This window comes from Gambusia affinis, linkage group LG22 (genome assembly GCF_019740435.1).
Source record: "Gambusia affinis linkage group LG22, SWU_Gaff_1.0, whole genome shotgun sequence".
In the NCBI taxonomy this organism is placed as follows: Eukaryota; Metazoa; Chordata; class Actinopteri; order Cyprinodontiformes; family Poeciliidae; genus Gambusia; species Gambusia affinis.
This window is the reverse complement of record NC_057889.1, coordinates 10,296,309-10,869,048: the sequence shown is the minus strand read 5'-3', so window position 1 is coordinate 10,869,048 and position 572,740 is coordinate 10,296,309. Positions and strand designations below refer to the sequence as shown.

The 572,740-nt window shown below is 36.9% G+C and overlaps 18 protein-coding genes across 35 annotated transcripts; 6 read left to right on the top strand and 12 right to left on the bottom strand.

The window, feature by feature from the left end:
• Positions 1–10,469: 10,469 nt before the first annotated feature.
• si:ch211-225h24.2 (uncharacterized protein LOC564539 homolog) lies at positions 10,470–24,380 on the top strand. Its single transcript, XM_044106562.1, has 4 exons — positions 10,470–11,434; positions 17,588–17,641; positions 21,539–21,654; positions 22,662–24,380. Exons 1-4 carry the CDS (start codon positions 11,348–11,350, stop codon positions 23,098–23,100), a joined length of 696 nt encoding a protein of 231 aa, XP_043962497.1. The 5' UTR covers positions 10,470–11,347; the 3' UTR covers positions 23,101–24,380.
• A 1,129-nt stretch (positions 24,381–25,509) lies between these two features.
• On the bottom strand, positions 25,510–36,548 carry fbxo25 (F-box protein 25). 4 transcript variants are annotated; one of them, XM_044106558.1, is made up of 12 exons: positions 36,428–36,526; positions 36,229–36,296; positions 35,182–35,365; positions 31,814–31,917; positions 31,122–31,171; positions 30,912–31,004; positions 30,718–30,811; positions 29,671–29,855; positions 29,327–29,509; positions 28,869–29,012; positions 27,346–27,372; positions 25,510–26,353 (listed from the first exon to the last, which is right to left on the bottom strand). In XM_044106558.1, the coding sequence occupies exons 3-12, from the start codon at positions 35,307–35,309 to the stop codon at positions 26,264–26,266; spliced, it is 1,098 nt and encodes a 365-aa protein (XP_043962493.1). In that variant the 5' UTR covers positions 35,310–35,365; positions 36,229–36,296; positions 36,428–36,526; the 3' UTR covers positions 25,510–26,263. The 4 variants fall into 4 exon arrangements, with proteins under 4 accessions (XP_043962493.1, XP_043962492.1, XP_043962494.1 ...); XM_044106557.1 differs by lacking the exon at positions 36,229–36,296 and having other exon boundaries at positions 36,428–36,536; XM_044106559.1 differs by lacking the exon at positions 27,346–27,372 and having other exon boundaries at positions 36,428–36,525.
• A 408-nt stretch (positions 36,549–36,956) lies between these two features.
• Positions 36,957–40,887, bottom strand: fam110c (family with sequence similarity 110 member C). The gene has a single exon (XM_044106556.1). The coding sequence runs from the start codon at positions 40,733–40,735 to the stop codon at positions 39,716–39,718; it is 1,020 nt and encodes a 339-aa protein (XP_043962491.1). The 5' UTR covers positions 40,736–40,887; the 3' UTR covers positions 36,957–39,715.
• Positions 40,888–50,415: 9,528 nt separating this feature from the next.
• Positions 50,416–62,367, top strand: acp1 (acid phosphatase 1). 2 transcript variants are annotated; one of them, XM_044106555.1, is made up of 6 exons: positions 50,416–50,530; positions 51,434–51,507; positions 52,189–52,302; positions 57,741–57,802; positions 58,535–58,640; positions 62,060–62,367. In XM_044106555.1, the coding sequence occupies exons 1-6, from the start codon at positions 50,488–50,490 to the stop codon at positions 62,135–62,137; spliced, it is 477 nt and encodes a 158-aa protein (XP_043962490.1). In that variant the 5' UTR covers positions 50,416–50,487; the 3' UTR covers positions 62,138–62,367. The 2 variants fall into 2 exon arrangements, with proteins under 2 accessions (XP_043962490.1, XP_043962489.1); XM_044106554.1 differs by lacking the exon at positions 52,189–52,302 and adding an exon at positions 52,010–52,123 and having other exon boundaries at positions 50,432–50,530.
• A 2,559-nt stretch (positions 62,368–64,926) lies between these two features.
• LOC122825279 (ALK and LTK ligand 2-like) lies at positions 64,927–71,821 on the bottom strand. Its single transcript, XM_044106553.1, has 6 exons — positions 71,032–71,821; positions 70,481–70,826; positions 70,304–70,357; positions 67,730–67,810; positions 67,527–67,609; positions 64,927–65,775 (listed from the first exon to the last, which is right to left on the bottom strand). Exons 2-6 carry the CDS (start codon positions 70,752–70,754, stop codon positions 65,701–65,703), a joined length of 567 nt encoding a protein of 188 aa, XP_043962488.1. The 5' UTR covers positions 70,755–70,826; positions 71,032–71,821; the 3' UTR covers positions 64,927–65,700.
• Positions 71,822–101,910: 30,089 nt separating this feature from the next.
• On the bottom strand, positions 101,911–104,328 carry tmem18 (transmembrane protein 18). The gene is made up of 5 exons (XM_044106550.1): positions 104,132–104,328; positions 103,897–104,014; positions 102,609–102,663; positions 102,396–102,489; positions 101,911–102,269 (listed from the first exon to the last, which is right to left on the bottom strand). The coding sequence occupies exons 1-5, from the start codon at positions 104,222–104,224 to the stop codon at positions 102,171–102,173; spliced, it is 459 nt and encodes a 152-aa protein (XP_043962485.1). The 5' UTR covers positions 104,225–104,328; the 3' UTR covers positions 101,911–102,170.
• A 176-nt stretch (positions 104,329–104,504) lies between these two features.
• On the bottom strand, positions 104,505–108,262 carry LOC122825278 (uncharacterized protein C1orf115-like). The gene is made up of 2 exons (XM_044106551.1): positions 107,896–108,262; positions 104,505–105,867 (listed from the first exon to the last, which is right to left on the bottom strand). The coding sequence occupies exons 1-2, from the start codon at positions 108,160–108,162 to the stop codon at positions 105,730–105,732; spliced, it is 405 nt and encodes a 134-aa protein (XP_043962486.1). The 5' UTR covers positions 108,163–108,262; the 3' UTR covers positions 104,505–105,729.
• A 1,841-nt stretch (positions 108,263–110,103) lies between these two features.
• On the bottom strand, positions 110,104–122,336 carry si:dkey-119f1.1 (Structural maintenance of chromosomes protein 6-like). The gene is made up of 27 exons (XM_044106549.1): positions 122,249–122,336; positions 121,757–121,915; positions 120,932–121,067; positions 120,448–120,553; positions 119,505–119,641; positions 119,373–119,434; positions 119,169–119,249; positions 118,900–119,001; positions 118,403–118,522; positions 118,191–118,289; positions 117,832–117,978; positions 117,191–117,279; positions 116,936–117,100; positions 116,469–116,647; positions 116,161–116,362; positions 115,244–115,358; positions 114,846–115,006; positions 114,465–114,600; positions 114,149–114,229; positions 113,868–114,038; positions 113,651–113,788; positions 112,790–112,935; positions 112,517–112,642; positions 112,222–112,327; positions 110,785–110,937; positions 110,460–110,557; positions 110,104–110,253 (listed from the first exon to the last, which is right to left on the bottom strand). The coding sequence occupies exons 2-27, from the start codon at positions 121,895–121,897 to the stop codon at positions 110,166–110,168; spliced, it is 3,285 nt and encodes a 1,094-aa protein (XP_043962484.1). The 5' UTR covers positions 121,898–121,915; positions 122,249–122,336; the 3' UTR covers positions 110,104–110,165.
• A 1,285-nt stretch (positions 122,337–123,621) lies between these two features.
• ak9 (adenylate kinase 9) lies at positions 123,622–138,259 on the bottom strand. 2 transcript variants are annotated; one of them, XM_044106547.1, is made up of 34 exons: positions 137,962–138,259; positions 137,452–137,515; positions 137,321–137,373; positions 137,130–137,226; positions 136,700–136,812; positions 136,375–136,530; positions 136,025–136,147; positions 135,123–135,197; positions 134,933–135,034; positions 134,655–134,794; positions 134,240–134,556; positions 133,689–133,807; positions 133,145–133,292; positions 132,955–133,051; positions 132,800–132,864; positions 132,385–132,576; positions 131,451–131,587; positions 131,104–131,307; positions 130,738–131,016; positions 130,490–130,608; positions 129,745–129,964; positions 129,552–129,620; positions 129,264–129,473; positions 128,869–129,087; positions 128,505–128,718; positions 128,215–128,416; positions 126,541–126,687; positions 126,202–126,419; positions 125,914–126,110; positions 125,570–125,739; positions 125,375–125,473; positions 124,330–124,432; positions 124,097–124,211; positions 123,622–123,990 (listed from the first exon to the last, which is right to left on the bottom strand). In XM_044106547.1, exons 1-34 carry the CDS (start codon positions 138,052–138,054, stop codon positions 123,785–123,787), a joined length of 5,082 nt encoding a protein of 1,693 aa, XP_043962482.1. In that variant the 5' UTR covers positions 138,055–138,259; the 3' UTR covers positions 123,622–123,784. The 2 variants fall into 2 exon arrangements, with proteins under 2 accessions (XP_043962482.1, XP_043962483.1); XM_044106548.1 differs by having other exon boundaries at positions 132,385–132,573.
• A 570-nt stretch (positions 138,260–138,829) lies between these two features.
• fig4a (FIG4 phosphoinositide 5-phosphatase a) lies at positions 138,830–181,273 on the top strand. 2 transcript variants are annotated; one of them, XM_044106546.1, is made up of 24 exons: positions 138,830–138,944; positions 139,239–139,330; positions 141,038–141,136; positions 141,919–142,042; positions 144,797–144,953; positions 146,525–146,575; positions 147,213–147,376; positions 148,566–148,694; positions 150,924–151,024; positions 151,682–151,844; positions 153,559–153,656; positions 157,175–157,308; positions 158,704–158,820; positions 159,997–160,042; positions 160,701–160,849; positions 161,058–161,224; positions 163,586–163,724; positions 164,458–164,516; positions 165,640–165,787; positions 165,969–166,052; positions 167,731–167,926; positions 173,097–173,185; positions 175,572–175,646; positions 179,954–181,273. In XM_044106546.1, exons 2-24 carry the CDS (start codon positions 139,268–139,270, stop codon positions 180,129–180,131), a joined length of 2,730 nt encoding a protein of 909 aa, XP_043962481.1. In that variant the 5' UTR covers positions 138,830–138,944; positions 139,239–139,267; the 3' UTR covers positions 180,132–181,273. The 2 variants fall into 2 exon arrangements, with proteins under 2 accessions (XP_043962481.1, XP_043962480.1); XM_044106545.1 differs by having other exon boundaries at positions 138,896–139,330.
• Positions 181,274–185,361: 4,088 nt separating this feature from the next.
• On the top strand, positions 185,362–188,249 carry LOC122825273 (G-protein coupled receptor 6). Its single transcript, XM_044106544.1, has 2 exons — positions 185,362–185,618; positions 186,794–188,249. Exon 2 carries the CDS (start codon positions 186,803–186,805, stop codon positions 187,802–187,804), a length of 1,002 nt encoding a protein of 333 aa, XP_043962479.1. The 5' UTR covers positions 185,362–185,618; positions 186,794–186,802; the 3' UTR covers positions 187,805–188,249.
• Positions 188,250–197,511: 9,262 nt separating this feature from the next.
• Positions 197,512–199,313, bottom strand: ccdc167 (coiled-coil domain containing 167). Its single transcript, XM_044106542.1, has 4 exons — positions 199,159–199,313; positions 198,894–198,988; positions 198,610–198,662; positions 197,512–198,140 (listed from the first exon to the last, which is right to left on the bottom strand). Exons 1-4 carry the CDS (start codon positions 199,207–199,209, stop codon positions 198,022–198,024), a joined length of 318 nt encoding a protein of 105 aa, XP_043962477.1. The 5' UTR covers positions 199,210–199,313; the 3' UTR covers positions 197,512–198,021.
• Positions 199,314–203,085: 3,772 nt separating this feature from the next.
• Positions 203,086–259,191, bottom strand: wasf1 (WASP family member 1). Of its 3 annotated transcripts, XM_044106539.1 has the most exons (11): positions 258,754–259,191; positions 236,599–236,753; positions 234,200–234,334; positions 224,574–224,727; positions 221,063–221,180; positions 216,010–216,093; positions 210,120–210,176; positions 209,261–209,424; positions 207,716–207,895; positions 205,424–205,995; positions 203,086–204,733 (listed from the first exon to the last, which is right to left on the bottom strand). In XM_044106539.1, the coding sequence occupies exons 2-11, from the start codon at positions 236,729–236,731 to the stop codon at positions 204,576–204,578; spliced, it is 1,755 nt and encodes a 584-aa protein (XP_043962474.1). In that variant the 5' UTR covers positions 236,732–236,753; positions 258,754–259,191; the 3' UTR covers positions 203,086–204,575. The 3 variants fall into 3 exon arrangements, with proteins under 3 accessions (XP_043962474.1, XP_043962475.1, XP_043962476.1); XM_044106540.1 differs by lacking the exon at positions 216,010–216,093 and having other exon boundaries at positions 258,754–259,190; XM_044106541.1 differs by lacking the exons at positions 210,120–210,176; positions 216,010–216,093 and having other exon boundaries at positions 258,754–259,190.
• A 996-nt stretch (positions 259,192–260,187) lies between these two features.
• Positions 260,188–275,563, top strand: cdc40 (cell division cycle 40 homolog (S. cerevisiae)). Its single transcript, XM_044106105.1, has 15 exons — positions 260,188–260,417; positions 260,763–260,849; positions 261,303–261,432; positions 261,507–261,593; positions 261,697–261,836; positions 262,306–262,402; positions 262,548–262,687; positions 263,125–263,199; positions 264,587–264,632; positions 266,157–266,258; positions 267,876–267,991; positions 268,891–269,024; positions 271,142–271,218; positions 274,000–274,144; positions 274,980–275,563. The coding sequence occupies exons 1-15, from the start codon at positions 260,226–260,228 to the stop codon at positions 275,155–275,157; spliced, it is 1,746 nt and encodes a 581-aa protein (XP_043962040.1). The 5' UTR covers positions 260,188–260,225; the 3' UTR covers positions 275,158–275,563.
• A 92-nt stretch (positions 275,564–275,655) lies between these two features.
• On the bottom strand, positions 275,656–310,347 carry mettl24 (methyltransferase like 24). 2 transcript variants are annotated; one of them, XM_044106106.1, is made up of 5 exons: positions 309,764–310,347; positions 291,310–291,408; positions 287,779–287,912; positions 281,086–281,305; positions 275,656–278,800 (listed from the first exon to the last, which is right to left on the bottom strand). In XM_044106106.1, exons 1-5 carry the CDS (start codon positions 310,097–310,099, stop codon positions 278,456–278,458), a joined length of 1,134 nt encoding a protein of 377 aa, XP_043962041.1. In that variant the 5' UTR covers positions 310,100–310,347; the 3' UTR covers positions 275,656–278,455. The 2 variants fall into 2 exon arrangements, with proteins under 2 accessions (XP_043962041.1, XP_043962042.1); XM_044106107.1 differs by lacking the exons at positions 291,310–291,408; positions 309,764–310,347 and adding an exon at positions 288,409–289,415.
• Positions 310,348–314,317: 3,970 nt separating this feature from the next.
• slc22a16 (solute carrier family 22 member 16) lies at positions 314,318–328,219 on the top strand. The gene is made up of 8 exons (XM_044106906.1): positions 314,318–314,445; positions 315,786–316,262; positions 317,509–317,626; positions 320,026–320,587; positions 321,780–321,907; positions 325,174–325,283; positions 325,546–325,645; positions 326,868–328,219. The coding sequence occupies exons 1-8, from the start codon at positions 314,402–314,404 to the stop codon at positions 327,060–327,062; spliced, it is 1,734 nt and encodes a 577-aa protein (XP_043962841.1). The 5' UTR covers positions 314,318–314,401; the 3' UTR covers positions 327,063–328,219.
• Positions 328,220–329,766: 1,547 nt separating this feature from the next.
• usta (uronyl 2-sulfotransferase a) lies at positions 329,767–376,503 on the bottom strand. Its single transcript, XM_044106943.1, has 8 exons — positions 375,940–376,503; positions 349,991–350,034; positions 345,999–346,154; positions 340,919–340,998; positions 340,657–340,810; positions 332,817–332,914; positions 332,568–332,725; positions 329,767–331,687 (listed from the first exon to the last, which is right to left on the bottom strand). The coding sequence occupies exons 1-8, from the start codon at positions 376,178–376,180 to the stop codon at positions 331,395–331,397; spliced, it is 1,224 nt and encodes a 407-aa protein (XP_043962878.1). The 5' UTR covers positions 376,181–376,503; the 3' UTR covers positions 329,767–331,394.
• Positions 376,504–379,613: 3,110 nt separating this feature from the next.
• On the bottom strand, positions 379,614–547,649 carry sash1a (SAM and SH3 domain containing 1a). Of its 9 annotated transcripts, none has more exons than XM_044105901.1 (20): positions 546,240–547,645; positions 421,694–421,822; positions 413,052–413,102; positions 412,386–412,435; positions 407,052–407,092; positions 406,756–406,845; positions 405,566–405,678; positions 403,326–403,424; positions 397,770–397,905; positions 396,674–397,647; positions 393,634–393,708; positions 393,319–393,462; positions 391,757–391,889; positions 390,961–391,130; positions 390,050–390,259; positions 388,849–388,999; positions 388,146–388,274; positions 384,014–385,029; positions 382,221–382,352; positions 379,614–381,907 (listed from the first exon to the last, which is right to left on the bottom strand). In XM_044105901.1, exons 1-20 carry the CDS (start codon positions 546,738–546,740, stop codon positions 381,647–381,649), a joined length of 4,605 nt encoding a protein of 1,534 aa, XP_043961836.1. In that variant the 5' UTR covers positions 546,741–547,645; the 3' UTR covers positions 379,614–381,646. The 9 variants fall into 9 exon arrangements, with proteins under 9 accessions (XP_043961836.1, XP_043961840.1, XP_043961841.1 ...); XM_044105905.1 differs by having other exon boundaries at positions 397,229–397,647; positions 546,240–547,642; XM_044105906.1 differs by lacking the exon at positions 546,240–547,645 and adding an exon at positions 452,419–452,894.
• Between the last annotated feature and the right edge of the window lie 25,091 nt (positions 547,650–572,740).

The window sequence follows — 572,740 nt, the reverse complement described above, 5'->3', positions numbered from 1 at the left end:
GACTCTATTATAGTTGGCTCAGTCACAATTCAGTCGTTCCCATTAAAATATCTAGATGATTGTGGTTATAACTAAATGTCAAAAAATTAATGAATTTCTGCAGAAGCCACTGTATTTTGTCTGTTATATCATTAGTGTTTGTTTTAATAAAAAATAAAAACTGTTCCTCAACATATGCCATTCAAGCCTAAAATAATACATTTATATTTGTGTTTTTTTCTTCTGTATGAAGTGACCGGTGGACTTCTGTCATCACAGATAATGAACAATAGTAGAAAATGTTGTTTCATACAGCTGTGCCAGATTCCTCTGTACCACTTTTAGAATGGGAACAAACTTTAATTGTTCTTAATTGTTAAAACTACTTAACAGTGTCCCAGTAGACGTCATTGGAGTGTCGCTTTGTTATCCATTGTTGCATGTTAGTGTATTTTCCCTGTTCTTAATTGGTGGACAAAAGACCTGGAACATCTATCCCAGGTATAATAATCCACTGTGTCGCCAGTGGATCTGCTAATCCATCAGTGACACAAAAACGCGCGCGCACACACACACACACACACGCCGACACGCGCAAACCGTCCAGCTTACGCAATGACAATACATCCAAGGGTTTATATACAACCTGTAGGGACTGGATTTCCCCAGAGCAGATCATCTGATTGAAGTGTTCTTGCCTGCAGACACCGGGGAGAGCTATAGCTGCCTCAACACAAAGACACAGTGGGATACAGTTGCCCCGCAGCAGCTCCTGAGGGCAAGTTGCAGAGGAGTTTTGTGGCCTCAACTGTAAAGCACTGAAGGGAGCAAGAATGTTTTTTCGCATCCCTCGCCTGACCCCTGGATATATCAGATATCTGCAGGTTTGTGTGATGCTTTCAGATGTTCTTCTTGTGTGGATAGATTTCAGATAATTTTAAACTTTGCCATAGCTCTACAGTGGCAAATCAGGGATGGAAATAAAAAAAAACCTCTTTTACCTATGCTGAGTCTAGGAGTTGCATATCTTTTGATTTTTTTTAAATGAAGAATTATGAGGCTGTGAATAAATTATGCTGCACAGTATGTTGTTACTTATCTGTCTATGCACCATATGCATATTTAAAGTCAATTTGTTCAACCGAAAATACAAATTTTGGTAATCAACATAGCATCTTTTAGAAATTTCTTTCTAACAAAGAGCTCACATTTGTCTGAGTCATGGCAGGATTAGGATAGAGAACCACTGTAGCCAGTCTTTAAATGGATTTGATTTGAAGTTATCTTCAGGTCAGGCAAATACCCTCTAATTGGATTTCTGTTGCAGTTGCATTAAAGCCATTTGTCCTGATTGTTATTTCAGACACATGCAGACAAACTTTAGAGTTCTAATGCAAATTTTAATTTTAAAAATTGCAGCATCGGGTTATTTTCTTGTTGCTGAGATGTTGTTCTGAAGATTGATGCAGAATCAAACATAAGTGAGGATGAATGAACTGAAGTATTTGTTGCATGTTCTAATGAGATGCAAAAGATGTAAATGGTTTGAATTTAGCTTTTAGAGCAAGCATTTTTACATAAAAAAAAAATACAATCAGAAATGCTATGGTGTCCTCTATCTGCTCAAGTTTCAGAAATAACTTATAAAAACTTGCAAAAATCTTCCATTGTGATTGAAACAAAGTCAAACAGACAAATGGAGACTTTGCAGATTTTCCTTAATGAAAAAAACACTACTGGAATGAGACTAGTCTTGGAGGGTGACATTTTTCACATTGTTCATTTGCCAGTGGCAGGAACAACATAGCTGCAAATTTGTGGAGATGGATAGCTCTTATACTCCTATGCTCTTTTTTTCTAGACCCAGGCAGCCCAGACGGTGCTGCAGGGCCGGGAGAGCACTGCCACACCATACCTAGCCTTCCTGATGGGTGTGATGGGTGTGGGTTTGTCCTGCTACAGCTCCCGCCAACTCACACTCCACTGCAAGCCATCCACTCATCTCTTCAGATGAAAGAGATGGAGTAGACACCAAGTTCTATATATATATATATATATATATATATATATATATATATATATATATATATATATATATATATATATATATATGGGTCATTTAGAAAGTATTTTCCTTGTGATGGTTGTTTTCTGGATTTTGACAAAACCAGACAAAATCTTTAGAGATACTGATGACAAAAGGATTCTACCGTTTGGCAGCTTTTATTCCAATATTCAGTCTATGAGTCTTTTTATGAAATTAAACATGATTATTTCCCAAAATATCAACAACTGCAAACTTACTCATTGTATGTTAATGCTGTTGTTTACAGTTTATCATTATCTGATTCAGGTTCAACATTCACCAAAGTTCTAACAATTTAAGTATTATTATTTTGTTGTGTTTAGACTGACAAGCGTGTTGCCTTACAGTTTTGTTTAAATGGGTCCCAATAAGAGGTACCTTTGTTTCCTCTGCACAGCAGAGTATTTTTTGTTGAATGTTAAAGATGCACAGACAAAAGGAAAGGCAGCTAATGATGTTTCTTTGGAATTTGGTTCATGTTGTACTTGGATTGCGGTCCTCAGCTCTCCCACTTTCCCGTGCCTTATCATGGGATTATTCAGTTAGAAGATGCAATTTTGCAAAAAAAAAAAAAAAAAAAGGAAATCATTAGTGCTCCAGTGTACATATTGATGCTTATCTCAATATATGATGAAGCAAAGACATCCTGTCAGAGAGTCATCAAGCTGTGAAGACTCATAACAAAATCTCAGAAGAGAAAAAAAATCTATTCAGGTCAAAATTTTTGAAAGTTAACAGTCTGTGTTATCTGTGAACATAACCTGTAAATGTAGCCATAAATGTGTTTCTTGGACACTAAATGAGATTAGAAGTGCAAGACATTGAGTCCTTCCTGCCTATTTTGTGAGGTGGACTGGGAGACATCCAGCTGGGCTCATTTGTTGTTGCCGAGCAGAGAAACCAGGACAGCCATCCTGGATGTCACCTTGGGTCAACAGGTGAATCCACATGGATCTCTCTTGGTTGCACTCCGAATATTATAATCTGAATATAGATGAATGACCGTTGGAGGTCTCTTAACAAAAAAATATACCTTTCTGTGGCTGTGTACTTGTTGTGCTTGATGCATTTTTAATGGAGAAAATGAACTTTGACAGCACAATGAATGTTAATAGGAGCAGTTAGACTGTAATTATAAGGATGATCATATTGAAATCTCTTGGCAAAGCAAAGAGAAGGTTATGACAATAGCATGACTGTAAAAGGACATGTAGCATATTAACAGGTTAGGATATAAGTAAGTAGATCCCTAAAGATCTTCTTTAGATAAAAACCGATAAGACCAGCTTACAACTGAGACATAAGAAAAAAAGTGTAAGGAAGTAGTATATTTATAGGAACGCTGTGTGATTTTGTTATTTTTTAAAAGTTGTATTCGATGATGCAGTAAAGTATTTGATGCAGCATTGTGGTATGAAGGCATACAATGCCTTCACTACATATACTAAAAACAAAACTGTTGCACTAAGAGATTTAAATGACAGTGTTTATGTTTCCTACTGCCAATATAAGACTTATTGCAAGTTTACTGAAATCTGTGCAGTAAATAAAGTACATTTTAAAAAAATTTAATTTTTCAGAATGGCCTGTCGGTTTGCCCTTATGGACCCAATGCACAACAAAGCACCTTAATAAACATTGTGCAGAATTGTTTATGTTTCAATAAATCATTAAAAACCTCAGCTAAGGTGTGACTTGTGTTTTCTGTGACATACGGTGTCTTGACATAGGCCTATTGACTAGTTTGCAAGAACTTACATGAAAGAAGGCAGCAGTACCTGGTCTGTCCACTAGATGTCAGCATACAACACGTGTTTTAATTTGTCTCTACTAGTGTGAAGATTTGACAGAAACGAAAGTAAATAAATAAAACAAACATGTTCAGAAAGGGGAACTAATGTATAATATAATTTTAGACATAGAAATTTTTTTTTTGCACAAGTATAAAAGTCAGTATAGAATATGAGTCTTTCAAATTTATTTAAGATATTGATAATATCAAGTTCAACAGTACTGCGAAATGTAGTAAATATGATTTTACAATAAATCACGTCTGTAATTTAGCCTGAACCAATTACAGACATAAAAAAGACAATTTTATGCTAAATATTTTGTCTAATATTGTATTCGGAAAAAAACAGAATAGTGGGTGCCAGCTTCAGTAATCAAGCTATACCGTCCTACAACTTTTGGAAGCATCCCTTTTCCAACCCACTTGTCTCAAATGAGTAGCTCATTAAAAGCCCTTTGCAGAGATGGATGACTGATAGAATGACTTAATTCAGGTGTGTTGAAGCAAGAATATATTTAAAATATGCAGGATGGTGACTATTCAGGACTGGAGCTGGAGTTGGGCGTCCCCCCACCCCCACCTGACCTCTTGGGACCCCTTGAAAATGTGTTTGTTTCTAAATAGAAGCCTGATTAAACATAGTTTAGCTTAAGTGAGCTGATCTGCTCACCAGGCAGTCGGCTCCAGAGCTGCTAGTCGCTGCCACCTGATCCTGGAGGTTCAGGCGTGGAGTTCTGACCCAATTACAGACGTAAGCTGCTTTAATAAAAGCAAACTCTGTAGCCAAGCGCTTGCATGTCAAGTGTTACAGTTCTGCCACCTACAGATTAGAGGTGAATGCATGGAAATATACTGAGTGAATGTAACACATGTGAGTTCCTGATGTCGGCTGTGACCTGCTCTCCGGTTGGCGCTTAGACACATAATTAGATCCATGTGGTTTGTGCAGGTGGAGACACAAGTAGAGCTAGACTTTTTAAAATTTTTTTTAATCAACTTTCCCCTCCCTCAGGTAAGAGAAGAGTCCCGGACGGAGACGGCTTCTTTCTTCACTCCCTCCATGTTAACAGATGTGAACACATACAAACAGAGGCCCTTTGTGTTTCTAGTTCAACTCATTCAGGGGGCTCTTGTTACTCTGCCTTGCAGGGATCGACAAAGAGCTGAATGTCTTTACTACAGAAGAGGAGAGAGTGTGAAGTTATGTTGGCATTTGTTTTTTGTGTACTTCATGTATCTGGAAAGATTTTCCTCCTACTTATTATACTTAAATTATTATAACACAAAATCACAAAAATAGAGTCTTAGGCTATTCAAAGTCTTTATTGAAACAAAAATGAGAAGAATGTAACCAATATGCTTAGGTCAAAGAGCATTCAACCTGCTGCAGGTCATGTTGTTGTTCACAGAGAAAAGCAAGAGTTTGTCAGATGTATCACTTTCATGTACTGTGCAGAGCCAAAGATTTCAGATTTTCAAGGATCAAGTCATCATCTTAGTCAAGGTTCCGTCCTCTCTGAGTGTAGCACTAAATTGATAGAAATTATAACTTAAAAAATTCAACATAAATGGATACAACAACTATTATCGTTTCGGAGTGACTCAGCTACTTATGATGAAGAATTTGTGGAGGGAGTTGAAGATTAGGATAATGGCAAAGAGACCCTCTCCAATCTGAATCCTTTGCATATTATCTTATTTGCTTTTGAAACATACTGTAATCAAGCCCAATCTGAATCAAAACAGATCTTGGTTAGATTAAAATATCCTGAAATCTAAATCTGCATGGTTCATAAGTAAACTCGACATGAACTGTACAGTATAAGGCCAGCTTATACTAGCTTTATTCATAATGAACATTCATGTGTGTGAGATCCCACATGCCATCTTATCTCCAAACACTAAGAAGGAGGTGAATATGCTGAGACACACCTAATCTATTTTGGGTTTGCAGTCCATGACTGATGAGGCTTGAAACAAAATTACCTTGTGGTTAATGGTGACATTTACTGTGCTTAACCAGATGATTGCATGTCCAAGTCAATGCTTTTATTAAATGCCCTCAGTTGGATTTATAAGAAAAGATGCAGAGGAAGAATGTCGTCACTAAAGACACGTTCAACGCTGTGTGCAGCTGCCTCACTAACCAATGGAATAAAAAGTTACCTTTACTTTAAAAAGCTGCTTAAATGTGTTAAAGAGCACGTATTTTCCAAGTTCGTTTGCATGAAGAACGGTATTACCACCTCATTGCACCGCTTCTCTCTCTGACCTTTTGCTGTTTTCCTTCAAAGCTCTTTTTAGTTGATCATTCAGTTCTCCTTTGCTGCTCTTTGCAACTTCCACCAGCATTACTTCAGCTTTGAGATTTCTTGCAGGAAAAAAGGGGAAATATATGTTTCTGTCAAAAGAACAACAATTAACTTTAATAACTGTCATGAAAAATAAACAAAATGCCCTCCGTCCATCCATTTTATAACACCCTTATCTCTGGTGGGGTCAGGAGGGGTGCTGGTGCCTAAGTGAACAAAATGTTTTCATCAAATTATTATGGAGGGTTGATCTGGAAGAGAAACTTAAGTTGAAGTGTATTTTCTTATTTTATCTTATTGATAATATACAATAGGACAGTATTTGGTTTTCAGCTGGCCACATTACTGGCACAAACCTCAGCTCAAGGTTTGATTGTGGACCAACACAAAATAACTTATAAAGTTGAAGAAAAAAAACAGATGGTTTTCAATATTTTTCAACAATTTTTGTCACTAGATGTGCAGAGCTATAGATATGTAAATATATATAAATAAGTCGATGATTTATAAAATGTGCTGCATCACTTCAGTGAAACCTGGGAGCGTCATTCGGCAGATCCTAACCAGTCATTGCAGCTTAACTGAGTCTCTGAGGAACATCTTTGTGACTTGGCCTGTGAATGTAATTAAAGCTCTAATCTCTTTTCCTGGCTAACAGTGTCCCGATGTGATGACCTGAGAATCTCATCAAGACGTTGCTGAGTCACAGTTAATCTCAGCTGGCTCTTTCTGTTCAGAGCATGACATGTGCATTAGTATTGTGACAAGACGTACAATAAAATAAAGAAAAAAAAAAGTCAATTAGAGCTACAGACAGAATACATGTTCATATAATTTGCATGTCCTTTCTAATGGATTTTTTTCTTTAACTTTAAAATGACACCTTGTTCTTTTATCCATTTCATTCTCATGTGACACAATTGTAATTACTCTAGCTTGAAAATAATTACAAGGCCGTCTTCTAACGACTATATCCCGGTTTTGCTAAAGACGTCTTAAGTTTTCAAAATCCTCATGAGGCAAAAGTAAATAACTGCAGCATTAACTGCACTGCCAAAAAGATGACAAACTCTGCTTTGAAAAAACCCCCCCAAAAAACTTAACTCTTGAATATCTGATCAGCTGCTGAATATGTGTGTTAAATCTTTCTGAGTGTTACTGTAACAGCACAGTGGACAATCCCAGCTTCGTTTCCTCCATGGCGGCTTGACCCTGTCAGATTTGACCTGGTGTCTCAAACCTCAGAGCATTTGACGTCAGAGTTGTTCACATGTCACCTATGAAACCCATTTGGTTCAGGAAAATCCATGAAGAGATCAGTACAGCTCAAATCAAGTCCATACAGGATCCTTGAGTAAAGATTTGTCCTATGGTCTAAGATTTCTGGTGATGGGAGGATGTTAATCCAAGATTTAAGCAGCATGAAGTTATCTTGAAAGTGAATATTACATTTAACAGAAACTGGAGGGCATCCTGTTATCACAAGGTTAGTAAAAAGAAACATAAAACCAATGTTAAATTTTACTTAGGTCCATCTTTAGTCTTTTGACTAAAATGTAATACATTTTAAGTCTCATTGGCTATTCTCACAACTCGTATTGTAATAATTATTATTTATTTTTTATTAGTTGAAGAATATTTCAGTTTTTATTTCTTTTTTTGCTTCGGTTTCATTTAGGAAAAGAGGATTATTCACAAAAACTGTTAAAAAATGTTTTTTTGTGAAAATAAAAAAATTAACCACACATTACACTTTTAAGATTTTCACCTTTTATGTATTTGAATAGTATGTATTTGAAATATGTTAACCTACAGCAAGTTAGCCTGTTCTGCACAAATTGATTTACTCTAATTTATCACATAACAAAACTATTATTAATATGTGCATGGGAAAAAAGGCAAGAACAGGAGCATTATCTCAGGGTTCATGAGTCCACAGTTTACAGTCCAAAATTCAAAGATAATTAAATTAGTGGAGGTCAAGCACAGGAAGTTGTCCAGAGAAGCAGACTCAAGCAGGGTGAAATGAAGAACATAAACAGTTTATGGGGTTGTTGTAATTCCACCAGAAGTCATCAGAAAAACTAAAAATTACAAAAGAAAAAACAAACAAAAAATCTCCCCAGAAAAACATGGAACTCTGAGTGAGCAAGATCGACCCAAAAATTAGTGACATAATTTCACAGAAATGTTTTGTGGAAATTAATGTCTAATTAAGTACAAATGAACTCACTAGAGGTGCGTGTGTAAAAAAGGCAGTAAATTAAGCATATGTTTTATGAGAGTCAATTTCCAAATATCTGGAGCTCAGAAATGTACATCTCCTGTTCAGAAACCTTTTGAACTTTCCCACATTTCATCACCTTACAGCCACAAACTTTGGTGAATGTGATATATTGACACAAAGTATTGCATAACAATAAAGTGGAAGCAGAATAATAGACATCTTTCAGACTTTTTCTCAAAAATCCAAAGCGTGTCTCCACCAGCTTTCATGTACAGCAGAAATACAAAAACAAACAAAAACCCACCGTCCACCTAAACTGACAGGCCATCAGTTTAGATGGACAGTGGGTACGTTTTTTTGGGGAAAATAAATTAAATAGCTCTGTCAAATGTTCACTGTTTGTGATACTATTATCTTTAAAAAAAAGGAAGACATATCACTAGATAAGATGAAGACAACCTAAAGAAGTGATTAAGAATGGTTGTCTCAGAGAGTAAGACCCACCTAAAGTTTAAATTGGCCCTGTTGAAATAGACTGGGATGGGAATGCTGCACCTTGAAGAGCTCTAAAATGAACAGCTGACAACGTGAAGGCCTCAGGATTAAAGGTCACCGACCTCCTTAATGAGTGTTGATAGACTCATCTTAACAGGCAGTCATGGTTTCTGTCAACTGACACTAACAAAAACACAAACACCACACTCCATTAAAGAACTTAATTACAGAGAAACAAACGGTTAATTTACTTCTTTATCACGCCACCTGTATTATCAAAGCAACCCTGTCCGATGTGTTGAAGAGATCTGACATTTATTTTCCATCCACATTCCCAAATGACTCACTGCATGAATGTGGAAGTGGGACGTTACAAATCTTTGAATCAGGTGAGGGGTCTTAGCCGAGGAAGTGGCTGAACTGTGGCTATTTTAAGGGGTCAGCCCTCCAGCATAATGTGTTATTTGTTACCTCTGGCTCTGGAGGCCTCTCACAGAGGGGGAAAGGGATTTAATTTTCAGAACTGTAAATTCTGCGGCTTATGCTTTATACAATAAACAGTCTCTGTCTATAGTAAATATGCAGCCTGACTCCTTAAATTCTGGTGATCTAGTTTATTCAATGCCAAGGGCTTCTAAGGACGGATAGAAAAGAACTGGTGAACTTTGCTTGGGCCTCCTATATCTCAAATTGTTTGTATTCTGTTAAAACTTATCTAGAAGAGCTTTGATCTAAATAATTGATCTAATTGCAAGAAATCGCATAATCTAAACGTTATCACTGGTATTTGATACAAATAATTAATAATCCTTGAGATTTTTCCACATTTTGTCACATTAAAGCCTTAAACTATTGTGTATCTTCTTAGAAGAAGGGCGCAAGAGCAACATAAGGTAGAGCAGAATCATGAATCCAAATTTTACGTTTTGAAAGCAGGGAAGCTCATAAAACAATCTTTTTATATCTTACAGAATATTGTTCAATCCATCGGCAAAAAATGGTAAAACCGTGTGAAAACAGCTAACTTAAAAAGTATTTAAACTGACCTGGACAAGAAGAAGCAGTCAAGAGGCTCATTTTAACTCAGGAGGAGTCATCTGGGGGAATGTGTTTACAGGACAACTGTTAGTTGTGCAGTCAACAAAGCTACATAAGAGTGGCGAGAAGAAATCCATTGTTGAATGAAATCTGTATGATTTCAACCAGTCATGTAGAGGACAAAGCACAGACATTGAAATAAGTCCTCGATTTAGATCAAAAAACTTTTTTCAATAGCGTTTTGTCCAGTGTAACTTGATGTGTTCTTTTTATTATCTTTGTTTGATTTTATGAGTGTTATAATGAGAGCATTTTTATTGTTGCTTTAGATCTTGATTTTTATTTTCTGCTTTGTCCTATTTTTTGTGCGGCACTTTAGGCAAGCTTCTGTGTTTCAAATGTACTTTATAAATAAAGAAGATTTTTTTATCAGTGCAGCATCATCCTGTGGGCATGTTTCCCTTCAGCAAGATCAGAGTCCATGGAAAAATTAACAAAATACAAGCTGCTAAAGTTTCGAGACGGGGGAGAAGCTAATTTTTAAGCATGGTATTACTAAACACACAGCTAGAGTGACGATGGGATGATTTACATGAAAGCGTGCGCCATTAGACTTGTCACTTGGGAATTTTTTGCAAAACTTGAACATTCATTTTCACAGATATTCTCTATCCAACTTTGTAATGCAGAAAAAGTTTTATTATAGATGTGCAAAGATGTTAAAGTCACAATCAATGAAAGCTTTTCAGCTTTTTGTTACAATAGCCAAGTAAAAAAAATTATTTCCTATAACTTTATAATTATGTCCATTTTAATGAACTATTCCATTTTTTTTTTTTTGTAAAATACTCTTCAATTTTTCGGTTGTGGGCAAAATATTTTCAGAAAAATTCAAGGAGTGTCATTACTTTATAAGGGACTTATTTTTCTAAAATAATAATAATAGAAAAATTTTAATAGTTTTTCAGGTTTTCTCGGTCTAATGATTGTTTAGGCACAAGATAAGAAGTGTGATCCCATTCCTCTTTCTGCCATGGCAACTTCAAGGAACCAGAATTGGAGGCGAAGGTGGGGGGTGACATAGGAGGAGCTAAAGTCTAAAGTCCAGGTGGTCCAAAATGCGTAAAAACGCAGCGTAAAAAAGAAGCACAAACACTCACGAAACACACCACCTCGCCGCAGCCCTCTGTTGTTGAGCTGATTTCAGAGGAAAGAGGAGGAAAAGTACCGCTTTTGGATTTGCAGCGGGAGGAAAACCCGAAACAATTGGACGCGTTGCGGTGGTGCTGCGCTGCGAGAAAACCAGAAAAAAACGGGCACTGAACGGAGCTGGGTAAACTTTTTCTCTGTTGTGCCGAATTCGACAGTTGCCTTACCTGGAATTTTTTAGGCTACTTTTGTCAACGACAAGTGGAGATATGTTCAAGAAAACCAAGAGTAAAGTACTGGTGGATTATGCGTCAGAGGAAGACGACATGTCCTGGCATTATCATCACTCCTACAAGGTAATGAAACAGACGGAGAGGAAGCAGCGGTCTGAACAATAGCCTCATTAACGCAACTGGTTCCTCTGTTGCTGCTTTAAAGTAGTTCAACCAATTATATTGTTTTTTTTGCTTTTGTTCACATTTAAATATATTTTCATCTTTAGATTTAAGAACATGTTCCGAATCTGAAGATTGTTTTGTTTTTAACTTGGCTAAAAGTGAACGCGCAGAGCAGTTACGGGCAGGAAGCAAGAGGAGGTGAACAAGTGCTTTTAGCCATGGCAGGTCAGCTGAAGGTTCACGTTTCACTAGTTGAACACCAGTAATTTTCAAGGCATTTTAATTGGATGAATTGCAGGTGCTTCAGTAAAAAAAAAAAATAAAATAAAATAAAAATAATAAAAAAAATACTTTGAGATTCTGCGATGTGTCAGTTCAAAACAAGAATACATTTTTTTGTATTCAATTAATTATTGTAAAAAATAGATTTTTATAGGATACCATGTTTACATAATTTGGATTTAAACTATTACACTCAAACTGACCTGATTTTTAAAAATCATGCTTTTTGACAAGTTGATAGTTTTAGTTTTCTTGTTAGACATGGCTATTTGATTCAAGATTCTGAAAAGCTTGGAGATTCCAAACCATAACAACTTTCCATCATATGCTCCTTCGGAAGTCCTTTAAATGTGAAGGTAATGTGGTAAATGTGATATGAAGTAGGTTTCTCAGGCTGTGTGGAGCATTCATTAAGACCAGCTTCCCCCCACCCCCACCTGTTTCTGTGCAGTTGAAAGAAGTGTCACTTCTTCCTTGGTGGCAGAAAATACAACTTCAGCTTTTCATTGATGTTTATACTTCAAAGGAGCATTAGCCAACACTTTCATTAGCATAACACTGTCTTAAAAGTAGAGTTTGCAAGCTGCCAGCGGGATGTGCTGATCGTGATGTCATATTGCTGGTGGAGTAAGCAAAGTATCTCCAAAGATGGTAAAGGGGTGGATCATAAAATGCCATAAACACAGCTGAGAGGCCTTTGTGCTTTGCTGTTGACGTCAGAAAGTGTTTTTCTTTTTTGCCTCTTATTATTATTATTATTTTTTTGGAAGCATCTGAAAAGTCACTAAAAACAAGACAAAGTTGCTAAGTTGTCAACACTGGCTGATATTTGCTTGCTTTGATATTAACCTTCAGTGGGCTGGATAACATACAAACTGTCTTAATAAGAATGAGACAGGTTCTCATTCTTGCTCCTGGCCTAGTGAGATTAATATTCTTATTCATTCTTGTAGCTCCATAAACCCTGTGAAAACTCTTGAGTGGTCACTCTTTCCCCTGCCTCTTGTTTTAATGGCTTTAAGCTGCAGGATTGGCATGATGGAAGTTTTGAAACCACTTTCCAGACTTTACCTTTTCACCTTTAACAGTGTTTACCCAGCAGCATAAGCTAGGATTTAGATTGAAGATAAAACCTGGCCATTTATATAGTTTTTTGTTGGCAGGTTGGATATTTCAAGCCTGTTTTTCTTGTTGTGTCTATGTGACGTGATCATGTCCATGTATCTCATATGAGCCACAGCCGCGTGTTTCTGAGGTCCAAAAAGTCTCTGTATCAGCACTAACCAGCAGCTGGGCTCTGTCTTTTTCTTTTTTTAAGGAGGTGATTACTAAGCACACACACACATACTCCACACCTAAAAGGGAGGACAGGCCTCCAACAGTCCTGGCACATAGGAAAAAGAAAGATGACATGTTTATCTTGTGGGAGTCTTGTGTATATAATATTAATGTATTTTTATCTGGTGGAATTTGAAATCGACTTGAATAAAAATGTGATATTCTTAGGCGCATGCTTCTGGCTAGCATTCCAGTTAAAGAAAGGAGGTCGCAGGTCATTATTCCAGTTTGGTATCTCTCGATAGATTAATCTGTGAAACTTATATGGGCCTTTTTTCTTGGATTAGTTTGCATCATAACAGTTAAAATAATGTGAACGCTTATCTAATCAACTTTGTGATATAGAAATTGACGTAAATAATGCAATGGGTCAAGGTTTTTTTTTTTTGAAAGATTTTTAAATAATCTGAGAAAACACTGAGCAAAATCAAAGTGTTAACGGTTTCAAAAGTGTAAATCTGACATTTGGTATGTTAATAATCTTTCATCGTCCATTTTTACTCAAGCTTTCCTTCATCCAGCAAAGATGGAGACAAGTATTTATCATATTTTAAGCAACTGCATCATGATTTATCATCATTTTTCAGCTCTTGCTGTGCTAATGTCAACATTTAAGACCCTTGACTGAACTTTATTGAACTTCCATCCTGGGAACAAACACATGCGCCCCTCACTTGTGACGTCCATCCCTGAGTTCAGTTTGTCCTGTGATTATTAGAGTTGCTTGCCTGTCAGCAGCAGTTCTGAGATCAGAGTCAGCGTCAATTCTGACTATGATGTCCTGGGAAAGTCATCAGGGAGGTCTCCTCGAGTCACCATGGCAGTAAAGTATGTCCAAAGGGTCAAGAGGTTGGATCGTAAAATGTCATAAACACAGCGGAGAGGCGAGCGCCAACCCTGTTAGCGATACAGGATGGAAGTTATGATAACACAGTCTGGAAACGCAGTGTTTTTCCTTCCACTTATTCAAATGAGGAAGCTGTGTGCAGAAATACAAGAATCAAAAGAAGCTTTGAATGCTTATTTTTTTGTGTTCTGTAAATTGTTGAAATGGATCACAACTCAAAGATGTTTGGGTTAAATAACAAAATTCACAATAAGAAGTTAATTATAAAAGGATTCTATATTTTGATAATTTAGTAAATAATCATTACTGCAACAAAAATATTCTAACGTTTTAATGAAATAAAGCTGGTTTAGGGATTGGGGATGTAAGGCATAAAAAAGATGGATATGCATATTAATGTTCAAAAACAAGAAAGTTAGATGTTTTAATGATTTTTCTAGAATGTAATTGGCACTGTCGAACAGAAAAGTATAATAACAACATGTTGGATTTCTCAAAATACTTCTATTTACATTATGTAAAATAACAAAACTTTAGCTCAGTGTATTGATACAATCAAAAACCAAGTGTCCAAAACTGGCATGATGGTCAGATGTGGTATAAAAGTAACCCAAAACTTTTTTTTTTTTTTTTTTTTAAGTTGCAGATTCTGGAAACCTTGCAGCCATCAAGTCTGACTTCATTAATCAGTTAGTAGAGGTTTCAAATTTTGTTTGCATACTTTTCTCTCCGTCTTAAACTAACAGAAGTATACATTTATTTATGGTAGTAGTGGTCACCTTTCTTATGAAGTTTATTAATGATCTCATAGGGCTTATTGTTAAAACAGTCTCGGGTATTAATTTTGAAACAGATGGCTTGTTTGTTTTGGATCAAAACTGAACATTGGAGGCAGACAGGTTTCGACAATGTGTAGAGGGGTGAAACACTCTAAGATGGAAGATAAAAGGTAACGTGAGGATAAAACACAGACTCTAAAGACACTTATCATTCTCTTCCAGCCTCCATCCTGCTCTGGGCCGTCTGCACACCCTCTGCCTCTTTTTCTCCTTCATCACTGTCTCTCTATTGAAGTTCAGGTGTAAACCTGAAGAAGGGAATATTTGCCTTTAGCTTAAAGTGCCTCGCACCTGAATACTGAGCGAACGCCACTGTGATTCTATCACAGATCACGAAAGCTTACCTTGGAACTGAACTAAACTTAAAGACAACCTCTAATCTGAAGCATTAGGCTTTGAAGGAGGAAAACAGAAGATTAAATAACATTAATCTTTTGATGAAGGGTAGAGGGTTAAGTTAAATGAGGATTTGTCTCATCTCCTAAATTCAAGTTAATCTTTTTAAAAGTATAAATATATGTTGGTGTTGAGGGAAATAAGCTTATGGCATTTAAATGGAGGAATCTGTAACTTTGTTTGCTTACACCATCATAGTTACTAACAATAACAATATTAAAATAGTAATTTTATGTGAGAACAGGGAACTAAAATGGTATGCAAAAAGCAAATGTATCTACACCAATAAATTTTTTTAGGAAAGAAATTAGTAAGTTATGCAAAATACTTTTGAACTTATTAGTAATTTGCTTGATACTGTGGTATAGGGGATTCCAAACCATGACAGTAAAGAAAGACGTAGCTTTTGATAGATGTTTATAATATATGGCTGGGTTGAACACAAGCATAGGCTGTGGGTTTTTCCCCAGAAAAACAAATAATGTTATCTAAGTTGACTTTTTCTGGTCAGTCTTGGTGTAGCTGAGTGTTGACCTGATTCAGTCAATAAAGAAGCCTGAGTGATACATATATAAAGCTCATTGTTTGGGTCAGTAAGGCCCTTGTAGCTAAGTAGATTTCTTCCAGCGAGGTGTATTGAAGCTGTAACCAGGTGCCTAAACAGTGGTGTGTTTCCAAAATGTTGAACTAGTCAACACTGTGGTACAGTGTGATGGTGAAACTCTTTGTGTGCCCAGAATTTGAGAATGTGAAGCATTTAAGAACTGTGAGTAAATACTATTCTTTTCAGTGTGTGGTGACTGTACAGGTGTGTCATTGTGGCCTTTTGAAATATGAAAGTAAAACATAAAGATAAAATGAATGTTCATTTCTCCTTTATAAACAATAAAAAAAACTTCTGTTGATTCTTGTTAGAGATATTTAACATACTACTCCCACCAAAACCCCTCCTTCTCCCTCATCTTAAAGTTGCTAATGTCTTTAGGCTTTAACTGTAATCTGTAATCAGTGTGTATGTTTTCTTTGATCAGCTTCTGTGGCACACACTCAAAAGACCTTGTTCAGACTTGTCCAGCCGTCATTATTCCTTCTTCTCTGCCTTCACTTTAGATGTTAGACAATTTTGGATTTTAGACTCTTTTTGAAGAAGTTCTGGCTTTGTTTTAGAAGCCACAATACTTGACTCCGCATCTGATGATTTTGGATTGCCTGCCTTTTATCATTTACTGTCTTTTAATGCCTTGGGTGAGATTCTAAACCAGATTTGTCTTTAAGCACAGTTAATATCAATCAAAATGTTTTTTTTGTGTTTCATTTATTTTTTATATATAGATCTTATTAGCTATGTTCATTGGGGAATTACTGCAAACAATAACAATAACTACGTAGTTGCAGAGATTTAGACTAATTGTAGTAGAAATATTGTCTAAAAGGCTAGAGTCAATGTAAAGTGTCAATAAAGCAAAAACAATTTGTAAAACGTAAACAATTTTAGTTATTTAAACAGAAAAATGGAACATCACTGGTCAGATTCAGGAAATAATTTTCTCATTAGGTCTTAAGTCAAACCCCTTGCTCCTACCTGATTGTCTTTTTGTTTTTGGAACTGCCTTAAGTTTTTGCAGCATAAGTTCAACAAGGTTTCGGGAACATTCATCAGATATTAGGTCCATATTGGCATCTATCTTGTGTCCCAAAGGTGACACAAGTTGGATTGAGAGCTGGTGGCTCTGAGGCAGTTGGAGAACAATGAACTCATTGTCATGTGCAGGAAGCAAGTTTAAAATGATTTGAATTTTGTGATATGTTGCTTAGTGAACCAACGGAACTAAAGTGTTCCAAGGAAATATGCCCATACAATTACACCACCAGCAGCAGCCTCAACCATTAACACCATGCCACAGTGCCTCATACTTGATGCAGTTCTTTTCTTCAGCACTTTACTTTGCATTGATTTGTAGGTATTCATCACGAGCTGTTTTAACTGACAAGGCATTGAAATTTTTAACAAATATTTTAAATGAACAATCAAATGAAAACACTATAGAAATTTAAAGATCAGGTTAAAAGGGAAAATCAGTCTGAGTTATCAAACACAATTGAACCAAAATAATCCTCAAATCCCAACAATGCAGCATACATGCCCAAGTTGAAGGTTTGTTTTCTTTGTCCTTTGTTTAAATCTGCCCTTGGAGCTCGGTGGTTTCCTTGTATCCTCCCTAGCCATGCCTCCATCTAGCCCTCTGAAAACTGTTTATCTTCCAACAGTTGCCTTCCCTTTCACAGGAAAATGTGCACACACTCCTAAAACAAACACACACAGCATAAAGTAAATGGCATAAGCTGGTTTGTTGGGTGTCTGTTGGTGTTTTGTCTCTGACTGTGTTTGTCTGTCTGTGTGTGTTGCAGGACAAAGACCTGGGAGAGGAAGAGGAGGAGGACGCTGGCACTGCGTTAGCCAAGGTACATGGCAACATCACAGCTGCTTGCACGTTGCAACGATGAAAACACACTATCAGCAAACATGCATGCAGTCCAAACTGTTGTAGCTTTGACAGATGGTCCTCGAAGATACGGACGAAACATTTGGTTTCTTATCTCTTCACACACATCCCTGCAGCATCACCAGCAGACACAATCTTGCGTTGCCAAAAGGGTCCAAATTTTTAAAATTCATAATGTCCAAACTGGGTCAGACAGTCTCTTGTGAGCTCACGCTGTCCCACAGAGTTAAGGCTGCAGGGTGAGAGAACTGCTGAGGCCGCAGTGTTTATCTGTAAACAAACCAGCTATCGTCCCTATCTTTGCATATTGTGCTGTTGTTCTTTACCTCTGGAAAACATGTTGTCATAGGTTACATTATTTACTGGATGTCTTTTAACATTGCTGCTGTTTTTAATCACCATATCAATTTAGTTGACTGTATACAGTGTTCTCATATCTTTATCTCTGAACATTTATAATGAAGCATTGACCAGTTTGTTTTTCCAGACAGGGAAAAAAAGGAAGGACATATCTTAGGAAGCAAAGTAGCACACAAGGAACTAAGAAGGAAGTAAAAAGGGAAGAGAGATGGAAGGAAAGACAACTTATAGACAATTGGATAATGAGTAAAATCATAAAAAATTAGAGTGGTCCATACTGTTCTTTTCATTTTCTAAACATATATCGAAAGTATGGGGAAAAAACTGAACTTGAGATTCCAGATTTTTCCAGCTGCATAGAAACCCTGATTTCATCCTCGTGCCTTTTAAATGTTTTATTTCTGATGTGTTTTGACAACACGTCGGCCTCTCGCTGAGCAGGTGATTGTCTCTCATCGCCCAGTTCATGAGAGATGTGTATCATCTCATATTCTGTGCTGACAGCGAGTTCTCATCCAGAGGTGTGGTTGTCTGCATGTGTGAAGATTGACTGCAAGTCAAACACAGGGTGCCGTGTTGTCTCTGAACTCTGGCCTGCTGCCGCATTTTACCTCCAGCTCCTAAGTGCAACCCTCGTTGGAAGCACATATTTGATGATGTGTCGTGTTGGTGAGGTCGAGGGGGTAGTTGGCCGGAGAAGGGAAGGAAATGCAGCATTCTTTTGAGGAGCTTTGTTTTTTTTGGACTGGAACAATTGCTGCAAAGGAAAAACAACGCTGAAAATAGCCACCGGCTGTTTGGTTGGTGTGAATGGCTATCACTCTTAAATGTTTTGTTGTTTCATGCTCACACTAGGACAGAGAAAGTGGTCATGGAGTCCTGGAAGAGGTTGTGGGTGGGAGGAACTTTAATTCCTCAGTGCTTACTAGATAATTATTTGGGCTTTTGTCCAAAAAGGGTTTCAAAATAGTGACTTTTTTTTTTTTTCCTTTTTACTGCTGGAAAATCTACAGAGCGGCAACTGTTGTGTAAATGATCGATGTCTTGCAAATATTTATACATATTGAAGTTTTTCACATATTGTAACGTCACAACCACAAACCTTTGTGGATATTGAAGTATTCTTTTTTTAATTTAAGAAAGGGATGTTTTCATTTTTTTGTGCATTTAAATTTACGGGAGCTGAGTGGTCTACAGCTGAAGTCTTACCAATGTCTCTACTCATGTTGCTCTTCCAGAGAGTTAAGTTTTTGCCTCTTTGCAGCAGAGCTTCAGATCGGTCATCCTGGGTGGAAAGCATTAATCAACATCAGTTATCTTTCAAGTCTGGCAACAGATTGTCAGACTTTAACACCTGAAAAGGCTTTTATCCAAGTCATTCCACAGTAGCTCTGGGGATATGTTTATAGTCTTTAATCTACTATAAAGTGAACCTTAAGTCATTTCAAGTCATGCAGCATACCTGTCACTGTACTACAGTTTGCTGGACCATATGTTGTCCCAGATATTGTTGTGGTAAATGATAAAATTGTTGTTTTGAAACCATTTCTAAGTAATATATTGGTAATGGCATTATAATACAAGCTTACCCTCTCAAAGAATAATAAACCGTAATTTTGTACAGAACACTCCCCCCTGGAATTGGAAAGCATTTTAAATATCCAAAATAAATCATAACCTCCAAAAGTGAGAAATAAAAAGGAACTAAAAACCACAAACAGCTGAAACCATTAACAAAATGGATTATTGTCTCTGTAAACAAAATTGCTCTTAACAAATTATTAATCATCACAATGTAAATTACCAAGCTCATTTTAATTCATCCTGCGATTAGTTGATTAATTGCTTTTTGTGACAAGTTTAACTCCATTCACATAAATTTTAACAAATTACATTAGTTTATGGTTGTAACTTAATAAAATATGAAAATGAAGAATATTTTAGGAAGGCACAATAGCTGCAGTATTTATAATGGTGTTTCCTTTGCATTTTTAGTGCATTAAATCCACAGTGTCAGTCATCGTGTCTCTGAAATGTCAACTTTCAAATAATGGCAGAAGAAAATTTCTTCATACTAATTACAAGTACAATGAACTTATTACGGAGTAGTAGTTCATGCATAATTATTCACATGAACTACTACTCTGTGATGGTTATTGTCTTTAAATTCAGCGTTTGTAGATATGCTACGAAGAAAATATTACAATTTATAAGACATCAGTTCTGAAATATTGTTTCACTTAGTCCCATAATCCAAAGGCTGATTTGCATCACCAAACAAAAGTACATCTGCAGTTGTCTGACTCGTGTCTTAAAAAATAAAATTGAGTATTTTAAAAATACTCAATTTTTAAAAAATTGAGTAGCTTTCATGTCGCAAATAAAAGCTGGATTGTTTGTGGAGCTGCAGGTATTTCTCCCCTTCTCCCACAGCAAGTCAAGGAGCTCCTTTTGGCTGGTGAGATGGACAGAGAATAGTTTAGCCTCTGTATGTGCAAGCATGCGAGTGGAATTAAGCTGCAGACATTCACGTCCAATAAGAAGGACCCCCTGTGGTTTTGGCATACCTGGTTCCTTTGCTTCAGAGCTCAAACTGCTTAATAGAATAGAGGCAGGACAGAAACGTGGTCCTGAAGGAGCTTAGACTGAGAGGTTAAATATTTATTTCAGGATATGTTAATCATGCAAGTGAGAGGATTGTACTTGCTTCTTCATATATCAACAAGAAGAACATGAGCAGAATCATCTGTTCTCAGACGTGCTGAGAAAATGTTAAACATGTGGGGCCTGTTTACTGGTGGACGTTTGTTTAATCTTAGCTGCAGCGTTCTGAATCCTTATCCGGTGACAGGGCTGATTGAAGGTGTCCCTGTTTGGTTTGAGGAAAGAATGCGTTCTTGGACAAACAAGCCGCTTGCTTGTTGTAGCAGCTGAGGCAACTTCCTGTCCAGAACATCAACTGATCTACATTGTGCACCTTGTTAAGATTTTTAACCTGACCTCAGAATAAAGAAACAACAGGAGCGGTTTAAAGAGGTTAAACCCATTAATCAAATATTCTTTTCTGCACTGAGGAAGCAGGCCGGCCTGGATGTGAGGAGGAGGACTAGAGGGCGAGACCTTGACGGCTGAGATTAGGAGTTCTCCGTTGGCGAGAAAGGAAGTCAAAACTTTGCTTCATCTTTGCTGATAAGGAATGTATGAAACACAGGAAGGAATTCTGATGCGAAGTAGATCAGGAGTTTTCTCCCACTGGAACGCACTCAAAAAGCTTCACCAAGTATTTTCCAAAATATGAACAACTGTCAGGCTGAACGAATGGTTCTTCCTTGCATTCCTATCATGTTTTAACTGTGACGTATCTTTCTGCACGGAGGGTAAATCAAGCAAATTAAGGCAATAGTGACAGCTAACATTTAACACATGGGATTGTAAATGTTGTTTTTAGCTGTGATGTTTAAAATCAAATCTCCTTTTTTATCATTTTTTTTGTCAGGAGGCAAAGGTGAAAAAGATTATGTCAAAGAAGGAGAGGAAGGAGAAAAAGATGCTGTCCTCTAAGGATGACGAGCACTTGTTGCTGTCCGGGGTGAAGGTGGCCGAGCGCAAAGTGTGAGTTTGCACTTGTAATTTCTTAATTATGACAAACTGAAAGAACTTCAATGACACTTTCATGGCAGATTTTTTATTTGTTCTTTTTCTCTTTTTAATTTTTAACAAATAGTTTTACAGCATTCTTAAATTTCTTATACGGTTAGTTTGAATTTTACCACCCCCTTTTCTTTTACCCAACTATGACAGAATAACCTGCTGTTTAAAAAAAGTTAGTTTTTCTTTTTTGACAAATAAGATGAAATGTGTACATAAACCTCTGTCAGAATCATTCAGCTAATCATCTATTCTGTTATACATTTTCAAAAAGTTTTTCTTGGAAGAAAAATCTTTCCTTCCCTATAATTATGTGTGGTATTTTTCATAGATTCAGCGAAAGAAATGGAAGTAAATAATGTTATCAAAACAGACTGTTTTTTATTGCCCAACTATCCTGTTTTAAAGAGGAGCTTTGTGAAATGGCATGTTTTGTTCCGGTTTGTCCGTTTAGTTAAGGATTATTGCTTTTGCCTAAAAAAGAAAAACATCAGCAGTTCAGAGTGAAGCAGCTTAAACAAAAAGAAAGTCGAGCACTGGATTGAAAATGAGCTAAGAAATCTATTTATGTTTCTAAAAAACGTATTCAGGATATTGTCAGTGTATCAATCATTACTGCTCAAGTGGAAGGAGCAAAAGCATTTACAGTTTCAACTTGAAAAAACAGAGTCACACCCTTGGATGTGTTTACATGTAAGCCTTTACAGGACGTTATCTTTCAGACCTGCTGAGGAAGTGGAACATGTATGAACAGGAAAACCTTTATTAATGACCTTGTTTTGAAAAACATAAAGGACTTTCTCCATAATGGCCCAGTGTGTGGGGAACACTCCGGTCTCCAGTGTTGAAATCTCCGATAAACATCAGTTCCTCGCGTCAGTCGGTTCTGTTAATGATGACAATACGGTCCAAAAGGTTCCCTCTAACTTCACAATTTGACCTCTCTCTCCCTTTTCCTGTTTCTTCAAAAGGTCCAACAAAAAGCTCAAGGAAGGTGAGAAGGAGAAGAAGGACAAGCCGGAAAAGGGGCACTGTTTCTGGGACAGTGTTACGATGACAATGAGGCAAATCTCGCCTGCCAAAAAACTGGAGAAGATGGAGGGCTGGGAGCCTCCACGGTTGGCAATTGTTTCTGAGATTGTGCCTGACGAAGCCCTCATTGAGAACGGTCAGAACGGGGAGTCGGCATTGTCCCTTCCTCCCGACTCCTTAAGTGTTCCCTTGGAAATTCCTGCGTGGAGTGGCCAGGGGTTTGAGGAGGACTCCTCTCGCTATGCCAACCTGATGGACTCCAATGACCCAACAGCTGCAGTGAGGTGGACGTCCCGTGCCAAGGTCAAGCTGGCTGGCATTAGCAGAATGAGCAGAGGGATCGCGTCAGAGAGCCCATGGGCAGGATTTAAACAGTAGCATTGTTTTGCTCAGTAGACAATCTGTTCCAGATTTCTGCCTCTTCCAGATTTCATTTTCCTTCTAACTCCAGAAGGAAAATGTAATGCTAGAGACTGTCACACAAGAAAATTAAAGAGGCAGTGCCTTAAATTGCTCTACCAGTAGTGGCCAGTAGATGCCAGGATTTCTTATTCTCCTACTTGTGTCTATTGAGAGCATTAAAGGGCATACAGTGGGCCCCCCAACCCTCTCCCCGGTATTCAAGAGTGTTTTCTGCCGGCAAATATGCAAAAACACTTATAACTGCCTTTTTTAACAGTTAAAACACAAAATATACCTTAATATGTATTAATGTGCACAGTGGAAACCATCCCAGCACTACTACAGAGGCCAACATCTACAGTTTTCAGCAAATACTGAACCATGAATAGTTGGGGGTCCACTGTATATCATCATTTTTACAACTTTTCCTTTTTAATTTTGTTCACGTCTGTATGTGATGAAAGTTATTTCCATATCTGGAATCAGAAGTAAGTAATTGAAAGCAGTAAAAATAAAGAAACCAAGCAGAAGGCGTCTAAGAATGCACGTACATCTGGAGGGTCAAAAGTTTTTTTGTTTTTATTTTTGCATCAGAAAATGCTTAAAAAAACAATAGAAATCTAAACTGTGATTTATTTGTGGTTCATACTTTCAATATTTGTAGATTTTCTGTTTCTCTAATGTGGTATTGTCCTTTAACTTTTCCCCAAAATGGTGAGTTAATTTCACTACAACACATTTTAGTCATTAATTGCTTTATTCCTTCATTTTGAGCAGTGTAGTGTTGGTTCTTCCAGAGGGACATGATGGTTACAGCAAAAAAAACAAAAAAAACCTCCAACTATGGCTCCAACTTAGCTAGCAATCTGTTGTTAATGGCATCATATTGCCAGGAAGCTACTCTAATCCTTAAATATTACATGTAAGGTTTTTAGGTTTGAAGGAAATGAGTTTTTTTTTAGAAGGACTTTTGTTTGTGAATCACTATCAAATGCTAAATCTGTTGAAATGAAAGCCTTTATACAATTTCTGTTTTCATTTCTGGAATGCGCAATTTTTGCCAACGGGCGAGAAGATCATTTCTCGCTCCAACGAGACAATCAAATATCATGCAAGCTTGTTGTACTACTGAGTTTATGTAGCTAGTTTTTACGTCCTTTCTTTACAAATGCGGCACCCTCAAACTGTCTGAAGCCTTAATTTAAAAGCTCAGAAATGGGTTGTGCAATCATAAAAAACAACATATTTTGAAACAACTGTGTGTGTGTGTGTGTGTGTGTGTGTGTGTCTTTGAAGTTAAGCAAATCAATAACTATGTCAAAGGTGGTTGGATATGTTTTCTCATCTCAAGTTCTGGAGCTGTATTAGAGGTAGAGGTCACACCACTAGTGATTAGGCAATGTTCCCTCACAGTATGGAAAAAGTTGTTCTTTCCTCCTTGTGTCATTCCTTTATTTCTTCATCATGTACTCTTTCTTCCCTCTTTTGCTCATATTTCTTTCTTACCCATCTCTCACTTCATTCCTTCATTCATTTGGTGCCCTTATGACCTCCTTCTGTTATTCCTTGTGTCTCTGTTCTTTCCTTCCTAGAGTCCTTTGTTTTTTACTGAAGGTTTTGCTTCTTTAAGACTTTCTACATGTACTCAAATTATAATTGTGGAGGTTGGTGCTTTGTTAAAATGATCATAAAACATTCTTTCAGTCCTTAATGAAAAGAACAACAGTTATGTCTTGCAAATTTGGTAAATCTCCACCCTTGATCCCACAATTGAGTAAAGAATAGTGCCATATTTTACTTGAATCTATGGGAAAATATACAAAGCTCAACTAAGTTAAAATGCAAACTAACATTAATTCGACTTTACTGCGTGCCTATATAAATATATAGAATATAAATATACATTTGTTTTGAATTTCAACACAATACTGACTTCAAGGACAAATGTGGGAGAAAACTAAGTTCAGAAGGATTCATTTCATTCATATAATGTTTCATTCTTCTCTTAAGATATTTAAACAACTTACTTGCTTTAAATTTAGGCATAATATGCACAACTCCCTGTGATGCCTTCAGCATATATTCAATAGAAGTGCTGGGTCATGTTTCTTTAAAAAGAAGAGTTGGTCTGACATGCATCCTGTTACAACTTTTTTGGTTGTGTGAACATGAAGTTTACCAACTTGACCATCCTTTGCAGGAAAATCTTTACTTTTTTTTTTTTTTTTAGCTTTCCACAGGTTAAAAAAAAAGTATATAAACCTTTCATCACCAGTCCATGCCATGTATGCTTTTGTCAAAATCAATTAGAGATTAATCTGAACTGTAAAGCTTCAGTACATCTGCATCAAACCGAACCAAACGAAGGAAAAATAGAAAAACAAGCAGTTTTTAGAAATAACTTTTAATTCATATCTAGTTGCAACACTGTAAAAATCACATCAGTACCTTCAACAGTATGGATTGGTAAAGGGAAGTTACAAAAGTTGGAAGAGAATTACAAAAGTATTTTCCCTAAAACAGTCATTTATATTTTTCGGTTTGCCACATCAGATGCCTGACAGCGGCAGAAAACGTGCACACTCAACACAACTTACATTGACTAACAAAGGACAGACGGTTTGTAAACGGAGTCAAACATGGCAAACGAGCTGTTATTGTATAAAAATGCCACTAGAAACAAACAGATCAGGATGCAATTACACCTCACTGAATAAATACCAGACTTTTTTTTCTTTTAGCAATCTGTAAATCTTTAATAATTAATATTAAGCTACCAACATCAGACTGAAACATGTTTTACACAAGAAATTCCGTCATTGTATTTTTTTCCTTTTATATATTTACATAATGTAATTCCCTCTATAGAGAGAAGCCTTTTTCTGTCTTCAAAACCAACATCTGTGCTGAAACATGAAATATATTTTAAGGGGTTGAACTAACAAACAAACAAACAAAAAAGTAACACACTTATAACCTTTCTATGTTTCGAAATACTTGTGCGATGAATTTTTTACTTTTTATTTTTATACAATTTCAGCCCTTTTTTTATTTGGGTAAACAACAACGAGGTGTTTAAAAAAAAAAAAAACACTCAAAGAGAGTAACGGATGTTGTGTCAGAGAACAATGTGGTAGGTTTAAAATTTGAAGAGGTCAATAAAGTGCTGCGGCGAAATGGGCATCAGGCAGCTGTCCGGATCATTGGCGGTGCACGGGTGGCCAAAGTCCTGAGGAACAGTCAACAAGGAGAATGTGAGAAGGATAGATAACCAGGAAAGAAGGTAATCGCAATACACACATTCACTAAAGATAGGTTTACTCAACTGTTATATTAAATCAATTAGTTTTTACAGAGGCATCAGTAACATTTTTCATAATCATGAGGATACGCTTCATGTTTTTCACTGCACTCCAGAAACTTCTAGAGTTTTTACTGCACTTTTCAGTAAACAACTTCTAGAGTTTTCAGTAAAAAAAACTCTAGAAGTTCTTTTTTTTTTTGTCAACAAATATTAAAAATCCTAAACTTCTTTCCTACATGTTTCACCACAAAAACACCTGAAATAAGTTAAGAGGTCATTTGAACACATCTAAATCAGTTGGATCTGGTGGGGATATGATTCAAATAATGACCAGCCTACATTACTGTACTGATTGTTGGGTACAAAAACCTACAATTTATTGAAGAAAATGAAATAATCTTTTAAGACAGAATTATATTCAAAAATTCTCTTGTTAGTTTTCGCTGCAGAAAAAAAAGAGACAATTTTGTGCAAATATTCAAAACGTGTCTGTCTTTCCAGAAATAATATTTTTTTCATTTATACCTTAAAATATGATTTGATGTGAAGCTAATCGAATAGTATTCAGGAATAAATTAAATAAATGCAGTGGTAGAGATAGAATTAGTTACCGTAAACCAAATTTGAACATTGGCATGCAGACACAAACATTTATCTTGGTATTTATGTTAGATTAGGAGGCAGCTGACAGCCTTTTTAAACTGAGATCTAACAACAGCAAGTTGGTAAAGTGAAAAGATAAAAACACAGCGAAAAGAACACCACTGTTTACTAAACACTTCTGAAAAACAAGACGACATCAAGAGAAACCTGGAACATCAGGCAAAAAAGCTCCACTCATGGAAACAGATAAATCATGATATGATCGACAGAGAACAGAACAGGCACAACAAAAGGCAGGAAGGGACACGGAGTACCTTGAGGAACAAAGCCACATGGCGATCCTTAAGGAGTCAGGGAGAAGGAGAACCACGAGAAGACGCAAGGAGGAAGGGTGGCAAGCAAGGGAAAGGACGCAGAGAAGGAAGAAGTTAAACCATACAGGGAGCAGCTGATGAGGGAAGTTACAATTGCTCCAAAGAAGGAAATGGTACGAATCAGTGTTATTGTTCCTTCTAAGTACTGTATGTTCTGTATGTTTCTGCATATTCAAAAAGTATTTCCCCAGTAATTTCACTCGAACTGCAGGAGAAACAAATCCATCATTTCAGAGAGTACAAACACGATATTTCAACACTTGAACTTGGGGGCTGAGGGGTTGAAAATAATTGCTTGGGAATAAGATATTTCTACACGTGAGAACACAAGTTCACAAAACCCATCACACTAATGAGTAACAAGGATTAGGATTATTAGCAGAGCTCACGGGTGCCGATGTTTGTGATTCACTTCATCACACAAACATCAAAAACTAAATTTTTATGGATGGTTAGAAGCAACACAGAATTTCTTTCTTCAACTTTTGAAAATAAAATATTTGAACTTTTGAACCCGAAGGTTAGCCTTTGGAGATTTCCAGGGAAAACAAACAGTTGTACAGATTTTCACCTCAGTTTTATCTTGAACAAACGTAATACCAAGACCTTTGGTAAAAAGCTGAGAAAAAAACCAACTTGATTCACACACAGTTAAAATTTGTATTTTAAACACCAAAGACTTAGTTTATTTTGAGCACCAATTCCATCTGTGCTGTATAAACAAACTCAAAACAATCCTCTCCAATATATTGACTAGCATGAATTATTCTGAAACGTTATGTTTCAAGTGGTGTTTAAAGTATTGTCAAAAAGCGTAAAACACAGAAAAACCAACATGATAGCATGATTAAAATGTCTGGTTTTAAACCAGTCATTTCATTTATTTAGTATCTGTTTTAATTTTTGTCAACAAATATTAAAAATCCTAAAACAAAAGTCAAGAGAGAGAATTTACTTAAAATATAGTCTCTGAAATGATCATTTTTAAAACTATTAAACAAAACATTATGTTTTCATTTCATATGGTACAATGAATGAGGACTGAGTTAATGGTGCTTAAAACAAAGTGTAATTGGTCAAATTGATCGATTATGTGTTTTCAGTAAAATATGCAAACTATTATTTTATCTTTGCAGTAGAACAATGACAAACATTATGTACATCTAAAATATTTTACGATTTGCAGACATGTTTGTAAATTTTGCAAATAGGCAAAATGAACGATGAATCATTTTTTAAAGTTATTTAGAAATATGTCACTATTTTAACAAGAGCCAAAAAAAAGCAACAAAATGACTTTCAAAGTTTTGAAATATTTTTATATTGCAATAAAGCATGTTATGTAGCTGAAATTACTTGCTATCTGCAACATTCTGGTTTTAATTTAGCACCAACTCAGCGTTTTTTTAAAAACTCAATCTCTGAGATAAGGCAGATACAGACGGGCTGCTTGTCTTGCTTACCTTCCAGAAGAGGATGCTACAGTGTTTGCAGAAGTGCAACGTGTCGCCGTACTGCTCCTTCATGGGGTAGTGCTTCTGCAGGGTGAAGTACATCAGCTTCCAGTCCACATTGTCACTCCTGGTTAGACCCAAATTCCTACAAAACTGCATATGAGCAGTGGAAGCCCATAAGCAGAACCGGAAGCATGGAGAAAACATTTAATATCACAGGAGATCAATGTGGAATTACAACTGGAGCAACTCATAATTAACGCCAATCTTTCTGTGGCGCTTCTATTTCAGAGCAAGTGTATTTCCCAGCTAAAAGAGTAAGCTTAATTTTGTCAGCACTGCCCTCTTGTGGCTAACGTGTAAACTGCATGTTTTATAAACCATCACAGCAACTTTTAACTAGTTCAAGCAATTAAACGTGAAATTCCAACTTCAAATTGGGTGACATAAACATGTAACCTCCTCACCGGTTTGTCTGAGAAGTGAAACTGGCAGAGTTTCTTCCAGAGCGTCCTGTTCTCACTGAGGATGTGCAACGTAGGCGTGGCCTGACCCAGGTTGATGATGTCACAGGCGTCGGAGAACTTACAGAGGATTTTGTTCTGCATGTGCAGGGGCAGGTCGTTGAAAGACATCCCCGTGTACAATTGCTATGGAAACAATCAGCACAAAAACTGATTAAGACTTGAGCTGAAAACTTTATCGGCACTATAAAAACAATCAACACGGTTACAAATGGATCAGTAGGCTAATGAATGCCCTGCCAAAACTCAACATAACTGCATATAAAACATTTCTTTTCAGTTTTTACCTTTGGAATCTGCATATTGTTGAGCTCCTGTTGCCACTTAACAATGGTCTCCAGGCGACACAACCAGATGTTCACATTGCCCACGAGGACACACCTGCCAAAATGGATGGTCAGGCTGTGGAGTGAGGAGCTCAGGTCCTGCAGAAGCTCCTTAACAAGGCGTGGATTATAGTTGTCCTCAAGGACTAAAGCCAAGGTTGAAAAACAAACAAACAAACATCTATAAATCTTACCAAGAAAATAAAATAAAATGATTCATTCAAAAGGTACAGTACTATTGACCAACCTATTGCTGTACACTTCACACATACATTATGTAAATTACAAACAGGACCAATATTTTCCCAATCTCAAAGACAAGAGCAGTGTGTCTGCTAAAATTGCTGATAATTTTGCCGCGGAAAAATAAAAAGGGAATAAAACACCCTCCTTAGGGACCAACATCAGGGATGTCACACTAGGTAGATTTCATCCTGTTTCTCAGTGTCTTTCCTGACATTTTTGCTAATAATTTTTCTAAGAAAATAAAATGCTTAAATTGTGCCTAAAAATAATGATTTTGGGGGTAGGGATGTAGGGAGATGACAGTGTATATTTAGCTCTCAGTCATAAAGTCCCAATACAGTTCATTTTTCATTTCTAAGAGAAACTTTGAAGATTTAATGTGATCCTTTAGCAATAATTAACATTTATTTTAAAATGCTTTTCTGCATGATTTTCTTAATTAGTTAGTCTTAAAGTTTTTAGAAGAAAACTGCCATGGTAAGGGCCTGGAGTTCTTTATTTTAAATTAGATCACTTTATTGAATCTGTTGTGTTTGTTAACAGCAATTTTTCTCAAAAACTGCAACCAAAACTGACATAAATTTAGTTTCACATTGCTCTCATCTACTAGGAGTAATGGGAATGTTTATATCAACATGTCTCTGGTGTAATCTCTGCACTGAATGCGGTGCAGACATAAAGCAATAGCAGATGTTTTTATGTTTTAAATAGCAAGGGTTTCCATACTCAAAACACTTGAGTATAAATGTCTCGTCCTCTTACCTTTTCGTACAATCTTCTCCAGTATATTGAAATAGTTTTTTTGGGCAGCTCCACTCAAAGACGTTAACTGAGACCTGGCTATCAGCTGAAAAAGCTGCAGAAAACGGAAGGAGAGTTCTAAAGAGTAAGAAAATACACCAGTACAGGTCATGAAATAAAACACTGATTGACTATAGGTCATAGTCATTGCGCACCTTCGCAACATAGTTAAATCTTCGCAAATCTTGGATAGCACTGGAAAAGTCTAATCGGTTGAGAGCCTCCCCGAGTGTGCAGTAGCCATGTCGCTGTTGGCAAAGAACAAAGAAAACATAAAGCAAAGGTGAGAAAATAACATTCTGTTGTATACCCAAAGAGAAAGGTCCAACACAAAAATGTAACAATTCAAAGTTTTCAGGACTCACTTCTTTTGTGCTTCCTTTCTGTACGTAGATCCATTTATCTCTAAAAACAACTAAAGACAGAAAACAGAAATGTTAACAATTTTCCTGTTTCCTGTTACACTGCAGATCAAAACCTCTGAAGAGAAACTATGATAGTTTGTTTGTTTTAAAAAAAAATTATCGCATGCTACTTAAATGAATTTCACTCTCATTATAAGTAATTTTCTTGTGTTTATTTCATTGTGCGAGATGCAGACCTTCACAATGATGTTCTGGAACAACAAATATTAATATTGGCACACAGTAACATTTCATTTGGGAATATTTATTTAATTTGAAAAAAATCCATAAAAGGACATCTTTTACTTGGTGACCAAGTGTCAACCTACTGGAAAAAGATGGGTTGTAAAAAAATATTACCAGCAGAGCTCCTACTTGTGAAATCTCGAATATATGTTCTTGCATTTAGAGTTACATCTATTTTTTTTGTGTGAGATTATGTTATTATAAGAAAAGATTAGTTTATTTGATCCTCTTTACACATCCTTTCTCAGGGTGGAGAAACATGTAAAAATGCAGGATGTTTGTCATTACATGACCTGCTAGTCCTGCATTCAGCATTCAAATCTTACTTTTGTGCACCTTTATGCACAAGACCTTTGATTTTCATTCCACAGACTCTCCACTAAGTTCACACAGTCACGGAAACTCACACTGGGATTTGGTGTTATTATTGTACAACTCCTTCTTCCTCTTGGTGTTGGCGAGCTCACACACTTCTCCAACAAACAGATTCTCATTGTTGTCACTGCAGAGCCTGTTCACACAGAGGAAACAGTTTTTGTATTGAGTTAAAAGAGAATACAGGTTTGACCAGAAGATCCACAACACTGTAATTACAAACCACTGGGAAGACTCTGGTGTGCAGCAGTTTCCTCTGGCAATTTGCTTAAGGTTTCAGTTGTGTCTTCTGCTATATTATAAGTTTATAGCCTCAGTTGAAGTTGAAGCCGAAAACACAACAGGCAGGCGTGTCATTGAACTACTCTCGCAATATTGATTTACAGCACAGAATATATGCAAGCTATAAAAAGCCATAAAGATCAGAAAGGGAACTGATAATGAGTCATTCTGTCTGCACCGCAGAGGAGACACTGCAGAAACACAGGAGACTGACTCAGTCTTTTCTCAGACAACAGGCAAACATGACAACTAAAAAGCTACAAACAACAGATCTATTGTGCCAGAAATAGCAAACATCTAGCTGACTATTGTTATTTTTGGCACACATTGTAAAGCAGTTGCATTGTTTTTAAAAGAATCTGAACATTGTGGGAGCTGACCTTAATTTGTCATCGGCTGTCGTTTGAAAAGCACCAACAGGAAACATCTTACATGTACTAAACAGATATAAATCTATTAGAAAAAGTTGAGGATTCAAATATAAATTAGAGCTGAATATTTTTTTTGAAAATATTAAACTACATTACAATTGATGTAAATTACAATTCCCAGACACTTTACTTTCCTGATAAGTAGGTAGTGTCCACAGCACTCTACATGGGCTTTAGCATCTTAGCCTCTAAACAGATACACCTGATGAGAGCATTAAGGGAAGTTGGCATCCATTCAGCTGGCCAAATGTTAGATGATGTAGATATGCAGAGCATGAAAACGACATTTCAACTATTATATCCTACCTTAATATAGCATCCAAGTAGACCTTTGGGACAGGGAAATATGTATTTTGTTATAAGGACTATTTTGCTCTAATTGCAAAATAGTACTCAAACTCAAAGTAACATTATTAGGAGCTGGAAGTCACCAAACAAAACTCATACTGCAGTTTCTGCTATTATATCAAAACTGTTGGTGGCACTGCTTTTCACTCTGATGGGTTAGAAATCCTGCAAACGCAATAAAATTATTGTGTTTTTAACAACTGGTTGACGGTGAGACATCGCCATGACTTGTCATGATTTGGCCATTTGTTCAGACTGTACCCTTACCCCTCCTTCAAAGACTGCTGGACATAGACACCAGCCACCCTTAATGTCGGCAGACAATGAATGGACTGATCTTTTCTATTTCATCTCAGACTTTCAGGCATGTAAAAAAAAGTCCTGTGCCACAAGGTGATTTGTACCAATCTTACATCAATTTGAACCAAACATATCCATGTTTTGAAAACCAACATCTTAAATTCAATTCAGTTCCTTCAGATTGCACAAATTTATAACAAATGTAATCTCAAGAAGTTTTAAAAAACACATCCAACCTGTATGCAGAAATAACCAATTCAATGTAATATTAGAGGCAGAAACAAAGTCAGTAACACACTTTCCAATTCGACTCTACTTATAAAATGTTGCAGTCTAGTTCAGTTTATACTACCAGTTGGTGAAACTCTTCTAAGAAAACTGAACTGATCGGATTCAGACATTCGTTGATGGCTTCAATATAGTTCCATTTGCTGCCTGCTTCTTTTAAACAGTACAAAAAAAGAAAGTTTAAATATAAAAGTTGTATGATTTAATAAGCGACAGTTTTATTTTACTCATTCTTTCTGAACTCAACCACACAACAAACACTGTATTTTTGTAGCATGATGTCATTCGCTATCAGGATGGACTGGGATCGGAGAGCAGCCAGTCTGAAGAGTGACGTCATTGGTTATTGTCTGAAGCTACATAGTACGGGGCTGTGAGTCACTATTAGCTGGACAATCAATACAAAAGGAAAGAATGTGACCGGAGTGAAATGTCACCAGCTGATGCTGGGATTCCTGGGAGACGTGCGTCGTTTCTGTGGAGGGTTAGGGAAACTGGTACTGTGATGTCAGCTATTGTAAGGACATTGTGAAAAGCAATATATGATCCAGATATCCCATACTTGGTGCCTCAGAGAAGCTGGTGACGTAAGCCAGTAGCAGTTGTACAGCTACAGTTACTGTGAGGAATAAAATGCTCAAACCAACCTGAATAAACTACTGTACAAAAACACAAAAGGGCTGCACATTACATCAGGTATCAGTTGTCACAGCAAATTCAATATATGATATTTCAATTCATGCTTGGACTCAAGAACGTGATAGACTATTATATCATTAACTAATTGAGAAATTGTTTTAACAAGCATCTAATGTAACTAAAATATAACTAAGTTTATCATTGCATTCTTTGTTACTGTTTGTATAAATTAATTTCTCCTTGATCATGATAGTAGTAGATTTCTCAAACTTGGATGTGGGAGTTTACTTATCTAGGATTACACAGTACTGTGCAAAAAAACAACAATAATCCTCTGGTGTTATTAAACTCTGTTTTTCTTTTTCTTTTAAATAAAATATACAATTCTAAAACAGATCTCATTTGTTTATTTTTACAGTATAATATTAAGGATAACAAATAGATTAGACATAAACATAAGCAATAAAATGGAGCACAATTAATGCACATATGTAATGAAACCACATCAGATAGAAAACTAAACCTGGGTGGTCGTCTGAGGGTTGGAGACATTGACCATGTAATCAAAGCATAACGTCACTGTATCAGTTCGATCTCAATTTCCTGTCTGCTCTCCTCTTATTTTACTTTCATGATGGAAAAAATTAATCCTCTTACCTCTAGATTTTGTAGAAGTTATAATTTAGAGAGAGCATTGGCAGTCAGTCAGTTGAGGAGAGTCTACTTCATGTCAGATCTATTGAGATGTAGGATCAAAGCTACACTCGGCTACTCTGTTTTGAATTCAACAGTAAAACTCCACATACCCAAAAACAAAGAAATATTTCAAAGTATTGATTTATAGGTTCATCTCTAGATGAAGAACTATTTCTGTTAGGATCATAATGATGCCCATTAAAATTTAAAGTGGCCTTCTGGGTATGATCAAATACTAAGTTTGTATTTTTTGCAAACTAGAAAAAGATAAAAACTATTTAATTTAGTAAGGATATTAAACAAATAAGTCAAAGGTGGGGCATTAGTGGCTGTCAAAAGGTCTATACACTAGCTAACATGTTAGTATACATGCAAAAACAGGGCAGGTCACAAAGACAAACAATTTATGAACTTACTCTTTTAGGTCTATATCTTTGTTGTTATCCTCCAGCTCGTGACCGAAGAAAACGATCCTCTTCCACCCATGGTCTGTCTTTGTCCAGCTCCATCCAGGCGACCTCCAGTCTTTGCCCAAGAAAGGCATATTAACTGGGGAAGGCCGGACTGTGAGCCGAGAAGAGTCGAAGCCACGGCGAACACCTAAAGGGTTAATCAGTAACAAGATTTATTTTTGGCTGCCTAATTATTCTAAATATTCAATTAAAGATTGTGTTATTGGTATTTACAGAACATTTAAGACCTATTCATACCTGTTTATCTTCTTCACATAAGATTAAATATAATTTATTGGGATTTTAAGTCAGAAACAAACACTTTCAGAAATTTTGTGTATCATAAAAATTTGTATTCAAACTGTTGTATTCCTCCATTACATTACTTTTTGTGATGCGGTCATATACACGCATATTTTTTCTCAACAAAGACATGGAAAAAGGGGCATGTCACATTTTCACATTCTTTTTTTCAAAATATATAATTCAATATTTATGAATCAGTCCAACAGTTGTGTTGGTTTACTAAATAAAGTACCAGTGAAATAAATTGAGGTTTGAAGTGAAAAATCACAAAGTTGCTACAATAATTTTAGAATGCAAAATGAAGATCTGGCATAGGAAAAATTTACTTGTCACTTTACTGTGACAAGTTTTTTTTTATGTCAATGTACACAGTCACTAGTTTCATGGACAGAATTCAACTGGGCAGATATTAAACTAAATAAAATAATATTTATTGATGAATATTGTTTATATTTAAAATACATGAGAATTTCCTAAAGAAACTTTTTTATTCATGCACCAAGTCAAATATTTAGAATACCTGCATAAAGTGGGAACAGGACCTATTTACATCTATGCCTATTTTTAAGGTTGTAAAGAACACTAAGCCACCTAACAATGAGGGCAATTGGATTGTAAAACCTTTAAATAATGAGCTTATTCACAAGTGCTTTCAGGTTCAACACTGGGAATGTGATTAAGTAGACGTAATTTTCAAAATCTCACATAAACATGTTTATGACGCATTTCTTTCGGCGTTCTGCCTTTGCATTTTATCCTCAGCCGCTGCAACCCTTAACGTTAAAAAACAAGAAGAAAGCCAGTTGTCACTCGGTTTAACGTGCATATACAAAGAGGAGATAAAATAAAAATATCTAAATAACGACATTCTTCAGCTGTGGGTTTCTAAAAATACCGAACAAACCTTAATATCCTAGGAGTTCCTTTGTGGTCTTTTTCTCTCTCAGCTTTCCTTCTTGCTGTGCTGAAAATATTGACGGAAGTAAATACAGTATGGAACCCGAGAATTCGTTCACGCCTCCTCTGCTTTCTTATTGGACAATATGCTCGAATTTACGCTGTTGCTACCCGGAGCAACGCATCTGATTGGCTAATCTGTGGTGTCAATCATTGCCTTTTTTAATTCCGTGTGTTTTGGTGGAGCTTTTCTCCTACACGTGACTGAGGACTGCGCACATGTACTTCTGTTTTTATTTTGCAGATGGGGGGATGGGAACAGGACAATCGGAGAACTAAGTGCGTGATGTGGTTAAGCAACATCTGTGCAACGTTTTAAAGCTTTAATGTGCATGAGAACTCCAATATTTTCCATCTTATTTTGGGGGTTTTAATAGCAAGGGTTTAATTCTACTAATGTGCATGTCCCATTTATCAAATATAGGTTGTTAAATATTATATTTTTAAGTTTGTATCAGTCATAGTGAATGTTTGTCATCTTGGATAAAAGAACTTTATTTATGCATTTTTTTCCACATGTAATTAAAAGACAGTATGTCTTCAGAATCACAGATATGCATTACATAAAAAGTCCCTTCCTTCTGGCTTTATCATGTTACAAAACAGACTTGAATGTATTTTATTGGTAATCTATTGGTAAATGATGAGAAAAGAACAATGAAAAAAAGAAACCATTTGGTGTTCTTATATTTTTACTTTCTTTTACTCTAACATCCTAATAAAACAAAACACAGATAAACCAACTGCCTTCTAAAAGTACCTAACAAGTAAACTAGTCCACCTATGTAAAATTTCTCCTTTTAAATAGTTTCATAAAGGGCTCAGAAATGAATTAGAGAACATCAGTAAATAAACAACATAATGAAGATCAGGGAGTTCAACCACCAGGACAAGAGTAACATTGTAAAGAGCTTTAAAGAAGGTTCAGGCAATAAAACTTAAACACATGACAAAGCAGAGTTCAATCAATAATCTGAAAATAAATCAGAAAAGTAGCCAAGAGACCAATGTTAAGGCTGTAGGATCTGCAACCCCTCAGCCTTAACATAAAAAGCCCCAGCTGTTTATTTTCCACTGCATCAAAAAAGCCGTCATGGAAGAGTGACAAGAAGAAAGACATAAAAAATCCCACTTAAACTTTTAAAAAAGTAGTAAAGACAAAGCAGCTATGAGGAAGAGGTCTTCTCTCTTGGTTGAGACCAGAACAATGTTTTGGACCATTCTCTTTTGTATGAAAAAAGAGAATGATTGCACATTGCCCCATGTTTTGAAACATGGGAGCAGCAGTATTATGGTAAAAGGATGGGTTTTGTTGTTAGAGTCTTTTCAGACTCAATTGGAAAATTGCAGGCCACTTCAGGAAGATTGTAATCCACTATTTTTGTCATGTTTTATTTAGATTTTAACAGATACTGTATGTTAACAGGTACTTTACCTACAATCAAGCATCTTTACTGATCATTCTCCCTCACTATTTCTAGCTCAACTTTTGTATATGTTTATAGAGAAAATTTTGTTCTGTGAGCAACATTAAAAAAAATTCATGTTCATAAAGATATAAATAGAGTTCATAAAACCATTCTCCTCGCTTGTTTTAAACTTGCTGCCACCAACAAGGTCAATTATTCTACTGTGTCATTAATGGATTTTTTAAATCACATGTAGCACACTAGTTGGGAAGTAAGTAATTAATTGCTTTGTTTGAATGTTACACATTCTGGATAAAAAGATTAAGGAATGGTGGTTTAACTTTGATTTGAGGAAGGATTAAGGTCAGGCTGTGGTAAAAATCATAATACCACTAAGGTATTAATGGATCGGTTTTTCAACTAACTTTAAGACCTGGCAGCTGACAAGTAAAGATGGCAGGAAGTGATTTGTTGTGGCATAGCTTTAAAGTTAGTGAAATATATTTTTACAACTGTGAAGTAGTCAGAACATACTTTCATGGCCATGAAATATTAGTGTCATAACTTTCCAAATTAATAGAAAAAAAACTGTTGGTTAATGTTTCTTGAGCCCCTGGTCAATCTGTTATGTTTTCTTTTTCATCTTCAATTACACTCTCTGAGGTTCAAACAAACTGGAGCAAACTTGGAAAGGATACAGAAAATGGGGGGAAGAGGTGTGTGTTGAAGAGACAAAGCAGGCGAAGACTGGGAGGTGGGTAGAGATACAGTTTCAACGGGTCACTGGACATAAGCCCATCAGATTACCAGCCACATTCTTCTCACCCAGATCTTAAGGGTCCAGCTGACAGCTTGTCTAAGGATATTATCACTTCTTTCCTGTTTTTTTTTTTTCCACTTTCTTAGACTTAAATTAAATTACCTTGTTTAATTGTTGCTACTTAAGTGACATGTAAGAAAGCAGCTTGTCTTACAGACTGACATTATTTGTCTTTCTTTTATCTGTGTGTGTTCAGGATAGACTGCATACCTTTCACTTGAGGAACAATGAGGAGTGCACTTGTCAGACTATGAATCTTAAAAGTACGCTACGTAAACTGTTATTTTAGTCCCCTTTCATGTTTGAGTTATTCTGAAAATCCAGAAATTATGAACATTATGCTTAGATGTTTCCAGCAAAACTCACAAATGCAAAAAGCCTTTCATCTTTATGTAATTACTCATACCAATTTCCAATACCATTAGTTTTTTAAATCATTGGTGGAAAAAACATAACTAGTTTCGATGATAAATGACATATTAATGCTTCAAATTTAATACTAAAATGTATGATTGTCAGAATGAAATTTCATTTGAGGTTATGCACTACAGTTTGTCAAAACTTCACACATATTTTAAATATATTATATAGTTTATTTGAGGATTATGACAAGATACAGGGTAATTACTCTAAATCACAGCTGAGTTTGGACTTTGGAAAAGCCAAAGTCCAAAAGCCCTATACTTTTCCATAGCTCGAGTCTTCCCTGTGATATAATAAAGTAATTCTCACAACTGTTGAATATAGCTATAGTTTGCAAAATTTTCATTTGAATTAATCTCATGACAGAAAAACGTTTGCACAACATCTCCAACTCAATATATGTTTTCACATATCTCTGTCACATTGTTCTCAAGATACAATTTTGGACAACCTGGCAGCAACACACGTTCCCACAGTCTTGAATCCATCAGTTGGTGATATTTACTGTCAAGAATGCAAGAACTGGAAGTCAGTCACAATCATTTCAGTCTCCACCAAAAAATCTGTAACTTTTATGCATCATTCAGTCAAGGTCCCGTAACTTCTTGCCAGCATCCGCAGCGTTTTTGCAGCTGTACAGCCATTTGATGACACGCGCATTGCGCTCAATTACTGATGTGCCTTGCTGTACTGTTTTGTGCAGCTCGTTCTCAAGAAGCCCATTGCTGTCACTGCTATCCCTTGAGAAGCCATCATCAGATGTGGAGATGCTGGCGCTCCGAATGTTTATCACAATCTCATCAGAGCGAGCCGAGAAGTTCTCCCTCCCCAAGGTCTCAATCACCTCACCGTCCAGGCCGCAGTACTTGAAAAATGCATCAAAGTCTGCAAAATTTTTAGAGTATCTTGAGCTGATATCTGAGTGGGAACGGCTCACTCCCTTGCCAGTCCTCATCTCAATCTCAGGAACTGCAAGCAGACCACCAGCTGTTGGCTTTTCATTGTTGTCCTCTGTTGCTCCATTAGACTTTTTCTCTGACTGAGAAATAACTACACCGATGATACATTCCTTTGCTTTTCCCTCAGGTGTGCTGATTTTTTCTTTGCTGCCATCATGATCATGTTTCCTGTCAGCAGCCAGAAGCACAGGGACATGTTTATCCCCAGAATTGAGTGGCAGCTTTCTAGTTATGGGGTGCCTTCGGTTCTTGAGTGTTGATCCTCGAAGTAAGTCACATTTCTGTCTGTAAAGCAGAATAGAGTCTGGTCTTTTTTTGCCAGTGGGCCGATTTAGTTGTTCCGGTACACAGAGTTGTGGAACATCTTTATGTACTGATGAGGTACTCCGAGAGACACAATTTTCATTGCGGTTTATGCTTTGGCTTGAAGACCCGGTGCTACTCACAGACGCTGAACCAAGACTGATCACTGGCTCCTGGGTAGAGTTGACCACTTGCTGACTTTTGACGTACTTTGGTTTACTAGCAGCAAGCCTCTCCACGGCACTCATACGTCCCTTTGTCTCATTCTCCAGTTCCATTTGCTTCCGAAGGTATTCCGGACCCTTTTCAAGAATTTTTGTGGCGTCATTACTTGTCTCCATTGTATACTCTCAAGTTTTTCCAATTGTTATTTCCAAAAAGTCAAATATCCCTGAGTATACCGTACAGACTCACAGCTACAGGATTCCATTCAAGCCCGCTCTTTGCCTGAGCATGAATCCCAACAGGAGACTTCACCTTGTATGCTCAGACACATACACCCCACCCATCCTACGCAGGAGTAGTTTTAGCCAAACACAAGCCTGTTCAAAGTACACCTGATACTTAGAACAATGAAAGCTGAAACCCCTGCAGACGTTTTTCCCCACCTCCTCTTGGAATGGAAATGCGGGTCTTTTAACTTGTTGCTCAACATACAACATAAACCGTCATAAACACTCAGAAAACCAGTTTTCACCTGAACCAAGCTCCTTTTATCAGTTCTCATTGGGGTGTTTACCTGGAAAACTGACTCATCAAAAAAAAAAAAAAAAACCAAAAACGTTCATCATCGCTGGTAAATGTTTTGCAAAAACATTTTACACTTAACTTGGGGATGTGATGAGTAATGCAAGGAATAAAGGAAGGTAAAGTGTAGTGACTGGCAAATGGAGCCTTATTAACACATTATTGTGCAATACCAGGAAGAACATTTTTTTGTGGTATTTGTGGCCCACAGGGCTGTAAAAAAGCATTTGCCCCTTTACATTTTTCAAAAGTCATTTTTGTTACATTTAAAGGTTTAAAATCATCAAAGTGATTCATTCACACAGGGACTAAGTTTTCAATAATATGTATTAAGGAATTCAGAGGTAAATAGCCTGATGTTTTAATGATTGAGCATTGGACGATTAGCAAGAAGAATTTGGAGTACCATGTCGCTTTACTGCAACATGTAGAAGATGCTAATTTTAAGGAAGAGCTGCATTGGAGCAGAGCTGGTCTGAAAGCATATGAATGTGGTAAAATGTGCCTAAAACCTCATTGGTCTTTAGAGGCCTGGGGCCACCATCTCCCTCATGTCTGCTTTGTGTCCCAGGGGCGGGTTTGTGGCTCCTCACACCTTCTATTGAACATTCTTACGGAGAAACCTTATATACACAAGCATCCTCTCGTTCTCTCATAAACATAGATACTCCCACAGGTGATTTAGGTATTTTCTGATTGGCTGCAGTTACCACTATACATTTTGTATTGAGTAGTGCTAGTACTCCAGCCTTCTTTCTTCCAATCTTATCTCCTTCTTTTTCTGTAAGCTTTTGTCCCCTTTCATTTCCATTTGTATGGCCTTTACATTTGAAATAAACCCAATACAATTTCTAACAATGTTTCTCATATATCTACCAAGTGGAGTGAAAACCATAGAGCTCCAGTTGTGAAAGTAAGTCTGTTGAGATTCATCTTGGCACTAAGACAACAATTCTGAGTGCCACACTGAGGGACAGGACACATTTTTTAAATAAAAAAAAAACAATAAAAAAAAAACTTGTTCCTTACAGACGTTTCCTGCCCAATTTGGCTTGTTTGAGCTATTGTTCAAGGCAGAAGCAATCACATTTCCAGTCTACTTGCTACTGGTTCTGCTTCTCTAAAATAGTGGTTTAAGGGCATTTAATACAAATGCACACCATACTTTCCTAGGTTTAATTGGAATACAAAGAGTAAACGTCACATCCATATCTATCAACTTCAGAATTCTGCAGAAATTTGGCATTGCCATAAAATCCTAACACATTAAAATATGTGGTTGTAAGATTATAAATAGGGAAAACTGTTGGAAAGGTAGATGAGTATAATATGATTTTTAAATGCTTTTGAAAATAAACAACACTTTGTAGTGACAGTACTAACAGGTAGCACAAAGTAACAAATAAGAAACCATTAGCAAAACTAAAAATTTGTATTGTGTGGTGGCGCAGGGGATAGCGCGACCCACATCTGGAGGCCTTGAGTCCTCGACGTGGATCGATTCCTGGACCCAGCGACATTTGCCGCATGTCTTCCCCCTCTCCCTTCCCCTTTCCTGTCAGCCTACTGTCATATAAGGGACACTAGAGCCCACAAAAGACCCCCTGGAGGGAAAAAAAATTAAAAATTCGCATTGTTTATTAGGCATACAGTGTTGATTACATTGAATATGAGCCAATTCTCCGGTTGAAGGTAATTGTTCTGCTTTTTCTTCCACTCCCCTTTCCTTGCATTTTCTACCAGATGAGTCATCTGATATGTCATAACTCCCAGCACACCTATATCAATGTTCCTAATCAGTCTTCTTAATGGCTTTTTACCTTTCCCCGGCACAGGCCGACTAAAAATGAGGAACTGTGTGGGAGGAGGGAAACAAATGCTTTTGAGCGGAGACCATATCTAAGGCAATAAAATGTATATGCATCTAGTTTGATTTGTATAGGAAAGTAGTTACTGTTGTGAAAAAAAATCCCACTTGTCTTGGTAGAGTTAAACCTGTTGATAGCCAATGATATAATCAGGTTTACCTGTGAGCATATAAGCCAGGAATTTTTTGACAGCCTCTGCTCTCCCTCTGTTCTATTCTGCTCGTTTTCTGACCTCGCCTGATTCCTGTTTTTGCATGCCCCCTCTGCTATGGATGCCTGCGTGTTCTTTGAAACATTCCAAGAAACTTGAGTCAAGTAAACTTAACATGAGATTTTCTGCTTTTATTTCGTTTTGCTTTTGGGTCATGACTCCATTTGACTATCTACTCTGAACCCGTCTTTTCTTTTGAGACATTTTGAAAGTTGTCACAACAAAACAAGATATGCCCAGGGAAACATGAGTAACTGGGAACTTACTGGTCCACCTTCTTTAATTCTCTCTGTTGTTTTAAGTACAATTAAAACAACAGAGAGAAAAGCCAGTGCAACAAACACAGCACAGTGAAAGCTATTGTAAATGACAGATTTGATATTACACTCCTCTCACTGTCTCAGCTGGAGACAGTGAGAGGAGATTGCTCTCATTTGAAATGATCAAATGAATAGAGGCACCTACAGGTTGTAGTAGAGCTCCTCACATTCACATTTTTGTCTTGTAAAAGTACTGATGCCATTCACATTTGCATTATGTCTTGCCATATATATTTTCAATAGTGACAACCCAGAACTATAAAGATATATGAGTTGACAAAATGTACAGACAACTTTCAAACTTAAACAGTACATTTCAAAAATAAATCTCAAGTCAAAGTTTCAATCTTAACATCCAGGCGTCTATATGCTCCACTTAGAAAACAGGCATTAAAGTAGAAATCTAAACACAACCTGTGTTGTGCACACCAGTTTTTCTTGTTCAGAAGACAGAGGGCAGCACTGGAATGCATAGTCTGAAGGTCAGGGTGAAGCTTAGCAAACTGTATGTGCTTTTAAAGCCATAAACACGTCTTAGCACCATATCTCACCACATTCATTTGTTCAGAAGAAAGGCATTGTATCCTCCTGCATGTTTAATTAACTAAAACAAAACAAAGACCACTTTTGTACATGATTTTCATACCACATCTGTTTTTTAGTGTTGATTACATTTATTCAGCCGCATGATTTCTTTTCATTGGATTCCCTCCAATATCCCTCTTTTGGGAATTCATCTGGATTCACTCGTGCTTTCAGTCTTCTTGACCTCCAGTTTGAATTAATGATGATAGCCCTCAGATAAATTCCAAGATTTCCAGATCAAAAGGCATGCAGAATGTGTCACGATGATTAATGGTTGTTTACAGGGATGATAAGTGTCTAATTTTTAGGACAGGACTGCAAATCTAAAGCAGACATGCATGCTGTTACAGAAATACAAATGTCTGAAATGTCTCAAAAATGTTTTGTTTGATAAAGAACAAAATGAATGCTTTTGGGATGATGATGCATATCTTTAATGCCTTGGTTTAGGCAAATGTACAAATGAAACAAGTTGGTGCATTCACCATAATATTTTTAATGTTGAATAAAATATAAAACAAAAATAAAAAAAAATTGTTTCATGCTAACATTTTTTCCTGCATATTGAAATATTGATTGTAGTGACAATAAGCAGTATGATGATGCTGAGTCTTTTAACAAAACATATAGGACTTTTCCCACAGTATTTAAATCCTTATAACTTTTTCACAAGTTACCATACTACAATCATAAACTTTAAGTTATTATATTTGGAATTTATGTGATAGATCAAAGAAAATTACATATAGTTTTCATGATCTTTTAAATTTATTATCTAAAATTGCAGTGTGTGTCTGCATTCAGCCCTTTTAATCTGTTTCCTTCAATTAAATTCCAGAGCAGCCAATCTAACATCCAAAAATAGCAGAAGTATTGCACAACAAGAAGTAATGGCTATATACTAGGCAGACCATCAAGGAGAAAGATCTAGGCTTTGACTTTGCCCTGAACTTTCCATTTCTTAAATTTCAACCAGTCCTTGTTTATTTGTGTGTGTTGGGTTATTGTCCAGTTCTGCTTCAGCTTAAATTCTTCACAGATGGACTCGCAATTTTCTTAAGATGCCTTTGATACGTGATACAATTTTTATTGAATTCTATGATGGTGAACTGTCCTGATGGAATAAATAATTCCCAAACCATAACACTTCCACCTCCATGCTTTACAGTTGTCATGGGTTTCCCATCCTGGAATTGTATATTTAGATAATGATGTCTTTTCCATTTTACTCAGTGAATTCCATTTTAGGCTCATCTGTGCAAATAGATAAATTGATCTTTGTCTACTTTTAGTATGGTCCTAGTGTTTTTCTAAGCAACTATAACATTAGCAGCAACTCACAAAAGAAAACAAACAAAAAAATGTACAGTCCCATTCTGCTGTGGACCTGGTGTAAATTAGCATACATATTTATTTTGTTTTATTAAGATATCATTGAATTACATATTTTATGTGGTTTCCCACACATTTTTAACATAGGGCAAAAACCAAAATAAAAATGTGAAATATTTCTTTGAACAATTTGTTGAAAGTTTAGACAGAGTTAATATTAGTCAAAAAATATCACAAAAACAGATGCAAAACATCACACTGAGACAGCCTTTGCCCTCATGGGTGCAATTTTCACACGATCCTGGAAAGTCCCCTGTCACAATTTTTGAACCAAATATCAGAGTTCAAACTCAGTGCAAAAGCATGTTTACATGTCTGAGACAACTGTGAAATCTATTTCTTGTAAGAAAAACCCTCTGTGGGATATAGAAACAAAGTAAACATGTACACTGACATCATTTAGCCACTCATCCCCTAAGTCATTTTTGCTTCATTTTAATTCAAACCTTACACTATCTGGAAAAACATATTTTATTCTTTAATGTGACAACCTCATCCAGTAATTATTTCTTCATCGAGTCATTGACAACAATTAACTGCTGTCCCTGAGACGTGAATGAAATGGTCTGACTCAATTAAAAACCGTTCGCTAATTATTAGATGTAATTGCTGTGTCCATCGTTTTGTCTGGAATTGTTGTTTTAAGTATGTAAAGTAAGAAATAATTAGTAATTATGTATTCATATCTAATTACCAGGAATATCAGCTCAACTCCCAGTCAGTGAGTGATAATCTATTTATCACAGAATCTTCTTACTGTATTCTTACAGGTTTTTTTTTTTTTTTTGCATGGAACAGACAATACAAAGACTGAAAACTGAGAGTTGTTTATTTTATACTAGTAATATGGAAAATTAAAAAAAATTAATTAATTTTTTATAAACAAGAAATCAAGTGAATAGAAGACTTTTCATACAGCGTAGGAGCCAAAATGTAATATGTATACACGAGTCATATGTGTTAGGAAGGTTTTTTGTCTTTCTACTTTAGCATTTATAATATGGATATCTCTTTGTGTTTGTATTTCATACTACTGATGCTTTATGTATCTTTTAGTTTGACAAAGCCTCTAGTGTAAATGGATAGTCATTTGACAAAGTACTCTGGTAGCATGTTTGACCCTCACAGTTATGATCTGAAGCTTTTCAAGGTTTGCAGGAGTCATGGCACACTGCACGTTCTCAAAATATCAAAATTTACAGCAAATGAAACATATTTGGAGATAGTTGCAAAGGAACAAATAGCAATGACATTTTCTATAGTTGAGATGTAGTCAATATTATATCCTCATTCACAAATAGAAGTGATAAAAACTTTAGGCATGTGAGGATTTATTTATAAAACATTGTGTGGATCTTGTGTGTTACTTTTACTCATGAGAGGATGGGTGAGTGGCATGGCTTTTACATGTACACTTACAATCCAATTCAAACAGATCAATTAACTTGAAATTCATGTAACTGAATTATAAGAGGAAGTCAGAGTACTCAGAGAAAGCTCATTTGTGCAGAAAGAGAAAATATGCCAACTACAGCAGGGATTGGAACCTGAAACCTTTTTGCTACCTGTCCAGAATGCTAAAGACGGCAAATTTTGATACACATCTGTACAGAACACACAAACATAAAGATTCAAACAAAATGAAGCTTCTTCTACATAGTTCTGCAAAATTGAAAAAAAGCAAACAGATTGATCATAAGGTAAACACAAAACATAAGATCACAGATGTCTGTTTCTCTGTTAAATACAAGACACCCACTGGTGGACATGCTAACAAGTGTTTAGCTTGTATTGCTAATGATTTCCTCTTTTTTTTCCCTCCAGGGGGTCTTTTGTGGGCTCTAGTGTCCCTTATATGACAGTAGGCTGACAGGAAAGGGGGAAGTACATGAGGGAAGACATGCGGCAAATGTCAGTCGGGTCTGGGAATCGAACCTGCGATGGCTGCGTTGATGACTCAGGGCCTCCAAATGTGGGTTGCGCTATCCCTTACGCCCCGTTTTCCTCCTTTTTAACACCCTCCTGCTGATTTGTGTCTGCATGGAAATGCACCATGTAAACAAGACCGAACTTTTCCAGTGTTAAGTCTCTAGCAGATGAGCCTATATATCATTTTAATGCTTCTCTGGGGTTCTGAAATCACATCATTGTTTATTTTTGCTTTTCACTTGTTATTTCACAAAAATAGAAGAAACAGCAGACTTAGCGTGATCCAAATCTGGAATGGTCACAGATGTGGTTCTCAAACTTTAATACATTTATCACCATATGTGGGTAAAAACAGCAGTTATGGTTTAAAATAAGTAACAGCATATATTCTTTGTATTAGGTAATATGTAAATGTGAATGCCTCCATTAGGGGAAGTATTTGTGGACAGAGACATAAAGGTTTAAAAAAGTGACACATGGTGTAAAAAGATGTCGAACCATTGCTGTGCAGCTACTTTCCCTGAATTTAGAGGCTACCTCATGGAACTTACTTTATTTTACTGGAAAGAATCCCATTGAAAGTCCAATCACATTATTCCTTTCAACAGGCAGAGAATTAGTAAAAACCTGTTGAGTCTGTTGAACTTAGCATATAAACCACTTATAACTAAAACACTCCAAAGAATGGTTGTAAATGGCATAATAAGAAACACTATTGCAATGATACATTGAAGGGGGAGAATCAGAAAGAGCAGGAGCTTCTTAAAGAGACAGGGGTCCAATTTCCAGGCATTAAATTGGGCAGTCAAGTTTCTTTTAAATCATATTTGATACATACAGGATATTATGACAACTAAAGGTAATGCGCTATAAAGTGACTCTATGTGTCTGGAAAACTCATCTTACCTCTTCAAGATATGGGAAATTATATTATTTTTTCTTGCAAGTGTTACCTGAGAATGCATCATGAAAGACCTGATTTAACACAGAATTCTAAAAAGAAGAGAAACCCTAATATCTGATGTCAAATAAATAGTGTGTTTGTTCAACAAAACCTGACAAATTATTCCAACAACCTTGACGCTGATAGTTAATATTCATAACCTTCATTTTACAGTTTAATCAACTACTGTTATTAGCTGCGGCAAGAAGCTTGAACGTTAAAATCAAATAGTTGATTTTCAGTGAATCTGTTTTCTTCTGCAACAGAGGAAAAGCTCTTTTCCTGGTCGGTAAAGAATGAAAAATGACTGAGGTTTTTTGTCATCCAGCTGCCTGATACTTCATAATATTCCTTCTATTATTCATCGGAATAACAGAAAGCTCCAAGCATATGGAAGGAATCTATTGTGGTGTCAGTGGCAAAGGTTACATCTCCTCAAGCATTGCATAATAATTTCCCTGTGGCTCTGACATATATGGTTATTGAACCATTTGAACATACTATCAAATCTGATATTTTACACATACTGAATGACATGTTGGATCTGTTACATTTTGCCCAAAGGGTAAAGAGCAAAGCAAAGAACTTCAAAGCAACCTTGTTAAATCTTGTACTTTGCAAGAAAACTGAAGAGATTATATGCTGTCTTTTTTTATTTGCATTTAATTAAATTTAGATGCCATCTTGGAAGTTTACCTCACGTATGGGTTACCTTGTGGGAATCAGCTGAATTAGGCAATTTTGTAATTCAATTTCGTAATTCAGAAAATTTGGTTTTTGTCTTGGGACTGAGGAAGTTGTTACTGCTCATTTTCAATGTGATTGTTTTGCTTCTGCAATCATTTTCCTGCTACCAAACATTATCAAACAGCGCTCTGTTGTAAAGTTGAAAGAAAACTGCATGTATCTATTAAATACTTACTGAAAATAAAAATCCAGAAACAGCGGCTTGGATATTTGTTCTTTGAGTCAATACTTCAAAGAACAACGGTTCACTGCAATTAGAGATGCAAGTATTTTCTGTAAAAATTGCTTTCTTGTTGCCACTCTTCCAGTAATGTAAAATTGTAGCGTGCCTAAATAATACATCTGTCAACGTAGACTCCAACATGACTTGTGGGTTTCTACAGTTCCTCCAAAGTTACCATGGGTGATTTGGCTGTTAATGTTCTCCTTGCCAGGCCTGTCAGGTGGACAGCTGTTTCTTGTTTTCATTTATGTCAAAGAGACATTTATGGAACTGTACATGTCATCTTAAAATGGTGATTTCTGTTAGGCTACTGTTTTATGACCTAACCTTGGTTTAAACTTTGTCCCAAGTCCCTTCCCAAACTGCATGTTATGTTCTTTTCTCTTCGTGATGCATTTTGTTCGTCCACAATGTCTAACAAACTTCTGAAACGTTTAAAAAACAACTATATTTATATTTAACTCAGATTACATTAAAGTAAATATGATTACATTTCTTTATTGAGTGTCATTTGAAGGCATTTTATTTAATTTATGGGTGTTAGTTTAAGGGGCACTGAATGCCAATTATGTTTTGGCACATTTTGCCATTCTAGCCCAGGTTCAAATACATCTCTGCAAGTTTTAAACCAGTTCTAATTTGAAATGCTGCATTATGTAGATGCCTCATTCTTTCTGAAACAGTATCATATGGTCAGGACCATAGACATGAATACAATCAAGACACTGAAAATGACTAAAATGACTAAGGGAAAAAAGTGAAAAGTAGCCATTGTCTAGATAATAACAATAAAAAGCTATTACGAAAGCTAAACCTTATACCTTCACACTGCATCTTTAATTTATTGCAGGCCAGAATGCAGAATGGACCAGAATTGTATTTTCTTTAAATCTTCAGGCAAGCTCAACATTAAGTCATGATTCTTTTTCAGTCTTTTTTTTCTACATTTATTTCTTTGTTTCTCATTTAAAACAAACGTGGTTACCACCAAACACACAATTAACAATCCTCTCCCCCCTTAGAAAATAAAAGAGATTTCATTTTTTGTGATTTCATTTGAGAGCTTATTTTTGCTCAGGCAGAAGCTGGTCACCCACTGTGACGTAATTCAGGAGACTCCACAGCAACATGGCGGCCACCGGTTCGAAGTCAGTTCTGTTCGTTTGTCTGGGTAAGAGCGTCTTTTATAACCTGTCAGAAACAATGTTTAAATCAAACACCACATATAGAATACATGCAAGTTCTTATGGTTTTATTGGTTCACAAGTTTATTTCTTAAACCGAGTTAGCGTCAGATTTCCAGCTAGCTTGTCTCCCCGGCACGGTCATTAAAGTTGCTCTTCTTGGTCATAAAGCATAAATGAAAGACCCTTTACTTATAAAAAAATGTTTTAATGTTATAACTACACTTTGAACATTTTGAACTTAAGTCAGTCCGGTTTACAGTGTCATGAAGACGGTAAACCGGATTGACATTTTAGTTTTGGTTTCATTTTAGTTTTGGTTTCATGTTTTATTGCCACTATGAACATTAATTAAGTTGACATGTTAATCTGCAGTTTTTCATAAAACTCGTTTAGTGCCACGTCCAAACTCGTGCAGTAGATTAGTTTAACAAAACCTATTTTGGAAAATCAACATTGACTTGCAAGCATTCTGCATTCCACTTACGGGACGTCGCGCTGCTGTGCATGACTTACACAAACCGAGCATGATGCTCCAGCATTTTACCTCCTAATTTCTATAATTACCCCACAATTGTTCGTTTGATTGTTTGATATTTGTGCACTTTCGTTTGAGGAGGAGTGGGCGCCTTAAAGACGTATGCACTTTGTTGATCATTAAGTTTGTGTATTTTTAAAACTAACTGGACTGCTTTTTTGTGCCTTTACCACACCAGATGGGGTTAAAATTGAACTGAAGAATAGTTTTCTGGTTAATATTTCATAAGATGCCAGAAAATGGGATTGGGTTAATCAAAGTTTGATCAACTCACACTACACTCTTTAGGATAATGTAATTAGAATATTAAAATATTGAAACATCCTATTAATACTCTTGTGATTTTAAACAGGGAATATTTGCAGGTCTCCCATTGCCGAAGCTGTGTTTAGGAAAATGGCAACAGATGCTGGAGTGGTTGATAAGGTAAAGTCATCTGCATTTTATTGATACATTACAGACTGTTAAATCTTTTTCAACTGTTAAAAAATAAAGTGTAAAACATCCATCTTTTAAGTAGCTATGTTGATTTGTTTTTGTAAATGTAGTAAGGAATATATTAAAATAATTTGGCTTTAGTCATTGCAGTGTGCAAACTACATTCAGCTCCTCAGTGTTTGCAGATGCTTTAACTATCTCCAAAATCATATTTCATTGAAGATGTAGATATCTTTTGAAAGCTTTAAGAAGTATTGACATCATGTTTATATTAATTGTCACGCTAAGTATTCTGTATAATAAAGCAGATAAAGATGTTATCAGAAATGTTCTAAATTTTTTGTGTACTTATTTAACCAAGTTAAAAATGAATCAATTATCCTTATAGACATTTAAAACACTAAATTCTAAACCACTTTCAACTTCTACTCATTTGACATCATGACCCAGTTTTGATATATTGTTATTCTCCACACCCTGATTTGCCTAGTGGAGGATAGACAGTGCTGCCACCTCCACCTATGAAATAGGAAACACCCCAGACCACCGTGGTCAAGCCTGCATGAAGAGACATGGTGTGCCCATGAGTCATGTGGCCAGGCAGGTACGACCTCGCTTTTCTACACGTAGCAGTAGCTAGCGGCCCCTTTCTGTGCTCTGTTCTTGCAGTGGGTCATAGACAGTGGTGCCACATCTGACTGGAATACAGGCAGCTCACCGGACATCCGTGGTCTGGCTTGCCTCAGGAAGCATGGCATTGAGACAAGCCATAGGGCTCGACAGGTACAACTGGATGATCCGTGGCGCCACTCATCTCATTAGTGTGTTTTCTCACAATTTTCTGTAGTTTACCATTTTCCTGCAACATTAGGAGCAATCAGCAGAGCTGTAGATAGTTTTTTCTTTTTTTAAAAAAAACATTGTATCTGTCATGTTATACCTTGTGGGCATGGTGATAGTTGAAATATGTCAAAATCTTTTTTTAAAAATTACCTACTGCAGCTCTAAGTGAAAAATAACATCCAAGCACACCTGACTTGTTTGAAACTATGATGACCTTGTTAAGTCGTGAATCAGCAGTGATTAAACGCATTTTTTGGTTAAAATCAGAAAGCAACATGTTATATTTTAATCTGAAGAAATGTAGGAATTGAAGAGAAACATAGCAAGTGACATCTGACGTACCGGTCAGGAATCTGCTAAAATACAATTTCTATTGCTTCTGGATTCCTGTCAATCACTGTCCAGTTTCCCACAAATGGAGAAAATGTAGAGCTGTAAACATACAGAAGAGTGTCTGACTTACCAGAATTACTGCAAAAGTGCATCAACATACTCAATGAGGAATACTAAAACAGTTTAGGCTGCATTTGCTTCAGCTGAAGTCAGTTTTCAGAATTCAGAAAGGAGACTAGGGTGAAATGGTCTCTGTGTAAGAAATCCACGGTGAGATCCACATCTGCAAATAAAAAAGCCCTCAGGGATTCTCAACACTTTTGAAAAATAATCTATGAGTTGATGATGCACATCATGCTCATATCTGGCATGAAATTAAAAGAGCTTACCACCAATAATCAAATATGGTGGAAGATTTATGGCTCAGGATTGCCTTTTTGCTTAAAGACTCAGAAGACTTTTGACAATTCTGAAGGGGAATGTCCAGCCATTGGTTCATGGACTTAGTAATTCAGTGAGATGGTCATACAAAGCACACAAAATAATGCTTTAAAAAAGAATAAAGGTTTTTGGAGTGGCCTGGTAAAAGTTAAAAAGTTGACCAGACTGAGATGCTATGAAATAAATTTTAATAGGCTATTTATGGTTGTGATGGGATGTGGCTTATTTAAATTTACTTTGTAGCGAAGACCTTATAATACTTATTAGCTGACACAACCAGGCATTAGTTTTAGATGGGAACTGCTTTTTCAAATGGCATCATTTTGGTTTGCATTTTTTTCCCTTTTTTATAAACAAAATTCTAATTTTTGAAGTGCATGTTTTGTATTTGCATTGATTACCTCTGATAGTTAATGTTTGTTCTGAAATGTATAAATGTTATAAAATTGTCAGGGGGAAAATGCTTTTTATGTTGTTTTATTAAAAAGGTTAATTATTGCAACACTATTTATGAAGGAAAACAATTCAGTTCAACTCAAATAATTCTTTATTTGGGTTTTATTTATTTTCTTTTGCAATGAAAATAATCTTTGATCATAAAAATATAAATCCTATTGACATGCTAAAATGTTGTTCAATATGTTCATATCTGCAGAGTTAATAAAATATAGTTGTTCCCATCATAGCTGCATCCTTTGCAAATAATGTTTTAATTTTAGAAGAAGTTAGGAATCATTCATATACTTCTCTATCTTAGGACTTTAAGCTTTAGGTGATGCTGGCTCATTCCCATCTTCCATAACCTTCTAACACTTTTTTCTGTCTTCTTTCGTGAGACATCTCTGGTGTCTGACCCTTTGCCTGAGATCTCCTGTCTCCTTGCGTTGTCTCACAATAAACCCATTCAGTCAGGCTCACATTTAATCTGCTTAAATCAGAAGGCTAGACCTCTGGCTTAAACTCAACCAAATCCACACAATGAGCTCCGACAAGCTTTTTCCCTTTTTCCTTTATCAGTCTTTTCTTCCTATTTCTCTCTCTTCTCTTTGCTCCCACCATCCCACTTAGCTCAACTTCTGGTAAGGCTTATGTCCAAATAAGCAAATTGGCCAATTGGGATATTGCCTGGAGACCATTGCACCCCCAAATAAACAAGAGGATTTTTTTTTTTTTTACGAGACAAACATTCTCAGATGACATCTACAACAAGTAATGTGGAATGTTTTTCTCTTATCAAAAAACCAGCAAGACTATAGATTTAGGAGAGCTGAAATTTTGATTCCGTCCTCGTTAGTATGTTATCATTGTGTCAACATTAGAGGAATGAGCAACGTTAGCCAAAATACCATGATCCTCCTGTAATCACATTAATTTTGCTTATCATCTTTAAAGTTTGGATGTTGGATAAATAGGTTTTTTTGGAGACGATTCCTCCCCACCAGGACCAAGAGTTCTTTTTGACCAAATATTTTTATCTTTAAACCATCTGCTGGTGAGAGATTCTATTAATACTATGGTAGAAAAATGTCTAAAATTAAATAAAAATATTTGCCATAGATAGGAAGGATTTACCAGCTCCAGATTAAGAGACGTATTGGCACCTCTGCTAAAGATAGTTAGAGAAGCCCTGAAATAAAATATTTTATTTTTGTAACAAAATCACATCACATCGTCTTTTTGTAATATAAGTAGCTTCTTTATCTTATAGTTTTTAGAGACTTTTACAGACATCAAAGGCCATTTTCTGTTAGTTACAGATCACAGACCTAGTTATCTTATTTTCACACCAAATCCTGTATAATATCAGGAAAATATCTAATTACAATACTGTACATAAATGAGTACTGCATGTAGCACACCGCACTGAATGCAGGATGACTCTATACTGATGAATTTTTAAGTTTGATGTCAAATAACCTACAGTGGCACTGTAAGATCTAGGGATATGTTTTAGTCATAGAATATTTAAAACATGTACTTACTTAAATCATGAACGTAAACAATCTTTGCCTATCACAGGGGCGTCTAATAACAAAATAAATTTTTATAAGCTCTGTTACAACTTAACTTCTGTCTTTTGTTTGCTGTTATGCTGCCTTTGCTCTAACAGTTAAGCAGAAATTAGTTCCTTCAAATTAAAAGCATCAAAACTCAAAATGGAAGTTAATCATTGATGTTGATAAAAGCAAAATGCACTGGGTTATTTACATTGCAATAACGCTATCAATTATGATTTTTCACACTCTTTATTTCCCATTGTTCCAATCTTTCTTATTTAAAGCATCTAAAAATACAAATGTAGTGGGGCTTTAAGGGCGGCTTAAGGCCAATAAACTGGCTAAATAATGCAATGTGAACGTACAGAGTGAATGCATTGCTCACAAACTCTGATGTCCTACCAAATACTGATTCCAAGCTTTGTAATTGCAGAAAAAGACATAAATAAAATCCACCAGTGAACTGAAAATGGGGGACCATTTAGTTGCTCACCAGACACAGAATCAGCCTTCTTCCATGACTACCTCAGTCCCAGATCTAAAGAAAGAGGCCATAATCATCTAAAATTGTCCAGTGCTGTAGGAGAAGGCCAAATGCTGCACTGATGGCAAAAGGAGGGTTATATAAGAGATTTAAATTTGAGGAACCAATAATTGTGAAGCCTTTGGGTTTTTGTAATGTGCTCTAATTTCCTGATTTATTTTTCACATCAATTGGGTGTTGTTTTTCGGTGTGAGATTATTCTACTGCAGGAAAAAGTGAATTCATTTTAAGGCTTTTTTTCATCAGGTTTTGGCTGGTACTGTATGATCCTGAATCACACCAATAAATTAATTTTTAATTTATGACTGAGTAAATCAGAAAAGGAGTTATCTAAGTTGATGGCCTTTTATAAGCCCACCCCCATCCAGTGAGGCCATCTGCTGACAAACCTCCTGGTAGCCTAAAGTGCTGCAGAGCCTTGTTGTGTTGCGATTGTAACCACGGGATATGATCTGGTAGGTTTCCAGATTCTTTAAATTGCCTGAAGTTGTCTTTCAGTGAATGTCTTATTCTCTCCAAGTGAAGTTTATCGTCGAGGTTTACGGTCCAGATTCTGACAGAGGGAACAGATTTGTCCTTCCCCATGTAGGGATCCTTTTTTTTTTTTTGCATTCATGAGCAACACAAATTGCTTTGGTCTGTTTTTTATTAAATGTTTTTTATTATGTATGAATATCAGGGGTAATATGGAATTTCAAAAACAAAATGGCAGAAATATCATACGCATTAAAGCTTTGGACAAAAAAAGAACTTTTCTGAATTATGACATTTCTTACACAATAGATGCATCTGTGGATAGAGGGACACTTTTTGATTAATAATCTGTAATCATTAATCAAAACGATTACATTTGATTAATTAAATTATAATCATTTTGATTAGAGCTTGTTCTAAGTTTTAAATCTATTTTGTCTTATTTTGTTTGTTTTCTATTAAAGCAGGCCCAGTTTAGTAAAACAGATGAGTGCTCTGAAACAATAAGATGCTTCCCATACTTACGCCTTTCTAAACTCTGCAGGTGAAAGAGTTCACTTTTAAAAGGCAAACTGGTTTAATTTTACACAGAGCAGAACTATCTCAGCATGGCTTCATCAGGCGTTTTATCTAGAGATTTGAAACTTATATCTTACACTTACTCCTTATTTTCGAAAAGATCCTCCCTGCTCATTTTTTCCACTCAAAACAGTCCAAGATCCCCATCAGGGTTGTAAAGAGAACTTTCTTTCTGAAATGGCGGATTATCACTGCTTCATTTAAACTGTGAGAGCGCCAGGTCAACTTTGGGCTCACAGCTCAACAGGCTCACACTACCACCATGTGTGAGGAAGAGGTTTAGGAGAGTGAGAATATTATTTTGTGGGAATATTCAGTTATAACAATTAATTTCCTCCTACATGAGTAACATTTTCTATAAGAAAATATTTATTTTTCACCCGTTTCTCATTTGCTATTTCATGTCTTTGCTATTCAAGTAAATCCCAAAAATAATTACTGCCAGACCCATGCAATCAAGATGTTGAAATTGTCTGATATAAAGTATTACCATACATTGATGTACAGTAATTAAAGATCAAAAATAAAGTGAATAACATCAAGAAAGTGAGACAATTTTTATGCCTGGGGGAACAAAAGCACAAATATGTAATGAAGCAAATCCTTTTTCACAGCAATGTATATGCGGAATTTTTTGTAATCTGTGTTTAAAAATTAACCCAAGTTTCTTGACTAAGTTATTGTAGAGGTTTGGCCAATAATAATTAGAGGCACCATAAAATGTAATAATGAATTTGCTGAATAGAGTTGGTTACTTAAAACTGTTGCTTCTGTGTAAATCACTGAATTTCTGTATTTAAAGTATACGTTATTTATTCTTGTTTTTTTTATATATATATTATGAAGTATGGATGAAAGAAAGAAGTTTTTGCTTAACAATGATTGATAGTTTCTGCTGAGGATTCTCCCCTCTCTCCGAAGGCCCAGCGGGAGCCTCTGCTCTCCGTACTGTTTCAACTAAGAGCCAAAACTAACATTTGCCTTTTTCTGCTTTTCTATCCCACTTCCAGGTGACCAAAGACGACTTCATGAACTTTGAATACATACTCTGCATGGATGAGAGCAACCTGAGGTACAGTTATTCAAACTCGCAGCATTGTTTATTTTCCCTTTCGAGTGTCGATCACAGCTTGACGACACGCAGGCACTGAAAACACCGGGTCATGTTTTAAGTGTCTCGTCTTAGTGAGAAAACATTCCCTCAGAATGGACTTGTGTTGCATTGAGAATCTATGCTGCTCATTCACTTTCACATAAAAAAAAAGAAACATTGGTAGCTTTGAGCTATAACTCACTCCCCGGTCAATGCCTCCCTTTAATGAGCAATAACCTTTCTTAAGCTCTTTTGAAAGGTCATAGGGAGGGATATTTTTTTTGCTACTTTGAACGTTTAGGGATCATTTTGAGATCACATGCCTATGGCAGATCTGATCTGTAAGCTGCTTACTGAGTTCTTTGGATGCCTCGTCTTGGCTGTTTAGCCATTTTTTTCTTCCCCCTTCTTCCTCCCACATATTTTTGTTGCCTGACAAAGAGTTCATTAATTATTTGTCTTCATGTTTGTACTGTTTTAGATTTGACATTCTAAAGTAGTAGAGATGTGTTGATTTATTTTTAATAATTTTTTTTTTTTTGTTGCACTTTACTTTCTCTATTTTTTGCACAGAGGTTTGCTATGACATAAAGCAACTGTAAAATTTATATAAGGATTTCAGGCAAGATTAACCAAATGGATGTTTATTATAAGGAAGCTTTAGAATTATTCATCTCTGCTTCGAATGAGTTTAATTTTTTTCCTTTACAGTGACTTGAACAAGAAGGCCAAGTCTGTGAAAAACTCCAATGCAAAGATCGAGCTTCTCGGTTCATATGATCCTCAGAACCAGCGGATCATCAAAGACCCATATTATGTAAGTATCTAAGGAAAATTTTTTTTCCCTTGCTCAATTTTAAAACAAAATCACATGTGCTGTGTTTATTTTCAAGGTTTCTAAGTATTAAATAGATCCTAAATTTGATGTGGTTGTGTCATGAACACGGCCGCTTAAAATAAATTATTTCTAAAGTGAATATGAGTGTGGTTTCCCTCACATTGAATTGCTGCATTGACTCCTTTTTTTAGTATAATATAAACTGAAACAGTCAGCATTCACTGTGTAGATTTATATAACTTAATAATCAACATTGCTAAGAAACTTTTTTTGTTATTTCTGCAAGATAACGCCAGCCTGATTCTGTGTTGAAAGCGTGTCTTAAACGGACCACCTAGTAGTTTGGAAACTTCACATTCATTAAGCAAGTGTGGAAAACAAGTGTGTCATTTTACATGACATGGGTACTTGATCTTTGCCTACATTTCACAACTGGATTATCACATTCTAGCATTTATTATTTCTGATTCATTTTTAAATTGACAAACATGTACAATAGTCTTTGCTTGCAGACATTATAATCCAGTGGAATAATTGTTTTGGCTACATGTTCATAAGAAAATAGTTTTTGTTTTTTTTAGCTCAGTCTTGATAAAACCCTGCTGCAGGTGAGTGAAAATTTCTGCCAAAGGGGTCATAGTTGAAAAAGGATTGAAAGTTCTTATTTTGACAGGATGGATTCCTGTTCAGCTCCCCCAAAGCTTTCGCAAAGGCCCTTTCTCTTCAAATGTCCAAAAGATAATGGTTGTTAGTATGGAGGCACAAACTGTCACTCCAAAATAATGTAGTTCTGATGATTTAGGATGAAATGTTATGCTTTTATTCTAAAACAGCCTCTCAACAAGGCACTTTGATTTGGAGTCAACTTAAAAATACTTTTTAATTCAGGAAATTTCTTGGGTTGCGTGACTGCAGAGTCATGGAGTGAGGTTAGATTGAACACAGCTGTTATTGTTTCTAATTATTTGAACATTTCTAAAATCTCTGATAAAGATCACTGGAACCTTCCTAACGTTTGCTTAAATACCATCATGCAAATGACATTATCCTTTTTTTAGCTTTTCTTTACTCAGACACAATGTATCTATTAGCACTCAACCAATTTATAGAAATAACAAGACCTGACAGAAAATTTGTCTCTGCAAAATAGACAAAATAGATGGCATCATGAGAAAAGAACATTATTTGGAGATAGTGAAGCAATGTGTCTCATCTGCCAAGAATTTAAAACTTTTAGTTGAATGCTTTCAGCTCTTTTACCCACAAGATAGACATCTTTATTTGTTATTATCCACCTTAGTTGCAGGCCTGTTTTCTTATCTCTGTACATTTTTACCTTCAAACATCTGCAAACAAAGCAACAGAACTAATACGGTTCAAACGTTTTTATTAATCAGTCACATCATCTTTTATTGAATTTTATACATTTTACTTCCCATTTTTCTTTCTAAAAAACTGTTTTTCTCAGGTTTTCCCAAATGTTGGTGGATTGAAATATTAAGAGGAATCATGTGCACCATATTCCTCCACGTACAAAACTGATAAAACAGATTGCCTGAACTTAAAATGCATAGATGATGATGTTGATGATGTTTTGTTATCCATCAACATTTTGGATAGTATTTTTGTTTTTGGATGAACTTTGCCGTGTTCAGGAGCATGTGGTAGTTCTAGAGAGAATTCAGAGACCAAAGGGAGACATTCGATCTTTTCTAAGCACGTTTCTTGCAATAATCACCTCCAAAGCAAAACATTGCAGATTGCTGTTATAAAACGGATCAGTTACTAGCTTCAAAAACCTTTCCAGACCTGTGCTCATTACAGTGGCTTTTTTTAACTGCACTGTAATTACTTGGACTGCAACAAAAGTCTACTTTTCATCTGTTAATTTTTTTTCTATTAGTTTCCGATTGGTTTGGCTTTCCACACTCCGTGGCTGGCTCGTCTCTTTTGTTCTTTACATACTCTCTCAGCAGTGGGAAGCCCAGCCAGAGGATTTGGACTGGGTTTCTTAACTCCTTTTTATCTTTCATGAGGATTGTGAATGAAAAAAGGCAGAAGTAGTTGAAAGTTTCCGAGCACACAAAGCATTGATAACACAATGATATACCTTCATGACATCTCGCTGAAGATTGGTAAATCTTGTTTCCTGAAAGTATTTAGAATAATCTCACAATAAATAACTAATGTCATGTGTGGTCTTGAAGAAAGAAGTGCTGCAGATTTCTGTTGGCTGTATATGATCTGTTTCTTCCTGTTTTTATTGGCTAAGTTACTCTTAGAATGCCAGCCCTAAATAAAACAGTCATCATGTTGTTAGGGTTGTGGCTGGAGGAACACATTGTGGCTCAACAGTTAATATATAAGTATGGACAGTTATATTAAGCATAGTTTGGATGTCTCACTTTATTGCACAGCATTCAGGGGCTTTCTAGCTCTACTTACCAGAGCTTCTGATATGCTTTGTGGCTTTCCTTTGAATATTTAACACCACTTTGGTTGTGGACCGTCGCCAACAACCCATTTGATGACCACAAAATGAGCAGGTAGACAATCAGTGTCACTGTGTTAAAATAAATGGAGACATGTGTTGCTTTATTTTCTGCAGGAGGGATGAAAATGAGCTTTGCAGCCTTACAAAATGCACGATTTCCTCATTTTTTATGCCAAATAAACTGTTTCTAAGAAGATGAAAACATGCATAGAAGATCAATCATGCACACATTAATATATGAATGTGTACATATTATTTAGAAGCATTGATCTAGGTTGTACATTTGGTGCTAAATTCAAGTGGACACATCCATTCATTTTTTTTTCTCCATGTCAGTTATGTGCTACTTTATATTTATGTAAGGCAAAACTCCCAGTAAAGTATTTTTGTTTGTGGTTTTTATGTGACAAAATGTTTAAGGTGAATGAAGACATTTACTTGAACAAATATATGTTTAAATCTCAGTCGTTCAGATTTAAAAACAAGTTCAAAGAATGTGTCAAATATTTCCTGTTTTTCTGGAGTGGAATTGTTTTAAAGAACAAAACAAACGAATAATTTAAAAAAAGACAAGGTATGTGCCAAAACCCTCATGAATCGAAGAGACCAGAGTTTCAGAAACACTAAAGTCTCTTTTGGCTTTATGTTGTAAAAGTATTAATCTGTCTGAATTTGAGTGTGGGTTTTACCACTCAGTAAACTTCTTGGCATCTGCTTTGATTTAATTTGGTACTCAGAAAGAGGGGGAAAAAAAATTTCTGGCTGAAAAGATTGCTATCATTTCACGTTTTTCCCCTTTACATTCATAAGAGTGTGTTTGTCCATTTTTATCTCTCAACCCACAGCAAGTCATCATTTAATAATGTGTTATTTACCAAAGCTTGTCTTGTGTTTTATCCCTCAGGGAAGCGATGCAGACTTTGAAAATGTGTATGAACAGTGCCTACGCTGCTGCAAAGCGTTCCTGGAGAAGAACTCCTAACAAGATCTCACTCTGAACCACATTTAAATCTAAGAAGAACCTGCATAATCAACCAACCTAATACATCTTGATTGCCACAAAAGCACTTATCAATATAACTGTACCATGACTGTCAGAGATCACTACAGTGCTATGCCGCAGTATTGTAGATGTCTTACCAGTGACATTTAGAGCAGTGCTGCATCTTCTGGTTTACTTGGATCATTAAAGTGAATCAATCTAATTGAAAAGGTGTTTCATTTGTTCACAAATCCATCTTCTTTACATGTGTAAATTTCTGCAATAGGTTAAACGTAATTCCTCAACATACCAAGACATTTTGAACCTTTGAATGCTCCCAACTTTGTGGGAACAGTTAGATGATAGTTTCCTCTTGTTCCAAAATCAATGCACACGAGAAGCAGTCCGGTGTGGAGCTGCTTCCCAGATCTGATAAGACCTTTGAGATGAAGTAGAGCAATGGCTGTGAGGTAGATCTGCTTCCAAATAATATTCTGGAATAATGGTAAAAAAAAAAAAAAAAATCCCATAAAGCCACTTCTAAACCTTGTGGAAAGCCTTCTTGAAGAGTTAATGTTATTGCAAATGTCAGGAAAACATCACATAAAACCCTACAGTTAAGAATGAGGTTTGACAAGCAAATCTTTGTGATATTCTGTTTTGCAAGTGGCTACCATTAGATTGTGGTGCTCTGGGATGTGAGCCATATTGTCCATAATTACAACTACAATTGTTTTGTCTTGTATTGTGCTCCTATAATCCAAGTCAGGTCTTTGAAATTTCTTAAACATTAAAGAAGAAAATTAATCACTGCCATTAACTGTCATGAAATTATTCTGTTTTTTGTCAGTCGCTGCTTATTCATCAGGGTTGGTGTTACTCCCACAAGCTGTCTTTCCACTACCGACACAAATGACCTATCAGCCTCCTCATGATAGACTTAAGATTTCATCACAGTTGGAGATGGGGAAACAGATGTAAATCATATGTGGGTGGGGTTGAAGGAAAGATGAACCAGCTGCTTACTGGACAGTCTCCATCCATTGAAAAATGTAGAACCAGAAATACCAGAGATGTTCATGCATCTGTCAAATTATAAAAGTCAAAAGTTTGGACACAGCTTCTAATTGAATTCAATTAGCAGGTGTGTCACCTTCGATTAGAAGGTGACTCTAATATGTGCTGTACATATTAGAGTCAATGTCCTGTTCATCTTGGAAATCAAATGTAAAATTTAATTTCTAATCAAATTCTTTTTTTTATGTTTATTTTGACACTAGCATAATTCCCAATCTGTGTGGGAAAAAATATCAAGGCATTTCTAAAAAATGGTGGACGCCCTCAAGACTGATGCAGTATACTAGTTCAAGGGGAACCAAATGACCTTATGGTGCACCAGCCAGGTGTTGTAAATTACAACCAGCTCCATCCAAATGCTGATGGAGGAAATGTCTTAACACCAAGAACACACTTCAGCAAAATGAGCCTAAGGCTGCCACAGGTGCTTATGATTCCAATAGATATCACAAAGGATATAACTTTGTTTAAAATATTTTTTTCTCTGACAACTTTGGACAGCATGTTAGATGGCTGTGTTAACATGGAAAATATTTCCATCCCTGTGCCATCATCTCTACTGCAGAACATCTGTAGGCTTAACCAATATGTAAGGGCATAAAATGTTTGGTTTTTGCCATCTTTAACTTTGAAACTTTTTCAAATATTTTGTCACTTTACAACCACACACTTCAGTCTAAGTGAAAGAATACATGGGTGGTATGAGTTTCTCTCAATCGGTGGCTTGTTGATTCAATACCGTCCTCTCTATCATGTCTTTGGGCAAGATGCCTTGCTTGCTGATTGTGGCCAGAGGGACTGGTGGCACTTGTGAATGGCAACCTTACCTCTGTCAGTCTCCTCCAGCATGACTGTCTGCTAGTATGGATGTGGGTGAATACCCCCAATCAAATACCCAAAGTCTTGCCAAAAGCCAGTTGGCTGTTTTGTCAGGATCTTTGAATAAGTTTAAGTCTAAATGATTAGTTTGGAGGGTATGTGGTAGTTTTATCTTTGGGATGTGATTTAATTATTATTTCTTCCACCACTTTTGTGAAGCCAAATGCAACTTTATTTTCTTTCTTTATAAAATAAAAGAAACTTACTAGAATCAATATTATACCCACTAAAACATGTTTCATTATTAAAGAGGGTCTTTAAGAAAGTATTTAATGAGAACATGTTGAGTCAAACATGTCAAAGTAAGGGGGATGAATACAAATCCATGCCACACCATTCAGATTTTTAAAAATTCTCATTCTCCCAATACTTCTGAAGTATTTGAGACTTTGTGTAGGTCGTTCACAGCAAAAAAATATTACTATTACTGCCAATAAGAATAAGGATAATTTATCTACTTAGTTTTTCAAGCCACTGCATATAAAGGGTACTCAATAAGTAAGTTAGAAAACCTTTACAGAAATCTATTGTTTTACAGTGTTGATGCAATAAAACATGGAAAAATATCCTCACTTGCAACCTGGAAAGTGATCACATAAAACTGATTTTGCAACACTATTTCAAACAAACAACCAAAAAAAAAAATAAATAAAAAAATCCACGGCTCTCATTTGAGTTTGAACTTTTTTAGCATCTCCATCTGAAACAGCACTTGGGAATTTCACCGGATCAGCTGTCCCAGGGCTCAGTCCAGTCATGCGCTCACTCAGGCAGCATTCCTCATTTTAAGATGGGAACGCAAGAGAAAATACAGCACAGGACAACAAAGACAAATTATTTTGTAACAATCTCAAAATTTATTTAAATATATCTCATTTTTAAATATATATATAGATATACACTTTTACATATATAACACCTTTTAGCTAAAGGCCAGCCACGTTCTTTAATGGTGGATTCTTCCTATGGTTGTGTTTACCGTATGTACATTGCACTCCTGGTTGGACAGATCATGGACCAATGATTTATGTACCACTAAGCCATTTGACAAGTAAAATACATAAACATGGTCTTTACCATGCAATACCCAGGGTTAGTCTATCCACAAGTTGGCTGTGGCTTAAAGCCACCACTTGTGTTTTTGGTTTTGCAGAAAAATGTTCTTGCAATAATTTAATGACAGTTCATTCTGAGCACAAGTGGGTGACTACACTGTCACCAGCTGGGGGTCAGCGAGAACTTCTGTTTTTAGATCATGATAGTGCAGTAGAAGAGCCAATGTCAACCTGAAACACTCAACAAGGGCAAAATGTCTCAAAAGGAAAGTGATTCTTGTTTCTTATTATTTGTTTAAGCAACATCCTTTTGAATTCCAGTGCAGTGGAAGAAAAGCCCCCACTTTGCTTATCTTTGCCAGCTCCTCCTCTCTTCACTCTTCACCTGCTTTGTGTTTTCCTTGCCTCGATGCTCCCGTGTAATGACAGCTAACCATTGAGGCCCAGCCAAAGTGGTGATTTGCAGCAATTTTGACCTCAGCAGAAGGGATGCGAGTGAAGCAAAACGCTGTGCCTAAAGTCAGACAGGCCGGTCAGATTTAAGGTTCCCTCTCACTGTCCAAGGCACGTTTTCACCAATGTAATTTTTTTGCATCTTTTCTTCTGAAGCACATCTTTGACTTCAACCTGCAAAACACAAAAGGCAAATGTCCACATGGCCTTCAGTCAAGCAACTTTATGAAACAATCACAAATGATAAATCAATCAATCAAACAATCAAATTTTAAATAGCACATTTCAGCAGCAAGGCATTTCAAAGTGCTTTACATCAAATCAAACACAAAAACAATGCAACATAGAATCAACAATCAAAACAGAACATTAAGTCAGATTCCGTCAATAAATTTGTAATTGACTATGTTTCAAATACAACTCTAAACAAGTGGGTTTTTAGTTGAGATTTAAAGGAAATCAGTGTTTCAGCTGTTTTACAGTTTTCTGGAAGTTTGTTCCAGATTTGTAGTGCATAGATGCTAAATGCCACTTCTCCTCCTTTGGTTCTGGTTCTGGTGATGCAGAGCAGACCAGAACCAGAAGACCTGAGAGGTCTGGAAGGTTGATACAACAGCAGCAGACAATAATGTATTGTGGTGCTAAACCATTCAGTGATTTATAAACTAGCAATAGCATTTTAAAGTCTATTCTTTGAGCAGCAGGGATCCAGTGGAGGGACTTTAAAACTGGTGTTCTGTGCTCTATCTTCCTGGTTTTAGTGCGAACGCGAGCAACAGCGTTCTGGATCAGCTGCAGCTGTTTGATTTGTTGGACAGGCCTGTGAATACGCTGTTGCAATAATCAATGCGACTAACAGAGTTGAAGCTCTCACTGTGCCCTTACAAGGGTATGTGTGTTGATACAGCCAGCATGTTAACACTAAGAGCAAATGTCTTAGTGTTTCTTGAGCAACATGATCTACACTCTGAACTCGGTTCCAATTCATGCTGGGTTTTATGAGTTACGCCTGATTATGAGCATTTGCTGTTTATGAGTGTTTGGCAGAGTGGTGGGAAGCACCTCACTTATGAGAAAAACCCTCCGTTTTAGGAATGCTCCACTGCATGATAAAAGCCTGCATGCAAAGACCTAACTTGCTTTGATCCACTCTTCTTTGGCAAGTTCTTGAGTTTGTTTAAAACCATTTTAGCACTAAAGACTAAGATGATTTTTAGCTCAAAATAACTGAGAATTATATTGTTAGTGTGTTCATTTGTAACACGGTACAGAGTGATTTGCTGTGGTACTGTAGAGAACTGTTGTGCTTCTTTTCCATAAATAGTCTGACCAGATGTGAAAGTAAATACCAGTGATCCAAAGTTTTGAGAAGCATTTTAGAGAAAGGAATCTACAGCACAACCTTTTGACCTTTTTCTGTACTGTGCAAAACCCTTGTTTTAAAAATGGACCAATAATAATCTGAACAGACTTTTATTTAGCATAGCAAATTCCAATTCGTTATTTATTTACAAATTTAATAGCAGTAAACAAATAGTCCAGGCAAAGTCATTTATCTGACTTGTAGACATTTTTTCAGACAGTTTTCAGAGTGTATTGTTTGAATGCAATTCAGATAATTTGAGCAGGAAAGGCTATTGGTCAATTATTGATTGATTCCTTTGCAGTTGCACAGACAAAAGCAACAAAGTGATTTAACTAATGACATAAAAGTTTGATTGTAACATTATCTGTCAAGCTACAAATATCTTCCTCTCTATGATTGTTTTTTTTTTTTTTTTTTTTACATTTTCTTGTAGCTGTAACTACCAAAGTTAGGTTTTCAGATCTTTTTACTGCTGGAGGCTTGATCGCCTCAAGAAGCAGTGACTTCATTAGCTTATACCATAGGCTCGGTGTGTGTGTGAGTTGAAGCATTGTAGTACCTTTTGAATGTGTACGCGCTTCCCCTCTGTGCACTGCGGGCTGCCTGCAAGCCGTGTGAGAAGTCGCGCACATCTTTTGAAGTCTGAGAAAGCGAAAACACAAAGAGAAAGACTGAATCGTTTTCTTTTCATGTAGCGTGTTGATGTTGGATGGTGATAGCTTTCCCTCCTGGTGCACAAGGTCCAGGGCAATTGTGGCTTACATGCAGGTAACGTGCAGTCTCTGGTGTGGTGGTAAAGTCTGTACGCGTTCTTCCTGCACTTGGAGCTGAACACGAGTGGACCTGACGGAGAAGGAGAAACAGGGTCTTTGAACACATTTCTAACGTTTGCATCCATCTTCAACATCTGCTTTGTGGATTTAGTCCAACTTTAAGAACTATGAATTTTGTGTGGGATAGAAAAGTACAAGCTAAAATTCAAATTGGTAGATTTATGGTGTGCAGGTATTAGAAAATATGAAACTAGAAAATATATAATTTAAAAACATCCTAAGTAGGTCAGTTCTTCATTCTATTTATAATTAGACATTAAATGTAAGTTTAGCCACAAAAACACTAAAACGCCAGATATTCTGTTCTCTATCACCTCATAACTAAAGGTGGAGTATTGTATGGCAAGCCATTAGGGCCAAATATTAGCACTTTTTTCAAACTGGCTAGTAACAGCATTATGTAAAAAATGAAGTTTAATTAGCGAGATTTCTGTATTTTGCACCAGTGAGAGGAAGTTTAAATGACTCCATATGAACAGCAATGCCAGAAAAGTCATTGAAAGCTTTGTTTTATGTCATGCAGCTCATCAACTAACATCATTTAATGAGCGGCAGGAAACGTGACAATGGCATTTCTTTTACTTCTTAGCAGCAGAAAACAATGTCATCCAATCAATGAACGATACTTTTTATATTAAGCAGCTCAACCATTAACACTTATTTACAAACTGCAGAAAAATAGTCAAATGAAAACAATTTATTTATCTTTCTTACTTCTGAGTAGCAAAAAAAGCTGTTTTATCCCTCCATTGCTTACTACCACTTCTACCAAAAACAGGTTACTCAGTATGAAGCAGCTTCATATAAAATGCCTTTCTGTTGGGCGTTTTCAATGAGGGTGGTGTCCTGCCTTAATTTAAATTTACTTTTTTATTATTGTTTCGTTACCAAATATGTTATTTGATAACAGTAACTTGTCATACTGGAACACCTCGACACGGCCGCTGCCAGGAATCTTGGGCCCCATGACAAAAAATTTAATTGGGCCCCCCCATGCAGCTGCTGTTACAATTTCTTGAGTCTATCTCCATCAAATGCATCACAATTTTAAAGGCTTGCAACAGCCTTACTTTCTTTGGTCCAACACTGATAACTAGCACAATATTTACTGCTCATGAATTTTATATGCAACAGTCCACATACAATATGTAAGTAGGTTGCTTAAATTTGTTTTCTCCATATTTGTTAAAGCTGTCACCATGTCAGATAATATGTGAAAACAATCAATCTTCTCCACCTGCTCCCTAAGCTACTACTATCACTGGCTAAAGTAATGCAACATTCCAACCAAAACAACCAATCAGAACCAGCAGGAGGGTCTTAGTGCTGTCAATCAACATCATTCACTCACTGCTAAATGTGCTAATGGTGGAAAAACAACTTATCATTACAGGAAAATTGTTTATCTGCTGTCATTGATAGCTATGCTAACTAGACTAAGCATTCACAACAGGCTGAGTTAGCTGTAGCATAGGGATGAGCAGCCACATGAGATTGTGATTGACAGCACTAAAATTCTCCTGTCTGTGATTAGCTGTTTCTAGATAACACTGGGAGAAGGCAGAGGAAATAGATTTTTCACAGATTATCCCATACCACTATATCACAACATAATGACAGTTTTAACATATATATATATATATATATATATATATATAAACCTTTTACAAAAGTTACATACTGCAGGTTTAATTTCTCTTAGGAGAGGGCAGGTCAGAAGGGACGTGGGCTAGAGCTGCTGCTGACTGACCCATCTGTTGTTAAGTGTGGTAAAAGGTACAGGTACAAGTTCAATATATGAATATGTTATTAATTTCTTTCCTTAAATCATTAAATGTTAGTGAAATGGAAGAAAACAGTAGTCTGTAGCTAAAGCTAACTATGCTGAATGATTGATAATCTTACACAGTCTACCCCTCAGAGAAAACCTGGGTTAGAAATTGACACTTCTACCTTTTTCTCTCCCTGTCTCTCTATTTTTTGAAAACCTGGCTTTATTATTTTTCTTGGCAGCACAGTAACTGCCACAGTCGTTCTTGTCTTGACTGACTGCTGCTGAACACTGTCACCGTCATTTCATGTAGATCCAGGGGGGTGTTCAGGTCAAATGCGTGCTTTTTGGTCTGGGAGGGGTAACATTAAATTTTTACTGCTCAAAACAATTTCAGAACACACAATAGAATTAATTTTGCAATTGACAGGACCCATTTTTTTAAATTTCCATGAACAAAAACAAAAGAATTGTGGAGGGCCCCCTGTTGGTCAGGGGGCCTTGGAATTGTCTCCCCCATATTGCGCCCCTGCCTCGACAAAGTGAAATTGGGGGGCAGCAGCAGTGAGCAAACCGAAAGTTTTATTTTAATATTGGCTGAACTGAAACAGGAAGTGCAATAATGGGCACAAATAGCTTGTCATAGACCACTTCAGTCCCTCAGTGGAAAAAATATCAGACTTAAAATGAAAACACATCTTAGAAAAGAGGAACATTTTAACAGGTTCTTACCTGTGAAATATCTAATAATTCTCTCTTTCATTTTATAATCTGTGGGGGTTAAAACTGCGGGAGGAGAGAAAAAGAAAGAAAAGATTACACAATTATTAAATGAAGGATATCTTAGTTAACACCAGCAAAAAAAATAAAATAAAATAAGTTCTACGCCTTGCTACACCTGCCACTCACCCAGAGCCTGGTTCCCTTTGTCCGTCTTGTCGCGGAAGTCCCTCTGCTCTACCGACGCGCTGTCCACCGCCCGCGGTGTCAGCGGGGCTTCCGTTCTTGCTGTGTGCCAACCCCGGTTATCCTCCACGTGCTTCATGATCTCCACCATTCGCCTCAGACTCCACGGCGCGTCCCCGCCGGCCGCCGCGGTTGGCGCGCTCTCGCCGCAGTGCTCGGTCAGAGCGCACATCAATAACAGCAGTCCCACAACAACGGGTTTGCGCGGTGCGCTCATAGCTCCAGTGTAGTTAGGAAAGTGGAAAGTGGACGTAAGGAGGATAAAGTAAACTCCCTTCTTTTTGGAGACCTGAGGGATGAGATTGAGGACGAATTTTAAATATTGGTACTCTTAAATGACCAGAATAATATTTTTAAGTAGAAGCCATAGCATAGCTACAGTTAACGTACACTTAGCTCGAAAATCTTATTCAACAATAAAATCATAAAATAATCTTAACACTTTTTAATAAGTATGTTTTTAAATAAAGTTTTAGTTGTGAAAATGTCATTACCTTTTCAAAGTTCTCTTACTCTCTGACTGCGTCCGGTGCGTCCTGCCAAAACAATGCACATGTGCGTAACTTTTTTTCTCTGTTGGATTCCCGTCCGGATCCCAGTAAGTGTTCACTTTTCAAAAAGTCGGCTCCTGTTTCGTAGAGTTAAAGCTACGGAAATCATATGTGTGGTCGCTGATGGTTGGTGGTCATCCTCCAAGCGCCGGGCGTGCAAAGAGAACGGGCAAAACAAAGAAGAAAAAGAAGCTGATATTATCCCGTGTGGCGCTCCAAGTTCCAAGTTTGCCCCCTTCTTGTGCGTCCAGTCGCTTTTTATTCTATCTCCCCGACGGCGGGGGGAGAGGACTGTCCCCTGTGGACTACTCCACAAATTTATGTGGTAGCCTAATTATAGGAAACGGTACCTGAAGAGGAAAATTAATACGAGTTGTCCGATCATCCCTTTAATGCTGTGTCAAGTTTACTGAGGTTTACTCTCCTCTTTTCCGTTACTCCATTTATCTGTGCGATATACGCGGTTACAGGAAGCGTCTGTCTTCCACTAATACTTCCACTGAAATTTCCAATCAGCCCAGCGTGCAGCGCAGATGCAGCACATCTTAGTGGAAATGCTGCCATATGCTTCTTGGGATCCTCATAACCTCATTTAGAGCCATTGCGCGCTTTACATCCATCATGAAAAACTGAAACCCAATTATGCACCTTTTAGGGGAAATTCTTTGAAAATAGATTGTTTTGTTTGGTTCTTTTTTTAGTTCGTTCTCGATGGTTTCCTACTGAACTGTGCTTTTTTACGCATTTCTGGAGATTAGGGCGTCTGCAAAAAAGTTTTTTAAAAGGGTGGCCAGAGGTGTAGTGAGCCGACGAGAAGAAGTAATACTCTTTACAAATAAACGATGACAAAATATAGGTGATATCTGGTTTCCTTGCTGATTTTTATTTTTATTTTTTTGTCATAATAGGATAACTGCATTTTATGGACATAGTCTTGTAATTTCCCTGCAAAGTTCAGCGAGGAAACGACCTTGCCGCCTTGATTAAAAGAACAAACTCGGTGCTGAAAGGACAGCGCACTGTCACCATTCTCCAAAGTTCCTACTGAACTGTGCTTTTTTTACGCATTTCTGGGTAAGGGCGTCTGCACAAAAGTTTTTTAAAAGGGTGGCCAGAGGTGTAGTGGCCGACGAGAAGAGAGTTACTCTTTACAAATAAACGATGACAAAATATAGGTGATATCTGGTTTCCTTGCTGATTCACACCGTCATCAGCAGATTCGACCCTGTTCTTTTGGGAATCGGTAGTCCAACTTATTTCAAGGCTCATGAGAAAAATCCCCGAGGCAGGAACATATTTGCTTTCCAATGAGCAAGCGTCAGCAGATTTAGAGAAGAGATTTGCGTACGAAGAGAGTTAATGGGGTCTGACTGCATTTATACTTTTTTCTGACAGCTGAGGTGTTTATACTATCACAATTTTCTGTAAACTGGTGAGATGGTTCTTCTGGGAAATTCTGGTAGAGTTGCTGAAGAACTCATGTCAGGTCATGTTTACGTCCCTAAAGGGTGTAAGTTGCCGCCATGTGATTGATTGATTCTCTATTTGTGTTAACACGTCAGATAGATAGATAGATAGATAGATAGATAGATAGATAGATAGATAGATAGATAGATAGATAGATAGATAGATAGATAGATAGATAGATAGATAGATAGATAGATAGATAGATAGATAGATAGATAGATAGATAGATAGATAGATAGATAGATAGATAGATAGATAGATAGATAGATAGATAGATAGATAGATAGATAGATAGATAGATAGAGATTTGTTGTTTATTTTGGCCTAGGACCATTTTTATTTTTACAAATAAGTGAAGACATAGGCAGCTTCAGCAGAGGGCGTCATTCTGCAGTTGCTGCTCACACTCATGCTGTTCACATTAGCAAACCCTCAGCAGTGCAGTGAGCCAGTATGTTTGAGGAAATTTGACTCATGAGATATTTACATACAAATGGTATGTAAATAACCAAAGTACTATTGTGAAAACCAATCAGATCAAATTACACCACAGGATCCACATCTGCTTTGTTGGTCAGCTGTGTGCCTTGCGTCATAACAGATCTCACTCACCAATGTCACTGTGTAGCATTGGAAGGTTTGGAAAAACATAAATACAAAATAAAGAAAAAACATGTTTGAGACACAAGACCTGGGAACTTTGTCTGACATTTCCAGAAAGACAAAAATAAACCCAATAAGGGTTGGCTTAGATCATAAATAAAGACTAACAAAGTTCATATTTTAATTTTTTTTCGAACATTTTGAATGAATGAAAAGAGCAAAAAGGGTCTTCGAATCATGCATTTTGCAGTTCACCGCTGCTGGAAATGTTCGAGAATCCTTTCTGTTTCACATTATGTCTTTATTGGTCACATTTTTACATGCAAAAGAAGTTACGAAAGACTTAAGAAAACGTACCATTTAACTATTACTTTGCTTTACCTCAACAATAACCGTAGTCAACTTTCCTTAGTGGTTGCATGTGAAACAGTGCTCTCTGCCATGTTTCATTCACTGTGTCAGGCTCATGTGAGTTCAAGTGAACCATGAACAGTAAAATTTCCCAGATCTGATTGGGTTGTGTTGCTTCTTTCAACATCGTATTGTCACACTTTCTAATTCTAAATGACCTTTCTGCAGTTTATCTGCTTGTCATTAATGGATGTTATCATCCTTCCAGGAACGTGGTTGTTTCTTGTCCAAGTTGATTCTTTCTCTTTTTGACTTTGAGAAAACAGAATTGTTCCATCCTTTCATAAATGTTGAAATTTATTTAGCTTTGTTTCAGTCTCTGTTTTTCCCCTCTTCAGTTGTGAGGTTGGCTAACCTCACAGAATTAATGATTATGACTTTTAAAGTGAACTCTGGGCTTGAAAGCACATTTTCTAAATTAGGTGAAAACAGGAAACATGAACTTTCAGTTTCTCAAAGGAATTGGTGTTTCATTTAAAAAAAAAGTGAAGATCTGTGGAAAGAATATTCATATAAACGGATGTTTTCAAGACTCATTTCTGTTTTTCTTTTTCTCAAATTAAAAAATGATGTGAATCATTCACAATTAGTGTAGAACACAATTGGGTTTGCAAAAGCATATAATATGGGGAAGAAGTTTACAAATACCTATCATCAGATGAGGTCTTGAGCACTATTGTTATCAAAAATCAGAAAGTCCATTTGGATTTTGTTTTCTGCCATGGACTCAAGCTTAAGCATAGTTTATATATTTTCACTAACACTGAGAAAACCTAACAAGTAACAAGTTCCAGAGACCTAATGTAACAAGTTTTTTTGTCCTATCCTGATGTTAGCATGTTGTTTTTTTTCTGCTGTGGTTTTGTGATCGTTTTCCTCCAAAATTTAATTGTCCACCTGCTGATTTGAGGTAAATAGCATTTACTGGCAGTGAAACACAACTTCAGCATGATACTGCCACGACCACACTTGACATTAGGTGCAGTGTTTCGTTAAGTTTGAAATGCTCCCTCTGACTTCTCCAAACTTTTTTTTTGTCTCATTTTTTGTTTCATCTAAAATATATCTTTGTAAAGATATATTTTCAAGTTTCCTAGTTGAGTATAGCTAAAGGCCGTGCTCATCCACTCTACCTAAAGGAAAAGAAGATGATAATGAATAACTTTTGCCTCACAATAAGTTATAACAATGTGTGATTAACAGCAAACAAGCCCTGATCCCAGCAATCTGTGGGTGCGTTGTCAACACTTGCAGATACGTGCAGAGAAGCAATAGAAAACTTGTTCAGGGTCCCACTAGCAGAACATTTGACATGTTTTCAAATGCCACCCTAAGCAGCAGCCCGTACGGCACACAGCAAAGCACAAAGATCCAAAACAAAGATTAAATCTGGTTTAGAATGGATAAGGTAGGATAATGATAGATGTCTTGTGACATCTGTTGACATAAGTCTTTCAGAGGTTTCCAGAATTTAGATTTTTAACTGTGACTGGATTCCTTTATTCCTAGACTCTTTTGTCCTGTCCTTGAATTTTTAAAATCATTCTAGAATGCTTTGACGTGTGAGATCATTCTTCTATGATGTGTGACATCATTCTACCATGTAATTCTCAAATCTTCTGAAAACATTCTAGAAGCCTGGTTTTTACTTTTAACAGTGTTCCTTCACTCTAATGGTTTTGGTTACTTGAAGGCAAGTGTGCTGCTGTTCAAGCATGTCTTCCCTGGCAGGATAGATTCTTCTCTGCACGGTTGTATGTTTGAAAGTAGCCAATTTTAAAGAAAAGTTAAACTCCTGCTGTTAGTTTTGTGTCAACATATTTCAATGCAGCATTTCTGGTGTTTGTTAATGGCAGAAACTGACGTAAGCGCACTGCTGCGTATTTCAGTTAAAGTCTCATTAGATGCCTTCACACACACTGTGGTGGGAACATGATTCTGTTGTATGTTCCTTACTTGTTGGACACTCTCAAAGTCTTCCTTACTGCAGCTGAGACTTTTATCCTGAAATATTTGTTTTCTTAAAAGCTTTAATTTGTGCATAATGCACTTGAAAGCAATTTTCTTTCACGTGAGTTTTGTCTGTTTTTTTTTTTATGCAAAATAATTCTGCTTTATTTGGCAGTAACTTAACCAAAAGAAACAATCAGTTCTCTAATTGCAGTGTGATCTCAAACTATTTAAAGACTTTAGAGCTTCGCGTGTGCATATGAAATAATTGTAAAAAAGTTTTAGAAAAAGTCAACAAAGTTTTGTAACTGTGAGCCGTTGCAGAAATATGATTAGTATGTTTTGATATAAAGCGAGCATCTTGATCTGTTTGCGACAAACAGTAACTCAGTTATCTAAAAAACAGAGCATGATTTGTTGCCATGGAAACCAGTCCAAAATACTTATTTTCTCACAATTAAAATCTTGACCATTCAAGACATACAGAGAGAAGTTTGTTGCTGACAAACTAACAAACATTTTATGAGCTTTGTAAATTAACAAAATATTCTAAGTGTTAAGAAAAATAGTTGAAACACTTGACAAAGAATTAATGTTGAAGGAGAAACTGTAATAAATGTTTTCTGCTGATATTTTCACCTGTTGCCAAAATCGGACTTGTAGATGACGATTGTACTGTAAAATAGATAAAACTTTAGGCTGTTTTCACACTTCAAGAAGTTCATGTCTGCTTTTATCAGGGGTTCTTATACAGACATCTGTAACAATCTCAAGCAAATACCTCCTTGAAGGATGAACATAGTTTTTTTCAAGCTAACATCTCATAGCACTTTGAAATGCCTTGCTGCTGAAATGTGCTATACAAATAAAGTTTGATTTGATTTGATTTAGACCAGCTGAAATGGTGTGGTAGGAGTACAAAGAGAATATTAAGGGTTTAAAATGTTTTTGTACTGCAAAATAATATTGAAAATCATTTCCCTTTTTTTTTCACATTGCAAAAAAAAATTTGAGTTAAGAAAATATACAATTAAAGTTTTTCCAAACTTGATATGTATATCACAAAGGTATGTCTTTTGAGAAAGAGTGTGACATTTTGTTGAATTAAATAAGGCAAGTTGGTAATAAAGCTTGGACCATGTTTCACTCTGGTCACTTATCCTCAATGTAATGTCTGCTTATAGTCTCTTTGGATGTAAGCATTCAGGAGCTTCTAAATGAGTAGCCTGGTAATTTATTTATTTTAACACATTGTACACCAATGTAGAAATAAATAATTTATGTCAGAAGTCTGATTACCACAATGCTATTAATTATTATTTGTTTATCAGTCCTCCACTTTATGTGTCAAATCAGAGTTTAATCAAAAATGAAATTTAATGGATAGCAGGGAATGTTTATAATTATCTATAAGTTTCTTGCATACTCGTCTGTTAAGTCATTATAAAGAAGTTTAATAGACCTCCTATTTTCACTCTTCTGTTTTCACTTACACCACGTGATTCATCTTTTCACATCTGTGGAGGGAAATAGGGGCCGTGTTTGACTGACAGCTTCCAGAAGGATCTAAGGGATTTAAGTAGATTCCCCAGTAAGGGTCAGTCAATTTCCCAATGTAATATTTTACTGCCCCATGCAATTGTAATTTGTTTAAGATGTTTTTCAAATTCAATAATCTTAAAATAAATGTTTGATGTCAAAATGAAAAATGAGTGTTCATTTTCTGATTGCAAAATCACACAGGTTGCAAGTGGTTGCAATTTTGGCACAACTATGAAAATAAGATTTTTCATCCAAATGTTAATACTTAATACTTACTGTGAGGTTAGGTTTGCAAAGTGGAAAAAGTGCAGTAGTTTGTTCCAAATATGCAAAGATTAGTGCAACCATAAACACGTAAAAATAACAACAATTAACTGTAATGGATATAAATCTTTAAGTGGTGATCTAATGACAGAAAGTGAGGGTGGAACAATATGTTTAAATATCTGATTTTAACTCAATGGAAAACCCAATCTTTCTAAGAAAAAAAAGAAAGGTTCCAGTATAGATTCAGTCAGTGAAATCAGTATTCACCATTAAAAACAATCCATCTTATTCTCGTTTCCTGGTGTTCCCTTCACATGGTCCTATCACAAACATGTTTGTCAGTTGATAGACTTGATTAGTGCTTTGAAGGAAAGGAGAGTTTCACAAAACGGATACACATCTTTCTCACTTACAACAAGATCCAGATTAGGCACTGATGAAAATTACTCTTTGAAAATAAAGTCCAGTCCTTGTCTAGTTGAAGCTTTGGAAATCATTTAGTAAAGTGTGATTACCAATACATAGCAAGTGCATATGTCCACAAAAATATCAATAATTTTCAGAAAGAGAACATTCTGCTGATAGTCAAACATGGAGTTAGTAGTGTGATGGTCTGGGGATGGTTTGCTAATTGTGCAAGTTAGGTATACAGTGATCAAACTAACTGAATCAGAATCATGACATTTGATTCATTGGTCGGAAGATTCCTGTGTTCATTTGGGGACAGCCACCCTGTAATAGTTTTTGACGTAAATGTTAGCTCCTGTGACAGAACATGGGTATTAATATGATTCTGGTCTTTCACGCGTGTCAATGCAGCTGCCAACGTTATGCAGCAAAAGTCTGGGCCTCATGTTCCCACAGTCTTCTCCAGTTAAGAACATTAAGGAGGACATCATCTCCACTTGAGCCAACACTGTCCTATTTCCCTACTCGGTTGGCTGCTTTTTTCTTTTGATCATTCTACAGTTTATCTTCTCCACCCCGCTTTTCTTTGAATAATCACCCCAATGTGTGTTTGCTATTATCAGATTATTATCCTGCTGAGTGCATGTGTGCGTTGCTTGGACAGAACATGACATTCTTGCTTGCAGACACGATTGGGATCCTGTCTTTGGCCCACACTTGAATGGAGCACTTGTTTGCAGCATGTTATTAGGGAGGTTTTTGAGGATAATTGCTAAAACATTATTATTATTTTTTTTGTTTGTTTGTTTTTGCTTATATTCTTGTGTCCAAACTGTAACAAAAAAAATTTTTTTTCTGTGGTTTGGTTTAGGTCCTTATTTTCTTAATTATTGGGGTCTTTTAATCAATATCCCTCAATGCTCACAAAATAATTGTTTATAAGTTCAAAGTCAATAAATGTTCCAGGATGATACATTCAACCAACACTCTCAAACTTTGATTCCATATCAAAAACAAAAACTTCTTCATTTAGCTGTTTAAACTCCAGACCAGAGACCACCTCAAAACTGCAGGTAAACCTCAGGAATAGAGTTAGCACATCTGATGGGAGGATTTTATCCTTTCTGACAACTCTTTAACACAATTTTAGTATTACAAGACGTTAGGAGCTGCTGTTAAAAAAAGAGCAGCTTGTGTCCTTTGCAACATTGAATGGGAAATAAAAATGCTTACAAACTGGCCAATTTTAGTAGAAACATCTGCAAACACACAGTGAGCTTTGTATGACTGAGCTGATTATAGTGGCTACAGACAGGCTGCTGACATTCTGTTGCACTTATTCATTGTCATCTCATGAACAAAGACGAGGTTTAACACAGTTTCTCAAATTCCTCCAAAATTCCTGTTGTCTGACTTGTTAGTCATCATGGTCTTCTTCATCTCAGCATTGCACCTGTCTGAGTGCTTCATTGATTTGCATCCATCCTCATTCTACCAACGCTGCTTTTCCTTCTGGAATGGATTTTCCAAAGTTTGCAAAATGTTTCTCACTTGAAGCCAATATGGGTAATCAATGACATTTGCTACACCACTGTTTAAATTTGACCTTCTGTGCTCACCACAGGACTCCATTAGTCCAGCACAGGAGGAAGCATTTTACACACAGGGAAACTAGATAAGATAATAGGTGTTTAAATAGGTGAAAATTATCAGCCTATAAAACAAATAGTTTCCAGCCTCTTCTGCCCAGAAACGCATGAAATTCCTAAAGGGATTCAAACTTGAAGTGTAAACAATTTTAAATCAATTGCAAACATGACTACTATGTCTGTGATGAAATATGCCTTCAATTTTGAGTTGAGGTTTGTTCATCACAATAAGAATGCACTATCTGGACAGTACAGCATTCTGTCATTTTCCATTGTGTTTTCTCGTCGTCTGCAAACAATCAAACTGGTTTTCAAATGATCAGATGTTTTCTCTGAGGCAAAAACTTTATCTTTCTTGACCTCTCAACATAGTTGGTTTGTCCAAATCCACAATTGTTGTTTCCCCACTTCAATACCGCCACATTTTGGACAAGATCACTTGCACCAAAGTCTCAGATCACTTATGAGGATTACTTCTGCTAAGCTGAAGCAACGGATTTAAAAACAACCAAAAATGCCTACTTATAATCTCACATTGCACCTATTTATCAACATGGATAAAGTAGAAGCCAAATATTCATTGAATGGAAAGATGCATAACCATGCACTGTTTCCCTCAATATCTGACATTTAGCCAGACCAAACCTTTCCTACTAGGCCGGTCATGGTTACCAAAATTACATTTTGGTACACAATGCTAAATTTAACTGTTAAATTTAGCATTTAAACATGCTAAATACCTGAATATTAGAGAGGGACTTTATTTTAAAGAAATGCTTTTATTACTTCACCAGGGTGATGGGAGTATGAGTTTGCCCTACTAAGGGTGAGTCACTGGTTTGATTCCCAGTAATTTGAATGTTATTCATTCTGTAATTTATGTCATATGTTCTTAAAGCCCGATCTTAGTTCATGTTCCTATTTTATTCTACAGGCTACAGTTTTCCCTTCAGTATTGTGTTAATTTTACTTCCTGTTTTTTCCTGCCTGACTTGGTCCTCATTTTATTGTCTCCTATGTGATTTCCCATTGAGTTTCCTCCAATTTGTATTGACTAAGTTTCTTCAGCTCAACTATAAATATGGGGGATCAGCATCATGTTGTTTGGGTGTTTTGCCGCAGGAGGGACTGGTGCATGTCACAAAAAGCATGTCGTCATAATTAGGTGAAAATTTTTGAAACAATCTCAATGCATAAGTGAGGTGACTGAAAATTTATCTTCCAAATATGCAGATGAGAAAAGGCTGTGGAGTCTTCTTGTTTGGGCAGAATTGCAATTCTTTATTTCAGAAAGTCAATGAACTGCTTTTGCGTAGCAGTTTTCCAGGCTTAGTAATCACTCGAAGCAAATGTAAAACCACACGCACTGATTTACACACATTCATACCGCATGGGTTGCTGGAGAACTCTTGAAAATGCTGACTGGGGGAATCTGGGATTCCAACAAGCTTCTTTATTTGACCAACTCTCGTTAAATAAGAGCCACTCCATTCCTGGGTTGATTTAAGTCAGCAGGTTAGTGTGATTGGTTTGTGCACAGGGTTAGACTTCCAACCCAGAAGGTGTAATATAGTCACTGATGTCTAAAACTAAGGCTACCAAACAGTTGGATGAAAATAAGAGTAACCCATAATCTGGATAATTAAACAAGCATTTATTGAGGTTGAATTTTTTGGTTTATATTTCTCTGCTTAATTGTGATTTTAAAATGGAGCAGATTGAGGAAAATAAAGACAATAACCCCCAGTTTATGATTAACACGTTTCTCCCACAAGAACAATTAATTCAACCCCCAGCCCATGTTACTCAGAATTGCTGACATGGGATCTAAAGGCCTGAGAAAGAGAGAGAGCAACAAACAAAAGATGAGTTTGCATCATCTCAACACTTGTACTGCGAATGTTGAGAGATTGAAGGCTTTTAAAATGAAATTTCCCCAGAGAGAATAAGTGGTATTGTTTTGTATCACACTAAAAAGGAAAGTGTCCTTCCTTTGTCTTGCATGCACCCATTGATATCTGAGGATGCCAGAGATAGGAAGCAGAGGAAGAAAAAAATCTGAAATGCTCTCAGAGGAATACAATTTGTATCTGATTTGGTATTAGATCAGAGGCTTTAATTAATTCCTAGAAGCCTCTTCCTTGACAACAGTGCATTCTCGAGAAAAGGTCTCACCATCACTGTGCGGAAAATGCACTCAGGCATGGATCAGTTACTTCAGCATGCAGCATTCACTGGAAGAACTGTGGTACCATTATCTGTGAAGACACAATTCCTAGATTTTCAGCTTTGTGATCTCATAACAAGAAGCAAGTTTATGTTTGAATAAGTAAAATTGACTAGTTGTAGGGGAAAAATTTAAAGGATTCTTGGCATCATTTACTTGATTAGCAAGGTGCAAAAATCTTCAGATTTCCTACAGGCCTCTATGTGAGTGATGAAGGATTCTAAATTCTAAAAAGGATACTAAAATTATTGATTTTCTAACAATATTGATCAAAGGAAACTAAACAAAAAGGTAAGGTAAGGTAATTTTATTTATATAGCACATTTTCAGCAACAAAAAGACTAATCTTCTAAAATACTACTTACAAGAAGTGAAACGGTAAAAATAGAATAGAAAATTTTGTACATGCTTTGCTCATTTTAGAGAAAATTAAGGAAAATAAAGACAATATTTTCTTCCATCTCAGTTTCTCTTTGCCTTCACTGACAGAATAGTTGATCCCATTTCTGGCCTGTTCCTGGAGAATCAACTGATTCTTTTTTATTTCAAAGTATTTAATGGGTTTTGTGGTTTACCCTTCCCACAGCAAGAGCATGAATTATATTGTTAAATATGTGAGATGTTCCCATCCCTTCCCATCATCTTCATTTCATATGTACAATTTTCTCCATTTTCACATGCAGATGCTGAGTTTATGTTGCATCACCGTAGTGTTGATAAATAATTAAATTATTATTATTTTTTTTAAATTTCACAAATGAAACAGGATGTTCCCTTTGGCTGTAATGCAAACTCATACACATAACGGATGGTGCAGACACATAGGAAATGCAAAGTCATTACACTCCATTCTGCTGTAGCCAATTTGAACAGCCAAGAGAAGCAAACTAAATGCCATATATTTATTTCCTAATACTTTTCTTCTTGCTAAACCTTACAGATGAAATCTGTGTGATGTTGAGCTAAAAACACAAACAAACAAACAAATACTAAAAGGACTTCTTAGAACTTTGAAAAGATATGGGTATTAGTTCAAATTAATGCAGAATGTTTTAGTAAAAGGAAAGTGATAAATATCTCATTGTCTCATCGTTCTTTGTCTGTAACGTTTTACAATGTAAGGAAGTTATTTCACTTAATCACGACAGAAATGTAAACAGTTTAATAGAAAAATGCCTTGAGTATAAAAGCGGGGATTAATTAAAAAAAATAATGTGATAGCAACCTCCTTAAAAACATAAGCTGTTCGAACACAGGTATTTCTGTTAAGGAAAAAGTACAGTAGCATATATGTTTGACCATTTTATGTTTATTTAAGTTTATGAACGTAAAATTAAAATTGTGCCGTGGCTTTTGCCTATCTCAGGATGTTATTGTTTGTTAATCTTATGATGACTGATAGTGCTTCTTTAGAAGCTTCATTTGAATAGAGCAAATGCTTCCATGATCGTACCAGAGAGCTGCAGCGAGGCGCACATTCATTCAAGTACCCATTTCGTCTCCATAGTGGTCCAATGTGATCCCTCTGCCTTCAGGACACATATCTCTCAAAGCAACTTGTTTCACATAAAATTGTGGTTATTTGTTGCTCGTTCTCTTAAAATTAAGAATCACACTCTGAACAAACTAATGTGAAAAACTCAAACCATTTTGGAAGAAAAAACAATGTTCCCCCAAAAGCTCTCCTAAAGGGAGTAGATCTCAGCATGTATAATAAAGTGTTTTATGATCTGTTTGGGAAAATGGAAATTGTTCTTGTCATCAAGTGATATCTGAGACGCATAATTGAAAAATATCACACACCAAAGACTTTAAGAAAACACTGATCTCTTAAAGTAGGTTTCATGAAATAGAGTAAAAGGTTGCACAGTTTGACTTCATTATTTTATGGGTCTTTGTCAAAACAAGCACTCATTTAAACTTGATAAAATACCGACAGTTATGGGAGAAAAGGGAATGTGAATTAAAAGACATTAGATAATTTAACAAATTCCAGTTTTTTCTGCTGGGAATTTTTTTTTTTTTAAAGTTAGTATTACCAATGGCTTTTTCATCTCCAGAGAATATTATCCTTACCTCCATTTCCCATTTCACCTAATGTTCCATATTCCTCATTATCACACTGGCTTCCACTGACCTCATCATCCACAGCGGTACATATTCCTATCACTTTCTTACTCTGTGCTCTGTGTCCTGGTTTCACCTTTAGTAGACAATGAGTGCATCTGTTGGGATTGTTCATCTTCAGCGCCTGGATTCCTTTTTAACTTAAATCCACAGTAAATTGAAGTTAAGCTACCTAGTCTTTTCTGGGTTTTAATGTGACTATTTGAACCTACTAACTCTGCTCACTATTTATGTAAAATACTTTTTAGTCCAAATATTAGTGATTTTTGTGAAACCGTTTTCAGGCCTGAAAGTTTATAGCTTATTTTATCGTTTTATTACTCCCTGGTACTCTTTGTTCCTTATCGTAGTGATGAACCAATAAATTTAATCAGTGGCACAAAACTCTGGAATTATCTGAGCAGATTTCTTTATCACAATATGATTCAAAAGTTCTTATTTCGGCAAGATATTTACGGTATTTTAATGGGCTCATGATTGGTCATTTTACATATTTTTGTAAGTTGTGGAACTGTCTTCTTCTTCCACTTTTTGTTTAATGGTGATTAGCAAATATCTTTATAGAGCATTATCACCACAGGCTAGAATAGAGTGTAGACCAAGTCTTATCGAGGAAAAATAAACATCCTATCATACATTTACACAGTCTTAGAAATAGAATATAATATAATGTGGAAGCTTTTACTTCTTGATTCTTTCTGAAATAATATTACTTTTAACTATGACTGGATATCATATGAAACACAAGTCCTGCTCCACTCCAATAATCCTGGAATGGCATTTTTAAAAAATATTTTTTGTATTAGTTGTCTGATGAGGTTGAATTTGACAACTCTTTCAGTGTGTAATTTTACTATTCGTAAACTTATTTTGCGTTGAGCAGTATTAATGCTGTAATGTAGCTCAGAGTTAACGTCTTCATTCCCCCACCTAAAATCTGTGTGTAAATAGATGTTTAACTCTAGAGACAGAGATGCCATCTACTGCGATGCAGCTGAAAAGCTTTAATCAAACTCTAAAAGTTCAATTTGGTATCCTTGTTTCATCTTCTCACTCAGTCATTGGTAAAGAAGTAAATTCTCCAGCATGTCTAGTTTAAATCTTTCCTTAGTGGAAATCTTACATTTTTAAGTGTCACAACCAAAAATATCAATACTATTTATTGGGATTTCATATGACAGTTGCAAACAATGTAATGTATAATTCAAATCCAAACTTTTAAGAAAAAAAAGAGTTAAGAAAAAAAAGAGTCATGCAAGTGGTTTGGTTTGCTTTTATCTTCAGCCCCCTTTAACATAATGCCTGAAAAATCAGGTCCAATATTTTCTTTCATGTTTCATTTTTTTCTTTTTTTATTGACTTGTGTCTAACTGGGTCTAGCATTGTAAAGTCTAACATTTTCTCAAATGCCTCTGGCCTACTTCAACTGCTCATGATTCAGAACTTTATATAAGAAGAAGAAAAAAACCCCCACAATATCAAAACCTAATGTCCCAACTTTCTTCTTCTCTCCTGATAATATTTAATTTAGTATCCAGATTTCCAATTTCATAGTAGAGTAGAAATATAACAGGAAGAAAATTGTGTATCAGATAGATATTGACCTTATCGACCTCACTGACCTGTTCTTTCACTTCATTCAAAAGCTACAAAGCCAACACACACACACACACACACGCATGCCCACCCACACGCACCCACACACCCACACACACACACTTATTACTCATAAATGTTTCCCTACAACAATTTGTGGGAGTGCACAAGACAGAGGGAGTGGGAGTCTCAAGAAAATTCATGACATACACCTCATCTAATAAATTTACGTTGTTTCACTGCCTTGTCAGCCCCTTGGTATCAAAGGACGTTACTCAGTGCTGGGTTCTTTCCTTTGAAACCAGTACTGAGAAAAACATAAGACAAAGATGATGATATAGGGGCGTTTAATAAAGAGGTGCAATGACATGCAGGAATTTTAGGGAGTAACAACAGTCACTGTTATCCTGAGTCATTGCAAAGAAAAGCGTGCTGTTAACCCAAAGGCATCATCATTTTTTTGTTTGTTTTTCAATGTTTCACTTCCTAAAACGAGCTCATTAAAAAACTGTGAAATTCTGCTATTTTGCTCTTTTTTCCCCAAATGATCTTTTGTAAAAAGATGTAAACATTATTTCTGAAAAGTTGGACATCTACTGTACACTGAAGATAATTCAGACAGCCTTTCTTTTAGTTTCTTTCCTTTGAAACCAAAGTTTCAAACCAGAGTTTAAGTGTTTTCTTTAAGAGGGGACTGAGTTAGCATTTCTTGTGAAATAATATGCAGGGTTTAAGCTCCGAGTTTCAGAAATCTGCCTTGAATTGCATCTCCAAACAGAACTCAAGCATGCTATCTACCGTAGATAACAAGCTGGTAAAATGTCCATTGTCTATGATGTGGCCCTTCAATAAAACCCTGGATTAAGAGGAAGATACTGGATGCATAGAATGAGATCCCCAAGATGGGACAAGATGTAAGATGTCCTTTTTAGACCAAGGATAGTGTAAGCTGCCGATTTCTTCAACCAGCTCATACGAAGACCACAAAGAGACAAATTTTCCTTGTTTTCCTGGCTGGTTGATTCAGAATGTGAACTTCTATTTTTTTTTCTAATTAACAAAATTAATCGAAAGAAAAAGAAGGGGAAAGTTTTCACTTTAGGTGACAAAACACTACATGGTGTCAAACTTCACATTTATCACCTTAAGAATGCATCTTTCTAAAATTTGTTCACAACCCCATAAAACTAATTGAAACAAGAATCAACAGACGTAAAAGTTGCACAGACAAAACACTTGGAGATAACATCTTTTTATATTTCAGCAAAGCCTTTTTTAAACTCCATTTGAATTATTTATCTTCTCATAACACCTGCTGTTTACCTGACTTCCTGAAGTGTTTGTGTTCTTCCATCTATTATTAATGAGGCTTCTCATGGGGTTTGTACTTGTGGGGAATCCATGGTTAAGTTTTTTAATAACCTAAAAGTAATCTCCAATTCTTAAATTTTTTACAATTAATTCAGAGAATAGAAGACAAACTAAAAATGTTTACGTTAAGTGCACTAATTTCTTGAAGAAATTTCCCTTGCATGTTATTGTGCCTTTTTGGAGGTGAGTGAATCTAGGAAATTGCCAACTGAATGCACAAGCTCAAGCTCAATCTGTTGTCATTTGCAGGACATCAAACACTGGTGTTCTGCAGCTCTGTCTGATGATAACTTGAACATCGTGACCAGCCTGAAGGCAAAAGAGCTGCCAGTCGGGGTCATTGACGTCCTTATTTTATTAGTTAATGTCAAACAGAAATCTGTCGGCGACAAAATGGGCAAAGCGTATTTTTATATATTTTTTTATTTTGTCAATGCAGACCTGCTCTTGATGTATTTTTCTATGACATCATAGTTTCTTTCGACCATGCAGACAAGTAGCAAAACGGACGAGCCATGTTGATGGCTGAAGTTTTCAGTATGGGTTGGATTTTTAAACTCAAGGTAAATAGAAATCACTGGGGAAGACTTGAATAGTGCTTTCTCTAGTTCAGGGGATACTTTCAATTATTCACCCCTTCATGCAGACATTGACACACAGATAGTGGTAAGCTAATACACTGTGGCCAGTGCTAACGTTACACTTAACCATTACACTTTTTGAATGACTCCTCCTGCTGCGTGGGGGAAGGGTATCAGCAGTACATACACAAGTGTGATTGGCACTGCTAAGACATTCCCTCTGACTTTGACTGGTTGTTTCTGACCAGGAGTGATGTGTTTCTGCAAGTGGCAGTCAAGCCAGAGGAGCTTAATCTTTTCCACACATTTTCTGTCTCATTTTCAACTGTCAAGGACATCATGACTAAAACTAGACAATTCTGGTGTTAATGTTTAGCATTGAAAAAAAAAGTCTTTCTGTAAAGCATATGGAAAAATCTGGTGTCAGCTAGTCTTGCAGCTACAAAGCCTGGGTTTGAATTCTAGTCTGTTCTGCATTGGTGGTTTCATTATGAGTACACCAACAGTTATGTTAACTGAATACTCTAAATTGTCTTTAAGTATGAATGTGTGTTTGCATGGCTGTTTGAACTCTGTGTTTCTGACAACATGTCCAGGCCCCGTCTCCCTCCCCTGCAATCCTAAATAAGCAGGTTTAAACAAGGGTTGAATGATTTGAACTGGTTATTAATTGTAATTCCGGAGCTATAACTGTTTATTTTCCTATGAGGGTATTTTTGCCTTTTCTCATCGTCAGTGACATTTATTCAGCTTTGGTTATCAATTGAATTTGATTTATTTTTTTAAAGGTGAGATCTCTCTTTTCTGCCAAAATGATACCATCTAAGAGATTCAATTAAAGTGACAGGCGGGGTGAAGCATAGAACCAATAATTTTGTTTGACAGGATGACAAAGAACTGCAGGTGGACCCCACAAACCAACACAGACTCATGTTGCTATTCGTCAGCGCAGCATGCTCGTAGCTTTTGTGTGTGTGTGTGTGTGTGTGTGTGCGTGTGTGTGTATGTGCACAGCTCAATGAATGCGGGTGGCTGATGAACGGGTAAATACATCTCCTGAATAGGTAAGATAGAATCCAATCTTTACTCATCATTATTCAAACAAATTCTTCCTTCACTTAAAAAGCGGTGCATCCCTTTCTCATCTCCCCTTTCATGTCAGTCTTCATAAGCAGACACCGTGTTTGGTTGGAGGTCACTGATGTTTGCAGTCAGTCTGGTTTTGGGAAATTAACCCGGTGACAGGAATGTCTCTGGAGGAGAACCGTCAGGAAGAGATCTTCTCAGCCCAGATGGAAACCTCTGCAAACAAGGATGATAACGCAGGAGGGAACGACAGGATGCCGACCTTGTACAGCAAAGCTTAAATAAAGCACTTGCCAGAGCCTCCCTAGAGGGATTAATGTAAGAAAATTTGTTCTCCCTTTTAGATGCCTGTTTCTTTTCAATGGTTATTGCATCTGGACTCTAGAACATGGAAAAGTGTTCAGGGTCATGTTTTAAGATGCATACTTTACTTAAATAATTAGAATTTTGGAGCACAGCTCTACTTTTCTTCGGACAATTTAAATAGTGTGTAGTGTGACTCGTCATCATGCAGACATGGCAGAAAGCTCAAAGTCTGAAGAAGGTTTTTGACAAGTTTCTTCAATAATACCTTCCTTGGAGCAAAGACCCTCACCTTTGGAGACATATACTGTGGTTTCTTGAAACCACATTTAAATTCATAATAACATACCGACTTCTTAAAGGAGAACTGGAATCATTTCTCATAATATTGATTTGCATGAATATCATTCAGTGAAACACTTCCACAAAACTCCAGGCACCCTTTTCTCTGACCTAAAACTTGTTTTTAATATTTTTATCAATAAATGCCAAATTAGGCTAATTGTCCACTACCATTCTCAGATTATGATGTGCGCAATGTCCGGAATCCAGTGAAAACTCTACAGATTTGGATTCTGATGGGACCTTAACGGCTGAAAATACCGTACGCATAACAAGCGAATTGGGAACGCAGAATAGTGAGAACCGTTTACCATTTATAATGTACAATTTGTAAATTTAGTGCATTAATAGAAATTTCTATTCTGATAATTATATGTGGCATATACCTTTATGGTACTGAATTAAGCAATGCGATGTTTAGTCTCATTGTCAGTGGTGACGTCATCCTCTCCATTCGCCTCTCTTTTTATAAGTTTGGATACTAAATACAGATGTATGTGATAATTCACAAAATCAAAATCAGTTGCAATGTAAATTAGATAGTTATGAGACGATAAAATATTTAACATTGTTACGCGGAATCCAGGAAGAAATTAGAAATTAAAGTTATTCACGCTCATTGAAAATCTAGATGTAAAACTTCTTTTGCTATACCTAAAGATGGATCAACAACCAGTATGAATAATTGATGGTGAAAGAAACAAGCATAGAGTTTTTTTTTCCAGGGGTAGAGGAAAGCTGTAAGTGATTACCAAATAGAAAAGGAATACATGTTTTATTTTGTAACACTAACAGAGAATCGCATGACAGAAGGACCTGGCTCTCTTTACTCATAGTTGTCTGGTTACTGAGTAACAAAGTAAATGTGGCATTTTGTCCAATTAGGATTAGTGTTGAAGGATAAAGATTGCGCACCGCAGCAACCTAAACTAATATGTTCTTGCCAGACCACACACACCCTGTCTCCTGTGGCTTTTATTTCTCACGAGCTATTTGTCAAGTTACCATGCAAGTGAGTTTCTTTTTATCTGAGATTTATGAGCTGTTTGAGAAAATGCACCTGCAGAAACTTGTGCGACCAGGCCGTCTGACTCATTTAGCTACTTTTAATGGCTTCATTAATATTGCTGTATTTATTAACCATTTAAAGGTTTGTCTCTTCTGTGAACAATCAAAACCTACAGCAACAGCCCTTCTGAGCCTTGTTTTCAGTGACAGGGAGATCAATTATGCACTAGATTTTGTATTTATTAAAAAGAATAATCACAGATATTTAACCAAGGTGAAAAATTTACATTTATCTTTAATCTCTGAATTAAACCCACGAAAGGAAAATCTTAAATACAGGTCAGATATATGGAGAATACTGCAAATATTCATTTTGAGTCATCATGAATGGTAACTCTGGAGGAGTAAATAATTATCATTCATAATGGCCTCCATAATGTGCAACATTTGGAATATGAGTAATCTAACCCCGGTTTTAAATTTTCTGCTTACTTGTCTGATGTGTTCCTTGTTTTCATGATTCGTTTTGGTAACAATTGTCCTCTAACAGACCTCTGAACTCTTCACAGAACAACTGCATTTAAACAAAAATGTGATTTGGGTGAACTCTATTTCCTGGTTGTGTGACCTCTAAGATGATTTGTTGGTTCTATCATTTTCACTGCTGGAAGACTGCTAGACAAAAATCCCAATAAAATGCATTAAGGTTGTGGATGTAATGTGATAAAAAGTGAAAAAGTTCAGGCTATACAGGAAAAATAAAAAAAGTCAAAATGGTTTGCTACAATTTATTCATAGTGCTCAGATGTATGGTGGGAGAAGGGAACAAGCCATTTGGCAAACCCCCAACATTTCTGGTTTTGATTATAGTTTTGTTATTAACTTTTTTTCATTTTTCGTTGTTTTCCTTTGACTAAAGCTTTTCTCCATGGGTTGATGTTCCTCAAAAACAAACTCTTTTAAAGAAAAACCAGAATCTCTGCCTGTGGTGCAAAAGGAGTCGTGAGCCATTATTGTCTTCAACAGATAAATCATGATAAGAGTGTATCTTGTAAAAGTCATTTGAAAGAGACAGACAAAGTTGTGAGTCCTTCTTTTAGAACAGCACATGCTACACTGACTGTGTCATTTTATCTTGGACTGCTGATATTAAATTATTACGTAGACAGAAATGTAAACTCTAAATTAACTTCATGTCCTTGTCTGCTTTTTATTGTTTCTGGTTTCAGAGACACCCTGACTGCTCCTAAAAGGCCAAAACTTTATTTGGTAAAAGGATTTGTGGTATTACTTCAGTTGCTCTGTGCAAACAGACATAATATTATCAGCAAATATAATCAATGCACTTTGAGAATTGGGTGCAACACAGAATCAGTTCAGTTCTGTTAGACGCTCTGCAGCAAAACGTTAAAATGAAACACATTAGGCTTTATGTCTCTAAAAATACAAAATTTTCATATTTGCTGCAAGGAGCACAAAGCAAGATCTGGACTTGTCAAAGGGAGAAAGTCTCTTTGCCCCTTCAAACCAGGGCAATAAACTCAATATTTTATCAAAAGTACAAACTCTCAACATTATTTTTTCAGTATTATTTTTAAGGAAGTTCTGCCATATTTTATTAAGTAAAAATTAAGTGAAGATTTTTTTAAACTCATGCAGAACATCTAAATAGTGCAGCATTATTTATGTATCTATGTACTTTGTTAATTCAGCAAATATAGACTTAGACTTAGACTTATAGACTTAGACAGACTTTATTGTCATTTTGTATGCACAGGGGTGTATACATAACGAAATTTCGTTGCATACGGCTCAGGACAATGTTTTGAGGTTCCAATGAGGTTACTCAGAATAAATAAAATACACTATAAAATATAAATATAAATATTAAATATTAAATATATATGTTGAGTATGTTGATGTTGGAGGTTGGACTCAAACTCAAACAACATCAAGTGGAGGTGTAAATGTGTTTCTGTTTCTGTTTTGCACAACGCTGCATTTACCGTGGGTCTGTCAACTTCATCATTTTCCTACGAGTTGATCACAGGCTTCATATAGACAGTACAAAAACACCATCCCTCTATTGTAAACATGGCTCAATGAAATGAATACTGTACACCAATGTGGAAACATAAGTTTTGTATTATATTTGATGCATGTGCACTGTACACTCAGAGTGATCAGGCTTGCTTTGGACACAGGCATGCATAAAATCTGCAGACCCCTAAATGGTTTATGGCATTCATTCAAATAAATGTTGGCTTCTCCATGTGGTGGGTTGATTTAAAATGTAAAAAATTAAATCTAATCTTTCAGTGATTCACCATCAGAAGCATTGCTTCCTCCTCAAATGCCTTATTTTTTTTTACATATCTAACCTTGTTGTGAACTAGATACTTTTTATGCAAACTGTTCACGAATGGGAGATGGTTGATTGCACCGAGCAAACATCTGCAGAGAGACTGAGTTGGTTTTGAATTTTGGTTGTAGTAACAAACATGTTTTATCAGTTACATAAACTCTAATAAAGAAAGATATCTGGTATTTTTTTTTTTTGTATTAATCATTCCTAAATAAATCATTATCCTGTGAATGTAGAAGTAATTTTTCCTACCATGGAAACATCACAAATGCCTTATTTCAAATTTAAGTTGGATAAAATGTGAAATGTGTCAGCGCAAAAATAGATAATGTGACTCATAATTATTTGTTTCTAAAATTCTTATCTTGTTTTTCCTGTAATATCATTAGAACATGAAAAGTGGTGATTCTAAGACCTGAAAGTCTTAAAACTGTGAAACAAATGATTCACGGTTGTTGTTGATGTTTTTCCCCATTGTTTAAGCAAACCTGATTTTAAAATATGCTTTTCTGATGCACAAAAAAAGCTTTTTGTACTTCTCTAGAAATGGAATCACCATTTTTGAGCAATGATGGTACATATGAAACATTATAGCATGTATGCTTATTATTAAAAACAACCGTTTTCTTAGCAAAAAAATATGTCAACTACATTTAGCAAGAGGGAAGGGTGAAGTGAGCAGAAAAAGTATCAGAAATTTGTTTAAGTAGAAGGCAGACTTCTACCTCACTAACTAAAATCTGTGGATTTTGATTTAAAATCTTTGATCATTTGCGATCATTTACCAAAGTGGTAAATTACATCACACTAGACTTTCTTCTACTCCTTTCTCCTGAGCTTTATGCTTGGCTGTCTTGTTCTCGGTTTCTGTCTTTTATACTTTTTACATATTTTTTCCACTTTGGACATTTAAGCTAATATAAATAACCTGAGCTACAACCCTAACCACAATAGCATGTAGAGAGCTGGAAAAAAAATCTTTGCAACATCTACATTTTTTTTTTTTTTTTTTTTTTTTGTGTTTGCAGATAGACGAATCAATCCAAAAACTGACTTATTCAAAAGCAAGAAAAAAAACAGTAATATTTATATCACTAAGATAATTTGCTCCAGACAGAGAAGGAGAAAAATAGTAAGTGTATGACTATAGCAAAATTAAATGATTGTTCCTTTTTCCATTGTTGTGTTTGATTTTGAGCAGGAAGCCAGCCAGTACTTTCAGACTTGTGGTGGCTTTACTCTAAACTCGTCTTTATATGGAAGCTGATATCTAAGAAAAACAGGTTCCTTGACTGTATGAGTGGGGATGTAACACATATACAAAATAACAGCCAAGTCACACAGCTGCTGAACTTGTTAAAAAGAAACTGGTTGCCCTTTAAATAATCAACTTTCTGGACAAGGAAGATACAAATGTATAAAAAAGTATAATGTAACTTGGGAGTCATAGTGTGTCAATTTTCCATTGAAGATTTAAATGGTCTTTCTTGTTCCTTTTCACCTATGACTCGTCTTGATGTTCTTCAGACGTAAAGGATCTACAAAAGTCATTTTAAAACCTCCAACTACCTCTTTCTTATTTTCACTTGTGCTCTGAGAATCGGACTACATGTTTCACCCCTGTTGACATTTAAAGATGTACTTTACTATTTCTGATATATTAGACATGAACTGTAATTTAACACTCTGTATTTCTTCTTAGTCCAGAACGCCTTTAAAATAAACGTCTCCTCTCATGAATTTAGTGCATAAATGCAACCTATAAAAGCAGGTGGGCTGAAGACAGGGGTTTGGGCTGCTTGCAGACATTATACCACCTGCCAGAAAATGGACTGGACAGTACACAGATGCATCTATATTCGGAAATACCAACTACAGTCACTGAAATTCTCAATGATTTATGTTGTTGGATCCTAGCAGATAACAGGAATGTTATTGCTAAAGCAGCTTATCACAATTTATCATAGTTTGGTTAAAAAAAGAAAGAAAAAGATTTACAAAGGGAATTTTGTAGAAATCCACAACCAGTGTGAAGAGATATCGTCCAGTCATACTTGGCTTATAAAGAACTCAACAAGCTAACTTAAGCAGTCACAGCTTATTTTGATGCAAAGGAGTAGCTATAATCAAGCCTAGAACAGAACCAAGACAAGGGAGACTAAGATAACTATGAATAGAGATGAGAGCAGACATGAGAACTAGATAAGCAAGAGACTAAAATCTAATTTGAATAAAACATTGCAAACATAAACAGAAAAAAACCTAGAGAAACAAAGCATGACACCAGAACATATTATGAACCCAAACCTACAGACAAGCAAGCAAAGACTATGAATAAACCTATGGAACATAAAACCCCATGACAAAAACACCAAACACCCAAACATCATGACACTGGACGCAGCTGCTGAGATAATGCTGCTATCGGTTAATCGTTCTCACGCTTCTTCTGTTAACTTTTGTTTCTCATGAAAATGTTTTAAACACTCTATACAATGTAATTCAACATTACAAACATAACATTTACAACCAAAATGACCCGCTGGAGACAATAACTTGGATATGGCATCAAAACGAAAGCATAGAGGAAGCTCAGAGTGACAACAAAACAGCAGATGTGTTGACAGAGTTTGGTGGAAAGACTGAGTAAAGAAATAGCAAAACAATAGATTCTCTTCCTTTCTGCTGCACAGAAGAACTGATTTGGCATTTCATCCTTACTGACAAAGTCCTATTATAATAATTGGCCGTGATTCATGCATTTCAGATAGGAGCACCAAATTGGCATAAGTGAAAATGTAGACACTGTCCCCTTGAGTGCACACGTTGACTAGACAGATAGATATGTTTGAGAATGGACATTAATGGGTGGATTTCATTCAGCATGCACACTCCATCCACATCTTTAGTTTTTTTTATTCTTTTACGACGTATTTTCTTCCAGGACTGTGGGATTGAGTGCAAAGTTGACTGTGTTCCTTATTTTTTCTGCATGAACACAGAGTCAATGACCTCAGATATATTTTGTGTGTTTATATAAGGATGCTTGTTTAAGACCACCCATAGATTTAAGACATTAGGCCGGGAGTTTTAACACTCTTGGCTGCATCTTTCTGGAAGTCGATATAACAAAACAGCAGTTTCCTTTGACAAGCTGGGGCGGGGGGGGGGCTGTACAACGTTTTAAATTCTTCAGAGTATATCACGACCTCTTTCATTCCCAATAAAAAATTCTTCTTTTTCTTCTGAATTTCCACATTACCGTCTGATCAACACCCTGTTTGCTTTTTGGCTGGGTTTCCTCCTTTCAACTGTCTTGGGGATCAAACTCTCACTGGATGCTGCAGTCTGGTAGCAGTAAAAGAAAAAAAAGCATTTAGGCATTCCTGAATTAATGTTTAAGTTGGCCGATGGAAACATGCTAATTCATTTTTTTCCAGTATGTGGTTCCAGATATAATTTGTCTTTCAACTTAGCCTCCCAGGTGAACCTCAATAATCATGAATCATAATCAGGCTGGATTATATCATAGAGCAAAAGATCTACAGCTAAGGTGAGATATGGGTGACACATTTGAATTCAGTTACTATTAATAAAAATAATTTCTCCTCGGGTCTCCCTAAATTTTTCCTATTTGTGAATGTCACATCTGCATGGTTGTTTGTCCGTTTTGTCTCTGTGTCCAGGTTGTACCCGGCCTCTTGTGCGTTGACTGCTGGCAACCTGGCAACCCTGACAGGCGACGTGAGTTTAGTGGTTGGTTGGATTTTTTTCTTGCTAAATTATACATCTATATTTCTGGCAATTAACAGAAATTCTGAATTACCAGTATATTTTCTTTTTGAATCAAAGTGGGGTTTTTAATTGTACTGTTTTGCTTTAACATGTAGTTACATGGGTCCCTCAAATTCGAAGCCATGACATCATCACACAGACTTTCTCAAATCATTAAAAAACATAGTTGTCATAACTTAAGAGAGAGAGAGAGAGAAAGAGAGAGAGAAAATCCTCACTCATTATTCCAGCATTTAACAGACAAAAACTATTTTGGTAATCCTCACAGATTTAGAGAGGAAAATGTTTCCTTGGATTTCACTTCAGACAGGAAAATTGCTATGTGTTTTTTATATAGTACATATTTTAGTTGTATATCATGGCTTAAGTATCTCGCTGAAAAAGCAGGACTCCATCAGTAAATTTTAGTCCCAGTACATTAATATTCACCTGCAGCTCATCTTTACTGCCTCTATTTACAGTCTTGATAAAGTAAGGAGTTTATCATTGTCCATATGTCTGAAGCAGTGCAGCAGCTCTCAATGCGACTGGAAATCTGTAACAGAGGAATCATTGTGGGAATAGTGAGTGGATTCAGATGGAGCTCCGGGGAGAAGCATTTTAGTCATGATCTCGCCTAAAATCATAAATCCAAATCTATCAGTTATTCTGGATTTCTTCCATCTAGCATAAACATGCCTTTGAAGAATGCATGATATTGATCTCACCTGGACAGTAAATCTTTCGGAATCAACTTAAGTAAGTGGACTTGGAGGGGGGTGAGGGGTTACATTAATAAACAGCTTTCCTTCCAAGAATGCACATCTGTTTGAAGGAACATGCTGCTGCATGAAGGGATAACACAAGTCTCCCAACCAGAATCAATGGAGAGCACCGCCGGACAGATGGCGCTTCAATATTTTGATCAGATGGAAGATTTAGAACTTTCAATTCAAAGGATTCTTGACAGAAAACTTGAGATAAAATGAAGGAAAAATAAATTAATGACCAAATATTTTACAACCAGTTGGTAATTTATGTGGAACAGTAAAGTGTTTTTACTCTATACCTCTCCTTACCGTCATTATTAACAGCCCTCTATTTCCTCAATCTTTCAAACCGACATCCTCTTTGTTAACTAAATATTCCTACACATTTTTGCTTCCCTGTTTTCTGTATGCATGACTGTAAACCCCATCATTTAACGTTTCCAACTTTTGTTGTCTGTTTTAATTTATCCTCTTCCTAAAGTTTTTTGAGCAGTTTCAATGTCTTTCAGACAAAGCCAGTTTTTCTTGGAATTCCTCATGTTGGAAACAGATTGTTTATCCCTGGGTGTATTTTTTTTAATTGTAGTAGAGACTCTGGATTTGAGTGATGATGAAAGAAGGTGGTCATCCTCTCCGTGGACTGATGTAACTGATAAAGGCTGACTGATGACTCACTGAGCATAAGCTTGAGTTTGAGTCATGACTTTGAGGCCTCTGTGGCTTTTAGTCTGAATCCTGGAGACAGACTGCATCTGAAAAAGCATAAAAACACATTAGTGCAATCGACTGATCGAATTTGTATCTTGTAAATGTCACAGTACATTGTTTTAAACTATCTTGGTCATAAATAAAAGCATAGCCTCTCAGGTATATAGCAACTGCATGTTGAACCACACGAGGACAACGGTTGAACTTATGTTCTTCTATATTCCCATGTATGAATAATATGTCAACTAAAATGTTTCTGTATAATCATGCATATTACACAGACTTATTCACAAGCACACACCGAATGAGTCATCGCTCTGTGTTTCATCGTTTCATTGCATTACAGAGCATGCTCAGTAACACAGTGACTCAACTGGCGGAGAGACGCTGTTGATATACGACACCCCTTCCAGGATGGCCGTACGTCGCTTCCAGTTTTCAAAAAACATTAAACTTTGCGAACCCACTTTGAGACATTTATATATTTTGGTCATATTTTTAAAAGGCATGGTTTATGATCATAAAAAGCGCAGTGAGAAATACAGCGACTTAAACAACCATTATTCACGTTTTAGTTATGTCCTTTTCAATTAGATTTTTGAAGTTTGTTTTAAGATGTGCACTTTTGTTGTTTCCGATTTATCAGAGACCCTGGACAAATTTATCATTGGAATTAAAATAAAGAACACTAATGTTGTGCCTCTTGTTCTGCAAAAGCATTGATGAACCTTTCACTGGGAATGTTTTAATTGCAGATGTTTAAAGGAAAAAAACTCTACATACTTAATAAATGTATGCAGGCGTCTCAGTTTCCAGTGGTGTTTCAACTGTATGCTTTTATTGGATTTTGATAGTTACATTCTGCTTCCATTTTAGCAGTGAGTCTCTTTATAAAGCACATTTAGTGTTCCTTAACAGAAAAGATCTTACATTTTGTTTAATATTTTAAATGATATTAAATCTCTTCAGTTAGGCAGGAATGTAGATTCAGAGCCGTCACAAGATCTATGAAAAGGTGGTTGGAATATGTTTTAATGAGCATAACTGAACAAACTGAACACATCCACACAAGCTCATTAGATAGCAGCAGATGTTGACATCCCCAATGAGAGCTAAAACAAACTCCATCAACAAAAAAAAGAATGGCTTGACAGAATGAAATAAATATCTCTATGTCCTTTTTGTGCAACTGATACTCCCTCACATGCAACACTACTGATGATATCACTCAGAGAAAGTTTTCTCACACATCAAAGTCACAAGATTTTTCTTTAGGGGCTTGAAATCCAACTTCACTCAGAAACATCTGTTGAGATGAATGGATGGCTTGCACTCTTATTGTAGTAGAGACCCTGGATTTGAGTGATGATGGAAGAAGGTTTAGTTCAACTGAACAATCAACCCTAAAGTGTGAAAAAAATCCCCTCCAAAATTCAAGGATTCATATTTATATTTATGAAAAGAAAAGCTTGGTGTGGGTGTGACATAATTTATTATATTTTAAAGATCTATCGCTTTACCATGCCAAATTAATTTATATATCAGTCAGAAAAAAAAGACAAAATATCCACACAAAAATCTGAACAAATTAGCCCATTTATAGTTATTAGAAATTATGTTGAAATTAAATTCAACACATAAATTAAAGAATGTGGAAAAGCCACAGAAAGCCAAGAAAGCAGCACCAGGAATGCTTTCTAGATACTGATTTAAGCTAAATGCAAATCGGGATTAGCTGGCTAATCAAAAGGTGAATTTTAATAAAATGTTTCCCTTTTTACCCATAAGATTTCTGGTAGACAAGAGACAATCAAATGAGATTTTTTAAAAGCAAATGAGAAATCACAGAACTTCAGAATGAAGGACTAAAAGACTTGTTAAAAGTTTATTTAAGGTTTAGGGCGCCATGTGGCTCAGTGGTAGTGCAGGTGCATCATCTGCAGTCCTGAACACACTTGTCACCAGTTCAATTCCCAGTCCTTCCTCTCTGTCTTTCTGTTGAGGGCTGCTTAAATTGTTTAGTAAATGCAAGGAAAGGCTTTTTTCACTCAAGTACTTTTAAAACATTATACATGTAGCTGGAAAATTACATTTTTGTGGCAAATCTTTGAAAGACAGCTTCTTCCCTCCTCCCTTAAATATCCTTTGTCGTTGAAGCAACCTGGTGACTGACCTGGCAGATGTCATTACATGTTATTGACATTACTTCATTTGAATGTTGCAGCTTATCTAACTCAAAGTCCAGCAGGTTCTGTTCTTCATAATGTACTGTGCAACGTTATGTCTGCAGGCCTCCATGTAACAGGTGTTAATGCTTTCATCCAGGTTTTCATCCCAAGTGTTTTCACCCTCGGGACGGCAGCTGACTGGAGGTTGTGCAACATGCCGTGTTACATGAACAAAAGGAAGGTGCGCTAGTGATACATGAACTGATAAATTTGGCTGCCGCTTTGACACCAAATCGTAGAAGAGGATTTTAGCAGATGACGTTTAGTCCAAGTTTCGTAGTGAAAAGGGGAACAAATCCAAGTATGGGAAGATTTATGACTTAAGTATGCATATATGATGTTGCTGGACGTACCCTGTGTGTGTCAACACCTGCTCTTGTAAGGTCAGGAGGCAGTTATTCTATGCCTAATGTCTTCTGAAGTGATCCGTTCCAACTCTGAACCTCCTACATGAGGGATGGAGCTCTGACCAGCCAGCACACAGGCACACCAAAACCATCCACTGAACAACCCTTTCCTTTTCCTCCCTCTCCTTTTTGATAAGTTCCAGTGTCCAATCCTTCATGTCCACACCTAATGCATCCTGACAGATGGATGTGGGTTATGTATGCCTATGCCTAGCAGCTTCATCTGAGAAAACAAATAGGGACGGATTTAGAAAGAAGGAGGGAAAAAGAACAGGGCAGTCCGGGTAAGACATCTTGTGAAATTCCAGGAGATAAGAGGTGAAAAATGGAGTGCAAGTGAGTGAAAAGTTTGCTGAAGTACAGACAGCTGAATCTCTCCTGTGGTCTAACTCATGCTGCCGTCTAGTGGTGCACTGTTGTTCTCCTGCCGGACTCCTTCCAAAGCCACAGCCACTGTGCATTGGATTTGTAATGCAGCATAATGTGGATAACTCAGTTTGAGAAAATTGCAGGGAGGAGTGTTCCTACATTCACAGATGAACATCCAACTAAACGTGCCGGAAATAATTTCCAGCAGTGTTCAAAAAAAAAATAATAATATTGTAAGAGTCCAGCTAAAAGGAAAACAAAGAAAAAGGAAACAACTTATTAGTTTGCTGCCCAAAGCATTGATAAAGCCTGCAAGGATGATAAAACATCAAACAATAAACGTGCTTCGAAATAAGAAGGAAAATGGTTTATTTGATTATTAAAGTTATTAAAGCAGTCTAAATAAAACTCCAGTGAAGCTAAAATTATTCATGAAATTGCAATGGAACAATAGGACTATAAGTCTGGAAACAACAGGTTTAACTCACTGAAGTCTATGTTTACAATAAATACACCCAACACCCTGAATACGGAATGAAACAAAACTTACTTCTCATAAATATCACTTTCTCACAAGCCTCAACTTGAACCTGTGGTGGGAGCTAAAGATTAGCGCCAAGTCAGGGAGGCATTTCAGCATCCAGAGCTTTGAATCTTCTTGCATGGATGAATGGTCAGCAATTGAAGTGGGAATATAAAAACACCATTTAATCATACAACCATTTCAATATGCATTTTTTGTAAAAATGTAAAAACGAAGGTGATGTAAATTGTATATTGGGCTTTTTTTGTGTGTGTTGTTTTGTTTTTGGGAGATGCCCGTATCAATTTGACCAAACTTCCTGATTGGATAAAAATGACTTTAGATCTTAATCAAATATTACTATTAAACAACAATATTTTTTACTACAAATAGTGGTACAGAAATTTAAATTGAATAAAGATAATAGTCATTATATGGGTAAATAAATGAGTAAATAAAACTGGAACCCCTGCTATCGAGTGATAGCTTCAGAGCGTGATCAAAGTCTGTCCAGGGTTGATTTGTGGCTGGAAGATCTGTAAAGTCAGGAAAGGAATCTCTTTCTCTCTCACACACACACACAGAAAGAAATAGAGAGAGAAAGAGGAAGTTCATTATACACCCCATCTTAAGAAGCAGCAAGCTGCCTCAGAATCTATGAGGACTGGATTACTTTAAACATTCCCACATGACTCTTTTCTCACTGACTTTGTTAAAGAATGAAAAGCAACAACACGATCTTTAGAAAAATGTTCTTTATATTTCATTGTAACACTTTGAGACAATAGAAATAGAAAACAATAATATATTTTGGTCAACATAAATCCCATTGAATAACTGCTAAAAAAAAAAAAGTTAAGTGAGACTTCTACCCTGAAAGAAAGTAGTCCTTTTAAAGTCACAAGAGCAAATCTGTTTTCCTTTCCCAAAATTCAGGATTAGCAGGGGAGAGATTCTCAATTCTCCCAGTGAAGGCCATGTACGGACATAGGGAAAAGGATCAGTCGTTTTTCTCTCTCTTCTCTCGACGGGCCCTTCTCTTCAGCTGAAGCGTCTTGAGTTCAGTCATGGTGGAAAAGGTCCTGTAAACCCACACCATCTGTCAGAGAGGAAGGAAAAAATAAGAGAAGACTTTCACGTGATCTGAGGTTTGATCTTTCAGAGAGCATTTCTAACATCTTTGTTTGATGTGACAAGTTGAAGTAGAATAAAATTGAAAACCTACCACGATGATGACTGCATTGAGAAGGAGGGGAATTGAGTAAACCAGTGATATGAACATTCCCTTGGAGTCAAAATACTGAAAATTAGAAAAAGACCTAAGAGAAGATGAAAAAAAACTTTACATAAGCAATTTTTTTGTAGACAAAGTTTGTTTTTTCCCCAATCTGTACAAACATTAATAGGTACCCAAATGCACAAAAATATTAGGTCTTACCTCCAGTTCATCGCTGCCAGCTCATTTAGATACTCAGCACTATAAACCAGGACAACTGTGGAGAGATCTTACATTAACTAATTTATTAATACATAAACAAGTGATGGCACATTATGATGTTATCACCAACATAACATCGTCATTTCTGCACTTTCCTGTCTCCAAATTAGCTCTGGTTCAACAGCTGGATGTCTAAATGGCATCCAGTTTACAAAATCAAGTTGTATTTTAAATACTTTGATGATGATCCAGATTCAATCACATTGTCTGCAGCTATTTCTGCCATTAACATTATGCTCATTCTTTGTTTGTTTTTTTTTTCAGCAAAATCCACATATGGCTCAGTGTTTTAGTGAAGCTGCGACACCTTCCTGCAGGAGGCCTTCAGCTGAGCGGTTGCTGCCAAGCACTTCATGTTTGCTTTCTAAATGCGATACATTTGGCCCTGCTTTCCTGTCTTTAACTCAGTCTCTTGGCTAGACACAAACACTAACCTCATTTTATATGTTACTCATGCCATAAGTTACAATGCTGACTCACAGGGCATACCAGAAAAGGCCCATGTTCTGCACCTTTCAGATGATTTCCTGGACCTGAGCCAAATAGTTGGATTAACTCCTCAGTATGCAGTCAGGTTCTTCAGAGTGTTGCTAACGACCTGATTATTTGACTCGGATGTGTTGAAGCAGACACATCTAGAAGTTGCAGAAAACTGGCCCTTGATGACTTTCATCTGTGCTTTTGCTATGGAATTGCTGCAAAGTTAATGACTAAATGCAATTTAAACTATCGCCACATGTTTTTTCCGTTTTCATCTGTCTAGCAACATTTTTGATCATTCATTTCCTATTTTGACACATTCACTTGATAAAATTAGGTTTTATTAAAATTGCGGCACTGGTCAGCTGCTGAAGGATTACTCGTATAGAATCTGGAACAGTTAATGTTTTGCCTTCCAATGATCTAATCACAACCTATATTCATAAGGTTTTAGGCCAGTAGAAAGGATTGCCAAAACAATATGCGTTCTTCAGAGTTATAAATAACGTCCTTATGTGGAGCAAATATGAAATACACCGCTGCTGTGGCGCATCCTGTTTACTTTTCCTGAGTGTTCTTCGAAGCCAATAACTTGCTGATTTCCAGCATTTTGTTACTTTTGTATTAATCTATCAGCCATTACTCTATTAAAGACGCAGGTTCTTTCTGCTTCAGATAACACAAATGAACAATCGGTAGTTTTCCAGAAACTGAACTAGATACTGATGGGATGTTGCAAAACACGTACCGATGACCAGGAAGTGGCAGATCTGAGCTCTGTAAAACCTGCAGGTTACTACAGTCAGGAACAAACACACCACATGAAATACTATGAGCCCGATTAGCCATGGTTCCGACCACTGCACCTGTAAACACACAAAATGTTCATTGTAATAAATCATTGTTTTTAGTCAGGCAGATATTGCTAACATCTCGATTAGCTAGTCAGTCAAGCCATTTTGGCAAAGAAAATTAAAACTTACCGACATTAGAAACGTCCATATCGACGTTATTCTTAAATTACTAAATCCGTCGATGGGTATGGAGCTAATATTCTTTGGTTTTTGTTCTGTCATCTTCAAAAAAAAGACAAAGCTAACAGTATAGCTTAGCTGAAGGTAAAGGAAAACGGAAATGCGAATGGGGCGGATGAGGTCACAGACATTCAGCCAATCAGCTTACTTCAAAGTGTAGACGTAAATAAGTCTTCACAAGTGTCTTTTGATTTGTTTTAATTATGTTTTACAAAAGTTTTTTAAATGTTTAAAACGTGAAAATATGAAGAAAAATATTTTGCTACACAGCTGCAAAAATGATTAAATAGGTAAAATAATAAAAAACGAAAGTTAAGCTAAATATTTTTAAATCAGTTTTAATATACGACGTAGACTGCAGCTAAACACCACAAAAACAATAAAGAGACAGTTTTGTATTTTACTCCACAATATCTGACTTAGTCCTAAAATCTATATTACAAACAACAAAAGATAATACCTCAAACAAGTTTTCAATATGTAACATAAAACACATTTAGTTTATATTGCTGTATACAATAAAACCTTTTTTTCTTCTATCAGCTGATAGTAATGGCTCTAGAGGCCTGGAGCTGTGCTCCCTTTCTCTAAAGCAAACACAGTTGTCACTACAGAGCACAATACCAATTTCTGACATCATTATTCATAGAATCTCATCCTTCAGTCATGATCGCTGATGTAATACCTCTCCGACTTTGCATTTATAACTCCTACCACATATCTCACCACTGTTTCACTGTCCTTGTGCATGTTATTAAAGCTATATATGCTTCAAATCACTTTCATGCATGTCCTGCACCTCTTTGCCACAACTGACTTCAGAGCTCCTCCTAAGGTTTCTCTTGATCGACAAAATTCAGGACATCTTCTCTTCTTCTTCTTCAGTGCCTTCTCTGCACTTCTTCATCAACTTTGCTAAACTTCACATCTTCTATGAGATTTCCCAGCTTGTGAACACATTGCACACTCTAGCCTACCCAAAACAATTGTGTATTAATGCAATTCTAGGGCACAAATTGCATTAAAAAGAGGTAAAATTGCTAAAATGTGCTATCGCTCTTTTCCATATACAGTATCTTTGGTCAGGTGTATGAAGTTATATTAGGCTGTTTGAAAGAAAAAGTGTATTCTGACTTCCTACTTAATTAGGTAATTAGAGTTTAAAGCATCTGTTCCAGTACAACATACTGTTAATCACTTTTTTGTTCAACTTTTTCTGCTTCTATATATCTATATCCACAAAAAATACATAAATACATAACCTGCTACTGCTATCCTGCAGCAGGAGACTTGATTAAACATATGGAAACAACAAAATTGTGTGGGGGGAATCCTCTATGTATTCTATTCTTAAATTCTATACTGTACAGTACATTGAAATTTAAGCATAACAAGTCTAAATAGGTGGAATTTATAAGAAAAAAAAATCAAAAATACAAAAATACTGTTATATATTTTTTAAAATACAAGAACATCTAAAAATGCAGAGAGTTTGGTCAAGGTCCCAAGGTTACAACTATTTACAGCAAACTCCAAAGTAGCGTAGCTCATGTCCTGTCTCTGCTGGGGTGAAAATCCGGAACAAAAGTTGCTGCTGCTGTGATGGGAGTGGAGTAGGCGAGGGCGAAGTTGTACAGACCGAGCATCAGACACTTCCAGGTGGTGCGAAGTGCCTTCCCAACATTCTGGATAAAGAAGAAAATCATCAAAAGGTTGTTTTTCAGCACAAGGGTGTCACCATTAATTTAGCCCTACCAGTGGCTTCAAGACAAATAGGTTAAAATAATAAAAGGACAAGACTTAGTTTTCAAGGATGTATATATATTCCTTTGTGGCACAATAACAGCAGCAGGAAGAGAAGCTCGTTTTCGTCCTGACTGCAACATCAACACAAAACGTTCTGGGAACTCCATTGTCTCGCGCATCCTGGACAGGAAAGGGCTGACCGGCTGCAGCAGAAACAGGATGAACTCTGTCTACTAGTGGAGCTGAACAAGAAACCATAAATTTAAGCAGACAATCTTCAGTTTGCAAATGTAGCTATCATATTTATGTAGATTTGATAGCTACATAAATACACTGTAGCTATCAAATCTCCATCAAAGAGGCCTGATCTGGATCTCATAACGAGAAGTATCTTTTTGCCAAAAATGAAGTCAGTTTCTTAACAATTTTAATCTTGTATAGTACTGTGCAAGTACAGCTCCTATTTTTCAGAATAGTGGTTACTTTTGGCAATTATAACTCATACAAGGTTCTTCAAAACTTTATTGTAGCATCTGATTGCTGTGGTCATATAGGATTATTTTCATACATTGCAATTGCTTGTTTTGTTTTTGTCCTTTGAGCTTTAAAGATGTACAAAGCCTTATAAATAAAATCTATTATATCTATATTTATATTTTATTTTCTTCTTTTCTTATTTGACTTTCTCTCCACAGGGTTATGAAGGCAAATTTTGTAAACAAATTCATTAATCTATAAAGATATCTGACCATTTTTAATATATCATCTGATGTGAAAGAATCATAATCAAAATATGATCAGACTAAATTCAGCTGTTGTGTATGGAAATATTTAAAACTCAAAAGTGTGCTGCACACTCCTCTTTGTTGCTATATATAAACAGCAATTGTCAGCTTTAGTTTAGTTAAAATGCACCATACCTTCATAAAAATGAAGTCAGTTTCTTAACAATTTTAATCTTGTATAGTACTGTGCAAGTACAGCTCCTATTTTTCAGAATAGTGGTTACTTTTGGCAATTATAACTCATACAAGGTTCTTCAAAACTTTATTGTAGCATCTGATTGCTGTGGTCATATAGGATTATTTTCATACATTGCAATTGCTTGTTTTGTTTTTGTCCTTTGAGCTTTAAAGATGTACAAAGCCTTATAAATAAAATCTATTATATCTATATTTATATTTTATTTTCTTCTTTTCTTATTTGACTTTCTCTCCACAGGGTTATGAAGGCAAATTTTGTAAACAAATTCATTAATCTATAAAGATATCTGACCATTTTTAATATATCATCTGATGTGAAAGAATCATAATCAAAATATGATCAGACTAAATTCAGCTGTTGTGTATGGAAATATTTAAAACTCAAAAGTGTGCTGCACACTCCTCTTTGTTTATATAAACAGCAATTGTCAGCTTTAGTTTAGTTAAAATGCACCATACCTTCATAAAAATGAAGTCAGTTTCTTAACAATTTTAATCTTGTATAGTACTGTGCAAGTACAGCTCCTATTTTTCAGAATAGGGGTTACTTTTGGCAATTATAACTCATACAAGGTTCTTCAAAACTTTATTGTAGCATCTGATTGCTGTGGTCATATAGGATTATTTTCATACATTGCAATTGCTTGTTTTGTTTTTTCCTTTGAGCTTTAAAGATGTAAAAAGCCTTATAAATAAAATCTATTATATCTATATTTATATTTTATTTTCTTCTTTTCTTATTTGACTTTCTCTCCACAGGGTTATGAAGGCAAACTTTGTAAACAAGTTCATTAATCTATAAAGATATCTGACCATTTTTAATATATCATCTGATGTGAAAGAATCATAATCAAAATATGATCAGACTAAATTCAGCTGTTGTGTGTGGAAATATTTAAAACTCAAAAGTGTGCTGCACACTCCTCTTTGTTGCTATATATAAACAGCAATTGTCAGCTTTAGTTTAGTTAAAATGCACCATACCTTTTTTACTTTCTTGTAGTTTTCTTTCTTCCTCTTTTTCTTCTCTTCTTTAGTCTCATCATCTATCAGTGGTTCATACCTCTCTGGCAGAAAGGCAAAGTTTAGGTCTTTTTTGGCTTTCTCATTTGGACTGCTGTCATCAGAATGTGGTTGATCCACAGAGTCAACATGTCGTTGATATTTTGCTGCACAACTATTCCTCCTTTCACCTGACACTCCTGCTGAATTCCTATCAAACAGTCGGGATGGAAAAGATTTGGGCTTCATGTTGTCTCCTGGTTGCAGATTTGGAAGATGTGAGAAGCACCAGTTTCCTCTGGGTGGTCAACTATGTTGTCAACTAATGTTACGTGCATCAGGCTGAAATGCATTCCAGCGGTGTTGGGGGTGTTGCACACAGCCCTTAAAGGTGCAAATCCCTTCCTCCTCACAAAGCCGACCTCTAAAGAGCGTCGTCAAGTGCCACGTTTTAACCAAAGTAACCATTATTCTGAAGCATACAGCATAGCAACCAGACTTAAAGCTATGTGCAGTTAATAATGATATATGTAAGTAGGCTAGTGCATTTTTCTCAACCTGGCTAAAAATAAATTCAAAACCAATAAATTATTTTTTACAGCTTTCAATAAAACCACTAACAGCAGAAGAAAAATGTATGCCAATCCTTTAAGTAAACTAATAAATGTTTATATTAATAATCCAAAAACAATGTACTGGTTTGCATCCCCTAACTATCTCTGGTCTTGTGCACAAGAGGGTCTGGATTGCTCTGTATGTGCTTTCAGCGTCTTGCAAGAATATTCATTTCCCTTAAACGTCAAGTTCCCCAAGTCCTGCTACAGTTTCACAATAAGATTTAGGTCTGGACTTTGCCTAGGCAATTAGAACATGAATATGTTTTGATGTGTCAATAACTATGACACATCATAGTTTTTGATGAACCCTAAGAAACAGCAACCCCATTTCTTAGTGTTGCCAAGTTAAAATGGGTGATGTTCCTTCCAACACAAAGCACTTCTCAACATAATTTTTGCTTTTATACCAACATTTACTCAAAATACAAACTGATTGGGGATAATTGTGTAAAACACAGATAAGAAGCAGAAAACGATTGACCTTAAACTATTGCATTGTGCTCTACCTGTAATATTGTCCTTCTTTAGGTGGCAAACAAAACAAACAGTTATCATGTCAAGAAATTTTTCCACATCAATCTCTTCCAGTCAGAATTATTCAATAACACCAATACACATTTGCAGAACAGTTTATAAACTTTATTGTTTTGTAGCTTTAAAAATATTTAACCTGAGATAAATTACACATCCACTGAAAAGACATGAGATCCTGAAGAAAATGCTACAAATATGAGACTGTTTACAAATCTGAAATGTGACCAACCTTTTTAACAACCGACAGCATGATACAAAACAGCAATTTTTATTCTATGCTATAACGTAAAAGTTTATCATTCACTTTTAACAGCAGCTGTAAGAGAAGCGTACTTGAGCAGAAAGTACAATGATCTGTTGAAAGTAACGTTGAAAACTGAACAACTACAAAACTTCTCTCTGCTGCAAAATCTGTACAATTGTTAGGTCAAAACAGTGAAAAGGTCAAAAACTTCAATTAATTTAGACATGTAGGCATTTGTGTCATATCGCCATATTCAAAATTGTCTTTAAATAATTGTATGTAGAATACAAATTAGTAATTAACATTAAAAGCTTAAGAGTTACCTTTTCAAACAGTTTGCATTTCAGACCTATTTCTTATATTGCCAACATAAGAAAAATGTGCAACATTGTATACATCTTAAATCAATTTTGAATTTTTTTTAATCCAACAATCCTTTATACAATAGCTTTTACATGAAACAAATTTGGTCTTAAGGTAAAAAACTGAAAAAAAAAATAAATAAAAAAAAATAGATACTTTTAAAGAAACAATACTTTACTTTGGAAATATAGACAGGCAATTTATATTTTGTTTTGTCTAGGTTGTTTAGTGGTATTCAGTCAGTATTTCACCACTAGATTCCACTGTGTTCCAGAAACTGAAGCTGTAACTTGTTCTGGTTCAAACAGTTGCATTGATCATAACCTCAACTTTCAAGCTGCAAGCAGCATTGGGTGGCCATATTTATGAAAATAGACTCTTTAGAGGCTTCACTTTATTTATTATTAATGCAGCTGTTTTTTAATTTTTTTATTTATTTTACGAATTGAACACTTTACATTACATTAAACAGTTCAAGATTGCAATGGAGAGCATTACTGGTCTTCACTCCGAAAGTTGTTCTGCCCTCGGTCAGGGTCCTTTAGGCGGAGGATACGGATGGTTTTGCTCACCGGAAGAGAACTGAGCAGGAAAGAAAGCAACAAAAATATTGACAAGATTTTAAGTTGCTGTGTACTTTAAAAGAATGAGACAAAGTTCTTAAAGTAGAATCATTTCAGTTAAGTGCTTCTGCCAAACATCATTTAAGACACAAGAAAATAAGACAGTCAAAAGGTGTGGGTGCGATTGATTTGAGTTGCATACAAAGAAATGGTTCAGATGGTTACCTCATGTTCTGGGGCGTGAGGAAAATGAACTGTCTGTAGCGCTGACTGGCAGCTACCTTCAGCATCATGTCCATCGATATCCTCCTGTTCACCATGTCCTGACAGAGCAAAAGAGGAACGGAGTCCAGTTTATTTTTTCCATCTAAGACAAAGTTATGCTGCAAATTCTGGTAAGTCAGAGATAAATTGGCTAATAATTTATTTTAATAATCATAATAATGACATGAAAAAGTAGATATAGTTCATGTTACGCTCCCCTTGTCATCACGCCACATAATTGGCACACAAACACACAACAAATGTCAATAAAACTGTACGACATTACCATGTAAACATCAAACTCATCAAGGCAGCGAAAAGGCGACTCTGTGATTGCCCAGAGAGAGAGGACAAAACAAACGGTGGAGAAAGAGCGCTCGCCTCCAGACAGAGAACGCATGTCACTCAAATCCGCTTTGTTTCCTTGGCCTGGCTGCACCTAAATAGGAGTGGGGGAAAAAAAAAGAAAGAAACAACCATGTCAGGCTTGTACAGAAAATTCATTCTCTGAGGTCATTTTATTTATTGAAATTCCCTTTGGGATCAAGAAAGTATTTTTCAATTTTTGAATTAATGACTTAATTTGTAAAGAAACAGTGGAATCAAACTATAATAAACAAAACTGCTAAAAACTTATTCTGTTAACTGGAGTTAGACTTCACAACTGAAACAAACAAAAGAAAGTGCTATTTTTATTTTTGACTTATTATACTTAAATGTAGGTATATCAACCAGGATATTGGATTAGCACTGAAAATGTTCTAGTCTTTCTGCTATGAAAGATTAAGTTACTTACAAGTAAAAAAAAAAAAAAAATTGATTAAAATAAATTCAAAATTCTGACTGCATTTGATCCTTTTGTCACTTATTTCAGAATCAGAATGCGTTTATTGTCATTGTACCGAAGCACAACAAAATTTCCTTTCAGTACAGTCCGTCCAAAGAAAAGACAAACAAACAGCAAGAACCTGTTTGTTTGCTTAGTAGCGCTTTGGGTCAGATCCACAAATGTCATAGGAAAGATATGGGAGTGGGACCAGAGCAACTTGTTCACATGACATCCAAGAGAATTTGAGATAGTCAGCCATCTAGCGGCAGTAAAGGGGGAGCCAGTTCAGATAATGATTGTTTTAGGTCAGGCCAACTCCGTTAACTTTCCATCTCGCTGGTACATCTCAATGGCGACTCCCAAACAGACAAATTTGTGGTCGTTCCTGCCGAACGGAGCTTATATCTGAATCAGAATCTGAAACTTATCACTTCATTGAACACAGAGTGAAATACATCCGGCCTATATCTGTTGTTGATTATGCAAATGATCAGATAATAAAAACCACCACTAACTTTCACCACTCCTCAGCAGTACCACAGATTAATCACCTCAATGCAACATCAATGCAGTAATTCATACATTCAGTAAGATTATGGCTTCTGATTTACTAGAAGTAAAGACTTGAAATATTTCAACCTGTAATAAATCTATGCAACACATTAGTTTCATTCTGATATAAGTGACACATTTTTTTTTTTTGCTTTTAAGACAAAAGAAAAGTTAGAACATAGTTGACACTTGTGACACCAGTGGTTCCCTAACATCTCTGATGCCGATCCTTGAAAAAACAGTGAAAGAGATTCATGAGCCTAACAAGCAGTGCCAATCTCTTGGTACATCTCTTTCTGAATACAAACTTGAGGCTGAAGCAAACAAACAAAAGCTGCATACCGAGATGGTCAAGGTCTCATTCTTGTGGTCAAACGTCATGCTTCCACTATAGCCTCTCTGAGCCAGCATACTATTAAAGTAGTATTTACAGCGGGCTGAGAGGAACCTAACGTGGGAAAATGAACAATTGTAAATAAAAAAAGTGTTCAGAGGAAAAATAAGAGTATCTAAAACAAAAGTTAATTAATATTTTTCTTTTGGAAGCACAAAGAAAATGCTCTGTCAAACATTAAAATATTTCCATGTAACTGTAGCGCATCACTGCTTAATGAACAAAGGCGTCGTCATGACTTACTTTCTGAGATCAGCGTAAACCTGGAGTCTGTAGTTCATGACGTTATCCAGACTTCTGATGAAGCTGTTCAGGCTCCTCATTTGCTGAGACATATTCTTGTAGCTCTCTAAAGCCTCATGATATTGCCTAGACAAAAGAGTGTAAGAACAAAATTAGGAGAACTAGCCTTTTGCATTTCTTTCTGCATTCTGTCAAGTAAAAGTGAAAATTGTACATAGCAGTGGTTCCCAAATACAATCCTTGAGAAGGCATTGTAAAACATGAAGCTATTACCTCACAATCTCCTCGCGGTCTCCTTGTTGTTCCTGCTGAGTTGTGATCTTGACTTTGAGACGATTAATTTCACTGTCAATACTTTTGGCAGTTCGACGAACTTCGAGGCGTTCTGGACAAATCTCAGAGGCCTTAGCAACAGAGGCCTAGGTTGAAAAAAAGGTAGCCATTAAAAAAAAAAAAAAAAAAAAAGCTGAGGCGTGTGGAGTGTTGCCTAGACAACCAGTTTGCATGTGCAAAAACATAAAGGAGAAACAGAAACAAGAAGTTAATATGGGCAACAAGAAATGATCATCTGAGAAAAAAGATGCAAGCTGTAGCTAAATGGTCAAGTCATCAGACTAATCCTGCATTTAATTTGTCTTGGAAATCCAAACTTAGATCTGGGAATGATGCCACATGTAAATGCAGCATGTTGTAGTTGAACTTGAAGAAACAAAATCAATGTGGTTTAACTGTTATTGTTCAAAACAACATAGTCACAAATAAAGACTATATAGCATATATTGTCTTTATGTATGCCACTGGTTTACCATGATAGTAACAGTCAGAACGTTTCATACGTGCAGCAGCGTTATTGGATATCGGGCTTGGAGTAGTTCAGGGACGTCTGCGTTGAAGTAGAAACTCCAAGTCTGTGTTTGATTTATTTTTTTTCAACTCTAAAACTTAAGATTTTCGGTAAAAAAATCGTAAGTTTTTTTTACCGAAAAAAACATTGCTTAGCTTTCTATCCCTGTGTCTAACCTAACTGTTGTTGAAACCATTTAATTAAATTTTTTGCTTCAAACCAGCTGGACAACCAGTTGTCTCACAGCCACTTGTTAACAATCAATACCATATACTGACAATCTCACGTACCGCAAGGTTTTCCTCCTTATTTTTAAGTTGAGCTTCAAGAGTGTGAATGTTGCGGAGATGGGCACTGCGTTTGTCATCGTAGTGTTTCTTGTGATGTTTGCACTTCATCACCTCTTGGTCAGTCTTACTCAGCTCATCCTGCAGTAAAACAAGAATACAAGTAATTTTTGAAGGCCCCCTTAAGCTATTTTTGTCTGCCTCCAACCAGAATCATTACCTTGACTGAATCAGCCTCCTCAGTGATTGTGCTTATGTTCTCTTTGTGCTGCTTGTATTCCTGGTCTGCTCTGTCGTATTCTGCCTTCAGGTTGGCCATTTTGGTTTTAGCTTCCTCGTACTCGGCATGCTTGGATGAAATCTTTGCAACAATCTCCTGAAGCTCTTCCTCCTGAGACAGAAGAAAACATAACAGTCTAACACTACGAACCTGCAACCGCTGAATAACACATCTAAAGGTTTTTACGTATGTGTGAAGGGAGAAGCGTGATCTGTTCCTACCAGCGGCCTGAGGTCCTCTGACTGAGGCTCTTCCACATTCTCTAGGTCTGTCAACTCAAACTGGAGCTTTGTGGCCTTCTCCTAAAATAAATAAGCAAAGTGAGGCATTAAATTAGATACAGCTTGTAGTAGAAATATATTGAAAAAATTTAATACCAGAATTTATTCATAACAATTGTGGCTATTTTAGAAAACCCTAAAATAAATATATATTTATAAATACTCTATATTAAAAGCAGTTCATATTTTTTTTTTTGCAAATAATTATAAGAACACAATAATGAAAAAAAATATATATATTTGGAAAATTATTTACTTTGGTAGTCCTTTGCTCCATGAGCACTTTTCTTAGAAGCTCCTCATTGTGTTTGATGTCTTCATCCAACTTTCTCATTTGTTGCTGGAAACGAGCTTCCTGACCTTCCTGGTTTTCCAGTTCTTTCTGTAAATGCCTGATGGAAAAAAACAGAAAACAGGAAAGGGAAAGAAAAAGAAAGAGTGTATAAGAATGGTAAAGCACAGTTTTAAAGTACAGTCTTTTAGATAAAATAGATATAGATAAAACTCTAAATACCTGGAGTCAATTTATTACAGCTTTGACTTTTTTTGTATTTTCACATTTAGCTAAACATGAAGTGTTTATATTCTTGTACAATAAAAAGCATGCTTAAAGAGCAAATAAATCTAAGAAACTCACCTGATTTCTTCCTCAACATCCCCTGAGAGGTAGCTTGGTCTGGTCTGATCAGAAGTGTAATTACGGTTAGTGAAGATCTGATCACCATCCTTAGAGAAGGCTTGGATGCAGTTAGCTGGAGGATTCTTGCCCTGCATTATTCTTCGAGCTTCTGTGCGATTCTGAAAACACACACACAACGAATGCAAATAAGAAAAAAACAACAACACTTACCGTTGTGTTGAAACATTTCCGTTTTAAGGGAAAAATACCAAAACCTTCTTAAAGATAATTCTTTATATAAAAAGGATACACAACTGATGTTTGGTTCAGTAGCACTTATCCAAGTCTAACTAAAGTCTAACATTTGTACACAGTGAAGACATTCAGACATTCACTCTGGACGAATGACTTCTCACCTTAATAAGAAGAATGCTCTCAATGCTTTTTTGATCAATAAGGCAGTTGGCCACAATGGGGTCTTCAATGTCCAGAGCTTGAAGCACAGAGGGATATTGGGGATGATTCACAGCCCTAAACAAAATAAACCGATGTTAGGTCAATAAAATGGTCAACTTTTTTTAAACATGTCCTGCCTGGGAATTGTGCCAGCAGATCCAACAGATTTACTTTTACAAGTTGAGGATTAAAGTTTTTGCTATAATGCTCACTTTATAGTACATATGCAATACTAAAAAAAATATATGATTCCTTTGGGTTTATTTAAAATGTTATGGACACAGAGACGGAAAAAAGAAAGAGAGAAAGGTGGGAAAAAAGTTTAAATGGGATCACAGATAAGATTAGAGGAGAGAAAGAGTCAAGATTACAGAAGATAACACCTTAGAAGTTTGCTTCTACACCTGCAGGAAAAGAGAACAGGAAAAACAGATAACCAGGAAACGAACACAACAAACCACGCATATAACATTAACTAAATCACTGAAAAGTACACGTCAATAATTAATACAAGACATATCTTGTATTAATTACAAGACATCGTTTTTATAAGATCAATCATAAGCTTTAATCATTAACAGAAACAAAGAAATGTGTTTGTAAAGAAATTATGTAGTAATGAGTTTCACTTTTTGATTTGAATTACATACAAACATTTTATGATACTATAATTTATTTGGCTAGATCTGTATGTTAATGCACAGTATTGGGTATATCACAGCTAATAGACAAGCACCCTTATGGTCCCAAACAGTTAATATACATCTAAACAATAAATAGATTTTCTGCCACAGTATAATGCAATTAATGTGGCTTAAAAGCACCATATTTATAAAGAGGAAGAATAACTAATGAGTTTGGAATGAAATGTATTCACCTTCTTCGTGTATCATGGACATGGTGGAGGAATTGACTGGTGATGATGGTTGGCCTTTGACCAGATTTGTACACTTTGGCCATGAGGCCCTTTAGAACCTTTTCATCCTCATAGTTGTCACATGTGAAGGCCACAAGCAGGTATTTAAGACATAATTCCACAGCCAATGCCAGCTCTGGGTCCTTCAGACTAATAAGGTAACCTGCAGAGCAGAATAAATAAGTAAGGGTAAAGCAGGCTTTCTCTAGTCAATATGCCTGTTTTCTGACTTTAACAATCAAGAAACCAATCAAGAAACCAAATTCTACCCAGAGGTCCTCGAGGTTTGTGTCTGAAGTGGCCTTTGCTGTTAGCTTCCTCAATAGCACTAAGCAATGCAGGCATATGTTCTCCAAAACGCCGCAGTCGATTCGAGCGACTGCTCTTCATGGTTTGTAGTTTCCTTTTGTTTGCGTCGATGGATTTCTTGAGCCCATTATACTCCATTCTGGAAAGGTAAAGAAAGATTGATTTTAGATGATAAAGTTTTAGACTGTGAAACAAACATATCCAGCAGAATTAATTTTGCTCCAAAAGAAATAGATGTTGTAAAATTTTGTTGGAGTCTGTTTAACTATTAGCAGGCAGATGGGTGAATCTTGTTTATTGTATTTACATATATCAGGCTGACCTGAAACCTCTAAATGAAAATTTTAGTTCCATTTTAATTCTACTAAAACCTTTACTATACAACATCCAGAAAGAACAGCATAAATAATGCCTTTTCTGTTTATACCTCATCTTTCCTTGCTCTTCTTTGGCACGGTTGCTGGCGTGTTGAAACAGGTCAATCTGCTGACTTAGAGTAGAAATGTGAAGATTGAGGTTTTCCTGCTCGGCTTGAATCTGCGCCATACGTTCTGCCCTCGCCTGGCTCTCTGCTCCAGTTGTTTGGTTGATGCTAGAGAAATTAAAAGGTGATCAAAAAAAAAGAACAAAAATAAACCCACCAGTCATCTGGATTATAAAAAAATGTAAGCAAAGCTCACACCTCAGAGTCAGATCCTTTATACGTGAAGACAGCTGGGCTTTGTCTTTTTCCAGGTCCCTGAGGTTAGTTCTACACCTATGGACAGTGAGCTGAAGAGAGGAAAAAAACAGGATGAAATTCCTGCATCAAAATTACAGCAACATAAGAAAGTATTGCAGTTGTAAATAAAACAAGACTGTAAGATTAAAAGACTGCTGTAATTGAGTAGCATAATTAATATCATTAAATTTGGCGCTGGTACTTTGTTGGCTCCATCTGTGCTTCTAATTAAATAAACATGTAATTCCTAATTACTTCCTAGTGAGCTGGATTGGCCAAATAAACAGTGGTTTGTAAAAATGCTGTAACAGCTCTTTCTTCTGAACCGCTGCAACACAAACAGCTATAGGAGATCCTTCCTGCCCACACGATCAGAATCTACAAAAAATCTTTGAAGAAACTTGGGTGAGTCTTGAATTTTGTTTTGTAACAAAAGACAACTGTGGGAGGAAATTGCACAAACATATAGCGGAGAAATAGTTTATCATGAGTTGCTGCTAATAGATCTACTTTCTTTGCTTTTGTAACAGATTTGTACAGCAATAGATTAGCCATCAGGAGGCTTATTAAAGGTGTGTGTAAAACAATGCTTAGACTCTGACCTCGCAGGACTTGAGAAGGCTGTTGCGTTTCTGGGCTTCAGCCTTAAGCTCAGCACATTTAGGCTGGAGATCCTGGACCTGCTGAGTGATTTCCTCCAGCTGTTCCTGAATTTGCTTGTACTTTTTCTCGGATTGCTCAACCTTATTCTGTAAAAACATATAAGTTGCAAAAACAACAAGGTTGGAGTTAATAACTATTACATTTAAAGACTAAATTAATTACTGATTTAATTAAAATTAGCAAATGGTGCAACAGGTCATCATTAAGACCCAAAATAGAGGGAGAAAAGGGTTCAGGAGAGTTTTACCTTTGACTAACATGTAAATACTATTAAAAAAAAACAGCAGACATGTCCTACCTTCCATTCATCAACCTTTTCATCAAATTTCTCTGTGGAACGTTTGTCTGCCTGTAACTTCTCCTTCACTGGTTCTAGCTCTCTTTCCATTTCAGTCACCTGAAAGATTCAACTCACTTGGTTTACTAACTACAAATCCTACATGAAGCGGGATTCATGCTACTTACACAAAAAATGACATATAAAAAAACAAAAAACAAAAAGACACTTACCAAGGACCAAGCCATCTGTTTCTGCAACTCTTCCAGTTTGGTGTGCATTTCCCCAAGTGAAGCTAAGCTCTTGTAACGGTCCTCTTTTTCAAGGTATTTACGCTTCAAGTCTTTCAAACACTGAAAACAAAACAAATGATAATAGTAATAATAATTCTAATAACAATAGCGTTATAAGATTGTACGAAGTGTTTAAAGTTTTGTTACACTTTAATTTAAAGAGGTAAAAATTATATAAACACTGTTTTTTTTCATGAATTTCTGAAGATCCTTGACAATGAAATGAATTAGCTCCTGGCCCATTAAATCCATCTATATGACTTTAGATCATAATAAATAAGTATGGACAATATTTATCTCACTTAGTCAGAAAATTTAAGTTAAAACTAAATTTAAGCAAAAAAAAAAAAAACAACCAACATAAAAAATACAGTAAAAATCTTTGACATATTACTGCTGAAAAATTCTAATAAATAAAAACTGAAACCGAGCCATACTTCTCCATGCTGCTCGACTTTCTCCTCTGTGACTTGCTTGGTGGCTTTAATATAAATAAAGTCCTCCCTCATCTGCTCTAGTTGCGTAGCCTTCATAAAAAACTGTAAGAAAACAACAACAACAACACATGTACATCTCTTTTTACTTGCAGAAAAAGAAAACAGCTAGATCCAAATTCTAACAAAATTGAGGCCAAGGTTTACAACTAATGCTGCGTCAAGACAGACTACTAACTACTAAGATAGAATATTAACTACTCTAAACAGACCTTATACTTGTCTCCTTCTCCTTTAGAGTGCAGGAAGTATTTGCTCATTTCTTGTGTGAGAACTGACACAGGATTGTTAACCTATACAAGAAAAGCAAAAAATATTTTGCTATAACATAAGACCATCAGTTACACGACCTCACCTGGATGGAAAAATACAACTTTTGGTGCCAACATGGTGACGTATTTAGATGTCCAACTTACCTGAATATTAAAATTGTCCAAGATGGAAATTAGCTCTTCTTTTTTGGTAGAGATGATCTGACCTATCAGAAGATAAAAAGCATGGCTTTCAATTATTTTCCTAGCAAATCCAAAAACCTCTCAAGTGTTTACCTCCGTTACTCTTCAGTTTGTAGGTTCTCAGCCCTTCCCGTGTTATTCGAAGGTCTATGGTGATGGCTGGGCCGTACACATCGAGCTTATAAGCATCTCTGCCTTTGTTACGCAGGGTGATTGACACATCAGCAGAACTGAACAAAAAGAAGAAAAAAGTATTCGAAAATTTCTTGAGTAATTTCGTCATTAAAAATTGCTTTTAAGTGTAATATTTCATACTGGTTTATATGGTTTGTAAAGCAACAAAAATCTGACTTTGAAAATCCAATAAAAGATAAAGAACCTCTAATTAGACAGGATTTTAGAAAAGACAATACAATTCCAACTCATAATAATAAAAAAATACTATTAAATTAAGTTTTTTAGATAATACCTATATCTAGGTCACACTGGAGAGTTTTTATAACAATTCAATCTTTAATTTAAAACTAGCAGAAACAATTTATGCAATTGTTTTTAAACAAAATCAGTTATGGCAGTTAGTAAATCTAGCAAGCAAACAAATAAAAAAAAATAAATAAATAACAGGCATATTTTTAACACTCCTAGTGGATATGGTATGAAACAGAGGGGAATAATATGTGGTTACAAAGGCCCTGGTAACCTGCTGGAGTGCAGGGCATCATTGACTCTAAATTATCCGAGTCCATTAGCATTTGGTGGCTTCACGAGACTAAACAAGAGGGAATGGTCAACGGTCTATATGCTCCTTATTTGGAAATGTCATAGGTGAAGAATAAGAGCAGGTGCTTTGGCAAAAGTACAAAGCATTAATAGCAGTGGTACTAGTATTTAATTTGCTGAAAGTGACATTTTCTTTCCACACTGAGAAACGATATTGAAAAATAAAAGAATATATTATTTTGTGGAGCAAAGAGCATGTTAGGCTTTTACACGGTGTCATCAAATGTATAAAACTATACATTTGGTAAACCTTTACCTTTCTCCTTCTTTCACAAAACCCTTCAAGGAGGATCCTCTATTTGTAGCCTGTGCATTCCCTCCTAAGGCAACTATGAGAGCTGTCAGAATGGCACTTTTTCCACCTGTTACAAACAGTTTGCATACATGTCAGAGGTTATAGAAAATTAAAGACAAACAGCCTAGATCAGCTATCTATGTAGATAGCTGATCTACATTGTCAAGTTTAAACCACTACGTGAATCCAATAAGGCTTAGAGACTGTTATCAAGTGTCATGTGTGATCGACTCACGCAGAAACATCTACTCGTACTCTCACTAAGTAATGAAATGCCTTTTTTTAAGTAACAACAAATTATACTTTTAGACAATCTGTAAACCTGGAGTTATATTTTGTGTAAAAAAATATACTGCCTGAAATATTAATTTTAACTTATCTAAAAAATTATCCCCAAAAATTATTTCAATTAAAGACATTTCAAACATTATAGAGGTCGACTTACTTCCATTATTACCAACAACAAAGTTGACATTGGAACCAAATGCAAATGGTCCAAGGAGTGAATGACACATGAAGTTCTTCAGAGTGATGCTCTCCACTATCCCTGCATCACTCACCACATCACCAGAACACTGAAACTATACACAAAAGGTTAATGAGAGGGCTTATGGTCTTATTTCCTCAGCACTGTGAAAAATACTTCTTAAACTTTTCCACATTTTTTGACCTTACACCCCCAAGCTTCAATGAATTTTACAGCATTTTATGTGATAGACCAACATAGAAATAAAATGGAAGTAAAGGAAAATGAGTAATGGTTTTCAAAATGATAGCATGCAACAGTCATTTTTAATCTCATAACATAAAGAAGATCTCGTGCAATCAAATTTCATAAGAAAAATTTGCCATAAAGTAAATAGTCTGCCAGTTTTCATACTCATGTGTCAGAATAACCCAGTCAAAGCCCAGGATAAATTTAAATCAGAATCTGCAGCAAAGTTAATGTAAACTAAATGTTTACAGAAGCTCTCCATGATATTTATCTGAGTTTAAGAGAATATGCTCAGAATAATGAGCAAAAACTGGACGTGTAAGGCTGGTAGAAACGTACACCAAAAGATTAGCAGCTATAATTTCTGCAAAAGGTCAATCTATGATGTATTCATTCTGGAGCCCTTTCATAGAAATGCATGCCGCACTTTTAGGATAATCCACTCCGACACACACATCATTTTGGAATCAAAACGTCTTTGTTAATGAGCTACTTCATGTTAGTCTAGTTAGTACAAAATACATTGCAGAAAAAAGCAGTAGTGACATTACCTACCCGTTTACTCAGAGCGGAATCTCCCTGCTCACTTTCAGCAATATCCTGATCCTCGTCGTTGTCCTCATTTTCACCATTCACGGCAGATCGGAGACGTTTGTTTGGCGTTTCACTGACAGCTGTGTTTCTTCGCTTCGACATGTTGGACGCCCGACCTCGCTTTTAAGAGCAAAACGAAACCGAAAGAAAAAATGACTAGCACAAAGTAAGAATGAGCTTTTATCAGCTCGTCTCATCCCGCCACTGTACTCCCATTTACTGAGACTCGTTCCAGCGGTTATTAGGAGTGAAATGTTAGGATTTCTTTTGTCACAAGTATACTTTATATATTATTGCACTCAGTTAGCTTGTATGGCTAACCAACCTTGACCGCTAAACAAAAATAGACGAGGGTTATCTGTTACAGAAGCAGCTAGGAGCATTGTACTTAACTTTATGCTATTAAAAGTAACAAGGGAAAGACGTTAATTAACGTATTGGCTGACCTCTTACCTAGTTTGTGTGGCTCAGCAACAACAAACCGGACCGGTGTCCATCGAATTCGCGCTATTTCCAACAAAACATCGCGAGAACAGATCAGATTAAACAGTGCAAGAAATGCCCCTTTCTACCTTCCAGATGTATTTGAATGATATGACTATGTTTTATGGCTTTAAATGGCATTTCTATCTGAAAGTATATGGAAGTAGTCAGCTGTGACATAGCGCGAAGTTTTTAGCAGAATTTTTTCAGAAAAGGGGTGTTATGCCATAAACACTGCGGTGCAAATAATTTTTGTCATGACGCTTTAGAGAAGGCATTCAAACCTTTTCTTATGAAGAGCCTAGTTATGATTTTTTTGTGTTCAACTTACTGTTTCTATCTAATTTGTGAGTACAATGGGGTACACCATAATTTTATTCGCTCAATTTACAGTATTGACAAAACATTTTAAAAGGAAAATTTGATTTTTTTTGTTTTTTTTACAAACTTTACTGCTTTCGTGTTCTCAGACGTTTTATTGATCTCCTGTACTTCAATGACTTTTGGGTGATATTTCACACAGCCTTTTGTTAAGAAATAAATCAAGTGTATCAAAGTTATTAACAGATTTTCAAAATAGATTAATTAAGATCTTGAGAATTTCCTGTTTGACCCCAAGTTACAATATTTTCATATCTTAGCCACTTTCTTGGCTAAGACATTGCATTGTGGCACAGTGTTAGGAAAAAGCATTGTACATTACCAAATTCCTCCGGAATCATCGATCCAATTCTTTTACTGAAGGCAGCACTTTTATAGGCAAAATTCTAAGTAATCCCACTTCCTTGGATAATTGAGGCTCAGGAAAATAGCCTTGATTGTTCAATTCAGGCTAATTTCTGTTAACATGAGATGCATTCACAATCATGGTTGTGTTCACCTTTATTCTTTGGACAGTCTTTTTTCAAAACATAGATAGTATGAAGGGGTCTTCGTCAGAGAGAATAACTTTATAAAAATTTTTTATAGTGGCTACTTTTGTGCCCATCTTCACAGATATCCAAAACATCCTCCTTATTCATGCTTTATTCCTACACAGCAATTAAACCTCTCTGCTGAATTTCTGCACAAATCAATGAGTTGTTTAGTGAGATGCAATCTTATGAACCGCAACAACCTTAACCCTAAACCTTTTTGGCAGCTATTTTCTTGGAGGGAGCCATATAAGTGGCAAAAAGGATTCAACTCTGAATTTAATTGCATTTAATCTGGTCATTTTTTATGGCAACCTAGACTCAGTTCAAATTGCCACCATAAAAACCAAAGCTAAAAAGTGTTTAAATAACTGTATTTCTGTTTCTGTTTCTAGCTTTTGGAGAGCTAGAAACAAGATTGAAGAATGATCAAAGCCAATGTTTTTTATTTAAAGAGAAATATGCTTCATTACAGATTGCACATTTCTAAAAGTCACAGATTTTAAATTTTATTGATACACATACACACACACACACAGAACTGCTCTACTGCTAACTGACCATGGTGAAAAAACATCCAGAAAAGATGTAGCTACAGAGTGTCAGTGGCTCCTGGAGCTCCCAGTGCCAGAAACCTGTTAAGCTTAAAGTCAAAATCCTTGGGACGTTCGCTGGGAGGTTTATAGGCTCCTGTCATTGCTGAACTGAGGTAGGTTATGAGCTCACAGTTCTCTAGAAATGATGCAAGTTTTTTCTTGTACTTCTGACGAAGGCAGCCAGTGGACTTGTGATTGAAAGCTTGTGAAACACAACAACAATAAAAAAAAACACTTACAATATTTGTCATCATAAAACAAGATTAATGATTTAGTTTAAGTACATGCACCTTTGACAGTCTGCTCACCTTTCAAATAGTAGGCCACATACACAAGAGCTGATCTTTTTACACTGACAAAAGGGTACTTTGGTTTGAGAGACCCAACAGCTGTCATGGCTTTGATCACTGCTTCTGCCACTCCCTAAAGAAACAAACAAGTTCAACTCGAACCTGATTCAGAACAGCAAAAACAGTCGTAAAACGCATGCAATGAATATTTGAACTTTAAAAAGATAAATCAGGGGGGCAGTGTGTCTAACCTGTTCCAGGTAGCCCAGTGTTGGAAGGGAAATGAGGGAAACAGGCTCATCAAGAGGAGGAACCTTACAGGGCAGCTTTTGGTCACAGTACATTTCAGGCATCCTTTGGTAACATATATCAAGGCAAAATGCTTAATTCCATTGTCATTTAGTGTATAAAGAAAACAAAACCTATAACTGTTATTTTATAGAAGAACAGAAATACAGTGATGTAAAACATGTTTACCCTGTTACAGATTTTCTCTTGTTTTTGCCTTGTTGATACACTTGGATATTTTGGATCATCAAATAAAATTTCAGATCAAACAAAGAGTAAATACAATAAGCAGTTTTCAAAAGGAAAAATTACTACTGCCTAAACCTAATAACTATTTGTGCCACTCTTTGGCCAGAACGTCTTTTGAGATTTATTTTAATTCTGCCAATCTGGAGGGTTCTCAAGCATGGGCATCAACTGGATTTCAGTCCAGACTTTGACTAGGATACTCCAAAACCTTGGGTTTGCTTTGTTTTTTTTAGCCAGTCAGAGTTGGATTTCTGGTGCTCTTCAGATCATTGTCATTATGATTCCTTGAGATTTTCCATGAGAATTGAAGAATTTTCCAGAAAAGCAGTTTTCTGCTTCATCATTTGCAGCACCATGTTGCATAATTTCTATAAGAATGTTGATAGTGTAACTGTAACTGTAACATTTAATTTCCCTTTGGGTTCAATAAAATATTTTTGAATTGAATCCGAAAACTGGTCAGACACCAATTAAGGATGGATATGGATACTAAAATTCTATTTAGATTTCAAAATTAGTCATGACTAAAAAGGGGGTGATTGGGATGGGATTTGCTTTTTCACAATGTACCAGGTTAGTTTGGGTAGTCATTTCCCTTGATGAAGTAAATCACCATTAAAAACTTCTTTTCATATTTACTCAACTTACATTAGCCTGATATTAAAAATGTGTTTGATTATCAGAAATAATGAACAGGGAGTACATGTAAAAAAAAAGATAAAAGCATAATATAGCAAAAAGTTGTTTTGCATCATCTACCTCATGAACTTCTCCTGCTTCTCTTTTGTCTCAAAAACGTAAATTTTTCCCTTGTATTCCACTGCGTATTCCATCATTCCTCGGACCAGTGCTTCATACCTACAAAAAGTAATGTTTAGACATATTCAAAAGATGTGACAAAGTAGCTACTTTTTTATGTATGATGAATTATAATTTTTTGCCAGGAATCCATACCTCTGATTTCCATCCTTGTAAGTGACAGGACAGAATCCTTTCAATTCAACCTGCTGTGGGAATCTGTTTTTCACCTGCAACTCTGTCAACTTTCTTGGCAGTAGGTGAGGCTCAGGCAGGTTGTATGGACAACAAGGTGCCAAAAACTTATCAGGATTTGACAGGAATATCTGTTGTCAAGAGAATATAATGCAATTGTTATCTTTCTTAAGCACAATTTTAGCCATATATTTGATCGTACATTCAATTCAATACAGGAGATGTGTGTAAAAGAGACACATGATTACTTATATATCACAATATGGTATGTAAGTAATCATATTGTGTAAATGTCGTACACTGACCTCCAGATGGTTTCCGCCACATAGGCGATAATACAACTTTTTGTACTCAGCAGCATGAGTCAAGTCTGCAGTTTCTGAGCAATCCACCAGATGATAGTGTAGAGCAAGGCAGACAGGACAGTAATGGCCAAACTCTCCAAGGCGACTATTAAGCTCCTTGGGTGTGATGCAGAGCTTGTTTATGCAGGCAGCTTTCCCTGTTTAGAAAGAGTGCTCGGAATTGAAGGGTTACATATAAAATTTTTAGCAAGTTTTCTTTTTTTTTTTTCAGTTTTTCCCAACACTTACCACTTTGTGTCCTTTGCAGGTAGGAATGCAGACATTTCATACTGATGTTGACTTCTTGTAAAACATTTTTCCATATCCACCATTTGTTTTTAATGGCATTGAGTGTGAACCAGTTCTGATGCTGTTCTTGGAAGTATCGCCTAACATATTCAACCTCTGTCTTGTAAGTCGAATCCCAACTGTGCAGGATCTCAGAGCTGTCATGTAGCAGGTAAGGCCTAAAATGATGAAGAATAAAGGATGGACAGAGTTTGTATTGCTTTTCATTTCCTTGCTTCAATCAGCTATTAGACTTTCAGTATTTAAGGAAACTACTGTTTTTAATAAAGGCTGTTTTACTTGTTGGGGTTCAGCTTGTCAGAAAGGCCTCTCAGAAGGACCTCTATGGTACTGATTTGGAGCTCAAATACTAGAATGGGTACGATGTTCTGAGACTCCATGAGTTCTGCCTGCTGAATGGTCATTGGAAAGCCATCCAGTACATACCTAAAACATAAATTAAACCAGACATTTGTTTTTACACTTATATAACTAGAAATTGTGCAGTTTTTTTCTTGCATTAAGAAAGATAATTTTCTTATTCAAACTTTAGACGACAGAATAAAATAAAGAAGAAAAAAAACCTCTTAGTCTTGCGGGGCCTTCTAAAGGTATCAATATCACTTGACTTGTTACTAGCACAAATTTGGGATTTTGTTTGTAATACAGGCAAAAAGTAGCGAATAATTGTGAAGTAAAAGGAAAATGATACATGTTTTATTTGACACTTTTCTTCAAATAAAACTGGGAAAACTGTGACATTACTTTGTATTCAGTTCTCTTTGCTCTGGTATCACATAAAAATGCCGTGTAAACCGTTACCTTCAGAAGTCACCTAATTAGTGAATATTTCTGCTATCAGGTTAATGCCAGGATAAAGATAGATGTTCTGTGAAGGCTTCAGAGGTTTGTTGACAACATTAGAGAGCAAACAGCATTATAAAGACAAAGGAATACAGCAAACAAGTCAGAGACAAAGCTGTGTGGAAGTTTAAAGCAGGATCAAATCATTAAATAAATTACATGCTTTTGAACATCTCACAGAAGCAAAGTTCCATTCAGCCAACTACCTAGAACAATTGGCCAGGTTAGGAGAGCATTCATCAGAGAAGCACCAAGATGCCCATGGTAACTAACACCATGCAGAGCAAGAGAGATCCACATCTCATATTGAAATATTTGTGGACAGAAAAACTTTACATTGTTCACTCCATATCCATAATCTGTCCGTCATGGAACAATAGTTAGGAGAAAGCCATTGTTGAAAGAAATCCAAAAGCAGTTGTGTTATTACACAATATAAAGATTACACAAAATAATTAGTACTGATGGAAAGATACATAGAGCAGAGAAAGTGTAGTATTGGTTGAAAATCCCATGGAGTCTGCAAAGTCTTAAGAGCAGAGAAAACGTTCACATTCCTGTTGTGATGAGATTGAACATAATACTAGAGCTAAAATAGAATGATGCAGATCAAAACATATGCATGTGTTAAAATGGCCCAGTTAAAGTCTAGATTTAAAATGAACAGAGAACCTGTGACAAGAGTTACAATTTTTTACAGAAGCTCTAGATCCCATGTGGGTGAGTTTAAGCAATGTTGCAAGAAAGAGTGAGCAGAAATTCAGCATCTAAATGCACAAAACTGGTAGAGACATACCTCAAAAGAGTTTTACATGCAAACTGCAGTAAAAGGTGGCTCTACAAAGTGTTAATTAAAGTGGAATAAAATCCTATGCATGCATCTCTTTTTGAAGATGAGGGGATATGTGCATCCTTTTACTCTCAATTCATAACTTAGAAAAAGTTGTTTCTGTGCTTCTGTGTTGGTATTTCACATAAAATTCTAATAAAATATGCAGATATCTGTAGCTGAAAGGCAATAAATTTCAAAAAACTGCAAATGATATTGATACCAAGGTACTGTCATTTCAAATAATATTGTAGAACATAAATAAAAAAAACATATCTTACCCTCGAATGCTACATACAGAGCTAAGGAGTGCCACTTCCAGACACTGAATAGCCAGTTCATCAGGCACAACAAGGCCCTCAGTGAGATACTTTTTCATCTCTGAAGCCAGGTTGGTGTGCGCCTTGTAGTTCAACACCAGACGCATTGCTGCCCCAATGGAAAGCCGAGCTAAACCATATTTCTCGGCAAACATTTTTGCCACTACAGACACAAATGGTCAACAAAATTAAAAAGTCATTTGACGTTTTCTTGACAATTGAGAATCACCTGCAGCTGTCTTGAGACTTACCAGTGGTTTTTCCAGCTTTGGGAGGTCCAGTCACTGCTATCTTTATAGGGAGGGGAGTGGTGGGCTTTGGCTGTCGAAGGTATTTTAAGGGGTTCAGTGTGAACTTGCTGCGGTTTTCCTTGGTTCGAAAAAAGTAGATATACGGACCGAGGATGAGGGGAAATGAGGAATTTAGAGGCCAGTGGATTGGATGAACCATGTCCTCGTCGTATTGCTGGGTTGTACATGAAAAAAAAAAAAATCAACACAGGCAATCAGTCAGTTTCCAAACTCATAATAGAAATAAATATAAATGAATGTCAAATAATTTTTAAAATCTCTAGAAACACAGCTGTTACTTCTCAATTTCCTTAATTATACTAACCTGGACAGGGTCTGCACAGCCAAAGGCACTGTTAATCTTATAGGAGTGGAGTAGTAGATTGTGTCCAAGTTTGTATGAGATGGGCTGACATGATAGGAAAAGTGACTCCCTGTTGGTTATCATGGGCTTGATTTTGTGGAGCATGAGATCCTGGATTTTTCTTAACTTTTGAGATGTATTGACTTCCAGCTTGGGAATGTCATTTTCATTGAGGAGTTCCTGAGATGACAACAACACATGTAAACTCAGAAGACCATTAACAAATGCAAGGATGTTAGGATCTTCACATTAACATGAAAAGAGAGGTGGAGAAGACATGCTCAGAGGTAATGCGCTCTCCAGAGTGGTTATTAGACTTCCACTTATAAGCTTTTAAAAGTTTTCTGCATTCATACCATCACAGTCATAAGGGTTGAAGAATCTTTTTCAAAGCGGTCTTCTATTTCCTCCTCAATCCATTCAGTCGCTGCCTCTTCAGTCTCCTGTTCCTCTATGTCTTCACTGAAGCCTGTTTCAGGAAATTCCATCTCCAACATAGCATTGATCTCCTCCATGTTCAAGGATTCCTCTCCTTCTTCCTCATTTTCTTTTGCCTGGTGCCTAAACTATTTGTTTAAATATATAAAATTAAAGAATATTTAAAATCCAAAGTGAGACGACAAGATATTGATGAGTTTGCTTACGGTAAATCTGGACTCATCAGCCTCTTGCAGTTCTATGAGTTCAGCTCTTCTCTTGCTGATCTTTTCTTCCTATATCAAAACAGGAAAAACAAATGATTTAGATACTAGTAAAGGAAATAACAGAAATAATTAGTAACAGAAATAATAAAAAATTTATCTGCCATCACACACAGAAAAGAAATCACATTCATACTCGATTCTTTTCCCGCAGATGTTGCAGAAGCTTTATCTGTTCTTCATGCTTGTGGTAGAGCATGCGCCACTTCTCAAGGTAGCCTGGCAACAGGCGTCTTTGGACATCTGTTGCTTCAACTTCCATGACAACAACAATATCAGGGAATAGCTGTCGTTCCAACATAAACTCCAGCTGGTCAGGATCATGGGGGAAGCCCTCCAAGATGAAGCCTGTAGACCTAGAAAGTACATAGCAGTATATGAAAAAAAAAAAAAAAAATCAAGAAAAAGTGTTTACTATAACCAAAACTACTAAAGATGTAAAAGAAAAAGGTGCATGGCGTTATAAACATTAACTACATTTGAATTCAAAATAAAATTCTGAGCATAGTGTTCGTTAATGCGGACAGGGTCTAACATAATTCCCCAAAGACAAATAGGGCAGCTGAAAATCCAGACCCACACGCTTGCCTGTCACCTGACTTGCATGACACCCAACCCCGATGTTCCTCAATGGAAGAAGTGAAGGGGGCTTCCAGATATGTCTTCAGGTTGTTTCCAGTCAATCTCTAGGATCAAGACTTGATAACGGTATAAGAGCAAACCCCCCAGAATAATCCAAAATAAGCTGTTGTTGCCACATGGTTATTAATAAAATGGATAAATGGATTTATGGGTGGGTGGACAAGCAAACAGCTTTAGGGTAGTAAAAAACTACTCTAGTCAAGTACATCCTAAAATGAAGAATGTTTGGCAATAATTACTTGTATGGTTCTTCTTGAAAGTAAGGTAAAAGAATCATATCCAAAACTTGATGAGTCATTGGCTCTCCATCGGCTAGGTAGGCTTTCATGACTAATTCATTTTCAGTCAAAAACACCTCCTGTTGTGATTACAAAAACACAGAAGTTCTGTTCAAATATTTTAAACAAAATTTCTGCTTTTAAAACTTAGAAAAAAATCCCTAAAAGTCAATAGCAAAAAGTAAATAAATAAAAAAAAGGAACCAAACCTCCTCAATGTTTATGCTGGCAGATGAATTTTCTGTCTCTGTTTGTTCTTCCTCTCCCTTTTCTGCTCTTATTTGGGCCTCGACATACTCAGTATCACTCTTTAGGTACACGGCCTCATCAGAACAGGGAACTGGCTTATTTGTCTTGGCCATAATTTTCATTTGCATTTCCTCTCTGAACTGAATATGGAAAAGCCCAAGTTTCTTTGCAAGCCATCCACCATGAGTTGTCTTGCCTGACCCTCTAGCACCAAGCATAAAGATTCGCAAGGGAGGAGGCTTGCATAGGAGGAAAGTAGAAACACGTAAGTGATTGTATCATGTTCTGAAAAAAATACTTCTTTATTCTCATTCTTGCTGATTTACCTTAAGGAGCTCTCCTTGTGTAACAAATTGGTCAGGATTATCAATGAAGGAGTCTCTGGCGTCTAAGGTGGAGAAGTAATAAGTCCGTTCACGGTACTTGGCTGAGATTTTGTCCGTCGATGGCCACAGGACATTGTTGATTTTGAAGGCAACAGGGCAGAAATGCTTGGTGTCGCCTAACAACCTCTTGTTTGTTGGTTCAAACTGTAACATTGGTTGAACAAAGAGGATCTTACAGATTATTAAAAACTATATTTATCTACAAAATAAAAAAATCTACATCTTAAACTTTTAAGGTTTAAATAGATTTGTAATATCAATTTTAAATAAAAAATATTTGTCAGTACATCCTCTTCCTCGTCTTCATCATCTGTTTCGTCAGTATCTTCATCTTCATTTTCAAGTGCTGCTAAGGCCTCCTGATCTTCTTCCTCCTCATTCAGGTCAAGTGAAGAAAACTCCCAAGCTACATACTGAAATGGTCCTAGAGGTGATGGAAAAAAAGATGAAAAGACTTTACTTTCTCACAATTCTTCTCTATTGTTTGCTTTGTCACGCTTAAATATTTGAAAGCATAATAAATATCAATATCAGAAAAGAGAACCTTTGAGTAAATACAAAACACAGATTTCAACTGTTTTGTTTATTAGGGTAAAAAGCTTTCCAACCCAACCTGGCTCTGTTTGAAATAGTTACCTGCCATGTTTAATCCAGACTAAACTTAGATTATTCACATTTTCTTTATAGCTGTGTCCAAATTTATTCAAACTGGATTAATGCCAGGCCTGTTCAGTGAATAAATCCCTTTTAGTAGATTGTGTTATTGTTTTTATGTGGTTTTTTTTGTGATGTATGTAACACGTCTTTATTCTTAATGAGATGAGTCTCAAGAGATAAAGGATTATATATAAATTGCACCTATCTAACAGCATGAAGTAGATTAAATATTCTCAAAAAGCGACATAACATGCTTGACTTTAAATCAAACCTGGAAATTTTGGCATAACCTTGAACAGGTTGTTCATAATCGAAAATGTTTACAAAATTCAAAACGATATTTTAAGAGGATTCCTTGCCAGTTTTTTCTAATAAATGGTGGTAGTTGCTATCAACTGTGAACATTGCCAAGAAGGGATTATTTTTTTTATACATGTTCAGGTTGTTTTGGATAGGGTTTTTTCCCCTTAATAGAGAAAGTCATAATAAAAAAAAACACTTTTTGCACATATGCAAGTTACTCTTTGAACATAGCATTTTTGGCAAACAAGTTTGTACACTCACTTTCCATTTTTTGGACAATTTCTTGAAGCAGTTCGTCAGGGCTTTTTCCCCCAATCTCAACATCGAAGTGGCTTACTGATATACTTGATTGTATATGATCCCACTCCGTCTCAAATATCTCAGATTGCTCTCTATATTCTCTCATCTCTGGAATGCTGGCGTAGTCCATTTCCATACCTTCTGGTAACTCTACTAATATAGCACAGAGTAAAAGGAGAAAAGGATTCAACTTTATCGTTGGCGCTTCTGTTCATTTTTGTCTAGACTGTCCCGATTAATCCAAATTATAACAATCGACTGTTTGGTTTATTTTATCTGCGTCTAATGGACAGGCAACATCAATATATTTAAGTTCTTCTGTTTATGAGAATTAAAATGACACTACAAGTTCTACAAGCACATGGAGACATAATACCCTCTTCCTCTTCCATAATCGTCAGTAGGTCTGACTGTGCTTCTGACTCTTGCTCCTTGTCTTTGCTGAAGTGGGAAAAATTTAACACTGTATCAGAAATGTGCAAAAACACCTGAATACTCTAAACTGAAGAAGGCTATTGAGTCTGAACTTACAAAATTGCCTCATTTCGCTGAAACGGCTGGTTCTGTAATCTTTTCTCGATGGCTTTGTCCACGCTTTCCTTATTCTTCTCATAAACTCGCTTCATAACTGTTTTGCACACATATACAATAAAGTGGACACATTAAAGTCACAATCTAAGGGGAAACTTGGAGAAAACAAATGTATGAATTATGCTCCCACTGTAATGTTTATCAGTGTCTCTGAGACAGATGATTGTGTCTGGCAGGGTTCCGGCTTGCTGAAGGACTTCCATTTCAGAAAGATTCTTGGGAAAGTTGTCAAGCACCCATCCTGTTTTGTCCTCAAAATTGGAGTTCATTGTCTCTATCTGTGACATCAACACTTTAATGCTAATATACTTACAGGCAAAATTGACAGCATAATAAAAATAATACAGTACAGCAATTAAGAAAAGCATACTCAGATTAAAAGAAAAGTGATGCATGAGTGGGTTAATTAAAAAATTGATGATGTGTATTTTGTGAATTAAAAAAACAACATAAAAACAGTTTACAGGAAGAATATATATTGAATGCTTTGCCTGCGTGCATAGTAGATTTTCTATTTTCCAATGAACATGTTCAGAATTTTAAAATGTAACATCGATACCCTTATATTATCTTAATATTGCATACATGAAGCAAAAATAATAGATAAGAGTAAGAATGATAAATTAATAAAACAGGAAAACAAGCTCACTGCTAACATTGAACTTGACACTTACCTCTTCCATTCGATTTTTCAGTGCATTAACATACATTTCAAAGGGCGGTATGGCCATTTGTTTGGCGGCCTCAATGGCTTGATGCACCAGAGCAGTTACTTGTGGATTATCCCTTGCCACTGAGAGCAACATACAACATAAAATTACACATACACACATAATATGAATGTGTGTGAACATGCATATACATATATAAAATATATATTCCCTGTAGAAAATGACATATAACTTTGGTTTGCAGATACATTTTTGAGATATTTATTTTAAAACAATCATAAAACCATGCATAATTTTTTACTTAATGATTTCGATTTTATTTGATTAAGTCTATTACAGAAACCAAAAATACCATGGCTATAATGTGATAAACAGACAAAAAGTTAATGAGGTATGTATGTGTAAAGTTAAATTATTTTTAATTAACAAGATGAAAGCTCCATTTTTTCACATTAAACAATATAAGGGTTTAACATAAGATCAGTGATAGTTTGCATATATATGGATAATATTTGATGTGGAAAATCTGAAATCTTACATAAGGCCCAACTTGCCTTTAATCTTTTCACGACCTTTATTCTTCTTCCTGAAACTCTTTGCAGTAGGTGTTGTGAGGTCTCTAATTTTTTCGAACCTCTCCTGGTCAGCTATGGCTAAAAATGGCTTTATCAGCTCCTCTATATCGAGCACCAAAGCACCGTAGTGCTGAGCTAGAAGACTGCACATGGTGCTCTTTCCAGCCTGAGAAGAGCCAATGATGCAAACCCTGCATGGAGGTCTGGGCATTGGAGGCAGTAGATACTTGCGTGGATTCATGACAAACTTCTTGTAGGCGTCCTGAGATGAAAGTATGTACAACTTGTCCTGAAAGCTGTACAATAGTTGAGCAGGGAAAGGTTTTTATCCAGTCATAGTTGTTAGTGGTAGACTAGTCAATCTAAGGAGAATAATTCATTAAAGAATACTCACCCAACACACAAATCTGTCAATCCTTCAATAATGCTGCCCTCCTTCAGAGCAACTGGGCAAATTCTGCCCCAGCGGCTTCTTCTCCACCGAAAGCCAGGGGCTACAATTCTGATGGAGGTCATGAATCTTAGAAAGTTTTCCTATGAAAGAGAGAAATGCCTGTTAACACTGGTGCAAGTTAAATTAGCAGAAGTTCAGTCAGAGAAGGAGTGTTTAAAGACTCCACCAACAAATTAGTAATTAATAAAAATTAAGGAAAACTATGAGGATGGCCTTGCTGTGGAAATGGTGTCTGGTAGTTCTTCCTCAACATGCTGACTGAGCAGGACGGGAACAGAGACAGGCTTTATAGCCATAGTTTCAAGACGAGCCATCACAGACTGTAAGGTAAAAATAGAAATAAACTAAAGTCAGCCCACCAAAGAAATCAGCTGCTGAACTTTTCTAAATGTACATTTTTAACTTTACCATGTACAGTTCTTCAGGTGAATCATTTCCATCTAGTTCCAAAAGGTAGATGGGGTTGTGATTTACGATTAAGTCCTGGAAAAATATCAAGTAACACCAAACATGATATGTGTTCAAAGATGTTGTTATCACCCATGTTGGTTTTTTACTTAATTTTAGCAAAACTTTGGCTATGTTGGTGCAAATGACAACAGTTTTGTCCAGGGTGTACTTATATTGTGCTGAATTCTGATATATGATTTTATTAATTTTTTTATTTTTCTAAATGCCCTTAATCTTTGCAAGGATTAAGCCTGCATGGAAAAATTGGCCCACACACGCAGTCAAATGGCAGCGTGCACCTTGGACAGGTCATCAATGTATCACTGGTAAGATGCGGAAAGTAATTTCAATTTACACTTGTAAATGGGGATCGCATAAAAATCCACCTTTTGTGTGTTTTAACAGAAAAAAAGACTTTAATAAGTAAAACTTCAATTTATGTGGCTAAAAATTCAGAACATTTTGAAACACTTAAAACTTAAGTTGAAAAGTATTTTCTTAAAATCTTTAGATGTAAAGAATATGTTTTGTGGCAATCTATAATGTTTTATTAAGGAACCGAGTTGAGCAATTTATGAATGACTGCAGAACAAAATAAAAAAAATGGTCAAAATAGTAATCAGAATCAGCCTTATTTGTCAAGATTGTACTTAAAATTAGTGTCAATATTTTTCTGTAAGAATAATCAAATCAGTATTGCTATGGCAATCTTTAAAATGGCATTCCTTGTGTTCAGGGAACATAAGAGGAACAGAAAATATCTGCTGTTCAAAACACACTTCTGTCTGAAATGAAAGGAAGTACAAGACTTTATGTCTGAACTGAATATTTTAGAAAATAAAAAAGCCATTCTAACTTGCCTCCAATTGTCTAAGCATGATGTTCTTGTAAGTGTTGATTTTAGCAAAAATATTTTTGGGCAGGTTTTCTGGTAACCACACCATCTGTTCAAACATTTCCACAGAGAGTTGTTCCTCCTCAGGCTGAAAGAAAAAATGAAAGTGGTATATTAGAATATTTTAGTTGAGCACATTCTTTTCAGAAGCTTGTTGTTGTCTTATTATCATGTCTCATTTTATTCATTTTGTGCTAAAAATGATTAACCTGGTTGCAAATGCAGAATAAAAACCACCACCACCAACAAAATGAAGTGATTTATGATTTTATGAAACAGCAGCAGAAGTAGAAGCTGCTTTTGTACAGTAAATACCTCCTCATAATCATTGTCATCATCGTCCATCTCCTGTTCCTTGCTCCTCCTGAGAAGCTCCTCTTCCTGTTGCCAAAGATTCACGTTGTATAGCTGCCCAGTTTCTGGATGCTGCTTCAGACCAGACAACCTTTTGACCAAGTCAATGTCTGAACACTGTTAAAAGACAGGACATATTGTTTATAGATGATATCAGTAACTTTGAGGAACATTTTTAAGTTATATAAATTTTCTAAATATTTACTGTTATTACACTTTGATTATATGAACTACAAATAAAGAAGTATACAATAACAAAAGAACAAAATACAACATTCAATTTGACCTTGATGTTAATGACGAAATCTGGTTTTAGCTGGAGGTTTTTGATCAATTCAATCTGATCATGGATCTCTTGGGGATCTTCTGTTACATATGGGAGGCAGCTCAGCACATAGCCTGTACAGAGAAATGGAATGATCAAACATTGGCACAACAGCCATGCTGTTTTAATAAAAATGTTTGTTTTTTTTCTGCTTGCTTAGGTAATCTCATATATTCATTTGTCCATCCATGCATTTTCTAACACCCTTGTCTCTAATTGGGTCGGGAAGGCTATGAGAGGCGGGGTACACCCTGGACGGGTCGCCAGTCTGTCGCAGAATCTCATATATTCTGGTTGATAATTTTTGGACTTCTTATTATCAAAAACAATGTTTGGTGTTTAAAGAGCGTACAGTACTAAACCTTTTTAGTTTACTATTAGAGCAGTTTACCATAGTGCTGAACATCGAGCTTGTTAATTCTGTCAAGAATCATCTGCACTACCACATCGTTTGGGACACTTTTCCCTTCGTGCAAGATGTTCAGAAGCTGAAATGGTTTAAAATTACAACATGGACATTATATTAGTTTTAAGATGTATATAACTACATTAATGAAAAATAATGAAAATAATCTCTCTTACCTCTATTCCTTCCGTAGTTTTGGTTTTAATGTATGTGCTGAGCATGTCAGTAGCTGAAATGTTTTTAAATAAGAAATGTATTAGGTGCTAGGCAGACAAGTAAGAAAACAAAGTATCCGAGAAGAACATACCATCAATTAGAATACACCTCCAAGAGTCTGCAATGTTTCTGGCCAATGTTGATTTCCCAACACCCTGCCAAAAAAAGAAAAAGAAAAACATTGAAAATGTGGTCAAGGATACAGTATGTCTTGGAATTTGTAATTTTATTAATTTTGAGTAGTTTTTCTTCAAAGCTTAAATGTGATTTCCTGCAATAGCTCAAACTGATGCCTTATGCAGATGGTGTTTTCTAAATGAGGAAAACACCATCCCTATTTCTCCCACATTTGTCTTCCTTATCTTTAGTTTTCTTACATTTAATGGGTTGAACAGATAAAACTACTTAATCCATGAATCAATAATGAATCAATTAATATCAACATTATTAAGAGTGATATAACTTGCCGTTACAGAATTCTTGGAGTTTTGTGGAGATTTTAATCTGTTCTTTATATTTATGAACTGTTATCTTTAGAAAGTAGCCTACATAATTTCCAAAGGGTCCTTGCAGATAACTCTAACTGTCTCATAGAACTTACTGGTCTTCCGAATATAATGAAGCAGGTGGGTTTAGCAAGAAGAACCTCTCTCTCAGCTTCATCTTCTATTAGATTGTCCACCACAGCGTCCATTTCGCTTGTCCAACGGAGAGACTACCGAAACTTTAAAATACTTTCAAAGAAGACCGTTTCTTTTTTTATCCATATCAACTGTCACCCATTTAGCCGTTTGTGCTTACTTTAGTCTTAAATCATCGAATAACTCCTTCTATGTGTATTAATTGTAGGTAACGAACACAGTCGACGTTGATTTTGGAGAAACAAAGCAGCTCTGGTGGTTGCCATAGAGACAAACTAAAACTCAGCGCATAAAAGGGCACAAGTTGCTGCATATTTTGCTAGCCTTTCTATCCGTTTGTCAGATTATCTCATCGTCACGATATATCTATCTATCTATCTATCTATCTATCTATCTATCTATCTATCTATCTATCTATCTATCTATCTATCTATCTATCTATCTATATATCTATATATATATATATATATATATATATATATGTATATATATATATATATATATATATATATATATATATATATATATATATATATATATATATATATATATATATATATATATATATATATATATATATATATATATATATAGATATATATATATATAGATAGATAGATAGATAGATAGATAGATAGATAGATAGATAGATAGATAGATAGATAGATAGATAGATAGATAGATAGATAGTCCCAAGGTAAGATAATCTTATCCTGGGTCTTTTTATTATCTTCTTGTTGTTTTTAACTTGTTTTGTAGAAGCACTTTGAATTGTCCTTGGCTGAAAGGTGCTATATAAATAAAGTTGCCTTGCCTTGCCTTGCCTTCGCCCTTTTAGTTTTTTTTTTTACTTCGCAGGGCACCGTATCAGCTGATACGTGACATATGACTGTCACATGACTACAATGGATTAATTTAACGTTTCCGGTTTCTGACCGCTAAGGTTTACATAGATATATCTGTTAAAATTTCTTGCTAAAACATTTAAAACTGTAGTTTTAGCATAAATACAAATACGACTAATTCTTAATGGAAGTGATTGTTGTTGTTTTTGCTGCTAGCTAGCTAACTCATTTGGGAGTTCTATTAGCTAGTTTGGCAGATTCAATTAGATTGCATATTTAACAACGATCTGAATGAGTTTCCTAATCAATGTTTTGTTTTAGGCGTATTTTGTATGGTTTTGGACTTATATGTTTATATTCGCTTTGCAACTGTTGTACTATCTCCTCTGTAGTTTGATGTTTTAAGGTCATAGGACCAAAAATGCCTCAAACAGCGGCTGTCATCAGTGGGATCCAGAGGATGGTTTTGTACGAAACAAGAGCAGTAAGTTTAAATGAACTATATAAATTGTCTGCTGCTAGTTCTATGTTGTCATGTTTATGAGGTTCAAGTAGAGTCCAGTTCTAATGTCAACTGATTAAAAAGTTACCTATATGAAGAAGCCCATACAGGTACTTGTATGAGATTCTTACCATTATGATGTTGATTTTTCTTGAGATTCCACCTGAGCAAGGATGTAGTGACAATCGAATTAATCAGCATAGAGATGCTTAATACTCCCAACTCTCTGTTTGTTAAGAAATTGATTCATTATTGTTGGTATTGTTGGTATTGGTCTGAAAATCGGCCAATGTACAGAATCAAACTGAAATACCCACCAAGACTTGTGGTACTTTGCTTTTGAAAGTAAGAATTCTTTAAGCCCAATTCAAAATGTGACTGGTTGTTTTGCACTGTAAAATTTATGTGTCATTAGGTGAGTTACTCTGCTGTAACTAATGGTAGGCTGCAGGATACATTCAGATTGAATGCTGGATGATAAAGACAATAATTAAAACTCGTAAAAAACTATCACTTAAAACTGCACTTGTGTAAACCACTGCATTGTCATCAGTTAATTGATAAGTTTTAAAGGTCTTACATTTTCTGGAGCAGTATGAAATATGATTTTTAGTACTTTATAACTTTGAGAATGTCTATTGTTCCTTCCATCTCGCTGTTTCTGGTTTTTGTAGGTTTCATATTTAAAACCTCATCGCTGTATGGAAAATTTCCAATGAATTCATCACAAACTTTTGTATTTATTATGTAAGAATGAATTGAAAATGCCTGAGAACTGAAATCTTGACTTTGGAAAAAATATGGAACTTTGTCATCAAAAATGTTTAGAAAACTTGGAACGTGGAGAGTGATAGGGACAAATTGCTATGTTGTAACACTAGATGGCAGTAGATGTTTACTTCGAATAAGTGTATCCTTTCGGCTTTGTCAAAATGTACAACCTTTAGATAGTTTTAGGTAAATGGTGTGATTTTTGTTCCCCCTGTCATGTTGCTAGAAGGAAAGTAGATATTTTAATTAATTTGTATGTTTTTCACTCATTCAAAAGTGGAACAGGACAGAATAGTTCTAATAGTTACAGAACGTACAAATACAAGACGTTCTAATTTTGACACTTCTTACTGGCCTCCAAATCTTTGGCCATTTTGCCACTGAGTATGATGAGGATAATAACATGAAAGGAAGAGACATAAATGGAAATTCTGATCAAGATCTTATGGTGTAGATTTGTTATCAGATATGTGACATGTTCAAATTATTCAGTACTGGTTACTTTCTATTTTCCATACAGTGCACTGATCAATATATTACTTAATTAAATGTAATTATATATAGTTTATCAGGCCTTTATACATTATAGTGTGTGATTGCACTGACTCCAACTATATGCCGGTTCATCATATTAATAAGTCAAAATGGCCAAATAAAGTGCTGTAGAAGGGAAGAATGGCATGTATTTCTATGAGCTGGATTTATAAACCTGCATGTCTTTTCTTTGAATTTTATAAATGAATTTATGATGTGGTAGAATAAAATAAATATACATATTGATTAACTGAATACGTAAGTTTTCTTATGCATAACAATACTTTTTTTTATTGAGTCCTGTTTATTTTTTTAAACTGTGCGTTTGTCTTCAGTGTGTGCTTAGAAGAGTCTGCTCATTAATGATTTTGTTTTTCTTACCAGAGATACTTTTTGGTTGGCAGCAACCATGCACAGACCAAGCACAGAGTCCTGAAGATCGACCGCACTGAACCAAAGGATCTGGTGATAATTGACGATAAGGTAAACTATGACATTTCATAAGACTCAGTATCATGTCAATGTATATGCGTATGCAATACAGCACTGTGGGCTTTTGGTGACTTTGTTAATCTCTGAGCATGTCACAAATGTAACATCGACGAGTTCTTCCTATTTGGTTGCCTGCTGCTCATTTCTAAAATGTATGAGCTGGTTGTTGACAAGACTTTGGTCATGTTCTTGTTTACTGTGATGTGTGCATTATCATGATGCAGCCATGACTAAAGATGTATCATCTCATGTTTTCAATTTTGAATACTCAAAAACTGTGACAATGTTGCCACTGGTTGCAGAATCTCATCTTGAAATCACTTTACATTGAGTTTGCCTCCAAGGATGACAAACCTTATTTCCCCAGTAAGACAGATGTCACCTCATACCATCACACATGACCACTGTAGCCACGTCCAGGCTTGCAGGTGCTGCTATTCAGACTCCAATCAGTCACCTGACTGTCAACAGCTAGTGTACCAGAAGTTCAAAACAAGTCAAAAAACAAAATAAGCAGTGAAGACTAGGGATTTTTTTTTTTTGTGGACAACCTATGTACTCAACTCTGCTACTAAACTCACAGAAGCATTTTCTTTACACAATTAAAGCTAAATAAACAGGCTTTGTAATGGTTTCAGATTTCTTGACAAAAAATATGTTTCAACAAAGAAGTTAAGTTCAATCAATATAGGTATCTATCTTTATAACGATACCAATCTAATCCCAGTAGAATAAAATCTGTATTTTTGCTATATATGTTTTTCTGTCTGTAGCATGTGTATAGCCAACAAGAAGTGCGGGAGCTACTAGGCCGTCTGGACCTGGGAAACCGCATCAAAATGGGTCAAAAGGGCTCGTCTGGTTTGTCCAGAGCTGTCTCAGCTTTCGGCATTGTAGGTGAGTAAAATTTGTTCACTTGCCCCCTAACTGGCATTACTTTGACTATTGCTTTGTTAAACAATGCCTACAAGTAGTTTATTCTAAAGCAGAAACAGTGTGGGGTGACCTGGTTTTGCTTTTATGTAGAGGGAATTGAAAGGACGAAGTAAAAGGAGCACCTGCTTGTGTGGTGCTGTTAACTTTATGTAAACAGGCAAAAAGCAAACATGTTGAGTCTCCTGTCAGGTCAACACGTGCTGCACCAACACATTTTGTGCAGTAGACAAGATGTCTACATATTCATTAATCAACCTTTTCTGTTGCACAGAAAACAAATTTTCCCTCTCTATGGTTTTCATATTGACAATTAGTAATTCTTGGGAAAATTTAAAAAACTGTGCTATTTTTTGTTCATTTAAGGATAATGGTTCTCACTGTGGTTTTCTCAAATCCCAAAGCCACAGAAACTGATTTAATGCAAACTTATTTTGTTTTCCGTCTCTTCTTTAATCACTTTACATTAGGACAAAATATGTTGTTTTTGAGATCAATAGACACTTAAAAGATTTTTTCTTTATTTCATTGGTCAGCGAGCAGTGCTGGCATAGTTACTTTGAAAAAGTAACTTAGTTACTGCTCTGATTTTATCTAAAAAAAATACTGAAGTACTGAAGTTAGATAAAAAGTTATTTTACTATTTACATTAGTTACACACATGGATAGCAGAAGGGGATCATGTTTATTATGGCACAAAACAACGACGAGTCAACCATGTTTAAAGGCAGATTATTCTCTAATAACTGTTTGAACAACTTCTTCAACTCACCTCCACTGACTGGTTTTTCACCTAAGTCCAGATTTTGTTGTTGAATGGTGGAGTACCTCGTGTCGGTTTGCACCACCTGGCGGTACTTGCTCTCTCAGTTCGACTGTGTTGTCCGGCGACTCCAAATGTTTCTTTGAATTTGATGTGGTATTTTTGATGCTAAATAGGACAAACCCAAGTATAGTGCTTGTTTTTTCAGGTAGAAAGCATGCATCTCTGTCCTCCCTATGTTGTTTATGTTTGTGTCCAGCTGAGTAATGGTACACCAGGTAAATTTTGATATGTTTTAGAAATTTCCCTGTAACAACTAAAATTTTAATTTACAAAAAAGGCATTTTGTGTCTACTCAAGCTATCTTGAGCTGTAGTGGGGCAAATATTTTGTCCACAGCTCTTTATATATACAGTAATCTCTATTTCATCAGCATGAACAAAAAATTTACCCAGACTGAAATTAGATTTCTTATTTTAATTTCTGGAAAAGTTTCTTAAAATTATGAAAGCTACTTCTCAAGGAGAAGCAATGCATGGATAATTGTTTCTACATGTTGCACACTACATCATTTTATAGCATCATATTAAATGGTCACACTCATGCTAACAAAGTCTATTTTTGACATTTAATTAGATGATCTAATTGCTTATTTTCCATCTTAGTTCACAAGTCATTTTTTAGGCCCTTAACAGTATAAGTGATTCACCCATGTGGGTTACAGTGCCTCTTGGAAACGCTTTGCCTGGTACAGTTCTTATTATAGTATTTATTAAGGATTGCCATTCTAAGTATATTTTTATTCAATGTCATTTGCTGGGCTTGTCATTCTGACCCAGTATCCTGGTAACAAAACACAGCGTTCTGAAAGAAAGGGAGTTCTGAATTAAGTGATAACTATTTAAAAACATTAGACATTATTAGCTTACATTAAAAAAAAACAATTGGCATAAAGCCTTTTTTTGTTCAGGAATATTTTTTTTTCATTATCAACTAAGAAAAAGCCTTGAATGTCTTACAGAAGACCGAATCATTTATTCATTATTAGAAATAACATGCAAACATGTTATGTGTGATATTTGAGAACTAGGTGAGCCACGTCTAAAAGCAAATAATTAACCTTGCTGCAGGTCGTATCTTTGAGAGATTTCAATGATAAAAGCGTAAATGCATCAGTAGTTTATATTTAAAAAGAAATGAGTTTTAATAAACCTCTGGTAATGGGTTAAATAAACTGAAACATTGACATACTTACCAAGTTGTTGAGAGTTTGTATTGAACTGATGAACTTTAGATACTCTCGCAGAGAAAGAAAATCTGTGTCAAGTTACATCAGCAAGGATTAGTGACTACTAGGTTACCTTGCAAATTCATTCCAACCCTTTGAAGTTTACGACATTTTTGTCTGAATACTACCACAAACTCCAATGTTCTAATAGAATATATGTGATACAAAAATACACGTATTCAAATCATTTCACTCTGATATGCTTAATGCAGTTCAGTCACAGTAAACAAGCTGCCAGAGCTACAATGAAATGTTTAGTGCAAAGCATACTCTTGTTAGAATGTCCCAGTCAAAGTCCAGTTTTAAAACTTAAGAATTTCTGACTATACTTAAAACTTGACATTCACAGATACTTTTGTCCATTCAGTTTTACTGAGCTTGAACAAAAGAGTAAAAACTACTGTTTACATCCTACCAAAGATGTGCAGTGGTTGTTGCAGAGAAAAGTACTTCAACAATATATTGTCTAAGGAGTGTTGAACACAGATGACTGCAACACTTTTTATAGTTATATAATGATGCACTACTTTATGTTGGTCTATCACATAAAATCCCTATATATTACCTTAAAATTTGTGTTTGTAAAATAAACGTGTTCCTTAAAAGAAACCTTTACTGATGTATTTGTGTTATTGTTGTTTTTTTATCTTTCTTTCTTTTTTTGCAGGGTTTGTGCGTTTCCTTGAAGGATATTACATTGTACTCATCACCAAGCGCAGAAAAATGGCTGACATCGGTGGCCACTCCATTTATAAAATAGAGGACACCACCATGATCTACATCCCCAATGACTCCGTTAGAGTCTCGCATCCTGATGAAGCAAGGTGTTGTCTCAATTGCTCCATCATCCCTTTATGTGCATTTTTTAATATATTGAGTGTAAATTAAGATGTCTAATACTAAAGGAGAGATGCTGATATTTTTTTCTATTTATATCTTTATATTTACAAATATAATATCAGATATATATAATAGGTATTTCTTTGAAATGCATTAAAGTGTTTTAAGCTTTGGCTTAAACACAAAGATGACCACGTACAAAGTTAAACCATGATTAATTTCTAAATTTGTGTTTCCTCTTAAATGGTGATTTAATAAGCCTTCATTAATACGAGTTAATTAAGATGCTTTGATGAGTTCGAGGCAGCAAAGCAACAATTTACTAATTAGGTTGCTTTTGGTATTTTCCGCCATCAAATGCTTTCCTTCACATTCTGTCTGCATTTTAGTTCAGTCACACCTACAGACAAAGTAATGAACGAAATTAAATTCCAGCTTGATGAAACTTCTTGAAACTAATATCTCTTTAACAGGTTATTCCAAGGAGAACAAATCTCCTTGTGGCTTAAAAATAGTTCAGATGTAATACCACACCTACCACGGAGTGTGTGCAGATCTATGAAAATGCTTATTTGTCCACATCATCCTGTTACCACTGAAACTAGCTTTTTTCTTTTGATGGTGGCCTGACATTTGTCGAGTCTGGCCAAGTTCGTTTCTTTAGAAGTAGGAGAAAGACTTGTGATCAATGCGTAGAATATAAGCACATAGGAGGTAATTTTCAGGGCAGCAAACTAAAAAGACAAATATCAACATACTTGGAGTACACATTAAAATGCACAGGAGTTGGAGTACTTGATTCATAAGTGGGTACGTTGATTCAGAATATCTTTGTATGCCTGTACCAACGGAGATCAGTATTTGTTTCGACTGCCTCTTGTGGAGAAAGCATTCATATCAGGATCTAGATATGTTCTGTACACCTCTGTGTATTGTGGAAGGACCTATAAGGGGAAGGGAAGTTGAAGATGACAAATGTAAGTACAACTATGAAAAGTTCAAGCGTCTTCATGGACATTATGAATGGATGATATGGGTTTCAGATTTTATCACCATATTAAGCAATATCTTTTGAGGATAACATTAAAAGTGACAACATCTACAGCACAAATGCACCACTAGTAAGAATTTAAGCAAGGGTTACTCAGAAGTTATGACAACAAGCCATGGGATGATATTTCCTAATACAATATTCAGACAAACTGTTTACGCCGATAAAGACTCACTCACCTCAGCATGCCAAATTCTGTAAGTGGATCCAACTGGCAGTAGTTCAACCTACTTTCTTATTAATACTGCTGAGCTTTAATCCCTCTGAAGATTAGGTAGTCTTTAAACATCCACCACAACTCACACACCATATGAAACAAAAGGAACATAATAACAGTTATACTTCATAGATCTGACAGGACATATGCCAGTTTCCCCACATTTAGATCTGCATGATGTTATTAGATCTGATGGTTATCTACTGAAGCTTGTAAATAAGTACATTAGCTCATCATTGTGTTAAATTTGGGACAGCTAAGTTGATGACTGTGTTTTTATGTTAAAGGTACGTGCGAATCTTTCAGAATGTGGACCTTTCCAGCAACTTCTACTTCAGGTACGACAAATCTGAGTTTAAATTCTTTGCGTCAAAAACCTTCTTGAATTTAGGTTTGCATTTATGGAAAATTACATTGTATTAGTTTGTCAAAAAGAGATTGAGTCTTAATTTCAACAAATTAATTACAGTTTATCATGAGTGAATTTTTAACTCAACTGTTTGAATTAACATAAAATAAAAATATATATTTTAGCATTATTCTGTTTTTTTTAATAAGATGACTCTCAAAATTTTAAATAAAAAATAAGTAGCTCAATTTGCTTTCATTAAACTAATAGCAGAACCTGTATAATTCCATAATGCATATCGGTCATATGACAGTTGGCTCACAAATATATTAAGATGGTGCCTTTTGGAGGAGCAAATGCATGATTTTATTTCTTTCTGTTCTGAGCCTTTGAAGTCTAAAGTTAGGAATGAAATTTGCACGCATCAGTTTTAAAAGATTTTCTTTGGCTGAGTTAACAACTCATTCTTGGTTGATGTAAAACGTGCTCGATATTTCTTACTGTTCTAATCTCTATTTCTGTAGCGAATAGAGATGGGTGAAGGTAAATCACAAATGGGTGATGGTAAATTACGGGGCTGAACAGCCTGTTCTTTCTTCACATGACACTGCCATTGTGCCCTGCAGCTACAGCTACGATTTGAGCCACTCATTGCAGTACAACCTGACATTGCTGCAGAGACCTTACGAACTGTGGTCGGCGGCGCCCCCCTTAACTAAGGAAGAGGAGCACACACAGGGCAAACAGGACAGCTTTGACATCTTTGAGGATGAAGGTTTGCCTACACAAGGTGAGCGGAGGTGAATCACTGTCACTTTTGTTGAATGTCTTGCCTCAAGTATACCTGGGTGGCCTCTTTTATGTTGAGGTCATACTGGTACGTACAAGATAAGGCCAGCAGAATAAAGGCGGTAGACTGTTTGAAGATTAATTGGATGGAGGCGAGCCTGAAAAGAAGGAAGAGTCTGAGCTAGAATGGCTAATTGAATGAGAAATAAAGCATACTTTGGTCACAATACAAAAAAGCAAACATCCACTATGTGATATTAACAAATGTTTTGGAGATGTATTCACTATTTTAAATATATAATGGTTGTAAAATAATTACATTGGAGATCGTTTCAGGATCTCAGGAAATAATTCACCGAATTAGTATTCCAATAAGATAAATTGTTGCAGTAACCAAATATAGCTCTGTGAAATTATGTAATAAAATACCCCAATCAGCCTTTGTTCTCTAGTGATGTAGGAATGTGCATGGCTTTTACATGACATCAAAATAATTTTCACCACTTTCTGTCTATAAACACAGTGAGCAAAATGTATTTTGTTGCATGTTTTTGTTTTTAGTTTAATTCATATCAGGTTAAGGATAGGGACAAATGCTGTAATGAAAAATGTAAATGATCTTGCAATTTCTTCATTCATAGTAGTTTTACTTATAAAATTTGTAAGAAATTTTTAAATAACTTTTCAAAAAAAAATAAACTACATAAAAAAATATATAATTGACATGTCACATCAAAGAAAAATGGATATTTCACAGACATAAGCTGTGAATTATCAGTGCATCTTAAAATGCATTTTAAAAAAACTGCTTTTGGATGTGTAGTAAATTTTTTAGTAAACCTGCAAGACGTAATTGCTAAAACTTTTTTCTTTAGTCGCAACCATTCATTTTGTAATTTATGATACTTAGTTGCATTTTTAAGCTCTTCTTGTAGATACTTGTACATAAGAGCAGATGTACTTGTAAAAAAACCAAAAAGACTTGCATTTTCTAACAAGCCACTGATGACATTTATATTGCAACACACACACATTTCATTTTGTGGCACCTTTGTAAGTTTTTAAATGCACTTCATTGTTTATGATGCATAGTTTCCTTTAAATATGCAGTTTTCCAGAATATTATTTGGACTGAATTCATGTCAGTAAAATGACCCGCTTGTTTAATGTGCTCTGATTTTCCGCCACAGTGGTTTATGGTCTCCAGAACGAGCCGTACTACAAGTACGTGTGGAACGGGAAGCTCCTTGAGCGGATCAAGGACATTGTGCATCCTGACTGGCTCATGTACATAATCCATGGCTTTTGTGGCCAGTCCAGTATCCTTTTTAAGCAAGGGAGTAGTTTTATTTGGTGTTTTTTGTTCTCTTGATTTCTCTGAGAAGTTTTTTTTTGTTTTTTTTTTTCTTGAGCTAAACTTTTCGTTTGTTTCTACTATTGTTAAGAAAAGCGTAAAAGTATATTGCTAATAAATAACACACAAAGTACCTTGCTGAGGCTTTGAATAGAGATTTAAGTGAACACACGTACCCACCAAACACAGTTGCATTTGTTTTTTGTCCCAATTTTTCTCTTTGTTGAGCACGTGGATCTCACTGAGCTCCAGTATGGGAGTCAGAGTGAAATTTGCAGGATTTGGTAACTAAACTGAAGCAAAATAAATTTGATGGGTTTCAGCAAAAGTTATCAGGTGTAAAGACACTGGTGATTACATAACCTCTCCTTATGTTAATGTCTGGGAGCAAGTTAATTGTGCATGTTTTTTTTTTTTTTAAGATCGAAGGCAATGTCAGTGTTTTGATTAAAACCTAAGCTTTTGTACATTTTAATCCAATCTTTTTTAATCTTTTAAATAAATATATTCTGGATGCATGTCACTAAATTGGTTCCACATGAATAATTTTCTCTCGACTTATGAACAGCTTTTGTTATAATGATTAATGATTTACTCCAACAAAGCATTAGGAGACTGATTGATTCGGGTAGTAGTCTGCCTTAGGCTCACATTAAAATTTCAAGTCATTCACCATCAGCACAAATCATATCAAACCAAGTGAAATATGTTACTTTTTTACTAATATTCTTTTCAGGTGTGAGTGATTCTGAACAAATAAATATTTCTAGGCCAGCCTTTGTCTTTTGTTTGCTCTGTAGTTCTTCATTTAAAGTACACAGACTGATAAGAGAGTAAGTGCTTTTCTCGAAATCTCTATTATTTTTATTTTTTATTTTTTTATTTTGCACATGAGTTTGGGCTGCCACACACTGACAACGTGTGGGTGAGTTTAGATGATTCCTAGAAACTGCTTAGCCTTCACTGGAATTTCAGTGCAACAACAAGAGAGCCTGATGGTGCAACCCAGCGAGATTCAGTAGATTGGGTATATCTAAAAGTATGAAAGATCAGGAAAGTACATACTCCAAAATAATGTGCAAGACAAGACACTACCTAATTTTGTTGGTGTTGCATATGCACTATTTAACACCCCTCCTCTTTCAGTATATCATCAGTCAAATGTATCCACATCTTAAGTGATTTGCTTTCACAATAATATGCTGGTTTCTAAGACTACAAGACATGAGATACAAAAACATTAATAAATCAAAGCCTGTATAAAAGCATAACATCAGATTAGATAAAAAAAAAGGTGAAAGAAATATTGTAATAATGAGAAGTGTGTCCGGATACTGTGTAGTACATCGTTTCTATGGTTGGTTGGGTCGCCTCTTGAATGATTTATGGCAGGGGTGTCAAACTGCAGTCCTCGAGGGTCGCTGTCCTGCAACTTTTAGATGTGCCTCCGCTGCACCACACCTGAATAGAATAATTAGGTCATTAGCAAGGCTTTGGAGAACTGATCTACACAAGGAGGAGGTAATTAAGCCATTTCATTCCAGTGTTTTGTACCTGTGGCACATCTAAAAACTGCAGGACAGCGGCCCTTGAGGACTGGAGCTTGACACCCCTGATTTATGGCATCAATGGTGGTTTGGAGGTAATCATTCTGAGGCTGCACTGAGTTGTTAGTGAAGGTTACTTTGATGGCGGCCTTCCGGTTGTCTGCATTATTGTGTGTGGAGTCTCTCGTCTTCCTTGTATCATATAGGGTTTGAGTCGGGCAAGTCTAATGGTTAATCAAACACAGAAGTCTCAGGATAATTAATTGATGTATTGGTATTTTTGTCTAGAAAATGAGATCAGCATCTCAATAAATCTTGTTAGTACTTTAATATGTCTTGGTAGAAGGCTGTACTGACTTTGGATATGGTTAAGTCACCAGCAAATAACAGAACTCCCCAAATCACCACTTGCTGTGGAAACTTTATATCAGACCTCAAGAAGCTTTAAGTCCTTCTTCTGCAATCTACCTGTAGACATTGATGTTCCAAATTTTTTAAATTTAATAAAAAACAACAAAAAAATAATAAAATTTTGATTTGTTAAGACGTACATAAAACGCAGATGCATCAGAATGTTCAAATTTAAGACTTTCATTTTGCTTTTGCCAGCATATTTATTCATTTAATCCTTAACCCACTGACTTCAGAGCTTCTGATCTACGGTCGACCGGTTCACATCACCCTCATTGCCAGGCGCTCCAGCAAATTCGCTGGGACCCGCTTCCTGAAAAGAGGTGCCAACTGCGAGGTACAACCGTTTCCATGGCAACGGGGACAATAGATAGTGGAAGCAAAGATGAGGGCCATCAGCATGATTGAGATGACTCAAATTGATCACAGGGGGTTAATTGGATCCCCTGCCTCTTTCTTCAGTATGCATGAGTATCTGTGTGGGTGTTTTGTGGAAAGAAGGATGAACTTAAGGCACAATTTTTGTTTTTCATCCTCCTGCTTTGGACTGTTTTCATTTAAAAAATTTTTTAAAACAATATGACAAAAATAGTCATATTTTTGTGGACACATGAATGAACATGAATGGATATGTGTATATATAGATGCAGTCTTTTTAAATAAAAAAAAATTCATAATTAATTTTAGAAAAAATTACCCATATCATCCTTCGCCTTTGCTGTTTGCTTTTTCTGTATGAAAATGAAAGATGATTTTTATCCTGTAATGCTACAGAAGCAAATAGTTCTGCAACTAATATGTCTTAATGTACTTTCAAGATTGTGGCAATTTCTCAAGAAATTTCTAAAGATCATTGTCAGTGCACATACTGCAGCTGTTGCTGTACCAATATTTTTCCATTTTTTTCTAAAAAACATTCGCTCTCTGTATTTGAAAATGTCTTGTTTTTAATCCCTTGTGTATGATTTAATAAAGTTTTTCTTTTCTACCCCAGGGGGACGTAGCTAATGAGGTAGAGACCGAACAGATCATCCACGATGCCTCGGTTATGTCTTTCACAGCAGGAAGTTACTCCTCGTACGTCCAGGTCCGAGGTTCTGTCCCACTGTACTGGTCTCAGGACATTTCCACCATGATGCCAAAGCCACCCATAAGATGTAAGACTTATGGCTATCTCATGCACTGTTAAAGGGAGTCTTTTTCATTGCTTTGTGTATATGTATTCAGCTTTACTCGACAAAAAGAACAGACTAGTTGTCTTTTTAATAAGTTAGTTTAATAACTTATCCTTTGCTTTTAAAATATTATGAGGCAGCAGTGAGGCCCAGGAAATAAAAAAGTGCCAATGTGAATTACATTTTGCTTCTCAAAACCTAAAACAAACTGTTTGGAAAATTACAGTTTTATATTAAAATAAGACTTTGGTTTCTTACAAAGGCCGTTCTGTTTCCTATACAAACCTACGTAAGTAGGATTTAAAAAGATTAATGGATAAGGACAGGATGACCCCCTCAGGGTTTCCATATTTGTATCTGTCTCATTACGAATGGAATAAAAGCTCTATAACCTCAACCAATGGGAGGTGGTCGGGTGAGACTGATGACACTAGAGACTGATATGGTTTACCGTGTGTGTGTGTCAACAGAAATACACTGAGGCTTACCTTAGTACAATGCCTGTATTAACTGATAATCCCTTTTTCCTCTGCTAGGGCCTTTTTTCATCCTCAGATGACTTTTGGTCGCTCAATGTATCTCTCAAAATCCCTCTTGGCTTGTCTTATTGTCCAGGTCCTCAGATACTTAGTCCTTATGTGACTTTTGGAAATCTAATCCAGGCCTCGAACATTCTGGTTATATTTCTTATTATATGTTTGAAATATAGTATATATATAGGGAGATATTTATTAAGAAAAAATAATATCCAAACACAGTGCAGTTTAAGAATTGAAGCACTTTGTTTACTGCTGCAGCAGAAAAATGTTGTTTTTTTTTTTGTCCTAAGGATTTTCCACATCTTTACCAAGGGTGGCAGTTAATGTGGAAGATGGTGTACTTAAATTCAACTCCATGAAATGGCGCTTAGGGCAGTCTGACCTATTTGATGCCTTTTTTTTCTCACTTAATTTTCACGCCACATAGCAGTTCTGCGGCTCAGCGTGTGTCAGATGGGGACAGGTAATGTTTTGCAGGTCTTAGAATGAACAGAAAAGTGTAAATGGAAGTGAAGACACGCAGCACAAAACGTGAAGCAGGGGCGCCTGTGGTGAAGTTTGACATCACAGACTCTTAAGTTTTAGACTCTAAAAGTTTCAACCTTGAAAAGAAGCGTGCACAGATTCCAAAAAAGGCCATGGATTGATTTCACTGCTAAAAGTTGCCATAAGTTTTTTTTTTTTTTTTTTCATTTGTTTTCTGCCTTTGTGAACCACTGGCTCTCCTGCAAATGCATACAAAATTCTTTCAAGCCTTTTAGGGAAAGTTATTTTGAGGCAATCTTGCCAAAGTTATGGTTCAACCCCCCGTGATTTTAGACTGTTGCATTTCCTATATAGGTGTGATGCCATCTGTTACAGGACGAATTTTTTTAAATGTCTTATTGCATATTGTTCTTTATGACTTAGGTGATATGTATGATTGTCAACCAAATGCTTCAAAGGCAGTATTGTAAGAATTGTATGTCTAAATGCCCAACATCCTTAGCACCCCACTTAGACAACATATTGCCATATATGGAACAAGATAATAATGTTGAATTCTTTTTAAAACAACCTTAATCAGATAAGGATTTTTTGCATTTTCTTGTAGTGTATCCTATCTCATTCTGGTCTATTTTCTTTTTTTTTTTTTTTTTTTTTTTCTGTTTTTACAGTGGACCAAGCAGATCCATATGCTAATATAGCTGCCCTGCATTTTGACCAGATGCTGCAGCGGTTTGGATCACCCATCATCATCCTCAACCTGGTTAAGGTGATAAGCATTTACAGAAATGTCCCTCTGAGATCGAAAATCTCATGTGAAGGGGAAACCTAGCTAAGGTGGTATCCCACTAATTAATTGGCCAAATAATAAGTCAATAATTGTCCTCACCTTTATGTAAGGCCAGAACATATGCAGATTTGCAAAATAAAAGTGTGGTAGTTCATTGGTGACTTAGATTGAAAATATACAATATAGGTTTAGCAAAAATGTCTATACTTCCCTTTTAAAATTAAGTACACTTTATAAAATTACAGATATGGACTTTTGCGGCTTGTATTATTCTTAAGCTGAGTCAACAACTTTGTTATCAGAGCATTGCCTTTTTGGACCGTTTAAAAATGAGGTTTTTCTTCCTTTTTTTGTATAATGAACAGTGTAATTTGTTCAGGTTTGCAAACCTTTAAATTCTCAAAAACCTTTGGAACAAAGAGAACACAAAGAAAAGCCCACCTATGCTTTAGACTCACATTATAGGTACTTGAACACCTACAGTTATGTTTGCCCTGAAACTGTCAAAGAATCTGACAAACTCTGGAGAATAATTGCACAGCATTTAAAATTATTACTTGGAGTATAACTCTCATTTACCTCTTCCTACCTTGAATAAAAGACAATTCACACAACAAAGTTCTTGAAAAGCTGAAAATTATTTCTTAGATTTATCAAACATCCTGTTTATTAAAGGTACATATGGAGAAAAACAGCTTTAAATCTATATTCACAGATGTTGATTAAAGCAGGATGACCTTGCATAGCAATGTTAATGTTATACTTAATTTACTATCTATGTTTAGGATAAATTAAGAAGTTATTCATACTTAAAAACATTAACTGACAGAAACCTTGATGATTCCATCATTTTCATTCAATTTTAAGCAGATTCACTATACATGGTAAATGAGTTGATTCCCATGCATACTGAGTTTTATTTGCTGGTGTTATTAGTATGGATTCATGTCTAGATTGATTTAAGCTTGGACCTTTTTTCAGAGGTTAATCCACTTGCGAATTTTATGTGAGATGTACTTGATCATAAAACTTTTTACCACTTTGATTTCTCAAATATATCTGCTCATTGTAAAACAAAAATAAAATCCCTCCCTTTGTTATTTAGAAAACTGGCATTTTACTCTGTGGATTATTTAGGAAGCAGACAGGAAATATTCTGCATTCTTTAAGTATTTATCTTTTTATCTGCCTGTGGTGTCACTTGACCGGTGTAATAGGGCAAGGTGGAATGTGTAATTTCTGCGGCATTCAATTGATTTCTGTTCATTAGCTGTGAGCTATTATGGTCATAAAAGACTTTCTCAGTGGTGTGAGATCACCAGCTGTTGAAATCCTACCCAGGGCAGTGGTAATATCAGTATTTAAACTGCTCTTAGTTTTAAAGTAGGGATCACTGCTAGAACCTTCCCCCCTAATAGGGGAGCAAACAGTGTGCATATTTCACTTTACTTCCACTTGGCTGTCCATCACATCGTACAGCTTCAGACATATGAATTATAGCTTGGATTTCCAGCTCACGTTGTCACTCACAAGGGGAGCTGCGACATGAGGGACCAATCGCAGACCACCAATGTCCGCACAAGCAACAGCCATGTGAAATCTGCAGACCATAGGGAATAGAAGAGGGATTTGCCCCCTTCTTTCACTGTACACTCCCTCACTTATCCCAGAGAGACAGATAGAGGGGGGAAAAAAAAGGAAATTAAGCATAAAGCCTCGACAGCCGACCCCCCTCAGTGGAGACGCTTAGGTCAGCAGGTATCCTGTCAAGTCTAAGATATGTTTTAGAGGAGGAGTAAAGAAGCACATGGCCAAGCATGTGAATGACTTTTACTATAATCAAATTGGAATAAAATGTTTTAAAATGTCAAATGTGTGCAAAAAAAATATTTTTAGATAAGATAATAAGGTAATTGTTTTAATGTGATCACAATTATTGGAATATTCACTCGCACAACTGTACTGGCAAAAGGGGAACAGAAAAAAAATAACGTGTCGAAAAATATGCTTTTGTTGCCTTAGAATAAAATTTGACATAATTACTCCCATTATCTCCAGCTTCCTCGTGTTCACACATGTGCGTGTGTGACTGCTACAGATTCTGGTTTGATGTCAGAAGCTGCACCCTCATAAACCATTGACAGTCATGTTTTTCCATTCATACATGTAAACACTTCATTGGGGCCTTTGTGAGTGTGCGCACATATATAGGATACTTATAGTATCTCATTTGAGTGTAGAATGTGTGATTGTGTCTGACAAGCTCTGCAGAGTAAGTGATAGGAAATGCTCTGGTAAGTTCGCTGGTTGCCATGTTACTTTGCTGCTGCTAGATGGTGTGAATGGAGATGTGAACCTGCTTAATGACGCATCCATGACAATTATCACCCAGAGTGAAGGGTCATAAAGGCACAGTGTGGGGGCACACAAATAACTTAATGGATGGTCTAAGTCACAGAGACAGACTGACTGCATCCCTTTTTATTGGCATAAGTCATTATCTTAAGGCTAGAAGCACATGTGGCTGAAATCAGATGTTTACATAGACTGTAAAAATAGAGAAATAACTTTTTTTTTTCCTGTCATCTTACATAAAATTAGAGTTAAAGTTTTTTGTTTTAGAAAAGCACTACAGTCTGAGCCAAATCCTAGAATAATTTGATCATTTTTACATACTGTTATAAATTTACATACATTAAGTTTGACATTATTTTTTTTTTTTTGGATCAAGTGTCTTTGCTCTCCTTCCATTGAGTAATTTGCTGGGATTTTGGCCTTTTCTTCCTTACTAGTATAACTGATTCAGATTTTAAGGGTCAAATACACAATGTGTTTAAATTTTCATTTTCATTTTTCATTCTTTCCCAATAAATCCTAATAGGCCTGAGATCAAGGCTTTTCAACAAGCTGTCCAACAGACCGATTTTGTTGTCCTTAAGCCACTTTGGGGCTAATTCGGTGGTATGCTTATGGTCATTAGCCAATAGGAAGTCATATTTTTGCCGAAGTTTTAAATTCCAAGTTGATATCTTCAGATATTGAAAATTTGCACAAAATGCCTATATGATTTCATCTATTTTTTTAAAGTACATGTTCACCAATGAATTATGAAACTACCAACATCATAAGTTGTGACAATGTTCTTAGCCCTTCAAGTTTCACCCTTTTTTTCCCTCCAAACCTAGCAATGGTCATTATGACCAAACATTTTAAAAATGTTGGAGTAAAGGCTCCTTAAAGGAAATATAAAATTCTAACATAATAAGGTTAGATCTTTTTTTGCATCAAGATATGTGTTTTTAGCTTTTATCTGATATATCAAAAAACTGCATCAAGGAGATGTAGTTGGTTGATAGATTAAAAAGCTGCCTGATGCCATTTCCATCTAGTTTACTTGGGCACTCGCCATAAATTCACTTCTCAGTCCTATTTTAGCTGTCTGGTGATGATATCTGTTAATGATGTAACCTGGTGTACATCTTTTTTGGATTCTACAGAAACGTGAAAAGAGGAAACATGAAAAAATTCTCAGTGAAGAACTCTACCCAGCTGTGATCAACCTCAATCAGTTCCTCCCTCCAGACCATCGCATTGACTACATTGCCTGGGACATGGCCCGCTACACCAAAAGGTAATTAATTTTAAGAATGTAAAAGAATCCGTACCATACAGTTGTCCCTCAGTGGGGAAAGTCACCGAGCATCTCCAGCAAAGTTATAGACAAATAGAAACTGCCGGGGTGCTTGTATTAGCTTATAAACTGCAGATTAAATGAAAAAGTAAAGAATGTATGGTAAGTTACACAATTAATAGTACAATCATTCAAAGGTTGCATTAATGTGTTGTTAGAATATTTCTGTTGAAACAATAACAAACACTTTGATTGAGTTGGTCATACTTAACTTAGATACATGGGGAAAAATATATGTATAATAACCAAATAATCTGCTGAAGAAGTCCAGGTTATTTGAAATTAGTTTTATACAAATAAATGTTGGATTTAAATGACCTAGATTTATAAATCTATCACCATCTCAGTGCTCTGTCGAACTTCATCTTCAGCTCCTGACTTTATTATTAGGCCCTTTGGTTATAATCCATTTATTAAAAATGAAAATTCCCATTTTGGACTAAGCTAGACAAGACGTGCCCTTTTCAATAACTCAATCTTGTGCATCTTTATCAAAAGGCTAAATGTGAATAAAGAGCATCAAATACAGATAAACAAGAAAGAACAGATTTTCAATTTAAATGCATAGTGAAATGCCTTCAGTAGATAAAGTGAAGCATGAATGAAAGAGCATCCTTTGCCAAATATAGACGAACTGGAGTGTGTGTTTGGAAAATAGCAATATCAAATGACAAGTCAACAGTTGCCTCAAAAAAAATCACCAAATTAGACCAGAGTATTTAACCTATACATTTCCACATCATTTAAATGTAGACAAGCCCAGTTGTCAAGATAGACTTGCTTCCCTTGACTTGTTTTTTTATTAAACAAAACAAAAACAAAATAAACGTTAAGAATCCCTGACTTTTCTGGCTGGCAGTTTGTGGTGATTCTCACACTTGAATGTACCTGCCAGGAACAGCTTTCAGCACCAAACGGCTGTGACAGGTTTTGCCAGGCATCACACATGACATCTTGTACCTGTACACAGGTAACACAAGTTTAAGTGGCCATTAGTCAGTTTTTTTTCTTTTTTTTTTTTTTGCTAAACATAAGGGGAAGTAAAGGGAGTTTCCTTTTTTGAGAAAAATGTTGCAACTTTTGTGTTTGTTCAAGTGGTGAAGGTAGAGTGTGAAAAAGAAACCCAAAGCAACAAAGTAGATACTTTTCAATAAAACTCTGAAATAAAACCTTTTTCAGAAGAAATTTATCAACATTTTTTTTAATTTACATTGAAAATAATTCAGTTAATAAGATATCCTTATATGAAAATGTATCATTTGAAAATCTAGGAACATCTTACCACCTGTTTACGGATATGGTCATATAACGGTCAAAATCTTTTCTATCTTCCAGCAAATTGTGCAACGTTTTAGACCGTTTGAGCATGATAGCAGAAAATGTGGTGAAGCGAACAGGTTTCTTCATCAATCGCTCTGACTTCTACTGCCACACCCTGAGACCAGATGACAGGTGAATCTTTGTTTTCACACTTTCTGCTGATTTTTATTTTCTTTCAGTGAAAGCAAATGTAAAACATACATAGTTGTAATCGACATATCCAGACTAAACAAACTGCAAAGCTTTGTCAGGAATATTTTACTTTCAAAAGTCTTTGCGAATGTGATCAATCTTTTCTTCTTTTTGCAGGGTCAAGTGTATTAGTATTGCTTGGATTTGAAAGATATTAATTCATAATGGAAATGATGCCTGATGGCGGGTCTAATGCAAGGAAACTTTCGCTAATAAGCCAAGTAGATTGCCGTCTCTCCTCTGAGAGACTGGTTTCTTCACCGTCTGCATATTTTAATCGCTTTCAGCCGCTATTACCGCCCTGTTATGTAACCCAGCAGCCATACCCTGGCCAATATTTATTACTCTATTGCATTACACAATGCTTGCTCACTTGCTTTATTTTATACAAATGCATGCACGCACAACCACGATTCCTTTGTACACACTCATAGCAGTGGATGAACGACTTATGATGGCACCTGTAGTCTTCATCTGACACATGGGGGACGGTTCATGTCTGAATTTTGGTTTTTTAGACACCCTGGTTTTGTTTTGTTCTGGGATATATTACCAACCGCTTTAGGCAATTCTGTCTCAATCTGAATGAAGTCATTGAGTTCCTGCAGTGACGAGGTACATTTTGTATTACAACACTTCTTAATTTTTTGTTGTGGTTGTCTTAAATCTTAATATAAACAGCCGGAGGTACCCATTCATTTTAAAGTGCCTCTTTGAAAAAGCAGATATTGAATGATCGTATTTAACCTAAGAAAATATATACATTCAAATATTTTAAGGCCTTTGAAAGGTGGGTAGTTAGCAATTGCTTTTATTCTGGTATTTTTAATTGAGTAACATTTTGGAAAATTTACTTTAGTTTGTGCTCTTCATCATGCAGCAGTCCAGCCTTTCAAAACCTCTTGGTAAAAATCTATATATTGGTCATATATATTGGCAGTGTTCAAAGCATGTTTAAAAGGTAGTGGCTAATAGTCTGGAAATTACAGCATTTAAAATATTGAATATTAATAAAACTTTCCTCTGATTTTATTTAATCTTCCCTTGGGATCAGTAAAGTATTTTTGAATTTGAATTTTTACCTATTGATTTTTTTTTATTTTTTTCCAATTTCAGGTGGCGAGATGTAGGTGGATCTGTTACATCCACTGGACGACTACAGGTACATCACATACTGGTAGTTTTGGTGTAACTTTGTAAATGGTAAAAAGAACTTTGTCTAGCAAATATTTCTTTAAATGTGACCTTAAGACATGTGATGAACATTTTTTACTACTGCTACTGTTTTGTTCATTTACAAGTATGAATTTTGTTTTAAGCATATCTTAAAACCCGAATCTGAATAGCTTCATAAATATTCATAAATTAAAAAGTATAACAAAGTATAATAATAAGAATGGAAAAAGTTTCTTGTTTCATAGAGCTACAACAAAACTGAAAGGAAAGTAAAATAAATAAAATAAAATAATTGTTATTGAAAATAATTTGCAAGATTGGATTTTTCACGCTGAAGGTCATTGGCTAATTAAACCATCTGTCTTATAGGCTTGAACTGGGAGGATGAACTTTAAAATTACTAAAAGAAAGCAGAAAAAAACATTATTGCTACGTTATAGTTTAAAAGAGTATAAAACTGGTCTGAAAGCAGCTCGCAGAGAGTATTGCCTCTTAATATTTAAGACTTTGGTAACAAAATTACATAATAACTCAGTTACTTTTGAATTTTAAATATTACCAACAGTTCTGCTCAAATTTATTTTCTTTTTGGTCTTTGGAATAAATAAACCTCTTGTAGGTTAATGAAGATTTTGTTGTTGCAGACTGGTGTGTTGAGAACCAACTGTGTGGATTGTTTGGACCGAACCAATACAGCCCAGTTTATGGTGGGAAAATGTGCACTGGCTTATCAACTGTATGCACTGGGAATGATTGATAAGCCCAAGTTACAGTTTGATACAGACTGTGTCAGGTAAAGCTAGCTTAATTCTTTCACATTTTACCATGATTGTATGTTTTACTTCAGTAAAAGTTTCAGAATCTCATCATTTGACATCTGTTTAGCAAAATAAAACAATAATAATAATAGTAATAATAATAAACTTGTTGTCATGTATAATATTTTTATCTGACCAGTCACAGAAATTAACTTTCTTTTATTTGTCACCTTCTTAATTCAGGCTATTTGAGGAGCTGTACGAGGATCATGGAGATACTTTATCTCTGCAGTATGGCGGCTCTCAGCTGGTCCACAGGGTGAAAACCTACCGCAAAATTGCACCGTGGACTCAGCACTCCAAAGACATCATGCAGACGTTGTCACGGTACTACAGCAATGCTTTCTCGGGTATGTATGGCATTGACACATGCAGCTATGCACAGTTTTTAACAGTTTTTAAAAATAATTTTCTTAATTACAGCTAGAAAAATATTTCATTCGTCACACTTTGTTTAAATTAGAACAAGTTTCTAGCCAAGATGTGAAAGCCTATGAGTTTTTCTCTCTCATAACAAAATGATGCTCTCACTTGTGACTCGTGCTAATATAAATCACACCCCAGTTTGTCGTTACATGTTGGCTACAAGAAAACAGTTATCTGACTTGACAATTTTCATGACACCCTAGAGTGACTCAACCAATTTTAGGACGTTCGGGTATAATGGCAGACAATTACAGCTTCTCTAATTTACCTGCTTAGTCAACTTCCTATTTGTGTCTTGGCTTTTATTCAGGTCAGACGGATATTTTTCAAATCTAGGCCAGCTGATGGGTCGGTTACTTTTGTCAGAGTGAAATGTCCGAGACTGTCCGTTAGCCCTCTGTGATGGCAGAGCAATGGGAGACAGTGGCTGATTGTACAGGGCCCGCACATTGGCTCAAGCCCAGGGGCCCACAATATTGTGTTTGCATTACGGCTAATATGTTTTTGTTTATGACATTATCATCATATGATTCCTCAGTCAATATATTGACACTTTTTAATTCATGCCCGTCTGTGTGGACTTCATTTAAAATTTTTTATCATTTATATTTCCACCCTCTCCGCCTGCACTTCTACATGTTTGCAAGGTTCAACTTGGCGGTGTTCCGTCTTTCAGTCATCCACTTTTCTTTATGAATTTGCTGTACGCCGGGCATGGAAAATTATACCGAAGGTCATGGAAAGTCATGAAAAAGTCATGGAATTCTTTTTCTAAATACCTGTGGGAACCCTGGACTTAACTTATGTACTGGGTGCACTGAAACAACATCACAGAAAGTGTCCCATTTATTTAAAGTACTGATTTCATCAATTCTAGGAAGAAGCTGACAAAGATCACAGAGAAACTTAATAAAGTTAAATGTAGATAATAAACTGAAAAATGCCTTGCTGTTCCCACTCACTACCTGGTGTCTTCTCTAAGCCTGTCTTCTAAAAGGAAAACATTAAATTACTACGTAAGCGTGATGCCCTTTATTTTTTACTTGGCTTGGAGACCAATTACATCTCATCAAACTAATTGCCACTATGAGCTTTCTAAATAGAGTTGAAATCGTGCCTCTCTGTTGCTCAGTGACTATTAAAAACACATCACGATTCAAGGCCCTTTGCCAAAAATGTTGCCACTTGATCCATTTCTAATTTTGAAAGGGGAAAATTATTTCTTTCACTCTCTAAGTCCAATTACTGTTCACCTGCTTTTGTGGTTGTTGCTGGTAAAATGTTGGCAAAGACAGTACAGATGGTAAAAAAAATAAATTAGCAACTTTTTCAAGTGTTTCTATATATATATATATATATATATATATATATATATATATATATATATATATACACACTATGTGAGCTCATACTTTTACATTAGCTGGTACAGTTTATCTCTCTACCATGTGAAAAAGTGGAGAAATTTCTTCTGTAAACTTTGTGTGAATGGTTTGTCAAGGACTCCCTCAATCATGACTGCTCATAAGCCGTAAAGGCATAGATGGCCGAGTTAGTTGCAGAAGAAATTGATTGACTTGCAGAGTCCAGGTCTCACCCTAACAAAAAACCTTTGGGTTGAATTTGAACACGTGAGCCAGACCTTCCTGTGCACATCAGTGATTCACCAGTAACCCAAGTATTATCACTGCCTGATAGGAAAAAAAAAAAGGCTGTTTGGCATGCTTTAATGGGCCTGAAATTATTATTATAATTATCCACTGACTGCTGGACCATTATGCACGTGACTTCACAATTGAAAGGTGGAATAACTGTCACCAGACTGGGCAACATGCGGAACATGTGCCTCAGGCTGAGCATACAAACATTTACTGGGATTATGTTGCAGCTGTACAGCCAGAAATCAAACTGCTGCAATTTTTTTTTTTTTTTTGGTAAGGTTTTTAGGAGATTGACTTATTGTTGTTTGATTGGTAAGCCAGACGGCTTTATTGGGAAAAGAAAATGTTCATTAAGACTTTTCTGTTCATAGATATGATCTTTAATAGAGAGAAAACTGTCTTACATCTTTTTTATACCAAGATAAAAAGAAAGCATCTACTATCATAGATTTAATGCTGTCTGGAAAACCACTGGAGATTTACAATTTGATTTAAGCATTTTTTAAAATATATATATAAAGAATGGAAAACATTTGTATTTCTAGGCAGTAAAATATATCTCTATTATCACTTGTTTATATTTTCCAATCTTGTGTGACTAATGGTTGTGTTTGGATCCTTCAGATGCAGACAGACAAGACGCCATCAACTTGTTCCTTCAGGTTTACCAGCCGTCAGAGGGTAAGGCACATCTGTGGGAGCTTCCCACTGACTTTTATCTTCATCAGAAGAGCACCATGGCCCTTCAAAACAACAGACGAAGGTAAGGAAACGACTTTATGCTTATAAGTATAATTCCCTCTTCATGTTACACAAACAGACATCAATCTTATGGTGTAAAATACTGGGAATTGCTAGTTAACACAGAGAGAGTCTCTTGACAACAACTCAATGCGTAAAGGCATCAAACATGATAATGGCGTCATTTGAAAGAGCATCTTATTAAGAAAGGAATAAGAAACACATTTCTTGTTTAAATTAAACATAATAATAAAAGTAAATTTACCTGGGGTATAAATAATTTTGTGCTTAACCTTGTGCAGTGTAAATAATATTATTTTTGAGGTTTTGACCCAGTATCACTTGCTACATGTGTGTGTATTCATGTTCTATGCTTTCTTGTTGTTTTCATGCTTACACAAAAGTGGACCTAATTTTCTTTCTCGGACCAGTAGCTTCTGTGGCAACAATAGTCCCAGAAACCAGACTCATTATTCCAAGAAATTAGCATGACTGCAGCTGTAATCAGTTTATTATCTAGTTTCTCTTTTGCTAGCATAAGGGGCAAATCACATAGTAAAATCGCAGTGAATGCATTTCTTCTTTCATAATGCTGAATAGGAGTCGGGTGTATTCAGAACTATAGTAGGCGGTCATGACAAGCCACTTTCTAAATCTGGGTTAAGTAAAGCCTCAGATGAGTGCAGATAAAAAGAGAACACATCAGTGGTTCTCAGAGGAGATTAATAAATGTTTTTTGTCAAACTTGTTTCCAGCTACACATTTTGGTGGTCAGAGGGAGTCCTGTCCTACCTGCCTGTACCTTATGATGAAGGTAACCGTGTCTGTGCATTCAACTGCTCTCTCTGCTTACTAGGCTCCACGTTATTTCCAAACGGCACAAAAATGTCAGAAACAAAAAAGCCAAATAATTTGCTGGAATTAGAATTGGATTTGTGTTTCTAGGAAATGTGCCCTCTGAAAACCTCTGCAAATCTAAATCACCCTTTCTTGTCGCGTTTAAAGCAAAAAAAAAAAAAACAGAAAAAAAAAAGAACTACAAGTTGTACCTTTTTAGACTGTATAACCTGAATTTGAATATATGGTTTGTTTGTTTTATTTCTTTCAGCTCTTTCAGTTTTTCTTTTTACTTTAAAACGGCATGTAAGCCTACTCAACAAAATCCTACGTCAACAAACCGATGCGAGATTTGTAATAAAAAAAAGAGAGAGAGAAAGAAAGAAAGAAGCCGTAGCGGGCTGCATGTCATGCTGAGATCCTTTGGTAAAGCCAAGCATATAATAAAAGTGTGGTTTTTAAAAACTCTAAAAACATGCTGTGAAAAGACCTGTAGCATGCTGTGAAATGACCTGAAGCATGTTTTAGTGCTTAAAAACCTTTCTAGTTGACTGAATTAAAAGATAATATTGGGACATAATTTTCTTATGCAAAAAACTCTTTCCCTGTTGGTTGATGGCAGTTGTTGCCGTCAGGTTGGTACACCCGGTTATTAGATTTAAAGGACAATTACTATTTCACTTTTTCTATTGATTTTTAATTCTCCTTATTAAAAATAATATTGTGAACATTGCTTGTATTCTTTCTTTTGCTATTTTAAGATCTGTTTTATGATCTGAAAAATGACAAAAACATCCTTATTTGTTAATTTATGATCGAAGTGGCAAATGTCTGGTATTGTTAACTTTGACACTGTATCTCATTGTAGCTGAACCATTTTTTATATTTTTTTTGGTTTACATGACAAACGTTTTACAACATTGCTTTTCTTATTAATGATATTCAATTTTACTGTAAGAAACCATCTGGTTTTAACCTCATTTCACATAATTATGTTTTCAAATGTTGCAGTGCTCTTTATTGTGGCACATAAAAACTCTTGATGTCATTTTCATTTTGTGTCCGGTTGTTAATGTATGTGGGGTTTTTTGTGTGTGCAGTTGCTTGTGAGAACACAATGAAGACCGTCAAAGTAAGGAGGATGAACCAGTTTGATGAAAGTGTTGATATCTACACAGAGTTCTTCAAACCTTATGAGCTCACTTCCTTTGATGACACTTTCTGCATTGCGATGACCAACTCTGCAAGGTACATGAGTACAAACACTAAAACATTGAAGATTTTGGAAGTGAAATCGATTGTACCGTATTGAGCTTACTCATTTGTTGATGTAGAAATTGCAAATGAACCGATTTCAAATTTTTGATGAATTTATTACCGAGATAGAAAAGGACATTGACTGATTATGTTTTCTTATTTGTTCATAAAGGGAATTTATGCCAAAATCCGTGGGAGTGGATCCAAGTCCATTCACAGTCCGCAAGCCAGAGGAAACTGGAAAATCAGTGCTGGGGTGAATCCTTCTTTAACTATGTTAATTTTAGCACACTGGGGATGATGTTATTGTTTTGTTTTTTTGTAAGGTGAATCCTATGTCACCATGCCCTTACCCACAAACACTCCAACACACACACACACCCGCACAAACACACAGCTTCCATTAGTCATCATATTCTCAGGTTACCAGAAAATACGGTCTGTCCTTTCCCGTGTTTTTGTTGAGCGGACACATTGATGAGCTCTGTTTGTGAATGCATGCATTTCTGATATCAAAAGCTTAAACAGACAAACATTACTAAGAAAAAGAATAATGCTTACAGCTTTTACGGTCATCTCCGCGTTAGTTCAGCGCAACATTACTGTAAGTATACATTTATGGGCTGTCAAATGTTCTGTGCTGAGTCATAGTTTGACCTCAAAACAAAATATTATGAAGTGATTGAGATAAGTGGTGACCTGTGTGTGTAATTTAATCTCTGTACAAACAGCTGTTTTTAATAACCTTTTGGTAACTTTGGAGGAGCAGTAGAGCTTGACAGCTCATGTGGAATAATCTATTGACAGAACAGGAATTAAGGAAACTGGAAATCAATCTTATAGCTCTTTCATCTGAGCTTTATAAAATAGTGGGAAAATGAAAGCCATTGTTGAGAGTTAATGATAATAGGTCCCATATGAAATTGTCACACGTCATGCAGGTGCTTTTCTAAAAAAACAAAACAAAACAATACCAACGCTGAACTTTAAGCCCAGAGAACCCTGTGTGTGGGGACAAAATGGCACTACATGTCAACTTGAACACACTATCCTCTCGGTGACGCATATCGGGGTCGGCGTCACTCAATGGCCACCCGCAGTAACCTGAAAATGACAACTCTACATCTATAGTCAAAGCTACAATGAGACGCATCTATACTTCCCTCTCCATGCTACATGCCTTCGATGTATTTACCCCCAAAATACATTAAAATTTGAGGAAATACTAATGGAGAATGATTAATTTTGCAGGGTCTTTTCTCCTTAAAATGGAACAATATGCTGTTAGTACTCTAGTTGGAGCACAGTATTCTTAAACTCAAAATCATGGTTTTAAAAGGGGGTGCTATTTTTTTCCAGGCACATAAGAACAAATAAGAACATTTATTACATATCAAAAAATAACTTTCATCATTGTCCTATCAGATGCATTGAAATTAGACTTTTTTTTTCCTAGAAGCTCTTGCCCTTTCTGACAATCCCCCTTTCAGCACGAAATCAAAACAATTCTTCTCCATGATGCAGTTTACAACTGTTTGTAGGAGCGTTGGACTGAGAAGTAGCATCAGCAGGGTCACATTCAGCCAGACGTTTGCGAATTACTGCTGTTATTAGTCTGCCATTTTTTGCTATTTATTTATTTATTTTAATGAAGTGAGTTACAAGTTACAACCTCAACTTAAAGTATAATGGAAGCAGGCATTTTTTAGTTGGTTAACTAGGACTTAAAATTGGGAGAGATTGTTTGAATTTGTCTAAATGTCTCTTCTGTACAAAGTGAGAAAATACTTCAGTAGATTACTTCTGCACAATAAGAATATCTCATCATGGCATCTTTGTCGAGCTCTAGTGCCTGTCGGTATTTGAGACATTGATTTACACCTAAATTAAGGTTCATATAAGAGTTGGTAATAATGTGTTTCCTTGTTGAACAGCAAGAGCAGTAAGGAGGAAACCATTCTCCAAAGGAAGACGGCAGCCAGTGCGCCTCCTCCCCCCAGTGAGGAGGTCATCTCGAGTACGTCTGAGGACGACTCGGAGGAGGATCGGGACGATGAAGGGTCTGTTTCACAGCGCTCTACCCCAATCAAGCTGCTGACAGAGTCTGGAGAGAGCGGTCGCATACAAGAGGCAAGAAAAAAGCCACATACTGACAAAATAAGTCAATGGGAAATATTACTGCAATCAAATGTGACTTCCTCTGAGATCTGATGTATTATCTGCTAAATGAGGCCCAAATCACATCTCCTACCTACTGAATAGTTTTATAACTGTTGTGACTTTTTTTTTTTTTTTATGATGAAGAGAGAATTGCTTCCTTCCGTGTGGCAATCCAAATATAAATAATTGCTCCTAAAGGCCTAAGGGAAATAAATGCAATGGTAACTGCTTGTATTTTAGGCCTTAATGGCATTTTGCCTTTCAAAGTGAGTACCTTACCTCTCCTTACTTCCGTCTTTTCACTTGAATTTAAGTCTCACAAGAAAATTATTCCCTTTGGTTCACATCAAACTGATCTGTAAATATCAGCCTAGTCACACTCTACCAAACAGCATGAAGGTCAATAAGGTGAAGTTAATGTCAATTTTCACCCCAAAATAAGTGAAGATTCCCAATTAATATAATTCTCTCTCTCCTACCGTAAAATGTCAATAGCAGTGTTGTTTGGCTGATGTTTCAACATCAGTTTGGGGTTATAAGAAGCCTTGGATAATAGCATTACCAGTATGAGACAGTCTAAAATGACACACATGGTGCTTTTAAAGATACATAAAATAAATTCAAGCACCGTAAGCATTTTTTAAGGCACTATATTTGGAATGTTGATGACACACCAAACTAGTTAATTGTATTGTTTATGGCCTACAAAATTGCAGAGGTAATGAAAGTGAAGATCTCTTCTAGCACTTTTAAGTCGTTTATGTGCTGGCGTGTGATTTTGTGTGTAACATCCACACATCAATTGGAGTTTTCTTTTGCAGGATCATTCAAATTACACCTATCAATTACTGTCATGGTCACAACTTTTGTTCTTTTATTCTTTTTCTGATAAGTTTGATTGGACCAGCTACACTAAATGTCATTGATTACTGTCCTTCAAAGTTGGTGTGTTAATGAGTCCCAGCAGACCTCTGGAAACTGCACTGGAAACAGCTTAACTGATGGAATCAAAAGTCTAGATCAATCATTTACTTTTCAGTAAGTCTTAAGGTCTCACATCAGATGCATTGTTATTTTTGTATTTATGAACAAACACTATAGAGGACTTAAAACAAAAGTATATGTTATTTTACAATACCAAATTAATTTGTAGCTAAAAGTATTTATTAGGAATTTCATGATTAATTTAATAGGAATTATTGTGAAGAAACTGTTGTTTGAAGTATTTTTTCAGCACCTAATTCCTCTCAGAGGGAGTGTGTCACAGTTCCATCTGTTTTCTCCTTTAAGTCAAATTGTCTTTATGGAGTCTGAAGCATGTAGGGCATGTGCAGTGGGATTTGTCTGCTTTTAGTATATCAGGCGAGAGTCACATGCAGGTGTCTGCTTTTCTGGGCTTCACTTCACTCCCTCGGTTGATTTCTTAGCTTGATTATGATCTGTGCTTTGGCTCCTAAAATAATGTCAAAGTAGGTTAGAGTTGGTAGTAATCCTAATTCGCAGGATTACTACCAACTGGCACTGGTACTTACTATTACTGGCACAATAAATCTAACATTTTTTAGATTTATTTTGCCAATGCTTTGATTCTGTTTTCTACAAGTGTAATTCTTTTCCTTTTAGGTAGTTTAACTACTGCAGACGTACTTAATGGAAATCAGATTGAGATTGGACAATTTCACTGTGCGCATCATTTGAATACCGTTTCCCATAAACGCTTTCTGAACCAACACCTAGGTGTATATAGGTTACCATATGTTGGCTGTTTGCAGAAGGCATGTGTCTGTGAATCTGCCCCGTATATATTTGTATCCGGTTTGCTCCCCATGTGGACTGTTCGCTCGTTTCCATCCTCCCATTGACCCAGATTCTGTATTTCTGCAGGAACATCTAGTACAGGTACAATGTCACTGTGTCTACAAAATGGATCAAATGTACCATGGGAACAACATTCTCCAAGAGCTCTATTCATAAGAAATGCATTAGACATATATTTCAAGAGCAAAATATAAACAAATTCAATCTTCTTCATGGTTTTTATGACATCAGCTCACAATCTATCCTCCTGTCCTCATTTACAGGTAATGAAGCTGTGAGTCAGTTTTTGAGATGAGGTGATTGTTCCCACAGTCTGAAGTGCTTTCTTGGCTGGTGACTCAACAGCTGGGCTCCGCTGTTGAAGAATTTTGTTGTGTCAGACGTACACCGTCTGGTTCTGTTGTATACAGAGTAGGAGATCTCTGCCCCTACTTGTAAATAGTCTTTCTGTCTTATGAAACTAGTCCTGCTCCAATTTCATGTCACCATCAACTAATTTCTTACATTAAAGCTTTATTCTTTGGCCATCCTGAGTGCCATGGGAAAATGAACTTTTATGAACTCACCTCTTAAATATATATAATTCCTGTGACAGACATTATTTGGCTTTATTATATGGCTTTATTCTTTGGCATATTTAAAAGTACAACTGAGCCCAAAATACCACCTGCCAGATTTAGATTCAATTAGTTTCAGTCATCAAAAAGTTAGGTTTTGTTTGAAAATTAGATAAGCATCTCTTAAGTACAGTGGTAAAAAGATAAATAAAAAATAGAAAAAAAAATTGTTGCATTTTATTAACGGCATGTTAAAAATGAGGACTAAATAGTGAGCAACATTTACTTGAGCTATTCATAAAGTTCCACGGATCAAAAATACTTATTTTTATTTGAGTCAAGTAAAGAGTTCCTTGAGAACAATGAAAAGATTCGTTAACTCATTCTTGAATTTTGTGTCATGAAAGGCGACAGGAAATTTCAAAGAAAAAGGATTCTAAGTTTATTTATTCCCAAGAAACACTGATTGTTCTCCAGAGTGCTCATATTAACTTGAATCAGCTAATAAATGAAAGAAAAGTATTTTATTTCAGTTGTTTTTGTAGTTAATTAACAAGCCTCCTGCTTTGTCATTTCATGCACTTTTTTTATTTTAGCTCATTACTAAAAGTTATGTGAATTCTTTTCAGGTTGCCTTAAATTTCATCAAAAAATCCTATCATCTATTTTACCAATATAAAAAGGATCAAGAACACAGTGGTCAAGATTTTTTTTCTGAATCTATCTCTAGGAATGGGCTGGCATGTAATAGCTTTATGTAAAAATAATGGGGAAAATATTAAAGCTACACTTATAGTAATGTAATTAATAAAATAGAGTTGAAACCAATTGCTTACATACATTGTATAAAAACACACAAAACTTTCATCTTAATTGCTTTTTGTAAAGTCAAAAGTGTACATGCATAATTAGCATAAGATAGTCTCTAAGAATAAGAAAGTCCAATTAATTAATTATCTCATTATTTTGGCATTTACCAAATGGAAATTATTTGGTAAACCCAACTAACTCAAGACAGCTAATGTCTATTGTAATTTAATATTATACAGTGAGAAAAAGATAGCTCCTTTATAAACAGTGTATGTGTATCAGTAAACATGGGACACCCTTGTGACATCCTATGAAGGCTTGTAGAAGACGTTTGTACACAAAGATATATACTATGAATTCTAACAACAGAAATGAATTCAACTGAGATAAAAAAAACAAAAACAAAACAATAAAAACTACTTAAAAACCTTGCTAAGAGGTTTAAATAAGGTCACTCCCTTGTGTATTTAAAAGGAGTTCAAACTGTCACTTCAGTTGCTGAATAGTTGGCATTTGAAGTGAGAGTTTACACACAAGGTGGTTGAGAGATTTTAAGCAAAAGAAAAGCTTTTTTTCCTTTTTTTTTGTTTTTTTTGGGGGGGTTTTGTTGACACAATGTCGATTAAAACCTTAAAATTCACATTTTCGGATCAGAAAAAATCTGCTTTTCAAAATCTCAACAAGTATGACTGTGATTAGAAAAAATGCCTGCCTCTATTCTCTCCATCCATTTATTTCTTTTTCATGAGTCATGATGTATTGTTCTTCAGTTTTCTGTCTTGTCAGGACCTTGAGCGATGATCCAGTCATGAATAAATGCATTTGGTGCTGGACATGGAGCTCACGTGTCAGGCACACATTATGTGTGTTGCTGCCTGCAGGCAGACTCTGTGAATGGATTTGGTGCCAGCACAACACACGAAAATGCTGAAATATTTAAACATTAGATCATTACCGCATTTGCTGTTAAACTACACATGCTTATTTTTTCTGTCATACTATGGGATGTATGAGTAAGTTCATGTTTGCCCCTGTAGTGCTTGTCCTAAATGTCCTACTCTTGTCTCTGTCTGCTTTGGACAGGATCTGTGGATCTTTGTTTTGGTGCTGATATGTTTTTTGTGTTCAGAGCAGCTAATTCTTGTTCATGGTCCCCTATCTGTGTAACTCATTTGCATGTCTGTGCAACTCACATTAATACAAAAACAATAAGCTCGAAAGCATAGTGCTGGAACTATTGCTGCAATACAAAGAGGGACATTGGCCTTGGTTGCTGCTCTATGTGCTGTTACATAACAAGCCATCTGTTGTTTCTTTAGAGGCTTCTTTCAGTTTGAAACGAAGGCCTATAAATCACCGCCAGTTCAGAAAAAAATTAAGTGATATATTTCTGAATATGGTTTTTTGTCACATATATGCACATTACAGATCCTAAAACAAGTTTCCGTAGTCTTAAAGATGGATAAAACAGCCCCCTAGAACCTTTTTTCAGGTGCCATAACATAACTTTAGAGGTCTAGTAGAGTTTATATTCTGGTGCGTCATTCCTTTTAGTTGGCAAAAATGAATTCTTGCAAAAAATTAGACAAGTGGTCATAATTCTATGGATATTTTGTGTTTCTACGAACTGGGCACCATTTGAAAGAACCCCAGGAGGCCACAGGACACAAACATGAAGAAACCTAAAACTGCATCATCAGACACCACTAAATTACTGTCAAAACTGCATATATTAAACTCCTTGGGTGGCCGTAATTGCTGAAGAAGTTGCAGAGGAGCATCTGAACTTGATGACCTTGTCTGAATGGGTTTATGTTCTGAGAAGAGCATCCTGACCTGGTCTTCTTTGTACCTCTTTGGTAACATTGATGTTAACGCGTCAGTAATATTTCAACACATGTATCTATTTCTGTGCTGCTCACATTAATTTGTGATTATTTGTCTTACCTCTGCAGGAGGTCCAGCCACAACAAGCGATGAAGGAGCCTTATGGTCGGATTCTTGCAGAGTGTCCCGCAGAGGAGGATTTGCTCATTTATGAAAGGTAAAGGTTACTGCTATAGATTGCATTTGTGGACACCACATTTTGCAAATTGTCCACATCAAAGACAGATTTATTATTATTTAATAAAGTGGTTCATTAGTTTTTGCAAAATTCTGTTGTCGGATGCTTTTATTTTCCTCTGAACAGATTTTTTTTCTTTATTAAATGGGATAAAACAAGGTGCTGCCGTCCATCTAAAAAGTGGAAATGGAAAGAAAACTATCTCTATCTGTCTAAATGTGGTTTAAAAAAAAAAAACGTAGCTTGGAGTTGATTAAAAAGGCTACACTGGCCTGAATTTTAACAGGACCATGGAGCAAAAAATGGATGCTAATTTTATGGGTGGGTAAACAAAATTCAGTGCAATTCAACCTTATAATTGTCAAAAAAAATATGTTCCTTGATGCCCAGTGTTCAGCTATTTTTTTTTATTTTTTTTTTTTGTCTGCTTCTCTCTTGTCCTCATCTACATCATGTTTTACTGATTATTTCAAAACACAGCTGGAGAAGCTTAACAACCAGAAAACCCCTTTACACCAGATTACGACCGCAAAAAATCATTTTGGCCATTCATTCTTTTTTTATATGCATCGTGTCCCACCACCACTGCAACTGCAAACAGCAGAATCTCACCACACGATCTATTCTCACGGCAGTAATTTCTGTGCTGTGCTTAGGCAACAAGTTCTCTGACCTGACAACTGACCATTGAAATAACTGCTTTCCTATCTGACCTAAATACCTAATTTATGTCTGAATAGAAGTGTTATGATTTTCTAAAGGTTTTATTTCCATTCATATGTCCCCACGTCAGCGAAAGATGAAACAAGGAGTCTGTTTCAGTCGCTCCCTCAGGGCAAAATAATAAATTTTGATAAATGGACATAGTCATATTTGCCCTGTTCTGTGCATCACACTCTTGACCTGACTGTTCTTTGTCCACCTTTGTCCCCTCATTCACTCTGTCTGTTTCTCTTCTGTTGCATCTTATTTCTTGTCCCAGATTGCACCCAGCAGTGTTGACAAATAAATCCCCACAGGCTTCGAAATTGAACTTAACTATTTCTTCCTCAGAAACTAAATGAAAATTTGATGATAACTTTAATAATGTCTTTTTCAGACACATCCTTCTTTTGTCCTTGGAAGACACTGAACAGTTTGGAAGTTAACCAATGGGCCGATTATTTTTAATTGTGATAGTCGACCTTTAAGTGAAGTATACTTTCAGTACTAACAGCCCTGAGGTCTCCTGTAGTTTTTCTTTGTTTTGAGTTCATCAAACGTTTAAGTGATCACATATCAGATCAGCCTGGATTTTTTTTCATACTACTCTTCGTCCTTTCTTTTTAATGCACAGGACAATTCTTAAGCTAACTTTTAGTAGTTTCCGTAAAATCTCTGTAGATGGTTCCTCTGCTCAATACATGAAAATGACTGGAAACAACATCTTTTCCCCAAACACAAGATGTATTTTTCGCTTGAAAAAATTAGAAGCCATTCATTGCTTAATTTGGGGTTGAATAACTGGTTGCCTGCTGACAGATAATCACCAACGGTGTAATTACCCAGTAGGAGGTTTCTTACTTATTCGCGTAGTTAAATCCAGGTCATATGTTTTATTTGGGTCAGGGATCATGTATACGCAATTTGTTTTGTGATGTATTATAAAACCTATGCTGTTTAAGGAAAATGTTCAAAGAAAATTTGATTATTTAATATAACAGTTACATTGTTGCAAATATTGCTTATTTCTCTTTACCTGGTGTGACATGTTTGGGGAAAACGTGTTTGTGGGTGGAGCGGCACAGTTGACTTGGTGGACTTGCCCAATGCTCTCTGCCAGTGGTGTAGGCGCGCTGTTTGTTCTCTAGTGCCGGCTGATTCCTTTCTGACACATATCGCTATGGTCTCCCCTCCCAGGCTTTGTTTTGTATTCCAAACACCTTCAGAGCTTTCTGTTTTCTGTTTCATGTGACTTTGATGGCAGACACAGATGTAATTGGAGCAAGGGAATTGGCCTCCAAATTGTCGTGAAGAATGATGTTCATATCCCTCCACCATAGTGGCTCATAATAAGAACAAAATTGCATTCATTATTGAAACTGGAAGCAGCAACAGCTCTAAAGATGTTAGTGAAAGCCAGAGCGCCACTAATCAGTGCATCAATAATAAAAATCATAAGCAAGAACAAGAAATCCCCTTATGATTTTGCAGATTATTGCCAGTGTAGGGGGAACAACCTGATGAATAATTAGAAGATGATTGATCCAAAGATATTCATAAAGAAAATAATATGATACTGAAGAGTTAGGAGTTACAATTTACCTTTTGGTTTATTTTAGAGGGGAATTTCTTTAAATTTACGTTTCCTTCTTTCTTTCTGCAGGTTTGCACATCTTGGTGAGAATCAACACACAGTGGAGAAAACAGAACGCATAAACTTAGCGAATATCATTTGCTTGTAAGTAAAACATGTGAACCATTAAACGAAAAGAACTGATGTCGCTGTCTAACAGTTCAGCACAAATGCCAGAGTTTTGTGTTTTCGTATCAAAAAATAACAGACTTGCAGCTTTTCTATATAAAACCTTATTCACTGTTTTTTCACTGGATCTCATTGTACTGATACTCTATTTGACTGTACTGCTCCTTTCTCTTGAGCTTGTAGTGTTTTTAGAGCTGGTGGTACAAACACAAATGATCTAAATCCATAACCTTTCAGGACCTTTTAACCTTTTAATTTGATTTTATAAAGATGGTCCAGAAATACTCAGAAAGGGCAACACAGCAGAGGCAAACATACAGAAAACAGCAAAAATAATATTGATTCTTAATTTCAATGCTTATGCCTTGCAGCTAATGATAATCCAAGTTCAGACTCTGAGAAAATTTGGATATTGAAGCTTTTTAAAACATATAGTTCTGTATATAGCCTATAAACTCATGTGAAATACTAACCATTGTCCTGTAGAAACGTGACATATTCCACAAGGACAGAAAGCCACAAATAGCCATTGCTAAAGAAGCAAAATTTTCTGATTACTTTTTGAATTCAAACATTGTTACTGTTTGTTGAGATACACATGGAAATACTCGGACACGTGCAGCTAAGGTTAGTAGTTCAAACTCACGTTTTGCTAACCGTTGTCATATTAGCTTTTAGTCATAAAAAACACTTGGAAATACAATTTCGCCCCCTAAGTCTCCTTGGGAGATGAGCAAAAATAAATAAGTCCCCGCAAGGCCTCCAGCTGTACACTCTTATGATACTTACTTTATTTCTTTTCATTCCATGCTTGGTCCAGCCGTCTTCTCGCTGCGACTGCAGCCGTGACCCAGCAGGAAGTGGAGGCACTATGCACAAGCACACGTGTAATTTCAATGTGCAGCCATAGAAAAACACTTTCTTTTGATCATGAAAGGAAGCACATATTCTATCTCAAGATGCAAAATTTCTCTGTCTATAAATTAAAAAGTAGAACATCTCCACTATCCTATTTTTGTCAGATGCAACTTGAAAGCCTTAGCATATTTTTTTTTTAGTAATTTGAATTTTTTTCTGTAATTTAATCATTAAAATAATTTGCCTAAGTATAAATATAATTAATTGACATTATGATGCATTAGAAACAAAAGGATGCATGACTTTAACAGCTGACTGAGTGCCAAGATAAGTGGCCATCACTTTATTTATCTTTTACCAGGAGCAGTTTTGATCTAAAATGGATTAAAGGCATTTTAATTGAGAGTTGGGCAAAAGGCCTGGGAATTTTCAAGCATTACAGACAAAAGTTTAATTCAACTTTTTCTGCTTAAGACTTTCTTTCTGGCAGCTGGACAATGCAGTCCGAACAGAGGTATTAATTTCAGCTTCATCTCCAAGGCTACAGAAAAAGCTGAGTGTTTTTTTGTTTTTTTTAAACCAGCACCACTTTAAGCAGCAGGAGGCCAACAAGAAGACACGGCCATAAAGAGAAGACACTTTCAAATGCAACTGGGAACCATTTTCTTACATTTGAAGCTGTTTGTAGTATATATTTTGATGTTTTATGTTATAAAAACAAAGTAGTGCTTGACTGTGACATGGGATCCTTTTTCTGCATTTAAAAGTTCTTTAGATGAAGAACTGAAAAGTTAAGATGCATTCAAAACCATTTTAATTTGTTACCCCTAAATATAGTCCAGTGCAACCATTTTCCTTCAGAGGTTACCTTTGTGTAATTTCATCTGATTGTGAGTACAAACCTAAAATGGTATGGCTAGAAATGATAGGTAAGACACCCAGGGTAATTCTGTACACATGTTTAAAGTTTTATTTAGTAAAAAGGTAAAAAAAATAAAATTAAAAACATCACTAAGATGCTCTGTACCTGTCTGTTTCTCACATGATACCGGGAAAAACAATATAACACACATGCATTTGGTTTTTTTAATCAGACAAATTAAGACAATTGGTTGCTGTGAATTATATGTGGTGGTAGCAGAATAAGAGAGCTGAATTCATTTGAACATCAGACTTTAGATTTTATTTATAAAAAAAAAACACACAGTCATTGTTTAAATACCAACTGCTATGAATCTGCAATCAGCTAGACAATAATTTCATCACATTTTAATAAATGTCAGATCAGTTTGAATAAATTTTAAAAATGGACATATATTAAAAATGGTATTTTGAAAGTCTTAATGCACAAATTCACTCTTCACTGTTTGTTATCTGCATAGTAAAGCAAAAGTTTAAGAAATAACTGATGCTACTTTTTTTTATTTAAAAGTAATTTAATCTACACAGAGAACATCTATGGATGGGAATGTGAAGAACATCTGGCTGGAAAATAATCAGGCATTCTGGACAAAACTGGAGAAAACTGCATGAAAGAAGTTCACGTGGCTGTCCTTTTTTTACTTGCCCTGCAATTGTACATTGCTTTGAGAGGACAAAGGCTGCAGAGCATGTGCAGTTGAGTCACAGTTAAACAAATTGCAATAGATGACCCTGAAAGAAGGTTTTCTTCTTTTCCAGACCTTTCTGAGCAAACCTACGGAAGTCAGAGGTTGATGTCAGAGATGGTGGAAATTTTATAATTATTATTTTTTTGTATCTTTATCAAAAGAATGAGATTACCTTTACATGTAACTATTCACTTTTAGACCTCCTAAAGACTGTTGCACTTCCTGTGGTTAGAAAAGGCATTGATGTTGAGCTGCTGATTTATATGCTACTTTGTCTTCCAATAATTATAACATAAAACTTCAGGGGAAAAAAATTGATTCTCTTAAAGGCATCTTTACAAGATCCTTTTTTCTTTCCTCTGTTCTATTTCCTTCTTTCCTTTGTAATTTTTTGCCCCAGTTCTCTTCCTTTCTTTTTTCCCTATTTCTCTCTTTCTTTTCTGTTTCCATGTCCACTGGTTTTGAAATAAATCCAAAGTAATTTCTATAAAATTTTTATATTGATCACATCAAGTGAGCACTGTAGCGAAAGCTGTAATGCTTCACTTGTGAATGTAAATCTATTTGGCTTCTCATTGGTACTAAGATAACAACTCTGATTACTGCAAGACACACAGGAAAAATGAATAAAAAGGAAGTTTTCTACAAGTTGAGTCAGAAGGTGGTCTCAATCTTATCAATTATTCCTTTTTTTTTCTTCACCTTTCTTTGTCTTCTCCTGTTTGGTCCACATGTGGTGACAGGTGTGTTGGCTGTTGCGCAACCAGACTATTCTAAGTTGTTACGGCACTTTGAACGTGTGGCTCCTGTTAGGGGTGTATTATTCATTCACCTCCCTCTGTGCAGTTCCTCTATTGATCCATCCGGAATAGGCAACTGGATACTGACTCCATTGGTGGAGATAAAAATGGAAATTATCTGAATGCTGTTGCCAATTCCTGTTGTTGGGCATTAAAGAGATGAGGGTATGAATTTCCTTTCCAATGAAAGTCACTGATGAGGATTACAGTGCAGACTAACATGATATACAGGAAAAGAAAAGCAAAATCTGATTCATCTGATTCAACCAGAGCTTTTGGTTGAATCATCTGTTCAATTAGTATCTGCACACAGAAAATATCTTTAGAAAATATTTATATTTTGTGGCCTTTTGCAGCTTTTTTTTCTGTAAACACTACAAATGTCACAAAATTTTAGCTCTTGGCTTATTTTGGTTTAATGCAATTTTCAAAACCAAAAACATGCACAAATTGCACATACATATACCTAGTTTGTTCAAGATGAATAATTCACAACATTGTGTCTAGTTAGAAGAGCCGATGCCAAGTTTCTTACATTCTTACATTGTGTCTACCTGAAGTTCTGCCTTTGCTTTCAGAAATCTCATTACCGGCAAGGTTTTGTTGAAACTCCGTTTTGCTTTTATTTTGTTCCGCTCCTGTATGATCACCAGCTGCTGTCAAACTGACTGACTGAGTGGACCATCTGACAAGCAGAAGCTCGTTAATCCATTGTTTGGATAGAAAGACATGCTTTGGTGTTTAGTTTCTGAGAAACATGACAAAACATCTAATATGCTGCTGAAAAAGTGCCCTTCTCCACAATCCCTATATTGCTTTTATTATCAACGTGCCAATTAGCTTCTGCTTTAAACACGTGATATTAACAAAGCATTTTTTTCTTGGTAAAATAAAAATAGCTTTTTTTTGCTAAATATATGGAAAGGTGTTTTTTTTCCCCCGCTTGTGTTAGTCTTCTGTTGCTACCTGATTGGTCTGACAGTTTGCTTTTATTCTCTTTCATGTCTACTTTCAGAGAACCAGTGTCCCACTTCAAGGATGACTGCATCTATGCCGTCTCACTTCCTCAAGTGGACAGAGGCAGTCACGAAATGTTTGCGAGCCATGTAATGACGGGTCACGGCCAGGTGAGGGCGCTGTGCAGGGAGGATATGTTGATGTACAGGGAGTACGTGAAGAACAGATACATGTGAAAGCCAAATATCTGAAACTGGACGACGATAAGGACAAAAATGTTTCAGGTTTTTTTTGCTTGTGACTCTGGTAAATTGTATGCATTTCTCCTGATGATGTACAGAAGACCTTACACAGCTGAATTTTGACTAGGGGGAAGAAAAAAAAATCAAAAAAGCCTTTTGTATATTTTCTGTTTTCTAAGTTATATATGAGGATTACAAAATAAATTTTTTGCAGAATAAAAAGCAAATATAAGTTGTTGGAATTGATGTAAATAATTTTAATCTTATGTTTTGCAACACAGTGCCAGGAGCTGACATTGAACTGTCACTAAAAGAACATGTTTGTAGTCAATTTGTCATTTCTGACTAATCTTTTGTCTCTTTTTAAATGTTTTATTTTTGCATATATTTATCATTCCAAAAGCATGTCTGCTTATTTTTTGTAAATATGAAGTGTTTCTGCAAACATGAACCATAAAACTTTCATAGTTTACAAATTGGTACACAGTTTTAAATTTTATTATTTTGTGTTGAACATTTGAGATATGTTTTAATAAATTAAATACCTATTTATCGAACCTATATGAAGGATTCCATTGTGAAACTGTTGTTTTTGAGGTGCACATGCAAAACAATGCACAAAAATTGACGTTAAACATTCTTATACGCACACACATGTGCACTTCGTTATTTTGACCAGTACTGTTGAAAACCGTCATGTAACATCCATCTCTGGGCCTCTTCTCTTTAATCTCCATAACCTCCCAGTAGCTCAGACTATAGCAAATGGTAATATTAATTAGCATAACTATGGTGATCAGAGATGTCACACTCATTTTCAGTTTTTGTCCCATCATGAACTTGAATGTCCTCAAAGGGTCGGTTGTGACGGGATGTGATAAAACTACCTTTTAAGCTGTAAAAATATGTTTAAATAGCTGTCTCGGCATTCAGTGAGTATATGTGATAAACTTGAATTATATTGCATATATTTTCCCATTGATGCAACTTGGCAGTATACAAATAAAAACTTTGATTTGATTGATAAACTGATATTTAAGAACACAACTGCTTGTTTATTTTCTTTCCATTCATGTAAAGAACTTTGCATTGCTTTTCTGAAAATGCGCAATATCATTAAAATTGCCTTAAATTCCTCTTTTGTAGTTGGAATTCATGTGTGTTTATATCTTGTTAGCCAACGTAGCTTTATATTAATGGGAACTAGTTTCAATTAAATTTTCTTTTCAGTGACTTGATGCATTGTTCAGTTAACAGCTGAAGCCTCCGTATTTCTGATGCCTTTCATTAAGGGTGCAATCTGGTCTCTAATTCGCCTCCCATCCATAGATGTAGTATTTTACCTATCATGCAGCTTTTTTAAGTGTTCATTTCCCCCTACCATTAGATCCTTTTTCCGCTTGCACGTCCTTGCTGCCTTACACTTTATGTTCCCTCTCCCCTCACACTCTCTCAGCTCTCAGCTTTCAAGCGCAGGTGTCAGAAAATGTGAAATGTTCTCCGTTATAAACGCTCAGTCGTCATTCAGGCTGACCACCTGCCACTGCATTAGTGCCACGTGAGAGTTGGTAAAGAGGAGCAGGGAAGAGCATGGTATGCATATGATGGGATGAATGAAGAGGTTGCTTTTTAAATGTGAATGAATATTTATATTTTTGAAACACTGCAGGGACATTTAATTGCAACGAGCAAAGATTGTATTGCTGATGTCAGGAATGACATGTTTCACCTAATGTGATAAGAGCCTCTTGGTGGACCCAGAAGGCTTCTTCTTCTGCCTCGGTTGAGATGCTTCAATGATTTTGGGTTGCGTCACGGCCGCGGGGTTCTTATAGTTTCTTTGTCGACTCCAAAATAGTGAGGTGATGGTGCTAGCGACACCTCGGGTGTGACGGCATAACTCGCACCGTGCTCTCTACATTAATAGATAAAACTACATAGGGCAGAGATTTCTTATTCCTTTATTAAAGCTTTTCTTTGGAGGCTGAAATACAGGGAGGCACTGAATCCGTTCAACATGTAGATTGTAAACCAATAGAGAATTGTCAGTTGTAATTATTGGTTACGTTTTCTGTAATTCTGCCAACCACTGCCCAAAAGGCCATCAATGGGACAGGACTCCTGTGAAATGGGTCCTATCAACTCTTATTAGTCTTTTATTTCAAAGTTTTAACACTGGTTAGATATATTTTCATCAAGCTCCATTCCCAAAAACGGTCTTCTGCTTGAACAGCTGCACTTAAATGCCTCATATCAGGTGACTGTCATTATCTGATAAAAATGCAGTGAAATGTAGAAGAGACCAGTTTTACTGTGAACATAGTTTTCTCTCTTTTTATTACTGAATAGTAAGAGCCTGCCCAAGAACTTGTGGAGAAGCTTGGTGAAAATAGACCATTGATGGGTGTGCTGAAGTGGCGTAGGGGATATTGTAACCCACGTTTGGAGGCCTTGAGTCCTCAACGCAGCCGTCGCGGGTTCGATTCCCGGACCCGTCGACATTTGCTGCATGTGTTCCCACTTCTCCTTCCCCCTTTCCTGTCAGCCTCCTTTCAAATAAGGGACACTAGAGCCCACAAAAGAACCCCTGGAGGGGAGACATTTTTTTTTTAAATAGACCGTTGATTACTCAGGATAAGCAACAGTTAACTTTAGAGGCGGTAGTGTGATTATACATAGCTGCATGAATTTTTGTTTGTTGAACTGTTCAGCTTTGAAATAGAACAGTTGTGTAACCTACTACATCACCTGACTAATATGTTTTTTTTAAAACAGCGTATGGATCACAAAGTTTTTCTTTGGATAAAGAAAAGTCCTTGAGATTACCATTTCTCTGATGAAAGTGTGAGTGCTTTGTTTTTTTGTTTTTCGAATTCTAAAACAAATATAATACCCCAAAAATTTAGATGACCTCCCATGTTTTCCGCAACTAAAAAGGGGCTCTCAAGGGGCCATTCATGCAAGAACCGTCACTTGTGCTTTAAAGCATAAACATTATTTACTTATTGCTAATATCTGCACTAATCTTGCTGGTTAAATGATGGAAATTCTGTAGAATTTGGGTCATGATAGCTTTTACTGTATACTCACTACTCAACAGTAGGTCAGGAGCTTTTATCTAATTACGTGACATCTCTAGAGATGGAGCCATCCAAATTGTATGACTGATGTGTTGCATAAAAAGTACAAGTTTCCTTGGGTGAGCACAGCAGCTTTTTAGGTAGGAAGTAGGTCAATTTTCTGAGTGAAATTAAAGTGTTATTTCTGTGTTGTGTCTCTATTTAGTCACCAAGGGCAGATGTTTGTTTTTGCTGTCACCACCAAGCCCATTTCTGCATCTACCTGTCCATGCAATAATTTTTTTTTGCACTAAATCTGTTCACCCATTGCTTAAGCGTAAACTTATCACCTGCACTCTGAGTTGTCTCTTTATTTAAATTTTGTGAGGGAGCATGCTCTTGTTATTGACCTTTTCGCTGCCTATTAGAGACACACTCAGATTCTGCTTTTGTTAAATATCACTAGAAGGGCATTCCTGAATTGAGGGGTGAGTCACTGCCTTATGTTTACATAGACAGGTGTTTGCCCCCTTATTCCGCTCTGCTGTTTGTGTTTGCACGCTGTTGACAGTTGTGGTTTGCTTCCCAAAAATGGACTGTTTTGACGGAACAGAGGCTTTTCATGAAATAATCCTATTTTTCTGTTCCTAATGGCAGATGTCTCATTACGCTGAGACCTCTCTCAGAGCACATTGGTGTGGGTGAATAAATGCAAACAGCTATGTTTTCTTTTTATTTTTAGCTCATTACGGGAAGGCCCCTCTAAAATAGAGTAGAGGTTGAATATTTGGATTTAGCAGTGGAGTACTTTGGTTTTAGTGGCATTTTAGCCCATGTAGCATTCATATATTTTTTATCCTGTTTGGAATTTTAGTGTCTTTGATATAAAATATTACACGCTTCATGTGACTACTAAGCTCATGAATAAAGATTTCTGCAGCCCCCAAGCTTGACAGAGGTTGACCAAACCGCTGTTACCAGGAAACCAAAGCTAGTTTACATATTGCTTTACTGCTGCTTTGGCTCTCTTTCCATCCTCTCTATTTGAATTCAGCATTCACCAGAAGCTCAAACACATCACTGATTAGCTTGAAATAATACACTCTTTTCACACAATAAAAGTAAAAGCATGTAACTGTTTGAATTTATGCTATACCATATTTAATAAATTATTTCTGCTATACATGATTAATGTTTAAACTCTACGCTGTCACATGTGGTAGGTATTTCAAACTTACAAAATCACTCTCCCACACAGAGAAAGAACTGAGAAGTTTATTTCACAATACATATAGATACACTCAGTGGCAACTTTATTGCAGCTTCAGTTACCCATAGTTACAGTTCTTCATAGGATAGATTCAACGAGATGTTGCTGCAGGTTTACTGGTCTAACTTCCATGATGCGAATATGCAGTTCCACCCTTGCACTTCCCTGAAGTACAATATGTACTCCAACTAATAAAGTCATTTACTTCAAAATTTATAATTAATTAGTTACATTGTAAAGAAAAAAATACACAGGTTTGTTATTGAAAAAATTAAGTAAAAAATTTGCATGGACTATTTTTTTTAAGTATTTCCTACTTGACCATTGCAGAGATGATATTTTGAGACCAATACTTGACCGACCCAGTTGAAGTTAAACCTACAAGATATGATGATGTGTCAACAACCATGATAACTCTGAGTTTATTTATTTAATACTGTAATTTATTCATCATGCTTTCACTTCAGCACATATGACTGACTTTAAGCTTTTGCTATGTTTGCTCAAAAACAGCAGGTAAACAGTTTGAGCTTTTCCTTGCTTTCTGGATTCCTTATTTTTAATTGTACATTTAATAGTAGTCAAAGTAAGAGTGCATTGTTATTTTATAATAAAAAAAATTGACATGTACAGATGGTTTTCTGTTGCTTCAAACAGGATGGGCTCCTCAGAGTTTGATGCAAAGCAACATTTTAACTGCTTGCTTCAAATCCGATATCCATCAGTCTCTTCTAGAACCTGTCTGGAGTTCTCTTATATCTCTGTTTGCTGGATTAATCCAAGGGGAAGTACAGAGAGCCATGTACAATGTTTCGCTCACTCTCTCTTTCTCTCACTCTCTCCGTCTCCCTCCCCCTCTCTCTCTCGTTCGCTGTCTCCTCAGTTTGAAGCGCTCCTTGCATGACTCTGTCTCTCCCCTCTATACTGCTCCTCAACCTCCTCCGCCTCCTCACACTCACCTCTTTCCATCGAGCTGAACAGCAGCCAATGCTTCACAGCGTTCCTGCCCTGGGTGTGTGTCCCATGCCTGGGAAGCACAACAAGATAAAGGGCTTCACCTGAGAGGGACCCAAGCACCTTCATTCTCCACCTCTTTATGATTTGAAGCTCAATTTGAACGACAATTCCACTTCACACATCTTTGTCAGAAAGGTAGGTTGTCTAAGCCTTTTATAAAGTACCAAAGACTGAAAAATAGAATCGTTCTATCATCTTTTATATTATTGTTTTATCTTCAGATAATATTATAGTAAGAACTATGGGAGTGGTATCTTTTTACAAACATAATGTAGAGAAATGCAAGCAGAACATACTGATTTTATTTTTCTGAAATTGAAATTATTATTTTTTTTTTTACTGTCAGAATAACAGAGTGGGGTGGCTACTAAAACATTTAGGAATATTTTTCACCAGCCTTAATGTTTAAGCTAAGAAGATCCCTAACTTTTTGAGACTGATCTTTCAGGACCAGGGACAGTTCCTCTGCTGGCGCACTTGCACAATGAATAGATAGATAAACAGATATATAGATAGATAGATAGAATCTGCAAAAAACATTTTAGGATTTTTTTTTAATCTGAAAGGTTTGTCTATATAATCTACTAGAAAAAAATACCTTTAAATGATGGGCATCTGCATGTCTTGAAGAGAGTAATCTCAAGCAACTGTTTTATTTAGCTCTAAAAATTTTAAATCAAGGTTTTAAATATATAGAGCAACATAAAAGTAAACTTTATGGGGAAATTTCACATTACTCTCCTCTAACAGACGGTCTATAGTACATGCTCCTATTATCACTTTGGGAATAGCTTAGTTTTATATTTGCTTGTTCTCTACATATGCTGCTGGATGATTGATTGTGTTCTTTGTTAAATTTAGTGTAGTACTCAGCTTGGAGAATTTTATGGCTCAGTATGAGGGATTCCTGCAAAGTTAGTGACTAAATGCAATGAGCTGTGTTGCTTAAACAACCTCTTTACCAACTACCACTTATTTGATCAACAGAGTTTTTACTGCGTAGCATTAGAATCAGAATTAAATTGGAGTCTATGTCCCATAATTTCAATCTTTCTATGTAATTTTAATTTTTGGGGATTAAATTGATTCTACATTTATGGTTAGAAGTTGGATCTGTTTGTCTTTAAAAGGGCATTGAAATTATGTTTTGTTGTAAATTAACAGTACTGATGTTGAAACGTCTTTTAAAGCCATTGCAACCCTTTAACAAAATCTTTCGTTTTGAGCTCCCCATATTCTACCAACTAAAGGTAAATTCATGATAAAGTGATAGTTTCCTTAAGAACCACCTTGCTCTTACTCTTTGGCAGTGTGGAGCTATGAACGAGTCCCTGGTTGTGAATGACTCCTCTGCAGTCGGAGAACCTGTCCCATGGATGGAGGCTGAGTCTTTGGACCAACACAACGGCAGCTTAGAACTCTCCACCGCTCCCTTAGAGTTCCCTGTCAACCCGTGGGACATCATGCTCTGCATGTCAGGCACCGTCATCGCCTGCGAGAACGCTATCGTGGTAGCAATCATCTTCTACACTCCCACCCTGAGGACTCCCATGTTTGTGCTGATCGGGAGCCTGGCCACAGCAGACCTGCTGGCTGGCATGGGATTAATCCTCAATTTTGTGTTCCAGTATGTCATCTCCTCCGAGACCATCAGCCTCATCACGGTGGGCTTTCTGGTAGCATCTTTCACGGCATCCATAAGCAGCCTCCTAGCTATCACCGTGGACCGTTACTTTTCCCTCTACAATGCCCTGACGTATTTCTCAGACAAGACGCTGCAATGCGTGCATCTGATGCTAATCGTGACCTGGGGGGTGTCTCTGCTGCTGGGTCTGCTGCCAGTGCTGGGCTGGAACTGCCTGCACGAGCCAGCCTCCTGCAGCATTGTCCGCCCTTTGACCCGGAGCAACGTCATGCTCCTAGCCACGTCTTTCTTCGCCATCTTTGTGCTCATGCTGACCCTGTACTTTAAGATTTGCAAGATCGTGTGCCGACACGCACATCAGATCGCCCTACAGCAGCACTTTTTCGCCACATCCCATTATGTTGCCACCAAAAAGGGGGTGTCCACTTTAGCCATCATCTTGGGGACTTTTGGTGCCAGCTGGCTGCCGTTTGCAATCTACTGCCTTGTAGGTGAGAGGGAGTATCCATCAGTGTACACCTATGCTACGCTGCTGCCCGCAACTTATAACTCTATGATCAACCCCATTATCTACGCCTACAGAAACTCTGAGATCCAACGCTCTATTTACATGCTTCTGTGTGGCTGCTTTCAGGCCAATGGCTCTTATCGCTCTAGGTCACCAAGTGAGGTCTAAAAAGGTGCTTCTGAAGTGTTTGGAGGAATGTGTGTGTTTGTGTGTGTGTACGTTAGAAGAGACAGAGCAAAAAGACAAACCAGACAATTGGCTTGCTGCCGACAGTGAATGCTTGTCAGACACAAATGGGGCGTGGATATCGTACCTGCACTTTAATATGTCTCGAAACAAGTTCAGAAAAGTTAGAAATGCTGTGAACAAGAATTCTTGTTATTAAAAAAATGACAACAAATCTGTGAATGTATTTAACTGAGAAAAAAAGAAGAGGAAAATATTTTTGCACTTTATTGAGTGTTTTGTTTTTAATACCAAAGCAGTATTGTTTGACTTCGGATGTGTTTAAATATCTTGAGCCTGTGTGCATCCTGTGCCATTTTTTTCTATTTTATATTGTATTGTCAATGAAGTCTGTTTTGTATCAAACAAATAAAGGAATAAACTCCTGCCTTCTCGCCATCCCGTGTCTTCACTGTTGCATGTTTCTTTGCTTCCTGTGACTTGTTTTTGTCTTTTTCTGCCAGGTGGGTCTGTTTGGATAGACTAATAGCCCACTGTGAAAGCAAATCCTCGGGGGAAAAAAAGCTTAATTTGACAGCCAGACACATTCAAATCATGCTTACTCAGTGTGCTTGTGTGTGAACAGGAGTGTTTGAGGCAGAATAACCCAGAGAAATATAAGAACTGAAAATGTGCTATTTGATAGAATGTGCAGACATTTGCATTACCATCTAATCAAGTGGGTAAAACATATCTAAATTAAGTCAAACTAGGCAATACATTTAGTACTTAATTGAGTTGACATGATCCACTCAGCATGCCTGCACATCATATAATCATTGAGAGAGTTTTTATTTTTTAAACTCTTCTCATCTCTTTAGCATGTCCAGCTATGACTCAGGGCCAAGGCGGCAGCAGGCACGTGGATGTGTGTGTGACAAAGCGTGGCCAGCAATGCTAATAAGCCTTTTGCCTGTTGTAAGAAGACTCTGCAGCCACAAACACAGTGGTTTATCTGGCACGTTGTTTAAACAGGTAGCAGAGAGGTATCAGTGTGCCAAAGGGGGTCGAAATCGGTGCTTAACAGCAGGAGATCTGAAATTTACTCCTCATAAATGTTTTTACACCTGCTTTTATCAAACTATTTCTAACACAGTTCAGGTCCCAGTAAAGTTGAATAGTGAGAAATTGGTAAACTCTACTTGAAATGCTTGAATTCAATAAAGTCGTGTTTAGTAATAAGAATGAACAACCATGTGGGAGGACTTGAAGAATTATCTTTTTAAAAAACATCAGCAGCAGTCTAAGATGCGCTCAGTAAACACAGCAACAATCTGTTTTATATGCTGCTTCAAATCTGTGAATATACAGGAACTGATCTCTTTTTTTTTCTACAATAGATTATATTGTTTTGTCATTATGATATACTTAAAGTGACTTGTAAAAGTATTAAGGCTCCTTGAATTTTCATACAATTTTATATGACATACAAACAACTACAACAAGATATTGTGTAGTGGGAGGATAATAATACATGGTTTCAAACTATCTTTACAAGTAAATCTAAAGATGGGCTGATGTGTATCCAGTCCTTTAACTCACACCCTTAAATAAAATCCAGTAAAATCAAACTGCCTTTAGATGCTGTTCATTGAAGGCCTCTGAGGTTGCATGTGAACTTTATTGAACAACTCAAACTTGCCTTTGTTGTTTTCATTTCTTTCTTTTCTCTTTCCTGTATAATTGCTGTTTAATCTCTGGTGGAGAGTACCATTTTAAATACATTTTGACAGTAGCTCACACACAGCATCAATAAATATCTCCTTCTCTGTAACAGCCTCCAGTATCAAAGCTGCTTTCGGTCAGTTCTTGGCAGAGCGTTAAGTGGGAGAAAGGTGAGGGACACTGAAGGCCACTAATAGACCACAAAATGAGGCCTGGCCACTCAGAGAGGAGGTCATGCTTGCTCACTCAGTGTTTTTTTTTTTTTTTTTTTTTTTACCTCAACAGATGTCTCTTTTGATCCTCCACTGAATCAGGTGAAAACTAGTTCCTTTACAATGCTATAAAAGTAACCAGTTGAACCGGCTATAGTATGAGTGTTCAGCAACACTCCTGCCAGTTTTAGTTTTGTCTTTGCTCCAACACAGCTGGATTAAATTGGTCCAACTACCTCGTCGAAGTTCTGCAGAGCCCTGCTAATGAACCAACTGTGTGAAACCTTAAAAAGCAGTAAAACATGCGGGACATGAAGTTATGAGTTGTCATGTTGAATGATCATTTTTCAGAAATTTGCTATCCTGATGTTATTATATAGGAGAATCAAATGAAAGCATAATATGGACATAGAATATGACATAAACCTCTAGAACCTATCAAATTCAGGTCATTCCTAAAAAGGTTTATTTAATCAGTTTTATCCTTCATCATATATTATGATTGAAATATACAATAAAAGAAAAACAGTTCAAATTCAAACTAGTTCTATCTTATGCAGTTCTAAGACCTCTGTACTAATAATCCAATCAGGGTAAAACCAGAATTGGTCCAATTTATTGACAACTTTAATAGTCCTTTAATTTTCAAAGTTTTTTAAAAGAAAATGTTTCATGTAATTGATGTGTGATTTCCACCAAAAGTGTTTGACCCAATAGTAGTCTCACTCAGTTTCATGTGTTATTTCTCCATTAGTCACAGTTGAAATCCAACATGGCTGCTGCATGATAAATGATCTTGTTTCATTTTCTTCTGCTCCAGATGACTTTTGCAACTAGAGCAGCCTTTCAGTATTCCTTTGCTGCATGGCCTCTTAATATTTTCTCTGATCCAACGAAACAGAAAAATAAACACATTTTTTATTGGTATATAGAGGTCATAAATCAGGTACTTCTTGAACATAACATCCATTAGTTGAAACAGAAGCTGGTAGCTGTGTTTGAATTATGTAATGCTGGATTGACTGAGACCTGAGTGTCTCTTTGGGCAATCACTAAAGTACACAGTCAAATGATTCCCTCATTAATAACATAATTACAGGGCTGTAGCAAATGCTTTCCATAGAAACATTACTATTACTGACTTCATCATTAGTTTGATGGAAAATGCTTAGGTGTTATGGATTATGTAATCCCTTAAACAGGTGCTTTTACTCCCTTACTGTTTTTTCTTTTCCTATTCATATGGATTTGATCTCCCAGGAAAGTCATAGAAACAAGTGATAAGGGATAACACAGCTGGAAAAGAAATGTTTGCTCCAATCTCTAACCTCTTTCTTCACAAACAGCTTTCTGAGAACCACGAAAAACATTAGAGTGACTCTCCAACTCATATGTACACCTTTTGATTTTACAATAATCAAGGCACATGCATAAACATAAACAAATCAGAGGATATAAGTTAACAATTGCAAAAAATGTCTTGATTTAACTCTAAGAAGGGATATAAAAACCACTTATTTTTACAGAAGAGCTTTAACTCAGCTTACTTTTCACGTAGAGCCTTTTTACACAGGGGCCAGGTTGGCTTGGGTGACTTTTCTTCCCTTAATAAATTACGTCATCATTTGAACATCATTTTATAATCCTTCCAGCTAACTTTGACTAACACTAAAATTTATCAGATGATCTGAAGCATTTAAATCTGAGAAGAAACAGTAACAGAATAAATCTATAAAGGGAGAAAAACCTTTTACCAGCATGGTATTTTGGGTCTGTCATAATCATAATTTTTACGTTTTCTCTTTAGCAAAAGCCACATTGAAAACTACTGAACATAATGATCTGACTGAATGATCACTTTGCAAAGGGAAAGATATTGATAAATTCATCGTAAACAATCTCACAACTTTTGAAGACATTAAAGTGAAACTTGTACACTACAAAAGAGGAAGCAACTCTTTTGTATACCTTCAAATAACCGTTTTGAAATATTATAGTAACTCTGTGAAGCATTTGGTTTCAAGAATTTATTTTAATATCAAAACATGCGTTTTATCCCCTAAACAAGGTGACAAGTCACCATAAAGGGACTCTGAAAACAGATTCAGGGCCCCAAAATGAGTAATACCCACACCCACCAGTTTACAATCCTAAAAGCTTTTATTGAGAAACAGATTTTATGCTTCTCTCACAGGCATGTTTCTGATTGCCAGTAAAGGCTGTTTGTGTTGTTGTGTGTGTCGGTGTGTAGGCACAAATTGGCAGAGGACTGAGTTGCCTGAGTGTGCTTGTTAGCAGCCTGGCACCTGCAAAGATTTGTCATTACTGAATTAGCAGACTGAAGGTAGGTGTGTATGTGCTGCCTGAATGTAGACTGCGATGTGTGTGCGGCGTGCAAGAAAAGCATGTAAAGATCAAAGTATGTCTGAGAAAGAGAGAGACAAAGAGAGAGAGAGAAAGCAGCAGCCATAAACTGTTCCCTTCAGCTTCTACTTTCTCAGAAAAACACATTGTGACGTAGTAAATGAGACTAAGAGAAATTTTTCAAGCTACACTGAGCTTAATAAGTATTATGGGCACTCAGCATCATGCTGTTTAACCACTGTACTCTCTGCTCCTAACTATGTTTGTCTTAGAGGTTCAGCTGCAAGTAAAGGGGCCGAAGGTCTTCCTTAAATAGATGGTTCTAGTAGGCATAAGTGTGCTCTATGTAGGCTAAGTTTGGACCACGTTAAGTCGCAGTGTAAGGATATTTGAGTTGACTGAAACAAAAAAAACATAATTAACAACAAGATTAGTAGCATCATTATTGTTTTGTGGTATATAGGAACTAATATTTGATTAAAAAGTGAAAGATATGTTTTATTACTACATATTTCTTATTGCAATAAAAAAAAGGAAATCTCCAAGAAGAAGAAGAATATATGAGAAAAAGGAAAAGAAAAAAATCCATATTACATCAATAGGTGGCGCTGGTGTCAATAAAAACTAAAAGAAATAAAAAAAATTGGGGTAGTGTCAAACAGGAGCCCCTCACATAAACTGCAGACTGCAACTTGAGGCTTCTCCCTATTTTAGTCAGTGTTTTAGCATTTAGTTCTAATAAATGTTGTTGGTAAACTGTCATATTTAACATTCCAAGCATGTGGGAAAATATTTCTGGGTGCAGAAAATAAAGGTGCTATTATTTTCACATCAAGCAAACACAAAAGCAGTACAGGGCTGACTTGAAAAGGGGTTTTGATGTCTTTTAAAGATTCTAAGAACTTGCACACTACAACCTGATGTTTTCCAAGTTTTTGGAAAGTTAGGGAAATGCTATTGTACATGTAACATCCAGGGCTGCACAGTGGTGCACATGGTAGAACTGTTGCGATTCCCGGGCCGGGGTCTTTGTGCATGGAGTTTGCATGTTCACCCTGTGCATGTGTGGGTTCTCTCCAGGCTTCCTCCCACAGTCCAAAAACATGACTGTCAGGTTAATTGGTTTCTCTAAATTCTCCCTAACTGCGAGACTGTGTGTGCATAATGGTTGTTTGTCTCTGTGTTGCCCTGCGACAGACTGGCGACCTGTCCAGGGTGTACCCCGCCTCTAGCCTGAAACGTTTGCTGGAGATTTTTGTCTGCATTTTATAACATTGGAAGTGCTTTTTGTCTCATAACTCATTATATTTATTTTGTTCATTTGGACGTAGTTTTTGTCTTTTTCACAAATCTTTTGGAAGACAATCCTAACTCCCTGATTGCAGCGACTCTACGATTGTCGTCATTGTTTCCAGCTGTGTCAGCCACTACGTATAATTTGCCTGTACACCCGGCTTGTTTACCCAGCCTCTGTTCGCCTTGTCTGTGTCAGCTGTAGATAATCACCTGTTTGCTCATCATCAGTAATGTTTGATGTTCTTTGGATTTGTGTCTATATAGAATTTTGGGCTAATTGAACCTTGCCTCACAAGGCCTTGTGTTTTTCATATTCATTGAATTTTCTGCACTTACCTGTAGGCTATGTTAGCATTTGGGTACTCTTAGTCCTGCCTGCTCAAAATACTTTAAAAAATTGCAAAATAAATAAATAAAATAAAAAATAAATAAAAACATCAGAGGAACATTGAACTTCATCTCAAGTTAGAAAACAGAAAAAACTGGAAAGCAGCAGAAAGCTATGAGTGAAATCAATTGTAATAGTAATCAAAAGTCTTCTTATTATCAGCACCAAGTTGTTAAAGCCAAGCTCTTTGAAAAAAATAAAATAAAATAAATCAAATGTAAGCAGGGCCTATCAACAAGTTAGTTTTTTCCCATCTGGTTTGTATGTGCAACCTTCGTCCCTATGCTACTGCTGCCTTGGGAAACTGCTAGTTTGGCCTACATCAAAAACCAAAATCATCCACCAGCAACAAAGTACAATCTGACAACTGTATCACTGCCTCCTCCTCACAAAGCATTTCAGAATTGTTTTAATACACGTTTTGTAGTGTTTAATAAAATACCATTGGACTGGTTCATTGCACTTGGTTCATTGTGATTGGAATAGAGGGAACTTGAGCAAGCCTTTGTCACAAAAAATTTAAAAATTATGGCAAACTGGAATATGTAGGGGGCTTATCCTTCCTTTAGTAAAGATGGATTTAAAGAGCCAGGGATAGGAAGCATATTTTTCTCAAGATGGGGAAGATGTAAAAGGAAGAGGAACGGGATTCAGAATGAGGTCTAAATTTCAGAACAAATGTCAACTGTAGCGGATGACCACATTTACAATCTGTCAAAACCAAACTAAAATGAAAATGTAATTTAATATTGTTTCTAAAAAATCCCCACCTAAAAATAACAAATATGCCTTTTCGTAAACAAGAGGACAGGACAGGAGAAACACAAGCTAGTCAACTTGACCTGCACCGTTTCACATGCATTGTACTTCATATTCTACATAACATCCATGAAGCGCTCCCAATCTGGACAGATTCATTAAGATTCAAGACTTCCTCTCTGACTCATCATGTCTATGCTCCTGCTGTTGTTGCAAGCTTCAATTCTGCATCCTTGCATCCACCTGTCCAAAACGTTTCGCAATAAAGATGTTTGAATAACTGCGAAATGTCAAAAGAGTGATCAGGAAGGGATGGGAGTGCTCATACTCCAAACTTGAATTGTGTTCTTCATGGGTTTATGCATGAGTTGTCGGGCAGAACATCTTCAAATGCCGTGATGTTTTCCATCTGTTGGGAGAGCGGCATCTGAGCCAGTGAGTCAAAAAATATGAATAAAAATTAGAAATGTCTGGCTGTGTTCTGCTTGGTCCTGATGCTGACTATGGAAAGGAGAACATTGTAAAAACCCGCTGAACAACATGACATAATGACATCTTCATTTATACTTCACCAAGAACTGAAAAGGATCTTTACAAATGTATTCATCTAATGAAGAATTATACATTAATTTTATGACTTTAATTACCCATACTACTGATCAACGTAGACGTTTAGATTTAAAATGGTTTTCATGCAATCAAGATATTTCCTTCAAAATTAAAGCTTCAAAAGAGGAAATGTGTTTAACTAACCACAGTACAGGATTTCTTTTCTGAGGACAGAGTGAGCAAGTAACTTCTGTGCTCTTACAAGATCATTGACCGCCAAACACCTCCTTACACTGAGATCTTCATTCTGATTACCTGCTGTGTATTAATTGTAGTTCTCAGACATACGAAAGAAAATCAAAACACTTAATCATCTGCGCAAAGCACAGAACTTTAGAAAACATGCAATCAACACTTTCATCCAGAAGCCCCATTAAAACTCTATTTCCCAGACAAGTGTCAAACTGACCAAAACACCGCTGCAGGTATTCTGCCAAATGAAGCAAATCTGAAATACTGAATTAAATATCTGCAATAATGTAATGTGTGGAAAAAAAAGTCAACTTGACATGCAGGAAAGTAAGGTTAAAGAGACAGAGCAAGAGCAGGTGCTCTCATTCACTCACACCTCACTCCCAACATGATTACCTGTCATCAGTTTACTTCATCACATCCTCCTTTGAACCTTTAAGGGACAGTGTAGAAAAGTGTGTCCTTCATAATCTGGCAGTTGCACTCCTCCAAATCATTTCTATGACAAATCAACCGTGTGCCTCACCATGACTTTCACCTGTCACGCCGATATCCTCCTCACTTTACTAAACCCTGCTATCATCCAATTTTAAGGAGAAATTGTTGGGAGATTGTTCCCTTCTCCTAACTGTAGCGATGGTGACTAATGCAGAAATTAAGCATGAAGGGGCATATTCAGCTACAAGCAGCGTGACACTCTTATGAATATGACTTGCATCACTCCCAGCGCACAAAGACTCCAATGCTAATGATTATCTGCTGTTACAACTGCTGATTTGAGAGAAATTAGTTTCAAATGTTTGTACATGTCACTCTGGGTGAGTCTTCAAAGTTAGTTCTTTACCGATAATCTGCAGCTTGCAAGCCTGTGGCATTACAGTGCCTTCCAAAACTAGTCACATGTCCACAAATTCAAAGAGACAAAAAAACAATGTAAAATAGTACTTATTAAGTCTTATACCTTATGAAACTTCATTGGCCTCAGTCAATTTATCGGGAGTTTAAGTGAACATGGAGACACGACGTAGTTTAACTGTATCGAAAAGTAATACAGTTGGTTTGTGTAAAATATGTCTTTTAAAGCAGCCTCTAGCCCGACATCAAAGTGATTATTCAAATTAATTCAGGGATGGTGACGACAATGATAATCTTTTAAATCCCACAGAAGGGTTGCATAATTGGTTTGTTGATATTTGTTTTCTCTGGGAATAAAAGAGCAAGCAGGCAGAGGCGTGACAAAGTCTGCGTTGGTGCAAACAGAGTGTGGGAGGGAAGGCACACAAATATTTCCCAACACAATAAAAGATCTCCCACGGGAACAAATTCAAAATTTGCACTGATCAAATATTCAGATTTTCAAAATTTTACATTATTTTTGTTTTGTATTTTTTCTCGCCAGAAACTCCATGAAAACACCATCAAGTATTAGCCGGCCCTATCATTTTTTGCATCATGGAACAAGGCTTATATTCCTTAACTCTACAGTAGAATGAAACATTTCAACTCGATTTATTGTTCTTTCTACTCATCTAATATAATCATAATGAAGCTGGATTTAATATTTATTTTCAGAAATCTATTCTACAACATTCTTCAGCCTAAGACTGTCAAACGTCCTCAAACTTCTTTCTTTTGTGAAAAGAAATTGCATATACTTTTATATATGAAATTTATATATATATATATATATATGTATATATATATATATATATATATAAACAAAATAGCACCCTTGAATTTAATAATTTGGTGTGCATGCATCTTTAAAAGGGGGAAGAGTCATGTTGACACTCAATGACTGATTTATAAATACAGTAAAGTAGTTTACAAAGAACAGTTTTGCTCATTTATAAGACATCTTTGCAGAGATAAAATGTTAAATTAGACATCAATGTATTAATAAACATGCTATTGTAAAAGGTTTTAAGCCTCTATAAATATCTTATTACTGAAACAACTTGATCAGAAAGTAGTACACCGGCTGTAAAACAAAAACTGACAACTGACTTCCAAAACTGGATAAATATGAATTTATCTACAAAAATGAATGAAATAAAATCCATTATAGTTTTTTTGAAGTAAACATAACATTCTTTTGTATGTTTGTTAGTTCTTAGTTATTTTCTTATTAAATGCATATAGGAAGCAATAAAAAGTCAAGCGGATTAACTGATAGGTGTATTTTTTTTTTTTTTACACACAGACATGAAAGGCAATCATGCATTCACTGTAATTAATAACTGGCTTAGATAAGGCAAACTTTACATTCAGTGTGCCAATTAGGGTGCCTATGTGTAGTAAGGGTTTTCTAAACAAACACAACAACAAACAAGCTAAGGAATATGTTCATTCATTTCACAGGCAAATCTACCCAACAAGCTTTATCATCACTGTTGGTCCACAGGATTCATAAATGGTGCAGAATCTAGAATTAAGAAAGTTCAGTAAATTTTGGCAACGTAAGGGCACCATTTGAGAAACTTTACATGACAATGATGCCACCTGGAGGCAGAACTGAGGCATTTCAATCAACTCTTAAAAAAAAACAAAAAACAAAAAAACGTCAGTCCTTAGGTTTTTGTTTTTTTTTTTGTAAGTGCTCAGATAATCATCCTGTTACAAGGCTGAGCTGAACTTGTTAAGAGCAGTAGCTTCCTCTGAGGTTCTCTGCGGCATTATGTGTCATCCTCATTGTAGAAAAAGACATAGTAGAAGAGAGCACTGATCGTAAGCAGGGCCACTGACAGCACCATGTTCCTTCGGTTCTCTCCTCTCAACATCGCCAGCTCTTTATCTAAAGGAAAAAAAAAAACCTTAATAAATTAACATGTAATGCTTGGCAACTAGCAGTCTGTAATGTAACGGTGACTGATTAGTGTTATTGTTTTGTTTTTGCACAGCACACAATAAAACCTAACTATAAAATAAAATAATAATAATCCTATGAGTCTTTTCAGCCAAATTAGCTATTAGCATATCATTTTCTTAATTTGCCATTAGTAAACATGACCCATAACTCAACATTTAAGTGTTAATTAAAATGTTGCTAGCTGTAGGTGAGCACTGCTGCAAGAATACAAAAGACATTGGCTCTAATATAAGGAATGTGAAAAATGAATCTAGAATCTTGAAAAGCTATAGTCGGGGAGTCCCTTAGCTTCACTTGTTAACAATGGTCAAATATCCAAATCATACATTAACATAGTTCAGCAATCAAGTGGAGTGTATCACCAGGAACAATTACTTCAGATGTGTCAGCTCACCTAGCTTTTGCACCCTCTCATTGATTATTGCCATTTCGTTTTCCAGTTCTTGTCTGTGAAAAAAAAGTGGAATGGGGAAATGATATGCATCAATTGTTAATGCAAAATAAACAACCAAATAAATAAATAAATAAATGACACAAACGTACAATCCCGAAGGAAGGATGGAACGAAACAAGGAATGAAGGAAGGAAGGAAGGAAAGAAGGACTGATTGTTTTACGAATGTCTCATTGGATTCTTCAGCGTATTTAGAGCTGATACCTCCACCTTCTCCACCCTCACCTCTCCTGCTCGGACAGCCTCGCCTTCCTGCTTTTAAACTCTGCCTTCTCCAGGTTGTCCTGGCAACGCTCCCGTCTTTCCTCCAGCCGGTCAATCTTTACACATATAGAGACGTTAAACGAGGTTACTGTACACTGAGCATAACAATTTAACGAAATTAGAAAGAGAACAAGCAGAACAGTGAATGAATGATAAACACCGTTTTGTATATATATAAAAAGGAACTAACGCATGAGTACCGAAAACAAAGCTTGGAAAGTTTTACCTCGGAAGCGATGCTGACATTTTCTCGTTTCTTGTCTTTCATTTTGGCCATTCTGTGACTAAAGCGACATGGGCAAAGTGCAAGTAGCTGGAAACAGATCTGACTGCACGGAAGTGCTTTTCTGCTTTTCTTCTTTGTAATGTTTACCTTCCCGCTGTGACAAAAAGCTCTGCTGCCCTCAGTTGGTAAAAACTCTCATTACTACAGAACCACCACCTGCCTCACTTGATCTTGTTTTATTTTTTAAAGAAAGATCAATGTCAATTATACGGTGGCAACCAAATGATTTTTTACATCACAAATGCTGTCATATTATAGGTGAGAGGATATGTTAGCAACAGAAGAGGAAAGAGGCCAGCTCAGGATCAGGTCTGCGTTTTTCTTGTTTCATGTGGTCAGAAAAATATTGCTTTTCGTGAGCAGGGAGCAAATAGTTGCACATCAAGTACAGTAAACCTATTGGAACACAACCTGAGGGCAACTACTTCATGATAATGTTGGAAAGCAGAATATAAACACTTATTTATCCTTGATTAGTTATCTCCTCCGATATTTTTGATAACATATATAACGTGATGTGAAAATACTTGAAATAGAGACAGAGTAAGTTGTTTGTTTTAAGGCTTGCTGAGGTAAGATCTGCTTAATAAGAATGAAATAACTGCTAAACTATTTCCACGTTTTAGAAAGGTATCCACATCCCTTGACACTCACATTTTGACCTCTTATAAACACTCACTGTTTCTTTGATATTTATTTAGCATTAGGTTGAATTTCATGTGATAGAGTAAAATTGTGAAGTTGATTGAAAATTGTGCAAAATCATGACAAAAGAATTACAAAGTGTGTGATGCATTTGTATTCCTCAATATTTTGTAAAGCCACATTTTGCCATATTACAGCTGTTTCAATGTGGGTCTATAGCACAGATTTTTATTTTCATTATGTTCTTTAATAATTATATTTAAAAAGCAACTTTAGGAAACTACGAATTATCTTAATAGAAATTTTAAATGTACTTAGTTTAACATTTTTTTATTTAGTCATTCTTTGATTCTAGTGGCATATTAGTTCCAATAGGAAATATTTGCAGAAACATGAAAAATATTAATCCGCACTCAAAAATGGAAAAACAAATTAAGTGAACATACAGTTTACCAATGAAAATATTATTTTAAAACTGAATTCCTCATGCTGTCCACCAGGAGGCGATGCCAAACTGTTGGTGATGCTGTGTGTTTCTCAGACAGAGTCTCTGTGCTTTTGGCACCAGAGCCCACCAGGTCCAGAAGGAGAGACCCCAACGGAGAACTATTACTCAAAAAGTTAAATGATGTGCTACCTGAAGATACCTCTGAAGATAGTTTGCATGTTATCCACTCAGGATAAATTCGATTAAGTGGTTTGCAAAAAAAATATTCATTAGAAATTTAATTGTCATACAATCCAGCAACCTTTTTCAAACAAGTAATGCGACGCTAATGAGTGATCGTATTGTTTTTAAAATTTTAAAATGTTTCCTATGTGACTAAACAATGAGAAATGTACAGAAAATAAACTTAAGAAATATTCTTTATTCACCTTTTTATTAAGTCACCTTAACAAACAACATTATTTATTTTAGATCCATAAATGCACTTACTTACGTAATGTGATATCAAGTTAAAAAAGGAAACCCAAATGTCACTCTATCAGGTAATACTCTCCATCTCCTCTTGGGTGATCTTGAGACGTTTGATTTAATTTTCCAGGTGGAATTTTAGCACTTTCCCACACTACCGGAAGTATTTATATCCACTTGAATGAAAATTGCTATGCTTGATTGGCCTGCAAACTGCTCTGATCTAAATCTCATAAGGAATCTATGAGGTAATATCTGGAGGAAAATTAGACACACCAGTCTCAACATTGAGGACAAGCTGATGAACAATAAAACTTTGATGACTCCCTCAGCAAAACTAACAGAGGAAAGATTTACTTCACTTTTCTGCGGCCCTGACTAAAGCTAGACTCCTGCCTTTATGGTGCAGCAGCTGGAATGCACAGCTATTTCCAGAACCCTAGAGACAACTTTCCCAGGTGTTTTTTGATCACCATCCAGTAACAGCGATAATTTGATTTGTCAGTTTCAAGTCTGCTACTTTTAGAAAATATTATTCAATATATGATGAGTAAAATACTAAAGTGCATGTGGCATTCTTATATTTCTCGCCACCTGTTTTTAGACACACATGATCTCACCTTTTTTTTAATTGGCACCATGTCAGCGTTCAACAAACCGCAGTGAGAGCTCTTCACAATGGATAAATTTTTTTTAATGTATGCGGTTCTGAAGCTGACAAGTGGAGATGTGATATGCTACACTGTGATGAGTGTTAAAACGTTGAATGAATGATTTCTAAACAGGATGCTGGGAAAAGGCAAAAAAGTATAAATAGCAGAAGTCACAGGATAGCTGAAAACATTGGAAGCATTTTGTGTTTAGATAAGGGGAGAAAAACACTTAAAGTAGATGTGAAAAGATGAACAGAATGAGAATCACAAGATAATGCATGAGCGTGACAGCACAAAGAGCAGCAACGTTTTTTATGTTAACACTGGCATCTTTAACTTTGGCAGACTAAAGAGAGAGATGATTTCTTACAACATGTTATTACTGGAGACCAAGATGCGCCTTCACTGAACTTCTCTTTGATAATCTACAGTATTCATAATTTGCCATCTTCTGGGATATACATGTATATTTAAAAAAATATCTCTTCAGCATTCATGAGAGTGGGAAAGATGGGAGTAATGTGCAATTCTAGCAAAGTTGGCAACAAATACAGTAATAGCTACAAACCCAAAATTTACCCGTATGTACAGTCAGAGAAATGCTTTTGAAGTTTAGAATGGTGGCATTCAAGACTTGATGAGGACGAAATTGATCAGCATCTCTGTGGAGATCCTTATTCATCCAGATCGAGATAGTTTTCCAGAAGGCTTACAGTCTTGCCACATGTGGGTTAGAAACTCACAAACTACTTTAAAATTTAAACTGCAGAGTAAACTTTCATTCCTTTAAACTAATTGGGGACTGCATACCATTTCATGTTACAAATGATATCTTTATGCAGTCAATGTTTTTTTGTTTTTTTTTGTGAAGTATGCAATTATCCAACCCTAAACAGATTTTTAAAGTCTTACAAGGTGAAGCTTATTTAGGAATAATTTCAAACTCAAGGCAAAAATGGATCAACTATTCACACACCATCTTTTAATTAACTTCATAACATTGTGCTTAGTTTGTATTGCTTGTATTTTTTTTATTTTGTTTTGTGTCGGCATTTTAACCCTTCTACGAACCAATACTTACATCCATTGTTATACGCCCACATAGCGAGAGAGAGATAGCAATCTAGTGTGGGTAACAATTGATGTTTTTTTTTTTTTGGTTGACTGAAAAAATAAACAATGGCTAATAAATTAAATTAGCTCCAACCTTAAATTTGAGGCTTTCCTGGTAACTGACAATAATTATATGGTGATTTTGGCTAAATCAATTATACAACGTATTTTATTACCATGAAAACCAAAGTTTTGCAATTAATTGTGGTTCAGTAGGTAAATCAAGAACCAAATATGCTTAAACTGCTGCAATTCAAAATTCAAATCTATACTATATTATTTAATCTCTTTAATCAAATAATTTTCATATTGGAGTCCATTGTTAATAAAAATATTGGACTGTAAGCAATCTGTAAGATCACTTGTTGCTTACTCGTTGAATTGAGGTTCTGCAAAGTTTACAGAACCTCATTTAAAAATCTTCTACAATATCTCTTTCAATGTTCCTCTGATCAACTGGAAGCTTGAGAATAATTAAAAGTGTCATAGCAGAGTTTTTTGTAAAAAGGTGAAACTGAGCTTAAAAAGAGGCATGTAGAGTATGGGGAAGAAACATAACATTAGATTTTTATTAATTCAAGCAAACTGTTACAGTCAACAGTTACATAAGTTATGATATACAGTAATGTACTCATCTTTTTAAATTTTTCTTTAAACCAGGGTTTCTGTCTTGTTGTGCCCCAAAACATAGAAACAGCAAATCCAAACAAGCGCAGGCAAGTAAGTAGTAACAGCACAATACATTCATCAACTCAATAATACGTTTTGTACGAACAATAAGGCAAGTTGAAAAAAATGCAAATAATAAGAAAAAAAAAACAAAAAACAAACTCAGAGCGATGACAGACATTTACTTTGCAATGTGCCAAATCAAGGCATAACACGTTCTTCTGTTTTAGATCTTGCAAAGTCAGCAGTGTGCAGATTTTCCTCTGAACAACAGCTGCAGAAGCAAACGAGAAAACGTCTGCGGTTTGGTGGGCAGGTACACACTAAAGTGGGGAGAGGATCTGACAGAAAAGCTGCCTTCTGTAAGACTTAATGAACTGTACCTGGTGTTGCTCTGGTTCGTGCACACTGAACAATGAGAAAGGCAGGAACTCTGATTCACTTTCAGAGTAAAAAAAAAAAAAAATCACTCCCAGAGTCATGAAAAATTTTATTCTACTTTAAAAAAAAAAAAAAAATCAATGGCTTAGTGTTTCTTTCGTGACATTTCCATTATTATTGTTTTTTTTATAGAGGTCAGGAATGGCAGAAGTGGCTCCATAGAACCTGGACAGACAGAAAAATGCAACCTCTTGTCAAACATTTCCCCTGGATTAAAGGATGGATATGCACACATGTCGTCACAGCAGCCATATGCTTCTTTATCTTCACTTTAAAACAAATGGTTGTCTGTTTTTGCGGTAACGTCAGTTCTGATTTAAAAGAAAAGAAAAAAACACAACCCGACGGGTGTTTAAACTGTTCATGTAGTGCTCAGTACTGGAAACGACTGGCCTGCTAAATCAATAGATGTTTTAAGACTATAAAAGACAATAAAACAAAAGCAGCACTCACTCAATGCCATATTCCGCCACCAGGTGGCAAAATCATATAGGAGAACTTAAGAAACAAGAAACATGCCTTCACTATTCCTTCTCTTTTTGTCCAACGTTACTACTGAACAGATAAAAACAAAAGTCATTATTCAAACTGTCATTTTCATGTATACCAGTAAAGATGATATAAACCAGGAATTACTACTGCAGAAATAAATGAAGGATAAAAAAAAGAAAGAAAAAATAAACTCTTGAAACACTAGACAGTCCAATGAGAGCGGAGTGGAGTCTCTCCACCATAAACAAACCACAACGAGACAGAGATTTGAAGAGATAAAACAAAAAGGAAGCTCGATTGTGGAAATGCGGGTGACCAAAAGGCTCCTCTTCTTTGATGGCGAGCCAAGGAGCGCTGAGGGAGCGTGGGGCACCTGAACATGTTTTGTCATCGACCACCAGCGAATCCCCCCACCCCAATGCTCTCTGTCATTCCATCCAGTCCCCTTCATCAAATTCGGACTCGTCCTCCGAGTCAGAGTATTCCACGGCGATGCGCCGAGAGAGGATGGTGGCCACATCGTTCCCAACTCGCTCGTGCTTAGCCTCCTGTTCTCGCTGCTCTTCCACTTTTCGCAGCTGGATTCCTGCGGCAGGAAAATAGGAGGAAACCTCAATATCTGAACACAGAAAGGTCGCAGCAAAATGCAGACTCTCAGCTAAACGAATATAGGACTTTAGTTGTAAATTAAAGAGATTTCGAGATTAAAAGTATAACTTCTCTTTGGGTGAGAAACAGAAACAAGTAGAGCTTTCTAGATGTACTAAGCAGGGAAATTTCTATAATGATCTTTATATCTAGCTTTGTTGGCTCTTGAAAAAAGGTCTGTCCATTATAAGAAGAAAATCTGTAATTTCACATAACAATAATGCGTTATTTCAATTGGTTTTCACTTGACTCAAATTTGAGTCGAAGACTTTGCTATCAAATAGTTAGAGTTAGCTAAGCATCGTGTTATGCACTGATCATTCAGTGCATAACACGATGCACTGTGTTATGCATCGTGTTATGCTACAAAAGAAAGGCACATCACCTTTCTTTTGTAGCTTTGGTCCTTGCTGGTTTATGCTTGCTATTCTCTCGCCTTATTACATATTTTGTTTTATTTAATTTTTTATATATTTAACACAATTGAGAAGGAAAAGTTGTACACTAGTTATATATTTCAAAATGCAACTAGTGTAAAATAAGTGGATGAACATTTTGCAGCTCTGAAAAGTAGAAAAAACTTGGAATTGCACAGATTCACAAGTTTGGTCCATGAAACACATCTGACCTTTCCTGATAGCTTCCAAGAGCACGCTCCGTGCGTCGCTGATTGGTGGCAGATTGGATGGATGGTGCCTCTTGGTGCCCACATCGTGCATGGCATGAGGAGGTGGGGAAGCCATAGCTCCGGCTGAGGGAAAGGCCGGGACAGGTGGGGGGCCCGACTGACAAGGCGACGAGCTTCGCACTCCAGGGAGTGGCAGTGGAGGTGGCGGTGGGGGAGGGGGCAGGATGGTACCATCTGACAGGGTCCCAGAGCTTCCACTCAGGCCCTTGTCCTGACCGTGCTGGAGGCGGGCCGGGGATGAGGAGTGGAGTGGCGGCGCGATGGGCGGTGGTGCCGGGTGGAGCACCCCAGGAGCGATCTGGAGCGGAGCAGGGGGAGGAGGGATGGCTGGAGGCTGATGCTGGATTGGCAGAGGAGGAATGGGAGGAGGAGCAGCGCCTCGCAGGCCCATGGAGGGCAAAGGAGGAGGAGGTGGTGGGAGAGGGGGTGGCGGTGGAGGAGGAGTGCTGGAGTTGAGGCCCGCCATCCTCGCTGGGGACTGAGGTCTGCTGTCGGAGAAACCTGAACTGGAGCTGAAGGGAGGGGAAAAACAACGATGTGGTTTATTCAGACTGACCCCTAAAGCAGATGTTCCTTTTCTTACATACAGTTCATCTTTAATATATGACTTTTCACAGTGAATCATGTAACTAAGCATTAAGATTCCCAAACATTCTCACAAAATGTACCCACGTTAATTTTTCACATTTTTATTTTTATTTTACAATTGCCGGCTGGAATATAGTTTGCTAGGATTTTATGTTGAAGATCAATTCTAAGTTAGTGACCCAAATTTTTTTTACCAATAAAAATCTGGTTCGGTCCCTCGTACATAGATACTATTAAATAAAACTTGGTGCATCCAATAGCATTTGCAATTACTTAATCTTGGTATAAATATAGTCCTTTTGTTAAACACCATCATGAAGACCAAAGAACACAACAGGCAGGTTGTGGATGAAGTTGCATTTCCTTGCATAGAAAGAGAAGCTGTTCACATTTGATTAGACCTGGTGGAAAATCCTCTTAGACGCTGTGAAACACTTGAGATAGCAAAAACAGAATGGTGCACAAATGTTTGATTCTTCGTGTGCAAAGCTGTTAGAGGCATACACCAAAAGATAAGGGAATGCAAATCCAGGTTTTATTTGTTATTTTATTTTATTATTTATTTTAAACCTCAGGTCTTTTGGCTTCCAGTTAACAATTATGCACTATTTTATGTTCGTTTATTTCAAGTTTATTGAAATCCCAATAAACTTCACTGAAATGTGTGGCTGTACCATAATACAATGTGAAGGAGCTCAAGCTGGAGGAATACTTGGACCCTCGGGCCTTGTAACCAGACTGCAGCTGATTACATCATCAGTGCAATTTTGAAAATCCAGCTCAATCAACTGATTATATGCTGTGGGAAAACTAAAATCCTGCCTTTGGGAGGAAGCAAATGTCAACATCTTTGTTTTGTTCAACTAAATCGCAACTCTTCTTAATTAAAAATGAGTAATAATGCATGAGCAACGGAGACTGAGAAATCATTTCAGCAGCATCCTTTCTAAACTCCCCACTGTTATCAGACTTCCATCAGCATTTACCAACTTTAAAGACAGAATGCTAATCATGCTGGCCATTCACCGACGCTGAAGCTGTGAGGGTAAAATATAGCTGTGAACCACGACATTGCAACACAAAGACGGAAAAGCTCACAATAATGTTTCCTCCTGCAGAGAAAATTGCACTGCAGAAAAAAACCTCCAGCAAGAGGCAAAAAATAGCATAGAGCATATTTTCTACAATCACACTCGAATGAAAACTGAAAGAGGTGAAAGTGAGACACAGAGCACATCAATGGCAATTCATTAAGAAGACAAGACGGCAAGCAAATGCTGAGAGGTAGATAAGCTTTTATGCAGGACCGGTGTGAAGTGAGACAAAGCAGGAGAATGATTATGGACAACTGCGACAGAAAAAAAATAAAGAAAAATTTTGTTTGTGTGTGATCAATCCGTCTGATCCGTAAAAGAGCAATAGAAGCAGAAAACCAGCAGTTAATATGCTTTATGGCCTTAAACTATTGATCATGCCCTTCATCTTTGACCAGCAAAATCCATTGTCCATCCCCATTAACCAGGCTTCCCGTTAAATCTTTTATTTGACAAACCAGAATATAAAATGGTTAACAAGCCGATATATATTGTATTTGTATGAGTGCAGTTGTTAAAAACAAACTTCTGCACAAATGTCAGAGCCAACCTGATCACAGAAGGGGGCTTGATTTCACCCAGTGGGTGCCCAGGAGGAGGTGGGGGTGGAGGGTCGTGGGGTCGGGAATACATTCTGTCCCCGGTGCGGCTCAGCAGCTCGTTCATCTGGGTGTAGGGCAGCGCTGCGAGCGAAAAGTGCCCGTCCAGATGTTCCATGTACAGGGCAGTTCTGAAAAAAAGCACTCGTTATGATCATCATCACCATTTTTATTTTAATGGCCCCTTTTTTTACATCCCACCCACCAAGGTGTAAGTATTTCTCACGTACGTTTTTGTGAATAGAGACAAAATAAATACCGGTTCTTTAAAAATATATATATTTTATAATCTTCGATCTTTTTTCTGCTTTTGTCACATTACAATTGCAAATATCTCTCACCTTTTTCCCACACCATCATTAGAGCATGATGCCGCCACCACCAAACTTCACAGGGGGGAGAAAGGGTGCTGTGTTTCAGGGACATTTCTATTCCACCTCATTTTCTTTCAAAAATTAACAATCACTCTCCAGTTAACGACCAGATTTCTAGAGTTTGTAGTGTCAAAGTCCAGATCTAAATCCAACTGAGAATTTGATGCAAGACATGGAAGCAGTGGCTCACAGATGCTCTCTATCCCATCAGACTGAAGAAGAATGAACAAAATTTTCAGTGCATGTGAAAGCCATGTTTCCATTTCAGTCAATTTCATCACCACACTCTACTCTGTATGTGTCATATTATATTCCAATAGAATACCTTGAAGTTTGTGGCTGGAAATTGACAACATGTGAAAAAGATGACGAGGTTTGTATGAGTTTCCAAGTTTCTGTATAAAGCTGATGAAAATTAAAAGCATTTATTATGTACAAGTATTAATATCCTGCAGCAGCTATAACAGTTTCTAAACAAGAGGCTCCTGTACATAAAATACATCTGCCCTTTATAGACACTATTTCAATTTGTCAACACATAGGCAACACTGTCATATCAATTTACATGAAATCTATTCTCAACCGTCTTTGTAGGAAAGAGTTTCTGTCTAGTATTTGTGGTATTGATACATCCAAGAAAGCAACACGTTTACATTTAATCTTAATTACATACATTTGAAATGAAAGTATTGAACATTAGTAGGAATACACTTTGGTGCTGTAATAAAGTCTATAGAAAATATTATATGCATACATATTACGCAGAACCTATTTTCAAATGTTAAATTTAACCAAGTCATTGATGGTTTCCACTCTACGGTCAGGTCTAACTTGTTTTCAGCAAATTAGACCTGCTTCAAAAGCAGTTATGTTTTGAAGCCATATTCAAGGGTCACACACCTTTTTGCATTAAATGTTTTCAGACTCAAATATCCAGGTTTATTGAATCCATTAATGCCTATTTTAAGGAATAAAGTACCCATCCGTCTATTCATCTCAGAGTGAATAGACGGATGGACACTTCTTCGGCTGTAAAACTACTCCGGATTTTACAGGAACCCTTCACACACCGTTTCTACCACTGGAAACTTTACAGCTGGAAACAATGCATCCTGCACTCACCTGCTATCGTGGTAACCAGTGGATCCGTTGGCCTCCCTGTGTTTGTCCTCAGGTGCGTCCTGGGCGAGCTCCGCCCCGAGCGCCAACTTCTGCCACTCCTTCTTCCGATCGTGAGGCTGCCGTGGCACCTTCTCTGGCTCAGGCGGACGGTCGATTGCCTTCAGCTGTTAAGGAGCGGGCGACGGAGGAGCAGAACGAAACAACGGGAGGGAAATTAATGGGGGTACAAGATGAGTGAGAAGGGGGTGATTTAAATGGAGGACAGAGCCACAACAGATGAGGATGAGTGAAAGAAGATGAGAGGAAGAAAAAAAAATGATTAGCTATTTGGTAGATTTGATCATATCTAATATGTCAAATAAGAAAAAATAAAAATCACAGTTAAAGCTTTTTACACACAAGCAAGCAGCACTGAGATTTAGAGCCTGCCTTATAAACAGAAGGAGAATCACTGTTATTATTGTTCTAAATGCTGGGAAGCCTTTCAAATATTACCTTAAGCTCAAAAGTATTTGACTTTTGTCTTGCTTAATACTACCATTGCAGTTGTGTTAAACAAAAAACTTGTTTTTTTAGATATGCAAAGATAGAAATCAATTTTTTAAAGAAGTCAGTAAAGAAAGAAAGGAAAAAAATTCAAAAACAGGGAGGGCTCATCGATCAACTCAATCAAAATACTCGGTCAATAAAAAAACTGAATAATAATGAAATATCTGCCTGAATTATCAGCACTCTGTCCCCAATACTAATGTATGAAGAGCTTAAGCACAGAGCTGCAGAGAAATGAAGCAGCAAGTTGCTAGAGCAGAAATCACACACAACATTTCAAAAACAATCAGTTATTTTTTCTTTCACATACCTGCCCTGGAAGGTCTAAGAACCTATAGACCTGATCATACATGCGGGGGTCCTGCAACTACAAGAACAAAAAACAAAAGCACCAGGGGTGAGGGGAGGGGGCTCAAATAAATTTAAAAAATGGCACAGCGACGAGCACAGCACTGCCTCACAGTCAACAGGGACATGGACAATATTTGTGTGTGCGTGTGCGTGTGGTGGGAACAAGAGAGACAAAAGCAAAACAATAGAAAAAGAAAAGTGCTGTTGAACAGAAAATGACAGCACATGCGTCCTGGGGCTGGGGGATGTGACAATGCAGATGGGTAGCAGAGACGCAAACAACCAGCCTCTCACACTCATCCAAACAAACGCGGGGGCAACAGGGCCGAGCTTCACCCCTCAGAAAGAAGGCCAAGACAGAAAGTGGAAGAGTGCACTGGAACTAGCAAACTTGACTGGAAGAGTGGGCATCTGTGTGAGAGCCAGAACAATTCAGAGCAGTGAAAGAACAGCGCATGCTGAAGACATGCACAACCAAAAATGCATAAGCATGCTGACCAACTTATAATAAAATAGCAGATTGATGCAAAATTAAAGACAACAGAAAGCAGCATTTTAAACTTGGTGACACATTAAAGTGCCAAACTGTCCCTTGCTAGACAGCCTGTTGAAATGCATTCCTGCTGACAAAAAATATCACAAGACTTAAAATTCTTTCTTTCATTCAAATATTTCATAATATTGTGGAAATGTAAAATAGCAAAAGCCCGTCTCTTACCACTTAAAACATAAAACAAATCATTCCCTTCATAACAAACATATGAAGGGATGTCACAATGTCTTACAGATGTAGATCCATATGGTTTGTGGTAAGATGATGTTTGCTTGAATTACGTTATTGTAGGCTTGGCTGTACTCATCGTAACAAAAGAAACTGACATTTTCTGAAAGTCTTGTGAACATCAGTTCTCTTTTATGGGGATATTTTTGCAAACAATATAAAATTTCTTCCAAGTCAAATCAAATCCAAGTTCCAAGCAAAATTATACATGGGTTTTCTAATTGTTTCACAAATACAAATTGGAGAAGTTTGGAAATTGTTCTATTATCTGACACCTCTGAATGAAACCCGAAGAAAAAAATGGCCTTTGAAGTCCACTTGTGTTTCATCTCAGTAGAAATCAAGCAGATTTTTTTTAAGCTTTTGGTTTGTTAGTGAACATTAATGATCAAACAGACTCATGATGAGCAAGGAATGTATCAGAGATAAAGTTGTGAGGAAGTTTAGAGCAGGCTTGGTTATAAAACAAAATACTTGACTTTTAACATCTAATACACCACTGACCAAGATAGCATTGAACAGAGAAGCATCCAAGTGGCCCTGAGATCCAAAACTCATGTACGAGAATCTGTTAGTTGTGCACTCCTCAAATATAAACTTTGAGGAGTTGTGTAGAAAAACAAAAAGCTATAAGAAATCCCCAATTGAACTTTGCCCCAAGCCATGTAGAGGACACAGCCTCTCGATGTGGAGGAAAACAAGCACAGCGCATCACCTTGAACATATAATTCCCACATTGAAACATTGTGGTGGTAGCAGAATGCTCTGCAGATACCTTTCTACTGCAAGGACAGAGAAGATGTTTAAGGTTGACCGGAAAATGAGTGAAGTTAAAAAGCCTTTATCCTAGAAGAGAACCAGCAGAAGGCTTGGAGATTGGCGGAAGTTCGTCTTTTAGCTAGCCTGGTAAAAACCAGTCAGCAGTTCTATTTGCTTTGTACAGAGGGTCAGGACTCTCAGCTATTGAAAAACTATTGTTGAAGTTTTAAATTTTACCCAATTGCTAATGTTTGACCGTGACAAATGTGTTGTGCAAGTTCAACACTGTGAAGCTTAGCGGAAATTGCCTGCCCTGTAAACATCCGTCCTCAGCTGCAAAGAGGGAAGTGCTGAGCTGAATGAAGGGGTTGTTAATTCAATATTTGGAAGCATGGCCAATGTGGACCAAATGGCTTTGTTCATTTCCTCCACTACCGTCACTAAAACAACAGGCAGACTGCAATTCTAAAAGCACAAAAAATCGATGTCATCCTTCACGACTTTTCCTTCCGTTTGCTGATTAGCCCCAGTTGAAATTGTATCAGAAGAATCTAAGTCAATAGGAGAAAGTCCAGACAGAGCTAAGAAGTGAGATTTGAGTCGAGCGCACTTGTGTAGGAAGGCACTAACCGGGATAGCTTTCAGTAGGTCAAGAACACTAAAATACAGCCACAACCTCAATACAAGGGTTTAGATTAAAGCAAATTCATCTGAACATAATTCAGTCTGAGACGCTCTGGAGCAAATATGAGTTATCTTGGAGAGAAAAAATGGGCAATAACAAAGGATTAACACAAGATGCTCAATATATAAATGTACCCCATACTTTCCAGATAATGTAAAAAAAAAAAACCCCGAAAAAGAAAAAAAGGCATGTATCCTTGTTTTTTCATTCCATAATTATTCACTGCTTTGTGTAGGTTTATCACCTAAAAGTGCAATAATTTTCCATTGATGTTTGAGGCTGTGAAGTGACAAAAAGTGAAAAAGTTAACATGTGTGAGGCACTATACATGAGGTCTTTTATACATGAGGTCTATATATGGTCTTTTTGGCCGCAATTTATTATTGCATTTAAATTCTACTCGATCTTTGGCCTGCCATGCCTAATTAATAACTGTGTAGATTTTCAAATGAAGCACAATATCGTCAGGCGGATGATTCAACGTCAGGGGTTGAAGACAAGCAGTTCTCTGCTAAAGCTAAACGATGTTGACTTGGTCCGTCCACTGCAGTGGGTGTAGGAATCACTCCTAATGCATATCGATTAGGTTCTCATTTAACATTGCACATTACCAACTGATGGGGCGGTTCCTGAAGGGAAGTCTCTCTGTCTAAAGCACACATACAAACCCACAGCTCACGCATGTGCTACTTTGTAATGTGCTTTATGTTCTACAGAAAACTGTATGTCAGAAACAGACAGTTATTCCAGTGTTCACCCTTTGCAATCAGGCAGCACTCTGATATAAAATTTCAAACAGATGGACGGCAATGCCTCAAGTGTAAGACGAGCTTTTGTAAATTATGTGTGGAATTTTATAGCGCAAGTTTTATAGCTGCAATAAGGGTGACAAAATTTGGAGAACACAACAAAGAGGAGTGAAAACAAAGCAGGAAAAAAGAAGTTTTGTGTGAGCGTATCCACGTACGTGTGCACGTTTGTCACATTGGTTATAAATGTAGCCGATTTCACGGAGCTTTGTGGCTCAAATGAACTGTCATCTTTCACAAGAATGGACTGGTAATAACAGAGAGAGCTATACTTGTGAGACACAGCAATTCAATTTATGCATTTCTGTGTATTTGAGAGTCTCTGCACACATACGCGTCCACATTACAGGCGTGTGGATGGTTTTGTGCTCGTGTATACAATAGTGACAGACTCAGCAGAACTGCTGCTATGTAACCCCCCTAAAGCAGGCCTGGGGAGGAATGCAGGCACTGGACCACCTCGTTGCTGACAATAACACAACATAAACCCGGACAGCTGCTGCTGATCTGCTGGGTTTCAAATGAATTATATTTCAATTAAAAGATCTACAACCATTGGTAGGACTTTTATTATGAAGCTCCAGGTAGATACACAGCATCCACCACACGCATATGGAACTGTGGAAATATAACAGCTTCTTGTTTTTGTAGTTGTAGAGCGTCACAGTGACTACTTGTTTCATTTGAGAACATTTATTAAGTGGGGAATGGAAAATAAATATGGAGAAAACGTACACCTGAAATGTATCAATCCCTACTGAAAATTTGGTTTATTATTAAAATGTAAAACTGTTTTGAGCACTTTAGATACATATGTACATCCATCCATCCATCCATTTTCTGGTCACCCTTGTCCCATAGAGGGGTCAGGAGGGTTGCTGGTGTCTATCTCCAGCTACGTTCTGGGCGAGAGGCGGGGTTCCCCCTGGACAGGTCGCCAGTCTGTCGCAGGGCAACACAGAGACATACAGGACACACAACCATTCACACACACACACACACACACACTCACACCTAGGGAGAATTTAAAGAGACCAATTAACCTGACAGTCATGTTTTTGGACTGTGGGAGGAAGCCGGAGAACCCGGAGAGAACCCACGCATGCACAGGGAGAACACGCAAACTCCATGCAGAAAGACCCCGGGCCGGGAATCAAACCCAGGACCTTCTTGCTGCAAGGCAACAGCTCTACCAACTGCGCCACCGTGCAGCCCCGTACATATGTACATTTAGTTTGAAATCCTTAGCGACTACAGCAGTCTTAAAGACATCTGATTCTTAAAAAACTCTTTATGAAAGAGAATATTTGGAAATCAGGTTTGGTTTCCAGTACACCTATCAGGGGATCTTGATAGGTGTACATGTTCACCTTGTTCACCTTGTGAACAAGGTGCCCAAGTTCACACTGGGCACCTTGTGAACTTGGACTTTTGGCAGCAAAATTATATTGCATGAAATACGACTACAGACCAAAACCAGCTTTGATTTAGTTATTGCAGCTTAATCTCCATACTTATTCTGCACATAGGGTTTTTTTCTGCTTACTGTTGGACGTATGTTGTGTGATTTGTCAGAAACTGGAAGTGGGTGTGGTTGCTGCACTGACAAACACTATAATAAGGAGGATTTTCTTTGAGTTCTGCATCTGATTTTTTGTGAAGTTCTTCTGCCAGAAACTGCTGTCTTGCTATAAATCATGTAGCTAATTACTAAAGATGCTTGTCAGGAAGGCGTTGATTTGCATTTTAGTTTTGAAAAACTATGTATAATAATATTTGGGGTAAGCTTTCTAGATTGTTCTATTTTTGTTTTGTTTATCACAAAAAGCTGATAGAGTGTATATTTTCCCATTGAATCTAATTTACAATGAGGGCTGAATAATTATTGGCACATTAATTATACAATATAACCAATTAAGAGTAATTCATGACTTCTTGGTTTCTTCTCAAATGAATTATAAGAAGACACTGGGCATATTTTTCTTCAAGTGCCGATTTAATTAGGTTTTCCATGTAGTTATTCACCTAAACCTGTCCAGCTGGGACTGTGACAAAAAATAAAACTAGAGGACTCAAGTTTACCTTGTCACCACAAAGAGGGGTAAAAGATAGGGGAGGTACAACAAAAAAAAAACATTTCAAGATTTAATGTAAATATGGACGGAGCAGTATGGAAATGTGATCAGAAGAAGAAATCATTATTTAGTGTTAGTTTTTCTGAAAACCAAAAGGCAGGTAGACGTTGGTAGCAAAACGGGGCAGAAAGTTAGTTGGACAAAATAAAAATCTGCTAGAATTCACTTGTTGTTACTAAAGAGTTTATCCACTGACTGCATCCCAAATACACCATTGCATGTTCTGACCATTAAGTGTCCAAGACTCACAACAAATAAAGACACATTTTGGTTTTTAACAATATTTACTTTTCTTTACTTTGAGTCTAAAATGTGAAATACTCATTTTTAAAAATAAAATAATGGGTTGTGCTGTGTTTAGGCCACAGCTGTCTGTATACTGTGTCTTCACAATGTCCATAACATCATGGAAGATTAATCCCAGACAGTAATCAATGTCTAGAACTGCCAGACATTGGCGATCTCAAAAGTAGAACTGGGATGCAGGTGTACTGAAGGACTGTTAGTGTCAGACTGAAAGTGGGCAGCTTGCTTGCCGGGAGCAAACCAGAAGGTGGAGGCAGAGGGGGTAGTGGGTAGCTGTAGTAGGGGAGTGGAAATTAGTGGTTGGAGAGTAAAGGCTGCAGGCTGCTGCACAGGAAGCAGATGCTCTGACGGAGTGAGAAGGCAGACAGTCTTACCTCTGGGGGAGTAAGGAAAGGAGGAGGGGTTTCAGAGAGGACTCTTATAAGACTCTTGGGGCACACAAGATAAGGCATTTCCAGCTGCACAGAGTTAGATAAAGACCAGATACAGAAAAGGGTAAAAAAAAAAAAAAAAAAAAAAAAAAAAAGTACGGGAGGAAAGGTGAAGAGAGCTCCTAAAGCAGTAATTACTGCTATTTTTTGAACCACTGATACCTCATAACTGTCACATTGTCACCTTGTGGTATTAGACATCAACAACAGTAAAACTTAAAAAAAAAACATACAGACACTGAACTGATTGATGTATAGAGAGCATATAATGTTTAATTTTTATTTTTTTTTTACACGATTTTAGGGTGAAGCGAGGAAGAAATGAAAAAGACAACTGACTACACTGACTGACTACCATTAGAGCATCCCAAGCCAGTTAATGTGTCTAGGTGAAACAATTTTCCAGAATTTGTTATGTTATATGTTGATTTACCTTCCACCTGTCAGCGGTGACAAATTCCACCACTAAATATAAATGCAAGTAATTAGAAATTTTTACAACTCAACAAATTCAGTTTTTCTCTAGTACTTCCTCTTGGTAACAAGTCCAACAATCTTTGGTGTTAGAGTCATAGTTGTGGAAACTTAGAATGGGCAACTTTGGAGGTGTGCATCAATCAGACTGCTTCTGTGCAGCAACTTATTTTATTTGTTTATTTTGAACATGATAGAAGTACAAAATCACACGCATGAACGCTGCCAAACACTCACACCACATTCAGCTTGGAGGTGTAGCTGCAGACTGTCATTAGGGTGAAAGGAGAAAAACTGTGCTGGACCGACAAAATTTTTTATTAGCCTTAAGTGTGGTGCTATACTGCTGTTCTACAGCATAAGCTCCATCTAAGTGTGTGCCTGAGATTTTTCTACATCGACATCAAATGGATTATCCATCGGTTCCAAAATAGTTCTTTTTGTACTTCAAAGTTAGCAAAGCACAGTGTGAATTAACAGACTTGATTTATTGTTGCTCTGCAATGCAGAAAGCGATACAACTTGTTCCATATGTGTGTTCAAAAACTGTAGTTTGTTAACCCTTGTAATGGCTGTTGTGGTGAATTATGCTATATGGAGCGCATTAGTATATCAAATTATCTATTGGGCAGCATATGGGTTTGAGATTGATGTCTGCTCTATAAAAGACTGTCACACAGAAGACAACCGTAAGAGCAATTTTATGTTATGTCTTCTCATTTCAGTACTCATAATAAAATATTGTATCTTAACCTTCTGTAACAGTTGAGTATATTTTCAGAACTACATTGTAGTGAATGTATTTGATTAAATAAACAGCCTTCCTTGCTCTGTTCAGATGTTTGAATATAACACAAACCATTTGAGACATCATTTTAATTACCAGGATTTTATTGTGCAACTTGGTTCCCTTTAGTTTAGCTGATTTGAATGATTATCATCCATGCTCTACAGCAGGAGGATAATAATTTTCATCAACATGACTGCACCAGGCTTAACCATTAATAAAAGGAAACAGCTTCCCGACGGCTAATGATTAATAGTCTAACATTATTTTGAGATTAGTTTATAATTGCATGGGACAAAACAAGTATCAGAGCAAAACTAAACTAGCACATTTAATTTCCTTATTGTCATTTTTTTTAACAATAGCTTTACCAGACATTTTGTCAAGTAAAATTTCATGATAGAAGTTGTGTAAAACGCCTTACTATGAATTGATATTTGACTGCAGTAGCTTATCCTTAGGTTGTTTTCTTTCCACTTTACTTTTGCGGTTCTAGTTGATTTAATTTCAAAATCAGAAATCATGGATTACCAATTACCACAAAGTCTAAACTAAACATCTGGTTATGTGTGGTCTAACTAAACAAGGAGACAAGCTATACCAACTCAAACAATTACTTCATACAAGATTGTTATTTTTACGTTACGGCTGTTAAATAGAGTCTAGAGCAAAAACCAATTTCTTCAAAGATTCAACCAGATGCTGATGTGAGCAGATGTGTAGAAGACCAAATCAAAATGTATTTTAATATGCATCCAGTTAAACTGCAGTCCAACTGGATGCAACTATGCACTAAAATTGTAATTTTTTCTTAAGTAAAAAATTAGGTTCTTCCATAATTATGCAGAAAGAAAGCTCATTAGTAGAAAACAGTTGGCAGCCTCTTTTAATGATAGCTGGCAAATGCTTTTTTTTAGTTCAAAATGGCCCAATTGGAGAAAACGTCTGCAAGTCGGTACAGAGAACAAAAGCAATTTTAGCATATTCCATTAAGTTCCCAGTGATGTCTATCTCCAGCTCAGTAGCGATTCAAATGTCAGACGGACATAACAAAAACTTGCACCTGAGTGCCGAAGTCAAGGAGATTGAATGTGATCTTTGTCCTCCTACTCTCACCAGCTATTCTTCTCTCAGTCCATCCTCGGCACTTGACTCTGAACATCTTTCTTTTCTCTGACTCACTCAGCAGTTTGTCTGCTGATAATCCACTGAGGATGAGGCTAACACAGAACCTAATGAGATTAGGACGCAGCAGCCGTCTCAGCTCCTCGCTCTGTCCTCTGCTGTTTCTCATTTATTACTGGCTCTTAACGCTTTGTGTCTGTGAGTAACGTAAATCCGGTTTCACACTAACCATCAGTCAAGTGACTTGGTAGGAAATTAGCTGGTTGCAAAGGAGAAGGAGTGCTAAGAAAAGAAATAAACTGACATGGAAGTCTCACTGTCTGCTTAGTGGGAAATGTAATTTAATGATTGTAATCATTTTGCACAAATATTTACATTGACTAAAGTATTTACTCGGAATAATAAGGCTAGCTAATTACATTTTTGATGTGACATCTGTTTTTAATTTTATTTTATTTTATGTAACTTATAATTACAAGTGCAGCACACCCTCATTCTAAGTTTTAATGACAAATCATGACATACAATGAGAAAATTTGTGCCATTTTAGCAAATAAATCTGCCAAAATATTTAAAATCAAACCCATTTTAAGTGTCCAAAACATTGTTGCTACTAACCCCAACTTTGTATTCCAGTCTCAGAAATTAACTGTACTTTCCTCCAACATCTTCTGCTTAATCTGGGATTGATTTCATGGGGCAGCAGTCTAAGCAGAGAGATTAGGCTCATTTTTGAACAAAACAGTGAGATGCTAATCTTTTGTGAAACAATGTATGTATATCTATATTATTATTCACATGGTTAATACCATCAGTATTTCTTCATATACATCTCTTTTTTTCATCTGTAAACTCTAATAAAAACTATCTCAATGTTATGAACCATGGCACTGTTTGTATAATTACAATACAATCTATTTTTGTTATCTGAAGCATTCAATGGTATTTTGAAAGGCGGGAATTTGCAGTCACACAGCTATTGTCACAAGAGTACAATGCCCTAGCTCATCATTTTAAATTTTGAGAAGAAGAATTGGTGAAATAAATAAAGAATAAGAATGCTTGAACATGGTGTGCCATTAAATGTGCTGGCAGCCAGTTTCGGATGCAATCACAGTGACTGACAGGTGTTGAGGCATTTCAGGTCCCTGACACTGCAGCTGCATGGTACATCATAGTCTATTAGATCTTTTTAGGCACTCATGCGTGCAGTCATGCCCCTGCGAGGCTGTTTATGTGCGGTCTAAAGTAACAACTGGAGAGATGCTGCTAGAAAAGAAGTTTCCTAAAATGATCAAATGGAGAACAAAACAGCCACAAGAGAACTAATTTCAGTGACTGAAAGGCGTGCTAAGATAAAAGCAGTAACATGGAAGGTCAACACCCTTAGATTCAAACTATACGGTTTTGTATTTCTCATATCTCTGTCCTTCACTGAGTAATTTTTCATGCTTTCTGTGAAAGACTCTCTGCTACGCATTTGCACTGACCCTCACTCTGACCATTTACCCACCATGATGGCTACACAAACCAGCAGCTATGCGCGCATGACTCCCAATTGGTCCATTTCGTCCCTGTGAATGTCTTACAGGTCTTTCCATGGGGTCCGTCTGACTCCCACCTCCCACTGCGACGAGGAGGGGAAATGAACATGGCTTTATATGTTGAGCCCACCCGGGGCTTTAATTAGGATCAAGTCAGAGAAATGAGCTTTGACTAACAGCAGTGACATCAACCCAGTCCTCTAAAGCAAATGGGGTTCACCTACTGTTGGAAATTACCTCCAATTTTGCTTTTCAGGCACTGAAGAAAAAATAAATGCAGGCGGACTAAGATACACTAAATGGATCAACAGGAGGGTAAATTATTGCATATACCCTCAGACCTGGAGAAACTTCTCCGTCCTCTCGTTGCATTTCCCACATTCATTAAAAACCTCATAACCGGCCAATTTATATCCTCTGTGCTCATATAAACCCTCAGTGGAAAAAACATTTGCTTTGCTTCTCTCTGGCTGTGACTGTAATAAGCCCTGATTGACTGCGAGGGGGCAAAATGGGAAGCCACTTCCCACGCAGGGAACTGCAAGCTGGAGTTGATTAGTGCTCCTGGTGCAGAGGGTGGGAAACCCCTTTGTTTGGAGCCCCTGCATCCGGTAAGAGACCAAAGCTTCTTCAAATAATTCAGCAACCCTTCATTTAATCCGATTTTGTCAGAGAAAAAAAATGGTCTAGTCAGATTGGAAACCCTTCTTCTTCATGCATGTCAGCAGAAGGCAGAAAGATGGCGCACTGTGAAGGAGCATGCAAGAAGCAGATGCTCCCATTAATTAGATCTAATGATCACACAAGTAATAACTAATAGGGCTGACAGAGGGAACCGCTGATTTAGCTATGAGTGGTGAATAATTAAAGGAAAAGGTGAAGCCGTATGAATCGGAGCTGCACATCTATTAGTGAGTCACCCCGTCAGTAAATTCATGCAGGACTAGAAAATACAAGAAGCCTCTTCAGTCACTTAAAGTCATTCTAATTAAAAACTTCACTACTCCACAAACACTATTTAGTCTACTGTGGCAATGTAAAAAAAATGGTCAAAGTCTTAACTTACCTTCTGCTTCCTCCTCTCTTTTCTCTTGTCCTCGGTGTCCTGCAGCATCTTTTCCCTCCATAAGTCAAAGAAGTATGACGGATCCGTGTAGAACTTCAGACCCTCCTTACCATCATCCCTGCAGATGCACAAAAGCAAAGTTTTTTGTCACAATTTTTTCTATGCAGCTATGACATGCGCTTGTTACTATGTGAAAATTTCAAAACATTTCCTTTTAAGCCGCAAAACCTCTTCATCAAACCGCACGGATTTAGTCAGGTTAATCTGGGAAAGTAGAAATTAAGGAGAATAGAGTAATATAAACCTAATGCTACGTATTGGGGCAAGCTTAGAACAGCATGTGTGTGGAGGAACCATCTGCTGGCTCATCTCCCAAGCAGATCGTATGGCCCCCACCATTTAAGCAGCTACTCCACCTTTTCCCTTCAGAGGTACCATAATACTTCATACCGATTTAATAAAGTATCAAACATTCCTTAGAGATTCTGGCTCTCACTGACATGACAGTTTTATGCAGGCAAGGTTTTTCCAATCAGTCACTGGCTGTGCCGCTCTTCCAAAAGTTTTTTTGTTTTTAAACGGACAGAAATCTTTTCACAAGCTTTGGTTTTTATGGCAGCAACTTACAGTCATTCTATGTTGCTATGAAGAACAATCAGATGAAATGTCTTCTTGTCCGCAAAGTTAATGAGAGTTTGTGAAAATCGACTTCAGCAGAAAACTAATTTGCCCTTTCTTTTAGCCCTGCTGTAAGAAGACTTGTAAGCATCACTTCAATGATCTTCTTGTTTTGCCGTGATCTTGCACAAATTTTTCAATGGTATTGTCAAGCCAGTGCAGCTCTGATTTGCCATAGGAAAAGAATGGAGATCTCATCACAGGATTCCCAAAGAATAGCTGATGTTTCTTCACATCAAAAGAAGTTAGCTGGCGTGGTTCAGGTATTTGGTGAGGATTCCCTTTGCAGGATTTCCAGCCTTGTCTCACTGGGATGAGACTCCAGTGTAAATCCAGAAATCAGTGGCAAAAATGTTTCACTTCCAGGCTGGAAATACCTCAAAATCCTCCAGAATGAGCTGGAGAGAGTTATAACTAAGGAGAGGAATGTCTGGGTTACCCATTACTTTTGCAATCCGGATCTTGGATAAATGAGAGTTGATGCGCTAATGGATTGAGAATGAACAATAAATTCCTTCAAGAAGATACATTTTTGTCAGTCTAAAATAACTTGGCCAAGAACAATTTAACTCGCAATCTAGAAGACCAGAAAAACGTTATCATGATTTGATAATTTGATCAATAATCTTTTGTCATTTTTTAACAGTTTGGAAGATTAATTCTCTGGTGTATTTTCGTCTTAGACTATATTATAATTATTTTCTGGACAGGCCTGGAGGGCACACTGCTGCCTGTTTTTGAGATCCAAAAAAAGAAAGATCTTATGCTTCTTGGCCGTTGAAACTTTAATCTGCGAGTATTTCCCTATATCCAGCTTTGGCCTCGTCTTGGGAGACAATTATTTGGCAATGACACCAATAAGAGTGAACACATAGAAGATGAAAAGACTCAACTTCAAACGGCAGGAGTGGAAAGTTTAATGATATGTAGAACAACAAAGGAAACAAAATTGAATTTAACAAAGTGATAAGAGAGAACAGAGGGAAGACCAGTTTAGTGTGGGTTTGTGTTGTAGTAGGTACAATTTGACTCGTTAAATCGTTACGCTTTGATGTTTTTATTTAGTTTGGAGTGTGTGTTTACATGTTCATTCATAAGAAGGAGGAATAAAAAGGATCCTACATATAGAAGCTGTGTTCTGGGTCCAACTGGAAAATGATGAGGAAATATAAAGAAAAGAAGGGAGTGGGTGACAAGGATGAGAAGGGATGAAATAATGAACAGCAATGGAACTAGGAAGATGACAAAAATTCAAGTGGGACGTTCAATTATTCATCAAACGCATGGAATCATCACCCCTGATATGCCCAATCATCCATTCAGCACTGATGAACCAATCAGCTCAGGAGGAGGAGCTGAGAACTAAAATTCAGATGGACTCAGAGAAAAAAAAAATAAAATAAAAAAATCAAAAGATGATGAAGACCAAAAAACAGAATATAGCAAATTGTGATCTTTACAGTTACAGAGATGTTGTCCTTGAATGTAGTTTCTTTGTACTTAGTGTTTTCTTTTAATTACAAGAAAATTTGAGAAAATTAATCCCCCTGAGCATCAACCGTGAACATTACAGCAGAAAACTAGGTCACATGCTAGAGTGTGCAAAAGTTTCAAATCATCCCTATTTTTTCATATTTTGTTTCCAAAAAGCAAGATTTTCAAGTACATCTTTTGTAGTGCTACACACACACACACACACACACACGCACACGCACACACACACATATGGCTTAAAACATTGCACAAGACTCCTTCCTCAAGAACAAGAAATTGCTATTACAAAACACATTACAGCCTCTGATTTATTCTGAGACTGTTTAATTACACAAATCATACTTCTTACATCCCCAGTGTTCCTGTAAATAGATGCCATGATATAATCATCTTAATTGATCAGTATTGCTATAAAGCAGCAACATTTACGAAGCCATCTCCATCTAATCAGCTAGGACCTCATCAGTACAAGCAGTAAGAAAAAACATAAGTTAACTTTTAAAGCAAGATTTTTAAGCAACACCTGGTTATTTTAAAAGACACACAGTGTTTAACGACTTCATGGATTCAGAAGACAATATCAGGTGTCAGCATAGCTTTAAGCACTGCACTGACCTATTGGAACTGCATGGCGGATGATTTCTGAATAAACTGTACAAAGATTAGATGGTGAGCAAAGTGAAAATGTTTGGAAAATAAAACCCTTTTTGAAACTTAGCCATATCTGAAAAATAATCAAAGCCACATACGCCACAAAATCCAAATGACAAATATTAATGAATCCTAAAAACCAATGGCAGTATGTGCACAAGTTATTGCATCACATATAGCAGGTGCCCTAATCCGAGACGTCCTTTCCTTTTTGTATTCAGGGAAGTTCACCAGATAGATTTATAGACAAAGACATAAACACAAATGGCATAAACACTAGGTAGTCTAAATATTTATAAATCTGGAAACTATTCCGCTATAAATTTAGAATGTTCAGGCCTCGTGATGGGTAGCGCTTCAAAGAAATGTGATCTGAGCAAATGTACTAACTTTCTGACCATTCAAGGTTGCAGCTCTTTTTGTTGAAAAGTCCATTCTGTATAATAAAGCAATGTTTTAAACAGTGAAAGAACTCAAAACAAAGAAACCAAAAAAAGAGAGCACCGTTTACTATTCAAGGTCAGTTCAGCTCTACGTGTTAACACTGTGGCTTTCAACACTTATTAGTCATTTGCACCATTTGCAGAGTGGGCATAAAAAATAACAGTTAGAGTCAATTTAATTAGCTTCATGCTGGCTACGCTGATGAGGTGAAATGTGGTTTTGTACATAACAACATTATTCAGACCTGTAAGGTGTGAGGATGTTGAGAGGTGGTGGCTCCTCACAGGTGTGGAGGCTCTCCTGCAGAGGGACAGGCAGAGACGTGCGGTCAAACAGCTGCTGGTCCTGAATGGTGGAACTCCTGAAGGCCTTCCTCATAGTGATGTCCTGAAGAGACACTGCAGAGAGACAGGACAAATGGAGGGCGCTTGGTAATGGGAAAATTATGGGTTTCACTTATTAAATCAACCTTGTTCTCAAGTCTTTGAAACATGTAAGCTTGTCAGGAACGTCACAGATGAGTTTGTGATTATCAGTTAGTTCTGTTCCATCAGCATTCTCATCAGTGGTATTGACATTAAAGCACAAACGTGAGTCATAAACAACTCATCTTTCTTCCTCCTTTGGGTTAACGCAGCATTTTCGAGGTTCATTTCAGTTCCCCTTAAGGAAACCCAAATTTGACGACTAAGATAAACTAGTGACTGTCCCTTTCCTCCATATGAAGGGAAAAAAAGGCAGAAAAAAAATCAATGATGCACAGTTGAACCTCTAGAAAAAAACAAGTAGAAAAAATTGCCCAGGACTCCACTAAAGGCAACTCTTAAAGTGGAAAGCAAAAGTCTTGGGAGAAAAGCCAGAATGTTGCAACCAGATGTGAATTATACATGAGGAAGAGACAAATAGACAGTGCAGCCCAGGGGAGGACAGAAGGAGTGTGGCAGGCCTAGAATCATTCCGTTAGTTCCCTGTTATTAGCAGGCTAGCATTGAGGAGTGACAACATCAATTTAAAGACCAAAATAAACACGATTTTACCACACAAAAGCTAACAATTTCACCTTGAACTTTTTTTATTGTTCGTATTTTATCGTGATTATACGTGTTACGGACGACGGTGGCGACAGTGGTAGGAGTTCAATCGGTGGGTTGCCAGTTTGACTCCAGCTCTGCATGCCTCCGTCGTTGTGTCTTTGGGCAAGAGGCTTCACCCGCCTTGCCTGCTGGTGGTGGTCAGAGGGCATAGCGGTGCCGGTGCATGGCAGCGGCGCCATCAGCGTGTGAATATGTGTGTAAATGGTTGAAACCGGCATCATCGGACAGCGTGGAGAAGCACGGTTGTGATGATATGCTGAGGGAGGAGTATCGGAAAGGATACAAGGTTCTTAAAGAGACAGAGGCCAATTTCAAGATGTCGGACCAAAACTGATGAAAATCTATTTGAGCATCTGTACTGGACTTCAATATTGTTACTCACAGATGCCCTTTCTTTAATCTTATAGTGATCAGAAAAAATATTCTGTTGATGTGGTAGAGACATACCCCTAAAAAACATGGCGGCTGAACATAAATGCATGCCAAAATTGTAAAATTTGTGTCTTCTTAAAAAAAAAAGTCCATATATCATTTTCTTTCAACTTACAATTATGCGGGAAATCTCTTGTACAAAATACAATGACATTCGTTATTATAATATGACAAAATTTTAAAAAGTTAAAGCCAGTTCAGGTTGCTCATCTGGATAACATCTGGAAAATCACTTCTGCAAACTCAGCATATTAAGTGATCAGCCACCTGAAGCACAGACATAACAGATTTAACAGTACTAGAAGTCTGGTAAATAACATGAAAAGAGTTAAAAAAAAAGATAAACAAGATTATGGAAACAGCATACAGATAGAAATCAGGAATGAGTTAGAAGGACAGAAGTATTTGTATAAATCAAAATGGAAAGTAATGTGCAAATAAATACCAGAGTATGCCTGTATACTCGTATACAAGTAAATAATTTAAATGACAAAAACAGCGAGGTACAGACTTCCCTTGGGATAAGTCTTGTAAGCTGAACATAACCAGAGGGTGGATTGGACTGAAAAGCCATTAAAACAAAAAAAAGGAAAACAGACGTAGATAGAAAACAACCACAAAAAATGAGACTTCTCATGCCTACACATAGATCTACCTGGAACACTTTGAAAGGGTAGCAGAAGACAGAAATAAAATAAAAAAAATCTATTTTAAAAGGTGGGAAAACAAACAAACAAAAAACAGGTTAATAAAAGACAAACATGCAAAACAAACAAACAAAAAACAGGTTAATAAAAGACAAACATGCTACAAGATATTCATCATAAATTTTCACTCCCTGCCCACAAATGTCCAAAATACATTCTCAGAGAGGATTTAATGCCAGGATTTCCTATGCTGTGTCTCCCACTTCTGGTGAAACAATTTTCTATGAGCTTGGTCTATATCATAGATACAGAATTTCCAGGCAGGATAAGGAGCAGAACGTTTCTGACAGGTGAGTGTTGAGAGAAGAAAGCACTGTGCACACTGCTCAGAAGGATTTAGACACTTCATGGGCTGTCACGTGGCGCAACAAGTGGGCCGAAATAAGAGACAGCAAAGAAAGAGAGCACCCAGATCTGAGATTGATGCACAATGAGGTGGCTTTAAATATTTACTGACTTACATTGAGCTCTCAGACATAGACAAATATGTTAAAAAGATATTTTACTTAGCATAAGATTTAACTCAGCTATAACCTACCTGTTTTATATGGACAACCTTTAATTGTAAGAAGAAAAGTTGGTAAGTGAGCCCAAGACAAGGATACCTCAAAGGTGACTGAGTGTATTAGTTGAATAAATTAGCTTAAGAAGCTAATTTATTCATTTACGTTTAACGTAGACAAAGGTCTTCATAAATCCAGAAGTAAAACCTGTGAAAGTTTGCGCTGGTTGAGGCAGCACCAGGTGTTCCAGCTGTCTCTGATCTCAGGATGCATCTTATCAACAAGCTGTCCTAAACAGTTTATTTCTAGCCTTTGCATCTTTCACTTTTAGACAGATACCATCTGGCTGAGACACTTCAGCTACAATGAGGTGAAGAAGTTTTTGTCACCTACCCACACCCCCCAGTTTCAATAAAAAAAAAAAAAAACTTTCCAGATATGTTTTTCCCCTGCTGTCTTCTTTCTATATACTTACTATCTCGTAGCTGTTCTAGTGCACAAACAGGCTTAACAGATAGGAAAAGTTGAAGGCCAAGTTTTACCATGCAGACACGGCTCTCTCCCCTGTTTTACTCTGATGCAAATACTGCCCTATATTTTTGCCTATTGCACACTTCCTCCTGCAACCTTGAATCGGTTCAGTCTTCAATTCAGCTTTTACTTCTTGTCTCTGTCTCTGTTTTTGCGTTTATTGCAGAGGTTGTGGTTTTATTCTAGATACACTGAATATCATAAGGTCTGCATGAAAAACTCTTAATGCATGGTGAACACAGATAAAATGAGAGTTGCAAAAGTGCAGCCCAAAAAATAAAAATAAAAATATGATCTCTCTCACTAAACTATAATATCCTATTCTACTTAGTTTATGGTTTATAAAGCCTCTCACATTATTTAACATGTTAGAAGTAAACATACGGGTGTACAGTATTTAATCATCAATTATAGAATCTTATTTTTCTTTCTAATGTGATTTTATTTTGAATATTCGAGGGCATTCCAGTTTTAGAAAATAATAAATCATAAATCAGGACATGACCACAAGGTACTTGCTTCTTTCCTAATTTTGCCCAAAGTTTTAAACAAATGAAACTCCCCTGATGAGTTTAGTAAGCTGAGACTCAGAGTTTTTACTGCTGAATTATAAATCTTATCTGAAGTTTTACATGGCTTATAGCAAATAACTGATTTTGCGCTCTCCGTCTTTTCAGTCAAAAGGAGAAACTAAGACGACACCAAATACAAATTTCTGAGATAAAATGAAACCAAAGGCCATTTTTAAAAGTATGTCAATTCAATGGAAATGACTGAATGCAGAATTAGATTAGAAGAACAGAGCTGCACATTCCAAAAAACATAAAAAAGACTGAGATGTTGTAAAAGCACCATCAGCAATGTAACAGAAGTAGAAACCATTTAACAGATAAGTACAGCAATGAACATATCCTGAAGGACTGAAAGGGAGAAATAAGACAGTAGATCAAGAAACAGTTGGAGCCCTAAGGGGCTTGGTGTAGCTTCATGGCCTTCCATAATGGCCTGCAGCCTGTCCAGTGATGTAACGGTGCTATTAAGTAGTGGATACAGGCCATTAGTTTGGCTGGCTGAAATAAGGGGGGGAAGAGTGCCTGACAGAACACAAATGGCATCCATGCAGGATGAAGGGAAAGCAGAGATCAATCAAAGATATGAGAGCAGGCTGGAGAGGACAAAAAAACAGCTAAAGGTGTGGTGAGGTAGTTTGTGGATTGAAGTCTAGGAGGGGGTGGGATCCTAAAGGACAAAGTGAGGGGTGATACTCTTTGAAAGGTCAGCAGAGAACAGAAAGTGTGCATCTGTTCTTCACATGTAACACTGGGCAGTTATAAATTATTAGGGTAGATAAAGCCCTTGTGGTTCAAGGACTGGATGAAACATTGTGGACCACGCTGTGACCTTCAATCATTTGTTAAAATGTGTTCATCAGCAGAGTAAACCCATTTCAACTGGGTGTGTCAGATCTTTGTGCTTTTTTTAATGCACTTCTAGATGCCTAGTTTTGAGCTGCTCACTCAGATTTTAATACACCCAAAGGGTGTTAAAGGATTATGTTTTATCTTGAAAAAGCTATTACTGTCAACTTACAAACAGTACTTACAGGTAGATGTCACTAAGATCGATGTCTTAGCCTCAGTAAAAGCTGACGGTTTCATCAGCGTTGTTTATACTGCAGGGCATCTCTTTGTTCAGATTGTATTTTTTTCTGCCACAGCAGTTTATTGTTACACTGTCATCCTTATAGGTGTCTAAATCAAATCACTTCAAAATAGCACTGGATATTTCACCGCACTGGCTTCCACTAATGCTGGTTTTCAGCTCTGTTTTCTCCTTGCTTTGTAATTTTTAGTTTGCTTCACCTATAGAGAAAATCCAGAACCAGATGAGGTCATTTCAAAATCAAATGCTGTAATTTTTTTGGTTTCTAATCTCTTGATTGACATCATCCCCCCCGCCCCCAATAAATAAATAAATAAATAAATAAATCACCAAATCTACATCGGAAATCTTTTTAGTAGTCATGTTTTTCAGAATAAAGAATCTATCTTGAAATTTTATTATTAAATGTTTATTTAATATGTTATTAAGCTTGTTTTTATGATTCACTAAAAAAGAAGCTTAAAATACAAATATTGCACATACAACAATCTATTCATAATACTTCACAAAAGAAATAGCTTACAAACGGCTCATCTATATTTATTCAAAAAATTGTTGGCATGCAGTGATATGGTAAAAAAAAAAAAAAAAAAGGATAAGTAAGCTTTCTCTGCCAAAAAACAGTAAAATCACAGCCTGTTTGCTGAGATTTAGACATCTTTTCCTATATATTCTGCTGGTGTTATGCAACGGGTAACTACACTAACTTGAACCTCTACTTCCAATATATTTAATATGATGGAGTGATTTAGACTGCGACAGACTGGCGACCTGTCCAGGGTGTACCCCGCCTCTCGCCCGGGACGCAGCTGGAGATAGACACCAGCAACCCTCCCGACCCCATTAGGGAAGAAGGGTGTTCAGATAATGGATGGATGGAGTGATTTAGAAAACATATTGAACATAGTTTCTTTTTTTATGAATTATATAAATGGGGACCTGAATAGTTTATTTTACACTACTATATGTGAATTCTATGATTTTACAAAAGCTAGACGGTTGACAGCTTGTGCAGCAAGGTCGCTGTTCGAGACATTCACCACCAACGAGGCCTGTCATGATAGCAAATTTTGCTGAGCGATTACTTGTCTCAAAAACTATTGCGATAGACGATAATATTGTTTGAAGACCTTTGTACACTGATTTAATGGAAATTACATAATAATGCATGCGATTTCCTGCCAAAGATAGAGACACTTTATTTTCAAAAGAACACTCAACACTGGAACTGATAAAATAAACCAAACAACCATAAACAAAAATAAAATGGATTCTCAGTCTCGTGTAGTGTGTGCTGGACATTACACTAAGGAGATGAGGAAAGGAGGGTCAGTGGAAAGCAGTGGAGTTGAGCCTTTTTTCATTCATTGTCATCAACAAAAAGAGAAAAAGGCTGTAAGAGACGATAAAGCCGATAATTAAAACGACGTCTATAGTTTTAATTTATTGTACGATTAATTGATTTATCGTTTATTGCGACAGGCCTAGTTGATTTTTTTCAGAGCCATTTTTTATTTTGAAGTGTTGTTTGTGTGAAACACAACAAAACTTATTGAGTTTGAGACTTTCTTAATAAGATCACAACCGATGTGTGTCTGTTTTCAAAGTGGGGTTTGCAAAAATAGTTCTTATAGTTTTTAGTAAAGCAGTACAAACCAATACCAAAGGGACATTTTACAGAAGTGTATTTAACTGGAAATGCATTTCTGCAACATGTATCTTAAGAAATTCAAGACAGATAAACATCGTCTACATTTTAGCCAGAAGTTACTTCTACATTTGTTAACATGTTTTCTAGATAAAGCATAACACATCACTGTTTTTGTTTGCTACACATAAGACTTCAACAATACTTCAAAAACACTTTATCTTTCTATTGACCAGTTTGGGGATTGAACCACTTACCTCAGCATTATTAGCGCCACACCTCGTCCAGCTGAGCTAACCTAAGCCCAACAGAGTTTTCCTAAATACATGGTAACTCACAACTCAGCAGTTTTAAAGTGGTAATCTAAGCTTTCACAGCTGCAAAGAACTTTGTAAGACTTGCAGCATGTTCATCTATAAAACAGCCATTGTGTGCTCCAGTCTCCTCCATCCTATACCTGACCCCCATCTTCATCCCTCCAGGTCCCTGATTTATGGCCCCATTCTGCTTGCACCAATTCTCCTTCACCCCTCCACTCATGGCAACCACAAAGCCACACAGACAATTACAAGGCGAGTCTTACAGTAAGAGCACCCACTCTGACAGCGTGAGGGTAAAGAAAGGGTTGTGATAGGAGATGTTGGGTGGCAGTTACGGGAAACAACCCCTCTGGTGAACCCCTCCCACAGATGTTCATCTTTGTGTGAAATTCAGTCCACTGGAGCCACACTGCTGTATTGTCACTCGATTGTACAAACTCAAATAAACGAAAACAGATGAAGTGTGATTTCTTTTTTTTTTTACCCCCATTTTAAACACTTTATCAGGCCATAAAAGAATGTGAAGAAGGTTTGAGGTCTGAGCAGCAGCAAAGTCCGGAAAATTCTGCGGTACAATCCTTTTACGCTCCACTGCTTTTGCTGCAGTGCCCTGTATTAAGCACCCTTCCCTTGAACCTTCCATCTTCCTTACTGTCCTCCCTCTTGACACCCCCTCTACCCTCTCTTCTCCCACCACTCACTTAAACTGCAACTGAGCTGATTCTTATCCACAGTCTCTAAAGCCAACTCTTTAGGCAATGAAGGGGGAATAGTCAGGATTATTTATGAAGTCAGATAAAGGCACGGACCACAGGCACAGATGCAGACTCAAGCTTAAAATACAGATTTGCAACAGCACAAATCCGCCGGAGCACCGTGGCCTGATATATTTAAGTAACTGTTGCCAAAAAAATCCAAATCTCTTATTGCAACTTGATTCAAACTTACATGTGCATCCAAAATATCAAACACATCTTTTGCAGCAAACCTTGTGAGTATTTTGAGAACGTGCATTGGGGTGTTTTATTGCATCTGTACTTGACATTCAAGTACGTCAGCATGATGTGTACACTGGTACAACATTCCTCCTGCAAACCAGACTTCCAAAACTAGATGACAATTATAATTGACATCTGACATTTATATACATCATATTAAAAAAAACATACACTTCTTCACATGTTTTTTCTGGTTTAGGTTAACTGAGACTACCAAGATTATTTCAATTTGTAAAACACCAGATTAACAAATGAATATTTACTAAATTAAAAAAAAAAAAAAAACAACAACTTTCTTTAAACTCCAAAGTTTGTGACACTCCCTTGAAAACTTCAGCCAGCCACTTCACAAAAGCTTTTGCTTTTATTCAAAGGTTGATTTGCATATTTTGCATTAGAACATGTTGGTGCAGAATATGGACAGTGTGATGATTTGTTATTTCCAAATTGTTCAGAGACATGGCAACCTTAGTGGGTTTAGACATCTGAAAATAATAAATCTCCTCTACTTATTCTGCCATTTAAAAAATAGTAATTATTTTGTTAATGCCAAATGACCCTAAAACAGGAAAAGTTCAATTTAATTTAATGTAGCACAGTGAGAAAAATGCTTTGTGCTTTGTGCCCCATTCAGTTTAAACTGAATGGGGAAGAGCAAATCCCTGTGGGACTCAAAAAAAAGAAAAAAAAAAAAAGAAAGAAAGTGATACAGGCAAACGTGCACAATCTCAAACAATTCATTGCCTTTTGAAAAAGGGCTACCAAAGCCTCTGGATGCATTCAAATAGGCCACAGCCACATAGCATTTCACTGTTTGCCAGTGACAAGGAAGCAGTTAAAGTAACATTGTACAAAGCCTTAAACACACTGCAGGCCCATGGGAAATCGATACAGTGCCTTGGAGCATGCTATTACACTGCTGTGAGTCTCCCCATGTTTTGTACTGTACACTCTCTGCTGACTCTACCCGATGCTCTATCCTGTCGTTCTGCCTCTCCTCTCTCAGGATAACCTGGCTTACTTGACAGATTATTGCATTTTCTTTTTTATTGCTCACAACAAGGATCCCAAAGATCGTCTTCACACAAGGAAAACACATTTATCAAGTAAATGAGCAGCAAGTCAAACAGAAACTCGAAAGCAGTGTTTCTAACGGGAGCAAAGGTTTTACAACTATGGCAGCTTAAAAATGGTACAATTTCACAGCTACCTGTTCCTTCACCAAGAGCCTTTAAAACTTATGGCAGACTGGGGAAAACCAAAGGGAGGGAACTTTTTAATTAGGGTTTCACATATTCAAATTCTGTAAATTTTATGTTGTGAGCATTTGTATTCAAGCCCCCAACTCATACAACTTTAAAGTTAATATGAGAGTACCTGATTTAAACAGAGTCTACCAGCTTGTACTTTAATTTGACTGTAAATGCAGCTGTTCTATGAACTGATCATCAGACGCAGGAACATGGAGATCAGGGAGAAAGCTGCGTAACAAGAAGCTCCTGGTAAAGTTTGCTACAAGCCATTTAGGAGAGACGAAACCAAGTTAGATGTAACCAAACTGAAAAAACATTGGGCTGCATTCAAATCCATCATGAGTGGTAGAAAATTAAAACTGTAACACCACTGAGGAACTTAGTGGAGACAGTATCATAATGTTGGGGTGCATTTTTTTCCAGTAAGGATAAAGAAACTAGTCAGAGTTGAACAGAAAATGGAAGAGCTAAATGCGGGGCGGTCATGGAGATAAACCAAAAAATACAACTTGAGCTATCTAGAATGGTTTTGACTCATAGGAACTGAATGTAAATGCATGCAAATCATCTGATTTTTCCCCCCCTTCATTTAACAGGTGTGCACTACCCTGCACTGGTACAAGACATAAAAGCCAAATTAAATGAAGCTTAAAAATGTGACAACGTTCAAGGGATTTCAGTAATTTTTCCAGGCTCTGTATTGAAATTGGTATGAAACTCACATTCTTCTTCTTTGGGGTCCAGTTGTGTGACGCTGATGGAGAGCCGGTCCACCCTCTCCTGCAAGGAGTTGACCCGGAAAGAGAAGGAGTGAGCTTCATTGAAAAGCTCTCCAAAAAGGTCCTCTGCATATTTACCTGCAAACACACAAGAGTAAAAGAAATCATTTCACTCTTCCAAAAGTTTCAAAATAAAATGGTTAGAAACATTATACTGGCAGATATGAGCAGTTATTTAGTGTGGGAGGCGACTGCTTGTTGTCTAAACCAATATCTAGCATTCTCTCTATTGCTTAAAGTAAATCATTTTGCTTTTGTAGAACATTTTTGCTTAAATGTAACTGTCAGTTATGGTTACTGTCAACTGACTCTGGAGACCTTGGTAGTTTGCAACACGTACTGCAGATCTGTTGGTAAGACAACTCAAATGCTTTTGTCAAACACAATCAAAGCAAGCCATGCTGCTCTTCTTCTGTCTGAGCCTTTTACTGAGATTTGAAGAAACAAAGTGATGACTGGGTGTCTCTGTAGTAGTGCAGGCCAACTTCGAATGTTTGGAGCTGTGCGATGTAGATAGGTTGGTTAAACAACAGTGTGCCTGTAGGTGTCTTCTCTGTAAAATAAAGACCTTCCTTTACTGAAGTGCATTGGAATGGGAGTAAGTCCATTAATCATCACATTTTGTTTCCATAGTACCACACCGCCAGTATAAAATGTCATATCACCAGTACTCCATTTAAAGTTAACCTCTAAGCTCAAAACTTACTGACTGCTATGTTGGGTATTATGTATTTTGTTCTTAAAAATATGTATGGATTCTCTCAATACTGTGTGTGCAGGATGAAAAAGTTAACCTCTAACCTCTCTATATATACAAACTTCTAGAAAAGGAGGGATGAATTTTAAAGAGTCTGGGATCTTTAATCTCAGTTGAATTTTTGATGTGGCAAATAAAATATGTTTGTAGTATTTAATTTTTGAAAATAATAATATAAAAAGACGAGCGTGAACAGAAAAATACTAATTGTATAACTATGTCAGAAGAAAAACGTTGCAAACTTTTCACCATACCTTTTGATGCAGAAATTTAACGTTTGGTTACATTGTTATTTTATTTAAATTATAATATTTTATTTATATTTCTCAATTGAAAAGCTGTACTTACCTTCTGGCCAACTACTCATTCATTATTTGCATATTAAATTCAGATCTGGGAATGATACCAAGGGATGGGCAACATTTTACTTTATGTTATATGCAGAAGAAATGTGAAAAAAATCACTCATACTAAAAACAACAATAACAAGAAACTATTTAATTACTTTTGCAAACCCCAAAAGCCAGAAGTTTGGGAGTACTGCTCATTATTTTGCCGTTTCAAACAGTTTTCCACAGTAGCTCTCATGACAGGGAAAATAATTTTATTTTATTTTATTTTTTGAAAATATGATTGATTGCATTCATTACTGCATACTATTGTTGTACTGCTTAATGTAATTCCTGTAGTGAAGAAGCAAATGGGATAATTTGTCATTTTTAGTGCAAATCTTTTGAGGCTTGGGCCATGTGCAGCAACATACATTTGTATTGAATTTTGTACTATTTCACATTCTCACTATTATCTTCATTGAAATAAATGTCATAAAACATTGGGTGGAAATAGAGTTTATTGAGTTTGAGACTTTCTTAATAAGATCACAACCAATGTGTGTCTGTTTTCAAAGTGGGGTTTGCAAAAATAGTTCTTATAGTTTTTAGTAAAGCAGTACAAACCAATACCAATAGGACATTGTACAGAAGTCTATTTCACTGAGAATGCATTTCTGCAACATGTATCTTAAGAAATTCAAGACCGATAAATATCCTATACTTTTTAAGCCAGAAGTTACTTCTACATTTGTTAACATGTTTTCTAGGTAAACCATAACACATCACTGTTTTTGTTTGTTACACATAAGACTTCACAGTTATGATTATCTCACTCATCTCTGCAGCCCAGGATTATGAATCTTGTCATAGCGATACTGAAGATGTTTAACAGAAAGTCTAATGAGAATCTGTGGGCTGGCTGCAGATCCTGCAGCCGGTTTTAAATTGGTTTGCTTGTTGGAACCTTCGACTATGTTTGCGATGCAGTTGGTAGATTATTTTGCTCATGTCTTTCTTAGAAATTGTCTGGATCAGCACGGGAACGTTTCAGGCGTTCCATTTTACATTTCTTTGCCTTTCCAAAAATGTAGTAAATAAAACTGAAGCACATTTGGAAATTAGATTTTTGCATTTTATTCAATGAGTCTTTTTTTTTCATATAACTTTCTATTACCAGTAAATCCTTCAGAACTCTGCAGTAGACGTTTTTATGCCAATATAAGGATATGTGTGTATTTATGAGTGTTACTGACTGAGGCTGCTGAGCTGGCGGATGACGTTGGCCAAGGAGATATTGGTTACACACTCCAGCTCATTCTTGATGTTCCTTGGCAATACCGTGTGGCACAGGTGCCTGGGCTCGATGGTACGCTTAACCAGCGGCATCGTTTTGCTGTGACAACACTACCTATAGGAGAGAGATGGAGATGGGGGAAGACAGGGAGAAAATCTTATTAGTGTATAAAATTGTATTCTTGATTCTGTACAAATGTAAGAATAATGTGTCACTGACACCAAGCAAGAATTTTTTTTTCACCCAGAAATAACGCACCACAGTAAAGAAAAATGATTTCATTTGTTTGCAAACCGGAAACATTCAAGTAGCTTCACTTAATTAACACAGTCTTGTGCTCATCGCTTAACATATGCAATCGGTTAACATATCACTGCACTTTGTCTGTTCACTCAGCCATGCTAATTACATTTAGCTGCATTGCAAGGTTTTCAGAATCAATTCACTTCTTTTTGCAAGAACACAAAAAAAAAAGAAACAGAGGGACAAAACAAAATATGTGTACAGAAATCAGACAACTTGAGGCAGGCACTATTCTTATCTAAACAGTCTTAATTGATTAAGAAAATACTGTGCACTAGCTGTATTTACCAATATTATTTCAACTTGCAAATGAGTACTAGTAATGATACGTTATTGGGTGTATCAAACAGTACTTGTTATATATATATATATATATATATATATATATATATATATATATATATATATATATATATATATATATATATGCAGTGCAGAATCTTGTTTTGGGGTTTCTTCATGGTTTTTAGTTTTGATCCTTTGTTATTCATGTTTTGTCTTAGTAATTCATGTAATTCATTGTTTTGCATTTTGGTCCACTTCATACACACAATATGTTATTGTTACAGATTTATCTCCAACGATTGATCTAGTGGTTTGTATTTTTAAAAGGTTTTTGCTTTGATAAAATCCTTTTATTCTTCCAATAATTACCTAAAACTTTACAGTAAGTATGTCAGACTTTGTGCCACAGTGTAACATAGATGCTGAAATAAAGAAAAACAAACCAGTGTTAGGCCTGTGCCTAAAGCTTACTGGTGTGTGTGTACAGTTAGAGCTGTGAGATCATTGTCCTCAAATGGTTGTGGATTAGGTTTCTACATAAAAATCTAAAAAATTAGAAGACATCTGCTACATTCCAAAAACAACCCAAGATCATCTTAAGTCTCCCATCAGCCACTGAAACATGCCATTCAGTACTGAAATGCTCAAACCAGCAAACTATTTTGAAGTGCCACATGATTGTGAGAAATATGTGCAATGTGACTGAAGATGAGAACAGAATGGTGATAATTAGTGGGAAGCAAAGGTGAAAAGAAAGACCAAGACAGGAGGAGAGCTAAAACATCCTCCAACACGACTCCCTCTGCGACAACAGCAGTTAATGCTTCTAATAACACAGTTTCCCTGCTGCTGGCTTGCGCTTAATTAGAGCAGGCATGTGAAATGATGTGGAGATCAGGTGTTCTGATGTAAACTTCCTCGACAGTGATCGCAGCTTTGTTAAAGCATTAATTAAGCTTTAATTGACGTTTGGTGCCTTAATATTCTGCGGTATTTTTAGTGTCGGCTCTTCTGCCAAGCAATAAACATGATTATTGACCGTATCCTAAGAAATGTAGGGCAAGAAAAGGCTATTCTCGGAAGCTGGACGGCGATAGGATGGTGACTGTGCTGAGGTGAGTCATCCTAGAGGCATCTCAGACGGGGGCCATCAGTGACAACATGCACCTCTCTGAGCTTGTGTTGAAGCCGTTAGAGTGAAATCTGTCGGCGGTATTTCTCTCTCATACAAATAAACCACAGAGTGAAATCCCTGCACCCTTTTTAAAATAGAAACATGCTCTCTATCCTTTATTTTACTTCATGCGTCTTCCAACAGTCAGCATATTACTTACACATGCATATACAGACACTCATCATCAGTGCCCCACACCACTTTTCATAACAGCCAGTGATTCCTGTGCTGTAATACAATTATTACAAGTCAGAAATAAAGCTTCAAAGTGTACTAAATCATAGTCGCAATCACTTGGTTTGTTTTTGCGGTGGTCGAGACGGTAAAAGCTTGCTGCTATTTTCTTGATATTGATCAATCCTGTGTACTTTTAAAGTGTAATTTCAATAATCAATTTTAATAGTTGGCTTAAATATCAAAGACAACAAGATTTTAAAAGGTCTCTGAACGAGTAAAACTTTGCACCCTATAATTACAGACAGTATGAAATTTTCTTTTGTTATAAGGAGTATAAAATAAAGACTTCTTGCACATATTTCTGAAAGCTTTCACCTAGCTTATTGCCATAGTCATGTAATTCCCCAGAAATCTTCCCCTTATGCAGCAAAGACAGTCAAGAATTTAAGAAATATTCTGGATGGCTTTTTTTTTTTTTTTTTTTGCCATTCATGGCTTAGCCAGCCGAAAAGTTAAGAAAAGCTAAACAGAACTGATCTGAAAACATGAAGTACTCCTGGACCAAAGCATTCGTGTTTTGTGATTTGCTCTACTGCTTGATTTTCTATTAAATCATAATGACACACAAAAAGAAAATAAGATGTAAAGATCTAAAAAACAACCTTAATCCAAATTAGGTCCTTTAAAACATTAAGCAGAGTTTATTTTCTTATTTTCCTATTACAAAGCCTTTGCAAAGATGGAAACCCAAATTAAATCTTTCAGTCATAACTATTTGTACATTCCAGATGGGCCTCCACACTAGTCAGTTTCCAAACATGTACTTAAACTCTTTGTTAGTATCCAAAAAGCTCAAGGCTTTTCTCCTGTCTGTTATCTTGATAAAGTAAACTGTTCTCCTACGCATAGGACCCAAATAGGCTTTTATTTATCGGCTATCGAGAAAATGTTACCCAAAGGTTGAGGGGATAATGATAATGATGCCCAAAACTGAACAGTAGTAGCTGAAAATGATTTGAAGGAAATCAACATAAAAAGGAAAAAAAGACATGAAATAGATCTGCAAGTGATAATGTCTTTTCTAAATGTCAGTTTTTCAAAGTCGGAGGGGCTCATTACATATAAGTATATGTGTTGGTACAGCATGTAAAAGTGACGACAGTAAAGCCTTGCTTTTTTACTTTTCTACCACAGCGAACTTGTTCGGTGTGCGATGAACAACTGCAGGACACATTTACAGCCTCAGACATACAAGCACACCTGCCTACTGAGATTTCCAAACCGAGGTTTGACATGATAGCATGTGACAGCTGTATTCTCACAGGGAAAATGATGCAGTTTTTTCTCAAAACCGATTCAAAGCTACCTACACAGCATCACAGATGTGACAGATTCTATCATAGAAGAAAACTAAAATTTTACACACGGCAAGAAGAGCAGCTCCACAAAACACAACCTCATTTAGACTTACAAAAATGAACTACAAACAGTTTCATGCAAGAGCAGAGTCATCTTATTCTTTTATGCTTGGACTAATACTTGGGAAATAGCACAGGATATTTGAAATCATCTTGAAATACGAGGTTTTCTCCACAATGATAAACACAAGATAGCACTCATTTTCTTTTGTTTATGAAGTCTTAAAACAAAGCAAAGTTATAGGCACATAAGAAAAAGGTTATATTCTAAATGTTATATATTTTGATTAAAATTTTACCTTCCACTAATTGCAATGCATCAATACAGCATTCTGCTTAGTTTTTATCAATTTTAATATGCATACAAAACAAAAAAAAAGCTCATCTTAAGTGTCTGCATGAGTTGAATAATTGGAGTGCATCAATTATTTAACATACCTGAGTTTTCCTGCTTTATTTAATTTTTCTTCTCCCATCTAACGTGTGGACTAGCCTTGCTCCTTTCTTTTCTGCTCTGTTACTACTTTTATGACCCATTCATCTTTGGTGGTGCTTCCCACTGTCACCAATCACCATGGTAACGGCTGCAGTGGGATGTCACAAGTCACTTTATATCGTCCCAAAAGACACATAGGCAAAAATGAGGCTATAGGCAGTAAGGGGGGGAGCAAGAGTGGGAATGAAAGAGTGGGCTAAGCTTGGAGTCAAACATCAGAACTGAGATGGTGAGTGGAATGAATACAATATGAGAAAGCAAATAAGGGACAAATCAGGGATTGCTTGTCTATTGTGTGCAAACACAAAGCAGGATGAGGGATGGCGCGTGCCAGAGTGGGGGTAGATCATTGCACTCTGGACAATATGTCCTACTAGAAGCTTTAATGAATCCTAAGAGAATATTGTCTCACTCACAATGCAACTTCAAACCACGCACAATGGTAGAGGTCAAGCATCTTTTATCAAGATGGAACAGCTGACATGTAAAACTATCATTTTTTTTAGTTTGTTTAGCATTGTTATTTTGTAAGAACATAAATGACATGTACACATAATAAATGTGTTACAGCACTACAAAGAAAATCATCTTTCCAATGCTAAAACAGTTTTTGACCTTACGGGGTGGTATTGTGCATTTTCCAGGCATACAGTGTAATGTCATAGCACAATTCAGTAACCTTTACTTTCACTTGTTATTAAAATTATGTATGAATCAAACACGACTTATACATGGCCTCCATTTAAGAAGCTCCTACTCTTTGATGCTCTGCCCTCAGCATGTCATCACAACAACGCTCTTCCATTAAGCCATTTACAACTGGTCTTATGAGCATTAGACTGAGTAATAGTTCGTATGTTAAGCTCAGCAGCATTCCACCACACCAGGATCTTACTAATCGCTGCTGCCACTTGTCTGGTGAAGCTGGTAAGGGAGGAGCGGGCAGGAGTGCTCTCCTAAATGGCTGCCAAGGCAGATCAAGGATTCCTCAAACATGAATGAAAGAATCAAAGTAACACTCCAGGTGTGTTTTTTTGACGAGGGAATAGCATTGCAACATGATGTGAAGTTTAAATTGTTTTATTTTATATGATAACCCCCATTTAAGTTTGCCATCAGTTTCTGGCTCTGTGAATAACGGATGCTGAAATCTTATGAAATTCGTGTCTGCTTTGTGAAACTTGTAGACTTTAGGCGACATAATATTTGTATTTTGAAATCTAACATTTTATGATAGTGAAAGAGAATACAAAGTATTTTGTCCCAAGTCCAAGCCAAGTCTTGAAACCTTTTCATTGAGAGGCGAGTTGAAAATCTTGTTTTTCAAGAATAAATGTACCTAGTTTATTCACAAAACTATAATTTAATACTTACAGGTAAATGCTTATTGGTATTAAACATGACCAAACTACAGTGAATTTAACTAACAACTTTTACAGTGAAAAGTTATTAGTTAAATAAATCACATTCATGGGGACATTTGTGTATTGCACTTTTCCCTAAAAGTGCAATACACAATTTCTCTCATAGGATCTAATTATTTTATAATTCATCAAAAAGACAAACTTACGAAAGCAGGGGACTGCAAATATAATATAGATCACTATGAGAAAGTGTGTCCTATCTTGCAGATGAAAATATAACAAATGTCAGTCCTTCACTGTGGAATAAATTACAACTTATATACTCATAGCTGTTTTGAAGGGAAATGGTGCTTTTTCAGACCTTTAAAAGCTCTTTCCATAGTGCTGCATGACCTCTGTAAAAGCAGCTTTGAAATCACTTTTAGGGCTCAAAAAGGGTCAATAATTGTTGCCAAAAGTCTGCATGTACATCAAAAGCCGTGAATTATTTAGCAGACACTGTGCATGTGCCTTGAAGACTTAAAAAAAAAAAAAAAAAAAGTGAAAATGGGAAAATGAATTTATAATAGCCTATCTCTGCTTTTGTTGTGATCTCCCACCGTGAAAATAGTCCCTCACAGTGTCAAACTGGCCTGAACATTGTGTGCTTTGTTCTGTGATTTTGGAAACGTAAACTACATCTGTGTACTTGTAATATTTTCCAAACCATGACTGCAGGCATAAAAAAACAGAGACATCTAATCAGAAAAACTGGCAAAACTGGAAGTGCCAGGGGCAAAGGCAAACAAGCTGGCAAAGTCAACAGGCACAGGTGGTTTAAATCAACAACAGACCTGCAGAGCTGGGTAAAAAAAAAACACTTTTACATGTAAAGAAAAAAAAGTCAAAAGTCCACCAGGAAGACAAAATTTCACTTTAGTCAAAATATTTTTTATCCTCGCAACTGGCAAATGGACACATTTTGTTGCAATTTATGAATGTACTCAGTTTGTATGCCCATTGTTATTGCCAATGAAACTGCAACAAGTTGGCATCTCCAAAACTGATGATAAAAAAGCTGTGATTTCGTTTTACAAGAATTTCAAATTTAAGTCAGGAAAAATTTCTCTCATAGGATCTAATTATTTTATAATTCATTAAAAAGACAAACTTACCAAAGCAGGGGACTGCAAATAAAACTTTAACATAGCCTCTGGGTATGAAAAGTGAGGCCAATACTACAGTGAATTAAACCTGAACTTTAGTTGATAACCAGCAGCGGGTGATTTCTTTTGACGTAATTTAGCACCTAATGGTATTGAATTTCCGAAGAAAATTACCTCCATGCTCACTTGATGCCATATTTAAAGCATTCTCCACAACGTGCCTCCAAACGTGTCACTGGAAAAAGAACCTCTGTACAATCATGAGGATTAAAGAAATCCATGATTGACAACAGTCATGGGAAAAAAATAACACAGGGCAATTTCTAATGTATTCAAAGCCAATCATTCCACAGTAAGAAATAGTTCACCAGACACACAAGTACACTTTATGATAATGTGAGGCTCTTTTTAAAACAACAAGCTTTGTTGTTTTACTATTATTTTCTACCTGCTGAGGGAAATGTACAAGTGCCGTTACAAAGCTGACACAAGTGAGTCACTGCCATCAAGTGATGAATGGACATATTATGCCACAACTATCTGTCACCTTCAACAGACATTTCATTCATTGCAAACTTAACTCAACTTTAAATTTGTTAAAATATTACTAGTGGAAACCAACTTCACCTGGAGAAAGCTGGGCACCTAATTGGCCAGATTGTAGAAAGTCTTGTGAATGTGCCTGCGACACACTAGTTTGTGTGGCCACAGGACGGGCTACAGGTTTTGTTTAATGCAGGACTCTAACCGTTTCGTGAACTTAGGATTATATCTGCAATTAGATATTTCATGGGAATTGATATTTAATTTCAAAACAAAAAAGTCCTCTGGTCAAACAAGCTTTTAGTTTTTATAAGTATGATTTTAAGGACTGTGCACCTTGCAGTCATCCCATCTTTACGTTGACCAAAAACTCCTCATCAAGTATTGGACTCTGTCGAAAGGCCAGAATTAAAGCATTTTAATGTTGTGCTAAAACAATTATCCCAAGTGTGTCAGCAAATCTACAACAAAGTGACATAAAGTAGAAAAGAAAAACCCAGCTCAGTCAAAGTCCAAACTGAAGAGATAATAATTTTTTTTCACACAGAGAAAATACATTAGAAGTGAGAGGCTTTTTGTCAACTCCACACCTAGAATTTCAACAATAAGCTTCACCTCCACCAAGATATATTTAAATAACAAATCTCATTCCCCAACACCACCTGCCATACCATAAGTCACAACGGAGCGAGCTTGCAGAGCATATCACAGCATAGACCTGTGTTTCTTCCTGCCAATTAAAATTTTGTACCAGCTGACGCCCCTTAGGGAAGTGCGATGACACCTTGCTGGCTCTCACCAGTGTAGTGCCATTAAAATTTATGTACAGACACATCAACCTCACACAAACAAACATAAACAGAGCCCACATTGGCCTAAAAATACACCTGCAGCAGTGTCAGGGTGGTCAGAGACAGCTATGCTAACTGGGTTTGCTGTTTGGGGGAACTTGTGTCAAGGCATATAAGGGTAGATAAACATTATTCTAAAATCATGCCTGCAGCCGATAGGGTCACAATGGAGAACAATCCTACTGCTTTGTTTAAGAGAAAGAAAACACATAAAACCAGTGCTGTCTCCTTTTTACCAACTTCTCACAAAAAAACCCAACAAGTCTAAATATTTCAATGAGGAATGTGAAAGAAGTGACTGTGACTCCCCACTATGATTTCCCTACTCCCTATTCTTTATATTAGTAATGAAGCTCACAATGGCAGAGTGGTGGGACACAGACCACACTGTATTTTGTAAGAAGATTGAATCACTTTAAACATTCATTTAGCAATCAGGCTTTATCCCACAGTAGATGAACGAGCCCAACTAAATATTCATGGGCATCTGTGTGGCAACATCAATGAGTAAAGTGTCTGATGAACAAACACACTCACAGAGGCTTATCTGCTGAGCACATAGAAACCCACTGGTATGAATAATGAAAGCCTGCTGCTCAATAATAAATGCCTGCATGCTTGCACTGTGCAGCTGCACTTGTTTGGTCTGTGAGGGAAATTCTATTACACTAACTCCCTTGGTGTTCGTACAGATGTGAAGGACAAAAACTTAACCCCCCTCAGACTCACCACAACAAGTAGGCAATAAGCAACAAAATAATAATAATAATAAAAAAAAACAATAATAGCAACTTTGTGACAAAATCAAATCTCCAGAAAGCAAGAAGAAAGTTACAAGTCCAACGTGCTTCGATCAGCCTGATGGTAAGATCGTGTTCATGCTAATAGTCCATATTAGGGCTTTAAAACATAATACATATTGTACAAATAAAAAACTTGAGTAATTACTAATTGCTCCTGCAGTTGAGTGAACTGCACTCACCACCGGTTATGATTTTACTAGAATATCTATTTCAGTTTTTGCCATGAAAAAATACAATTGCTCAAAGTAAAGGTGTAACAATCCATCCAGTTCATATGTAATAAGGTTCAAGATAATTACATAACAGTTTTCCCCCCAAAAGTTCAGAAATGTGAGATTAATTTCACAAGAAAAAAACACTTAAATAGAAAATAAACACTAAAATATATAATGAGCCATAAATCTGCAAGAAACAAATTACTACTTTTGAATAAAATCAGTCATTTTTTACAAGAAAAGCTAAAACTCCTCTAAGATTAATGTGGCACATGTAAGGGATGCGCATCTGGATATTTTGTGTATAAAGTGTAAGTGCTACCACTTATGCTTATATACCGTAGTTGTAGTATATCCAGACAAGTCACAGGTTCTTCCTCCCCATTTCAGTTGTGTATTCTGGATTCCGTTTGAGGTGTTAAAGACAAGTCTACACTTGGAAGGTGTTGTGTCTGACGCAGGAAGAGACCCTATATGCATCTCTTACAATCTGGAATATATTCAAAATGTAGATTTTCTAAATTAACCACTTAGACCTTATAGGACTTATGTCACATTTTGTCGCAAATATCTGACTTTATAATGTAAGTAAATTCCAGCTTTTTCCTAACAAATTTCTCAATTTAAAATGTTAGAATCACATATTATGTCTTTAATTTATTTTTTTTTACATCAGTTTTTTTTTTTGGGTAGAAATTTACTCCTTGTGAAATGACTAATAGTCTTTTGCAATACTTAATGTCCAAAATATAGTGGAATTCCCTTTTTTAAAGATAATTCAAGATTTGAAACATTTAAAACTGTGGTTTAGAAATATGCAGCACATAATTATTCAGCTCTGGGCCCTGTGCTACAAAGTAAGGTCAGACATATCCTAAATTAGGTTAAAACCTGAAATTTCTTGACCAACTTTGTTTTCTAGGTCATCTCAAAAAAAAGTTAACACTGTTTATAACACGCTTTTATGTTTTTGTCCTAGATACTGAGCAGAGTCATTTAAGAATGACAATTTACAGATGCCCAGTTACAGACTGTTCAGAAGGAAAAGAAATTAATTGCCAACTAGTGACTTGTGATGTAGATGTTTTGAAGCCGGAGCTTAGTAGCAGGACGTTTCAGCACTTTTAGGGACTTACGCGCTGCAGACATTGACAGGTTTGATATCTGGGTAAGACGAACAAGAAGTGAAGCTCGCTGAATTTGTTGGATGAATTGCACCAATTAGCCAGTGCCCAGGGCAGCTGTGCAAGCTTCTCACCGGGCGTCTCTTTAAGTTTGAGTGCACTCTCACCATAGCTCTGGATTTGTTCGTAAGTGATGGTTGTGAGAATTAAAGCTCCAGCAGAACAAAGCACCGACGGTCAGCCAAGGTGCCCTTGCTGTAAGGAGGCCTCAAGCAGAACAGCAAGCTTGAGCAGTGGGACGAAACTAAGTGGCAGTCTGGTCAAATCTAATCATGCTCCTCTAATAGGATATGCATTCAATCAAACTTCACATCTTGTGTTTTATGTACTATCAGTTACTATTAAAGCAACTTTATCAGATCAGCTGTGTATATATCACACGTAAGCAAAGAGGGGAGAATGGGGACTACGAATAGCAAATTGTAAGAAAGTCATACTCCCAACAGATTAGGAATAAAGTTCAGGATACCAGTTTTCTTAAATGAATGAACACATAGTTTTTATTGGATTACTTCTGAACACAAACAGTACCAAGCTTAAAAATAGCGTGCCTGTTTAATGACTTCATCAAATTTGCACAGTTAGGGGTCAAAAGGTCAGTTGCATGGTTTAGTAATCTTGGTTCTCGTGACCCTTCATGAGCTTCACTTTGGCTCCATTTTCTGTACCCTTAGCTATACTTAAAAATCCCACTGCATTGTAAAGTGGTACACTTGTTAAATTGAATAAATAATCCTTTGCCAAGCAATGGGGGCAAAATAAGACATCTCACTTTTTACCAGACCATTTAAGGATTGCCAATAACGTCAGTTGTTAACTTAGTCTGACAGTTTGTAGAATTGTGGTCCAGGCAGCATTTTGCCAAGCCCTGCTGTTCATCCGAGTACTGAGAGGAGAATTTTAAATCAGGGCAGACAGTTACTGAAGGTGTCTGCTCAGTTCACTTTACTTTATTTAGATGGAGACTGAGTGCTGTGAATTTAATGTCCAGAAAAATCACAGTGGAGTCAAAGTAGACTTCCTCCACACACACATATTGTCCAAACGCGTCTCGTCTCTGAAGAGGGCAGGAAGGCTGACAATGATGCAGAGTGAAGAAAAGCGTCTTGGTTGTTTTGTTTAGTTTTTTTCCTTCTCTTGTGTTTGTGTCTACAATCAACACACTGAATAGACGTAAATCCAAATTCTTCCAATAGGTATAACTGTTCTCTCTGAAGTATTCTCCTTTTTATTAGTTTGTACACATGAAAGTCCAAGTTCTTTGTTCACTATTAATTAGGACAGAAATGTGATCTTGCAAGGGCTAAAATGGACTAGTAACGGAAGAAGATGAAATCCATGGCAGCTGCATTCCTAGTCTGACAGTTTTTTGTTATCTGTGTCAGTCAGTCAGATTGACTCGTCTGCTGCCCCCTTATCACTTTACTGTTGAGAGTACAGAGGTGCCAGAGTGCCTCTGGTGTTGTCAAATACAGTAATCACCGGTCTACTACTAAGAAACCTCTAAAGCCACTTTCACAAAACACTTCCACACATGACATCCATTGCCTTTTTTCAGTCGGTGCAAGTGACTGACTTAAAGGACTCGGATGAAAAGGGGGAAGAAAAGAGTTGGTAAGAAGTCAATCTGCTACTGTTATACTTGAGACAATGGATGATTACCTAGCAGTGGCATAAAAGTTAATTTATGTAAACCGGTTTTGTAGCTTGAGCGTATTATGTATTGATGACAGATGGTCCATCCCAGAGGAATTCAAGGTGGAAATACACAGGAGACACCACAGAGTGTCACCTGATGCTTGCAAATTATTGGTATGAAAACAGTACAGGTCGCCTTAAAGTGTGTCGATGCAGGCCAAATGACTGGACTTCAGCTGTAGGTATTTTTTTTCTTTTTTTTTTCTTTAGCTGTGACAAATTAAAACAAAACCAAATTGAAAGTGACCTTGCATTGTGGGATGGTGGAAGGTGGCCCATTTTTTTTATTTTTTAAAGGAAAATAACTGAGGCAAAGTTTAACAGGGTGAAGTGGTCATCTTTATGACAATTGTGTTATTAAAGAGGCTAAACTCCTAGTTCAGTCAGATAAACTCAGTGCAAAGGCAGTCTACCTCACCATTTTCTAAATAGGTCTTGAAATCAGTCAGAGCTCATTTATTTATCATGCCATTAGTTGATTAATTCTCTGACTGAGGTAAAGAGGCAATACGCATAATTCAAGAATGGAAGCCAAGATTTTTTATATTAGGTATGCACCAGTTAATCCTTTAGAGCAGTGGTCTCCAACCTTTTTAGTACAGCGGACCGGCCCAAGCCTTCGTAAATTTCCTGCGGACCGGTGCGTGCGTTGTGAGGATCGAACGGGTCGGGGGGGGGGGAGGGGGGGGGCGCTGGGGGGGGAAACTGCGTGTGTTGTGAGGATCGAAAGGGGTGGGGGTGCGCGCGTTGTGAGCTGGCGCAAGACTCAACCCTCGGCATCCGGTGTACGATTTTCAAAATAAAAGCTCCTCCAGACTCAATATATAGAACGGACATATTTAATTATTTCTTGCACGGCCCGGTACCAATTGGTCCACGGACCGGTACCGGTCCGCGGCCCGGTGGTTGGGGACCACTGCTTTAGAGAACAGAATTGGCCTGACATTGATTAATTGGTTCTGATAGGTAATCAGCTGGGCAAATGCTCGAAAAATCTGTCTTTCCTCCAGGGCAAAAAACAGCAATAAAAAGATCAATATTAATAAAGCTGCAGAACATTCCTGTTTTCCTTATGCCTAATATATGCCCCATTTGGGATTTTTTTTATTTTTAAGCTCTAGGCAATAGCAGTTCTGATTGTTCTGTAGTTATTTAGTCCCAGTTACCCTCCAGTGAACTCAATGTAATTTTGCATTCATAAATGAAACAACAAAAGCGAACATCTTTTCAGATGTAGTTGATGTCCAACAAAGACATACTTCTAACTGCAATTTAGAACTTATTAACTTTTCCTAGAGCAGCCAGCTTTGAATGTTGAAAAGTAGAATACTTGCTGCAGACCCAAAGGTGTGAGCAGGCTACTTTGCCAGCATCCATCTTTTTTAGCGTATATATCACTCTAAAGGTGGAACACAAAATAAGAATGGTTAATGATGTTCTAATTATTTGCCATCACAAACATCTGACTCTTCAAACGACCTTTGTACACGGCTGACATCACCGTGACAGGTCAGGCATAATGCGAAAATATACATGTTGCTCCAGTCAAACCTTGATTTAATTTCAAATTCCAGCTTTTCAAATGGAATTTTGTTCAATACAGATAAGCCAGGGGTTGCATTGAGTCTGACGCATAAGACTGCTATAGCTGAAATGATAAACTATTCCAGTAATAACAGGTTTAAGCAGACTGAAGCTGCTATTAAGAGAGCTCAGTATATGAGAATGCAAATCAGTGATGCAGCCAGCAAAACTCTTAACCAGGGTGCAAAAAGAGAGTATTTCTCTAAGGTAAAAAAATAGGGAAAGCATTTTATGCTTTTGAGTAAGGTTGCATGTTATTATAAGCATGTTGTGAGGGTGATAGGACTTAGATTAAAAATTATAAGTGTAAGTATACTGTGTTAATGTATTTCTGCTTTGGGTTCACTAATGCAGACTTAAGATTAGGATTATTCTAACTGCAGACTAGTTAAGTAAATTCAAAATTTTTTATTATACAAACATTGTTTTAGTGAAAAATAGCATTTGTCTGCAGCTGCTGTAATTAACGCTGCTTTGTAGTGTGGAAATACAGTTTCTTACTCACTTCACCACAACATCTTTGAAACAGTTTCTCCAGCATGAAATAAGTGCCACCAAAATGTTGACTGGTATTTAGAGCAATAGAGTTGGAAGTATTTACCATAGTCCAAGCAGATCTTTGCAATATTGATATTTTGTAATGTGATATTGCCTTGATGATAAATTTGTGATCTGCTGTACATCCCTACACATAGCTACTTTTGACTGACTGCCATGCAAATCAGCTTATTGCATTATTCAGACTACAAGTTGCTTCTTAGATCACTGTCAGTACAATTAGCTGCAGCCTATTCAAGCTATGCTCAGTAATCGACTGCTCAGCCAGAAGTATTTAGGTTTGTAAAAACTGTACGTAGCAATCGGCTAGGTCAAGGGGACGTCAGTTCACAGGCAGACCTTTCAAAGCAGCTACACGCTGACCTCCGAGGCAATGAATCACAGTTACTCATCCACCATCTTGAGCTTGGGTCAGCAGCAAAAAATATTAAGCGGAGTACGTGTGATGTCATGCATGATATGCAAACATTCACACATGAGCGACGACACGTTGACAACGCCACACAGTGAGAGATGAAGAACAAGAAGGTGATAAGAGAGGACAGAGTCAGAGTCCCGGAGTGTGGTGGATGTATGCGAAAGAAAAACTGTGTTTTCTCTTTCTTACATAAGCCACCCTTACGGTAGCTGTGGGGATGTGCTTATAAACGAAAGAGTTATGTAAGCGACTGTTGTGTCTCAGAGCTATTCCTACAACTTGTCATGATGGACAATTTTAATCCTCATCAATTTGGTAAAAGCATTAAAAAGTATACTATCCACCCCCTTTTTCAATCAAATGTATTCTTCTATTAAGAAAATTTTGACCTCCATGAGATCCCAGCTAAGTAGTACAAACAGAAAGACTGCATGATGAGCATGTTAACTCAAAAGAGCCTGCTGAATAAGGATGAGTACCGTAGATTTCCTTGCTGGGTATTTAAAGTGAATTTTGTATTTCCTGGTAATCATCAAACAAAAAAAGAAGGCGATCTTGAAGAGCAGCTTACACTCGCGGCCTCTGCTTGGCTTATGTCCAGCACAAATCAGACGAGCCCCGTACTCAGGGTCTCATGCAATTCAAAGCAGAGCTGGGGTTCTTGCAGAGAGTTGCAAATGAAGACAGCATTTGTCTGTGTGCACAGGCATTCCTGCTGTGAAACAGTGGACAAACACAATAGGACACTAAGAGTCTACATCCCTTCCTGCTCCTCTTCTCCTTTCTCACCACTTTATTATGCCTTTTATGTGGAGTGGCAGTATTACTTACTTTCTTTAAAGGGTGTTTGCCCTGATATTTGTCTGGTTTAATTTGCAATCGGCAAACATGTCGAAGGAAATCAATGAGAGGGAGTTAAGCGAAGCAACAACCTTGAGGTGATTAGAAGCCAAGTAAACTGTATTGCACATAATGTACCAGAAGTAAAAGTCTTTTCTGCTTCATTCTTATATCAAATCCATCAATGCTTTTTTCCCTCTGAACATCTTCCTTGCAATCTCTTCTACTGTAACCAAACACAAGGACAAGAGCACAGAGGGAAAATGAGCACTGATGAAAAACCTAATAAAAACTCAGTGTCTGTAATTAAATAAAGATGCGTATTAAAAGGCCGCAAAAAAAACAATATAGACGACAGATTTAAGCTGGGGGTTTGACAAATAAGCTGGCCCAAGTTTGCTTGAGATTCTAAACAGAATTAACTACAACCTGTTTGTGGAAACAACAAAAAAGGAAATACGCAACCACTATTGCTACAAACATTACTTACACAGGGAATATGCGAGAGCTGCATGGAAGTAAGAGACAACGGCATTGAATTCAGGTTATTAGAAAGAACAGACAGAATTTGAGGAAAGACAACACAACACAGTTTATCCTACTGTAACTCCGACAGCTACATCAAGGGGGTAAACAGCCAGACCACTGAGGCAACTGCAGCTGTTTGAGAGCATGCCTTTTTTCAATACAAAATGTTTGCCTTTCATGTTAAATCAGCAACAATCACCCAGGATGTTCGCCAATACCAAGCCATCTCTTGTGAGTTGTTGAGGAATGTGCTGATTCCTGCGCACATCAGAGTAACGATGCTGATCAGAAACCCAGAAGTAACTATCAAGATGCTACCAGAATTTTTGTGTTTAGAATGTGTTTTTGTCACATGTAAAAAGTGCCCCCAAAGTTGAATTATAAGCAGACTGCATTAGAAATAATATACCTTTAAATCTCTCTGTATGGTGCCGTTTTATTGGATCTCCAAGGTACGGTACTCTTCTTAGACAACAATTACCCTGACTTCCTCTCCTTCAGTGGATAAATCACGTAAATCTTCACTTAATGACATCTAACTCCAAATGGAGGCTTTGCCATCACTTCTTCTATCTTCTGTATCTTTCAGCTGCATTGATAGCCACCTTGTGGTCACTTAAACATATTTTCCATTTTAGACCATTTTTCAGAATGCTTATAAACTCTGGAATGTTTTTTTTTTTTGTGTGTATGTGAAGAACTGGTCAATTTGTCAAAATGTCCTATGAGAATTAGAGTAATCTTGGTGACCAGAGACCAGCAACGGTCCCTATGCATCCACAACGTTCACTTATACCTTGTGCTGGCCCTGTCTACAATGTTTGTGAATGATTACAGAAGACATTTGTGACTGCGAACTTCAAAACAAGAAAATGGAGAGGGGGGAGGAGAGCTGGTAGGAGGAATATGAAACAATGCAACATTTTTACCATGTTGCTGGAGCTCAATTTTTGCTTAACTTTGAATATTCAAATCTAATCAAACTCATTGAAGCTCTGAAAGAACATCAGTATAAAGTCAGTGAGGTTGCAGTCACACAGGATAAACTAGAAAATAAAACCAGTAGTAAAAAAAAAATATATATATCACTCCAAAACTCCATCATTGTTGACATCTAAATAAGCAACTTGAGACACGCCTACCGACAGCTGAAAGCGTCCATGTATTCAAGTCATCCCTGGAGCAAATCAAGGCCGCATTGTCTCGAGAAAGAGATCAGGCCACATTTACCTAAGCGTACACATGACACCAGGGGAGTGGCTTCAACAGCCTGTAGTTTACTCCATTGTGTGGCTCACTTTGGCTTCCATCTGACGGTTTTGGCCCAGTTAATCACAGAACACTTTGACGCTCAGCATCTCAAATTTCTCCCCATTACAGAATGACAATGAGTGAGAGATGTGTTATTCAGTTTGCAGCGTGCAGTCATGAGCTTAAGATGAAAAGTGAGGAGTTCTTTAAAAATATTTGTGCAAACTCAGCACATTTTTATTCATACGTTTAGTTCTACTTCTTTCGATTTGACATTGCTTTCTGCCATAAACTGTTAAGATACTTTAAATTTGTCTTAAAAAAAGGAGGGAAAACATTCTCTAAAGATGGAGCAAGAGAGCAACCATTCCCCACCTTTCCCCAAGCTGCAACTGACAGACATAAAATTCAGCTAAAGGAGGAAAATCCTTTCCAGAACTCATTTGAACCTCCAGTGATGCTTTGAATGACTGACCCTTTGGCAGAAGCTGTGGTTCAGCTTGTTAACAGCAAGAGGGCTGCATATAATAAGAGCATGGTCATGCTGTACATGAAGGCAAAATGAGTGAAACAGAACAATCAAACAAGGAATGTCAGTATCTGACATTTTTAGCTTGCATCGTAAATAGGGGAGATCAATGTTAAAATGAAGAAATGAGGAATCGGCTGCTGTAAACGGGTCACGCTGATCCCACTTGGGACGTCTTGTCTTTTAGCCATGTTGACAGAGACGGAGACGGTCAAGCAAATCCTTTCTGGAGATACCCTGTCAAGTCATTTGAAGAGCCTGTCAGCACCCTCTCTTCCTCTGGGTGAGAACTTGAAATAGAGAGGATGAAGAGACAAACTGGCTACTGTATAAGACAAGAGAAAGAAGATAAAGCTGACTACAAGGGTGCAGAGGAAAATGAAGAGTCATTTCTCTATACCGAACAGCTACACGCATAATAATAAGCATGGATTGTGAAGGTGATTTATGGCTGTCAAAATGTGAAAGAGGCTGGAGTTTTATTTTTCTCCTTTTCATAAAATTACTTTAGAAATGGTTGCATTTTTACAGAGATTATTAAAAAAGGCACTACGGACATGTGTAGAAAAGGTGTACGATGACTGCTGCCGTCACGGGAAGTGTAAAGGAATAGCATTAGGTACAGTGCAGTTCAAAACCATTTGATTTATTTTTGTGTGCGCAGTTGCAGGCCTTTAGGGGTATATCTCTACCAACTCTGGACATCTAGAGACTGAAGTTTCTCCATATTCTTCTTTGCAACACAACTCAACCTCAATCAGTCTGGACAGATTGTTCTTTGAGAAGCAATTTTCCAAGATTATACAAATTGTCAATAAGATAAAGGGTTTCAGATTTGACTTGAGCCATCAAAAACAGCTTGATCCAAACAAATTTCACTCTCCTTCTGTTTGTGTGCTGAAGGTTGTTGTTGTGGTGAAAGATGAACCTCTGTCCCAATCTCAAATGTTTTACAGCCTCACCAGGTTTTCTTCCTATATTGATCTGTGTTTAATCAAGCTTTCAATCAACCATAATTAGCTTCCTTGTACATGCTGAAGAAAAATACGCACACATCATAATGCATCCACCACCATGTTCCAACATCGAGATGGTTTGTTCAGGGTGGAGTGCTGCTTTAGTTTTAACGCAAAGAACTCATAAAATTAAATTTTCTTTGTTGTAATGTCACAAAATTTGATGTTCAAGGATAATGAATACCTTATCAAATCATTGTAAAGAAATTTTATTTTATGAAATTTTTTTGCAATTTTTGCCACCCATTTCAACAAACAAAGCAATAAAATATCTCAAACCTTTGTTGTAATGTTGATGGTTATGACTTATAGAAATTAAAACATAAAATTTAGTCTATAAGAAAATAAGAATATTGTGAAAGTTAAATACAGTATTCATAGAAAGTTGAGTGGAAGGAAAAAGTCAGGTGCACACGCCACAGGCATAGCTGCAGCCTTGAGAAGATTGTCTGACAAATCCATTCAAAAATTTGGAAATGCTTCAAAAGAAGAGGATGGAGTCAGTGCATCAAGAGCCTCTATGCACAGACAAATCTTACAAGTGGGCTATAAAGGTTGCATTTTTGTGTTGCACCACTCCTGAATTACAACAACTTCAGAAGTGTCTTACCTGGGCTTAGTGTAAAAAGATCTGGACAGCTGTTCAGAGGTCCAAAGTTCTCTTTTCAAAAGAAAGTAAAGTTTGCATTTCATTTGGGAATCAAGGTCCCAGAGTCTAGACCAAAAGTGAAGGGGTAAAGAACTCACGTTGATTCCGTGTTCATCTGCTGGTGTTGGTCCACTGTGTTTTCTGAAGTCTACAGTCAACACAGCAATCTACCAGAAAGTTTCAGATCACTTATTGCTTCCTTCTGCTGACTAGCTTTACAGAGGTGCTAATTTCTCTTTCCAGCAGGACGTTGCACCTGCCCCCACTCCTAAAGGCACCAAGAACTGGTTCACTGACCATGGAGTTAGAGTGCCTGCACCCCACAGGGAATCTTTAGGGTATTGTGAAGAGGAACAGGAGAGACACCACACAAAACAATGCAAATGATCTTAACACCTCAGCAGAATCACAATGCAAAGCCATAATAATCAAAACTACAAGAAATAAAGGCTTGAACTACTTCACTCTGTGTGATGAATTGGTATCACTTTCTGAAATGAGTGACAAAAAAAACGTCCAAAATTTTCATTACATTTTATTTTTTGAGCTGTGCTTGGAGGTAGGAAAGCATGGAGAACAACTAAATCCTACTTTGATGAAGTCTGTTTAAAAAATAAATAAATAAAAAGAGGAAAAGCACAGAAACTCTACCTTTGCCTCCTCCCACTTAACTCTCGGGAGGTGGTAGATACAACAGTAGTAACACACAAGGAGCACCAGTCAGCCAGGCTAAGCTGTGCACTGGTGTCTCTCTGTCAGACCAGTTCAGTCAGAGGACAGAAGCAACATTATTGAGCTGTGGGCTTAGCCAAGAGGAGGAACAATAGCTCCTGTGTGCCGGACCCTTGGGAGCATCCGAGCAGCTGGGAGATAGGAGGTCCGTCTGTGGCTCCACGAAATGCCACGTAAATGGGAACTGCAACGTTGCTCTCTTTGACTTCACCAGAATCTCTGGCACACTTTTTCAGCTTTTAATCATCTTTTTTCACTCTCCCAACTCTGTGCATGCTCCGTCGCTCTCTCCCTACAAGTTTGTGCCTCCCCTGTCGCCCCAGCACACCTCAGAGGAGAGACAGAAAGGAGAAAGACAGAAAGGGAGAGACTGTTCTTGGTTGCATGAGAAACCCAGAGACTGGCAGAGGATCAGAGCAATGTCAACAAACAAGAGAAGTCCAAAAAGCCTCTGCAGGAGGCTTGCCAAAACTGTTCTCTCACAAAGAAGAGCGCCAGCCAAGCAAGAATTCCAAAAGCAAAAAAGGTTCACAGGAAACATCAGATAAACATGGGAACAGCCTGGTTCACTTGTGGGAATGAAATGGGTTTCAGTGCATCTAAAAGTGTTGTTGTGGTGTCATGATGCTAGATCATCATTTAACAATGTCGGAGCTGATTGGGAGTGATTATGGCATCTACAAGCCACCTTTACACACAACAAACATGATGAATATTCTAGTCACGTTCTCCTTTCAAACACATACATCTCTTACCCCATATTTATTACTGATATTGATAAGGTGTTTAAAGTTTAAGACCTAAAGTCTTCTGAAAATGTAAAAAGCTGATCTGAGCTGAATAAACTGATTATTGGACAGTTGGTGAAATGATTAAGTTCTTGCAATAACATTCAGCTACAATCCCAGCTAAATAAATAAATAAATTTAAAAAAATAAACAGTTTGTGTCCCTCTTGTATCTTCATTTCATTTCACAAACTAAACAGTTTTTTTATGGTGAGAGCAGAGCCAGTCCAAAGCAGAGACAATTTTAACTGCAACTCAGATAACATTTACTTTATATCTTCCACTTCAATTGCTTAAAACATTTGACAACCTATGTAACAATCAATGTAGTTTGTAACTGGAAAGCAAAATATCTTAAGTAATTGATTTTACAATTAAATATTCATCTACGTAAGGTGGTGAGGTCTCAGTTCTATGTTTCAGATAAGTTTTATATTAAAAAGGGTTTTTATTGGGGGGAAAAATTATATATTTGGTTGTGCATGGAGCGGCAGAAGCAAAGGCTCTGCATCATTTATACTAGTTTTGAATACCGCTAAAATAATTTGTACAAAAATATGAATTTGTAAACTTAATTTGTGTGCTCTTGGGCGCACTCTGTTGGTTAGGGGACCTAAGCAGCTGCCAAGTTCGCATATGGATCAAGCTGGCTTTGATTCACGCAATATTTAACCCTTCCATAAGGTTTGAAAGAACATGCTTCCAAAGATATTCTTGATAGTGGTAAAGTGAATACCGTGAAGGATCACATCAACTGGATCATTCAGTGCAAAGAAAATCTTACAGTTGCACTAAAGATTTAAAAAATGCACGCAAGTCACAATAGGACTGGGTTCAGTGTGCATGCTTTTCTTGTCGCACTTCTAAATAGTACAAAGACGGTTTCAAATTTCAGAAACCATGATTTTTTTTTTTTTTTCCAGTGGGCTTCAACCTACCATCCCCCCATGACAGTTTGCAGACAGAGCAGGCTTGGAGAAAGACCCCGGCCCCTCATCGCGGAGAAATTCATTCCCAGCGGTTTGACTCCACCGCTCTGAAACTCTCCGTCCACCATTCCCCGGCCACTGACATAGCAGCTGGCGTATATATCTCGGATGTTTCGATCGTGTCTGGAAATTTGCGCGGCATCGTACATATGTGTTCTCCGGGTTTCTTGCCAATAATTCCTCAGACTGTACATATATGTCAAGACACTGCTGCAGCGGGAGCTCATGCAGATGTGCCGCTGAAATTGATTACCCACCAGTCCCTTTATAAATCTGACCTTCATTTAAGCATTAGAAACGCGCATTTGGTACTTTTTTGAGAATTTGATCACTTTGGAATCGCATCAATGTCATGTTTATCACCTGTATGTGGGGTTAAAGTGGGAGTCACAGTGTTGAATTACCAAGACCGTTAGCAGTCTAGCAGTTCCAGTTTAGGTCTAATGTTACAACATGGTGATTCTGTTCTGAGCCAGTAAGTTCAGCTGAATACTGTTGAGATACATTAAGGTCTATGCAATGTTATTAGAGTAGGATTTAAAAGTGTCTGCACCATTACACGATGTTCAAACATTACCTGATACGTTGGTTAAAATCCCACTTATTTTCTTTCCATCCTCACGGACCTGCACAGCGTGCCACAGAATCCAAGTATTTAAACCTCCGGGTCAGATCCATGGCTGCACCGTCTCTGATATCAAATGCGCTCCTGCTGGAAGAGGCGGCGGCGCAGAACAATCCAGCCACTTTTTTTCTGCAAAGGGTTTCTTTGGCAAGATGTTGCTTAAACTGACATCAAATGTGTTCCGGTCCAACTAGCTGGCAATTTCTTAACATGAACCCGTTTTCGGGTTTAATCCCATGCGACAAAGGTTGTATCGGCAAAGTAAGGAGAGTTGTGTTAGGTTTGTTTGGAGGAGAATGTCCCCGCAACAATCAGCGCCGATGGTATGAGCCACTCCATTGTTGGGGTTCGAGACAGGGTCCCATGCTGATGTGTGATCGTGGGAGGCTCGCGGACAGCGCGTGCGCTCGCAGTATTGGCTAAAGTGCGGAATCGTCATACTGCGCTGTCCAATCGATCCTGCTGTACAATTTCTTAATCTCCGATCCCTTAGATTATAATTTAGTGAAAATTTTAGCCGTGAAATACAAAAAATATAATTTTTAGAAATTATTGCATAGAGCTGAGAGATATTTCCAACATATTTCAAGCAAAAATTACGAATCAATAAAATCAACACAAAAACAAAAAATTACAAATCATTATATATATATATATATATATATATATATATATATATATATATATATATATATATATATATATATATATATATATATATATATATATATATATATATATATATATATATATATTGCCACGAACCCTCACAAATGAACGAATACAGGAATATTCAGGAATATTCAATAAACAGGTAATTTTTATTACGACCAACATGTGTCTTTAATAATGTGTAAGCAACTTACTGTGAAATAAGCAAATGAGACTATGATAAAATTTAGAACTATTCAACCATGACCCATTCGTTTGTTTTTCTTGATTGTTTTTTTCCTACTCCCTTTTAAACATATCGTTCACAGATTGATATATTAATGGTGACGGTAATTGTTATGATTATTTTGTCAATGCTATTTTGTTTTTTCAAATAAAAAAAGTAAAGCGAACAAAAATGTTAGAGCTACTTGCGGTGACAAAATATTCGTAACTTATATCCTTAAAAGTCTTGAACTCCATACTTTCTTACCTTAGGTTACAAAAACCAGGTAGAGTTAGGGATCTATAAATTGCAGTTGTAGCAGTTTCTATCAATTTTCCATGCTTCACTTTGAGTAATTTTATGAATTTATTCAGCTGCTTTTTACATGATTCTTTTTTTCACTGGGTAGAAATGTTGTAACAAAATTAAATCCCAATCCTGATTATGGTAATTAAATTTCAAGTTTTGTTTCTGCCCGTATAGTTTCCGCTTTTTTCTTTCAGCGGATGTCCCGCCTGCTGCTTCCGGTGACTTCACAACATTCAACATGTCTACCGCCATAGCTTCCCTCGCTTCCTACGGGAGCGATTCCGACTCCGAAAACGAGTCGGAATCCAGTACCAGTATCGAGAAAGTTGATCCGAATGATCCGGATGCTACGGCTCACCTTAAACCTCTGCAGTCTGAACCCACAATGTCTTTGGCTGTTCTTAATTCTGCCCCGGAGGTTGCTGTTAAGGTAAGCTAAGAGATGCAGGCTAGCTAACGTTAGCTTGACTTTGGCGGATTTTGTTTTTAAACTATAATACAGCCAACTTCATCTACTAAATGGAAACTGAATAGGAGAGCAAAAGGCATTGAGCTGTAGTTTAGCTTACACGTTTACCATTGTTGCTTTTTATTTTGCTGATAGAGATATCTGGATGTACTACAACAGCATTAATTGTAATGCAAGGTTTAGTTAATCGTATTTTTTTCCAAATAGAGATCAACCTTAAACTTCTGATTTCATTAGTTTAGTATTTTATAACTGTGAGATCAGTTGGTTAACATTGTTGGCTAATTATTTATGTCTCCATGTCAGGAGGCTGTTGAGACTGGCATACACTTGGACCCTTCACTGAAAGAAGTCACTTATAACCCAACATATGAAACGATGTTTGCACCTGAGGTAAGTTTGTCAAATACTTATAGAACTACAAACATGTTTGCACGTAAAATGTACACATGAAAGTCAAAAGAGTTTCATGAAATTCAAAAGAGTTTCATGACTAATGTTCAGACCTTTAAGTTGTAATTAAATATGGAAGTAGAGACCTGTTAGTAGCTTTATTTAACTTCATTCTACTCTATGCAGACGCTCAGTCTGCATTGATGATTCATTCACCTCGGTCTTCTTAATACTTCATGTGACTAAGTCTTATTAATTCAGCTAAATAATTATATGACTGTAGGGCAGATAACCATTGAATACCAAATAAAAAAGATGATGTAACTCAGTGTACGTCTTACACCTTTCACTCACTGTAGACCTCCTACACTGAAGAGAGTTTATTACCTACTAAAACAGGACAGGACACCTTATAATGATAATGATAATGACCGTTGGCTCATTTCATTTTAGTTTGGGCCAATGAATCCGTATAAGTCCCAGCAGATGTCGGCCCCAAGGAACATGCTGTCTGGCTATGCAGAACCTGCTCACGTCAATGATTTTATGTTTGAACAGCAAAGGAGGACTTTCTCTACTTATGGTAAAATTATCTATATCCTCTATGGTAGGTAGCACACTTATTTTTTTTAACAATGCTCTTCTGTCTGCTTGTAGGTTATGCTTTAGATCCTTCTGTTGACACACATGAAGCTTCCTCTTGTAGCTATATTGGTGCTGTGGAAGAGGCTGAAAAAAACAAAGGTGGGCATTAATAATGATTATCTTTTACATTACATTACATTTACATTTGTTATATGTTATTAAACAATTGTAATACCTCTAATGTAATCCTTCCTTCCTCCAGGACTGACTGTCTTTGAAAGTGGTCAGAAGAAGCCAGAGAAAAGGAAGAAGGTCAAAGGTGGGGATGCAGGAGAGATTGACAACTTCCTGGGGCCGTGGGCGAAATATGTGGACGAAAAAGATGTGGCCAAACCATCGGAGGTGAAATATTGTTTTATGTGCTAGAAAACATGTTAATGTAACTTGATTGCTGGCTTACAAAATGATTTACTGATCATTTGTAACATGTATTAAATTATATGTGATTGTCTTTAAATCACGATTACCAAGCAGACTATCTGTACTTTATTCTTTAACATTATTCATAGCAGGAATACTGAAGTTAAAGGCCTTCTAACATGACAGTTTTTCTGCAGCTACTGGAAGCCATCTGTATAGGCCTTTATATCCAGTCTAATGTATTTTTGTACATTAGATCAGACATTTGGTGCAGCAGATGCTACTTATCACTGGCTTTGTGACTCCACTCGCCCACACAGCCATGTTAAAGCCCTTATAATCGGGCATTCATTTGAGATTAAACTGATTCACTATGCCAGGCCTGTCTTTGTAATTATATAAAATATGACAATTGCTGGGTTGTTTCCTCATAATTAATTTTATTGTACAGGAAGAGCTGAAAGAACTCAATGAGATCACTGCTAAAAGGCAGAAGAAGGGAAGGAATGAAGACGAGGCTCCAGGAGAAGAGAAGACCATTCTTCATGGTAATTAAGATGCTTTTATGTTGTTAGTGAAATTAATCAAAATAATCTTTTTCCACAGTTAATGACTAAGAGGAGTTAAATTTTCTCTCCTTTTTGTGAAATGTGTTTAAAACATCAGATTTTGTGTCTTTCTTCCTGTCTGCAGTCAAAGAGATGTATGACTACCAGGGCAGGTCATACCTCCATGTTCCACAGGATGTGGGCGTCAACTTACGTTCTGCAGATGCTCCAGATAAGTGTTACCTGCCAAAGAAACAGATTCATGTCTGGTCTGGACACACTAAGGTAAGTGGAAAAGGAGAACATGGGGGGTTGTTGCTAATGAAGTAACCTCAAAGTGTGCTTTGTTGATATTTCTACGGTTTCTTTCTCTGAAAATTTTGACATGCAAAAAGAAAACTAGAAACACTGAGAGTGTTAATTTCCATGTCTGTTTTGGATTATTCATTCTTTGTGAGCATTTTGAATTGAAATCTATTCCCCTGTGGGACATTATTGTGTAAAGTGTGACTTTACTTTGAAAACCGTTAACCTCTCAAAAACATTTCACCAGTTAAAAATATGCACAAAAATGGGTAAATGTTATAAACAGTCACACCTAAAAGCTTGATAAAATGCAAAACTGTGCAGTACAATACTGTATAATATTGGTACTGACAAATACTATCATAAGAAAGAGATAAATAAGTAAATTCATTCTTTCCATGTCTGTTTATTTTCAGGGTGTCAGTGCTATCCGATTATTTCCCAGGTCTGGTCATCTTCTGCTCTCTTCTTCCATGGACTGCAAGATCAAGGTATATTATCAAATTATCTAATAACAGCAGAAGGTCATTTAGCAGCACAGACTCTTGATACCCTCAAGATAATAGATGTTAATAATTTTAATATTACATTTCAAGGTGGCTGCCTTTTTTTACGGTCTTAAATATGTTAAGAGTGTATTGGACTTAATGTAACATTTGTAGATGGACTTGTTTCTTACACAGTTTAAAGGCATCTGCAGTTTAATTTGATGATTTTCCCAAGTGTGCATAAGAATGGAAATATTAAAACGAAAAAAAAAATCAAAAGTTTAGAATTCATTTTAATATCCTTAAATCTGATTTTTCTGTAAATGTAAGTTGTTAGGGTAAGGGTTACACTAATTTCTGTTTAGATTGTGATTTCTAGTTTGGGTTTGATAGATTACATCTAGAGTTTTTGACACTATGAGTTATTGATCATTTGGATTTTTGAGATAAAGTGGATTTGTTTGTTTGATTTTTGGGACACACACATCCAGTGTCCACGTACTATAATGTACTTGTGCAACTCAAGGGGAAACTTATTCTAATCTGATGAACACACATTCATTCAAAAATCAAAAAAGGCCATTTCATAATATTTTAGGCCACTAGAGACCTCGGTTATGGACTGTCCCAATGCTTTAAAGCTGTCTGGCTATGAATAAATATGTACTTTACATATTTGTAAAATGTATAAATTTCTGCTTACACCCAATCTACATTTATCTTAGGATGATACAGCCCACATTTTTCATTTATGTGGGTACCCTAATATATTTTCACTTATCACTCTATTATGATGTTGAATCAGAAACCAACAATGTTGGATTAAATGACTAGAAAATAACAGATGTTAAAACCAAACTTATGCTTTGTGCAAATGTCCATGATGTCATTTTATATTAATAGAAAAGTCTAAAACATTGAGTATGAGTAGGACATTTTGGAATGGAAATACTGTAGAAACCCAAATCAGATATGCATTTTTTCCCCTTCATCCAATAGTGGGAAATGTATTTTTTGATTAAAACGTCAAACGTCCACTGTTTTGACCTAAAAGCGCATTAATCAGAAACGTGTTTGATTCACTTTTTTGTACCTAATGAACTGTTTAAGGTCATTAGATACTTTGATGTGCTTTGATGTAAAAATGGGGTTAATTCCTTTGTTTTCTCTTGGATACAAAAGAGCAACCTTTATCAGCCAGTCTGCAGCACATATTTTACTCATGTGGTATAGCTATTAGTTTCACCCTGGAAAAACCTGATCGGTGCATTTGATTATTTTGGTCGACTATTTTAGTCAAGACACAGCCTTGTACAAATATGCACAACATTCAGCACATAAATGCTCTGTACTCATCAGGCCATGTCTCGATGTGTCTTATTCTCTCTAGCTGTGGGAGGTCTATGGAGAGAGGAGGTGTCTCCGCACATTTATTGGTAAGTAAGCATTTTTTGTTAAATCTTGTTTTATTTTAAATTTGTCAACTGGTGATGAATCTTTTTCTTTATGTAATTTTGAATGCTGTGTCCCTCAAGAGTTCCTGAACAACAGCATGTCATCTGCAAACATGCTGATGGAAAATATGCTCAATCTCTGAATAAACATAGCTTTTTGGGAAATGCATGACAGTGACAGATATGAGGTCAGTGTAACTGGAACATTTAAATCTGCTGACCACTGACAGAGATGCTGTGCTTTAAATTTAATTATATATACAGAGAAATATTTATTATTCCAGGCTTGAGTGTTTTTAGGCTAATGCATGCAAGACACTCTGCTACTCCTCCCTGACAGCACACTGTCAGGATAGAGATTGTTTGCAGCTTTGGTTCTGCTTGTCAGCTCCTTCACAGAACATGCATAATTCAGCAGCCCAGGGGCAGAAGGGAATGAGGGGCAAGGGACACAGAACATGGAGAGGCGATGTGGAGGGGGAGAGGAAACCCAGTTATTAATGAATGAAATAACAAAAGAGTCAATATGTGAGGCAATACTGATTAAAATAAAAAAATATATGTATATATATTTTTTAATCTAATGCAGTTTTAGAAGTATTTAGTTATGTCGCTGGGTGAATATAAACATGGCTCTGCATTTAATGATCAGCTATGCAATATTTATTTTTCTTTTCTGAAGCTGTAATATTTTTCTGAGGGTTTGGACTCTTTCCAGTACATGCACATTTACCATAAATTAAAATATACGACTTACTGGTCTTCCGTTTTAATTGCGTATGTCGCTCTGTAAACTTCTGCTTGAAGTACCCACTTTGACTGAACGCTGCACAGAATGTGGACTGGTTTGAAGCACCCAACCCGAAGGATCACTTAGTAGAAAGGGAACAGTGAGGGTAGGGAAATTCATGAATATCAATCAGTGATATTTTCATATTTTAATTCAGCCTGGGACACGGGGGATATTTGCTTACTTGTGCGACCTGTTTTCAGTTGTAGTAATGTATGTGCGTTTCTGCACACACATCAGCAAGGCTTTCAGTGGCTGTTGCCTTTGGTCTGGCAGCAGGCCTGGTTAGAGGAAGAGTGCAGACAGGTGCTTAGCATCAGTGGGCTCTGTTATCACTGTGGAAACAGCATAGCTCTGATAAAAGCTGGTTTTAACAAGGGAGACAGCTGCAAATAGTCAGACTGCAGGGATCTCAAATCACCTTCCTGTATGAGGAAGAGCCAGACAGTTGAAGACAGGAATTAGAAGAAAAATAGAGCATGCAAACATTGAAGACGTAATTATGGTTTGTAATTTTTGTTTTAGCCTTTTCCTCATTGGGCTCTGCTAAACATTTTCCCTTCCTCATCTTCCACATGTGGAATCATGGAATAATTTTGCCAGAAAGCAATACGTCATCTGAGGCAAAATTTGCCATATTTCTTGTTGAGTGTAAAAATATGATTTTATTGCAGTAGTTGTGTGCTTATAATTGCTTTGATTTTGTTGTGTATTAGGTCACAGCAAAGCAGTGCGAGACATTTGCTTCAACAACAGTGGGACTCAGTTCCTCAGTGCTGCATACGACCGCTACCTTAAACTGTGGGACTCTGAGACAGGTAAGCTCCTTCTCTTACATCTCTGCACACTTTGCGTCTATACAAATGCATCTTGTTTCATGCCAATACAGATATGTTTAAAATTGATTAATATCGACTGATGTGGATGCTACTCCCAATATATTGTGCATTCCTAATTGAAATCTTGATTAATCCATGAATTTGAGGGAATCAATGTATCAGTTACACAAAAAGAACAACGTATTTTGTCACAATTTTCTTTGACACCCTCTTATTGAATCCCCCACAAGCAGAATTTGGATTTTTGGCTCTTGAAATTTAATATCCTACCAAATATATTAATTTGTAGAATATTAAATTCTATATATAATATCCTACCAAGTATTTGTGACTATGTTATTGCACACATGGATATTGTGATGACACTGTGCAGCACTAAATGAGATGTAGGCTAATAAAATGTAAATTAAATCAACAATTCAGTACAAAAATATTTACTGTGGAAATAAATTTAAAACTTTGAGAAATAAAATAGGAAAATGGGAAAAGTGCTGAATTGACTTTATACGTGTCAGACACAAATGTGCTGAATTAAAAAATTATTTGATTATTCTTCACCAATACACTTAAGTACACCAATATCTTCACAAGCTTGGTCTAACATGTAAAACTACACAACTTTAATTTGTTCAGTCTGTGGAATTAGAGGTATTACAGCCAATGTAAAATAAATAATAAAGAAACTGACAAAAACAATAGGTTGACTATTGCAAACAACAAATCTTCTTTCAAATTTGAAATCTAAATATAATGTAAAATAAATAATAAAGCATGCCATTGTTCAGAGCACTAAGCATAGAATTAGACTGAATAGATCTGCCCTTACGGATCAGTCACATTGTCACTGATGTCTAGAATTTCGTATCGTATTGGAACCAATACAGATATTAATATCGGATCAGTACATCTTTAATTTGTTGTTTATAGACCAGTCCAAGTTCTGATTTAAGATGGGTGAACAGATATGTTGCTTTGTCATGTGGTGCAGACACCGCCAGGAAGCGCTTATGGACATTTATTGCTGTGAAACGCATTTTGTCGCCTTTTACCTTTAGACTGAGTCTTGATTCAACTAAATAGCAAACGAACAGCTACCTTTGTCTATGTCTCTGTGTAAAATGAAGCTTTTTCTTTATGTCCTCTCTCTGTTCTGTTGAAATTTGACACCCTTTTAAGTTGAAGAATGCTTCTCCAGCAGAGGGCAGAAAAGAGTTAAATCCCCCACTTGTTGATTTGTTAAAAAAAAATTATATTTCTTTAATTGTCTGTTTTGTTGATTTCTATGTGATAGAGATCAGTTATCTAACTCTGTCCCAGTAGCAGGAAGATTTGATTGAAAAGTCCCCATTGCAGTTTTGTATTCCTTCATATGCAGCACTATTTTCCTCACAGAATGAGCAGAAGTAAACAGCATTTTCTGTTTTCCAGCTGACTTGTCGCTCCTCCTGCGGATTGAGCTCCACAGCAATAAAAGTTGCAGACTGTGTCCTTTAAGTTGTGGACAGCTTTAGTGTGCCTTAATGGAGAAAAGAAAAAAAAGTAGAAACAATGGATTTTTCTGGAACCCTGACTTTCAATTTACTTCCCTCTCCACAGGCCAGTGTATCTCTCGCTTCACAAACAGGAAGGTACCCTACTGCGTCAAGTTCAATCCAGACGAGGACAAGCAGAATCTTTTTGTGGCTGGGATGTCGGATAAGAAGATTGTTCAGGTAAAGGACAGCGGGCAATCCGCTTTTGTCGGCAGAGCAGATGCACTAGAGTTTCCATGTTTTGAGCCTGAGCTCACAGGAGCATGAACTATACTTCTCTCTCAAACTTCAGCACTTGTGTACGTATCTGTGTGGGACGTGCAGGGGGATCAGTGGATGACGGGACTAGAGCAAGTCATTAATCACAGGCTGCACACGAGCAGTGAAGAAAACAGTGTTATGTAGTGCAACCATCACATCACATAAAAGTTTGTGTGGTCATAACATCCAGAGGACCTGAAGGATTTTATATATTCTTCTTCTAAGAATAGACCATTCAAAAAGAGATGTAAAAAGAAAACACCAGCTCTGCTCCCTAACTATCGTTATGAACTGCATTTGTTATCTCAATCGGGGCTAACGTTAAATCATGCAGCTGTCCTCTAGGCGACGAGCACAGATGGCTGCTGGCCCCAAGGGGAGGATTTAAATAAAAGAGCACAAATGAAATTGGACAGAACAGCATGCATGTTTTTTTGTTTGTTTCTTGTTTGTTTCCTTGCCTGGGGGTGGGAGCATCTGCGTGGAAACTTTTTTACGCCTTAATTAATGCAAGATCTTCTCCAAAAATATATTGATGTTCAAATCCGAGGCCCGTTTGATTGCTAATCGCTGTCATCACTTCACTGTAATTGAACAATTTCTCAGCGCTGACACAGATTGAATATTTCCTCAAAGGAGGAAACTCCCACAGTCATCCATCTGATCTCATGGCTTAGAAAAATGTATGCTGACACTTTTTTATTATGGTGGATTCTTCCCTGGTTGTTCAGATCATCTTGTTTGTTTAGACTTGTTTGGGGTTTGAGTGTTTACTTCCCTTGTTTCTGTTTTGCTTTCTGCTCATGTTTGCTGGACAGTGGGACATCAGGACGAGCGAGGTGGTTCAGGAGTACGATCGCCACCTGGGTGCTGTCAACACCATCACCTTTGTTGACGAAAATCGCCGCTTTGTCAGCACGTCAGATGATAAGAGTCTGCGAGTCTGGGAGTGGTGAGTAGAGACTACAAATTAAAGAATGCAATATCTTTGTCTTACATGTTACATTTTGAATATTCTTAGCCAGAATATGAACTCTGGATTATGAAATCCCTCTTAATATTCACTTTTATTTTTGTTGTTGCAATGCTAATGTATCCTGGTTTGTTTGGTGTCAGCAGACAGTCAAGACAGACCACCAACAATGATATGTTTATTGGCTCCAGTGTCCATGGGGATATAAACAAGTTTTTCTGTTTCCGTCTCAAAGATTGTAAATATTTATGTGAGGCCTTAATATTTAGAATAAGGAGTTTTATCCTCTGCGTTACATTTTTAGTGCTGAGAACCTCCTAGTATTTTTTTTCCAACTGCAGAAAAAAATCTTCTATATTTTAAATTTAGAAAAAGAGAGCAAATGTTGATCTTGGAAAGACCAGAAGAAGCCAATCAGCTGTAGCCTGAGAGTCTGTTTTCCACATTGTCTCCTGGGAGACAAAACTGTGGGAGTAAATCTATGAGTTGTTGACCAGATTAATTGCCTGACAATTATTTGAATTGGCCAGAAGACACATATTGCCTGAAGAGAAAGGTTAGGCACAGATTTATAGATTAAAAATCCACAAGTGTTAAATACCTAAATATATTTAAGCTTACACGCTATTTTTCATATATTTGCATACATCAAATGTGTCTGAGAAATGAATTAATCTAAAGCAGTGGTTTATTATTAGGGAACAAGGATTGATGAAGGTTTTTAGGATAATCAATCTGAGAGCTTATCTTAATATTTAATATGCACCTGAGAAAAAAAAAGTAAAGTTATGAAAATAACTGGTGTAATTTATTGTCAGCAAACTTCTGTCTTCCATGGTTTATCTGGTTTATTTCAGTTTAAATTAGCCTTTTAAGCAAGAAACTTTCCAGCCCGACTTTTACTATGGACCAGATCCTTCTAAAAATCTTGCTGTCTTTTCACTGTAAACACACATTTATTAGTCAATAATGTCCCTTGGACAAAACTTTTATTTTTTGTTCCATTTCTCTCTACAGGACTTCAAAAACTTTACTTGCTGGATTTAATTTGAGTCCTAAAAAAAACTCAAACTCCTTGTTCAGATTTCCAATACTGTCATAAATTATATTTTTAAGAATTTATTTTTGTAATTTAAACAAAATTATCAAATGTATATAAATAAGTAGAAAATTAAACAGACAATAAAGTTCTATTTCCTAAATGTGTTTATTATTTCATTTATGGGATTAAAATCTAAATGTTACATTAATTATCGATTCATTTAGCATAGGAGAGTGTCTATTTCTGTACTCTTTTAAAATTGTTCATGTAATTAAATAAGGTAAATAATAGCTATGACATGATTAAGTTCAGAATTCCAGTAGTTCTTAAATTATTATGTAATAAAAATCTTAGAGTTCTCTTCCAGAAATCTGCGGAAATAATGTTTCCCATCTTTTACTTTCTTATTCCCTCGTATTAGTTTGTTGAAACTGCTTTCATTTAACTCCAGCTGTTCATCGTCACATTGGAAGACTGATATAACTCAGTGTAAACAGATGGCAGGATCAGTTCAGGATTAAAACTCTTAAGCACACTTCCGATGCAAATGTGCTGAGAAAGACACAGAGAGACATTAGTGACATTGAGTAACTTTATTTTTTGAATACGTTCCCTGACGACCAAGCAAAGCCCTTTCCATTCATAATGACCGAGACAAACACAGAGAGCTGTAAATGTGAAAGATGCTTCAAACCAATTAAGATCAAATAGTTGCACATCCCTGCCAAAGCAGACAAACAGAGAGAGCATAAAAAGACTGGCGACAGTGTGAGGAGAGCAAATAAGGATTTTGTAAATAATTGGTTGCTTGTACAGTCATGGTTCAACATCAAAGCTTTCAGATTTTATTCAGATATTTACGCGCTTTAACTAGACTGATAATTTTGCTGTTCCACAGCTGCTGTTTTGCTGTGGGTTTTAAGTATTTTCAAGCTCACAGAACAGCAGAGGTTAGCAGAGAGGTTTATTAACTGTTTCCCTTTGGGGTTTTAGAGGCTGAACCGGTGTTTAATCCGACGTCATATGGGATCACCATGCTTTGTGTCTTTTTCAGGGACATCCCTGTGGACTTCAAGTACATCGCTGAGCCCAGTATGCACTCCATGCCAGCTGTGACTCTATCTCCCAATGGTGAGTTGCCTGATTATTGCAAAAAAAAAAACCCCAAAAAACTCAAAAACACACAGACTGTAGCATAGAGCGGCGGACTCGAGGGAACACAAACCTACATTACCACACTGATGTAGATTCATACTGCCCAAGGTTGGACATTTCTCAGAGGAGTAAAACAGCACGAGATCTGAAGAACAAGTTGGTATAAACTTAGCCAGTCTAAAGAGTTTCTGGTCTACAGGCCTGCTGTGGTTGTTTCTGTATTGTTGGTAGACTGGATTTCTAAACCCGAAGCTTCCCACCTGGTTGCAGCTGTGTGAATTGCTATAAACAAAGACCTCTGCATCTGTTGCAGACCATATTATTTAGCACTGGGAAGGGCCATATGTTTTGTTCATTTTTATGAGTATGAAATGATAATACCGAAAGTTTGTACAATATTACCGAAGACTGCTGACTTGTCATTTGTCAAGCTGGCAGATATTGAGACTGGGGCTGGACGACATCGAGAAATCACAATAGATGCGTTTCACATCTGTCTATAATTATTTGTTTTGTATTGATTTGTCTTCTGCTTTAAATATATGAACCGGTGATGTCACCTTTCCTGTTTTATTTATAATTTTCTTGAGCTGTTGCAGTCATTTTCTCCTTTCACTCCACATCGTTGTCTTTTCTTTATAAGCACTTATGAGCTCCTCCTGTACAGGTTACTCAATGGGTTGTTGCTAGGTTACCAATGAGTGAGTGAGTTAATTGATGCCAGCTGCCAGAGGTTGCCAGATGCCAACCTCCTCGTGAGAGGTTGAGCTACTAAAACTTCTCCTCTGTCTACATCCCCCAGGATCCTGTGCGGTTCTGGACCAGAGTTCAGTGAAATTCTATTGGACCTATTTTCTTTTTGTATTGATGACGTATTTTTATCACAATATATATATTTTTTTTACTTACTGCCCATCCCTAATTGATGCCCACTAAAAGAGGCTAACTCTTGTATTCAAGCATAAAAGTAAGTGAAAAGAAAATTTGTTGTAGAAGGGTGCATAAGCAATAGGGATGAATGCAACCCAGGCTTCCTTAAAACCTCAGCAGAACCGCAGGCCAATCACCTCTGTGTCACAAAGTATGGTGCTATAATCACTCATGCAGAACAAGCCCTGACTAAGTAAACAAGTGCTTGAAAAAAATCATATTGTGTATGCAATGAATCTAAATAACAGGAGTTTCGCTTTAGAACATAATTACAAATTAAAGAAACGTTAAAATGACACTCTGATTTATTAAGGTCCACCGGTACACCAAGACATAAAATCGTAAAGCATTTGAATCCCAGATGTACCTGTCCACCTAAAGCATCTAAACTACAAACATTTAAAAGTGCTGATAGGGATTTTTTTTTTTTCGACCAACAGACCCAGGCCTGATGCTTCTCTTTCTCCCCTTTTTTCTTTTTGCAGCAATAAGCAAACTGTTTCCTTGGTTTAGCGTCATAATTAACATACAGATCTGAACGCGTTATTGATGTTCCCATTAAAACCCGCCAAGGAAGTGAAGAAGTGCGTCTTTCCAAATGTCAGTTTATTCCTTGTGGGCAGATCTATTGAGCCCAGGCATGTTGGAAATTAGTATTATGATTTATGTAGTGCATGCTTGCTGCTGGCACTGTGTCTCAGTTGTACTGAATATTGATGTTGTCAGATGCTTATTAAGAACAGATCAAGATGTGTGACAAGGGCGTTCGGGGTTATTATGCAGATTTTGCACACTAGGTTAGATTAATCTTGCCTTTTTCTATGTTGTTTGCAAAGCTTTGAGTGAGAATAGAAACTGAATCTGAAAGCAACCAAGTTGTATAAGGAACACTAACAGAAATGGACATTCCACTTTAACTCCAGCTCTTGGTTTTCCAATTAATGGGCTCTGTGTTGCAGCCCATCATCTTCAGCTAGGGCCTTACTCAGCTTTTTCTTATTCACCCAGCCCCCCCTCACACCACATCTACAGTCTCTTGTTCTTCTGAGGCTGCTGCCTCTTCCTTTTTCAGTAAAAGTTGTTTTTGCTCTCCTGTGCCTATTACAGTAGATATTTTGGGGCTTTTTAAAGCTTTAGTTTTTTTCTGAAGAGGAATGTAACGTACACACATGCACCCCGACTGGATACCTTGCTTTCATACCTCATTAATAATCATGTTCCTGTTAAGAGGTGCGGTGAGTTGTGTGATGCTCTGAACGTGATTTACTGCTTCCCTTTGCTGTGTAGTGACTTGAAACTGCCGTCATATCAAGAGCTGAAACACAGCGCGAAACAGATTATAATTGAGCACCTAATGATGAGAAAGCCTTCCTAATTTTTCTAAAATTGCTTCAATCTTTCTATTTTAATGAAGGTAGAACGATGGGTCCATGCCCTTCTTGGGGAGCTGTCCTCCTTTTATTTTAAAAGTTTTATCCTTGAGTCAAGTTTCTGCTGTTTTTCTAGCTAAAATGTTTGAGTCCTGAATTTAGATGCCAGGTTTACAACTCATCTGGCAGCAGCATAAAAATACGACATCAAAGATCTCAGTGTCTGCTTGTTAAACCTCTGGCTGTACAGAGCCATGCAAATGAGGCCAAGTAGTGAGCTAACAGGCAATTTAAAATGTTCTGTACAATATTGTAGCTTTAATGCCACTTCACTTGGTAATAAACATTTTCCCCCCTCTCTTTTAAACATCTTGTGCTGCATTGCCGACACTTTTAAACTGTGCTTGGGAAAGATGAATTTCTCCCGTTGTTTACACATGCTGGTTTCTAATTTCAGGTAAATGGCTGGCATGCCAGTCCATGGACAACCAGATTCTTATCTTTGGAGCCCAGAATCGCTTCAGACTGAACAAAAAGAAAATTTTCAAGGGTCACATGGTGGCTGGCTACGCCTGCCAAGTGGACTTCTCCCCAGACATGAGGTAGAGTGTTTTCTGATCGAACGCAGATGTACCCTCACAGAAACCAGAGGAAGTTTTTACGAATATCAATGACAAAAAAAACCTATGAATAAATTAATAAAAGTACAGCAGTAAAAACAAAAAAAAGAACACAAAAACTGTCATGGTAATGTTTAAATGTACTGCCTATCTAAGGACAGAGAAAGTAGACTTTAGGACAAACTTACTACATGGCCAAAATATGTACTAATATCTTGGCAAGGCTATTAAGTATATATCAAGCTTTTATAAAATCATTGTCTACTGAAATTTTACATCATCCTGTTCCTGCAGTTTAATAGATGCCACAGAAAATGGCTGTATGAAGTACAGGGTTTTCCCCAGTGTATTATAAGCTTGGTGGGCTACCAGGCTTATGATACACTTTTATCTACCGTAATAAGCAGAAATAAAATATTAAATTCAGTGTGTATTTATTTTAGATTTTTATTTTAGTCCATCTCAAAGTCAAAATAACAATAGTAGTTACAGGTAACTACTACTATAAATGTAACATTTTAACAGAGGGTTTTTATTACTATAAGGCTTCCTTATTAATTTGTTTTGTAAGACCTTCCATTTACTGAAGAACTTAGAAGATTAAAATCTATAATTACATGAACTTTGGCAATCCAGGTTCCTTTTCATTAAATTTTGCCCATGTCTCACCCACCACTGCCCACATTGGTTTAAAGGTGCTCCAACTTCCTGTCATTATTCATTGCAGCACCACAACTTCTGACAGAAAAAAAAGACTAGATTTTAAAGCCACGTCTTCCACCTTTTCCCTCCAACTGAACTGTTTTCTTTCTTCCAGCTATGTGGTATCGGGGGATGCAGATGGAAAGCTGAACATCTGGGACTGGAAGACCACCAAGCTCTATCACAGGATCAAGGCTCACGACAAAGTTTGCATCAGTGCTCTGTGGCATCCGCACGAAACCTCGAAGGTCATCACCTGCGGCTGGGATGGACAGATCAAACTCTGGGACTAACTCTCATGGCGTCTAAGATTATGTGCAGAAGTCAATGATTCTTGGACTTTATTAAATAATTTTGAGTGAAAGCCAAGAGGCTGGTATCCAGTCTATTTGTTTAAGTGTATTTTTGTATCTTGAGATAAGAGCTCAAATATGTACATATTATATTGTGTGTGTACAAGAATGAGCATATTGGAATCTTTAACAATGATATGGCGAAGGAAATATTATAGGGTTGACACACATTTTTCTATTTGTAGTAGTGTTCTGTGTTCTTTTTTAAATGTCGTGTTCTCCGCAGAGGTGTTCCTCCACCTCTGCTACCATACCACATTAAAAGTGTTTTTAATCATTTAAACATCCTTTTGTGGAAATAAACATTCTGCCCATTTCCTATTTTAGTAAACTAAACTGATCTGTGCTGCAAAGTGTATTTCTTTAACCACCATCAAACACAAAGTCTGGAAAATATATATAAGCTGAGTGTGTAACATTTGATCTTATCTGCACTCAATTCAACTTATTCTAGATCTAGAAATTAGACCCACAAAATGCTCAGTATCCTAACTTTATGACCCATAAAAGTTGAAGTGAATGACAAAGATTATGTCTTAGTTAATCTACCTGTTAGTGGGATATAGGCAACAAAAATTGCTAAAGCTTCCTGTTCTTCCTGTTCTGACTGTTCTGGGCACAGAACCGCCTCATTTAATTTCCCATGCTAATGGAAAATTAAATTGAAAGCAAATATGTAACTCAAAAAGGTGCGCATACAAACAAGGACAATCACATTCAAGAATTTGTGAGAGGTGGAGCTGCAGGAAATCAAACTAGCTCAGGCACTTAGATGTGTAGGGTAACCCACGGAAACCGTGGGTCCTGCTACTGATGTGGATGTTACTTTTATTAGGCGTTACTTTTATTAGGCGGTAACTTTTTATGTAGGCGGTAATTTTTATTAGTTACCGCCTACATACGCATGATTGTAGAAAGTCTGTTTCGTTTGCGGACTAAAAAAAGCTAAACCCGCCTACAAACCGGGGTTTGTAGGCGTGAACTCTGCTGCAGTTTGACTGCGTACAAACGTCAAGCGGACTGGAGACAGCACCAGAAGCAGGAAGTGGACTACAGCTCAGGGCATTTTGGGTAAATACAACCTAAACAAACGCGTTAGCATATACCTAGAGGGGGAACGTGGCTCATGTTCTTTTACCAAAATAAAATCCGACGCTAATCCATTTTTGTTGACATTTCGCAAAGAAAGAAGTTGAACCCATGTCTTCTACAGGCGTTTTTATGTCGTTTCCTTAAGTGGTACTTGGTGCAGCGCCACCTGGCGTTCTTTTGACAGTGCAGAGTGAAAGTGAAACATAGCAGCTAAAAATGTAACAAATGTTGCAACCTTGGTCCCCAGTCAAACCAAGTCTACTGGACTATTAGGTGGGAAAACACTCTAAAATTAATTTGTTTGGCCATAATGACAATTGTTACATTAGGAAGAAAAAGGGGAAGAGCAGAACTGTGAAATACAGTGCTGGGAGCGTCATCTCATGTGGCTGTTTTCCTAGGGGAAAGAAATATGTTGAGCTGACTGAGGCTAGTTGAGTTCTTTAAAGAAGATAGCCCAAAAATAAAGGACAGAATATAAAGCATTGACTTACTTGGATTTTTAGGCCCAGTCTAAACTCTAAAAACAATTATTTACATTTTTCTCTACATATGTAACATGTTCATTAAAGTATAATTTTTGCAGCGAGAACCAACATGGGAGGGATTTAAGAGCAAAATTTTTCTCTGTAGCTACTGGTTGCAGATCTCTGTCCTAAATTCCCATCAAAACTGGTTTTGTAATTGAATAATCAAACAAGCACACAGAGGGTGATTGACAGCTCTAAGACCCACCTCCTGGCTCTGATTGGTTAGCACAGGGAGATAGCAAAGGAGCTAATTTCTTACAGCATTGACAGTTTCCACAAATATGTAAAAAAATATATATATATTTTTAAAAATTACATACTGCAGCTTTAAGGTGAATCTTTCAAACATAAGAAAATGTAACTGTCAGGCATGGTGGTGGCATGATTATGATGTGTGGTTGGTTCATTATACAGATTTAGGTGAAATGATCAACTTTGAACATAATTGGGTGTTTTAATTGGACAACAACACACCAAGTTACATTGAAGATATGTTCAAAACTACTTTTCGTACCAGAAACCCAATCAATTAAAAAAAAAAAAATCTCAGCGATTACCGGTAAGATTGGACAAATATTCAGCCCAGCCTCGGTTCCAGATGAGTTTAACAGGGGGTAAAGGGGGATCAGCTTAAGTTTTTTTTTTGTTGTTGTTGTTGGTGAGGGAGGGGGGTATGTACAGCTGTAATATGTAATCTCAGGTATCGGAAACCCTCTTCAGACTCGGTGGAATACGCTGAGTTTGATTAAAGAGGCTTTCAAGGAAGCAATAGAAAACCTTGAACCAGATGCGCTGCTGCCTCAAATGGTCCTACTAGGTGATGTGGCAGCCAGCTAGAACAAGAATTTGAGGCTACAGTTTGAACAAGCTCACCAAAGAGAATAAACAAGAAAACATCAAACCACTTGACTTATTACATTCAAATATTAGATGGTCAGATAACATGGAACTAGGATTTCACTTTCCAGGCAGTAGGAGGTGGATGACTTAGTACCTCATAGCTCAGCTAAAATCCTCCCAGGCTGGTTTCTTTAACAACATTGATCTCGATGTACTCCACTGGCTGCCAGTCACCAAATCTCTGTCCAACAGAGCACATTTGGGATGCGGCAGAACGAGAGATTCCTATCATGGATGTGCAACCAACCACTCAGCAGGACTTGTGTGATGCTGTCATGTCAATATTAAATAAAATCTGTGAAGAATGTTTCTGACACATTGTTGAATCTATGCCCTGAATGGAAAAGGAAAAGATACTAGCAAGCTGTCCCTTATAAAGTGTCTGGAGAAGGATTGTATTCTTGTAAATAGCATACTGCCTTTTGTAGGTAGGATAAATTGTTACTTTTTTATATTTACTTACTTTCAGAGAGGCAGGTTCTTTCATTTACTTTCTCCTTGGAATATTATGTATGTTTTTATCCACTGTACAACTGTACAATCTTGTGTGGTCTTTTGGCCATAGATGTTTACAAAGAGGGAACAGCTGGCTGTGAGCCAGGCTTCAAGAATGTCTAAACCAGGCTGACCTGCAGCCAACAAATACAGAGTCTCTGGAAGTAATTACTTCATCTATGTGAGAGGTCGTCACAGACCAGAGGCCGAGAATAAAAAATTTATTTCTTATGTTTATGTACCGTCCATGAAGGCTTCCACCGTACGTTCACCCAACTCAGGGTGTAGGCGCTGCTGGCATTCAAGATGTTCTTGTGTAAAAAAATATGAGGTTTATTCGGATTGCTGTAGACTTGAAAGAGGCGAAAACCTGCTCGTTCGAGCTCCTTCAGCAGGCTGAACCAGTACCGCACCACAGACGGGTCATCGCCGGCCACCTCAAAGCCCGCCCAGTGGAGGTGAAGTTCCAGCAGCAGTTGACCCACAGAGTCCAGGACTCCTTCCAGAACGAGGTTCTCCAAAATCTTCCACTCCGCGCTCTCCATATCTACTTTTAGTACATCCACCTAGACCACAGGGACAAAAAAAAAAAAAAAAAAACGATTTTGAAAAACCCCAAAACAATTTCTTTCACACCTAGATAATAAATGAGTTCTATTGTAGCTTAATAATAACACTAAGGTGCAACGAGTTATTGAATTCGAAAGCTATTAAAGGATGTAAAAGGAGTAAGTGAAGCTTGGCCTCGGCTGTTTCTTCAGCAGTGCTGATGATGGATTGAGCCGAAGCACAACTTGACAGGGCTTGCTGGGATGGAATGGGGAGGAGTTGCTTCCTAAGATGAATGTTAATAGCACCCTGAGGTCATATTTATGTAAATAGACTCGTGCGTGCTCAGTGCTTAATGCATCTCTCCAGGTCCTTGAGTTTGATCAGAGGTTTAGCAAACTACTAAAGTTGCCCTGTTTCTGACCTTTCTGAGTTTAAAAGTTAAAGATAAGTTTTTGCTTTGAAGAGGAAATTAGGCTTTACAGATGCACCAAAGATGACATTTGAGCATTTCTTAGTGTAAAATAACAATTTGATAAGTCTAAATAAAAAAATAAAACAGTTATAAGTGCTCTGCAAAGAAGAATTAAATTGGCTTTTATTTTTATATGCTTCAAACGTTTTGTAATTTTTCAAGGTAGTTATGATTGTTCATTAGATCTTAACAACTTTAATAATGATTTTATCAGCACTGAACTGAGAAGTAGTTTTTATAATGAGCTTGACAGTTCCAACAGGAATTTGCTACTTGCTGCTGGCTAGTCTGAAGGAGTTGCGAGGGGGAGTGGAAGGGGACGGCTGCTCTGTGAGGCGAAAGTTCGGAAGCTTAGAGACTGCAGTTCTGAGGGGGAGCTGCACCAGGAAGGCGTTGCTCGGTCCCTCCAGGCATTTTGCACAGCTGAATGGTTGCCACAGGTGATTAAAGGATTTCTTAAAACATTCATGGAAGAGTCAAGGCAACACTTCAGTTTTGTTTTTTATGAGGGAATAACATTCTAACCTAGTGTGAAGATCAAAAATCATGTCTTTGCAAACTGAGGGGCAGGTATAATAAATTCTGGATTGGTCACCTCATGTCTGGTTGGAGGACTGGGCAATCCTGATAACTTGATTTTACTGGCTTATAGTGCAGTTAATTATTCATTACGCAGTTCCTTTCTCCAAACAAGACGCAACATTCGGCAACTGACATTTGTTTCTTTGTGAGCTCTTGTGAGTGTTTTGTCTCAGTTGGTCACCAGAGCTCTGTAAATTAGTCATTTGTGCAGTTTTTACTCATTGCAGATCAATGCTCCAGGCAGCACAAATGCATGCGTTAACCTTTTTGAGTGACTGTTTCCTTTCTTAGGGGCCTGGCAGAACCTTTTGAGAGGGAACAATTCTGCTAGTGCATTTGCTTGCTCCGCTGGCACACCGAGTACTCACATTAAAATCTCATTATGAGGTTGTGTGCATGGCCCTGCATTTAAAATAGGTTGACTACTGTCTTCAGTAAACCAGCACAGTGTGCCCACCCACACACTATACGAAACAACGTTATATTTGTGTATTTCACAAACTGAATCATCACAATAAACTGGCAGATTCCAGAAAATTAGTTGAAACTGGAGTTGAACTAGGATAAAAACCGCGTCTATATTTATTTATTTCTAGCCAAGAGTCATCTTTAAATTCGAATCTTTCAACTGCCAGCCTATATAGGAGTGGGTTAACCAAGTTTGCTTACTTCATAATACAAAAGTACCAGCATGAGCATGCAATATGCAATTTATTTGTCATTAATGTAACACTACTGGAATTGCAGCAACACAGTGATGTGAAAAAGTATTTATTTGTCTTCTGGCAGATTTCTTGACTAGGCAGGATTATGGACAAAATAGATAAAGTACAATGGAATACCAATGTATTCCATTCCATTTCTTGTAGGTGATAGGTGTAAGAAATCCCTTACACAAGACCTGTAAGTGACTTCTAGGTATGTTTATTAGTTTATTAGTGGGTATGAAGTTGTGTGTTAATGGTCATGTATGCAGATCCTTATCGGAGGAGCAAGAGAACCCTCAGCCCTGTGGGTTTTTGAAGTGGTACCATTAAGTGAGATCAGATTTAGGAGCAACATGCAATTATTAATGGTAGGATGTTCACTTGGATAGTGAGACAGACACCCAGGAGAGGAATCATAATGAGGGATAATTTATGGTGAGGAGCATGAATGGATCAATACTTGCAAGCAACACCCAAATAATGTTGAAACAACAAACAATAACAAAATAAATAAATACAGGTCTGTGTTGCCACTTACGTCTCTGTGTCCAAAGTCATCAAGGATGGTGGCCAGTTTCCTGTTTGCTTGTCTTTTAGGAACAATTGCTGGACTGGGGTCCCTCCAATCAATAGAGATGCGGTGGAACCACATTTCAGCTTTTTGTAGGTGAGGTTGCTCCATGCTAGGATCGAAGCAGTGGACCTCACAACCTGATTGTGCAAGAAAATGCTCCATAGAGTAATCATCCGCTCCCAACCTGAAGACCACAGGAACCAAAAAAAGAAAGATTCACAATTACAACTACTACTACTAAAAAAACATTTCACTATGAAGGTATTTTGACCAAGTCTTTAGTTCTGTCAAATAAGGAATAGATTTACACCAGATGTAATGAGATGCATTTCTTCTCAATGATTTACATCTTTTTTGTTGGTCAACATAATATTTTCCAAGTCTTATTAAATCTTTATTATTATTATTATTATTATTATTATTATTATTATTATTATTATTATTATTATTATTATTATTATTATTATTATTATTATAAGAATGTGAATCAGGCCTTTTCAACTGTCCTACTGCTGCTGTTTCTTGAAATCTCTTTTGTTGTGGTCGATTTACAATACCTGGCTAAACATTGACCTTGACTGATACAAGAGAGGCCATACTATGATTTAGATGTTACTTTAGGTTCCCTTTAAAAAGTTCTGAATGGGTCATTGAGTCATAATAGTAGGCTGGCAACTCTTTTACTATCTTTTACTTTATTGGAGTCCCAAAGCCTTACAAATGGCCTTCTAACTCTTTCCAGACAGAAAGACTCCAGTGACTTTGTTTCTCATCTGTTCTTAAAATTTATTTTCAGATCAGGGGAAGATGGGTTTCATTTTTTAGATCACCTAGCCTACTTCATGTTGTCAGACAGGTGCTATATGAGTGTTGTGCTAACAGAACAGGTCTAAGGGAAATTGACAGAAAAGCAAAAAATAAAGGAAACCTGTCATTGGATAAATCCCTTTATACATCACTGTATTGACTCAATTATGTCAAATAAAACCAAGATATACAAGCAAAAAATAAAAAAAATAAAAAAATGGAAATTGGAAAAGCATGACATGTTTCTGTTAAAGTGATACTCTAAGGTACCGTATTTCTTTCTAAAGAGGGCAAAACTGTCTGCTCTTAAAAAAGCATTTCAACACACCCAGAAATGACTCATTTCATATTTCATTTAAAATCAAAATCATGGGGACAACCCATAAAATGACCATATTTCCAAGGCCTTATTCTCTGAGGATCAGAAACATCTGTACTAAATATTGTGGGAAGCTAAAAATTGACTATATGAATGTTTAGGATTTTTAAAACATAGCCACCCACTAATTCCTTTTTGCTTAGTGTAGTTGGGATGAGTTACAAACTTACTTTCTTAGACCAAATTTTAACATTGTAAGACAGAGGTTGTTGATCGTAGTAATTTAGCATTTTTACATGAGCATAAATTAAGTGAACAATACTCTGAATATAATCTCAACTGAATATTTTTGGTACAGTCCTTACTTTAGTTGGACACACAAAAATATGGGAAGAAATACAAGTGGGAAAGAGGTTTACGGTAGAGGAAATTTTGAGACTCTCCTTGGTCACTCCTGTTTCTTTTATGTTACTTTTTTGTACTTGTTCCTGCTTGTAAGAGCCATACATTACTTATTTTCTCTCTCTGTCAACCTTCCATGCTGTCATATGTGCGCATGGTGGTCTCTGATTGTGGGTGGCATTTTGCATGTGGTGTGCGTTATGAGTTTGAGTGTGTACAGGTGCATGAAGAGGACCTGGATCTTGTGCTGGGATGAGCAATTTTCTGCTGAGGTTTAATCAACCCTGTTGGAAATGTCATTACTTGGCAATGTGAAATGCAATTATCAACGTAAGTGTTTGTTCTTTTTTAAACTTGTGAAATGGGGCAATAAAGTCCACAATGAGCAATGATGCGACTCATCTTGAGTGCACACACCCGTGTCTTAGCCTGCTGCAGCCTTTGGTGATCTACTTCAGTTTTATATGCTGCAGTAAAGCTCCTCAGATCATCTGTTTCAAGTGACTTTGCCTTTATTTGGACATTTCTATAAAACTCAAAAAGACAACACACACCCTGTACATGTCTGTTACGAATTCCCTTCTCTAATCCCGCATAATCCCCTTCCCTTTTCTCCTAACTCAGTTTCTCCTTCTGCATTCCCATGTCTCCTGTTTGTGCTGCAACTTAACCCTGTAATTGTGGCAGTGGGAATACAATTCATCGACGGATGAAGCATCGGATCCCTAAACGCATCCCACTTACAGGAAGATGAGAGATGAGTAGATGCGAGGGACTGATATGAAAGATGATGTCTCTTTTTACAGCACTAAATGTGTCATTGACAGTTTCCCATTCTCTGGTGTGAATGAGTGCAGTAACACTGTAGATGATAGCTTAGGTATCGCCCACATCCCAGCAGGGAGAAAAAGGGGGGGCTTACAATGCAACAAAAGCCTTTTTGAAAGACGATAGTGAAAAACCTCGTAATTTTCTAACATTAGAGTAGCGTGCAAGAGTAGAGACACTCTGGGTTGAGGGTAGCATAAACTGGTGCAGGGTAGAGAAAATTCTACTAAAAAGCGATAGCACAGATTTTTTGAATTCTTTGAATTCTTAATTTAAGATAAATTGCTAAAGCTAATTCTGTTACAATGTCTCACCACTTATCTATATGTAACCGGATCCTTTCTGCGCTGTGCTGGTTTTATTAAGTGATCAGGCCGTGACACAGTTTGTCTTTAAAAAAGGATGATTTCTTGATTTATTCTGATGAGAACAAACAGAAAACAACTGTGTTATAGGCTGCCCGCTCCAAGACCTCTCCCACGGGACAACATGACAACAGGGAGTAGGGGACCATGCCTTACAACTTTTAAATATGAAAAATAAACCTTTTTATACAACATACCTGACGAGAACAGGTATGTTCTCTACCAGCCACTGTAGTTGGTGGAGAAAATTTTTAATTTCTACGCCTGGTTCCACATACCAAAACTCCTCCTAGTATTTCACTAACATGTCAAAACTTTCTTTCCAAAATTTAGAGAAGTTGCAACTTGTTTTTTTACAATTATTATTTGTCACTGGAGTGTACTTTGCAGCTGAGTGCATTATAATGGAAAAAAAAAAAAAAATAATTACTGGTCTTTGTTGGTCTCTTCTGTTCTTCTGATGTTACAATGTAGACACAAAAGCCATAGATCAATATGAATTTCCAAATGCTGTTTTTATGTATGTATTATTACTTAAAGATTTTTTTATCATAATATTGTTAAAAGCGTCTTCCTTAACAATCTATTTGTTTTAGAAATGTAAGCTTTTAATATAAACATATTTCAAAAATTCTGACCATAAAACAGATTTAGAGATGATCAATGAATTCTCACTGAATATTTTTTATGGCCGGAAGCTAAGTAATTACGACATTTAATTCTACCTTCTCTTACACTGTTTGCATAGAAGAAATCACTTACCCCATTAACTTGCTTTGGATTCAGTGATAATAATTGCAGGGTTATATTGTTACATTGTCTGCACAATGTGTTAGAAACTACATTTCCTCAGACAGCAAACACGGTCCATTTATAATAATGTGAAGGTATTTTTACTTCCCTGCTGAAGAGCTAGCCTACATAAGTGTTCTAAATTTGTAGCTGCATGGCCTTGAATCTTCAAGGACGTTTGTGCACCAATTTGAGGGAAGAAAAATCTTTTCTGCACTTCAAGACAAGTTGATTGTAGTTCAGCAGGAGAAGGTGAACTCGGATGAAAAAAATAATGACTGGTTTTGCAAACGAGTTGGGTCTTTTCATACCGTGGTAAAGGAATGGAAAAACCTCTTCAGATTGTATTGTAAATTATAAACCAAAGTGGCAGAGCGCATCAGCAGGATAACATCTAGACTGCTGGCACAGACACACACAAGCATGGAACGAAAGTGGATTAAAAATTCAAACACAGACAGACCACAAATCTGTCTCAATCAATCCATCTGTTTAAAAGAACATAAGGGAGAGTGCTCTGTTGACCAAACATGGAGTTAAATGTGCCAGTCCTTCCACTGCAAATGTTAAAGAAGCAGCAAGGTGAAAAATGGGCATATGCTAGATTTCTGCTCTCATTTTGTGGAGCCCACCAAAGGTCAAACATGCCACTGATGTTGCAGGTTTTCGTTCAGTCTTAACCAAAAGACTGTAAAGGCAAAACGAGTACATGCGGCGTAAATCCAGACTTGTTTGCACCTCTGATAAAGATGTGTAAAAAGTGTTGGAACAAATCAAACTCCTTGTTAAGCACCATAATGTCACCCTGAAAAAATCCAACTTTTAATTTGAGTCTGTTTATCCAGTGGGTGAAAAGAATTAAATCTCAACTAATAATTGTATTTTAGAAAATTGCTGGTGTTTCAGCTACCTCTACTGCTGCTGGAAACACTTCTTGATTCAATGTGTATTCTACTTTCAAAACATTTCACAAGGTCGGGTCATAAATAAGGGGTGTCTCTTGCCAGTCCACCTTTAGAAGGTTTAGGTTTAGTTCTCATATAGCCATTTCATAACAAAGATCAATACACATTTGCCTTATTTGAAAATTATGTTGTCTTGTATTTCCTATTTAAAATAATGTGTAAGAGAAATGTGTCTCCGTGCCATATTATAAATGCAAAGAAATAGGATGTTATGGATTATTAATTAGAGGTTCCTGACAATTATTGTTGTAAATGTTGTCAGTAATGATAAAACAAACATGCAACAAATGTATTATAGTATTTTTCTCCCATTGACTAATTGTATTAAAATTAAAGGTAGGATACTTTCTTAGAATTTTACGGAATGAGCTCATGCTACTGCAATAAAAAAGGAATTTATTTTAAGCAGTTTAAAAAGTTGCTAAAAATGATGCTCATCAACTTGAAATTGACCTTCAGTGATCAAGTCCCTGCACTTCCACTCCCCTATTTACATCCAACTCTCACATCTGATTATCTGGACTGACACTTTTCTTAGACAGTATACACTGAGAAAGAGCTGTTGTATTCTCAAAACACCGTGTCAAAGAAGGAAGTGTAGGAAGGTTATAGGAAAAAATTAAATATAAATATAAATAGTGGGGGGTTGAGAAGCGGGATAAGTGATCTTTCATGTGGAAAAACATCCTGAATCCATCCCTCTCCACAAACAACAAGCAACAAGCAGCCGACCAATGAGAGAGCAGCTGCTCATCTTGCCCAGACACAGCTGCCTATAGCTCATTATCCGCAGAGCAAATGAGGTCCATCAACTGAAAACAAACGGGGCACAGCTAGTATATACAACCTCCGAGATATGATGACTTCAAGGCTGTACACAGAGACACCTGTGTTTTGCATTCCTTTATAACCCAGCTATATGTGCAGCTGTGAACTGTGGTTTGATTCTACATAAAGTGGTGGAAACCAGTCCTGATAGCAGGATGTTCAGCATGCCTGGCTTTGTGTCAAGAACATGACCAAGAACTCGGTTGGTGTGCACATAATAATAGGAGGTCAAATAAGGAGCATATCAAACAGCCCTGCAAAGTGAAATTTTCTAGGAAATTTCTGTCGTTGTTTTCCTTTTATTGACATCTTTGCCAGAGTTGAGGGGTGACTTGAGCGTATTGATTTCATCACAAAGCTCTCAAAGGATTAATTGGACTGCAGTAAAACGTGAAAAGAAGGTTTTATTAAAGAAGTAGTGACTCACATGTTATAATGTTGCTATTCAGATTAAGTATCCAAATGTTTTCCATTGCCTGTTTTTCCAGTTATTGTTTTACTTTTCTGTCTTATAAGCTAAACCTGGTCCTCCCCTCCAAGCCCCCCTGTCTACTAATATGGTCGAAATACTAGTTCTTACATTCATTTGCTTCTTTGTGCTAGCTTAAAACTTGAAAGCCAAAAAAAAGTTTCTGATTTTAACCAGACAAAGTATTAAGTTCAAAAAGTGTGAATACTTTTACAGAGCATTGTCTTTTCTGATAAATGGAGATTTTCATCAGTCAGCCCTAGAGTATCACTATCACTTGTTACCTTTTTATCGCCCCTCCAGTGAGAACCAGCCATGAAGAATCAGGAGTGAACTGACCCCAATGACTCGTAGGGCCTTTGTGTCTTGATGCCAGGACACCTGTGCTGTCTCTCAGCAGTCAAATTACTAAGCTCTCTCACTGTATAAAATGCCTTTCAGGTGTCTGTTAACCCCAGCCAGAGGGAGGGCAGGCAGGGCAGAGCCTGCCAAGATAAGATGATCCTTGACATAATTCAGCTGGGAGGATTTAACCCTCAATCCTCAGGGAGGTCAGACACCTTAGTGATTTGGTGGACCTCATTCCAAATGACTAGATAAAAATAGAAATCCCAAAACAGGGTAAAAATGTTTGAGTCATTAAATCACATTCTTTTGAGGAAATAAATACAAAATATGGTAAGAGACAGACATGGGAACAATTCTTTATAAAGAACTAAATATCTAAAAAAAATAAAAGGGATCATATTTTTGGATGACTGTAAGTGAGCCATATACGTATTTACACATAAGCAGTAAATCATTTTGCACTTTAGCTTGCCCTCTTACACAAATATATTAAACATGCACAGTATGGATGAATCAACTTTTTCTTATACCCACCCAAAAGAGTACACTCTACAGTTCTTGCTCTTCATCCTGTGGGTTATGATGAATTTTGGATCGAGGCACACAGTCCAGTCACCAGTGGATGCTCCTGTAGTGGCATCATTATTAACTACTGAAGCACAAGTTACCTGGATACAAACAAAGACACACAATATGTACATGCGGGAGCAGCTGTCTATTTGGAACAGTTATTAGTCTTAGCATCAGAGTATTTCAAATACTGAAGCATTGCAAAAGCTGTATTCACAAAGCAAAAGCAGGCGCTGCATTGGAAATGAATAATATTGGCTCACTTTTCAGTTTATGTTGTATTAAAATAATCTGTTAACAGATAGTGGAAGAAAACTTGTGACTCAATTTATTGAACACAACTTGCAGAGGCGTGATCTGTGTTAAATTATACAACATAAATCATCCTATAAAAGTCAACAGTGGCTGTTCTAGAGTTAAATTAGTAATTAATCTAATAATTGAGTTTATGTGTGTGTATTTGCATTCATATCTAGTCTTTTCTCTTTTGATTGAACATACTAATATCAATGTTTTTTTTGTTTTTTTTTTTATCTATTGCTATAAATAACTGCAAACGGCTGGAGAATTTGACCATAGCAAGTGAAGTGTGACCTCTGTAGTTCGATCTCAATATGTGTAATGCTCCAGATGATATACAGCTGGGGTTGGCGCTCAGACATTGACTGACATTTCTTGGTCTCGCAGGGATAAAACAAAGTAGGAAAGCAAAGATGGTGAGAAGGAGGTCAAGATTTTGAGGTTTTCATGTTCCATATATTAATTTATTCCTTAAACTATAATGGATCTTTTTTTTTTCTGGCTCTCATGAGAGTCACCAGTGTTTTAATACAATAAATACTGAAGATTTTGAAATAAAAACTTACAGGGTGTTTATAAATATGTGTTAAAAACCCTCAAAGAAACATAATAAACATGTTAGTCGTAGATTAGCTGTTTTGCATATAGCTGAGTTTTTAGCATGAGAGCAGGTTGTTCAAGCGTTCACATGCTGGTCTCTTAGTTGTTCAGCTTCAGTTTGCACAAGGAGGAACCTTGTTGCCACACACGTGATGATGCGGAGCAAAAATCTAACTCTGTCTTACATTAAGTGCAAACACAACAGCATGCCTGGAGATATGTGTGTGTTCCTTCATACTCTGCAGTGTATAATTAGCTTAAAGTGAACAATCAGCGTTGACATGCAGAAAAATGACTGAGAATGTGGGTGTGATTAGCCCTTTCATAAAATAAATGATTTGCAATCTCTTACAGTCACTTGTAAAATCACACCCATTGTTGGCTAAAATCTGACATTTGAAGCCAAATTATGTATGTTCGCATCTGCTGCCAAAATTTACATTTTTACAGTTTTGAAAGAGCAGCTTGCTGTGACCTTAAAGAAATTCCAGTCATATTGTTCAGTGACAGGTCAAGCAGAGAAGCACTGGGTTAGTCAGGCTCCATTTCATCTCTACCCCAAGGTAGAGATGGAAGGTTGTTGTACCTAACACTGAAATAGCCGTGGTCTCAGGCATTACTTGAATTAATTTTTGAATTTTAAACATGCTCCACAATGTCTGACACTCATAATATGCACCCAGCTGCAGGCAGTCATCATCAGCATATAATGTACAGCAATATGGATTGACCTGCTGACTTACAAGCATTGTAAGACAGAAACATCATTTAGAAAAAGTTATCTTTTTAAGCTTATGGCTGTAATTGAATACCAATTTTTGAGAACATAAGAGGAAGTGTTTGTTATATACCTTTCAGAGAACGTTTTCTCTTCTGTGTTTCCCAGTGCCTGCTTAGATGCTGCTGATTGCTATTGATTGGACAGATGTGTTGCAGGCCATCTCTCAGAGTAGCAGCTCCACCAGACATTGTGTCAGTCAGCATTACAGCTGAGGAGGCAGAGGATTCCCGCATAGACTGCTTCCACCCTCATCTGTCACTGTCAGTGAGGGACAGTTCCCTTTCACGGCTTCCCACAAAACAAGCTATCTTCCTCCTTCGTCTCGCCATTTTCTCTTGCTTTCCCCGCATGCAAATAACCAAAAAGCACCCACTCACACACACAAAAGCCGAATCTGTACTTTGTTGAACATGTAAAGTGATGATTCTTAGTAATTTGGACTCAGACTCTCTTTGTTCCTGCTGCCTTACAAAAGAGGCACAGATAAGATTCCAATTTATCTCCAAGACAAATTCATTAAAGTGAAAATGCCAAATTTAGTTTTGGGTGATGAAAACACAAGTCTTCAAATGGGTTTGGGGTGAGAACAAAGAGAAAATTATCTCTCAGTGCCACAGGCCCACAGAATTTCTTTTTAATCATGATGCAGAACATCTCTATCGATTTGCTGTAATTAATACTGATATAGAAGAAAAAAACAAACTACAGCATCTCATTGATTTGGTCTGAATAGAGGTGCTGTGAGATCCATCTATGTTGTAATCAATAGAGTAATGAATTACAGTGTACGACTGAGCAAGACAAATAGCTGAGCTGCATATAGAAGAGATTTATGTGTCACTTAACTGTAGCCTGAGAGGTACAACCTTGTTCTGATATTAATTATATGACCTGTTTCTCCTTTGGCACTAATGTTGCATTCAAATAATTGTGTTAGTAAATAACTAAAATCAAAGCTGCCATTTTGTGTTTCTGAAAACCACATATGCTCTCAGCATTAACATAATCCCCAGTTTTTAGTCTTCTTCAGGTGACTCAATGGATCAGATTTGGTTTCATCAGGCCATGGTACATTACCCCACAAGGTTTTAGCTATGGTTTTAGCACACCTGCCTTGAAACCATGCACCTTGTTCCAGATATATGGAGAGGGTAGGAGATTGTTATTTCATGGAGAAGACAACCATTGTTGTTAGACAGAATTTCTTGAAGCTCTTTTAGTGTTACTGTCGACCTCGTGGGAACTTCCCTGACAAGTTGGAAACAGATTCTTGCAGGTTTTCATTTTTTTCCTTCCAAAGGACGTTTGTTTTTTTTTATTTTAATTTTAAAAGATAAATACCACAACACAGAGATCCATTCAATATAAGGATATTATAGAACATTTATTTTACTTTAGTAACACATTTTAGTAACATAAAATACATTATAAAGAGAGTGTGATCTCTATAATGTAAGGCGTGATCATCGATGGGTTAGGGATGTTAGAATTGTTTAATTAATTTTTTGACAGAAGGGTGGTATGTATTTTTGATAAACTCATCACTGAGATGGGTAGCAGTGGATTGAGCAGCATTAGTACCTCTAAATAAGATTGAACAATAGAAAGAATTCAGCAGGATAAAGCTGGATCTCCTCATTAAGAAGCCTTTATTTTATAAGCAGTCTTCTTGAATTCAACAAAAAAGGATAAGAGTGTCTCTAGCTGTTAATTGCTGCTATGACTAGAGAATCACGTGTACATGAAAAATAAGAACTGCTTCATCCAACAGAAAATTATTTTAGGCAACAGTAATTCTTCAACCAATGATTCACCTGTGGGGTTGTGATGTAGCTGAGGAACCTTTTAGCTTCATCCTCCAGAGAGTGGTGCTCACTGGCCCAAGGCTGGAGATTTATATGCCAACGCAAAGCCTGTAGGTAAAAACACAAACATACAATGTGTGGGGAAAAAAGGGAGAAAAAATATGATTACATAACTTATAAGTGGGGCACGCTCAAGAAATTCACTGCAAGGGTAGGGGTAGAGCTTGATTATTTCAGGTATCATAACCCACTTGTGCATATCCACTGATAGAACTGGGTCATAATGTACTCTGAGAGGACGTGTAACTGCATGTACTAAAGTGACAAACTCTCACCTTTTGCTACCGATGTTATTTTACTAAAATGATACAGGGCATTTCTATGAGCTTACAGTCTTCAGTCTGAAATTTAAAATTTTTTTTTTTCAGATTATAACCACAAACTTCAAAGTACATTTTGTGATTACAGGTGACAGACAAACAAAAGGGTGGTGTATAACCGGAAAGTGAAAGGAAAGTGATACTAGTCATTTAAAGGAATATAAAAAGTGAGGCTCTGCCTGTATGTTTAGAGTAATTGCTCAGTCTTAAGTCTTTTGAAGCCTCTGGCAACTATTTTCCCCCCAGGTTTGCTGTGTATTTAGGTAGTTTGCAAGTTTACTGAAAATGATGCGCCTGGTTAGGAGTTTAACAGATTAACAGAAGTTCTAGGAAAACTCTCTCTGGGAAGACCTGATGCAGCTTGATGCTGCAGTTATCACATTCCAGAGAACTAGTAGCGATCTTCTTCATGGCCTGCTTTGAAGGCCATGAAGAAGCCTTCAAAGCAGGTAATGTGTAGAAATACACATTACAGTATTTCTACTGTAATGTGTCTGTTTATGATTAAAGCAAAGGCTGTGAACCAGTGAATATACTATAAGAGAAGGAGCGAGTTATGATGTATTAGTTGCTTGCGCAATCATTTTCATGTGCCAAGGTTGCATTAGCAGCAGCGGTATAAATTATCATGTCTGATTTTACTGTTGCAGACTTCCTCCTTTCTCCAAAAGTGATGTTTAGATACTGCAGCCCAACTAAAATGTTCTACTGTTTTATATAAATGCTTTGAAATGATCATCCTAGAGATATGTCTGTCATGTTATTTGTGTTTGTTTAGTTCTGGTCAGCATCTTCTAAGGCCCCTTACTACCTGGTGAGATAAATAATCGTCTGCTGGGAATTCAGTTGAGGTGCCTTTTTTGCTTTTCATTCAAAGCACAAAGGTGCATTAAAAGCCATGACACTTTAATCTGTAATCACCTTGAATGCACCAAAACCCTGTGCTTTCTGCTGATAAATTATCTGACAGCCCCATATCATTTCTTCCTCCAGTGGTGCTGATCTGGAATCTGCCAGGGCACAGCCTCAGCTACTAAAGAATTAATGGCTGCAGAACCTTTGCAGCCATTCGGCTTTCCGGCATTTAGTCTTAAGCTGATCTCCAGACTGTCACATTTCTGAACTCATGCCACTTGTCGTGTCTCCCTCCCTATCTGCATTTTATCCATTGCCTTTTATGCTTCTTTATTTATTAAACATCTTTCCTTTTCAGCTTATGCAGAAATTGTGTGTCATTACCTGAACAAAGACACAGTAATAAATTTTTTGGGGAAAAAAATTACTGTATATGAACCATTTTTATACAAATCTAATTGAGCAAAAGTTGCTGACATCTTTTATGAATATCTATTATGAATGGAAAAAATTTCCACACAACTGGACTGTTGAGTACATTATAAGTGTTAGGATGTAAGGTTGTTTTATAGTTTGATTTGATTCTAGTTTCATTATTTTTTTTTATTTTTTTTTCTTTAGTTCGCTTCATCCTTAGCAATTCCAATTTATTTTTTCTTGTGTCTAGTTTTTCCTTGTGCTTTAGTTTAACTATATTCCTTATAGATACTCATTCTTAAGTGTTAGATTTATTTCTTAGTCCCTTGTGTACTCTCCCTCACCCACTTCACTTTCTCTTTCTCTCTCTCTCTGTCTCGCTCTCGCCCCTCACACCTGCAGTCAGTTAGCCAATCAGCCCAGGTCCATTGTTCCTCATTCACTCTCCCCATACTTAAACACTGTGGATTCTCTCTTTGCTAGATTCTCCTGTTATACCCTGTTATTTTACCCTGTTTCTTCCCCCTATTCCCTGTTCTAATTATTCTTTTTATTTAATGCCTCACCTAAGTATACATAAACTCAGGTTATGTAGATCTAAGTACATACCAAGTATCACATTTGTTATAAAAACCTGCAGGTTGTACTTTTTTGTGTGTATTTTTTTTTTGAGTACTGCTACTCTCAACGCAGTACGCAAAGTTATTTTGCTCACTTCAGCAAAATAACTTTGTTTGTTCTTTCTAAATTCTGCTTTTATTTAACCACCTGGCACCTGCTGTGTTCTGCAGAAAAGAGGAAAAAACAGACATGATTGTGAAAACAAGATTGTGCAAATTATTTACAGGGTTTACGAAAAAAACTGATGGATGGAATGATTTTGATGATCATTTATTCCAACAGAAGTCCTCCAGTCACTGAAGCCTAGACAACAATTCATCTTTTCTGTAAAATTTCAATTCCAACTGCAAAAAATATCTGATATCTGTCTGATAAAGTTGACGCTGATAAATAATCCCTTTGAAAAACACGGGATGTGAACAATTGGTTCCAAACAGAATTGCTACAAAGAGACAGTCGTAAAGACAGAGCAGTTATACAAATGGAGAGTTCATGCATAGGTAGACAAATAACATCCACCTGTCTGCTTTCTGGGAATGCAGAAAGCTCCCAGGCCTCTCCAATTCTGAGCTGCCCTTTTCATCTGAGTCCTACCTGGACTGCTTAGCTGTCAGATCCTATACATCACTGGAGTACAAGGATGGAACTGATCAGAGGGCTGCTTTCTGGGACAAATGACTCTGTGCGAGGTTGGAATATGGGGTAAGACACAGTTCAGTAGGTATGGACGAGAAAAGGACAATGAGATTTTCTGATCTGTTTTTGCTTGCAGGAAATACTTGAAAGCAGTTTTGCACTGTATCAGTCATATTAAGCCAACGATTCAACCAAAGCAAATATTCTATACAGGCTTCAATATTTGAAAATCTGATCCTATATTTATTCAACTGCAAAACTATTACGTACTTCCCATTCTTAAGGGCTTATTAGATTATATTTTTGTCCAGGCATGTATTAAACAATGAATGATTATGAGCTTTTATGGACTGAATAATCATCGGTGAGCTGTTATGAGATTTGCAATAAGACTCCAAGTTCTTTCAAGCAACAACAAGTCATCAGCACCTCTAGAATGACAGTGTTAATGAGCAGTGTTAATAACAAATGCACCAAGGTGTGATCTGAGCTGTGCTAATTCTATTATGTTGGAGTTAAATGCCCTAAATAATTACAATTACGAATCAACCAAGGTAGAAAACCTTTGCACATCGAACACAAATTACACATAAGTGGCAGGGGAAATGGAATACCAAGAAGCAAAATTGTCAAACGTGTTTTGCACAGTTTGTTTGCTTGAAACCAAAAACATTTACAGGTTTAATTTGATATTAAAAAGCTGAGAATGCTCAAATTAAACATTTCAGGAAGACATATGTCAAAGGATGTGTAGTGAGCCATTCAGAACAAATTCAGAGGAAAGGAAACATCTTAAATATCAACTGAGATGGTGGTGATAAATTGAACTTTAGGGGTATGGTAACTATGACGACCAAAAAAAAAACTATGTGCCATCTTGAGAACATTAATCAGAGAAAGTAATCACTGTAGGACTTTCCCAATGAAAAAATGTGACAGACCAACCCAATATACAGCATGGCTGAGAAGTAGGAGAAAAATGATGTATGATTTATGTTTATGATTGTTCTGCAAATAAAAACCATAATATTGGGCTGTAAATATTGTTGAGGTCTTCAGCACTTACCTTTTCTGTGTGATTCGTCCTATTGTTGTATTTATGTCTTCTGTTTTATCTTATTTTTGAGAAAGTGTTGTTCATAAAAGTTTTTGTATGTTTTGGAGTGGTGCAGTTTGGTCTTTACCTTTTGGTAAGTGGTTGGCGTGAAAAACCTCTTTTATTGGACTAATGCTGTATTTATCTACAGTTACAGCTTTTTTGGCAGTACTTATTATATTTATATATTTATTTATATTTATATGTTAAAACATTTCAATAAAATATAATTTCACTGGTCAGTGTTACTTTTATAATACTGTGTAATTAGAAAACTTGCGTGTTAAACATTAAATAAACATGGAATCTGGCCTTCTGCTCAATTTGCTTGTTTGGATGAAGCTGTTTTTGGATGTGTGCCTTAGAGCCTGGGTGTGCAAAAGGTGTGAGAAGCTAGGCCAAGCATGAATAATTCCCCAAAGACAGAAGGACGGATGAGTGAACATGAGAATGCTGGATAAAACAAGACAGTACTGTTTGCCTCAACGTAGCAGGCGACTGAAAAAAGGAGAGAGAAAGGTGAGAGGTGGGGCTAAAAATAAACAACACCGAGATGAATGCAGAAATTCTGTGAACAGAATGATTTCTGTTGCTGGTTTTGGACTTTTGCCAATGAAAAAAGCCCTTGTGTAAAGTTAATGTAGGATCAGCAAAATTGAAGGGACAAAATCTATGCTTGCGTAAACAAATTTCTATCATTGTGTCAAATTATGTGCCGAATCAAGCCACAGGTGAGTTGAGTTTAGCAGGCTGGTAAGAATAGACAGGGAGCGCTGCCACATCAGTCCTGCCAAATCTGCTCTGTGAAATGGTTCAGAGCCAGAAAGAGGGAGGGCTCAGAACCCCTGCTTGTTTTTGGCACTTCTATGTTCCCATCACTGTCCAGATGCTTTTGTGAAACATGGCCAACCTGCGCTGTCAGGACAGCGGTCTGTAACCTTAATCATCAAAGGAGTGTCTTTTGGCCCTCTCACAGTCTGTTTAGAGCAAATGCCTCTCTGACTCATACTAGGCATATAGGAAGACATCTGTTCAAGAGGCTGAGCAAATTATGAAGTAATTTTTTACACATAACTAGCTTCTGTTAAAACCATAAAAGGTTTCTGAGAGAATGTTAATGCCTAAGATATTCCCATTAGCTGAAAGATTTTCAATGCTAGAAGAACCTGTTTTTAATGCTTGTTATTATTTGGTAATGTTGGGTGCTGGAGTTTGAGGAGGCATGAGGTTGCGGTCTGTTGGAGGGTGGTTCCCAATCGGCAACATCATCGCTAACATAAGAGGAGCGGGCGGCGGGTTCTCCAGCGCCGGAGTGTTTGCCAGTGATGGTACTCTGAGCCCCCTGAGTTAGCTCTCTGTGTTTTCTCCTTAGAAGATCAGCTAGTTATCGATTCTTGTTACCTTTTTCTCTCAGGTGATTCCTCGTGATGCCTTGGAAGTCTCCCTGAGAAACCCTAGACCTGGCTTTGGATTACCTCCCTCGTGATGCCATGGACAGTTACCCACTGGTTGCCTGAGGCCCTTCCTCGTCTCTACAGTCTAACCATAAACCGTTCCTGGATTTCCCAGCTGACATTTGGCTCGCTCCCCTGTTCTCCTCAACACCTGAACTTACCTGTCCACTCTCCAACTACTCTCCCACCTGCGACCTCAGAGTGTAAATGTAAAATTAGAAGAAAAAACGTTTTTGCTTCTGAAATGTTGTGGTGGGAAGCAACAGAACCCTAATTATTACACAGAAATGTATCAGAGAGGAAGAAAGCTGCAGTGGGAAAAACTATGATTATTGACTCTCAAGCTGAACTGAAAGATGCTTATTAATCATAATATACAGCATAATATATACTATATATTTTTTTCTCAATTATTTTTTTAATGATAGCCAGTAAAAGCTCTGAGTTGTCAGCACTGTAGGCAGCTCTGAACTTTTAACATTCTCGTTCATGTATATACATAAAAAATGAGTAAAATATCAGCCTTCTGAGATCATGTTTTTGACTCATTTAGGTGATTTAGAGCCTGGCTGTCAAACCAAATATGATTCTGCATTGTGCAACGTCATGCAGGCCTGACTCATCAGCCTATTCCAGCTCACTGTCTCTCATTGAGTTGAAGAGCTCATGGGATGTAAGAGAATTAAATCAGGGGATTATGATGATCTTTTTTCCGTATTAAAGACAGTAATCCTGAAAACATTAATCTCAAAAGAACAGAAAGATTGTGAAGAGCTGAAGAAGTGAATGAAATTCAGACTAGATGGGAAAGAAAATATTTGTATAGTTAGAGGCATGGATGTGTGGTTGGAGGAGAAAGAGACTGTCCATGTGCAGCAACTGCTGCTTCTCTTCTTGCGATCGACTAACATACACACAGAGAGTTTATGTAAAAGAGAGACCTTGAAAAATGTCACAACTGAAAAGATCTCAGCTAAATAATGCGGGGTTAGGGCCAGCATGAGCATTTTTTTGTCATTTAGTCTTGCTTCATTGAAACAAGACTACTGTAGGTTAAAAAGGAAACAAGGCTAACTGACAAAAAATATTTTCCATTGGATTAAATTAAAACTGAAATGGAAAGTGACAAGAAGAAAAATTATGTAGGAGCACTGTTTTAATTCAATCCACCTCTGTCTTATCGATAATTTAATCATAGTTCATCATTAATTTTTACCAGAGCTGGAATCCCCCCTTCCATTTAAAAAATAAAATACTGACATGTGTGGTGCTTTTATTAAAAACTATAAAAATATCTATATTCTGAAACGTAACTCTTGCTTGCTGTTCCTGTTTACATGGAAACTACTGTTTTCATTGCAGCTGAGACAGATTCTACAGAAACTTAGAAGATATCAGTTAAAAAATCCAATGAGCTATTGCTTCAGACTCACGAGACTTTTTTTGGACACTATTCCTTATTATTTTGACAAATGGAAAGATGAAGATCCCCTAGCAACCTTGAGATAAGTTTCCAATATGACTTACATACACATGTATGAAAGTTTGTCAAAGCTGCAGGAATAAATGTTTTCTGATTCTGTTAGGACAGTACAATCTTTGTTTGTTGTTTGTCATTTTGTGTTGCAGTTAGCATCAGCACAAAAAATACATTTAGATCTCAGTGATCCCAATGTTTCTATAACCGGCAACAGAATGTATTTGATGTTATACCCAGATCTGTTTTCCTAGACAAAATGAAGATAACAATAATAAAGCCACCTGCTCACTAAACACACACCTTTACGCTGGTACATTCAAGTATATTCAATTGAAGCTAGTCCATGCTTTTGCATCATCTTAAATCTCTACGGTAGCTTCTGCCTTCAAAGCATAGTTCAGTTCATAGTATTGACATTATGCTCATAGACACGCTTATATATATATATATATATATATATATATATATATATATATATATATATATATATATATATATATATATATATATATATATATGTCCCATGTACTTAGACATGTATCTAATTATATACAATCAGAGACATGAGATGCTAATCATCACAGCATTGAATTGAATGCTACCATGCCAGTTGCAAAACTATGGTAAAGATGAAACAAGCAGCTATTAAAAAGCTGTTCTGCCCTCATCGGATCTGTTATGAGTCGGGCCTACTTGGCCAGCATCTCTTGAGACAGATGGGGGTCTTATTGTTACCACTGTGCATCCCTCTGTGCAAAGCTTTCTACTCAAGTGTTTGTTCGGCTTCCTGGAAAATATGCCAGCTATGAGATCTGTCTTTGATGCCTTGTTGGGAAGAGCAGAGGGAGCACGCTGAGCACCATCTGACTCTTACTTCCTGAAAAGGAGCTGAAAACAGAGATCATGTCACAGACTGACAGTCAGACGGACAGACCAAAGGAGGCATGTAAAGTCAACGCATGACTCATTTTGTTACTGCATCCACTTTTTTTTTTCTTCATAATATGTCTTGCATTTTTACAAGGATTATTGCAGCAATATCAAACAAAAACTGAAAGCGGCAGCAGTGGTGTTCAATAAGTCATTATATGAGAAAATGTTTTCTTTGGTGTACTTAGTGTCAAGCTGTGGTATCTCTAACAGCACTCAGCTGGGGATTTTCTGCCATATGTCAATTAGTCTCAGATTACTTACTGTCAATCTGATTACATAAAGGCAGCACATATAGGATGTAGATTAGAAACATCTCATTTGTTTTCAAAAATAGACCAAACAGATTTAATTGAAAACGTCTTCATCAGTTACTCTTGCCTGTCTGTTTTATTTTAATCATGTATTTATTAAGCTTGTTGGGCTGCCTCGCTTTGATGTCTTTTATAATAAAATACAATACTGTTTGTATGAGCTGTGTGTCTGTAGCTAATTAATAAAATCAGGTTTCTCATGCTGTCATGCTACTGTGAGTTTTATCCATCTAGAATTGTGCCATTGGACTTGCTTTTTTGACTTTCTTGTTTTAGAGTGGCTAACTACTCTAAAATACTACAACTACTCGCGGAGGGATACTAGCTTACCACTATATTACCACCACCACCCTTTACCATCACCTTTCTGAATCAGATACAATGTTATATTGGTCATGCAGTATTAGTACTTCTTCATTTGCTTTTGTGCAGCTTGGATAACTCAGCTTTCAAACTTTACATTATCTCTCTTTTGAGATCAAGAATTGATTCACTTAATGAGATGCCCGATAATCCGTCTTTTACATCGCTGTGAAGTAATTAAAATACACTGGCGGAGTCTCTTTAATCTCAATCCAGATTTAGTGAAGGCCATTGCAAATCATTCCCCATGGAACACGTTAGTGCATTTGGAGGGTAGAGCATATATGACCATGAGTATTTTTTTGGCTAGCTGTTGTTAGAAAAAGTTAAAGGCAGAAAGCTGAACTATAGGAGCTTGGCAAGCCTGTTTTTGCTCTCTATCCCCAAGAGCTGCAAGAACAAAATTACATCATTCTGGTTTTACAGATTGGGTTTGTGCATTTTCGCAGCTTGTTTTTGATGGGTATTCTGGGCAGAATTGTTTTCTTGAGTGCAGTCCGAGAAATATGAAGTGGTTGTGCTGCAGGGACTTATGGGAGGGACCCATGATGAGTTCAGTGCTTTGGTTGTGAATAATGGAATGTTTTTGCATACATTTTTTTGATTGATTAGGAACGATCTCAAAAACTGTCAAAATTAGGTAGAGTGGGTGATGACATGAACCTTTACTAGGGAAAAATAGGATTAGACAAAGAAAACTTAATGAAACTTAAACTTTGTAATAAAATCAGCAAACTATGCTGAGTGTTTCAAGCTGAAAATAAGGTACAGTTGTTAGTCTTCAAAGAAAACCAGGTGTTTGTGTGATTTCACAGCTTATTCACAGAAGAGTGGTTATAAATAGTTAGATATTTTAAAAAGCATAGAAGTTTTAAATTGTAAAAGCAGTAGCCATCATGTCCTGCAAGAGCAGAACATTTTAATGTTCGAATGCCTGAAATAACAAAACAATTGCAGTAGTTTAATGGCTTTAAGATTATTTGAAGGGAAATCTTTCTTGATGTAAGTCAAACACCAATGAATGCAGACTGTTTCAAAAATAAAATCCTGTTTTCCTGACATAATGACTTAGAGGAGGAAGTGATGCTTTGTATGTTTTTTTTTTGTTTTTTTTTTTTTAATTACCATTATATTTGTTATGAGAGGAACTGAGGCCTCCAAATGTCAATGTCCTCTTTCATATGAAGGGAGAAAGAGGCCCAGACCTTTCAGGAATGTTTCAGACAAGGCAAAAATGTCTGAAGGGAGCATTGTGCAATCTGGACTCTGGACCTTTCCCTCCTACTTTCAGTTTATGTCTTAGCAGCTAGCATACATAATAAACCTACTGTTCCTTAATGTGGACACAAAGCCATTTGTTTTCCCATTGTGATTAGCAATAATAAAAAGGTTACAATTTTTCTATTGTAACCTTTCACAATAGAAAAATTGTGAAAGGCTAAGCATGATTTTAATCATGGTGAAATGAAGAAAATCATGCTTAGCCTCAAGATGTCACTCTGAGCTATTTCTGTAAGCCTTGCAGAAAGAGAGAGAGAGATTAATTGATTAACTGAAAGCTTTCTTTGTGCTCCAGCCCCCATAACTTGGCTCAAATTCTTTTCTGATCATCTCTTGGTCAATAAAAATTGAGTAAACATATAGCAACGAAGTTAAAATTAAAGTTGTGGATCACTATGGGAAAACATAGTTAATCCCTAACAAGATGCATATTTGTTATTTAGTTGGTTGTAGTTGGGGATTTAACCCCAGTTTGTTGAAGCTAAAAGTTTTTTTAAAACCTCAGATAGACAAAAAAGAGCCCTTTGTGAAAAAATATTTTTCCCAATAAAACCAATAATTGGTTGTGCCAATTATTGGATTCATTGGTTAATTTGCGGCAACATCTGCCATGAAGTGTCTGCAATAACTCACAATCACTCTTTCTAATTGTTGTGGAGAAATTTTAGCCCACTTAGAATTTTCAGTTAAGTGACCTGAAGTGGTTTTAACATAAAAACCCTATTTAAATCACAATTTGGTTAGGCTTACAACAGTTAGGTGCTGACTTGACAATTGCTATATTTAACTAATTAACAAAACAACATTTGTATTTTATTAGGTTATTTTGTCTCATAAAAATATACACACTGCTAACCCAATAAGCTTTGGTTAATGCCATTCTTAAAGAGCCACACATGATCTCCCTTAAAGAGTTCAGACTGAAAAAAAAAAATCCTCTTTTCCAAGATTTAAACTTTGCAACCCTGTTTATTTATGCTTTTTTGCTGATGAGAGAAACATACCTTTCCCAATCACCTGCTGCACATTTCTCCAAAAAAACATACCAGATATTTCTTTTCTTTCTTTCAGAGATTAGAGTTACTGTTAAATTGAGCAAGGTGCAAAGATGTTTACAGTCCGTCATGCAAGAGCTTATCTATAACTCGAGAAGAATTTTCACAGGCACAACAGTTTTGGCATGTAGCTTACAGAAAACAAAACAAGAAAAACAACAGAGAATGAGAATTAAATTTATCTTAAAAGCAGGGAAAAAAGCACAGCCTAACAGTTTAACGGTAGCAAGCACTGTAGTTAGCATGTCATTTCAGAGCAGGGAGGGGGAGTTCGACCCAAGCGACATGTTTGGATTCTAAACCACTAATTTCTTGTGACTCCCTGGTTCCATAGTTAACAATAATGTCTGCAAACTAACTCCAGTCACACCTTTGGGATTAGATAAGTCAACATCTCTCATTCCTTTCTAATAGCCCCCTCTTTGCCCCTATCAGTCTTTACTGGTTCTTTTAGTACCAGGAGAAATGGTCATTGGGTTTCTGTTTTATAAATTCCACTAGGTGCTCACATGGCTGCTGGACTATTACACACAGTCCAGGGCAATCTATTTCAGGAGAACTCTGGCACAATGGCAATGGTGATGTAAAGTTAAAAACATATATGCATTTAGCAATAGTTCTGCAAAAAGAAAAGGGGATGCAAACTTGATTATAATGAAAATCTGCTAATTAAAATGCTCATTGTTTTTTACTTTTAGATGTAAGACAGATTTATTTTACATAAGTTAAAATAATTCAAACTTTGCAAGTGGAAATCATTTTCAGAAATGTGTCCTCCCATCTTTACAAACACAGCTAAGACATGGAATGACATTCGTTCATTACATCACTACATGATCATTTCAGTGGGCTGTCACTATTTTTCATGTCAGAATCTGGAAAGGCTGTCTTAAAGAATCCATGGTTTCACTTCGTTTCATACTTCTGATCTCTGCACTGCTCGTCATTGGTCTTTGAAGTTCAGCACATTTGACATACAAATGGCATTTGGCTTACCTGGGAGAAATTTCAAGGAAAAAAATTCATGTGGAAAAAAAAAACTTTGCAGTGTCCACATACTTGCAGTGTTTTTTCTGTGAGATAAGACTCATGACAGCAAATGCATTTCAAAGGTTCTTATATGAAGAAAATCAAGATTGATAAAAAAAATTTGTATTGATAGATTGTGAACCAAGTGTCATAGAAGAAGCTGTAAATAAAATAAAATATGTAAAACAAAAGTCCACTGCACTATTCTAATAAAATATACAGTATTTTTCTTTATATTGACATGGGGACTAAAATGTTGTATACTATTTTAGGAACTGTTAGTTCTTTGCAAAATCTGTTTAATTTCAAAGGTTTTGAAAGGGTATAGTTGCCATGTTGCACCATGTGTATGGGTAATACTAACACAAATGAGAAAAAGAATAAAACTTCCAAATGCAATACTAGCAAGGGTTAGATACAAACTTAAGTTTAGATATTGATGACTCAGAATGTCTGCTCCACTGATGTAAATTAAATCCACCAATGAGCAGAAAGGGGATGGCGAGCTGCTGAGACAAAGGTGAGGCTCTGCAGGAGGCTGTCAGTGTTGAAGCTGTTCATACTTTAGTTGGGGTTGTCATTGCTTGATCCAGGATACGGTTTTTGGAGAAAAAGGAATGCCTCAGCACAGACTGCAGATGCAACTGGCAGCCAGATTTTACGTGATGAAATACAGAAGATCTTACGGAAGAGGATTTGGGCCACCAAAAAAAAGGAATTCTGACTTTAAAGTCAGAATTTTTTATTTATTTATTTATTTTTTTCCGGTGGCCCTAATCCTCTTCAGTAAGATCTGGAAGAGCTTAAGCATTTCTCTTATTTACGACAGTAAATAAAGGTGAGAATTTTCTGGATTTACTGAAAATCCCCATCAAATAGGGTAATCATAAATGACAGAAAGATAGAGATAGTTTAATTTATACTTCCTCCGGTTTTATGTAATGGAAGAGGAAAACTTTGCAAAATCCAGTAGAATTAAATAATTTGAAGCAACCTCTTAGTCTTCTGCTGATATGTTCCACGTATGGCTGAGTTCTCCAACTTTGGATCATGAAAAAAAAACACAGCACCTTCTCTAAAAAATAACAGGAAATCACCAAGAAAATCATCTACTTTCACTCTATTATCACAGGAAAGGACTGCCAAGATGGTACGGATCCCTCTCTCTGTTTCTATTTAAATTTATTACATCAAAAGTTCTCCTAGCTGCAGAGTAGCGACTAAATCCCACATTTTAATGCTATTGGTCGCTCTTTTCTGTTGGTATACTTTGGTTTTACTTCCACTCAGTCAACAGTCACTGTGCCAATCTTCATCTCCACTTATAATCATGAGTCATTTCCTTTGCAACATTTGTTTGTCTAAACATTTCCAACTTAGAACAAAGAATTCAGGTAACTAAGCACAGAGAGAAGACTGCAGAGGATTTTTGGTTGATTACTAAGATAACTTTGGAACATTTTTTTTCTTTTGCCAAAAAGAGACCGCCATGGTGTGGACACTAAAGGAACCCTAATACATTTTCTGTTTTCAATTAAACAGAAATGGTTTCATTCTCAAACAGGATGAAATCCATAAAAGATGCTCCACTTCTCTATTTTGTGTATCTAGTGATCTTTGACGTTCCATGGAGTGGCTGGTGCCTATTTATGGTGCTCATTGGGAAAGAGCAGACACGCTGGACAGGTTTCCAGTCCATCACACAGCAACACTCAGACACACAGGACCAACAACTATTTTTGGACTGTGATGGTACGATACTGCAATACCCATAAACATGAACAGCAGGAACGTGGAAACTCCTTATAGAATTCAAACCTTAAACCTTCTACCTGAAAGGAAACACGCATCCACTGTATATCTCTCAATCAGATAATGTGGTTCATTTTTGTTTTACGTTATTCTCAGAAAGACAGTCATCCACTCTATTCTTCAAGTTCTTTGGCAGTAATAATCTCACATCAACATATTCCTAATAAAGTCTGGCTATTTTATTTATAATATATTTAAATGAAGTTATTTTAAAAAGAATTTAATTGGTTATTTTACGATAAAATCTATCATTGTTCAGCTACTTCACAGCTTCTAGAGCATTTTACTCCTCATCTTTACGTCTGCGTCGTGTATCAAGCTGTATATTTGTTTCCACCTAACAGTACTATAGGCATTTAAATGTAGGCTATATGCAAATACAGCCTCTCTTGTTTTTTTTTTGGTCCTCACTTCCCCCATCCAACGAGGGTAAGGATGCATCTCTATACCTGCTGTTGGCAGAAAGTGACAGGAGTGCAGATAAGGAAAGCAAAGGCCCTTAAATCAAGATGTCATGTGGTCACTTCTCGTGACCCTTGAAGTACCCAGCATCTGTTTCCTTTCAGGCTAGTGTTTCATTCAGACCAGGAGAAATTCATTGGAGTGTGTAGGCACCATATTGTGTGCGTGTATCTGCCTGTGTGTGTCTGCAGCGTTAGGGCAGCACTCTGTTTATTACTGTATTAAAGTCAGTGGCTGAGTCATCAGTGTATGCTTGAGCTACTCTTCTCTTTTGCCGTCTTTTCCGCTCCCTTCCTCTCTGTTGTTGTTGCTGCTGTTGGGGCCAACACATCTCACGTCTGTCTATAATGTCCCAAGTCATCCCTCTCATCTTTCCCCAGTGTTTAAGAAAGCCCATGTGAAGTAAATGATTAAAGAAGACGTGTTTGTATTTATGTGGGAGTTTGACAGCTAAGAGAATAGATTTCCTTAAGATTGCTTTTCTCGAAAACGAACCCCGTAGCAGTCTCTTTTAAACACACACACACACACACGCACACGCACACACATTATCATTATTGAAGACAGCATTTGTCAGCTCAGCTTGTCCTGTCATCTTCCAACGCTACATGCTCCAGAGTGGAAGTTTGAAAATGAGTTTTCCTGCCCTATTTTGTATAGGTCTGCTGATGTTTTTGGGAAAGCATTTGCACATTGTATTTTTATTACATATGTGTATTAGTATTGTCAGTCAAAAAGCTATGCATCTGCAGTAAATATATAACATATCTGATAACTCTACTTTCAATATATTTAAATGCATTTACTTAAATAGGTATGTTAATCCTCAATACTTCAGCAGATTTTTACAGCTACGGAAAGATATTTAACTGTCTTAAAACAATGTATCTAAGTAAAAGAATTCTTCAAATTCTTCTGCACTTCTTCTGCCAGCATTGTTGGATTTTATGTGGATTTTTACATAAATGTATGTATTTATTGCAAAAGCATTTGTCCCTGTTGAACTTAATATTTTGTCACCTTACACAAGACATAGACATAGAAAGGTTTTATTGTCATTCAGTTGTACATTTAATAATGTACATATTAAAAGAAACACGGTGGATTTTATTTGAAAGTAATGAAAGAATCAAACCTTTTATTACACTAGAAAGGTTTGATTCTTGCTTTAATGTCAAACTGTTTGCTGGCTTTGACTGTCCATGTGTTTTAATGTAATTCCTCCAAACTCCCATAAAAGTCATATCTTTATCATCCTTTTCTGATTTAACACACACACTTTATCATCGAAAGAGTTATCTGTGTACTGGTTTTTAAGTTTGCAACTCTCCCTCATATGCAATGCTGAATCTTTAAAATTTGTGGGAATCGAAGCCAGTTGTGCAACATTTTTTTTCACACTGGAGCAGTTTCTGTTAGATTAGTAACAGAACTTGTTTCAAAACTAAGTTTTCAATACAGTTTCTTTTGATGGTGGATTTGTAGCAAAAACTATTATCATCAAACTTTAGTTGCAGCCAACATAGTTTTATGACAACTTCCACACATCAATCTGGAACATTGCTTTTCAATATGAGGATAATACATTCTTTGCATGAAAACATTATGCAATTTTTATGAGAAAATGTTCTTTTTGCTCAGATCAGCTCATAGACAGACATTTGTAGGGTGCAGCTTCTTTTTTTATGTTTTAGCAGCTGAAATAGTCAGACCACAGTGAACAAGACAGATACATGAATTTTCCATAAATTTTTTTTATCTAGCTATTGCATTGACACAGCTGAAAAAAAATCACTATTAAGAGCCTGTCTTTAAATTTGCTGCAATATTTATTGAAATCTTTGCATTGCAATGCTTAAATGCCTACCATCCTCCTTCCAGAACATCAGCTTTGCTTTGCAGCTTATTATTTTATCTGCAATGCATGAAATAATGTTGAAGAAATAAGAAGTGGACACAAAATGAGAACTGTGTTCCCATGACACAAGACTCGAAAAGGCAAGAGAGAGGATGAGAGTGGGGAATGCTAAACATGGCAGAGCAAAAGAGGTGCTGTGATCTGCAACATGAGAGCCTAAAGGGAGCAAAGAGAAGGAGAAATGAAAGTAGCGAGAAAGAAACACTTAAAGAGGAGCAAAACATAACACAGCATTTCTATTGAGGCCCCTCCGAGGCATCTTTTGAGGCAAAATTTGAGTTAAGAATCAGAGAAAGCCAGCATATGGCACTCTTGTATTATTGATGGCGCGTGCAAGTGCTCTTCTCACATTGCAGCATGATAGCCTTGCAGTGATTTTTGTGGCATTTAAAACTCACTGTTGCTCATGTGTCTCGAGGTAATTTAGGTTGTAAAAGATTAAAAGGCAAAACTCGAATGGGTGGGGGATGCTTTAAAGAACATAATAAGGAAAAGCAGTGAAGTGGAATAAAAGGAGGCGAGATCAGGATCAGGCAAGGGCAAGTATGCCATGTGTGTTTGAGTGAGTGTGCATCTTGTGTGAAGGAGAATGGGACGGGGGAACCAAAGGAAGATGAATGGATGAGGAGATTAAATAATCACAGAGAAAGACATGAAGAGGAACTAAAAACAAAGGAGTTCGCGTCTTACAAGTTATCATGTTCAACCTCCTGAAGTTTGTGTGTGTGAGCTGTTTGCTCCAGAAGACATTGCATTTTAACAGATCATTACAAGGGATCTTGTAGCTGATGCACACAGTGTATGAGTTGCATTGTTTCGCAAGAAATGCTCAGACGTCTTCCACATTTTGACATGATACTGAAACTAATTTTATAGACAGATCCTCACAATGTAAAGCAGGAAGAATATACCGATGCATGGCTTAGCAAACTTTTCACAGAATAAAGTCAGAACAGTGAATGAATTGCACTGTGGAGTGTAATTCATTCAACCCGTCTTTACTATGACACCGCTAAATACAATGGAGGAGAAAAACACAGACTTCAGAAGTCACAGATTCCACCTGGGCCTTCACAGTTTTTAACAAACTAAGAGATTTGTCAGAGAACTCTTGTGAACAAACAGCATCATGAAGACCAAAAAGCATAAAAGCAAGGTCAGAGATAAAATTATTAAAAACAAGGTTATAAAATACTATTTTTGGAGCTTTTAACATCTCACAGACAAATATAAGATCCACTCAAACATGGACAGAGATACAAGATATAATTGAAAACCAAGAAATGTCCACCGAAGTTGATAGGCCAGGCATGGGAAGGGCAGTATTATTTAGAGAAGCAGCAAAGCAGTACACTTTTATACATTTGCTCAGATCAATAACACAGGTGGGGGAGTCTGTGGACATCTATTATTCCTGAACTCTACAAACCAGGGCTATTTGGAAGAGGGGCAAGAAGAGACCTATTGATAAAAGTAGGTCATAGTATGACTGATTTAAAATTTGCCTCAAGCCACATAGGAATAATCCAAACATGTGGAAGAATGTGCTCAAATTTTATGCAAACTACTATGTGAGGTTGAAAATTCTTCTGGACACTCCATCACCACAGACATACCTGGGGCAGCATCATGCTGTGGGGTTGCTTTCCCTTGACAGGAATAAAGAGACTGGAAAAAGATTTTTATCAACACACCTAAATCCAATGGAAAATTGGTTTTCTCAGATGTTCTCTACTAAATATAACTGAGTTTGAGCTATTTTAAAAATAGAAAAAAAAATTGTCTCTGGTTGCTCAAAGCTAGTAAAGAAATTCCCCTGGCAGACTTGCTGCTGTACTTACAGCAAGAGGAAGCTCAACAATATTGAATACAAAAGCAGGGTTGAATACAAAGGCTTCACACTTTCCAGATGTATTTAGGGAGTATGGAAAATCATAATGACAATCGTTTCACTGTCTAACCCATAAAGTGCCAGTGAAATACATTGAAATTTATTTTGGAACAGCAATATCATGCTAAGAAATTCAAGAAGTGTAATTGTGCAAAGCTCTTCATACTTGCCAATCCATACCTGTTTAAGCGGTAGACATTTCTCAGAAAACAAAAAACAAAAACACTGAGCTTTGAAGTAACTAAAGCCAGATTGTCAAGCCCTTCCTTGAGTCTTTCCTAAGAGAACATTGAACATGCATTGATTCTGTTGACTGTTCTTTCTTCATCATCGCCTTCTTGGGATTACCAAGTGATTCACAGAGATGAAGCAAATGGGTCCATACTGACCCACTTGTTAGACTGATAACTCTGAATTAGGATCCAATGTGGTCACAACAATTATAACCACACTGCAATCATGACCATACCTTTCTGTGAGGATTGAGAGGTGGGCAGCATGGTGGCAGCAGCTGGTCTTTGTCCACGTTTTGCTTCCTGACCTGACCGTCCTTGATGAGTGCGTGAAGATAAGATGTTCTGCTTTCAAAATCTTTCTCCTGCTTGTCCACTGGGCCATGTTTCATCCTGGGTTGTTGGTCCTGGTTCAGGGCATGCTGGGTGGGATGTCCCAAAGCCAAGGGTGGGGGGGAGCTCTGCCAGCTGGTTTCCAGGTAAACAACGTGAATGCACCAACACAGTGCTGTAAGCAGAACAGCCAAACGCAGCAGTAATCCCACGTTCACTTTCTCTCTGCGCATGCCCATCTGGTCTTTCTGGTTTTCTTTAGTCCATCTTTTTGCTTACTTTTTGCTGTTTTTACCCCATCTTCCATTCCCTTCTTCAGAACTCTGTGAAAGAGTTGTTGAATCTCTCACATGTCAAGATGACTTCTGTTCAGACTCAAACTCACACACAAGTATGCATCCTCTCCAGCAGGACTGTGTTCATCTTAATGACGCATTCCTGAAAGCAGATTCTGTTGCACATGTGTGCAGTCTGCTGAACGTTTTGGTACCTCCCTCCTCAAGTTTGCAAGCTCCACTTTTACCAAACACACACACCTCTCTTCTTGCTCGTCTTATTCTCCCTGTCAGTTTAATATCACATAAAAACACACACAGACACACACCTCTGTGTGTGTGTTCCCCCTTCATGGAGTTTCTCCCCCCCCCCCACTTTTCATCTCGGGTTTCTTAAAAACTCCAGACATGGGCAGGGCCAGCTAATCAGCTCCAGCTTTAAACAGGACTTCCTCGTCCTCTGTTGGTCGTCCCGTTGACTCACGATGGCTCGTCATTGCATAACATTCCTATATTCATTCCCAAGTTTACTGTTTTCTTTCAGCAATATAAACAAAGATGTAAGTTTGGTTAAGAATGCATCAAAATGGGTTTGTTTTTGTTTTGTCACCCTGAGATTTTGTAATTAGAGAAAATTAACCATTTAATCATAATTATTATATGCGTTTCTATCAATATACTTTCTCAAAGTATTTTTGTACCTTTGTAATCAACCACCTAGATGAAATTCAATATGCATTGATTTTGCAGTAATAGCAAAATGGAATTTACAGCTTTAAGTATCTCAATGTATTTACTATTGTTGCATCATCTATTAATATCATTATTGTTGTTTTGTGTAGCACCATTCGCAACAAAGTCTTCTGTCTCTTCTTGTGTAACTATTTTTTAAATGCCCTTCTTTTAAGAACTTACTAAAATAGAGGATTATGCTTTAGATGGAGGAAAGCACCTCCGTCGATTATATTTATTTTATGTTTCTGGACTGAAATCCAACCAGATTTGTGCTGATAATAAAGTTGATTTGCTCAAACTGTAAAAATTCAGACTAACTTGATCATGAACGTTATCTCACAATAGCTCTCTGCTGCCCCCTTGAGGTGGAAAAAAATGTTCAACAAAACCAGGGTCATAATTACTCATCTGATACATTAAACTTTGAGATCACGTCAGCTTGTAAATGTCCAATGCAATGCAGGTCAACCAAAAAGCTAACAGATGATGGACACAATGAAAGCACCAAGAAGGAATCCTGACAGTTTAAATGACTGATAACATGAAATCAACTGTGACACATTTGGACGTAATCTGCTGCAACTTGGATATTCATTTACAGGCCTATTTGTTTACATGTACAAGAATGTTCCAGAATAACCTTTTCTCTTAGATGAAAGAGAATGTCAGAATGTCTGTGAAGAGCATCAAACTGTGTTTCTGTTATTTTATTTTTTTTATGGAACACAGTCGGGGTTTTCTGTGATGACAGACAAGTTACGCATATTCCAGTGATTCCTCCAAATGTAAAGCCAAAATCTGCTGCCACGTGGAATACATCTGCGCCTGTTTTTTTTTCTTTTCTTTCACTCCTTCAGAGAACAGAAGTCATATAAACTCATTCATCTTGTTGAAAAAAGTGTTAAGTGTTATTTCAGATGAATTAGATGTTGGTTTTTAATTAATAAACTGTCTGACTGTCCTACTATTGTACTAACAGAGAAACATCTGATTTTTTTTCCCGTTTAATGCCACTTGAAAAAAAGATGAAAACCCAAATAGCTGCTTGGATTCAGTGAGACACACTGATGATGCATTGAAGGAATAAGGGAAAGGGTAGGGCAACTCTATTGAAGGTTTAAAGAAAAAGCAAAATAAAATAAAATAAAATAAAGTAAATAAAATAAAATAAAATAAAATAAAATAAAAAGATGAGTGTCAGTGACACCAGAAAACAGGCCCAATTTTCCATGTAATTAAAATCTAAATGCAGCACGTCCATGAGGTTCTGTAACTAAGGATAAACTGGAATCAGCTTGACTAAAACAGCTCAGAGTTGAACCTTCCTCACAGCTGGTGACCACACTGGGAACTGGATGAACAGTCTGAAGTTTATCCTTTAACCTCCTGTTGCCGAAGTGGGAAGAAACCAGTTGTGACAGGACCTGGTGAAGGTTAGACAGTGTTTGCGCTCCGCTGGGCTCCAAGTTATCACCCACAAGCACAAGTTCAAAGAGCTATACCCCCACAGAGGTACATGCGCTGATGCAATCTGCAATCAGACACATTGGACATTTCTGTAAGCAAAGCATAAAAACGAAATGTTAAAAATGAGTAAAGCTTCTCCAGAGGTTTGATGCCTATACACCTTTAACTTTTGAACATTTTGTCATTTTTCATACACAATCTTTTAATGTGATTTATATGGTTTTTATGGAGCAAACTAACAATTGTGAAGAATAAGGACAATTATATTGTGCATGGTTTTAAAATTGTTTTTGCAATAACAATAACAGAAAAGGAGTGAAAAACATTTTTATTGAGTCTCTTTCATTTTGACACTTGGAAAAACTGCAAACTGTATTTTTAGGAGGATGTACTGACTGTATGGGTTCTGTTTTTAAAGAAAACATGTAAACACAACAGGTAAATGTCACAATAAGGTCAGCAAAAGTCAGCATAATGACATGCTGACATGTCACTGGAAAAAAAAAATAGAGGAACCAGATGTTTTGTATCAGATGTGATATACAGTGTTGCAGTGCTGTGTATGTTTCCATTCACTGTTTCATGTTACAACATTAATGTTGTAAAGCTCTATGTTTGTAATGTAATGTAATGCTTTTTAACCCAAAGTTAATGTTTTATAAAATCAACTTTTGCTGCCATCAAAGATAGAAGCAATGTGTCATCACCAGCTTTTTGACATTCTCCTTTGCAGAATAACTTAGGATAGGTAAGCATTTTTTAACTCTTGGCACAATCATAACCTCGGAGGATCATCTGCATTAATTTAACTCTTTTGTAGCCCTCTGACAGGTTTTTTCCAGGAGTGCCCTTTCTTCATCTCCATCCTTTCTCCCATTCTTTGTTGAGAAAAAAACATTCTTTAAAATGATGCTGCTATCACCTCAGCACCACAAGTGTTGTGTATTCAGAGTGATGCACACACATATCTGTCACAAATAGTATTTTTGGATGTAGCTAAAAATAATTAAATGATCTTAGAAGTGAAGTGCTCCCCTAGCAAATGTTATTCTTGTCTGGGCTATCACTCCAGGAGTCATGTCTTCACAGGTTTGCAGTTAAGCTGATCTTCCCATTTTAGATGGATTAGGTCGAGCCCACAGTGTTGTTGTTTTATAATTCAACTTTACTTTAGAGTTCACCACATCTTTACTCCTGACCTAACTGTTGTGCAGTCTTCATGATCACATATTTTGAGAAAATGAGAAAATGTCCGAGGGGTATTAATACATTTGCTATGCTTTGAACAGGGGTAGATGAAAGTCAAGGAAGAGTGCAAACATAATATTGCTGTTAGAGTTAGTGACGATAAACTCAGCTGTTCATCGCCAGTTTTCTCACTCTGTAAAAATCTGACTAGTGTACAGCAGTTAGAGTCTTTATAGGGTTTAACTTTCCACTGGTAGCAGATCACAGCAGAAATATGTTTATAGAAAGCCCGGGTCGCCCAGGCGGAAACATGGTTGGTGTTTACCTCGGCATGTTTACGAGAGGAGCTCCTCTGTCTTTATACTGTGTCCCTAAAATAGGAGCTCTCTGGTTAGATTACGTGTTAGTTTTCCCCCCTTCTGGAGTGGCTATCAGGTGACTGCTTCTTAACGCTCGCTGTCATTGATTGTGTCAATTTAACACGATTGATGGTCGCATGACTGCATCAAAGCCCCGATTATTTAGCCTTTGATCACATTTGACTGACTTGGAAACAAAACATTAAAAGAAACACAGATGATCACACTAACAGGTTAATAACAAGCTTTATTTGACAGCAAAACATCACCCGGCATAAGAAGAATTTTTATGAAGATATATCTACTATATCTTACACGCGTGTGAGTGTTTGTGTGCGTGCGTGCGTGCGTGTTTGTATGTGCAATCTGTGAATAATACATTTTGCGCCCCTCCTACTCACGACGAGTGAAAGTCATCTTGAACACTTTCAGCTCTGAGGCGCTCAGAGAGAGAGCTCCGCTGTCTGCTTGGGAGAGTCGCACCGGGAGCGCCAAGGCACAAACACAGACAGCAAAGATGACAGTAGAGAGGATGTTCGACGAGTATGGACACTTCAAAAGGTAAACAATGACTTCCCGTCCTTAGCTATCCTCTCCACCCCACTTTTTTGTTGACTTAATGAAAGCCAGATGACAACATTCGGAATATTGTTCTGACTGAAATGGATTTCTGAGCGTTTTAATAACCCTATTTAAAAAAAAAATAAACACTAATAGGAATTGTTTCACCTGAAATCATTCATTGGAGATTTTAATAAATCATATTCCATAAACCATATTCCTATATTCCTAATTTTTGCTTTCTAGAGTTTTCATTTAAATTGTTGCACTGGCAGATGGATGCAGACAATAAAGGGACAGTTTGAAATAATTTCTGTATTTTGGCTTGTCAATAAAGTGCACTGAAAATGTTTCTATACCCAAGTGAGATTTCCACCATTTGTCAAGTTACGATCACAGACTACATATTGTGGTGCACATTTGTTTTCAGCACTTCTGAGCCAATTTTATGTTAAACTTGAAGTTTAAACTAAAAGTAAATCATACTTAAAGTATTATTTGCAAAATAGTACCAAAACACAATCAGATTGGGTGGAGAGGAGCTGTAAGCAGGACCTCTGCTAACTTTCTTTCAACAATAGCTTCTTCTTGTTGTTGTTCAATAAAAACCATATCTCTGCACATTTGACAGTTGTCCCATCCTCCACCTGAGCTGTGGATCTTTGCAGCTCCTTCAAAGTTACCATGTTGTTTTTGACTGCTTCAACAATTAATGTTCTCTTTCCCTGTCCTGTTGTAGCTGGTGCCTATTTTTACTTCATGTTCATAAAATAAATTGAACAGTGATGAGTGGGATTTTGAAAGCCTGGGATATTGCTTTATAACCTAACCCTCCTATTAATGTCTATAAACCTTTATCCCTGACCTGTTTGCTGGTCTCATTGGTGTTCATGTGCTCTTTGTTCACTCGTTTTCTAACAAGCCTCTTAGCACGTTGCATAGCTGGATTTATACTGAGATGAAATGACATTCTGGTGAACTCTATTTTCTGACTAGTTGATTATTGGAAACAATTGGTTGCACTTGATGATATTTAAAGGTATCAGAGCAAAGGGTTCAAGCCACGAATGTGAAATATTTTGAAGATATATGATTGTAAAAATCAAGAACAGAAAGAATGCTATCATGTATTTTTTTATATTGGGCTGTGAAAAAAAGTATAATGTGATAACCTCTGAGATAGTTCAAGCAGCATGAATACTTTTGTAACAGGTTGTTTTTATTCAGAACACTGTCTCCTTAGAAAGGTACACCAACAATCATTAGAAGTCAGGAATGTATATTAAACATAACAGAATGATTTCCTCTTTCTAACTATTTACATTTTAACTTCTCTCCAGGTTCCAGGCTTGTCTATATTTTGCTGCTGTCTTCCAGGCCACAGCATGTGGAATCCACTACCTTGCCTCAGTTTTTCTGGTCGAAACTCCAAGCTTTGTGTGTAGCGTGCCAGGCAACATCACCGATGTCCTGTATGGTAATATAACTGGATCCAGCCTGGAAAGTGTCTTGCCAGTCATCAAGCCAGCTGGCGGGCCTTTGGTGGTTCGAACATCTGAGGGGGAGCAATGGGAACTCAGCCGGTGCCGCTCCGCCCTGCGAATCAATCCCCAGAACTTTACATACAATTTTTATGGCAACAAAACTATGAAAGACTGCAGTGGGAACTTTGTTTACGACCACACCGAAGTTCATAGTAGCATTGTGACAGACTGGGACTTGGTGTGTGAAAAGGAGTGGCTGGCCAAGTTGTGCCAGCCAACTTTCATGCTTGGAGTGCTGATTGGAGCACTGCTGTTTGGGGACATTGCTGACAGGTAAGCAATGGTTCCAGAATGGAACAAGAAAGAAATCAAAACATTTCATTGTGAATTATAGTTTAGTTGTTTTTGTTTTTGTTTGTTTGTTTGTTTGTTTGTTTGTTTGTTTTTTCAGAATTAAAGCTGTGGAAAGCATATGACAACTAATTATGAAATGTTCTAATCTGATTTCTAATTCTTAAAAGATAGGCTTGCATGTTGGCAGTTGTTTCAAATATCCTCCACATCAAGACTGTTTTTCAAGCAGTGTAACAGCTGATTTCTCTTTTAAGCCCCACTAAACTATGATCACTTTCAATCTTGTCATGGGGTGCACTCTCTCAGACTGTCTGAAGCAACACTAGGAGAGCTCAGACAGAAAAACTGACATGGCTTAACAGCTGAGACTTGGCTGGTCAGCATTTATAGGAGAGCATGCTTGGCATGCAGTCTACCAAATCATTCCAAAGGGTCTACAATGACAGATCACAGATTATTTTCTTCGAAAGTTTATTTTATACCAATTAAACATTAGTAGTTAATTAAACATTATTTTTTGATATAGCATCTGGACTTGCATTCATAAACTCAAAGTGACGATTATGAACATGCTTAAAGTCTTCCAACCTTGCGATAAACCTGCAAAACAGATTTTTTTAAAAAAATTAAATGGAATAGAAACCTTATATTTGTGTATTTACAGAAAGAATATCTGGCAAAGCTGACATAAACATCTTCCTTTACATACCGGGAAACACAGCATCAACACATTTTCCACATTTGTCTTACTTTGTCCTCATGCTATTCATTCAACTTTCAGATATTATTGACCAAGAGCAAAGCATGAACTGCATTAAAGGGAAGACACTCTAGCTTTACTTTAGCCATTCTGAAATGTAGTGCAATAGACCAGGGATCCTCAAACCTAGTCCTCAGGGCCCACCGCTCTGCATGTGTTAGCTGTTTCCCCACTGCTGAACACCTGCCTTAAATGAATGGGTGATTATCAGGCTTCTCCAGCAATTACAGGCATGTTAAATAGATAATGATGTTAATAATATACTACATGAAACAATGGAGTTATCATCGCTTGGTAATGATAACTCCATCAAAAAGCCTTAATTTAGTCTACCAGGTGTTGCAACCAAATAATTTCTTGATGTTTTGCTACAAGTCTGACCTAAACATGAAACCTCCTCTTTTCTTCTGTTTCTCTGTCCATGGCCATCTTCCCCTGCCTTTTGCACGATTGTCTTTTCAACAGAATTGGTCGTGTGAAGATTCTGATGATCACAAGCCTTTGTCAGTTTGCACTTGGGGTGGGCGTGGCATTCTCTCTGAACTACTACCTTTTTGTGGGGCTTCGCTTTCTGCTGGCCATGGTGAGGTCAAGGTTTGTTTAAAATTACCAACCCTTTATTGCTTGGTATTTGAAATAGCTCTTAAATTTCCAACTTTACCATTTACTAGAAACTGTTTCTTACTGCAAAATCCAGAAGGCCACTGAGCTACTTTAATAGTTAGTTCTTTCTGCTTATGTTAATGTAAGTAGCAACTTTATTAATGAGACAATTTAAAGAGCGGAATGATGTTGTTTTTTATTTTAACAAACTTTGAGCAAAAGAAAGAAGAGAACTCAAGTGACAGTGTATTTTAGTACTACCATAAAAGTCGCGAATCCTTAATCCTCTGACACCTTTTAATGGGGTATTTAAATTAATTTCGGACATTTTTTTAGGCTGAAACTGCCTATTTACCATCTTATTGAAAATATCTTTTGTCATGCTATCAAAAACACAACAAACTGTCTGCAAATATCTGCATCAAGAAAACTCTAAATATCTTGCTAATCTTTGGAATGAAACATAATAATAATAATAATAATAATAATAATAATAATAATAATAATAATAATAATAATAATAAATAAATACGTAAATAAAAAAAAAGCCTCTTAAACTTTAGACAAAGAGCTAAGAAAGAACGTAGTCCTGGAGGAAATAGAAAAATTCTTTAATGTTCCACAGAGGGAAAATTCAGGTGTAGTGAAGAGATCCAAGATAAAGGAAGCCAGTAACCACACTTACTGGTTACTGGCACAAGTACTGGCACAGTTACTGGCACTGCCAACTAACTTGGTTTTTAGTTGCTTAAGAGAACTCATGGAGAAACAAGCAAGACAGATGTTGGCTTGGCTGTGCTGTTATTAGATTGATTTGTAATATTATATGCCAAGTTATCACATTATTTATGTCTTTGATGTGTTTCTCTCTCATCAAGAATGAACACAACACTGGATCTATTTACCTTTTTTTAACATCTGGTGCCTGTTTATGGGTTTTTTCAACTTACATCTGGGACGGTGATGGAACAGCTGCCTCTACTCAGAATAAGTTAAACAACAGTAACCTCTTTCTACTAATAAAGTGACTTTTGAAGGCAACTGGTTGCGTACGATTATATTAATAGTATCAGAGTAAGATACTCTGACAAATGAAAATGCACACACACAACAAATTGATAAATCATAGATACTTTTTCTTCTACTGAGTTCTGATTAGAAAAAATATGAAAGATGTTAAGAGGTCAGAGTAGTTTAGAAGGTCTTTGCCAAAGCTACAACAACTGGACACTGAAATTAAAAATGAATAATTTGATAACTTTAAACAGTCTTAAACCTGCTTTGTCTTATATCTGCTTTCTTAGCATTTGGCTGTATCAATGTACTTACAGCAAGAGAGCATGATAAATTATATGGGCTACCAAGTGAGCAAAAGGGAAAAAAAAAATAAACAAGAAACTGTCAAACTCGTTATTTTCCCACTAAGATCAGGATTTTTTTCTATTTATGAAGAAAACATATGTATCTATCTATCTATATATCTATCTATATATATGACATTTAAAACTCATTTTATATATATATATATATATATATATATATATATATATATATATATATATATATATATATATATATATATATATAAAAGGACTTTTTAAATGTATGTATTTATGTGGCCTATTATTTTAGGTAAAGTTTTTCTGAGTTGTACATGTTAAAATGTCTCCAATTTACAGAAATTATTTAACATAAAAAACATGTTCAGAAGAAAAAAAAAAATAGACATTATAGGCCGAGAAGCAAATGGTTTGTAAGTTGTGCTGAAAGGAAATCTTTTGTAATTTTATTTTCCACCATTTTTTTCCAACCCCCCCTTTCGTGATCAGCAACAGCTGTTGTTTTTCACACAGAATCAGGCATTCAGATAGTCCCAACTTACCAACTGTAACTGTGCAGCTTTGAAGCACTGAAGCTCAGCTTTGAATCCTAACCCCATAATTTTAAATTATTAAGACAGTTCGCGACAGAGTGATTTACTTAATATGGCAAAGAAAACAGTCACTTGTAGTGACAAATATTTGGAGATTTAGGGAAGATATGAGTCTTTATGGATAGTTGTCTTGCACCCATTTTAAACACTGAGCTTTCGTTTTACTTTCTTGTGTTGGCAATGTTGTATGGCAGTAAAACTTCAGAGTTTAATATGTGGTCTGAAAAGGAAGACAAGCCCCATTAAATACTTAACAAGTGGACAGTTTGCTTCTGGTGCCCACAGTAGTAACACAAAGAACCCAGAAAAGCAAATTAACTCTGCAAATTCTGTACTGTAATCATTACACAAATGATTTCTCCTGTAATGTAAGTAAATTCATTCACATTTCAGCATTTCACAGCATTAAACCTTCTTCTTTCTTTGTTCCTTGTTGCTGTTTACAGGTGTCCAGTGGCTACCTGGTTGTTGTATTTGTGTATGTGACAGAGTTCACAGGCAGCAAGGTGCGTACATGGACCTCTATGCACATCCATGCAGCCTTTGCGGTTGGCATCATGGTGGTGGCTCTGATTGGTTACCTAGTCCGAGTCTGGTGGATCTACCAGATCATCCTCTCCATATGCACCTCACCCTTTCTGCTGTTTTGCTGGAAGTTCCCAGAGACGCCTTTCTATTTAATGGCCAAGGGCCGTTATCAAGAAACTCAGGTCCTGCTGGACACAATAGCCCGATTCAACGGACTTGAGTGCCGACTCAAGGTGGAGGATCTGCTGGAGCCAATGCAGTTGGAGAATGGCAAAGCACTGCTAGAGAAGGAGAAAGATGAGAGGCCCACACAACCTGAGAAGAAGCTATCCATCCTGGATCTGTTTTGCAGCTGGAGGATGGCAGGCCGTACTTGCACAGTGTGGGCCATCTGGTTCATCGGCAGCTTGGGCTACTATGTCTTCTCTCTAGGTTCAGTGAATCTGGGAGGAAACCAGTATGTTAATCTTTTCCTGGCTGGTGAGTGTCCAATCCAAAATAACTAACTATACATTAAATATATCCATTCTAAAGCAAGATGTAAATGATGATATATGTTTTGTAAATAACTTTAGGGAACTTAGGCAACAAAATCTGTTTACCAGAATCTAATCCTGGCACTTTTATTTTTATAATAGATGCTGTTTAGCTTTCTATACTTTAATACCACAGTTCACATCACTACATATCTGCAATGGATTTTAATAGTGTATTAATGCAATCTTAATGCAAGTTGTCTTTATCAGATGCCTTATTATTAAGCATATGAAACAGTAGCACACACAATCCCAGCTGTTTAAACCAAGCTAGGTTAAAAAAAATAAATAAAAAAAATCTTAAATTGAAAATGGCCTTCATTTTTTTATGTTTAGATCCAAATCCAAATAAAACAGATGTTAGTTACAGCAACATCAGTGGAAAATGAGAAACAGTGTCAGTAAATAACTGAATCAGTCTTTATTCCCCTGTAATTGTTTGAAAAAGATCTTAAATTAAAATCCAGTAGGATTTTCTTCTTTGAAAAATTAATTATTTTTCAAAGATGGCCAAAAACATGTTGAAGGAACAAAACGATGTTTGAGAGAGTAACCTAAAATATTTTCTGTTCTTTCTTATATTTTGTCATTCATTAAAGGTTTAGTCTGTGGTGTCTAAACTTTTCCATGCTGTAATACTTTGGTGATGTGTGAGTGAGAAACATATGTTGTTGTCCAAGTTGGGGTTGTTTACAGCTCTGTTTATGGTATCTGAGAGCCAAGAATGAACACAAACTGTCCTCGGCTAAATGGTTTCCATATCACATCTAATTAAGAAGATAAGATTAGTTGAAAAAAATCACAGATGTAATGTAATGCTATCCTCAGAGTACTGGGTTACTCCCAGGTCCTGTACTTAAGCTGTCTGTTCCTCTAAGAAAAAACTAGGTATTATTTTTGAAAATTTGCAGCCTCAATCAATCGTTCCTTTACTAAACCTGCATTGTCAGTTAAGCTGAATCTGCTAGGCACATGTTAATAACTTTTCTTCCTTTAAAGCAACAATGTGAATACCTTGAAGTTTCCTTCATTGCTCACACATTGGCTGGTTATTTTGATCTCCTAGATTAAATATCATTGTATCAGTGGGGTGACAAACCTTTGACCACATGGCTGTTTTGACTGGCTGTTTCCAGGGGCTGTGGAGCTCCCTTCTTATCTGGTTGGCTGCTTTGCAATGGACCGGATTGGGAGGAAGAAGACATGTGCTCCTGCTCTGCTCCTGGCCGGGGTTGCTTGTATGCTCATCATTGTGGTTCCTGCTGTATGTATGCAGATGTTTTGCACAGTTTAAGCTCCAATGATGCAGCAAGTCATTCATTTGTGTGCCAGTCTACATTGCTTCTCCATTGTCAGTAAATTCATTCACATTTCAGCATTTCACAGCATTAAACCTAGAATAGTTCTGCAGCTGAAACGATGTATGAAGTTGTAAGGGGGTGTGTGCTTCACCAAAGCAAAAACAGGAAAGGTAGCTGTAACAATAGGTAATATAGGGGTATTTTAAAGTATTGCACAATGTATTTTTTCCTATCAGTGCTTAATTTAAGGCAGTGCTCTGAGGTACTAGACGGTTACTGTTTATCACTGTGCTATATGACACTTCCTGTCTGAAATTTGTCTGTGCTCTGGTCTCTGACCTACATTACTCCTGTTTAGAGTTACTCTAGCTCACAGCTTGCACTTAACTTTCGAGTAAATATAACCTTTGACTTGCCATTTTGAATCAAGTATCAAGTTCAGCACAGGGTGAATAAATAGCAACAAAAGTACAGCTGAAATTGAATTGACAAATTGCATATTTTATATTATTTCTAGATTCTTCTACGTCCACTCACCAGAGTATACACACAAACTCAAATATATCATAGCTTCACAAACATACAATTACTTCTGATATATAAGTGAAAGTATTAAATGTGAAAAATTGCTTACAGAAACCTTATACAATATTAATGCAGTGCTCTTGATGTCATCAATTTTGTTTTAAAACAATGAGAATAGGATTTGTTGATATTTTAAAGTCTTTAGCATTTAATATTAGGATTTAGTATGACTATGGCAGCTAGCATAAACTGCAGCTGTCTTAGTATTGTAGGGATTGCTGACTCCTACCTTCATTCTCGAATTTCCAAATGGCTGCCAGCATTTCCAGATCAAGAATTATCCATGATAGAAGATAAACCACATTTTTAGCAACAGAGTAATTCAAAGTTTTTGCATTATTAAAAGGAAAGTAAAACCATAAAAATTAAAACATTATATTGCAAAGTAATAGAAAGTGATAAATGATTGAAAAAGCATTTTACAGTCTATGATGTTATGTACTGTACACAGTACTTTAGTTAATAACTTGATTCAAAGAAACTCAATGTTTCAGAATTTTTTTTAGTTGTTCTGGAAGTTTGTCTCAGATTGGAAGAACATAAAAACAGAATGCTGTTTCTCTATGTTTGGATCTGGGGATGCAGAGCAGACTTGAACCAGAAGACCTGGGTCTTCTGTAAAGTTGATACAACTGATCTTTAGTATATATTGGTGTGAAGTGATTTATAAAATGTCAAATTATTTTTATGTCTTTTTCTTTGAGTTACAGGAAGCAAATGCAAGGACTGGGGTGATGTTTAGCTATATTCAATTAATCCTTTCTGTTATCTACTGAAAATCCTTGCAAGTATCTAGCAAATATAGTTTACTTTGAAGAAGTTTCTTACGTCTTTGTGTGTCCTCCAACTTCATTTTATCCACTGAAAATTGCTAACTTTTGAGTCTTTCTTTTGTCAGTAACAACTTCCACACCCCAGGGTATTGTGGTTATCATGGCCTAGTTATCATTGGTAGAAAGATAGTAGAAAAGGTATTTTGGAGTTTCCAAGAACATTTTTCCAGACATTTGTCAGGTTGATCAAGCTGGAAATTAGGCAGATCTAAGTTACTTTTTCACATTTTATCTGATGTATTAAGGAGAAAAAAAAATTAAAGGTTGCAAAAATGGCAATTAATGAGCTAAACTCCTAAGGTTAGACAACACAACTGTGAAAACTATACAAAAAGAAGAGCTGCATTACCTTGGCCACTATGTGTGCTTTTACAATCAGTGCAAACACAGCGGAGAGGTGTAAAGTTGAACATCTGTTCTGCTCTAAGTGGTTTCACAAAAAGCTCTTGTAAGTTTTGAAACTGAAAATCACAACCAATGGTTTTTGCAACGTGGTTTGCGCTATGTTTAGACTTTTAGGGGAAATTTGGCAGCTGCATATGATGGAGAGAAACACTCCCACCTTTCACAAGTGACTTCTTTGACAAAAATAAGATTACCAGAAGAGACTGTTTAACTGTAAACAGCTCAGTGTGTAGCATGTGACAGCGCAAACACCACATATACTAGATAAAGTGACTGTTTGTTCACCACATCAGTACAGCCCAAATTTAGCTTTACTGAATTCAGGGTGGACAAAAAAACCCAAAACAACCTTTGGCAGCATTAAATCATACACCCCTCTGTCAGCGTTTTCAATTGTGTCTACATGTTGCATCAGAGTAAAAGAGATACAATTACTCAGCTCAGTTCCCAAAAACTTATTTTTGCACTGCAGCACACAGTGGTGCAATGAAGCCAATACCGTGCAATTTATTTTTGCTTTTAGTCTGTACTTTTTTGTTTAATGCTTACGGACAGCTAAAGCCAGTTACATAGCTTCATTTTTTTTCTGCAAAAAGCCTGAACTCAATATTAAGATGTTTCTCAAAATATCATTGGCTAATTAGTGTTTACACTTTAAACATGTGCATTCAGATGTTTTTGAAAACAGCTCCTCCTTTTAGATTCTTCCAAATAGAATGGAGAAATTAGTATCATTATCCAGAACACTATTATGTTGCTTGTTTACTTAATGCATTTTCTAAGCAAATACCTGGTTAAAAACAGATTAGAAAAATATTTGTTCTTTAAAGTAAGGGAAATTACATTTCGATTTTTCTTGCTTGGCAAACTGCTATATATTCATTTTGATCTCTATGGCTAATTAGCATCCAGATGAATACATAATCCTTACAAAAAAGTAAAAAGAATAAGTGTTGATTCATTTATGCCAAGCAAAACAGCATTAATGTGTAAATAAAAGAGATATCAAGTCGATATTGATGCTTTAATCACTTGTAAAAATCATAGCAGGAAAGCGCCGGTCAGCATTGCTCAATAATGTGGTTAGTTTTCATTGCAAATAGATCACTCGTAGTATTCACCCTTCATCTATTTGTAATGCGAGAGCCTTCTAGGGGAAGAAACTTATGTTGCCGTAGAACACAATGCAAACCTCTCTTGCCTGTTAAGATGAATTATATTGGTGAATCAGTGAGTCTGTAAGTTCAAAAGTCTAGCTTTATTCCTAGAAATAAAAAAGTTGCATGTAATATAGCAAGCTAAAGTCTTTGTTCATAATGTGAAATTATAAATATGACACTTGTTTCTTACAGTCTTTTCCTGTTTTTTGTCTCCTATCAACAAACTTTACCCAATCTGAGCTTTAGGACATAGTGTCTCTGGCCATCGCTCTCAGTATGTTTGGAAAGTTTGCTGTGGCGATTGCCTTTGGCCTCATCTACCTGTACACCTGCGAGCTTTACCCAACTGTCATCAGGTGAGAAACAAATACAAATTCTAACATTCACAAAACATATGTCAATATGTGGCTTCCTTTTACAACTATTTCCTCATAAAAATACCTTGCAAATTTAGGAGAGAGCTCTTATTCAGGTTCCATAACTGTCCTGAAATTGCTGCAATCTATGATGCTCATACATTTTGCAGTTGATTAATAAGGATGGCACCAATGGCAATTCTGTTGTCCTGATTTGGTCTTTCTGGAATAAATTAATTGCGCGTGGATGTTCCCTCTGCAGGTCCCTGGCAGTAGGTAGCGGCAGCATGATGTGTCGTGTTGGCAGTATTGTGGCTCCTTTCTGCGTCTACCTGACTGATGTCTGGGTCTATCTACCTCAGGTGTGACCTTTTCTTTGTTTTTTATTTTGCAGGCACGTCAGGCAAAGTCAAAATGGTTAACATTCTAGCTAAAGATTTTTGAAGGATACTGTTTCTTTTTTTATTTACATCTTTCTGCACCAAATCCAATAAGGGTTTAAGTGACTAATACAGATTACACAAGGATGCATATGTCTTTAGTTAACTCCATTAACATAATTAGGAAACTTAAGGAAGGCAGAACCATTTTTAAAGGTTTTATTGGCTCTAGTGGCCTTTATTTGATAGTGAATTGACAGGAAAGTGGGTAATGAGAGAGGGGGGAAGATATCCGGCAAAGGTCACCAGACTGGGAATCAAACCTGCAACAGCCACATCAAGGACTAAGGCCTCCACATGTGGGTTGGGCTTAACCCCTGTGCCACCACAGCACACCCAGGCAGAACCATTTTTAAAAACCTGTTTGTGCACTCTCTGTGGTACAGATAAAAGCTTCAGCCTGAATGTGTGTAAAACTGGACTTGTCACAACAGCATGCCTCTTACCCTTCCTTTATCAGTCGGATCCAAACTAAAGATTGCAATCCCAGATATGCTCTCAAATGGTTTCTGTGGTGAGGAGCTGCAGAAACAAAGCCACATTAGTAGCTGCTACACCTGAATCCAAGCATGAGTCTTTCTGGTCTTTTCTAATAGTGGCTCAAGGATCAGCTGACTCAACAACTCAAGCTGATTTATTCTTTTCAGGGTTGACCTTTAGCAAAACAGATGCAGAATACCCTACATGAAGGGATTTCTGCCCAAAAACCAAATTCATTACTGGCTATTTTTCCAAATCTGAATTCTAAGCCAAAACAAGCAAAATGATACAGGTGTGAAATTGTTGTTTTTGCATATTTATTCTTCCGATTCAGTATCTTGAAACACTTTACTGTTTGTTTTGGCTCTAACATGATTAAATATCTTTAAGAGTCTATCAGGTCACAATTTGCTTATGCAACATTCAGACAGATTTTCTTAGTGAAGCCATATATCTGATGAAATAGGGTTTAAAAAAAAGTTCCTGCAGGGTTTTGAGATGAATGTACCTTTACTAAGGAGCTCAGCATGCTGTTAAGGAAATTTGTTAGCAGGTGTTGCTGAAATGTAATTTAAATGCATCATAGTCTGTGTTTCTCTTGTCACAATGTTCTTATTTTACATGCTTTTTCAACAAAATATATACTTTTGCCATCTTTTTTCAGCTCATTGTAGGAATCCTGGCATTCATAATTGGAGTGCTTGCTTTGCTCTTACCCGAAACCTTGGGCAAGCCTCTCCCCACCACTTTGGAAGAGGCTGAATCTCTTGGAAGCAAGCCCAGAAAGAAGAATTCAAGCCCTGGCAACAAAGATGCAAGGGACGGGATGGAGCTAAACCAACATGAAGCTAAAGCCTGAGCTTTCTCGCTGCTGGGAAACCAGGCCATGGGAGGAAAAGAACTGAAGAATGAGACAAACAACATATCAATGGTTTACTGTAGTGGTGGAAAATTAAAAAAACACAAACAAAAAAGCTATCATCAAATAATTGGAGCTATAGTTTGTTTTTTGTGGATATTTTTTTTTGTTGCAAACTGACCAACAATTCAGTACAAAATGGGGCCCTGAGGACTTTCAACTCTGCATCTTCTGCTTACCTACATTGGTCAATGTTGGAATGACAAAACAGTATGAATGAGGGAATTTTAAGAACATATTCTGAGACCACAGGAAAATGAATAATACCTAAAGGGTCAGATCAATTTTTGTATTATTTTTGTACATAACACTGATTTCTAAAGACTACAATGGTTGGACAGATAGAGATGCCTGCAGAATTGCATTTATTGTAATTATTTAAGTTAAAACAAAATAGACTAATTGCTTTATAAGTAAGTTATTTGAGATCTAGTTTAGCCTGTTTGCACTGTGGAATGTATTATAATAGGAAATGTGCCTTTTTTACTAATTAATCTCAGGGCATTCAGACTACTGTGAAAAACTTAAAGTATTACAGTTTAACATCAGTTTGACAGCCTCATTACTCCCTCATTACTCCATTGATCCCAGAGGCGGGTTTACCGGCAGCCCCACTGCTTGTATATGTGGGTATATTTTCTAGTTTAATCTGTTGTTGAGAACTTTAGTTCAGTTTTTCTCATGCTTGTATTTCTGTTTGCAATCTGTATGCTTGACATACTCAAGGATATGCACGCCAATACTGTGTTCAGGAGCCAGGATATAATCTCCAGATGTTTGGACCAAATCCAGGAACAAACTGTCGTGTTGAGGTGATGTATGGCTTCCTATAGCCTTAGAGAGCATTAGGAGGGTAAATTATAAAATTGAGGCATTGGTGCTCAGAAGTCAGATCTACAATCATCACCAATGGGTTCATTGCCATTGTTTTTATCATAATAGAGGAATAAATGTATCACACTGACAATATATTCCTTCTCATGCCTACCGTAGATTTGTTTTTCAATTTGATTTATGTTTCGCTTTTAGGAAACATGTTTTACAATGGTATTGAGAAGCGAAAATAACTCTAAATAAAGACTGTTTCATAAATACCACATCCATAGCTTATTTCAATGTCTCCTGCTAGAAAAAAAAAATAAGTAAAGAGACAAAGCTATTCATTGAAATAATTTGTCTATGCTCTTTTGTAATCATCTTATATACACTGTTTCCTGTTTGTTGCAGCAGATGAAGTTTAACTGCAGCAGTATCAGAAAGTTCACTCTCTGCATCACCTTTCACATGAAGTAAATCTTTGTATTCAGCCTCTGAGTGGAAAACTGCACATGGATTACCTGAGAAGTCCGTACCAGTGTTTACATTTGTGTGGATGGAAAAATTTAAAGAAGTCTGCTACAGTTGGGGGCTTAAATTTTCCTGCTAATGTTAGCCACTCCTTCTGTCCACTGATGGAAATTAATGCAGTATACAGAAATTACACTGTACTGGAACCAGAAACTCAAAAGCATAAAAACAAGAAAATGTTCAATTCCACTAGCCACACCCATTCCTTATTACTGCCAGTTCTGTGGAATCAGGAAATTGCTAAAATAGAACCTGACTGAAAACATGAAACAGGCAAAAATATCTTAAACAGCAACACTGTTTTTTAAATTTTGAAGAACAGTGAGTTGGGACAGTACTTTTATTTCTCCCCTCTACATCCTATTCCGTTAAGCAAGCTGTTCGAATCCTCTATATTAGGCTCCATATTCAGACTGCTACAGAAAGTGTGTGTTTCAGTGGCCTTTTCATTAACAGCTTTGGATCTTTCACTCAAATCTGAGAATTTTTATCTTCACAGCATTTCACAGGTTCAACACTTTTTTTCTTTTACACTGGATCTGACTCATAGAACAGTATCATCTATTTAAACATTAAACTCAACAGCCTCAAAAGGTCCCTTCATAAAGTCTCAAGCATTGGTATAAAGGTATATCTACTAAAACAAATTATGTTTAAGAAAGAAAATAACAGGAAGTGGCTTTATGGTATAAGTTCTCCCTTCTTTGTGAAAAAGAGACCTGTATAGAGCTTTGGTAAGATGAGATAAGCTGGAGCAATCAGAGCAGGATAGCCAAAAATATCATGTTTGCAAAAATACATTCTTAGCCAAAAAAGCTGCAAATTCAAAGGATATTTATCTCAAAGGCCTTAAATGATGAAATGAATTTATTATGAACCAGTTTTCCACTGTAGACACATTGAAATGGCATGTATAGTCTCATCACTTTGAGAAACATGATACACACTAAACACTGTTTTCCTTCCTGAGAATTTTATCTTGAATGCAAATGATTACAAAATAATAAATTAAATTGATATGAAATAAAACATTTAAAACATAAATGCAACAATACCAAGAGGACAGGTGATGGAAGTTATGAGGAGTAGGTTAAGTCTGTAGTCGACAAGTTAGCTTATGGCTATGTGTATTTTATACTACTTCTACCAGTAGCTAATGTAAAATGATAAAAAAATAGTTACTATGAGCTGACTTAAACAGATAACTCATGTTCAGAATTTTTTTTTATGTGACTCTTTTCAAAGATCCTAAGCAGTTAACAGCCTTTGTTGGGTGTCTTTACGTACTATAAACAAAATAGTTAGTATAGGAGCTGAAGCATCAATAATATTTATCTGTGTGAAACATCTGTCAGTTATAGAAAAATTAAGCAGCTAAGAAATTTTGCAAATCAGAGTTGAGACGTTTGCTTCTTACATTCATTAAGTTTTCTTTTATACATGCTGTCTAGAAATGTGGCCACATCTGATCTAAGTACTTGCTTGATACAGAAACATTATTGGTGATGCAACATCTCTGAGCTTCATTATCTCAATAATTATCGGCTTCTCTGTAAATAACAAAAGCCAAGCAAACCTAATGATAGTTAAAGGTTTCTCAGGTGATCTAAAAAAACAAAACAAACAAAAAACAAACAAAAAAAAAAAAACTTGTTTAATGTTATCGAGATTTCAGTTGTTGTAAAATGCTTTGGTGCTTGACAATTTCTGCTTAGCCTTTGCTTGTAGTAATAGCAAATCCAGAAAACTCTAGATGAAGATATATAAAGAGTATTTACTGTGGGTGAGAAATTAACTGCTTATAATCCTTTAAAGAACATCACTTTAAGAATTCAGTACTCTCTAAAACATAAAGAGCACAAACACTTCCATGCCTTGCAAGCAAATATCATTCACCATTACATAACCAAGTTAAAATAAAAGGCAAAATGTTATCCAGTTTTGATCAAATCCCTCATTTTGCTGCAGATTTTCACAAAGCATTATTTCACAAAAAAAAAAAAAAAAACCCTGCAGGATATTTATACAGTTTAAAAAAGCATCACAGCAAAACACTGTCATTTGGTAAACTCTGATTTCTTTTCACCTTTGGATTACAAATGAGGCTCCCTAATGCTTTTAGCATGTGACTCATACCCCTGACATACTGTCAAGGAATTGTATTTCCTAAATAACAAAACTATTCTAAATTACTCTGCCGGCAAGGTCAAACTCAGTCATTCATGTACATCTAGGTGGAATTCTCTGAATTCATAATAGATGTGTATGGTTTAACCCTCATTCATACCTTACAACATTTGACAATTCCTTAAAATGTTATAAACATCTTATAACAACTAAATTAACTTAATGCAACTGTTACCAACTGTGATCCCAAAGCTTCCTGTCTCACAGTTACTGGAAATCCTACTGAGATTTGGCACTTATAACAGTCCTGGACAGCTAATATACATACAACACTTTTGGCACTATCCCCCCCACTCCAAGTAATTTTTTTTATTAAATCAGCACCTTTATAAAATAAAAGTCTGATTGGAAATGTCTCTGAAGTCCTCTTCAACATTTAGTGTATATCCCAACACATTAAATTGTCCACTAATCTCTCCTGGAGATTATAACAGTTAAGATCATAAAACCCTCATAACAAGCTCCAGTAAAACCAATCATGAAATAATTTGAGCCTGTAATTATTTCCATCTGTCCTCATCCAGTTCTTAAATAGATCATTTTTGTTTCTTTCAGATGCTTAAGTCCAAAGTGCTGGGCCTTTCATAATAAGAGCTTGAAGACAAAAAAGCGAACTCTCCAAAGCAAAGGTGCCAAAAGATGGGACATACTGCCACTATTCCTCTGGGAGTCTCATGCTTTCTTTAGCCAGTTTTAGTCGACTCTATTGTTTGGCTTTATCCACTGTTTCCACAGTCCTCAGGGATGAACCAACCAGCTGTTGGCATCCTCCAGGTCTGAGTCTAGCTCCTCATCTTCATCTAAAGGTTCAGGTGTTCGAAGGGCCAGTTCCTGTAAGAAATCAGGCGGGTAGACCGGCGGGCGAGAGGTGGATCTCAGGCCAATTTTCTTCTTCATGAGGTGAAACTGATCACGGATGAAGTCATAGAACTCGTACTCGTAGCGCATGCGGTGATACAACACCTGCAGGGCCTCCAGCGTAGGCGTATGTTTTCTGACCGTGCCAGTCAGGTTTCCCATTTTTCGATATTCTTTGATAGGAAATGGAAAAAAAGACAAGTCAGTTAATACAGTTGAATTCATTTAATAAACCACTTGCTAAGACTTTTTGGTTTAAACATATCAAGCTTAATTAGCAAAACAATTGTATTTTTTTATTTCTTAAGGATGCTGAAATGCCTAATTTCATCACATTTTTGAGGAAATGGAATAGCATGAATGAATGAAATTACCATGCCTGGATGTTGATGTTGGTGTAAGGTGAAACAGAACTCAACAGTCCATTATTTTAAGCAGAAAATAATTGTTTTAAATATTTTTATATAAAAAATAGTTATCTGTAGTGAACATCTTGAATGAATGTATGTATATATGTACTTTCCTCAAAGGTCCTCTACTCAGGAAACATGGATAAGTTTCCTGAAACTAAATAGACATGTATGACCCCAGTGTGTATTTTAACCACTTCCCATAAACCTGGAAATGTGGCAATCTCTGATCTAATTTCTCTGCACTAATTTAGGCAAGATAACATGAAAGAAACCCAACTTAATGAATTAAGGGTTCTGCATAGTCGAGCCAAACTGCCAAAAATAATTTTTCATTGTTGCAGTAGAATGACAAAAATCTCATCATGTTGTTCTCAGCCTCATGTCGTCCGCCCCTTCTTGTCACAAACCTCCTTGCAAACTTTTTGCCCCTCTCTGCATACAAAACTATTGTCTGATTGGTAAGAACTTTGTGGGTGTGTTTTTTCACATATTTCTCGATTTGATATGAGCATCATGCCCAAACACAATTAAAAAATAATTTGATCAGATGAAACATAGTTTATAATTGGATTTAAAGTCTTTGCCTCTAGTCTTGTTTTAAGAATAACAAACATCATGATATTTATCAGTTTGCACCAACCTGGACTCTTATAAATGTCCAGTACTCCAGAAAAGTAATGGGGTAAGAGTCTCTCCAGCATGAGCAGAACATCTTCCAGCTCCTCCAAGATACCCACAAGGAGGTAGTTCTCCAGCACATTCTGCTTGGCCCTCTCTAAGGCCCACACTCCAGGCTCTCTGTGAGATATCCAAGTAGGAAAGGTGAGCAGTCAAACAATAATTATATCAAAAGAATTGAAGTAAAAGATTCCCAAAGCTGTGAATTTACCTGCACTTAGGATGTTGTCCACAGAAATAGGGAATGATGTAGAAAACTCGTGGATTGGAGCACTCAGGGTAATTCTCTAGAATGCACACATTTATATCCTGAAAGTAGACAAACACAATAATGTTAGTTTTGAAGCTCTTATTTCTAGATGTTGTTTATGTTGTTTAGTGGCCGAATTTATCCACTAGATGGAGTGCTTCACTCTGATAAACCCAGTCAGCCTCAGAATGGTGAGACAAAGTGCTTTAAGAAAACAACATTATGTGCAAGAAGATAAAGTCAGCCCTTCATCTGCTATCAGTGCACATATAACAACAAAAAATCAGTAAAACACAAAAAGATTTCACAGTTTAGATGTCGGACGTGAAGTGATGAGGGAAAGTTGTGACTTTTCTACATGAATTTGGACATTATTAAAAAATGACACGGGGAAACATGAACAAATATTAAAAACACACATGCAGCAGTGAAGCAGGCCAGCCACTGACTGCTGTGGAACCTGGAGTCAAATCCATGTCAGGTGACGTAAGTACTCTGCATGGAAACAAGTGCTGAGAACCAAAACACTCTAGGAAGCTTTGCTTGGCAGCATATCCCAAAAGAACTCATGCTCATGCTGGAGACACAGAACAAAGATTGGTAATAGGCTTGTTGTATCAAAATAGATAAAACTGTAAACAAGTTCTCAAAGCTGGTTCTTTTAATCACCACTTTGGAATATTTTCTAATAGCAGAGCTCAACTGAGTAATTTATCAAAATCAGCGGTGAGAATGACATCAGTCCTGAGAATCTGTCATTTAGCTGAGGACTTAGCTGAGTAGACAGAACCAGAACTCTGGCCTTTCCCAAATGGTTCCAGCTGCTGATGAGGGAATGATGTAAAAGACTCACGGATGAACAGACTTTGTTTTGGAGAGTTTGGTTTCTATGAGAGGTAGTGAGTGGCAATTAAGTAATATAAAAAGTGATTAATTGCCTTAAGCAAAAAAATAAGAAAAAAAGAAAAAAAGCACTACCACATAAAAATCACTGGCCTGGTAAACAGGCCAAAAAAAGAGAAAAAAAGAAAAAAAAATGTTGATCTTTAGGTTTTATTCAACTGGTAGAAAAAGTAAAATAAGACCTTATGGGCAAAAATGTGCAACAGAGATCTAGATACATAATTTTGTAGACCAGTTTGTTTCTGATTCAGCGAGGTGCTGTGGGGTTTTGTGAACTTTATGACAGACTCAGATTTCTCAAATAACTGACATCTTTTCCAGTCTTTGCGATGGTGTTACTGCTTAAAGACAGGATGTATTGGCTGATGCAACTCCCTAACTGTATCATACGATCTGTTTGGCAATATGCTCAAATACATGCAGACATCTGCTGGAGTAGCAAAAAGCAATAAGCAGCTGAAACACCTGTCAATATGTTTTACAAAGTACATAAAGTACAATTTGCTAAGTGTATAAAGAAAGAGAAAATATTTTACATTACATTTTGTCCACACATGATTAATTAGAGCAACACTATCCTGCGGTCATTGGGTGGTAAATGGCTCATACTCTTATTCCGCTTTATATAACCCAGAAGATCGCAAAGCACATTGCACTGCATTCAGTCATTCATCTAATCATCCACACATTCACACGCTTATGGTGGTAAACTACTACACTGCAACTACAGCTGCCCTGTGAAATACCAACAGAAGTGAGGTTGCCATGTACTGGCACCACTGGACCCTCTGACCACCACCAGCAGGCGAGGCAGATGAAGTTTCTTGTCCTCTTATCAACGACTGAGACAGACGGAGTGGGGCTCAAAATGGTAACCAACCAATTACAGAGCAAACCCGTACCTCTTCAGAGTAGAGAGGGAAACACAGGACAAACAAGACACACATTCAGTCCTAAGAGACACCTGTTAATCTACCATGCCTGTTTTTGGACTGTGGGAGGAAGTTGGAGTACCTAGGGAGATCACGCATATTCCATGGAGAAAGACCTCATGCTGACGTGGGGCCGCAGAAATAGATGAGAGAGTGTAGAGTCCAGAATGTCTATGGTAGGTGAGGATGTGACTGATGAAATGTAGCTTAGTTTAAAGATAATGGTCAAGCATATAATTGAATTGATTTAAATGAATTTTAGGAAGTATCAAACTGGGACTTAGTTTGGCAAATGACTAAAATTAAAGGACTCTAGTCTTTATGTTGATGAAATATCTTAAAGGGGGTAATTCTTAATCTGTTGTCCTATCTGTGTTAATTCATTCAACATTAGTTTATATTATATTCCTTGATGAAAATAGTTATCTTTTGGCAACTTAACTAAGAAAATGTGAAAATAATTTAACCAAGAACCCTGAGTTTGAACTAGATTGAGGCTGAATGATACACTAGCTTAGTACTTTTCTTACATTCACACACAAAACACTAAAAGTGTTTTTAAGAGCTAAAGTTCTTAAAAAGGCTTTAGTCTGTCATCATAGTATGTCATTTATATACTACAACTGCACACAGACAAATGGGCACAAACATGCACTCTTTTAGAAAGCCTCATTATTATGTTTAAGCCACCTCCTTCAGTCACACTCAGGCTTACTGTTATCATTCTCCCTGTCAATTAGCCAATGATTAGTAGGGCAAACTGCTGCAAAATAGGCCTAATCTCTGAAAAGGTCACATTTCAACCTGTCAAGGAATGGAGAGGCGATTACAGTAATTGGGATACTGATCATCTTGTGATTTCCACCTAAGGACTATTGACACATTTAATTTCCTTTATTTAATTTCCATCATTATTCTTTCCATTATTAAATTATTCCCTGTTGTACTAACACCTACTTGTGAGTCAAACCTTATATTCCTGTGCCAACAACATAAAACACGTTTGCATGATGTCCTCTTATTAAGTAGTTTGGCAACCCTTAAAACAAACACCGAGCAACTAAACAGTGAACGGAAACAAAGTTGATAACATCAACTGGGGTTCATAGGCAGATAACGCTCTATAAATTTACATGTCACAAAGACTAATTTATTGTATTTATGCAACCAGAACCGAACTATAATTTAGTAAGAAATTAATTTCTCTGCATATGCAGCATATTCTTCTAGATACCTGTGCATATTGTTTTGAGCTATTATGGATGCAAATGAAATGTCAGTGTTTAATGGTTTATTTATGTCATTTCTTTTTGAAGCATTGGATTGGTTTTATAACACAGAACTTAAGTGAAAGTTATGAAAATAATTTCATGGTCAAGTTTGGATTTATTGTTCACATTCTTTTTGTAGTACACAGCATCTTCTACCTTACATCTAACTGGATAATTCCCCAGTCTCCTTAGCAAAACTGGTACGTCTAATTTAAATTGGTTGGTTTTCATGAATGGGCCCAGATCTCAACCACGGTACACACAGTTTTTCAGGAGGCTTCAGATTTCAGGCTTTGGGCAGATCACTCCTGAAGCTTAACCGTTGTTTATGTATTACTGAAATAGCCAACTGTGCCTAAACTGTCTGTTTTTTAAACGAATAATGAAGAAGTGTTTATTATTTTTTAATTAAATTATTGTTTCAAGATTTCATTGCTGTTGTTTGTTGTCTAATCATTGCATGATAGAAAAAGGTTAAAACTAAATCAAGGAAACAAAAAGTAAATATAAAATTTAGTTTTACCTGGTTTAGTGTATTAAAACCTTCAGCTGACAGATAAATGTGGATGATTCCATATGTGGATGAACAGTCACTGTTTTGTTCTCCCAGATCAGTCTCTTTGAAAATATGGAATTTCAGTGCCCGATATTAATAAGAAAGCAAATTTTGTGAGTTGGTCACAAATTAGGCAATCAGAGAAACAACGAGGGAAACAATGTCTTAGTGTTCCCAATATCAAGGCTTGTTGAGGCAGGATTCATGTAAGTAAAGCCTCTTTCTTTGTGAGCACAGTTATTTTTTTCAAGGTTCTTGTAACTGACAGTTTAATTGGAAGCAGATGATTTTTCAGTTAGCGTGGGAATCTCGTGATCAGATGTCTTTCATTAGTGAGAACTGCCCAGGTCTATTTTTTTTATTCTTTGTTGCTTCACAAAGCATTCACAAAATTTGAGCTCTAGTTTGTGCAGCTGTCTCTAGCAGAGGTGTCACATTGCACAGTTCATAAAAAGTTGTATCATTCCAAAGTGTTCACTCTTCTCTAAAATTGCTGACAACAATTTCCCCAAAATGGGGGTTTCAAATATAAGGGGCTTTTTGCACCAACACCTGAACAAGACATCCACTGATGACTGATAATTGATGAGCGCGAGCACCGGGGCTGAACTATGAGTACATTGCATGGGCTTCCATCCGTTGCCATTTTGTATGACTAATCACATGAACCAGCAGAAGTAGGATTGTTCATGTTAGCAAGTTACTAGATTAGCAGAACCTGAGCAAAGATCTGTGCAGAAGTGTAACGGAAATACAGCTACAATCTGCTATTCCCTCTATCTTTGATTGTTTTATAAATTCTCTAATGAGATGGAGCAAACCTAAAGAGAGAAATTAGCAAGTAATCTGAAAAACTCAAATCAAGTTTCCATTTCATATGTGACCTAAATTCATTAAAGGTTCAATTGACTATTATAGATTATGAATGCCCTGAAATGCTTATCTGAGGTGAATATGTCATGAGGTCAAGTAACCATTACATCACTTTGTAAAGGGTAGCTCATGTGTATAAAGAGGGGTGTGGAGACTGACGGAAAATCCAGTTGGACCACAGGAATGTTTCTGCAACATGTGCATAAGGTTCCTTTCGGCCCCTGTAGGCAGACTGACAGTGTCCTTTCATTGACACCTCTGAAATTCGGCCAGGGGGAGGGCAGCGAAGGCTAACACACACCAGGTGGGGAGATACATCTGATACAACTTTAAACTTTGATTGCTGACATGGCTGGGAAAGAATGCTGAGTCTCTGTCAAGAACAATAATCTCTTAGTCAGAATTGACACTTACATTTACAGTGCTATGCAAAAGTTTTCCAAACGCCTTGAACAACTTCATAATTTGTCACTTTACAAAAAATAAATAAATGTACTCTATTGCAATGACATAAAATAAGCCAATCCAAAGGTGAACATTCACACTGGTTATAGGGCCATTAGAGGACAGGCTCTAACAAGGTTTCTTCTATGATTGCCCTGTATTTAACTCCATTCATCTTCCCATCACCTCTCACCAGGTTCCTTGTCCCTGCTAAAGAAAAGCATGTCCACAGCATGCTTCTGGCACCACCATGCTTCACCATAAGCATTGAGTGCTTGAGATGATATGATGTGTTAGTTTTCTTTAACACCTTGCATCTTGTCCGCAAATCAAAATGTTACATTTTTGTCTCTGACCACAGCCCCTTCTTCCACAAGTTTGCTCTGTTCCCTATATGACTTGTAGGGAACTGCAAATGGGACTTTCAAAGCACAGGTAGCTTTGTTTAACAACACAGCTTCCTCCTCCCCCTAAACTGTAGGAAGGGGCCCCTGTAGTCTGCATACTTTAATAACTCAACTCACATGGTCTCACTCCAGGGAAAACAGTGCAACACTTAATTACATCCCATCTGACTGAAGCTAGCCTGACGTTTACTGCTGTTCTTGTTAGCCATTTGAGAATGACCCTTCTTAGGTCTCTGACTCTGACATGAATGTATGATCAGGCAGGCATAATTATTAGATACATTGAAAATTGTAAGAGCAAATTATGATTAGATAAAAAATAAATATAAGTAATCTCAAAGGGAGTGTCAAAACTCATTAAAAAACATAACAATGATTTTCTTTCTTTCTGTAAACCAGCTGTCAGGTATTAAGTCTGTCATGGTAAAGATGAGGTCTGTGATTAAAATGTATGCTTTGATATGATTTGATATAAAGGTTGACATCTGGTTGTGACTTGATTTTTTTGTATACAATAATTATTTACTCTGTCAATATTTTCTCAGCCTAAGAAAATCTGTGCTATGCCTCGCTGATGTTAAGTGGTTGGTGCAAGGCATCCTTTAGTGTTGCCAAAGGTTAGATATCGAAGATGTTTTTCTGAGTGGGTTTTATCCTATTTTCCATGTTAAATTTGCTTATTTTTCTTTTTCTGTTGTGAGACACTAACTACCGTACTCTCAGATAACCTAGGCATTCACATTAAAAACATACCTTCAGGATATGTATGAATGGTAACGCAGTATTTCCTGCTTCTGGAACATCTTCAAAGACCTTTTAGTGTCAAAGCACTGTATAATTAGAATTTACATGAACGCCACGCTGGAATCAAACATTAGCATTTCTGTTTCAGTTCATATCTCAGCAGAACTTCAGGTTTATCATAGCGCTGAACCCTATCCCAAAGCACTGCTAATGCCAAGAGAGAGAGAGAGAATCACTCCCAGCACAAACATGCAACAGTGTGTTGAACATTCTGAATACATTAGCTTTTTGAATAATAAGCATCTATAAAATTGATCTCACCGATGTTAATAGGAAAGTTAATGGGCTTGTGGAAAGTGGGACTGGGATAAATCGCAGAAAGAGAGGAGGAATGCTGCAAGATACAGTTCCTGCTAGGCTCATTAGATGTGACTAAAAATAGATTCCTTAGAAAAATCAAGTGAAAATGTGGGATTAAAACAAAATGATAAGAAAGTCAGCTCTCTCTTCAAAGACTCCAGTTTAGTGTTTTGCAAATAAGTTGACCAGTTTTATTAATGCTATGGTGAATCATATTTCTACAAAGCTTTTCATTTTCAAGCGAACATAGTTGAAAAAAACAATATCACAAAACAACCCCACCTGCTGTTAATTTTCTGTTGTTAATTATTTCATTAATTGAAAGGGGTTATAAATTGGAGCAGCATGGAGTTCAGTCAGGGACATCATTTATTCTGTGGAAAAATGGCCTTAATTAAACAGATGGCTTTCATTTAAAGACTAAAGGAACAAATGTGTTAATTTCGGTTGTAGTACATGACTAAAATCAGTAAAATGGGCCAGTCCAGACAGTCCTCAGAAGAGAAGTGCACATTGATTTAAACATAAATTAAAGAGGTTAAGTCATAAAGACATGCTTATGACTTAAACATAAACACAAAATTTTAGTTTCTTTAAGCTAAAATTACCTAAAAGAAACTTGTGAGGTGACATTGAATATGAGGTTTGGAAGCAAACCGATGAAAAGCAAAGGACTTGTTAAAAGCAGTTGCCAGACGAACGTAAACTCCACACAGTCAAGAAAAATGCACTGCATCTCTCAATCAAAGAGAGATGCAGCTCTCACCATCAAAGAGGACATGACAGGAACTTGATCAGGTAGAAAGTGCAGAAACAGTGACAGTCACTGAGGTGTGCTTAAACGTCATCAGCCTTCAGCAGAGGCAGCTACAGATATATTTCCACATCTGAGGACATGCAATTACATGCAGGAAAACACTGCATAATAGTGCATAATAGACTAATAGTGCTTTTCCATCTGTCAAAAGGAGGCGTCCTCATTATTCACAGAAGCTGACTGTTCTAAAAGTCAAACCTGGTTGTAAAACTTAGACAGAAATGTTTGACAGGCTCAAGCATTTAGATTGGTGAGACAAAAAACATTTTGACTCAAGAAAGCATAAAACTCTGTATCCAACTGAGGCACAAGGGCCTTAATCAGACAGGATTTTTTTCTCTCTCACAATTTTTTAGCATAATCAAATGTGCATAAACCGCACTTATAAGAATGGGGATTAAAATAAAAAATCAGTGACGCGAACTGTGTAGTGCAGTTTACACCTTAAGCTGGAACGATTTTAAAGTCTCAACTGCTGAAACCAAAGTACTCACTAGGTATCGCTCATCATTTTTCATCCCTGGTGTTCGGATGAGGTGGTTCTGCTCCCCTCTCCAATCACCAAAGCGACGGAAGAAATAGTTGGAGAGGAACCGGCTTATGGGATCTCGGATTATGTTGATGTAGACAGGCTGCTCTATCCTGAACCTGAAAGAAAGAGGAAAAAAAACTAATATCTTGAATACTGCATATTAGCCAAGAAGTGTTAATAAACAATGTTGGTTAGCTTTTAATTCTGTTGCTGCTCTACTGTACCTGGTGAAATTCATGAAGTGAACATGTCTTGTGTAGAGAAATGGCTGAGGGATCTTACTGATGTTCTTCACTAGATCCACCTGCAAAAGAGCCACACACACAAACACGCACACAGTTGTTTATATATATTTTTTAAATAAAGTTTGCACAACTCTTATTACCTTTTTAATTCCTTTTATTTTTTGAGAACCAGATAAGTTCGAAAGACACACAAAAAAAGGAAACATGCAAAATATTAATTGTTCTGTGTTGGATGCTACAATATGCTAAGACCAAACAATGAACACTTCTAATTTTCAAGGTAACTGTTTAATGAAAACAAACATGGACCTCTCAGGTCCTTCATGTAAGCATACATTTTCAGGTGTGTTACAAAGTGTTACATTCAAACTAATTTCATACTATTGAAACAATCCAGTATCACCATAGTGTCCTGATTCTTTTGCAGTTTGCTTCTCACATATTTTCTGTCTTGTGTTATTCACACGGCAAAAGAAGAACCCTTGGGGCTTTCCAGGTCTGCTTGGAGAAACTTGCAAGAAGCAGCCAGAATACACCAGATTCAGGGATATTGGACGGAGGTCCATGAAAATGAATCCAAATATGAAGTCATTCCTCACCTAAATAGTTCCATATTGGAGTAATGCAACATAATATACAGCAAAAGTTAAAACATAGAATGTATTGTATTTGATTGAAAAAATGAGTAAAAATAACTAATTGAGATACCAAAATGCTTAGAAGGATTGTTTTTCTTTTAGTTGTGAAATTCAGCAGCAATTTTCAAAATATCAACTAGAATTGGAACTGGTTGCCTTATTGTATGTTTGAGACACGAGAATCTTGGGAAATACTGATGCCCTTCAGAAATTATTTGAAGGCAGACATAATAAACAAGTCAGCTTATTATAAAATTTAAAAAAAAATGTAAATACTTAAAGGAAGAATACAAATTCCCTGCTTCAAATTACAATATGGTGAAAAAAACCCAAACTCATTCTTAAAGTCTTATCAATGAAGATAATAGCATGTAGAATATTTAGCATATAAAAGCATATTTAGAAAGGCAATTCTTCGAAATGTAGCCCTGGACACGAATCTGGACACACCTGCAAGCAGGGCGTATGAGAGCAGCAGGTTTGTCATAAAAGTTGGTGCTCTTTGCATTTGAGTAGCAGAATTTCATGGTAAATTGCGCTTTAGACAGGAACCCAGTGTTATGTTGCCAAAAATTGTGTAATATGTTTCTGTTTATGTGCACCACTCAGAAATCTGGCAGTAGCTTTCTGAATCAACTCCACTTGGCCCATGCCAACACATAATGGATTGTAGTGATCCAATACTGGGGCAATAAAAGCTTGAGCAGCATGTTAGGAGTCACTCAGTGAAAGGAAAGCTTGACATTTCTCCTAAAAGAACAAGTGTTTATTCCAGATATGCATTGCCTACATATGGTATGTAGTCTAAATTCTTAGCTTAATTTCCTGCCATAATGCAACACCTGCTTTTATGAATTATGCAGCCCGATGGAAATGATCAAGAAATGAACTCCAGGGTATTACTTGTTAAGTTGACAAATCTTTCTTGGCGTTTTGGCTTTGACAAGAAAGTAAGGAGAGCAGCAGGATGTTGCCAGTCATTGAACAAGAAGACTTTCAACAAAGCATTCCTCTGGAACAGATCTAGGAGCTCCACGTAAGAACAAGTGTAGAAGAGGAGACAGGCAGCAGCAAGCTAAGTGTGGAAGAAGGACGCACTGGTTGAATTATTCTCTCTGACATATCCAACACCACTGAAGGCCTTACAAAACAACTGTATTTTTACATGCGTTTGATAATACAAAAAAGCACCATAATTACTGGATGACTTGTCTCTGAAGACAGCTACCTTAACTAGATTTGTTTTGCAGGATAAGTAAAATCAACTAAATATGTATATGTTTCTTTATTTTTAACTGCAAAAAGAATGTTAAAACTCTGCCTTAGGTTTATGTGCAACTTTGATTTGGTCAATCAGATCAATTTCAAATAAAATACATTGAAGCCTGTGCTTGTAACTAACAGAATATTTAAAGTTATACTTTCAGTTATCTCTCTTTGCACACAACCACACTTCCTTTCTTCATCAAATCTCTCTCCAAAGAAAATGATGCTACATATTTTGCCCATTTTTTACATTTTCATTTTTTATATTAAACTCTGTTAACAAGAAAGTGTCGGTTCAAGAACTGTTTACATTTCCTGCTGTTATACAGACACTTGTTATGTCATGGCAACACTATTTGGATAGCAACAGCAATATGTATACTTGTTTATATACCCAAGGCAGTTATTCAGAGGCTCCAGTCAGATTCAGACTTCACACTCTCCCTCTTTTCTATAAAGCCAGTACATTTCCACTAACTCCGTTTCCACGCTTTATGGATTTCTTGTGCCATAAAACATAATATAAAGCTTTCATTAGTGCTGTAGTATATATTCTTCTGCATTTACCCACCCCCTTGATCAATGCTTTAGCATATTGTATTGCTTTTAATAGACAAAAAAAATGTTTGACTTTTTATTAAATCCTTTTCTTCATCTCAGAGTTGACACAAAGTGCCTTGGGCAACATTTAGTAAAAAAATGTGCAAGTGTGTCTCCATGTCTGTTTGCTGGCCAGCCTCCTAGTCTGTGTGTCTGTGTGTGTGTCCAGCACTCCCTCCTCTAATTTCCCAGGAAAGGCTGAAGGGAGAAAGTGAAGGATTCCAGGCATACCTGCACTTCCCCCTCCTAATTGAACACCAGTGGTATCTTCACAAGACTCATCAGAGGAACAGAAAAGAATAAAATTACAAAGTTTTGACTGCTGCTCTTTTTTTCCACACAATAGTTAAAAAGTATGACTATGTGAAAGATTAAAACAATAAACACACTGATTTGAAAACGTAGCCAAAGCCATTGAACAGTTTTACATTTTGTCAGGTTACAAAAACTAATTTCAATTTTATGTGCTGGAATTTTGCTAGAGACAAAGTAATGGATACTTTTAAAGTAAACCAATTTGAAATTCTGTTACAAATAAAAAATGTCATGTTTATTTTCAGACCTATTATACATTTATTTTCACTGTTTTTAGATATTAACAAGGTTTTTATATCTAGATAGCCAAATTGTTGTGTATTATTTGAGAAGTTGCTCAAGTGCAGATAAACATACCGCTAGTCATGTCTCAAGTTTTTTGGGGTAAAAAGTTCAGAGTTGGTTTTATCTGATCAGTTCATCTTTGAAATGTTTGCTGTGCCTCCTGCATGGCTTGTGAAAAGCTGCAAGGATTGCTTCTTGTGTGCAACTCCTTAATACAAATGCATGCAACACCTTTCGGATTTTTACTTGTAACAAATTTAAAAACAATGCAACATTTTTCAATTTCTGATTATCCACAACTTCCTGTCGGGTTACATAAAGTCCCACATATTAAAACTTCAAAGAGTATGAATACTTTTGTTAGGGGCTGCACCAAAAGAAAGCTCTAAAATACAATTTAATTTTAAACATGTTAAAAATAGGCTGATGGAAAATTCAATGTCCTGACATGAGTTGTGACGTGTTATCCAATTATCTGTAAACGAGCAACATCCAGTTGCTACTCTGAGGATCTGGTTCTCACGAAGCCTACAGAGCACAGATTTACCGATTATTCAAAAGGAGAAAACTAGCTTTGACATTAATTCACAACAGCTGGATCTTTCTAGTTGTTTCATTTTGAGCTTTTTATTTTTTTTTGTTCATTTCTTCCAGGAAATGTGTCTGCACCCTGGGAGCCGAGAAGATGTCAATGATCTCTTTACAGCATAACTGACATGAAAAGGAGATTTGAAAGTGCAAAAATAAATTAGCTACTTTCATGCAAAAACCATTGACTGCAGATACAATGGTTAACATTCTGGTCAAAGTGTCACCAGGAAAACCGTCTAAAACTGCACTGATGAGCCAGAACCTCAGCTGATGAGAGTAGGAGCTCTAATGTTAGGCAGTGTGCATCTGCATTTGCATAAGTCAACATGCACTAAAGTACTAGGGCAAATAAACACGAGAGATTAAGGTGGCTTTAACAGGATTGGACACAAGCACCAAACAGTCTTGTTATGACATGAGAATATTCACACTTTTCTGGAATATTCTGAGATGTTTTCTGTGCAGAAGCCTAATCAGGCTAATGGTGTTAGGTCACAACATACGCAAGAGGAATTCGGAGTTTGACAAATATGTAAACAAGTCACTATTTCAATATTATCCTAACATTTATATCAAATCAGTCAGTAGCTGCTTTATATAATTAGATTCAGCTTAATCTAACTGTAACCTTTTTCATGAATAAGGCAACCAGTAACATCAGGGCTATGAGTCAATGCTACATCAGTTCCCCATTAATACATGAGTAAGTTGTTTACTCATATGGCTTTCTCAAGAGTGCATTGCATTACAGGAAAATTCTCCCATACAACTCAAAGGCAGAATGTTGAAAGCATTTTACTGGAAATCACATTAAGATAATTCTGTTTTCTTCTTATGCTAAAACCTCTGGGTCAACATCTGGTAATATGACTTGAATTAACAAATACTTTTCATAAGACCTGCTTAAGATGAAGTTTCTAGTGGGAAAAAACCCAAACCCTTCCGATCACCAGGTGTTTTTTAATAAATACAACTAAAAAAATAAATAAATGAAAATAAATTCAAAAATCAATGAAATCACTTAAATAATTTGGTAATGTAATTATAAACCTCCCCTTCTAAATTATTACTGTACTGGGCTGGACATTTAAACCTAAAGAAAAAAAAAATTATGTTTAATATAAGCTGAATTTTCTCAAAGGTTATTATTGCATGATGCTTTAAGCAACTGAAAAAGGGTAATCTTTACATTAGGGAGCCAAAATATGATTCCACCTCGAAAATAAAAGTCAAAGAATTAACTGAGATACTATAAAACAGTGAATCACTCTTTCAATATTGTACTTAGCATCAACTGTTTTAGGTGGAATTTCAATAACAGATTACAATATCTTGTTATAAATGTTCTCCTTCACATGACTCACCTGTTCTTGTTTCATGAGACGTGTCTTGTTATGGATGTCAGAAGAGACAAGGTTGAATTTATGTTTTTCAGCCAAAAGCCTCAGTAAGATGACCACTGTCCGGCTGCCGCACTTCCCCACACGGTTATAAACCACCTGGCTGGGAAACGGGAGCACCTGTAGACACACACAGGAAAACAAAGACGCAGAAAGACAAGAAAAAAATTATTGCATTATTCAACAACATTTCCGTATTTTATGTACTCATTTTTTACTGTTTAAATATGCAATGGCTATGTTTTAATTAGTAATTGCAAATGTCTTTAAGTAGCCAGCCATGTAGGATAAAAGCTATTGACGTGAAGAAATTTAGACACTCAACCAAAGTTACAACACAATGCATTTAAGCTGTAGGAGTGCACAGAGACTAAGGTTTCTTCTTACTTATTCAAATGTTCTTTTTTCCTTGAACTCAGTGAGTCAGAAACTGCACAGCAAAACAAAACCGACAGTTTTCTTTTTCATAACACACACAAGCTACAGCAAGCACTCGCACACATCATGACTCACCAGTAATAAGAAGTTCAGTCATGATTCATAAAATAAAGAAAAGGGTTGTTACTTCTGCATTCTAACAAAGACATGTCATGCCATCTTTAAGCCCAAATGCACTAATTAAATATCTAATTAAATATATCTAGATGTCCACTAGGTGTATAATATAAACCTACTTTCAAATTACAGCTACACAGGCTGATCAATCAATTTTAAAGCCAGATTGAGAAATATCCAAAAGCTAATCTCAAACAAGCCTAAGCTTCAACTACTTTGCTTTTAAACTCTTACACAAGCCTTCCCAAATTGAAGAAAATATTCCTTGCATACGTGTCCCAGCTTATATGTTAACAAAACTGTTTTTGACCAGCTGTAGCAAGGAAATGCCTTATTTCAAGTTTCAAGTGAAATAAGGCACTACCTAGTTTCTCAAAACTAGGTGGACTAGTTTTGGGACAGCAGCTCAAAGACAGTTTCCCTGGAGATCACACCCAACGTTTCTCTGTGTTTGCCAAATAACGACAGACATCTAAGCTTAAGGCTGGTAAAACACATGCAGTGTTTTGCAGGACATCATTCCCTGAAGAAATCCTGACAAATGGCTGCTTCAAACTTCTATCAGCTTGGTGCTGAATAATGCTGGAAGAACACCAGGAACACCAGATTTGCTCTCTCTATGAAGAGAGCAAATCTCCTCTCAGCACTGACAACAGACAAAAGGAGGGCGATTTTTCTATTTGTGTTATCATTGTTCCTGCTCTTTAAGGTGTAAAGAGCACTGTTGACACTCCTGAAAACATGGTTTGAGATATATCTGCTGAAATTAATATATTCAGTTTCTGGTGTATTTAGGAAATCAGAAAGTATAAATTGTCAAGACTGCTATTAATTTTGCATCTGATGATTCAGTCTGACTTTTGTTGTGGTAATGTGTTTGAACTAACCATATGCAGATTTTTGGGAAGAGGAGTAGTCCTTCCAGACATCTTTCTGTTATACCCTTTCTTCTGTCTGTCTTCACTTTTCTAAAATTAGAGCCCTGTTCACACATCTACACTGGTCCAAGTAACTTTGGGATTTTTTTTAAACATTGTCAGATGTCACACTGTTTAGGCAAAGAAAGACGACTCACTGACCCCCGTATCACAACCACTTTTCCTGGTAAGCCGTAGCAGCTGCTACTGATACAAACCCACATGAGAGTGAAAAGTGAGTCTCTGCATATTTTAGCTGGGGTCAGTTTCTTCCACTGTGAGCGAAGGGAAGAACTGCATGTTTAGGTTATAGCTGTGGGAAGAGTGGAAATTCAAAGCATTTCCTGTTATTACAGAAAGCAGAACAAGAAAGGCAGAGTGTCTGTAGCTTCGGCAGTTCTTATATCTCGGCATCTATAGGTGATTTAGCAATTATTGATGTAAATGCCTCAGAAAACAACAGAGTAAATCATAATCAGAAAGGTTTGTTTTAACACCAACATATTTTTCCTAGAAAGGTAAAAAAAGTGAAGATACATGCATGCAAACATCCACAAAATTGTAGATTGGACATTCAAGAAACACGGCCAACACAAAAAGCCTTATAGTACTATTCTGGGTGAAGTGTGGTTTTTCCATATGCTCTCATTTACATTGGACTTTCATCTCAGTTTCAAATCTTTCCCCACATTAACCAGAACCACAGCCTTCTGACTGCACATGTTCTTCGACATCAAGCCACTGTTGACACTCCTGATCAGTTCCAACTGCAAGAGAGCATGTCAACAAAAGAATAATGAGAGATGTGGCTAATGTACCACACGCCACCAGCACGCCATCATTAATGTCACTCTGGGGATAGCAAAGAGCAGAAGGAGTCAGTCGGTCAATGACATGCAACTATTTTGGAACAACATTCAATCAAGTCAGTGCATCTGGAAGATGTATGTATTGTGATAATGCCTGCACTCTCATTTCAAGTCAAAGCAAAGTGATAGGCTCAACTTAATGTAGGCATACATTCTTAGAAAAATGCCTAAATGAATCAGTGAGTGCAAATTTAAAAATTGGATTTTATTAAATGATAACTTTCTTCAAAATCCCAATAGTGGGACTGCATTCAGCAAGAAGGTCATAGGTTCAAACAGTGGACTGGGTTTTAGTTTCTGCAGACTTTCATGCTATCACTAGATATGGAATTGTTTCACTGGGTATTCTGTGGGGCTGGCAATTTCATCTTAGGTTTGACACAGATATAAGGAAGAACTCTCCACTTCGGTGCAATTAGGCTCCTGTGGCGGTATCTTAGAGATTTTTTTGGTGTATTTATTTGTCAGCTTATTGCTATTGTTAAAAATAATCTTGTTCTTTACTCACTTAAAAGAAACAGCAGGCGTTTTTGTAAGGCCCATCAAAACCCCAACACCAGTTTCTTTCCATAGTCATAAAATATGCCCGCTCGGTTGACCATCATCACTTAATCAAAGTCTTTGACTCAAAAGTTAAAAGGAATTATTTTTCGCAACAACTCCCATCTGGTTTCAGAAACAAAATCACAGTTTTCTTTGACAGCTCAACAGAGATCGGCTTCTGTGTTTCAATTATTAGAAGCAATATAATCAGACACCTCAAGGCACACTTGAGCTGTTACTTTAAAAACTCTTAAATTCAAATTTATAAACATTTTCAGACAAGCAGCGGCCTGTTTTATAAAGCCAGATAATGTTGGCTTAACAAAACATGCATTTTATAGATTGGTCTGAATCATACCAATGCATGTGAATTGTAAATTGCTTGTTTCAAAAGATAGAAAAAGCCTCAAATCCACATCTCTGCTGTCAAATAATAACACAAGTAAATGTGTTATTATTTGATACAAGGGATGTTGTTGCTAGGCTTGTCTGAATGTAAAGTAAGTTTTTAAAACATGTACTGAAACAGAATACCCAGATGTGATCTAAAATAAAAGCAACAGCTGGTTTCAACCGCTGCAAACAAACCTCATTATTGTCCTCAGTTGCTGATTTTCAACATTGTAGCCCCTAAACAGCAACCCCAATCAAGCATGAAGAACGGAGTAAAAGAAAGAGATTGTACTGAAACAAAATGAGGTAAAAATGGAGTGACTGATTAAAGATGCTGTCAATAAACAAGGGTCAGATGGAGGGAGAAGGCAGTTGGCAAAGAGAGAAAGAGGGAGCTCAGAGGAAAGATAGTTCTGCAGACATGCAGCTGGATGGATACAAGGCCCCTGTGTCAGCTCTCCCTCGGTGTTTGTGCCAGTGCATTCAAAGCATTACTGTAGTTGTGAAGGCAGGTCCTACTGGTATTTACGGAGTTCACATGCAACTCCTTCACACAAACCTAACCCCTCACCTTCCTTGACTTAGCTGGATTCAACTGCAGGGTAACACATCAGAGATAGAAGGCTTGGTGAAAAAAAGATCAAGGGATAGCAATTGCTTGAACCAGATAAGGACTTACTCTCTGAGCAGGTGGTCCGTGGTCATTCAGATACGTGGATTCCCCTGCAAGGAAACAAATATAAGCGTGTTAGAATGTTTTAAGAATCTACACACAGCATAATTAAAAACAACTTTATGTGTGCTGGGAGTGTACGACTGGTGGACCCCCACTCATGCAAGAATTTTGTTAAAAAGCTAACACTAAAATCAAAGCAAAAACATGTGGGTAATAAACAAAAGCCCGTAGGAATCGATGTGGCAGAAGAAAAAAAGATCTTGTGGTTGTTAAAGTCTGCAGCTGCATCTTTTGAGTTCTACTCGAAGCAGATTCTTGGCCAAGAGACAATTTTGTGAAGTTTATTTGGAACATTTAGACAGTGGTTTGCACTATTAATTAAAATCTGTCTTAGAAGGTCCTCCTGGGCAAAACAACAAAAATGAATTTCTAGGATTTGTAAGACAACATATGAAATATGTAAGAGAAAATTTGTATTGTAAGCTCTCATGCAACCATCACGTTAGCTAGTCTGTCTCTGCACCATGTTAAGACGTCTTCATGGTCTCAAGAACCTTTGTGACCTAATGAACATCACAGGATTGAAAGTCCTATTTCAATGTAAAGGAAAGAATTATGATGCCACTTGACTCTGTGCTTGTAAAATATGTTTTTCCCTTCCACTTTCATAGCTGTCAAACAACAGTGCTGCTGCCAAGGGTATTATATTGGCTGTCTGTTTTTTCTATATGTGAAAGGTGGGTTTCTGCACTTCCAACATCTGTTTATTCTTTCATCTTTGCAGGAGATCTGGATTTTATTTTTAAGTTTATCTTAAAATTGATTGTAGCATAACTGTGAGGAAGTGCTACAAATGGAAGCACATCCCATCCAAAACTGGTGTATCAATAAAAGTAAATACCACAGAGGCTCTGAAGCCTAAACCTTTTAAATGAGTTGTGCTTTCTTCCAGCTTCCAACATAATTTTATCTTCACAAAACTGAAGCAAGGCTTTTCTTTGACAATCGATACAATACATTTCAAATTGTAGCAACTGCCTACAAAACTCACACTCCTAGCAATATGATATTGCACTATTAGGGACACACCTGACAGCAACATGTGAATAAAATAACACAACTATTTGCAGTACAGTTTGAAGGGTAAAACTTTAGAAAACAAACCAAGTGCAAACTCAGGATCTAATAGCAGAAGGATAACTGTTTTCAGAATTAACTGATTGAACTTTTGTGAATAAAATAAGCAGGTTTAGCCACATAGTCTATAGCTGATTGGGCGAGTAAACTGAAAAGAAATACTTATTATTGTCAACAAGCAGACTCGACTAGTGTTCAGAAATGGCAAACACATTGTGCTGCATAAAACCTCACAAAACATCCCCTACAAACCAACATCCGGACCCAGTAGCGTCACATTAACTGTTCACCCTCTGTCAATTCCAAACAATGAATAAGGCATATTGCTCTTGGCAAAAAAGTGTGAAGACATGGTGGAGAAAGTTGTAGCTTTTTCACACAACCAATAATAGAGTTCATTCAGTGTTGTTTCCATCAAGAGTCATGGTGGAGAAAGTTGTAGCTTTTTCACACAACCAATAATAGAGTTCATTCAGTGTTGTTTCCATCAAGAGTCTCAATGCTCAGGCGTAAAAGCCAGGCTTCAGACAGCAGCCTCTTCTATGGAGGCTCTTTCCATATCTCTGAGATGTGATCCAGAGCACAGATGAGATTAATGAGAAAACAGCATAAAACACTCACACTGATTTATTTCCAGCAAAGTTTCTCTGTTGGGTCTAATTTAAAGTTGTTTACTATGTGGTTGAGCTGTAAGCAGCTGACTTTCTAAGTGTGTGTTTAGGAACCTTTGTACAAGCTTTTACTAATTACTCATACAGGGAGATCTTCTTCAGCCTCGGCAATGGCTCTCCCAACCACAAATAGAGTCACATGCATTTCTATAACTTATCATTTCTTGTCTGATCCACGCTGATAAGTTCAACACTGACTGTCTCTACATGGTGTGTTTTTAGAGCCTGTCATTTTGTCTGTCTCTATTTATGTTACTTTACTTAGTTCTCCTGAGGAATGCTGAAGGATGGATATGTTTGCAGGTCTTCTCAGATGCATTTTCAGGTCACTGCAGGGTGAGGATGCAGAGAGGTCTGTTTTCCTTCCTCTGTGATCTATCACAGACCCACCGGATTCCTACATCTCCTTCAACCAAGCATTCACACAGCCATGACCTGAACCTTCATCCAACTCTCTCCCTTCCCTCCACTGTGTGCTTCTCATTAGTGCTTTGGATAAAGGATTGGAACTGTTTTTTTTCAGTGCACAAGGGTTGCAAAAGCTGACAGCTGCCCTCTGCCCCAACATCCCACAGAGGGAGGAAAATGAACTTAAAAAGCCACTGTACAGTGTACTGTACTTGCTGACCCCATTGCCCTGTGACACTATCAGTCAGAAAGACAGGAATAAAAAATCAGGAGACTTTTTCCACTTTGCCAGGAAAACGCTCCAGTGAAAAAATGTCCAGTTGGCAATGCAACACTACTATACAATGGCGAGGCACTCAGGTCAGCTGCAGACTTTACTACCTGCATTTGATAACAATATGACCTGTGTTACATTACCTCCAATTTACATTGCTTGCAACTCTGCTCCACCATCGGACGGACTCTGCAGTAATTATGTACCCATTACAGTCAAAGGGAGCATTTTCACTGCCTCTGCAGGGTAGCACATGGTGGCACAGTCTACACCACCATCTGGCAAACGTAGAACCCAAGCATATTTTGCCAGCCACTGCAGCAACTTCAGAGTCAATCTGCAAACATCACACCACACCAACAGGAAACAAATGAGCATGATAACCGTGTTGTTTGTAGAACTATATTTTTTCAAACTCCAGGTTGTATTAAAGCTGCAGTATGCAACTCGTTGTTAAAACTCACACTATTTTATGACAGCATGGTATGAGACAGACCATGTGAGTAAAAAATTAAGCTCCTCCACCACCTCCTAGTGCTACTAATCAGCTGCACAAATACACTGCTCCCAGTCAAAAACAACCAATCAAAAGCAGAAGGTAGGTCACTCGTGCATGTGTACGTGAACTACAGTATTTTTTTTGATTCCATTCATCCTTTTTATCACTGGCTTTATCTTAAATTTTCCAAACATGCTTCTCAGAGCACATCTGGGCTTGCGGCGAGCTGTACTTAATTCAAATTAGGGTGGTCAGGAATAGCTCTCCTCTACTGGCAAAATGCATGGCGGACCAGAGCTATAGCTGCTTGCTGTGCTAAATGCAGGTTACATAATATCTGATTTGAATTCATAGGAAACATAGAGCCCAAACAATGAATGGTTTATCCAGCCATTGGATACTTTGGAGTTTTTATTGAAACTTGTAAAAGTTTTAATTGAGTCAAAATAAAGTTGTTTGCACCTGCCAGTTGAGACTTGGCTCCTTGGGCTTTAACAGAAAAGCAAATTGAAAGCCTTCTCCATGTGGTCCACCGCACGCAGGGAGGGATGTCAAGGTCATGTGCTACATGAGCCAGGTGGCAGACTCGGGCAGGGGCCTGGGCATGGCGATTACTAGCACCATTATGTGCCTCTAAATAGATGGTATTTTCCTCAGGAACAGAAGTAAAGAAGTCATGAAAAGAGTAACAAATACATTAAAACAGATCTTGCAACTTGTTTTAATACAAACATGTTCTCTTATTACTGTTGGAAATTTTTGTGTGTCTCTCAGCTCATGTGCGTGAGTGTGTACGTGTGTCAGTAGGTGATTGACAGAAAAACTAACTTGAGTGTGACCATGCATTGGTATGTAGCTAAACGGTAAATTGGATTACTGAGTCACAAGATTCAAGGGCTTCAGATAATCACTAATTATCTGAAGCACAGAGTACTTCACTATACCATAAAAGCTATAAATGCTTAAAAAATCTAAATGTATACACACAAGCAAGAGTAAGTTTTTGATTGGTTTATGAAAGAAGACCTTGCAATGGGTTTCAATAAGCCAAGATTTACAAATTTATCTACGATATATCTAGATTTCAGTTCAATTCATTTTTCTTAAAGCATTAATTCTCAGTTATTGTAATTTTCACAAGACAAACAGTTCAGGCAAATTCAGGTAATTAAGGTGAATGTGATCAATGCAATTACTATTAAATCACACAGTGTCATTCTGATCCAGCTGCATAAAGTTGGATTAGAATTTCAATCCAGAATACAGATTGTCACTTAAATGTGCATTTGTCTATAGTGAAAAAATGTATACTAAAGGTTTCATGAAACACTTTTGGAAAAGGCCTGTCACACATTTTTGTCCCAATCACCATAGCACAACTCTCAAGGTTTTGGAATGTTCCTTTTGGTGTCTACATCTGTGAAGGAATGCAACAGCAAGTTTGGGAATTTCATAAACATGTATTTAAACTATAGACCATTTCATTTGCTTTGTAAAACAGCATAAGTATGGTTTAGGAAAGCACACATCCAAGAATAGGATGAGGTGGGAGCAGAAAACCGCACAGGAATGGCTGTTGGGAGAATGGCCAAAAGAATTGACAAAATGGTTTAAGCTGAGGAGCTTTAGCACTGCTTACAGGACAGACATCTAAGTGAAAATGGAAACTTACAGACATTCTATCATGGAATGTTCTACAAGCATGCACAACTAGATTACAGGTTGGTTTTGAAGACTAAACTCTCTCATGTATAACCACATCCTTCTGTAGTTTTTGGACAGGCTGAAGAAAGATGAAGTTGTGAGGAAAAGGTGTATACGCGTACCTCAAGCCTCATTTTAGAAATACATGGAAGGCAGCTTGTGTTAAAGTCCAGAAGCCCACCGTTCCTACCCAATGCCTCTGTGTAAATCACTCCAATTTAGACTCAGACATATGTCTATGGTTACTGTCCTCACTAAACATTTTCACCACAACAGACAGCATGCACAAACACAGTCAGTGTGCATGGGTTACATACACAATACATTTTTCTTTGTGTGTCTGTGTGTTTATGTAATATGTGTGTGTGGTCACAGAGCCCTTTGATTTAGTGTGTGGGAGTGGCCCACCATTAAGACACATTGCTCAACCCATTGCCTTAATTACAGAAGGGAGCTTGGTTGAGAGTCAGGGGCAACACCCCTCTATGTCCTGCTCTACATCACTCTTTAGTCACTAAAGAAAAAACAATGTTCACATATCTCTGCAACATAAATAAAAGTAGTGCCATTGATATGGTATTACAGGTGCCTGAGCGTAAAAATCTGGTAGGAAGACTAATTTGAGAACTTATTGCTCCCCTGAAATTTTGGTTTCCGAGAGGTAGTAGCAAGGACTTACACACAGACAACCAGATGTGCTGGTCTTGGGAAACGTCAATATGAGTCTCAGTATGTCATTAGTGGACACTGGTAGTTGCCACCATGTATATTGTATGACAAGTATGTGCCAAAAAAACTGATGACCCAGCAAATGGAGACTTGACTTGATGGCTGCAAAGCTGCCATCAAGCTGCTAGACATGTCAAAAATAGGCAGGAGAACAGTTTAATAGTTTCCAGTTCCTTGGTGACTAAAGGAAAGCACCTAACAATCTTTTGAATTAAAACACATAAGCAAGAATCATTATGATTTTAAATGGTTAAAAATAATTTGTAACCATTTCCCCTTTATGTAACTTTGCTGTGAATCAGTTATATGTGAGGACACAAATGCAAAACCACCTAAGGTGGTAATAAAGTCAGAGTAGTTAAAGTGAAGAAAGTTGAAGAGTATGTTTTAACTTTTGACTAATAGATCAAACACTTCATCTGTGCTCGAACAACTGTTTCTAACGTGCTATTTAAAACATTACATTTTTACATTTATGAGGTGGAAAAAGACATATCTTCAAGTTTTTACCAGCTGATTACGCAATGGAAAATGACAGTGTGTAAGCACAAATTATCTTTTAATTTTTGAACTGAAAAGAAACATCTATAATGTGGACAGTCAAACTGGTTAAAATGTCAGAAAAAGATTTCAACTTTCTAGCAACTGAAAAGGCACTGCTAGCTCACTGTGTAAGCTTATTGATATAGCCCTGTTTGGTCTAAATTAACAAAAATATCTCTAAGCTGGTCTTACAGCCAAATTTGTTTAAATGTGCATGGAAGAAGACATGTTAATTTTCTACCAACTGATTAGGCAATTGTTAATTTGATATATGTGAGGAGAGACAGATCTAGCACTGTGGTGTTTGTGAGTGATCAATGTCAACTCTGTAATGTAAACAGTAGGAGTTTAACAAAAATGTCTTCCATTAGAGCTGCTAATGTTCACTGATTGCATAAAAACTACTTTTCTAAGGGTGACTGCATAATTTTGTGGAAATTAAATTACAGCAATAGCTGCGAGGGTGTTGCCTTTTTTTTTTTTTTTTTCGATAACCAACACTGTCTGACATTACATATGAGTAATCCTAGTATACGGAAGTCCATACGACAAGTAACAAGGAACTACTTATGTTATTTTAGGAAGTTCCAAAGCAGCTGAGAAAAATCCCTTTGCTTACTGTCCAATTTAAGAAACGGACCACTAATTATTCATCAATATGGTCTAGCTTAATACTTTGTAGATAACACTTGACCAAGCAAGCAGACTTGTATAAACTCAGGAGTCTTTTGGAAAGCTTCAACAGGCAAAGAAGCTGTTATTGACAATGAATGTAGAGTGAATTAAATGAAATGAGTCTATTCAAGAATAAAACTCTATAGCTGCCAAAATGTTTGCAGGACTATGTTTCTGCAGTACTTCTGCATATGCAGAAATGCGAAAAAAGCTGACACCATTAAAAAGTCAATCTTACAACAAAAAAAACAGGATTGCTTTTGTTTGTTTTTCTCTCACAAACTCAGTAACATCAAATTCTGTAGCTACTGAGAAGGGTGTTTTGCAAGAAATTATATTCTTTAAATAGTGCATCAGAAATGAGAAAGACATAATGCACAAATAGAAAGTATGACGTGATTTCTGATTAACTGAATGCTCAGTCAGCTTATTTTTGACAAGCCACTTCCTCTCCAGACAGCACAGGAATGGTTGTGCAATTTGTACGTACCTTGTCTTGCCTTTTGGGCATGTGGACACGACACCAGATGTCTTTCTACCCTGTCCTTATGGATAAAGAGTCTGCCAGTGGCCCTTTTGATTGACCAGTGACTTTTCCAACTGACCCCTACAAAAGAAGTCAAATGGAGGGGACCTTTTAAGTCTGTCTTCAAAATGGGCAGAAAGTAAAAAAAAAAAAAACAAACAACTAAATCTAATGGGGAAGGAGGAGCTTTTTTAGATTAGAGTGAACAATAGCTGAAATTACTAAAGGACAAGCTATAATATTTTGTTTTCCAGCTCATACTGAAAATCTAGTTAAAATATTTTTACACCATATTTATTGAACCATAGCAATGAACTAGGGTTCTGGTTAAAATTTGCCATGCTGCTATAAATCAGAAAACCTTCCTTTTGAACAACTGGGTTCAGAACCTAGATCAAGTGTGCTTTCTATTTATAGATTTTTTTTTTTATCTAAAAAATTGTTGGTAGTTGTTGGTTTATGTTTTTAGAGGCGTTTTTCAAATGTTTATTTCACATCTCATATCTTGAATAACTGCTATGAAGAGCCAGATATTGACCAAAAAGTTATTTGTTGACCCTAAGATGGGAGTACTCAACATGCATACCCATGCATCTGCTGGCATATATTATAACAAGCTCTAAATAAAAATGGTTTGTTTTTACTACTTCATGTATCATGATGGTGTCAGCTAAAAAAATAAAACAGCCAACTCCAAACATCCCACACCCATATTTTATGGTTTGGTGGCGATGCTGCTGAGGCTTGACTGAGGCATGCCATAGAAAAGACACAAAAACCTGCCTTGCAGCTATCTTTAAAATGTGTGACTTTTGCAATCATGGGGAGCCAAAATTTTACATCTATTTCATATTTTTAGCAGTTTTAATTCATTGTGGGCATGACATGTTCTTTGTACTCCTCCATTGTGACCAGACTGGACAACAGACATGTGAGCAAGCATTAGCATGCCATGTAAGTTTGTCGTTTAGTTTGTTTTCAGACTGTGCTTGCATGCCAACTCTCAGATACCTGTTTGTTCTAGGTTTTATGCATGAACATGCATGTAGCCACTGAGAACCCTGGAATCAGCACTAAGAAGCAAGGTTTAACTCCATAGCTGAGGACATACAAGTAAAATATACTTTCAAATACCTCCATGCAACTGATTAAACAGTAAAAAAAGCCATAAAGATTTACCCCGAAAAGACTTTCTATTTTTTTCATTTTTTAGCACAGCTAACATTTGGATTATTTTAATAATAGACAAATATTATCTTAAAGTGTACTACAAAAGCAGTTTTCAAATAATTTCTTTAGTTAAGGGTAACTAGTTACCTGATTATGTCTGGTGAGTCAGAATCTATTTAGGTGAAAGGTCAGGCCCAAGAAAGGTCAACCCCCCAAAAAACATGACTTTTCAACAGATAATCTAAGACCTAACCAGGGGGGGCTACGTTCATCCTATAAGAAATTCAATTTGAAAACTAAAACTGCCTTTTGAAATAATTTCATAAAGATATCATTGTCAGATATAATTATTTATTTGATGATCTGAAACTTAAAGTGGGAAGAGTAAGTAAAAACAGAAGGAACCCAGTTTAATTTACAATAGGTTTATAACTAAACCTATTATAAATAGGTTTAAAGAGAGTGCTCATAGACTGAAATGTTGAGGGGGAAATTCATTATAAAGGCCTCTTTCACAAACCCTTAAAACAATTAAGATAATCCTGTCATCTGCTATAAACTGAGGGTTTAGTTATCTGACTTTTATAGAAGCATGATTAAGGATAAGATGACCAGATAAGAATTTACCATATTTAAAAGCTTTGTAAGCTATATACCTAGCCTTTGTGTTTATGATTAAATTGATTTTTTTTTTTTGACAGTTGATTTGAGCAGATTATGAGAATACATCATAGTGCAGATCTGATACCCATAGCAGTAGCACTAAGACAGAATGGCCAAAAAGGAGCCAGGAAAACCTTAGAGCAGGAGTGGGCACTCCTGGTCCTCGAGGGCCGATGTCCTGCAACTCTTAGTTGTCTCCCTCATCCAACACACCTGAATCCAATAGCTGAATCACCTCCCAAGTGCAGTCAGGTTCTTCAGAGTCCTGCTAATGACCTCATTAATTGACTCAGGTGTGTTGAAGTACATCTAAAAGTTGCAGGAGACCGGCCCTCGAGGACCAGGAGTGCCCACCCCTGCCTTAGAGTATAGGAATAATATGAGTCCAGTATGGATAAATGTTCCAACCCTGACAATGGTTTTCTCAAAAAAAGCTTTTGGTGCAAATTACGAAAGGCAAAAGCACCATAAAGAGAGATCAGAAGCTTAAAAATGACAGCAGTTAAACCCTGCAGGTCACAGTTTGAAATGTAACACAAAAGACATTCAGGAAAGGTGGCTGCTTTTCTGAATGTTGAGTAAATGAAAAGGAAGAAAGTTGAACAGAGAGAGAAAGTGAGTGGAACAAATTGTTACCTAATCAGAGTTTGAGCCCTCTGGAGAGGTCAGCAAAAGATGAACTACCATGTCTAAAAGTTTCCCTCAATGGCCTGAAATGCTTTCAGCAGATGGAAAGATAATGATTTCACCAGGAAGTGCAGATTTGTGAACCCACAGGCAATTGAGCTGTTTATAAAGTAACACAAATAAAATAAAATAAAAAAACCCCGAATGAAATAAAATGACTTAAAGTGGATTTTCTTCAGTTTTGATGGGCCAGCCTAATATGACAGCACTTTAATACAAGTTAGGATCAAAGATGTAGTAATATTTAGGAAATAAACTGGCTCTTTAGTTTCATGGAATTTCACTGCTTCCTAAGAGCAAATGTTGGCTAAAAGCCTCATCCAGCTGTGAGTACTATCCTTGCTTTCCTGCTTGATGGCACAAGATACAGAATTTCCGTTGCCTGCCGTGTAAGGCTCTGTTAGCCCTTTAATTGCAACAATCTGCATGCCCATGTGTTAACCTGTTTTTGACCTACATTCCCACTTAGGGAAGCTCCTTCTTAAATCTTATTCTGTTTCTGCACCATCGTTGCTCGTATTAGGACTCTGCAAACCAACAGGCACTGGTGGAGGTGAAGCTGCAGCTCGGTCCTGCAGAACAAACACACCGCATAAAGAGAGTCTGTATGGTGCAAAGTCTCACACTGAAGTGAGGTGTAGAGCAGAGAGACAGAGGGGGGGAAAGAAGTAAAAGAGATGGTCAGGTAGAACAGACACTGAGAGAAAAACAAACTTTTGAAGTAAGATGATTTAAAAAAGGGAGAAAAAAAAGGATGACATGGACCCAAATACATATGGCTGACTGAATCTTGTAATAATTTTTCCGACAGCCTTGTAGAAACTGAAATTGTCATAAAATATTTCCAGAGGGACAAGAAAGAGAGAAATTCGCACCATGAGAGCCCAATGGAAATATATTTTTTTTTCATGTTCTAATTATATGCACAACTTTTACACAGTTCTGTTTATTGCAACGAGGTCTGATTTCAACATGTATAGAATGCTACACATGAAGGTCAGGTTGCACAACAAGAACAAAAAGACTTTCATTTTTGAAATAAGCTGCATCAAGAGAAGTCAAGTTAGATCTTTTTATGAGACGGAAACTATGAATTTACAGACATGGCAGATATTGGTTGTCAAAGCTATGACAACCAACTCTTTCTTACGCCTCCAAGAGTCCATCTGACTTCTTAATTTTTCCTTTCCTTTTTCTTTAACAGCCAAATGCTCTCTACTTCACTGCATGGAGGTTTGCATATACTCGCAGTGACCTCAAAGCAGATATCCGCCAGAAAACATCCATAGAAAGGCACATTTTTATGACCACATAAGTGTACTTGATGTTACACAGTTCACTCTTCACGGTGAACAGTTTTGTGTGCGACACCGAGCGGATAAGTTGGCACAATTTATTTTGGCAACAATTGGTTGCAAAGATGAGCATCACTTCATCACCTTACCCTTTCTATTTTAGACACTTAAGAGATTCCTATGGGCTTCAAGAAGGCATGTGATCTTTCTCTCCTCTTAACAAGCTTCAGTATCTTAAGTTGGGAAGTTTAATTTTTTATGCTTGAGAGTTGAAGTTGGATGGAGTGTCAGACGAACTACAGACCTTTTCCAACCACAACATCCCAGTGGACTCCAAACTCAACAGCACCGTCAGGCAAAAATGAGTTCATCCAAAAGACAAAATAACTAAACAGAAGCCGAGCCATTTTGAACTAATTGACCAGCGAAGATCTTAAACCCTTCTATGAAAATTAGAACAAGACAGTTTGAAGAAAAATATAGGGAACCATGTGTGATAGACGTTGAACAAAAAAATAATCACAAGCAAGTGTGCTATTTTTAAAACTGTGACAATGCAAGATTGACTGCCATGCATCCATGAGTTATGCAGCTGCTGGCTAGGTATGTGACAACAACCCAAACAATCCAGAGGAAAGGGAGGTTGGGTCAGTGACAAACATGTGCAATAAAGTTCACAAATGTGCCAAAACAGCTGAGGAATCCAAGACCACATCTCAGTCTGCATCAACTAAAAAACCTCAAGGATAAGAGAACACTGTACGTTGTCGCATAACCACTAACCTAATTTGTTAATGTCATATGTTGGTAAAGAGAACACAGTCATTTTCAAATAAATTTGAATATGCACTAAAAGATGCAGTAAAACTGTCTCTTGCAAATACAAACTTTAAGAAGGAAATAAATATACTTTTCTTTAAGTCTGCTTTTCTATCTTATTTATAGGTCCGATGTAATATTCTAATCTTCAATGTCATATTTTCATTAGCTGTAAGCAAAAAATTATAATAATTAACTGAAAATGGGGCTCAAAACACCAATTTGTGTTTAAATAATCTATATAATGTGTTTCATTTTGTAAATTGAGTTAATGAATGAAAATGGCCATTGGGAAAACTTTTAATGGTCTCCTTGTTCATTACAGGCAACATTTATTTCATTTGCATTCTGCTGGGCACCTGCATAAAGAAGCCATGAGAAGGTAATGAATGGTTACCTATTTTTAGAATTTGAATATTTATAAGACTTTGAAATGTGCTTTTCCTGGCCACTGGGAGGGCTACATTAAAGGCCATAAAGTTAACTAAAATCAAAAACCTTGTGAATCTCACAGGGCGCTTTTACTCTTTACTCAGAAACTGCTCTGTACATTTAAATAAAACAATAACACCATGATTTGCAGAATGTTTAAATTAATGTTTCTTCTTTAGAAAATAAAACTGGGCTATTCAGAAATCTAATTCCCACAATTTGACAGAAAGAGGTCAACACAATTATGTGGTGAGGTGAAGAAATTAAAAGGTTTTTGTAATTGCTAAGAAGAAAACAGTCTAGAACCCAGCATGAATCTGCCAAAAGTTCAAATGCCAATGTGTTTACCACAAATGGACAATGGTTAGTCAGATATTTTAATGAGGTAATGGTTTCCATTTAAATTAGGTAATATATCATCATTACAATCATATTGTGGCAATGTTTTTCCTAATTACAACTTTGGAAGAGTTAAATGCTTCCAAACCATGTCTTCCCTTTCTAAATTTTAACAATTTTCCATACAAAATGGCACTTTGAGGACGGTCTTTCTCTGTTCTCAAGGCTGCCAAAACTGCAGCTGCCTGTGTTGCAACTTGGATTGAAATTTAGTACACTCAGAAAAGCAAATGTGTAGCTTAGCTTACATACAAGTAGGTTCATGTCTAAGATCTTACATGAGAGTCTCAAAAACCCAAAGCCACTCACTAATTACACACTGGTGTGGTGGCAGAGTCCTGATCCACATGTATGTCTGTTTCTTCTGTTACATAAATACCTGTTTGACACAAAGTGTTGTGGGGCTCTGTCTTGTTCTGAAGTGGTGGTCAGTGCCAGAATAAACCTTAAGACACCGCCCCTCCTCATTTGTACAATGAGGCAGAAATTCATAAGATAAAGTAAAATAGGAGACAGAAAAATGTAACAAACAACTGGAAATAAAAAAAAAAGACTTGAAGGAAAAAATAAAATCAAAAATTTAATTAAAATAAAGAGAAATAAATATATATGTATAAAAGGAAAATCATAAATAATGTATTTTCTTAAATTGTGTAATATGCTTAATCCAGGCTGCACAGTAGTGCATTTGGTAGAGCTGTTGCCTTGCAGCAAGAAGGTCCTAGGTTCGATTCCTGGCCGAGGATCTTTCTGCATGGAGTTTGCATGTTCTCCCTGTGCATGTGTGGGTTCTCTCCGGGTTCTCTGGCTTCCTCCCACAGTCCAAAAACATGACTGTCAGGTTAATTGGTTTCTCTAAATTCTCCCTAGGTGTGAGTGTGTGTGTCTTGTATGTCTTTGTGTTGCCCTGCAACAGACTGGCGACCTGTCCTGGGTGAACCCCGCCTCTCGGCCGGGACGCAGCTGGAGATAGGCACCAGCAACCCTCCCGACCCCATTAGGGAAGAAGGGTGTAAAGAAAATGGATGGATGGATGGATGGATGGATGCTTAATCCATTTAATCCCACTGGCAACAATTGTTGCCAGACATTTTTTCTAACATCTAGAAGCTCTAGAACAATAGTTTTCACTTTTGGCAGCTAATTGAAGTTTTGAAATAAAATACTAATGGGTCTACTCTAAGCAATATCAATTTCATGTATTTAGTGTGAAAGGTCACATGACCAGACCTCTTTACTTTCTGTCTGTGACGCTGGAGGTAAATGTTAGTCACAAACATGTACAAGAGGAAGTCAGTAAAATATTTAAATAAACAAATATGAATAACATATTTTGGACATATGTTCTTTCAAGTGTCTTCTCCTGATATATAAAGAAAATTGTATCCATTCATTCATCTTTTGATCATAAGAAGAGTGAATGTAAGCATGGCAACAATTGTTGCCGCTAGCACAGTACATAGACAGCACTGTGCTATGTGTCCATAGCTTTGCTGTTTAATCTATCTGCCTTGCTGTTCTCACACAGATTAAAACTGTCAGATATTTTAGATCTTCTAGACCTGAAGGAACCTCAAAATGTTCACACACTGAACTGTGTCATTCCCACTTTCCCACAGTTGAAACCCTCCCCTATTTCACCTCCCCACCCAAAAGGTGATCCTTTCCACAAAATGTGGCCTATGCACTGAATCACAAGTACAAGATGATGCCATGCCTGAAACTACTTTAGCACATAGCAAAGGTGCAGTTCTTGGTCTGATGGAAAAGGGAGAATTTCCTCTCAGATACAGATTTGTTCATACTAACATTTTCACCTGACCACATTTTGTCATTTCATCAATGAGGCACATTGAGATGATGACATCTGCAGGATGTAGGATTGAATCTTTATGTATCTAAAATACTTCTGAACACTCTTATAACCATTCATTGTTATAATAGGTTATGCATGTCATGATTTTGCTTATTTTTCTATATGTATAAATAGGCCATATTTGTGTTATTCAGACTATGCAGTTTCTCACCGGCAACAATTGTTGCCAAGTATAACATCTACATTTCACTAACGTAACCAACATAAAATGTAATAATTCATAAATATCATGTGTTAGGGAGGTCCAGGGTTAAACGGGTTAAATGTAAAGGTTGTTAGAAATAAGCTGAAAAAATAAACTTGATGGTAAATTAAATTATAAAACATGAGGAAATGGTTTAAATAAATCCAAACATGCTTACTCTGTAGCAGCTATTCCTATCAAATAGAATATGTTTAATTATTGCCTGAGTGACATTTGCTCAGTTAATCATTTGAAGAAGAAAAAAAAGTGCCTGAGACATTGACAGTACAACCTATATGACCTGCAGAAACAGAATGTACATGTTTTACTGTGAAACTGCGTTTTCTGAAGAGTTTGCTGAATGCTATTCTGCTTCTGGTGTGCCATGTGTGTTATCATGAACCGTCAGGCTCAACACTAAATAGCTCTCTCAAAGAGTTTGGATAATTGTACAGTTATGGTTACTCAAGATGCCCCCAAATATCAGCTGCTAAGAAAACAGATCAAAGGACAAATTAAACAGAGTGACTTTCCGGAGTTACTGCTGGAATTACTAAGTAAATGAAAAAAGTTTCAGCTGCCCTGGAGCTGCTTAAATGGGCTGTGCCATGTTTTGAATATAATAGGAGGGTTATCATTTCATTAGCGAGACTTGTTTTCTGTGTATTTATTGAGGGTATATTTATTCATTGATTTACTCTTTTCAATCTTAATTTATAAATATTATCATTTTCATTTGTTGTATATTGTATCCACTCCCTCTCTCATCTCCCAAGGGTTGATAAGACTTGATTTTTTTTCTGTTTCAGTTTGAGGAATCAGATTTTGCTTCATCTTAGATCCTTGCTGTATAGTTCATCTTTTGAGTCATCAGCCATTCATGTTATTTTAAAAATTACCAAACACTTTTTTTTGCCAATCCTCTGTCTGTGTGTAGTTTACAGAATCCCAGAAAAAGAGCATATGTGAGAGAAAGACACTACTAAAATGCGTGTCTCTGTGTGCCTGGAACCAGAAGCCACAGGATGTGGGTCGGCGGCAGACCATCTTGAAACCTGTGACATCATTCAAGGGCCCCCTGAAAATCAGTACACACAAATTCAGGAGCACAAACCAACATAACTACACTGGATTTTTTTCCCAATTTTCATCATGTGCCAAATAAAGTGATTGTGCCATGTGTTAAACACATGGTGGATCTCTGTTCCAGTAAATAAGCTGACTTGAAAACCTGAAATATCATACATCAGCCATGCATAATTAAAAACAAATTTGCTCCATCCACTTAAGCATCAACTTAGTTGTCTTTTTTTCTTTTCTTTTCAGCTGAGGTGAAATAGAGTGTTGCTGTCTGATGGCTGTTCACCAATAGGCGTTTGGGACAAAAAGGGACCAAAGGACCATTTACAAGCTCGCTACAGACTGGTACAAGTGATGCTTGATCAAACACAGGATGATGACTAGATGCAATCGGCTGTGCTTCCTTAGAAGATATTCTCCTCTCTGATATTGAGTGACTGCATATTAGTTGTGAATTGGCACGATAAAAATAAAATAAACTGAACTGAATGATTAAGTCTATATTACACAAGCTTTGCAAATTATCTGAAAGAAATGTCATGTATTGCTGCTTCTTTCTAATCAAACACCTTCCTTTTCACTAAGTTTTTCTATCAGTGGAGGGCCAAAGGCACCACAATTAAACAACAACAAAAAAAACGATTATACTGAATGGTCTGTGTACCCTGCCTCTTGCCGCCAGAAGAAGGAACAAAGGCCAAATAGCCTTCCAAAGTTAAACTGGATGCCTGGATTATTCATTTGCATTATCTCAACAACTGGCAGCAGTAAAGAGGCCTGGGGAGGTAAAAAAAAACAACAAAACAAATAAGAAAATGTTCAGCGTATCTTAAATGAAATTTGCAATCACAGAATTTGGTAACAATGTATGAAAACTAGCTATGAACTACAGAGCTTAAAAATTTGTGCTACCAGTAATCCACATAGGTATAATGAAGAGGTTGTTAATTAATGCAATAACAATGAAGACATATTTCTAACAATTCTACTCTTTACATACAGGAATGTAAATAGGCTCCTTTGGTTTTTCCTTCTCTGAACTCTTCTGTGCTGTTTATGTCATTTCCTTCTGTAGCAATGAAATCTAAACCACAAGCTCTAAAGAGAGGCAGTGAAGAAATATACACCTATTATGGGTCATTAGGATCCCAATTTTCTTCATAAAGTTGGTTTCCTTAAATTAACGTTGGAGTGCCAGATGTAGTGTAATGGAGTGTAGTGATCCTCCTGTTTCTGTCATCAGAACGAATCTGGAAAGGTGCAAAATGCTAAATGTGCCTGTCACTGTGTTAAAGCAAGGTTGTCCAGTGCATCACTTTGTGGTTGGGAGCAGCAGACTGAAAACTCTGTACTGCGTCCAGCCTCTAAACAAGCACCCTGCTGAGCCTTGAACATCCCCCGCACTCACACACCAAAGCAAGGCAGAGGCAAACAGACACAGCATTTGAACCCCACCGACATTGTTGATTCATGCATGGCAGTGGAGCCCTGCTGGCCTAAGGTGAGGGAAACTCTCTCACCCTTGTCTGGCCTCTTGGAAACATGGGCAGGGCTGAATATTTAGGAAAAAGCCACACAGAGGAACTGCAGAAAGAAATAGCCAGCTTTCATTCATAAACATCATCTCATGGTCAGTTGAAGGCTTTCATGACAATTGATGCCTAATTGGTGTCAGACAGTGTGGTTTTAAATACCAAGCTTTAATACTGTAAATGCAACCCATATGCATAAACCAAACTGGAAATGAGTTTATAAAAGCAAGGCCTAGAACTGTCAAAAGAGAAATTAATAAAATGCATCCCACCCAAATGGAACTCACTGGTTTGGATCACACAAACATTTTTACCTCAAAACGACCATAATTTATTTATAGACGTCAACAATAAACAACACACCAGCACTGGTCATGGATATAAATATATACCGTAAAAGCATTTGCCACAGGGTTTAGTCATTTTTATCCACATGCTGCTGGTCACAGACCATGTTCTGGTGCGCAATGTGTAAAACATGAGAATTTTCTAAAAAAGAAAAGCTTCTAGAAAAACTAATAAAAAGGAAATCTTTCTGTTCCATTCAGATAATAATATTTGGAAGTACTAAAAAAAAGTCAGTTATTTTTTTTTACATGATTGTACTTTCTTGTAAAATATTTGTAGCTATTTTGAGTATGAATGACGCTACATTGCTACATTTTAGAATGTACATCTTAATGGAAACAACAAGGTATGTACAGTTATAGATGCTTTTCTAAACATTGTTCATGTGGTGCTACTGAACTTCTTACTGAAGTGCACTGGGCTGCCATTTGTGACTTTTGGCCCCGCAAAGCCTGGCCTTGAAAGAAAAGCTGCTCTGTAATTTAGCAATGTGGCTAAGCTACGCTAGTTTGTGGTCAGCGGTTTGCTTCAGCCTTTAAGAACAACCTCACTAAAAGTGAACAGCTAATTATAGAAAAGCAAAGTTGCACACTGCATGAACAAGAATTTACAGTAAAACAAAGACTTGGAGAAAGAAATAGAAATGATTTTTCTCAGGATGATAATAGCTTCTAATTTTGGACTTGTCAGGAAACGTAGGTTGAAACCACAGATGGAGTATACTTTCAATACAGAAGGAAGAAAACAAAAATCGGAACAAACTAAATCATTAACTTTGTAAATATTACAGTTTGCAAACTCACACTCAGATTATATAAGTATGGACAGAAATACATGCTTGAACAGACTGAGGTAGTCAGGGGTGATCCAGGAAACTTCAGAAAGACAGCGGTTTCGAAATCCTGTGGTTGTGTGTAATAGGACTGCATGTAGTGATTAGAGGCACAAGCGTTCCAGCTGGCAGTACCACACACTTGAAGCACCCAGTGGCACTGCTCTGTACATTTTAGTCAAGTCCACAGCACCATGCTTAGTAAAAACATCTGTTCACTCATATATATGTCCAAGAAAGTATCCATAAATGGAAGGGGCAGGTGCAATAGGAAAAGAAATGTAGGAAGTAGTCATGAAAAAATGTAACAAATCATGATAATATGAATGAAATATCTTACAGATGTTTTTGAAAACTTGTGGTCATACTGCCAAAACTTTGTTTGGCGCAGGAAAGAGGTGCTGATGAACAAAGAATGCATGCAAGGGGATATAAGCAAGAAAGCATAGAGATGAAGCAACCTGAATTTAGGCCAGTAAATCAGGCAAGATGACCATAAGTTTTGCAGTAGTGTCAGAGGAACAACAGCAAACTTGACATCATCACAACCAAACACTTACACCACCACAACTAGTCTGAAAACATTTGATACAAATTGGGTTAGAACCTGTCTTGTGCTGTTTAAACCAATTTCTGTTTCTGCTATATGAGTATTGCAGCTGATACTGAAAGTCATTGGACATTGTTTTAAAGTTATCCAATTGTGGTGAGCCTCTAGTGAGATGTTCTGCTGGTATAGCCCAGTAGTTTTGGTTAAACACAAAAATTATTGGAAATTGTGACTGTATGATTTTAAGACCTTGATAACCTTGGATTGTTCTGTTTTTGCTAAATATACTTTACCCAAACATTTGATTAGTACACTTTCTCCAGTCTACAATGATATTACTTAGGTGCAGTTGTGTTCATGGAAATATATATGCTTGACACTGGACAAAAGATGATGTCTGTTCTCAAATTGGTGACAGTATGATGTTTTTGTGACTTTTTGTTTTTGTGCTTTTATAATCTAAAGCACTTTGAACTGCCTTTTTGCTGAAATGTGTTGTATACAAAGAGACTTGACTTGACTTGAGCCTGTGCTGTAAAACTCATGTAGAACATGAGAATTGCTTCACAACAGGGAACAATCACCGTTCAGTTAAACTGTTTTCAGAAGGCTGGCAGTATAAAATTTTTTAATTTGAATGTTTTAATGTGATATGTGGCTCAGTTTTTCTGTGATGGACAAAGCGGCTTATGCCAAAGATGATATCAATCTATCACTGAGAAAGCATCTAAAAATACTGGCAGCTGAACTTAAAGAAATGCAGTTACTCGGAATAGAATGTAGTGGTTTAAACACCATGGGCTGTGCACTGTTGCTCTATCAGCCCCACTGTATATTTAAGGCTGCTATATACGTTTTCATTGCCGGGAGATGAGGAGCAAAGTCGTGGTTCAAGAATAAAATCAAAGTTTCTTGAGCAAAGCATGTCACTGACCACCGGAAAACATGTTTCTATTCTAACATCTCAAACATAGTAACAAGCAATTTCTGTGGGTAATGTGCTGTGTTTTCCATCTTGGACTCAGTTAATGGGTATGTATAATTATTTTTGTTGAACAAAGGGGAGTGGAAGAATATTCTTCTCACTCCTTTGAGGATGCCAGCTATTTTCTATGGTTATAGTGTTCTATAGTTATTGTGCTTACTTAAGATTTGTTTGATATTGTGAAATGAATGTTATTTTATAATAAGTGAGAAGTTATGCACCATCTACATATTCAAAATAAGTAATACAATAAAAAAAAGTTCAGAAAATTTCAGTTTTACTTATGTGACAAACCTGTGAAATATCTGATCAACCAAGCAGATTATTCTATCCTATAATTAGCTAATTCAACAGACAGAAACCATGCTGCTGCTGGTGCTGCACTGCTCCAACATCCTGTTGGAAAATGCTGAACAATTTTGCACTACCAAGAAATGAAAGAACATTTCTAATTATGCTACCAACACAAGAACAAAGAGATATGAGGAGGGGCAAAGCAGATCTGTAATGAGAGGACTCAGATTCAGATTAAAGGTTTTAAACAGGACAGATCTGACTGATGTAAGGCACAAATTTCAAGGCAACTAAATTTCTCACAAAAACTCTGCTGTGCGTTTGATTGTTTATAATAATACAAAAATAAATAGCTAAATCTACTTTTATAATCAGTGAACACCAGAAAATCTCAATGAGTAAGGTTGATGCTGATAATTAAAAAATAAATTAAATATGATTAATTCAGAGGTTATTATGAAGTATTGAAGCACTCCATAGAAAAGTTCCAAGTAAATAAAAAAGATCTTCTTCCTAAGCAGGGCCTTTTTTTGCGTGTAATTTTCTGTCCTGTTCATTTTTCTGTAACCTGGTAAATGGAGTGGAAACATGTTATTGCAGCCCAAGAATACTACCCTGGTTCTTCGAAAAGGTTCCAGCAGAGGCAACATAGTGTTAAACTTGAAAGCTTAAATTTAACAACATAAACACTGTTGGAGTTTTTTTCTAAACGTAAAAATATAACACTACAACAGATATACATAATCTTTCCACAAATAGCCGGTTTTCTGAAAAGTCAATTACAAAACAAGTTCTCCTTTCTACCATATTATCAGAATACATAACTCTATGCAGATATAGCAAACATAATGCATCCAAGCACTTATGCAGTCACAAACCATTGCCTAACAACTTGTCAGGCATTTCTCCTGGGTTATAGCTACGATTACTCAGCAAATCTTGAACAGCAGTGGCACATTTAGAGAACTTGTGGATTGCTAATTTTCTTTCCCTTTGCCCTCTTTTCATGTGGCAAGAACAAATACACTAATGAAAGATAATTGGCGTGTGTTGTTTTAGTGTTTTGCATGTCTCGCTGGAGATGAAAACGATACCCTGCCAGGCCTGTAGATGCTAATTGGTAATGCTAACTGCTCCTATTACACAATGAGTGGCAATGTGGAACTGCTTTCAATTTACTGTTGGAGTAACCTATAGAAAATAAATCATGCATAGAGGAAATAATTGTCACTATTAAAATGATCAGTAATCAATTTTTGCTCAGGTATAGTGGTTCCCAAAGTGTGCGGCGCGCCCCCAGGGGGGCGCTGTGCCATTACAGGGGCGGCACAGGAAGCAGTATGGATAAATGAAAAAAAAAAAACAAAACAGTTACACAAAAGTGTTTCACTGTAAAGATGGTATGTAGTGTGTTTTGTTCCAACCTGAAGTATGAAATAAACTTCAGTGGTGTCTGAAAGCAAATATGTGTACAAGCTTATGTCTGGTTGAATGATGTGCGTGCCCAGTTGATCTTTTTTACTTTCTTACTTTTAGGAAAGATTACGATAATTTTAGCGTAATTCATAGGGGGGCCCAGAAAATCTTTGGGAACCACAAATTTTGCATTGGCTTCATGTACAGAGAAAGCCTCACCTCTATTCACCAGGGAGTGTCTGTTTAGCAAGTCGGAAATTACAACCCATCTGATTGTTTTGACATTAAGAGTTCAGAGTCATTTGGAGAGTCTGTAGAAGGTTAAGAAGGCAGAATGCAAAGTAGCTACAGCGGAAGTAGACTGTGCAATCTTGCTTTCACCTTCTAATGGGATCTGACAGCTACAAATGTTACGTGCATGCAAGATATTAAAGATGAACTTATCTAAGACTGCAGATTTTGCTTTAAATATAAAGTGTGCACCTATGTTGTCTTGCGACACCTGCTAAAATGTTGCATGAGTAAGTAAGATAAATGCAAAGTGGCTGTTCAATTTTCCACATGACCAACTTCACTTAAGCTCAGACTGGTGCATACCTGGCAACCAGCAAGATGCTGTGAGACTGCTAGGCTTGCATCACCCTGACTTCAATTCAATTTGACACTTAATAAACTACTTTAAGAAAGCAGTTCTGTCATTTCTCGCAAAGAGTCCAACACCAATAAATCTGCCACTTTAAAAGCAAAAAAAATAAAAGATAATTTGAAAGGGAATCTTGTTTTTAATATCCTTTAAAAGGAAGTAGGTGTGTTGGATGGCTAAGTGGAAGGGTTGCTCCAAAACTCACACTAACATGGCTGGCTCGCTCAAAAACGTTCCTGAAAATGTGCAGCTTGTGTGTCACTTTCCTCACCAGCGTATGATGGCACACAAGAAGAAAACATAGATGTGGACAGAATGTAATTGAACACTTTTAGCAGTGCAGGTCACAGTGAAGCTTACTGGTGCAGTCTTTAAAGGTATTTGATTTAAAAAGAAAACAATGAAAAAAGGAAAATATTAAATTACTGAATAAATTAAATTCTTGATTTATTTAATCAAAGAAGGCATATTAAACACTGTTACAGGTGAGAAACTGCTAAAAAGCTGTGCACAAAACATCAGTAAAGAATATTTCTATTCATCCCAAAGCAGCTCCCAACACTAAATAAAGAGATTCCCACATGACTATTCTGCCTCCAGTACTGTATATTAGACAAAAGGTACTGTAATGAAGTGCCAATGTGTAGTTTACTACAAGTGTAATTAATTAACTATAATGGACAAACACTTGTTAGTGTGTTTGATGCAAAACAAATATAGAACTAAATTACATGTTATCAGCTTCAGATTCCGTAACATGTTGTTTCCCCTCACTATTAAAAAAAAAACAAACGATAAAAAGAATTAGGTGTATCTGACAGATGCTCATCAGCCAAACTAAACTTCCTTTCACTTAGCTCAAAAATGTTGCCTTTTCCTTTTCCTTTTCCTCTGCCAGTAATGGCATGAATATAACAAATGCTGAAGGGAGGAAAACGATCCCAAAGTTTCATCTGTATCCATAAATACCTGTCTAATTGTCAACATCGACCTGCACTCTCCAAATTAAAGATTTTACCTGCCAACTTCGGACACTTAATAAAAAAAAATAGTATAAAGATCTAAAGGTTACTAAATTATCGGAGGAGTAGACAACATTTAAAGAGACATGCAAGAATAACCCTATGATCACACTTTAATAAATATTCACATCTTCACCACACTGAAACTGAACTAAAGATGAGCCTTTTTCATACAATAGCCATAACAATCCTAATGTGTGTATAGAGAAAGAGACTTGAGAAAGTGTTAGACACAGTTAGTGATTGGCAACACTCACCAGCAAGAGCTAGACAATAAATCCAGGTCTAAAGGGCTGTAAACTACTCTAGTTCCTGCAACTACATGATGAGTGAAGTCCTTGAACACCCACTTCTCCATCCGGCAGAACAAAACAAGTCTGTTCGGTGTACTCCTCGACTGACCAAGAGAAACACACAATCACACTTTACTCACCTAAAATTTTCTTTTTTTCAGATTCATTTCTCACAACTAGCAATCCTCTCCTTTACAATGGGAACAGCCCACCAAAGAGAAGAGAAAATATAACTCACTTAAAGTAACAAGATTACGATAATGATTTAAATGAAGTGCAGTACAGGCTAAAAACAATTTGCAGAAAATAATTGTCTAGATTCAACCTGGTGCAATGAGGAAATTCACTAACACAGTTTGCTAATTTTATAGCTTTTTGGGGTTTTTTTGATGGTGATGAAAAACTGTTGATATATGGTTACTTTTTTGTCCTGGTTTGCATCCCTGCTTCAGTAGGACCAGGAAGTTTTGCTCTCCACTGGACAGCAGGGGTCTTTTTTTGCTCCAGGTGTGGATGTCTACATACTCCTTATATTACATAGATTCCAAAGAAGGTTGATAACGCAAAAAGTGTGCACTCAGGAAAAGTCACTCAAGACTAACACTCAAATCTGACATGACGAATTTGACGATTTCTTTTTTTCCAAATCTGCATGGTGTCAGTGCACTAAACATTTACATCTTCCGATGAAGAAATACTTAAGTTACAAAAAGACATTTGCAGGTCAATGCCATCTTACAAACCTAGCTAAAACAAAACTTCATTCCAAGCAAAATACACTAATGTAGCAACTGTTGCTTATGTTTGTGTTCTGAGTGAAGTGGAGCTTCTGTGTTTTGGACAATACAATGCAGTTGCTCTGTGAAGGCATGTGTATTTGGAAAAGATGTGTGTGTTTGCAGGAAACCAATCTGACCCCACGGATTAGTTGTAAGTGACTCTCATTCTGCTCCAGATGTTTATCACGTCACAAAGCCCTCAAAGCTCTTGGTGAGCAGTACGTAGAGAACACAACCTCCTTTCAGCACACGCCTACATATACGCAGAGGCACACAAACACTCCAGCTGCTGCCAAAGGTGTAGCCCAGTAAGGAATTTTCTGATAGTAAATTTCCTGTGCAAATGATTCTGCTTGGGGCAACAGTATGAGGTCAAAAGATCTAATATGCTCACACAAAAAGTAAACAAACTTTTTTTTAGCACACTTGAAAGGCAAGGGACACCACCAAAAAGGGGAGTTCGCGTGGAGGGTACTTATAATCTAAGGGTGGTTTACTAAAACCGAAAGATAACATTTCAGAATTTTTTCTAGATGGACAAGCTAAAACTAGAGTTAAGCTATATCAATCAAAATAAGCAAAAACAATAGAGAGCTCAGATCAATTGTTATTTTGATTTTCACACACATCTTGTAAAAATTTAAATAAAAACAAATTTTACTTACTGCTTAATGTTTTTAAGAATATAGTGAACTCAAATTTAATTATTTTATATATGTAAACCACTGTAAATTACCAAAATATTGAATATTTTATTCATAACAATATATGTGAAGCATGTACAAAATAATAATAAGATAAATTATTCACCTAATTATTTGTTCATTATATGGTGGCAGATTTTTTTTCTTTATCTAGAGCTGGAAATATGTGGGAGTGAGGGAGGGGGCGATGGAGCGCGCATTGCTAACTATTGCCTCTGATCTATGATGAGTTGCGCCACTGTTAATAGATCTCAGCGTTTAAAAATGGACTTTCAATCCAAACATAAATAATTCGACCATTTAAGATGAATTTTAAGATATGTTTTATTTACTTCTAAAGTATAAATCATAACACCTGCTATACAAGCAACTAATTATCTGAATTGTCTGTCTCATGTCAGAAGCAGTTGCAAGAATTGTCCCTTGTTCCAGAGGTCGCAGCCGTGCGTAATAAGCGCTGCTTGTCCAGAGCGCGCCGAACCTTCAGGCGGACATGTCACTTATCACGCACATTTAGTATCAATCGGAACACCTCTGAGCCCTCAGTCGTGCTCTGACACGTCATACTAAAAATATTTCAGCACTGTTAAAGCGCAGCGAAAAGTGGAATTATGTGAAAGTTACGTGAAATAATAGTTTCCCAGTGGTGCGCCTGAAGTCGCTTGAAGTTGGCTTTATGTGTGATACTATACGTAATTACTTTTAAACATTTCGTTAAGACTAAAATGTGCTTGATGGCGAACTTCAGCAACAGGAGAATAATAATAAAAAAGAAGTTCTTACCGAGATACTGCCTGATGTCCAGCAGGATTCTTGGAGCCCCCCCGTTCAGCTGGTAACAAAGCGAGCCGAAGCAGAAGAGGAAAAGCGCAGCCATACAGAAACCATAACCTCGCAAGGAGAAGCGCCACGGTAGAGCGCAGAGCAAGCCGTGCTTTCGGTGGTGTCGCTCTCTGATGTGGTTGGGAGTCTGGTGGTGGTTGTTGCTGTTGTGAGGGGGACTGCTGCCGAAATTCTTCATCATCTCCTCCTCACAAAGCAACGTGGAAAGTCACCCATCCGCCTCTTGGAAGTGAAAGTTGCCGCTTTAGGATCATTTGATGGAGGGGTGATACAGGTAAATTTTGGAGAGTTAAAGAAAGTCTGGATCTCCTCCGCTGCTGCTGCTACTCCTGCTGCTGCCACGGGGTTCTTGTTATTTTTATGGGAGTCAGCGTTTTGCTCCAACTCTGTCCTGGCTTCTTTGCCTCTCGTTGGACGAGTGTTCCTTCCTTCCGTCCTTCCAGCAGAGTTAAGGGTTCATCCTTCTCCTGTGAGGCTCACGGTGTCAGATTACTGAACGTGGAAAGAAGGAAAACGTCCACTTCATATTTTGTGTGGATTGGGGAGTGTAAAACAGCGCCTACCAGTGTCTGTTCAGGGATTCATTATGAATAGTTGGTAAGCTTTGAACTTTGATTGAAGAAGCTGTTTCATATTTTTTATTTAATTTGATTTATTTTTTAGTTTTAGGCAATAGATCAACGCAAGTTATCATATAACTGTGAAGTTGATGGAAAATCATTTATGGTTTTCAAGCGTTAAGAAAGTTATTTAAGTTATTAAGTTATTAAGTTTAAGTTATACATTAAACATTATTTAAGATACATTAAAATGAAATCTAATACTGACTTTGAAACTAATGTGGTGTGAGCTCTCTTCCTAGATGTCAGTATTTTTGCAGCAGAATTCTGGATCATCAGATGAACTACAAAGCAGTAATGTATTGTGCATGTAAGAGAAAACCATAACAAATCTGATTTGAGCCAAGAGAAACAGTCAAACCACGTTGAAACTGTCATTTCACATATGATTAAATTAAAGTGTCATGACATAATATTGCTGCAGATAGTAGACAAAAGAATGGTGAAGTGTATGTGTGTGGTCTTGTATTTGATACACTGCAAAGACCTTTTTCCTAACACATGTTACATTGTGGGGACTGAATTCCCCGCAAGCAGAAGAGCTGTTTTGGGGTTAGGTTTAGGGTTTGGGTCAGGTTACAGAAATGAATGAAAAATGAGTAGAAGTCAATGCAAAGTCCTTTTAAAAATAGAAAGATGGAATCCGTGTGTGCGTTTTAAACTTTCTCCTTCCCCCTCAGGCCAGTTGTTGCAATCTTTGAACTATAAATTTTTTCACAGCAGTACCAGAACCCACCATTAGACCACACCTTCAATTAGGAGGTTTTTCATAACTACTTTGTTAGCAGCCCTCCAGGGTGACAGCTGTCAAGGAAGCAAAGTAATAATTAATAAAAAAATACAATTTAGCTTTATAGAGCAAAACTATTGAAGTATAGAATAGTAATTTTACGGAGCTGACGGCATGGTATTTTCCCCAGTTAAGAAGGCTTTGTGGAACAGGCAGCTATTTGCAAGCTCTGCAGCTAAAGTTGTATTTTCAAAGTTTAAGACCAAGGCGGGCAGCCAGACTGGCACAGATGTTTATTATGTCATCTGATGGTATAGATTTCACTTGGATCACTACTCCAAATCACGTTTCTTCTGTGACTCCTGATATTTATCAACTTTGCAGGCGTCTAGGGGGAACGTTTACACCCTATATCACACTTTCCAAAGGTGGGTGGTACAACTTTTCAGCTTTATTCCGCACAGTGTCAGTTAGAATTGTACATCATGCAACAATTTAAATGCTATATTTAAATTGAAAATTTAACACTGCATTTCAACTTGTTTTGTTCTCGAACAGTCCTGAACAATTTTATTTAATCTCAGTAGGACGGCTCAGTTCAGATGATTGAAACTTGGATATATCTGTGTGTAACAACAGGACTGTGCTTGGATATATCTGTGTGTAACAACAGGACTGTGCTTGGATATATCTGTGTGTAACAACAGGACTGTGATCCAAAACACATCAAAACTGGTTTTACAATTGCTAAGGGAGGCTCTCATTAAGCTTCTGGAATGGCGCTAACATCAATCCTAGTGAAAATATATGGATATGCTTAAAAGCGAGACACATCAAATAACTGGTACATTTAATGAACAACAAATCCACCAATAGGAGTGTTCAAACATCCAGCTAGAATTAGAGTTTATGTATTTAGTCACCCCTTGCCCTCTCCACCAAAAAAAAAAAAAAAAAAAAAAAAAAGGAAAGGAAAGACAGGTTCTGATGTTCAAAACATGTGCAACATTCATGCTGCCCACGTAGTTTGAGGAAGCTTCTACCATAGCTAAAATAAGTAATTATATCTGAATTATTTGTCTGTATGTGATGGTATGCAATCAGTTGAAGTTTTGTTGAATTTGCTCTACTTCACACACTCAGTTTATGTTGTAGGACCTAATTTGGAATCCTCATTAGCAATGCACATTTGAAAAAAAATGTCTCACCACGTTTGGATTAAACATAGTGGATTACATAGTGGCTTTAGAAGTAAGCAGCTATGTAATCCAGTTTACGTCTAACAATAATTAGTGTTTAGTGAAATCAGAATAATACTTGGACCTGGCAGTGATAAAAAGCTGAATTTTTCTGCTTAACCCTAAAAACACTTTACAGACACTTCAGATACACTTTGTCAAAAATCACATGGGATAAGTTATTTGACAACATTGTCTTTACAAAAGGAACAGGTTACGTACAGGACACAAAATTTAGACAGATCAGTGCATGCTGGAATGTCACTGTGTTTGTAATTCTTATCAAATGAAGTCAGAGGATTCCCAGGCATCAAGTCAGATAAATGTCAAGCGAGTAAAATTGTCTGTGACAAAATATTACGCTGTGGGGTTCCAGGTCTGGTCCGTACTTTTCTCAGAGTCAAGATGAATAAGAGGAAAAAGCTTTAGTGCTTTTGACTACAGAATCATGACTAAAACAGTCAAACAAGGCACCCTGCAGAGTTAATGATGGTTCCAAAAGGATTATTATTTTTTTAAAATCCAACAGAGCAATGATGCTAATAAAGCAAACATGGGTACAAATAATTTGTTATTTTTAGTTTTAATAAAGTGCTACTACTAAAAGCCAATATAAGATAATAATACAGTATGTCTAGCAGATGGGTTTTAAATAAAAGAAGCGATTGTATTACTTCTGTTGCGAATCCACATGCTTTTAATTTTAGTCTCCTATTTAGAAATGTTTGTGCAAAATTGCAGTGCCCCAGTTTATTAAATTGACTAGAAAAAAAAAAAAAAGAGTCATGCACACATCCTTCCTTTACTGCCTGTTTTTCAGTTGTACTTCCAGCTTACATGGTGCTTTTGTGTCCCCTTTAAATGCCCGAGACTAGGAGGAGCCCATACCTTATTGAATGGACATGGAAATGCACCACAGTAAAAAATAATGGCTAAACTCATTGGATGGTTATGGCTTCCAGGACAATTCTGAGACTCTCCACTGAGAGCCATGTCACCCATATCAAGAGCAGAAACTGCTAGATGGTCAATGTATAGCAAGAAACAATTTATTATTTATATTTCAGAAAGACAAATAGTTATGGACATTACTTTTTGTTGTTTCATTACACAAGCAAAATCTGTATGGACAATCATTAAGTAGACGAAAACCAAATTAAATCATTTGTACACGTATTTTACAATACATACTGTAGTTCCTTACTGAGCAATGTGCAGGAAGGTATTGCTATTTATATGATACAGCTAATTACAGTTGATATGAATAATAAAAAAAAGAAATAAGTTATTAATACAACATCAATTACACATAGAGAATGTGCAACTTCAGCAAAGCATTTAATGTATGGAATCAAGAATTTAGTTTCATAAGACTGAAAGCTGAAAATGAGTAACTGGAGGTTAACACATGATTGGTAAATTGGCATTGGGAACTTATAGAAAAAAAAAAAATCCCAGCATAACTCATTAAAATCCTTTACAATACCTGACATTCATGTCCATTTGGGGACCTGTGAAAATATGTAGCCAATCTTACCTATAAAACTGGTAGTTTAACCATCTAAAGTGCATTTACAGTGTCAGTATTTTCATTCTTTTACAGAACGCTTCCTGGGTCTCACTTGTTTAAACTGTGACTCCATCCTCACTTTCCCAGAGCACCACTTTGATTGATGAGAGAAGAAGGCATCAAATAACCACATCAAGCGCCAGTTGCAGAAACAAGCTCAGCAACAGCAGCTGGTCAGAGTTTATAAACGAAACAAACGGATGGAATAAGTCTTCAGTCCAGTACTGGCAACGAGAAATATGATTTTAAACAGTTGAGAAACACACAGGGGGAATATTTGTTTGCTCAGTTTCATGCAGAATGCACAACCCAATGTTCTTAGTTATTTTCTTCTCAATAACGTTCTAACAGTCCGACTCCTCTCAGAAGGTCCCTGAATTTTGAGACAGTTTGCTTGACAGCTTATTCCCATCTTTGCGTGGCAAGGGTCCAATCCTGCGCCGGCAATGATTAAACGTTTGACGATACTTTAATTCCTGAATGTGCTCACCAATGTGTAGACAGACCAGTGGAATCCACATGTGATGGTTAAGATCTCAGCTGAATCTTTGTTTTTCTTTAGGAAGATGTACTTCCAATGTATTCCAACATGGTCAAGGGAGTTTCAACATGGGGGGACTTCTCGTCTTGCTCTTTGGTCCATGTGCACCGCCAAAGTAATTATGTACATATATTTTAAAAAAGTTTTCTCGACAGACAATCAGATGAAGAAAAAGCCCTGCATGTTTTTGCACAGCTTCTTGTAGCTATTCATTCATATTGGTAAGGCAATTTCAAGTGACCCTTTCCACATTGAGGAATGTACTTCAGTAAAAGCTGATTGTGATTACTGCAGCAAACAAAGCTTTCTGTAAGACTCACCACACACCATAGTATGCCTTGAAAAAAGATGTATCATAAAAGTTGAAATATAAAGACATCATTTGTTTTACTTTTGTTTTTTTCAAATGACTATAAACAGGCCTGAAACAGGGCTTCTACCTTCCAAAAGCAACCCAAAATTAAACATATAAATCCTTTTGGAATTCAGTTGTACTTTGTGCTATAATACAGAAACATGGTATAAAATAAGCCACCTGTAATCCACTGTTTGGTGTGATTTCATTCATTCAGACTTTGACCTGCCTTGCTGTAAAAAATAAAAAAAAAATGGTTCAGCTGTGGAATATGTAGGAAGTAAACCATTAACATAGTTAACAAAAAGAAAAAAAGAAAATAATTTTAATCTTACAAAGAGTGTGCTATCGTTCTTAAAGGCAGATCAAAATCTGTAATTGAAGACTTTAGGAATGTCCTTAAAATGGAAGAAAACCAACAGAGTAGTCAGTCTTGATTTATTTTTCTAAAGGCATCTTATATCTTCTCTTCGCTCTTAACACCGTAAACATTAAAGACGGGATAGCTCTTTTTGAATGTACTTTAGTGTTGTGCTCACTTAGTTGTGTGGCCACCTCCAGGTTATGTTATGAAACGGCGATTGGGCTTGTGATTAGGACTGCATTCCTCTGTGCGCGATGACCAGTCGGGCCTCGCTGATAAGGCGGCGAGTGTGCCTCTCGTCCCGCACCCCGGCATCCCTCAGGCTGCTCTCCGTTAGCAAGGCCACGCGACTCAGCGTGTCAACACCCGCCGCCGCCAAAGATGGGCCATACATGGGAAGACCAATGTAAACGAGCCAATCAAATACTGTGCTGATGTTGCCCAAGTTAACGGGTTTCCGGGACATCTCTGTCAAACCTCCGGAGGGGATCTGAAATATGGAGGAATACATTAGTTTTACAGGAGTTCTCAAATTACAGTGCACTCTGAATATACAGTATTTCCCCACCGATGGACAGTAATGTACTGCATTGGAGTGACTATTGTGGGAGTGTTTACGGTCCCCAATTTATTTATGGTGAACTAATGGTAAATAAGACCCTTTAAATGAAACAGTTTTGAGAACCCTCTTTGCCACTAATCAAAAATAAATTCAAGTCTATCTTGAACATCTCCAAGACAACAATTCTCTATTAAAATGATTTTACAGTAATAATTTTCAGGTAAATAACATGTTGCCTTACAGCCATGCGGTGCTGTTTTCGTAGTTCTTTCACTCTGAGTTGATCCATGCTGGAGGCCACGTCTTTGACTGGCTGCTCCAAGTCCTCTGAGTAACGCTGGATCAGTGCCTGTGGAATGCCACATCGGCCGTGCTGCATGAAGAATGTGAAGAGGGATATGGTTAAGAAAATGGAAACATTTTAACCCAAAAGAATCAGGGTTTCTTTTTTTTGTTTTCAAACAGATATACATAAGCAGACATCAAGGAAGGTAACCAATGGCTATATTCTATCTTTATCCCAATTCCTACTTTCATCAACAAAATACCCACCAAAAGTTACAAGACTCAAAAGTTACTTATTTTATCAAGTCAGTCAGTATCAATATCTGATTGGAGATGTTATTGCAGCTACTGAAAGTGGTTCCAACTCAATACTTAAAATTTTTGAAATGTAGGACATTTTTAGATATAGAAATGTATGTAAAACAAGATAATTAAATATGAAAAGTGCAAATATTTAAAGTTTATTTCATATATATATTATTTGCCCTGATTAAGGTATATTAATCTTTAGCACAAGTTTAGCTAAGTTTAGTGCCTCTTAACTCTGCACCTCTTCACTGCTGATAAATAGCAATCCAGCAGAGCTGTTTTGAGCTCTTCGACACTATTTCAGACCTCACCCCTTGATGCCCCAGTCTGTTTGAATTTGTGTTTGTTTTTCTGTCAGAATTAGAGTTTCCAATATGTTTCAGGGGCTGAGCCTGGAGTCTGGTGAGTGCCAAAGGTTTTTACGATTCCGTCTGCCTTCGGTGAGATCCAGCCTATAAACTTAGCAGTTTCAACCGCATCACAAAGAGGGCAAAGCCACAATCTTTCCTTCTCAGCTCCAGGCAGCGTATTTATCAACACACACATACAACCTCTTAGCAAATAAATACCTCGACATCATAAACCATCCATACAAACAAGAAACACACAGGCTTTAGGTTATACTCTGCTCCTGTTGTCCTGGGTTTTATTGCCATAAAACAGAACAATTTGGAACAGAGCTGCATTCAAATTATGACTGAGTGAAGCTAAGCATGTTACAGCCCTGAGGGTGCTAAAAGGAGTTTGACGCCAGACAAGTATAGCCTATAAGTGGTTTTGTATCCAACTTTTTTGTATTAACTGTGGAAAATATGACTGGAAATATTTTTGTGAATTTACCCAAAGAGAACTGACCCAGCATTTTATGGCGCTCTGAGCAGAACCCGATAAAATTCAGTTGTATTAACTATATAATTTCAGTTGTGTTAACTATATAATTTTTCTTAGCATTGTGACAGTTTGAGTGTGCTTGCTTTCCAAGCAAGCACACTCAAAAATAAATATAAGTATAAACTATTTATTTGCACTGCACTACAGATAATTTATTCATGAATATGATGCAGATAATATTTTAAAGCTACCAGAAGGTAATGCATCCTTTCATAAACCTCACATGTTTTCTGATTTGCAACCATAAATCGCTAGATTTGGTGCAACATTATTTTAAGAATAAATATTTAACTTCTGAGAGTGTATAATTGCAGCATAATTGCTTTTCTATCTATATTCTTAATAAGAAGCAAAGCACTCTCTAGTGCCTATTGCTGGCTTGGAGGATGGTTTTGGGCCAACTCAGACCCTAACGTATTACCTAACATTTTTATGCGGCTAAAAATTAATAGCTACTGAATAAATTCAATGTGAAAATCTGTGTGTTCTGTGTGTAGTTTTTCTTAGATTGATTTTCTAAACTTGTTTTTGTAGTGCTGCTTTTCTAACCTTGTCAGAGTAAGGCTCCTCTGTCAGATCAATGCTCTCAGCCTGCAGTCGTTGCTCCAGAAGGGTGTGCAGATCGGGACTCATCTTAGTGTGAGAGAGCTTCCTCGTCACAGCCATTTTACCTCCAAGGTCCGACAGCCAGGGAGGTTGCACTGCTGGTGGGGAGCCTGAATCTTCCCCTATAGATGATGCCGATGAAGTGGCACATGGACTGGGAGGAGGACTGAGGGTCTTAGCAGGGAGAGCTGGGGCGCTGAGGACAGGGCTTGGGCTGCTGCTGCGGATTAAGGGGCTACTCGGTTGGGAACGATTGACGGAGTGTGAGGGTGAGGCGGTGGGGGACGGAGAGGAGGGCAGGGAGAGAGACGGGTGACGAACTCCATTGACTAGTCTTTCTCTGGATTTTTTGGCAGGAACAGGAGGAGGAATGGGAGGCTTTTTGGGATGTGTCAGGATGATCCTTTCTCCACTAGCACTAGAATCAGGAGGACTTGGAGTGGGACTAGAAAGAGGCTTGGGAGGCTGGACTGTTGGGCACTGGTAGCGGAGAGGAAGCTGGGAGGGTATGGGTGGTCTAACAGACCTTCCTTTAGGACTTACTGCCGGTGTCCCTTTTTGGGTTGGAGAACGCTCCTCCCTGTAGACCTTGACTGGGCTGTTGGCTACTTCCTTTGCTGTTTTAACCACAACATTCAGATCATCCTTCTGCTCAATGTTGTGTAGATCTCCCAAAGAGTGAGAACGTTTCCAGAGTCCAGACGGCTGTGGGAGACCATCAAGGTCCTCACAACTGCGGCTAGCCGGGATGGGGGAGTGTTTCTGTGTTTTGCGGAGACCCAGTAAGTTGAAGCCTTTCAGGGAAGGCTTGATGAAGAAACTTTTAGGGAACTTTGATCGCTGGTTTTTGCCATTCTGTTGCAGAGCCTCAGTAGAAAGAGTCATAGGCAGTGTAGGGTAGTCTGGAGACTGCATACCCGCTGAAGAGCGACTGGAACGGGATGCTTTTCTGTTTTTCCCTGTAAAATAAAAGTCCATGCTTAAAACTGAGGTTCATACAAAGATTTTTTTCTTTTTGTTTTTAAAAAATAAATGACTAGGCAAACACAACATGTTTGTAATAAAGCATCAAATCAATCAATGTTGATCTTTCTTTTGAAATTAGTGTGCCTCTCTGAGTGGTAGTCAAAGGTTCACAGTTTAACAAATTAAATATTACTTAAATGTAGTAAGATTTTTATTGACAAAATCAAAACAAATGTGTGAAAAATATAAGTGCAACTCAAACACTGCATTGTTACTTATTTTACCAAGACAGCCAGTACCAAGTGGTTCAAAATGATCAGATATTGTTGTTCAAAACTTTTTCAAAGGCAAATATTTAAAGAGCCTAAGAGTGACAAATCAAATCAGCTTTTTGACTCAGTCAGCGACTGAATGGCTGTTGCCAAAATACCAATTTCTAAATAAAGATACTTGGATGGGACTCTTTTAGAAAGAGGATGCAAAAACTTACCGTTTGTCTTTTAGCTTACAAAGCGAAATGGATGAATGAAATGGAGGAAAGCCACATAGATTTTAAAAAGTGTCATGAGAGATACAAAATGTCTAATTAGCACTAATATCTAAAATATTTAATGGTGCCTGTATCTAAATGTTCTTCTCAGATTTCCAACAGTAGATCCACAGCTGGACAGTAACTTTTTTTTAAGGTCAGTAATTGATGTGAGATTACAAAAGACAGTTCAGTTGTAATTTATATCAGAGCATAATTAGATATTTCTTGAAGCATCATAGTTGATATAATACCTTTAGATCATCACTAACTTGATAAAGTTTAAATTATATTGACAGCTAAATCAATGCAATCACAATATCCTAATTTATTAATATACTCTAGAAAATAAATAAAGCAAATATCCAGCATTATTGTTAACATCAATAGCCATCTACTAAACTTATAAATGCATTTCAACAGAACACATGATAGTATGGAAGATGTGCTTCATCTAAAAAGAGAAATGAGACATGTTTGAGAAAAGTGTTCAGGCCTCCACAGCATTTGTATTTTTCAATCAATGAAGTGAGAGCTTAAGTGATGCTATTATTAACTAAAACAAATAATTTATCTGGTCAAATTTAATTAAAGCTGAGAGTACAATCCTGTATTTGTCACAAATGTAATGAGTTACAGCCCATCCGAGGTAGTAATAAATAGCTTAGTACCTCCAGCTTTAGACTGTTTTGACTTATAGAATCTTCCATTACAGGCTGTGCTGTGACCAATCTTTTGTGTTGAAGTTGTTGCAGACCGAAGATTTAAGGTTAGCTCTTTCCATTCAGGACGGTTAAAAAATAAGACAGTGGAGGTACAACAGGCATGAGGAAGAAACCCATATTTAAAATATATATATATTTTTTAAATCAGGAATCGAGACTTGTGCAAAAATCTTCAGAAATATAGAAAAAAATATATTTGCATGTATGACAAAACCTTTTGTTGTATGTTTTATCTGACTAACAAGAATTATGACAAGAAGTTATACTTTCGCAGTTCCTATTTGGAAAATACAATAATTAAGCCTCTCCAAAGATGTAATTCCAACTTTGAGGGGCAAAGGTCTTTGGGAAGCCTCGAGTTCAAAGTCCAACATGGCTGCCACTTGTATAAAAACTATTTCTACAGACAGTTTGTCTCAAACCACTAGCACACAGTTGTGTACAATCTCAATTTGTACATGTGTCTTTGGTGTCTGAGCTTATACACTGGAGGATTATATCTCATTTCTGGCTTATCTTGCAAAACCAACAAATTTTCTGACTTGCAGGAAGCCTTTTTTCTCTTTTTGTGAAATCTTCCACTAAACTGGTTGGTGCATCTTTAGGTCTAATTGCAAATAAAAGCAACAAAGGTAGGTGGATTGTAAATTAAGTATAGCTGTGGAAGCCTGTAATTACAGAAGGAAATGCTGAATATTAAAATATGTTATGCAGTTTGCTTGTGAAGAGCTTAGCGGCATGAAAGAAAAATAAAAACAGACAAGAAAAAGAGGCAAAACAAAAATAAAAAAGCAGCACCGGAGTCCCTTTTATTATTTTTATTGAACAATCTTTTAGATCTATATTGGCAGATTGCACACTTTACTGTTGTGGCCAAATGACACATTACACATGGAGGGGAAGCTAGTATCTATCCTGGAGCTGTAAAGATAAAAAAATAAGATAAAGCAGTGGTTTATGAAAAATGAAGATGGAAAAATTGATGTGCTAAATGACAAAAGGCAGCGTATGCAGAGAAACAGTGTCTAGAAAAGAAAAACCAAACAAAAAAATGAGACCTTAGCAATATTTTATAATCACTCTTTTACAATCTTCACACTATAAATAAAAAATATTTTCATTACTTTAAGCATATATTGTACTTTGCAATATATTCACCTATAAACACAAAAATTGGCAAAGATAAATTATAGCACAGATCTGAATGGCTTTATAACTGATAAAATTCACAACTTAAAGGAAACAAAAAAGCATCTTCTGACATAACTACACTGCAAGATTTTAGTCTGTTTGTATTTATGCCTGTCACATCCACACAACCCTCAGCAGAAATACTCTACGAGTTCATATTCATCTTCCTGATATCCATCTATAGGCCTTTCAGCCACATTTGGGCCGGTAGGGAACACATGTCCACAGCTGGGCAGGGAGTTTGCCCTCATCAAAACAGTTCTGCATACTGGGCCAAGTCTCTCCCTCTGTGCTCCCAACAATGTGGGGTGGACTAGGCTTAGAGGTCTGGAGCCGGGCTCCCTCACAGCTACAATCGGAGTTTGGCACTGACGGCACAGAACGCCTACAGGGTGGAAAGAGGGGTGAAGAGAGTGCAGTGAAAGCAAAGGTTGCTTTTTTAAAAATTCTAAAGCACCCATACAAAAAAGGGTTAAGAGAAACAGGCAAGACTCAGAGATGAAATTGGTATCAAAGCTTATTTGAAGAGAAGGTTGCTATGCAAACGTTTAGAAAGTAGTGGAGCAGGGAAGGAAACTGAAGAAGGGAAATAGTGAGGTGTGATAAAGAAGTAACTCCTATTGGGTCAGGGTAAGATGGCTGGACTAAGTAAAGCAATCATTACCATTTTCCAGATTTTCATTGCTCTCATAGCAACCTGAGTCCCTCGGGGAGTCCCCCACAAGGCCTCGGCCCTCTGACAGCAGCTTCTCCTGGGAACCTGACAATCCGCTACGCTCTGGATCACTGCTGCCTGGAAACGCAGGGAAATTTTTCAAGGAAAAATGTGCCTTCAGAGTACTGAGAGTTTTTCATTTTTTTATCACATTACAAGCACATTCTTCATTTTATTTTATTGGGATTTAAAGTGAGAGACCATCCATCCATCCATCCATTTTCTAACACCCTTGTCCCTTACTGGGGTCAGGAGGGTTGCTGGTGCCTATCTCCAGTTAGGGTCAGACTGGATTTTATTACTGTGAAATAAAAGTTTCTAAGAAAGTTAAGTGACTGTGTATAACACTTTCAGTTATGTATATTTTTTTTTAGCTGAAACCATGTCTCTTAATGCTGATGAGTTGATCAGGTAAAAATGCCAATGTTCAGAACAGCTTTGGAACATATATAGTGCAACTATCTATGCAAGTACTGAAGTACAAGAGTAATTTATCACAAAACATGCAGGTGAAAAGCTATGAATGTGCTTGCAGAAAAGTCTGAACAACATCCAATCATTCCACAATGTCTGTTTTTGAGGTAATATAGACATAAGGAGGTAAATGAGTAAACAAACGAAAAAGTCGACATCTGAGCTCTATTCTACTCACTGTCATACTCCTGCAGGAGCTCCACAGCTGTAAGCAGCACAGCTCTGTGCTGAGGATCCTTGATGTTCAGCTCATCCAGGTCTTCCTCCTCCAGCAGCTTGAACGTGTCCAGGTCCTCGTAGCCGTTGAACAAAAACGTGGGCATGTGCTCCTGTGGAAAGGATATGAAATAGAGAGAGAAGAACCTGTGTCAGGATGTGGAGAGACGAAAACATGCAAATATAATACTTTGAAGAAGAAAAATAATTATTAGACAAAAGAAAGCCATTGCTTTTAATATAAGAATGAAATCAAAGTAACCCTAGGTCACATCCAAAGCCAATGCCCTGACGCAGCATTAAAAACGTCAAAGTCATCTGACATCAGTCAAACCACTTCCACTTTTGTTCTACAGTTGTGCAAACAAAGTATTTTAGATGCCTCATAGATTTATTCATATAAACTTGTAGAAGTAAGGAGGTCAGATTAAACATATTTGGTGAAACAAGATGCATCTACATGGTCAGAAAAAATGTGGTCCTACTGAGATCAGTTTGAATTGTAGTATTTAACTGTTAATATTAAAATGAACTAAGTAAATCTTATTCAATCCATGGTTTGTCATTTTTTAAGTTGACATGTGCATCAAACCACAGAACAGAGTGATTTATATGATAAAAAGGAAATCACTTTCTAAGCAATAAAAAGCATTCAGGCTTAAAATATGTTGTTAAGCAGTGGGCAGCTAATTTAACTCAGTTAAATTAGCTGAGTTAATTTAACTCGGCTAAGAATCTGGTGCTGACCGATTAAACTCTAATGTTGTGATGGATTAATAAGCAGCAGATACACAGTTTAGCTCCAGCAACTTTAATCTGTGAGTCTGCAGTTGGGTTTGCCGGAGACAAAACAAGACAAAGCTACAGGAAGTCTCATTTCTATTTCTATTTGCGGAGCCGGATGCCCTCTGGTTGACTGGGTGGGAGGAGATGATAGTGCGCCGGGAGCAGGGTGCGGTTGACCCAATGGTGGCGCTAATGTTTGTGGATCAGTGTCAAATCAGATGTTGAAGGCAGTGCACCCTGTAATTGGGGAGACTATATTTGTCTCACAGACAAACATAGTAACGACTCCTTTTTTTATTTTGAAAAATGTGTTAATAATACACTAAAAATATTTAATTAGGTATTAGCTCTATTTTCTGCTATGGTTAGTAGCCCACCTTGAGGTTTATCCGCTCCAGCAGCTCCTCCACCGATGTAGGCTTGGGAGGTCGGCCCTTCCTCCTCCTTCGAATGGGCCTCTTAGGCTTCTCTTCTTCCTCGATCAGCACGTCCACATAGATGAACTTGAAGGTGCCAACTTTGTTGTTGAGCAGACCCATCCATGTTCCCATGGGGGGCTTGCTGATGATGTCAATCACATCCCCTTTCTGTGGAAACCAAACAATTGTCGGTTAAAAGGTACTGAAAGTGACACAGGCAACAATCAATAGCGAATTTCAACAAAATGATCAACACTATACAATGTTCTATACAATTTCTGCGTGTATGAAATAAACCTGAACGAATTGAAAGATGGTAATCTTACAATGCTTACCATCATGTAGGAAATAATCTGCACTCACAACATATACCTATGTACAAAGAATCTGCTTTTTAATGCTTTCTTCCATGAAAAATCAGAATGTATTTTTTAAATGCTGGATGGCTCAAGTGGCCATCAACTTCTCAGCACAAATTGCATATCTGCAACAAATTGACAAAAATTTTTTATTTTTGTTTTAAAGTCAAGATTTTGTGAAGTCTGCTGGATCTTGTGAAATAGATGCATCTTAAAACTCTTCCACAACTGCAAAATAAACTCGTAGAGAAAAGATTGCTTAAAGTTGTGTTATTGAAGGTTGTTCAATAAGACATCGAATTTAAATGCTGTACTTAATTTGTCATACTTGTTCTCTTAAATATATTGTTTTTGCAAATGCAATCTTTACTCATTTTCCATTTGTTCTTCAAGTAAAGTTATGAAATTTGACTAATGACGGTTAAAGCTGAGTAACAACTGAAAAGATTGAGTGAAATATCAATAATCTATACATTTGGATGTATCCTGAACTGAACAGAAAGTCTCCACCTTCAGTTTAAGGGAGTCGGTGTCATAGGGGCTGGGAGTGAAGTCGGTGTGGACTCGAGCGCGGCCGCAGAATGGTCCCCTGTAGGGCGGCTCTTCATCGTCCCCATCCTCCGACTTCACGCTCTCTCTGTTGCTGGCTGATGAGTCAGTGGTGCTCACTGTCTGACCACCTGAATTCAAACATGCACACATATAAACATTTATTTAAAACTGAAGAAAACATGTCAGTGGCCACCTTTTTACAACAATAAATTTAGTTAAAAAATAGACAATTAAATGCAGACTTCCCTCACACATAAACACAGCCAATTTTGACTAAGCCCTTCTTCTAAACACCATCTCTTTATGGACGCTAGTTCATAAAACGCAAGTGTCAGGAAACTTTATGATGACAGGTTGGATGTTATGATTATTTCATACAGCTCCCAATTTTTTACTCCATTTCTGTCTGTGGTGAGGAAACCAAAAAGAAAAGTTCCCACCAAATCACGGCTGTAAGGAAAATTTGTCGACAGACCAGATAAAAAAAGATGGAGGTTATGAAATTAGTAAAAATAAAACAAGAGGTCAAAATACAGTTGGCAGTTCTATGATTTAAAGGGTGAAATCAGGCTTCAAAATCATATTTGGTTATATAACCATATTATAATCTTATAATCTTATGTGTCATCCTCAAATCAAACACACAAAGTGGGTAATTCAAACAACTTCCTTTCATTCCAACACTGGGGCTATGATTTTAGGGAATGTCTCCCCACTCACAGTCTCCTAAAAAACCCTGAAAATAAGTTCTTACTCATTGAACTCTGGCCACTGAGTGAACTGCGCAGGCTTTCCACGGAGCCTCCAGCCTTCAGTTTGGGTTTCTCCAAGGAGTCGGTGTCTGGCAAAGGAGACTGTGGGGAGCCAGGGGCTCCATCAGGACTGGACTGAAGGATGCAAATGAAGGGAAGGGAATGTAGATGGGAGAATAATGGAATACGAAGAGAAGAGAAAACAGGAAAGAAACATGAAAGATCAACAGAGGGGGCGGGTAAAAGATGTTCAAAAACTGAAGCAACAGAAGTTTATTTGAAACTGTAACAACTAGCTGTGTTCTTCAAATTATTAATTGGACTTTACAGAATTATTTAGTACACTTAAATAGCTGCCTATCAACATGACACTGAACTAGTTTTAAGACTGACATCATGAGTTGCACATGTTGAAGTAATCCACAAGGTGGCACTGTGGTCTACTGAATAGCTGAAACATCTTGGCAAAAACTGTCAAAATTCACTACATTTGTGGCTGTTCAGAAAAACAAACTACGTATTTACTTACATCTTATTCTTTTAGCTACAACAGCAACATGATGAAAAGTATTCTGGTATGTTTTTGTCTTGTTATATAAATCTATGACAACATTCCACCCAAGGGGTATTTAGACAAAAAAGGGATGAATATGTATGATGCTTGTTTAATGAGAATACATTCTGCTCTTACATAAATATATTTGGAACCTTTATCTTAAACCATAAAATAAATATTTTTGTTCTGTGTCAAATTGGCTCAATAGATAAGGTCAGACATCAAGTGAAACCAATTGTAATACTATACATTTTCAGTCTAACACTACTACTTTATGACTTTTCTTCTTCTGCAGCATTCTATTAGTAGCTGTGCTAACTTGTTTGGAGTAATAATGCCCACTTTAAATTGGTGTAATAATTTTCTTTAACTTACATTTGACCAAAACCTTAAAGTTTTAAATGCTGGATGGCTCAGGTGGCCATCAACTCCAGTGACTATAGTTTTGGGAACTATAGTCACTTTACAGTGTGTAATAATGCTCATAATGCATATAATGCATAATGCAGACAGATTCTACAGCTGAACAAGTGTCAAAGCCACTAAACACTTCCCTACCCCCACCTAAAATTTGTCCAGACTAAGCGAGGCAGCCTGTATTCGCTTTTCAATTCCTAAGAAGACCGTGAGCTCAGGGGACACTTACGTCACTATTATGTGAGCTCAACGTGGAAAAAACACTCCCCACCCAACATACTGGGTCCAAGAAGAAGAGTGCAGGGAGAGAAATCAAAATCTTTTTGTTCTGTGTCTAATACAAATATTTCCACCCACTCACAGTCTGTGGACAGAACATGTGGGTTTCACTACAAACATCATCCACATGTTTGCTCCACTTGCATACATATAACATAAACCACCTATTTTTGCAAGCTGTTTAATTTCAACTAAAGCTATGCTTCAGTTGTTCTCAAGGTCTGAATATGACAATTTTTTCCTTAAAACAAGAGAGGCTGTGGTTGATAATATTTGGACTTCCATGTGTGCGTCTAGTTCGGTCCGTCTAACCTGCTCAGACAGCGAGCTGCTGTACTTCTTCGACATGCGCTTCCTCATCGTCTCCTTCACCGACTTGACTTTCTTGCCCAGGGAGATCCGAGTGGTGTTGGGAGATTTAACCACCTCTCTGTATATTGCCTCCTGTTCCTTATTCTGTCATTTCAATGAGAATAAAATGCAGATGATGAACATGATTGTGAGAGAAAGGGAAGGAACATGCAAGGAAAAATAAAAGGGAAAATAAGGCTAATCGAGAGCAGTAAGGGTCAAAACTGAAGATAGTTAATTGTGAAAGGGGAATTAAGCTTGGGCTCCAGCTCTTACATTGGCCTCGGAGGCTGCGTTGACCACATGGAGAGAACGGTTGGACAGGTCAAAGCCCCCGAAGCTGCATGTTCTCTGTGTGGGGGGAGCCAAAACACAAGCAAATGAGTCACGCTCAGAAGGTCATGTTAAAGAAGCAACACCCAACCAATCTGCACACAATGACTCATGCTTGGCTTGAACACAGGCAGTAGTTGGAGTAATGCATACGGCTGTATGGATTGTATGTAAGTAACATGATGTCATACAGGACTGAAGATGGCCAACAGACATGATGTAACAAAGTAGTATAAAAAAATCCTTTGTGCAAATGTGGGTTAGAGCACGCTCTTAAGTAAATGAGCTGTTATAATGTTGGCTCCTCGAGGGCTTTATGACTTGCTTCTCCAGAGAAAACACCACACTTAAGAAGTTTTCATCATGTGGTAAAAGAAAACACTTCTAAACTTTTCCCACATATTGAAGTAATTGTTGCAGTTTACATGTGAAAAGCTGCAATATCAACCTGATTCCAAAATCCTGACAACACAAAACTTTTTTTATGATCAAGCAGTTTTATCTGTGGTCAGACAAAATAGGTACTTTGTCTAGAGATGCACAGAGAAATCCGATGGTGACTGTAATTGAATGATTTTTAAGCTTAGTCCTTTACATGCGATCTGCCAATCAGAAACCAAAAAAGTCAGATGTTTTTCCAATCCACGAATGCTCCATACGCAAGATCACACTGGCAAAAACACTCTTTGATGTGGAATTTGAGGTGTAATATAATGCAAACTGCTCTATCTTACACACAATGTGATGCTGCCTCTGCTGTTAATATAGTTACTAACTTACTACATTGATACAGAAAGCCTTAAGGCTCCTGTACAGTTATAATAAATCAGAGCAGGATTTAACAGTCAAACATAACAGTAAATAAGATCTTTGTCTTCTTAAATATAGTGGACAAAGCTGATATTTATTGTAAAAGGCCGATTAAATATCTTGTGATGTGCTGCACATGCAGTTCTTTCTGAGAGACAGCTATGTCACATTAGGCTGGTTCTAGAAATTATAGTTTCTTCAATTTATTCATTTTATCAAGCAAGAAGAGAGGGTATCTTGTTGTGCAGATTTTATTTCTAAGAGAAAATGGGATGTTGGGAAATCAATGTTTCTAAAATTAAAATTAAATTCTGTTCGGTGTAACTAATTTTTCCAAAATTTTAGAAACCATAAGCAACACAGAAGCAAACACAGAAGGGTGTGGGGCTAATGGCGTGAAGAAAAACTGTCTTTGACTTTATGATGTTACACACGAAAAAAATTCAGAATGACAATTATAAAGCTTCTGAGCACAGTGGGGGTTGATGATGGTAGCTGTTCTTTTACTAGCGTTTTTAAAACAACTTCACCGAGAGTTTAGTCCCGCCTAGAAAGAACAAACATTTCCCCACTGAGACAGCCCTGCACATCGACAAGCTGTTGTATCGGATGTCCACAGCTGCCGCTTGCATCACAGCTAGTGAGAAAAAGCAGTTTGGAGAACAAAATGAAAAAAAGAAAAGAAAATAATGGTGATGCTTGATGAAATGGACATGCATCCAGAAAAAATGTCTACCAGAAAGAATATATATATATATTTCTAATAAAAATATAAATAGAACAAAAACGACAAAAAAAAGCGACATCTGCAGTAGAGGCACGAGCCACAAAAGAAGATTAAAAGCAACAACAAAAAAAAGTGGGTTCGGAGAGTATCTGGATGAGAGCGATCTCCAGTGACTTCACTAGAACATGACAGGATTCAGGTACCCTCAAAGCTGCAGGATAGCTCTGCTATACCACCACCCACTCCTCTTGTTACTGCCTCTTCTTCAGTTAGAAGGCTGATGCTTTGAATAGGACTATTTTCATCAAAAACCTCATTACTCCCATTTGCAACGCCTGTAGGATCAAACGTTTCTTCCTATCCCATTTTTTTATGCTATTTTTGGCCTATAGCATTAGTTTGAAAACTGATAGGCATAAAGTCTGCTCAGTCGCTGAAGCTGATTTAATAAGGTCACTCAATGAATCTGTCTTTAAGCTCGAGTTTGTGTGCCGTGCTGTGTTTTAGAATGAGCAGCACGGAGCTTGTGTAACATCCTCTACACCCACAGGGATCAGTGCGACAGTGAGAGTGTGCATGTTCCTCAGGGAGCTGACATTATAAAAGGCTCTTATGGAACTTAACCTCCCGAGTGGGACAACGCAGATTAACGAATCATTTCATATTCATCTGAAAAATAGAGAATGGAAGCTTAAAACCTTCACTTAGAGGTCATAGAAGAAGTAACTCCCCAAAGGCTACAATGCCTTTGGTGACTGATGGATTTCATTACCCTTCATCATTCCGTTCACATTATGACCAAATTTACTGTTTAATCTGGATTTTAATAAAATAATTACATCGAACAGGAAATGGTGAATAATTGTGGAGCAGAAGGAAAATAATAATAAAACTATGCCTTTTTATATATATATAAAAAAAATTCAGAAATGTGTTTCATCTCTATATGGCCTATCTAAGTCAATATTTTGTAGATGCGTGCAGATTTCTCCCAAGTCTGCACATCTAAACACTGGATATTTTGACCATTCTATTTTGAAAAAAAAAAAGGTCAACTAGATGCAGAAGATTTCTGCACATCAAATTCTGCAACAAACTCTAAATTGGATTTAGATCCAATTCCGCTGCAGTCCCTGTCTCAAATATTTTGCAGATTCCAAACTGTATAATTATGTTTTTCTTTGTGTTGTTGAATCACGCTGAGTCCCAATAAAATACTTTGAAGGAATGGTAAATGTTTGAAGGCACAACAGTAATTACAGATGTGCCAGTTCTACATGTTTCCTGCTCATAAGTTTATTTTGCTTCTTTTTTAAACATAGGCTATTAAAAATTTTCTTTTATAAATTCTCCTCATCTCAACCCCCTTGAGCTATTTTGCAACTTTGAAGCACCAAGTCCTGCTCACACGCGGCGGCCGACTTAAACCTCACGGTCCAAACTCACAGACTTCTGCTGGATGCGCAAGAGCACACGCTTGGTGCAGCGGTCCACGCTAGCCGCCCACTTCCTGTCCACCTCGCGGTCCTCCTCAAGCAGACAGCGGCGCTCAGCGCGGCTGAGGGTAACTGGGCGCACCAGCTGGGCCCAGTTCAGGTGACCATACAGGCTTCGCTCTACAACGTAGGTGATGTTCAGCTCGCTGACTGCGGTTCGACCTCGCAGTCTCCGGGGAGGGAATGCCCAGCCCCCGCCTCCGGTCCCGAAACCCTTAGACTTTGTTACATCACATCGAACGGGAGAGGAGGGAGTGACAGAAAGGGGGGAGATGGGAGACTTGGCACTGCGTGAGCGCTGGTACAGGAGGTGCTTGGTGGAATAAGCGTAGTTGGGGTCAGGTTTCCGGTGGGTCCAGCTGCCATGGTGGCGGTTGGAGGGTTGATGTTTGGGACTGCCTTGCTGGCCGTCATCCAGGGAAATCAGGTGACGGGACTGGGAATGGGGTTTGGGGCGAGGTTTGGTGAGGCCATAGAAGGCGTAAAGGGCTTCGTTGTTACTTACCCCGTGGGATATGGAGCTCAGCGCCTTCCTCATCTCGCTGTCTGTCGTGGAGCGTGACAGCTTTCCGTCGTCGTCAAGTCCACATCCATCAAGTTCTGAGAAGGAAGAGCCGCTTCCCGCGACACCAGAGATGGATCCCCCCACGTCCCTGGAGCCGGCTGCAGTTCTCCTTGGGGGCCTGATGAGACCGTGGGTGCTGGAAGATTTACTAAAGGTTTTCACTAGCTTGTGTCCAGACCAGGTGTCCAGACTGCTGGATGAAGGGGATGTTGTCAAACTGTCTGTGTCTCCATCCAGAGAGAGCTGGTCGTGGATAAGGGATGGCAGAGATGCCTCCTGAGGCAAAGGGGGCTTCTTCAGAACTCCGGTATACAGAGCTGTGTTGTCCTCACAGGAGGGAGTTTCCAGATTCAGAAAATCTAAAGAGACCAAGAGATTAGTGTACAATGGGTGGGAGCAATTTTCCAAATTAACATATCAAAGAAAACTTGTGTTGATCTGTAAAAACTTTAGTTTCTCATCATCAGTCAGAATCACAGACCTTCAGGGGAATGTTTTTTGCCCTCTTCCACCTTGATGAGTTTCTTTCTGACTCGCCGTGTTGAATTGACCAGTTTGTGAAGCCTTTTGAACTTCACTGAGTCCTCAGATTGCTCATCATCCGACTGTTCGCGGGACTGGTGGAAAAAAGAATGCAATTAGGATCAGGTAATAGTAGTAGTAGTTTGAAATCTCATCAAGTTATTTATGATTCAGCCATAAAACATCATTAGGAAAGGAAATTTTTTCCATACACTAAGATTTTCAGGATGGTGTTATGATGCAACAAGATGAAAGTTCTGTTTAGGATGACAACAAAGTTAGTGAGGTGAGAGATTGAAGAAGATGGATGTAGGCCCACTGCATTGTACACATTTCTAGCTCATGGACAACCCAGAATGAGTCTCACTGAAATCCTCGACCATTTGAACAGTTAAGCTTTTGATTTCTTTCACAAACAGCTCATGAAAACACATTCCAACGAACATACAGGCACAGCTCCTGCCAACGCTGCATGTTACTCCTCCACTTGTCTTTTGGTGATAAGTGGGACATAAAGCAATCAACCTCTCTTCTGTCTGTTTCTTCCTGGTTTCCAAAGCAACACATCCTCACTGCTCCCACACACCCCTACAGCTGCGCAGCTGAGTTTGCATGACTTAACTTTTTGTCATATGAACTCTACAATCCACTTGGGCTCATAATGCTTACAAAAAGTAAGGAGATGCTGTCTACAAGGAAAATAATACAAAACAACATTACAAATTAACAGGCTGCTATTATAAAAGTATAAAATAAGTATTTGAAAACGACTAAAATTGCCAGTTGATTATGCTAACTAAGTAGTAAGTACATGTACATTTTAAACATATTATTTTAACTGCAATTATTTTAAAGATAACTTTATCATTACAACTGTAATAACCAGCATTATTTTATGAGTAATTTTCATAATTATTCATTTTTAGTTTGGGATAAAAGCATTTTGTTAAGATAAAGAAGCACTGAGAAATCTGTATTTGACCTGAACTGGAGCGATAGGATGATTGGAAGTTTATTATTCCAAGGTGGTGCTAAAACGAACACTTTATTTATTCTGAATGATTTTCATAATCATTGAGGTATTTACAAATTAACCCAGAGTACAACAGAAGATATTTCAAGATAACCTTAAAGTATTTTAAAGACCTGTCGAGATTTGTCTGCAGCTCATTCAATGTTGTGTGAGAGAGAAAGGGTAAAAGACTTTCAGCTCATAACAGGAAGGATCAATAGAGTAACCATATTTGTACCATATTTTCTTCTTGATCTTTCAACCTGAGCTCATCACCAATGTCAGCCTTTTAAAAATCTGTATTGTGATCTATATTGTGGAGATTGCTGTTTTGCTATGTTTTTTTTTTTTTTTTTTTAAATAAAATACTGTTTCACAGTGTCTGTTTTCTCACACACAAAGCCTGACATCACATCTGCTTTTCTTTAAAAAATATAGAAATAATTACCTTTCATGGCAGGAAGGTTGATCTTATGTTATGTAAAACAGCTAAAATTAGTTTAGACAATTTAGAAAAAGCAGAGATCAGAGAGGGTACTTTTACATATGTTAGCATAACAAGTTTATTTTTTTCTTATGCTTTTTATTTGTTAAATATAAATATATGTCTTAATCTTTTACAGTATTACCAACAGGCACTCTGGGTTTAAAGTAAAGTAGTGTTGAGATTGGAAATCAATCAAAATCCTGAACACTGACTCTCTAGATAATGCTAAAAATAACAGTATTTTTGTGTAATTAGTGGTAAACTGACATTTTCATACTATGCCACGTAGCAATACCAGCCCATACCTTGGAATATCCTGGACTATTTGTTGCAACAGAACAATATGTTTTTTTTTTTAATTATTATTATTATTATAGAGCCAAAGCAGTCAATATTCCAATATAATGACACTGTAGGTATGCAAACTATCTAAACTTTAACATAGCTTAAAAAAAAAAAGACAGCTCATGAAGTATTGTTTAAATTGTAACCTCTTCAATTCACTCATCACAGACTTGTATAAAAAGGAACATCACCTGTTCAGTTCGAGGTGATGTTTGCCTGCAGACAAGACCAAAAGTACTATAGCAATTCATTTAAGCCTTACTGAAATCCTTAACTGCACTGCGCCTTCAACCCAGACAGTCCTCCAGCTGAACCACACAATTCTGACCGCTCTGCTGACTCCTTAAATTTTTTTATTAAATCTGGCTGAGATCTGAGGTTGTTCATTTCAGAAAATGTAAAGCACATAAGTGAAGTGCAAAAAGGCTTCAGGTTCAGCAGAGCAAACAGATTTAAGTTAGACAGATTGTATAACTGTGTTCACATGGTTTTTCATAAGAAGAGGTTACAGAGGATGGTAAAGGAGGTGAAAATAACCCCCCAGCTCAGAACCAAGGATAGTCATCCATACAAATGACTGGATATTCAGGGGGAAGAGAGTCAGACAAAAAGGGAACCAAACATATGGAGCCATGAATCAAGGAGGGCTAAATGGCTGCTATTGTAAACAAGGTCAAAGAAGAAATTCCTCCTCCACTATTTCCAGTTCAATTCACAAACTCCCATAAAGTTTGTCCACAAACTTCTGCAAACTTTAAAATTTTAAAAACTTTATTCTGCACAATAGTTTTACTTGTAAATGCCAAAAAACTAGCACTATCAACAAAATCCATGACATACTTTACACAAGATACATACATTACGTACCACTTCCTTAATGAAAGCAGCATTCTGCTTCCTCTGGTAAAATCCCACAATTTAACGAAAACAGAACCAGTAAATCCATCCATACTGACCGCACTGTCACGCATCTAAAACCATATCTGCATGCCTGTTTGCATGCTGGCAGATGGAGCCTGCTCAGTGAGTTCAGCAGAGAGGAATGAGGGGCTGTTTCGAAGCACTGTGCTGTACAGCCAGCAGAGAAAAGGCGTGTTGTGTGTTGAGAACAATCCCGGCGTTTGAGCCCCTCTGACCCTGCCTTGGCCCCCAAATCGCTAATGGCGAGCCCTGGAATGTTAGGCTCAGATCGCCCAGGGAGCAGTGAAAGAGTGCATCAGACAAAAGGGCAGAAAATGACAAACATGTCAACTTCAAACATACAGGTTTCTGGAAATAGAACGCAGGCCAGCTCAGATGAGTAACACTGTTGACTTTTTGAATTTGGGACTGACCTAAATCCGCTTCTGGAAATGAGATGAGGAATCAGCAGAGGCGTCAGGGAATGTGTCCTAAAGTGGCCAATTTTGGAACTTCAGACAATATGAGATTTAACTGAGAGCTCCACAGTTTTTTAGCCCTGGGGGCCAAGTCTAAGTCCTTTATCCTTGCTGTCCCTAACGCCCTTACTTCCTCTCTGCCTCCAGCATTTGCCTCTGGAGCCAAAGTGTGTGTTCCTCCACACAATACTCCTTCAGTACTTTAACTTTTCAACCCCCCTCTCATGTCTATAAAATCCCAAATCGATCTATCTTCCTCCAACAGGAAGTCAGCAGCAAGGTTCAGCGGACTAATTAATGCGATCAGCACACTCATGCACAATTCAAGCACCCACATCAAAAAGCCAGAGAGCGCATAGGACCTGAGCTCAGTTTATGAATGCCATAACTGACCTACTTTTTCATGTGGAAGGAAATCAATCACTATCCTGAAGAATATTTGAATCTTTGCAAAATGACAAAAAAAAAAATAACTGATTTCCTTGGGTTCAACTGAATCACTTTCAAGCAATAAACTTTTTATATGCATCTGATTATCTTATGTCTTAGGAAGAACTTGAGTTTACAGAAGCAAACAGCGTGCTGAATTTGATAAAGTGCGGAAATTCCTCTTTGAATGTATTCATCTGACGACTATGAGGTCATGTGTTAGTTTACAACTAGTCTATTTCTGGAAAAAAGTGTGGACTGCTTAATGAAAAAATTGCAATGGAATATCGCATCAACACAGATATGGTGGGAAGAAAATTTCAGCCTGCTTAGGAATTTTTTGTTTTGATAAGCTCTGTTTCTTAAAATAAAAAGTGGGTCAATGTATGGGATTGTCTGGCTGAAAGTTCCTCCCTTGATAATCACAGTAAATGAACAAAACCACCAACTAGTGTCCACACGCTAAAGTATTCACATTTTCACATTTTGTTATGCATAACCCACAAATATTGACACGTTTTTACTATAATACTGTGTATACTTTGACAAATGCATCTGTTTTAAAGAGACAGTAAAAATAATGTTTTGTTTTTTTTAAGAAATAGAAACCTGTAAATTATGGCATGGCAGGATTCCCCCTGTGTTTCACACCATCTATCTTCCCATCAGCTGTGATCCTCACTGCATAATGATACCACAAGTGTTTTTCAAGATGAGCTTGTTGTGGTCAAGTCGACCCTTATTCCACCACTGATGGCATTGTGCATGCATGACTTGTTGCAGATGATCGCTCTGTCACCCAGATGTCTTGCAGCACACTTTATAGAACATGTTCTGGCTTTGCGTCAACAGTTATTTCCTTTGTACCATTTTCCCAAAAAGGCCAGATTTTATAACAAATAATAGTTGCTGCATCAACAGATTTTTCTACCTGAGCTCTTCTCTGCAGCTTTTCCAACATTACCATAGGTCTGTTAACTCTTTTTCATGCCTGGCCAGTCCATTTTGTAGCATGGCCATGTCTCAGCAAGTTTGACCTTGTGCCGTGCTATTAATTTATATTATGGGGCAAAACATTTAAGTGCATGCCAGACTTTTCAGAGTTTTGTTTTTTAAAGATTGGAAATAAAGGTATAATTTTCTTCCCCCTTCACAACTACACAATACTTTGCTTCGTCCATTGGAGAAAAAAAAAAAAAAACCTATTAACATATGTGGTTTAGACAGGAATTAACACTCTTGCAAGGTGCTACGGCTGACTGACTGTCACCACTTTCCTGAGCCCAAGTTTTACAGCATTAGCTTTCTCCAAGGGTTGCAGATCTCTTTCAGGTAACCACAAAATCCCTGCTAACAAAATCTGCTGAAAGAGATTTCACAGGGATTAAGTCTACCCCTCAAACTGGCTTTCTGCATGTCGCAATTCCAACAGACTGAGGCAAAGATTTTGTTTTATTCCACAGGAACAAACCTCAACTGAGATGCACGTGACGGGACAAAACTCATTAATATATATGACCGTGTACTTTTACCAAACTGGATGATTTTTTTGTAATCAACATGAGCTGCCATACCAAGAATTCAGTTGAGACAAATAAATACTTCAGAAAATCCATGTTTTCTGAGGCAAAATGAATTTTAGAATGTCACGTGACATTTTTTTCCCAAAGGGAGATACACTGCAATTCAGGCTATTTGTGAATAATACAGAGAGAAAGATTGATAGAGAAGCCAAGGTAATAACATTCCCACTTTCAGCACAATTTTCACTAACAAACCTTAAAGGTGAGAGTGTTAAGAGAGGTAGAGTGGGAGAGTGGGGTTTGATGGGATGTTGGGAGAGGCAGGGAGGGGTGTACTTACATTGCAATTTGAGGACAGGTTTAGATTGGCTGCAGATCCTTCAGTCCACTCTGCAGTGTCAGTACTGCTGGACTGTTTGCTGCGCTCATACTCCTTCAGCTACATGGAGAAGAGAAGTTTAGAGAGGCAGAGGGACAGGGCGGACCACCCACTCTCACCCAGCAACACTACGTCTGGCTATAATTTACTGGACCACAGAAACACAGGACGTTCAGCAGCGTGCATTCAGAGTGATTCACTGAGCTACAGCATGGAGCTGGAAGCCAGAATCTCATTTTATATATTTTAAATATGACTGTAAACGTCAATATGTTATGTAACAAGTTGATGCCTAGACACACAGAGTAGTTTGTGGATTAGAGTTGTGACATCATTTTGGCTTTTTATAGGGAAGAGTTAAGGATTTATGAATTGTAAGGGAGGGTTGGGAGGATTCCCTGGAGTTGTTATCAATATCTTACCTGCAGAGGATGGTGCTCAGAACCCTATCAGTTTACAGAAAAATAGAAATGAAAATAGAAAATCTGCCTAGTAAGCTGAGCCATGTACTACAACAAGTAGTTTCTTGGCTTGATGGCACATGTCTTTCACATGGAACATTATTGCAAACAGACTGCTAAGAAAAAGTGGAAGTAACCTAACACTTCTATTTAGCCCTCCCGTGGTCCAGCGAGGTCACACTGACCCTGCGTGTGCTTTTACAAAGTTTTACTTTGGGTAGTTTCAGGACCCATGGACTGACGGGAACTCCTTAGCCCCTTTTTCCCCCGCTGTCCAGCCATGACATCTGCTGCGCTCGGCCTGAGTGATATGCTAAGGTCACAGCAGGGTAAAATAAACTTCAAATATATGGTTTCAAAGTTAATGAAACAGCATTTAAAAGATGCTTTAAAATGTTCCTATTTTGAAACCAGATCATAAAGGCAAAAATCCAATTGAGAATTTATCTGTATCAGATAAACTACAACCTAGACCAATGGTGTCGAAAGTAAATATTTTAACCCACTCAATAATAAACTAAACATTCATATTTTAATACAATGAATAATCTGGTCAGATTCATATAGAAAAGTGAACTGCATATCTTTATAAATCAGAAACCAGTAACATATAACAGTTAAAAGATTATTTTTAACAGCAGGAAAAACTGCTGCTTTTCTGTTTGTATGAAAACAAATTAGATCATATACACTCTTGTTTTAAAAATTGTATCATTTTACTCATTTACTCAAGTCAATTCCCTTTATGAATACAGCACCAATTCACAATAGATACTGTTTCAAGGCACTTCACAAAAAACATAACATTCATGCACATAACTATATAGTCAGTTTAATCCAATCATATGGACAAAGTCCACTTGATAGATTCCTAATCATTAAACAATGCAGTCAATTTTAGTTTATTATTCAAAATGTTCAAATTGATGACTTTGCAGCAAAGTACATCTGCACAAGCTAAATTTTTATTATACCACTGACCAGACAGACCAGATTTCTGTACAGATTAAGATAAAAGACATGTTGAATAAGGCAGTTGAAATTAAATTATTGACTATTGAAAGACTATTATTTAATTATTAAATAGAAAAATTTTTAGAATGATGGTAAAAAGGTGTAATCCAAATCCTAATTCTGACCAACTATTCAAGTCCTACACAACAAAGAAATGCAGCTTATCACAATTTGAAATATAGGATGTAAGAAAAGAAGTAGGAAGCAGAATAGTGAGATTAAAAAAAGAACCCTTCAAAAACCAACTGACTGGCCACAAGAAAATAGATAGGAAAGCCAAATGATTGTCCACCATATCCAAGTAGAGAAAAACTACAACACACAAAACCATCTTTCCCAACAGGTGGAGCTACTGAGCTACTAATTCACCATTACCATCAACACTGACATTAAGAGCTGGACAACACACCCACACACACTCCAGCAGCTCAAAACCCAAACGTCCTCCAAATACTGAACCTCAGGATTGTGTATTGTCTGTGTATGTGTGGGTAAAAAGGACAATGCAGTGTTAGATATGGGGCCTTGTTTGGGTTAGTAAGAGTGAGTTTTAGTACAGTGCTGCTGTCAGACTATGGAGCACAAGGGGAGGAGGGAATTGGATCTTGGAGGAAGGGAAGAAATGCGTGGGTTGAATCTGGTTTATAGATTGGTTAAATCATTGAAGCGGGGAGGGAGTTGAGGAGAGAGGAAGTAGACAAAAGAGATGAGGAAAATGATTCCTACCCGAGCCAGAGCTTCTTCTACAGTGATCATTTTCTCTTTAACCATCATCATCAGCTGAATCCGCTCTTCATCGCTCATTGTGATCTCACTCGCCACGTAGCCGATATCTTCTCCTGATCAGACCAAAGGGCAAACATGAAGAAACCAAAAGAGAGTACAATGCTTTGCAACTTTATTCATGCCTTGGAGGTCTTTGTCACACCGGAACCACAAACTTAGCATGTTATTGGGATTTTATGTGACAGACCAGCACAAAAGGTATATAATTGTGAAATAAAAGAAAATGTATATGCTGTTTTCCCAATTTAAAAAAAAATATAAATCTGAAATTATGGTTTGGATTCACTCCCAGCGCCCCCAACTTTCACTGCAATTAGAGCTTCAAATGGTTTGCAGCTGTACTTGCCTCTATCATATTTAGGGAAAATTTTTGCCTATATTCCTTGCAAAATAGCTAAAATATCGTAATTGGATTGTGTGTGACTAATCTGATTTGCAAGCTTGATTTAGGTTTGAACCTTGACTGGTTTGTCCTAACAAATGACAATGTTTTAATCTAAAGCATCCCACTGTAACAATGACTGTCCAGGGTCTTTGTAGCTCAGTGTCAAGTCTTTTGCAGTCCCAAACTGTTCTTTTTTTCAGGATTGCACTGAATGTAGCTCCATTCATCTTCCCATTAAGCCGTAAAGCTTTCCTCTTGCCACTATTCCATAAAAGCCAGATTTGTGGAGATAATTAAAAGCGTCAACAGATTCCCCTGCATGAGCAGTTGATCTCTACAGAAACTCCAGAGTTACCATAGGCATCTCATCTGCTTCTCTAAATCCTGCTCTTCTTTCCCAACTTATCAGTTTAGATGGACAGCCACATCATGGTTGGTTTGCACTTATACTCTTTATTTTTTGGATACCTAATGAAGCCATAGCTTTGTTTATCTTTGTGCTGCCTGGTGTGTTCCTTGGTCATTAGGATTTTTGTTTACTTATGTTATACTATAAGTCCCTCAGGTCTTCTCAGAAAAGCTGAATTTAGTCAGAGGTTTATTTGCAAAGTGTTTAACCAAAATAATGCATTTTTTACAAGAATAATATAATATAATAAACATATAAAATACACTAATATTTACGCATCATTTTAAGGTGTATGATCACTATAACTCAGGTGTGTAAAACGAGAGCCACACCAACCTTTGGATGACTGTCGGGCCACCGGTTTGTGCTGAGATTTGCGGAAGTTCTGCCAAAAAGATTTGTTTTTCTTCTTATTATCCCATTTACCTAGAAGAAGAAAACATTACCTTGGTTGATGCACAAAATCCTTTTACTGAGCCTCAATGTGTTCCACATGTCAGTTAAAGTTTATAGCAGAGGCTTGCAGGTACAGATTTAAAGGGACCAATAAATCAACAAGGACTATATTAAACTTCAGATCCTAGATCCCCTTACAAATCTGAAGATAAACCCAATTTTGCAACTTAGCTTACCTCCAGATCCATCTTCAGAATTAGACTTGTGCAGAGGCATCCTGCAGAAAAAAACCCCAAAAAGGTAAAAAAAATAAAAATAAAGTCAGTAGAAGTACAAGTCCAATGCTTCATTTACTTCCAAATAACTCCTTCTGTTTGAACAGTAGTGGAAAAGTGCATCAGCCCTATTCAAGCACACAAGTGTGGGGGACATTTCTGATGAAGTGGTGCTGCAGTTCTGCCTGTTCGCCACTTGGGATCAGTAATGATACTTGAGAGTTTGTGAACCAGGCTCCCGAGGCTTGAGAGGGTGAAGAGGACAGGAAAACAAATTTGCATAGTAGAATATGGTTAGAAATCTTAAAAAAACAGACAGGGGCCAGCAAAATGAAAAGAAAACTGGATGACAAGCTGTACAGGCAAGAGACAAGGAAAAATATAGATTGGAAGAAGAGAAGGGCCAGAAACTGAAGGCGGAGGGACAGAGACCACAGGGCAGACTCAGCCTGTTTGTGTTTCTACTTCCATCCTCAGAACAGACACTTAGGAGGAAAAGAGAGAAAGAAAGGAAGGGAAAATGAGGGCATAAGACAGACAGACATGGAAAATATTTGAGTGAAAAAATAGCCCCATTATCAGTATAGATTGGAACAAACACGTTAATTTTTTTTTTCTAAAACTGCATTCAGCTTACAATCAAAAAGTCATGCAAGAGCAGTTTAAGCCTATTTTATAGCCCCCTCAGCAGCATGTCAACTGTAGGCGGATTCTCCTTTGCTCAGACAAAGCTGAGAAATCCCATCTATATCTCTCAACTTCACATAAAAGCGCAAGCTTTATAGATTTCAATTCAAACTAGATGTTGAAAACTTGTGTAAAGTTGTCTGAGATGTGAGAAGACAAAGAAATTTTGAAGGTTTGAAGAAACATAAACCACATCTTTTTTTTTCTGGTCAAGTTGGCTAATTTTGAATGATTATTGTGTGACCTGAATGAAGAATCTACACAGAAAAAAAGAGCAGCAAATTTGCACTGTGTTTTTCTAATTTCTGTTTGATTTGTTTACTTTAGGGCACATTTCATGACTTTGGCTACCAGCACGTGCAGAGCCAGACACTAAAGCAATGTTAAAATGTGCAACAAGATCAAAGCTGCATGAAGAGCTTATTTCCCCCTCTGTAATGTAACTAAATGTCTGTGTGCGTGTGCACATGAACACGTGTTTGTTCAAACACGGCACTTCTCTCATGGTGCAGTGGGAAATCTCAGAGCCGCTTAAACCTTGGCTACCATGGAAACATAATGAGATGCTAATTGAATGGAGGCCTGTAAGGTTCACCCCTTTACTCAACCACCACCCTCCCCCTAGTTTAGGCTAGAGCCAAAGCTAATGCTAATGGACCTCACTCAATAGAAGCTTTTCTGTGACAGCATTGCAGCCCCCCACCACCACCACCACCAAACACACCCTCTATAAATTAACCCTCACTTGATACACATACACACACTGACGGGCTTTTAAAGTCCTTGGATGTTTTCACTTGGAGTTCAGGCAGCTCAGGCATTGTGTCGCTTTGTACCTTAACTGGTTTAACCTTAAATCTTCGCCATGGTTTTCAGTTTCAGTTCATCTCTGTAGATTCAGTATTAGTATCTCATCCACAAAGCACACGAACCTAATTAAGATAATATATAAAATATTCCTGAACTTTGGCTTGAGCTTTGCAGGGAAGAAAGAAAATGTCTCCTTTTATAGTCTAATGAATAGGAAAGGTTAGATTTAGTTAAACTATTGTCTATGGAATCAGAGAATGAATGTGTGTGCATGTATTACTTTTGATCTCTTTTCTCATCGTCCTGAATTGGCCATTTTTATTGTCAAGATTGACACAGTTTTACGTTTTCTGGAGGAATTTCTCTTTTTCTCATGAAAACATTTTATCTTGACAACATTAACTCAGATAGTTAACAATACATAATAGAATGTTCCTAGTGTGTTGCCCAATTTCACTGTTTGGAATGGGAAAACTATAGCAGCAAAATAAGTCCTCTACATATAACGCTGTTAGTGGAATGTTCCTTGACATGACATTTTTAGCATTGCTAGCATGATAGTTTAGCTTTATGGTAATGAAGGATTATATTTTGTATCAAAATACTTTTTCTTTAAAGTGAAAAGTATCCATGCATTTACATTTCATTTAAGCCAATCTCCATTTTGTATTTTAGAGTTTTTAAATTGATGCATGGTAAGTACAAAATACCTTTTCTGGTACAGACATTGCAGTTATTTTTATCCAAAGAAATAGTTGATGCTTTTGTCTGACTACAAAGTCTATACTTGTGTTCTGGTAGGAACAATACAAGGTGATAACAATAAACAGCAGCAGAGCGATGGTGGTTGTGTCAAACAGAATGAACTTTAGGATGAGCTTCAGGGGCCAGAAATTTTAGAGATCACACAAACGAAAGACCAGAGGCTTCCATGTTAGGAAAGCACAAAAAGCTGTAAATAAAACATCCAGAGTTTAGAAAATAACATTTTGACAACACTTTCCTCCCACACTTCCACTTTGAACTGAGCAAAACAAGTCAATTAACTCTGCAAAACAGCCAGAAGTTATAAATATGCTGACAAGGTGCTTAAGCTTGCCAGCATGGTACCACTGTCAGGAAAACATTTTTCTTGTGCCACAGCTTATAAATCCTTCAGATTTTTGCATAAACCGATCTTGCAGTTGGAAACTGCTCCTGAAAGTACAGCTCTCATCCAGTCAAACTTGACAACATGTAGACTTTCATCGAGATCCATTTGCTTATTCTGCTAATCTCCCTGATAAGCCAGCTGCCTCCTCTTTGTAACACTACCAGCCAATCAATCGTATTCCAAAACAGGAAGTTGTGCAGCTTGAACCCTGCAACCTTCTCAAATCATTCTTTCATCAACACTTGCTTGCATACCAAGCATAACCGGGTATTGTGCCCAGCTCCTGCCAACAGTCAGGCAGAGAGACTCAGAAATGTACGGGTGGCACAGTCACTTGATGGAGTCTGGGTAATCTTCAGCTGTCCTGCTGAGGGGTGATGATGTGGGGGAGCTGTGTGTCAGCGTGCAGGAATGCCTTTTGTGGCAGTGTGAGGAATCTGTCTATCCGTTCGACTGCACATGATAAATCATTCTACCTGAAATCCATTCGTGCACAATGGATAGTGGACAATGGGCGGCGTAACAGGGAGACGAGAAAGGTGGGGGAGATAAAGCAGAGCGAGGATTGTAGGGGAGGATAGATGCAAAAGAAAAGGATTTTGAGGGCACTGATGTGAGAGACTCTGTCCTGAAGCATGAAAAACTTTAATTACATGAAGGTATTATAAAGTTTTTATGTTCAACTTTTAACACCTGAAACAGAGACTGGGTCTTTGCAAGCAGGCTGCCAGAAGAATGGGTGTAAATGAATGCAAAGCCTTCTGATAAGAGCCTCCCTGAAGAATACAGGTCTGCCAAAGTCTGGATCTTCCTGATAAAGAATGGGATCCGAGGAGATCCGTGTGAAGCATGAAAAACAGGGGGAGGGAAGTGGGGGGGAGCCAGAGTGAAAAGTGCAGAAAGTAAATGGTTCAGTTAGGATCTCACTGAACAGCGGAGAAATGTCATTCAAATTTTGGCATCTGGTTCCCATCATCCTCTGCATATGGCTGTATAACATATACAACCATGGGAAAAAGAGATTGTGTCTGTGGTATGAACTTCCTCTGCTGCACGTGGTCATCACATGAGCATGAAGAGGGTAGGTCACACTTGGGTGACGATCAGAAACAAGTACAGAGGAAAATTAAAAGACAAAAAATAAGATGACTTCATAGTGTTTGGTTTTGACAAAAATGGCCCTGATGCAATCTGTGAGGTTTGAGCAGACTGTAAAAGTAGCTCTATTCATTGTGCAACCAACTCTAAGAAGTTTCTCAGTCTCTGCCAGAAAAAGATTCCCCACAGCATGACACTCGCACCACTATACTTTTCAGTTTCCTGGCAGCTTCTGATTTTCCTTAGGAAAATGTTTATAATTTTTTTGTTTTAGTATTCCTTATGTTTATTCACTAATATTTTCTAAGGTTTCTTTGAGATGTTTTCTATCTCAAAGATAGGTTAGGTAAGATTTATTTATTAATTTAGTGACTTTTGAAGGTAACTTGATTTTACTTAGGGATATCAGAAGAGGTCTGTATACAAATGAATAGCAAAAAAAAAAAACAAAGCCAAAAATTGAAGTTTCAATTCCTTTAAGCCACCAAAACACATATTACCCCTAACCCCATGTGAGGATAAAGTGGAGAAAAGTAATGCAACAGATGCAAACACAAACCTTTGTGGTACAAGAACCTTTGAAAGAGAACCGCACCCACGCCCTATTCCATCCTGCTCTTTCGTCCTATGTTCCTCTTGCTGTAATCTTTCAACCATCACCCTCTCCCTGCTCTTCCCCCGCAGGACACAAAGCCAGGAAGGAAAGGTACAGAGGGCAGAGAATGGCTGCTGAACTGCGCGGGTCAGCCTGAGGAAGCAGGCTGTCGGTTTCCTTGATACTCAGTGGGGACATGGCCGAGGGAGTCAGATGACCAACTGCATCAGAACTGAGATGTCTGTGTGCGGAAGGCTAGATAGTGTCACCCAGTTAAGAAATTCTACTTTAACATTTTTTATGTGTGTTCAGACAGCAAGCTGAATCGTGACTGTTCAGATTCCAGCACAATTGGCTGTGCTCTGGCAGCTGCAAGTAAATGTTGCCAAATTTGGAAAGGGTTTATGGAAACGGTTTAAAGAAATTTTAGTACCAGAAATTGGCAAATATATATTTCTATGCAGATCAACTTTGGACTGTGTTGGGGGGGGCTAAATTAGCGCAAAATTTAAATTGGATTTAATTATGGCATCCAGATTTTAGCCAATTTATTTGGACAGATTGCATGCTGTGAAAATAAACTTATTTTATCAGCTACATGGAACACTGTAGATCCTCAGATAAGATGTCCCTCCTGGTGGAAGAAACAACATGTATTCCCCAAGGACATGGATGGCTACCTTTTCTCAACGCTCACTTACAAGATATCTGTCATTCACATGCTGTCTCAGGAGACCCGTGTGTTTGTGTTTGCTTACCTTCATGTGAGCTGTGGCCTGTAGAAAGTGAGTGTGATTCATGGTTTTTTGTGTGTGCAAGCATACAGCGGGTTTATAGGATCCAGGCACACTCTGCACTGTTTAGACATGCAACAGGCGCACATTTCTGGATTTCAACACTGACCATGGACACATGTTAGAGTGATAAAGTAGGACAAAAAAATGAAACATACTTCCTGTCCGTTTCAGGCGTGGACATCTCACTGCTGAAGCCAAGAGATTCCTGAGAAAAACAGAGACAAGTGTTACTTTTATAAACTTTATAACAGAGTAATATTTCTCAAATATTTCTTCTGCTTTTGTTCTTTTTTTGTCACATTACAAATAAGCAAAGTTAACCTAACTTAACACAAAATGTAATTTCCAAGGGATATTTTCTTTATACAATTAATTGGCCACTATTTGCTTAAACATGCATTCACTGTGAGTTACAACATTTTAAATTTTACATTTTATATTCAGAAAGTTTTCTGAAAACCTTTTGAGTTTAACCTTGTAGACAATTAGGTTTTCTAAAACAATATTCAAAAAAGAGCAGGAAGCCCTCTTTAAATGGCTCAAAACAAATTAATGTTTTCAAAAAGCCCAGTCAATTTTCAGACTCAAATACCACAGAAATGTTACCACATAACATTAAATAGGCTATCCATGCTTAAAAAGTCTTCGCTGTTGCTTAATTTAAAAATAAATAATGATAATCAGAAAAGAAGAGTGGGCAAAAAGTAACATTTGTTTGGTGACCTAACATGTTTAAGTTTAACAAAAACATACAAAGACTGGAGAAATTTGTAATGTTGCAAATACTATTTCCGCGCTTCATTTTGAGCTTCTTTGCCTACCTGGATCTCATTGCGCAGCTGGAGAGATGTGCTGCTTGGGTCTTGCTTTTCCTTAAAAACAAAACAAATGTTTTGTTATTACTGAACACGTTTATGGAGTTTAAATAATACTTGTATATCAGTTAAAACAAAGACAAGCATGTGTGTGTATACAAATAATAGATAACAAGTGGAGTCAAGACTTGCTCCAGGTAGATAAACCTGCAGAGCTCTGTTTAAATGTTAATGAATGTCTCTTGTTGGTAGTAAGTAGTGGTGCTGCCTGGTGAAGTCCTGGCTTTTAATAACAAAACAAAACTGGCTCTGCTAACTCCATTGTACATTCCCATTAAAGTGCACTTCCCTTGACTACAAAACAAGGGCCGACTGGGTTTGTCATATATCATTTAAATAAAGCTTACATTATATTATATGTCATTTTAAAAGTTAGTTTGTAACTTTTAAAATGACATATAATATATGCTTTGAGCACAGCAGAAAGCTAAATGTTTTTGAGCATTTCCAAAGGAAAAAAATATGACTGAATGTGGTTACAGACTGTTTAGCTGGGGGTGTTAAAGCTACAGTGACACTCAGAGGTCAGCAATTAGTTTACTGGTAGTTAAAGGCATTTTAAAGCTTGCAACAGACTAGGGAATAATAGGTTGACTTCAGGTCAACAGCTGTCTTTGACAGAGGTTATCTGGCTCAGAGCAGCAGGAAAAATGTTTGATATAATCTTTCACATGTTATTGATTGATTATTGTTAGTATTATTTTAATGCTAAAACAGACAATGTTTTGTCTTTTAGTTACTGGCACCAAGTTAAACAAGGTTTAAAAAAGTAACAGTCTCAAAATACAAAAAAAAACACCAAAATTTACTAAAAGCACAAACTGACTGCACAGACAGCTTCTGGAAAACTTTGGTGGGTCCAGATCTTCTTTCCCACTATAAAAATGTTTTGTATGGATTAGAACCTTGACCCTACCCCACCAGTTGCTATATATATTTTCAGTTGGCAAGCAATGGGTGGCATGTCTGTCAAGCAGCCAACTGCAGGCTAGCTACTGATTGAATTACAAATGTCAGTTTTTTTTAAGCCCCCGGTGCTACTTAATGACCAGAGCAAAAACATGCTATTCTGCTCAATTAAAATTTTTTACATTTCTTAGTAACATTTTATTTCACATTTTTGCTTCAGTCTATGTAATAACATTTTTGTAATAACTAGTAAGTTATACTGTCTTAGCAGTAGAATAAATGTAGATTTGCTGTCCTAAGTAAAATCTGCTATAACATTTCTACTTACAACACAAAAAATCATAGTCTCATAGTTTGAATGACTGATATAATACCAGCACAGATGGCATAAACAAACAATACATTGTCTTACGTATGAACTCTGAAGTCTTAACCCCAGCTTTCTGAAGTAATCATCAGATCATGTCATAGATCTTTCCTCTTTAGTTTTTGTGTAAACAATACCCCTCTCATGTAAATACCAATGTTTTTATTGTTTTACTTGAGTCCCATATTGGTTTATGTCCCATGTGGAGGCAAAATGAGCACAGAAATAAAAATACCCAAATCGTTCCTGATGGACTGTCAGAAGATGGAACCAAAAAAGACAGGACATACCCGAAAACTTTTTAATTCAGATGTGGGAGATGTTTTTTTATATATACAAGCACAGTAGAATAAGATTTAAAACTCCCACTGTAGGTGAACTTTTGAGAAAAGTCTTAATATTTAATTTAAGACACATTTACAGAAGCATCAATACCACTACCAAGGTTGAGTTTCATGAGGTCCTTACAGAGAGAGAAACCACAATCTCAGATGATTTCTTGGGTCCTCTTATTGTTTGACATTCAAGAAAATACCAGAAAGGCAAAGAAAAACTGGAGGTCTAACATGCCTCAAATAATCAAGTATTGTTCGTAAACTTTAACATGCTTGTCTGCATTGCAAGATTTGGGGATTTACATAACATGAGAAAAATGTATTTAGGTCAAAACCGAAGTTGTTGTGGATTTTCTAATCTTGCACAAATATGGCAGGAATCCATTCTTATCTATATATAAGGTAATTTAATGGGCAATCTTACCAAGAAAACAGTTTGTTTAAGAAACAGAGTTAAGATCAGTCAAGTAGGTTAGCTCAGTAGGAAGTTTTGTGCTTGGCTTTTTAAATCCTATCTATCTAAACTTTATCCTGCTGCCACCAAGACTAATAGAATCTAAAATTCCCCAAGCAGAGAGCAGGAATAGGAAATGAGTTGCTTTTTCTTTCCTTTTGAGAAATGTTCATCACTCTCTATCTGTATATTTGATTATAAGACAATAGTGAAAAGGAAACTGAATGTAAAATGAGTTTCTCATACTTCCTTTGGCTTTACGCAGGGAAGTGCAATCTTTCCACACCATCAGCTTTTAAGTGTGAGTGACTCAGTCAGAGGTGACATAACCTTCTCACGAGCTCCTTAAGTGCTTCAATTATACGAGTCAAATGAGTAGTGACCCTGAAAAGCTGAACTGACAAAAAGCTTCAAATTAGCCTCAATCCCTCACTTAGGATAACAGATATCAGCTGAAGCCAGACTGTAAAGATGTTAGTGAGACAACGTAGCAGACAGACTTCGCTTCCACAAGTCATAAAAAACATATGTGCAAATGTCTGTTTCTCTGGTCAAGAAAATGTATCTGCATGTTTGTTTGTGAGGTAAATCATTTTAAGTCGGAAGAGCCTTCAGACAGACTGTGCATCCGGGGAATGTAAGGATTTCCATAATTTAAAGAGCAGGTACCATTCTAAGGTCTTAAAAATTTCCTAATTAACTTGCCAGGCAAATCTGGGACAGTGCTGTTTACCTTTCTATTGAAGGAAAAAATTATTGGAGACAAATTAAAACCACATCCATCCCTTAAACAAGCACAGCGTAGGTGTTCCTGTTTAAACAAAAGCACTGTGCAAAACATTGTGTACTTAAAAAAAAAAGCCCCATTAAGAGGGAGAGGAGAGGCATTAAACAAGGCGCAAATGCACATTCAGGAACACTTTCACAAAGGTAGCGGCAAGCTGGTTTTGCTATCAGATCCTCTTTGATGGGTTATCCGGCTTGTAGCAACACAGTAAATACGCATGTCTCTGCCAACAAAATAGGGGAGGAGGATCACAAGAGCTGGACAGCGACATGGAGCTAGACAGAGACCCAAATCTTTACGCCATGCCAAGATAGACATAAACACAGACTGAGGAGTACCTACACATGCAAATATTTCAGACCCGAAACAGTAAATAATAAAAATATATCACCTTATTTCCACTTTCTAATTATGCCAAGTTTGTCTTGGTCTATCACAAAAACTCAATAAGCTATATTGTAATATGAGGTTATAATGTGTTGTAAAATTGTAAAAGGCACGGACATTTTTTTCTTTTTTTTTTTTTTTTACAATTCACTGTATGTGTTTTACAAATGGATAAGCATGAAATATTTGACACAGAACATCTGATCAATACATTTTTAATAGCTGTCTATATGGGTGCAAAGCTTTGATCTCAGAAACAACCTCCCTGAGGGAGCACACTATCCTTTGCACAAACTTACCAGCATCATCTTGTGATGCTGCCCTATTTACCCAGACCTGGCACACATGTGTTAAGCGTGCATGTGTTTTCCCACCAGATTGCCTCTGGAGTTATTTGCCCAGATATCATCTTGTGTGTATGGACACACATCTCTGAGGGAAATGTATTGTATCTCTAACTGTTAAAGCATGACGGAGCTAAGTCAGAAAAAAAAAAGAAGCAAAAGAGCTTTGACTAATGAGGATCACGATGTCAGCGAGCAGGAAGCTTAACATAGCACTTGCATTCACTGAAAAATACTTATCTGTGATTCCAAAAACCATACAGCCTTTTACCTGTGCTTTGAACAATTTTAGTACAACAGCAGCAGGCACAGAAAACAGAGAGGGACAAGAAAGATGACAGTTTATTCCGGCTTATTCAGCTTATTATGAGAACTCACAGCCAGCACAAGTAGGTGGATATGCTGCAAAAGTAGAGAGCGGTTGTTTATCGTAGGCACTCCAGCTGGCATGGCTGGCTGAATCTGGGTGGGCGAGTGAGAAGCTTCAAGGTATGAAATGTGAATGTGGAAAGACAGGCACTGAAAGGAAGGTGGGAGGCCAGCCGTTAGCCGTGGAACCAGTACAGCATGCTGCAAGCCTGCACAACCAGTTCATTTGAGGCGATTAATCCTGAGCGTTTACACTTACAAATGACATAATGCTAAAAAATGCATTGTTGTTCAAGTCTTATGTACAAGAACAGGATATACATGTTCATACCATAGTACATAGCCTGCTTTTTTGAGCTTAGTGCTAGTGTAAAAGTGAATCAAACAAGAAAGTCTTCCTTTCAAGGGACCAGTTCCCTAAGACTCAACAATCGTCATTGTTTTGGCAGTTCAAGACTAATACCACAGTTATTACAAATTCCAATGATAATCAAGTAGTCCAATGCTGACAAATAAATCATGTAGTAAAATTACAAATACACCACATGCTTTCCACATGGGTTATGCCAACAAAGGAGGGCTGCCAGCCTCTTTTGGAATCAATCTTGCAGCCACAAAGGCAGCTGTCTGAGCATGTGGGCTCTCTTTGTTTCAGGACATAAAGCAGGTAGTGAGGACAAATAAGCAGGAGACCATACATTTTATACGCTGTAGATTTTAAACTCAGGTGAACTGACCCAGTTGGGCAAAAGAAACCATCAGGTAATTAGCACATTCACCACAGCTTTCCTTGCCTCTATGCAAAATAAAACAGGTCAGGGCTTGAATCCTGCCCCCGAGCTACCAAGATCCTGTTACAATTAAAGAGCCCTTTTTAGGGCAAATTAGTCAATCAGACTCAACTTGTGAGTTTTAGGTTAAAAGTTTCCATAACAAAGTTAACAAACAGAGGATTGTGGCAAAGGCATCAAAGGAATTAATCTTACTGACTTCTTGACTACCCACAAACTCTAAATTGTCTCATAAGAAACTGCTGCAATATGTAATTACATTGCATGTGCAAACATTTTAGAAGATGTGCTTAATCACCACAAACTTCCTAAGCGACTCACACTAATTATTTGTGATGCACTTTATCTGTTCCATCATTTGGGGTTGGAGTTGTTTCAAGCTCGAGGTTCTACACATTCGGCCCATCCCCATCAAAGTGAACTTCGGAGCTAACTGACACTTTTTCATGCTCTGTAGGAATTAGAATTACATCCCATTCTTAATTCAAAAATATTTAAAATGATGTTAGCCCACTCTTTAAAGTTCTAACAGCTTCATTTCTCCTGGGAAGGATTCCCACGAGGAACATGTTCAAAAAAATTAAAAATTCTACCAAAAGAAAATTTGTGAGGGCAGACACTGATGTTGGACAAAATGTCGTTGCAATTATCACTCTGATTCTTCCCCAAAGTGTTGTATCAAAATTTAGTTCAGCATTCTGTGCAGGCCAGTCCAAGCTCACTATTCCATGTAGTATTTATTGACCTTGTGTGGAGATCTAAAGCACAGTCGTGTTGGAACAGGAGGGGGGGGGCATGTCCGCTGCACCAGAAATTACACCTAATACAATGCAGCTAGGTAAATGCTATTCTCAGTGTTTGCAATGTTAGTTGTCAGCCACAAATAGCATTATAAAAGAGGTTAAAGATTGTTTAACATATTGTAACATGACAATATATGGAAAAGATCTTTTGCAAGGCATTGCATTTGGGAAAAAAAACAACAACCCAAATTTCAATTAGCATTTTAATCTCAAGATAATAGCCTTACTCATTAAACCATTCTTTAAAACATGAAACATTTTCTTCTCTTCCAGCATGTCCTGTCACTTAAAGTAATAATTCTCCAGCACAATCAAATTAGAATGCCAGAGAGATCCACCCAAATGTGGTGGGAAACTTTGAGCAGCTGAGCTGTTCCATCTACAGGGGATGTTTACTTAACAGCTTATGTCTCACCAGTACAAAACTAACACAGAGATGTATAGAAACAACAGCGTGCAGAGAAAGCAGGAAGTTCCTTCATGATAGTCATCTCAGAAAAAGCCTCCATCATCAGCTTTTAATACACAGAGACCCCCATTCTTTACTGCAACAGAGAAAGTCAAACACTTTGCTAACCGTGGTGCCAGTCAGGGAGTGATAATAAACATAAAAGATTGCTTTTCTTAAAGAAAAGACGCAAAGAAGTCCGAACAGAAACCAAAATGGCCCACATGGAAACAGTACTGTTGCCAAATCGAGAGTAAGGGCCAGTTTAAAGAACAGAAACTTGTGAAAAGAGAAGACTTCTTCTCTCTTTTGGCGTTAGCACAGCTAAACTGCAGACAGAGGGGGGTTTCTAATGCGATTTTCTTTTTGTATCATCAGCAAATTGTTTTTTGGTTAATCTAAATTATGAATTCATGTAAACCTTTACCATCCAATATGATCGATAAGGGATTCAAGAGATAGAAACAATAATATTAAATGAAAAATAATAAGAAATGAAAATACAAAAACTTAATTGAATATGGAAAAGTACATAAAAAACTGATGTATATAAAAATTGCAAAAATAGTGTAAATTGGTTGAAGATGCAATCCTTCAATTTCTATGACCTATTTGCCATGATGATCAGCAACACCATTCACTATTGACACCATGACCTTCTGTTTTAAAGACAGACAACTCTCTTCAGTAATTCTCTTCTAAGTCTGTGAGTGAGTGTCAGCTCACACCATACATTGTCTAATCTTTTACTCAAGTCAACAAATTCCCATATGTTCTCTCTCTCTCTAGGTTACTTTCTCAATTCCTTCAAACTATAATGTCAAACATACTGAAGTCTCTCTCTACTATTGAGTTACAGCCTATGTGGAGAAAAAAAAATGCTCCAGACATGGCGGTTTCCCAAACCTAATTTTAGTAAATGAATACAACAAACCAACAAGCGAAGTTCAGTCTATACCATATGGGCAAATCCTGCACATTTGAGAGCTCACAGTAAGGTGTTGCCTGATCTGTATTTCTTTCGTCACACATTTTTTTCTTCTCTTCCTCTATATTCTGTTGCCAAAACTTCACAGAGTGGCAGGACAGCTGCAGGCTCTCCTCTCCACCTCCTGCTCATCATTCCCCTCATCCTCTCCCTTTTTCTTCCTCTGTTCACATCCTCATCCCCTCTTCTGCACTGGGATTCAGGCTCAAGTCCCAGTCAGCTTTATTTCTTCTCTTAAGCAGAAAAATCCAGTATGATTATTTCATCTTATTTTCTCCATAGCTCTCTGTCCTCAAGATGACCCCTTTTGCTAAACTAAAACATGCCCAGAGGTGACTCTTCTTACTCTGTAACTTACTTACTTGGTGGGAAAAAGCACAGCTCTAGTTATAAATGTACATTCACTCATCGTAGGTATGAACATGATTTTAATTAAGGAGTTTTAGTAATCTACAAAAACTAAACTTACATTTTCTCTTCACCAATACATTACTTCCAGCAATTCTTAAAATGTTCTTTATTTCTTAAAATCTGTCTTTCCAAAAGTTTGGCATTAAATTAGATTAGACTAAGTATTTCCTGCGTTCTGTCTGTTAGGAATTCCAATATTCTTTCTCCTTGCTGAAAGTCAGAATGATATTTTAAGCTTAGCATGATGTTCTTACACCTGCAAACACTGATCTTTTTCTCCAAAGTTGAACAAAATACTTCATATTATAGTGTTATCAAATTACAGAACATGTTAACAAAACATAAGGCCAGCTTCTCCAAAAGATGTTTTTAGCTGTAACCTAACATGTAGCGATTTGTTTCACCTTCAATAATGACACAGTCTTAGGTTTAGTCAGCTTTTTTAATACTGCAATTTTTGTGTCAAATGTTTATAACTTTCTTAAATTGCCAAACTTCTTGTTGTTAAAGCTAGCTACAGTGCATTGCTAATACTAGCCTGACGAAAAAAAAAAAATAGTTGAGATTTTGTTTCACCTATTGTACCTTTTTTCTGTCATTCATTAAGTCAATTCAACAGCAGAATGTAAGTAGAAATTAACAATAGGTGGGTCTTCACAGATAATTTATATTTTACTTTCAAGTTGACCAGCACTACAGCTAACTTAAACAAAATAGAACAAAATCTGTATCTTTTTGTATACTGCATGCAAATATGTACCAAAAATAGTGGAGCAAGGTCATGTGGAACAAGACTTTAAACACTTTCTCTTTTAGGCCTACAGTGTCTTAATGCTGCACAAAGCTTGGTCCTCTGCAGCAATACCAGCAGCATTCCACCATTCATCTGCTTGCAGCTTGGCAACCAAATGGGTTGCCCCACTACCCTACATCCTTGTGAAAAGGAACCCCTCACTCTTTCTGACAGATTTCCGTTACACTACCGCATTTACTTCTACACAAAGTCTTTGCAGCCTTCCTAACACTTGAGGACATGGTCTTTCAGCTACTGCTTTTCCCTGTCAGGTTTTTGGCTGGTATCTGGTATCCCGAGTAGTTGTAGATTCTTATTTCAAATTTGAATGCAAACAGCCATAAAAGTTGTGAGGTAGTTTTTAATGCAAATTGCAATGCTTGTATTTTAAAGCACACTTACCATATCCAGCTCTTGGGAGACTTGGCGCTTGCGTAACTCTTCCATCCGGTCGCTGACGTCACTGAAGCAGGTGTTGTAGTACTCAGAGTATTCCTGGGCAAGGTCGTCTATGTTATCCAAAGAGCCATCCTATGGCATAAAAGGAAGTGGATGGGTTAGTATGGGAATGAAAGCATCCTGGGAAACAAAAGCCAAATTCCATACGAAAAACAAAAACGGATCTGGGAAGTGCCAACTCAGGGCATTACATTACTAAATGCAAAACATAGCTTAATGAGCAGTACATTTAAATGTCCAACCATTAGATTAAGATTAAATTTATGTATTTGACATCTACATTCTACTTGTCATGTGAAAAAAAAAAGCCTCAATACACTTTGATTTGTTATAATTTTTCTTCACTAAGCACTGAGACTTACAAGCCAAAACATCCAAAAATACTCTCTATGAAAGACATTATTATGACAATGTCTTTGTTTTTATCTAGCTCCGTTCTGGATCTCAGATGAAGCCAAGGTTTGTTCCTAAGTTTTGTCTTTGTTGAGGCTTATTTCAAGGATGCCCTTTACCTCCTCAGACATTGACTTAGCTCTGAACTAAACACATTTTTCCTGCTGCCTGTAGTTTAGATCCACACAGTTCCTGCCTTTGTGGGTGAAAGCATGTTTGGGAAAGAGGGAGGAAGCAGCATTCAAAACAGTGACGACATTACCCGACTGAAAAGAACACTCGTTGATTACAATGTGCAACTGTAAGAGATTGTGACATGAAACAATGTTTTAAAGTAGCTAGGATTCGACTGGAATTTGTTGTATCATGTTTTGGCCATGGGACAAAGACTGATGGATTCCAGTCATTAAACAGCTAAAAATTACAAATGCACCAATCAATTAATTAGATATGCTTGCATGGCGGCATAATTGGTAGCACTGTTGCCTTGCTGCATGATTGTCCTGTTTTCAAATCAGCCAGTTGTGTTTCAGCATGGAGTTTAGGTGGATCATTGTGTGTTCAATTTAAAGTCATAAGTTAATAAACTTTAAATCACTTTACTAAGTTCATTATTTGACTTGCTCAGGGCCAGTCAAGCAAAATAAGACAATTTTGATCTCTGTTTGATTGTAGAGATGCAGTCTTTATTTTACCAGAAATCAGAATCACCCAGGTTTCCTCTGATTCACTCAGGACAGAGATCAGCAAATACTTATTAAATACATAAAATCAAAGAACTACCTCATTGTTCAGTTTGTAAGCACATAAACCAAGTGCAAGCACTTTGATGGATTTTTTTTCTAAGTTTGATAATACTTAGATAAATGATAAAGAAGCATCAGCTGATTTGCATGAATCATTATTTCATTTTGGGTTCAAAAAACTACTGTTGCTATTAAGGAACCTGCAGCACTTTTTTATGTGTTTGTCACAGACCTAAGAAAAAAACACATCTGGAATCTGTCACAGCAGAACTGACAGACCAAACAAAGTCAATTGTAGCTCTAACTTAGAGATTATTACAGGGACATGAAGTAACCTCTTGTCCACAGTGGCATCAACGGCCATCCACTGTCACTTGGCTTGGTTAAAATATGGGCTATTCTGGCAGTGATGGCCAGCTGTTGAATATTCATCAGTGTTGATCTAATCTGTGCCAGGCAGACAGCTAGCATTGAGTCAGTGAGCAGAGTCCGAACAGTATACCTCAGTCTCTGTTTTTCTGAACCGGACTCCCTTTCTGGGTGCCAGGCCACAAATGAATGGATCCCTGTGAGTGTGGGCGAAGGTGCCACACAAACAAACACACGCACCCAGACATCTACACACAAGGGCATAAGGCCTCACTCAGAGATGTCTGTCTAGTCAGGGAAAATGCACATTGGCATGCACACCCATGGAGGCAGAGGATTTAAAACACATCGGACCAAAACAAACTGAGGCAGCCCAGTTGTAAACAAAGCGGCTTAGTAGGATAAAAAGTAATGAAAAAGTGCTCTTTAACAATTTGATAAACACAAAATTTCCGATATAAACACTTTATTTATTTATTTTTGCCCAGATTGGCAAGGTTCTATATTGTTCCACCCTCATCATTGGAGAATTTGTCTTTTCTCCAGACATATGGTTTGGGATGATCAAGAATCCCTGTGGGAGTGCTCCCTGACACAGCAGACACATGCTTTCTACTTCATTCCCCACAATGACAAAAAGCATGCTCACGTTACAGAGCTCCACAAGCTAATAACCAGCCGCAGATGGAGCTAATCTATTTTAACAACAGGCATCAAAGCTTTTCTAAAACTTTACCAACTCCAAAATGACAGAGTTCTACTTTTGGGGAGCTTCAAAGTAAAACAAAAGAAAAAGTCTAAAACATGGATAAAATATCAAACTCTCCCACAGTTTCTAAAGACTGTGTGTCCTAAGTTCATGCTAAACAACTAACCTCTAAAATAATCAAGCATAATTTAAATTTGTTTAAGAAATAATATATTCAGACTTACAAACCTGCCTAGCCCCATGGATATTTGAAATAATGAGTAATGCTGCTTTAGCTGACGCAACAGCTACTCCACCCTGGATGTAAGGGGAGGCAAACTCCCCATTATGACTTGAACAAAGGCAACAATAGCTCCACAGAAAGCAACACCCATACAAGAATGTGTGTGATTTCATGTGTATTTACAGTAATGGGGAAGTGGGGGTGCTTCATGTTATGAGCTCCATGAAAACGCAATCCCTTTGAACAGCTGAGGTTTCATCCACCTATCGGTGTGCTTCAAGAGTACATGCAACTCAATAGCCTCACAGAAGATTGTTACGCAGTAGCGATACTGCTGCTATAAATTACTGTGATACACATCACACAGCTTTCATTAAATATTGCCTCAGATTACTGCAGATAATTAGCATCTATGTCAATCACAGAAATACATTTGAAGTTTAATATCTCTTATGAACAAATATGAATAAAAGTAGCTAAAATTGTGCCAGTGTGACTGAATGATAAATAGTTCTTAGAAATCTTAACTCTTGTGTTTTATTTATTTTTAAAGTGGATTTAAGACAATCACATTTTAACAGAATCACATCAAAAACCAACACATTATTCTAGTCTACAGTCTGACTTAAGTTTTTCAAAAATGACAGAAAAACAATCCCAAATGAAGCCATCTTGTTGAAACATTACATGCAATAGATTTGTTGACTATGAGACTTCTTTAAGTATGTTATAACAATCTGGAATTGGCATTGTGTGAAATGACTTTGTGCTGGCTGCCAATAAAACTGTGGTTTATTAATTTTTTTTTTGTTTCACATTAGTTCAGTTTGGTAATAATATTTCCTCACAACTGTAACACTTTCATTTTCACTGTTCCCGTAACCCAAAAGACAGCATTTCCAAAATGAGCCCATGATTATTTGAAATGGCAAATTTCTGTTGAAGCCTTTTCCACAGATTGCACTGAGATCTCAGGTTTACTTAGAATCTAAACTCACAGTAAATTTACACTCACCTCATATTTTTATCATGTTTTTATTTTTGTTTGCTTGTCTGTTTGCTTTTTTACATTGTATTGGGAAGTGTTTCATTCAAAATGCATGTGTTAACCCTGAAGAAACATTATAAAATGCTACAAACGTAACATTTCCTTCTACCTAAATTGTTTTTCCCATGTTAGAGACTGTTACACACTCGCACCCTACCACCCTGGGAAGTGGTAGGGTGCGAGGTTTGATTATTATCCAAGGAGTAGCTTCATGAAAACCTGAACTCAAACCTCAGGACAATGAGAACAATTTACAACAGAGACATGGTCGATAAAGTCACAGCATGGGCATTGAACGTTTTCACCTACAGCACAACATCAGGACAGGAAGAGCCGGTTTTAAAATATACCCTGATTATTACTATAATGACTAGTAGTTGCTATTATTAAGATATTATCTCAATTTAGGATGAGTCGCAAACACTTGCCCTACACAGAAAGCCACAAAACAAAAAATATTTGCAAACATTTTCAGACATTATCAAAGCTTATATAAATACCATAATCACAGAGCTGAGATGTGCCAACCAACACTATGAAGCCGAGAGGAGTAGACTGAGCAAACTAGACAATAGATAAGGATAAATGAAATGTTCATGCATCATCTTTTAAGGTCTGACTAACGGTGCTCAATTGGGAACAATCAGGTGCCAGATGATTGCTGACATGGGGCTTCATCATTGGTCTTGGGAACCAAAGGTGGAAGAACGTTTAGGAAGATAATGCCATAGGCCAAAGCTCAGTCTTTCAAAGAACTTCCTTAGGATATCCGCTTTAGCTAAACAGAGCAGTGCCATCCCAGAAGAGGAAACTTTACAGATCTCTGTCTGACCTAAATAATGAGCCTGGACATGGCAGTGTAAAGTTAAAATGAGGAAGGAAGGATCAGGTTGTAAACAAGACCAGGCTGGAACATTTCTAGAAAGGAGACAAAATAACAGAACTAAGGTTATTTTGGACAAGAGCCCATTTTTCAATATGGTCTCTAGATTAAGGTACCATATTATCATGGGCTTATTAGACCAACATAATAAAATCATAACCTTTCGGACCATGAAAAGTAGAGTCCCATATTTACAGACAAAACTCTGTGTCTTACATAATCAGCAGTCTTCAAATGGACACACTTCCTCCTCCCATACTGCATTAAACACCACAAAATACTTTTCAAGAAGACACAAATTCTCTGCAGAGAAGTAAAATATTTCCACAAGGTTTCAGCTCGAGACAGCTTTTCCAGCAAAATCAAGAGAATTATCAAGTGGGGGAGTACCAAGTCACTGTCAGTTGTTCAGGTATGTAAACTGAAAGTCAATTTTTGTATTTATAGCTTCATTAAGAAATAAAACAGATCTAACAAACACATATGGCAATCCATATGTAAGATTGGTTTGCCAAAAATGTTTAAAAGGAAAGACAGGAATACAGATGTCACCACAAATAGACAGTAGATGCATACTGAGTATAACTTATTTGAATTTAAAAATAAGTTTCATCGAGAGGTCTGTACTGTCAGTCTCAACCACTTAAAAGTTATAGCTCATACTTCTGCGCCTAATCTGCGTGTGAATCTTAATTAGTTTGAAGAGTATTAACTCCACCTACCATCACAAAAAAATCTGCCTCTCTTAGCTATTCTTATTAAACACACATTACTGACAGGGGGCCCTCGGAAACATATACAGGCTGACATTCTTGGACTTACAGTCCAAACAAGATGAAAAGGTTCCTTAAAGATGCAAATAGTTATTTTATTAGATGGATTACAGGGTTTTTGCTGATGGGTACTTTAATGCTGTGTCCGCACAACCATTCCAGTATTAAGTTCCTAAATATATTGTGTGTTCAGACCAAATAGTGAGCATACTGAACAAAGTTAGATAACTGTCTGTAAAGATAAGGTTTCATGCACAGAGGGCCAAGACCAGACTTGCTACAATGATTTCAATCCAACGGGCAGGGTTGGATAAACCCAAATCTAAAGGCCATTCCTTTGTCGGGACCTCAAGAAAAACAAAAGCTATTGAAAGTCATAGAGCGCTGGTTATATATAGCACATGTATTTAATTGTACCATACATATGGTATTTACTGTTTCTAGGGTCTTACAGTGTGCTTAAAGATAGGAGTCAGAGCAAGTTCTTAAGATAAAGTGTATAATAAAGGTCAATTTACTTAAGTCTTCACCGTTATGTAATCAACTGCCCTTTCTACAGGAAAATACAACAAAATGCTACAAAGCAAATGATACATTGTTTAAAGCTGAATGTAAATGAAGAAAACCAGTAAGCACTTCGAACTGCTATCTTGCTGCAATGTGCCCTACAAATAAACCTGATTGACTTGATCAGGTGTGCAAAATCTCAAAATTTTACCATCATTTCTAATTAGATGTTTCTAGCAAGAAAAACAAACTGATATCCAATCCCACAAGAACCATGGGACAGCTCAGGAGACGAAATAAATAAAATGGGTGAAGTGCTAAAATGATGAGGAGCCATTTAAAGCCAGGTTAAACAAAAGTCTACAGTATTGTGTCCTCTGGAGTAATAATTAAATAAACATTCCCTCCTGCAAATTTTACATCTAACATAAACTTGTGATGGCCCTGAGAGCATTGGACTTTGAAGTCGCAAAATTATTTGAGGACGTTTTCATTTGATTATAATTTTTAAGCTCAGATATGTTGTCATACATTTACACTTACTTAGCACATCTGCACTTCAGGCTATTGAATTCTACCAAAAAAAAAAAAGAAAATACCTAAGCCCAAAATTATGCAGTAGAGTAAGGAGCAAGAACAACTTAACTTTAAATTATCTAAAATGCCCTATATATCTAAATTATCTAAAGAAATATGGCTGTGACTTGATGATGCTGCAGTTGAAAGACTAAATAAGCTTACTGCAAATTTTAGTTTTTCAGTTCAAGGAGAGGGAAAAACAACAAAGATGAGCACCAGGCTGAAAGCCATTTGCCTCTAGAGTAATAAATCTAGAGAAATTGCTTGGCTGGGAGCCAGGTCTCCCACCTAGTGTCAGAAGGGCAGGACAGCACACCACCCACCAGTCACCCTCAACCTTTTGCACACACGCAATTCAGCATTTCCACCCCATTCACATCCTCAGTGCCAGACCAAACCAAATTATCACCTCAGGCTTTTTCACAGGCTGGAAAGTGACTGCAGGACATTTGGTCGGAGGATCAATCGGATCAAATGTGCCGGCAAGAAGAGCCTCAGAAGATCTGATTTGTGAGTGAGGATTAAAAAAAGGAGCTCAGTCTGATTGATGATGACGTTCCATCATTACTGAGGATTATATAAGGGCTGGACAGATTATCAGCGTCAAGATATACAAAAGGTTTCAAAAGGCCCGGTATAAAAACCACAAAGAACAGAAAACCTTTAGATGAGATCCCAGAGAAAGTATCACAGCTGAACAAAGCTGTGCACAGCTGGTCAGCTGGCTGGAAGGTTGCTACATCCTCCATTAATTAACACAAAAAGACACCTTTGGCAGTTTGGAATTTTTTGATTATGAAAAACACTCACTGTCATGAGGAAACCAACAAAGCTGAGTATCTACATAATATCCGAGTGCCCAGTAGAACTATGGAGCAGAATGACAAAAAGGCGTAAAAGATCAATGATTTAGAACTATTACTAAATTAGGTAGGAGATACTTCAATATTTTTGTTTAAGACTTTATTAAAATGAAAGTAAAGTAATACATCATTGATCATTATAATTGTAATACGTTTTGATTTGTATGCATCATCAAATTGTGGTACTCATCCTCAAGTTTATCAAATCTAATATTATTGGATATGCTTACAAAACGTACTAAATACTTTATAATCATCAGATTTATGTAATGACAACACCTGTAATGATCAGCATTTCTACTTTTACATGTGTTTGGACTTTAAAGTAATGTAGATTTTATAATAAAAAAAAAATAAAATATGTCAGTAATGTCTTAACATTTTAGCTTCTCAATCGCAAAATGTTTGTGGAAGGAAATCCCCACTTTGAACACTGGTGGAGTACACAAGCATTTTTTTTTACGTTAATAAAGCAGTAGTACACTGACAACACAAACGGCACCAACAGCCACTATATTGATCTCATCAACTCTGTTATCCTCAGTTTTTGGAACAGGTGATTATACAACACCCAACTCTAAGAATACCTTAAATCTGTGGTGCAGTAACAACAAAATATTCCCAGATATAAAGAAGATAGAAAAAACACAACTTCTAATTATAATAGAGATAACATCCATACTACAACAAAAAGTACGCCAAACCTGCCAAGCCAGTCTTGACGCAGCAAAACGAACCGCCTGGACACACTACTAACAGAGTGCTGGTCCTTGAGTTTGAAACCGGGGCCTGTAAGGACGTGTTTGTCTGATGGTTGACTCGCATGCGCCGCAACACAATAAGCAGACGTGCAAATCAGTGCCACCTTCGAGGATAACGGGGTGAAAAGTCACAGCGGGTTGAGTCTGATGTCAGTACGTGGTCCTGTCTACCCCATTTACCCCCCCTTCAAAAACTCACCAGCATTCCCATGACGTCCGTCCACAGTTGAGAGAAACTATCAGACGCTGCGGCGGTGTCTGTCTGGGGCTCCTCGGAGAACGCATCGAGCCCCTGATCGCCCTCCATGTTAGAGGGGGAAAGTGTTCGCACTCAGTAAGGTGTAAATCCAGACACTAAACCCACAGGCGGGGAGATGAGACCCGAAGCAACACGAGAGATTGAGAGATTGATGCCAAGGCTGTTTTTTTTTTTGTTTGTTTTTTTGTTTTTTTGTTTTTTTAAAAGTTGCCCTTGACGCACCAGTAAAGTGTTCCAAAATTGCTTGGAACAGTTCGAGGTTTGGTGAATAAATTGCGTCCTGACATGCTGGCAAATTCTCCAAGAAGGCAAAAAAAAAAATAATAATAATTTCAGATTAATAATGAAATATCACGAATCTGCGCTGATCCAACTTCGGCTGAAAACCGAACAGCGCGGATCCGTGCCTGGGAACTAAACAACCCCTCCTCTCCTAAAGCCGACGGGGGAGAAGAGATCAGAATGGTCTGGCTAAAAGTTTTTAAAAAGTTAGTGAAATCCTTAAAGTAGCGCAACAGGCAATTCCATTAAAAAAAGTTGGAGTAAGAGATCCGCCGCTTCTCAGAGAAACAGTTCCAAACAGTGCGCCTCCCCCCTCAGTTCACCCGCTGCGTCTCCCTCCCTCTCTCTCCCCCTCACACTCCTCCCAACAGGAGGAAGAAGAAAAAAACACTTTTTGTAACACCGCTAACAACTCATTATGTATAGTTATAACAACAAAAGAAATATGGGTTACAGGCACGTAGCCTCTGATACGTTTTAGCCAAGAAGGCCAATAAAGTTTTTGTTCACGCTGGACACAATTTTAGGCATATTTTTAATTTGTTTATTCAGATTTTTACTGTGTATATTCCCTTCTATGAACCAGTCCCAGCAAAAGAGGGGCTAGAGTGGCATAGCTGTCTATAAGTAAGAGACCAGAAGCTGAGCTGCTGAGTTTATTCATTAATTTGTATTCATGTTTTAATTAATTTATTTGTTTTTACAGTTGAACCATTCAAAATATGAATATATCTGATTACAATTGTTTCCAAATCCAAACTGTGCATTTCTTTTTTTACCTTGGACAAAAAGAAATGATTATTTGTGCTTTCAAATAATCTATGAAAGCACAAAAGTTCACCTCTTCAAATACAATAGTGTGTCAGAGAATGTCTTAAGTCATTGACAAAAAAAATGATGTCATGTTCTACGGAAGTTTATATTTTATATAAACTTCAGAAGTTTATTTTTTATATAAACTTCAGAAGTTTATTTTTTATATAAACTTCAGAAGTTTATTTTTTATATAAACTTCAGAAGTTTATTTTATATAAAACTTATTTTATATAAACTTATATTTTATATAAACATCTTGTCTGCATTAAAGAAAGAACAGACAGTGTTGCTCAGTATTCCAAAATCTTGTATGATTTATTTTTATTTCACTGCTATATTGTATCTAGCAAAAGCTCAATAAAACTCCTGAAATTCTGTTAAGGCTGGTGTGATATTTAATGGTTACAACCTGGCCCTGGTTGTGGTGACCCAAAAAGACACAAATAAGAGATGTCTGCCAAGGAACCCAAGAAATGTTTCTACATATTCTGAAAAGCTCCCCACTTTGAATAAGGATTGAATAGGGAAGCCACATTATTGCTTCAAAAACAATAAAAACATAATAGAAAAAAGATTTTGTTGTTTGTTTGTTTGTTTTTCCTGTATGCCCAGCTTCTGTAAGCTAGCACAAATCTGGGAAATGCTTGTAAATGTTGCAGACAAACTTTTACCAAAACGCTTCTGTAATGACTTCATCTTAATTACTAAGAGTATACACAAACATTATAAAACTGTTGCTGTGTTGTGCGAAAGCTATGCTTTTTGAACCGCAGATTTGAATATAAGTCGCACAGAGACGAACACTTAATGTACAAGCATGAAATTGCACAGCTCGCCTGTCTGATCAGCCATTTGTTATGCCCTGCCTGCAGGCGTCTCCTTGATAATGAAGAAGTCCTGAAGCTGTCTTTGGCTCTCCCTGTTGTTGTAAAGAGTGCATTTTCTCATAGCTCATTTTCTCAGAGCAGGCCCAGCTGTCAGGTCGTATGACACAACCAGGGATGAAGAGGTAGAGAACAAAGTATTTCACTCATCCTGATTCAGCTCCACTTTTCCACCCAAAAATGTTGCATTATCTGCTGTTTATTAGCTCAGTCACCACATGCAGCCAAATAATTAAAATTAAAAGTAACACATGAAAAAGGATAGAAAAGGTACAAAAACAAAAAAAAAAAAAAAAAAAAACTGTTCACCCCACATTCCTTTCTGAAACTGTGCAAAAGGCGATCAGTTTATAATCCTCCAAAGCTTCAGTTTCACTGGGAGTCTAAACGTGTGTAATGTAAGGTCTACTCTCAACTACGTAGCTATATAGTAAGTTCATTAGTACAATGAGGTGTGGCTTAAGTACTACCATTCAATGCAGTACTGTACAATGAATTTTTACATCATGTATGGCTGCATGACATACAGTTTAACTGCATGTATATGAAAAGCATCATTATTGGCTTGTATTGCAATTGGTAAGTGATTACTCACATTCATACTAACTTGTTCATAATAGTAACATTTTACTAGAAGAAGTCTGGATATAGAAAGCTGATGCCATATTAATAATTTATGAATGTGTGACACTTAATCTAAACTTTACCTCCTGTTGATATTTTGCACCTCTTTTTGCCTCTTTTACTTTTGTTTTCCCTACAAATGAATCCCAACAGGGGTCCATGTTAACTATATGTAGTTTGCTCAGTTTGTAAGAGCACTGTTTGTGACTGGTCACAAAATGGGCTTCTTGTATGGGACCCATTTGATTTGAATACATGCCACCAATATCAATAAACCAATGACACACAAATGAAGGTCTTAAGTTGTTCTCAGTTTGGCTTTAGGAAAATTTGCTTGCTATGTGCTACAGCTCTGGGATCCATGTGGATTAAAAATTTTAACCAAAGTTGGATTGTATTAGTCCTACAAAGGCTGATCAAACAAGTTTGTTTTTTTTCCAGAGTTTGTGCAAATAAACAAGAAATTTGACTTCAGTTCCACATAGTTTCATATAGTTTTCTTATGTAAGCCTTGAAAAATGTCATCTGGTTCACATTTTTTCCAGGTCATTTCTTACACATATCAGTCCCATGAGTACATGTTTTCTGAGTATCCTTGGGTAAATGTTGAACCTAATATAAAACCAGAAATCCAGAGTTTTAGGTGGCAGTTCAGTAAATGGAAGGCATTCTGTGCTATTCTGGTTAGAAATGTGTTTCATGGACACGTTTAGCTCTGCTAGATAAAAGATTCTTGTGCATTTGAACTAGTTTGAAATGGATACCATGTGGTAGATGTAGGTGGAACCATGAAGCAGAACGGATAACGCATTGAACGCATCTGTTGAGTTTACAAATAGTGAATATCAAGTTTTTTAGTTAACATTGGGGTGGACATTTTTTGAACATGCAGCAATAAACACTTCTTGAAGGTTGGGCGTTCCCAGAATTTCATTTCTGCCTTAGTTATTTCACATTTAATCAACATAAATGCTCAGAAACCTGGAGTCACAATGTGCAAACTCAGCTATCAAAGTTAGTTTTAATCAGCTTTGCACATGTTGCACATTGTAACAATTGAGAAAACTGAAACACAAACACGGACAAAAAGCCTTGAACATGCCAAGAAATCAGCGATCCTAAGGCATAACATGCTAATCCCTGATTATCTTCTTAGCATTAAATAAAAACACCAATACAAACAGAAAGAAATGTGTAACATGAACACTCCTAGCAAAAATGCTAAAGAGAGTGTTATGATAGGGCATAGGTTCCCCAACCCTCAAGCAAGGAGGACTATTCACACGACAACTGATTTAGTTTGCCTAATCTATCATAGAACTCAGACCTCAGAAGAAATGCAAAAATTGCAGAGCTGAAGTAATCTTTCTTCTCTTTAAAGAAAGTCCATTGACATTTAAGCGCTTGTTATCAAAAAAAAAACCTTCAAGCACATTGATCTAACATAGGAAAACAGCAGTTTCACACTAGAGAAAAAGTTAAGTCTACTTTTGTCTAATCCACTAATCTGGTAACCTTCCTCAAACAATAAGTAACTTTTTGTCAAAAGTTGTTTTTTCTTTTTGTTTTTTTGCCTAAATAATCATTTGTTAAAAAAAAAACAAACAAACAAAAAAAAAACTTAGGCCATTATTTTAGGAAGGTGACAATATGGAGGTTGCATGTTATTAACTGAAGATTTCTGTGTCCATACTCCTTCTTTGTTGGCACTAAACATTCCTTTGCATACAATATCAAGTTTCAAAGTTTATGTAGGTGAGGAAGGGCTTTTAGAGGTTTTGGATGAGTGGAAGCTGCTCACCAGTGTCCTGCTTATAGTCTAAACACACAGAAACACTCTTCTCCTCATAAGACCTGCTTTGCAGCTTGGTGATTTGACAGTGTGGGAGGTCTGCACTGTTAACCTATAATCTGTAATATTGGTAGTGCAAAAGCAAAGGCATGTAAGGATTGTATTGTAATGATCAACATGACCATCCTATTGTTAAAGTTTGAGCTGTCCAATGGTGTTGCTCTTAAGAATAGTGCTTGAAACACTTACTCCTCTGGACAAATATAGTTTGTAATATGTCTACCCAAAGCCAGATCGTGTGACCCCTATCTTGAGGACCACAAATGGAAGGGTCAAACTATTATTGAAAAAGAAAAGGAAGGCTGCTTATTCTGCTAATAATATATGTGTGTATTCAGCCATCTTTTCCTCTTTCCACAAATACAACTCATGTTGCTGCACTGTCAGACAAGAAAACACAGCAGTAACTCTGCCTATTTCAGCAGATGCTAACAGAAAAGTGATTACATGCTGAAATTTTCTTATTCGAAGCTTCGTCTTCATTCTTTGTGTATTTATTTGAAATTAAGCCGGATTTGGGTATGAACATAAACAATGGCTATTATACGAGATATTACAGCCTGCTTTCCACCATTTCCACTTTTGCATGGTAAGGTATGTGTAACACAATGGTTCTCAGCAGTCCCCTATGTAAAGCTGTAAAACTTAAATGGGTTGGAACAAAAGCTGAAGGGATAAAAGCTGTGAAATCATAAAGTGGCAAAACCTATGACTGATCTACAGCCACATTTTAATTTCCTGTGTGAACAAGGTCAGATGATCACTGGTAACACAATTTAGGGTTTTTTGCACACTGTTTTAACAATGTAGTTTCAAATACGGATACACCTGCTAAAACATGCAGAACCATCCTTTTTCAAACACCTGTAGCAGCATGTTCCTCTCAGTTTCCTGAGGGCTGCAATTTAGACCAAATTGAAGTTGTGTTCTGCAATTTCAACCACCTTCCAGCATATGATCTAGTGTGCAGTCTCACTGGTTATTTTGGACAGGCATTTCTGTTTACTATAATTTTTGAATATAGGCCAATTTGACGTGTATGAGATTCAATTTGGCTATTGTGAGACCTGTAGGAGATAACATAGAGCAGCATTAGTCTTTTTAAATGCTTTAAAAGTTCAGTCTTTGTTTGTGATGAAAAATATTGGATCCCAAAATGTTGGGAACTTGTTGAAAATCTCAGATAAATAAGAGTTTGAATGCTCTGGGGAAAATACACATAAATTGTAGCTTTGGTAATAATGCCAGCTATACTAACCATACTGATAATATGCTGACAACGACTTTCTGAAGTAAAATTCAAAGTAGAAAAAAAAGCAACATTTTGAAAGTAGTAACAGTCAGGGAGCAATTTCACTCCCACTAAACCAGATAGGGGTTAAAGAGTACTTTAAGATGGCCCAAAAGTGTCAATCTTGTAATACATTCATGAAGACATAAGTAGGGAAGAGTCCTATCTGTCTTGTAGATATCACGCAGAGAAAAATTAAACCTTGCAGAGACCTTACAGCTACAAAGAATCAACTAATCTCCCACTTGAGTTCTTTAATTTACCACTCAAATACTCCCACAGGCTAAATAGTCTTGAAGAGCCATAGAAAGTTCAGCCGTGGCTATTATCACACAACAATTGTAAGTTGGAGAGAGAAGAAAAGTATCAACCAAGAATCATGTCTACATAAACATCAGTATGAATGAGAATCAGTCTTTAATACTGATGATGTAATATTGAGTTTCAAACCTCCAAAGTCTTTGAGGTACTAGGTACTCAATAGAATTGGATCCAAAACCAAAAAAACTGAAAAAAAAGAAGTCAAGATAGAGATAGAGATAGAAAAAGAATGCAGGTATCATTAAAGCAAAACAGGACCTCCCCTGAGAGCGAAAGTGACCCTGGCTGAAGGTCAGTGACCTCTGAGTTCAAAAATATCTCCTGAGGGAGTCAAGAGCATATCAGCAGAGAGATTTACAGTGTAGCAGGCTAACATCAAGGACAGCACCCATGCATTTAAGGAATGTTATCCAGGACCACATTACATTGACACAAATTACACACTCAGCAGTTTGATAGTGATAAAAAATAGTCCAGGACCAGTGTTGTAGCCTGCATCCTTCTCTGTTTACAAGGTTCCAAGAAAAAAATAATTAATTTCAACTACAGCACCAATTACAAAATCTTTTCTCAAACATGTTATATTTGCACATCCAGCTGAATGTGGTCACCTAAACGGCTTTCTTCGAGCATAGACTCTGTTCTTGGATCAAGAAAGTTACATCATTAATTCAGTTGCAAAGGTCTAACAGACCCTGGCCATTCAAACTGCTTTTAATGCCGTTTAATTCACGCATTGGTGATTCTTTATTTTTGCACACACTTTTGTGTATTCTGCCGTGCAAATAAAACACATGGGTGTGTGAAATGAGCAGGCCAGCCTGCCCCACTGTGCTTTCCACACTGTCAAGTTTGTGTGGGAGTTATCAACCAAGTCCAATTAGCATGAAAACTAATTACTGTTCTCTTGCTTCAACCTCCCCAGCACACATGCACATACTCAGTTAAGCAGTATATTAAATTAAATCAACACTATGGTGTAAAACAAAGGTTTAGGGGACCCCCACTGGCTTTTAGTATGTATGTGTTCTAGGTTTCAATTTTCATAGGGTGGTCAAGCATAACACTAAAATCTTTTGAAACCTACAGAAATCTCAACTTTAGATTTAAACAGTGGAATTAGCTCCAGGCAACAGAGGCGAAAGAAACAATGGCAAGTGAGAAATGTAAGATAAAGACACATAGTGATTTCAACACAACAGTAAACAGATAGGAGGTAGAAGAAGATATGAAGATCTGTCTGGGGTATGAGGTGCGTGTGATGACCTGCTGTGAGAGAAAAACAACCAACATTAACACTTCACAAACAGCTCTGAGCTTGTTTGCCATGTCATTGAAACCCATTAGGAAGTAGGGTTATTACTTTCATACATCAAATCTTGACATCTTCATCTTTTTAATGTGACACAGACATCCAAAGGGACATCGATGGTTCTCAAGGTTCTCAGTGTTTCACAAGAGGCCCTGCTGATGCCGTTATTAAAGACAAAACATTTTCAAAGAAATTTGTCTTCTGTTCACTTATCTAAATCAGTTTCTTATTAATTTTGTTACCAGCAAATTCTACAGAAAAATTTCATGTGTAACATACAAAATTTATAGTATTTACAAGTCCATATCCATTTTCTGAATCTGTGAAAAAAATCTGTACAGCAACATATATCTCATCTAAGCCCCAGATCTTCAATTTCTCAGTGCAGTGCATGTTTCCACAATCATGCATTAAGTTCTTAGATTATAATACTGTGTGAGCGTATGAGCTGAGAATCTTTATATTTATTTATTTTTCCAATATTTTGGAACATGCCAAACTGAATGAACCGCATGTTTATTTGGATCTAAGTGATATTCTAATGTAATAAGTGATCAGAACTGTGTGAAAGGCCAAATGTTTGGTAACCATGAAATAAAAAAAGCTATGAAAAGATATTTGTAGATGTATTTGCCTACAAAAAAGGAATTGATTTTGCCATTTGTTTGTTTGTTTGTATGAGTGTAGACAAAGCTAATGTGCTGCCCTTCCTCTAGTCCGAGGTCATAAGACTCTGCTTGCAGCTGTATGGCTGTTAAGGTGGCACTGCCAGGCTCTGAGCTAATGTCCAATGCCTCATCTTGGGTAGTGTTCTGGACGATAGGTACTGTTGTAATCCAGTTTCACTGTGAGAAAAATATAAGTTTCAGTCTCAATATTTTTATATACACAACTAGAGATCCTCACAGTAAATCGCTTATGATTTTAAAAATATGTCAAAAAGCATATCTTTGCAGTTTCATAATCCCAGTCACCCTAATAAAAATGACAGACAAGGTCCTTTGCTGTCCACAGCATGGGTTTCAGTGTTTGTCACAAACAGAAAGAATTCTAAAAAATAATCAGTGCACAGCAACAGGTGAGAAGACTGTGTACATATATATATATATATATATATATGCACGCGTGTGCATGCATGTGTGTTTAAAAAAAAGCAACAATCACTCCATACACTGAATTTATGAAAATGCTTTTGTGTTGTTTTTTTTTTAAACAATTTTCATACTTTTTTACCGAGGCAGAATAGTCAATATCTAAATACATTGAAATGATATAAAGATAGAATTAGTGACAAATAGATAGCTAAAATTGACTAAATCCACCTTTAATGTAAATTAAAGTAGAACTGTTTTCTCATAGACCTATTCTCTAAAGCTTATCAGAGTTCTAAATTATCTTGAGCCACATGTCTCCGTTCACATGACTAACTGAGTTTCATTTGCTATAACAGGATAGTGTGGTTCCCCCTGCTGTTGTCAGATATACTTACAATCCACAAAACAAACGCCCTGCTCATCCAGGCAGGAGCGTGTATTAAACTTAACTTCACATCCTGTTATGCACAGTCAGCCCATCTGCCATATGTTAGCCTCTAAGCTAGAAGCTGTAAAAATAGGCTTGGCCTAAATGTTATTAATGACCATGTGTGCTGTGAACACACCGCATAATTATCCCCTGCAGTTTCACCCAAAGCTCAGGTTTATAGTTCTCTACTGAGGTTTCCAAAACTAAAACACACAGGAACATTGGCATAAATGGACTATTTAGTTCACATATCGAGCAATATTACTTTACATTTGCACCATGATTCCAAATCTAAAAAGGCAGCAGCCAGCAGGGGTTGAAGAAGCATTAATGGACCTGTGTCTGCTTTGTTTCCCCAGGTAAGTAGGCCTAGTGCCTGATGCTTTACAGGACCAAAACAAAGTTTTAGTCAATTATATTGGTTAGTATTCAACCAATACTTGTTGCCACACTTTGAAAGAAAGGCAACAAGTATAGTCAAACATACTGAACTCTGAAAAGTACAGAGACGTTCTCATTACAAATTTTCAATGCAGCCGTAGGACACAGGCTAATTACTGAAATCTTTGTGATGGACAGTTTTTCCTGTCACACACTGAAACTGATGCTGGAATACTGAATACAATTAAATAAATAGATGCAAGCACATTGCAAATAACATCTAAAGATAAGTCAAACTTATATGAATCAGCTTTCCATGAAAAAAAAAAAAAAAGGTTATGCACCAAAAGCAAACAAAGTCTGCGTCTCTGTTGATTTATATTCTGCTGCTAGCAGCAAATGCTGCAGATGCAGCTGACATTTGGTTATGTATCAGATGTTATAATGACTTGTTACCGAGCCAGCCCCAAGCTGCTGTGGTACAGACTTCTGTAATTACTGTCAGAATCCACACAACCACCATACATCTCACACACAACGCGCGAAACACAATCTGTTGCATAAACTAGATTCAGTCACTTGCACATGACAGTAAATGGGTTTGGTACAATAAATGCTGTACAAATAAAAATATAGATATATATGTTATCCCCATAATCATGCATCCCAAAACTCTAATTGTGCTGTAAAAAACAGGGTTGTACTGTTATCCTATACATTTTAAGCATCCAAAAATTATATGGGACCAGGTTTCTTCAATTCTGATTTTTTTTTTCACGTCATTTTTTCCAGCCTCTTTGTTTCCTGCTTCAAATACCATTTTGGTCCATTAATACACCTTGGTTTTCTTTAGTTTGAGACTTCTTTTTATTTAAAAAAAAAACAAAACAAAAAAAAAACATCACATTTTAGATTCCTTGTTGAAATATTTGCAACAGTTATTACAGCAGTTATTACCCAATTTAGATGAGTTCAGTGTGGGCACAAAAGTAAGTGTAGTCAGTAAAAATGTGTGCTCCTGTGAAATCGATCATTATGTTATGGGTATATACTCAATTATTTTATATAGAGTGGAGTGAAAATTAAATTTTAAATGTACAGATAACTTTGGTGCAAGATTTATGACTTCAGCATAATATTAAGGTATCAGAAGTTACAATTTTTTAACAGAACTTTTCTTTCAGGAAGTGTTTTCACATAAATAGTCAGGTCCCACGTTCATTCTTCAGCTGTTTTTGTATGTATACATTTGAGTCTCTGCACAGTTTCTGTCTTTCCAGCTGGATAGCTGTTTACCCTTAACCCAACCACAAAATCATAAAACAAACTGAACCTAACCATTGCGACCCTTACATTTTTTTTCCACAGGAATTTCCCCACTTTGATGCTCATCCTGCATACAAAAATATGAACCCGGTGTCATTGTACACACAGAAAAATTACAAAAAACTCTTGATATCCCCAATTCCTTTAAAAAGGACCTTGTTTAAAGAGGTTTGAAGGTATCCCCACTTTTCTTAAAAAAATAAAGTTGACGGTCATCTAAAGTGTAGAAAAGACCTGGTTTTATTGTATTAAATCAATTGTTGATTTTTATCAACAATATAAGATACAATCCATAGCTAAAGGTACTATAAACATTTGGATTTTACTGTAGGTTATAGAATGAGAGATGTTTTACTTTAATAATTTGATTAGAAAAGGGTATCATAATTTGGAAACCAAAGCTTTAAAAATTTAATTCCAAGTTTCCATAAATTTTTATGTTAAAAAACAAAAAAAATCTAACAATGACACAGAAGTAACATTTTTAATTTGTCTGAACAACTGGAACTACACTTTGCATCTTGGATGGAAAGGCTGCACCTAAACCTCTGGGGCAAAAACTGACTTAAAGGTTACTATGGCAATTGCCCAATTCCTGACAGAAACTGTGGTGAGGGTTGCTTCAGTCTGACCGCAGCTCATTATGGGCTGGTGGGGAGTCACTGTCTGAGATCTCTCCTCCAGACACTTTCTGGGAGCTAATTAACACACATCTCCTCTTTACACCAGCTTACACTCACTCTGTTGCTTTGTGGCATTTACGTCCCCACAGATTTTCATTAAATACAAACACACAACAACAAACTCTATTAAACAAAACAAATACTGTACATAGGTCCGTGATCATTAGTAGGTTTCATTTGTGATATTCCAGTTAGAGTCAGTCAGTCCACCAGTAAACAGACTGGTCCACCAGCCCACCACCTTTCTGGGAGAGCAAAGCTTCCCTGAAGCTAAGACATCTAAGCAGGACTATAGTCTGTTTAAAGGTTAATAGGTTCACCAACAATGAATTACTGTTGGGTGAAGGAGCACTGGTCTGCAAATGGCTCAGTCTCAGCTCAACACAACTTCTGACCCTTCTTATTAGATGCTTTTACTTGGTCGCCTGCAATTATTGGTAAAGTTGTGTTGAAAAGATTTAAAATAAATTCATCTTTAACTGCAGCACATTTGATTACACTCTCTTTTCTGAATCCAACCATTAGTTTATCTGCAGTTAATTTAGTGGAAAAAATATCAGATGTTTGCAAATTCACTGGTGTGACTTTGATTTTCACCCTTATTGCTCATTGTAAAATAAATTGGGAATTCAAATGTCCTGTTTCTATGAGGGCACATGTCATGACCTGTTCACTTAAACAAAATACTACTGTATATGCAAGTTTAAAAAGGTTTACTGGTGGAAAGGTGAACAGTGGCAACTTGGGGTCAACAAGTCCCCCTAAATATTTTTTTAAGGGTTGGATTTGGTGCCATTCATCTAAATCTAGGTCGATTGTTTTTATCTTTGTACTTGAATGATGGATGCTGAAAGAACATGCATCAAAAAATATAAAAATATGATAAAGATACCTTATCTTTAAATAGTTACCTTACAATCTAAAACATATGCACATAAGGGAATCATCTTTTTTTAACACAACCAACAAAAATGTGTTTCCTTAAACAAGGAAAGTAAAACAGATATACTGGTCTAGTAGGTTAGAAAACATGCTTAAACAAGAAAGAAATGCGGGAAAGAAGGCATCAAAAAGAGTGTCCCTGAAGTACATCCAACCACACACACACGCCAACGCATGTGCATGCACATGCACATGCACACACACATTTACAATCACAGGGGGCTGGTGTTGGCACAGACAGTTTGGAGCTGCAGGGCTTGATGTTGAGCCCACGCTGCCTATAAAAAAATAAAAATAAGAGATCCATATCCTGTGGAGCAAAACTAGATTTTTGCAGAGATTAGTGTGGTTTCCACTTCTTTCTGCCTGCCAGAGTTATCTATAATGTAAAATAAATAAATAAATAAACAGCATACTTAATTTAATTGTGGGCACTAAATTTAAATCTGGATAAGAAAACATCAAACAGTCAGGAACAAAGCTAAACTTGAATCAACTCTAGATGTCATTATCTTTAATATTTTTGGAGACTGTCTGACTAAACTATGTAATTATGTGAAGTCTGGTATCCTCAGCAATATTCTTCAGAACACAATGAGATTTTTTTTTTAAAAAGAGTGCAATCAAAGCCCCTTTATAAAACGTAGCGTTCCTTCTTCTGTTTGAGTTTCAGATACCATCAAAGTCATAAAAGATAAACCTACCAAATGATCTAAAGTTGCCTGTGGTGGTTTTTGTAGAGGTATTTAAACAAATGTAAGCTGCTTAAACCTTTTTGTGAGGATGCCAAGGGGGCACAGCAGTGGGATTTTACCTGTTTGTAATGCTTCAACATAATCTTGTTCCCAAATTTTCAGCTATTTCTTTAAAATAAATTAAACAATAACTCAAATGCTTTCACACAGCATCAAGTCCAGAATTAAAATTTTAAGGTGTGGCACTGAAATTTAGGTGGAGCTGGGACAATCCCAGCCAGGTCTGCATTGCGTCTAACATTTAGCCAACACATCCTCTGTGAGACATCCGATCTTCGGTGTTTATACAGGCAAATGTCTGGTGTTAGAAAGCCAAGCACATGTGGTGGAAACATGTTTACAGCTGTGGTCTCACTTTAGCCTATGATGTCATGGCATAGAAAAAGGCGGAAAAAAAGGGTTTTTCTTTGCATGTGAATTAAGTCTTTGAATTTTCCACTGTGCAACTAAAGGACAAACACCAAATTGAACATCTCTTAAAAATAAACTTTTTAGAAAGTTTGTAACAAAGAAAAAGAAGTTAAATGAGGATAGTTTAGGGCTGTGGGTCCAGAAGAGAAAGGAGAAAAAGTTTTAAACTCCACAGCTGAAGTAAGAGCTCCCCCTGGGGCAGAGCACAAATAATACAGTCAGATTTGGCCAGGTTTAATTTTTGTCTCCTGGTGGCCTCTCTGTCATAAATTAGTGCACAGAATGTTCCCTTCTGATCCCTTCAGAGCTTTTCTGGATGTTCTAAAGCTAAAAAAGGAGTCAAAGAAAGAGAAATCACCTCAGGTAAGAGAAAATACATGCTTCTCATCTGGTAAGCAACCAAAATTCTCACAATTATCTGGATTCCCTTTACCACATGTTCTTTGGCTGGTGTTCTTTCCAGGCTTTATCTTTAGCAGTACCTGGCTACCAATGGGAAATCTATTCCAGAGAGGATGAGTTGAGGACTGATTATTATTGCAATTTAAAACATCATGTAAATCAAGAGATTTAAAACTATGTTCTTAGATGTGAATGAATGCACTTTTTTCCCCCCCAAACACATCTAGGACCTAGAACAACTCAATTATGACTGTTGTTTGAGTAGCAGACTGTTGAATACAACTATGCCAATCTTAAAGAAAAAATTCTGGAGATGGCTCCAATAATTTAAGTTGCAATATCAACATACTTCCCATTAAACCTCAAACACTTCTCCTTTCTTCACAATCAGTTTAACTATTTGACTTCCACGCTAAAAAGTAGATTTGCAATAAGATTGTTGGTAAAATGTAGTTTCTGTCTTTTAGTTCAAGTTTTTTGTTTTAGTTACCCAATTATGAGCCAAATAGTTATCTTTATTGTTGAGCTTTACTTTATTCACTTTGCATTAGATGAATAAATAAAGAGCAAAGACACACAGCACAAGATTGTAGCTTTTCCATATATCTTTCATCAACACTCCTAGTTGCTGGTTTACTTAATTATCTGTTAGAAGTTCAGGGGCATAAAATGTTAAGGTGTGCAAACTGGGACAAGTGAGTACTCAGCTGATGTGAGATAAATTTCCAATTCAGCATTATCATGGTAATAGGACAATGGTTGACGGGGCTGACCAACCCTCTCTGCATCACACCAGTGACATATTAGCAGCAGAGGAAAAGTTTTTTTATCCCAGAAAGAAACGCGCTTCCTGATGTGAAGCCAGCATCTAAGTCAAGAATCCCTGGAAAGACGAGGACAGAGACAGCAGGAGACGGGATAAATAGTTGCTGGGAGTTAAAGGAAAAGACGAGAAATACACAGACCCCGCTTGTCTGTTGTGTCTAACAGCTATAATTATAGTTTAAAAAAAAACCAAAACATGATATAATGAACCTCTGCAACCCATGTAAGCAAATTTTTGCTGAGAGAACACAATGACCTCCACTAGCAGGAACAGTACTTCACTAACAGCCTCAGTGAAGGATAAAACAGTGAGCAATCAATTTGTGATGAAGTCACATCAGCAGGTCATGATTTGCAGAACTGAATATTTCAGCTCAAGAATCCCCTTCCCCCCATTTTTTCTAAATAATGCAGTAAAATTGAAAATTCATTAAATCAATAGCACTGTCAAATATATTTTTTTGAAAATATGTCTTTTTAAAAGATGCTTTGTTTTATTTTCAGAATGGATGACAGAGCAGTCTAGTTGATTTAACAAAGTGCATTTACAATTTGATTGCTTCTTTTCTTTTGAAAATTTTATCCAAAGTACAAAATGACCTAAAAAGTAGAATTTCTCTTTATCATCAAAAAAAAAAAGAAAAAAAAAAGAAAATGATAGAAAACAGTAAAATACTTACAGTCCTCTGGAAAGACTTTTGCATATGTTGACCTCATTATTTTAGTTTTTAACATTATCTTCATTGTTATTAAGATAGGGTGTGCTGGGGAGGGTTTTAAAATGTTCATGTGAACCTATAAAATGCAAAAAGGAACCTGCATTTCCATCTTAGTAGGAAATTCAGCACAGATGCTAAAAGTTACATTGCAAGGTTTAAAATGTTTTCATTTATTATTAAAGTAGTTTATTTAATCAATCAGGGCTGTCCTCTTAAATGAACTTTAGCCATCTGCCTCCCATTTCTCTAAATATTCTCAGCACCAGATGTGAGGTGCATGTCCTTTCTTGTGTGTGTCAGACCTTCATCATGATTTGTGCTGTCTGTGAAGTATCACATGTATGGGTTTAAAGTGGGGGCAGCTTTAGTTTTTTTAGCCGGATTACAGAGTGTGAGAAAGTGCTAAAGAAAAGTGCTAGCTGCAGCTGATATGGGTCCACTGGGACATCCCCTCTGTTGAGGTCATACTTCACTCTCCAACTCTCGTACATCAGTGCTGACATCACCATTGATCTTTGCCAAGCTGTTGCCATGGGTGACGTAAATGCATGTTTGTGAGTGAACGCTTTGTGTAAGGAAAGACAATCAAATTTTATTGGCGTTATAGTAGTGGAGATGGACATATTGCAGGTTTTTCTAAGTGTTTACAACTGAAGAATTATTACCTTAAAAGCAGTCTTTGATTATAAATCATAATTTCTTTAATGCATTAAATGATCAAAACACACATGGGCAAAATACACTGATGAGTTGGCTGTTTTACCATCTCATTCAGTCTGATGGAAAATAACAGCCAGCATCATAAAACTGGATCTAAGAAATGATGCAAATGGTATAACTAAATTTCAAATCAAAAACAATAAATGTTTCATCTTTCACCCATGAGCCAACTTATAAATATTATATATTGTTATGTTATTTTATTGCACTATTTTGTATATCTCAATTAGGACAGGAGAGGAAATCTTTCATTTAAAAAACAAACAAACCTTATACTATCAGAAAACCCCCCCCAAAAAAAACACTGAAAAGCTCTTTCAGTGTTGCTGGGAGTTAAATATTCAAATATTGTGAAAGTCTTAAACATCCATTACTTTTATTTGGTTCAACAGTCCCACAGTTTCTTTAGATTAGTATTTATTTAGGCTTTCTGATTCTGTGACATTCTTGCAACACCTACAATGCTTTTTATTTTAGTCTGTTTTAGGGATGCACAATATATAAAAATGTAGCAATGTTGTAATTGGTAAATAAAGTGATAATGATATTGTCCTGGAATATCAATTTTCATCTTTTTCTCCTCTGCGTCTCCAACACTCTGATTGGGGAATATAATTTGTGTCCAGTGTGAACATCTGCTGCTATAGACTCTGTCCAACTGGCTAAATTTGACATGAGAATGAAAAATGCAAGTTAATAACACTTGGAATATATTTGCCAACAATTATTACACTCCAAGATATCCTTTGCGATATGAATTTTGGACAAACTGATGTTACGATAATTATATAGTTGCAATAAAACTGAAAACACACACTAACGCGTGCTGAATATGCATTCCCTTTAAAGCTTCCAGGATTAAATACAGACATACATTTATTAATTTAAAATTTTTTAAACGTGTTAAGTATATCAACAAATGTCTATTCTTAAATAACTCATCAGTATTGGGGATAAAGAACTGGACATCCACAAAACTAACTTATAAATGAAACAAGAAAAATCCTACATTCAATGCATTGCAAATAATAATAATAATAATAATAATAATAATAATAATAATAATAATAATAATAATAATAATAATAATAATAATAATAATTTTCTACTTAATGTTGACACCTTTCACAAAAACAGTTTTATGTGCACAGGTTAAATGTCAAATACAAAACAATTTGACAATTGCCATACATGAGTTAGACAGTCAATAAAAATAGCAAATCACTCTGGTCCTGTGCAGACATACCTTTTAGATGCTACTCATCTGCTGTAAAACATTTAATTTCAGCTCTGACCCTTCTCATACAGTATTCCATTTTTATAAATTTCACAGTTTACTTTTAAAAGTCAAAGTACAAACCATGCTGTCACAGCCGGGTACAAGTTAGCAAAAAAGCAGCTAAAGGTTAAAGAAAAACAGAACCTTCAAAACGCTTTCCTCAAGACAACTTTAAAAAACCACAAAAAAGTCTGGCTCCTGTTATAGAATTTATTAACATATTAGTGGTGATTTGAAACTTTTGTAGAGTAATACTACTGTCTAAAAAAATTGTTTTTCAAACGGTTCACCATGAATGGTACAGAAAAAGCCATCTGCTGTTGAACAAATAAAACATGGCAACCGTGAACATGTTTTAATTCAGTGTGTGGCTAGGCTTGCGTTATGTTGCCAACATCTGTGTTAAAGCCGCCGCCACTTCCTTACTGTGCCAGCCAATCCTGGGAAGTGAGGCAAGAGTGCCAGCGGTAATCAGAGCTCTTTGTGTCCGTGCACAGAGCTGCCTACAATGCATAATGGCTGTAATCCGCTCCTCTCAATGTGTCGAGAAACCTGTGACATGCTCACAACTCCAAAAATATTCCAGGCTCCATAACTTTTACAACATTACAGCTAATCAGGTTAAAAATGCCGGCTTCGCAGTAGCGGCAGAACCACAGACAGTTACACAATGTACCCAGAGCTTGCAACACTAGACAGATTTGGAATTGAAGATGGATGTAGTCTTGAAAAGAAATTTGGCTTTATGTGCAACCCTCTGGAAAAAAAATATAAGCATGCATGACACCATATTTGAGTTAGTACAAATGTACCACCTCTAGCCATATAATTGAAACTTTTAATTAATACACTTATTAATTAATGTGTGAAACAATAGTTTTTATCAGCTTCATTTCTTCTTCCTAATAATCACTACTATAGAAGTAAATGCATGCTTGACATAAGAAACACAATGTATCCATATCAAAGTAAATGCAAATTATGTAGCGTTCTTTAAGTTCTAAAGAATTTCATCTCGTTCCAGTACATACTCCCAGGCGCCATAGACCGACGAAGGTGACTTTCACAAAAAAAATCGAGATGAATCTGACAAACTGCGGCAGGATCAAACGGAACCATGAAAATGAGTAGGTGGTAAATAAAACGAATGAGCAACCAAGATGTTTTAAGTGCAGCTCAGACAACTCCTATTTTCCGAAATAAACGAGGCTGCTTTAACAACATCAGAAAAGGAGTGGGATCAAGAAAATCTATTTTAGGAATGAGGGCACATAAATTCAATTGCACTTGCGGAGCTCACAGATCATGATTTAGACACATCAAGATGTTATATGACACAGCGCCTTGAAAATTATTTACAGACCTTTTAAACATTGTGTTACATTACAACTATAAACCTCAAAGTATTTTGTTAGAATGTTGTGTAAAAAATAAAAAATATATTTTTTAAACAAAACTACAAAAGCGCCAAATAATTGTGAAATGGGATACAAATCAAAGATTGTTTAGAATTTTTTTTTCTTTTACAAATAAATACAAAAACCCTCACAAGATAACTTTTTACTCAGCTCCTCTGAGTCAACATTGTAGAATCACTTTTGGCTGAAATCACAGCCTCGATTAACTTGAGGTATGTAGGCATGGCTCTACCAGTTGTGATAGAAATTTCTTATGCCCAATCTTCTTTACTGTGCAACTCAAGCGTAGTCCATTTGGAAAGACTGTCTACACAGCCAATTCCCAATGTTGTCACATATTCACAATCTTATTTAAGTCTTGGCCATGAGTGATTATTGTAGCCCCAAATTCATGTTTGTGATCATGAACCTTTGCTATTACAGCCTCTAAAATGTTATCTTTTATCATTGCCACTTATTTAGATTTATTTACATCTTTAAAAGTTTAAGAAAGTTATATGTCCCTGCTAAATATAAGCATTCCACGCCGCCATGCAATTTTCACGGTGAATATGTGTTCAGAATTATGTAAAGAGTTAGTTTTATGTCACACACACTACCAAGCTTGGTGTCATTTGACCAAAATACCAGTTCTTTAATTTTCTTTCAACAATGACTTTCTTTGTGTTACTTTTTTGTAAAGTTATAGAGTGCATAATAAAGAGTAGTCCTGTCATAGAATTTCTACTATCCGAGTTATGGGTTTCTGCAACTCCTCAAGAGTTTCCAGAAGCCTTCTGGCTTTCTCTCCAGTAATTACTCTCCTTGCTCTGCTAAGCAGTTTTGGTGGGTTTGGCAGGGAATGTTTTTGTTCATCCTTTTACCACAAGGGCCTAAATCTATGAAGTAAACTTAATTCTGTACGGCTACATGTAAAATGTCTATAGCTACATGCTCTTTGTAATTATCAATACAGTGTTTGTTGTTGTAGTCACATAAATCTGTATGTAGTGTTGTCTTGCTATTGTTTCATCACTGAGACATTCTTGCATTGCACAATGGACTTACACTGACACTGAAAGAATGCCCTCACCATGACCAAAACAATCCTGAGTGTTCTCACTGAGCCAAACACATCACACTGTTCCCTGCTCTGAATTGTTGGCTGGCATGCAAACAGTACACTACTGTACAGTGCAATGCCTGTTGTGCCTCATTGGCTGTCTCTTCTGAGGCAGTGGTGTGGTGTAAGGCGTGTTGGCTTGACACTCATTGCACACGTGCCACCTGCATCATAGCGTCATTCCTTCTAACTTTTTCATCACCCAGAGATGCACGGTTAGCGACACCCAGACATAAACTGAAAAGCAGCATTACAGGCAGACACAGACCAGCTGCACAGACAGAGAGACATGGCTGAATCACAAATGCACATACGGAGTCAAACCCTCAGAAGGGAAGAAGTCAAACCCTTCTTAGGAGGCTGTGGAAGAAGGGATGTTTGTGCTTCATCACTGTCTCAGTTATAACAAGCACACAAAGTCAGATTATCAGCAGAGCTGCAGATAACCTCCAAACTGAAAGCAAAAGATAACTACACATTCAAAGAAGCTCACCTATGGTTTAATATTATGCATGTTTGGGCACACCTGTTGCCATGGCATTGGGCCCTGCCATGGTATGAACAAACAGCCACACAAGAGCCTGCCCAGTACTGGCACAAACTGCAGCACAGTTGGCATGGAAAGTTTCTTGCATGAGAGGAAGAAAAGAAAATCTGATAAATCCCATCCAGTGAAACTGAGCTTCTTTTAGGTAAAGCTTTTCATTGTGGTTTAATGCAGTTTCAAAGTAACAGATCTCAAAGAAAGAAAGGGATCTGAACTTGTGTTGGCAGCTAAGGCCTCATTCTGCCAAAGCTGTCACTGAAGCAACAGCCCTTTTTATTTTTTTTACAAAAATGACAGACATCAGATGTCTGGTTTGGTTTTGATTTCACTGGCTTGCATGTAAAATGATCTCCACACAATTCTTAGAGCAATTAACATGTTCACATAAGTGCATGCATCATAAAGGGTGTCTCTCGCATGTGTGTGATTACAACATTTTGTGTTTCCTCTTCCAAATCGGGCAATCACAATGACATTGTACGTCAGCTCTTCCTGCACAAAGGGAAGTCTACCAGGGGTACTTTGACCTAAGAAAACTCCCTTTCCTCCAATTTCATTCCTTCTCTCTTCTCTGAGTCCCCTCACATTCACACCTCCCTCCATCCGCTCCCTCTTGTTTCTTGTCAGCTGGTGGGGAGATCCAGATGTGCAGGCAGAGGGAATTAGACAGGAAAAGGAGAGGGAGAGAGGGACAAAGACAGAAATCTACATCCCCTTGAAGACAGACTTCATTGTGTAAGACTTTCTGGACGAGACTTTTACACACATAGACAAAAACAATTATGTGAACAATGGAGTCCCTCTGGACAACAAGGACCGATTGTGCACTCCCTTGCAAAAGTTACAGCTGCCAGTTTCATAGTTTGTTTTTTTTTGTTTGTTTTTTTTCTTTTTGTGGCTATATTATGTGATCAACCAATGCAAAGTAGTGCATAAATGTGAAATACGGATAGGTATCAGGGAGAACTCAGCTTTTAAAGAGATACATCTTCAAAATTATTACAATTTTCCATCATACCACTCCTTAAATTAAACTTTACATTTCTTAGCAAATATCAGTTGTCAGGGGTTTTACTAATTATGCTGGGTAAAAAAAGAATGCAGATGCTCCTTTACCACCCTTTGCATCTCAAGTAAGCTTTTTGAAAAAAGGCTACTGCACTTTTCCTAAAGTTAAAAGAAATACATTCTACACTGTCACACACACACACAAAAAAACAACACAATGGTGATGATGTTGTGAAAAACTAAAATGGTACATAATTATAAAGTAGGCATGGATCGGCTACCCGAATCAAGGTGTGTCAAGGTTTTAAAACGTTACCGTTTCAAAATTAAAGGAATATTCCACTGTATTGTTGCTCAACTCTTTCGGAGATACCACAGAAAGCACAAACTTTTCTAAGACTGTTGAGAAAACAGTAATATTTGCTTCTCTCCCACCTCTTGCTGCACACTGCTGAGGGGCTGGCTGTAATAAGGCTTCTACTTTTGCTGACAAAAATTATAGATTAAACTGTTTCAAAATACTGAGTCACAAATAAATAATGACAGTCTTCCCCAGGACAAGGACCACTGATCAGTCTTAATCATGCTTAAAGCTCAACACAAAGTTGTTAGAAACTAATGGCAGGCAGAGGTTACATATGTACTAAACTGACCTTTTATTCTGAGATTTTAAGCTGTGACTGATTAAAATATGTCAAAGTTATATAAATCTAGCTGATGTAATAGAACATTTCTTCACATGTACATGACTAATAAGTTAATTGCTCTTACATGAAGGCCTAGATGTGAAATTACAGAAAAGCAATGAAGGGGAATTTCTACACAATGACAAACACAGGCAAACTAAACACACCCTTTGATCCTGGAACCATGTGAATTAAATTAATCGAATGAGTCAGCAAAACGGAGGCTATTCAGTCATGTACAATGTCTGGAAAATAAAGCTCAGAACAGAAACACACCAATCCAAACAAGAATTCCCTTTAGCAGTCCACCACATTAACTTTGTTGCTCAAAAGTCAAACAGCTTGATTGCTGCAACCCATTCTCCTCTGGCAGAGACAACCAAATTATTGAGGTAAATATTTATTCTCAACAGAGGACCCCAAACCTTTAAATGTCAGTACTCACCGTGAAACTCTACCAAAAGTCTTTCCCAGTCCGCCTGTAGAGTTAGCACAGACTAACTGCTGAGAAACGGGAGCAACAAGTCGAGCCCAGTGGAGAACAATGCATATCTGCCAGAGTTCAGCAAAGCATAAGCAGAGTGGAGACACACAGCGGCTCAGTCATCAGGGCCGCCGCTCACATGGGACGCTCCGAAGAGGAGGTATATATGAGAGAGAGCGATGGAAGAGTCTCACTCAGCCTGAAACCAAAGGAGGGTTCTTGTACTCCTTTCTCCACGTCTTGCAGCCTTCTTTCCAAATCTGTCTTGAGAAGTTTCAGATTTCGTGTCTGTTTCAAGTTGGCCTGGCCTTCCTCTGTTTGTTCCCTCCCCTTTCCTTTACAAGCTCAATTCTTCTGTTTTTTTTCCTGCTCACACCACAACATCTCTTTGTTATAGCTGTTATCGAGTTATGAATAGTGAACAAAGTCCTTGATATGTGTCTCTTTATCTGAGGTAGCGATGCAGGGTTGTTCTAGGACACACCTAAGAACAAATAAAGAAGTAAAAAATATCACAAGATTGTTTCTTGTATGTCACTGGCCTTACATGTAGTCACAGAAAGCAAAAAAAAATAAGACACCTCAGATTGTAGTTCCTTCTCTTTTGTGCCCTTCTCTGATATCATTCTTTTTACTTAAAGCCTTCAATTCAAACATGGCCCAAATACTACACCACAGAGGGATAGAAGTAGAAAAGCAGTGAGAGAATGAGCGAGAGTCAGAGAACCTGATACAGCTAAAAGTAACAATTATTTGAATGAGTCACTCAGCAGAAAGATTTTCTTTTTTTTTTATTCCAATGTTAATTTAAGAAAAGGAGGAGAAGTCCAAAGAAGAACACGGAAAAGTTGGGGGAAAATTGGCTTATTCTGGAACGCTGTGCCTCCTGATGACTCCCAGAGGTCATGGGAGAGGAAGAAGCAGGAGAACAGAGAAGGAATGGAAGAGAAAGGGAGGAGAGACATGGGCTTGGATGGGTAGCAATGTACTTCCCATCTTCTGAAGTCCACCCTCCAAGGTACATTTAAACAAAAAGACTTGATGACAGGACCAAATAACATGAAGAAACAATTGTGAAACAGACTATGTAATACACAAGATAGTGGATTCTTATATATATATATATATATATATATATATATATATATATATATATACACACACACACACACGACACAGCGATGGATTGGAACACAGCGAGATGGACCAAACAGACTTCCTGAACATCACAGAGCATCTCTGGGTAGTCATGGGAACACTTTGCAAAAACACCTGAACCTTGTTTTTATTTGTCTGGTTGTCTGGTTTCATCTTATACCCCTAAACAAAAATTTTGTATAAATACAGAAGATTGTAGTTGTGGAGAACCGCAACTACAGATATTGTTTTGGGTCATAGAACAATATCCCAAGCTTTGGAGATTTGACGGATCGCTGTTGGAGAAACCTACAAACACATGGCCACTCATCTAAAATTACAGGCTGCGCAAGAATAGTATTAATCAAAGAAGCAGCAAAAGAGGACTTTGGTAACCAACAACGGCTAATCACATATGCCACAAATCTGCTATTTGTGAAGTAAAAATAGTTTGAGCTAAATGCAGGAGAATCCTGGAGGAAAACCTATTATGGACTGTAAAAGACGAGCTGAAGTTCACCTCCCAGGAGGATGACAAATAAGCATACAACCAGAGCTGCAGAGGATGTGATAGAATGGCCCGGTCATGACTCTGAACAAAATCCAAGAGAAAATCTGTGTAGAAACTTTGAAGTTGAGAATCACAAAGCTGCCTATTCAATCTGACTAAGCTTGTGCTACATTGCAAAAAAGAATGTGCAACGTTGTCAGCATAAAGATACACAGAGCTGGTAGAGGCACTCCCCAAAAGACACGCAGCAAAAAGCAGTTCTATGGGTTATTGATTCAGTGGGGTTTAATGCAGAGTAAATGCTCAGATCAATTTTCCATTTTTTATATGAATAATTTGCAAATCAAATCAAGTATAGTGTGTTTATGTTGTCTATAACAAGAGCCCAGTTAGGTACATTAACCTTTGTGGTTATAAGGTGACAAAATCTGCAATTTTAATCCTTCATGGCAATATATTGTTGCACCATACATAGGATGCTTTCAATCCAGTGACACTTAGACTGACCCATGTAACCATTTCTGTAAAGTCCCATTGCAGAAGACCTGCATCCTGTTTAGACCTGCCGTCACAACATTTAGAGAAGGAAGCGTACTGAAAGAGGCTGAAGTAAACATGCACAGAGAAGGAATTACAGGGAAAAACAAGCTGAAAGTGAATCTCTAGGATCTGCTCTGTGACCAAATTACAGAAACAGACAGTTTTCTTTACAGTGTATACACATACTTCCCATCTGACAAAATGTGGTCAGCTATCGTGGTTGAAGTGGTTGGAAAGCACATTTCCTGTGTATGAAGTCAAGTATGTTGACAAATGTGTCCAATTTTTTTTTATTTCGAGCCATAACACAAGATCAGTGAGTTGTGTTCTGCACACCACCGTGTTCTAGCCTCCAAATCCTACTTCCCAACACAAACATATAAAGCTATGTGAAAAAGGATTTCTCTTATTGATCCAAGCACACTAGTACAAAGCTCATTATGAAAAAGACTGCCAAACATGAGCATGCAAAACACAGACACAGTGAGAATGTGCACTTTAGGCATCTTTAATGTTCGGTATCAGCAGGTGATGGAATATCAAAGAGCCCCTGCATCCTGCTGTAACAGAGCCGCCTTTGAATGCATGCAGATCAACATATTAGCAGACACACAGGAAATTTCATTTCGTTTGATGTAATGGGTTATCATTTTCCATAATAAGCAAAAAACAACAAGAACAAAAAAGTCCATCATGAAAGTATAATGTAGCTTTTCAGCTTTCATAGGATGACTTTTCATTTATGGAGTCAATCAGGGGCATTAATATCATTTTAATCCTGGAGGTTTTGATGACTACTTTGAACTATTCTTTTTCCACAAAGGTGGTGGTACATAAGATGAAAAAGTTCTGCCCTTATTATATAGTCATGAATGGAGAGGGATTTTCAACTGTCCACATGGAGAAGCAAAATCTATTTTTACTGTACAGTCAGAATCATAAGACTCAGCTCTCTGGTCTGAAGGACAAGGCGGCAGGGCTTTAAAATTTGAAAACCTGTACCAGAAATGAAGGATGGTGGCTCCAGCATTATGATGCTAGATTAATTTTCTGGCAGAAAATCTATCCTGTATTATGTAGCTGCCACCATCATCATGGACATGTGTGCATTGCACAAAGCAGATGAAATGTTGAACTATCTGACTGGTCACTACAAAAATAATAATTTCACTTCCTCGCAAAAGAAACCTGTAGAAAAAAAAATTAAAGATTACTTTATCCTGAAACTGCAAGGGGTATGAATAATTTTGGATGCAACTGTTAATGGTTGAAAATTGAAATGTAATTAACTGAAAACAAACTAAATTAATTACCCACACACAAAAAAAAAGAAAAAAAAAAAGAAAAAAAAAAAAAAAGTGCTTATCACCCCAATTTCTATTTACATAAGTAAATAAAAGCTAAAGATAGTTCTAAAATTTATGCCCAGGATGAAAATGGGCAGATTACTAAATTTAACTGCTGGTGTCCATAATCTGTTCATAATCTATGCTTTACTTTCTTACACATCCAGACAGCCATGTACCTTTTACATCAGACCACATCACCAGATGTTTACATGCTCTTTGAGGATAGAAATCTCTTTCAGTTGGCATATAACTCAAACACATTTTTTTAGATTTTTTTTTTTTTACTACTTTTTGCTCACCTAGGAGAGAAAAAAAAACAGAACTCCCTTAATCTGAGTCTTGCAGTCGCCACAAATAAAATAAAGAGATTCCTCAATGACACCAAATTTCATGCACCCTGATACAAGATAAAAAACAAAACACGTATCAAATGACTCGAAATCAATTAGAAGAAATTAAATAGGCCATTCAATTACTTTTTGAACCAATCTTGTCCCTCCTGAGGCAAACAATCAAGGCAGAAACAAATTAAATCAGAAGATGACTGCTTGCCGTAGGTCTTATTATACACCAGGACTAGATGACAGTATCTGGCAGCATCTGTGAAAGCTGCAAAGTATGAACATATCATTTTCCCAAAAGACTTTATGAAATGACCAAATGGATAGGTCTATATAGATTCTTAAAATGAGAATTCAGTGAAACAAACCCTCTCTAGCATGCAAGGCAAGACAGACAATGCAGACAGAGGAAGTGTTAGATTATGACAGGCCCATTGTCATAATCTATTGTAATCAAGAAGGATTACAAATTCTTGAGCCATATGCTGGTGCACTTATACACCTGCAGGATTTTTTTGTTTTTCAATGCACCTAAGTCATTTATTTATTTATTTTTTTGACAGCCCAACAATGTATGGTCAAATTCAAAAAATTCATAAATTTTACACCACTGGCAAGGAATTTAGCAGCAACGCCACATTGCTGCTAAGTGCTTTATATGCATTTGCATATAAAGCAATTTATATGCAAATACAAAACAAACGTCTGTGCACAAAACTAGAGAATAATCAGCACAGGGATCATCGACTTAAATGACCTGATCCACTAATATAGACTGCCATTAATGAGCTAGCAACCTTTACAAACAGACTCATCAGTAAAATGTGTAAGAAAAACATTGTAAGATTTTTACGTATTATGATTAAATGTTTGATTTTAGACGTGATTTCAATGATTGAAGAGGTTGAAGCATCTGCCACAAGGGGGCAGTAAAGATCTGGTTTACTACAGTCATGTGAAGACAGACATGAGGAGAGATACTACACTAAGTCATGCCAAAGCAGGGAGTGAACGTGATGAAAGACCGCAGCAGAAAGCAGACAAACAGATGGAGCCACAGAGCACAAAGAGCCGAGGTTTAGAGAAACAGTCCAAGAAACTGCTCTCACACACAATCCCATTACAAGACATGTATAAGTACAAAAGCTCGAAAGACAGAGCTGACATGGATGTAGGAACAAAAAGTGAGGCAAGAGGGGGTTGTTTCTTTGCTTATCAAGTCACTAAATCAGGCTTGTGGTTGTGGGGACATGCTCTGTTTGAGTGGCACCAGTAAGCTTGGCTGTAAAATTAAATGAGCAACCATTCTGTATTCCGCATTAGTGTCAGCGCTGCAGGCTGTGTATGGGTCACTGTGTGTGTTGATGAAGAGAGACAGGCGAGCTGGAAAACATAGGACTTCCATTACATTTAGCCTGGGGGGTCAAGGAGTCACAAAACCTGGGTCCAGCATGTGAAACTGCACTTAACTTTTTTTGTTCCCATACAAATTGGAAGGCTTGTAGCGGAACCAGAAGGTCAAGTTGCTTCTGGGTACAAGTGTCATGTCAGTTCTTTCAGATTGATAACATTCACTCCAGCTTTTATCACTTTGGTCTAGTTGAAATATTTAAACAACACTTAAACTGAACTGCAGGAATTAATTAATAGCTAACAATGGCTCATTACTTGAATGTTTTATTCGATCAGAACTGTATAGAAGTAGAAGATATGATGCTGTGGTAGATAATTGGGAAGCATGACTCTTTCTGGTGGTTTCTAGGGAAGAAAGATGACTAACTGAGAGACATACCACTTGTGGTCGCAGTGAGAAATGGGCAGTTAGAAGAAAATTCTGCAGACCCATTTTCACTGCGTCTAGAGGTTTTCACACAAAGAATGAGATCGGCTGAAAAAAAGATGAGGCTGTGCAGCTGGACCATTCTCTCGACATCTAACCACAAGTAATGCCACTAACAGTATATTCTCCCTCAAGCGGATCTTTTTAGGTTGCTTTTGTGTCACAAAGTACTTATTGTTTGGGGGGTAATTTTAAAAACATTAGTCTTTTAAAAACGCACTGAGGTCTTTTGAATGACTAAGTCAGTACCTTTTTGTCATTCAAAAGGGGTGACATTTTGTTTAAATGTGAACATAAAGTTCTGAACATGAAGGTGGCACCAAGGAGGCAACAAAGAACAGAAAAGATAAAAGTATAAGTAAACAAGCAAAAGCCCAAAGGCTAAAACTGTGTAAAGAGATCGCTGTTACCATATGTAGACAGATGTTCCCTTCTGTAACATAAATGACCTCCCTGTTTGATATAAAACAGTATTGTATTCCTATTAACATACATCAATCTGAATCATAAGACTTAAATAATTTTAAGTGTTTTTTTTCTGATCTGTGTCAGGGTTAGTTGATGTGTGTATGGCAGAAACAGAAAAACCCTGAATTAAGCAGTAAGATTTGTGCAAATTTTTCACCAAAATTTGCACAGGCCACGGCAACATATTATGCATTAGCGTTAGTTTGTAAATAATTGGTGATTAGAATGCCTAGCAAATATTGAGCACCACTAATCTCTCCCCAGTCTACCTTGTCATAAGTCACTGTTGTTATCTGTTCCCAACCTCCTTTCCCTTTTTGTTTCACTCCACTTCAGAGCCCAAAATCATAGTTCTGGGAATATGCTTTTCAGTCCAGAGTAGCAGAAATCCAACCAGAGAGCCGATGATTGCCTGTGATTACAGTCTGAGCCGCTTGTCTGGGCTCATCTGACCGAGCCTGAGGTAACGCACCCTCCTCACTAGAGTCATTAACTGGAGAGCGCCGAGGCTATGAAAGGCTCGCCAGGGAGCCAGTGACACGTTTCCTTCACCTTGACATTGCCCGGAGGTTATACCATTCATTTTGGAGTAAAATACTGTTCTGGGAGGTGAGAATCATGTGAATGAAGGGCCTGTGATACATAAAAGGTCTCACTGTGTGGGGGCGCTTCATTCCCTTGGTTCTAGCTGTTTAGTGCTCTCTGAACTATTGGAACCTGCCAATGAAATTGAGAAAGTAACCGTGTGTGAGAAAGGGTTGGTCAGTTGGGATAGACTGCAAGGCCTCCTGAGGCAAATTTCTGATAGTGGGTTGTGTAAATTATATATGACAAAACAGTGAATCCATGTGGAATTGAGTGTCAAATTGTCCACAAGAGTGAGCAGTTTAAGGGTTAATGTGATGACATTATTGGCTGTGATCACAGCTAGAGCTTTATCCTGCGTTCTGTCTCGTCATAACCGTCTTCTTTCTAAACTGATCACAAAAAAAGGATCAAGAATCCAAGACAAGACAGCAAAAAGCACACTAAAGTAGTTTTTAAGAGTTCAACTGATTCCCAGTACATGTCCCTCCAGATCCTGCAGGATGATCAACAACCATCTGTCGGTGAATGAAATGCTGGATTACCCTCAGAGGAGCCTTTACAACCTCTCACCCCTCACTTTTTCCCATCCTTCACCATCTCTTGACGACCGCTTCACCTCAGCTCTCTGGGGGTTGGAGTCCAGCCAGCCAAGTGTAATTAAAAGTGCATAAAGAGAGATCAACCTCTCTACCGCTGTCTCTATTCAAGATTGCCTTGAGGCTGAATCTGCCAAATGTTCTGCTCTACCAGAGCTAATTCATTAATAAATGCAGAAATTTTACTTTAATTGAAATGATTTCAAAAAACAAAAAGTTACACGTTTTCAAGCAAATACTCTCCCACTGGTTGAACAACACCCAATGACGAGCAGGATACAAAAAACAAGATGCAAGGAAACAAAATATAGAAAACCTACTATGTTAAAATTATATATTAAAGGTATGTGAAAAATTCTAAACCATATACCAATAACTCATGATGCTTTGTATCATTTTAAATTGTGACTTCAGGATTAGGTTTTTCTCATTCAGAGCAAATATGAATTAAAACATGTGAGAGTATGAGTTTTATATGTAAATGCAAAAATACAATATAACTGTAGCTGCAGCTTTATTTGAGGTTGACATCAAGCCATCGCTTCCTTAATGCTATCATTACAGATGAAGATCAGAAGTAAAGATATAACTCAAGTAACTTGGTGAGTTATATCTCAAAAGTTTTTCAATTGAACTGCAGGTGAATTGTCAAGTACTATTGAAAGATTGCAATTACATTTAAGGTATTTCAGTTTTAAAGGAATTTACAATAAAACAATTTCCAGTGTTTTGTTTACTTACTATAAAGAAGAAAGCCCATTGTATTCGTTTGCAATTTTTTTTTCCAAGCACATAAAGAAACAATTTACACCCTCAAAATGCTACTTTTATGCTAATTTTGCATAAACAAAAAGACCTAAACCTACATTCAAAGTGTGAAACCTAAAGCTACAGTATGAAACAAAAGATACTTTGGGACAGGTCCCAGTAGTTTAGAATAAATTCCACTTTTCTATCAACTGTTTGTGTTCTGAGCATATAAAATGTGTGAGAACCACCCTTGCCGATGATACTGATAATAGCAGAAGGTTTAACTGTGTTTTATGTGCCTCCATATAAAGAGTTTATATGCATTGGCCATTGTATTGTATCAGTTTTCCAAGCTACTACTTTTTACCCTTCCCTATTTTTGTTGTTTAATAAAAAATTATGAGTTCCTCTAAAAAAATTGAGAATCATTATTCTCCATTGGGTTATATTTTGCAAAATCTTTATGCAAAACACAGTTTCTGTTTTATTATAGTTCCTCAGAAGCTTCAACTTATGAGTCTTTCTATTCCCTCAGTGTGTGCCAAATCTCACAAAGATTGTCTGCACACATCTTGGCGCTCTGCATGAATCCCTTTGCCAGTCAGTGATTTTTCTTTTAATCTTTGCTTGCCTCTGTTGCAAATTAGTTATTCAGTTTCCTTTTATGAGGACAGCAGGGCATGCTGTTTTTTTCAGCTGAGGAGAATTTATATCAAACAAATAAAACTAGGGTTGAAAAATGCAATTCTCACCTCTTTCCACTTGCCGGTTTTCTTTTTGTCATAAATTTAATTATTTACACCCACTGTGAGTGAGGCACATGAGCTTCAAATTGATCAACGCATCCTTGAAGCTGCTGGAGAGGAGACGGAGATGAAAGCATTTGGACAAACTTCACTTGAATGACATGCACTGAGAAAAGGGGTTAGAGGTAAAATGCAGTTCATTTCATAAAAAAATGCTGACTTCTCTTAGAAAATGTTTCAGAAATGGGTGCACATGAACTATCTATATCCTCAAGGCTCTTCGAGTAAGGGGAGTTAACGGACTAAGAGAAGAAACCGGGTATTAAATAACCAGAGGTACACCACAGTTAATTATGTGTTGTATATTTTGCAGACACAGTGATTGTGGATTGGCCAGATCTGGGATCTGGAAGGTATGGTGGTTTACACTGCAGTGAAACATAGGGATGATGGTAGATGGGGTCTATTCTGGGGTTGACGTCCATTTTGTTTTATGTAAGTGGACTGTAACAAAAGCAGCAGATAAAATTACCAAGAAACAGTTTGCAAGTTTCCTAGAAAACTGGAATCCTTCTCTTTTGAATAGCTGTTCTAAAACCATGTGGTATATGTGGGACAAATACCACATAAAAAGAAAAAAAAAAAGATTTTTCATGAGACGTAAATTCTTTCACATTTTTTCAAAATGAAAATCGAAGCGCATCCACCTAAGGATAAGGAATCAATGAATATTTATGAGTGCAATGCGATAGTCATTTTAAATAATCAATATATTCAACCTTACTGATATCCACGTTTGTTTATGGTCAGTAGTCTAATGCCCTTGAGACTCCACTGGGTGATTTGTGTCCCCATACATCAGTGCTCGCAGGCTTGTGTTTATGCACTCTCACTCACCTACAGACACACGCTGCGGTGGCCCCCACTGGGTCATGGACCCCATTAACACGACGGGTTCCAATCTTGTCCAATATGAGCCAGCACGGGGCTCTGAGACAAAGGCCTGGGACAGGGGCTATGCTCACAAATTCAGAGAAAAGATGTCAGGAGAAGAGATTTAAGATTTATGATTGTGAACAGGATGTGCTCACAGTGTGTGGTTTTAGAGTCTCAACACGTGCTGCCAGAAAGGAATCAGTGAGTATTATTTTTATATACTCACCAACATACACGTGTGCACACACACACGCTGACTGGGAAGCTGCTGTCTACACTCATTGGAAGGGATCTTACGATTCATTTGTGACAAAATAATTTATGCAGGGAAACTGACATTGTTGGGTATTTGGTCAGACAGACCAACACCAATAGGTCAAATTTTGGAATTTTAAATGGACATATTATGATTTTGAAACATAGCAAATAACTTTTCCTTTTCACTGTTTTCTTTTTACAATGACTTTGCTACCTAACAAAGAACCTGCTGATTATTTACAAAAATGTAGGTGGTAGTGGATCGTAAGTGCTCTTTAAGAGTGCAACAAATTCTGAAATAAAACGAAAGCATTTCCAGTCAATCATAGAGCATTCACCTAAAATACCATCATGTATTGTTTTTGAAACTGTTGCACTTTTATAACAGACTGTACATCTTTTATATACTTTTTAAATAAGTAATGTATACAAAAAAAAAGATATAAAGATACTGTTGCATGTTAAACCAGAAAAAGTTGGGTACAAAATAAGCAAAAAAATACAAAGGTAGAAAATGCCAAAAAAAATCAACATGACTAGTAACCTGCTGTTCCTTATGATCGATATAAAAACAATATTTCACCATCATTAAGTTGTCAAGTTCTAAAGTCTTAGTGGCTAAAGCACCATTATAATGATGTAATTACACTTTCCCCCAAAAAAGCTTGGATGTTTTCAGTTGGCCAGCCGCCATCTGAAATACGGACGTCTGTCCTGAGCTATTTCTCTCCCTCACCCCATCTCCGTTCCCCTCGGCTGCCTTTAATTACAGATTGAGGGATAATCGAACAGCGGTGGGCCAGCCCAAGAGGCGAAAATACGAGCGACTGCTGATGATCACAGAAGCCAGCTCAGGAATCACCTTTAGCTTCTGAGCCTAAAGAAATGCTGTGTGACCATGGACCCCTCCCAACCCTACACGCAGACACTTGTCAGAAAAATGACTGATTGCTATGTTTTTACACAAGACAGAACCAGACTGGAGCCCTTCAAGCTGTGCCAGAGACGGTGATAGCTGACAGGGTGAACAATGGGGTTTTGTCAGAGATGAGACCCCGGCTTTCTATTATTCCAGAAAATGAAATAAAACAGGTGAGTGGTCGCTGTAATTATTAGGTAATGCTACCTTTGCCTTGTATTCTGTCAATGTGTTTTTTTTTTTTTTTTTTTTATCTTTGTGCCTCTTAATATGAACTGATGAGAAATAATTGATGATAAAGCCGGTGTGTCTTAGCAGGGTCTGCGTAACCAAGCCTGGAGCAACCCAGAAATTCCATTTAATAAAGATTAGCCCCGTTTCTTCCAGACCTCATTCTCGTTCTTAATTAAAAGATGGAGATAGAAAATTGGTGGGCTCCAAGTATAAGAAAATAACCCCAGGACTTCTTACACAAAAACACAGCTCAGCGCCCACATGAAAGGCAGAGACTAATGCATATTTAATGCCAATGGGAAGCAGCTCCGATCAGTTCCTTCACAGAGAGAACTGGAATCACTGTTACCATAACCCTCTGTTCCTTGGGCTGTGTGAATGAACGAGACACACCATGTGCAAGTGGGTACACAGCGAGCACGTGCGCTCATGTGGGAGTGTGTTTGTGTGTCTACAGGGGGTGGGATGGGCTCACTGAGCATGATTGCACAGCAGGACTTAGTTCCTGTGTAAAGGAGAGTAACACAGCAGGGAAACACGCACACACACACAGGCACTTCCTCACATCATTGTTTCAGCTTCATGTAATAGATTTCTTCTATTTCATCACAGAAAGAAAATAACAAGAAATGATTTCTGTCACAGAGTGTAGCCATCATTATGGTCCTGGATAACTGGGGGGGAAAAAGCGTTAATTTAACTTTTAGTCTTCAAATTAAAGAGCTGTTCAAATTGAGATTTTGTTCCTTTAAAGTGATGAGAAATCTATGGATTTCTCATTAAATATATTCATGCACTTAAAACCTTTGCGTAACACAACTTCTTTATGCACAAAACAACATGTAAAACAGGATCAAAATAGGTAGAATGAGGTTTTCTTTCAAATAGTAAAGCCACATACAGTACTTGTGAATGTTTTTTGTCAGGTTATTTGAACTCATTTACTCTGCAATTAAAAGAAGATGGAAAGTACAGAGTTACTGTTTAATAATCTTTCAGGATCTGGCAAAGCCTTAAAGTCATTCTACTTCCTAACGGTCTTAGTTTATTTTTAAACTCTTACGGCTCACTGCTCCCATTATTAGCTTTGCGTCATTTGTGCTATTTTGCACAAAGAGCTTAATTCTGCTGGAGGTTTCATCCTGTTATAAGAGAGTTACTTCTCTCCACTCACACCATGTACTTGTTAAGCATGAGAAGTCAGTTAATTGTTACAATCAAGCCCCACGTTGATTACAATGCAGCGCTTTGATCATGTATTGTCAACTGTACTTATTCTAAAACTCAGTTTTAGATTGTGGACTACAGCAGATCAAAAGTGATCAAGATTTATTTATTTTTTTAAAATACATAAATAGTCCACATGACAACATTCTGAAAGCCACAAATCTCACTTATACCCACAATCTTGCTTCAGCAGTAATGCTTATACCATCAGCCTAATGTCAGTTAACATTAATGAGATAAAATGAAAAATAAAAAAAACTGCAGCTAGTAAGAAAAGAGTTATTTGAGCAAGTATTGGGGTATGGTGACTGTTTAAGAAAATCTAACCAGAAATCAAAACACTTTAAACAAGAATATAAAGTAAAGTTTTTGTCACCATCTGTTCTTGTTTTTCCATGCATAATAGCCTCTATTATGGCTCAGTTTTCAGTCAAACTTCAGTTTGATATTAATATTACTTTTTGTAGTAGTGTCCTACTTTTTGAAATTACAATGTAAAATTGTTATTCCATCATTACAAAAGAAACTGGATTCATATTCAACATGCCTAGCTGTTTTACCATTTCCAACAATTTAGTCTGTAGTCTGCTTATAGAAAACCCTTCGGGATATTTACATATATTTCATGGCCTACAGCTGCCAAAAAACCGGCAGAGAATGTTCTCCCTTAATCTTCCACATGCGAGTTACATTTCAGGGAAGAAGCTGTCATACTATTTAAAAATTGGTATCCATGTTAGAAATGGTAAAAAATGGCTCATCCACCACAGTGTTTATGAAAGCCAACAGACCACCAGAAAACCGGCTGCCTGCTGTTGATCCTTGATGTCTAGTCTCAATTCTTGTGGCCTACAATTGACTCGAAGGTAAAGAAAAAGGAAAAGGGGCTTTTTTCCTGCATAAACATGTTTCTGCTTTGAACGTGTTTAAAACCCCATGTTGGAAATATACGCATTAGTATCCAGCAGCATTTTTATTATCAGTTCACATTTTTTTGATAAACGTTAACAATTTCTCTGAATGTTAGATTTAAAAATACTTTTTTAGCCCACAAAAATGTCAGGAAGAACATGTCCCATTTCAATTTCTGTACGTAGGTTTTATTAGTTGACAGCGCCAATCAGTAACCCACGTCACCACCACCGGCAATCTAAATTTAATACTCCACGTCAGGACTGTTGGTACAGGAAGCAGATGGATTCCTCTATAGTTGTCCAAGGTTATGGTGAACCATCAGCAGAGCTCCTCCAGCAGGTGGCTCTGCTCTCTCCAGGGGAAGCTAACCATAAAACACGGAAGAACATCTGCTCTTTAGGTGTCGCCGTTTATACTAGGAAATGACAAAACGCACCATGACACACAGCTGGATTTTCTGAATCAGATTTGCACTCACCCACTAACACAATTGAACCTCTTTTAACTCCAAGAAGAAACCCAAAATTTTGTTTGGATGCATCGAGAGTCGCATCAAGAAAGATGAAAAAATTATAATTAAATAAAACAATGAACGTCTGCAAATTGCTGCACAAACAGCCTGCACTCAACTTGATTAGGAGTGGAAGAAAAAAAAAAAAACAACAAAAAGAAAAACTGTCCTTTTTCAGCAGAAGCCGTCTTTGGCGTGTTGAACTTCACGGTGAATGCAAATCATAAGGGGCTCTAGGGCTTTTTGAGATGCTTCCCAGAGTTGAAGAACAGTTGGGAAAACGCCAAAAAGGGCAGATGTTCATGAATCCTTTAACCTTTGTTTCACAGAACTGATAAATGTATATAAACATGAACAATAATAACTGAAAACCACTAATCATAGCTAAAAGAAACCAATCTTTTTCCCCTTTGCTTCGAGTTGAAGAGATTCAAACACACAGCTAATCCATCCTTAATACAACTGGTTCAGAATAAAGATCAACCGGTCTCACATGCAATACAACTGTATTCACTTGAGGCATTGGGGATTATACAGAGACCCAGTTCCCTTCCTCAAACCCCACCAACTCTAAGTTAATAATTCAAAAATAGAAACTCGTTAACACAGTAAATATTATGACCTAATTTCAGAGAGATTGGGAATGAAATGATTAGTTAGGGCAGGTGTGCACGCATCGTTTAGTGTGCATGAGACAAAGGGCTGTCATGCAAAAGGCAGATTAAGGATTTGCTCTTCAAAGCCCATCTAATAAACAGTACCTTACCATCTGTCCAGACTAAGGTAACTCTATACACAGAAATTATTGTACTGAAACCAAATTGAGCCACTGAGTCTTTCAAATCCTCAGTTAACGAAGCCCAATGTAGCGGCTCAAATGAGCAAAATGAAAGCAAATATGTGAAGAGGTTCAATGAGAGGACAAAGCGTGATCGAAAAATACAACTTTTACACTAAAACGTTTGGAAGTGGAGGCAGAGTAGGTGCGTGGCTGTGTGCTTGTTAATACTGTGGGAGTGTGGCTGAAATGAGAGGTTTTGTAGAGCTGGTTTCTTTTCGAGTTGGGAACAAAGTATTGACTGGTTTCACCACCACAAGTAAGGTTGTGATGACTTGGTGTATTTTTTTAACATCTTGATCTCCATGTCTATATTTCACCTTTGTGCCATAATGCATTCCTATGTCTTTCTCAAAAAGCTGATTCTTATTAAAGTCATCATGCTTACCTGTACTTTCTTGACATACAAGTCCATTTTTATATGCAGTCATTTGTTCACGATAATATTGTGGAGACATTCAAGGCAGGCAATTATAAAATAATATTTCATGCTTTGAAAATCTGAGGACTGTTGAATGCATCCCCAGAACATGAAAAAAAAAGGTGACAGTCGTCCACATAAGCTGATAGTTTACTCAAGAGGAAAATTAATCGGAGAATAAGCAAAGAGGACCTATGTGAGCCGTTGTTGTAAGAAAACCATGTGAAGTCCTGTTTGCAGTTTAATGCAATCCATGTAGGAGATGATGCAAATATGTGAGTGCATGCAGTCACTTGAGACAAAATTAAACCTTTTGGCCTATGTGCAAAAAGCTATTTGTGGCAGAAAATTAACACTACACATCACACCATGAACGCATCAACTTTCTGGGGAAACTGAGCATGTAGGGATTCTTTGCTTCAGCAAGCATAAGTTAATCCTGGAAAAAAACCTGTTAATGTATGCTGTACCACATAGTCAAAGGTACAACAGAATGGAGCAAATGATATTACTGTGCTACAAATTTGCCTGAGAGTTCTACGCATAAAAATAATTTCTTGTAGAATAAGAAGCAAAGGATTGTAGAATTTAGATGTGAAAACTTAAAGATATAAACAAAAAAAAAACATGTACATCCAAGTTCTGAAAAGTATTGGGAATGCCATATTTATTTGGTTTTTGTTAAGTAAAAAGAATTCTATATTTCTTTCTTCATTTCACCACTACACAAACAATAAATTGCATTACAGATGGTGTTTGTAATATGACAAAATGTCAAAAGTTTAATGGGATTCTATACTTTTGCAAAATATCTCATATCAAGTTTGAGAGGAGCCCCAGAGCACCACAAACACCCAACATCCACAAATCTATTTTATTTATAAGTTAATTCTTTTTCAAAATGATGCCCTATATTTGGTTGTCTGCAACTACTGGAGTTGCTGAAGCCCAAACAACATGCTGATGAATAGCATCAACTCTGAAAGAGCTCAGGTCTTCAAAGCACCAGACAGCTTTTATGTCAGCATCAGCCAGACTGGTGAGTCTTTTTATGTCCCAAAAATAGGCAGCAATCCTCTGAAGCAGCAGAGCATTTTCCCCTCTGTTTCCACTGGCACTCAGACATGTTAATGAACATGAAAGGGAAACACTCATAAATATCTCTAATTAAAAACCAAGAACATAGTAAGAAAACTCTAGAATTTAAAAATGAAAAAAAAAAGAAGATGCCCAAAAAGGCAAACCCCCAGCTCCTACACAAAACATACAAGGTAAACATTTAAGCAAAAAGCCTTGTTCTGGAGATCAAAGCTTAAAGACAAATGAAGGTGACTAATCAATTTAAAGATTGACTAATCAATGGCTAATCTACAAGTCTATTAGAAGTCAGCCATAACGTTTGCACTACTGGATTAGAAAATGCTTTAAAGCATAAAATGAATACTCATTCTGCAAAAAGAAAAAGAAAAAAAAAAGATTCTTTCATGTTATTCCCTTCCAGTAGCATTAAATAAAAACATTATTAAATAAAACACAGCCCCATGAATAATACAGATATCAGCTGCAAGATAAACCAGCGCTGGTCATTTGTCATCCAGATCTCCAACTTGTTGACAACATGCTCAAACATCCTCTTCCTATTTTCCCCACATCACCACCCTTGAGTGATGTTGTAATGTGCCCATCATGTCTGCTTCATGGTTGGCTGGAGCCTTCATTAATTGCCAGGTCCTCAATGATGACCCGGCGAATAATATGAATAATTGTTTGCTGGTAGCCACTAATTGGGTGTTTCACGTGTCCGACGAGAGGAGGATGTTTTTAATGTTGAGAGCTGATCGAGAGAAGATTTTTTGTTTCATCATTTCAGTTTTATTTTAACTGGGAGGAAACAGGACTTGTAGTAGATTAAGAACCCTCGGCGATGAAAGAGAAGTTGATGGATGAAAGCAAAAGTAGAGAAAATGTAAGGGATATAGATAATTAAGACAATAAGAATTTTGAATGTCTGTAATAAACTATCAATTGCACTATGTCAAGGTGTAACTTCTGTTTAATTGTGTTACGTTGTTATTCATCTACTCATCACATATGACCTACATTTATAAAAACAGGAACAATTTCAACAGTCTAAAACAGTACTGGAATGTTCTTGTTCAGGACACACACTTTGCAGGGAAAAAAAATAAAATATACATATATATATATAGTACAGACCAAAAGTTTGGACACACTTTCTAATTGAATTCAATGAGAAGGTGTGTGCAAACGTTTGGTCTGTACTGTGTGTATATATATATATATATATATATATATATATATATATATATATATATATATATATATATATATATATATATATATATATATATATATATATATATAAAACTGAAACAGTTCTGTAAATGGGAATACTATGCTGGCAGTAAATGGGCAGGGTTTTGGCAAACAGATTGTCTTGTTCAGAAGCATTGTGGCATATTTAATCTTGTCTTCTATTTCTGAACCAAGTCAAAAATTCACATAAAGTTGGACGACAAAGTCGAAGCTGAAGCAACATGTTGCAATTTTTTAAAATAATGTTTGAAACAATTTTTTTCTGCAATTAGTGTTAGCACGAATTTTGTTCCTCACATCCAATGTCCATTAAATCAGGAAAAGTCCCTTAGGTGAAATTTCAAGTGACCACATTGAAAACAATGAGTTTCTGCTCACCAAAATACAAAAAAGTTTCAATAAATTGGATGCTTCGTGTTTAAGTAGTACCACATAAAAAACTAGTACAGTTTACCCAAGGCCATTTTTCTCACTGCAACAACACAGTTTACCAATTAAAAAATATTTTCTCTGGCTTAACCATCCACATAGTATAGCATCAGAAAGCACTTGGGCAGAAAATGGCTAATTAAAAGTGAACATTCATATGCTAATGTGCAGTCTACCTGTAGTGTGTGCACATACACAAGAAAAACCTGCATGTTTAAGAGATCTTTGTTCACGTGTGTCCCTAAAGTGGTGCGTAGCATCTGCAATATGTCCTTGAGGCCCAGAGCGAAAGCGTTATTACAGGAAGTAATCTCATGAGGAATTGGAATATTCATGAGTACAACATTGCCCTTAAAACAAAGCTCAGCGCCTCTCAAAAATTCTCAAACAGCGGTCTGTTCACACACAAAAGTGAAATGGCATGTAATGAAATGAAATTCTACACGCACTGCATGAATATCCATGAAAGGTTCAGTATTAAAATAATGCGGAACAATAAGGAAAATGAAATGGATGTGTTTTAGCAAAGACAGCAAGATAATAACATTTATTTAGAGCAACCAAGAAAAAAATTTAAGCGACTCCCACACAGAGTTGTGTGGTTAAAAATATAATAGGATCACAATGTGACTTTGTGTAAAAAAAAACAGGAAATGGAAATATTAGGTTATTGTTGTGTGTGAAGACAGATTTATTTGCATCTCCATTTTGGAGTGATAAACAGATAAAAATAGACATGAATAGGATGGCACCTGCTTCAAAAACAAAGCACAAATCATCATTATTTTTTTTTTCTTTCTGTATCCATCTAACACACTAACACCAAACTAAAGGACCTCAGCAATTACCCCTGAAATAACCTCCTTGATTGATATCTCAATTACGCCATGCCTTTCTTCTGCGTTATCTTGTCTCACACACTCTCCTCCTGTCCCCATTTTCAACTCCTCAATGGGATGCTCAGAGGAAGAATGGGGTGACCTTGCTGCTTTTTTTCCCTTCTATTGTGGAGCTTCCATTCATGCGTCTCTGTTTATTCAATAATTTGTCTCCAAGATTCTGTATTGAATTGAGCTTCCATCTTTATTTCCCTAAATGTATGCCAAATTAGAGAGGCAGATAGATAGTGAAATGAACAGAAAAGGTTTGGGGAGGAAGTAGGTTAGTTTAACTGTTCAAAGAGTGACTGAGTGAAATTTAGAACCAACATCCTTTCTGTTCTTCACGCTGTGCGTTCCAAAAGCAACAAGCCTCAGCAAAGTGTAACAAAATTAGGTTTACTGTGTCAGGTTGGTTGCATTGTGCCGGAATGAGCACATGACCAAATCGATCGGCATGAGGTGGTAACAAAGGAACAATGAAAACACTGATGCACGCAGATTTTCTTTTTACTTGTGATGAATGTCTGTGTGAATGAAAAACAAGTTTTCTTACCTGAGTGCAACAGGGAGGAGTAGTCATTCCAGACAGGAACCATGTGGGAAGAAAAAAAAGAAAAACAATCAGATCTGGGAAAGAATGTGTTAAAAGCAGCCAAGCCAAGTACCGTATAATTAAGGTAAACAAACAATCATTAGCAAAACATTGATAACTAACAGTTTTTAATTAGTGACGCGGCTAGGTACACAATGTAGAAGGCTAAAAGTGCTTTAGTTTTAGTGCTTTAGTTAGTACCAAGGCACAAAGATTTTTAAAAGTTAAGGCTTCAAAAACGCTACACGCTACCAGTCAACTGGCTGAATGAAGGCCACATCATCAATAAAAATGTTCACTTGCAATAAAGGCAGGCAATCATAGTGCGTTATTTAAAAAGAAATGTGATGGCAGCATCATACTGAGAGGACGCAACAAAAACCTTTTGGTGGATCCATCTGGTTCAACAGACATGAAAACAATGCTCTAAAAAGCTTGCTGGGATGAACTAGGTTGACACTTAAAAGCAATCTGACCACAGCTAAATTCAACTATTCATTCTAGCATGTGTGTTTGAAGCTGATGCAATATCTCCTCAAATAGTCAAATAAGTCACAAGATACTGTTGTCTGCTTATCAAAGTGAATGGGAATAAATGAGTTGTTCATGTGCACTGCGGAGGTAATTTGCTTGAGGCATTTGCTTAGTCACAGCTAACAATTTCATGCTGAGGATGTGGGTAGCCCCATATTTAAGAAAAAAAATATTGCTTAATTGGAACTGTCTTTTTGTTATTTTCTGTACAATAGCTGCCCTTAACATGACTGATCACACAGAGAAAACTGACCTGTATGTGGTCCATAGCCCAACATGGCATATTGAAAATACAAAATGGCTCAATGTCTCATCAATACTAAATAATAGTCAGCTTACTAGTAAAAGGGGGTGTACGCTTATATGAAGAACCCAGTGCTGATAAAGTTTCAATCCATTCTTTTCCAGAGAGCATTACATTTAAGACTTCAAGCTATAATCCATCAAACTCTGCAACTATAGACTGACAACAGGTTGTATGAAGCCAACTATCAGTTATCTCTAAAAAGTTTAAAACCAATTATCTACTGTTTAGCTCTAGGTGTACCCTTCTCATTTACATCTAACACCCAAGGCTTTCCTAGGTTTTGATTTTGTACTTCAAGAGTTTCTTACAAACACTGGTAGATTATAAATATGAATGCATAACAAGCTGGATTTTTCTTGACAATTATTTGCGAAAAATGTCAGAGCACATTCCCCTTATATACTGTGGTATCAAACATAACTTCACAGGCAACAATCCCCAAAAAGAGCTACGTGACTGCGTTCGCCTTGACTTATGCCATGCTCTTCTGACACACTCCTCAAACACAAACTCCTCAGGATTTTTCTTTGAGATTCTGTCTCACTCATTCTAATGATCACCTGCATTTGAGCTGAAGAGAACAAACTAGCAGAAGAATAAATGAATCATCACTCCTACTCCGTAATCCCACTTAGACTGACATAAATTTCTGTCAGAGCTGAAGCACCCAAGGAAAATACTGGTTGGTAATAAATTTTCTAGCATTAACATAAAGATTGAGCCACAATCAAGTGTTCAGGTTCGTCTCTCCACCAGAACTCTTAAGCTTGTCAGCATGTAGCCATGTTTTATGGCCTGAACACCAACCTTCTTCAGAAAAATTATAGTGACAGAAGTTAACACATACACCCACTATGAAGTGACAAACTGTCATTATAATAATATTCCTATTTAAATGCATGGGGTGGTATTTTGGTAAAAGGTCCTTGAGTGAGGAGTGGCTCTATATTTTTCCCTTGCTGGCATTACTTTGAGGTCATTGTGTTGTCTCAGCTTTTGAGAAGTAATTTATTTTCTTGTTACTTTGTAAAAAATGTATAACTTCTCCCATTACATTCATTTGCAGAAGAATTCATGTTGGAAACACTTTTAGGTTTCAATGGCCTTAAATGTATTTTACTGCCATTTATGTGTTTCACCAACACAGAGTTGTACATGTTGAAACATGGAAAAAAGAATAAATGTGGTTTGCCACATTGTTTCTAAAAGTTGTGATATGCATATGTATTCAGACCCCTTTATTCTGGTACCACTAAAATAAAATCCAGTGCAACCAACAAACACCACATTAACATATCTTTGTGTCATTTATTCTTTTACTGAAATGCAAAATGTTACAAATAATTGTCTCAGGGGGGTTGAATGCAAATGCCTGACAGTTTTTTAGGTTCTACGTTTTGAGATCCATGCATCTTTTCCTTCAACTTCTCTAGAGATACTCTTTTGTGTTGATCTATCACAAAAAAATACAAATAAAAACATAAAAGTCTTTAGTCATAATATCATAAAATAAACATTTCATGGTATATAAGCAGCTTTGCAAGGTACAAAGTGTTTCTTCAATTTTTTTGCTTTTTTAGTGTTGTGGAAGTTTACAGAGAATACTAAGAAAATAATTACTAATTTGTTAATGACATTATTGTAAAACTAACTTAAGTGAGAACGGTTTTAAACATAAATCAGGCTCAGACAAAATGCTTTGCTAAAATGTGACGAACTGATTGTAATAAAGTAAAATAAAATATAGGGAGGAAACATGGTGTGTTTATGAAGTAAACATCTACTATCAAGTGGGTTCATCCTCACTATATTTAAAAAAAACTGAAGCATAAACTGATGTTTGTCTGTGGGAGTGACAATTTGTAGAACAATGGCAAGTGCCTTTACAGGTCATCATGTTTATCTCCAGTTCCCTCTCCCAGAACAGGAAGCAGGGGTCTAATGCACCTCTGGGGGTTAATTCAACAGGAAACATTACTCCCTGTATCTTTATTCAGCAAAGTACCATTGGCAATTATCTGAGGTAGCTTAATTCCGATTAACAGCCGTGGCAAAGAAGAAAACAAAACTGTTGAGCTAGTCTCAGCAGTTTGAGTGCAAAAGAACGTAATGTCAATATTGAATGAATAAAGAAGCCAAATTCTAAATACTAATTTAAAAGGTCAAAAGCTTCATTCCTGAAAGCCAAGCAGAATACACCCAATGTGGAGCTACACTTCCACATCATAAACAGAACCTACTGTTGATGTATGCATCATACGAGCACCAGGATGTGTAGCCCAGCATGTCTGATTCCCTGATGGGATGGAGCACTCCACCAGAGTAATACCGCTGGGTATATCCCACCTTTGCCCTGCATGCATGACAGTCAGCAGCAAAACATATGGCGGTGCCAACAGAGGAGGTGACTGTGTAAGGTAGGAAATGGACAGAGCTGAGCAGCGTGCGGCTGTGGCCTTGTAATGGGAGGGGGCACGCTGATCAGCGGCTGGCACCTGCAGGGAGATGATGTGGGCAGCACCGGACAGTACTGCGTTTCCACACACGGTGGGAGGAACTTTGTCAAAATGACCTTCACACCTCAGCAGTCCAGGACAAATGCCACACCTCAGGAACAATAGAATGCTTGTTTTGGGGCCTTTGTGTGTTTCAATTTGAAGTTAAAGCTGTGTTTCAAAAGAAAAGAAACTTTGGGAAATTTCGACTGTGCATCCATTAGAAACAGCATTGTCAACTGCTAATAGTCTACTTTCATTCTGCATGTGCTATGTATTTATAAATGTTAACATCTCCGGATAACATTTATAAACCCACTGTGAAAAATTTCTTAATACCGCAACACCAAGCACTAAATGTAAGATCCTTGATTGTGTAGCATGAGTTATTGCAATATCAAAATGTCATGATAATTTTTGTCACAATGAAGTCTATTTTGCAAAGAGCTATCCAGTTGCTATCACCATGTGACTATATCTGTCACACCAAGTGAAAGCTGTTATCACAAGCTCTAAAAATAATCAGACTGACATCATAATAAGCTCAGGCTAGAAATGTTGTAGTGTTCCATATGAGTCAATGTTAATAAACCAATCAACTACATATGAATTGCAGTGCACTCAAAAAAGGGAAACTAAATCTTCTCTCACCTAAAACTCTGAAACCTTTGTTAGCCTAACCAGTCCCAAATGGTCTGTCAGTTCCTTCTGTAGAGAACACTAGTGCGCCCCAATTTTAGTGACATCCCCCCTACTACGTTGGAGTCTAAACAATAGATAGCTAAGATGAAGGCAGCAGATTCAAAAACAGGAAGAATACAAGAAATTTGTTTTGAGAAAAACAGACATTGCAAGGGATCAAATGTAGCTTTACTGTGGCTGTGTTCTAATCTTAACACAATGCATTCTCAATTGCCTGTTTCGTAAGGTCAGTATTTAGGTGATAACTCATGTCAGTGTTGTGTTCTTTGTAAATTTTTACCTATTGGCCTTTTCAAAATTCATGGAAACTCACATTAAGTGTTAGAATAACTTATAAGAGAGTAACCCACATTATTTTAGTAAGTTTGTTTTCTCAGTGTGGGTGTGAGATGTGTCAGTTTAAATGACACATTTCAAGCTGTGATACAGCATAGCAACATGCTTCATGCAGTCTGACTGACAATTAACCTTTGGGTTAGAGGTACCACTAGAGGCAAAACCAGAAAACCTCTCAAGCAACATGGGATACATAAGCATCGTCTTTATGTACTCTGTCGAAACATCCAACTATCCATCAACATTTTCTGCTCACCGTATTCTGACAGGTGATGGATGGGTGTGGGGACTTTGCGAGGGCAATGAGGCAAGTGTGTGTGAGGATGTTTTAAATGTCAGAGTAAATGAATAAATCTGTATGGGCTGACAGGTCTGCATGTAAGCTGGTGGGGGAGATTACATTTTATTAAAGACAAGATTTTCAAAACAGGAATTTTAAAAATTCTGGGGATCCTACACGTTAATACCATTTGCTAAATGGTCACAATGATGCTACAACTCACTTTTAAAGCTTTATTTCCATTAATGATAAAGTTGTCAGTAATCTCAGATCACTGAATTGGTTATGCATTCTGGAAAAAAAACAACAAAAAAAAACAACAATATCACGACAGGCAGAACTCTTCTTTCAGCACCTTTGTTTTCGCAGCAATAGCTTTATCATTTCCCCCTCCTTCCATCCATTCACGGAGAGGGGATTTGCGATCAAGGAGAGCGGTTTGAAATGAGGTGGAGGAAGACAAGGCTCATCATGTTCAGCCTGTAACAATGACACATCAAAGAAGAGGCGCCGGCCCAAAAACCTCAGGCGCTGTCAGTCTGTATCTGCTCTGATCTGTGACCCGAGCCAGGCTGCAGCACTTTCAGCAGCAAACACAGGCCTCCTTTGACAAGTATAAATACACAATATGCACACATGACAACGGCAGCTTGCCCATTTGATGGAAAGATGAACATATATTGGCTCTTGCGAGTTTTTTTTATCTGTCTCAGAATGGAAATGCAGTTAAAAAAAAAATAACCTTGGCTTAATGATAGCACGTGCAGCACTTGCAAGTGCCACAAAGGCGCCACTATTAAAAGTTACTTAAGAGGTTGTTAAACATGCATACCGTAGTTAATTTTATTTAAATTCAAAACAGAGTAGTTGTTAAATTGCATGTTCTATATTGGTTAATTTATTGATATGTCATGCAATATATATTTGTATGGACCATATTATTGACGAATAAATTAAATTTGCACAAAAATTGTCACAAGAAAAAATTAGTTGGACCGAGAATTTAAGGGTTGTGTCCAACTGTAGTCAATTTGTCAACAACTGTAGAAGTCAATGGGTGAGAAAATTACATAAAATGAGTAAAAAGCTGTAAACAGCAAATGTCATAACACGTTTAGGCTACCAGTAATTGTCATCCATTCATATTTCTGAAAGTCAGACTAATGTTTTGTTTTTTTGTTTTTTTGTTTGCTTTTTGTTTTTTTCTGTGACACATCCACCACCATGTTGTAGTAAAGGAATGGTTAACTATTGCTTACCTAATCATTTAAAAACATTTTATGGTGAACATATTAAACATAGGTAATATTGCTGCAAAGAAATACAAATAAAATATATTCAAAATGGTGAGCTGTAATCAAAAAATAATTACACTAAATATATTGGTCAAATTCTACGAGAAAAGAGTTGAACTTAAACTTTTTTTAAAGTAGAAAAAAAGCAACTCATAAGCAGCTGCCTGTCTATCACTTTTTGCTCAGCCAAGAATGTTGGACAAGTGACAGACAAGCTGGCAGCTTCAAGCGCCAGTAGGCCGCTTTTCTGAATCACGTCTGACTGGAATCTTTTCAGACCATTAAAGACAACGTGGTGAAAAGTGATTTGTCTTTTTTGGGAATGCTCTCTGCTGTCCACACTTGTGGAAGAAATGACCTGTCATCACATCACAAATAAAAGCAGTGAATAATCACATTTGATCTCAACGACAGGTAAGAGAATCATCAATGATGACTGGGATCTTCAGTTCTAACTCCAATAAAAAATTCAGTGTTATTTATCAGTATGTCACAATGCAGTAGATCAATTTAACGATCCGAGGTTTGAGTTGTCTGAAAAGGCCTGCTGCATCAGGCTCAGAGATCTGTCGTCTTCTTTATAGCTTTGAGATCTTGACGATGGGAAGACAACCAAAATTCCTCCAGACCTCATCTTTGTTTTGTTTTAAATCTCATAGGCTCAATTTATGTTGCATTAAATGTTTCTGATCATTACAACAGAGTTGGACGCAACACCTTAGATGAAAGGAGTCGTTAAAACTCCATTTAGACCAATCTGAAATGAGACTTCCACTTAGTTTTATAAATCGATATGATCCCATTCCATTAAGAAGGCAATTGCATGCACAAGGTTATTTTATGTGACACTGCTAATGTTTGCAATGGAGCACAATCTATGAGGTCTATGCATGTATGAGCACACTGTAACCATACTCAGACAAGAAAGATCAATATACAGGAACCATTCAGGTCGACTTGTAAGTAACTTTTTGGCATTTGCTTGGAGATCTGAACAGCTCATGAACAGCAATATCTGCAGATTAGAAGAACTCTTGCAGCCTGAGGTCTACAACCTCATGAATCTAATCAAAAGTTGAAACTTTGAAGGCACCAGCTGTTTGCTCAACACTCTAGATGCAAAACTTAAGAGATCAATCATGACACAACTGAATGGAAAAAGAAAACTGGCCAAATGAACAGTGAAAACTGAATATAGTGATATTATTTACAACAATAACCTGATATTAACCCAAGGCAGATTTTCACATGTGTTTATAGTGTTAAACTAAAAAAATCTCAAAAAGATATAATATCCTCCACCCTATAGGCTTTGAGTTTTCAGGACTGCACATGGAAGCCCTTTGTTGACACTTTGCAGATGCCACTTTGTTTAAATACAAAGGCTGGAAATGACATGCTAGTTATTTGAAAGACCAACAGGAGTATTGTATACAAAATTTATGACAGCTACACAGATTATTATTTTGTGTCATAAACTTGGAAGCTACAGCAATAGTTTCTTTTATATCATGTAATGACCCAAAACAATGTAGTGGGGAAAAAGTTATATGTGTCTATTGTTTGGATGTCTTCCTATATCTAATCAATAACTCAAAAAATAAAAACTGAAGTGGCAATAGGTCAATATGGGTTCATGTAGGTGTGAGAAAGTTCAAAATAAATCAAAAATACATCCATAGAGATTAGACAGAGGAAAACATCTGGTTTTTGACTTCATTATTGGTGTAAATTTGGTTCATTAATTCAAAGACATTAAATCACTGAGAACTCTTTGAAAGCATTTGTTTCTATTACCATGTCATTATTTAAATAAACTGGATTTGCTGGAGATCATTAAAGATCACTATCTGGCTGATTCATTTAAAACACCCTGCTGAGTAAATCCTTCAAGTTAAACAAATGTGTGCGATTCACTAAAACCAATCAACTTCTGGACAGAATTTCTTAAACTCAGCGCATGGGTCTTTGGATGAATATTTACTTTTTTTTTCTCTTTTTTGCCAGTTCATTTCCTTTGGGCAAATACTGACGACTAAAGAGTTCTCTTTATAGAAGGAATGCTGCATACCAAGAAAACCAAAAATATTCAGTCGAGGGAAAGTCAGATGAGAAAGAATGAGAAATGAGAATAAAAACTAGTAGACCTCAAAGATATTAATTATTGTGTAAAAGTACAATATTTTTTATAGGCTACAGATCATAAAAACCCAAATTCAGCAATGTTTTTTTTCAAGTTATTATGTAAAGATAAACAATAACTGCCAATGATTCAACATCAAAGATATATGAGCAGCAGAAAAATATGCACTCATCTAATTTATTAACTGATTAATCATATCAAGGGCAATACTGCAACTGGGAAAAACACTTTTTTTTTCTTTTCAAATCCTTTGATCTGGAGCTGAATCAGGATCAAGGAGGTGCATTCCCAAGGCATTTCAGGGATTAATCATACATTCATTCCTGCATACAAACATTCCATCCCCCCCACATATGGCACTCACATCATTAAAATCCTGAAGAGATTTTCTGTGGAAATATGTTTTACTTTGGTTGTGCAATCATTCAAAACAACATACCAGATAGGAGCGGCTGAAACCTTGATCTCAGCATTATTACAACCACAAAGTGTATTTCATTGGAATTTTATGCAATAGACCAACACAAACTGGTGTGCAACTGCAAAATAGAAGGAAATGTATGCATCGATCCATCTGTTTTTAACTCTGGAAAAACTTAGGAGACAACTGCACTGAACCCCATTGGTTATTGCACCAAATATTTTTGATTTCGGAATTTTTCCTGACTTAAAACATTAGTATTGTTTCTAAATGAACGTGTTTTCTTTGCATTATTTGAGGTTTGAAAGCACTGAATCTTTTTTGTGATTTTGACCATTTCTCGTTTTCTGCAAATAAATGCAAAATCTTTGCTTGGAATTTTGGGTTTATGTAACCGTGAGCTATTTTATTTTATAAGCTACATGTCAGTAGCTCAAAAAAATAAAAAAAAATATTGATTTAAATCAAACATATACCTATGAAGAGTACAATCAGAGAACTGGTAATTTTGTAGTGGTCTCTAAATCTTTCCCAGAGTTGTATTTTTGACATAGCAAAAGCTAGCATACCTTAAAGCTCACCCCAACAAAAATTAATACAACATTTATTTACTCATTATGGAGAATGAGAAAATTTACTGAACCCGACACGCACTGAAGCAACATTTAGTGACATTCCACAGTTTAATTAACAGTGGCCATGAACTGTCTCCAAGGTGTGTTAAGTAGTTCTTAGCAAGAGAAATTAAAAAATAAAAAAAGCCAGACGGGCATATTCTCTCCATTGAGAAGTGATACACTTAAGTGGCGTACGAGAAAGATGTTGACTTGGGTACTGCTGAACCCAAGTCACACTTTGTTTTGCAGGCTGACAGTGCTTAGCCATCCACAGCGAGCCATAGACATAATGGATGGCAAAGCCTGACAGTTCTCTGTGGAGTGCACCTCTATGCTGGAGAGAGACAGGGAGGTGAGGCTGGAGAAGGGAGCAGGATAGATGATCTGTACTTTTTATTAAAGGACTTAGGCTTGAGGAGACTGCACAGACCTAATGGCAGTATTTATCCAGTAAGCACATAGATATGGACACATATGGTCCATTCAAAACTTTGCACTGTGTTCTGGCTTGGGTTTTTCATTGAAAAAACAAACCTGAGGATGTGTTTTTGTCTCTGGAAATAATTTAAAATTGCATTGCTGCAGGGACAGTTTCACCACAAAAGGACTGAACAAGGAGAGTGGAGCTCAAGGATGGAAAAATCTGGATAACTGGAAACAATCGTCATTTACCAAAAACATCCTCTTTTTTTCTATTAGCTGTGCTGGCCTTGGTGACAGAATTGGCAAACATGGAGGATTTCTCTTGGATTTTAAACCAAAGGCCTGGGAGCAAAGGATTAGTTTCATATTAAAGAGACTGATTCAATTCTTGGAACATTGTTCCACAAACAAACAAAAAAAATCATTTTAAATATTTCAGAAAGTCTTGTTATTGATGTTCCATACATGTAAAATTATTTAACAGCCACATAGAAGTGCAAGATGGGGTCCTACTCCTTTCTAGGCTATTGTATTGCAAATGTTATACCTGCAATACAATAGCCTAGAAAGGAGATCTGTCTATCTATCTATATAGATAAGATGACAACTTTTAAAATACCTAGAAAAGATATTCTATCTATCTATATATATAAGATGATATATATATATATATATATATATATATATATATATATATATATATATATATATATATATATATATATATATATATAATACATATATATACCATAATAGGTATATAATTATTCTCCAGCATAGCTTGATTTCGTCTTCTGCACCCTGACCAAAAATAAAGCTGAGATAAAGCTAAAGTTCAGCTAGGCAACTCATGTGAGTGCTTAAAAGTGCATCTTTTAAATTCCATTAAAGTGTGGGTTTGGAATCTTGGTAGATAACTCGTCACTCAATGTTCATGTCAATCTTATGCGTCTCTATCCCTTGAATGTATCTTGCAGCATTTGAACAAATGAGGAGACAGTCACTGACCTTTGAACTCATGGGTGAATGCTGACGTAGAGGATGAGGTTTAAAAGCAACAGTGCAGATAGCAGCAAGGCATGACATACAGTGATGTAGAAAGGTATTCCCAAAATGGTTGGCTATGCAAGTTTTTGAAGTGTGAGGAAGATCCCCTGTGGAGCAGCAGCACATCTTGAGATGACTACTTGAATTAGTTTGCAGACATGGTCTTGTTTTAATCATTTTAAGAGAAAATTTAGCTCAGATCTCAAGAAGAGCAGTGTGTCACCCAAACACTAGATTTTTTGCAAGCCAGATTGTGAAATACAACAAACTATTTATTGCAGTTAGATCTGGAGCTTTTTGAGTTTTGTGCAGCTCAGTAAATTCAGTGGGCTTTTCAGAAATTAACTAATTTGAAAACAGCTAAAATGTTTATTGTATGGCAAACCTTTTTAGAAACATGGTCATGTTCTTAAAAGGAAATACACATATTCAAGGCACATGATGCCATTTTGTAGCTCAATCAAATAACTATGTTACCTTCAACTCATATGCTTTCAACAAATAAGCAATTTCCCTTTGGGGATCAGTAAAGCATATTCTATTATATTCTATTCAGTTGTTTTGAAAAGGCTGTATCAATCAAAAAGAACTTAACATAAATTTGACTATGTAATTTGACGCCTTGAAACTGGCCTGTCTCTTTAAGAAGCTCCTACTCTTTCCAACACTCTGCCTCAGCACATCACAACAATGCTCCTCCATAGCTGTAAATGGCACCTCTCTGAGGCATATTTTTAATGAGGAAATAACCTGATAGCATGATGCAAAGCTCAAAAAAGCCCATTTTACATAATATTCCCCCCTTTGTAACCCAGAGAAAGATTTGGATAATTAATTGTCTCATTCATTGATAACTTGTTGAAGTCCAAGGAAGAACTCTCAGCCCTCCATTTAAATTGATCTTGAGCTGTCGGTTATTCAACACACAATGGTGTTTACCAGATCCGTTTTCGTTGCAACATAGCAGCTGAGTATGCAACACATAATAAATAGGCAAAATACTTTGAGATCAATCCTGTACAGGTGGCCATCTGCCATTTCAAACACACACCAGGTGACAGCACCATCTGCTGCTCTACACACATTGCCAGAATATTTGTTATTTATGTAGATATGGAGAACTAGAACAATTAACTTTTTTATTTACAGAACTGTATGTAATGCTCTTAGATTCACTGTTTCCACACTCCACATGACCTTCTGTACTTGTTGCACCATAAAAAAATAACAGAACAGTCATTTTGGACAAGCTGTAGTGAATGAACGAACGAGGTCAGAAACAAAGCAGACTCTTCTTGGCAAATTCACTCTATCATTCTTGGCCACAAATCTCAAGCCAGGATTTCCTCAGGCCACTGCTGCCATGTTGTAGTCTTAGAGGTCACAGAGAAGATAAACAAGCAAATAAAAAACCCTTTCCGTTTTATCACTCAAAGCCCTAACAGTGTACAGACATCGTTGGTGTTTTACAATGTGTTAGTGTTGGCAAAAGTCACTTGCCTGCAAGGACAAGGGGCTACCAGAGTGAAAGAATGTTTTCTTAAGGAGGAACATGGGATAAGTTGCATTTTAGACTGAACAACTTTACATTTAGAGGCAATATACATTTATTTCATTCTTAAGTACATTTAAATAGTAGTATATGTAAAAATCTAATTAAAAAAGTGCTTATTCTCATGCATCAAGAGTTAATGAATAAGATTATTAAACTTGTAGAAGCATGAAATTACACATTATCAAATTTTATGTAGACATAAAGTCTGGATTTAATGTTTGAAGGAGCTCCAGAGAAAAATATTATCATATGTACTTTACTCTTTACACATCTGGTTGTATTATTACCACCTAAGCCCAAAGTTCAGTTTTGAAAATGTTTTACATTCAGCAATCAGTCCTTAATGAGAACTCAATGAATATTTGTATAATAGTTCATCTACGTACTTGCCAATATTTGAATTAATATAAGTGAAAACATTATCTAAATCTTTCACCTTCAAATTAGAAAATCTTACATGCTAAATGGAGAAACTGTGCTAACATAAAACCCTTACCTTCTGTTATATGTTATTTAAATTGCATATGCTCAAAACCAAGATTATTCAAATAAGAAGATCCAACAAAATGTTTATATGACTCTAAATGTGTTGCAGTTTGTTGATGCATACCATCAACTGCAAAATACAGAGTCATGCAACAATAGGTGCTACATATCCTGGCCTGGCAAAAGGACGTAGTGTCATGTTGACTGAGCTTAAGTTTAAAGGAAATGGAATGGGATGCCAGTGATGGTTCTTCAAGACAAGGGTGACATAATCTCTGGTACAGAAGTGGGTAAGAAGATGTACAGCTCTGGAAGTACTAGAATTTATCAATGAGTTTGGACGGGGAAACCTCAAGGATACTGTAGCAGTAAACATGTTGGGGAAATGAAAACTGTGTAGGGTTTCAATTTTCAGTTTATTTATGTAGCGCCAACTCACAAAAGATTTACTCAAAGGCACTTAAAAAAAATCTTTTCAATTCAATCAAACAGCTGAGCAATGTTTGTGATATGGTAGACAAGCTCAGAGATGTTAATGTGATTCTTGAATGTAAAGAGTGTGCTGAAGATCTGGGGGCTTGAGGATTCTGTTGAGATGTCGAGCTAGATATGCCAAGAATTGGAATGTAAGTGGAGTTTATTGTGATGAATGATATGGCTAATAGGAAGATTATATGACTAATATGTTTCTTATATAACAGAAACATGTGGATCACCATGGGGCAGGAGGGTCAGGGAAAATCAACTTTTAGAGGTAAAGAAAGAGACAGGATGTCAACCAGAAGAGAGCAGAGTGAGTAATGCAGATGGAAGATTCTATGTAGATTAAGAAGTGTTGTTGTTGATGATGATAATGATGATGATGACTGCAGAGATGTAAATGAAATTCTTTTGAAAAGTAATTAAAAAAATATTTCCTATTTCATATACAAAATCAGCCTGTCTCTAGACATGTGGAAATGGAACTAAACAGATTTAAGCCACATTGAATATGCAGACGTGTCAAAGCAAAGTAACTTCAATTTTAAAATGAATTAATCAGAATACAGTCTAGAAAATATACCCAGCTGATCTACAGTATAAGACAATTTTATATTTCTGTGATGACTACAACACACAGTTGTGGCTGTCAGCTTTGCTACTTTTAATTGTGACACGGGGTGACAATTACCAAACATTAGAGCCCTGGGGGTTGAGACTGCAAAGCTGTGGTGTGAATTATTGACCAGTTCATCCATTTTCAAATGCTGCCATTTTAGATTTCAGTGTAATTACAGCCTTACAGGGCAATCAGTGCATCGACCCTCTGCAGCAAGCAAATAATTTCCTTCCGGCTGAAGGTGTCTGCAGTGGCTGTCGTAAGCCGAAAAGTTCAGGCCGTTAAACATTGTAGACAAAGATCCCATAATCTGTACAAACCAACATATTCCATCTGGGTATCAAAGTTAAGGTGAACAGAAATTTGCAGTATGTGATTTGACAAACTGGTGAATATTGGTTTGAATTTTGAGCTTGAGTTCATACACTGTGACACACCTGTGACATGCACCTGTGGAGCAGAATCTGTGTTTTGCAAAAAGTAAAAAGCAAGCAGCACAAAAGCCCTCATTTAATATGCGGCCATAACACTGCAAATAAGTCATATGTAATTGTACAAGAGACTAATGGTGGACCATAGCTTACATATTTGAAGTTGTTGTCCAGCTGAAGCAGCATATTAACACTTAATCCTCATATAGTCATTCATGGTTGTTGTTTTTCTTCCCATTTGCGAGTAGCAGGACGCAGAATAATGAGATTTGTTGAGTATCAGTGACGTTCAGTTCGGAAGAATGCGACCTGGACGTTAGGTTGCATTTGAATCAGATACATATTGGATAACCAAGTGGCCTGGGTCGCATTCGTAAAGAATCCGACCTTTGCATGTTGTGACTGTCATGAAAAGATTGGATACAGGTCGCATTACGTCAAAAAAATAATAAAAAAAAATTGGAAATGGGTCACTTCAGGTTGCAGTGTGACCCAAAGTGTGCCCATCGGTTGGAACCCAGTGTTCTGATGCTAAAAATTAGCATCAATGCTATATTAAGCTACAATGTACTCAGTAGAACGTGGAATGTTATAAGCATGTTGAGTAACATGGTCTTACTCTATTTAGTATGTTAAAATTAGTGTATAAGCTAAAATTAGCCAAAATGCTAACGTTAGCCTAAATGCTGCCAGTGGCATGTGAGGAGGCATTGACTTCTATTCAGTGAGCTAAACATGGTTAATGGATAATTTTAAAAAAGCTTATTTTAGGGAAAATGCACTGCCTGCTAATGTTTGTACCAATGTTAATGCACTGCCTTTTGATTTTTACTAAAAATCAGATGTTTACTTCTTGGTACTTGGTTACCATAGAACAAGTCCGTCTCTTAGCAACACATTAACAACAAATTGTTATTGTTAAAAAAAAAAACAACAAAAAAAAAAAAATTCCTTTGTTCTTTTGAAATACTATAATACTTGGAATTGTGCAGTTGGTGAATTTTGTAGAAACGCGACAACATTTGATGGTAAATATATTATAAAACAGACATTCAACAAAAATATAAAAATCTGATTTATACTTCGTGGCAGTTTGTTACCAGAGAAAATGCTCACCAACTTAATAACAAGTAAGATCAATGTTTATAAAACATAAGTTCTTTAGAAATACTGCTTATCTGCTTAGACACAGAAATTTTGCTGTTGATAAATTTTGCAAAAAAAAAAAAAAAAGTAAAAAGTAAAAATCAGATGTTTACTTTGTGGCACTTTGTTACCAGAAAATGTGCTCAGATTAACAACAAATATTATTTAAAAAAATATATAAGATATCTTCTGCTGTTTTGAAGTACTACTTAAAAATTCTCCATTTCATGAATCTGGCAGAAAAGAGAAAATGATTTTTGATTTTTTTTTTCATTGGTGGCAAATATATTATAAAACAGAAATTCAACACAAAAGTAAAGATCTGATTTATACTTCGTGGCAGTTCGTTGCCAGAAAAAAAACCGTATATCTCTTAACACCATATTAAAAATGAGTAATATTGTTTATAAAACAAAAGCTCTTTTGAAATACTGCTTAGACACAATAAATTTAGAGTTGGTAAATTTTGCAAAAGTAAAAATCAGATGTTTACTTCATGGCACTTGGTTTACAGGAAACACACGAATCTCTTCGCAACAAATTAACAACAAAAACATAAGATTTCCTCTGCACTTTTAAAATACCACTTATATTAATTTTTCAGTTGATGAACCTTGCAGAAAAGTAAAAATATATATTTGTTGTCATTGGTGATAAATATATTATAAAACAGACATTCAACACTAAAGTAAAAATTTGATTTATACTTCATGGTAGTTTGTTATCAGATTAAAACGTTCATGTCTTAACACCAAATTAAAAAATGAGCAATATTGTTTATAAAACATATGCTCTTTTAAATACAGCTCATCTGCTTAGACACGGGAAATTTACAGAGGGTAAATTTAGCAAAAGTAAAAATCAGATGTTTACCTTGTGGCACTTGGTTATCAGATAACTCGCTCATCTCTTAGCAACAGATTATCAACAGATATTGTTATTGTTAAAAAACACAAGATTTCCTCTCCTCTTTTGAAGTACTAAAGAATTCTGCATTTGGTGAATCTTGCAAACAAGTAAAGAAGTTTTTTTTGTTGTTTTTATCATTTGTGGTAAATATATTATAAAACAGACATTCAACACTAAAATAAAAAATTTATTTATACTTCATGGCAGATTGTTACTAGAAAAGAAAACACTCATCTCTCAACACCACATTAGTAAGTAATATTGTTTATAAAACATAAGTTCTTTTAAATACTGCTCATCTGCTAATACACAACAAATTTAGAGTTGATAAATTTTGCAAAAGTAAAAATCAGATCTTTACTTCCTGGTACTTGGTTACCAGAAAACACACTCATCTCTTAGCAACAGATTACCGTAACAACAAATATTGTTACTGTTCAAAAAACACAAGATTTCCTCTGCTGTTTTGAAATACAACTGATCTTATAATAAGAATTCCGCAGTTTATGAATCTTGCGGAAGAGTGAAAATGTTTTTTTTTTTTTTTTTTTTTAATCATTGGTGGTAAATACATTATAAAACAGACATTCAACACAAAAGTTCAAATCTGATTTATACTTTGTGGCAGCTCGTTACCAGAAAAACAACACTCACCTCTTAACACCAAATAATTACTATTGTTTGCAAAACATAAGTTCATTGTTAATACTGCTTTTCTGTTGGGACACAAGAAATTACAGTTGGTAAATTTTGCAAAAGTAAAAGTGAGATGTTTACATAGTGCCACTTGGTCACCAGAAAACGGGCTCATCGCTTAGCAACAGATTAACAACAAATATTGTTATTCTTCAAAAACAAACATTAGATGTCATGCTCTTATTTTGACAACCCAAAGTCATTGTCTGTTTAGGAGCATTAAGTTTCATTAATAATATGGAACTTACTTTTTTTGCTTTTCTGCCATCTTATTTGTATTAAGTAGTTCTTAAATTACGCTCGGCCTTCTTCTGTACTGAGTGATCCGCCATATGTAGATGTAGTTCTCTACATCTCTCAGAGTTCTATTGCTACGGAAATTAATCTCCTCTGAAAACTGTCATGTGTGAGTGAGGAACTCACACATGCCTTCCATGCATTGCATTGCATGGAGGCCATATCTGATCACACAAAAGCACTAAAAATAGCCCCTCTTGTAAGTACTATATATTATAAACATAGTCATATTACCAAGTTATATTACAGAAATTTATGAAAATTTCCTGAAATATATATATATATATATATATATATATATATATATATATATATATATATATACACAGTAGCATTCCCACTCTGTCAGACTGGCCTTCATAGATCACTTCTTCAATCAATATATGTGGGGCTGGTAGAACAGACAGAGGCAGAATACATCTCCATGTGAAATGTCAGCAACTTCATACATCTACATACTTTAATGAGGAGAAAAGTGATTTAAAATGTCTAGTTCTGGATATTACCCACACCATTATTGCATGAATTATGAAAAAAGTTGCTCTATCACACCTTTGAAAGTATTATTAACATTTGAAAAATTTCTTGAAAGACAGAATATATTTTCTAAAAGTCAAATCCTAACATTCTTGTTTCCATTTCAAAGCTAGATAAAAATGTTACCCTAAGATACATGTTTGTCTCAGAGTGAATGGACATCTTAACTTGGCAAAGTAAGCATGGCAGGGGACATTATATGGCTGTACTAATGAGCAGAACTCAGAGCTATTTTACTGGCTCTCTCTGTCAGGATGTACAGTGAGCAGGACACACATAATAGCACAAGGTAACACTGCAATTCTTTAATACTGCCGAGATTGTTTGTACTTATTTAAAAATGTTGAATTTTTCACCACACATACTTTTTGGTTTTCATAATAGGTATATTTATAAGACAAATATATTTTAGAAAATTTTAAGAAACTCCAACATATGAAATCAGCATAGAATTGGTTTTCAAAGGGAGATCATTTCAAAGCAAAACTGGCTTTTAAAGCCACCTCTTTAAAATGGAAAGCCATTTCCACATATGAATAAAGATGCATGTCTGAAGCATAAGACTGTGAAGACCAAAGTAGAAACCAGAAAACAACATGTTTTTTCATTGACGAAAATCTTTCTAATAGCAATGACTCAAATGAATGTGGTAGAGATTGATGTGAAAGTGAACAAGGTAAACATTTTCTCGCCCAACTCAAAACGGGTGAGAAAACAGTGGGTTTGGTTTCAGGTAAAGAAATGACTAAATGAAAAGAGGGCACAACATAGTTCAGGCTATCGAGGTCGGCAGTCATGCCATCGCGGCAGCAGTAGGTGTTTGAAAGCATAGAGTTTGCCAGATAGAAAGACATATCGTTTTTCCATGGTTTTTCATTTTTAGCTGTTCTCTGTTGGAACTAAAGCTCTGCTGATTTCCATGATATAAAGACAGAAGATTGACAAATTATCAAGTCTCAGTATCAACCCACATTCAAGCTGGAAAGTTTTTTTTATCATTGCTTTGCTTTTCGGTTTGCCATAGGGTTAGCCCACTGATGCCTGTATCTGGTTTCTAAATTGTCACATTATTTCAGCGCTTCCTTCTACGTGATTTTCTACACAAGTCTAAACTTACAAAATTTAAATTATTTTAACTCATGAAAAACAAGTCCCAAACAAGCTGAAAAGGAAAAGTTGTGAAAATAAACATACTGAGTCTGTAGAGGAAACGCTAAAGTCTGAAAATATAAAAACAAAACTGCCAATTTTTTATTTTTTTCTCTTTTTTTTTTTTTAGTAAAACCCAAAAGATCAATTCTAGTGTATTTAAATGGAAAATGAACAATCTAAGTGCTTCCAGGCCATTGTTGTAAAATAGATGGATTTGACAAGACTTCCCAAAGCCCTTCATTGTGCTCACCAGAGGGAACTGTCCCATTATTACATGTTTTTATAACTGCTTCTGTCAGCACATTGTACAGAAAGAAAAGGGGAATATAAATCTAAAAAAAAAAAAAGAATGTTTTGGACAGAACTCAAGGAAAGGATTTTAGGGAAACAACTACCAAAGAAAGATCACTAATCTATCTTGAGCTGGAAAACCTGGACTTCCACACCTCGGGTAAATCGATTCTCCCTTCTTTTACAAATGGTTTTAGGAGAGACAGCAAAGTCCACATAACCACATAATAGCATGGTTGCCTGTTCATCCATGGCTGCCTACGTACGTCTGGACCACTGTAATGATGTCACTGGTGAAATGTTCCTGAGAGTTTCACATCTGGGACATGTTAATGCAGTAAAATGCAAAAAATGTCTCTTTAATTACTGATTTACGACTTGTTCTCAAATTTGTTTTAGAAATTACAAATACAGGTTCAGGCCACTCAACAAATTGGAATATTATTGAAAAGTTCATTTGTTTCAGTAACTCACATCAGCGAGTGAAACATAGCATAATGTAGATTAATTACACACAAACTGGTTTTAAGTACTGGTTTCAGGCATTTTAGATTATTTTCCATTTACAGTTACCTAAAAACAAATTTAAGATTAAGATATTATATCATACTATTAAAAGAATATTTTAATACAGAAATGTAGATGTAATAACAATTATGTTTTATAGCTGGTACTTTCAATCTAACAAGCAAACCTTGTTACAGGCATATTCCAATTTACTAAATATGACTGTTTATCTGCCCATTAAACCTAACATGTTACTTCAATGCTTCTTTCTTAATAGATATTAAAAAGCCATTTAAATGGCCAGTAAAGCCACACGGATACAAGCATAAAACGAAACATAAAAGGGATTATAAAGTTGGCAGAATTGGGTTCTGCCTCCCTACATGCTGCCGCACTTTCTGCAAACAGCCTTGCTGTTTTATGACAACCATTAACCAGACAAGGCGACACGGGACAGCAGGGATCTGAGAGACGGAGATCTCTGCTGGGAGAGACATGACTTCAAAGCAGTCCAGATCAATGATGCCGTTTGCCTATTGATCCGCTCTACCTCTCAAGAGAAAGCTATCCATCAATAGGGCTCTGCTATGGGCTTGGAGAGGGATTAGACTCTGAGCTTTAATCTAAGTCCCTTTTCTAAATCTGAGTTAAATCTCTTTTGTAATGAGATGTATAGGTATTAGAGAAACATCCTAGCATTGCCTTTGCATAAACAACACAACTGTTTCACCAATAAGAAAATCAAAAAGGCTGTTACTGTAGTCGAGCTAAAAAAAAAAATAAAATAAAATAAAATGAAAAAAATCCATGTTTCTTTCATGTTTAAATGCTGTGTCATCTCAAGCACTGGCCCAGAGGCAGAAGTCCAAAAGATTTCTGTGATCCCAAGGGAAAGACAGTACTAACACAAATTGTCTTAGTTTGTTCACTGGTAGGAAAATGACAACTGGCCAAGGCCTGTAAGAGAATAAAGATCTTACAGCTGAAACAGAAACAAACAAGACAAACAAAAATATTCGTAATATGCTGTCTTAAACATTGAGGTACAAATGCTAATTCCTCCATTCAGCTGACAACCCATCAGCATAATGACTAATTTCAGTAAACAATGGCACCTCTGTAAATAACTGAAGCCTAGTGACTGTAAATGTGTGGCATAATTGTTAATGATTAGAATAAAAATGGTCACAAGGTGAACTTAGCTGTAGCTTGGAGTTCTTCAAGTCAACAGGAGGGTCACAAGAACAAATGACCTTTTGTTCAAAGTAGTATTGTGTGCAGGAGTGGGTGGAGAAGTAGAAATCAAAGTCCTAACCCATTTTTGTGCAAGAGGATATTTTTTTCACTGACTCATTTCCCATCTACCCCAGTTTTGTTGACATAGTTACGTTTATCAATTGAATTCACTTTGTTACTCTGCATTACCATTTTGTCCTTCTCTACATTCATTTTATGCCTTTAATCAAACCTTTCTGTACTCCTGTACATGAGCCTTTGAAATATGTGTTTTTTTGATTTGTGGTATTGTTCTTTTTGCATCATCACTTTGCATGAACAATGTCACTAAGGTAGTAAATAAATTACAGCCGTCTCATCATCACAAGTGTGCCGAGTCCACACTGTACTGCTGCACTCTGGAAACAACTACCAGAGACATATTGTAATCTCATCTCTTACTGCCATTTATTTAAAAAAATTGTGTGACCTGTAAATTAAAATCAGAATGTGGAAGGGGCTCTGACAATGAGCATGGAGTGATATATTTTTATCGATTTTTTCTTTAAGAAAATTGTTTTAGAATGGAAAAGAGATGGAACGAAAACAAGTCACTTTATAATTCATTGGAAAACTCCAGTGCACCTCAGTGATTGATTACAAACAACCAAAATAACCCTTGAACTCCTCTTGAGGAATAAACAAACTTCAATTTGTGGCTCATAATCACAGCTCTATTAGTCATCGGTTGGTGGAGAATGGAAGGAAAGAAACCACAGAGAGATAGTATGCGGCTTTGGTTTTAGTGGTTTGAAGGGACTTTTAATAGCAGCCATCCGGGCCAGGCTGGATGGCAGCCTGCTGACTCCGTGTCTCCGATCGATCCGGCCTGGGATCTGTGTGATTGCCAGGAACAGCGGCTGATTGCTGAAGTTATCAGCGGTGCCGGCCTCATTACGAAAACACGCCCATCTATGATGCATGTCCATAAAAATGTTATTAAGGTGCACTGTAAAAGATTCTGTGCACAAAAGCTGTGGTAACTGACTGCACTCTCCCAAAAGAGCTTATATACAAGACACTTTGTCATGCTGTAAGTGTACATACAAATGCAGATACAAGTTTTATACTGCATTTTACATAATCTACAGAATCCCATAGGATTTACCAGTTGACATTTTATGAAAATAGGCACTAAATATAGTAAAATGTAATGTTTTCCACAGTTTTAATATAAAACACATTAAAAGCACCATAAAATACTAAACCATCAAAGGATGAAGCCAAAAATAACACTCAGAAACTGATGATCCTGCTATGAATGAAGTACTAATAATGGCTTCCATTTCTCTGCAGGAAATTTAGTGGTGCTCTCGAGGCCATTCTGCAGACAACCACATCTCTCCCTCGTCTCTTTCACTCTAGCTGGCAAATGAGAGCCACATAAAAAAATCTGTTTCAGGGCCCAGTGCCTCTTGTAAGCTTCCATTTCTTTATGGGTCTACCAGCTGCCAGCAACTGATAACAAAAGCCATTGGCTCCAAAAGAGAACTCTTCACCGCCTCAGCCAATGACTGTCATCATCGGCGTCATCTGATTACCATAACAAAGGATGTTTATCTGCAAGATTTTCATCACGGCACAAACACCTTTTCTGTCACCCTCTTCATCTAAAAAAGATGAGCTTTGTTATTTAATATTTACAATCCAGCACTACTGGGTCTAATTTGATCTTGTGGATTTTGTCAGTTTGGACAGGTGTAAGATGTCCAAATTCAAACAAAGTTGTGATCAGGGTTTCACTTAAGTCACATCAAAATCTTCTTCCTTACTTTGTTCTTTAAGGATGATCAAAAAGGTGCACAGTGCATCATAAATCTATACTAATCAGCCTAACCAAAACATCAACTGGCATATTCCCTTGGGGTATTTTTACAAAAGTTTTCCAAAGTCCAACAAAGGCCCCATTTAAGTGGAGCAGCACTTCAGAAAAACAGAAGCATTTTTGTTGCAATTCAGCAACATGTCTCCAAAGTGAAACTCTTGGGGATCTACAGAGGAGTCAGGTGTCTTGGCAGTGCTGTCTGTATAAATGTGGAACTTTAACCCAATTAACATCTGAAAATACTGGTTTCTTGAAAGCCTAAACATAGCCTAATTTATGGCTAGGATAGGTATGATAAATACAAGATCCAAATTCCCCCTGTAGAGATACATGGAAAGCAGAAAAGCAGCCACTAACAGTTGATCCTAATTCACTGCAATTTGTTCAGTTCATACACATGTTTGTTTCTCTTCAAAAGAAATAACTTAAGGCTTAAAATTCCAGTCTTTTGCACTCATGAAATTCCAAAATTTCCTCTAAGTAAAACTGAAGTCAGCCTACAGAAGACCTGATTTAGACAGTTTTTAAATGTCAAGTAGTCATTATTTAAATATAAGAGGCAGCACAATGAAATAAAATCTATATGTCATTTCATTTATTTTGTACTTAACACATTAAGTACAAAATTGTTGTTTTTGATTGGTTTTTTTCTTTAGATGCTTTCAGTTCTTTACACAAAATTGTGTTTATTTGCAATGAGGAGACATCATTCCACTGCGTGAGGGGAGTATTGTAGCTCAGCCAACAGTGATTGTAGTGCTGTGTCGCTTCCTGCCTAGATAATGTCAACACAATACAGGTTTGATACAAGGTCAGCTTAAGAGGCTTAGCAAACTGTCATGTCAGCTACGGGCCATCTGAACATGATACACGCAATGCAGTCTGACATTCATTTCTCTGCCACGCTTTGAGATCCCAGGGATTTGTTGTCAAACATGGGGCTTTACCTGCAGTACTACAAACGCTGATTAGCCTATTCGCCGCTGCCACTTTTTTTTCATATTAAACATTAATTTATTCACCATTTCTTTCCAAGAAACACAAACCTCTATATGATGTCACAAGATTTTGTAAGACCAGAACAGAACTTTTTAAAACTAGATTACCTCTTGTAGAGTTAATTGTTTAAGTGGGTTAAGACTGGAACTGGATACAACTAACAAGTCGCATCTGTGTACACAGTATCAGCGGAAGGAGTGTGGTGTCACTAAGAGTGTTTGTGACTCTGCAAGGTCTAATTTGGGACACATGGTTTCTCAGCAGAGTGTTTTTGTTGTGTGCGCTTAACCAAGCAAACTCAAATCCACTCATATGAAGGATGTGAGAGGGTGTGTATGTTTACCACAAGAGATAGCACATCATGTTGGGCAAATGTTTTGATGGATGCTTCTGTGTGTTAATAATCTGTTTTTACAAAGACCATTACATATCCCAGTTTAGAGGGATAGTCCATGATTCTAAATTGGATTCTTTGGCAGCACTAAATATCTTATAGGCAGTATGTAAATTCCTTTATATCTTCATTTTTTTGAAGATACTTCATTCATGAATTCAGATTAGTTTGTACTAGACGTTAACAGATAGTCTGAGATTAAAAGTGGATTTCTACTGTTTTACCTGGAGATGATACCTCTCTTGGCATTCTAAATTATGATTAATTCAGTGTAGTTGGTCCCATGGGGGCTGAATAAAATGGACAGTTAGAAATCAAAGCAGAATTCTGCTTCTTAAAAATTAAAATTGACAAAGTGCCACAGTGGTTTATTCAGTTTCACAAATCCCTAAACTGTTTTGATTATATTACGCTTATTATTTATGCAGAAATCTATCATTTCTACTAAAAATGTACATGTTTACATTTTTAGTGTAAACGTAAAAAATTATGTTTACATTAAATGTTAGTGTAAACATAGAACAACATAGCACTACGGTATCTCTTCGTACTAAGAGGTAGTACAAAGAGACAAAATAAGTGTGAAAATCTGCAAAGTAGAATATCTACCTCTTTACATGCATTTGCTTTTGAGTTACATTTAGCAAAAATGTTATACACACCAGGAGTTTAGAAGGCTCAGAAAATAGTGTTGTCATAGACCTGTATGCCATCTTTGATACTGGAGTTCTTCATGAGTACACTTCTATCACTATCCATTAGCTTCAGCTTCCAGAAACAACAAATGTCAATGTAGTCTGAAAACAAAGCCATGGTTCATTGCAGCGAGTGCAACTATGAAGACATATGAAAAAGCAAGCACCACAAGCAGAGTGATAATAGTGTTACTTATGAAACACAGTCAAAATGCATTGATAAACAACACCCACACTAGATGTAAAAACAAACAAACAAAAAGAAATGCAAAAGAGTAAATAAAACTGTGAATGCTTTTGATATATCAAAATCGATATGGAGAACTACTCCTGTGATGTCAGCAACATGTCCATGTGTCAGTGGCCTAACCAGTGGAAAACACAGCTATTAAATGCTTGTAAGCATTTTGTAACCATTTTTATGTGAATTTGAAAACCCACAACTTGAATGTGACCTCTGTTGAGTAGGCTTCAATTTAAGATGAACCCAGGCTCCCTAGTAAAGTATTTGCCAGTGTATTTGTTCGTGTAGATGGGCTAAGATATTAATTTTCAGTTGCTTTAAGTCTTATGGACAACCAGAAATGTTGACTCTGTCTTGATAAGTTTATTTTCTTGTCCCAGTTTTTGATTTTTCTTATTCCTTCCATATTTACAGTAGCACAAAAACTTAACTGTGCATTGAAATCATCTTTGTGGCTTTGTTTTGGAAGCAGTGTCAAAATAGCACTCTTATGTACATGCTCTAAAGTGATGGGCAGAGAGTTAGTTGACATACTTCTGAAACTCCCTTACAATAAGTAAATAAGCCAAGAAAGTTATCAGGTATTACATTAATTGATTTTTAACAGAATCTCACTCCAAAAATCCTGAACTATCCCTTTAACTTTGATTGACTGGCGTGAACTTGTGCAAATGATTTAGAAAACTTTCTAAAAGAAAAACAATTGACTTCAAAATACCAAGGGACCTCATGTCAAGGAAGAAGCTATATTAACAAACAGATGTGCACCTTCAGCTTGTGATAAATTTATCAGGTCGAAGATGATTAGCACATGTAAATCATTTCATGAAGGTTAATTGCTTTTCCGAGCATCTTGATATTTACGACACCTGTGCAAGAGGGAGAAAAAAAAATCAATTAAAAAAGGTCAATCCTTAAAATGAAACTAAAGTCTCCTTGAGCTCAAGTTCAAATCCTAATGCTAAGTTACTTAATTAGGCACATTCTTGATCTGTAATACCACATCACTTTCCAGCAACCATTCTGACCTTCATTAGAAAACAGTCAATATCCCAGAGATTACTCATTCACAACAAACTGAAGCTGATTGCTTATTCCTTTAATTTCAGCAAAACTTCCCACCATATTAGATAATTGTTGCAAATACTGTATCCACAGAAACAGCAGATATTTAAGAAATGTTTACAATTGAAATACCTCATTTGTCAGACCAAGAAGAATTGCTTGTAACTCAAATAATCCTTACACTGTGTTTATTAAATAGCCAAGATGGTAGATAAGCTACTCAAGTGCAATGACCTAAGTGAATTGTCAAAGTCTTAGGAATCCCTTTTCCCAGCATTACTCACCACATAATCAATTCCATTGCAGTCTTGCACAGCACAGCCTTTAATTAAATAAGTATTGAAACTTTAAAGTATTTGAAGAAGTCAGACTTTTTCTGAGATGCGAGTACAACAGTAAAACTACCAGATGCAGGACCACACACATTTAGGCACGAGTCCATGGTGGGCCCTGTTTCAATTTGTCAGACATTCAAGCATTTTATTCCACACTTTTTTTCTGTGTTTACATGTTGCTTTTTGTCTGTTTTATCTCAGACAAGAGAGAGAGAGAAAGAGAGAGAGAGAGCGGGAGAGAGAGGTCGATATGATCAGAACGAAAACAATATTTTGTTAACTGCTTGGGTTACACATGTACTTTTGTTTAGTAATGATATAGCAAAAAATAGTTATTTTTCAAGATATGTTCCAAGACATGATTTCATCCATCCATCCATTTTCTGTTCATTCTTGTGTTAAATCTATGGCAGATTGTAAAAAGAGAGAGACATCCTACTATGGATATAAAAATATGGTTTCTAGGCAAGCAACAATTGACTCTACATATGTGGATGAAAAGAGGAGTGGAACCATATACTGTGTTGAAAAATGACTGTGTTCAGAAAGATTCCACACTTACCACCCCACAGCCCCTTGGACCCCTCGCGGCATAACACATTCACTTACCTGGAAAAGAAGAGAGACAAGAAAATCAATGACTGCACACTCAATTATTTCCCAACCAAGCAATTGCTCCCTTTGTTTCCTTGTGTGGAGACAGAACTCTACATACCCTTGGCATCTATGTATCAGCTTATTGAGAGTAGAATTTGACACTTTTATCAAAGGCATAATCAAAATGATGATAAACCCCCATCCATCTCTTTCACTAGACCTATGTCCATTTATCAAAGAATAACAAAAACAGTGCCGCTTTAATTCTACCACAAACAAAGACCCTTTCAAAGAACCCTATATCTTTGAGTTTGCTGCTTCACTCAAGATGCAATACATGGAGATGAATTCCCATTTGTCAAAAGGAGAGTGATGAAGATCCAAGGTAAACACGGGAAATAAATAGCAGCAAACAAAGCCAGGTTATAGAAGACCTAGAGAGGAACTGGATTAATCTCCCTCAATATCTTGGTGCATGACCTGGCCACACCATTATTGCCTTCTTTATCTGCACACAGCTGCAAGCGCCACCAGAGGTAGGTTCAACACTGGTAGTTAGTAATATTTGAACAGCAATGTCTAAGAAATTAATTCATGAAAATCCATGGTTGGGTAATTAATACTGGCTTGTGCTTATTCTCAATAGGAATTTACTAGTGTGAATAAGTACTACTCAACTGTTTTAGAGCTGAATCTATGTTCACTCTTAGGTAATAGAGAAGTAATATCGCATTATAGCAGAATCTAAAATGCTAAAACCAATTAAAAAGTACAAAATTTTTTGTTTATTGCATATAAAACCAACCATGATTATTCACGAAAAAATGGCTAAATGGATATCAGCAGTAGCTGCCTGATGATAGGTACTCAATGGGAAATCTAACAATAGAAATGTATCTTTAAAAAAAAAATACAAAAAGAGAAAGGTTTCTTTCTACACATCACATTGTGTCAGCGTAAAAACAGGTCATTTAGTCTTGATACTTCCATGACTGCACACCAACATCCTCAACAGCTGCAAGTGACTAATAACCAACCTTGCCCCTTAGGGCTCAGCATTCCATTAAAGAAAAAAAAAAAAAAACACTCAGAGAAGCTCAGTTAGGAAGTTATATTTACACTAGTGGCTCTAATGCAGGCAAGTGAGTGTAAACAATGATTAGCCCTTTTTATTTGTGTTTGAGTCTGTGTGTCAGCTCCCAGCAGGCAGAGGTGTTGAATCCCAAAGCCCAGTATGTGGCCTTTGGTGGCTGACTTATCTCTGCATAGCTGATCAATAATTAACCACAGGACATCCGCTAATGAGTACGATAACGCACAGTTTGTAAGATAAAACCTTAATGTAAGGTGCTGGACCAATCTTCTTCATTTAGGTCCACTTATCACCCCATTAGTAGAGTTCAGTCCTTATTCTTAATAAATTTATCAACCATCTGCATTGTCTGTTTTTCTTTCAGTCTACCTGCATTATTAAATTCCTTCTTTTGGCTGAGCACAATATATTGCATTCCTATTTTCTTCTCTCCAAGTTCTCACTTATTGATGTAACCAGGCATAATAGTTTTAAAGGCCCTCCCCTGTAGCAGTACCACATCAATACATCTCTAGATGGCATATGACACATGTGGAAAGGACCATGTCTGAGGCAATCCATCAGGGACGGGGGGGGATCGAGCCCTGTCTCGTCCCAGCAACTTGTCTACTTTGTCTCCTGTAATAGAGCATGTCCAGCAGACAGATTTTAATAGGCACTATTAATCAAGAGGAGACGCAGACCGTAGTTCAACCAAAAAAGACCCTCAAGGACGTCTATGTCTTTGTGTATTCAACAATACCACCATGAATCTGTATTCTACCATGAGTGGGAGTTAGAAAGCACAGGGGATCCTTATATGTCAAGTTGGAAAGTAATGATACATTCAGCTGATGAGAAAAAAGTCCCAGAATTTTTACAATAGATCTCTGATCTATTGTATCATGTCTTTTACTCTATCATATGTTGCTTTTCTAAAGAGCATGCAAAAATCAAAACAAAAAAACTGCCACAATAGCAATTAGAAAAGGGGGAAGGCTCCTTTGGTGCAAGCATTTGCTGAATACAAAAAAGTAACTCAAGAACTATCACCTTTAGTTATAAAAACTATAGTTATAACAAGATGTCAAGCTGATCAAACCAGTGTTCATATCCCATGCCCCTATTAACAGCGTAAATCTTTTTTTTAATCAGACAATGTTTGGGACTTTATTAGGAACTCACAAAGAAATTCAGTCACTTCACTTAGTGTACAAATACTGATTTTATAGAAGGGATGGTACTGTAGTGACATTTGCCCTAAGAAAACAAGCACAGACATAAAAATTTAGTACACACCCATAAATATAAGCTGAAGTTCATGTTGCATGAAAGTAATATTCTTCTGACTTGCATGGAAGCCAAGGATGTCTGTTTCCAGAAGATACCTTGGGCTCCCTCCCCCATCTGCTTCACCAATACCTTCTCAAAATGGAGTTGACTGAGGGCCAGTTGGCAACAAATCTGACTACAACTAGACTCAAGAGATGACTGGCAGCAGAGGAAAAACTCAAATATTGAAGCCAGCCAAGTTTCTGCTAACATGGAATCTGTTCCCTTGAAAGACAAAAAGCCTAACCTAAACATCTTTTACTCTTTGTGTAGACATATTAGTTTGTCTCAAAGATTTATTCACCTCAGCCTTGTGCTATTTCGAGTTTATAACATCTGCCAGTTGCTTTATTCTGTCTCTGAACCATTCCCTCGTATGCAAAAGCCTTAGGCAGGAGACACGAGGATTACAATTATAGAAAAGTTGATTGTGTTGCTTATGTAAGGGAATAAGTGAGTTTAGTTATTGAGATGAACCTAATAAAAGAACTGAATTTAGGTAAAATGTTGTTAGTGGGGTGCTGTCGACCAACCCACGTGTTCTTCCGTGTCATACATAAACAACAGCAACAATACAATACATCTGTCAGACAGCCCAGTCCCCAGAGGGGATGCTTGTAAAGACAGACGGTTAGAACATCAATAATTAAAACAGATGTAATTCCCATTAGCCATGGGAGAATTCCCATAAATATTTAATGTGCTCGTTGTGTCCCAGGCCCGTCTCCTTACGCCTCCTCATATGCCCTCTCCACTCATGACTTCACTCCTTTCTCATCTCTGATCTACAGCCTATTCCTCACTTTTCTGCTGCTGGTTTCTCTTCCACAAGTTCACCCCACTTCATAGAGAAAGGAAGAGGTAGTGGGCTACAGACCAGACACATACTATCATACTCATTAAAGTGGTCCCACTGGGGAGCACGGATAAGGATGAGGAAGAAGAGAAAGGGCACAGAGAGGGGAACAAAGGCCACAATTTATGACCTGGCATCATGGGACTAGTTAGCTAGAGTGGGAGGCCTTTGTATCCTCCAACTCTTTAGACTCACAAGGATGAATGACCAGGCCCCACTTATGCTGACGAGAGGAAATATTTTTACTGGGAAATAAGAATATTAGAACCAGAAAATTATGGGCACATTGAGTAGAAAAGCAGGAACAATTTTTGTACTGCTGCCTGATTTACAACGAAGGCAAGATGTAGAAGGTGGTGGCTGAAATTGAAACACCCGTCTACTGGTGTTGTCCCATCAGTCACCAGATGTTCCCCATCAATCTAGACTTTCCCCTCAACATCCAGCCTCTCCATCTATCCTCCATGCTGCTGGCATGTCTGTTCTCTGAGAGTCACTTGTATATTTGTAGTGCTATCTGAGAGCCAGCTGAGTAGTGACGATCCATCCATCTTCTCGCTGACACAGAACTTAATGCGTCGGTTCAGCGCCAGCCACAGACAAGCCGCAGGCTACACAGACTAAAGGGAAGGCCAAAGAGGTTTGTGGGGAAGACGACAAAATCTTTCAGAAATAAATTAGACTATTACCACCAGCAAACTGCAAAAATGGCTGTGACAGCTATTTCAAATCTCATCAACATCCAAAGTGATTGTCTGAAAATAATAAGCATTTAGTTTATTATGTGGCATTTTTAACAATAACTGTTCAAACTGTTCTATTCATCTGTAAGAGTCAAGTTAACATTTGTTTTGCATTTAAGAGCTAACATGAAAACTGTGATACATATTCAGAAACCAGTAAGTGGAAAAAACAAGATTTGATGTTTTTCAACCTACATAGTCAACATGAGGCTCATACAGCCCATAACATTAAAGAAAGTTTAATGAAAAAAAAGTTTAAGTTTTAAGAATCTGAATATATTGAATTACAAACTCTCTTTATTCCCAAACACTAACTATTTCTGAGCCATCCAGTCACATTCACATAGCTCAAAATACAGTCTTGAGGAAGGTTTAACCTTAAGCCATCTTAACAGGTGACGAGAACTATTACTTTAGCAGTCAGCAATTTTACTGCAGTACTTCCATATGGGTCAAAATCTTTAGTGTCTATCTGCTGAAAACTTTGAAAGTTTAATCTCATCTGTTGTCCTTTTCTTTACCAGTGGCAGTAGAGAAGCATCAGCCCTAGAGATCACTCAGCTGACAGACCACTTTTTGATGAGGTAACTTATTATTTTAAGCCATTTTCATCCCACTGAAGGACTTCAATGCTAGGTGTGAATTGCCATTGTTAGTGAAGTCTAATTTTGTTTGAATCTAGAGCAGTTCATGCATGAATGGTGACCAGGGAGAGCCTATTCTTCTGTCACCAAACACACAACAGGTTCATAAATCTCTTGTGTGAGCAAAAATCTATACAAGTTCAAAAGTATTGATATGCTAAAAATCATAGAACTACATGTAAATAACAATAAATGCGGAACTAATTCTGAGAAAACATTGAAACTGCCTTTTTGTTGCATTTTAACAAACAATGCAACAACAAAGATTATCTTGGAGTAATCTTCAAAGACCGACCAGTCCTGGGAAGGATTAGCACAGTGTGGCTTTGTAATCCTTTCCAGAATGATAGATAGAATTAGACTGGTGCATGTTGTGTTGTATGCTGAGGTCTACTTCATGTTATCGGACAGATTCATTTAAAGTGATTTTCTCTTTCTTAAGGCTGGCAGCATTCAAGGTTTGGTGTGGCTGGTGAAACTGAACTATACTACGGAAGTTTATATTGTTCAAATCTCCTAATCTAATGAATACAATTACAACAGTAAATTGCTGCCTGTGTTAATTGTCTTTTTGTTATCAGATATAAAAAATTGTTCGCTAATCTGAAACATTTTAGAAGATATCAGTAAACTTTAGCCTGAAAGTATGTCTACATAGGTATACTGAAACATGTTATTTCAGAAGCAGGGTCTGTAAGCACTACTGAAATGTTCATGTCTGGACAGTTAACATTTAAAAGGCCAACAGCGAGTGCATATATCAATGCAACATAATCTCCATCTTTATGAAAGATGTCCAGGTTTTCCAGTGTGCAAGGGTGTTACCTGCAATATGAGACACCATAGCTCCTTTCATTGTTTTTGTGTAATCCAGACAGAGTGAACACATAACGCATAAAAGAAGAAACCTTTCCTCTCCCCGTCTTGAAATATATGAGGATTTTCCAGTGTTATGTTAAGCTTCGGGTTTCATAACCTCATCCACTGTAAGTGTAACCTGAGCCATCTTGAAAGTCAGCTTGTTCAGTAGCGCTGCTCTTCCGCTTTTCGCTGCCAAAACTCCACTCTGCTATTTACAGCCAAAATTTCTCCTGCTCAAGGGGAGTTGGCAACTCTAAGCACCACAGAAAGTCATTCATCTTGCCTCAAAGGAGTGTGCACTACATCAATCTGTGTGTCAGCAGTCAAGCAAACCAATATGCTTCTGCTTGTTTCTGTGAATTCCACATAAAATTTCAGCATTCAGCGACTTTTTGTATGGCTGCACACAAACTGTCAAGCAACTGAATGCAAAATAAAATGCATGTATAGTTTATAGCAAGTAAATTCTAATATGTGTTCCGATGAGGCCCACTTAATAGACTGAAAGTATTTTTTGAAAATAACTTCAGGGACGTATTAAACATGTCAATAACACTAGGGTTTTGTTTTAATTTTTTTCTTTACTGATCTAATGTATTCTAATACTAAGTATTGTGGGTTTTGTTAGCTGTTAGCAGAAACTTACCATAGTCAATAAAATTAAAGACTTGAAAACATCAGTCTGTGTAACCTCTATAATGTGCTTCAATTAATGAATGGAGTTACTGAAATTAATTATGTTCACAATAACATTGTCACATACTGAATGATTCTGTCTATCAAAAACTAGCAAGCTCTAAGGAAGTATAAAAACATACAATAAAGCAACAATGTATTTACCATTTAAATCCAATATTTTGCATGATCCCAGATTTTCTCTGCATGAGATCAAAGGGGTGATTCATATCCATTTAAAAAACCCTCTGCTTTATGCTCATCTACAATTTGCCCACTCAGTATCCTCACTCTGATTAGAAATCAAGTAGGATCTGCCTTCCCACTCAAACAAACACATAAATCCACGCATTTTACTAAGTAATTTAGAATGTCAAGATGTTTGGAACAGAGAAGAGCTGCAGACAAAAACACATTTGCTGTGAGAAAGGCATCAAGCTCAATATGGAGCTTCAATCTGTTTGACAGGTGTTAATGGTGAAAGACAGCCCTTCTGAACAGGATGTCAAGATGGATAATGCTTTGGATGGGCTGGGAGGCAAAAATAGTGTTATTGTGAGTAAGGGAAAAATCAGATGATGTTTTAAAAATGATAATTAAAGTGAGAATGATGAAGAAGAATTACCACGAGAAATGTTAATGTAATTTAAAAAATAGTATAATCAAAACAACAACAAAAAAATATTGGTCTAAGTGTGCCTGGAAAATCAAACTATTTTTTTCAAATGTGCAATATAAATTTTAAATACACACCACATTCAGATGCTACAAATGGCTACAGTCTGCAGGGCAGGGATTACCTGAGACTAGTACCTTATGTCTTGTTGATGATAGGATGAAAAGGCCTTCCAAAGCACAAAATGATTAAAAAACAAACAAACAAAAAAACTATCTGATTAACACTCCCTGCAATGTCAAGTCACGTTTGCAAAGTTGAGCATGTATTTCATACTTGACACATTGCCAAGATGATCCAACCTACTCAATTTTGTAGTTGTAAACAAACCAGTTCATAACCAACTACTTAATTATGTTTTATCAGTTTATTACCCAAGGAAGTTCTTGTGGTAGTTATTTTTTTTTATTTCACTGATGTGGTTTTAATGTTGCTTTGGACTAGTTCACACAAAATTAAGATGCTCTCACCTGAGCAATGTGAGCAATGGTCAAATCAAAACAGCTCAATCTTCCGGTGGGAGGTTAGAGTTCAGATGTATGGTATTCAGATGTGCAGTATTGGGACATATTACTCATAAAACTAAGTACTTGCTTGATGCACCACCATCATGAATGTAGTCCTTAACTTACATTGTCTATCTAAAAAGTAGAATTTTTTATAAAACCTACAATGTACATGTTCATGTGCATGCAATATAAATTATGTTTACATATATACAATCCATTTGACATAACACAAGTGTCAGTTAGAGTTAACACTGAATTATCAGTGTTATTCCATTCAAAATCTGGTTCATGTTCTGCTTCCTTTTTGCAAAAGGTTGTCACAGAGAGGATACACATGACTAATCCAACAGGAATGACCCATTTTAATTGTATGAGCACTAATCCATACCTCAGCAAAAAGTGCTTCAGTTATACCTGGCATTCTCCACTGCTCAGAACTAGTATTAGCTTTGTGTGGGTGTGTGAGGGCTGAAGGGCCAGCATTATTGTTTATATGGGTGTAGAAAGGGTTTAGACTAAGAGATATCACTGCCCTGAGGCCTGCACAAAATTTTATTCTCTATAAAGATCTGTGAAATGGCCAATCAGGGATGTGTTTGCTTATTTAAATCAAAGATAACTCACACCAGAATCTTAGAACACACATACACACACACACAGTGATTTCTTGGGCAGTACTGAAGAGCTAGAAATTTAAAATATTTCTTGAAGCAAAAATTAAGACCCTGAAAATTTGAAATTTATGAAAGCGTAGAATGCAAATCAAATTTAGCTTTTTCACTAGTTGTTAAAGCAAAATGTTAGTGTGACGGTGAAGCCCTATTTTTGTGAGAGGCATTTTACCTATACATTATGTCAGTAGGATTAGTTGAGGATACATTTTAGGGTCAAATATGTTGCTGTGAGTAAAATAAAATAATCGCAAATTGACTTGTCCTCTAATTAACATTTGGACAGCTACACTAATGTAGCACAGCTAAACCCTCATAATCACAACTGAATAATGATGTTTAGAAAAATTTGACTTCCATAATACCTGCAAGACTCTTTAATGCTAGGAGGGTTGACTCCAATAAACAAACGCTGCTGATCAAAACTGGAGCCAAAAATGTCAGTCTAATTTGAATTCTGGTGGGTTTTTGTATTGCAGTTTTAATCACAAGTGGTCACTGTCAAGAATTGCATGCAGACTGCAGGCATAATGCTTTGGAGTTATGTTGCCACAATTACATCAACAAGGTATATTTCACAATATTTTACATAGCCACCATAGAGGGGATATTCACATCAAAGGTCATCAAGGGCTGCACAGACATGACCTCTAATTAAATCCAAGTCACTGTTGCCAGGCAAAGTGGACTGTCAACATGATGACCACACTGTGCATTCCTCAAGGCAGAATACAGTGGCAAATCAGCATTTCTCTAGTTAAGTAGGGCAAACAAGTCCTTTGCCCTCTTTTGCACATAGAGATCTCACAGCCTGTACACAATGCTGCCTCAGGTTGGAACTGACATTTGGCACCTCCCATTTATCTTCTGAAAGGTCATGTAATGTAGCAGGTTCAGTAATGAGTCATCCACAAAATGGATCACAGTTAACACCAATACCAGAAAGGTCAAGTGCCAGGGCATGTTGACCCTCTGCTTTTTGTTGTCAGTCACCTATCAATGAAACAAGTGCTTTTGAAGAGAAATATGCAGCCTTCTGGTGATATACATCAAGTTGTACACCATCAAACAGTGCAAATGCGCATTTTTATTCCTGGACCTGAGAAGAGGATTATAGCTTCACATGTGAGAAGTTGCAAGGTGGAACTAAGACATGCAATGTAGTTCAGTGAAACACATGCAAGAGATTTGTTTTAATTACCCTGTCATTGCTGTGTTGTAATTAATTAGTTTACAACACTGGCAGGGCCTTTATTCTTTTGACTCATTAGCCACAACTGTTGAACAGCATTTCCCAACCCCATGCAGAACCATGATGGATGTCATATTAAGTTGACCAAGTTGTGTAGAACGAGAACAAAGATAATTTGTAGAAACTGAAATAATTAACAGAAACTGCATTTTGTCACCCCTTTTATTGATCTTCACAATGAAATAGAGACTATTTTGACTGCTGGATCCTTCCTCTGTGTTGCAGGACCTAGACTAGACTCAGCAGTTGTAAAACAATTCTGACTAAACTATGTGATGGTAGTTTAAAGTTATTGAGCAGGGAAACATGTTTTCTGTAAAATTTGTCCAGCTGCACATTTAACTGGAGCCTGTTATGGCCTGAGATATCAATGTGACATATCAAACTACTAACAGTAGGTGAGCAAACAGCCTGTGTAAACAACAAAAAAAGTAAATAAAAAAATATGTTTATTGAAAACTCTACCTGCATCTCTTAATTCAAATAAATCTGAAGTCTCTTTACAAAGTTCTTGTGGAAAACAATACCTTTCTCTGTCAGAACTAATACATTTCAAAGTAAAAATAGCAGCTTATCACTTAGTGTACATTAACCTCTTTGACATGAAATCCTTTTTTACACATCTCAGGTTACATCAGTTTGCGGAACTTAATCATTTTTTCTTGTCCATAGCACACCAGCAAGCAAAACACTCTCCTGATTTCCTGCTTAGCTACTGTTGAGCCAACATCTGCTCTGCTTTATGTCCTGCATCTGAGATAAGCGATAAAGAGCAGACAAAAACAGCGCTACCGCAACATGCTGATAAGCACTGTTACAAGACTGATGGTCCGCCCGCACATCTCTGTCCACACTAGACTTCTGTAGCAGATAAAACCTAACATCCTTACAAGAACTTAGCAAGATAAATATGGAAGCATGATAATGGAAGAACTAAGTGTAGCACTAGGTGGAGAAAAAGACATGTCACAAATGTCAGTTAATAAAGGGGCAAACCCTTATTATATGTAAGATCTGAAACAGCAGCTGGGAAAATGCTAATCCAGCAACAAACGGAAATGAAAATGAGATGGAGTGAGTTTTATCATTGTGGCTATTACTGTTGAATAAATGCGCAAGAGCTCTGTATAAAGAAAAAAGAATAAAGTTTGCCTCAGATAGTTGCATTCATGGTGAGTTCCTTAGGGAATTTCTCCCTGAAACATCTGTAGATGTTTTTGCAACAGAGAAACATCTGAGGAAATTCTCACACCAAAGTCAAGTTATTTCTATTTGAACCTTTAAGTCATTCCTAGGAGATCAAACTACACATAACCCACAGTTGCAAAGGTAGAAATAGAAAGAAATTCTCCACAGATGTATCACCATAGAAATTCTCAATAGAAGAAGTTCTCCACTGAAGCATCATTTTGTACAGAATTTCATGCTGTACAAAATGAATGCCAATTTGATATGACAATAATGTTCTTCAAATTTTGTTTAACAAATGCAGTAAATTACTTATTATCTGCCTTTTTATGGCCCGTTTATATATTTTTGTTATCACACTGGTGTGATTAAAACAGATCTAACAAGAATTGTTGCCAAGATTCAACATCCCATAATCCATATTCCAGCAGCAGCAGCAGCTGGGAAACTAATATACAGTGTCATAAATGAGTGAATCTGATTGGATAATTGAAATGAGCTCATTGAGATTTAGCAGCAGGCAGTCAGTTCAGGTGTGCTTCTGCATCTTAGACATGCATGAGTCCATGACACTGAATGAATGACAACTGCAAAATGTACATGTTAGCACAGTGAGATGTGGAATGCCTTGTAAGGTCCACAGCACATGTTGTTTGGGACAACTTGGGGAAGAAAAAAAAAACCTGGCCTTGGTATGGCATTAACTAATTGGAATTCCATTGAACTCTAGCATGAATAGTTACAGGACTCCTCGACAAATTCCATTTCTCTGCCAGTTTTATACAATTAACCAGTACAGACATTTGGATGGCTTCGCATGAATATCTGCCAAAAGTAAACACCCAGCATTGTACAATTTCTTTCTTTTTTTTTTTTTATTTAACTCGGTCAGATTTTCTGTCTTCTCATTGGATTTGTGATTAGTTTAAATATGCCTTAATTCTAAAAGAGCAACCTTCCAGATTTATTTTCTTATTTAATCTATTGTTTTTAGATAATATTATAGATAGTGTTTAACCCTTGAACTTCTTCACATTAAAAATGAATACTGTTTGTTTAATAGGATCTTTTTTCTATGCACAAATCCCAAGTGGATAATTGTGTAGTGAGCAAGAGTGATTTGTTTTTAAAATTTTTTAGAAGTAAAAATCTGAAAAAGTGTGGCGCACATATGTATTTAGCTCTCGGAAGGCAAACATTTGTAGAATGAGCTTTATCTGCAATTATAACCAAAGGTCTTTTTGGACATGTCCCCATGTGCAAAATGTGATACATCTCCATAAAATGAATCTCTATATAATCCCTCCAAAAATTTGCTCTTGTGACAAGATGGGAAATTAATTTTTTAAGGCATAGTATTCCAATCTCAGATTTATTCTGATAACCTTTTGTAGCTCTATTATCATCTTTGAAGTATCTAAGACAAATATAACAAGAATAACTAGCAGATAGGAGCCACAGAAACACATAGACTGGTGGTAGACCCCCCTGCAACAGACTGGAAGGACTCCTTAACTCCCACAGCCACCATCATGCTCCACGTCTCCCTCTGTGCCTCTGCATCTGTTGCAGTCTGCGAGGCAGATGTTCCTATGTTGAGAGTCAGCAGGCAGATACAACCCACTCCACCCTCCACCCCCTCCAGCAATTACCTCTCTATCTACCCGACAGCAACAACACCCGGCCCCCACCTAATCCGAGGTCCAACACCTCTCTCTGCAGCAGTCCTTTGTGCAATTTTCATTGACCCTCATCTCTACACAATTAGGACGGATAACAAGAGGGAGTTTCTGTAGAGGTGGTGGCAGGGGCCAGGCTTTTTGCTCGAATGATAAAAAAGATAATGTGTGCAAGACTGAAGGCTGGTTGTATCTTGTTACACCTGCTTAAATTGCATCTATTTTAATTACAAGTATCCATGCTAAATAATTAAAATGCACATTCTGCTACCTCTGATGTAATATTTTTTTGCACTGGACAGTCTGCAGCCGAGCAACAAACGACACATGCTTTTTTTTTTTCTTTGGGTTTTGGTGGCAGGCGTCTGGCTCAGGGTCATATCTGACTGCTGTTGAGGAGAATAATGATGAATATTGGAGCTGCCATTAATCTTGAGCAGGTATATGTAAGCCAGGCTGTGTATTTGTGTGCATCTGTGAACAGTGTCATGCAACATTTCCCCTGAAGCCAGGTGGTGACTAGACAGAACAAGGTCAAGAAGAAAGGTCAGAGAGCATTCTGGCCCACCTCCCCGCTTTTCCTGGAGAACACAGGGGAAATGGCACATGAATGAACTATTAGTTAAATCATCTGAAAGGGGCAATTTCATCTGAAAGTATTTCCAAATTCATACACATTGATGTCCATTTGTTACATTTATTTTTCAAAGGTAGCTGTGTAGATTTTGAGCTGCAGTATGTTCAATTACTTCCAAAAGAAGAGAAAAAGAACAGAAATAGTATATTTCTGTATAGTATACAGTATATTGTGTTTTGAAGCATGATATACTGCAAATATATAATCTTTGTAAAATTGATGTGTGGAATAGTCATATCGCACAAGACTGAGTGAAATAACTGGAGTGAAAATAGGCATACGCCCAACTCTAAATTGTCATGACAATATTTACTGCAAGATTTTCTGATATACAGTCCTACACAGAAACATCATGAATATTAACAAACGGAAATGGCAAATCCAGTCTAGAAGGCCCACTTGTGACTTTCATATTTCACAACCAGCAGAGCTTCAAAAATCTATTTCTAATTAATTAGATCTTGGCATCAGCTGGATTTAACGAGTGCTAAAAGACATAAAATATAATGTGTGTCCATATAGGGTGAGAAGCATTATAGCAGATTGAAAAACCTAGCTCATGTTGATTCTGTAAAACATCTAAATGAAAATGTGATAACATGCTGGGTTAAAGTTAAAGTTAGTCATTTTGTATTGATCATATGAGAAGAAAAGAAGAGCAGCTCTGCAAAGCCAAATATATGCTGCTCTATTGATGCTAAATTCACAGCTGGGCATGTCATGTATCAAGTGTCATTGTAGAAAGCCTCCATCTCTGCCTCTGTTTGGTGCAAACCTGCGGGCATATGTCAGACTGTACTCCCACACAGAAAACACTTCACACAAACACATGGATACACGCAAACACAGTCTAGTGCTTAAATATTAACACAAAATGAGCTACATTGGTTTACAGTTGTTGATTTCCAAGGTAATTAGGTTTCCTCATAAGCCACTCTTTCTGGCCTACATTTCAAAAGATTCAAAGATTTTCTTTGTTAACACCCCAACCTCTTCCATAAGCCCTGCAGCAAGGATGTACAATTCTAAAATGAACTCTACATCACCTCCAACGCAGCCAAAGGAAATGAGGCAGCGCTAAAGGGAGGACGAGGAAAGTATGCCAACTGCAAACTCAGCCAATCATGTGTGGGATGTCAGTGGAGAAGGATATCTTGTGGGATTGGAGAAAGAGCCAGTGGGGGGACTGATAACCCTGTGTGAGAAATCCTGTAAGCTACCAAGATGCCAAGTATACTCTATATTCTATATGATAACATTAGGTATTCTTTAGTAGGAGATTGTTGTTTCTTGTGGGTGGAATTTGTCTTCAGACAAAAAGACAGTTTTTAGCCTTTCTGTAGTTTAAAACCATAAACTCTTCTGGGCCTGCTCAAATGTCGTTTTGAATGACATTTGAACTGCAGTTGAGGAGAATAATGATGAATATTGGAGTTGCCATTCATCTTGAGCTTTCCATGATATTCTTCAAATATAATATAAATGAATTATTGTTTTAAAAACTAACACAATAGCCAAACAAACTTGCAGAAAATATTTCAGCTTTCAAGTAAGTCAGCCTGCCGTTTAAAATTTCTAATCCATTTGTGCTACCGTCAACTCAAAAACAAAAATGCAACATTTAAGTCTCACATATACACTGTTTATATTCCTTAGCCACCCCATAAAGTGTAAAAATGTTCCTTATTTCCTTAATTATGGGAAACTGGTGATCAGCTGACAATTAAATATGAACCCTATCTTATCTACCTCGGTAAAAGTCTAAAAATCTGCTATTCTGAGACAGGCTTGACTGACAGACCCACCCACCAGGTCATGTTTGCATGTTCACAATTAACAATAGTCACCCTCATTGTTACCTGACTTATTTGACAAAAGCCCCTTTTTCAACATGGATCCCTTAAATGGGTTCATTTTGTACTTGTGTTACTCTAAAGAGCAGAAAGGTAACGAGACAAAATATATACATACTAGAAACTTCCACCAAATTTAGTGAGTATTTAACATGTTTTCTTGGTTGCATTTATGTACCAAAAAATATCAAATGAAAATGATCTTGGAGGTCACAGGAAAAAAAAAATCATAAGCTACCACAATAGCTCAATGTGTAAACTTGTCTACAATTAAATGCAATTTTTTTTTTTAAACAAATGGAACTGTGACAAACAAAATAAGGACCAATGTTTATCTTGACACGGTGCGTAGTAAGGAAGATGACAAAAAAATTATCAGTCTAAGAAGTGCAGCTTTTTTTTTTGTGTAAACGCATGTTAATACGCTTTGTTGATGTAAGAGAAAAAAATCTCATTGGCTTCCTGGCCAAACGTCACCATGGGTGCCAATAAATGAGGACTGTGCTAAATTTTCTAATAAAATGGAGACTTTTGCTTTTTGTTACTGCCGACTACCGATGAAAAAAAATTACAGCTCCGTGCCCCAGAACTATCCAATTCAATGTGCTTAGCATGCTAACTCACCTGACACCCAACCAGAATGCACAATCTGTTCAAACAGCAAGGAAGAATCATCTGCTATGCTTAATGCAAAGGAGAGCCCGGGGAGGGAGGGTGGTGAGGGAATGAGACAGAAGTGAGCTGCAGCTTATGACCATTTTGGAATTTAAATGCAAGTTTAAATCTTTTTCTCGTTCCCATTTATTAACGGAGATCTGTTTTATTTATTTTTGGGTGAGTGAGCCAGGGGTGAATTTTGATAATCAAATTTTGCAATCAAATGTAAACCCAACATTCAGTCTCTTAGGAAACTTGATAATTATTCAATGTATAATTTCATATAAAAAAAATGTTATGCCCATGTTATTGGCAAATCCAGTCTAGAAGGCCCAGATAGACAAGACCTCACTTATGGAGATTACCTCTCAAAATAGACAAAGTCTTTGGTGATAATCATCTTTATTGAGGTGAACGTGGTATTTCTACTTCCCATTTCTTCTCCTCCCTCATGAAATCAAATATCAACTTGATAAAATATACTTTGTGTATGCATGCATGTTGAGCTAGTTTCTTGCTTAAAAAAATGTAATAGGCTCTGACTGAAATTTTAAATGATTTCGTCTTCAGCTATTTTCACTGACAAGACAGAAAAATCCTTTGACTCCTCCTGCATCTTGTTGTGATTGAAAACAACACCTTTGTGAAACTGAGACAACAAATCTTCTCCCCAAATAAGAAAACCTATTCATAAGATTTGGCGGTTTCAGAGGTGATTTCTCCAAGACCATTTTGTCACCTTTGAGTAAGTGTTTCCCTGTTGTCACATGCCTGTCTGCTTCCCAAAGAGAGTGCGAGCTCTGGAAAAAGCTGAGTCATGAAAAACACACTAAAGGACTACACTAAAGGAGGCGGCAGAGAGAAACTTTAATAAAGTTTGTCAGGATCTGTGAGGTCGAACTGATAAGTGTGAGGAAATTGTCTCGCACTAAAAGACAGCGCTGGGAAGTGGAGGGAGAAGAAAGCAGAGGGGAAGCAAATGTGTAACAGTTTGTGTCATACATCTATAAATAATCAAGTATATATCTATATATTATGTATGTTTCAGCTGTTAGAAATCTGCCTGTTAAATTTAAATCCAAGAAAAACAATACATGTTTGTACACTATGTATGTATTTACACTATGTAAATACAAACATATTGTATGTATTTACACTATATAAATACATAGTGTATTTACATAAATACACGTTGTAATAATCTCATGTATTTAGATACATGAATCTTTACATTGAGCCATTCTACATGTATTAGAATAGCAAAACTGAAATTGAAAATTACTCATCTACAGCCAGGCTCTAGATCTTGTAGAAATAATTTACACTAAAAGGCAACACAGTTTGGTGAGTTTTATACAGTAAGGCAGAGCATCAAAATGAACTTATGAACTCCATTTTCTCTTTGAAATGTATATGCATGGGTTTGGACATGTGTCATCCACATTTCTAAGCACCACTTGAAGGGCAGACTGTATGAGCTCCTGGCCATAAATACATCACTAAGTCTGATGAAATTGATTTTACGACTTGAAAACTCAGAGGTCACAGAGTACCTCTAAGTTTCAGTAAATCAAAGAAAAATTAACTACATTCAAAAACTACATCTGAGGTCTTTTTGCCTAAATGAAACTGGGATCAGAGTTAAGTAGCTTAAGAAACAAAAGTAAAATATTGACACCATCCTAGATTTAACAGTAAAAGATTAAAAGACTAAACCCAGTGAAAGTCATATGAAGTGGTCTTGAGAAGGACTGTTAATTTAGAACCAAAATATAAACTAAACAAGAATAATTACACACCTGTAAATCCTTAAGATTTCAACATTTTTACTAAACATTACTTTAACACAAACAATAAAATTCAGCAAAGAAATTTTGCATAATGTGCTAGAATGTGCTTGTTTTCATCTTGATTGGCACTGAGCAGCGTAAAATGAAAGTCTCTATGTTTTTAACCAATTAATGCATTATGTGTTTCTACCAGGCTGAGTGAACCAAATGCTCTTCTGGATGGATAAGAGTCTTGAGGCAGAGAGACTCAAAGAAACATATTTTCAGCATCAATAAAGTGTTTAAAATAAGCTCAATGCAAACACAGCAATGTAGGAAGCAATTTCAAGAGAATTTTTAAATTTAGGCTGCAAGAGTGGGAGAAAGAACAGGGATTTCAGCTGGTAATGGGAGGACTGAATTATCACGGTAAAGCTGATTTATTTTATTCTTCCATTACATCATTTAGCATCTGGAAATGTTGAAAGCCTCATGGAAATCTCAGAGTTAAGGTAAGGAGCTACATTCTCCAATGAATATGTCCACGCTTTTATTAATGCTAGCTCTTACTAACTGTGTTTTTCATGACTCAAAGTTTATACAATTTAAAATGTGAATGTAGTAATTGTACTGCTTTGTTTCAAATAATAATAAAATCTTGTGATGTTTCAACTACTCCAAATATGAACAACTATTAGCCCCTTAAGGAAAGAAGATTTTGACTGCTGCTCTTATTTCTTCTTGTATCACAATACTTTCAAGAAAAATCCTAATTAGATAAGTCACTTTCAACCGGTCAAAGAAACTGGACACCAAATTCGGATCGGTGCTTTTCTAAAATATCTCTATGCCACATTATTTCTCAGTTGTTGAAATACTTTCAAATATACACTCCAAGGCCAGCGCCACAGAAAGCCCCTACACATATGCTGCAGAGCACCTGATCGATCAGCACCACCGTGTTAGCATTGCAGATGGCCATCATTTGAAGGGTATCATGTGAGAATCAATCCCAGGCAGCAGCATTTGAGCTCTGGAGATTCCACGGGGATAAGTTTGCTCAAATTTGACGAGCTGGGATTTGGCACTCCAGAGCTTTGTTTGTCACAATATTGATTTAGAAATAATTACCCAGACTGCTTAGTGATTCTGCGAGTGTTCGCCAGTATCCCGCTCCACAACCCCAAGCCTCTTTCCCCGAGTGTCACCGCTGGTAAACCAGCCATTATTACTCCCTCTGATTAGATGTACCCAACATAATCTGCTAGAGAGCTGTCTGTTTTGAAATACAGCTGTAGCTGTCTGCTCTTCCTGCAGAGAGGTCTAACAGAGTAAGTAAGTAAGTAATTACCATCAAAGCTGGTGCATTTGATTGACAGCTAACTGCTGATTGAATAACTGTAGATATGAATCATTCAGATACACCATAAAAACCGTTAACAATAGTGAGCCTTTGCAAAGGTGTGGGGATTTCATTTTTAAAGAACAAATGTAAACAAAATTTGTTCTTACTAAATACTAAAATTTCAAATGACATGATTCTGATTTAGAATTCCAGCAGAAGAGTTAAGAGATGGCCCACATTACAGTTAAGGTTGTGTCCATTAAAAACATGGAAAACAAATCACCAAGCACACCAAGTCAAACGTGTCACAGCGTATTTTGTTGGCACATCTGCTCCACTGAGACAGCTTGATAAAGTGTCCATGCAACACCGTGCAGCATAACTGCTCAGCAGGGATAAAAGTGAAGGAGATATGCTGGCTTTAAGTGCTCTAATCGCTCTGAATCACATAACCCATTGCTACGGCCCTGCTCTAATAGACTAATTATGAATCTGTGCAGTACATACAGGAAGGCAGCAGCTGAGCAAATTCTCCCTGTTGCAGCCTAGCAATCCATTTCTCATGCTTTCTGCTGTATCTGAATTAGAGATGGAGCAGTCTGCAGCTTCCTTTCAAATGTCTCAACAACCGAACAGAAGCACAAGTAAAAAGGAATTTGGGATTTGTTTCTAGCAGCCTGGCAATTCTTTTCCCCACAGCTTTTAACAGAAATCATGTGCTACACTTAATTGGACAGATGGAATGAAGAAACGCATGGAAGGTTTGCTGTTTTTTCACACCAAGTCTGAATTTACTCTGAAGGATTATCATTCAAGATAATGCATTGAGTCATTTAAATCGATATGTGAACATGGTTTTTATTAAATCCTCGCAACATTAAAATAAGATACTAAATATGAATTGTTTAAGCTACCAGGTTGGTGCATAAGAACATTGAGCAGTTGATGATTAACCAATTAGTGATTTTATCATTACAGGTCATGGGGTGTAGTTTTGGTTATTTTAAACAGCATAAACACTCTGAAAATATAAACCATTATCTATTTTAACTCTGGTTAACAACAAAAGTTTTTTGTCTAACCAAACGTGGTTTGGTTTAAATGAAGAATAATATTACTTTTTAAATTCACAATGTTTAAAAATAGCGTTCCTAATGGTGAATTTAGAGCTAAATAGATAGAAGTTAATTTGTTCTTCTAAAGTAACATTTTAATGCTTGCATGGCAATTATGATTCTTTTGTGTCCTTTAACAATTCCAGAATGTTCAAATCTTTCTGTGTTTTTGATACACCTTTGAAAAGCCTCCAAAATAAAACGTATGTCTATTTTTGTGGTATGCAACACAAATCCAGTGGTTCAGAATTGCTCCAGTTGTCTAACTCAGCATATAACACACATCTAATATTTTACCAGCCTACAAATGTTTAAGTAGCGACAGTTAATTTGACATGCAGCAAGACTGGTCTCCGCTGAGTTGGTGTTATATGCACTATTCTACTTGGTGGTGTCACAATTGCAATGCTGCTGTCATCTAAATTCAGCACAAGGTCTTATTATGTGACTCCACTATTCCCTACAGTCTTTCCAGTTACTTAAGATTAAAATAATTTTGTTTATTTTTCCCCCTTCTCCATCAAGCAGCAACTGCTTTAATAATTACATGGAACCTCCTCAAAATATCCAGTAAATGCAAAAGGAGAATTAATCTCCTGACTGACGCTGTTCTCCGCCCAAACCATTTACTAACAATTAGAGTCAGAATGGCATGAGCTTATTTGCGAGATAATCATCAATAACCGTTGCACGTTGCCTAAAAAACGACCAGTGTTGTTGTTAGTCTAAGATGAATTAAGCATGCAGTTAGCCTGACATCATCCATCGAGGAGAGTTATTATGGCATCATTAAAAAAAAAAAAAAAGGTCATTTAAAGAGGCGTTCATGCAAAACAGGCAAACCTTTCAGCAGCGATGGCTCTCAGCAACCCAGAAAGAGACTGGCTTATATGAGCCGCACATTAAATTGTGCATAAGTACTTATGTGTGCACTATTAACATGTTGGTATGAGTCACGACTACAGTAACTGTTCACGAAGCAAAAGCAAAAATGCTAAAGATAAATCTGATCACTATCATCACAGATCATTTGTTATTTGGAAGTTATGATGAAATTCCTTCCATGTGTAAAAGACAAACACTCAGGTTAAATCAGACAATCAATCTGCTGTAGCCTCCCCCACTTTTATAGCCTATACTCTTGTTGTGACCTTGTACAGCATGGGCACTACTTACAGGTGCTCCATGCAAGCATTTGCATACATTTTCTCTGCAAGCTTTTGCAGATCAGCTCTCATAGGTTGGCCAAAATGAACTAAAAACATAGATAGAACTCCAAGTGATATGGCAGCCTGGGGATTTGTTGCATTCACAAGCATTAGTTTAGAAAAAAAGATTATTCCAGCTCCAGACAGTTTTTCCCCCCTTTGTCTGTATGAAATCTTACTGTGACTGATCTGTTTCAGATGAGTCATAGGGTTTACATGTTAGTGTTTGATAAGGGTATACAGAGCCAAGCAGTGCTGCCTTGTGTAAAGTGAACTGCAGCTGCAGCATAGAAATTTCTTAAGGCCCTGTCAGATTACATTTTACATCACAGATCAAACCAGAAATCACACGGAGCGAAACATGCACAATGGTAAGAACAATAAGACGAAAATTGTGGAAATGTTTATTTGTACCACCACTTTGCGGATTGTTGTTTAGCTTAAGGTGCATTAAGTATTAAGTTTATTAATTTGACAAAAATTCAGAAAAATGGCTAATGTGCAGTAGTTAAAGATTGAATAGCCATTTCTGTGCAGAGTACTGAAACTGCTAAAACTAAGACCCATATTTAGTTCACCTGTCAATTACTGTAAATATTACTTTATTCTTTCAGTTGGCCCAAACATTGAGCCTTAAGGCATCCTACTGGTGACATCCAGTTAATAGGAGGATTGACCACAGAGTTAAATACATGCAAAGATTTATCAGTGACATTCTTGGTCACATTGCTCATGTAAATTGTAACAGGCTTTGGTCCTAATACAGAAACCTGAAGGACATATTTTGCAACACTGAAGTAATGGAAAGACAAGCCATCAAGTTAAGCATACTCCCAATGGACAAAAAGATCATTTGAAAATCAGTTTATAGCTTAGTTTGAAAGACCAATATCTGAAAGCCCTTTAATATGACATGTGATAATTTACTCGGCCGAATGCTTTTGGCAAGCCTAAAATACATAGTGCAGCTTATAATAAGGGGCACAAGTCTAACCTGGCATGGGGAATTTTAATAAAGGGTTCTGTGCAGAATTCTTCCTGCAAAATCACCAGCGTTGCCATGGCAAAAGCTGAAGCCCTTCACTCACCTATAACTCGTGGACCTCTCTTTACTAGCACTTAATAAGGCACAGCACAAAGCGTTGGATTTTTTCACTGTTCAGTGACTCGACTGTAAAAATGTTTTTCTTTGGCTTTTGTTAGACACGTTTTACTGTTTACATATAAGACAAAGCTGACTCCAAAGTTAGCAAAACAAAAATGTAGTAGCTATTTTGTCATGGTTGCCAAAGCGTGGGAGATTAGTTTGCACCCGTGCAACAAAACCATCTGGTTATAGTGTATGCTTGTAATCTTACACACACGTAAATGCAAGTGGTCTAGGGTGTTTGATTTGTTCCAGTAAAATCTGTGATTGTATTAGTAGCAATCCATGGATATGAGCTTATGTTCAGTGCTTTGTTGGATTTGTCATAAAGGAATGAGTAAGATGAAATCATTTTTAGACTATGTACTTAGCATCTTAGCAACTTTTCCACATTCCTTTTTTATTTAACTAAAGAAACTAACATTGGCACTCAATCTTTGCATCAGTTCTGTCATCAATCTCAGCAGCCTGACAACACAGAGCATTCATTGGGGGAAAAAAAAAGTGCTGGTCTCAGCCAAAGTGCCTTAAAGCAAACATCACAGCAGAGTGAAACTGTATCGCTGGGCCACTTCAGGATGGCTGAAAACGTGCACTTCACTGTCAAACCTGCCTCTTACGAAGCGCCACGTCCTAAAAAAAAGGCCCCTGAAAAGCATGCTCGACATTTGTTTACAAAACACTGTCAGACAGAAGTGCAGGGGGTGGCGGGGGTGGTGGATAGGTTCACTGGAGAGGTCATGAGTGGATTTAAGCTGTACTATGTAAATGACCCCCTCCTATAGGATTTCAATGAGCACTAAATAATGTGCCGGTATGACCTAGTCTCATCTCTCACTCTCTCTCTCTCTTCCCTCCCATCAACAAAGAGCCTCTGTCAGCGAGTTTCACTCTGCTGAGAGACAGAGCAGAGTGAGGGAGACGGAGACAGGGCAGAGACACACACACACACACACGCACACACACACACAATAGATGAATGCCTCATAGAGAAAGAGAGATGAATAAATGAGTCTGGTTTCTACTGTTTCCACTGAGCTTTGCTTTGATTATAATGGAGAAGCAATTCTTAAAAATAAACAAACAGATGACTTATTCAGAAAATAAAAAAACAAATATTGATGCAAATTAGACCCAAAATGCAAAGTTATATCTCAGGAGATAACATGGGCTGCATAAATTGACATTTAAACAGGACTCCAAGGCTGTTATGCAACTTATTTTCATTCACTCACTTATGACTTGATTTTTCACAGGAACTGTATGAAACTGTTTATGTGAGAAATCTTAACCAACTTTGCATTTGTGCAAACAGTTTTAAGGAGATCTTGTTAACAGAGACTTTCACATGTTGACAACTGATGTACCGCACTGAGCTCCACCAATAACAAAACCGGAGGAAAATGAACCAAGTGTACACTGACCCAAACCAAAATATGTACCGTCAAGCAAAATGATGGCAATATCATGCTTCAGGGTTGTTTTGCATGAAGTGATACAGGAGAAACGTACAAAGTGAACAGAGTAATGAAAAATGATTTTGAACATCACCTCCAATTAACATCTGGTGGGTTGACACTTAGACACAATTCGACATCCCGGAAGGACAATTCTAAACAAATAGTGGAATTTATTTAAGAATGAATAATCAGGCTAACATTCTAGCATTAAGCTTCCTTAATCTCTTATCATTTTGAGGAATTGTGAATTATATTTCAAATCTGATATTGGGCTCAGCAACTCTGTAAATTCTGCTAAGAAAGGTTTGACATCCTTATAAAATATGCAACAATGTGGCTCTTTAGAAAAGTGTGCCATCCAGGTGGAGTTTGTAAAGAGACAACTAACTAACTAAATAGTAAGTTTCTGTCAATTATGTTCTCTTCTGTGTGGATGAGGAAACATTCACAAACATTTGAAAATTATTCATCGAGCTCTTGCTTTTAAACTAAACTGTAGATAAACTGTGTTTTAATTTATGTACTGACGTAAAAAGCTGCCTGAAATGTTGAACATTTTTCACACAAAATCTTAAGCGTCTTTTCACCTTTCTATATTTAAAATGTTAGCGACAGCCAGTATGCAAACAATAAATCACAGCCTCGCAGGAATCTCTTACTTGAATCAAATGAAAACTCCAAGATTAGAAACACCATTCCATTCTAGCAACCATTTGCTCCACTCTCTCTGAATAAGCAGAGTGTTAATAATGAAAACCTTTCACAAGTGTGGAAATAGGAGCTTTGCATGTTTTAAGCCCCAGGGCGGCTCTTGTCAGCCAGCCACGCTTCTCCTCTTGCTGCTGCCTTTCGGCCTCCATGGAGACCAGATGAATCATTCTGTTCAACCTCTGACCTTCAGTAGGGTGATACGTGACACGCAGTTAGTGGCACATTAGCAGCTGAGAGCCTGCAGGCATGCCAAGACTGGCTGAGTCAGGATATTTTTCCTACAGGACGTGCCACAGTCCAAGCCTACGGGATTGAATGACCGAAGGTCTTTGTAAATATAGTGATCCTGTCCGCCAAGGGCTTGGTATTTAGAAGAAACGTTTTGCAGACAGACACTTATAGGACACATCCTACATCAGTCTTCTAACATATAGTGACCTACATTCTTAGCTTAACATGTACATCTGTGGAGTGATGAGCAAAATAAAACCAAAGTGAAAAGAGCAAATGAACTGCTTTGGACCTATGTCACAGTTAATAAAAGACATCCTGGCAGCACGAAGTGAGAAGCAACTACTAATCCCAGATATTATGATTACTGTGCTGCAGCAAGCATATCACTGATGCCTGTCACTGTGCTTATTGTCCACAGGATCACAGGAGAGCACTGCACAAAAATCCCACAGCAGTGCTTCTACATGTTGCCTTGGTAACCTATTACAGCAAAAACACAAACACACACACACACACACACACACACACTTTCAGGACAAAAAAAAAAAAAAAAAGGATAGCAAACTTGACATTCCATAATGAGACGACTGTGAATGGGGTACAGCGGGGGGCTTTGCTTAGAGTCGAGCATACTGTCAACATAAATACACAATCCTTCTGCCCTCTCTCAGTGAGGATAAATACCCAGAGAGAATTTGTCACACAGGAAAAAGGGGAAAAGAGAAGGTTTTACTGCATCAAAATTTCTGCTGTTTGTGGATGGCAGAAAACAAAATGAGTCATCCCAGTGCACATGCAAATACAGTCTCAATTCAGAGACTCAATGACAAAAAAAAAGCTTCATCAGACATTTCCTTCTGGCTTCTATCCCCTTGTGGGCTCTGTCCTCCAGGAAGTCAGAGTGCTGATGTGATTGAAAGTATCCCTGGTAAAGGCTTTTACTCACTCGACCACATAGGTGAGAAAGAACTGAAATGTTGAATATGATCAGAGATTACACCACAGTCCAAGAACACTTGCTTTACTTAAAAGATCCAACTTTTAACAAGAACTTTCAAACATTTATCCAGATGTGACAAGCTGAAAACATCTGGCTCGTTTCATTTAATCTCTCGGCTCAGTAGGAAATATCCTCGCACACAAGAACTAAACATGGCAAATTTCTATTTAAAATTCTCCTGAGCCGTGTCCACTGGACTATAGAGGCTAATTTTTTGCATGCGTTTTAAAATGCTGTAGTCCAGCTCATGCACGCCTGTTTTTAAAATCTTTTTAGTGACATCCAATGGCTGGAAGTCAGGAGACTGAATGTCAAATTAATCTCTCAGGAGAAGGAGACAAAAAGTGGAAAGAAATTCTTCAAGGGAAGCCTTGTTTATTCATAAAGTTATGATAAGAGTCCCTGTGAGAAATCGTCTGGTGTCCAGAACTGGACGATTTTCTGCTTGACTGCCCCGTCAGGCTCAGAAACTCAAAAAGGTGACCATTATCATACCAGTGAATGAACCAGGACTTTCAACAAAACTCTACAGCATGAAAGCTGTGACTGACAAAGGAAGATTCAGTTAGCTTATTTTGAGTAAGCTATGTCAAATGAAGTAAGACGAACCACAGAGAAAGTAAAACTGTATTCAAAGGGAAACCATACATTTTACAAATATGTCGACCACAAACCACAACATTCTGGTTGCGGCCTCTACAGTTGTGATGCTTCTATATTCTCCGACTGATGTGATTATATAAAACGTGATTGTGGTATATGTGACAGGCATTAAACTATTTTCAGACCAGAAATGTTAGCAAATTTGCTAAGTCACATTAGTAAAAGCATCCTTTTGTAGCGGCAGTTTTTTTGGAGGGGTGAGAACGTCAGAGAATTGTAAATAAAGTTGTAAAATCTTAATTGCAGTTAAGAACTATAGATGTATTCACTATGTTTTTGTACACAAATATATCAATTTATGGAGGATTCCACTCAAACACTTTATTGGCTTTTCAAAATCATTTTTGTCCTGTCATCCAAATAACCTTTTAGGCTTTGAGATGTGGGGAATACATGGAAAATGACATGGAAAATTAGCTTTTATGTGGTTGATGAAGTAGATCATTATTTTTCAGTTGAATTTTAGTTTGCAAAGATTTAATCAGAAAAAAATTGCAATTGCATCTCTAATGAAAAAAAAGTTTTGATTGAATGGCCGATGTGAAAATAAAAAGAAGAGTTGCAATAAAGTAGCATGTAATGCAATTTTTTTTTTACAGTTTTAAGTTGTATTTCTTTTTCATAAGAAACCTTCAGGCATAGGCTTAGCTATTTATAAACTAATTCCTAAAGACATTTGGGATCTGCAAGAAAAAAAACTTAAAAGCCCAAACACAATGCTAACAAGTAATGTAATTAGCTGATCCTTTGTGTGTTGTTTTGCACTTAGTCAATTCACTACCTCTAATAATCCCATGTAGGCAGTTTATAGTGCCCTTACTGCTATTAAACTCTTTTACCATGATGCCATTATCTCTTCTGTCTAGGTTTTTATGGCATAAGGGCTGGATGGTTTTTATTGTTCCTGGAAAATGATTTTCCCCAATGGCAAACTCCTCTGTTTTAGAGGTTAATGGGGGCTGTTGTATTTGAAGTCATTTTATTTATTTATTTTTTCTGCGCCTTCAACTGCATAAACAAATAATTTGCTGTCCATAAAGGTGGACATGTTTCAGTAGTTCTTGTCTTAACTTGACAAGAATGTCCTGTAGCTCTCTTAAGAATCTGAACTTCAGAAGTTATCCTCAGCTTTTTAAAGTAATTGCACACACATGAAGTTGCAAGACTATGCTTTCTGGAGCAACACCATACTTATGTATTTCCACAGCACACAGTCAGTAGACTTAGACGTGATTAGCATCAATACAGATATCTTGACTAATAACACACAGTGTTTGTATTTCTAGTGTACATTTAGTTATTCCTAAATGCACACTCATTTCTTGCTAACATACCAGACTAGAAATAAATAGTCTTTCATCCTCTGTTAACAAAACCTCACAAAGCTACTTCCAATCAGGTGTTCCAACTGAGGAGATTACATGTGTGGTTTGCAGAGACATCCCTCCCTAAAAAATAAGCACCTACCAACAGTTTGCTGAACTAAAACATACTCTTTGGGGTAAAACTATGGATTCACCATGCACTGCCTATAACATTACTGAAATTTCCAGATGAGAACATACAAACCTGAAAGAAAGTGTTTGTGTAGATTCTAAGTAATCCAGGTCATGACAATCCTAAAGAGGCCCTATGCCATAGAGCCTTTGGCATTGTCAAAAACCAAGAAGTAAACACTAAAATTTACTAACTGAACTCTTTGGGTACAATAAACTAAACATCAGCAAATAGCGAATAAGCTCCAGACATTCGCCCTCAGCTACCAATCATAAGTCTGCTTCTCAAATTAGAAAGCTCCTTACTTACTCACTTTCAATATTTGGAATAAAATCAATACCACTCTACTATATGAAGGCATAAAAAAATCATTAAGCAATATTCTTTATTATGACTCCTACTATTTCACCATAAATCCATTCAGCAATCACCTGTACCATTATCACTCAATGACATGAGTAGAGGAAATGTTGCATCCTTGAGTGCAACCACTCCAGAGCATAAACAGAATAACAATTTTAGCAGCTTATGAATGATAAGAAATTCAGAAATTCAGGGAACAGTCTGATTAACATTAAATACTTAGTTGTCTGTCCACCTTTCACATTTTTTAGTCAACCTCTATTGCCACTATTGCAATGCCACTGTTTATGGCTCTCTTTGAGAATGTACATTATCATCATTTCCTCCATCATTGTTTTGTTTGTCCGAAACGTTGACTTTGTGTTCACCTGAACTATAACCTATTCTAGAAAAAAAACTGCATTGGTTACTTTTATGGAACTTTGCTTCAATTTATTCAGAAGCCAAGTCGCCTGCTAGAAAATTCTCTTGGTATCTTCCTAACTAGTATTAAGAGCATTGTTAACTCTCCTGCACTGTTAGCGTGAAGCTCAGTAGAAGTGCAAATGGTCAGACAGCGGGGAAGAGGGGATTTGTCTCAACAGACAGTGTCCAAAACCACACACACACAAAAAACCTTGTAAAAGTGCGGGATCAGTGTGACACTGCCAGACTGCACAGAAAGTAAAAAATGTGTGGGGTCTCTTAAGACCATGGGAGACTTAATGTGACACCTCATTTAAGCCTCAGCCTGTGAGGACTGATGTTTTAAAAAGCCTCTCAAAATTTAGATGCAAGTGACAAGGGTTAATCAACAATATTCTAATTAGAATTAAAGGATAAACCTCTTCCTAAGCAACAAAGGCTCCGTGTGCTCTGTTGTGTTTTTGGAAAGTAAAGACCACTCTATAAGTGAGAGGCTTTGATTTTGAGACAAACATATTTATAATATAACTTCATCTGGGATGTTGTTGGGCAAGGAGAATCTGATCTCTTTCTCAATGACAATGCACATATTCATTCATCCATGATGGATGGTTTTTTTAATACTAGTTGAGATCTATGGGTCATATATTTTACATTTGACAGTTGCGATGTATTGGGGTAAATACTCGAATATTTCACCTCATAGCCTTCCATTCAAAACATAGGCTTCTATGTTCTAGTCAGAACAATTGCACTGAGGAGGCACTAATGTCACAAATGACTGAACCAACCTTAATTCGGTTCATTAGTTGAATTGTTGCTGCTTGATAATTCAAACATCTTACCTAAAGATGTCAACTTATTAGTGGTTTTAGTAACAGAGCAAAGTGTTTTTCATAAACCCCCTTAAAGTTTTATTCTTTTTACCCAAAATATTGATACAATTGCATCTTGTCTTGCCATCATGAACCATATATTATGTAGTGTTGCCCGAATGTAACTTTGCAGACATGGTTCACTCAGAAGCAGCATATTGATCCTGGGAAAAGAGACAAGATTAGGGTTTATACATATGTAGGCAGGTGTGTTGTACTCAAACAGGATTTAAAACAACGTAGTCTCCGCCTCTTCCATTCTTGAAAGCATTTGCACACAAAGATTAGTGCAGAAACTCAATTCCAGGCAAACTACCGAAAATGAATGACTGCTTTACATAACAATTGATATAAGGCCAGATGGGAAATTCCTGCATAACAATGAGAACTGTCTCTGTACATAATCACTACCCTAAATTTCCCCTTTTGTACCATAATCTGCCTTCAAGAAAAGCTAAAGTATGGCAGCCACTGGAGTTAGTACGAATATCCAATCACCTCAAATTTTTTTCAGGTTATCTCAATGTCTGACTGAGACTTGCTTATTAAAAACTTACTATTTTGTAGGACAAAACGATTTCAACAATGTCCCATACACCTGGTCAGTATAAAGCTGGCACTGGTTGCTTCTGGGAGTGTGGTTGAGGTTCCAGTTACAGAAGGGTAAATAGTGTTTAGCCCTTGAGTCATTAATGGAGTGGACAGGGACCAGGACTGCAAGGGGAGCTGGAAGAAGCAGCCCTTCCCTGTGGCCCATTGTTCTGGATTGCCAGTGTATTGTCATCAGAGAGGAAAGAAAACAATCCCTTCTCTAGGCTTTCAACGGGGCAAAGACACCAGAACAATAACCCCACATCACAATGCAGTCCACCCAAAAGACGGACACTGCCAAGCATTCACATGGAGACCACATTCATTTCCTTCACCGACACCACTTCTTTCACAGGAAAATGTGAGGAAATGCAAACAGCTAATATTACAAGGTGGTATATTTCACTTTGAATTAATAAAGCCGATGAGGGTTATTCACTCTGAAAAGACCGATTCATGACCAGCAATAGTACCTTCAGTCAGTCTTGCGCAGTTCATGGATTGATGCATAAATCTAATTACTTATGTTTATTATTCAGTTTCCAAATGCTTTGGAGTGTATCCTCCATGCCAATCTTCAAAAACAAGTTTTTGCATGCAGATGAAAGCAGATTGGATGGCTGTGGAAAGTATGTCAAAAAGTCTCCAATTAATAAATACTGCAAATGACTAAAGACAGCCTGAAAATGCTAATCATATGTTTTACCTTTCCATCAATCATGCTGCTCTTTTTTGGCATTTCTGCTTTTTTATGTCTGTCTAAGACTGTGTTTGTTTGTCTGCCTGTCTTGCCGGCTGTCAGTCTTTATCTCTTGGTCTCTGTCAGCTTGTCAGGTCTGACTGTCTGTCAATTTGTATTTCAGCTTGCCATCCTTGCCTGTGCGGTGTAGAGAACGAGGCCAAAAAAACTGACTTAGGATATTTTGTGGAGCAGAGAAAGTCTGTGATGCATGACCCAGACAGACAGCAACCTGCCTGTTGGGCTCTTCATTGTTGGGCTTTTGTTTATGAAATCAGCTTAGGGATGCATGCATAATTTACTAAATTACTGATACTTTCTTGTCAATCAATAATCACAATCTTGTGGTTTACTTTCTCATGAGAACCAAAATTACTCCCTCATATAAAGCAGAATTTTATAAAGCTCATTATAAGCTAGGGCCTTTAAAGGCTCCCATGTCGAAATAAATACTGGACTTAGAGTAATCTTCTTTGAAACAACTAAAGTAAACTGTAACAAGACTGATTACACAAGCTACCGGCTTTCACAAGAAGTCAAACAAGGCCACGTCGAGTGAATGCAGAATGCAACATTTACATAAGCCTTTGATTAGTTTGTTCACACATGCAATTCAAGCCAATATTTCAGCTGACTGTATGATATCACACCAGCAAGACTGAATTGAGGTTTGTCTGAATAGTAATAGTAATGAGATGAACCAGTCACTAAACATGAATGCAGAATAGAACTAGGTGATTTTAATCTCAGGTATGTGAAATACCAGGTATGTGGTATTTCACATACCTGGTTATTTGAGCTACTTGCCCTTTTTTAATCTGAAAGTAGTCTGCCAATTTTTCTCTGAAATCAACAAGGCACTTTTGTTCACACAAGAAGTGTGCTCACTGTTTTGTTTTTTTTTCTTTTTCAGATCATTCTCTGTTAACCCGTAGACAGTTGTGTGTGAAAACCCCAGTTCACACACAACTGAAATTCTCAGAGCAACTAGTCTAGCATACAATCACCCCACATGAAAAAAACAAACAAACAAAAAAAGAAACTTTCTTGCCCAATCTGATGCTCAGCTTGAACTTGAGCAAGTCATCTTATCTACATATAGATGTCAAAGTGCATTGAGTTGTTGCCATGTGATTGGTTGATTCACTTTCTGGGTTGAAAATCAATTAGAGGAACCCGATAAAGTGGTCAGTGAGTGTATATTCCTACATCTACATTACCTATTCATGTTTTTGGAGTGCTTAGCACTGGTAATTTGAACTGCATGCAAACATTGGCAACAATGTATTGGGGTAAATGCTCCAAGAAGAGTTATGCACTGTTCTCATTTTGTTCAAAAATTGATATAAAAAAAACAAAAAAAACATAGACCCTACAAAAAGTGTTAGGAAAAAATACTTGAACACACCATTGCTCCATTTCGAGGAATTATGCATTAAATATGACGAGTTGCTACTCAAAATTTTATGAAACTAAACAGCAAACTGTTGTCATTTCACAATTAATTTAGTTTCACAGTTCAGCAACATTGTAAACAAGCATGCTGATTGAATGTTTTATCTATGTCTTTGATATTTGTTGCTTCACATTCTCTATTTATTGTTCAAAGTGATACACATTTGAACCTTTGCTAGTCACTGCAGGCGAGTATAAACTGAACAACACCGTTTTCAGTTAGGAATCTTACAAACCACAAAAAGCAATCGCATACCTACGAAATGATACAGTGATTATGTGAAAAATTAAGTGCAACACACTGCATGTTTTAAAGTATGTGTATTTGCGTGGGTGTGTTTGAGGAATGTAGTAACTGCCTGGTAATTAGAGTTCAGATTCAGGTATGTAGAGCCGCGGGGAAGCCTGGGTAAGACAGGCAGAAAGACAGACACTCTGTGGGTTTAGTTTGGTTTAATCCCCTGCCAGGCAAAGCCACTACAAAAGCACTCAGGTAGGAACATATCGACACCGGTGTGGTCTGCGTGATCAAAGCTTTCAGCGTCGCCCTGAACTCATGCCTCAGAAAATGGACCAATTAGCGATAAGGGTGGGTTGAGAGTTGCTTGCGCTGCATGCCATACACCTCGCTGGCAGTGGCTTCAGACAAGGTAATTATACACACTCACCTGTCTGTCTCACTAACACTCATACCCTCCACTATTATGGCTCACTCATCTCTCAGCACTACAGCATTACATCCCTCTTACATGGGCCAATATAATATCAGCTGACATGTACCAAACTGTAACTACATGTGGGGACAATTAATCTCTATTGTAGAGTTTTAACCACCCCAAAACTTGCTGTCTTCAGAATTTTGCCATTAAGGTGATGTTGGTGTCAGTACTACCACTATCCCTCTGTATGTCTTCGTCTTCTCCATTCTGATTTATGGAGAGTGTTTGAAGTTCTTGTTTAACAAGGTATGCTGTCGTTGTTCATAAAAAAAAAAAAAACAACATAAAATAAAAAAATAAAGCAATTTCATATTAAATATGGGAAAATGTATTTGAAACTAAAAAGTGTAAAAAATATCTTATCTGACAAGAACTCAATTAAATTTTAGAGATAAAGCTTTTCATTTCTTTTTTTCCCCCCAATGACAGGTGGTCTCATGTACTATAATAAATGTCCTTTAGAAAATTATGAAAGCACAGATGATTATATCATGTCTTTTTAAGCTTCTAGATGAGTCACAAAACTTGAGTTAAATGGCAGTCAATCTGTGGATTGACGGTGGATGTATTTTAATCCTTGGGTATAATTTCTAGCTTTCTAAAGGTCCAACGTTTATCTACACAGACATATAAAACAGCATGGAATGTTATAGTTACTTCGAATGTTGTGCAGTCAAATGTCTACCATTCCCATGAATTTACCATCAATCATAAGTAAAGTGCAAGCCTCTATGCATGATTGATTGAGTCATAAAACTGACAGATGCCAATTAGTTCCCTGAGAGGAGTGACGCGTAACATGACACACCTGCAGACCACCCGTCATTTATTCTCTGGTTCAACCAAGCACACTATTTGTAGAGAATCTTAGTTAAATAACAATAGAGTTTGTACTGCCTTTTATTGTAGGACAATGCTTCCCCCTTTTTAATCAAAATTGTAAATTATTGCCTTTTGGTTGATTTGTTTTGAATGGGCATGTTTGAATTCTTGTGATTTTCTTTTATAAATAATTGGCTATTATTGGACTAACTATCAACCTCGAAATTTGAATTTTATAGGCAAGAAAATAAATGCACATAGTTTTTTAATAGATCATTTCAAAATTTCTGAAATATCAATAAAACATCAAATCATCTCATAAGTTACTTAAATATTAATGTATGTTTTATTGAACCCAAGTATAACTCAGGAGCTTCTTATTCCATCTTCACAGAAGGCTGCAGCAAAAAACAAAAAAAAAAAACAAAAAAAAACAGGAGAAATTAAAACTAACGGGAAAACATCCAAATATAACAAAAAACAGAAAATAAAACCACCAAAGAGGACTACAACAATGAATAGTTCTTGGCCCCCTGTATCTTCAGAATGGTTATTTTTAACTTCAACTTCAGCAAAGTAAACTTTTGTGAACGTAATGCTAAAATAGAAAGCTACTTAACCAAATATTTACATATCTAAAGTCTGAAGAGCACTAGAATTTTGTAGTTATCCTAACAGTAATTCCTGAATGTTTTAACTTACAAGTGTAGTTTGACTGTCTTTATGGTAAGACACTTCAGTGAGTGACCTCCTGGCACAAAGCTGCACAGGAGTCAGACATAATTAGACCTCTTGGACTATGTAGGTCACACATGACCACCTCAGTGGAACCAACCCCAGGGAAAAGTGACATTTTTTTGCACAGCAGTTTTTTGCTATTCTCCAATCTTCCTCTATTTCTTGAAAAATCTGCCTCGCGAAACAAATTGGTGTGGGTGAAACGACAAACATCACAAAAGCAGAGCTGTTGACAAACAGACATAAGTGAACATGTTACTTTGCATGTCTATTTCCAATTTGGGTCTCGACAGACAGATGCTCATGCTTGCACACTCGATGCTTTCATTTCTTGTCAGCACAAGGAAGCGATTACAGTGGACATGTACCAAAGGTTGCTTTCTTCTTTTTACCAGTATATACTTACAATTCTATGTATTTTCAAGCATAAATTTAAGCTCCTGTTTATGCATCCTGTATATGGAGCCACTGATATGTATGCAGGAAAACAATTGCACAAAAAATAAACATGTTTACTGCCACGACTCAGAATCCAGTCTGTTTGCAGTCCCTGACAAGAAATACGCCTTCTAAGCAAACCATGAAATATATAGCTATAGCTGTGCGCCTGGAAGCTTGACTTCAAAGGGACTAAGAGGATTTTTTTAAAGCAACTTAAAGAAAAAAAAATATTTCCATTTTAAATTAACTGTACAAGGTTTCTGTGTGGACCAGCTGAAGAGGAAATCATGGCATGACACCAGTTCAAAGGCACTTTAAGCCAAAGCAAAGTTTACTAAACAGACAAGATTACAGGGTGAAAGTATGAAGATGTACCAGAAATAAAAACAAGCTGGTATTGATAATGTGGTCAGCTTTCTTGTGTGATACTACTGTATGTTTGTAATGTAGACAGGCTGTCTAGAAGCTCTAAACTATGGACCAGAATAGCTCTGATAATGCATCTGTCATGAACGTGTCATCAGGAACTGTGCCTCAGCACTGTGGAAAATTAAACTGCCTTGATGACTTTCTGGTCTGCTTTATTTAAAAGCCGTTACCATGACTGCGCATATTTAGGCAATACATACATATACTGTCCCACAGTAGCAATATATTTTAGAAGACACAGAAGCCTACACATTGCATAAATATAGCTGGCAAGTGCTCTTAATGATAACAGAGAATAGTCAGTGCAGCTGAACAGAGCTGCCAGTCAAATCTCCTTGGTTTGCATGAAACCGAGATCACTCCACCGGAGAACCAAAGCCAGGAAGGTAAAAAAAAAAAGAGAAAAAGGCCAACTATATATAGATATATAGTATATAGAGTATTTCTTTTCTTTCCATATATTTTGGCACATATGCAAATGTGTATTATCTTGGTCCAAGGCCAAGGAATCTATGTACATTTTGTTTAACAGCAAACCATATCATATGTACTGTACGACATTTGGTATTGTTTAGGATGCATGTACTTTCTACTTTTTAAGTAGTGCAGCATTGTTTGTGTAAACCAAACCAAAATGTCTTAGCCATTCCATTTTAGCTCTGGTTGTAAGTTAGGGTAATTGTTTCCTTTGAAAGGAAAAGCTTTGAACCATTTCAAAGTCTATAGAAACACAATTTTCAATCAAAGTTACTCTGTATTGAGCTTTATTCATTTTCTCATCATCTCTGAAAAGCTTTACCATCCATGCTGAAGTAAGCATTCGATAAGCATGCTTCTGCCGTAACCAGGTGTCGGAAGCATGTACACCAAAAACTTCAATTTTGACCTGAGCACCTTTTACAGGTGTTTAAGGTGTCAATTTAGTGGTCTACATGATCTATTAAATCTCCATACGAGTTGCAGAAAATGAGTGCTGCTGCATCAGAACAAACTGAAGTCCTTTCACAATCACCCTATTTTTTGACAATTTCTTCACAAAACACATGGAAGGGGCAAAAAGGTGTCTTCTCCCCTCCTCAAAGTGTTTTATAAAAAGGGGCCAATGTTGGTTATTTTCAGGACCAAAATAAGTGCTTAAAACCCGAGTCAGAGGTAACAAACATAAGTAAGATGTCATTTCAAACTAAATTTCCAATACACATTGAGATGTGCCTGCACTTTATTTAATCTTTTAGAAAGTGAGAGAGCAAGATGTTCAACAGATAACAGGAAGGCTAAATTTATTACAGCGAATTTGTGTCTATTTTATCTTTTTCAGCCTGTGATGGAGCATGCTAAAGTTGCTAATGCTGGGAGTCTTTCGGAAGTCCCACAGTCAACACCTGCATCTCACATCTCTACGTGCCACTATATTCTTCTAAACAGATCCTTAAACAAAAACTCCAGCTAGCATTTAAAACCAATAATTCTGGTTTTGTGTAGAGGTTCAACTGAAAGCTGGAATAAAAAAAAATAAAAAAAAAAGAGGAAGAAAGGTTGTTGTGTAATATTTACCTAGTTCCATTTTTGTAGATTCATCAACTGATTACAGTCTACAGAATAACCTGGAAACTTTGTTTTACTTACACTGTTTTAATCATATAAATAAATGGTTAAGACAGTTCAAAATGTTAATCTTGTGATTATTTTATTTGGGTTAAAAGAATAATGAACATTGCTTTACAACAACTGCCCTTCCCCACGGGTGGGGAGATATTGCATCTGCTTCTAATGTAGCTAATCAATGACTCACCACAACAGTCCTTGAAGACAAATTTGCTATCGAGATCCCAGACATTCATGAGTATTATAGGAGAATCTCGGCATCATACTTTCCAAAATCCACAGCAAAATATTAGGTTGACAATCTATTCATTTTCAAAGTTTTGTGTCAAATGTGCCATCTGCCTTTTATATCCCTAAGCAAGGTTATTTTAGGTTATTCTGATGAAAGATGCTTCAAAGCCCCTGTGTGAACTTGTTTGTATGACAGCAAACACGAGATCATTTTAACATGGTGCAAATACACCTATTCACACCATTTGCTAAATACAACCCAGTTTCAAATTGCAATGTAAACAGCATCCTACTATGCTAATGGACTCTCTATGTCCTCTCAGGACAATGTGACTGGTCCTTGACTTTTTTATGACTTCCCCTTCATGAGTCCTTGGTTGATTATGCCTTTAAGGACCCTTTAATAAGAACTGAGCAAACAGGGCTCTCAGCAGAACAAATGGAAAACTCAGAGGCTGATGTGAGAGGCTTTCTCTGCCCTTGTGGCTAAATGTCAGCACTATGGGAATGGACATTGATAATGAAGACATTTCCCGAAAACACAGGCACAAATGAAAAGCTCTAGAAAGCTTTTACTGCAGTTTCAATTAACACTAAAGGATGCAAAAAGCTCTCAATCTGGGGAACTAACATTCACACTTAAATTTGAATAAAATCTCACTAAACAGTTCATCTAAGAGCTATGCATCAATATTAAATGAAATGAATGAAACACTATTTCAACACTGCTATTTCAAATCGTGCTTTTGCTATCATCTGAATGTCACTGATGTTGCGTATATGTTTTGAAAAGTGTCAGAGGAAATAAACTGAATTTCCTTGAATTATTCGTCTTTCCAAATCTTGGCAGTAATCCAGAAGAAGCTTAAAGCACTTTAACAGCCACAGTCGGCCAACTGGGGTGAACCTCAAGCTAAACTCTAATTTCCTGCTTGGAGAGAGTGTTGGGGATATTACTTAAGATAAGAGGCCTGGAACAGGAAGCAAAGTGAATCCTTGTCATGTTAGGTGGTGAACTTCTGTGTGCGAACAAAAGCTACGGACATGTCTAGATAAAGTCTGTCTTTTGTTTCTGCTAATCCAGTCCTGACAGGCGCAGCACCTCTGTGACTTCATTGCTTGTTTTAACATTTTTTCGAAGAGTTGCAAGTCTTCTCTTGATTGTCCACAACTACATTTGATTAGCTGCTCTGTGAGGTCATAAAATGGCCTTGCTCAGGAACAAACCTTCCCAACAACTCACTAGTATTTCCTGACCATCTAAACATCCACCAACTCCCTTCCATCCTTAATAAACAATGTACCCATCTATTTACAATGCGCTCTCTCAGCATGATACCCAGGTTTTAATCACCCACCCATCAGCACAATGCTGGACACTTGCCTCCATAGCCCATTTCAATAGACGGAAATTGGAAATGCAAAACAGACCAGTAGTGAAAGGACATGCAGCCCCATCAGATTCCAAACAAACAATGGAGATTCTGCTCCTGTTTAGCCTACATTTCCTCCAGACACACAGGGCGAACAATGAAACCTTATGAGTGACTCTTTGCTGCATCCAGATCCAAGATGAAGCCAGGATGGGAACACATCCTCACATAGTTTGGGCTTCAGTTGATTCAAAGACCCAAATTAAAAGATCAATTTCTCTGATAAGATGAAATAAATTCCATTCTAAGAAATCAGTGAGGCAGAAAAATCAATAATGCAGAGCAGAACGTCAGATGACAACAACTAAATGTGAATAATGACTATTGTCAGCTCTCCTAAAAGGAAAATGGTTATTTTTGATGCTGGAGAATCTTTTCCCCAAAATGAGTTTGTTACTTGTGATGACAGCATGGAAGGAAATGTGGCTTGGTGTCATGCCCAAGTAAAGTTACATGTAGTGTATAGTCTGTGGTTTAATGTACCACTAGTTCTTGATGGTTCACAACCACATTTTTCCCAGACCAAAAGAACTTGATACATTTTCTATGTAATTCTGAATGTATTTCACTGTAACCTTAAAATGTAAACCACAGTACCTGACCCAAAACTTTGGAACAAACATGGTCAACTGGAAATTTACACACAGGCCAAGAGCAGAAGACACTGATGGCCTGGCTAAACATATTGCCTAGATATGGATTTTACAGTTTTTTTTTTTTAACAGGAAGCCAAATTATGTTGATTCAAAACAGTGATTTAAAATGCTGACTCTGCACTTAATTGTAATAGTTAACCTGAGGAAACTTATATTATCGGGGAAGTAATCAGAAAGCTAAAATGTTTGGCTTTGACATATTTATTGCTCCAACTTTTACTTTAATCAATAACATGTCTGATTTCCACAATAAAATAAACTGAAGTTTCACAACTTATTTTACTATCATGTACATTTAGACTTTTTGGATCTATAATAAAATCTGAAGCACTGGGTTCCTAAACAAGTGTTTTGTAGGTAACTAAAACAAATACCCTCAAAAATAAATGAATTAAGCCTTAACAGGTAAAAGAATAAAAAATGTTTTGTTTCAGTTTACATTCTTGTATTCAGCCACAAAATTTCATTTGAAAGTGAGTGTTGAAGTTTCAGGGGAAAATAAAGTGTTTAATCAAAACTAAGATTCTTCAGTAACCTTTAAAATAGAAATTTGAGCTGAAAATGAAGATTGTCCTTCTTACCTTCAAAAATCTACAAATGTCCTTGTAATAACATTTGTCAAAATGAAGTGTGCCGTTTTTAATCTAAAATAGCAGTTAACATATTTGGATTCACTGTCCTCTAACTGTCACAAGAAACAAAGAGGAGTCCAAGTGATAAACTTTAAAAAGTCAGCTTGACTTTTCAAACCAAGACAAACAGCAAGAATTTACTGAACGCAGTGCATTATAGCAACAAACTAGCCGGCAGCCCCGTTTTTCCGGCGTATATTGTTCCCCGATGAGCGCTCATAAAATGTGCAACCCTCTGCACAAGTGTTTGTTTACATCAGAAGAAATAATACTCTCTCTCAGACAAGGGGTCTCAGTGGCTTTGATAAGGATCACAGCTATTTATTACACCCAGCAGAGCCTTTCAGTGAACTGCTTGATAATGAGTTGTCTCACCAGGATACATTCAGCAGACACAGGACTGGAAATCTGACTCTTGGTTTATTTAAGGGTTTAACCTTATGGAAAGTTCTGCACAGATGATCAGTAAGCAAAAAGGATGAAAAAAAAAATTCTCTGGATAGGTAAAAATAAGAAAGTGACTTTTTGTGTCCAATCAGCCTTGAGTCACCATTCACAGTCTCTACTGGGGGTGACAAACCTCCCAAGGGCACAAAGGGGGAAAATATCAACCAATCACAGGTCCGTTAGTCAAACTATCAGCTGGTCATTGCTCTATCTCCCACACTTTCCTTCACCCTGGGGTACGAAAAAAAAAAGAAAAAAAAGTACTGGACTGCAGCCAGTTCAAAACTGCAGAGTGACACACACACATAGACACACTAACCAAAAGAGACTCAAAGACCTTGACCCGCTCATTCCTCTCCAAGGCTTCAATGCCACAGCTATGGTTCTAACTAAACACAGCCTTCAAGAGGAAAGATAGTTTAACCCTCTGAAACCAATGCTTTGTTTCAGCCTCGGTCTCATGCTTAATCCCTCACAAATCCCAAACCTCTGTGGGACTCATGGTTAGCCAAAGTGGCAAAAAAATACCCAGAGGAAAGAAGCTTATGAAATATTCAAAAACTCAAAAGTCATTGTTAAGCAAACTCTTGATTATTAGAAGCAATAACACAACCCAGATACATAATGAGAATGCACATATATGGGGAAACATTCTGCATTTGATGGGGAAATGCAGAATGAGCTCAAGAGAACCTAAATCCAGAATGAGCCAGAAGAGAATCTAAAAACTGCTGTTACAGAATCAGATTGTGCAAAATGTCAGGTCCAGGTCAAAAATCTTTAGAACTCAAACTAGAAAATTTCTAAAAAAAAAAAAAACAAAAAAAAAAAAAAAAAAAAAAGATACAAATGTACCCTACTTATTTGCAAACCAAACATAATCACTTGAAACATTTGTTACCAACTTTTCTGGTCAGGCACATTTTTCTGAGAAACTGAACCAGTAGACTCTGCAAGTTGAAGATTTAGGCTCTTTACAACCATGTGAATTTTTTAAAAGTTGCTGTAGGTAACTTTTATAAAAATGTGTTTATATTTTTTCCATAATTATTAAAATTTTCGCTATGTTGCCACTGTTTCATATACACTTTTTATGACTGAAGATATTTTATTGTTTCATCCGTTTTGTGTTTTTGAATACTTTTTTAATGCATTTAATAATTTTGTAGTAATCTACTCACAAAATACCTAGTTTGTTGTGTAAAACTGACTGTACAATAAAATGATAATGGATTGATTTGATTAAGATATAGCCATAACATAGAACTAAAAATTCAGGTAAATATCCTAAGCTGGACCTGGAAGATAATATGAAGAGTCATTTTACATAAAGAAATATGTAAAAGCACATAGACCATCTGAACACAGAAAATTATACACAACCAACTGCAAATCTAAACATCTGAAAACCACACATAACTCTTCAAGGCATTTGTTTATGTTCTGAAATGAACTTAATCAGCATAATCTTAAATACTAGACAACAATATATTTTTCAAATCTCAAAGCCCAACAGCAGCATACCATTTAGCCACAGCAATGTATAGTGAGGGGCACCAAGAAGGTCCTTGGAATGTTCCTATTTTGAATGACTACAGTTATTCAAAAGATTTAATCAACTCTGTTACTCTGGATCTGTGTTTTATTGAAATTATATGTACATCCCACAAAATGATTTTCATTGCACATACTAAGAAAACATGCAGAATCAATTGTTGTGTAAAACTGACTGTACAATAAAATGATAAAATTGATTGATAATTGATTCAAGATATAGACTAAATGAGAACTAAAAATTCAGGTAAATATTAAGATGTGGACCTGGATCTGAAAACTTCAATGGAGTGCCACTACCACTGGATCAAGATGTGTTTCAGAACCACAGCAGAACCTCACTATTGACATGATTCCATTGACCTGATTGCAGAGGTCAGATTGTGGATTACCGCAACATCTCTCACAATACATGTGCTTTTGACAGACAAGTTTATATTTCTGTCAACAGTGCATGGGTCAGCATGTTAAAAAATATCTGAGTGGATGAGTCAGAATTTCCTCAGGCTTAATGCAGGAGGACTTAGACCTGAATTTCAACAACTTAGTCGGTCATTAAATCTACCTATTACCACTCCAAAATCACTGCCAGAATTGAGGGTTTCCTATTGAAACAGGACACAGGAAAACCTGTCCACATTTTGATTTTAGTAGGTTAAATTATTGCAGTAGTCTCTATACAGATCTCTGTAAAAACACAATAAATAAACCAGGCAGCTGCAAAATCCAAACTGTTGCTGCCAGAGCCTTGACCAACACCAGAAAATGGATCAAATCCTTTCATCTACGCACTGGTTCCTTATTTTAGGAGATGTATAAGCCTATGATGGAAAAGCTTGTTGCCTGTTTGTAAGGCAACTTCATGTTTTACCTGTTTTGGGTCTGTATGCATTTGTATTTTGTCTATTTTGTATTTTTAATATTACTTTGTTGATTGCAGAAAAATATTGGCATACATACTTGCTTTAGAGAAACAAGACAAATCATTAATTTGATTTAATTTGATATGGCAAGGAAAGGCAACTTTATATAGCACCTTTCAGCCAAAGACAATTCAAAGTGCTTGTACAAGAAAGTTAAAAACATACAACAAGAAGATGGTAATAAAAAAGCAGATTAAAAATAGACACAGTAAATATAAAAAAAAAATTAAATATAGTGAATGAATAGAATAAAAAAAAAAAATAAGAATGGGCAACTTCAACATGGTGATTAATATTTTGCCATATCAGATTACTAAAACTATACTGTAGGAAATCTTTAATGCTAAAGTAACCAGTCTAACAGCATTTTTCATATAGAAACATGCAAGTGTTACACCCACAGAATGTTTAGTACTGTACAAGCTAGAAAAACATCCTGAGAGTATACACACATAATTATTCTGGCTGTTTGTGTCGGTCACTTTCTAGAACCAATAAAACAAGATGGCTCGAAATTAATTGAAAGTGGTGTTTAGCTTCTCAGAGATGACAAAAAAAATATATTTCAATCTCCATAGTTCAGCAGCAGCATGTCAGACTAAGGGCTGGATTTATCTACTCTGTACAACAAACAAATCTACTCCTGCTCCAGTTTTTACTCCACATCCAGAGCTGAGTAAATGTTTTTATCTGCTTCAGCACAAATAATGGGCATTTTTTTTAGAAAATCAGAACAAAAAAAAGAAGCACAGGACACATCTGCTTAGTCAGGGGCCTGGGGAAGTTAAAATAAAAAGCCTCCCTGTATGTACACAACAGTAACTCGGCGAGGGCGTCCTCAGCTGGTAAGGCATATGATTCAGGCACTTGTGAGGAGAGGTCACTATCAGTCTTTGAATACAAGAGGCCCTCTGAGTCTGGTTACTTGCAGGTCTGCCACGGCCAAACCAGCTGGGTGCACTTCATCCCCTGCCCATGCGTTCGAAAAGCCTGTTGCTCATTCACTACGGTAAAGTGCTGGGGCTTACTTGCTGTCTGGTCTGCGTGCTCCATTTCTAACTGAATGCAGAGACATGAGAATAAAACAGGGCGACATGTGAGGTCAGAGTAGAGTAATAATCAGAGTGTAAATCTTTCTGCCCAACAGAGAATCACTGTCAAAGCAAAAGCCTCCCAGAATCTTCACTCTTCTCTAATTATTGATCTGCAGCTACTCCACTCCCATCATTCACCCTGACAGGAACCACTCACACTCGTGCAAAAGTGCAGTGGTGCTGAAAATGTTTCAAAGTATCTGAGCTTCACCTGTGTTTCAGATCCTGGTTTGATGGCGAGCGCTTCTCTGAAATGTGCTTTTCATACAAGATTTGCTTTACCTGACTAAAAGCAAGCTTTAATCTCTGCAATGGATGATGCTCATGCTGAGAAGGGGGAAGATCCATCTTCTTAGTGCAAACATCTGTATCCACATCTGTATCCACCTTTTGCCCATAAAAATAATTTAATTCTCACCCAAAAAACAAAAAAGACTGAAAAAATGTTTCACTTTTAGAGATGCTGTCAGTAGGCCTGTCCCCATAAACAATAAATCAATTAATCACGATAAATTAAAACTATCGACTTCATTTTAATTATCGGCTTTATCGTTTCTTCCGGCCTTTTTCTCTTTCTGTTGACGAAACTGAATGAAAAAAGGCTCAACTCCTCTGCTCTCCACTGACCCTCCCTTCCTCATATCCTTAGTGTAATGCCCAGGGTAAACTACACGATTTTAGAGCTGTCGGCCGATTGTCGGCCCATTTTCAAAACCTGAGAGATCACACATTAGCCGACAGAAATCCTAGGTACAACGGTTCGATCGTGCCTTGTGGTGTCCAACAATGGGCACAAAATAATGGCTACAAGTCCAGTTAACTAATCTTAAAACCAGGCAATCAATGCTTTACTACAGTCTACCTGCAATGCATGTGGCATTGCATAGTGTCAGCGTAACGTCCTGACTGAATGAAAATCATTATAACCTATTTATGTCACGTTAACGAGGAACAGCTGAAAAAGTTACCGGGTTTATCAACTGTGGAAGCAATTTCGCTCCAACTCCTCCCCTGGTCATTTCTATATTCTTTGCACGAAATGTTGAATAAACATTAATGTTTCCACATCTCATCAATGTCCGCTGGACTTCGGGTTGTGCCGTGTCAGCTGTTTGGGATTCCACTCAGTGATTTACCCTCAGAAAGCACAGGGTGGAATCCGCGCTTTCTGATTGGCTACCTGTCACATTCAACAGGCTGCGTTAACGGAAAACCCCTGATTTAGATCGGAGCGGCAGTAACACACCACACGCTACAGCAGGGGTCATCAAACTCGGTCCTCAAGGGCCGGCATCCAGCACGTTTTAGTTCTCTCCCTGGTGGCACCAACATCCTTTTCAGCATGTCAATGTTCTTCTTAGGCCTTCTAACGAGCCATCATCTGATTCAGGTGCATTAAACCAAGGAGAGAACTAAAACATGCAGGAGGCCGGCCCTCGAGGACCAAGTTTGGGGACCCCTGCACTACAGGATGAACTACCTGCAACAAGTGACAATCTTAGAACGCCCAGTAAGGGAAAAATCAGGGCAAAAAAATTGTGTTGTGTGAACTATTGCATCAGGTAGTCGGATGTGCCCATTGTCTCTATTTAAATCTAATGATTACTGAAGGGCAAAATAGTATACAGACTTTATAATCTGCACTCTTTTGATTGAATGCAGTATTTATTTCCACTTTAAGTTTAAGGTTGTTTTGTTTTTATTCCAATAACATTTTTTGTTAATGGGGACTGAGAATCCATATTATTTTTGCTTTTGGTTGTTTTGTTTATTTTGTTTATCAGTTCTAATGCTAAGTGTTCTTTTGAAAATATAGTGTATCTATCTTTGGCAGGAAATCACATGTATTATTACGTCATTTCCATTAAATCAGTGTACAAAGGTCTTTAAACAATATTATCATTTATCGTAATAATTTTTGAGACAATTAATCACTCAGCAAAATTTGTTATCGTGACAGGCCTAGCTTCCACCACTTTCTGAAGTCTGTGGCAACCTCCTGTTCTATATTTAGCTCCATTCATCTTCCCATCCACTCTGGCCAACTGTGCATGATGAAAAAGAGCATGCCCACAGCATGATGTTGTGGTCACCGTGTTCACACATGATGATGGTGGGCTTGGATAATTTATAAAAATAAAATCAGAAAGAGGTTCTGTTCTTGTAATTCCTCTAGTTTTTATTCAGACCTGACTGAAAAACTGAAACTGGTGTGGACCAGGGAAAAACTGATCAGTGTATCTTTATTTGCAGCATTTTGTTATAGCATTACTGGCTGCTTGTTGTGGCTTTCTCATCACTTATTAGAGAAAAGTCTACACTTTAATATGCGTGTGAGTGCAAGTGCCATACTGTCAGACATTATTTAAAATCTGTTGGTGAACCAGCTATAGTCAGCTTGCTGTAGGCTGGAGAAGTTAAGTCATGGGATGGTTGTGACTAATGCTGTGGGACAGTGGACAGACAGTTCGTTGAGCCTAATGTCCAAAAACCCAAGGACAAGGTCAATTATTTTTAAAGAGCTCACTTGGAAAGATGATTGATTGCCATGAGTACCTCAAGTTTGAATTGAACTTGCATAAAGGTTTGAAGACAACAGAAAGCTGCAGGTCTCTGATCAATGCATTTCTGTGGAATTTATTTTTCTTCCTTTCAGGCAGAAGATACAGTTTCTGAGAATATGAACCCAAAATATAAATACTCCTCCCCCCACCCCATACAGTTACTGCAATTAGTTAGCATAAATAAAATACAGTTACATGATAAAACAGGAGCTCTGACATTATGTCGTTTTGGCATGTAGTTAGTTGCAGAAAACTTTCATTGTATTATTGTTATCATCCCTCTGGCTGACCAGAGATATAATCGGAATATGCAGTGCAAATACTTGGTTCTTAAATTACAATATTCTACAAAAATACCCAGAATGAGTCTAATGTGGTTGCAGAAGTTTTTTTGGATTCAAACACTGATACAGTGATGAAGCCTACAACTTAATATATTGTGCAGATTGATAGAAATTAGGTTGTTTAAGCTTTCTTGCCGTTTCGATTCAAGTAATTATCTTTGGTAAATCTCTAAAATGTCAAGGAATGTCACCTCAAAAAGTTAAATATAATGGGTCTGATTCGTATCTAGAAATAAAATCCAATGCAAGAGACAGATTTAAAATCAATTCCGAGCTTTCTAGATTGATCAGAGTTCTGTTAGCAATGCCATCTATTAAAAAGCAATCTTAGGAAGCCCATCTGACTGTATTGAGGCATCAATGCGATGCTAAGATCTCCTCCTGAACAAACGTGGTGAGAGCAGAAAGGAAGACAACTGCCTATATCTCAAACTCTTATCTATTTTTAATCAACCTCAAACAAATGCATCAAAAGTACATGTGATGTCTACACTGACAAAAACTGTGTCCTGGTTTTGTTATGATATTTCATTGCTTGACCTGCTGATCAGAGAGAATAGAGGAAAAAATTAGCAATTTTGATTGCTGGTTGATGAATTGGTACATCTCTACCATCCTCTACTCTATCTTATTATATTATTTTTATTTTGTTATTGTGTCAGTTGTGTCCCTTGTTTGAATGGTAACAAGAACTATCTAAATATAAAATGGAAGGAAGAGAGTGCATGATGCTTTGTGTGTGTACTTTGACCAGTTAGGGATCATTTACCTTATTAGAGTAGGGCGGTCTTGCGAGATTGATGCCGTCTCTGATGAGTCTATCCCTGATCATGATCTTCAGCTTCAGCTTGGGGTATATCACCAGCTCCCTCCTGTTGCCCAGCGTCAGGTTTCTCTGTGCGCCCATGTAGCCACCATTACGCCCGATTCGGTCACTGTTGGGCTCTGTCCAAGACCTGGATCCCCGCAGCTTGGACTCATGCTCCACCGTGTGACCCGTGTAAATCTCTGTCGCGGGTGGCATCGGCTCAAGGGTGAAGTACAGACCGCTGGCCGTCTCTTTGGCTTCCTCCTTCAGCCTTCTCACCGCGTCGTGGATCCTCTGTCTGTGGTGAGGGATGTAGACCCCGATGGCGTCCAGGTCGGGCTCTCCTATTTGTTTGCAAACTTCTAGATCGTCGTAGCCATTATCCACGAAGGACTCTACGTACTGCGAGAGCTGGAGTGTCTTAAGCCACTCGAAGACAATGACAGGTCCGCTGCTTGTCATTTTGGCTGTATTGAGAAAACTCAGGTGGCCCTTACTTTCCTGTTCTGCGTTTCAAACGCATTCTCAGTTAGGCACCGACAGTGACTTTAATTCTAAGACTAAGTGACGTAAAGAATTGTATTAAGCACTTCGTAGATAATCCATGCCAAAAGATTGGGCTACCATATTAAAATCATCAAAACCAGCAATACTTCTCAATATTTAGGAATACATTCATACGAGGCCGCTTTCAAAATCCACTCGCTTTTGAGTTTCAAAAATTGTTTTCCAGCGTGGTTTGTTGTGCGCAACAAGGCTGTACCTTAAACAATCAGATGTCTCCAAGTGCTGTCATTCAAACAGCTTCGAAATCAGATTTCATCCGTTACGCACGGCAAAGCACGGCTTCAACAGCTCCTACTGTTTTCTCCGAGTCCTTTCTCTGTGTCGACCACCGGCAAAGAAAGGAGAAATAAATCCACTGAGAAGACGAAGGGGGGTCTTCAATTTCTCACAAACAAAAAAAAAGCTTGCAGAGGATCTGCGTCTAAAGCGCTGAGTTTACCCTCAGTCCAGTTCCTCCTTCAACCGGCACATCACTACTCTGGAGCTGCAGCCAAGAACCAACACGCTCTCTGTCTCAGCTGCTGGCGCTCCAATAACGTCCACGCCCCCTTTTCCAAATCTTACATTTAAAAATAGTGAGCCAAATCCCTTTTTTTCTCCCCCTCTGAACTTGTCGCGCAGCCTCGTGGCTTCCCTCCGGGTCACCAGCTTCCCCACTCACTGGAACACTGAAGTTAGTTCGAAACGGAAGAGTCTGGCGAAAAGGCAAACACAGATCATTTCCTCTGCTTCTCTGTTTGACATTATCACTCCCCAAAGATGTGATTTCGTCCACTGACTGCACCTCTCTCTTTCCCTTCTCTTCTCTTGCTTGCTTGTGCGCACACACACACGCACACGCACACCCTCTCACTCATTCAGCGTTTCCATGCTTTGGTTTGTCCACACGCATGAGCTCCCTCTGTGTTGGAATAGCAGCACTGCAGCCTCTAAAACAGTTCAATGAAAAATTACCCGAATCCTTCGAATTTTTTTACATGTCATAAACCACAAATATCAGGTATTTTAATTGTGATTTCATTCGTTGGATCAACCTCAGCAGTGCAAAATCGTGAAGGATAAATGGTTTTCAGCTTTTACATTAACTGGACAGTGTGATGGATGTGTATGTATGTATGGAACCACCCCATTTGCACCAGTCTAGATGCTTATATGTTTACAAATTATACTATAGACAATAGTTGACTAAGACTGAGCCCTTCACAGAGCAAACCTATGTGCCCAACAAACCTCTGAGCCCATCACAGAGAAACTGATACAAACATTTGTTATTCCACAATAATCTTCAGATTTGTTGCTTCACCTCAGGATTATCAGTTCCATCTAACCACCCTCCTTTGAATACGTCATGAGAGACAAACACAATCTCTCTCGTCTTTTAGCAAAATGAACTTCTGAACATTTTTTGTTCTGATTATGCAACTCTGTTAAAGTATCCAAATCCCATTAAACTGCTGCAGCTTAGATCCCCTCTTTATTAGCATTAGAAAAGGTTAAACAGTTAAACTGGAGAGAAATATACAGGTTGAGACATAAGGGGTTTACCATTTCTTAAATAAGATCTGTCTGTCCAAAGGTATGTCATACTGGGCGGTGCTGATGCATGCTCCATCAAATGTGAGCTGACAGCTTGTTAGGGGTCAGTTTGATACAATCACCGTCTTTGCTCTAAGCTGGAAGTGATTTGCCTCATGTTATTATGATATGTGGCAGGACTAGAGAACTAACACGGTTAAAAAGGTGAAGGGAGCAGCATCGCCATTTCTTTGGAGGGGAAAACAACATAAGAAATAAGCCAGAAACACATGACTGAGGCAAAGAGGTAAGTGGCAGTTTAGATCTTCATCCCACAGTTGATACAAGACATGAGTGAGTTGACGTTTTCTGAGGTTTATCCAGCTGTTTGGTGTCAGTATAATTACTCCAAAATATTCTCTGTTGTTTGTCTTTCTGAGTAGTCTGATCTAATTTACTGACAAAAGCACAAGAGCTCGAATATGTCCAGAGCCTAAAATGTCAAAGTAAGAGTTTACTGATGCAGTGTCTTGAAAAAGTATTCATACCTCCTGAACTTATGTCATGCTACAGCTACCAACATGTGGCTTGTACATAGAGAAACAGAAAGTTGTGCATGGTTGTCAAATATACGAAAAATTATACCTGTTTAATACAAAGAAACATCTGACAAGTGTTGTGTGCATTTGGAATTACTCTGATACCCTCAAAATAAATTCAAATTTAAGCAATTCCTTCACAAATGGTTAATGATTAACCATTGTACTAAGATCAATTCAGATGTTCTGTGAAGGCCTGCAAGGATATTGGAAAATTCAGTTAAACAAGAAAGACACCACACAGCCAAAATACAAAGTTGTGTAGAAGTTAAAAAAAAAAAAAAAAAAAAAAAAAGATAAGGCTATGAAGATATTTTACAAGCTTTCAACATCACAGAGCACCATTTAATCCATCATTCAAAAATAGTGTCGCACAACTGCAGACCTACCAAGATAGGAGAAACCATCAAAGGTCCAAAGATTGTCCCGATGAAGCTACAGAGATCTAAAGCTCAAGTTTGGCTGGATGGATTTTAGTAACGCACTCCACAAAATTTGGAGTTTATGGAAGAGAGTTAATGCGCAAACTATGAACAAATCTGAAAATCCCAATCAGCAAACTAGGAATGTTTCTAAATTCTCTAGGTTGAAGGTCAGTTTAAAAAAGCAATAATGTAAATTGGAAAAGAGCAGTGTAGTTAAATCCTTCAGTTCTGAAATATGGATACCGATTCCTCTTGTCAAGTAAAGAGCTCGACAAACCAGCTTGTGCCCACATCGTTCAAAGTCATAATCCCCATTGACATGGGGGATGGACCACTGCACATGCTGCGCTTGCTAATTTTGCCGTCCAGATGCTGTCTTTTTCAGTGCAGGCCTTGCCAAACCCACATTCTCAATGTGTTACAACAGCATGGGTGGCATTCTGCAGTAAAACACTGAGCACTAAAACTACCTATCAACAGCCCAGAGCTGCCAATCACCAACATGTGGCACATTATAAAGTAATAAACATGCCAGCTGCTAATATATGTAATCCTATCTGAGGGAAATGTGACACATTTTGCAGAACATTTGAGTTCAGAGTGATTAGAGGTATAAATTAAAATGTAAAGCAAACCAGTTAATAAATAATATACCTCTGTTGTTATGGGTGACCAAATGCAACAGAAACAGCAAAAAAAAAAATAAAAAATAAATAAATAAAATAAAAAAAGATTAGACTTCCCAACTTTGCACTATTTTAGTAAAAAACTTGGCTTAATCGTTTTCATATCATCGCATTTTATATATGAGACACTTCACATATATCCCAGTAGAAACAGAATATCAGCACAGATTGGTAGATGGAACTCGCAGAGCGCTGCACTCTGCAGTATATAGACTCAGCGTGCATACTGGCAGTGCCAGTACTCCACCCCACTGTCCTGGACCATGGTGAGCCACCACCAGTCATTGCAACAGTGACAACACATTTTAAAAAAATAATGTAAAGCAGAGTGTAAGATTAAAACAAAAAGAAGCCCCAAAGTAAATAAAAAGTCGTGAAATATATCTTCTTATCCAAATAAATTGTCTGCTCTTTAAATTCCGAATTAACTACGTAAAGATCAATAGATCCGATGTTAATAAATTGTTTAACAAAATCTCTTTGTCACAAATTTTACTACTGTGGTAGGTGCTCATAATTTTAGTTTTGTTTTTTATTCAATGCTTTAAAAAAAAAAACAAAAAAAAAAAAAAAAAAAAAACACAAGGCTTCATGTCACATTTCAATAATTGGCTGCCAGTGTATCTTTGTGCCATCTAACTGTTTTTGCAGCTTGTCTGTGGGCATATTCAGCACTCAGCTACTCCTCTTTCTGTAGATGTCTTTCTCTGCAACCAGAGAACTGCTGCAACATCAATAACCACTCAATAATTATCTCTTAATATACAGAGCAGGACTATGGGCAAACATGTTGTGGTGATAGTGAGGTAATGGTTTTTATAGGCTGCTTTGCCTGAGTTGATTGAAATGTTCAGCAGAGCAAAGGGGAAACTTGCAGCAGATAAACTGAAAGAGGTAGAGGAAGATCATGGGCCACAAGGAAAACATCGGCTTTGTCTAAGCAAATAGTTGACACCTTGTGCATCTGCCTTTGTGCTGCTCGACAGGAAAAACTTGAAGACCATGAGATACAGTTCTCTGTTGGGTGAATTTTTAGAGTTCCTCTGGCTTCAGGTGTCAAGGGTGAGTCATTCCAGACCTCAATTTTAAAATCCTTTGAACCAGAGAATGACTTTTGTCCACCTAAATGTAGAAGCAGTATGGAGGTCAAAAATGTGAGATCTCAGGCAAAGCTTTCAGGGGTTGCTTTTCTTCCAGGATAAGATAGATATTCTTAGTCCTCTGCTGGCAGTTCAATAAAAAAAATAGAAAAAAAATATTGTCTCTCATACTGAAATTCATACAGTGAAACATATAAACTGGTTTTCAATCTTATTTAAATGAAGTCAGATCAGATTTTAATATTTTAACATGTTATACTGTTGTTTTTTTTCCCCATTGTCTAAGCATTAATAGTTATTCTTTCACAGCCAATTCTCAGATTTTTTTTTCTTCTTGTGCAAAAAAAAAAAAAAAAAAACACAATTCCTCTAGCTCACATTTATTTAGCCCAGAAAAAGAATTGGAATCACTTCAGAATTAATTTGCACTGAATATTCTAAAACAATTAAAATTTTATTTGTGTTGTACATCTAACGACAATGAAACTTGTCCAAATTAGTGCTTTACAAATTAGATAAATGCTAAGCAAATAAGCAAAATAAAGCACAAAACAAAAAAAAAAAAAAAAAAAAAAAAAAAAAAAGGATAATGAAGGAAACTAAATAATAGGCAAATAAAATTACCATAATAGAACTGTTGAATATCTCATACTCTAAAATCCAAGGAAAAGAAGTAGTTCTTAGACATTTGAACAATTCTATATTTTAATAATAAAGAAAAACATTATTCCATTATTTTCAGGCATGCAGAGGCAAAATATTCCATACTTTTCAGGACTCCATGATCTATTTAATCCATCTTACTTTAAAGTTATTGAGAATGCTTTGGTTTAACATTCCTATTATAATTTTGTTTCACATACTATACCAAGTTTGTTTGTGGTAGCATTATGTTGCAGCTTACATCCAACATATGTTTTGTTTTTATAGCAAACACTATTAAATCATTAATAAATTGGAAGTTACTTTTTAAATATAAAAAAAACATTTGTCAGAAATTATTTCAGTTAATGATTCTTTGAACAGACTCACCATTGTTTGTCCTTTTACCTGGATCCTACATTTAAGACATGTGTATTGGAGGTCCAGCACTTCCTGTTTGTGAAATCACCAGTTGCATCACTGGGTTAAACCAAATGAAGGGTTTTCTTTTTTGCATGAAATTATTTCTTCTCTTTACAGTAACCATTTGAGCTCCACTGTAGGAAGTGTTTTAATTTGTAGACCATATTGTTGTGTATTTAAATTTGTAAATTAGACAAATAATCTTATACTGACTGGGTTGTTTGATTTAACCTATTTTCTAATAGTGCAGACTGACATCTTTCAGGTGAGTTTGGAATCTGATCCCCTCAATTGAGTGGATACTTCTGGTCCTACTGCTTGTCTCTAGGTTGTGAGAAATAAGTTGTACAGCTGCCTTAAAAAAAAAAAAAAAAAAATCAAACCTTCCATTTTTTATTGCTAGAAAGGCTCCTTATTTTGTCACCTCTTGTTTGGATTTCTTGAGGTGCTTTGTACATTGGTCTATATCAGCTATCACATTATGTAATGTTATTTACAAGTGGTTTTCTATGGCTATGCTGTTGATGTCTGAACTTTATTCAAAACACTAAATTTGTTGCACCACATTTTGAAGTAATATCCAGTTTGGACGAAATTGAATGCAATCAACGCAAATATTACCTTTTTTTTTGTTGAGGAACAATAAACATATGTTAGCCTCTTCAGGACTGGGCAACTTTAAAACACTGTTCTGGTTTAAATCAGGCGAGAAAAAGCCAAACTTCATACACTCATGCAATTAAAAACTAGAGTCTTTAGGGTGCAGAAGTGAAGCAAGGAAGTCATGTCCACTTCTGGAACCACAGAATCCATCTAGATATCTCCAAGTCTCACTTGGAGGAAGAATTTCTAAACATGTCAGCTACACCTGCCAATCACAAAACGTTAGCAAAAGAAATATGTCAGTCGTCTGTGTTAGCATTCTCACTCAAGTGTTACAAATGATGCCATCAATCAAACACGTCTTTGACCTGCTGCTGGAGGTAACCTCTTAAGTTCTTCTGGGGTTTCACTGCAGCTTGTGATGGACAGATCTTAGACACCTGAGGTGATTTCTGTGAGTGGAGTAAAGCAAGAGAAAGAAGCGCAGTCCCCTTTTGAAAACATCACCTTCTTCAATGTGGACTGTGGTGTTATTAAAACTGAAGTAAATTTGAAGCAAGAAAAATGAAAAAGGCTAAAAGAAAGGTTGCTGAGTTTTAGAATTGTTCTTTTTTTGGCATCCCGTTTTATTCTCTTGATTGTAAATCCAGGCTACATGTTTATAGTTGCATGCCTCTCCCAGAGAGTGAAATAAAAGGCACCTAAAAGAGGAGGAAGTTGGTGCAGAGCAAGTGTAGATACCCACGGCAATAAAGCACTGCTAATTAAAATTGCTGTTGTTGCAAATGAGCAGTTAAAATTAATTATGTTTTGTGCAAAAAAAAAAAACATATAAAAAATTAAATCCTCGCAACACAAGCTAATGAGCTAGACACATTTTTTGGCATGCAGAAAAAGAAATCTCTTTCACAACAGGTAATGAAATAATTTTCTACAAATGGGTCAGACTGTCTTGAAACATTATGCGTCTCATGGAAAAATAGAAAAATAAGCCAAATCCCATCACACCACACACCTCGCAATGCAAAACATGAATCTGCTCTTTTATGACATTAAGCCTCTATCGTGTGAAATAAGGCTTTATGAAAGAAAATAATCAGGCAGTGTGACTCTGGTTATTGCCTCGGGTCTTACTTTAATAAGAGCCGGGTTTGCAGTGAGAAAGGTGAATCTAAGATAATGTTGGTGCCTCAAAGGGGACAAACATGTCCCCATAATCAGCTTCAATTCTAGTCAAGCATGAGCAACCATGTGACTGCACATTTAAAATTAAGTTTATATATATATATATATATATATATGGTGTGGTATAAAGGAGATTAGCCTGTAACTTTGCTCAAGCTTTAAGTAACCCCAGCTTTAATAGCAGCCTTAAGCTCTGCTGCGTTTATACATCTGTTGTTTGTCATCTTTGGGAATAATTCTAAGATTCTATGGGGTTATGGGAAATCAGTAAACACAGTGGGCCAACACCAGCATGTTATATGGCTCACCAAAATATCAATGACTATGGAAACTTCACAATGAACATCAAGGAAGTTGGATTTTGTGCCTTACCACTCCTACTTTAGACTCTGGTACATGGACTTTAGATTATAATGCAGTCTTTCCCACAAACTATCACTGTGGTAATTCATTTTGTTTAGAATTTTTTAAATAAAATAACCTTTCAGAGTTTAGCAAAGTGTACCTGCATTTTCTTCATGGTCTAGCCTTGTCTACACTTAGGCAGTGGATTGATGTGGCCAATTATTTGATTGAAAGTTACAAAAAAAGAAATATTCAACAAGAACTTTCTGAAATGGAAGTTTGACTGCTTGGGAGCAAATTACATGAGGGATGATGACTTTTGCACATCCTTACGTGCAAAACAACAAAGAATATTAAAAATAAGTCATAGTACAGCTGCTGGAAAAGATTTGAGCTTTATTTGTGCTGATGAAATAGGAGTGCAATGTATGCTCAGTCCCTGCCAAATTCTTGCATTTTAAGCCAGAATGTTTAAGCCAGAAACAAAACTACCGTATCACCTTTGGCTATATGAAAGCCAATTAATGTATCCTTGATGAAGAAGTACTCATATACATCTACCCAACGTGAAAGTGATGTGGTAGAATAAAGATCCAAATTTTTATTCAAACACAAAGTCTTTTGTTGCCACTAATGTGTAAACAGGACAAAATGCAAGTGCAGTGTTTGGTCTATAGTGTTCCTTTGTGATAAATTGGGAATGACACTCGACTCTGACCCCTCTGGTCTCCACAGCTGACTTTATTTGCAGATACAATCATCTTGAGAGGTCAAGGTCTGGCTGGAAACAAGCATGACGATCTCTGACAGTTATCGATTAGAGATAAATTTCAGTGACCGACATCACCTCATGATCCACAGCCAACCTTGGCGCATAATGGCACCCGGAGGAGTTGGGTTTAATCTCAGAATTTTCTGACCTCAGATTTCAGGATATCACTCAGGGATTGCTTGAATGTGGATGGATTGTATTAAAACCCTGGGAAATATAAGAGACAGCATCTCTTTATGTTTGGGACACTGCAAGCTACAAGAAAGGATTCCAGTTAGTGATAAATTAATCCCTGTCTGACTTTAAAGAATGTCTTATTACAGTCCCTTCAGCAATGCAGTGATGCAGCAAGCCTAATTAATAAAGATTAGCTATTTTCACCCTCATATAACCTTCTTTTCTTTCCTTAATTAGAATAAGGTGACTGAAAGTGAATTAATCATTATGCAGATATATGAAGAACTTATAAATCTAACAAGTTACTCATCAAAAATGACTGACAGCCCAAAAGGGATGAAAAACATTTTTTTCAACTCTGCCTACACAGAACAGTTTAACATAATTAACTCTTTTTTGATGGCAGAGCCCTCATTAGATCGCAGACAACATGGATTTTAATAATAGAATATATTCGAGATTCTTTAAAAATGGTCTAAAAGGGGTATAGGGAATTGGACAAAAGGATTTCTTTCAAAGTTGCAGGTCTACCCTTTCCTGGAGTCTGTACCACAGGAGAGCAGAAGACAAAAGAGCTATTAGCCACAGCTGCCACATAAATCCCGCTACAATAAATCAGATCTCAAATGGATGGGAAGATGATGAAAGATGGCTCCAAGCCCAGGTTTGTTAAAATTTAAAATTCATGAATAAGGCTCCAAGCATTATGTCTATTCTCCAGGTCCACAGATTTAGCAGTGGAAGTATAAAATGATGGAACAAATAGTACAGCACGTCACAAATGTTGAAAATGTACATAATTTGAACAACCCCAACAAATCACCGCTATCTTTCCTCCTTACCATACAAACCGCAGTGATGACACATGAGCAAGGAAGTGAAAAATGAGGCAAAAGTAAATGGGTTATCGAACACCGACTTTTGTTTCCATATTTATCCCTGCAGTGTCATCCATTTAGAGGGAAAGCATGAAGTTCCACCAGTCATTACAAGGTACAGTGATGGCTGTGGATGATGAGTCCATCATAAACTGAATGATTACCCATGAGAAATCAATAATGTCCAATACCGTGCTAACAAATGAGTTGGATGACCCACTCATTTGTAAAGGTACACTGAGAACATTTTTAGTTCATTATGAAATAAGAAGCAACGGGTTTACTTATATTTAAGCAATACCTCCTGGATGTTTCCTACTAAAGTCATATGGACAGTATGTTTCACACAGCAAAGTTTATGATTTTCAATTTTGTTCTGAGATGTTGTTAGAAAAGGACATCACCTTGTATGAAGTTGCTGAGGTCACAGTATACACTGCTGTGACTGGAAGGTCACATGGTTTCTTATTTCATCATGGCTGATGAAGGTTTAAAAAAAAAAAAAAAAAAAAAAAAACATCCTAAGGAAGTCGCTGGAGTAAATTATTTTCACTGTGTCTTTATGCATCAATGTACCCAAGAAACAAGACAGAATATTAAACATGTAGGAGTACAAGTTCCTAACTCATTTAGGCAGTATCTAGAAATGGTAAATGTATAGATACCAACTCTATTCCTTGGTGTCTTATTATTAGGCAAATTTATATTGATACAATTTGCTGGTTGTGATTTAGCAGTTGTAGTGATTAAGTAATATAATAAAAATAATATCTCACTGCTTGCACTGGGTGAAGAAAGAAAGCCTAATCAGGAGGAGCATAAAGGGGAGCAGACTCCCTGCGGCAGACATCAGGTTATTTTGCTCTCATGCATGGCATCCAAAGCTACTGTCATGGAAATGTAGTTCTCTTCAAACTTCTGGCTCTTGTCTTGCTGTCTTTTCCTTGAAGCCAGTTCCCACACTCCTGCTTTGTTCTTGGCTTCCTCTGCTTTGCCTTTCATTCCTCTTGATTATTTGAGAAATTCCTTCAAGACTCTCCCCACAAATCTCTTCATTTCTCCTCCAGTTGCCCTCCTGTTATAAACCCTTGGATAAACTTCAACAGCCCATTACTCAGTCACCTGCCTGTTGATCTTCTAACAGTCCTCTGACCTGCAACCTTCAACTCTGGGAAGAGACAATGGAGGAAACGATAACCCAGCTCCCTTTCACCACCACCTGTCATCTCCATACTCTACGGATAAGACTTGCTGATTTCAACAGTATGAACCTCTCTCTATCCATTACACAACATAATCCCTCACTTCAATTCAGTTTATTTATATAGCACTATTTCACAACAAATGTTTTGAGGCACACTATGAAAAATAATTAAAATTCATTATCCCAGCTAATCTTAGTTGTCAAACAGCACATTGAGTTCAGTAAGTTATTCAAAGTACTTTTTAAAAATTCCATCTAAGGAAACCCAGCAGGTTGCATCAAGTCATTTACTTCTAATCTCAAACAATCCCCACTTAGCACTCCTCCTCAGTGACTCATCTTAAAACTGCACAACAGTTTTATCATATATAGATTTTTTTTCTTTTCTGTAGGAAATCCAGAGTTGGTCCACATAACTAACAGAGTGTGCCTGTGCAACTCCACAGCGTCCTACACATTTTCTCTTTGTCTCCATGTGTGGGTTTACAATGTATCATGCAAAGGAAGATCAACTAGAAATCTTCCTTTGTGCCCACTGCACAACAGTTTCAACAAACCTTTCAAACATTTTTTGTGATTCGGTGATTGCCGGCAGTGGCAGAATCTTACATTTGTCAAATGGGAGACTGGGATATTTCACTATTCATCTCTTTTGACGGACTACACAGTGGTAGCAGCAAGAAGGTCCTGGGTTCAAATCCTGGCTTTAGGTCTCTGCATGGAGTTTGAATGTTCTCCCTGTGCGTGTGTAGATTTTATCTGGGTACTCCTGGTTCCTCCCGCTGTTCAAAAACATGACTGTTAGGGTAAGTGGTCTCTCTAAATTGCCCTGAAGTGTGAGTGTGTGTATGCATGATTATTTGTCTCATGTGGTTCTGTGTTTCCATGTGATGGCCTGGTGACCTTTCCAGGCTGTACCCTACTGGACAACTAATGACTGCTGGGGACAGTCACCAGCACTCACCATCCACTATTTCTTTAAAGTTATGTTTGATATAAAAAGCATTTTTATAACAACTGAAGATAACAATGTTACTTGATTGTGCTGCAAATGGCAATAGGTGGCTGAAAAATACATAACACCGTCCCATTAAATCAGCTTTTAAAATCAGTTCAAAAATCAACCTGTTTCCACCAACCACAAGCTCATATTTTATCTGTTATTTTCTGGTCTCCCTTCAAACATGTTTCATAAAAAGTCAAGCAATGGCTACAAAACATGTAATTTAAAAAATAAAAAATAAACAAGAAAAACGGAGCCTAATTTCAAGCAACATATCCTATATGAAAGAAATTGAGACAAAATCAAAGCCAACATACAAATGCACAGAGCTATGCAGAGTCACACAGGACAAAATCATCGTCTCTTCAAAGTGGATTAAGGAAAGACATTGATGTATTCTACATCTTTAAGGGAATATGCACGGCGCTGAGAACATGAGCTAGTATTGCAAGAACACTAAATACCTTTTTGGAACAGTACAAGTAAATACACGTATACAAGTAATAAAATTAACAATCATCAATAAACAGTGAGGAAGTAATTTGCCAAACTATCAAGAAAATTACCCTCTTTATGTCATGTTTAGGTTTAGTCTGGCACAATTTTGTGTTGAAATAAATTTAGCTATGCATTGACAGGCATTATAAAGAAGGGATAAAACATAGCAGACTTACACTTCAGAGTTGGGGTTAAGGTTAAAAATTGTTTTTCAATAAATAAAAGATGCAATTTATATGCAAATGACAATGGTGACATTTACTGTGATTGCCATTTGTAGGGCTCATCTAAAAAGGAAACAACAGCCGCATCTTTAAACTGCATGGAAAGGGAGGTAAATAGGAGGAACACATGTAGTGTTGCAAGAAATGTTTAAGATGCTGAGTGTTGGTTTGATCCCGTTATTTAATCAACTGCCAAAACGACATTTAAAAAAGTAATTAAATGTATTTATTTTAAAGTATTTTAAAGACTGAAGTTTCAGCTGCTCAATCAAAAAGATTTGGAAAAGACTTCTGCTAATTTTTTTAAAAAATCCAAACAAGACCGATTACAAACCACTTCAGAAACATCAAAATGTATTATTCTGACTGAATACATCTTAATTAAACCACGATAAAAAGATCTAATTTTGCTTTGGAAAAAATAACAAGAATAGTTATTCTTCTACCTTTGCATTTTGAAGGAACTCAGGCAGCAAATTGTGAAAACGAGATAAGGCAACACATTTCAAACAACCAGTGATTTGTGAAAATTAAAACCTATTGAACTAAATAAAATGAACGTTTAGTATTTATCACAACGAAATGTGCATCAAGCAAATTCTCTGAAATTCCTTTTGGTTTACTTTCAAAAGAACAACATTAAACAATAAGTTCAAAAGTCATGTGTAAGTGAGTGGAAGACAAATAGAAACAAGACAAGAGAGGAGATAAGACAAGATACAGTAAATACAAACAAACGCTAAAGGTATATTTCCTAAAATGCTCACCTGTCCTCCCATAAAGGCCACTCCATGTAGTATTGATTCCCAAATTGATCTGGCTGCACCATTGTCCCACTGTCTCGTTATTTCATGTGACCGAGTTGGGTTTTTTTTTCCTTTTTTGATACAACTACAGGTGCTTCTGTGAGTGGCCTTAACGTCCTATCCCCCTGTCTCTTGAGGGATGGTTATCGAAGCGTAGGTCTGCTTTAAGAACATGGCAGACGGGTTCAGAGGGCTTCTATGCCAGTGGGATGAAAGGCAATTTCTAATGAGCAGCTCTGGGATTATCTTGCGGGAAAAGATATGATACAGAAGAGAAAAAAGGGAATACGACACTACTTGCGAGGAAGAATAGTTTTGATTTGTTGTTTTCTTAGTTGTTTTTGGGAAAATATGTGGTCTTGAAATTTTTCTTATATGCAACCACACACAAAGTAGCTAAACTATGACTTTGCTTGAAATGGTCATAACACGTTGTGCCTTTATAACCTGACCAATTTGTTTGTTGCATATATAGCAGATTTTTGTAGATGCTTCTTCTTTTTTTCCAAGACCCTCCAAGGTCTTGTTTTGAAAGAAGGATTTCAAAAGATCTTGTGAGTCATAAATAATGCATCCACTCAGACCACTTGCTTAGTTTGGCTTGGTGCTCAGCATGGACTTTTCAGTCACATACACATGTGCATCTTTAAAAATTCAAAGTAAAATATTATTCTCTCAAAACAAACAAAAATAAAATACAACTTCTAATGGAGATAAGGCAACTTATGTACCATCACAACTCACACATTCCACTAGATACTAAGTAAAATGTAAAATGTTTTGTAGAGAAGAAACTGTCTGAGAAAGTCCTGAAAAGTGATGTAACCTACATTCAATCACAGATATGAGACAAGCAGGAGAGAGAAGGGAGAAGAGTGACACAACAAAAAAGGAGAAACCCTACTGGGAAATATAGAGCATCACAATCATGGTGGGGATAAGCCTATTTGTTTCATCAGCTGCTCAAACGAGTCCTCCAGACACACCAGTCTGTCTGAGTGCTTCAAAGCACGTCGTCTCAGAGACATCCCGTATTGATCATTTACAACAACCAAATGCAATTCTTTTATCTAGCTGTCCTGAAGATGGAAGACCTAATACTATTTTAACCTAGCAGCCTGGTTTAATTGTATTTAAACTTCCTGGGTGTGTGAAAAGTATTGAGGAAGCATCAAAACTACGTAATCAACATTACCATGGTCTAATCAACAGACCATGGTAAGACTTGTCCCCAAATTATCATGTATTAAAAAAAACTATTGTGATTGTTTAACTTGAACAGTCACTCTATAATAGTACCTCAGTGTCAAACCGTCAATGTTATCAAGGGGTGTTAGCTATACAGTCTCAATCATTAGCAAAGGTAAAAAGGGTAAATTATTATGTTACTTTAGAGGTATTCCCACCCTCATCACGTCATGCCTTAATTATTGATTATCTATGCAGAAGTGAAAGTGGGGATGTGAAGCATCATGCTGTGCTGACTTCCTCAATTCACCTCAGAAAATGTCTTCAAGTTGATCTAACCCTATCTTTTCTACGACCATTACAAAAAAATCAATTATGCAGCACATTTAAGAGGTCTTTCTATCTGCTAAATCTTAGGTATCTCAGAACTACAATGTTGATCTTGGTATATTGTCTTAAATTAGTGAAAAAAATAAAATAAAATAAAATAACACAGGGACCACTACAGTTATAAGGCTACCCTTCTGTGTCATTTTTCCATATTCAGAGGGTTAAAAGACAAAAACTGAGTTCGGACTGAACTGATGGACACAAGTTTTATTGACATGACCTTAAATAATGAAGCTACTAAAAATAACACAAAAAAATCCACTCAGGTTAAGCTAGTACACGTGCAACATAGGGCGAACATTCATCCTGGTTCCAGGGATGCACTGCAGACAACTGAAGTGAAGAGTGCTTTCACTCAACAGACCTCCCACAGGGCAGGATACTGTACAATACATGGTTGTCTCAGCTGCTAACCTCTTCTTTCTCTTGGTTTCTCCCCTCCTCCTCCTCTGCTCCTTTGTGTCTAGTTGACTGCTGCTTAGACAGGCCTCTGGGTGAACAGTTCAACAGTCAAGCATCTTAGCGAACATCCTCTGACACCCAAGTCAAACGCCTTGTGTTTCAAATCGGCTGCTGGCTCTCTGGAGAATCTGACCACTTCCCCACATCCATCTACTTACAGCAGAGTTGGGATATACTTTAATTCAAATAGGTAAAATGATGACAGGTGGATGAAGGGAAAAAAGAAGAAAACTAGCTTTAAGATAGAATTATGCTTGTACTTTATCTGGATCTGACCCTTATCACTCTGGACAAGAAATAATGGAAACAAACCATTAACACCAACTGGAGAACAATAATTTGCTGTCTGATAACCTTGTAGAAGATAAATGGGAAATAGCACAATTCCTTTTATTCAATTTATTTATATTTTGGGTGTAAGGAAAAGATGAGCTTAGTCGTTAAAACCTTCCAAGCTCTGGATTACTCCGGTTCTTCTAATTTCAATGTTGCCCCAGGCAAAGAACAGGCTAATTTCCTGCGATGTCAAAATTAATGAACAAGATAATTTGGGGGGAATTGAGGGAAAACACACTTGAGTTTTCACGTGTGCTTGTAAGGTGTACAGACAATCATGACACTAAAAACACCCCCACACTTTCCTTTCTTTCAATCCAAGACAAAGCAAAGTAAATGTGGGATGCAGCAAAACAAAAACTAAGATGATGTTTTAACAAAACATATTAAATCACAGCAATGTGTAAAATTATGTCATTTTTGTTAAATTAATGCCAATTAACTTATATTCAGTTTGGTAAATACCACTGTCTATGCAAAAGAAAGGAAAGATATATGCTTTTTATCATTTCAGTTAATTAATTGCTGACATATTCGCTGTTGTCCTATCTTATTAGATGCCATTATGCTCCCAGTTAAATCCTTCTTACTGTAAAGACCTAGTAAGTCAAATAAATGTTCACAGCAAGACATTTTCTTGTGTCTGTGTGTGACAAGTGAAAAAAATAACATTTGTTTTAATTATTGTCAGTCACTTTAATTGATTCTACAGTATTATAAATGTAACTTTTAAAACAAACAAAAACTAAGATACCAAAATGCACCATGTCAAAATCTTAAGACCAAAATTTTAAATATTTTGCAAATGCATTTTGTGCTGATGGATCATGGCTAGGTTTTAAGAAAAGCTGTGAAATCAAAACCAGAAGGAAGTAACACAAACAAATAGGTGAGGCAATCTATTAAAATGAATGAACATTAGTGGTTACAGAGCAAGAAATTTGAGTAGCAGACCCCCAAACTAATTCGCTAGAGCATTTTAAGATAATTTTGTGGACTTTTTGTTAATCCATAGACACATTTCTAACCCCCTTACAGATTCTGATTGGAGCCCAGCAGCCATAAGAAAATGTGTGATAAGAAGCTATAGAAAAGACAAATATTTTCAAATCCCACATCTACAACACCTCAGTTGGAATGTGCACAAAAGAGAGGGGGAAAAAAACCTGGCAAACATGGGACACTGAAAGGTGGAAGTAAATTGGATTAGAAAGTTTCTGATTAGAACACTTTTTTGTTTGGATGGTACTAAAGTCCAGCACCTGTACCATAAATAAGAAATCCCACTGGAGATGTATTCAAAGCAGCACAGTGAAGACGACTCCATCATAAACTGCAGAGTATTTTCCAAAACGGACCTTCTAGTCGTAAAGGGACATGAAACTTCAGCTGATGATGTCTTGCAGTGGGTAGGCACCTGTCTGACAAGGGTTTATTCCTGAAAAATAATGCTCATCTTTTGGACTGTCCTCCATATTAATTTGATCTACACTCATTCAAAATATTCTGGCATTGACAGTCGGGAAGATTTATAGAAAAAGGGATGAATTCCAGACAGTGCATGCTCTTCATGAAGCCATCTTCCCCACCTGGAGCAATGTTTACACCAGCTTACTGTGAGCATTTGCATTAAGCACGCACAAACAAATATTTGAACTTGTCACGAGCCGCAGGACTACTCATACATGATTCCACAGTGTGAAATGCAAATACATTAAAATTATTCTCCAGTCACAAAATGTTGTCCAGGAGTGTATCATCGCCAAATAATTTTCTGTAGCTTCCTTGCAACATGAACTGACTTTGACCCAAGTTTAAGCTTTGTGGAAGCTGCTTCAGGAGAAACAGTGTAAGGAATGATGTACCATTACATCATGCTGAAAAGTGCATACTGCACATTTGATATGGATGTGAAGGTGAGGGATTCAGCCTACCTCTATTAAAGACGTAAGATCTGGACTGTAACATTGCTTTACTGGTGCAAGAAATATGGAGTTCTTTAAAGAAGTCTTTGAACAGCAAAAAATATAGAGTACTTACAAAACTTCTTAGTGAATATTTTTTGAAGATGAAATAAGTATTAGGCTTTTGCCTGTCACTTGTGGCAAAAAAAAAGCATCTTATTTGGATCAGATTGTACTCCGTTTTTCATGGTTCTTTACTTTTTGAGCTTGCAATGCTTTGGCATTTTTTGCTGGTGTTAATTAAATGTCTACGTTTCTGAAAAATCTGACAACGAACAAAGTGAAAGGCATTGTGTGATTGAAAAACATTGCTTCTCTAAGCAATGTTTCTATAAATGTTATAATTTTAAAAGAATGTTACACTTTCTTTTGATACAGTTAGAAATCACAGCTTTGACCTTGATGACAGATCTATGGCCTTTGGACAACTTCTCCTCTGTCCCTTTAATGAGAACAAATCAGGCTGACAGACTATCTTCTACCAGCCACCTTTAATCTGTTTTCTGGTTGAAACAACCATAAGTTGTGGTGCAAAGAGAAGCAAGATAATTGAAAACATCTCTTAACAGTAGACAGCTAAGGGACTAATCAAATCAAACCACTTATTGAAGGACTTTTCACTTTGGAGAGGCGAAAGGAGAAGGCAATAAAAACAACATTACCTCACGACGTTTTTATAAGTGCTTTAAAATATTTTGCTGATGTACAAAATATCTTGCCTTGGTAAGAACAAAAGTATTTCCACTGAAGGAAGACAAAACTACAGAGTATATAACAAAGTGTGTGTGGAAAAAATGGACTGTGAAAAGACCAAAGGAGTTGTCAGACCATCTCTCCCACCTCAGTGAATCTGCGTCTGTCACACTCTGAAAGACAGCTGTTCCTATGGGGAGAGCCAGCAGGCAGATAGAGCCCCTCTAAGCCTCTCGACACATTTTCTTCCTCCATCCATCAACCGTCACTCTCACTTGGATCTTTCTTCTAAGTCCATCCTGTTCCTCACTTCTAATACTCACCTTGAGCTATTGTTTTCTGCATCACTGCTTCCTATTTCTAATATGATTAGATTAACTTTGAGAACAAAAACTCGTTTCTCTGAGACTCATTTGGCAACTAGCCTTGTTTCAGCTGGAAAAAAGAAAATTTCAAGAAGAAAAGGAAAATCGGCATGTTCTCAGCCTACAATTTAAAAAATGTATGTACTGAATAAGGTAAGAATCTATATGATTTATGTAGCCTTCTACCTCTACCTGCAGTTGTGAAAGTCAAATCTAAAAACATATCATTATTCCTGAAAATAATGCTCATCTTTTGGACTTTTCTACAAATTCACTTTATCTACATTCCACTCAAAATATTCTGGCATTGATAGCCAGGAAAGTATATATATATAAAAAAGTATCAGTTCCAGACAGTGTATGCTCTTCATGAATTGCAAGAAATCAAAACAACGGAGACCTCTATTCCCCTACAACACAAGGCTTTGTTTGACTCCTGGTTCTAAATCCACTGCTAATGGAATACAATACAACTACTTTCTATTTCTGGTGAGGTATTTGAGTATGTTCAATGGCACAGACAGGCAAGTGGGAAGCAAGGTCAGATGATCACACGGGTGGGTCAATGTGGCTTACATGCATCATTGAACAAAGCTAAATCAAACTGAGTTTGGGCATTGAGCCATCTGGAGACGACCATTCGCATAAAATGGCAGATATTCACTATGGTGAAAAACATCTTATCCAAAAGCATTGTCATTGCTACAGCCGTGCATTATGTCTAACATCTATCAATATAGCCGTCTCATTAAAAAGTTCAATCAGGATCCTTCTGTTTTGTCTCCTTTGGTGGACAATTGTTACAGAAGGTGGTTTATAACCATGATGGCTGTACTCCAATGGTTCAAGTCTTAAAGATCTCAATCTGAAAAAAAAGACCTTTCAGACATGACAGTACCTAAGAAAGTTTGTCGGTACAGACTTTGCTTCTATGCCATAGAGATTTAATTCAGTACTGAATCCAAAAGAAGGTCCAATCCAATGTGCAGCAAGGCATACCTAATAAAGAGCCAGACAGATTGCTTTTTAGCTTTAAAAAAAAAAAAAAAAATTGGACTCATTTGATTCAGTTGCATAATCATTATTCTGATTATGTTTTCTTTAATACTCCATAATAGTTTATTTTGACCAATTCTGGTGATTTTATGCATGGTGCAGCATGAAAGTGAGCTTGTATTGTTTAACTGTGCTAAAATACAACAATGATGAAACCAACTGCACTCCTCCTCTCTTCTCCTTTCCTCATCTCTGACTCATGCATGCCCCACATGACATGAAGAGGATTATCCACAGTTCTCAGCTGATAATGAGGTAACACTGGTCAGGGTGATATTTGACCTCGCTCAGTCTGCACAAGGAAATCTTGTTTGTAATCCTGCCTTTGTTAACATGCTCCAGTCTAAATCCCGACCCACAAGCACCACAGATAAAGCAGGAATCCTAAAAAAAAAAAATAATAAAAAAAAAAAAAAAATCAACCCTACCACTGCTTGAAGAAATCAAGAGAAGCCATGTTAAGCACTGATGGATACCACCTAAAAGTATTTTGGTGGCAAAATCTACACCTGCATGTGGTTAACACTCCCTTTGGGACATTGCACTAAAGTTCAGAAAGACACCGGGGTATACAATAAGATGCAGTGTCAAGGAAAATGAAAGACAGAATCAGAGAGACGTGTATCAGCACCCGGGGTAAAAAAAAAAAAAAAAAAAAGAGAGCGCGGAACAAAGGATAGGAAAAAAAAATTAAGTGATGCACACAAGGCAGGCTGCGAACAGCACCCGCTTCTTATGTTGGTGTCGGTAGAAGCACTGAAAGAGGCAGAGCTGAACAGAAAAGAAGCAATCTGCTCCCAAAGACAAGCAGATGAGCAAGGGCAACATCCAACACAGGTGGATTTTAGAAGGCAGACAGTTGGCCAAGGCACATTTAGGGGTTTATTAGAGAGGCAGGTAATAAGATGTGTATTTATGAGGAGCAGGAACATTAGTGACATCGACATCACCTATTCATAAGCCAGATGATGGAATCTTTGTTATTCTCCTCTCCTGTCTTATGGGTGGACAAAGAAGAACTCTGAGGTGAGATAGGAGAGAATAGTAATGAAGACGAAAACGCAGCCAGAAACCAGGAGAGGCTTGAAAATAATAGAGACAAAGTGAATAAAGAAACAAGGGGAAAATGAGGTTGTGAACGGAATAAAAAAAATAAGGAGGACAAATAAGGAATAAGACATAGAAACAAGGGACAAAACAAGTGACAGAATTAGAAGACAACAATAAGACAAGAAAGGAGTAGAAACAAGATAGAGAGCAATTACCAGAAGAGCGAGCAGAGTATTTCAATAAACCTGTACAATGTCGATTCTGGCGGGCACATCCACTCTTTGGATCCTGCGCCCTGAATACCAATGATTCAGACACACCGTAACTGGAATTCACAATGTATACAGACAGCAAAAGCAGCAGTATTAGATATTCCTCCTGAGCTTTGAGGGGAAGGAAGAGCAGAGGAACAACACATGGCCTTCCTTCCAAATGAAGGGAAGAGGGCCGAATTTGTGTATCACTCTCAGTATCGTTCCCCATCTATTTTCAACTTTTTTTCCACTGCTAGAAAAAGAGAAAAGACTGCAATAAATATTAAATAAATGTTTATTATTTGTCTTTTTTCAAATTGATCTTATCTTGCTGCTTAGTCATTTTTCTTTAGCCATTTAAAGGATTGCAGAATTACAATGCTTCAAGAAGTGTTCATTCATCTTGTTAGCCTGTTAAGATCTTCCTGATACTGGACAGGTTCACTTTTTTACCTGTGCAGCTTAATACACTAGGCAGGAAACTTCTTGTCTCCATGAGAATAACAGATGGCGTCCGACACCGCCCGGGTATGACATCAGAAAGACCAAAGGAGGGCCATGAAATGCCAAGATCCAAGAGTTGTGTTGGAAACGGTTTAACATGAGCAAGTCTTGACATTTTTGAGCAAAAAGGTCATCCCAGGACCCATCACCATGTTGCCTAATCTTTATTGTTTTATGCAGATGATACCAATTTGATATTCTTCACACATTTTAACAGTTAGTTTGCCTCTATTGCTAGTCTGGTATAGAGGTATGCAGTAATTGTGTGTGTGTGTGTGCGTGTGTGTTTTAGGTCAAATTAGACTTTGTAATCAAGCTACCTTGCATTGCTTCCACAATCAAACCTGGTAATGTTGAAAGAAGCTTTTGTATGGAAAACAATTATCTAAACCATGAAACACTTTAAAGCCAATTAAAACTATTATATTTATTTTTTGTCTTAAGAAGCCATAGCAAAAGACAAAGGACAAAATCTACATTGAGAAGTTCTTATGGGCATTCTGAAAAAAACATTAGTGTAAAGATAATAATGATACTACATTCAGCCTTCTGTGCTCAGAAGAAAAAACAGATGTGACACATTTTTCTCTAGCGCAGAAACATCACAACTCTAGGAGGAAATTGGAAATAACACACTTTAAAGTATACTTCTAAATTGACTGGTAGCAATGCATCTTGCTTGTGGGAGAGTACCCAAGTATTTCCACTTTTATTAACACAGGAAATGGTAATAATGGGAAATTTAGGGTAGTTGTGAACAAAATGCATGTCGTATTATTCTTGTGTCACTAATGATAATGTGATGCAGGATAAGCAACTGCATAGTGCTCAGGCCGGTAGGCAGCAAAGATTACCTTAAAACAGTCCTGGAGGGCCGCTGTCCTGCAGTTTTTAGATGTGCCACAGGTACAAAACCTTGGAATGAAATGGCTTAATTACCTCCTCCTTGTGTAGGTCAGTTCTCCAGAGCCTTGCTAATGACCTAATTATTCTATTCAGGTGTGGTGCAGCAGAGGCACATCTAAAAGTTGCAGGACTGTGGCCCTCGAGGACTGGAGTTTGACACACCTGCCTTAAAACAGTGATCTGTCCTGAATGCTTTTTAAAAAATAACGGGTTGAAATTGAGTTCAACTATGAATACATGCTACTCTTCAAGTTCAGATTTGTACTGTTATCTATATCAAGATACAAGCAGTACATTGGAAGGATTATTTAGCATCAATACTATTGTACATGTATTGGATCTGTTGCTTCATTTCCCTGTATTGGAAAACAAAGGCTGATTTTCTGCTGTGGTTTGGTCATTGACAGAACTCTGGCTTCAGACAAGTTGAATCCACACAGCTTGCCTGCTTCAGTCAGCATTGCCTCCAGAGTTCTTCCCGGTCACGCACCAACAGCTCCTGTCTGAGAGGAAATAAATAGGCTTAGCTCTTTGTCTTTATCCCAGTTATCCATACAAATGCACAAAAGCCTGATTGCACGAGGAGGAGAAAACACAGCGAGGGCAAATTAGAAGACTTGGCAGCGAGTTTCTGCCAAACCATGGGCTGAATGTTTTTGCTTGCATGGACACATTCCTCAGTAGTCCCACCCTATTATTATTAAATGTGTGTAAATGTGCAGCGTGTGGGGAATGCAAATGATGTTGAACTTCTTTAGGAGAGGCAGATCTTTGGCACAGTGACCCACTAGGTCTATGTAAAGTTCTGCTCTCAATCTGACATGTGACCAGTGTTATATTGAAAATGAAAATGTATCATCAGACACATGGTCATGATTTAGAGAACAGCAACCGCCAACATTATTTTGGTTGTTCTGAACTGCAAGATAAAGGTTGATGATTATGAAAAGTTTCATAAATTCTGAAAGCCAGATTTTCTCTCAAATGAAGAGATTCATTTTACATGATTTTACATTGAAGGTGGAGGGTTTTACTACTATCACTGACAGCCATGAAACCTGTGTACATAAACAATGTGGCAAAGGTTTTGATGAAGTCAGTGCTTTTAGTTTCTACAGCACATTTATTGTCTTAATGTTATATGAATGACTATACTGGTGTGATTGCCAGCTGTTAGGATATGTAGATGGCTCCTTTCTGACTATTCCCAAGGAAATAGTTTTAGACAGAAAGATAGGGTAAAATAAAGTAATGTGGCACATGCGTTTGTTATTTAACTTATCAAAGTAAGTGTGCAGCTGCAGTCTTGCAAATTTAAAAAACCTCAAAAGTGAAAACATCTTCCACCTCTTGCACCGTTTACCTAGCAGAGACCACACACTCTGATGAAGCAATTACTTGTCTGTTCTCTGCTGTTTATTTAGCATTCAATGACAAATGGTCTCCTGGTACTGTAGCACTTTAACAAGCCTTTTGTGGGGGTGTAGGCAGTTTGGAAGAAGCACATTTGTCAGGACTGTTAAATTTTAACTCTCGTCTGAGTTGTGATAAACACACATGCACAGAGGGATATAAAAATGTTGTGCAGATGGAACATTCCATGCAAACAAATCAAAAAAGCTACATGTTAAAAACAAATATCATAACAAAGTAATATGATGCCATAAATATGAAACATTAATAAATTACAGTGGATCTCTCCATTGTTTTACAAAGCAGATCATTCTAAAAATGTTAAATAAGCATTTGTTAATAATGTCAGTCAAAAGCAGAAATTTCCTGCATCTGAATTCTCCCTTTATTAAAAACAAAAAGTGAGAGACATATATGAATAATGATATGCCATCAAAATCTGCATTGTCTGAATAATGTCAGTCAAAAGCAGAAATTTCCTGCATCTGAATTCTCCCTTTATTAAAAACAAAAAGTGAGAGACATATATGGATAACACCTGCAGTGTTATTTCACATCACTGCTTTATCTTCCATTTCAACCATCAAATACTTTAAATTAGTATGAAGTCAAATTTTAGATAAAAAAGTACCTGCAGATGGAGAACTGGATTTTACTATAGTGCTTTTGAAATAACAACTAAACGGTAACATTACAGAAGAGTAGTAAAACCTCCATGAATACAAAAACAGATGTATTATGTAGGGGGAAGTAGAACTATCAAAATCACTGCATTGTTCACAAATGTAAAGTGCAATTTTGGCAGGAAGATGCCAACATTATGCAGAGAAGCAACGCTGGTTCAAAACAGAGCAGAAATTACATCTGTTCTTATGACGACATAATCTTAATGATGCCATTTTTGCCACAAAATCTTTTTCCATCCATCCACTTATTCTTGCAGGGTCACTAATGCCTATCTCCACCGGTCATCAAGCCTCTGGCTGTGAATTTTAAACATACTGGACTTGTGACGGAGGGCTTTAAAAATAAATTACATGATGGCCGCTTTTTAAGTCTCAGAGGAACTACAGTCAGACAATACTTGTTTTGATTTCAAAATAAGTCTACGACCTGGTAAAGATGTGATAATACTGAATATTTTAGACCCTTACGGATGCTGAAGGGTGTACTTTATTTTTACCATGATGGTAATGTGCATAACAAATATGCATTTGTGAAACTGTATCCATTCAAATGCTGTTCATTAGATTAAATAATTGGATAACTCTTATCCAACCCTCATTTCCTGCCTGATAAGAATCAGTGAGCACATTAAGAAATTCTGTGATGTGTGTGCATGTGTACTACATGAGCAATTGTATTATTCAATCAATTATCCCTTAACATTTGTTCCATTTTGCCACTGAGGGAAACACCTGACACAAATGGAGAGTAAGGATGAGTCCTCAATGCAAGATGACAACTTCAGTCTCAACATATGGCATCTACTTGTCTTTGAATTTAATGCTGTTAGTATAAACTGAAAGACTGGCGGACTACACATGGCAATACAATTAGACTACCCGCAAAGTAATTAAGATCCCAGTGCCACTGGTTTATCTTCATTCCGATTACCTGTCCAGTGCGATTTCTCACTGGGAGAGGTATGGCTGGAGTTTGGCCGCAGTTTCACCTCTCTTATCTCATGAGGCTAATCAATTCGGCATCAGTGAAGTATCGCTCTGTGTACACCAGTTCACACTACGGTACTTCTATTTCAGCTGTAATTTAACAGTAATTGATGTATAAAAATTTGGAATTAAGTGGTATTGATTGAAGTGCGGCAATTGTTTCCAACTGGAGGCTCTTTAAATTGGAAGAGGAAATACTTTGTAATGGTTGGAGAAAACTTAACTTCAGTTTGTTCTGAAGTTAAGTACAAAGTAATACAGACCTCGTATATAATTTTATTTGAGAGTGTTGTATTTATTTATTTGAGAGTGTTGCATAGAAAGTAGTTGTATTGTATTCCATTAGCAGTGTGATCAGTGTAACAAACTATAACTAACGTGAATAGATTGTTACTAACCAATTATACCCCAAGCTCAGCAATTTTTCCTGACTAATAAATCACAAATTTACTGGAATGTGATTACCTGACTTTGCCCCAAACTTTGAGGTAAGTCATGAGTATTTGTCCTTGAGACCTCAGTGTGATTTAAGTCTATTGACTACGACTCATCACAA

Bases quoted from the DNA above. Each gene is read 5' to 3' on its own strand.
- LOC122825279 (XM_044106553.1), bottom strand. From the start codon at position 70,754: ATGAGCGCACCGCGCAAACCCGTTGTTGTGGGACTGCTGTTATTGATG. The intron at 67,811-70,303 runs GTAAGAACCTGT...CTTCTCCGTCAG, and splicing joins AATTATTAGATATTTCACAG to GTCCACTCGTGTTCAGCTCC. The intron at 67,610-67,729 runs GTAAGCCACAAT...TCGCTTTCTCAG, and splicing joins AGACTGCACGTTACCTGCAT to ACTTCAAAAGATGTGCGCGA.
- si:dkey-119f1.1 (XM_044106549.1), bottom strand. From the start codon at position 121,897: ATGTCGAAGCGAAGAAACACAGCTGTCAGTGAAACGCCAAACAAACGT. The intron at 118,523-118,899 runs GTATGGCTCGGT...TTTTGTTTTCAG, and splicing joins AAGTCGAGCAGCATGGAGAA to TGTTTGAAAGACTTGAAGCG. The intron at 114,039-114,148 runs GTAGGAACAGAT...CTTCTGTCTCAG, and splicing joins CAGAGGACCTCAGGCCGCTG to GAGGAAGAGCTTCAGGAGAT.
- fam110c (XM_044106556.1), bottom strand. From the start codon at position 40,735: ATGGAGACAAGTAATGACGCCACAAAAATTCTTGAAAAGGGTCCGGAA.
- LOC122825273 (XM_044106544.1), top strand. From the start codon at position 186,803: ATGAACGAGTCCCTGGTTGTGAATGACTCCTCTGCAGTCGGAGAACCT.
- slc22a16 (XM_044106906.1), top strand. From the start codon at position 314,402: ATGACAGTAGAGAGGATGTTCGACGAGTATGGACACTTCAAAAG. The intron at 317,627-320,025 runs GTGAGGTCAAGG...TGCTGTTTACAG, and splicing joins TTCGCTTTCTGCTGGCCATG to GTGTCCAGTGGCTACCTGGT. The intron at 325,646-326,867 runs GTGTGACCTTTT...ATCTTTTTTCAG, and splicing joins TCTGGGTCTATCTACCTCAG to CTCATTGTAGGAATCCTGGC.
- mettl24 (XM_044106106.1), bottom strand. From the start codon at position 310,099: ATGGGCATGCGCAGAGAGAAAGTGAACGTGGGATTACTGCTGCGTTTG. The intron at 291,409-309,763 runs GTATGGTCATGA...TTTTACCTACAG, and splicing joins CTCTCAATCCTCACAGAAAG to GCTTTGCGTTGGCATATAAA. The intron at 287,913-291,309 runs GTGAATCATTGG...GTTTGTATCCAG, and splicing joins GCTACATCACAACCCCACAG to GTAACTTGTGCTTCAGTAGT.
- usta (XM_044106943.1), bottom strand. From the start codon at position 376,180: ATGATGAAGAATTTCGGCAGCAGTCCCCCTCACAACAGCAACAACCAC. The intron at 350,035-375,939 runs GTAAGAACTTCT...GTTTCCTTGCAG, and splicing joins GGACATCAGGCAGTATCTCG to GGGAATCCACGTATCTGAAT. The intron at 331,688-332,567 runs GTTGGTGCAAAC...TTCCTATCAAAG, and splicing joins GGACATTTATAAGAGTCCAG to AATATCGAAAAATGGGAAAC.
- sash1a (XM_044105901.1), bottom strand. From the start codon at position 546,740: ATGACAAGCAGCGGACCTGTCATTGTCTTCGAGTGGCTTAAGACACTC. The intron at 421,823-546,239 runs GTAAATGATCCC...TTTATGCCATAG, and splicing joins GACCGCCCTACTCTAATAAG to GATGGCTCTTTGGATAACAT. The intron at 397,906-403,325 runs GTAAGTACACCC...TTTTTCCACCAG, and splicing joins ACCTGTCCTCAAATTGCAAT to TCCCGCGAACAGTCGGATGA.
- tmem18 (XM_044106550.1), bottom strand. From the start codon at position 104,224: ATGACAGAACAAAAACCAAAGAATATTAGCTCCATACCCATCGACGGA. The intron at 102,490-102,608 runs GTAAGACCTAAT...ATCTTCTCTTAG, and splicing joins CTGGCAGCGATGAACTGGAG to GTCTTTTTCTAATTTTCAGT. The intron at 102,270-102,395 runs GTAGGTTTTCAA...CCTCTCTGACAG, and splicing joins TCAATGCAGTCATCATCGTG to ATGGTGTGGGTTTACAGGAC.
- fig4a (XM_044106546.1), top strand. From the start codon at position 139,268: ATGCCTCAAACAGCGGCTGTCATCAGTGGGATCCAGAGGATGGTTTTG. The intron at 147,377-148,565 runs GTGAGCGGAGGT...TTTCCGCCACAG, and splicing joins TGAAGGTTTGCCTACACAAG to TGGTTTATGGTCTCCAGAAC. The intron at 166,053-167,730 runs GTGAATCCTTCT...CTTGTTGAACAG, and splicing joins ACTGGAAAATCAGTGCTGGG to CAAGAGCAGTAAGGAGGAAA.
- cdc40 (XM_044106105.1), top strand. From the start codon at position 260,226: ATGTCTACCGCCATAGCTTCCCTCGCTTCCTACGGGAGCGATTCCGAC. The intron at 260,850-261,302 runs GTAAGTTTGTCA...ATTTCATTTTAG, and splicing joins AAACGATGTTTGCACCTGAG to TTTGGGCCAATGAATCCGTA. The intron at 261,433-261,506 runs GTAAAATTATCT...GTCTGCTTGTAG, and splicing joins GAGGACTTTCTCTACTTATG to GTTATGCTTTAGATCCTTCT.
- ak9 (XM_044106547.1), bottom strand. From the start codon at position 138,054: ATGGACGCTGTGGTGGACAATCTAATAGAAGATGAAGCTGAGAGAGAG. The intron at 135,198-136,024 runs GCAAGTTAGAAT...ATATTTTTCCAG, and splicing joins TCATGCTTAGACAATTGGAG to GACTTAATCGTAAATCACAA. The intron at 131,308-131,450 runs GTACTGACAAAT...CCAATGTTACAG, and splicing joins ATGAAGACGAGGAAGAGGAT to TTTGAACCAACAAACAAGAG.
- wasf1 (XM_044106539.1), bottom strand. From the start codon at position 236,731: ATGCCGCTGGTTAAGCGTACCATCGAGCCCAGGCACCTGTGCCACACG. The intron at 221,181-224,573 runs GTCTGAATAATG...GTGCATCTGCAG, and splicing joins AACATCCTCACACCTTACAG to GGATGATGGTAAGGAGGGTC. The intron at 216,094-221,062 runs GTAAGTTAAGAC...AACTCTGTGCAG, and splicing joins AAGAGAGGAGGAAGCAGAAG to CTGGAAATGCCTTATCTTGT.
- si:ch211-225h24.2 (XM_044106562.1), top strand. From the start codon at position 11,348: ATGTTCAAGAAAACCAAGAGTAAAGTACTGGTGGATTATGCGTCAGAG. The intron at 17,642-21,538 runs GTACATGGCAAC...TTTTTTTGTCAG, and splicing joins CTGGCACTGCGTTAGCCAAG to GAGGCAAAGGTGAAAAAGAT. The intron at 21,655-22,661 runs GTGAGTTTGCAC...TTTCTTCAAAAG, and splicing joins AAGGTGGCCGAGCGCAAAGT to GTCCAACAAAAAGCTCAAGG.
- ccdc167 (XM_044106542.1), bottom strand. From the start codon at position 199,209: ATGGCCAAAATGAAAGACAAGAAACGAGAAAATGTCAGCATCGCTTCC. The intron at 198,989-199,158 runs GTAAAACTTTCC...ATATGTGTAAAG, and splicing joins ATGTCAGCATCGCTTCCGAG to ATTGACCGGCTGGAGGAAAG. The intron at 198,663-198,893 runs GTGAGGGTGGAG...TTTTTTTCACAG, and splicing joins AGGCTGTCCGAGCAGGAGAG to ACAAGAACTGGAAAACGAAA.
- acp1 (XM_044106555.1), top strand. From the start codon at position 50,488: ATGGCGGCCACCGGTTCGAAGTCAGTTCTGTTCGTTTGTCTGG. The intron at 51,508-52,188 runs GTAAAGTCATCT...CTGTTCTTGCAG, and splicing joins ATGCTGGAGTGGTTGATAAG to TGGGTCATAGACAGTGGTGC. The intron at 58,641-62,059 runs GTAAGTATCTAA...TTTATCCCTCAG, and splicing joins TCATCAAAGACCCATATTAT to GGAAGCGATGCAGACTTTGA.
- fbxo25 (XM_044106557.1), bottom strand. From the start codon at position 35,309: ATGCCTTTCTTGGGCAAAGACTGGAGGTCGCCTGGATGGAGCTGGACA. The intron at 31,172-31,813 runs GTGAGTTTCCGT...TTCTGTCTTTAG, and splicing joins TAATAACACCAAATCCCAGT to TTGTTTTTAGAGATAAATGG. The intron at 31,005-31,121 runs GTGAGTCCTGAA...CTTTGCCAACAG, and splicing joins AGAAAGGAAGCACAAAAGAA to CGACATGGCTACTGCACACT.
- LOC122825278 (XM_044106551.1), bottom strand. From the start codon at position 108,162: ATGAAGCCCAAATCTTTTCCATCCCGACTGTTTGATAGGAATTCAGCA. The intron at 105,868-107,895 runs GTATGGTGCATT...TTCTTTATCCAG, and splicing joins ACTACAAGAAAGTAAAAAAG to AATGTTGGGAAGGCACTTCG.